The sequence below is a fragment of the Bos javanicus genome, chromosome 4 (genome assembly GCF_032452875.1).
Source record: "Bos javanicus breed banteng chromosome 4, ARS-OSU_banteng_1.0, whole genome shotgun sequence".
NCBI classification, from domain to species: Eukaryota; Metazoa; Chordata; class Mammalia; order Artiodactyla; family Bovidae; genus Bos; species Bos javanicus.
Window position 1 is genome coordinate 55,551,316 of NC_083871.1, and position 576,716 is coordinate 56,128,031.

General features: G+C 37.5%; 2 protein-coding genes and 3 long non-coding RNA genes across 17 annotated transcripts; 3 read left to right on the forward strand and 2 right to left on the reverse strand.

The window, feature by feature from the left end:
- Nucleotides 1–36,081: 36,081 nt before the first annotated feature.
- LOC133246101 (uncharacterized) lies at nucleotides 36,082–300,165 on the reverse strand. The gene is made up of 3 exons (XR_009735902.1): nucleotides 297,634–300,165; nucleotides 174,703–174,819; nucleotides 36,082–36,167 (listed from the first exon to the last, which is right to left on the reverse strand). It is a non-coding gene; the product is annotated as an uncharacterized LOC133246101 (long non-coding RNA).
- Nucleotides 300,166–302,807: 2,642 nt separating this feature from the next.
- LOC133246103 (uncharacterized) lies at nucleotides 302,808–417,306 on the reverse strand. 2 transcript variants are annotated; one of them, XR_009735907.1, is made up of 4 exons: nucleotides 417,224–417,306; nucleotides 305,020–305,156; nucleotides 303,599–304,359; nucleotides 302,808–303,118 (listed from the first exon to the last, which is right to left on the reverse strand). It is a non-coding gene; the product is annotated as an uncharacterized LOC133246103 (long non-coding RNA). The 2 variants fall into 2 exon arrangements; XR_009735908.1 differs by lacking the exon at nucleotides 303,599–304,359.
- Nucleotides 417,307–417,332: 26 nt separating this feature from the next.
- On the forward strand, nucleotides 417,333–432,764 carry SMIM30 (small integral membrane protein 30). Of its 5 annotated transcripts, none has more exons than XR_009735905.1 (4): nucleotides 417,333–417,422; nucleotides 417,780–417,864; nucleotides 418,326–419,350; nucleotides 432,598–432,764. XR_009735905.1 is itself a non-coding variant. In XM_061414076.1 (3 exons), exon 3 carries the CDS (start codon nucleotides 418,354–418,356, stop codon nucleotides 418,531–418,533), a length of 180 nt encoding a protein of 59 aa, XP_061270060.1. In that variant the 5' UTR covers nucleotides 417,333–417,422; nucleotides 417,780–417,864; nucleotides 418,326–418,353; the 3' UTR covers nucleotides 418,534–419,198. The 5 variants fall into 5 exon arrangements, 1 of the variants encoding a protein (XP_061270060.1); XR_009735903.1 differs by lacking the exon at nucleotides 432,598–432,764 and adding an exon at nucleotides 419,939–432,068; XR_009735904.1 differs by lacking the exon at nucleotides 432,598–432,764 and adding an exon at nucleotides 420,825–432,068.
- Nucleotides 432,765–445,384: 12,620 nt separating this feature from the next.
- Nucleotides 445,385–454,101, forward strand: GPR85 (G protein-coupled receptor 85). 7 transcript variants are annotated; one of them, XM_061414083.1, is made up of 4 exons: nucleotides 446,696–447,306; nucleotides 447,482–447,596; nucleotides 448,707–448,796; nucleotides 449,908–449,996. In XM_061414083.1, the coding sequence occupies exons 1-3, from the start codon at nucleotides 446,934–446,936 to the stop codon at nucleotides 448,747–448,749; spliced, it is 531 nt and encodes a 176-aa protein (XP_061270067.1). In that variant the 5' UTR covers nucleotides 446,696–446,933; the 3' UTR covers nucleotides 448,750–448,796; nucleotides 449,908–449,996. The 7 variants fall into 7 exon arrangements, with proteins under 7 accessions (XP_061270064.1, XP_061270069.1, XP_061270067.1 ...); XM_061414082.1 differs by having other exon boundaries at nucleotides 446,699–447,306; nucleotides 447,479–447,596; XM_061414080.1 differs by lacking the exon at nucleotides 446,696–447,306 and adding an exon at nucleotides 445,385–446,226 and having other exon boundaries at nucleotides 447,479–447,596; nucleotides 448,707–454,101.
- Nucleotides 454,102–522,411: 68,310 nt separating this feature from the next.
- Nucleotides 522,412–544,105, forward strand: LOC133246105 (uncharacterized). Of its 2 annotated transcripts, XR_009735909.1 has the most exons (4): nucleotides 522,412–522,528; nucleotides 523,371–523,460; nucleotides 524,799–524,928; nucleotides 543,601–544,105. It is a non-coding gene; the product is annotated as an uncharacterized LOC133246105 (long non-coding RNA). The 2 variants fall into 2 exon arrangements; XR_009735910.1 differs by lacking the exon at nucleotides 523,371–523,460 and having other exon boundaries at nucleotides 522,423–522,528; nucleotides 543,601–544,102.
- The last annotated feature ends 32,611 nt before the right edge of the window (nucleotides 544,106–576,716 follow it).

Here is a 576,716-nt window from a genome sequence, read left to right on the forward strand (position 1 = left end):
TGAAGCCTGCACTGTATGGCTACCTTAAAAATGTTCAACTTTGAGAAGGGAGAATTGCTCTTTGCACCTATTAACCTTTCACAAAAGTGGATAGAGCGGTAAATGGCAAAAATAGAGAAGTACAGTTGAACCAAATATTTAACTTGTAGACAAAAGAAACATTTTCTCAAAGAAATGAGTCCAGCAAAATCAATTGTGGGGTATCAGATCAGTCACTCAGTTGTGTCCGACTCTTTGCGAACCCACGAATCGCAGCACACCAGGCATCTCTGTCCGTCACCAACCCCCAGAGTTCACTGAGACTCACGTCCATCAAGTCAGTGATGCCATCCAGCCATGTCATCCTCTGTTGTCCCCTTCTCCTCTTGCTCCCAATCCCTCCCAGCATCAGAGTCTTTTCCAATGAGTCAACTCTTCACATGAGGTGGCCAAAGTACTGGAGTTTCAGCTTTAGCATCATTCCTTCCAAAGAAATCCCAGGGCTGATCTCTCTCAGAATGGACTGGTTGGATCTCCTTGCAGTCCAAGGGACTCTCAAGAGTCTTCTCCAACACCACAGTTCAAAAGCATCAGTTCTTTGGTGCTCAGCCTTCTTCACAGTCCAACTCTCACATCCATACATGACCACAGGAAAAACCATAGCCTTGACTAGATGAACCTTTGTTGGCAAAGTAATGTCTCTGCTTTTGAATATGCTATTTAGGTTGCTCATAACTTTCCTTCCAAGGAGGAAGAGTCTTTTAATTTCATGGATGCAGTCACCATCTGCAGTGATATAGATGGAGTTTTAGCATCATTGGAATTAAATACACATTTAAGGGCCCTTTATTCAGGGATTCATTTCCAAAGTTTCTGTACTACATATCTAGAATTTTCCCAGTAAGAATTATCATTTATTCAAGCTGAGTCTTTGAACTGAACCGAATCTAATACTCTAGGAAACAAAGTCACACTGAGTAAGATTCAACTGCTGAGCAATCAGGTGAAACAGAAATTTTGTGTATGAGACCATTGATTATTTACTGTCAGGCTAGAGAGAAAAGACTTTGCCCTAAGTGGAAGATTTGGTCACACCATATAGGCATGATGGTTCTATATAGTTATTACCTTAACAATAGACTCTGCCATAAATAAACAAAAAGACAATTTATCTGAGGCACTAAGATTTATCCCAGTAGAACATTGTGATTATGCAGTTTCTCTGTGACAGAATTACTTTCATGAACTCATAAATCTATTATACACCATTTCCTATAATATTGCTTTCCCATAATTTCCTTTATCAGGTAAGACCTCACCTAGACAATTAATATAAACTGTGATGAGAGCATCTGGGTTACTAAGAAGTTCTAATAAGTCTTTGAAGATTATAGGAAATAAGTAAAACATAAAACAGTCTTTTTAGTTCTGGACTTTCTATTTTAGCAACTGAATAACAATTATACCACAGGGTGATAGATTTTTGAAAAATATTCACAATGAGAACAAATTTTATTTTACTAAATTTTGTATTTAGTTTCACTTACCATAACACTAGAATTTAAATTACAACAATTTTACTCATTTGGCTTCATTTCCCATTTAAGAGATGATGCAGATTTGAAAATCATACATGCAGCATAGAATTCAAATGTCATGCGTATGTTTTTGTTTGTTTGCTTTCTTTCCAAAACCCTTGGCAATTAGTAAACAATGGGTGAAGTATGTAGTTTAAAGATAGAGCTCACCAAATTGCCTAATAAGCTATAAGAAGATGTAAGAGAAAGTGTGGAGTCCAGATAACTTTACATTTTGGGTCTGAAAAAACTGGATGTCCAATAATGAAAATTCAGGAAGGAGATTTAGAAGTAGAGTTAATAATTCAGTTTTAGATACCTCAAATTTAGATGACTATTAGATATCTAAGTAGAGACAGTAAGAAGGAATTTGGTGGTAACAGTCAAGAGAAGGGTTAATACTTAGGATACATGTTGGAAATCACAGCACATAGAAATAAAACTTAAAGCCTTATTCAATGGATAGGGTCTCTTAGAGAATGAATGGTTAGATAGAAGAGAATAGGTTTCAGGCCTGAGAGAGACCACTTTTAAAACTTAGAAACGGTAAAGGTGAGGAGGTTCCAGCAAGACACTGGGAGGAGTGGTCATTGTGTTCCAAAAAATTTCTGGAGAATATGGTGTGAAGAAATGTTTAAGGAATAAAGATGAAACTGGAAGTTTCAAATGCCACATTGACTTTGGCAACAAGGATATTACCAGTAACCTTGATAAGAATGGCTTCAGTGGAGTAATGGAAAATAGAGCCTGACTGCAATGGTTCCATACAGCCTAGAAAACAAGGAACTGGGGAGAGTGACTATGCACAACTCTATCTAGAAGTGCTAATACAAAGGGAAACAGAGAGGAGAAGCCTGTGGGAAGAAGATAAAGTTTCAGGATCTGTACTTATAACAGTTGCTTTAAAATGGATGATATGTCCATTGTGATGGAAATGAAGCACAGTGAGAAACACTGATGATTTAATGAGTGGGATGATAGTTGGAGTATAAAAGTTTTCAGTAGGTGATGTGGGATAGAATCCAGTACACAAATAGAGTGACTTTAGATTGGGGGTGGAAAAGGAAGGCTGGGTGCAGAGCACATTCTTTGTAATGTAAGAAAAGGAAGTATACACAGTGTAGTATACATACAGTTCACTTACAGGAAGATGTAGAGGTTCTTTTATGATTATTTTAATTATTTTGTTCATTTAATAAGATAGGTTATCATCTGAGAATAGAGATGCAGGAGGGATCAAAGATTAAAAGAGAGTAGACAAGCTCTGAAATGTATCCTCAGAGAACAGGGATGTAAATTGTTTATGAAAATGTCATGGAAGTATTGAACAGCACTGGGGGCTCACTTGAATTCTGTGATTTAGAACCCAAAGTGAGATAAGTCTTTTTGGTTGTTATTTTCTCCAGTTATACTGTTCTGATGTGTATCTCAAGTAGGCAGAGAGTTTGATTTAACAAGTTTTGGAGTTTTGTCAAAAGGAAAGGAGAAATTTAAAAAATAATTACAGAAAAAAGCAAAACAGTGATTATAAAAGTGAATCATGAAATCTTATTAGGTATAAGAAAAGAAATGAGGATGTAACATGGGTGACAGTGAAAACCTAAAGAGAATATACTGGAGTAATGAGTAGTCAAAATTGACGTGCTAGAAAAAACTAAGAGAAAGATATGGTTAGTTGCCTAAGTCAGGGATACTTCAAGTTGAGATTTTAGATGGGTTGTAGTTATTGCAAGAGGAACTAAAGAGCCTCTTGGTAAGGGTGAAAAAGGAAAGTGCAAGAGCCAGATTAAAACTAAATATCAAAAATCTAAGATCATAGCATCTGGCCCCATTACCTCATGGCAACTAGAAGGGAAAAGGTGGATGTAGTGACAGATTTCCTCTTCTTGGGCTCTAAAATCACTGCAGATGGTGACTGCAGCCATTAAATCAGAAGACGATTGCTTCTTGGCATGAAAGCTATGACAAATCCAGACAATGTGATGAAAAGCAGAGATATCACTATGCCGAGAAGGCTATATAGCCAAGGCTATGGTCTTCCCTGGAGAAGGAAATGTCAACCTACTCCAGTACTCTTGCCTGGAAAATCCCATGGACAGAGGAGCCTGGTAGGCTGCAGTCCATGGGGTCGCTAAGAGTCGGACGGGACTGAGCGATTTCACTTTCACTTTTCACTTTCATGCATTGAAGAAGGAAATGGCAACCCACTCCAGTGTTCTTGCCTGGAGAATCCCAGGGACAGGGGAGCCTGGTGGGCTGCAGTCCATGGGGTCACTAAGAGTCGGACATGACTGAAGCGACTTAGCAGCAGCAGCAGCATGGTCTTCCCAGTGGTCATGTACAGTTGTGATAGCTGAACCGTAAAGAAGGCTGAGCACCAGGTGCATGCAGAACACCATCTGAGAGCAGACAGGAGTACCTGACCAGTGGAAAAGAATATATAGAACCAGGCAAAACTCTGTAGGACAAAGGAACTAGGGGGGAAACAGGACAGTTAGTAGGGCAGGACCTGCCCTTAGTGGGTGGGGGAACTTAAGCAGGGGTCTGATCCCCACAGTGGGGCAATTGTCTGAGTCAGAGGAGAAACATTTAAGACTGAGAGTGAAACGGCTGATTTGTGGCAGCCTAAATGGAATGAGAATGAGACAGTCCTTGCTGCAGCCATACATACCCTGGACAGGAATGCTGGTCTCCTGTAAGGTGCAGTGGCTGGGAGCTGAAGTTTAGGGATTGTGGAGCAATCCCAGTGTGAGGGCTGCTGTTGTCTGTGGAGAGAAAGACTGAAGGGATGTGAAGAAAGTGATCGTGGTGGGAAATGCTGGTGGATAAAAGCTAGGCCACCATGGAAGCAAGACGATACTGCTGAGTCACATGCAGGGGATGGAGCCATCACCATAGCCTCTCTCTCTCCACACTCCAGCATCAGCAGCTGAACAATAGAGAGACTGGCCCATCAAACGCCTGATGTATTGAACTACAGAGTAGGATCACACCCACGGTGCTCGTTTCAGTGACTGATGCAAGGAACTACAGAGTAGGACCCTACCCAGGGTGCCCCTTCAAGTGCCTGATGCACTAATCTATAGAGTAGGACCCCAGCCAGGGAGGCCCCTCTATGTGCCTGACACGAGGAACAACAGAGAAGGACCCCAGGCAAGGGAGCCCTCCAAGTGCCTGAATGGGCGGAGCGATGGAGAAAGACTGGCCAAAAAGGCCTTCTGATCGCCAGCTACAAGAGGCATGAAAAAAGACTCTGATAGAGCCATAACTCCTGGGGCGGAAGCAGACCAAGTCCCTGCACACTTGGCACTGCCAGGGTACCCACAAGCCAAGCAGCTGTGCTACCTCTCACTGGGGCAGAGCTGCCACAGGCAAAAAAAAAAAAAAAGTCATGTCTGTGTGCACAGGGTTGCTTCAGTCCTGTCCAACTCTTTTTGACTCTGTAGACTGTGGCCTGCCAGGCTTCTCTGTCAGAAAGGGGGTTCTCCAGGCAAGAATACTGGATCCTATTGGACAATACTGGTTGCCGTACCCTTCTAGAGCACTATATCTCTTGCTGCCCTAGCCCAACTCCCTGAGTACCTCGTGCTGTCAGAACCCCTGTGACCCAAGCAGCTGTACCACCTCCACACCTGGCCCTCACAGCGGCAAACCCAATCCCTCCAGGGCAGCCTCAGGAGCTAAACCCCAATGGACAACCCACATGTAGAGGTGGAAATAAAACTATAATTGAAACCCAAGGGCAGTGTGACTAAGGAAGAAGACCCAAAATCTTCCCACCAGCTGTACAAGCTGCAGATTAAATTCACATGATCAACTAAGCAGACTGTGTTGATGGAATATAGGAAAGACCATTGAGAGCTCCCACAAAAGAAAAACACTAGCTCTGATAGCTGTGGACATTGGAGGCAAGAACACGCAGGAGTAGGACCAGATTAGAATCTGAGCTGCCCCCACAGCAGGTCCAGAGATCAGCACAGTGTTGGAGGGCATCCTAGGGAGGTGAGGTGTGACTCCCAGCGAGGGAAAGGACGCTGACAACAGCGACTCAAGAAAAATATTTATTATTTTTATTTTTTCACTTGTTCTGTGGATTCTTTTGTATATTTTTTTCTTTTCTCTTTCCTTTTCTTCCCCCTCTTTTGTAGTTGTCAATTTTATTGGCACTAAGAAATCCAATTAACCTTTTGAGCTTCCCCCCCGCCCCTCAGTCACATTTATTATTGTTGTTATAAACGTCTGCCTCTACATTTGGCTTTTGCAGTTCTGTGGAGTTTTCCTTTTTTTTTTTCTTTTCTCCTTTTTTAATTTTAATTTTTTTAACCTATTATTATTTTTTATACATTTATTCCTTTGTTGCCTTTCCTACTATTCTTTTTCCCTTGCAGCTAATCTTTAATATATATAAATCTTCATCTACCTCTATTTAACTTTGCATATATATTCATTCTTTCTTTTCTTTCTTTCCTTTCCTCTCAACACATTTGTTAGTTTTGTTTTCATTGCTTTATTCCCCACTTGGCACCTTTCTTTAGTGTTGTTTTCCAGTCTGTGCTGAAGTTAGTTTTGTTCTTAACTAGTAAATATAATTTTTGATTGCCTTTGTTCACCAGGTCAGTCTACTGTACTTTATTTTTGTTGGACTGTTTTCACTTTGCTCATGGGTATACACCCATGATTTTGTAACTGCAATTTGTCTGGGGTTCATCTTTGGTTTCTTGTTTTTGGATATTTGTTTTAATCTAACTTAATGGCATAACAAACCACTTGTGGAATCTCCATTCCTGACAAAAGATCAAGCCCTGAGCCTTTGGAATAGGAGCACTGACGCCAAGACCCTAGACTACCAGAGAACTAACCCTAGGGAGTATCAAATAGTGAGAACTCACATAAAGGAACCCACTTGAAGACCCTGCATCACCCAGTAGCACCCTCATCTAAACAATAAACAAAACAAAAATACAAACCCAATCATCAGCAGATAGGTTTACCATCTCACTCAGCTTTGCCCATCAGAGGAAAAACTAACAAACAAACAAAAACTCGGCACAAATCTCACCCCATAGGAAGCTCACACAAAACACTGAGGGCAGAAACCAAAAGGAAGAAAGAATTCAACCTTTTTCACGGTAAGAATTCAACTTTCCTTGAAGCTTGGGAAAAGAGACCTCAAACACAAGAACTTAAAAAAAAATAATAATGAAAAGGCAGACAAATACTGCACAAATAAAAGAACAAACTAGAAACACAGAAGTCCAAATAAATGAAGAGGAAATAGGCAAACTACCTGAAAAAGAATTCAGAATAATGATAGTAAACATGATCAAAAACCTTGAAAATGAAATGGAGAAAATGCAAGAATCAATTAACAAAGACCTAGAAGAATTAAATAATAAACACACAGAGACAAGCAACACAATTACTGAAATTAAAAATACTCTAAAGGTATCAATACCAGAATATTTGAAGCAGAAGAACCAATCAGTGAGCTGGAAGATAAAATGGTGGAAATAATTTCTGAAGAGCAGATTGAAGTATAAAGAATAAAAAGAGCTAAGGACATTGTCAGAGACCTCTGGGACAATATCAAATGCACCAACATTCAAATTATAGGGGTCCCAGAAGAAGAAAAGAAAAAGAAACTGTATGAGAAAATGTTTGGAAGATGGCGGAGGAATAGGACGGGGAGAACACTTTCTCCCCCACAAATTCATCAAAAGAGCATTTAAACATCAAGTAAATTCCACAAAACAACTTCTGAATGCCAGCAGAGGACATCAGGCACCCAGAAAAGCAACCCAACTCTTCGAAAGGAGGTAGGGAAAAAATATAAAAGACAAAAAAAAGGGACAAAAGAGGGAGGGGTGGAGTTCCATCCCGGGAAGGGAGTCTTAAAAAGAGAGAAGTTTCCAAACACCAGGAAACCTTCTCACTGCCGAATGTGTGCCGAGCTTTGGAAGCACAGAGGGCAACATAATAGAGAGAAACAATAAATAAACAATTAAAACTCGCAGATTGCGAGCCCTACGGTAACTCCCCCAGTGGAGAAGCAGCGCAGACGCCTGCACACGCCATTAGCAAGCGGGGGCTGGGCAGGGAGGCGCAGCGCGGGCTGCATCGCTTAGAGTAAGAATCTGGCCTGAATACCCTTAGCACTATCTGAGCGAAAAAATTTGGGCTAGCAAACCAGACTGTGGGACATCTACCACGTGAAAAGCCAGCCCCAACCTAAGACACCGCCAGGCCCGCGCACGGAACAAGGACTGAACAGAGATAGCCGGCTGCAGACCTTCCCCTTCCGGTGACAGGCAGCCAGAGCCAGAAGGGGTCAATCGCAGCCCCAGAGAGATATTATCTATAAAACTGTAAGCAGGCTTCTTTGCTAACTAAAACTTCTTGGGGGTCTGGACGGTCAACATCTGCCTGAGAAGGTGCACCGGTTTTACACTCAGATAACCGAGTGGCGGGGAGGCGATAAGTCGCAGCATTGGCGCTCGCCAAACACCTCATCACCTGAGCTGCTCGGACCTGGGAAGAGCACAAAACGCAGGCCCAACTGAGTCTGCGACTCTGAGGACTACCCGAGTGCCTGAACCTGAGCTGCTTGGATCTGGGAGGTGCATGCAGCCCAGGGCCAGCCTCGGATTGTTCCCGGCAGAACAACCTAGAGCCCGAGCAGTGTGGGCAGGGAGGCTACACGCGCCGTGAGCGGGGGCATACCCAGTGTGGCTGAGGCACTGCGGGCGCACGCCAGTGTTATTTGTTTGCAGCATCCCTCCCTCCCTCCCCACAGCGCGACTTTCAAGTGAGCCTAAAAAAAAAAAAAAGTGTCCCCCACCGTCCTCTTTGTGTCAGGGCGGTAACCAGACACTGAAGAGACCAGCAAACAGAAGTTATAACAGAGGGAAACGCCTTGGAAGCTACAGGCAATAGATTAAAACCCTTGGTTACTATGGGCTACATAGGAAGGGGCCTATAAATCTTGAGAAATATGTCGGACCAAGGAACTAGCCAAAAATTAACTGAACCCACAATACTCATAACAAAACCAGAGAAAGTCCTAGATATATTTTTACTATTTTTACAATCTTTCTTTCTTTTTTTTTTAATTAAAAAAAAATTTTTAAGTCCTCTATTGTTCCTTTAATTTTCACTTTTATAACCTATTACTTTGCAAAAAAAAAAAAAAAACCTATTTTTTTTCTTCTTCAGAAAACTTCATATATATATATTTTTTGACCTTGTGTTTTTTTTTTTTTTTTTTTTCTTCTTTTCTTTAACATTGTATTTTTGAAATTCCAAACTCTACTCTAGTTTTTCAATTTTAGCTTTTTGGTATATGTTATCAATTTTGTACCTATAGTTTTTTTTTTATAACTTCTGTGGCTTTTTTTTTTTTTTTCTGTTTCTTTCTCTTCTTCTTTTATATAACATTGTATATCTGAAATTCCAAACTGTACTCTAGATTTTTAATTTATGCTTTTTGGTATTTGATATCAACTTTGTACTTGTATTTTCTTTATAATTTTTACGACATTGTTTGTTTTTGTTTGTTTGTTTTATCTCTTTATGTTTCCTCTTCCTTTTTTTTTAACATTGTATTTTTGAAATTCCAAACTCTACTCTAGATTTTTAATTTTTGCTTTTTGGTATTAGTTATCAATTTTGTACCTGTATTTTCTTTATAATTTTTGCGACCTTGTTTGTTTTTCTGTGTTCGTTTTTTCTCTCTTTCTTTTCCTTCTTCTTTTCTTTAACATCGTATTTTTGAAATTCTAAACACTACTCTAGATTTTTAATTTTTGCTTTTATGTATTTGTTACCAATTTTGTACCTTTAAGAACCCAATCTTCAGGACCCATTTTTCACTAGGGAGCGAGATTACTGGCTTGACTGCTCTCTCTCCCTTTGGACTCTCCTTTTTCTCCACCAGGTCACCTATGTCTCCTCCCTAACCCCTCTCTACTCTACCCAATTCTGTGAGTTTCTGTGTGTTCCAGACGGTGGAGAACACTTAGGGAACTGACTACTGGCTGAATCTGTCTCCCTCCTTTTCATTCTCCCCTTTTATCCTTCTGGCCACCTCTGTCTCCTTCCTCCTTCTTCTCTTCTCTGTATAACTCCGTGAACATCTCTGAGTGGTCCAGTTGTGGAGTGCATATAAGGAAGTGACTACTGGCTACCCCACTCTCTCCACTATTGATTCCACCTCATCTCATTTGGGTCACCTCTAACTCCCTCCTCCCTCTTCTCTTCTCCATGTAACGCTGTGAACCTCTCTGAGTGACCCTCACAGTAGAGAAACTTTTCATCTTTCACGTAGATGTTTTATCAATGGTGCTGTATAGAAGGAGAAGTTTTGAAACTTCTGTAAAAATAAGACCGATAACCGGAAGCAGGGGGCTTAAGTCCAAACCCTGACTCCAGGGAACTCCTGACCTCAAGGAACATTAATTGACAGGAGCTCAACAAACGCCTCCATACCGACACTGAAACCAAGCACCACACAAGGGCCAACAAGTTCCAGGGCAAGACATACCAAGAAAATTCTCCAGCAACAAAGGAACACAGCCCTGAGCTTCAAAATACAAGCAGCCCAAAGTCACCCCAAAACCATAGACATCTCATAACTCATTACTGGTCATTTCATTGCACTCCAGAGAGAAGAAATACAGCTCCACCCACCAGAACACCGACACAAGCTTCCCTAACCAAGAAACCTTGACAAGCCACCTGTACAGACCCACACACAGCGAGGAAATGCCACAATAAAGAGAACTCCACAAACTGCAAGAATACAGAAAGGACATCCCAAACTCAGCAATTTAAACAAGATGAAGAGACAGAGGAATACCCAGCAGATAAAGGAACAGGATAAATGCCCACCAAACCAAACAAAAGAGGAAGAGATAGGGAATCTACCTGATAAAGAATTCCGAATAATGATAGTGAAATTGATCCAAAATCTTGAAATTAAAATGGAATCACAGATAAATATCCTGGAGACAAGGATTGAGAAGATGAAAGAAAGGTTTAACAAGGACCTAGAAGAAATAAAAAAGAGTCAATATATAATGAATAATGCAATAAATGAAATTAAAAACACTCTGGAGGCAACAAATAGTAGAATAACAGAGGCAGAAGATAGGATTAGTGAATTAGAAGATAGAATGGTAGAAATAAATGAATCAGAGAGGATAAAAGAAAAACGAATTAAAAGAAATGAGGACAATCTCAGAGACCTCCAGGACAATCTTAAACGCTACATTTGAATCATAGGGGTTCCAGAAGAAGAAGACAAAAAGACCATGAGAAAATACTTGAGGAGATAATAGTTGAAAACTTCCCTAAAATGGGGAAGGAAATAATCACCCAAGTCCAAGAAGCCCAGAGAGTCCCAAACAGGATAAACCCAAGGAGAAACATCCCAAGACACATATTAATCAAATTAACAAAGATCAAACACAAAGAACAAATATTAAAAGCAGCAAGGGAAAAACAACAAATAACACACAAGGGAATTCCCATAAGGATAACAGCTGATCTTTCAATAGAAACTCTTCAAGCCAGGAGGGAATGGCAAGACATACTTAAAATGATGAAAGAAAATAACCTACAGCCCAGATTATTGTACCCAGCAAGGATTTCATTCAAGTATGAAGGAGAAATCAAAAGCTTTTCAGACAAGCAAAAGCTGAGAGAATTCTGCACCACCAAACCAGCTCTCCAACAAATACTAAAGGATATTCTCTAGACAGGAAACACAAAAACGGTGTATAAATTCAAACCCAAAACAATAAAGTAAATGGCAATGGGATCATACTTATCAGTAATTACCTTAAACGTAAATGGGTTGAATGCCCCAACCAAAAGACAAAGACTGGCTGAATGGATACAAAAACAAAACCCCTACATATGATGTCTACAAGAGACCCACCTCAAAACAGGGGACACATACAGACTGAAAGTGAAGGGCTGGAAAAAGATTTTCCATGCAAATAGGGACCAAAAGAAAGCAGGAGTAGCAATACTCATATCAGACAAAATAGATTTTAAAACAAAGGCTGTGAAAAGAGACAAAGAAGGTCACTACATAATGATCAAAGGATCAATCCAAGAAGAAGATATAACAATTATAAATATATATGCACCCAACATGGGATCACCGCAGTATGTAAGACAAATGCTAACAAGTATGAAAGGAGAAATTAACAATAACACAATAATAGTGGGAGACTTTAATACCCCACTCACACCTATGGATAGATCAACTAAACAGAAAATTAACAAGGAAACACAAACTTTAAACGATACAATAGACCAGTTAGACCTAATTGATATCTATAGGACATTTCATCCCAAAACAATGAATTTCACCTTTTTCTCAAGCGCACATGGAACCTTCTCCAGGATAGATCACATCCTGGGCCATAAAGCTAGCCTTGGTAAATTCAAAAAACTAGAAATCATTCCAAGCATCTTTTCTGACCACAATGCAGTAAGATTAGATCTCAATTACAGGAGAAAAACTATTAAGAATTCCAACATATGGAGGCTGAACAACACGCTGCTGAATAACCAACAAATCATAGAAGAAATCAAAAAAGGAATCAAAATTTGCATAGAAACGAATGAAAATGAAAACACAACAACCCAAAACCTGTGGGACACTGTAAAAGCAGTCCTAAGAGGAAAGTTCATAGCAATACAGGCACACCTCAAGAAACAAGAAAAAAGTCAAATAAATAACCTAACTCTACACCTAAAGCAACTAGAAAAGGAAGAAATGAAGAACCCCAGGGTTAGTAGAAGGAAAGAAATCTTAAAATTAGGGCAGAAATAAATGCAAAAGAAACAAAAGAGACCATAGCAAAAATCAACAAAACCAAAAGCTGGTTCTTTGAAAGGATAAATAAAATTGACAAACCATTAGCCAGACTCATCAAGAAACAAAGGGAGAAAAATCAAATCAATAAAATTAGAAACGAAAATGGAGAGATCACAACAAACAACACAGAATTACAAAGGATCATAAGAGACTACTATCAACAATTATATGCCAGTAAAATGGACAACGAGGAAGAAATGGACAAATTCTTAGAAAAGTACAACTTTCCAAAACTCGACCAGGAAGAAATAGAAAATCTTAACAGACCCATCACAAGCATGGAAATTGAAACTGTAATCAAAAATCTTCCAGCAAACAAAAGCCCAGGTCCAGACGGCTTCACAGCTGAATTCTATCAAAAATTTAGAGAACAGCTAACACCTATCCTGCTCAAACTCTTCCAGAAAATTGCAGAGGAAGGTAAACTTCCAAACTCATTATATGAGGCCATCATCACCCTAATACCAAAACCTGACAAAGATCCCACAAAAAAAGAAAACTACAGGCCAATATCACTGATGAACATAGATGCAAAAATCCTTAACAAAATTCTAGCAATCAGAATCCAACAACACATTAAAAAGATCATACACCATGACCAAGTGGGCTTTATCCCAGGGATGCAAGGATTCTTCAATATCCGCAAATCAATCATTGTAATACACCACATTAACAAATTGAAAAATAAAAACCATATGATTATCTCAATAGATGCAGAGAAAGCCTTTGACAAAATTCAACACCCATTTATGATAAAAATTCTCCAGAAAGCAGGAATAGAAGGAACATACCTCAACATAATAAAAGCTAGATATGACAAACCCACAGCAAACATTATCCTCAATGGTGAAAAATTGAAAGCATTTCCTCTAAAGTCAGGAACAAGACAAGGGTGCCCACTTTCACCATTACTATTCAACATAGTTTTGGAAGTTTTGGCCACAGCAATCAGAGCAGAAAAAGAAATAAAAGGAATCCAAATTGGAAAAGAAGAAGTAAAACTCTCACTATTTGCAGATGACATGATCCTCTACATAGAAAACCCTAAAGACTCCACCAGAAAATTACTAGAACTAATCAATGAATATAGTAAAGTTGCAGGATATAAAATCAACACACAGAAATCCCTTGCATTCCTATACACTAATAATGAGAAAACAGAAAGAGAAATTCAGGAAACAATTCCATTCACCATTGCAACGGAAAGAATAAAATACTTAGGAATATATCTACCTAAAGAAACTAAAGACCTATATATAGAAAACTATAAAACACTGGTGAAAGAAATCAAAGAGGACACTAATAGATGGAGAAATATACCATGTTCATGGATTGGAAGAATCAATATAGTGAAAATGAGTATACTACCCAAAGCAATTTATAGATTCAATGCAATCCCTATCAAGCTACCAATGGTATTCTTCACAGAGCTAGAACAAATAATTTCACAATTTGTATGGAAATACAAAAAACCTCGAATAGCCAAAGCGATCTTGAGAAAGAAGAATGGAACTGGAGGAATCAAGCTACCTGACTTCAGGCTCTACTACAAAGCCACAGTTATCAAGACAGTATGGTACTGGCACAAAGACAGAAATATAGATCAATGGAACAAAATAGAAAGCCCAGAGAAAAATCCACGCACATATGGACACCTTATCTTTGACAAAGGAGGCAAGAACATACAATGGATTAAAGACAATCTCTTTAACAAGTGGTGCTGGGAAATCTGGTCAACCACTTGTAAAAGAATGAAACTAGAACACTTTCTAACACCATACACAAAAATAAACTCAAAATGGATTAAAGATCTCAACGTAAGACCAGAAACTGTAAAACTCCTAGAGGAGAACATAGGCAAAACACTCTCTGACATACATCACAGCAGGGTCCTCTATGACCCACCTCCCAGAATATTGGAAATAAAAGCAAAAATAAACAAATGGGACCTAATTAAACTTAAAAGCTTCTGCACATCAAAGGAAACTATTAGCAAGGTGAAAAGACAGGCTTCAGGATGGGAGAAAATAATAGCAAATGAAGCAACTGACAAACAACTAACCTCAAAAATATACAAGCAACTCCTACAGCTCAACTCCAGAAAAAAAATGACCCAATCAAAAAATGGGCCAAAGAACTAAATAGACATTTCTCCAAAGGAGACGTGCAGATGGCTAACAAACACATGAAAAGATGCTCAACATCACTCATTATCAGAGAAATGCAAATCAAAACCACTATGAGGTACCATTTCACACCAGTCAGAATGGCTGTGATCCAAAAGTCTACAAATAATAAATGCTGGAGAGGGTGTGGAGAAAAGGGAACCCTCTTACACTATTGGTGGGAATGCAAACTAGTACAGCCACTATGGAGAACAATGTGGAGATTCCTTAAAAAACTGGAAATAGAACTGCCTTATGATCCAGCAATCCCACTGCTGGGCATACACACTGAGGAAACCAGAAGGGAAAGAGACACGTGTACCCCAATGTTCATCGCAGCACTGTTTATAATAGCCAGGACATGGAAGCAACCTAGATGTCCATCAGCAGATGAATGGATAAAGAAAGCTGTGGTACATATACACAATGGAGTATTACTCAGCCATTAAAAAGAATACATTTGAATCAGTTCTAATGAGGTGGATGAAACTAGAGCCTATTATACAGAGTGAAGTAAGCCAGAAGGAAAAACACCAATACAGTATACTAACGCATATATATGGAATTTAGAAAGATGGTAACAATAACCCTGTGTACGAGACAGCAAAAGAGACGCTGATGTATAGAACAGTCTTATGGACTCTGTGGGAGAGGAAGAGGGTGGGAAGATTTGGGAGAATGGCATTGAAACATGTAAAATATCATGTATGAAACGAGATGCCAGTCCAGGTTCGATGCATGATACTGGATGCTTGGAGCTAGTGCACTGGGACGACCCAGAGGGATGGTATGGGGAGGGAGGAAGGAGGAGGGTTCAGGATGGGGAACACATATATACCTGTGGTGGATTCATTTTGATATTTGGCAAAACTAATACAATTATGTAAAGTTTAAAAATAAAATAAAATTAAAAAAAAAAAAAGAAAAGGTTTGGAGATTATAGTTGAAAATTTCCCCAACATGGAAAAGGAAATTGTCAATCAAGTCCAAGAGGCACAAAGAGTCCCATACAGGATAAACCCAAGGAGAAACATGTCAAGACACATATAATCAAACTAACAAAGACTAAACACAAAAAAGGAATATTAAAATCAGTAAGGGATAAGCAACAAGTAACATACAAGGGAAACCCCATATGCTTAACAGCTGAACTTTCAGCAGAAACTCTGCAGGCCAGAAGGGAATGGCAGGATATATTTAAAGTACTGAAAGGCAAAAATCTGCAACCAAGATTACTGTACCCAGCAAGGATCTCATTCAAAATTGATGGAAAAATAAAAAGCTTTTTGACAATCAAATAGCTATGAAGAGAAGAGAAGTGAAAAGCAAAGGAGAAAAGGAAAGATACAAGCATCTGAATGCAGAGTTCCAGGAATAGCAAGGAGAGATAAGAAAGCCTTCCTCAGTGATCAATGCAAAGAAATAGAGGAAAACAACAGAATGGGAGAGACTGGAGATCTCTTCAAGAAAATTAGAGATACCAAGGGAACATTTCATGAAAAGATGGGCTCAATAAAGGACAGAAATGGTATGGACCTAACAGAAGCAGAAGATACTAAGAAGAGGTGTCAAGAATACACAGAAGAACTGTACATAAAAGATCTTCACGACCAAGATAATCATGATGATGTGATCACTTACCTAGAGCCAGACATCCTGGAATGTGAAGTCAAGTGGACCTTAGATAGCATCACTACGAACAAAGCTGGTGGAGGTGATGGAATTCCAGTAGAACTATTTCAAATCCTGGAAGATGATGCTGTGAAAGTGCTGCACTCAATATACCAGCAAATCTGGAAAACTCAGCAGTGGCCATAGGACTGGAAAAGGTCAGTTTTCATTCCAATCCCAAAGAAAGGCAATCTCATAGAATGTTCAAACTACCACACAATTGCACTCATCTCACACGCTAGTAAAGTAATGCTCAAGATTCTCCAAGCTAGGCTTCAGCAATACATGAACCATGAACTTCCAGATGTTCAAGCTGGTTTTAGAAAAGGCAGAGGAACCAGAGATCAAATTGCCAACATCCACTAGATCATGGAAAAAGCAAGAGAGTTCCAGAAAACCATCTATTTCTGCTTTATTGACTATGCCAAAGACTTTGACTGTGTGGATCACAATAAACTGTGGAAAATTCTGAAAGAGATGGGAATACCAGACCACCTGACCTGCCTCTTGAGAAACCTATATGCAGGTGAGGAGGCAACAGTTAGAACTGGACATGAAACAACAGACTGGTTCCAAATAGGAAAAGGAATACATCAAGGCTGTATACTGTCACCCTGCTTATTTAACTTATATGCAGAGTACATCATGAGAAATGCTGGGCTGGAAGAAGCACAAGCTGGAATCAAGATTTCTGGGAGAAATATCAATAACCTCAGATATGCAGATAACACCACCCTTACGGCAGAAAGTGAAGAGGAACTAAAAAGCCTCTTGATGAAAGTCAAAGTGGAGAGTGAAAAAGTTGGCTTAAACCTAAACATTCAGAAAATTAAGATCATGGCATCTGGTCCCATCACTTCATGGCAAATAGATGGGGAAACAGTGGAAACAGTGTCAGACTTTATTTTTTGGGGGCTCCAAAATCACTGCAGATGGTGACTGCAGCCATGAAATTAAAAGACGCTTACTCCTTGGAATGAAAGTTATGGCCAACCTAGATAGCATATTGAAAAGCACAGACATTACTTTGCCAACAAAAGTTCGTCTAGTCAAGGCTATGGTTTTGCCAGTGCACATGTATGGATGTGAAAGTTGGACTGTGAAGAAAGCTGAGTGCCGAAGAATTGATGCTTTTGAACTGTGGTGTTGGAGAAGACTCTTGAGAGTCCCTTGGACTGCAAGGAGATCCAACCAGTCCATCCTAAAGGAGATCGGTCCTGGGTGTTCTTTGGAAGGACTGACGCTAAAGCCAAAACTCCAGTACTTTGGCCACCTCATGTGAAGAGTTGACTCATTGGAAAAGACTCTGATGCTGGGAGGGTTGGGGGCAGGAGGAGAAGGGGACGACAGAGGATGAGATGGTGGATGGCATCACCGACTCGATGGACAAGAGTTTGGGTGAACTCCGGCAGTTGGTGATGGACAGGGAGGCCTGGCGTTCTGCAATTCATGAGTTCACAAAGAGTCGGACACGACTGAGTGACTGAACAGAACTGAGACAAGCAATAGTTAAGCGAATTCAGTACCACCAACCCAGCTTTAAAACAAACATTAAAGGGACTTAATATAGTCAAGAAATACAACAGAAGAAAAAAGATCTACAAAATCAACCGGAAACAATTAAGAAAATGACAATAGGAACATATATAAAAATAATTACCTTAAATGTAAATGGATTAAATGCTCCAACCAAAAGATACAGACTGGCTGAAAGGATACAAAAACAAGACCCAGATATATGCTGTCTACAAGAAACCCACTTAAGATCTCAAGACATCTATGGGCTGAAAGTGAGAGGATGGAAAAATATATTCCATGCAAATGTGAAGCAAAAGAAAGCTGGACTAGCAATCCTCGTATCAGACAAAATAGACCTTAAAATAAAGATTACAAGAGATAAGGAAGGACACTTCCTAATAATTAAGGGATCAGTCCAAGAGGAAGACAGAACAATTATAAATATCTATGCACCCAACTTAGGAGCACCTCAATACATGAGACAAACACTAACAGACACGAAAGGAGAAATTGACAGTAACACAGTAATAGTAGGAGACTTTAACACCCCACTCACACCAATGGACAGATCATCAAAATAGAAGATTAATAAGGAAACACAAGTATTAAATAATACATTAGATGAGATGAATCTCAATATCTTCAGGACATTCCATCCAAATGCAGAATAATACACCTCCTTCTCAAGTGCACATGGAACATTCTCCAGGATAGACCACATCTTGGGTCACAAATCAAACCACAGTTAATTTAAGAAAACTTAAATGATATCAAACATCTTCTCTGACCTCAATGCTATGAGACTAAATATCAATTACAAGAAAAGAAAAAACTGTAAGAAATCAAACACATAGAGATTAAAAAACACGTTTCTAAATAACCAACAGGTTACTGAAGAAATCAAAAGGGAAATCAAAAAATTTCTAGAAACAAATGATAATGAAAACACGACAGCTCAAAACCTATGCGATGAAGCAAAAGCAATTCTAAGAGGGAAGTTTCATAGCAATACAATCCTACCTCAAGAAACAAGAAAAACATTGAATAGACAACCTAACTTTATACCTAAAACAACTGGAAAAAAGAACAAAAACCCCAAAAAATAAGTAGAAGGAAAGAAATCATAAAGATCCGAGCAGAAATAAATGAAAAAGAAATGAAATAAACAATTGTAATAAAACTAAAAGCTGGTTCTTTGAGAAGATAAACAAAATTGATAAACTTTTAGCCAGACTCATCAAGAAAAAAAGAGAGAAGAATCAAATCAACAAAATTATAAATGAAAAAAGAGAGGTTACAACAGACAATGCAGAAATACAAAGGATTATAAGAGACTATTATGAACAACTATATGGCAATAAAATAGATAACCTGGAAGAAATGGACAGAGTCTTAGAAAAGTTCAATCTTCCAAGACTGAACCAGGAAGAAATAAAAATTATGAACAACCCAATTACAAGCACTCAAATTGAAGCTGTGATCAAAAATCTCCCAAGAAACAAAAGCCCAGGACTAGACGGCTTCATAGGAGAATTCTATGAAACATTTAGAGAAGAGCTAGTGCTTATCCTTCTAAAACACTTTCAAAAAATTGCAGAGGAAGGAACAATTCCAAACTGATTCTACGAGGCTACCATCACCCTGATACCAAAACCAGACAAAGACAACACAGAAAAAGAAAACTACAGGCCAATATCACTGATGAACATAGATGCAAAAGTCCTCAACAAAATTTTAGCAAATAAAATTCAGCAACACATCAAAAAAACTCACACACTATGATCAAGTTGGGTTTATTCTACGGATGCAAGGATTCTTCAATATATGCAAAGCAATCAATGTGATACACCATATCAACAAATTGAAGGCTAAACACCATATGATAATCTCAGTAGATGCAGAAAAAGCCTTTGACAAAATTCAGCATCCATTTATGATAAGAACTCTTCAAATGATGGGCATAAAAGGAACCTACCTCAATATAGTAAAGGCCATATATGATAAACCTACAGCAAACATTATTCTCAATGGTGAAAAACTGAAAGCATTCTCCTTAAGATCAGGAACAAGACACGGGTGTCCACTTTCACCACTATTATTCAACATAGTTCTGGAAGTCCTAGTACAGCAATCAGAGAAGAAAAAGAAATAAAGGGAATCCAGACTGGAAAAGAAGAACTAAAGCTCTCACTGTTTGCAGATGACCTGATACTGTACATAGAAAACCCTAAAGATAGTATCAGAAGATTACTAGAGCTAATCAGTGAACTTAGCAAAGTTGCAGGAAATGAAATCAATACATAGGAATCACTTGCATTTCTATATACTAAGAATGAATAATCAGAAAGGGAAATTAAGGACTCAATCCCATTCACCATTGCAACAAAAAGAATTAAATATCTAGGAAAAAACCTATCTAAAAAGAACTGTACACAGAAATTATAAGACATTAATGAAAGAAATCAAAGATGACATAAACAGATGGAGACATATTCCATGTTCTTGGGTAGGAAAAATCAATACTGTGAAAATGACTATACTACCAAATGCAATCTACAGATTTAATGTAATCCCTATCAAATTACCAATGGCATTTTTCACAGAACTACAACAACAACAACAACGACAACAAAATCACAATTCATATAGAAAAACAAAAGACCCCTAATAGTTAAAGCAGTCTTAAGAAAGAAGAATGGAGCTGGAGGAATCAACCTTCCTGACTTCAGATTACACTGCAAAGCTACAGTCATCAAGAGACTATGGTACTGGCACAAAAACAGAAATATATACCAATGGAACAACATAGAAAGCCAAGAAATAAACCCATGCACCTATGGGTACCTTATTTTTGACCTTATTTTTGAAAGAATATACAGTAAAGCAAAGACAGCCTCTTCAATAAATGGTCCTAGGAAAACTGGACAGCTACATGTAAAAGGATGAAATTAGAATACTTCCTAACACTATACACAAAGATAAACTCAAAATGAATTAGAGACCTAAATGTAAGACCAGAAACTATAAAACTCTTATAGGAATACATAGGCAGAACAGTCTATGACATAAATCAAAGCAAGATCCTCTATGACCCACCTCCTAGAGTAATGGAAATAAAAACAAAAGTAAACAAGTGGGACCTAATTAAACTTAAAAGCCTTGCACAGCAAAGGAAACTATAATCAAGGTGAAAAGACAACCTAGACTTGGTTGACTAGGAGACTAGGAGAAATAATAGCAAATGAAACAACTGACAATGGATTAATTTTCAAAATATATAAACAGCTCATACAACTGAATACTAGAAAAACAAACAACCCAATGAAAAAGTGGGGGAAAGACCCAAAAAGACATTTCTCCAAAGAAGACATAACAGATGGCTAACAAACGCATGAAAAGACTCTCAACATCACTCATTATTAGAGAAATGCAAATCAAAACTACAATGAGATATCACCTCACACCATTCAGAATGGCCATCATCAAAAATTCTACAAATGATAAATGCTGAAGAGGGTGGGGAGATAAGGGAATGCTCTTGCTCTGTTGGTGGGAATGTAAATTTATACAGCCACTATGGAAGACGGTATGGAAATTCCTTAAGAAACTAGGAATAAAACCACCATATGACCCAGCAATCCCACTCCTAGGAAACCAAAGAAAAGAGGAAATCTGAGGAAACCAAAATTGAAAGAAACACAGGTATCCCATCGTTCATTGCAGCACTATTTACAATAGCTAGAACATGGAAGCAACCTAGATTTCCAACAACAGGTGAATGGATAAAGAAGTTGTGGTACATATACACAATGGAAGATACTCAGCCTTAAAAAGGAACACATTTGAGTCAGTTCTGATGAGGTGGATGAACCTAGAACCTATTATACAGCGTGAAGTGAGTCAGAAAGAAAGATAAATACCATATTCTAATGCATATATATGGAATCTAGAAAAATGGTAGTGAAGAATTTGTTTACAGGGCAACAACGGAGAAACAGAGATAGAGAACAGACATATGGACATGGAGAGAGGGAATTCGAGGGTGAGATGTATGGAAAGAGTAACATGGAAACTTATATTACCATATGTAAAATAGATATCCAATGGGAATTTGTTGTATGGCTCAGGAAACTCAAACAAGGGCTCTGAATCAAGCAAGGGGGTGAGATGGGGAAGGAGATGGGAAGGAGTTTCAAAAGGTAGGGGATATATGTATACCTGTGGCTGATTCATTTTGAGGTTTGATAGAAAACAGCAAAATTCTATAAAGTGATTGTCCTTCAATAAAAAATAAATAAATTTTTAAAAATTAAATGAAATTAAAATTAAAAGGCTGAGCACCAAAGAATTGATGCCTTTGAACTGTGGTCCTGGAGAAGGTTCCTGAGAGTCGCTTGAACAGCAAGATCAAATCAGTCACTCTTAAGGGAAAACAACCCTGAATACTCATTGGAAGGACTGATACTGAAGCTGAAGCTCCCATACTTTGGCCACCTGATGCAAACAGCAGACTTACTGGAAAATCCCCTGATGCTGGGAAAGATTGAGGGCAGAAGCAAGGGTGTCAAGAGGGTGAGGTGGCTGGATAGCATCATGGATGCAAAGGACATAAACTTGGGCAGACTTCGAGAGATGGTGATAGACAGGAAGGCCTGTCGTGCTGCAGTTCATGGTGTCCCAGAGTTGGGCATGACTGGGAGACTGAACAACAAAAACAAGTTATTGCATACCACAAGATCTGGAATTCATTAGATTATTTTGCTGTGGTAAGTGGAGGGATAAAATCATAGAAGTAAGCAGGTCAAGAAATTGATGTCAGAGTATTAAATTTATTATAAGGATAATGTACATGAAGTTGAAATTACTCAGGTTGAGAATGGGAATAATGGTGAAGAACAAGATCTTGAAACATTTGCTATTATCATTGGTAAGTAAGGATAAAGGACCATTAGGAATAAAGATGACTGGAACAAGGAGGTATAATAACATGAGAATCAAACCTGGGCTTTTTATAGAGGTTGAAAGAACAGGAGAAACAAAGACAGATGAATTTAACACATCACTAGTAGTTGGAGAAGGCAATGGCACCCCACTCCAGTACTCTTGCCTGGAAAATCCCATAGACGGAGGAGCCTGGTAGGCTGCAGTTCATGGGGTCGCTAAGAGTCGGACACGACTGAGCAACTTCACTTTCACTTTCATGTATTGGAGAAGGCAATGGCAATCCACTCCAGTGTTCTTGCCTGGAGAATCCCAGGGACGGGGAGCCTGGTGGGCTGCCATCTATGGGGTCACACAGAGTCGGAAACTACTGAAGTGACTTAGCAGCAGCAGTAATCTGTAGAATGCCACCACCTTAGATGGCTGCAGAGGAAGCTAGCTTCCAATCAGACCAAAAATGGCTGCATAGGAAGCTAGCTTCCAATCAGAGCAAAAATGAGGGTCTGTTTATGGACTATGCAGAGCCAGGTGGTAAAGAGATTCTGGGTAATGAAAGATGCCTGTAAGCCTTGGACTTCTTAAGTGTGTTGACTAAAGTAAATAGAAAGGGGAGACATCATGGAGTCATTCTCTTAGGGAAAAGTTTCTATTCTAGTTTCTCTTTTGCAACAGTTCTCAAGCAGCTTATAGTGGTAAATTGGGAGTATACCTGATGGTGATAAAATTGATCCTACCAAGAACATGGAGTACTCTATGTCCTACACCAGTTCTGTAGAAAGAGACTGTCAAGAGCAGGGGGACAGCCTCGCTAGAAGCATAACAAAATAAAAGGTTATAAAATGTAGCATTTATATCTCAAAACTCATCAGATCCTATAGGGTTTTGGAATGACCCTGAAATGCATTAGCAGTATATGGTGAATATCTGTTACTGAATTTTCCAAGATAATTCTGAGTTGTTAAATTGAGGGTTGGTCTTTTATGGAAAATAGCAGACTTTTGCAGAAAAAAAAATTGTTTGCAAGTAAAATCCATGCTTTTTCCTTACTATATTCTGAGGTATAACTAAATATTCAGTGGAGGTAGCAAGAAGGAAATAGGTGATTATGGAGGGCAGTGGAAAGGCAATGAAGAATTCATTATTACAGGAGAAAAAAAGTGATCTGTAGGTAAACAAATCAGTTTCTGCCAAAAATTCAAGACTAAAATAAAAGTAATTTCATTATTTCAAAACCTAACAATATGTGAGTTTAAATAAAATGCCACCAAGAATAACTTCTGACAGCCGTCTACACAGTCTACCTCTCTGAACTGAATGACAAACTACAAGTCTAAAAACTTGTCCAAAGTTCTGTACCAATCTGCAGAAAGATTGTCTAACATTGGACACATCATTACAGATGAGATGCAACTATCCATCAAGTGGATTTGTTGTTCCAAAAAAACATCTGAACCCATTATTTAAGAGGTAAGATTTCCATTTCCATTACTGTCTTTCTGCCTACAGGTCTGTGCTGCTCGGAATATAAGATGTATGTTAGAGGGAAATGCTCAGTTTAGAGAAATAGTTATCATTTTCTCTCTAACTCTCTAGGAACAGTATGGCAAATAATCAGTAAAACATAGACAGGATTTATAATGAAGTCTTACAAATTTTATTTCTATCATCCATATGAAGAAATCCTATAATTTATTTAATCCTTTAATATGATTCTTTAGTTAGGAAATAAATTTTCTAAATGTAATTATGAATTTATTCATTGATTCATTTATAATTATTTTATTAGCATCTACTCTATATCACACATTGTGCTAGGAACTGCAAATATAACAGTTAAAATAGACATAATTCATTCAGATAGATAGTCACAACAAACAGACACAATGAATAAATAAATAATTGGATATTATAATTAATATATAGGTAAATACCAGATTGTCTCAAAAATTACAATGTTTTAGGGACACAGCTAAGACTGAAGTCAAGAAAGTTAAATTTAAGCTTATATTCCCACAGGTTACTTATTATTTACTTTTATTTACTAAACATACACCTGATGGATGGAAGAATGGATATTATCTGTATGAAAATTATTAGAGGCAAAAAGAAGAGGATGTGCCAAGGTTCTGAGGCAAGATAAAGGAAAGAAAATGTCCTGCAACTAAGCTATCTAAAAGGGCTTCTCTTACACTAGCAATCCAAACTAATACTGTTGGCCTTTATGCTATCTTGTGATACTTTAGAACAATACATCCAGATCTGAGTGTCACAGTAAAGGGTAACACGTCATATATTGAGACATTGCCCTAAGATGGTCCATGGTAGTTCTCAAATTTTTATTTTGAGGAAGGGAAGCCAGATGGTACCAGGAGGTGCAGTATATAACAAAGTCGGTAAGTAGAAGAATGAGCAGTTAAAACAGAAAATCAAATTTAACCTATACTATAAACAACCAGGACAATAGAAGGTGCCATAAAAAGACCAGAGTCATGATTACCACAGACTTATCAAGGCCTCAGATGCCAAGCCATCTGGTCTATTCTGTCATTTGAGTACAACACATTATCTGTATCTTCCTAACTCATAGAGTTCTGACTGAAGATTTGACTGATAAAATTGCAGGCTGTTTCTGGACACCTATGGATGTTCCCTGAAAGAACAAAAGACTAGAAATAAAACTTAGCTCTATGCTAAGTCGCTCAGTTGTGTCCAACTCTGAGACCCAGTGGACTGTAGCCCTCCAGGCACCTCTGTCCATGGGGATTTTCCAGGCAAGAATACTGGAGTGGGTTGCCATGCCTTCTTCCAGGGATCTTCCCCACCCAGGGGTTGAACCCAGGTCTCCCGTAATGCAGGTAGATTCTTTACTGTCTAAGCCACCCAAGGAAGCCCAGAAATAAAACAGAAAGTTCCAAAATAAAAAAATCACACCCAAGTATGGATGCAGCAATAAGGAGCCAACACCCTTGGTTAAATGATGTGTTAAGACAATCTAAAACCAGTGAAAGAAAGTGACAGTGAAAGTTGCTCAGTCGTGTCCAACTCTTTGTGATGCCATGGACTATACAGGCCATCATTCTCCAAGCCAGAATGCTGGAGTGGGTAGCCTTTCCCTTCTCCAAAGGATCTTCCTGACCCAGAAATTGAATTGGGGTCTCCTGCATTGCAGGCAGATTCTTTACCAGCTGAAACAGCTCATATGCATAGAATGTCAGTAAAGAAAAATGTCTTGAACAAATGCCCTGAAAATGGCTCAAGGAAGGAGAAGGAAGAATGAAAAAAGAATTCAGAACAAAAGTTAGTAAAAATAGTATGGTTTAAAAGCAAAAAGACATTAAAATAAGTTTAATGTCTTGATTGCAGTGAGGATCTCATACATATATCAAATGTGTGTGTGATATCACATATCATTATATATATGTGTGTGTGTGTGTGTTAAAACATCAGATTATATACTTTAAATATATTCAAATTATTGTTTGTAATTATACCTCAATGAAACTGTTAAATACATTTGTCAAATATATATTTGTCTTCTTTTATCTGAGAGAGTTAGCTTGTGAAATATATGGTCTACATTCCTTATCCACTCTGCTAAATAAGCAAACCAATGCTTTAGAAATTCTTAGTTCTAATGAGATAATAATCTGTACCTTTTGGAGTAAGAACTCTCATGTTGGCTGTAGGATTGATATCCTGAAAAGTTATAGAATTACAGAAAAATATCCTTTCCTCAAACACAATCTTTACAAAGTTATGTAAAAGAAAAAATAGAAATGTAGTTGAAGAAGTTGCCTTAAAAAAACTATTTAAAGATAATATCATTTCAGCTGATAATTATAGAGCTTTAATTGGTCTGCAAGCTTCCAAAATTCTCTGTAGGTTAAATGCAATAGCAACAGATGGCAGAAAATTTGGAAATCACAGTAACAGGCATAGCATCTTAAAATATAGATATATACCTTGAAAAAATTTCAACAAAGCCTTACATGTAACATTCTTATCCAATGCACATATTTAAAGTAGGTTATTTTTCACTGATAAAGTAAATTTAATGTGGATTTCTCAAGAGAAACCTGTATCAATATTCTTTCTGAATCTAAAGGGAAAAAATCTATTTTAGCAGATTTGATATCTTTCATGATGATAAGCATTTGTTGATGTGTAAATTTTTTTCTTGGTTTATCATTTAATTAGAAACATTAAAAGAATTTACAATTCTTAAGCTAGACCTATATCACTCACTTACTGATCACTCACCCAATGAGTAAATTGCCTGACTTTTCTTTCTAGGAGACATTCAAGATAATCAGACTGAAGCTCATTGATTTGGTTGATTCATCCATTCATATATTCCTACAATACTGTTGAGTATTTTAATATATATCAAACACTAGAATAGACAGTGAGTATTTAAAGACAAGAAAGACACTTCTTGTGGCCCAGAAATCTGCTATCTATTCCTTTGCTTCATTCATCCCATTACTTCTTTGCCAAACTTTACTGAGCTCACCCCAGTCCACCACCCTAGAACAAGTGCAGCTGGCTCTGTTTACTTCATGAACTTGATATTGGGTAAACAGAGCCAGATGCACCTGTTCTAGGGTGGTGGACTGGGGTGAGCTCAGTAAAGTTTGGCAAAGAAGTAATGGGATGAATGAAGCAAATAAGGAGTGTTAGACGATACACAACATACAAAGTCAGGAATTTACCAAGCCCTTTTTTTCTCTTTACAACAAAATGTGACTGACCTTATATTACATTTTTCTATATTGCTTACAGATATGCCAGTGTGTTAGACTGAACTTCCAATAAAGCAGCTGAGTCATTTGATGGGAGCACTAGGCCAAAGCTTCATTGACAAAGCAATATAAGTGTCTGAGTGGTTAAATAGATATTCAATTAAAGTTCAATGCAAAGGATATACTAAAATTTCTTTATCTGCTATTCCCTTCAATAAATTCCCAAATTGGGCTCATAATATTTCCTTCAGTGAAGTCTGTCGGGCTTTGGACTCAGAGAGACCTGGATTTATCTGCCAATATTGACATCAAAATTTGCTTGAATTTGGGTTTTGTCTGTATCATCTTTGGCATTATCATATGCACTGCAACATGAATATAAGTACTATCCACTTCATGTGGTTGTTGGCTGTTGTAAGAATTAAATGAGTTTTAAGTTTGTAAGGTACACTGGAGGTTACTTTTTAAATTTATTTTAATTGGAGGCTAATTACTTTACAATATTGTAGTGGTTTTTGCCATACATTGACATGAATCAGCCATGGGTGTACATGTGTTCCCCATCCTGAACCCCCTACCCACCTCCCTCCCCACCCCATCCCTCAGGGTCATCCCAGTGCACCAGCCCTGAGTATCCTGTCTCATGCATCAAACCTGGGCTGGTGATCTATTCCACATAGGATAATATACATGTTTCAATGCTATTCTCTCAAATCATCCCACCCTCACCTTCTCCCACAAACCAAAGTCTGTTCTTTACATCTGTGTCTCTTTTGCTGTCTCATATATAGGGTCATTGCTACCATCTTTCTAAATTCCATATATATGCGTTAATACACTGTATTGGTGTTTTTCTTTCTGACTTACTTCACTCTGTATAATAGGCTGCAGTTTCTTTCACCTCATTAGAACTGATTCAAATGCATTCTTTTTAATATCTGAGTTTGATGGACAGGGAGGTGTGGCGTGCTGCAATTCATGGGGTTGCAAAGAGTCGGACACGACTGAGCAACTGAACTGAATTGAACTGAACTGAATATTCCATTGTGTATACATACCATAGCTTTCTTATCCATTCAATTGCCAATGGACATCTAAGTTGCTTCCATGTCCTAGCTATTGTAAACAGTGCTGTAATGAACATTGGGGTACACGTGTCTGTTTCAATTCTGGTTTCCTCTGTGTGTATGCCCAGCAGTGGGATTGCTGGGTCATATGACAGTTTCTATCTCCAGTTTTTTAAGGACTCTCCACACTGTTCTCCATAGTGGCTGGCCTAGTTTGCATTCCCACCAACAGTGTAAGAGGGTTCCTTTCTCTCTGCACCCTCTCCAGCATTTATTGTTTGTAGACTTTTTGATAGCAGCCATTCTGACCAGTGTGAGATGGCACTTCATTGTGGTTTTGGTTTTCATTTCTTTGATAATGAGTGATGTTGAACATCTTTTCATGTGTTTGTTAGCCATCTGTATGTCTTCTTTGAAGAAAGGTCTGTTTAGTTCTTTGGCCCATTTTTTGATTGGGTCATTTATTTTTCTGGAATTGAGCTGCATGAGCTGCTTGTGTATTTTTGAGACTAATTCTTGTCAGTTGTTTCGTTTGCTATTGTTTTCTCCCATTCTGAAGGCTGTCTTTTCACCTTGCTTACAGTATCATTTGTTGTGCAAAAGCTTTTTAAGTTTAATTAGGTCCCATTTATTTTTGCTTTTATTTCCATTACTCTGGGAGGTGGGTCATAGAGGATCCTCTATGATTTACATCAGAAAGTGTTTTGCCTATGCTTTCTTCTAGGAGTTTTATAGTTTCCGGTCTTTAATACATTTTGAGTTTATTTTTGTGTATGGTGTTAGAAAGTGTTCTAGTTTCATTCTTTTACAAGTGGTTGACCAGTTTTCTCAGCACCACTTGTTAAAGAGACTGTCTTTTCTCCATTGTATACTCTTGCCTCCTTTGTCAAAGATAAGGTGTCCATAGGTGCATGGGCTTATCTCTGGGCTTTCTATTTTGTTCCATTGACCTACATTTCTGTCTTGTGCCAGTACCATACTGTCTTGATGACTGTTGCTTTGTAGTATAGTCTGAAGTCAGGCAGGTGGATTCCTCCAGTTCCATTCTTCTTTCTCAAGATTGCTTTGGCTATTCGAGGTTTTTTGTATTTCCATACAAATTGTGAAATTATTTGTTCTAGTTCTCTGAAAAATACTGCTGGTAGCTTGAAAGGGATTGCACTGAATCTATAGATTGCTTTGGGTAGTATACTCATTTTCACTCTATTTATTCTTCTGATCCACAAACATGGTATATTTCTCCATCTATTTGTGTCATCTTTGATTTCTTTCATCAGTGTTTTATAGTTTTATATATATATATATATATATATATGCCTTTTGTTTCTTAGGTAGGTTTACTCCTAAGTATTTTATTCTTTTCATTGCAATGGTGAATGGAATTGTTTCCTTAATTTCTCTTTCTGTTTTCTCATTGTTAGTGTATAGGAATGCAAGGGATTTCTGTGTGTTAATTTTATACCCTGCAACTTTACTATATTCTTTCATTAGCTCTAGTAACTTTCTGATGGAGTGTTTAGGGTTTTCTATGTAGAGGATCATGTCATCTGCAAACAGTGAGAGTTTTACTTCTTTTCTAATCTGGATTCCTTTTATTTCTTTTTCTTGTCTGATTGCTGTGGCTAAAACTTCCAAAACTATGTTGAATAGTAGTGGTGAGAGTGGGCACCTTTGTCTTGTTCCTGACTTTAAGGGAAATGAGAGGTTACTTTAAGAGCTCAATGAATAGCTATAAGAATACACACTCTATAAAATGCACAGTTATACATTCCCAGCCAGAAAGCATTTGCTTTGACATGGTATTTAAAATCCAGATAAAATAGAATTAGGCTTGAGAATCTTTTCACTAAAGTGGAAAGTCCAGATATTCTGAACATGTGATACAACAGCCTAAGGACTTTTCTGTTTCACAAGAACATTCAGATTCTAATTTGAAATAACTGAAGCTCCATGATGTTTGTGCAAACCTAGAAAAACTGCATTTACTGGACTCTCTGTATATGCTGAATGAAGATCAATAGTGCAACTTGTTAAGAATGAATATATCATGTAGTTCTAACCATCATGGAGTGTCAAAATCAAGGTGGTGTCATAATCAGGTGTACCCATTTTTTATTCACTCTTCCACTCTGCTCAATGCCTTCTTCTATACTATGAGTGCCCAAGTGGTAAGTATATTTCATCAGAAGAAGTGATTTATGAAAGAAGTTTACTCAACTGGAGTAATTTTTCTATAATGTAGAGTGAGGTTGAAAATTCAACTGATACTACAATCTGGATATTAAAAAAAAAAAAAAACCCTTATAGATTATCTATATACTTCTACACAGGCCCTCACACACTATTTAGCAGGGAAAAATTAACTCAGCATCATTTACATTTGTCATAACTTAAGTAATAATTAAGCTAAGTAATTAGACTTCCTAGGATTAGCATATTTTCTTGGATGGTGATCTTCTTTCCTCAGTTCTTCCCCTAAGGTGGTATCTCAGAACATGAATAGAGGAATGTTTGCTTCATTAGATCTCTAAAGAGTGAATTATTGGGAATCTTTTTTCATGGCATCTTCTGATGTTTTGTGTGATGCTCAGACATGCTCTCTGAGCTCAAGATTTGTATGTCAAGGTGCTTACTTGACATTTTATATGTAATAAGCATCACAATCTGAAATGTCCAAAAGAGAACTCATGTTTTATTCCTTTGGGATGTTCCCCATTCATGTGAATGGTCCCATTATCACCTAGTTTCTCAAGACAAAACCCCAGGATTCATTTGCTTTCCTTTACCTCCCCCATCTAGTCTTTTCCATCCTACTGTTTTCCTCTTTTTCTTTGCATTGATTGCTGAGGAAGGCTTTGTTATCTTTTCTTTCTATTCTTTGGACCTCTGCATTCAGATGCTTATATCTTTCCTTTTCTCCTTTGCTTTTTGCTTCTCTTCTTTTCACCTGACCTGCCTCTGAGAAACCTATATGCAGGTCAGGAAGCAACAGTTAGAACTGGACATGGAACAACAGACTGGTTCCAAATAGGAAAAGGAGTACGTTAAGGCTGTATATTGTCACCCTGTTTATTTAACTTATATGCAGAGTACATCATGAGAAATGCTGGGCTAGAAGAAGCACAAGCTGGAATCAAGATTGCCGGGAGAAATATCAATAACCTCAGATATGCAGATGACACCACCCTTATGGCAGAAAGTGAAGAGGAACTCAAAAGCCTCTTGATGAAGTGAAAATGGAGAGTGAAAAAGTTGGCTTAAAGCTAAACATTCAGAAAACGAAGATCATGGCATCTGTTCCCATCACTTCATGGGAAATAGATGTGGAAACAGTGGAAACAGTGTCAGACTTTATTTTTGGGGCTCCAAAATCACTGCAGATGGTGACTGCAGCCATGAAGTTAAAAGACGCTTACTCCTTGGAAGAAAAGTTATGACCAACCTAGATAGCATATTCAAAAGCAGAGACATTACTTTGCCAACAGAGGTCCGTCTAGTCAAGGCTATGGTTTTTCCAGTGGTCATGTATGGATGGAAGAGTTGGACTGTGAAGAAAGCTGAGCACCGAAGAATTGATGCTTTTGAACTGTGGTGTTGGAGAAGACTCTTGAGAGTCCCTTGGACTGCAAAGAGATCCAACCAGTCCATTCTGAAAGAGATCAGCCCTGGGATTTCTTTGGAGGGAATGATGCTAAAGCTGAAACTCCAATACTTTGGCCACCTCATGCGAAGAGTTGACTCATTGGAAAAGACTCTGATGCTGGGAGGGATTGGGGGCAGGAGGAGAAGGGGACGACAGAGGATGAGATGGCTGGATGGCATCACTGACTCGATGGACATGGGTTTGGGTGTACTCCGGGAGTTGGCGATGGACAGGGAGGCCTGGCATGCTGCGATTCATGGGGTTGCAAAGAGTCGGACATAACCTATGACTGAACTGAACCGAACTGAACCTCCCCCATCTAATCATCAGAAGAGCCTACCAGCTCTGCTGAAAATGTAGCTAGGATCTATCCTTTTCTTTCCATCATCTTTACCATTATTCTGGCCCAACCCTCATTATGTCTTGACTAGACTCCTAAACTAACTTTTGTATCATTTCCACTTTTTTCTACTCTTGGAAGCAGACTGATATTGAAAATGTCAATGGCTATCATTCATATGGATTGAAATCTTTTTTAGTAACATCAAAACTGAAGTTAAACTGTTCTACAAGCCAGTATGATCCAGTTTCTGCTACATCTCCAATGTTATCACTCTCACTCTCAGCCACAATGATCTCTTTTCTGTTCCTTGAGAAAGACAAACTCTTATGTGCCTTTGAGCCTCTTCAATTCACCATTCTGTGTGCTTAGGCTGTTAGCAAGCCAAAATGTCACATTATCAAAGTGGCTTCTGATCATAGTGTCAAGAGTGGTAAGAACTCAGTTCTCTGCTTTCTATCACATTACCATTTTTAACTTGTACTATATATATCACAATTTGCAATTATATCATTAATTAATTAATGTGCTTATTTATTTTACTAGTTTTTTGTCTGTCTCCCCCTTTGTTATAAGCTCCATATGATGGGGACCTTATCTATTATAGTGCCGTCACTATTGTATCTTTCTCACTTAATATTTACTGAGCAGAATGGAAGAAGAATCATACTATATGTTGTAGTTTAAAATTTAGTCAGTTATGCTTAAATATTATTTTTAAATTACAAAATGCCTTCCATAGTTGGGATAATGTAGCTTTAGTCACTTAAAACATCTATTGCTACTACTACTATATTGTCTTTAAACATTCCATAATAAAAAACAACCATGCCAACAGATACTTCAAACAAAAGCATGGTGCTTTGACTGGGCAGACATGATAAGAATTACTGGAGTGTTGGTCATATCTCCAGCTCTCACTTAGGATTCTGCCAGGAGTATGTTAGGAGCTAGTGATGATGAATTCCTTGAAGCCCCAGTCATTCAGATAGTTGATATAAGCTACATTCACTTGGAAGAAATGTATTGCTTCTATACATAAATCAGTAACTTCTATGGAAAGTGCACTTTGTCTGTAACCATGCAGATTTAAATTTTATGCCCAAAGTGCTGATAAAACAGATAGTCCAGATATTCTTTGCATTTCCTTGGTGCTGGGCCATGAAGCATGATATTGCATGAGACCAGGTTCATCCAGAATTTTCACTTGTCCTGAGATCTGAAAAGACCTAATGAAATTTAATTTGATTTGCTGGGAGCCCTATTGGCTCAACCATATTGAATTCATCTAAAAGCTTATCTCTGAAAACCTAAAAGAGTTGCTTTGACATTAATTTTTTCATCTTGTTTTGTATCATTGTGAATATCATGAATATCTCCAGAAATTACTCAAAATTGCACCTGTAGTTGTTGAAGCTTTACATTAGACTCTTCAAACATGTGAACTTTCCTCAAATTTAAGCACAGAAAGAGAGTTCAAGAAAGTCTTCCTCACAGGAAGATTTCTTAGGAAATAAACTGAAGTTAAGCAATGGAGTGCTTGTCTTCTCTCTTATTAAAGATTCTCAGAATTAATTTTCAAAGACACTTCTCACCTTTACACCTTTTGCTGAACTTATTCAGGTCTGATTAATGTGTTAAATAACTCAAACCAGCTGATATTAGTGTGGAAACACATCCATTGGCCTTCGCTCCTACATTCATTGTGTGCTGTGTACTTTTGGTTAAGTTTTTTAACCTTTGTAAGCCTCTATTTTTCCCACTGTAAAAAAGGAATTCTAGCAATTGCTATGGTATATGATTTTCTAGAATTAACTGAAATAAAGCAAGTAAAAGCCTTAACTAGGGGCTTGGCACTGTGTGTCCAATATATGGTAACTACTATCATTAGCAATATCCATGGCTATCACCTTTAATTATTTAACTATTTGTGTCTAATATATATGTTTGGCTATAAATTTTTAATACATTTCTGCAGAAAGTTTGTTGTGTCTTCAATAGTTAAGTGACAAATTACTCCATTTTACTCAAATTTTTCCTATTTTTATTACTTATTTTGTGCTGCTGCTGCTGCTGCTAAGTCGCTTCAGTTGTGTCCGACTCTGTGCGATCCCATAGACGGCAGCCCACCAGGCTCCCCCGTCCCTGGGATTCTCCAGGCAAGAACACTGGAGTGGGTTGCCATTTCCTTCTCCAATGCAGGAAAGTGAAAAGTGAAAGGGAAGTCGCTCAGTCATGTCCGACTCTTAGCGACGTCATGGACTGCAGCCTACCAGGCTCCTCCATCCATGGGATTTTCCAGGCAAGAGTACTGGAGTGGGGTGCCATTGCTTATCTCTTAAATAGGTAAAATGTAAGGATATAGACATTATATGTTTTGACTGTTTTTTATGTTAAGCCTAATTTTTAAGATGACTCTCACCATGCTTCAACTGAGTACAGTTGTGTAACAGGGGCCATTCTTCCCTTTGGTTCAGGTTTCAGCCTTAAAAATACAAAATGCCTCTGCCTATAGTGAGAAGGAACTTAGGCCTTTTTTTTCCCCCCACCTAGGGGAGTATTAAAGAGTCTTCTTTCAACCCTATGTCCATCTCCTTACTAACTCCTAAGCAAAGGAGAGCCAGCAATGGAATTTGTTAGAGCCTATGACAGTCACTAGGCTTTCCAATTGAGAAGTGTTACTGCATCTTGTGTGGGTGCTTAGTCGCTCAGTCGTGTCAGACTCTTTGCAACCCCATGGACTGTAGCCCACCAGGCTCTTATGTCCATGGGGATTCTCTAAGCAAGAATACTAGATCGGGTTGCCATGCCCTCTTCCAGGGGATCTTCTCAACCCAGGGATCAATCGAACCAGGTCTCCCACATTGCAGGCAGATTCTTTACCATCTGTGCCACCAGGGAATCCCAACTAAGGACAAAAGCAACCATATGGAAGCCTTTCTTACCCTTTGTTTTGTTGTTTGCTAAGAAGATTTAGACCTTATTTTGTGCCGTTTATCTTACTTTTTAATCTCCCTGATGGGAAGCAGCCATAAACGTATTTCTGGTACAGAGAGGCAAGGTCACACACACACAGGCCCTCCCTGTTTCTGTCTCTTGCCTGTGGATGCGTGAAGTGGAAGTGAAGTCGCTCAGTCGTGTCCAACTCTTTGCGACCCCATGGACTGTAGCCTATCAGGCTCCTCCATCCATGGGATTTTCCAGGCAAGAGTGCTGGAGTAGATCACCATTTCCTTCTCCAGGGGATCTCCCCGACCCAGGAATCGAACCCTGGTCTCCCGCATTGCAGGCAGACGCATCACCGTCTGAGCCACCAGGGAAGCCCCATGGGTATCCCCAATTCCATAAGACTGATTCAGGAAGGGGATCTGGAGTCTGTTTCAAGATTCAAATGTTCTAAACGCAGTGGGTAGGGAGTGGGAAGCTTCTGTGTCTGACTTATCAGAGAAGCCTTGCTTTGAGAAAGTTGTAGCTTGCCTAGGAGTTAAGGCTTTAATTTGGCTATCACTTCTTATGTATAGCATGGCTTCAAAGGATACCCACAACAAGAGACAAGGTGAATGAAAGCTTTAAATTATCTGCAATCCATAACATTATGCTTTGTCTTCCAGAACAAGTCCAAGAATGTTTTCATACCTACAACAAAAAGAGTTATTAAAAAAAAAGACAGTCTATTTGCATTCACAGATTTTCATTGAATATTTTTATTTTTCACCATGTATTATTCTCCTTAAGTTCAACCTAGAAAGGTTTATCAGTACAAAAATTTATTTTAAAAAAGACTCCTAACAGTGAAATAAACACTAGTTCTAAATATAACCTTCATGCTCTGCACAAAAAGGCACCCATAATCCCCTCAAGAACCGAGCCATGAAATCTGACCACTGTTTAATGTCAGTGAGACTTGCAGGCTCTATTTATATAAATTGGCAGACACTTATATAGTTTCTACATTTCTAAATGCGATGGCATGCCTCACTTATGTGCTAAAACTTCACAATCTCAAGAGTAAAAAGAAAATCAATTTTACTTTCAAAATCAAATTTGAAGACCACAAGAAACTACAATAACAAAATAACAATAACCAAATAGTCTGACTTGTTCCCACAGCTGTTAGTGACATACTACTAAAAAAGCTAATTTTTAATATGAATTGCTGGAGAACAAATTACCACTTATATGAAATTCAACAGTAAAGTGCCTAAGAGCAAAGGCACAGGCTCTGGAGTGAAACAGAATTGGGTTTAAGTCCTTAGTTGGGTGAAGTCAAATGGGTTATACAATTATTATAGACCTAAATTTCTATAGACCTATAGGAAAGAGGTGAAAATTCTTTCCTTATAGGGTTATGAAAAGTATCAGTGAAAAAGTTGTCAAGCCCATAGAACAGTGCCTGACAGGAGAGCTAAAAAACAGTAGTGATCTGTTAGATTAAGTACCTGGTTAGAAGGTACTAATCAATAAATACACTCACAACAAAAAAATGAGACAATATAAGAAAATTTATTTCCATTTTAATATGTATTTCACAGCTGCCTACAATATATTTTAAAAATATTTTCATTTTTATAAAAGAAGACAGTAATAATTTAACTAGGTATTTATTAGAACATATAGGATAATAAAAGGAATTAACAATCTAATTTACTCCCCAAGTTCTGTGTCTTTTCTTCCTCTCCCTTTTTCTTCCTCTGATTTACCTTCTGCTGGATTAACCTTTCCAAAGAACAACTATCATCTTTCTAGTCTCTTGTTCAAAATTCTTCACAGATTCCCAATTGCCCACTGAATAAAGTCCAAACTTACCTTGCTTTTCAATACTCTCCACAAATTTGGTCCTAACTCATCCTTCAGACATTATCCCTTACCCTTTTCCTTTATAAATCTTATGCTTCAGCCAAACTGAACTAGATTTTAAACTCCTCAAAGTCAGAGGAGTATTTGTCTTCATTTATTTGTCTTTGCAACCTTATTGTCTACTACACTACAATGATCCGTGTCCTTCCCAGCCAATACCAATATGAGGAGTTTATAGGTTTGCTGATTTTGTCCTTGCCACTTTCAAAATTTGTATTGTCATCTGTCATCATTTTCAATGCTGTTTTAGTCTTCTGAAATGTTAATGATTCCCAAATAACTCTAATGCACACCATTTCAACAGCAACATCAAATAGCTAATAATAATAATAACACATTCCCAGAGAAAACATTCTGATATCACTCTGTTGATGCCTTCTTCATTTAAGACTTAACCCATGCCTTCCCTGAAAATACAGCTATCATAGACACTAAAATCTTTCGCTTAGCTTACTATGGCAGAATAGATGTTGAGATATTATTTTTTGAATAAAGGAATGAGTTAAAGGCCTCAATGAAGTACACAATATAGGCTTTCTATTTTTTTTCCACTCATCTGTAGTATATCACTATTACAAAGAAAAAATTTGTTCTAAAGGCCATAATATTTTCCACTTAGTATATTTTTAAAAAGTAATGGCTTCTTATAAGAAATGGTATGCCTATTATTGCCCTCTTTTTTTTTTTTCTTTAAAACATTGAGAGCTACAATTTTCTCTTATTTAAGTACTTACATTGTTAGTGTGTGTGTTAGTCACTCAGTTGTGTCCAACTCTTTGTGACCCCATGGACTGCAGGCCACCAGGCTCCTCTGTCCATGGAATTCTCCATGCAAAAATACTGGAGTGGGTTGTAAGTGGCAACTGATAAATATTACTTAGAATTGCATACATGTAGAGCACTTTGTTTGGAGAAGGCAATGGCACCCCACTCCAATACTCCTGCCTGGAAAATCCCATGGACGGAGGAGCCTGGAAGGCTGCAGTCCATGGGGTCACTGAGCGTCGGACACGACTGAGCAACTTTACTTTCACTTTTCACTTTCCTGCATTGGAGAAGGAAATGGCAACCCACTCCAGTGTTTTTGCCTGGAGAATCCCAGGGACGGGGAGCCCGGTGGGCTGCCGTCTATGGGGTCACACAGAGTCGGACACGACTGAAGTGACTTAGCAGCAGCAGCAGCAGCAGCAGCAGAGCACTTTGTTAGATACTATAACAAATGGTTAAAGCAATAGTTCTAAAAACGTATTCACACTTGCTACCTATGCTCCCTTAGTTCCTTTCTCTTCTTTACCCAATTGGACCTTGCTCCTAATCACCCTGTTAAAATCACTCTTGTCAAGGTCAATCACCTCCCACTCACAAAATCTAATCCTTGTATTTCTCTTCTTAGCTCAGCAGCATTGCCATAACATAAAAAGGGGTCTCTTGATTTCCCCTGTGCCCTCTACACACTTCTCCAGACATTTCCTCAATTCTTCTCCAGCTCAGTAACAAATCACTGCCCATTTATTCAAGCCCAAAACTTAGAACTAATCCTTTTTTTTTCTTCCTTCACTTCCTGCATTTAAGCCAACAGAACTAAGTTCTGTTAATGCTTCCTACAAAATGCATCCTATTTCCTCGCATCTCCACTGCAACCATATTAAAGATAGATTTACTTAAAACTATTGAACTACTACTACTACTACTGTGTTGTGTTCAGTCATGTCTGACTTTTTGCAAGCCCATGAACTGTAGCCCAGCAGGCTCCTCTGTCCATGGGATTTCCCAGGCAAAAATACTGGAGTGGGTTGCCATTTCCTTCTGCAGGGGATTTTTCTGACCCAGGGATGAAACCCTCATCTCTTGCATCTCCTGAATTGGCAGGTGGATTCTTTACCACTAGCACCACCTGAGAAGCCCACTACTACTACAATATCCCCCTAATTGGTCTCCTGCCTACATACGTATCTTGACCATCTATTATTCATTTAAAGGTAATCAGAACTTCTCACTTCCCTTCTTTTAAGTCTTCTACCAATTTTTTATTGGATGTAGAGTAGAACCCCAAATGTTTACCATGGCCTGTGTAGAAGGCCTTCATGAGGTTCCCTCCAATACCAGAAATCTCTCTTAGCTCTTCTCCTACTAACATGTTCCTTAAATAAACCAATCTCCTTCACAGTATAAATTTTTGTATCATTTCCATCTCTGTTTGGATATACCTTCCTCTGAGTGTGTACATTATTTAGGTTTCAGTTCAAACATCACCTTCTCAAAAAAGCTTCCCTTGTCATGCAATCTAGAGAGAATTCTTATTTCATTGGTTTCATAACATTTACTACAGCAATGAAATGAGTCATAATCTTGATCATTTATTTTCTTCCTTCTTTATGTGTTGTCTTCTTATTTGTCTAAATTAGATGTTATCTGAGATCCAGGAATTGTCCTCTTGTAAACTGGTCTAGACCAGTGGTTGACAAACTATTACTTCAAAGCCAACCCAACCCATCACCTTTTTTACAAACAAAGTTTAACTGAAACACAACAATACCCATTCATTTAAGAACTGTTTGTGGCTGCTTTCACACTATAAGGACAGAGTCAAGTAGTTACAACAGAGACTATAGGGCTCTCAAGTCAAAAATATTTACTATGTGACCATTTACAGAAAAAAATTTGCCATTCATATGCTAGACTTATGGGAAGCCAAGGTAATTGAATCTGTTTAGAAAAATAGCTATATAGTCAAGGAGGAAACACATTTTGAGCATAAATAGCAGTAGACTATCAAAGAAGCAGAGAAATCATCCAGAGACAGAATACATAGAATTTGATGACTTCCTGGGTATAAGGAATAAAGAAAGAAAATGAAATGACTCCAGGGTTTTAAGTCTTGGTACTTAGAGAATATTAGTACCATTGGTGAAAACTGGGGTATAAGGAGAAGGATGTGATTGGGAAAAGGACAACAAACATGATACTGGACATGCTAAGCTCAAAGTCCCAGTAATACATTGTTGCAGAAATGGCTAGTGGACAGTCAATGATCTAAAGCTCAGAAGAGTGACTGAAGATAGAAATTGTACCTGAGATCTAGACATGCCCCAGTAATAATAATATAAAAAATTGCATATGTAGATAAAGATTTAGGAAAAGAATTTTTTAAACAAAAAGGTATTCAAGGATAGAACTTTAAGAATACATGTATTTTAAGGACGAGAAAAGAAGAGCCAAGAGAAAAAATAGTCATCTAAGAAGAAAAATTATAATAGCTTCTAGAAGAAATAGTTTTTCAGTCTTAACTGCTGGAAAAAAATTCTTAAACGTAAAAGAAAAAGGAAAAAATGGAGAAAATTTTTTCATATTTATAACAAATTTGGTAGTGGTAAGCACCATGTTCCTTCTAGTTGCGGTTCTGTTATTCTTAATTTGCATCTTCCACTTTGTGAGCTGAAATTGCTGTTCCAGTTTCTGCCATCATGTCCCATTCCAGCTGGCAAAAAGGAGGAAGGGGGGTAGACATGATCCTTCCCTCTTTCTCTTTATGGACACTCCCCAGATGTTGCATACATCAATACTGCTCACATCTCACTAGCCAGAAAGCAGATATAAGATGCTGGAACTTATTATATCAATGACAATGTGCCCAAATAAAATATGTGGATTTACTCTCAACTTAAAAAGGAAAGACAATAGTGAGGATAGCTGGCAGCTCTGTCAAACACTGCCCCAACTAAAAAACAACAACAAAGCCATGGGATATGAGAAAAATAACAAAGAATACAAATGGCCATTAATAATAATCAAAGAAATGGAAATCATAACAATACACTAGACAATTCCACATCATTGACAATTAAACAATGCTAACACAGTATTTTCAGGTAAATAGGCCTCACCTCCTATCCCTAGACTTCAGTCTTATGCAGACCAAATCACTGTCACACATAGATTAGTACAATTGCCTCACAACATTCTCCTTATTTCTGTTATTGCCATTTCTAGTCAATCTTCCAAACTGCTCTCAAGAAAACCAAACCAAAACCATTTTGCTCTTTAAGAAAACCAAAATCTTAATAAGCTTATTTTTTCCCATTTTGAGAGAGTGCTAGTGCTCAGTGGTATCTGACTCTTTGGACTCCATGGAATGTAGCCTGCCAGGCTCCTCTGTCCATGGGATTTTCCAGGCAAGAATACTGGAGTCGGTTGCCATTTCTTTCTCCAGAGGATCTTCCAGACCCAGGAATCGAGCATGCATCTCTTGTGTCTTCTGCATTGGCAGGCAGATTTTTGAAGACTGCACCACCTGGGAAGCCCAGCTTTTTTCCAAAAGGGAAAAATAATCCAGGATTCTGACATGGTACAAGACCTGTGGATCTTGACCTTTATCCTACATACCAGCCATTAAGAACTGCTGACCATTCCCCTAATGCACCTGAATAATTCACACATCTTCTGATTCTGCTCACTTAGCCTGGAATGTTTTCCTGAGCCTCTCTGACAAATGCCTACTTATCTTTGAATTCAGCTCAAAAATAACTTCTATAGTTTCTGACCTCTCTTTTTACCACATATAGAATTGATTTCCTCAGATATGCCCCTTCTGCACCTTGTATATGTTTGTATTACTTTATCATGCATTTTTTTTTTTTTTTTGGTTTTGTCTACTTCACTTTTTAAGAAATTAACCTTTTTGAAACAGGATTGCACCATCTCTTTTTTAGATTGCCTTTAAGTATTTTAGTGCTTGCCACAAAATAACCCCTCGCTAAATGTTACTGGTAAGAACGAGGACTCATCTAATAACAATGTCTCCTTAGATCCTGGATTAGAATAAAAAGGATCAATCTTACCTGAGGGTTCATGGGAAATGTTATGACACATAAGATGGCCCCATGACTTGACACTTGAACACTGTCCTGGCCTAACCTTTTCATGGAAAAAGGAAAAACCAAAAACACAACACCTTTCCTTCTTTAGGTTTTTAGAGATCCATTATTATAGTGTCTTTCAGTCTATTCTCAAATTAAAACCCTTCCCTATTTTCATCTGAGGTAGCATATTCAAAAGAATTAAGAGAGGTTCCAGGTGTTTATATGCCAGGAATCTGGTCTTCTCTTTTGAGTTCAAAATAGACCATGCACAGACTCCTACATGATCCAGGCTATATATCAATTATAAAAAGAGCCTACATTAATTTTCCATTGATTACCTTTACTAATCTGTAGTCTTTAGGGGAGGTAACATGAGAAAGTTAAAATTGAATAAACAGTAATATTCTCAAACCTAAGGAGATATTTTTTAATAACAATTAAATTAAAATAGGAGAGCCATTGGGCAATAATCTGACTGGCCATATTTATTTCCTGAGGAGGTAATGTCAGATGTTTAGTAGAGAATCTGGGATGAGGAAGGTTTAGAAGCCCTCAGAATTATTCTGCAACTCTTAGTTTTCTCTAATTTTATTTGTGTATGCAACTTCCACATGATTGATATCAAGCCTTTGTTTCATTAGGCCTCTGGAACCCCATAACTTGTTAATGTTTCTCAATAGACTGAAGAATGATTAATGAATTTGTGTGGCAAGCCAGGGGGTAAGAAGGAAGGCATGTCAAGAACAAATGACTAAGATCTCCAGCAGTTTTTCCAACAAGCAAATTCAATTAAAGGAATTCTTTTATACTTTATTATCTCGTTGTTCATCTGTTCACTTCTTTAAAAGCAATATATTGCTTCTTCATGAAGTCATTAGTTTTTCCTAAATTAAAAAAATGTGTTTTTCTGTATATTTTGAGATCATAGTTTTCTTATGGGTGACCTGTAAGCATCACCTAAGATTATAAATGAACAAAAGATTATCCCTCAGAATAAAAGCATGATATGAACATTTGTTTTTATGTTTGTCAATATTTGTTCTGGCCTAAGGCATCACTTCATGGGAAATAGATGGGGAAACAGTGGAAACAGTGTCAGACTTTATTTTTGGGGGCTCCAAAATCACTGCAGATGGTGATTACAGCCACGAAATTAAAAGATGCTTACTCCTTGTAAGGAAAGTTATGACCAACCTAGATAGTATATTGAAAAGCTGAGAGATTACTTCGCCAACAAAGGTCCATCTAGTCAAGGCTATGGTTTTTCCAGTGGTCATGTATGGATGTGAGAATTGGACCGTGAAGAAAGCTGAGACCGAAGAATTGATGCTTTTGAACTGTGGAGTCGGAGAAGACTCTTGAGAGTCCCTTGGACTGCAAGGAGATCCAACCAGTCCATTCTGAAGGAGATCAGTCCTGGGTGTTCATTGGAAGGACTGATGTTGAAGCTGAAACTCCAATACTTTGGCCACCTCATGCAAAGAGTTGACTAATTGGAAAAGACTCTGATGCTGGGAGGGATTGGAGGCAGGAGGAGAAGGGGACAACAGAGGATGAGATGGCTGGATGGCATCACTGACTTGAAGGACATGAGTTTGAGTGAACTCTGGGAGTTGGTGATTGACAGGGCACCTGGGGTGCTGTGATTCATGGGGTCTCAAGGAGTCAGACATGACTGAGCGACTGAGCTGAACTGAACTGAACTGAAGGCATTTCAAGTGTCTAGTCAGAGACCATTTCTATTCTCTTGTTCTTTGTTTCTTCCTTTAAATATTACCCAACTACAGTTGAAAGAGAAGCATCTTTCTTCTCCAGTTGCAAAATTATATAAGGTAAGTCGGGAGCTCCTGGAGGGCAAGTTCTTTACTTTGTGGCAAGCACTGATTTAAGACTGAAAACAAAAGAGAGAAAGGTGTAATAGGGTGTAGAGGAGGAGAGAGAGAGGGTAGGAAAAAGAGGATAGGCACACAGATCCTGAAACATGCAAATCCATGGTTCCAGTCATTCCCAGTGGCTATTTCACTCTAGCCTTCTTTATAGTTTTATAACTTGAATGAATATTTCACTTGAACTCCCTTCCATATGAAACTGCTTTGAATTTGGTTTCCACTCCTTGCAGTTGAGATAGCACTAACAAGTGCTATTCAAATTTTAATTATAATAATAAAATTAAAAATTTTTGTTTTATTCTCAGGAATAATTCAATCGATAAATGCAAAAATATTAATTCAGAAATGAACAAGAATGCCCTTGATTTTGTGAATTCAGAATATGCCAGCTTACCTCTGTCTACTGCTGAAGAGAATGATTATAGAGGAAACAAATCAGGGGTTGGGGCTGGGAGGACTACCTTGCCTCCACAATGTTGAAAGCTGCTGAAAGTGTTAACATTTCTCATGTCCTTACTTAAAATGCAAAGCTTGCAAAATGTCTAACTCCTGTTATTCTGCTTTCTTATAGGATCTGGCACACAACTATACATACAGAAACTGTGGGGAGGATATTCATGCTTTTGTCTAATTAATGCACAGCTTTACTGGACTTCTGTCCAATCCCTGACAATGCCAACAATGATAAGGGACCATTACAGTCTAATGAGCTTGGAAAAATCGGAAGCCCAAGTCGCCTGTAGAATGTTAAAGCTAATCTACTTGTGTGGAGGAGAAAATGTCTTAAGACATTAATTCTATTCATTAAAAATGTCTTTGTGAATTAGTAAAGAAATGTTCTTATCACTTGATAGCTCTATTATGTAAGTGTATTTTTCATTTTTTTTAGGCTGCAAGCTGTGTTGACTAAACGCAGCAGGAAGGAACAAATAAATTAATTCTTCTTTTCATCAAAAAGCAAAACTGAGTGTGCCTAAATCAAGCTTTTTGTCTTAGTAAGAGGTTCCTGAAGGATGTGCTATGTTTGATATTAGCAACTTGATGTAAAACTTAAGTGTATACATTTTTGTGCAATGTAAACATAGGTTAGTTACTGATGTTCATGCTGGGTAGTATTAATTTATATTTCATTAATACTTAAGCCATTACTCATAACTGGAAAATTATATAGAGGATATGGAATAAATGGGCTTCCCAGGTGGCTCAGGAGTAAAGAATCTGCCTGCTAATTCAGGAGACACAAGAGATGTGGGTTCAATCCCTGGGTCAAGAAGATCCCTTGGAGAAGGGATGGAAATGAACTCCAGTATTCTGGACCAGTGGACCAAGGAGTCTGGCAGGATACAGTCCACAGGGCTGCAAAGAGTCAGACATGACTGAGCTACTGAGCACACAGTAATTCCCTAATTATTCTTCCTTATCCTTGACACTGTAACTTGTATTGTTGTATTCTCTATCTCTACCCCCGTAGAGAAAAGGCTTTAATGAAAGACTTCTTGTAAAATACTTTTCTATAGAATGGACTCATGCAATAAGTACGATAGCGTGCTACTATGAGGTACTCAGTAGTAAGTCTTCTCGAATAGATCAGTACCACTACTGCACAGTACCACTACTATGCTGAATACTGTTACAAAGAAACCCCTGTTTACTTCCAGAAAATGAATTACATTTAAGTTGAAGAAAAAGGCTTTCTTGAAAATGACTTCAAGTAAGACATTGTAAATTCACCATGACTTCTGCATCCTTCTGAGAGATTTTCCTCAGAAATTGACATGCAGCAAATCATCAGCGTCTATGTATAGCTCCCATTACTATACAAATTAGCAATTTTTTTCATCAGTAAAAACTCAATAAAACACATCTTGGATATTTGTTAAAAGTTTTTTTTTTTTTTTTTCTTTCTGAATCATTTCCCCTGAGCCAGTTTCTATTGATAGAATCTATCTACTCACATTAATGACAGGAAGAAATGATTAAGTTGTCACTAGTGATTGGATGATCCATGAAATAAAGGACACTAAGTGAGGCAGATGAAACCCAGGCTATCCTCCCCATGTCTGCTAGAATAGAATTAAGAAATAATCTCCGAAATATTACCACTTCTCATTTCTCAAATTTATGTGGATGAAAATGATAATAACCCATAATTCATATTTTGCAGGATATTTAAGAGACATTTTTTTACCCCTAATAACATCCCCTGGGGAACAGCCTACTATACTTTTAGGATGTGCCTGAGATAAGGATAAATCTATGTAATTGTAATTAGGGTAAGATCTTAGTAACTGGTAAATGTTACTATGTCTAACTGTAAAATGGGAATTGTTAGTGGATAAAAAGGAAAGAGCTATTTTGCACCCAATTCATTCATTTAACACATATTTAGTGAGGACCTTCCATAAATCAGAAGTTGTTCAAGTAATTGAGAAAATAAAAATGATTAAAATATAATCATTCTCCTCAAAGTAATCCCACTCTAGATAAAGATGAATTTGAAAATTGATGCTTAACATATACCACTATTAGGCTATGAAAGCGAAAAGAAGATCATAGGAAAAGGTTAGCAAATGTGAGCAAAGAGGGCTAAGAAAAGCTTTCAGGAGAATGTCATGCTTGATCTGAACCTTGAGCTATCTAGGAGACTAAGTGTAAAGGAGTCTCCTGAAACTACAGCAAAGTATGGCCGCTGATATGGACATAATTCCAGGAAAGATCAGAAACAGCAAACTCAAACACTGGTGGGATGTGGCCTGTAGAGTAGTTTACCTGGAGAGAAGGGTAAGAAACAAGGACTATTGTCTAAGGCAAAGCTAGAGAGAGGGTTGCTAGGGCCATAAAAGTCCTCAAATGTTTCCAGGAGAAATTTGAATTCTATTCTAAAGATCTGTAAGAGGACACTAAAAATGTTCAAACACAGCTAGATTTATATTTTGGAAAGATACTTAATACTCTGGCATTAAGAGTGGAGCAAGATTGCAGGCAGAAAACCAGTTAGCAAGAGAAAGAGAAGGAAGGAAAGATGCCCTTTCATCTCTGTTAGAAAACTGGAAAGATAGCTGTGCTTCTGCCTGGAAATGAAACACAAAGAATTTTCTTCCTTTGAAAGGTGAATAGTGAAGGAAAGGCCAAGTTCAATTTGGATGTTCTAGTTTCAAAGTCATGTACAACACAGAAATAGGGAACAGGAGCTCAGAAAAAATATCAATTAGAAATAGATTTGGAGAAGGAAATGGCAACCCACTCCAGTGTTCTTGCCTGGAGAATCCCAGGGACGGGGGAGCCTGGTGGGCTGCCGTCTGTGGGATCGCACAGAGTCGGACACGACTGAAGTGACTTAGCAGCAGCAGTAGCAGCAGAAATAGATTTTGGGCATCATGATGCTATGGGTATAAGTTTCCTTGGTCCTTATAACCTCCCCCTTAAGAGGACAATGCTGCACTGGATTCTCTGTTATAGGTTTGCCCACCTTTGGTGATCATATGGGTCTTTTGATATATTCATTAAGGAAATTTTTAAAAGAAATGATATTCCCAAGTCTTTTCCCACACTGAGTGGATCAGAATCTTCAAAGAAAGGCCTAGAGACCTGTTTGTCTTATTTTGTTTTAAAAAAAAAAATACTTTTAGACAATTCTTATCAGCATGGAATTGTGGAATCTGCTGGTCTAATAGCAACATTTGTTAAGCATTTATTATGTGTTAGGAACTCTAAGCTTTATGCTCATACAGTTTCTATATCTTACAACAACATAATAAAATAGATATCTTATCCCCAATTCCAACATGATGAAACTAACATTCATGGTCTTGTTCAAGGTCTCAAAACTAATGAGTGGAAATAGCATCTCCTACTGATTCCAGTTTCTGCACTCTTTACTTTAAAATATATCTTGCCCTACATTGTGTTGAAGGATGCCTAGCATGACACTTAAAATGTATTTTCTTAGTAAATTACCTATTATATTACAGAGAAAATTATAGAGAAAAATGAAAAAGTGTCAATAAAATTATCTTTGATGTTGAAGTTCCCAAATGTATCTTTTTTCCCATTGCTCTGCTAAGCAGCAACTTTACTCTCAAGTGCTGAGCTTCACACCTTTTATTTTCTCCACTACTTTCCTCTTTTCCTCCTCATCTATTTCCTCTTTGTTCTCTTGACAAAAGCTAGAAACAAATATCCACTGAATTCTGGTCTACTTTAAGCCAAGATGATTGAACAATTGGGATAATAAGAAGATCCTTTACCAAAATGGAGATGAAAAGAGAGAAACAGTACTGAATCTAATATAAATAGAATAGAAAACACAAAATATCTCATTAAGATATATTTCAATGTTAGACAAATTTTTGTCCCACTAGTCTTCTGTTCAGCAAGTGCAAACACATTTTCTTCACTACAGGTGTTCTAGTAACATTTAGACTCTTCTGAAAATTAATAATCCTAAGGCCTTCATTCAAAATCATGTGCCATTTAGGTTACTGTGGTCCTAACTATTGCAAAGATTAAGTCATGTTTTTAGCTTGCTCTTCTTCCTGAGGTTTATAATATAGCAAGCATTTCTGAGTATGACCATCTATCAACCAATACCTACTGAATGCCCACAGAATGTAGCATTATAAAGAGTGCCAGAGTGGTATGTTAAAAAAAACTACAGATAATATCTGACAGGTTTCAAAATAGACAAGATAGAACACATACAAGCAGCATTCTGGAAGCATAGAGAAGGTTCAAGAAGCCGGTAGAGATAAAGCTAAATAAGCATTTTTAGGTTCACAGATAGACAAAATGTCAGACAAGTGGCATCATAAACAGGCAACACCCAAGGCCAAGCAAGGAGTTCTATGCAACAAACTATAAAGCCCATTAGTGGAATATCTTGCATTGCAAGACAATAAGGAAGTACTGAAATAATAATGAAAATGGCAAAAGATCACAAAAGTCAACCTGAACATGTTCCCACCAGTTAAATCTGCAACAATCTGAACATCTGAATAATGACCATAACAAGTTATAGCCCATAACTAAAATAAGAATACATGAATACATATTGTTATCTGCCAATCAAAAAATCAATTAACCAATAAGAAAGAAATGTTCTTTCTTACAGAAGAACATTTAATAGCCATTAAATATAGAAGGAATGACAGAATTAGATAATCATCATTTGGCAACTACCAGCAAAATAACTGAGTCAAGGAAAACTCATCAATGGATGAGCTAAAACCAGAGGGTGAAAGTTTAATGAGGAATAAGATTTTTATATAGCCTCAAAGTGTCCCACCACAAGATACTTTTGTTTGTCATTTTCATTAATATATTTTTTAACTGAAGTATAGTTATCAGTATTGTATCAGATGTACAGAAATACAGTATTTCAGATGTACAATGTAATAATTCTGACCTTTTTATAGATTATATTCCATAACAAAGTTATTATAAAATATTGACAATATTCCCTGTGTTGTGTATTACATCCTTGTAACTTATTTATTTTATACCTAGTAGTTTATATCTTTTAATTAATTTCTTTCATCTATTTTGCCCTTTCCCCCACCCCTTTCCCTTCTGGCAAGCACTGGTTTGTTCTCTGTATTTTTTTTTTTTATGTTTCTGTTTTGTTATATTTGTTCACTTGTTTTATCTTTTCACTCCACATATAAGTGAAAACATATGGTATTTCTTTTCACTGTCTGACTTATTTCACTAAGCTTAATGCCTTACAGGTCCATGAATATTGTTTCAAATGGCAAAATTTCATTCTTTTTATGAATTTGCAAGTTCCATTGCGAGTATGTGTGTATATATACTCATACTCATATATATATATACACACATACTCATATATATATATATATATATAGAGAGAGAGAGAGAGAGAGAGCACATTTTTATCATTCATCTGGTGACGAACACTTATATTGCTTCTATATCTTGGCTATTATAAATAACGCTGCTGTGAACACTTGGATGCACATATATTTTTGAAAAGTGCTTTCATTTCTTTGGATAAATACACAGGAATGGATTGTTGTATCATATGTTAGTTCTGTCATTGTCCCACTCAAGATGGCTTCTTCCAACAACACAAGAGATGACTAGACACATGGACATCAAAGACAGTCAACACCAAAATCAGATTGATTATACTCTTTGCAGCTGAAGATGGAGAAGCTCTATAAAGTCAGCAAAAAAAAAAAAAAGAAAAGAAAAGACCAGAAGTTGACTGTGGCTCAGATCATTAATTCCTTATTGCAAAATTCAGAATTCAATTGAAGAAAGTAGGGAAAACCACTAGACCATTCAGATATGACCTAAATCAAATCCCTTACAATTACAGTGGAAGTGACCAATAGATTCAAGGGATTAGATCTGAGAGACAGAGTGCCTGAAGAACTATGGATGGGGGATCATAACACTGTATAGGAGGTGGTGACCCAAACAATCCCCAAGAAAAAGAAATGCAAAAAAGGCAAAATGCTTGTCTGAGGAGGGCTTACAAGTAACCGAGAAAAGAAGAGAAGTGGAAGGCAAAGGAGAAAAGGAAAGATATACCTGTCTGAATGGAGAGTTCCAAAGAACAGCAAGGAGAGATAAGAAAGCCTTCTTAAGTGATCAATGCAAAGAAATAGAGGAAAATAATAGAATGGAAGAGATCTCTTCAAGAAAATCAGCGATACCAAGGGAACATTTCATGCAAAGATGGGCTCGATAAAGGACAGAAATGGTATGGACGTAACAGAAGCAGAAGATATTAAGAAGAGGTGGTAGTTTGATAGGGATTGCATTGAATCTATAAATTGCTTTGGGTAGTATACTCATTTTCACTATATTGATTCTTCCAATCCATGAACATGGTATATTTCTCCATCTATTAGTGTCCTCTTTGATTTCTTTCACCAGTGTTTTATAGTTTTCTATATATAGGTCTTTGGTTTCTTTAGGTAGATATATTCCTAAGTATTTTATTTTTTCCGTTGCAATGGTGAATGGAATTGTTTCCTTAATTTCTCTTTCAGTTTTCTCATTATTAGTGTATAGGAATGCAAGGGATTTCTGTGTGTTGATTTTATATCCTGCAACTTTACTATAATCATTGATTAGTTCTAGTAATTTTCTGGTGGAGTCTTTAGGGTTTTCTATGTAAAGGATCATGTCATCTGCAAACAGTGAGAGTTTTACTTCTTCTTTTCCAATTTGGATTCCTGTTATTTCTTTTTCTGCTCTGATTGCTGTGGCCAAAACTTCCAAAACTATGTTGAATAGTAGTGGTGAAAGTGGGCACCCTTGTCTTGTTCCTGACTTTAGAGGAAATGCTTTCAATTTTTCACCATTGAGGATAATGTTTGCTGTGGGTTTGTCATATATAGCTTTTATTATGTTGAGGTATGTTCCTTCTATTCCTGCTTTCTGGAGAGTTCTTATCATAAATGGATGTTGAATTTTGTCAAAGGCTTTCTCTGCATCTATTGAGCACAGCAGGATCCTCTATGACCCACCTCCCAGAATATTGGAAATAAAAGCAAAAATAAACAAATGGGACCTAATTAAACTTAAAAGCTTCTGCACAACAAAGGAAACTATAAGCAAGGTGAAAAGGCAGCCTTCATAATGGGAGAAAATAATAGCAAATGAAGCAACTGACAAACAACTAATCTCAAAAATATACAAGCAACTACTACAGCTCAACTCCAGAAAAATAAATGACCCAATCAAAAAATGGGCCAAAGAACTAAATAGACATTTCTCCAAAGAAGACATACAGATGGCTAACAAACACATGAAAAGATGCTCAACATCACTCATTATCAGAGAAATGCAAATCAAAACCACTATGAGGTACCATTTCACGCCAGTCAGAATGGCTGCAATCCATAAGTCTACAAGCAATAAATGCTGGAGAGGGTGTGGAGAGAAGGGAATTCTCTTGCACTGTTGGTGGGAATGCAAACTAGTACAGCCACTATGGAGAACAGTGTGGAGATTCCTTAAAAAACTGGAAATAGAACTGCCTTATGATCCAGCAATCCCACTGCTGGGCATACACACTGAGGAAACCAGAAGGGAAAGAGATACGTGTACCCCAGTGTTCATCGCAGCACTGTTTATAATAGCCAGGACATGGAAGCAACCTAGATGCCCATCAGCAGATGAATGGATAAGAAAGCTGTGGTACATATACACAATGGAGTATTACTCAGCCATTAAAAAGAATACATTTGAATCAGTTCTAATGAGGTGGATGAAACTGGAACCTATTATACAGAGTGAAGTAAGCCAGAAAGAAAAACACCAATACAGTATACTAACGCATATATATGGAATTTAGAAAGATGGAAACAATAACCCTGTGTACGAGACAGCAAAAGAGACACTGATGTATAGATCAGTCTTATGGACTCTGTGGGAGAGGGAAAGGGTGGGGAGATTTGGGAAAATAGCATTGAAACATGTATAATATCAGGTATGAAACGAGTCACCAGTCCAGGTTCGATGCACGGTACTGGATGCTTGGGGCTGGTGCACTGGGACGACCCAGAGGGAGGGGAGGGGAGGGAGGAGGGTGGAGGGTTCAGGATGGGGAACGCGGGTATACCTGTGGTGGATTCATTTCGATATTTGGCAAAACTAATACAATTATGTAAAGTTTAAAAATAAAATAAAATTAAAAAAAAATAAAATAAAATAGTATCCTTGAGCAAAGTTGTAAGGTGGGTGAAAAAAAAAAAAAAACGAAGAGGTGGCAAGAATACACAGAAGAAATGTACAAAAAAGATCTTCACAACCATGATAATCACGATGGTGTGATCACTCACCTAGAGCCAGACATCCTGGAATGTGAAGTCAAGTGGGCCTAAGGAAGCATCACTATAAACAAAGCTAGTGGAAGTGATAGAACTCCAGTTGAACTATTTCAAATCCTGAAAGATGATGCTGTGAAAGTGCTACACTCAATATGCCAGCAAATTTGGAAAACTCAGCAGTGGCCACAAGGCTGGAAAAGGTCAGTTTTCATTCTAATCCCAAAGAAAGGCAATGCCAAAGAATGTTCAAACTACGGCAAAATTGCACTCATTTAACACTCTAGCAAAGCAATGCTCAAAATTCTCCAAGCTAGGCTTCAACAGCACGTGAACTGAAAACTTCCAGATGTTCAAGCTGGATTTAGAAAAGGCAAAGGAACCAGACATCAAATTGCCAACATCCACTGGATCATCGAAAAAGCAAAACAATTCCAGAAAAATATCCACTTCTGCTACATTGACTATGCCAAAACCTTTGTGTGGATCACAACAAACCGTGGAAAATTCTTAAAGAGATGGGAATACCAGACCACCTGACCTTCCTTCTGAGAAATCTGTATGTAGATCAAGAAGCAACAGTTAAAATTGGACATGGAACAGACTGAGTAAATCAAGGCTATATATCATCACCTTGCTTGTTTAACTTATATGCAGAATACATCATGCAAAATGCCAGGCTGGATGAAGCACAAGCTGGAATTAATACTGCAGGAAGAAATATAAATAACCTCAGATATGCAGATGACACCACCCTTTTGGCAAAAAGCAAAGAGGAACTAAAGAGCATCTTGATGAAGGTGAAAGAGGAGAGTAAAAAAGCTGGCTTAAAATTCAACATTCAAAAAACTAAGATCATGGCATCTGATTCTATCACTTCATGGTAAATAGATGGGGAAACAATGGAAAGAATGACAGAATTTATTTTCTTGGGCTCCAAAACCATTGCAGATGGTGACTGCATCCATGAAATTAAAAGATACTTGCTCCTTTGAGGAAAAGCCATGATAAACCTAGACAGCTTATTAAAAAGCAGAGACATTACTTTGCCAACAAAGGTCCATATACTCAAAGCTGTGGTTTTTCCAGTAGTCTTGTATGGATGTGAGAGTTGGACTATAAAGAAAGTTGAGTGCTGAAGAAGTGATGCTTTTGAACTGTGGTGTTTGAGAGACTCTTGAGAGTCCCTTGGACTGCAAGGAGATCCAACCAGTCCATCCTAAAGGACATTAGTCCTGGGTGTTCATTGGAAGGACTGATGTTGAAGCTGAAACTCCAATACTTTGGCCACCTCATGCGAAAAGCTGACTCATTTGAAAAGACCCTGATGCTGGGAAAGATTGAGGGCAGGAGGAGAACGGGGTGACAGAGGATGAGATGGTTGGATGGCATCATCGACTCAATGGACATGGGTTTAGGTGTACTCTGGGAGTTGGTGATGGACAGGGAGGCCTGGTGTGTGGCAGTTCATGGGGTCGTAAAGAGTCAGACACGACTGAGAGACTGAACTGAACTGAAAAAATCATTATTTGTAAAATCAACATCTGCTGGATGAGGGAAAAAGCAAGAGAGCTCCACAAAAACATCTATTTCTGCTTTATTGACTATGCCAAAGCCTTTGACTGTGTGGATCACAATCAACTGTGGAAAATTCTGAAAGAGATGGGAATACCAGACCACCTGACCTGCCTCTTGAGAAATTTGTATGCAAGTCAGGAAGCAACAGTTAGAACTGGACATGGAACAACAGACTGGTTCCAAATAGGAAAAGCAGTACGTCAAGGCTGTATATTGTCACCCTGTTTATTTAACTTATATGCAGAGTACATCATGAGAAACGCTGGACTGGAAGAAACACAAGCTGGAATCAAGATTGCCAGGAGAAATATCAATAACCTCAGATATGCAGATGACACCACCCTTATGGCAGAAAGTGAAGAGGAACTCAAAAGCCTCTTGATGAAAGTGAAAGTGAAAAAGTTGGCTTAAAGCTCAACATTCAGAAAACGAGGATCATGGCATTCGGTCCCATCACTTCATGGGAAATAGATGGAGAAACAGTGGAAACAGTGTCAGACTTTATTTTTCTGAGCTCCAAAATCACTGCAGATGGTGACTGAAGCCGTGAAATTAAAAGACGTTTACTCCTTGGAAGGAAAGTTATGACCAACCTAGATAGCATATTCAAAAGCAGAGACATTATTTTGCCAACAAAGGTCCGTCTAGTCAAGGCTATGGTTTTTCCAGTGGTCATGTATGGATGTGAGAGTTCGACTGTGAAGAAGGCTGAGTGCCGAAGAATTGATGCTTTTGAACTATGGTATTGGAGAAGATTCTTGAGAGTCCCTTGGACTGCAAGGAGATCCAACCAGTCCATTCTGAAAGAGATCAGCCCTGGGATTTCTTTGGAAGGAATGATGCTAAAGCTGAAACTCCAGTACTTTGGCCACCTCATGTGAAGAGTTGACTCATTGGAAAAGACTCTGATGCTGGGAGGGATTGGGGGCAAGAGGAGAAGGGGACGACAGAGGATGAGATGGCTGGATGGCATCACTGACTCAATGGACATGAGTCTGAGTGAACTCCGGGAGGTGGTGATGGACAGGGAGGCAATTCGTGGGGTCGCAAAGAGTCGGACATGACTGAGCGACTGATCTGATCTGATGTATGTAGTAGCAGGAAAAAATGTGAGTCTACAATTAATGTACATGTACATTACATGTATGGTTAGATCCCATAAACTGAAAGATACTGATACATTCTCCCCTATCTCTTGAAGGTTTTATATATTCTGCTTTTGAAAATTTTCTATTAATTTAAACACTGGATATATTAATATACAATCCTAAATTAACTAGCATTATGGTTTTATATAGATTTTTGTTCTCTCAATGGAAACTGGTTGTCTAATGCTAATAAAAGCCATGTGCTAGGGACTAAAACAATGCAGAATACTACTCAATCCTCTGTTGGCTTGTCTTGATTCAAGACTCAATTTTATTTGAGTTGTAATGCATATATTTAATTTATTCCTTCAAGAGTAATATTTCAACAAAAGTTTTATAAATATTGGACAGCAGAGAGTTCAAGTTTATAGCATTTAATAAGTATCCAGAGTATATTTTATGTTACCACTTAGTATATACTGATTTATATACATTAATGATCAAACATTTAGGGAGAAATTCAGGTTAACAGAACCAAAGACATAAAGCATATGTTCCTAAAAAGAAGCATACATTAGCTCTTCGAGCGAATGAGTTGAAACATAAGAGAAATCTCACTTTTGTGTAAATGATTCTATGGGTAACCATGGGAGACAAAATACCCTTAGAAAACAACTTTGCATTCATTCCAACTTATATAAAAATGGATAATCTAGTGTCCAAAGGAAACATCAACAGAATGCCCATGATACATTTAAATAAGAAACAAAAAAACATTTAAGCAAGTGCTACTAAACACCTACTGTAGACATCAACTTTTTTTTCAAAAATTCTTTTAAAGTTTATTTCTATAGAAATCATGTGACTTTTTGATGGCCCTCTCATATTACATAACATGTCTTTAAATAATGAGCAATCTGGCTTGCTGAATACAGTAGTTACAAAACCTGGCTTTGTCTTAGCATCACTTAGAAGATTTTCTAAATCATTCCAACACATCCACTAACTGAGAATCTCTGTGGGTGGGTCCCCAGAGACTGTATGCCTAAAATGCTTCCTAAGTAATTCTGATGCATCCGGATTTAGGGAACACGGCAAGCCTGCTCACGATAAACTAGATGAAAGCTGGATGCTCATTACCTAAAATGATAACTCTCTTCTTGCAATAGTTGATGATTAGTCATTCTATCTGACATTAATTAGATAGCACTGCTAACACCACTCCTAATTTGTGACAGTAATATAATGTTCCCAAAACACACAAAAGAGATTATTTTCTTGTTCTCTCTAGTTGGAGAGCCAGCAGGTGTTTATTCCAAACTCACTCAAAAAAAGTATGGAGTTATTAAATAACTAGTTGAAGAGGAGGGAAGCCAGAACACAGCCATGTTTTATTCACTGGAAATTATTACATGACTCATCAGGAGACTGTTTCTAAGTGCAGGTTATATCAAAAGCTTCTGGCCTGTACTAAATTCATTTGGTTATACCTTTAACTGTGTAATTAGAGTCAAAGACCATAAAATGATCCATAAAAGTTATATATAATCATGTGTTGTTCCTGATAAATTTGTACCAGTGATGACAAAAACAGTAACAGAGCCTAAATCATAATTTATCCCTGGCATAAAAGGTCGATCTCAATAAGTTCAGTTTAATAATTTATCAAGAAGTAAAGTCTTGCAACAGAGAAGGCGATGGCACCCCACTTCAATACCCTTGCCTGGAAAATCCCATGGACGGAGGAGCCTGGTGGGCTGCAGTCCATGGGGTCGCTAAGAGTCAGGCACGACTGAGAGACTTAACTTTCACTTTTCTCTTTCATGCATTGGAGAAGGAAATGGCAACCCACTCCAGTGTTCTTGCCTGGAGAATCCCAGGGATTGGGGAGCCTGGTGGGCTGCCATCTATGGGGTCGTACAGAGTTGGACATGACTGAAGCAACTTAGCAGCAGCAGCAAGGTCTTGCAAAGCTTAAAAAAACTAAAATTTGCAGATACTGAAAGTTGTCCATTGTTTTTGTTTATTATGATGGAACTGTCTATATTAAGAGGAAGCCCCAAAGAGAGTCAATAGTGGTTAATAAATTGATGTAGGACTTAAATATGCTTACAAAACAGAATGTTAATGTTTTTAGTCATAGGTCTGTGGAATTAATGGTGTAGCTGAGAGACTTGAGAGTTATAATGGAAAGGCAAAGTGGAGAGAGCAGAGGGACATTAATAATCTCATGAAACAGTTGGGGGATGAGTGATCAACAGATGCTCTCTAAAGTTCGATGGAGCAAGAAATAGAGTTTTCACTTAAGATTTTACTTTTCAGAGAAGTTTTAGGTTCAAAGCAGATTGAGAGGAAGGTGTAGGGATATCCCATAAACCCATTTTCCCCTTACAACTACAGTCTCCTCCATTATCAAGATCCTCGCAGCAGAGTGGTACATTTGTTATAACTGATGACCCTACATTGGCATTTCATTATCACCCAAAGTCCATAGTTTACATTAACATTCACTTTTGGTGTTGTATCCTATGGGTTTGGACAAATGCATAGTGACATGCATCTATCATTATGCTGTCATACAAAGCATTTTCAATGCCCTAAATATCCTCCATCCTCTGCATATTCATCCCTTTCCCCATTGTTCCAGAATCCATGGCAACTACTCATCACTTCACTGTCTCCATAGTTTTGCCTTTTCCAGAATGTTGGAGTCATACAGTATGTAGCCTTTTCAGCTTGCCTTCTTTCACTTAGAAATAATTTAAGATTCTTCCGTATCTTTTCACAGTTTGATAATTCATTCTTTTTAGTCCTGAATAATATTACATTGCCTGGATGTACTACAGTTTATTTATCCACTCACCTACTGAAAAGGATGCTCGGTTGCCTCTAGCTTTGGGCATTTATGATTAAAGATGCTATAATCATCTGTGTGCAGGTTTTTGAGTACATATAAGCTATCAACTCCTTTGGGTAGGCACTAAGGTGTGCAATTGCTGGAACATATGGTGAGAATATGTTTACTATTTTAAGAAACTGCCAAACAGTCTTCCAAAGGAGCTGTACCATTTTTCATTACCACCAGAAAGGAAGATTTCTTGTTCTACATCCTTATCAGCATTTGTTGTTACAGTGTTCCAGATTTGGCCATACTAGTAGATTTGTATTGGTATCTCACAGTTGTTTTGATATGAATTTTAGGAATTTTATAGAAGTATAAATTTATACTTATGCATTTTACATTTAGCTCTATGATTCATTTTGAGATAACTTTTGTGAAGGGTGTATGGTCTGTATACAGATTCATTTTCCTGCATGTAGATGTTAGATGTTCCAGCACCATTTGTTGAAAAGACTATCTTTGTTTCACTGATTTGCCTTTGTTCTTTTGTCAAACTAATTCTAAAATTTACTTGGAGAGGCAAAAAACCCAGAATAGATGATACAATATTAAAGGAGAACAAAGATGGAGGACTGTCACAACCTAACTTTAAGACTTACTATAAAGCTAAAGTAATCAAGAAAGTGTAGCACTGGCAAAAGAATAAACACAAAGATTAGTGGAATGTAACAGAGAACACAGAAATAGACCCCCATAAATACAGTCATGTATTTATGACGGTGCTGTTGAGTTTAACTGTGTCCTTACTAATTTTCTATCTACTGTATCTGTCCATTTCTGAGGTGGTGAAATATACAGCTATGATAATGGAGTCATCTATTTCTCCATGCAGTTCCATTAGTTTTTGCCTCACATAATCTGATGCTCTGTTCTGAGGTGCAAACATGTTCAGGGTTGTTATGTTTTTGGTGAACTGATCCCTGATGAACTGAATTCATCACTATGAAATGCTTTTCTTTATCCCTGATAACTTTCCTTGCATTGAAATTTATGGTCTGAAATTAATATACCTACTCTTACTTTATTTTGATTAGTGATAGCATGGTGTACATTTCTCCATCCATTTACTTTTAGTCTATATGCATTTTTATATTTAAAGTGGTTTTATTATAGACAATATGTGTGTGCATGCTTAGTCATGTCTGACTATTTATAACTCCATGGACTGTAAACTCACCAGGGTCCTCTGTCCATAGAATTTTCTAGGCAAGAATACTGAAGTGGGTTGCCATTTCCTACTCCAGGGGATCTTCCTGACACAGGGATTGAACCTGCCTCTCATGCATTGGCAAGCAGATTCTTTACCACTGAGTCACCTGGGAAGTCCACTTTAATAATCACTGTCTTCTAACGTGAATTTAAACCACATACGTTCAAAGTAATTACTGATATCATTTGATTAATATCTACCATATTTGTTATTGTTTTCTATTTGCTACCCTTGTTCATTGTTTCTATTTTTGTCTCCCCTGTTTTTCTATCTTTTGTGTTTTTACCCAAATATTCTATATAATTCCATTTTCTTTCATTTCTAGGAGTATCATTTATGCTTTTTTAAAAAAAAAAAACTGTTTTTAGTGGTTGCTTTAGAGTTTGCAATATACATTCGCAATTAACTGAAGGCCACTTTTGAATAAAACCATATTGCTTCATAAGTATGGGAGTATCTTATAATAAAATAATCCTAATTTATCCTTCCTGACCTTGTATCATTACTGTCATTTATTTTTTTACATATAAGTATTTTTATCCAATATTTACTGAAAGATCTGATTGAGCTCCAGAGGTGAAACTAACAAAAGTATAGTGACCTCCAATTTCACTGGGTCCTTTGGGAATTTTTAACAGTCACAGTTGTCCACACTCACCTTCCAGCAATTCATCAATTACAGTTAGAGTCTTCCTGTCTTGTCACTGGTTCCCCTGGTAGTTTCCAATTGTGACTCTCTGCTACAGGAAGCCATGACTCCTTGTGTTGACCTGTTTATCTCTCCAACCTGGGCGGGGGGGCAGTGGTTTGCCCAGTGTCCTCCCCTCTCTTCTGATTCCAAGAAGAATTTATGTTTTTTTCAAAGTATTCAGCTTTTTACTAATTGTCAGGATGGAGTGGAAACTTCCATGAACCTTACATGTGAAACCAGAAACTGAAAATACAGAAATACAGTTTTATATTACAAAAGTAGTTAACAAATAAAAAACTCTAATAACTATTAAAATGGATAAGATTTTATTGAAATGAATCTTCAAATTTCACAATGCTAAGTCAATTCAATTCAGTTCAATTCAGTTCACTCAGTCGTGTGCGACTCTTTGAGACTCCATGGACTGAAGTATCCAAGGCTTCCTTGTCCATCACCAACTCCTGGAGCTTACTTAAACTCATGTCCATTGAGTCAGTGATGCCATCCAACCATCTCATCCTCTGTTATCCCCTTTTCCTCCCGCCTTCAATCTTTCCATGATCAGGGTCTTTTCTAGTGTCAGTTCTTTGAATCAGGTGGCCAGAGTATTGGAGTTTCAGCTTCAACATCAGTCCTTCCAATGAATATTCAGGACTGATTTCTTTTAGGATGGACTGGTTGGAACTCCTTGAAGTCCAAAATACTCTCAAAAATCTTCTCCAACAACACAATTCAAAAGCATCAATTCTTCAGCGCTCAGCTTTCTTTATAGTCCAACTCTCAAATCCATACATGACTACTGGAGAAACCATAGCTTTGACTAGTTGCATCTTTGATGGCAAAGTAATATCTCTGCTTTTTACTATGCTGTCTAGGTTGATAATAGCTTTCCTTCCAAGGAGCAAGTGTGTTTTAATTTCATAGCTGCAGTCACCATCTGCAGAGATTTTGGAGCCCAAGAAAATAAAGTCTCTCACTGTTTCCATTGTTTCCCCATCTATTTGCCATGAAGTGATGGGATTGGATGCCAAGATCTTAGTTTTCTGAATGTTGAGCTTTAAGCCAACTTTTTTACTCTCCTCTTTCTTTTTTTTTTTTAACTTTTTTTCCTAATTTTATTTTATTTTTAAACTTTACATAATTGTATTAGTTTTGCCAAATATCAAAATGAATCCGCCAATTCATCAAGAAACTATTTAGTTCTTCTTTGCTTTCTGCCATAAGGATGGTGTCATCTGCATATCTGAAGTTGTAGATATTTCTCCCATCAATCTTGATTCCAGCTTGTGCTTCATCCAGCCCAGCATTTTGCATGATGTAGTCTGCATAAAAGTTAAATAAGCAGGGTGACAATATGCAGCCTTGATGTACTCCTTTCCCGATTTGGAAACTGTCTGTTGTTCCAATGTCTAGTTCTACCTGTTACCTCTTGACCTGCTTACAGATTTCTCAGGAGGCAGGTCAGGTGGTCTGGTATTCCCATCTCTTTCAGAATTTTCCACAGTTTGTTGTGATCCACACAGTCAAAGGCTTTGATATAGTCAATAAAGCAGAAGTAGATGTTTTTCTGGAACTCTCTTTCTTTTTTGATGATTCATAGGATACAGGCAATTTGATCTCTGGTTCCTCTGCCTTTTCTAAATCCAGCTTGAACATCTGGAAGTTCATAGTTCACATACTGTTAAAGCCTGGCTTGGAGAATTTTGAGCATTACTTTGCTAGTGTGTGAGATGAGTACAATTGTGTGATAGTTTAAGCATTCTTTGGCATTGTCTTTTTTGGGAATTGGAATGAAAACTGACCTTTTCCAGTCCTGTGGCCACTGCTGAGTTTTCCAAATTTTCTGGCATATTGAGTGCAGCACATTCACAACATCATCTTTTAGGATTTTAATAGCTCAACTTGAATTCCATCACCTCCACTACCTTGTTCATAGTGATGCTTCCTAAGGCCCACTTGACATCCCATTCCAGGATGTCTGGCTCTAGGTGAGTGATCACACCATCATGGTTATCTGGTACATCAAGATCTGTTTTGCATAGTTTTTCTGTGTATTCTTGCCACCTCTTCTTAATATTCTGCTTCTGTTAGGTTCATACCATTTCTGTCTTTTATTGTGCCCATCTTTGCATGAAATATTCCCTTGGCACCTCTAATTTTCTTGAAGAGATCTCTAGTCTTTCCCATTCTATTATTTTCCTCTATTTCTTTGCACTGATCACTGAGGAAGCCTTTCTTATCTCTCCTTGCTATTCTTTGGAACTCTGCAGTCAAATGGGTATATCTTTCCATTTTTCCTTTGCCTTTAGCTTGTCTTCTTTTAAGGCCTCCTCAGACAACCATTTTTCCTTTTGCATTTCTTTTTCTTGGGGATGGTCTTGATCTCTGCCTCCTGTACAATGTCACAAACCTCCATCCATAAGTTTTCAGGCACTGCACCAGATCTAATCCCTTGGAACTATTTGTCACTTGCACTGTATAATTGCAAGGGATTTGGTTTAGGTCATACCTGAATGGTCTAGTGGTTTTCCTTTCCTTGCTTTCTTCAATTTAAGTCTGAATTCGGCTATAAGGAGTTCATAATCTGAGCCGCAGTCAGAGCTCCTGGTCTTGTTTTTGCTAACTGTATACAGCTTTTCCATCTTTGGCTGTAAAGAATATAATCAGTCTGATTCCAGTATTGACCACCTGGTAATGTCTATGTGTAGAGTCGTCTCTTACGTTGTTGGAAGAAGGTGTTTGCTATGACCAGTGCGTTCTCTTGGGAAACTCTGTTAGCCTTTGCACTGCTTCATTTTGTACTCCAAGACCAAATTTGCCTGTTACTTCAGGTATCTCTTGACTTCCTACTTTTGCATTCCAGTCCCCTATAATGAAAAGGACATCTTTTGGGGGGTGTTAGTTCTAGAAGGTCTTGTAGGTCTTCATAGAACCACTCAACTTCAGCTTCTGCAGCATTACTGGTCGGGGAATAGACATGGATTAGTATGATATTGAATGGTTTGTCTTGGAAATGAACAGAGATTCTTCTGTTGTTTTTCAGATTGCATCCAAGTACTGTATTTTGGACTCTTTTGTTGACTATGATGGCTACTCCATTTCTTCTAAGGGATTCTTGCCCACAGTAGTAGATATAATGGTCATCTGAATTAAATTTGCCCATTCCAGTCCATTTTAGTTCACTGAATCCTAAAATTTAGATATTTACTCTTGCCACCTCCTGTTTGACCACTTCCAATTTACCTTGATTCATGGACCTAACATTCCACGTTACTATGCGATATTGTTCTTTACAGAATCAGACTTTACTTCCATCACCAGTCACATCCACAACTGTGTACTGTTTTTGCTTTGGTTCTGTCTCTTCATTCTTTCTGGAGTTATTTCTCCACTCTTCTCCAGTAGCATATTGGGCACCTACCTACCTGGGGAGTTCATCTTTCAGTGTCCTACCTTTTTGCCTTTTCATACTGTTCATGGGGTTCTCAAGGCAAGAATACTGAAGTGGTTTGCCATTCCCTTCTCCAGTGGGCCATGTTTTGTCAGAACTCTCCACCATGACCTGTCCATCTTGCGTGTCCCTATACAGCATGTCTCAAGGTTTTATTGACTTAGACAAGGCTGTGGTCCATGTGATCAATTTGGTCAATAGATAAACCAAATATCATACTAACATTAATAAATTATGTCTAATATTTAGTTGCTTTGTAATAACTTGCATAAAAGTTGAAAAGAGATATTTTTTATGATAGGAAGAACAAGGAATAGTATGAATTTGTGAACTGAATGGGATGGTAGACAGTTACTCTTAATAATCTCTTCTGCACTACTTGATCCTTTTAACCCTTATGCAAGCATTACTGTGAAAAAAATATTAGAAGAGGAATAAGAAAGATAATTGAACTCTATATATTTTAAAGATGACTCTGGTTTATATAGCTGACAAAATTAAACCTCACAGATATTAATTCAAAATCAGGTTTCAATGATCTTTCCTGTAAATTTCAGGAAACTGAGTCCTAAAATCTGGCACTCAAGCTGCAGTTTCAATCTTGGATTTTTTGTTCATTTTTGAGAATATAATGTTTATAATTCTTTCAGCTTGATAGGCTCCAATATGGCTTCTTAAAATTTTACTTTCCACATTTCTTCCTAAATTACTAGAATTTTCTTTTGATTACTGAAGCTCATTTTCAGAATAACAGAAAGGCAAAGCTACGATTTGTGATGATCCTCCCATACAAGCACAGTCATTTAGACAAGAGCAAAAATGAATGGTCTAGATGGAAAGCCATGTCCCTACTGAGGAAGAAATTATTTGATTTGATTTCTGAATGTCTTAAATAGTATTTTTGATGCCTCTCAAGTTTTAGGCTGTTGAATATTCTTTCCTTCAGTCCCTCAGTTTGCATTCCTGTGCATGCCCCCTTGATACTGCAGCACATTATTTTGGATGATGCTTTAGTACCTGTTGGAATTCCTTTAAATGAGGTTTTGTGAAAAGATGTTATAAAGCCATACTCAAAGGATTTTTAAAATCCAAGATATTTAATTACATTTTTCCAGGTGTGCTCAGTTTTTCTGTGAATAGACCAGACTGTTCCTATGAACTCTCTTAAAACTCAAAGGTAACTTACAGCATCAGAAACAAGTGATTCAGGCATATGCTTAATTGTACCCTACTAATCTTACTCTTTCATCTTTGAATGATTTTATACTTCAGTGACAATAGAAAAAGAGAGTTGGGGGAAATAATATTACCAGAACTTAGGGGGAAAAAAGAAGAAGAAAACCAGGAAGAACATTAAATGCATGCTAAGTGAAAGAAGCCAATCTGAAAAGGCTACATATGTTATGACTCCATCTATTGGCTTAAAGCTCAACAGTCAGAAATCTAAATCATGTCATTTGGTCCCATCACACTTCATAGGAAATAGATAGGGAAACAGTGGAAACAGTATAAGACTTTGTTGTGTTTTTTTTTGGCTCCAAAATCACTGCAGATGGTGATTGCAGCCATGAAGTGAAAAGATGCTTACTCCTTGGAAGGAAAGTTATGACCAACCTAGATAGCATATTCAAAAGCAGAGCCATTACTTTGCCAACAAAGGTCCGTCTAGTCAAGGCTATGGTTTTTCCTGTGGTCATGTATGGATGTGAGAATTGGACTGTGAAGAAAGCTGAGCACCGAAGAATTGATGCTTTTGAACTGTGGTGTTGGAGAAGACTCTTGAGAGTCCCTTGGACTGCAAGGAGATCCAACCAGTCCATCCTAAAGGAGACCAGTCCTGGGTGTTCATTGGAAGGACTGATGCCGAAGCTGAAACTCCAATACTTTGGCCACCTCATGCGAAGAGTTGACTCATTGGAAAAGGCCCTGATGCTGGGAGGGATTGGGGACAGGAGGAGAAGGGGACGACAGAGGATGAGATGGCTGGATGGCATCACCGACTCGATGGACATGAGTTTGGGTGAACTCTGGGAGTTGGTGATGGACAGGGAGGCCTGGCATGCTGCAATTCATGGGGTCGCAAAGAGTCGGACATGACTGAGCAACTGAACTGAACTGATATGACATTCTGGAAGAGGGAAAAATGGAGACAGTAAAAAAATCAGTGGTGTCCAGGGGCTGGTGGAGGAGAGGGAGGGATGAATAGGGAGAACATAGAGGATTTTTAGGGGAGTGAATCTATGTACATAGATACGATACTACACTAGGGGATAATGTCATTATGCTATGCTATGCTAAGTCACTTCAGTCGTATCCGACTCTGTGCGACCCCATAGACGGCAGCCCACCAGGCTCCCCCGTCCCTGGGATTCTCCAGGCAAGAACACTGGAGTGGGCTGCCATTTCCTTCTCCAATGCATGAAAGTGAAAAGTGAAAGTGAAGTCGCTCAGTCGTGTCCGACTCTTAGTGACCCCATGGATTGCAGCCTAACAGGCTCCTCTGTCCATGGGATTTTCCAAGCAAGAGTACTGGAGTGGGGTGCCATTCAGGCCAAATCCATGAAACATATAACACCAATAGTGAATCCTAAAGTAAACAACAGACTTTGGGTGACAGTAAGTTGACAGTGTAGGTCTAACAATTGTGATAAATGTACCACTGTAATGTGGGGTGTCCATAGTGGAGGAAGTTGTGTATGTGTGGGGAACACACAGAAACTGTACTTCCTGGTCAGTTTTGCTGATAAACTAAAATGCTTAAAAAACAAAGTTTATTGATTTTTTTTTTAAACCAAGTTGTGATACAAGTTACTGTTAACATTTTAAAATTAAGGGAAAGAGTTGCATGTAAAACATCACAGAAATATTTTTTCCTTATTTAAATTTCCAACCACTCTCTCCCTAAATGTTTGATCCAACTGTAATTGCCCACTAGTTGACCTATAGTAGGTAGTTTTGATACTCTTTCTTCTTACTGTAAATTCAATATTTATCTTTACACAACAACTATTAGTTATGATAATAAGTACAAGTAGGTAATTACAATTACATGTAAAAATTGAGTGTTTCTCAGCAATTCAGCGATTAGAAAAGGAGTAAATGGGATTCTGCTTAGGCATTAAGAGTGAGACCTCTGCTAATACACAGGCATGTTGGGGCTCAATATCTTTCTTAATTAGAATCACTGGGATAAAAACAAATACTTTATTACTAAGGTTACTGCTAAACTAAACCTTCCGTTTCTCTCTCTCTCTTTTTTTTAAAATATTTTTCTATACAAAATTCTTCCCTTGAATGAAAAAAGGATTGCTTTTTAGGAACCTGCTGTCATCTAATGCTTTACAAATAAGCTGAAGAGCCAGAAACTTGACTGGGGATGATCCTGCTGCCCTGTTCCAAATACATTAAAGTTAATGAAAGACGAGGCCAGAGCAAAAGTAGATAGACTAATTTTCTCCATGCATCCCTACTCTGTGAATTCTCAGACTACCAGACTGTCTGTGAAGACATGGTGATCAAGAAAGTATATTTTGGGTTGTCAGATTGCTAAAAGTGTAGTTGTGGTAATCAAGAGAATCTCAAGAAAAGGGAAAGCTGAAGGTCATGGTTTTACATAGGAAAAAAGTTCAGAGTAAGTGTGGACACAGTGGGAAAACAGTCACAGGGAGGAGAGTTTTTCTGCCTGCCATAAGGAGAAGCAGTATCATTGTGTCCTGCAGCCCCAGGCAGAAAGTGTGTAGCCTAAGGATCCTACTACCTTTTAAGTATAAAAGTATGTTACTGTTGGGACAATTTTACTAGTTTAACATGTTAACTACTTTAGCAAAACCCATAAAAAACATTTCTTAAAATCTTTATTTTCTCAAGACTAGTCAAATCTAAAAACCTATGTTTTGTATTTCACGTAAAACATTTTCTTCCTCAAATATTTCCTGTCTTGGTTCTTTGGAAATTACAGTGATGGGACTTCATGTGACGTTATTTTGCCTTTACTGAGGAATTAAATTCATGCATGAAGAGGCTATGAAATATTCCTGGAGGACAAGTCATCATTAATAGTGCATCTCTAAATCCCGTAGAAGTGGTGCCGGTCCAGGTTCGATTCATGCGACAGGGTGCTCAGGGCCGGTGCACTGGGATGACCCTGGGGGATGGGATGGGGAGGGAGTGAGGAGGGGGGTTCTGGATGGGGAACACATGTGCGCCCATGGCTGATTCATGTCGATGTATGGCAAAAAACCACTACAGTACTGGTAAAGTAATTAGCTTCCAATTAAAATAAATTAATTAATTTTTTAAAAAAGAGAGACTCACTGAAGATTTCTGGCTTGGAATTGTTGCTTTCTAATTGGAGACTGAGATGAAAGTAAGGATGCTGAGCCCACTAGTGTCACTCATCTTTAAGCGCTCCACTTGTCGATAGAATGTTTTATGGGAAAATAAGTAGGCGTGGGAGTGAACTTGGGTTACCATACTTGTGCATTTCACACCTATACAGCAAAAATGTCTTTGTCATCTCTTTGGGAAGAAACAAAATTGACAGGGACAGATGGAAGCTTCGCCTTCTTTCTCTGAAGAGGCGAATTAATACAATTAAAATGAGAGATGTGCTTACATGGACTGACTTGCTAAATAGGCTAACCTTGATATTTAAAACATATAAGTATTTTAAAAATATAGATAAATATTTATACAGGTTCAACATTAAAGGGAAAAATTAAATGAATCGATAAGTGGTAAGGGTGAGGGTCTTCACTAGGCTTCTAAATACTAGTAGACATCCATTTGAGAATATAGCTATAGCTTAATTTAATAAAGGCAAACAAAATTTATGAAAATAGTAATACAGAATAAAAATCCTTAACAACATGAGAGAATTCAATCACCTAATAGTAACTGAAATAAAGCATTATAAAAATGCCTGCTTTAATATAGAAAATATTGTCTATTGACCACAATAATAAAGCCCTACTTGTTAATAGAAAAAATAAAAACAAAATTTTAATAAATGAATTCTAGCTTCTTAAGGTGATAAAGGGCAACATATAACAATTCAAGTCTATTTCAGTGTCAGAAATCTGTGTATAAAGAAAAAACATGTAAAGCCACCTTCCTTTGCACAAATGGGAACATTAAAGATAAATGTCTTGGGTATTTATCTAAGATCTTCAAGTTTACAAACTACAGTGTTAGGTGTGGCAGAAAGTGAAGAGGAACTAAAAAGCCTCTTGATGAAAGCGAAAGAGAAGAGTGAAAAAGTTGGCTTAAAGCTCAACATTCAGAAAATGAAGATCATGGCATCTGGTCCCATCACTTGATGGAAAATAGATGGGGAAACAGTGGAAACAGTGTCAGACTTTATTTTTGGGGGCCCCAAAATCACTGCAGATGGTGATTGCAGCCACGAAATTAAAAGATGCTTACTCCTTGGAAGGAAAGTTATGACCAACCTAGATAGCATATTCAAAAGCAGAGACATTATTTTGCCAACAAAGGTCCGTCTAGTCAAGGCTATGGTTTTTCCAGTGGTGATGTATGGATGTGAGAGTGGGACTGTGAAGAAAGCTGAGTGCTGAAGAATTGATGCTTTTGAACTGTGGTGTTGGAGAAGACTCTTGAGAGTCCCTTGGACTGCAAGAAGATCCAACCAGTCCATTCTAAAGGAGATCAGCCCTGGGTGTTCTTTGGAGGGACTGATACTAAAGTTGAAACTCCAATACTTTGACCACCTCATGCAAAGAGTTGACTCATTGGAAAAGGCCCTGATGCTGGGAGGGATTGGTGGCAGGAGGAGAAGGGGATGACAGAGGATGAGATGGCTGGATGGCATTACCGACTTGATGCACATGAGTTTGGGTGAACTCCGGGAGTTGGTGATGGACAGGGAGGCCTGGCGTACTGCAATTCATGGGGTTGCAAAGAGTCAGACACAACTGAGCGACTGAACTGAACTGAACTGATAAAGTCTTAAAATATCAAAGTCAGAGGAACTGATCGGCTTTGATTGATATTTCTTCTTTTACATTGCCAAGCCAGAAAGATGCACCTGGGTTCTCAATCCCATTGACATCTAGATATTTTTAAAATAGTTACTTATAATGGAACCTCATTTATTAACTACCTCAGCAGAGAATAGATATTTTGTTTCATATAAATATATTCCACCATATCTGATGCTGCAGGGGAAAATATAATAGACCTGCAATTTAAAAATTAAACAAAACAAAATCTGAAGTGCAATTCTATAAAAGCACAGTTTCAAATCAGTTTAACTTTCTTCCATTAAGAAATATTAAATATTCTTCATGAATTTCTAAAAAAAATGGATATTTATGCAGGCGGATTATATCTTTAATGTGTACATAAAATAAAATAAATGACTTCACTGAAAGTGACGACCATAAGTAAGTTTTTAACATCTAAATATGTTGCAATAAGTTCTTTCTCCATCACCTGTTTAGTAAGCAATAAAACCATCTGATACATTTGGGTTTATATATTTTCCTATTTAGGAAGACCAAAGGAAACAGTGCCAGTAATTAAATGAACTTAGTACAGAAAAGTAATTTGTAGGTATATTAAGTAAAATATTGTTTACAAAAGTAGTATGATTATGAATAGAATTCATTTTAATAAGCTGCTGGTAGAATTTTCTTCCTCTTTTAGGTTATTAATTTATTATTTCACATCGGGAGTAAAGATGTTCCCATTTCCCCTCTTATTTTTCACAATTTCCCAAATGAAATGGTTATGAAACAGAATTCAGTATTACTATTTCTCCTGTAATAGTGTTCTTGGAGGAAGTTGACAGATCTTAAATTTGTGATGATGATGAAGGTTCCATCCATCCACAAATATACTAGTAAAGCCATTTTTGTGATACTGCTCTCTTTGTACTTTCCAGGTCACTGCAAACAGGACAGAAGGCTCTGAGCTATGTGCTCTGCTAAGTGGAACTATTCTGTTTACATGCACCAATGCCCCATATGTAGGAAACCACAGTGCAATCAGAGCAAGATACCAAAAGGATAGATTCATTTTATAGCCTGGCTTCAGAACAAAAAAGACAAGGCCTCTCAGTCTCAAATGTTTAATTTGATTGATCAAATATTAAGAGCTGTATTGCTCAATGGTCTTTATCATGTTTAGTGACCATGAAGGAAAGAATTCAGGTGATGCCTTCTCTTTATCTATTTAATAGAAGTATCCAGTATATGACAAAACTTAGATAGACTATTCAATAACAGCGAGTTTCTTGAAATGATTTTACAAAGATTATATTCTTGAAGAAAATGTTAAAATATGGTAAAAATATGCATCATTAGAATAACAGCTGTTTCAACTAGAAGCATCATCTGGTTGAACTTTGTTTTATGCAAATAAGGAAAATGCCACTCCAAAAGAGGAATGGATTTATCCAAGTGCCTGCAAGTAGTTGTATAAAACCATCTAATTCTGTGGCTGGCATTCTTTCTATCATACTTCATTGCCTCTCTTATACAAGTTAGTTGACAATGAAATGCAATATTTGCTTTCCCGGATCTTTCATTTCTATCCTGAAGCCACATTTTCATGTAAACTGATACTTGCTGAAAAAATGAACTAGTAAATAGGGTCAACTTAAATGTGCAGTTTTCCATATGGTGCATTTTGAGTAACTGAATGAGTTCACAGTCCAAAATTGATTCTCCAAGTCTATTGCTTTATATAAATATATGATCATTATATTTGCTGTTAAATATTAAGGTATTATTGGGAAAACTCTAGTTAACATGCAAACTTGTTTATACCCCATTACAGAACATACCTAGGGATTGGTACCTACATAGGACCCACTGCAGAGAGCAGTGAACACAGAAAAATTCTGATTGTGGAACATGGTGACCACAGAGCTTAAACACATGTTGGTAATTACAGTCAGGAACTGTGGTAGATGACTGAGAGGAAGGGGGTGATTCAGTCAACAGAATAACGCACTGGGTATTCAGTGTTAGTTGTCATAAAACAAGAATCCAGGAGTGCTGAATAAAACTTCCTACCTTACTACACAGAATCATCAGTGCTAGACACATATTTGCAAGCTTCTTTGAAAACATGTGTTTCAGTCCTCTGGGCCCTACTATATGGAGAGATAATTTTTAATCAAACATTTTTTATATTGGGGAAAGAGGCTGATGAGAGAAAGGATATATATATATATATATATATGTAACTGATGCACATTCTTGTATGGCAGAAACCAACACAACATTGTAAAGTAATTACCCTCAAATTAAAAAAAAAATAAATGAAAAGAACAGGAATTAAAAAACCTATTGATATTTAACTATCCCTAACTTGATCATTTTGCAAAAATCTAAAATACAAAGATCTGAGATCCATATATTTGACTTTAGTTTCTAATTCCTTATTACATATATGTCAACTATGTTTCAGTTAGTTCAGTGCAGTCGCTCAGTTGTGTCCCACTCTTTGCACCCCATGGACTGCAGCACAACAGGCTTCCCAACTCACAGGGTTTGCTCAAACTCATGTCCATTGAGTCAGTGATGCCATCCAACCAGCTATTACTCTGTTGGTCACTTTTCCTCCTGCCTTCAATCTTTTCCAACATCAGGGTCTTTTCCAATGAGTCAATTCATTGCATCAGGTGGCCGAAGTATTGGAGTTTCAGCTTTAATGTCAGTCCTTCCAATGAATATTCAGGACTGATTTCCTTTAGGATTGACCGGTTTGATCTTCTTTCAGTCAAAGGGACTCTCAAGAGTCTTCTCCAACACCACAGTTCAAAAGCATCAATTCTTTGGCACTCAGCTTTCTTTGTAGTCCCAACTCTCACACCCATGCATGACTACTGGAAAAAACATAGTTTTGACTAGACAGATCTTTGTCAGCCAAGTAATGTCTCTGCTTTTAAATATGCTGTCTAGGTTGGTCATAACTTTTCTTACAAGGAGCAAGCATCTTTTAATTTCATGGCTGCAGTCACCATCTGCAGTGATTTTGGAGGCCAAGAAAATAAAGTCTCTCACTGTTTCCATTGTTTCCCCATCTATCTGCCATGAAGTGATGGGATCAGATGCCATGACCTTAGTTTTTTGAATGTTGAGTTTTAAGCCAACTTTTTCACTCTCCTCTTTCACTTTCATCAAGAGGCTCTTTAGTTCTTCACTTTCTGCTATAAGGGTGGTGTCATCTGCATATCTGAGGTTATTGATATTTCTCCCGGCAATCTTGATTCCAGTTTGTGCTTCATCCAACCTGGCATTTCTCATGATGTAATCTGCTATAAGTCAAATAAACAGGGTGACAATATATAGTCTTGACGTACTCCTTTTCTGATTTGGAACCTGTCTGTTGTTTCATGTCTAGTTCTAACTGTTGCTTCTTGACCTGCATACAGATTTCTCAGGAGGCAAATCAGGTGGTGTGCCATTCCCATCTCTTGAAGAATTTTCCAGTTTGTTGTGATCCACACAAAAGCTTTGGTGTAGTCAAAAAGCGGAAGTAATGTTTTTCTGGAATTCTCTTGCTTTTTTGATGATCCACCGAATGTTGGCAATTTGATCTCTGGTTCCTCTGCCTTTTCTAAAACCAGCTTGAACATCAGGAAGTTCACGGTTCATGTACCGTTGAAGCCTGGCTTGGAGAATTTTGAGCATTACATTGCTAGGGTATGAGATGAGTACAACTGTGCAGTAGTTTGAGCATTCTTTGGCATTGCCTTTCTTTGGGATTGGAATGAAAACTGACCTTTTCCAGCCCATGGCCACTGCTGAGTTTTCCAAATTTGCTGGCATATTGAGTGCAGCACTTTCACAGCATCATCTTTTAGGATTTGAAATAGCTCAACTGGAGTTCCATCACCTCCACTAGCTTTGTTCATAGTGATGCTTCCTAAGGCCCATTTGACATCCCATTCCAGGACATCTGACTCTAGGAGAGTGATGATACCATCATGATTATCTGGATCATGAAGATCATTTTTGTATAGTTCTTCTGTGTATTCTTGCCACCTCTTCTAACTTCTGTTAGGTCCATACCATTTCTGTCCTTTATTGTGCCCATCTCTGCATAAAAATGTTCCCTTGGTATCTCTAGTTTTCTTGAAGAGATCTCTAGTCTTTCCCATTCTATTGCTTTCCTCTATTTCTTTGCACTGATCACTGAGGAAGGCTTTCTTATCTCTCCTTGCTATTCTTTGGAACTCTGCATTCAGATGGATGTATCTTTCCATTTCTCCTTCGCCTTTAGCTTGTCTTCTTTCCACAGCTATTTATAAGGCCTCCTCAGATAACCATTTTGTCTTCATGGATTTATTTATCTTGGGAATGATCTTGATCACTGCCTCCTACACAATGTCACAAACCTCTGTCCATAGTTCTTCAGGCACTCTACCAGATCTAGTCCCTAAAAATCTATTTCTCACTTCCACTGTATAATCATAAGGGATTTGATTTAGGTCATACCTGAATGGTCTAGAGTTTTTCCATACTTTATTCAACTTAAGCCTGTATTTGGCAATAAGGAGTTCATGATCTGAGCCACAGTCAGTGCTCCTTGTCTTATTTTTGCTAATTGTATAGATCTTCTCTATTTTTGGCTGCAAAGAATATAATCAATCTGATTTCGGTATTGACCATCTGGTGATGTCCATGTGTAGAGTCGTCTCTTATGTTGTTGGAAGAGGGTGTTTACTAGGGCCAGTGTGTTCTCTTGGCAAAACTCTGTTAGTCTTTGCACTGCTTCATTTTGTACTCCAAGACCAAATTTGCCTGTTACTTCAGGTATCTCTTGACTTCCTACTTTTGCATTCCAGTCCCCTATAATGAAAAGGACATCTTTTGGGGGGTGTTAGTTCTAGAAGGTCTTGTAGGTCTTCATAGAACCGCTCAACTTCAGTTTCTGCAGCATTACTGGTTGGGCATAGACTTGGATTACTGTGATATTGAATGGTTTGTCTTGGAAACGAACAGAGATCCTTCTGTTGTTTTTCAGATTGCACCCAAGTACTGTTTGTTGGACTCTTTTGTTGACTATAATGGTTACTCCATTCTTCTAAGGGATTCTTGCCCACAGTAGTAGATATAATGGTCATCTGAATTAAATTTGCCCATTCCAGTCCATTTTAGTTCACTGAATCCTAAAATTTAGATATTTACTCTTGCCACCTCCTGTTTGACCACTTCCAATTTACCTTGATTCATGGACCTAACATTCCACGTTACTATGCGATATTGTTCTTTACAGAATCAGACTTTACTTCCATCACCAGTCACATCCACAACTGGGTGCTGTTTCTGCTTTGGTTCCATCTCTTCATTCTTTCTGTAGTTATATCTCCACTCTTTTCCAGTAGCATATTGGGCACCTACCGACCTGGGGAATTCATCTTTCAGTGTCCTACCTTTTTGCCTTTTCATACTGTTCATGGGGTTCTCAAGGCAAGAATACTGAAGTGGTTTGCCATCCCCTTTTCCAGTGGAACACGTTTTGTCAGAATTCTCCACCATGACCTGTCTGTCTTGGGTGCCCCTACATGCATGGCTCATAGTTTCACTGAATCAGACTAGACTGTAATCTACTCCTATTTCAAGACCCCTTATCTGTAAGCCTCTCTCTCTCCCTGATGCCTGAATTCCATTAATACTTCACTAAGAGGCCAGAGACTATAACAAGACACCAGGACATGGATAAGGTAAAAGAAGGTCCTCCTCTTCTGATCCAAAGATATTAAGGGAAGAAAAGGGAATAATGAGGAAAGAGAGACAGGAAATAATATGTACATGTTCTTATGAAGAAGGACAGGGTTTTGCTTTCTTGGTCTGCTCTTCATTTGCTTGTGTTGAGGACAGCACCCAGAAGGTCTCTGATCTTAGAAGGAGCAGATGAAAGTAGCTGTTCTGTGAGCCAGCAGGCCTGGCATGGTGTTTACTAGACCATGGGTAGGTTATAAAATGTGGCAGAGTTTCAGTGGGTACAGGCAATGGTAGGAGCCAAGCAAGATGAGGAAAGGGTGCCAAGCTCCTACCATTCTAGAAGAGGCCAGACCAGATATGCATATTGATACCCAAGTTCAGTCCGAGTGTTGGCAGGCTGACCAGAGCACAGGCAGATGAGGAACAATAACATGGTGGAGAAAGACAAGGGGATTACATGGAGATGACCTGCCCCCCCTCCCCCCACAGCAAAGGCACCAGTCACTTCTCATTTCCTAGAAATGAATAAGGGGAAAGAAACAGAGGTTTGTGGAAGACGAAGCAAGTATACAAATGAAACAGAGTGAAAACTAAAGGGACCACTTAAATGACTGCCTTGGACCAAATTGTAAACTGAATTAGATTACATGTATTTTTTCTTTGTTTTTTGCTATCCAGATCATTTACATGAGTGGGGTATGAGTAATTTTGTAAATCTACCATGCATTCATCCACAGTCAAACTGACCATGAATTCATTGAACCAGATTATATTCCTATTACTTAGTGAAGGAAAATAGATATTGCATTAATTTATATCTTATAGCCCCTCAATACAACCCTGGAATAATTTTGTTCCTTATAGAAGATAAGGAACAGATGTAAAGCATATTCAATTAATTCTATTTAAACTGTTTTTATTTACATAAACTTTAAAATAGGCATTCGGGATTATATTCTAAATAAAAATGTTGTAGATCAGAGATTGGGCTTCCCTGGTGGCTCAGTGGTAAAGAATTTGCCTGCCAGTGCAAGAGACGGGTTCTATCACTGGGTCAGGAAGATCCCTTGAGAAGGAATAGCAACCTGCTCCAGTATTCTTGCTGGGAAAATTCCATGGATAGATAGGCCTGATGGGCTACAGTCCACGGGCTCTCAAAAATCGGACACGATTTAGTGACTAAGCAACAACAACAAAGATCAGAGATTCCTAAACTTTCTTAGTTCAAAGCACCTTCACAGTTTTAGTGACTTTTCTAACAAGTGATCAAAATCAAACAAAATGATAATTAAAAATAAACAGTTCCTTTTATTAAGTAATTAGGGCCAGCAAGTTAATAATACATTTTTATACCTGAACAAAACCACTGCTATTTGGAAAAATAATGCAAAAAATTTGAAAGACAAAAATTTTAATTTTACCTTTAAATAACTGCAGTTACTTACTGACGAGATGTGTGTGTCTGTTGAGTACTGCACAGTTTCTCAAGCTGTGCATTCAGACTAAATAAGGTCAATCACCCTCTTTTTCTGTTCCATATTGATTTTTAAATAGTAACTACTTTTTATCAGAGAAATTGCTGAAAACCCAACTTTGCGAAGATACTATTTTAAAAACTTTTTATTTTTATTTATTTTTGGTTGTGATGGGTCTTCATTGCTGTGAGGACTTTCTCTAATTATGGCAAGTTGGGGTTACTCTCTAGTTGCAGTGTGTGGGCTTCTCATTGCAGTGGCTTCTTTTGTTGGGGAGCATGGGCTCTGGGGTTCACGGGCTTCAGTGGTTGTGGCATGTGGGCTCAGTAGTTGTGGCTCCTGGGCTCCAGAGCACAGGTTCAATAGTTTTGGTGCATGGGTTTAATTGCTCCACGGCCTGTAGGATCTGCTTGATCAAGGATCAAACCCATGTCCCCTGCATTGGCAGGCAGATTCTTTACCACTGTGCCACCAGTGAAGACCCGGAGATATGACTTTAATTTTTAAAAGTTTAGTGTGATTTCATGAAGATATTGTGACATACCTCAACCTAGTATTTCATACAATGTCTGACACCTATTGGGCATCACTGTGTTTCCCTGAAAAAGCCAATATGCCTCCATGTTGCTGCTCCTGGGCACCTTGGAGTACAGAAGCTATGTTCCTTTAGCCCACTGATTTAAATTGGATAAGAAAAGCTAGATGAATATTACTTATAACATTTTTAGAACAATGTTTGGCACTCAGCAAGTACCTGGTAATCATTACCTATTATAGTCAGCTCTCTGTATCTGTGGGTTCCTCACCTGCAGATACAGAAGACTGACTGTACTATGCCATTTTATATAAAGAACTTGAGCATCCATGGATTTTTATGTCAGGGACCTAAGACCAATCTCCCTCTGCTCTCCATACCAAGGGACAGCTATTTAATTACTATTTCTAAGTAAGACTTTCTCTGATGAAAATAAGCCTATTTTAGTGACCAAGCACTTGAACTTTTGCTTCATCTCATTTACTGAAAGGTACCCCTTTCTACTCCTAGTCAATGACCTCATAGCACATTTTCACATATCTACTGTAGCAGTTACATAGAACTGAAATTTCTTCATGTCTGGATCTAATTGCAAGGAGTTCAAGGGTAAAGAACACTCTTACTCATTCAACATCCCAAAGCCTTGCACTTTGCGTGGCATAAAAACTGCTTAATAAACATGCATTGAATGAATGAATAACCAAATGCAGAACAGCAGTTCCCTGTGGTACTGAGCACTGAGTCATAAAGAACATGACATATTTAATTATCAAATACCACTTGATATTGTAGAGGATCTTTTCTTACAGAGTTTTGATCTTAGAATAGCAGGCCTAGCTTAAAGAGACTAGTCAATTGAAAGCAGATCATATCCACACAAATGATTTAAGCTTCCAGATTTAAATCATTTGAAATTTTTCCTAGACCACTAAAAAAATCAATACGGTTGACAGAATGATCTTTATGCAGTCATGTCAAACATTAGATCTTTTCAAATCTGAGTATTAAGAGTTTAATAAAATGTAAACCAAGTGTCAGAGAAAGTGAAGACTTGACTAAATTTATTTCTGAGGTAGAATATATACTTACTATACCATCTGCCTGAAAATACTTGTCCAACACAGATCAAGGAATTAAACCAAGGATTTTCATTTCATGCATGCTTCAAATTTTTAAGGTTTCCCCAGGCACTTGAAGTTTTTTTTTAATTAGAAAAAATTTTACTGACCTATAAAACTGTTAGTTCCAGGTGCTCAGTGATTCACCATTTTTATACATTATAAAATGATCACCACAGTAAGTCCCATTACCATTTCTTACCATACAGTGTTATTAAATTATTACTGACTGTATTTCCCAAGTTATATAATTCTTACCTGTGGCTCATTTACTTTGTAACAGAAAGTTTTCAGCTCTGAATTTCCCTGACCTATTTCTCTTGTCCTCTCAAACTGCCTCCCCTCTGGCAATACCTGTTTGTTCTCTGTATCCATGACTCTGTTTCTGTTTTGTTATGTTTGTTCCTATGCTTTGGTTTTTAGATTCCACATATAAGTGAAATCATATGATATGTATCTTTGTCTGACTTATTTCACTTAGCATAATGCCTTCTAGGACCATACATGTTGTCAAAAATGGCAATACTTCATTCTTTCTTATGACTAATATTTCATTGTATTTGTATTCCACATCTTCTTTATCCATTCATCTATGGTTACTTCCATATCTCGGCTATTATAAATAATGCTGCAATGAACGCAGGGGTTACATATATTTTTTCAAACACTGTTTTTATTTTCTTTGAATAAATACCCAGGATTTGAAGTGCTGTGCCATACGGTAGTTTCTTTTTTTAATTTTTTGAGGAACCTCCACACTGATTCCCATAGTGGCCGCACCAATTTACAGTCCCACCAACAGTGCAGGAGCATTCTCTTTCCAACACCCTCGCCAGCACTTATTATTGGTTGCATTTTGGATAACAGCCATTGTGACAGGTGTGAGGTGACATCTCATTGTGGTTTTGATTTGCATTTCCCTGATGATTAGAGATGCTGAGCATCTTTTCATGGGCCTATTGGCCATCTGTATGCTTTTTTCAGAAAAATGTCTATTCAGGTCCTCTGCCCAATTTTTACCAGAATTTTTTTTTTCTTTTTTTGATGCTGAGTTGTATGAGTTCCCAGGAACTTTTAAACAGAATATCTTTGATGTTCAAATAAGTTGAATTTGACATAATTAATAATATCTCTTAATTTATTATTTAATAATGAAAATGTTTGAGCAGTTGAGGAATATATAGCTAAACATTGTTCAATTTATTTGGCTGTTGAAGATCTGTAAGTAAATTATACCAAAACAAAGTTGTTTTTAATAAATTTTGGCAAGCAAATCTGTCACAAATTTGGAAGATTTTAAGATTATCTTTTAGCATAAATGTTGATATACCAAAACATTAAACTATGGCAATTTTAATTTTCAAGTGAACCTACTGTCACCAATCTTTTCACTAAAACAGTGACTTCATGAAGGGACACAGATGAGGGGCTTGTGGAAATGGGAACTGGAATTCTTATTTTCTAATTTTAGACTTGCACACCATTGTATTCAGAAAATGTATGTCAATGAAGGTTATGAAGAAGATCAAAGAATCTTCCTCACTAGAACGTAATGTCCCACAATAGAATGGAATTTCATATATATCCTCCTTTTTATATCCCTAATAATATCAATAAGGCTCATCATTTAAAGAATTCTTATTTTTCAAAGAAAGATTATTTTAATCACAAACCAAAGTATATGAATTGTTTTAGAGTTTCCTTTAACCCTCAACTAACAATGCCCAAAGAAAATTAAATAACATAATCATGTATTGTTTCTGGGTATATAGCATTTGCAAGTTTTATACTAGTAAATTGGTGTGGTTCTCTCCTTAAATTGCTAAGCATTGTTCATGTATCCTAGAAAATGAATAAAACAATGAACTCAAAACAATACCTAATGTAGAATTTAAAATATTACCATGAACTAGTATTCTACCAAGTGTGTGTTTATTCTGATTTAATATTAAGCTGTTATGAAAATAGCAGTTTTCTAAACATTTATAACTCTAGTTTCTTTAATCAAATGCCTCCTAATATTTTTTTTGTTTTCCATTTGTTTTTTAAAACAAAGTTATTAAAGGGCATGCTTTGCTTTAAAATTTTTTCAATGAATATACAGAATTATGATTCAAAATTTTAATCAGTAAACATATGGCTAAAATTAGTCATTTCAACAGGATAAATGCCTTTGTGCTCACTGGGAAAATGCACTATATTATTTATAAGTAATATGTTAATACTGGGCTTCCCAGGTGGTGCAGTGGTAAAGAATCTGCCTACCAGTACAGGAGACTCAAGAGACATGGGTTCCATCCCTCTTTCAGGAAGATCTCCTGGAGAAGGAAATGGCAACCCACTCTAGTATTCTTGCCTGAAAAATTCCATGGACAGAGAAGTCTGGAGGGCTACAGTCCATGGGGTCACAAAGAGTCAGACACGACTGTGCATGCATGCACAAGCGTTAACACTGTAAATTTAAGTATTCATTCATACTGTAGTGGATAATGTCATTAGTAACCCTAAATGTTCATCTGCTTTATTGCCTTGCATTAAAAAAGGCCTGCAAGCATGCATATTGTCACTTCAGTCCTGTCCAACTCTTCCACTCTATGGACTGCAACCTGCCAGGGTCCTTTGTCCGTGGGATTTTCCAGGCAAGAATACTGGAGTGAGTTGCCATGTCCTCCTCAAGGGTATCTGCCCGACCCAGAGGCTCGACCCTGACCCCCACTCATCTTTCCAAACCTGAGTATCCAGTGTCTCCTACATTGCAGACAGATTCTTTACTGCTGAGCCACTGGCAAAGCCCCAGTTATAGTCCATGGGGTCGCAAATGAGTCGGACATGACTTAGCTAAACAACAACATTAAAACTGAATCATTAGTTTATGAAGTGACTGGACAATAAAATACATAGTATAAAATAATCATACCTCAGAGCTTTTTCATTATATAGCTAACTACCAGGAATGAGCTGTAGGTGAAACTGGCCTAATTCAGTTCTGGAAAAACTGAAAATCACAGAGCCCTCTGACTTCTACTTACTGAAGAAAGTCCTTAAAACCTCACAATCACACAACCCTTATAAGTCATGTTAGAAAGAGGTAGAACTGATATTCCAACCTGAGAACACCCAAGAGCTGGTTGTCATTTCAGGCTATCTCCAGTTGCAGAGATCTGCTAACTACAGTTACTCATTTCCAGGACAGAATGAAAAAATTATTTTTATCTCTGACATGAGGAATGGGGTTGTACTTTACCCAAAAAACTGTGAGGTTGCTATCCTCCCAACATAGTGAGAGTAGAATGAGTAATTTTGATAGCTAGATTTCATGCCAAATCTTCCATCTAAATACTTTTAGAAGAATGGTACATCGTATACATGATAAAGTTTCTGTTCTGCAGCCTTAATTCCAATTTTACCTCAGAAGAAGTCAATGTCTTACGTTAGATATCCATCTATCTGGATTAATTTCTTTTTGCCTTATTATAAGATATTCACCATAATAAATTAAAAATGTTTCCTACAGGCTCATAAAAATCACCAGTGTGACAATGCAGCAAGTTTTTACTAAAGGGAAGAAAAATGAATGTCATGTTAGTCACTGTTCTTGCTTTTGTTGCTGAACAGAATCACTTACCTAAAGAGATTCTATAAACATTGAGGTCACTGCCATCTACTTTTTATTTTAAAAAAAATCCACTCTCTCAGTCAAAAATATTTTTTAAATATCTTAAAATACATGAATAATGAGCATAATCTAAAATTAGAGACAGCTTTGTGGAGCAGATGACATGATATAGTTCTTGGAAGATGGGTAGAACCGTGACAGGTGGAGATACAGTGGAAAGATATTTTGGGCTAAGAAACTGACATGAGAAAATGGAGTATATTCAGAAAATGAGGAGTATACTGTTATGGAAGGAATGTAAGGCATTTAGGGTGAAGGAAGAGGAAAAGTATATATATATATAAGATTTAAAAAGTATATTGAGACCTGACTGATTCTAAAGAGTTTTGAACCCCAGGATAAGGTGTTTGCGCTGTATTCAATTGATAACCAGTTGGCGAGTTTTCTGGAACAAAGATATATTTAAAAGAACAAAATATTTACACATATTTTAAATAACTTCCTATAAGGGTCCAAGGAAAGGATTATATTCTGAAGAGTGGACATACATCACATTAAACAACTTTTTAAAAAGGAGCACAGATAAATACCCAACATTTTTCAAAAATTTTGCAGTTTTTCACATAAACATTTTTGACATAAGAACATCTACAACAGCCTGGAACATACACTTACTATAGATAGTGCTTGCTCAGATATTTGAAGATGAAATATGTCATTACTATGAGTTATTTATTCATGGGGTCACAAAGAGTCAGACACGACTGAGCGACTGAACTGAACTGATGTGTTATTTAGTGTCAATCTGCGCTGAAAATAACTAGATTAATATCATCACTAATAAACTTTTTAATTAAGTTGTACATCCCTTTTTCTTCACTAAGTACACATCAAAATAACAATATGACATACTTTTAAGTTACTTACATTTGGTAGAGATTTAATTTAAATCTCAATAGCTGATTGCTTTTCTTAAAAAAAAAAGAAAAAGAAAAAACTTCTTAAGCAACTTTTAGAAAAGAACTATTGAAAGCTTCAAGTTTCTATACAAATGTCAGATACAGTAAAGTATTCTGAAAGACTTCATTTGAATATAATAGACTAGTTAGTTCAGTCGTTCAGTCGTGTCTGACTCATTGTGACCCCATGAATCGCAGCACGCCAGGCCTCCCTGTCCATCACCAACTCCCGGAGTTTACTCAAATTCATCGGCATCGAGTTGGTGATGCCATCCAGCCATCTCATCCTCTGTTGTCCCCTTCTCCTCCTGCCCCCAATCCCTCCCAGCATCAGAGTCTTTTCCAATGAGTCAACTCTTCACATGAGGTGGCCAAAGTTTTGGAGTTTCAGCTTCGGCATCAGTCCTTCCAGTGAACACCCAAGACTGATCTCCTTTAGGATGGACTGGTTGGATCTCCTTGCAGTCTAAGGGACTCTCAAGAGTCTTCTCCAACACCATAGTTCAAATACTTGTCATTAAAATAAGTGGTAAAACATTGTCTTTATATATACTTAGAATCTATCACATCTCATTTGTTTCTACTTTTTCTATATTCTTATTTTCTGTCATTTTCTAGTTATATATTCAATCTTTTTTCCATATTTCTTTCCGTTATTTTTTCTTGTCTAGTGCTCTTTTTCTGCTAAGTTTTTAAAAAGAAGGTATGGAGGGAGAAACACCACTTTTAAAGTATACAATCTTTTTTTAATGTAGTTTTTGTACTTGTAAATCACATTGGAAAATTCAGAAAAGCATAAGGAAGAAAAGAAAAGCCAACCATTCTCCCAATGCATAGCCATTAAGATACAACCAGTGACTATATTTGATGTATCTTATCATTTTTATAGTGTATAAATGTATGCAATGTCTTATAAAATCATAGTAATGTACTTTAATCTGCTTTTTTAAGCTTAAAATATATCATATATTTTACCAGTAATAATTTGAAAAACTAATTTTGATAGTGTAAGTAATTCTGCTATATATATTATAATTATCTCTTATTTCTAATAGAATGATCCAAATTCTTTCTGCAATCTTTATAAGAATCTCTTAAGCTATTCAGATAATATATCTATAAATTGTTCTAAACTTCATCAAATGCATAAACATTTTAAGAAGATATTGGCTAATGTATTAATTATAAAGAAAATATGTGTATTATAAGGAAAAAATGTTTGATGATACTATTCAAAGATAAAAGCTATTAACATTTGTCATATTTCCTTTAGACCTTTTTTTAATGTATCTTACACATATAGTTTATAAAAAACAGCTTTCTTGATTATATATTATATTAGAACAGTTTTCTTATAGCCATATATATTATTCAACTTATAACTGAGTGACTAGTAACTACTACCTAAACCATGTGATCAAGGTGAAAAAAGGAGAAAAATCTAGAATTCACAAAAATATTAAAAATCTAGAATTCACATTTAAAAATCTAGATTAAAAATTTTTTAATTCTAGATTAAAAATCTAGAATTCTATATTTCTAATGTATATTTCCATGTCTACATTTCTAATGTATATTTTCTTAACTTTTCCTTTTTTCTATTTAAACAGATTTATCAAAATATTAAACTGTTATACTATTACATTCAAGAACTTTTTCTTCTATCTCTATGTAATCTTATGCGTTAATTTTAAATAGCATCTATGTACTAAAGTCTATAGGAACTATATTTTCAGAATGCAGATTTTCCTTGTCTTTCATAAACTTATGAAAGAATATCTCTTGGACACATATACCATGTACTTTTATACATATAATCTTATAAACATATATAAAATAATGTATATGTGATTACACTGTTGGATTAGAGGGCAGGGCAGTTTTACTGTTTAACAAGATTGGTCTCCGGAATTTCTATGCAAGTGTTTATGCTTGAACATTCACAAAGTTCCTCATTTCCTACATCTTCACCAACATTTAGTATTAAATTCCTTCCTACCACATTCTAATTCAGCCTGTCTACTAGTCTGTGCAGAAGATAGAGTAATTTTAGGGAATGACATTGAATTATCCTAAATTCAATCAGGTGATGGTGACACAAATTTGCAGTTGCAATTCCAGATGTTTTATTGCTTGAACAAATCAATACATCCCCTAACACCTTGTTTGCAACTACTGATCTGACCAACGCTTTTCAATCTGTACTTGTTCTGATGGCTTGTATAGACCATCTGAAGGTTTTTCTCAGTTGGCAAGACCAGCAATATACCTTCAGTGTCTTACCTCAGAGGTGTGTAAACTAACCAGACTTACATAATAATTTAGTCCACAGGAAGGAACTTGATCATCTTTTCCGTCCTTTACTTTTTCCATCATACTAATCCTTAATACTGATAGTATGGGAAGTCCTAGTGACAGCAATCAGACAAGAAAAATCAATAAAAGGAATCCAGATTGGAAAGGAAAAGGTAAAACTGGCATATGATACTATACATAGTAATCCTAAAGATCCACCAAAAAACTATTAGAATTCACCAATGAATTCAGGAAAGTAGCAGGATTCAAAATTAATATGCATAAATCTGTTCAGTTCAGTCCCTCAGTCGTGTCCGACTCTTTGTGACCCCATGAATCACAGCACGCCAGGCCTCCCTGTCCATCACCAACTCCCGGAGTTGACTCAAACTTACATCCATCGGGTCGGTGATGCCATCCAGCCATCCCATCCTCTGTCGTCCCCTTCTCCTCCTGCCCCCAATCCCTCCCAGCATCAGAATCTTTTCCAATAAGTCAACTCTTCGCTTGAAGTGGCCAAAGTACTGGAGTTTCAGCTTTAGCATCATTCCTTCCAAAGAACACCCAGGGCTGATCTCCTTTAGAATGGACTAGTTGGATCTCCTTACAGTCCAAGGGACTCTCAAGAGTCTTCTCCAACACCACAGTTCAAAAGCATCAATTCTTCAGTGCTCAGCTTTCTTCACAGTCCAACTCTCACATCCATACATGACCACTGGAAAAACCATAGCCTTGACTAAACAGACCTTTGTTGGCAAAGTAATGTATCTGCTTTTCAATATGCTATCTAGGTTGGTCACAACTTTCCTTCCAAGGAGCAAGCATCTTCTAATTTCATGGCTGCAGTCACCATCTGCAGTGATTTGAAGTTGAACGGTTCTATGAAGTCCTACAAGACCTTTTAGAACTAACATCCAAAAAAGATGTCCTTTTCATTATAGAGGACTAGAATACAAAAGTAGGATGTCAAGAAACAGGAGTAACTGGAGTAACAGGCAAATTTGGCCTTGGAACATGGAATGAAGCAGGGCAAAGGATAATAGAGTTTTGCCAAGAGAACGCACTGGTCATAGCAAACACCTTCTTCCAAGAACACAAGAGAAGACTACACATGGACATCACCAAATGGTCAACACCAAAATCAGATTGATTACATTCTTTTCAGCCAAAGATGGAGAAGCTCTATACTGTCAGCAAAAACAACACTGGGAGCTGACTGTGGCTCAGATCATGAGCTCCTTATTGCCAAATTCAGACTGAAATTGAAGAAAGTAGGGAAAACCACTAGACCATTCAGGTATGACCTAAAGCAAATCCCTTATGATTATACAATGGAAGTGAGAAATAGATTGAAGGGACTAGATCTGATAGATAGAGTGCCTGATGAACTATGGACAGAGGTTCAGGACATTGTACAGGAGACAGGGATCAAGACCATCCCCATGGAAAGGAAATGCAAAAAAGCAAAATGGCTGTCTGGGGAGACCTTACAAATAGCTGTGAAAAGAAGAGAAGTGAAAAGCAAAGGAGAAAAGGAAAGATATAAGCATGTGAATGCGGAGTTCCAAAGAATAGCAAAAAGAGATAACAAAGCCCTCCTCAGCAATCAATGCAAAGAAATAGAGGAAAACAACAAAATGCGAAAGACTAGAGATCTCTTCAAGAAAATTAGAGACACCAAGGGAACATTTCATGAAAAGATGGGCTCGATAAAGGACAGAAATGGTATGGACCTAACAAAAGCAGAAATCTGTTACATTCCCACAAAATAACAACAAACTATCAGAAAGAGAAATTAAAAACAAATACAATTTATAATTTTATGAAGAAGAATAAATATCTAGGAATACATGTAACAAAGGAGGTAAAATACCTACACTTGGAAAACCATAAGACACTGATGAAAGAAAATAAAGACAACACAAGCAAATGGAAAGATTGTTCTCATGAATTTGAAGCATTAATATTGTTGAAATGACTAAAGCAATTACTCTTCAAGACAATCTACATATACAATGCAATCCCTATCAAAATACCAATGGCATTTTTTCACAGAGCTAGAAAAAATAATTCTAAATTTGAATGGAAACACAAAAGAGCCCAAATAGTCAAAACCATCTTGAAAAAAAAAAAAAAAAACAGCTGGAGATATCACACTCCCTGATTTCAAACTTTACTACAAAGCTACAGTAATCAAAACAGTCTGGTACTGATGTCAAAACAGAACAAGAGAACAGAACAGAGGGTCCAGAATTGAACCCATACTTACACAGTCAATTAATCTATGACAAAAGAGGCAAAAACATTAAACGGTGGGAAAGACAGCTTCTTCAAGAAATGGTGTTCAGAAAACTGTACAGCTACATGTGAAAGAATTTAACTGGACTGCTTTTTCACATCATACAAAAATAAAGTCAAAATAGATTCAATACCTAAATATAAAATCTGAAACCATAAAACTCCTAGAAGAAAACATAGGCAGTATGCTGTTTAACATCAGTCTTAGCATTGTCTTGGGGCTATGTCCTGTTAAGCAAAATAAATAAAAGTAAAAATAAAGAAATGGGACTATATCAAACTAAAAATATTTTGCATAGCAAAGGAAGCTGTTGAGAAAACAAAAAGGTCACCTATTGAATGGGAGAAAATATTTGCAAATTGTAATCTTATAAAATAATAATATATCAAAAGTACCTAGAGAACTCATAAAATTCAACATCAAGAAAGCCAAACAACTCAAAAATGGGCAGAGGATCTAAATGGAGCATTTCTGCCAAAGCGTGTATACGGATGGCCAACAAGCACATGAAAAGATGTTCAGCATCACTAATCATCAAGGAAGTGTAAATCAGAACCACCACATCACCTCAGATCTTTCAGAATAGTTACTATCAAAAAGACAACAAATAACAAGTATTAGAGAGAATGCAGAAAAAAGAGAATGCTCATTACTGTGGATTGAAAAAAGTCATACAGCTACTATGGAAAACAGTGCAAAGTTTCCTCAAAAACTGAAAAATAAAATTACCATCAGTTCAGTTCAGTTCAGTTCAGTGGCTCCGTCGTGTCCGACTCTTTGCAACCCCATGAATCTCAGCACGCCACGCCTCCCTGTCCATCATCATCTCCATATGACCCAGCAATTCCAACACTGGGTATTTATTTATCCAAAGAAAACAAAAATAGTAATTTGAAGACATATATGCACCCCCATGTTCACTGAAGCATTATTTACAATAGCCAAGATACGGAAGCAATCTAAATGTTCATCAACAGACAAATGGATAAAGAAGGTGGGGTATTACACAGCCATAAGATAATGAAATATTGCCATTTGCACAACATGGATCGATCTAAAGTGCACTATATTATGTGAAGTAAATCAGACAAAGAAAGATACATATCATATGATTTCACTTATATGTGGAATCTAAAAACTAAACCAAATGAACAAACATAATAAAACAGAATTGTGGACATAGAGAACAAACAGGGTTGCCAAAAGGGAAAGGTTTTAAGAGGATGAGAGAAATAGATCAGGGAAATTAAGATATACAAATGTTTAGTTATAAAATAAATCAGTTCTGGGTATGAAATGTACAGTGTGGGGAATATAGTCAATAATATTGTAATAACTGTATGCTGACAGAAGGTAACTAGACTTAATGTGGGGAAAAATAACAAACACAATATTAGAAGTATAAAAGCAAAAAAAGGGAAAGAGTAGATCACCTACAAACAAAAGTTAGAATAACATCAGATTTCTAGATGTTATTTCTATATGATGTCTCCACCACTAGAAACAAAAAAAAAACAGTGAAATAGTACATTTAAAATATTTAAGAACTTTATATTCTCAGGCATACAAGATTTTAGATACATTGCTACATATAAAGTCATAATGAGAATATTCCTGGAAGACACAATAAAATAAAAATGATACAAATCAAGATAGTTAGTTCTCCAAGAGAGAACTAGTATAACATGTATATACTAGATACTTCATAATAGTTGTTGAATAAGGGGTTTTCCAGGTGGTGTCCTGGTAGAAAATCTGCTTGCCAATGCAGGAGAGGCAAGAGAGGCAAGTTCGATCCCTGGATCTGGAAGATCCTCTGCAATAGGAAATGGCAACTCACTCCAGTATTCTTACCTGGAAAATTCCATGGACAAGAGGACCCTGGCAGGCTACAGTTTGTTGTTATTGTTCAGTCACCCAATCATGTCCGACTCTTGCGACCACATGGACTATAGCCCACCAGGCTCCTCTGTCCATGGGATTCTCCAGGCCTAAATACTGGAGTGGGTTGCCCTTTCCTTTTCTGGGGATCTTCCCAATTCAGGGATCAAACCTGGGTCTCCTACACTGCAGGCGGTCTCCTGCATTGCAAGTGGATTCTTTACCGACTGAGCCACCAGGGAATAGTTCATTGGGTCACAAAGAGTCAGACATGACTGAGCACACACATATACACAAACACACACAAGGTAGTAAAAGTTTTTATACATAAATTACTTTACAGTAATATGATCTATTAATCTCGGAGAAATTACAGCCCTATTTAAATATTGTAATAATATAATCTAGTATCCTGAAACATAGGGCAGGGAGGATGGAGGAGGGTTCAGGATGGGGAACATGTGTATACCTGTGGTGGATTCATGTTGATATATGGCAAAACCAATACAATATTGTAAAGTTAAAAAATAAAATAAAATAAATTTTTTTTTAAAAATCTGCTGCTTAATTTGTTTCAAATAATGACAGAAAAACTGATATTGGATTTACCTCTTATATGTACACATTCATATGACTATGAAAACATATAAGGCAGAAATTACCAGGCATTGCTCAACAAGCAGAACAGAACTTGAGAGAAGGGAAAGAACACAGTAGGATAAGCAACATAATTAGTTATGCTCTCTTCTTGGAAACACACTGACTACTATGGTTAAGAAATAACAGCCAACATACATGCTGAGCTGATAAGGCACATGTATGGGCTAAAGGATCTTAAAAAGGTGGAATTTTCAGAACAGCATATCAGAACGGATGGAGTCACCTAGATGTGAGTCCCAGGAGTCAAGGGGATTACTCTGGAGTGCTTGACAAACATCTAAGCTGTACACCTAGAGAAAGACTTCAATATAGAGGCTGCTTCAGAGTTAAGAGATGAAAAAACAAGCCACTTGAAGTTTTGAAATACTGCAACGTAGGGGAGTATTGTCTGAGTCAGAGTAAAGAGATTCTACTGAACCCTTTCCACATTCATCTGAGACCCCATAAATGATAAAATACAGGACTAAGGTACATGTACTAAAAGTAGATTAATGATAAAACAGTAATACATTTGCTTAAACAAAACGAAAGCTGAGTGACAGATTTAAGAAGATCTAGTAAATTTAACTGTCTGTCAAGACAAAATTTGACAAAATAAAAGCAACATCATCAAGAATCCCTACAATCTATCATCCATCAGATCAGATCAGATTAGTCACTCAGTCATGTCCGACTCTTTGCGACCCCATGAATTGCAGCATGCCAGGCCTCCCTGTCCATCACCAACTCCCAGAGTTCACTCAGACTCACGTCCATTGAGTCAGTGATGTCATCCAGCCATCTCATCCTCTGTCGTCCCCTTCTCCTCCTGCCCCCCAATCCCTCCCAGCATCAGAGTCTTTTCCAAAGAGTCAACTCTTCCCATGAGGTGGCCAAAGTACTGGAGTTTCAGCTTTAGCATCATTCCTTCCAAAGAAATCCCAGGGCTGATCTCTCTCAGAATGGACTGGTTGGATCTCCTTGCAGTCCAAGGGACTCTCAAGAGTCTTCTCCAACACCACAGTTCAAAAGCATCAATTCTTCGGCACTCAGCCTTCTTCACAGTCCAACTCTCACATCCATACATGATCACAGGAAAAACCATAGCCTTGACTAGACGAACCTTTGTTGGCAAAGTAATGTCTCTGCTTTTGAATAAGCTATCTAGGTTGGTCATAACTTTTCTTCCAAGGAGTAAGCGTCTTTTAATTTCATGGCTGCAGTCACCATCTGTAGTGATTTTGGAGCCCAGAAAAATAAAGTCTGACACTGTTTCCACTGTTTCCCCATCTATTTCCCAAGAAGTGGTGGGACCGGATGCCATGATCTTCATTTTCTGAATGTTGAGCTTTAAGCCAACTTTCTCACTCTCCACTTTCACTTTCATCAAGAGGCTTTTGAGTTCCTCTTCACTTTCTGCCATAAGGGTGGTGTCATCTGCATGTCTGAGGTTATTGATATTTCTCCTGGCAATCTTGATTCCAGCTTGTGTTTCTTCCAGTCCAGCGTTTCTCATGATGTACTCTGCATATAAGTTAAATAAACAGGGTGACAATATACAGCCTTGACGTACTCCTTTTCCTATTTGGAACCAGTCTGTTGTTCCATGTCCAGTTCTAACTGTTGCCTCCTGACCTGCATACAAATTTCTCAAGAGGCAGATCAGGTGGTCTGGTATTCCCATCTCTTTCAGAATTTTCCACAGTTGATTGTGATCCACACAGTCAAAGGCTTTGGCATAGTCAATAAAGCAGAAATAGATGTTTTTCTGGAACTCTCTTGCTTTTTCTATGATCCAGCGGATGTTGGCAATTTGATCTCTGGTTCCTCTGCCTTTTCTAAAACCAGCTTGAACATCAGGAAGTTCACGGTTCACATATTGCTGAAGCCTGGCTTGGAGAATTTTGAGCATTATTTTACTAGCGTGTGAGATGAGTGCAATTGTGTGGTAGTTTGAGCATTCTTAGGCATTGCCTTTCTTTGGGATTGGAATGAAAACTGACCTTTTCCAGTCCTGTGGCCACTGCTGAGTTTTCCAAATTTGCTGGCATATTGAGTGCAGCACTTTCACAGCATCATCTTTCAGGATTTGGAATAGCTCAACTGGAATTCCATCACCTCCATTAGCTTTGTTCATAGTGATGCTTTCTAAGGCCCACTTGACTTCACATTCCAGGATGTCTGGCTCTAGGTCAGTGATCACACCATCGTGATTATCTGGGTTGTGAGATCTTTTTTGTATAGTTCTTCTGTGTATTCTTGCCATCTCTTCTTAATATCTTCTGCTTCTGTTAGGTCCATACCATTTCTGTCCTTTAGCGAGCTCATCTTTGCATGAAATGTTCCTTTGGTATCTCTGATTTTCTTGAAGAGATCCCTAGTCTTTCCCGTTCTGTTGTTTTCCTCTATTTCTTTGCATTGATCGCTGAAGAAGGCTTTCTTATCTCTTCTTGCTATTCTTTGGAACTCTGCATTCAGATGTTTATCTCTTTGCTTTTCTCCTTTCCTTTTCACTTCTCTTCTTTTCACAGCTTTTGTAAGGCCTCCCCAGACAGCCATTTTGCTTTTTTGCATTTCTTTTCTACGGGAATGGTCTTGTTCCCTGTCTCCTGTACAATGTCACGAACCTCATTCCATCTATAAAGCCCAGCAAATAATCTAAAATCATTGTATCTGCAAAGAAGTAGAGAAATATGAAATATTACTAAATAAAAAGGAGTCCGTAGAAAGAAACTTTGAGATGATCTCAATATTGAAATTATCAAACAAGGATGTTAAAACTACTTTTATTGATATGCTTAAGTATATACAAGAATAGAGTAAATGAATGTGTGGAGTCTTTCAGAAGAGAAATTGTAAATATTCAACAATAGCCATATAATGTTCTAGTGTTGAAAAATATAATAAGTGAAATGAAAGATCCACTGAATTAGCTTAACAGAAGTTAGGATATAGAAGAAGAAAAGGTCAATAGAATTTAGGACAAATAAAAATATTCAAGCTGAAGAACAGAGAGAAAAGACAAAACAAGCCAAAAAAAAAAAAAAAAACAGAGCCACGTGAACAAAGAAGTGACATCAATTAGTCTAAGAAATGTGATTCAAGCTACAGATAAAGAATAAAACAAAATGAAAAAGCAAAAAGGAAGGCACTTAAAAATAGTAGCTGAAAATTTCTAAAATTTGGTAAAGATATCCAAGAAGCTCAGCAGACTCCAAATTTGATAAATACAAGTAAAGTAAAGTCATTCCCCAACACATCTTAGTCAGACTGCTGAAAGCAAAAGATAAAGGGAAAAAATGTAAAAAGCAACCAGAATTCAAGCCATATTAAATTAACTGACCTTACTGTGGTAATATAGGCATATATTGCAGCTTTCCAGGTGGCTTTAGTGGGCAAAGAACCTGCCAGCAATGCAGGAGATGCCAGATATGGGTTTGAGTCCAGGGTCAGGAAGATCCCCTAGAGGAGAGCACTCCAGTATTCTTAATACCATGGACACAGGAGTCTGGCAGGCTACAGTCCATAGGTCACAAAGAGTCAGACACAGTGACTGAGCACACACACACTTTAAACTTATAAATGTTATATGTTAATTGCTGGATGGAAGAAAGATATATATAAAAGAACAAAAATAAGGATACATGAGACCTCTCATCATGAACAATGGCAGCCAGAGATAATGGCAAAACTAACTCTGAAGTACTAAATGTACTACATCCACTGAAAGCATCCTTCAAAAATGAGATTGAAGTAGTGATATTTCAGATTTTAAAAAAGCTGAGAAAATTAACCACCAGATGACTGTACTAGAAGAAATGTTAAAAAAAACATTGTTCAGGCTGAAGGCAAATCATGTCATATAGAAACTTGAACATAAAGGGGAAAAAGAAAGAACATAAAATCAAATAATAATAAAATAGAACATATCAAAAATAGAAAGATATAGCTAGACCACTCAATAGCTAAGAATTTATAACTTAAATGCAAAATGAAAGAGAAGATTTGAACTCAATTATATAAGATTTTAAAGAACAAATTAAACCCCAAAATAAGAAGACATAATAAATATAAATGCACAAACCTATGAAACAGAAAATAAAGAGGAAACATTAATGAAGCCAAAGCTAGTTTTTTGAAAGGTTAATAAACTAACAAACCTATGGCAAGATCAAATTAAAAAAAAAAAAAGAAAAATCAAAAGAAGTATTGTGAGTATTACATTACAGACAATACAGATATTTTAAAAATAATTTAGAATATTATAAAAGACTTTCATAATAAATATGACAATTTAGGTTAAATGAATATATTTCTTATAAAACACAAATGACCAAATAAGACACTTGAAAAAATAGAAAAATAAAATTTTCATAAAATTTAAAAAAAAATTAAAAATAAGAAAATCTGATTACCTTTTTATATATTACAAAAACTGAATTTGAAATAATCTCAGCATGAAGATAGCTCTAGGCCAAGGTTATTTGTCAAATAAAATTCATCAAACATTTAAGGAAGAAATAACCCCAATACTACATAAATACTTTCAGAAAATAAAGGAGGGAATAATTACTAACCTGTGCTTTGAGTGAAACATAATACTGATACCATAATCTGATAAGGACATCATAAAAAAGAAAATTACACACCAATATCCCTCTAACCATAGGTACTGTCAAGAACTGTAAAAGCTACCAAGTTGGCCTGCCACAATTTATTGGATTCTAGAACAGAGGAGACTCTTCTATATTCAATACATTTGGGTCAGTTTCTTTTGTTGCCAAGTCCTTCACAGTTATGCTAATGGACTCATATGAAAGCATGCACAGACAGTGGATTATATTGCAGAAGAAAAATCCTAAGCTTAGGGAACCCAAGTCTTTTGCTATGGGCGTTAAAATATGCCAACCCTTTGTTCTGGGCTTCCCTGATGTGGCTCAGCGGTAAGAATCTGCCTGCCAGTGCAAAAGATGTATCCTTGATCCCTGGGTCTGGAAGATACCTTGGGGAAGGAAATAGCAACCCATTCCAATATTCTTGCCTGGGAAATCCCAAGGACAGAGAAGCTTGGTGGGCTACAGTCTATGATGTTGCAAAGTCAGACATGATTTAACAGCTGAACTCACACCCTTTGTTCCATGAAGAGACCCTATTTTTATTTTCCAAGGCTATATGCTTACAAATACCCTTGAAAACTGGAAACAATCCAATTAGCCAACAATAGGAGAATTGAGAAAAAAACAGAAGACTGAATAAAAGTAGAATGTTATATTAATAACAAAATATAAAACTCTCAGCAATGAAAAGAATAAACAATTGATCAACAACATAAATGATATTTCTAATAAAAGCAGTTCAGAAGAAAAGATTAACAATTATATGATCATCTAAAGTTCAAACAACAACATAACAACATCCTCTTGCAACAACACAACAGAAGATTCTACACATGGAGATCACCAGATGGTCAAAACTGAAATCAGATTGATTATATTCTTTGCAGCCAGAGATGGAGAAGCTCTATACAGTCAACAAAAACAAGACCGGGAGCTGACTGTAGCTCAGATCATAAAGTCCCTATTGCCAAATTCAGACTTAAATTGAAGAAAGTAGGGAAAACCACTAGACCATTCAGGTATGACCTAAATCAAATCCCTTATGATTATACAGTGGAAGTGAGAAGTAGATTTAAGGGACTAATCTGATAGATAGAGTGCCTGATGAACTATGGACAGAGGTTCAGGACATTGTACAGGAGACAGGGATCAAGACCATCCCCATGGAAAAGAAATGCAAAAAAGCAAAATGGCTGTCTGGGGAGACCTTACAAAAGCTGTGAAAAGAAGAGAAGCAAAAAGCAAAGGAGAAAAGGAAAGATATAAGCATCTGAATGCAGAGTTCCAAGGAATAGCAAGGAGAGATAAGAAAGTCTTCCTCAGCAATCAATGCAAGGAAATAGAGGAAAACAACAGAAGGGGAAAGACTAGAGATCTCTTCAAGAAAATCAGAGATACCAAGGGAACATTTCATGCAAAGATGGGCTTGATAAAGGACAGAAATGGTATGGACCTAACAGAAGCAGAAGATATTAAGAAGAGGTGGCAAGAATACACAAAAGAATTGTACATAAAAGATCTTCACAACCCAGGTAATCACGATGGTGTGACCACTCACCTAGAGCCAGACATCTTGGAATGGGATGTCAAGTAGGCCTTAGGAAGCATCACTACGAACAAAGCTAGTGGAGGTGATGGAATTCCAGTTGAGCTATTTCAAATCCTGAAAGATGATGCTGTGAAAGTGCTGCACTCAATATGCCAGCAAATTTGGAAAACTCAGCAATGGCCACAGAGCTGGAAAAGGTCAGTTTTCATTTCAATCCCAAAGAAAGGCAATGCCAAAATCATGCTCAAACTACCGCACAATTGCACTCATCTCATACGCTAGTAATGCTCAAAACTCTCCAAGCCAGGCTTCAGCAGTACGTGAACCATGAACTTCCAGATGTTGAAGCTGGTTTAAGAAAAGGCAGAGGAAACAGAGATCAAATTGGCAACATCCACTGGATCATCGAAAAAGCAAGAGGGTTCCAGAAAAACATCTATTTCTGCTTTATTGACTATGCCAAAGCCTTTGACTGTGTGGATCACAAGAAACTGTGGAAAATTCTGAAGGAGATGGGAATACCAGACCATTTGACCTGCCTCTTGAGAAACCTATATGCAGGTGAGGAAGCAACAGTTAGAACTGGATATGGAACAACAGACTGGTTCCAAATAGGAAAAGGAGTACGTCAAGGCTGCATATTGTCACCCTGCTATTTAACTTATATGCAGAGGATATCATGAGAAACACTGGGCTGGAAGACGCACAAGCTGGAATCAAGATTGCCGGGAGAAATATCAATAACCTCAGATATGCAGATGATACCACCTTTATCGCAGAAAGTGAAGAGAAAGTAAAAAGCCTCTTGATGAAAGTGAAAGAGGAGAGTGAAAAAGTTGGCTTAAAGCTCAACATTCAGAATATGAAGATCATGGCATCTGGTCCCATCACTTCATGGGAAATAGATGGGGATACAGTGGAAACAGTGTCAGACTTTATTTTTGGGGGGCTCCAAAATCACTGCAGATGGTGATTGCAGCCATGAAATTAAAAGACGCTTACTCCTTGGAAGGGAAGTTATGAGCAACACAGATAGCATGTTAAAAAGCAGAGACATTACTTTGCCAACAAAGCAAAGTCTAGTCTGTCTAGTCAAGGCTATGGTTTTTCCTGTGGTCATGTATGGATGTGAGAGTTGGACTGTGAAGAAAGCTGAGTGCCGAAGAATGGATTGCAGTCCAAGAAGTTCCTTGGACTGCAAGGAGATCCAACCAGTCCATCCTAAAGGAGACCAGTCCTGGGTGTTCATTGGAAGGACTGATGCTAAAGTTGAAACTCCAATACTTTGGCCACCGCATGGGAAGAATTGACTCATTGGAAAAGACTCTGATGCTGGGAGGGATTAGGGGCAGGAGGAGAAGGGGACAACAGAGGATGAGATGGCTGGATGCATCACCAACTCAATGGACATGAGTTTGGGTAAACTCCGGGAGTTGGTGATGGACAGGGAGGCCTGGCATGCTGCGATTCATGGGGTCGCAAAGAGTCGCATACGACTGAGTGACTGAACTGAACTGAAAGTTCAAAAACTAACCTAAATAACGTGTAGAGAAAAAAAATAAACAAAACAGCATGATATTTGCCTATGGTGGGAATTGTGGGTGTGGGGAAGTTTGGAGATGAAAATTGATTTAAAGGAGGTATAAAATAAATAACTTTCTGGGAATAAAACAAATTGGGGTATTTTTTAATAATCTTGATGATTATGTCAAACATGATTGATCATAAATATAAGGTCTGTGTATTTCATTGAATATAATGTGGTAAATTGGGGAGAAGAAAACATCAAATTATTCTTTCAGTTGACATTTAGATTCATTATATCAAATTTCAAAAAGAAAAGCATCTCATTGGGATTGCTTTGAGTTGCTCTATTTTCTTAAGGAGAATTACCACGTTTATAATAACTGCACAATTTGAGGGTTCTCCACTCTTACTGAAAAGTTTTCCTACCCATTTTGCATCTATTGTTGCTGATATAATGTTTTCTTTTCTAATGTGTCATTGTTTCTCTGATGGAGTGCAACATATTTACTGTATAATCAGACTCTAATATCAAGATTGCTATCAGTTTTTATTTGTTTTGTGTTCTAGGCAAATAATCATATCTAAAAATAATAATACATTTATTTTCTTTCTGAAAATGCATTTTATATTGATGATTGGTTATCTAATGGAAACTATCGGAAAATCCAGAGCAGTTATAAATTCTAACAGAGAGAGAGGACAGCTTTATTCAACACTGCATGATCTCTCTGGTTACTGCAGTATCCTTGCCACATTTCAGGTGCCCTGCTCTCAACTGTGGTTGATCAAATCAAAAGTTTTTTTTAAAAGTACTGTGTCTTTATTGTCTCTCTATTTATCTTTGCCTCTAAAACTCTCCTCAAATTAGGCAATTTATGTTCTCCAGGGTGTTCTCCATTTTCATCTTGGGAATACTGACTCATTTTTTCCTTGTAAGGCGGTGAGTCAACTTTCAACTAAGGACTCTAGTCTGGACTCATCCATTATTTTATATCAGAAATTCCTGGGAGTTTCTGACATCCTTATGGACCTTTCTCAGTTTTCAGACATGCTATATGTTTGCCCTTATTTTCATAGTTTGCTAGTAATTGAATTAGCAATCTAAGAAAGAGACAGTGAAAATTCTGTCATTAGTCACAGAACTCAGAAATCTTGATATATTTTATCTGGGGATGCTTCTTCTTCCTTATTTGAAAAGAAGAAAACATAATAAAGCAATCAGGTTCATCAGCCAGTGGATGCATTCATTTGGCCATATGTTTGTGGCTGACAAATAGATTCAGCTACAAATGAGGACCAAATAATGATCATGTATTACCAGGAGAACGTGAGTGCCTGCTAAGTCACTTCAGTTGAGTCTGACTCTTTGCGACCTCATGGACTATAGTCTGCCAAGGCTCCACTGTCCATGGGAATCTCCAGGCAAGAATACTGGCGTGAGTTGCCATGTCCTCCTCCAGGGCATCTTCGGGACCTAGGGATGGAACCCCAGTCTCAGGTCTCCTGCATTGTCAGGAGGGTTCTTTACCACTAGCGCCACCTGGGAAGCCCTGTGAGACAACACTATGGGGCAAATGGAATTGGGGAATTCAATGGAGAAACTCCTGCTAAAATATTCTTGGTGAAGGGGTTAACATGGACTCTGGAGATGGTTGATGGTGTGAGAATGCAGAATTTCCTGTCTACTAATAGTTGCTTCTCCCAGTGGAGAAGTACAGGTTGCCTATTCTGAGGTACAAGCAGAATACCCCTTTCAAAATTTTCCCATCAGGATTTTTGACAGAGGTCTAGGCTTTCAGCTCATAAATTTCAAATACCTTTAAGTATGGATTACTTTTTCTTCTGAAGTACAGTAGGCATTTATGGCACCCCTTTAGTCATTTAAAATCAAATAGCTTTATTTGATCCCTTAGGCTTTCTGTTTGTTTTCATTGCTTTTACTGAAGTACAACATACATTCAGGAAAGTGTACAAATCACAAATACAGCTCACTGAAATTTCACACACCCTTATATAACAAATCTCCAGATCAAGTAATTAATATTACCAGTATTACTCTAGAAATGCCCTAGTGCCTTCTCCTGGGTACTTTTCCAATTTGACTTCTAGCTGAAGAATTGATGCTTTTGAACTGTGGTGTTGGAGAAGACTCTTGAGAGTTCCTTGGACTGCAAGGAGATCCAGCCAGTCCATTTTGAAGGAGATCAGCCCTGGGATTTCTTTGGAAGGAATGATGCTAAAGCTGAAACTCCAGTACTTTGGCCACCTCATGGGAAGAGTTGACTCATTGGAAAAGACTCTGATGCTGGGAGGGATTAGGGGCAGGAGGAGAAGGGGACGACAGAGGATGAGATGGCTGGATGGCATCACTGACTCGATGGACGTGAGTTTGAGTGAACTCCGGGAGTTGGTGATGGACAGGGAGGCCTGGCGTGCTGCGATTCATGGGGTCGCAAAGAGTCGGACACAACTGAGCGACTGAACTGAACTGAACTGATTGTAGGTTAGTTTTGTTTTTAAATTTTATGTCAATTAAGTAGCTCTCCCTTATTTGTGGAGCATATGTTTTTCCAAGATCACCAGTGAATTCTGGAAACCTCAGATTATACCAAACCATATATGTATTGCTTCTTCCTATAAATATATACCACGATAAAGTTTAACTTAAATTAGGCACAGTAATAAATTAATAAGAAAATAGAATAATTATAACAATATATTGTGATAAAAGTCATATGAATGTGGTCTCTCAGAATATCTTGTACAAAATAATGCCTTTTCCATCTTAACTTAGGGTTTATCGTACACTACAGTCATTAACTTTTGCAGTCTGAGATGTGACAGCAAAACTAGCATGAATTTCTCTTTCCTTTTCCACAATTTCAGGAACAGAGGATTTATTCTAACTATAGATCTTGGCAACTTCAGCATACAATTTTTTTTTTTGGCCTTATTTAGGCCAAAAACTTCCAACTTTTCACTTAAAGGAAGCACTTTACAGTTTCTCTTTGGAATATGCAACAGTCAATCTGATAACCAAGATGGCTACTAAGTGATTAATAGCAGGATATGCTGAACAAAGGGATGATAGAAAATATAGGCTTTTAGATTTTACTAGTCTTGAAAAATAAAAATTTAAGAAATAATTTTTTAAATTCCAACCTGAAGTAACTGATATCCCAGTTTATACTGCACACTCGATAACATTTAGGACTTCCCAGGTGGCATTAGTGATAAAGAAGCCACCTGCCAATGCAGGAAACATAAGGGATACCAGTTCAATCCCTAGGTCTGGAAGATCTCCTAGAGATCCAAAAATATACCCCAGTATGTTTGCCAGAGAATCCTATGGACAGAGGAGCCTGGTGGGCTACAGTCCATGGGGATGCAAAAAATTGGACATGGCTGAGCACAGCACAACCTCAACCAGCTAAATCTTAATATCCATGTATTCTCTAGTCCAAACAATTATATATTCAACAGATATGCCAAACTATGATTATTATAGTACATGTACAAGACTGCTCATAGGAGCATTACATTTTAACTGAAAACTGGGAAATGACTCAATTGTCTATTAATAGTAGGAAGAATAAATATATAAATTATATATGCTGCTGCTGCTAAGTCGCTTCAGTCGTGTCTGACTCTGTGCGACCCCATAGACTGCAGCCCACCAGGCTCCCCCGTCCCTGGGATTCTCCAGGCAAGAACACTGGAGTGGGTTGCCATTTCCTTCTCCAATGCAGGAACATGAAAAGCAAAAGTGAAGTCGCTCAGTCGTGTCCGACTCCTAGCGACCCCATGGACTGCAGCCCACCAGGCTCCTCCATCCATGGGATTTTCCAGGCAAGAGTACTGGAGTGGGGTGCCATTGCCTTCTCCATAAATTATATATATACACATATAAATATAAATATATATATATATATATAATTCTATAAAATAATGAGAAGACACTAGTGCCACACAACTCTGGATTCAGAGGAATATATACTGTAGACTTGTATACTGGTTCCCCCTAATCTGTGGCTTTTCTTTCTTTGATTTCAGTAAGCTTTCAAGTGTGTGTGTGTATGACCATGTGCACACATGAACGCATGCTTAGTCACTCAGTCATGTCCGACTCTTTGCAACCCATGGACTGCACCCCACCAGGCTCCTCTGTGTATGGAATTTTCCAGGCCAGAATACTGGAGTGGGTTGCCATTTCCTCCAGGGAATCTTTCCAACTCAGGGATCAAATCTGCATCTCTTGCCTCTCCTGCATTGGCAGGTGGATTCTTTACCACTGTGCCACCTGGGAAGCCAGTAAGCTTTAATATATGCTGTTAAACAGGAATTGGTTTTACCATTTTTCTACTCCTACCAGCTGTTTATGAGATTTCTAGCTCTCTATATACTCACCAATACTTGAAGTTGTCAGTCATTTTCATTTTAGCCCTTCTAGTGGATATATAGTGATATTACACTGTGGTCTTAATTTCTGTTTCCTTAATGACTCATCAATGTATGCATCTTTTTATGTCTCTCTGGCTTCTTAGGTATCCTCTTTATAAAGTATTTATTCAGGTGTTTGCCCATTTTTTCAACTCATTTATGAATTGTTAGTTTATATATTTTTAACAGAAGTGTTTTGTTAAGGATAGGCATTCATTTATTTATTTTTATTTGGAGGATAATTTCTTTACAATGTTGTGTTTGTTTCTGCTGTACAACAAATTGAATCAACTATAAGTATTCATTACCCCTTCCCTCTTGAGCCTCCCTCCCACCCAAAGTTATGTATTGAAAATATATTTTCCATTCTGGGGCTGCCCTCTCCAAATGTTAATAGTGTCTTTTAATGTGCATATATTCATAATTTTAACATACCAAATGTAATTAATGGAGAAATGTTGAAGCTTTCCTCTGGAATTGAAATATGACAAAGATGCCTACTAATACCATTTCTATTCAACACTGAAATGAAGTTTGTAACAAGTGCCGTTAGGCAAAAAAGGAGGAGGAGGACTAGGAAAAAGAGAAAAGGGAGAGGAACGGAGATGCAGAGGAGGAGAGAGAAAAAAAAATTAAAAGAATTGTAAGGACTGGAAAGAAATTATTAAAGTTTTTATAATTCATAGACAAAAATAGTACTTTAGAAGGTTAGAAGGTCCAAAAGAACATGAAAACTATTAGACAATGGGGCGATTGACCAGATCACTGAACACAAGGTTAATATTTTAAAAGTCAATTGTTTTTTCTATATACAAGAAATGAGCAAATATAAAATGAAAATTTAAAACAATTCTATTTTTATAAAAGCAAAAAAAAATCAAATAGCTAGAAATAAATCTAACAAAGGGCTTCCTAGGTGGTGCAGTAGTAAAGAATCTGCCTGCAGGCACCCAAAACTGGTGCTACGTGACAACCTGGAGGGGTAGGGTGGGGAGGGTGGTGGGAGAGGGTTTCAGAATGGACAGGACACCTGCATACCTATGGCAAATTCATATGACAAAACCCCCCACAAGACTGTAAAGTAATTATCCTCCAATTAAAATTAATTAATTAATTAAAAAAAAAAGTCCACCTCCCAAGGCAGGAGACGCAAGAGATGTGGGTTTGATCCTCAGGTTGGGAAGATCCCCTGGAGGAAGAATCAGCAACTCACTTCAGTATTCTTGCCTGGGAAATCCCATGGATAGAAGAGCCTGGTAAGCTACAGTTTGTGGGGTTGTAAAGAGTCGGACATGACTGAGTGCATACACACACACACACACACACACACACACAAACACACACATATCTAACAAGAGATATGTAAGACTGCCAACTGATTGCATCATGGATTAAATTGCAAATACACTCAGTGGAAATTTATACATAAATTCTTTAAGTCTTATATTAGAATGCAAAGGGTCAAAAATAACCAAAGCAATGTAAAGAACAAACTTGGAAGTCTTTAAACGTCAACTTTTTAGTCCGCAGAATTATTTCACTATCATATTTATTCTATCAGTGTGCTCTACTTAGCTGAGACAAACTGATGCTTTGCCTAAAGCCCTCCAGTTGTTTGAACTCATTGGTCCTGTACTATGTTACTAAAGATCTCTGAAGAACTGTGTAGCAGAGTAGTTAATACCATAGTTACAGTAGGGGACCCAACCCTTCAGGAAACCAGATATACCTTGAACTTTGTCTTGGGCATAAATACCTTATTTCATTTTGTAAGTTTTCCTTTTGATTTTTTTTCTCTTATAATCGCTAAGCTTCTTGCCTTTACTTTAGCCTTTTATCTTAACTTTAATATTTTTAATCTCATTGCTATCTCTTTTTTCTTCATTTTGAAGCTTAGCTATTTTTCCCATGATTATTTTCAACCCAAAGTTGGGGAATGAGAAGTTTGTTTTGTTGTGAGCTATCCCTTCAGTTATTAATTCCAACAAACTCATTTGTGAACAGAGCCATGAGAAGCTGAATGGTAAACAGTTTGAGAAGTCATACTCATTGAGGTATAAAAATTAAGCAGTTTATTTTTGAATATTTGCATCCTACTGTCTAACACCCTTTTTGCTGGGTAATGAGAACTCTAATTATTCCCATATTTCTCTGCTGTTAATCAATTAATTTATTGATTATTATTAATAATATTAACAATATTATCAACAATATCATATGAACTGTTTGATGTTCCAGTCCTTTTCTTAATTCCCTTATTTATTTTATAAATGAGGAAGCTTGGGCTAAGAAACTTGCCCAAGATCATACAGCTAATGAGTAATGTAGTTTGAAACCCAGCAGTCTGGTTTTGAGCCAATAACCCTAAAAAAAACCTCATTAAGAGAAATATTACTCCTTCAAGATAATTCCCCAAAAAAACTCAGTACATCCATTCTTCATTGAGGGCTCTTATCTAACACATACTCAGTATCTTATAAAATCCCTGAATCTGAAGGCAAATTTGGGGTATATACAGTCAGTTCTTGATATCTGGAGTAGTTATGTTTTATAATGTCATCTCAAAACACAGAATTAGTGACTACTGAATCATTGCTCTTAGGGGAAATGAAGGGTTACTTTCCTTGGGAAAATACAGAGAAAGGATTTTGCACACCTGTGGTCACAATATTGGTTTTCAACTTATTAATACATAATCTTGTTTTATGTGTGTTTCTATTTAAAGACACCTCATTTAATAAAGACACCTCATTTAATACAAAGGTCCATCTAGTCAAGGCTATGGTTTTTCCAGTAGTCATGTATGGATGTAAGAGTTGGACTATAAAGAAAGCTGACTGCTGAATAATTGATGCTTTTGAACTGTGGTGTTGGAGAAAACTCTTGAGAGCCCCTTGGACTGCAAGAAGAACCAACCAGTCCGTCCTAAAGGAAATCAGTCCTGAATATTCGGTGGAAGGACTGATGCTGAAGCTGAAACTCCAATACTTTGGCCACTTGATGGGAAGAGCTGACTCATTTGAAAAGACCCTGATGCTGGGAAAGATTGAAGGTGGGAGGAGAAGGGGAAGACAAAGGATGAGGTGGTTGGATGGCATCACTGACTCAATGGTCATGAGTTTGAATAAACTCCAGGAGTTGGTGATGGACAGGGAGGTTTGGCATGGTATGGTCCATAGGGTTGCAAAGAGTTGGACACAGCTGAGCGACTGAACTGAACTGACTGAACATTTAATATTGGGCTTCTCTGGTGATTCAGATGCTAAGAATCTGCCTGCAGTGTGGGAGACCTGGGTTCAATCCCTGGATTGGGAAAATTCCCCTGGAGAAGGGCATGGCAACCCACTCCTGTATTCTTGCCTAGAGAATCCCATGGACAGAGGAGACTGGCAGGCTGCAGTCCATGGGGTCACAAAGAGTCAGACATTACTGAGCAACCTTCACTTTCTTTTTTTTTGTTTTACTTTCATTTAATATTTACTGTTAATTCATTAACATTGAACTAATGGCTAACCACACTCTAACTCATGCTTGAATGAAGCTAATAAAGAGTATCCAACACACATTTTTTCCATGAGGCACATCATGGCCTTCCTGTGCTTCGGGGTTATTTTAACCAGTGAAATAAAAAGAAAAAGCACAAAAATGTGAAAAACATGCCACTAAACGTGCTGTTAAAAATAACACTTGTTTACAGTGAGAGATGAAATACTGCCTGGTTCTACCACAACTGGAGTATTGACTTTAGGGTTACAAGTACATTTTAGCAAGGAACCAAGTCCATAAATTTGGAATTTATGAATAATTATGATCTGTATATTATTTTCTAGAAAGCAGGTGCTTTGTTATCACCAGATTCTCAAAAAGTTCTATGAGCTCTCACTCTCTAAGGTAAGAACCAAGATCCAAAATGAAGGAAAGTTCATCTGTGCTCCAGACCAACAAACTGAGAATGTTAAATCTGAACACTCTCATGTGTCCTCAGTATAACTGCTTCTGCTATATTTTGATGGGCATCAATAATTTATATTGAGGACTGAGGAGTCATTTAAATAAAAGTACTCTGAAACTCATTTAAGAAAAAAAAAAAAACTCCAAATAACCTAGTGATCAAATTACCTAGTATTCTAATGTTATAATTAAGCTTTGATCAACGGAATATCTACATTTATTGTAATAATCATGAAGAGAAAAGATGTTATTCACAATGTCATATAGACTTATCTTGAAAGCAAATATAGAAGAAAGTTTCCTCTGATGTAAAGACAGTGATGTGTTTTTTTCTCTGAAGTACTGGCTTGTTTTCATCTCAGGAGCACTATAAATTTTGCTATGATTTTGTTTCCCTGTTTAATGTTCACTGTTGAAAGTTTACCAAATTTATGGTCCAACATCAGCAAATGTACATATGTATACCACCCTCTTAATTTTGTCTTTCCAGACATCATTTTACTCATGTTCTAAATTTTCTCCCCTTCTTTCCATTTATGTTTTATTTTATTGCACCTTAAATCACATCTTAAGAATGAGTGTAGCTAAATAATAAATTCTGCATAAATTTCATTTATAATCTTTTTGAAACTCAAATGGGAGAATGAAAAGTACCAGTATAAATATGGATGCTGCCTTCTGACCAAATAAAAGGTCTAGAGTTATTTTCCTCCAGAAGTTCTTTTAATACTCTATTACATTTCCTCTCCAAGTGTGGTCCCTGGACCAGTAACATTAGTAGGAATCAAGAACTTGTTAGAAATGCAAATTCTTTGGCATCACTCTGCAGCTTCTGACTCAGAAACTCTGAAAGAAGGGCACAGAAATCTGGGTTTCAACAAGCCCACATATCCAAGGTGACTGGGATACATGCTCCATACTGCTCTATTAAAAAGCATCACATGGCTTTCACTCATGCTCTTTTTTGCCCTAAAGACAGGTTTATAATTTAATAGTACTCAATTTTGAATGCATTATAATCATCCAGAAAGATTTTTAAAATCATGACGCACAGACTGTACTCCAAAACAATTACATGAGAAGCTGGGATCCAGTTATCAGTATTTTTAACTCTCTCCAAATGTTCTGATAGGCAGTCAAAGTTGACAATCACTACTCTTAACTCCAAAGACTGGTTCACAGGTCGCATTATGAAATCAGTGAATATTCCTGGCAAGTTGGATACTTCAGGCAAAATATCCCTCCAAGAACTCCAAACCACTAAGTTGCTATAGTATCATTTTGAGAAATTAGTAAACTGAATTCATATCTTGTATATACTAAAATAGATGCAAGATAAGTCCAAGATTTATATGTTTAAAATGTTGTTATATTAAAGTCCTAGAAGTATATGTGGATGAAATTTTGCAAAATTGTGATATAAAAAAGACATTAGAATTACTGTGACATAAGCCCAGAAGCAAAAGCAGAGGGATGGATGTATTTCACTGCATAAAAATGAACACAGGATGACACCTTTAACTTTGAGCAGGTGGATTATTTCCTGTGCTACCTTTGCCTTCACTGCAGTGTTAATCTAAACATCAGAACTGAGCACAAGGTCTTCACTAACACAAAGAGGGAAGATAATCTCCTCATAGGCAAAGAGAATTCTGTCAGTTTCTCAGCATTTCTGTGGCCCAGTTTCATGGCAGAAAAATATGGGAGAACAATGCTGAGACAGTTTTTGTCTGTCTAAAAGGAAATTAAAATTCTCTCAAGGGTAGAAGAAGGTTTGGATCTAAGAGCAGAGAAGACTGGTATACTGCTTCCTGTGTACCTTCCAGTGTTCCTTCTTGGAACACTAAGGAAAAGGCCTCTTCACAGGGGTCTCCATTTGCATCCTCATAAAGGAATGAGAGCAACTGGAATGTCTGAATGAAGAACCCAAAGAAATCCCACCAACCTTCTGTAGCCTCCAAGAATAATAAGAGAGAAGATGAAATTACCCTGAAAAGTATACAACTATGATATAAATTTCAGGAGCCATCTTGAACATCTAAGGTCTCATAGTAGTAACAAGAGGAAACACCAGATGGCAGCATGGACTACTGTACAGTTAGGGACCTCAACCATTGTAGTGAGGCCCACATCAGTGGGTGTTATAGTCATCTCAGCAGCACCAAACAGGACAAAATGCAGCTGAAGGACAATCACACTCCCCCAATGCCACGACCCTCTAAAAGGCCTCCAGAACTTACATGACTCTTGGGAGATACAGAGGGTAAAGGAATGGAGGGAATCCTGAGTTGCCATAGTTTAAACGTGAAATGATTGGAGTTACACTGAAGTGAATTAAAATCAGCTGTTTTCAGGTGGAACAGGAGGTGGGGTTGAAAAAGTGCTGAAAACAGAAGTGAAATTGAGGTATTCAATAATGAAGGAAAATGCTACTAAATGCTACTATATTTTATTTTTTACACACATGACTATAGCTTAAGGAAATTATACGTTAAAAATTTCTGGCAAAAATTTATAAACAAAGTCAAAAGATAAATTATCAAGTGAGAGCAAAATATTTAAACAACATATTTGCCAAACAAAAGGCAAATTTCTTTCACACACACATACATATATCCATATATGTGTGTATATATATATGTATGTATGTATATATGTATGTATGTGTATATATGTATGTATGTATATATGTATATATGTATGTATCCATATATGTGTGTATATGTGTGTATATATGTATGTACATACATATATATATGTATGTATGCTAAGAACTCTTAGCACCAAGGAAAAGATTATTTTTTATTATACAAAGAGAAATCTACAATAGTAACTGTACAATTCCTTTGTCTGGAATGTGTCCTGTTATTAGAATTCTATAATGGACTAAAAAAATAAAATAAAATAAAAGCAGTCAAATATTCAACCTCATATCAAGAAAACTTTTACCTCATTGACACATTTATTACTAAAAAACTGGTTTACTGGAAGACCTGAATCTACAATAAATTGTTTAAAACCTAGATAGTAAATCATTCCTCATTATACTGTACTATCATCATCACAGAATCCACTATTGACTGTCTTTTCTCATTCTACATGTTATCAGGAACTCCTTGGTTTCAGGTTCTCCTCTCTAGTAAGGCTGACTACAAAGCCAAACCCTTTCTACATAGTTCTCCCTCTTTTTTTCCTTCCTGTGAATAAACAGTTTTGGCCAGTCCAATTTTAATCTTTAGGAATTACCTTTGAATTACTTTTGGGAAGCAGATAAAACTAATATGGAGAGAACATAGCTCCCAAAGTCACTACTGTGTATGCCAGGCTTTAGGGTATTATTTCTAAATGGCATCACAGAAGACTACAGATATTTTAAACTTAAGGTAATTGGTAAATATTTTAAAAACAATTAATTTTTTAGTAGTTTTCTTAAGTATAGTAAATGTATAAATTATAGAGAGGTAGAAGGAAGAAAAAGTGTCGTTTGTAGTTCTCCCATCTAATATCAGTGGTCAACATCTTACTGCATTTCCTTCAGTCCATAGCACATCCTTAAAAAAATGTTTCTTATTTTTGTACTTTACATTTTTATATCAGCAAGGTCTTTCCTGAGAACTTTAAACTTTCCTCAAGTATCTTTTATGATAATACAAAATGGATAATCTACTGGAATATTTTTCACTGTTATGACATGCTACCTCTACTTTTGACTTATTGAAAGTGTGGAAACTGGTTTTTTGTATACAGATTTGGGACTTTTTTTTTTTCTGAAACTAAAACTGTTCAGGAGAGTAACCCAACTTACTAGATTAGAACATGTACATTTTTAAAGCTCTTTATTTATTTTGCAAAACTCTCATCTCAAGTGTTCAACTCCGCTTCCACTGGAAATGCACAAAACCGCAGTTTACTATTTACTGGGCAAGTATTGGATGTTAGGCACTGTGGTGAGTAATGGGAACACATTAACGAAACTGATTTGCAGTTCCCTCAGTGTGTACTGCTTTTATTTGTTCTAGGCCTTTGCACATGCTGTTGTTGCTACCTGAAATGCTCCTCCTTCTCTGGATAACTGTTGATTGCTTCTGCTTAGATTTTGTTACTATTAGAAACTCATCGTACGTGTGTTCTTTATGGAATCCATCCTTTCCCTGTCATAGGCATTATCGCTTTGAGTTATAATTTCATGTTTACTTCTCTGTCTCTTCCATGGATTGGAAGCTCCTTGAGGACAGGGTTCCACAGTCACATTTGCATATACACTATCTAAAAATGTTTGGTACCTAAATCACTGCAGATGGTGACTGCAGCCATGAAATTAAAAGACGCTTACTCCTTGGAAGGAAACTTATGACCAACCTAGATAGCATATTCAAAAGCAGAGACATTACTTTGCCAACAAAGGTTCATCTAGTCAAGGCTATGGTTTTTCCTGTGGTGATCTATGGATGTGAGAGTTGGACTGTGAAGAAGGCTGAGCGCTGAAGAATTGATGCTTTTGAATTGTGGTGTTGGAGAAGACTCTTGAGAGTGCCTTGGACTGCAAGGAGATCCAACCAGTCCATTCTGAAGGAGATCAGCCCTGGGATTTCTTTGGAAGGAATGATGCTGAAGCTGAAATTCCAGGACTTTGGCCACCTCATGCGAAGAGTTGACTCACATTGGAAAAGACTCTGATGCTGGGATGGATTGGGGACAGGAGGAGAAGGGGACGACAGAGGATGAGATGGCTGGATGGCATCATTGACTCGATGGACGTGAGTCTGAGTGAACTCCGGGAGTTGGTGATGGACAGGGAGGCCTGGCGTGCTGAGATTCATGGGTTCGCAGAGTTGGACATGACTGAGCGACTGAACTGAACTGAACTGAACTGAACCACATAATAAATACATACATTTTTTAATGTTGAATGAATGAATTACTACTACTATCAGAATGTGTTCATTTTAACTATTAGGGTTGTCTGTGTGTGTGTGTGTGTGGTATATGATAGTTTCTGGTTCATTTTTCCTTCTACTTTATTTTTTTTAAGTATTAATTTTATTTATATGGGTAGCATCTATCAGTATATTCCTTTTTGATTTGACGTATTTTAATTTTAAATTCAACAGATGTTTCTATAAAAAATTTCAAATAGCACTGAAGGATCCAAAGTGAAATACAGACATTCTCTCACACTTTCCCATGGACCATTTTTAAGTTAATGCATATTTTTTCAAATATTTTCTGTGAATACATACAAAAAAGTCATATGCATTCCTTTCTTCTTTTAATTAAGATAGTACTATGAATATAGTGTTCTGAAATTTCCTTTTTGTTCCTTAATCTTGGTTATGTATATTTATGAATGGTGTATTACTGTCAAATTAACATATTTGTGTGCATTATTTAAAATAATATTATTATCATAGATTTCCCATAATTTTTCTTTCTGGTTGTCCATCAGACATTTAACAGGTGTATATTTTTCTCTCAATAATGTATATATTACTGAAAAAAAGTATTACCCTTTCCTTTTTTGTTGTTGTTTAGTTGCTACGCTCAGTTGCTCATTTGTGTCTAACTCTCTGAAACCCCAGGGACTACAGCCTGCCAGGCTCCTCTGTCCATGGAGTTTTCCAGGCAAGAATACTAAAGTGGGGCGCCATTTTCTTCTCCAGGGGATCTTACTGAGCCAGGGATTGAACCGCATCTCCTGCATTGGTACATGGATTCTTCACTGCTGAGCCACCTACATTAAATTATAGTCTTTTCATTGTTTTATTCTATTTTTATCTTATTTTAATTTTAGCATATAACCATAACTCTCCCTCATGAATTTAAGATAGTTCTACTTTTGCCTAACATCCCATCCACTCTCAGCATGTTCAGACTTTGCATCTGTAATTATCCCTTTTCTCTTTTTTATTATTAATTTTTCCTTCTCTACTGGATCATTCACATCAGTTCAGAAAACATGCTATAATAATTACTTTCTTGAAAATAAAATAAAAATCTCTCCACCACCCATGTGTTACACCTTTTTATTGTAAATCTACTCAAAACAGTTGTCTGTACTCATTTTCCAGTTTCATCTCCCATTCTCTCTTGAAACTGTACAATAAGATACTCATTCACACTGCATTAAATCTACTCTGGTCAAAGCCACCCATCACTTTTAGATTATTAAACATAATTCTCTATATTCATTTACTTGAGAATCAATCTCTCTTTTTAAAAAATATTTTCTTTACTTAAATTCTAAGTCTTTATAGTCCCCTGATTCTCTTTGTATCTTTCTTTTTGCTGCTGCTGCTGCTGCTAAGTCACTTCAGTCGTGTCCGACTCTGTGCGACCCCATAGACGGCAGCCCACCAGGCTCCCCTGTCCCTGGGATTCTCCAGGCAAGAACACTGGAGTGGGTTGCCATTTCCTTCTCCAATGCATGAAAGTGAAAAGTGAAAGTGAAGTTGCTCAATCATGTCCGACCCTTAGCGACCCCATGGACTGCAGCCTACCAGCCTCCTCTGTCCATGGAATTTTCCAGGCAAGAGTACTGGAGTGGGGCCCCATTGTCTTCTCTGACCTTCCTCTTTACTCCTTCTCAATCTTTTGCTAGATCCACTTTCTTATTCTGCAAAAACTGTGGATCACCTGGAGGCTCCATCTTTCAGATTCTTTTGTATTTACACTCACTTCCTCGATATCATTGTCTATTGTAAATGTATTCTATAAACAGGTGAGTCATTCCCTGTTCTCCAGAATTTATATGCAACAACCAGAATATCTTCCTTACATGTCTAGTAGCCATCACAAAGATAACCAAAAAAGAGCTATTGATACCTCCTTAGCCATCTTCAACTATCTTCTGATGTACTCTTTCACTCTTGCAAATAACACCACCATTTGCTCAAAACCAAGACCTTACTATTGCCCTTGAATACTTCTCTCTCAAAGTATACATCCATTCCACCAGTAAATCCATCTGGCCTTTCAACATTCATAATCTGACCATTTAGCATAATCTTCACCACTCTCAACATTATCTAAGGCACCAGCATTTGTCTTCAAGAGTTATGCCATAGCCTCCCAACTGATTTTCCTCTTTTTAAGCTACTACCACCTCCCCCCACCCCATTCCATGCCCTGCCATGGTTTATCATCCACACAAAAACTGCAGTAATTATTTTCAAATGAGCTGCTTATTCTCTTTATTCAATAGCTTTTTATCATACTTAGAATAACACCCAAATCCTGCAGTATGACATACAAAACTCTACATGATCTGACCCCTGACAAGTTATCATTTTCAACTCACTCTCTCTCTTTCTCTTTGTGACAGCCATGGTGGTCTTCTTGTTGCTCCTATATCATCACCTGCATATTCCTAATTCTAGCTCTAAGTGCTTGCTATTCTGTCTACCAAGAATGGTCTTCTCTCAGACATCTTGGTGGATTGCTCCTTTACTGAATTCAGATCTCTGTTCAAACGTCCTCTTCCCTTAGAAAGTGTCACTACTCCCTACCCCTGTATCTGATATGGAATCTCCACTAGTTTTTATTGTCTTCTCCCACTTTATTTTTCTTCTTTATACTTACAACTATGTGGTATTATACTTTAGATATATTTGCTTGTTTACTTTCTTTCTCCTCCACTGACCTTAAGAGACAAGTTTTTTCTACTTTGTTTAATCCTTTAGCCAAGTGCCAAGAATACAATCTATGACGTAGTAAGTACTCCATAAATATATGCTGAATGAAAGAAATATTAAATATTTAACTCATTAGTCTAATAGGTATTTATTTTAGTATATGGTATAACAACTTGAATACTGTTGTTCTAATATAGTGAACTAACTTTATAAAATCAGTTTACTGTATGCTTTTTCATTTTATAGTGATTTATTAAAAATCCTCTCTCACATACTAAATTATTTTGTAAGTTATTTTTGGGGGTTCTTTAATATATTAGATTGGTTACTCTGCCAGTAGGACTTTTAAAATTAGTTCTATGATACACTTTTATATTTTATAATAATAATCCCTCCCTCTTACTTTGATTTATAGAAAGTTCTCCATTATAATAACTTTGTATTCTTTCAAAATACATTTAGAATACTTTGTTACATGGTAAAATGTCACTGGAATTTTTATTGAAACTATATATATATAATTGATGGGTGAATGATTGATACTTTAAAATAATTATTCTTCCTATTATAAGCATCTCTTACTAAAAAGCACTTAGGTAGAGTGTTATAGTTTTCCTCATGTGAATATCACATATTTTCTAATATTAAGGTCATTCTTTTGTCATGTATCTGCTTACAGGGATTGAAAATGAGATTTCTGAATTATACATTTTCATTTATTCTTATTTCAATTGAACAATTCCACTTAAAATTGCATTAAAATAAAAAAGAAACGAGATTTATTTAACTTTGGAGGTGAAAGGCTTAAAAAACTGAATTCTGAAAACTGAAATTCTATTGAACCTGAAAACTGAATTCTGAAAACTCTATTATTGAAGGAAAATAAAGATGATATAAATAAATGGGGAAATATCCCATGTTCAGGCTTCCCAGGTAGCTCAGATGGTAAAGAATCTGCCTGCAATGCAAGAGACCAGGTTCAATCCTTGGGTTAGGACGCTCCCTTGGAGAAGGGCATAGGAACCCACTCCAGGATTCTTGCTTAGAGAATTCAATGGACAGAAGAGCCTGGCGAGCTGCAGTCCATGTGGGCTGCAGTCCATGGGGTCACAGAGTCAGACACAGCTGAGCGACTAACACTTTTTTTTTTAAAGTTTTTATTTTTTATTTATTTATTTTAATTGGAGGCTAATTACTTTACAATATTGTACTGGCTTTGCCAAACATTGACATGAATCAGCCATGGGTGTACATGTGTTCCCCATTCTGAACCCCCTCCCACATCCCTCCCCATCCCATCCCTCAGGGTCATGCCAGTGCACCAGCCCTGAGCCCCCTGTCTCATGCATCAAACCTGTACTGGCGATCTGTTTCACATATGATAATATACATGTTTTAATTCTCTCAAATCATCCCACCCTTGCCTTCTCCCACAGAGTCCAAAAGACTGTTCTATACATCTGTGTCTCTTTTGCTGTCTAGCATAGGGGTTATCATTACCATCTTTCTGAATTCTATATATATGCGTTAGTATACTGTATTGGTGTTTTTCTTTCTGGATTACTTCACTCTGTACACTTTCACAATCCTAAATTCACTGATTGGAAGAATTAGTACTTCTAATTCTTCCAATCTGCTAAATTTTCAATACTACCCAAAGCAATATACAGGTTTAATGTAATCCCTATCAAAACACACATGACATTTTTCACAGAACGAGAACAAATGATTCTAAAATTTATACCCCAAATAGCCAGAGCAATCTTGAGAAAATAAGAACAAAGCTAGAGGTGTCATGCTCCCTGACTTCATATTGTATTGCAAAGCTAGAGTCACCCAAACAGTATACACAAAAGCAGACATATAGATCAATGGAACAGAACAGTGAGCCCAAAAATAAACCTATGCATCCATGATCAATTAATATATGACAAAGGAGGCAGGAATATACAATGGAGAAAAGATAGTCTCTTCAATGAGTGGTGCTGGGAAAACTGAACAGCTACACATAAAAAAATGAGATTACATTTTCTCATATCTTATACAAAAATAAACTCAAAATGGATTAAAGATCTAAATACAAACCTGGAAACCACAAAATTCCTAAAAAAAAAATAGACAGAACACAATTTGACATAAATGGTAGCAATACTTCTTTTGATCTATCTCTTGAGGGAAAGGAAATAGAATCTAATTAAACCGAAGAGCTTTTACACAGAAAAGGAAACCACTGGCAAAATGAAAAGACAACCTACTGAATGGGAGAAAATATTTGCAAATATGAGTGATACGGAGTTAATATCAAAAATACATAAACCACTCAGGTAACTCAACATCAAAAACCCAAACAACCCAATTAAAAAATGGGCAGATCTGAATAGACATTTTTTCTAATATACAGATGGCATATAGACATTCAAAAAGATGCTCAACATTGATAATCATCAGAGAAATGCAAATCAAAATCACAATGAGATATCACCACACACCTGTCAGAATGGCTATCATCTAAAAGTCTACAGATAACAAATGCTGGTGATGATGTGGAGAAAAGGGAACCCTAGTACACTGTTGCTAGGAAAATAAATTGGTACAGCCACTAAGGGAAGCAATACGGAGGTTTCTTAAAAAGCTGAAAATAGATCTATCATATGATCTAGAAATTCCACTGCTGGTATATATCTGAAGAAATTGAAAATGCTAATTCAAAATGGTACACGTACCCCAATATTCATACCAGTATTATTTATAATAGCCAAGATATGGAAGCAACCAAAGTGTCCCTCAGCAAATGAATGGATAAAGAAGATGTGATATATATACAATGGAATACTATTCATTCATAAAAATAGTGAAATTTTGCATCTATGATAACATGGATGGACCTGGAGGGTATTATTCTTAATGAAATAAGTCAACAGGGAAAGAAATAGTGCATGTTATCACCTACTTGTGAAATCTTAAAAAATTAGAATAATGTATATAACAAATCAGAAATAGACTCACATGTATAAATAACAAACTAATGATTACCAGAGGGGATGGGGGAGGGGAAAGATAAGGGTAATGAATTAACAGTGCAAACTACTATGTATAAAATAAAAAAGGTGCAAGGATATATTGTACAGCACAGGGAATATAGTCAACACTTTATAATAACTTTAAATAGAGTGTGTGTATACTCAGTCATACACTCTAGTCATGTCCAACTCTTGGCAATCCCATGGACTATAGTCCACCAGGCTCTCCTGTCCATGAGATTTTCCAGGCAAGAATACTGGAGTGGGTTGCTATTTGCTCCTCCAGGGATCTTCCCAACCCAGGGATTGAACCCGTGTCTCCTTCATTGGCAAGTGGAATATTTACTACTGAGTCACCTGGGAAACTGCTTAAATAAAGCATAATCTATAAAAACATATAATCATTATGTTGCAAACCTGAAACTAATATAATGTAAATCAACTGTACTTCAATAAAGAAATGGTAAAATAAAAGTAAAAAAAAGATTTTTCAGTAGTGCTGTTTTCATATGCTCAGCAGAAGTCAATCAAAGAAAACACAGTTAATTCATTAAGTAATATATCTGTTTCTCACAGATAAGACTCATTCTAAAATCAAGTTTCTGATGACAAAATAATAATGATAATAACAACAATAAAAACCACCCCCATTCAGTAAATGTTTCAAAATGGAAGAATTCAATTTTGGAGTTTTATTTTAATTTTTTCTACCTTAAGATGCTATAAAGTTAAACAGAAGTGCTTTGGTCTTAATAGTCAAATTCTTATAATCAAAACTCATAGTTAAATTCTTAATTATTGCTTAGATTCCTCCTCCTTTCTTCTACCACGTAAAGCTGGTTACCTTCTCTTCTAACCATTCTGCAGCCTGATTCATGCTTCCTGATTCAAAACTAAAATCCACCCAAGAAAGGCCAGAGCTGGAGAATAAGTAAGTATGGTAGTCAGGATTTGTGGAAAAATAATATGTACTATTTGTTAGGATCAGCATCACACTGTTTCTCTTTTCATTAAAAAGATAACCTAGAGTTGACTGCTGCTACTAAGAATGTCCCTGCCTGTGATTGATGTTACATATTTACACAGAAAAATATTTCCTTACAGCTGTTTTCCAACATTTAAATAAATCACACCTCCCACCATATGGTAGAGAAAAGGGGCCAGCACAGCTCTCAGTCCGCAATGCTCAGCTTAACCTGGTGGCATTTATTAGGCCACATGGGTTTAGGCCACAGCATTTATTATAACCTGTGACAATAAGAAAACATGAGATGAAATACATTAAATAAGTTAAAAATACAATTTACATATCTGAATCACAGTTCAATTTCACTAAGTGAACAAACACTAAATTAGCTTATTCCCCTTTAAGAGAACAAAACAGTAACTGATTTCAGTGTACAAGGTAAATTAATCACTATATGCATTTCATTCATGAATTGCACATCTTAGACCTCACAGTGCCACTATACAATATTTTTTGACTTTAAAGTCTGTTCATTGGTTCCCATGAAACTGATAACTTGCACAAAATTGAAGACATGGGAAAGAAACCCCTGAAGTTTGAATAGTGTGGTGGGATGGATTTCTCTACAGACATGATCACATTGTGATGGGAATATCATGATGAACTCAGTTCCCAGGGGCCAGCACCAGCAATAAAAGTAAAAATGCCTTGGTAATCCTGCATTGGTTAAAATTATCTTAACAATAGCCCATTGTGGTATTATTTACAGTTCCCTTTGTTATTTAATAAAGAATATTCACCTTCCCCTAACCAAATAACTTACTGCACATTTTTAATTGTCTAAAGGGTTATGGTGTTGTGTGCACGTGCATATACATACGTATGTGTGTCTATATGTGCACAGGGAGGGGTAATTTTAAGATAAGACCTGTGAGATATCATCAGTCATTAATGTCTTTTTAAATACAGATAAGATAAATTGTGGTAGAAAGTGAAGAGGAACTAAAAAGCCTCTTGATGAAGGTGAAAGTGGAGAGTGAAAAAGTTGGCTTAAAGCTCAACATTCAGAAAATGAAGATCATGGCATCTGGTCCCATCACTTCATGGCAAATAGATGGGGAAACAGTGGAAACAGTGTCAGACTTTATGCTTTGGGCTTCCAAAATCACTGCAGATGGTGACTGCAGCCATGAAATTAAAAGATGCTTACTCCTTGGAAGAAAAGTTATGACCAACCTAGATAGCATATTCAAAAGCAGAGACATTACTTTGCCAACAAAGGTTCCTCTAGTTAAGGCTATGGTTTTTCCAGTGGTCATGTATGGATGAGAGAGTTGGACTGTGAAGAAAGCTGAGCGCTCAAGAACTGATGCTTTTGAACTGTGGTGTTGGAGAAGACTCTTTAGAGTCCCTTGGACTGCAAGGAGATCCAACCAGTCCATTCTAAAGGAGATCAGCCCTGGGTGTTCTTTGGAAGGACTGATGGTGAGGCTGAAACTCCAATACTTTGGCCACCTCATGTGAAGATTTGACTCAATGGAAAAGACTCTGATGCTGGGAGGGATTAGGGGCAGGAGGAGAAGGGGACGACAGAGGATGAGATGGCTGGATGGCATCACTAACTCGATGGATGTGAGTTTGAGTGAACTCCGGGAGATGGTGATGGACAGGGAGGCCTGGTGTGCTGCAATTCATGGGGTTGCAAAGAGTCGGACACAACTGAGCGACTGAACTGAACTGAACTGAAGATAAACTTAGACCTCAAGGTATTATAGATTCCTTAATCCAGTGTTCCATTCTATGCATGCTACCTCTCCAAGGTGATTTTCTTTATACTACCATAGTAAAGAAAGAAACCCCCAGAGCAAGGAGCTGTAACTAAGGCAGAAGCTGAGCTATTGCTCTGCACTGTCTTCCTCACATGAAGCTGTTATGTACTGTACTGTGTCTGCTTACAGCAAATTCTTAAATTGAAGACCTAATCTCCAATGCAACTGTATTTGGAAACAGGGCCTTTAGAAATATAATTAAGATTAAATGATGTTATATGGATAGGGTCCCTACGGGATTGGTCTCCTCATAAGTAAAAAAGAGACACCAGAGATTGCTCTTATTCTCTCTATACACAAGCACAAAGGAAAGGCCATGTGAGCACATACCAAAAAAGTAGCCATTCACAAGCCAGAAAGAAAGCCTTCACCAGAAACCAAATTTGCTAGCAGCATGATCATGGACTTTTAGCTTCCACAACTTTTAGAAAATAAATGTCTGTTGTTTAAGCAGCCCACTCTATTGTATTTCCTTACGGCAGTCTGAGCTGACTAACACAGAAGGTCATCTTTTAATCATTTGCTCTCCTCTTTGTGGCCTCCAAATTTCACCTGTAACTTCCTACCTTCATTCATTTCTTAACTTCAGCATTCTCCCAAGTTAGAGAAATTAGAGATTTAGATACTGTCAGTGTTTTTGTCTCTAATGCAGTTGTGGATTTTTTTCTAATTCTGCAACATGTGACATTATTTTCTGCTAACCATTCAAACACAGCTGAGTGTTGGATCCATGTCTTCTGGTTTTTCCTCTGGACATATTGCTCCTATTATTGTCAGAAGTGTCAGTGGGAGTAGACAAAGATTGGACCCTAAGTATTGTTTACTTTTCTCATTGGACTCCTAATTGGAAACACGTAATGTCACAGATGCATCAAACCCTCTCTGAACCAGTGTGGTGCCAGAATCTTTTAACATATATTAAGACTGTCTTTAAAACATATATTAAGATTGCCAAGTTTTAGGATGATAGGGATGACCTTGATGAAGGGCCCTCAGAATTTGAACTTGTGCCTGTGCCTTGAAGCTTAGGACATGCTTCATCTTCATCATATTCATCAAAAGCAGGGACATCACTTCAAAGAAAGTCCTGAGAGGTCACTTTTAATAATAGAAATAGTAGTAATAGTAGTAAAAAGTCTGTCTTGGTGGGTCATTTATGGGATGAGGGGGCTGTGTATTCTTCTTACATCAGTACATTTATTTCAGTTTCTTATTAATTCTTATAGTTTTCAGTTCATTCTTTTTTTCTTAGTATATAATTATACCATCTGCAAATGAGGATAATTTTACGTTTCCTTTCTAATAATTATACCTCTTATTTCAGTTTCATAACTTATGGCTTTGATTAGTGCTTTCGGAACAATTAGATAACAATGATAATAACAGGCATTTTTGTTTTCCACCTGATTTTAACTGGATTCTATTAAGAATGAAGTCCACCACTGATTTGAGATGAATATTGCTACAAAAACAATATATGTTGATGAAATTTTATATGTGAGTCCAGAAAGATATTTTAAAAATAAGATATGAGTGTAAAGTTTTTCCAGGTTTTTTTCTGATATTATTGAAATTACCAAATTGCTTTTTTTCTTTTCTATTCTGTTGTAGGAAGTAGTACACTAATTGTTTTCTTAATACTGAACTAATTTTGTATAACAATTATGATTTTGAATACAAAATGGATAAACCAGACCACCCTCTAAGGAATGTTTAATCACTAAACATGTTGAACATATTTGTGTCCTATAAAAGATTCATATTCAACTGTGATCCCAATCAGCAAGTTTTTCTTCCCACTAAAGGGAATAAATTATAACCCTTTCAATTGTGGCAGTAAATAGCAAACAGACTGCTGAAAGACTTCTTTACACATAAAGACTTCTTTATACGTAAAGAAGAAAAACAGGCATAGGACAGCACATGCAAATCAGAAAGGAGCCATTCTCCGCTTAATACTAAGTAAATAGAAGGAGGCATTTTGTAAAGTACATTAAAGGAAACATTGCAGTACAAATCAACTGGTAAAGACTTGTCAACTGAAAGCAAACTTTGAGCAATTACATTAGCAAATAATTAGAATAATTTGTAAACAGTAGTAAAGACCCTGCAACAAAGGAACCACATGGACCTATGTCCCTTTCTTTTGTGCCCATAGCATTCTGGGCTTATCTCTATTATTCAGTAGTATATCTAGTATTGGAAAAGATTCTACTGAACAATACGACTTATGATTGCAGTTATGAGAAACAACTCAATGGCATTAAATAAGAAGTAGCCTGACACTACACAGTGGGAGAAAATCTGTCTCCAGCTGAGATTCCTGCAACTAAATATTGATTCTTGTCCAGAGGAGATCTATTTAACTCTCCCCATATTATAAGCGCAACAGAGAAAGGCATGAACAGAAAGAACTCTTATCATGGCCAAAATGCAGCAGGCAGAGACATTAAGTGGAAAGTAACTTATCATACATCATAGTTATTGGAAGTTCCCATACAGAGCTGGCATCATATATAATATATTGAAAAGTCAATCTATCCCCTAAGAAATACGTGATAAAGATTTGGAAGCGAGTATCCTGTAGTGAAAAGATGGTGGGAGTTAACCATCAGGGAGCTGAATCTTGACTGAGATATTTCTGCAAGTCCATAAGCAACTACATAAAATCTGAGACTATTTTTCTTCACCTGTAAAATAGAGATAAAAATATCTACGTTGAGAAGATACTGGAACTAGTTGAAGTGTATATCTGTAGCTCAGAGCCATGGGAAGATCCCTTGGAGGAAGACATGGCAACATACTTGCCTCAGAAATTCCATGAACAGAGGAGCCAAGCGGGTTACAGTCCATGGGGTCACAAAAGAATCAGACACAACTTAGCAACTTCAAAAACAACAATATATGCTAAGGATTCAATAAGAAATGGTTTTTACTTTATTATTATTCATTCAATCTCCGAATGATGATAAACTGCCCATGAAAGAAGGAGACTGCATGACAATCATGCGCAGGGAAGATTAAGATGAGATTGAATGGTCTTAAGACCCATCTTAATGGGTATGCTTGAACGAAACAAAGAATACATTCCACACAATTTGCTGGGACTATACCCAAAAATTAAACCAAGACAAAGGAGCTTGGCCTGAAACTTTGCAGACTTTTTAGTTCATGAAGAATTAATCTCTGTTACCACTAAGAAGAAATAATACGACATTTGTGGCAGAAATTTCTCAAGACTCACTTTAATGACAGAGTAACTTGAAAGTCATGAAGAAGGTGCTCTGGAAGTAGATGTAACTTGGAGCAGTCACTGTTGGCAGAGGATGCTCAGCTTGGTGGAGCAGAGCTTGGCAGGAAGCTGATGCACTGCATGGGCACAGGTGCCCCATGTCACATTCAGAAAGATACACAGTGACAATCCTGTTCTGTGCAAGAACTGGGACCACTTATTGGACTACTGGGGCTTCCCTGGTGCCTCAGATGGTAAAGAATATGCCTGCAATGCAGGAGACCTGGGTTCAGTACCTGTGTTGGGAAGATCCCCTGGAGGAGGACATGGTTTTATTATTAATAAAGCTCCTTTGTCTTGGTTTAATTCATGGGTATAGTCCCAGCAAATTGTGTGAAATGTATCCTTCCTTGTCGTTCAAGTGGGCCCACCACTATTCAGTCTCATTTTCATCTTCCCTGCACATGATTGTCATGGTCTGTTTCCATGGGTATCTCATCATCATTCTGAGATTGAATGAATAATAATAAAGTATTATTAATAATAAAATATCATTATTAATACCCACTTCAGTATTCTTGCCTGGAGGACCCCCAAGGACAGAGGAGCCTAGCGTGCTACAGTTCATGGAGTCACAAAGAGTCGGACACGACTGAGCAACTAAGCACATTCAATAAGAAATGGTTTTTACTTTATTATTATTGAAGCAAACCTAGAGAAATATAACAGATACTTTGAAATACATTTAAATAGAAATGAGACCTAACACAAAGAAGTGATATTTTCATTCACTGTGGAACAAGAATGCGGAACACAGAAAAATATGAATAAAACTTGGGAAAAGAGGACCTCAGTATGCATGAGGATGGAGATGGAAGGCTCTCCCCTAAGCTCTATTAGCTCTTAGTCAAACTTAGCCCCTCAGGTAGGAAAATGGGACAATTACATCTGAGTACACAACGTACTCAAGACAATTTCCCCATCAGTCAGTCCCTCCCATCAGGAAGCTTCCATAAGCCTCTTATCCTTCTCAAACAGAAGGCAGACATACTGAAAACCACAATCACAGAAAACTAACCAATCTGATCACATAGCCCACAGCCTTATCTAATATGAAACTATGAGCCAGGCCATGTAGAGCCACCGAAGATGGACAGGTCATGGTGGAGAGTTCTGACAAAATGTGGTCCACTGGAGAAGGGAATGGCAAACCACTTCAGTATTCTTGCCTTGAGAACCCCATGAACAGTATGAAAAGGCAAAAAGATAGGACATTGAAAGATGAATTTCCCAGGCCGGTAGGTGCCCAGTATGCTACTGGAGACCAGTGGAGAAATAACTCCAGAAAGAATGAAGAGACAGAGCCAAAGCAAAAACAACACCCAGTTGTGGATGTGACTGGTGATAGAAGCAATGTCCAATACTATAAAGAGCAATATTGCATAGGAACCTGGAATGTTAGGTCCTTGAATCAAGGCAAATTGGAAGTGGTCAAACAGGAGATTGCAAGAGTAAATGTCAACATTTTAGGAGTCAGTGAGCTAAACAGGACTGGAATGGGTGAATTTAACTCAGCTGACCCTTATATCTATTACTGTGGGCAAGAATCCCTTCGAAGAAATGGAGTAGTCATCATAGTCAACAAGAGAGTCCGAAATGCAGTACTTAGATGCAATCTCAAAAATGACAGAATGACCTCTGTTCATTTCAAAGGCAAACCATTCAATATCACAGTAATCCAAGTCTATGCCCCAATCAATAATACTGCAGAAGCTGAAGTTGAGTGGTTCTATGAAGACCTACAAGACCTACTAGAACTAACACCCAAAAAGAAGTCCTTTTCATTACAGGGGACTGGAATGCAAAAGTAGGAAGTCAAGAAACACCTAGAGTAACAGGCAATTTTGGCCTTGAAGTACAAAATGAAGCAGGGCAAATGCTAATAGAATTTTGCCAAGAGAACGCACTGGCCATAGCAAACATCCTCCTCCAACAACACAAGAGAAGACTACACACGGACATCACCAGATGGTCAACACCGAAATCAGATTGATTATATTCTTTGTGGCTAAAGAGGGAGAAGGGCAATACTGTCAGCAAAATCAAGACCAGGAAATGATTGTGGCTTAGATCATGAACCCCTTATTGCCAAATTCAGTCTTAAATTGAATAAAGTAGGGAAAACCACTCGACTATTCAGGTATGACCCAAATCAAATTCCTTATGATTATACAGTGGAAGTGAGAAATACATTCAAGGGATTAAATCTGATAGAGTGCCTGAAGAATTATGGATGGAGGTTCGAGACATTGTACAGGAGACAGGGATCAAGACCACACCCAAGGGAAAAAAAATGCAAAAACTCAAAATGGCTGTCTGAGGAGGCCTTACCAATAGCTGTGAAAAGAGAAATGAAAGCAAAGAAGAAAAGGAAACATATACCCATTTGAATGAAGAGTTCCAATGAACAGCAAGGAGAGATAAGAAAGCCTGCCTCAGTGGTTAGTGCAAAGAAATAGAGGAAAACAATACAATGGGAAAGACTCGAGATCTCTTCAAGAAAATTAGAGATACCAAGGGAACATTTCATGCAAAGATGTGCACAATAAAGGACAGAAATGGTATGGACCTAACAGAAGCAGAAGATATTAAGAAGAGGTGGCAAGAATACACAGAAGAACTATACAGAAATGATCTTCACTTCCCAGATAAGCATGATGGTATGATCACTCTCTTAGAGCCAGACATCCTGGAATGGGAAGTCAAGTGGGCCTTAGAAAGCATCACTATGAACAAAGCTAGGGGAGGTGATGGAATTCGAGTTGAACTATTTCAAATCCTAAAAGATGATGCTGTGAATGTGCTGCACTCAATATGCCAGAAAATTTGGAAAATTCAGCAGTGGCCACGGGCTGGAAAAGGTCAGTTTTCATTCCAATCCCAAAGAAAGGCAATGCCAAAGAATGCTCAAGCTACCACACAATTGTGCTCATCTCACAAGCTAGCAAAGTAATGTTCAAAATTTTCCAAGCCAGGCTTCACCAGTACATGAACCGTGAACTTCCAGATGTTCAAGCTGGTTTTAGAAAAGGCAAGGAACCAGAGGTCAAATTGCCAACATCCGTTGGATCATCAAAAAAGCAAGACAGTTCCAGAAAAACATCTATTTCTGCTTTATTGACTATGCCAAAGCCTTTGACTGTGTTCAGTTCAGTTCAGTTCAGTTCAGTTGCTCAGTCGTGTCCAACTCTTTGTGACCCCATGAATCACAGCACGCCAGTCCTCCCTGTCCATCACCAACTCCTGGAGTTCACCCAAACTCATGTGCATCAAGTCGGTGATGCCATCCAGCCATCTCATTCTCTGTCATCCCCTTCTCCTCCTGCCCCCAATCCCTCCCAGCATTAGAGTCTTTTCCAATGAGTCAACTCTTTGCATGAGGTGGCCAAGGTGTTGGAGTTTCAGCCTCAGCATCAGTCCTTTTGACTGTGTGGATCACAACAAACTGTGGAAAATTCTGAAAGAGGTGGGAATATCAGTTCACCTGACTTGCCTCTTGAGATATATGCATGCAGGTCAGGAAGCAACAGTTAGAACTGGACACAGAAGAAAAGACTGGTTCCATATAGGGAAGAGTACATCCAGGCTGTATATTGTCACCCTGTTTATTTAACTTCTATGCAGAGTACATCATGAGAAACGCTGGGCTGGAGGAAACACAAGCTGGACTCAAGATTGCCGGGAGAAATATCAATAACCTCAGATATGCAGATGACACCACCCTTATGGCAGACATTGAAGAGGAACTAAAGATCCTCTTGATGAAAGTGAAAGAGGAGAATAAAAAAGTTGGCTTAAAGCTAAACATTCAGAAAACTAAGATCATGGCATCTGGCCCCATCACTTCATGGTAAATAGATGTGGAAACAGTGGAAACAATTACAGACTTTATTTTGGGGGCTCCAAAATTACTGCAGATGGTGATTGCAGCCATGAAATTAGAAGACATTTATTCCATCAAAGAAGAGTTATGACCAATCTAGACAGCATATTGAAAAGCAGAGACATTACTTTGCCAACAAAGATTCTTCTAGTCAAGGCTATGGTTTTTCCAGTAGTCATGTATGGAATGTGAGAGTTGTATTATGAAGAAAGCTGAGGGCCAAAGAATTGATGCTTTTGAACTGTGGTATTGGAGAAGACTCTTAAGAGTCTTTTGGACTGCAAGGAGATCCAACCAGTCTATCCTAAAGGAAAGCAGTCCTGAATATTCATTGGAAGGACTGATCCTGAAACTAAAACTCCAATACTTTGGCCACCTGATGTGAAGAACTGTCTCATTTGAAAAGACTCTGATGCTGGGAAAGATTGAAGGTGAGAGGAGAAGGGGACAACAGAGGATTAGATGGTTGGATGGCATCACTGACTCAATCACATGAGTTTGAGTAAACTCTGGGAGTTGGTGATGGATAGGGAGGCTTTGCATGCTGCAGTCCATGGGGTCACAAAGAGTCAGACACGAGTGAGCTACTGAACTGAACTTAACACGATGTAAGTTTTACAGGTATTTGCATTTATGTTCATGTTAAGGTATAATAATATATGCACTATGTCAATTTGAAGTTGGGATCCACAATTCTCAAGGAATCTTCTTTTGATCTCCATGAAACTCTATGTTAGATAACCATATACAGACATAGCCTCAAAAGATACCCCAGAAATTCTGGAGTCCAGCATGAGTAGAATGAGTAAGCAGTACCTCTTTAAGAATCATGTTTTAACACTCATTTTTGTCTTGCTGAATTATGCATCTTATCGTATGTCACCTGGTCTTTTTGATGTTTGTTTCAGTGCCTATGACTTATTTGACTGTGAGTTCCCTGAAAAGAAGGGATAGACCTCCCATTCCAGTATTCTTGGGCTTCCCTTGTGGCTCAGCTTGTAAAGAATCCACGTGCAATGCAGGAGACCTGGGTTTGATCCCTGCGTTGGGAAGATTTCCTGGAGAAGGGAAAGGCTACCCACGTTCGTATTCTGGCCTGGAGAATTCCATGGACTACAGTGCAGGGGTTCACAAATAGTCAGACACAACTGAGCAACTTTCATTTTCACTTTTCCCTGAAAATAGGTACAGTTTTGCTCACCCTGTGTTTCCTGATACCATGTACAACAAGCATAGCTGCCGTAGGGCCACTGTAGGACTTAGATGTTTTTTTAGAAGTGTCACTCCACATCATTTGAAACATGTTAAATTTTAAGAGCCACATTATGGCTCATTTAAAAGATTATTTTTAGTATAAAATCTTACAGATATGTATAATTTTATTTTTTAATTTGGCTATAAGCCAAACACCTATGAATGGTGCTAAATTCTTCAGTCTCATAATGCATACCCAGGAATTCTTCCAATGTGAAATAATCTAAATAACATAATTTTTTCAATAGTCATGAAATTTTAATGGGCAGGAACCTTAACTATTAATGAGGTTGTAACAATATTAATTTTGGTAGTTATTTAGACATTTACTATTTTTAATTCTGGATTGTTTTCTTTTTTATATTTTGCAATCAAAGATTTTTTTCAGTTCTTTTATACTGTTGATGACCTTTGAAGAGCCAGAAGACCTAAGCAGAAGACATAGTAGGAAGCCAATTAGTGTTTTGGGGTTAGATTGGTAATTTGAGAATATACACATACCACTGCATATTAGCAAAAGCCATAGCACAATTTATGGTACAATTTTATTTAGTGCTATCACCACTAAGCCATTTATACACAGCAGTTGCTGGCCGTGTTGGTCATAATGTTGGCAAATCGAGAAAGAAACATTTCCAGGCCAGAGGCGGAAGTTATCCCATAGATGTCAGCAGGGGGAAACCAATGTGAAAGAAGATGAATAGAAGTCCAACACCCTCAAATTCTGGAGAGAGAAATTGGGCCTCACATGTATTAGCAATATTAGAGCCAGACCTTGTGGCTGATACTCATTAAGCGAGAAACAGCTGGCAAGTGGACTCAAACATTTCTCTGATCACATCTTCTCTAAGGATGCCTGCCTTGACAAACCCTGCTCTCCAAACCGTGTGTGAATGACTGCAAAGAACAAATTCTCCTGAGCACAAGGGACCATCTTATTCCTCAGACGTACTGTGACAGAAAGCAAACACCTTTAAATAGTTGAGAGACATCCAAGGGAGCAGTTTGATCGATCCTACGTTGAGATGGCCCATGTTTACTTAGTCACCATCACCCTGGTGGCAATTCTGTTACTTTTTAAAGATCCTTTACTTGTCCACACTGGACCTATAGGTCTCAACTGGGTCAGTATCTGCCCAGGAAGCAATACTGCAAGACTGCACTGTCATCACTAGGCAGGCTGAAAACAGATTTGAGAGTTTTAAAGCATATCTGATTGAATAAGTTTCCTAAAGAAATTTGGTATTTTGACCTCAGACTGTTCTTTCAGTATTGTTCCAGGGTAAGGATCCTGGACACTAGACTTGGAACAGAGTCTTAGTAGGCAGTTAGTTACAACTGAAAATTTAATTTGCCTTAGTAATTTCCAAGTATACCTGAACTTTTATTGGGTATCTAACTCTGAATTATGGTTTTATTTAATAAGTTATTAAAATTTTTTCTTAAAATGTGTTGAGTATAGAATTACCAGTCATCTGTTGGTATGAAGTGCAGATCTGTACAAAATACATCTCTCAGCAATATGTCTCCAGAAATTTGATAATTGTATCCATGTTTGGACGCTCTCTTACTAAAGGTTTTTGTGAGACACACAAATGACAAGTATTGTATTATAACTGTCATACTTTATAAAAAATAACTATGTTCCTGGAGCAAAATTATCTAGCCCAAAGGTGCTAAGCCTTAGAGAGGAGGGCTAGAAACTAACATGCACTGAAGATATACTATGTGTTAACACGTAAGGTTTCTATCTCTCTCCTTCTCACTCTATAGAAACAGATATAGATTTAGACATAGGTATAGATAGATACATCTTTTATAAGCATTGCATCACAATTGTGTTTGTCCATAACTGACCATTTTCAAAGCAAAATCTGTTACCATGAATAACATAAGTCTGGATGATTTGGGAGCACTCTCTTACTTGCTTAATGATATTCAGTGACTCCCTGTCCCCCACTGGATAAAGTTTGAATAATTCTGCCTGCTTTTCAAGGTCCTCACTGGTCTTACTACCCAGTCTGTCTTATTTCTTCTTCTTTTCCACATAGTCCCTCTGAGCAATGTGGATCAGTATTTGCACTGTCCTATAAATATATTATACTCAATGTCACCCCAAGCTTTGTTATTTCCTCTTCTGTCCCCTAGGCAAATGTCACCAGTTCTCCAAGGATCCCTCCATAGTTCATCATTTAGCAGAGTTCAGTGAGCAGAAATGCTACAAAGACTATTGTTGTTGTCATCTTATAACATAATCTTACTTATAGTATTCACAAAGCATGGATTTAAAACAATGATATTATAAGGAAATCAGGGGACATTTATGGCAAAGGAAGCTCTGAGGCTTTTTCTCTTTAGAATAAAGCAAAATGCATAGCTGAAGCTAGACTGCAAATTCCAACACTATGCTCCTTAGAATATAAGGGGTCACATTTTTCATAAGACTTTAGGTCAACAATGTGGCTCCACTGAACTACTTGAATATAAGCTTAACAAACTCCACTCTTAAAGTTGTCAAGTTCTGAAAAACAATCCACAGTATTTGAGGGTTTCCCAGGTGATGCAGGGGTAAAGAATCTGCCTGTCAATGCAGGAGATTCAGGTGATGTGGGCTCAATCCCTAGGTCAAGAACATCCCCTGGAGGAGGAAATGGCAACTCACTCTAGTATTCTTGCCTGGAAAATTCCACGGGCAAAGGAACCTGGTGGGCTACATACAGTCCATGGAGTCGAAAAGAGTCAGATGCAACTGAGCACACATGCATGCAGTCACAATACTTGTATCTGTGATGCTTCCACATTCATAATAAATAAAACTTGAAGATAAATAAAATATCCATCTTGTTTTTCTTTTCATGAAGGGAAACTGTTCTCTAAAATGGCTTCATAATTCAGAATAAAACTCATAGATACTAAGCAGGATAGTTGATATTTTTCAACATAGGCATTACAAGTAATTGTAGCCATCAAAGTCATACAACTTTTTAGTTCGAATGACATTCATTGTTTAGTAGATGTTTCCCACACTATGGTTTAACGAAATCAAGTGGTAAGAATTATTTATGGCAAGTTTCTTATATTTAAGAATTTTTAAGCACAATTTTTAAAACTATCAGTTTTGGAAGATTGAAGATAGTGTAATGGCCCATTCTTAGATACATAGAAACATACATGCAGTTATGCAAGATGATCTGGTTAGAATCTGCTACTTTTCATCTAACGTTGTTGATTGGATAATAATTTCCTTCTATATAATCAAAAGTTGCTTTTTAGTTTAAAAAAAAAATCCAACAAGGTAACACAGGCTCTGTGCTAGGTACCAAGTGGTCAAAGTCAGACACAGTTCCTGTCCTAGATCTTTCAGGTTTGTGGAGAAGACAGAAATGATGCAGCAGGAAAGTAACAGCAAAAATAGACATGTTTATGCCCTCAAGGAATTAGGCTACTGTTAGGGAGGGACAGTATTATGTAAGTAAACAAATGAATACATTATCCCAGATCACAGTTTATCTTATGGAGAAACCACAGTGTATAGTGCTGAAGAACAAGGAGGGGGCTAATTCTGAGAAAGAGCTAAGAGATGCTTTGAGAGATACATAAGCTGAGGGCTACAGTGTGAGAAGAATTCAGCCATTTAAGCAGTGTTGTGTGTGTGTGAGTGAGTTGCTCATTTGTGCCCAACTCTTTGTGACCCCATGGACTGTAGCCCACCAGGCTCCTCTACCCATGGGGATTCTCCAGGCAAGAATACTGGAGTGGATTGCCATTTCCTTCTTCAGGTTAAGCAGTGTTAGAGAAAGACAAAACCATGTATAAAGGTCCTAAAACAAACAAACAAAAAGGTATATTTGTTCAAAGATCAGAGTGTATGCTAACTAGAACCAGAGTATGGAAAAGAAGAGAGATATGAAATAAATTTGTAAAAAAAATAGATTGCAGGGGGAGGTCCAAAGATGGCAAAGGAATAGAAGAGGGAGATCACTTTCTCCCCCACTAATTCATCAAAAGATCATTTGACTGCTGAGCAACTTAAACAACTTCTGAACACTGGCGGAGGACACCAGGAACCCAGAAAGGCAGCCCATTCTCTTTGAAAGGAGGTAGGACAAAATATAAAAGACAAAAAGAGAGACAAAAGAGTTAGAGACAGAGACCCGTCCCAAAGACAGAGTCGTGAAGGAAGAAAAGTTTCCAAACATCAGGAAACCCTCTCACCGGCAGGTCTGTGGGGAGTTTTGGAATCTCAGAGGGCAACATAACTGGGAGGAATAAAAAAAGAAAAAACCCACAGAATATGCGCCTAACCACAACTTCCAGTGGAGAAGTAGCCCAGATGCTTGCGTCTGCCACCATTGAGTGGGGGCTGAACAGGGAGCCATGGGTTACATGATTAGGGTGAGGACCAGGCCTGAATGCCCTAAGGACAATCTGAGGGAGCTAAGGTGAGATAGCAATCCAAACTGTAGGATAGCTGGGAGGAAAGAGAGAGAGAAAGAGAACTTTCCTGTGAAAAGCTCTGACCTAAGGCACAGCCTGACTCGCTCACAGAACAATGGATTGAGAGAATATCAGAGGAGAGCTAGCCAGCTGTGGACCTGCCCATTCCCCAGCCGGAGGCATAGAGGCAGGCGGGCGACAGCCAGAGCCAGAAGGCAAGAGGCAATCTTGGCCCCAGAGACAACATCCCTCACCAAACTGTAAGCAGGCTTCCAGTTCCTAACCAAGTCTTCCTGGGATCCTGGACAGGTGACATCTGCCAGGAGGGTTGCAGCCAGAGATCAACTCCCCAGAGGAGACACACAGCACACTTGAGTAGGCGCTCTCACTGCGCACCCAGGAAACTGAGCGGCTAGGACTGGGTAGGTAATAAGATGCACAGCCCACCTGGGACAGTGTGCTCGCCAAGCACCTGGTCACCTGAACTGCTTGGACCTGGGAATGGCACAAAACGTGCGCCCAACCGAGTCTGTGCCTTTGTGGAGTACCCGAGAACCTGAACCTGAGCAGCTTAGACCCAGGAAGTGCATGAAACCCAGGGCCTGCTTTGGACAGTTCCCCTGCAGAGCAACCTGGAGCCTGAGCTGTGTAGACAGGGAAAGGACACACGTCATGAGTGGGGGCAAACCCAGTGTGGTCCAGACATACTGTGAGCACTCCCCACACACACCAGTGATATTTGTTTGCAGTGTTCCCCCCTCCCCAGAACACAACTGAACAAGTGAGCCTAAATAAGTGACCACCTTCACCCACTTGTGTCACGGCAGAAATTAGACACTAAAGACATCCGCAAACAGAGGAAGCCAAAATAAACAAAGAAGAGGGAACCGCTCTGAAAGTGATGGGTGCAACAGATTAAAACCCTGTAGTTAGCATTGTCTAAGCATTGGAAGGGGCCTACAGACCTTAAGAAGAAGCATCAGATCAGATCAGTCGCTCAGTCATGTCCAACTCTTTGTGACCCCATGAATCGCAGCATGCCAGGCCTCCCTGTCCATCACCAACTCCCGGAGTTCACTCAAACTCATGTCCATCAAGTCAGTGATGCCATCCAGCCATCTCATCCTCTGTTGTCCCCTTCTCCTCCTGCCCCTAATCCCTCCCAGCATCAGAGTCTTTTCCAATGAGTCAATTCTTCACATGAGGTGGCCAAAGTACTGGAGTTTCAGCTTTAGCATCATTCCTTCCAAAGAAATCCCAGGGCTGATCTCCTTCAGAATGGACTGGTTGGATCTCCTTGCAGTCCAAGGGACTCTCAAGAGTATTCTCCAACACCACTCTCAAGAGTCTTCTCCAACACCACAGTTCAAAATCAATTCTTCAGCGCTCAGCCTTCTTCACAGTCCAACTCTCACATCCATACATGACCAGAGGAAAAACCATAGCCTTGACTAGACGAACCTTTGTTGGCAAAGTAATGCCTTTGCTTTTGAATATGCTATCTAGGTTGGTCATAACTTTCCTTCCAAGGAGTAAGCGTCTTTTAATTTCATGGCTGCAGTCACCATCTGTAGTGATTTTGGAGCCCAGAAAAATAAAGTCTGACACTGTTTCCACTGTTTCCCCATCTATTTCCCATGAAGTGGTGGGACCGGATGCCAGAAGAAACATAAGCTGGAACAAAGAACTATCTGAAACTGAACTGACCCCACACTGCCCTCAACATCTCCAGAGAAATTCCTAGATATATTTTTACTATTATCATTTTTTTATTTTTTTATTTTAAAGTTCTTTATTACTCCTTTAATTTTCATTTTTATAAACTACTATTCAGTTCAGTTCAGTTCAGTTGCTCAGTCGTGTCCGACTCTTTGTGACCTCACGAATCACAGCACACCAGGCCTCCCTGTCCATCACCAACTCCAGGAGTTCACCCAGAAAAACCCCATTTTAGAGCAAATTTCATACATATATATTTTATAATTTTTGTGATTTTGTTTTGTATTTTTAATATTGTATTTTTCAGAGTCTAACCTCTACTCTAGATTTTTAATCTTTGCTTTTCGGCATTTGTTATCAATTTTGTATCTTTAAGAATCTAATCTTCAGTACCCATTTTTACTCAGGAGTGTGATTACAGGCTTGATTGGTCTCGCCCCTTTAGACTCTCCCTTTTCTCCCCCAGGTCACCTCTATCTCCTCCCTCCCCCTTCTCTTCTCTACATAATTCTGTGAGTCTCTCTGGGTGTTCCAGGCTGTGGAGAACTCTAAGGGAACTGATTACTGGCTAGATTGCTCTCTCCTCTTTTGACTCCCCCTCTTCTCCTCCTGGTCACCTCTATCTCCCTCCTCCCTCTTCTCTTCTCCACATAACTCTATGAACCTTTCTGAATGTCCCTCACTGTGTAGAATCTTTTCACCATTAACCTAGAAGTTTTATCATCTGTGCTATATGGATGAAGAAGTCTCAAGGCTACTGTAAGAATAAGACTGAAAGCCAGAAGCAGGAGGCTTAAATCCAAAACTTTAGAACACCTGAAAACTCCTGACTCCAGGGAACATTAATCGACAAGAGCTCAACCAAAAGCCTTCATATCTACACTGAAACCAAGCTCCACCCAAGAGCCAACAAATTCCAGAGCGAGACATACCATGCTAATTCTTCAAGAACACAGGAACATAGCCCTGAGCATTAAAATACAGGCTGCCCAAAGTCACACCAAACTCATAGACACCTCAAAATTCACTACTGGACACTTTATTGTGCTCCAGAGAAAAGAGATCCAGCTCCACCCACCAGAACACTGATACAAGCTTCCCTAACCAGGAAACCTTGACAAGCCACTAGTCCAACCCCACCCACAGGGAGGAACCTCACAATAAAGAGGAACCACAAACTTCTAGTATACAGAAAGGCCACCCCAAAGAGAGCAATCTAAACAAAATGAAAAGGCAGAGAAATATTCAGCAAGTAAAGGAACATGATCAATGCTCACCAAACCAAACAAAAGAAGAGGAGATAGGGAGCCTACCTGAAAAAGAATTCAGAATAATGCTAGTAAAGATAATCCAAAATCGTGAAAACAAAATGGAGTTACAGATAAACAGACTAGAGACAAGGATTGAGAAGATACAAGAAATGTTTAACAAGGACCTAGAAGAAATTTTTTAAAAAGTCAATCAATAATGAATAATAATGCAATAACTGAGATCAAAAGCAATCTGGAGGGAACCAACAGTAGAATAACAGAGGCAGAAGATAGGATAAGTGAGGTGGAAGATAGAATGGTGGAAATAAAGCAGAGAGGAAAAAAAGAATGAAAATAAATGAGGACAGCCACAGAGACATCTGGGACAATGTTAAATGCCCCAATTTCAAATCATAGGACTCCCAGAAGGAGAAGACAAAAATAAAGAGCATGACAAAATACTTGAGGAGATAATAGTTGAAAACTTCCCCATAAGGATACCAGGTGATTTTTCAATAGAAACTCTGCAAGCCAGAAGGCAATGGCAGGACATACTTAAAGGATGAAAGAGAAAAACCTAAAACCCAGATTACTATATCCAGCAATATATCTGCATATATTATCTCGTTCAGATATGAAGGAGAAATCAAAAGCTTTACAGATAAGAAAAAGTTGAGAGGGGGAGGAGCCAAGATGGCGGAGGAGTAGGACGGGGAGAACACTTTCTCCCCCACAAATTCATCAAAAGAGCATTTAAACATCGAGTAAAATCCATAAAACAACTTCTGAATGCCGGCAGAGGACATCAGACACCCAGAAAAGCAACCCAACTCTTCGAAAGGAGAGAGACGAAATACAGCTCCACCCACCAGAACACCGACACAAGCTTCCCTAACCAGGAAACCTTGACAAGCCACCTGTACAAACCCACACACAGTGAGGAAATGCCACAATAAAGAGAACTCCACAAACTGCCAGAATACAGAAAGGACACCCAAAACTCAGAATTTAAACAAGATGAAGAGACAGAGGAATACTCAGCAGATAAAGGAACAGGATAAATGCCCACCAAACCAAACAAAAGAGGAAGAGATAGGGAATCTACCTGATAAAGAATTCCGAATAATGATAGTGAAATTGATCCAAAATCGTGAAACTAAAATGGAATCACAGATAAATAGCCAGGAGACAAGGATTGAGAAGATGCAAGAAAGGTTTAACAAGGACCTAGAAGAAATAAAAAAGAGTCAATATATAATGAATAATGCAATAAATGAAATTAAAAACACTCTGGAGGCAACAAATAGTAGAATAACAGAGGCAGAAGATAGTATTAGTGAATTAGAAGATAGAATGGTAGAAAAAAATGAATCAGAGAGGATAAAAGAAAAACGAATTAAAAGAAATGAGGACAATCTCAGAGACCTCCAGGACAATATTAAACACTACAACATTCGAATCATAGGGGTTCCAGAAGAAGAAGACAAAAAGAAAGACCATGAGAAAATACTTGAGGAGATAATAGTGGAAAACTTCCCTAAAATGGGGAAGGAAATAATCACCCAAGTCCAAGAAACCCAGAGAGTCCCAAACAGGACCTGTGGGACACGGTAAAAGCAGTCCTAAGGGGAAAGTTCATAGCAATACAGGCACACCTCAAGAAACAAGAAAAAAGTCAAATAAATAACCTAACTCTACACCTAAAGCAACTAGAAAAGGAAGAAATGAAGAACCCCAGGGTTAGTAGAAGGAAAGAAATCTTAAAAATTAGGGCAGAAATAAATGCAAAAGAAACAAAAGAGACCATAGCAAAAATCAACAAAATCAAAAGCTGGTTCTTTGAAAGGATAAATAAAATTGACAAACCATTAGCCAGACTCATCAAGAAACAAAGGGAGAAAAATCAAATCAACAAAATTAGAAAAGAAAATGGAGAGATCACAACAGACAACACAGAAATACAAAGGATCATAAGAGACTACTATCAACAATTATATGCCAATAAAATGGACAACGTGGAAGAAATGGACAAATTCTTAGAAAAGTACAACTTTCCAAAACTCGACCAGGAAGAAATAGAAAATCTTAACAGACCCATCACAAGCATGAAAATTGAAACTGTAATCAAAAATCTTCCAGCAAACAAAAACCCCGGTCCAGACGGCTTCACAGCTGAATTCTACCAAAAATTTAGAGAAGAGCTGACACCTATCCTGCTCAAACTCTTCCAAAAAATTGCAGAGGAAGGTAAACTTCCAAACTCATTCTATGAGGCCACCATCACCCTAATACCAAAACCTGACAAAGATCCCACAAAAAAAGAAAACTACAGGCCAATATCACTGATGAACATAGATGCAAAAATCCTTAACAAAATTCTAGCAATCAGAATCCAACAACACATTAAAAAGATCATACACCATGACCAAGTGGGCTTTATCCCAGGGATGCAAGGATTCTTCAATATCCGCAAATCAATCAATGTAATACACCACATTAACAAATTGAAAAATAAAAACCATATGATTATCTCAATAGATGCAGAGAAAGCCTTTGACAAAATTCAACATCCATTTATGATAAAATCTCTCCAGAAAGCAGGAATAGAAGGAACATACCTCAACATAATAAAAGCTAGATATGACAAACCCACAGCAAACATTATCCTCAATGGTGAAAAATTGAAAGCATTTCCTCTAAAGTCAGGAAAAAGACAAGGGTGCCCACTTTCACCATTACTATTCAACATAGTTTTGGAAGTTTTGGCCACAGCAATCAGAGCAGAAAAAGAAATAAAAGGAATCCAAATTGGAAAAGAAGAAGTAAAACTCTCACTATTTGCAGATGACATGATCTTCTACATAGAAAACCCTAAAGATTCCACCAGAAAATTACTAGAAATAATCAATGACTATAGTAAAGTTGCAGGATATAAAATCAACACACAGAAATCCCTTGCATTCCTATACACTAATAATGAGAAAACAGAAAGAGAAATTAAGGAAACAATTCCATTCACCATTGCAACAGAAAGAATAAAATACTTAGGAATATATCTACCTAAAGAAACTAAAGACCTATATATAGAAAACTATAAAACACTGGTGTAAGAAATCAAAGAGGACACTAATAGATGGAGAAATATACCATGTTCATGGATTGGAAGAATCAATATAGTGAAAATGAGTATACTACCCAAAGCAATTTATAGATTCAACGCAATCCCTATCAAGCTACCAACAGTATTCTTCACAGAGCTAGAACAAATAATTTCACAATTTGTATGGAAATACAAAAAACCTCGAATAGCCCAAAGCGATCTTGAGAAAGAAGAATGGAACTGGAGGAATCAACCTGCCTGACTTCAGGCTCTACTACAAAGCCACAGTTATCAAGACAGTATGGTACTGGCACAAAGACAGAAATATAGATCAATGGAATAAAATAGAAAGCCCAGAGATAAATCCATGCACATATGGACACCTTATCTTTGACAAAGGAGGCAAGAATATGCAATGGATTAAAGACAATCTCTTTAACAAGTGGTGCTGGGAAATCTGGTCAACCACTTGTAAAAGAATGAAACTAGACCACTTTCTAACACCATACACCAAAATAAACTCAAAATGGATTAAAGATCTAAACGTAAGACCAGAAACTATAAAACTCCTAGAGGAGAACATAGGCAAAACACTCTCTGACATATATCACAGCAGGATCCTCTATGACCCACCTCCCAGAACATTGGAAATAAAAGCAAAAATAAACAAATGGGACCTAATTAACCTTAAAAGCTTCTGCACATCAAAGGAAACTATTAGCAAGGTGAAAAGACAGTCTTCAGAATGGGAGAAAATAATAGCAAATGAAGCAACTGACAAACAACTAATCTCAAAAATATACAAGCAACTCCTACAGCTCAACTCCAGAAAAATAAACGACCCAATCAAAAAATTGGCCAAAGAACTAAATAGACATTTCTCCAAAGAAGACATACTGATGGCTAACAAACACATGAAAAGATGCTCAACATCACTCATTATCAGAGAAATGCAAATCAAAACCACTATGAGGTACCATTTCACACCAGTCAGAATGGCTGCGATCCAAAAGTCTACAAATAATAAATGCTGGAGAGGGTGTGGAGAAAAGGGAACCCTCTTACACTGTTGGTGGGAATGCAAACTAGTACAGCCACTATGGAGAACAGTGTGGAGATTCCTTAAAAAACTGGAAATAGAACTGCCTTATGATCCAGCAATCCCACTGCTGGGCATACACACTGAGGAAACCAGAAGGGAAAGAGACACATGTACCCCAATGTTCATCGCAGCACTGTTTATAATAGCCAGGACATGGAAGCAACCTGGATGTCCATCAGCAGATGAATGGACAAGAAAGCAGTGGTACATATACACAATGGAGTATTACTCAGCCATTAAAAAGAATACATTTGAATCAGTTCTAATGAGGTGGATGAAACTGGAGCCTATTATACAGAGTGAAGTAAACCAGAAGGAAAAACATAAATACAGTATACTAACACATATATATGGAATTTAGAAAATGGTAACAATAACCCAGTGTACGAGACAGCAAAAGAGACACTGATGTATAGAACAGTCTTATGGACTCTGTGGGAGAGGGAGAGGGTGGGAAGATTTGGGAGAATGACACTGAAACATGTAAAATATCATGTAAGAAACGAGTTGCCAGTCCAGGTTCGATGCACGATACTGGGTGCTTGGGGCTAGTGCACTGGGATGACCCAGAGGGATGGTATGGGGAGGAAGGAGGGAGGAGGGTTCAGGATGGGGAACACATGTATACCTGTGGCGGATTCATTTTGATATTTGGCAAAACTAATACAATTATGTAAAGTTTAAAAATAAAATAAAATTTAAAAAAAGAAAAAAGAAAAAAAAAAAAGAAAGAAAAAGCTGAGAGAATTCAGCACCACCAAACCAGTTCTTCAACAAATGCTAAAGGATCTTCTTTAGACAGGAAACACAGAAAAGGTTTATAAACTCAAACCCAAAACAACAAAGTAAATGGCAACGGGATCATACTTATCAATAATTACTTTAAATGTAAACGGGTTGAATGCCCCAACCAAAAGACAAAGACTGGCTGAATGGATACAAAAACAAGACCCCTATATATGTTGTTTACAAGAGACCCACCTCAAAACAAGGGACACAAACGTACTGAAAGTAAAGGGCTGGAAAAAGGTATTTCATGCAAATGGAGACCAAAACAAAGCAGGAGTAGCAATACTCATATCAGATGAAAGAGACTTTGAAATAAAGGCCGTGAAAAGAGACAAAGAAGGACACTATATAATGATCAAAGGATCAATCCAAGAAGAATATATAACAATTATAAATATATAAGCACCCAACATAGGAGCACCACAATATGTAAGGCAAATGCTAACAAGTATGAAAGGGGAAATTAACAGTAACACAATAATAGTGGGGGACTTTAATACCCCACTCACACAATGGATAGATTAACTAAAAAGAAAATTAGCAAGGAAACACAAACTTTAAATGATGCAATGGACCAGTTAGACTTAATTGATATCTATAGGACATTTCTCCCCAAAACAATGAATTTCACCTTTTTCTCAAGTGCACATGGAACATTCTCTAGGATAGATCACATCCTGGGCCATAAATGTACCCTTGGTAAATTCAAAATACTGAATTCATTTCAAGCATCTTATCACAATGCAGTAAGATTAGATGTCAACTACAGGAGAAAAAAAACCTATTAAAAATACAAACATATGGAGGCTAAAAAACACACTTCTGAATAACCAAAAAATCTCATAAAAAAACTGAAAAGAAATAAAAATATGCATATAAATGAATGAAAATTAAAACACGACAACCCAAAACCTATGGAATTCAGTAAAAGCAGTGCTAAGGGGAAGGTTCATAGCAGTACAAGCTTCCCTCAAGAAACAAGAGAAAAATCAAATAAATAACCTAACTTTACTCCTGCTGCTGCTGAGTCACTTCAGTCGTGTCCGACTCAGTGCGACCCCATAGACGGCAGCCCACCAGGATGCCCCGTCCCTGGGATTCTCCAGGCAAGAACACTGGAGTGGGTTGCCATTTCCTTCTCCAATGCATGAAAGTGAAAAGTGAAAGTGAAGTCGCTCAGTCGTGTCTGACTCTTAGCGACCCCATGGACTGCAGCCTCCAGGCTCCTCTGTCCATGGGATTTTCCAGGCAAGAGTATTGGAGTGGGGTGCCATTGCCTTCTCCAAACTTTACTCCTAAAGCAATACAAAAAGAAGAAATGAAGAACCCCAGGGTAAGTAGAAGGAAAGAAATCATAAAAATTAGGGGAGAAATAAATGAAAGAGAAAGAAAGGAGACTATAGCAAAAATCAACAAAACTAAAAGCTGGTTCTTTGATAAGATAAATAAAATAGACAAATCATTAGCCAGACTCATCAAGAAAAAAAGGGAGAAGAATCAAATCAACAGAAATAGAAATGAAAATGGAGAAATCGCAACAGACAACATAGAAATACAAAGGATCATGAGACTACTCTCACCAACTATATGCTAATAAAGTGGACAACTTGGAAGAAATGGATGAATTCTTAGAAAAATATAACCTTCCAAAACTGAACCAGGAGGAAATAGAAAATCTTAACAGATCCAACACAAGCATGGAAATCGAAACTTTAATCAAAAATCTTCCAACTAACAAAAGCCCAGGACCAAATGGCTTCACAGCTGAATTTTACCAAAAATTTAGAGAAGAACTAACACCTATCCTACTCAAACTCTTTTAGAAAATTGCAGAGGAAGGTAAACTGCCAAACTCATTATATGAAGCCACTATCACCCTAATCCCAAAACTAGACAAAGATGCCACAAAAAGAGAAAACTACAGGTCAATATCACTAATGAAAATAGATTCAAAAATCCTCAACAAAATTCTAGCAAACAGAATCCAGCAACATATTAAAAAGATCATACAAAAGACCAAATAGGCTTTATTCCAGGGATGCAAGGATTCTTCAATATTCACAAATCAATCAACGTGATATATTATATATATAACAAATTGAAGGAAAATACCATATGATTATCTCAACAGATGCAGAGAAAGCCTTTGACAAAATTCAACATCCATTTATTTAAAAAAAACCCTCCAGAAAGCAAGCATAGAAGGAACATACTTCGACATAATAAAAGCCATATATAATAAACCCACAGCAAACATTATACTCAATGGTGAAATATTGAAAGCATTTCCCCTAAAGCCAGGAACAAGACAAGGGTGCTCACTCTCACCACTACTATTAAACAGAGTTTTCAAAGTTTTAGTCACAGCAATCAGAGAAGAAAAATAAACAAAAGGAATCCAGATTGGAAAAGAGGAAGTAAAACTTTCTCTGTTTGCAGATGACATGATCCTCTATATAGAAAACCCTAAAGACTCCATCAGAAAATTACTAGAGCTAATCAATAAATATAGCAAAGTTGCAGGATATAAAATTAACACACAGAAATCCCTTGCATTCCTATACACTAACAATGAGAAAACAGAAAGAGAAATTAAAGAAAAAATTTCATTCACCATTGCAATGAAAAGAACAAAATGCTGCTGCTGCTGCTGCTGCTGCCGCTGCTGCGTCGCTTCAGTCGTGTCCAACTCTGTGCGACCCCATAGACGGCAGCCCACAAGGCTCCCCTGTCCCTGGGATTCTCCAGGCAAGAATACTGGAGTGGGTTGCCATTTCCTTCTCCAATGCATGAAGTGAAAAGTGAAAGTGAAGTCACTCAGTCCTGCCCGACTCTTAGCGACCCCATCGACTGGAGCATACCAGGCTCCTCCGTCCATGGGATTTTCCAGGTAAGAGTACTGGAGTGGGGTGCCATTGCCTTCTCCAAAGAACAAAATACTTAGGAATAAATCTACATAAAGAAACAGAAGACCTATATATAGAAAACTATAAAATACTGATGAAAGAAATCAAAGATGACACAAATAGATGGAGAAATATACCATGTTTGTGGATCGGAAGAATCAATATAGTGAAAATGAGTATACAACCCAAAGCAATCTATAGATTCAATGCAATCCCTATCAAGCTACCAACGGTATTTTTCAGAGAACTAGAACAAAGAATTTCATGATTTGTATGGAAATACAAAAAACCTCGAATAGCCAAAACAATCTTGAGAAATAAGAATGGAATTGGAGGAATCAACCTGCCTGACTTCAGACTATACTACAAAGCAACAGTCATCAAGACAGTATGGTACTGGCACAAAGACAGAAATGTAGGTCAATGGAACAAAATAGAAAGCCCAGAGATAAGCCCATGCACCTATGGACACCTTATCTTTAACAAAGGAGGCAAGAATATACAATGGAGAAAAGACTATCTCTTTACCAAGTGGTGCTGGGAAAACTGGTCAACCATTTGTAAAAGAATGAAACTAGAACACTTTCTAACACCATACACAAAAATAAACTCAAAATGGATTAAAGATCTAAATGTAAGACCAGAAACTATAAAACTCCTAGAGGAAAACATAGGCAAAGCATTCTCTGACATACATCACAGCAGGATCCTCTATGACCCACCTCCCAGGGTAATGGAAATAAAAGCAAAAATAAACAGGTGGGACCTAATTAAACTTAAAAGCTTTTGCACAACGAAGGATACTGTAATCAAGGTGAAAAGACAGCCTTCAGAATGGGAGAAAATAATAGCAAACAAAGCAACTGACAAAGAATTAATCTCAAAAATATTCAAGCAGCCCATGCATCTCATTCCGGAAAAACAAACGACCCAATCAAAAAATGGGACAAAGAACTAAAAAGACATTTCTCCAAAGAAGACATATAGATGGCTAACAAACACATGAAAAGATGCTCAACATCACTCATTATCAGAGAAATGCAAATCAAAACCGCTATGAGGTACCATTTCACGCCAGTCAGAATGGCTGCTATCCAAAAGTCTACAAATAATAAATGCTGGAGAGGGTGTGGAGAAAAGGGAACCCTCTTACACTGTTGGTGGGAATGCAAACTAGGACAGCCACTATGGAGAACAGTGTGGAGAGTCCTTAAAAAAACTGGAAATAGAACTGCCTTATGATCCAGCAATCCCACTGCTGGGCATACACACTGAGGAAACCAAAATTGAAAGAGACACATGTACCCCAGTGTTCATCACAGTACTGTTTATAATAGCCAGGACATGGAAGCAACCTAGATGCCCATCAGCAGATGAATGGACAAGAAAGCTGTGGTACATATACACAATGGAATAGACTCAGCTATTTAAAAGAATGCATTTGAATCAGTTCTAATAAGGTGGATGAAACTGGAACCTATTATACAGAGTGAAGTAAGTCAGAAAGAAAAACACCAATACAGTATATTAATGCATATAGATGGAATTTATAAAGATGGTAATGATGACCCTATATGCAAGACAGCAAAAGAGACACAGATGTAAAGTACAAACTTTTGGACTCTGTGGGAGAAGGCAAGGGTGGGATGATTTGAAAGAATAGCATTGAAACATGTATATTACCATATGTGAAATAGATCACCAGTCCAGGTTTGATGCATGAGACAGGGCGCTCAGGGCTGGAGCACTGGGATGACCCTGAGGGATGGGATGGGGGAGAGGTTGGAGCGGGGTTCGGATGGGGAACACATGTACACCCCTGGCTGATTCATGTGAATGTATGGCAAAAACCACTACAGTACTGTAAAATAATTAACCTCCAATTAAAATAATTTATTTAGAAAAAATATAGATTGTGGTCAGATCATCATAACCATATAAGATGTATCATGGAGTTTAAATTACATCCTAACTACAACAGGAGAACATACAGGGGTACTAAAATAATTTTAACTTTAAATCGTTCTTCTTGGCAACTAAATAGACTATGAAATAAGGAAGTCCAGTATCGTGCATCGAACCTGGACTGGCAACTCGTTTCATACATGATATTATACATGTTTCAATGCCATTCTCCCAAATCTTCCCACCCTCTCCCTCTGCAACAGAGTCCATAAGACGACCCAGAGGGATGGTATGGGGAGGGAGGAGGGTTCAGGATGGGGAACACATGTATACCTGTGGCAGATTCATTTTGATATTTGGCAAAACTAATACAATTTGTAAAGTTTAAAAATAAAATAAAATTTAAAAAAAAAGAAATAAGGAAGTCCAATTGGACACTATTACTGTCCTCCAAGGAAGAAGAGAGGGTATATTGTACCAGAGTGCTTGCAAGGAAGATAGAAACAGAGATCTGAGGTAGATTTTGAAGACAGACTTTAAAAATCTGTTGATGAATTGGCTTGGGTAATGCAAAGGATTAAGAAAAGTAAATTAAGGATGCTGCCCAGATTTATGGCTTAAGTAACTGAAGGGGTATTCTTCACATCTACTGAGTTGGGGAAGTATGAAAGCAGAATGAAATTTAAAGCAAGAAGGGGTATTTGAGAGTGAAATTCAGTCATAGTCACAGAGATTTTGAGATGCTTATGAAATAGTCTTTTCAAAATGTCAAGTGGGCAGTTAAATATGTACATGAGGATACATTTGAAATGAGCATAACTGAAGGGTTCTCAGTTCATAGATGATATATACAGTGATAGTAATGAGCAGTATTACCAAAAGAGAAAGTGCAAAGAAAGAAGAAAAGAGGATCTCACAAGTTCCAGGGCAAAAAGTAAAACTAAACAAGAGATTGAGTAGCCAATGAAATATGGGACAGTAGACATCATGCAAATAAAACAAGACAGTGTTTCAAGAAATGTGTTGCATTACTGAGAAGTCAGGTACTCTTTTGGTTTTTATTCATTTATTGATTAATACCTGGAAGTTTATTGTAAAAGGTAAATACTGTTACCAAATAATGTAACAGTAATAATAATTCAGATAGAGTTGGTAAACTACTTTCACATACTTTATCTGACTTGATTCCAACAACAAGTATATTTTATTACTGATTGTATTATACACTTAAAGACACCAGGGTTCTTGCAAGCAACTAATATTTAATAATACATTCAATATTTATTCAATAAGTTTTGTGGACTCCTGTTGTGAGAGGCAAGTTCTAGATTCTGTGGATATATCTATGAACAAAAGAAATCACTTCCCTGCACTCACAGGGATAATATCCTTTGCAATAATTAAAGTGTACCACACAGGGCTAATTATTCAGATGTGCAGAGTTTTGACTTCAGATATTCACTTTTTAAAATTCTAATACATTTTATTAATAGTTCAGAAGAGTTAAGCATACACACATTGTTGTACAAGAGGTTCACTTTTTTGAATGGTTATCACTGTGGTGAATACAAAAATAATACAAGATTTATGAATCTGAAGACATACTACATTTAGTAAACTAATATATATGGCCACTCTGTGTTGATTTATGACATATTGAGGGAGATCTATTTGCATTTTAAATCTTTCAAGAATCTTACGTATGCTCAGAGAGTTCTTAATAACAGCAATGCTTGCCAAGTTAAAAAGCATGAAAGGCTGTCTTGTTTCTGTCTAACCATTTGGGCACTGTCCTGATAATCTATCAATGTAGTCACTGGAACGTACAGGCTCCCTGATCTCCCATGGTGGTAGTGGTGGTTTAGCAGCTAAGTCGTGTCCAAGTCTTTTGTGACCCCATGGATTATAGTTCATCAGGCTCCACTCATTCTCTGTTTTCATGGATGTCAAATCCTTTGACAAAATTCAAGGTTACTAAGTTGGTGCTTTTCTCAGACAATACAGAAAAAAAGAAATCTCAATGTATTTAACAGCATAAACTTTCTCTTCATTCTCTTATCCTCTTTTCCTTTAAGAATTTATTCCTGTCTAAAATAATCTATGAATGACACAAAACATGTGGCATCTTATCTTTGAGTCAGATAGCATTAGCACTTGGTGGATTTATCAATATGTCTGGCACTTAATGAGATTTATGCGTGGGTCATTATGACAGGACAATGAGATTTATGTGTGGGTCATTATGACAGGACATATGTAACATTGATTTTTGTGGCTGGATTCATGCTAACTGAACTTGACTGTATAATCTTGTGTAAGAGCTTCTGACCCTCTGAAAAACTGCTTTGCATTTGTGCTTGTGTATTGGATAAAATCCATAGTTTAGATTTATTTGCCCTTCAAAATGACCATAATGGTTTCTGCGGCTTTTTTTCTTTTTTTCCCTTCTGGAATTTACGTTGGCTAAAGAACACTTTCTTTCTAAGAACTGAATTTCACTGTTGCCATAATGGAATCATTCATAAAGCAACTTCAGTTTTACAGAGAGATGTCTTGTTTAATGTCTTCCCTGGCATTTCATAGGGTTAAAGAAGACTTAAACAATAACCTTCATGTGCAGTACATACAGTCTGCAGTCACTGGTACATGAGAGCAGATAAATAACTATGCTATTTCCACTTTAAAATAAAATAAATAAAAGACTTAAATTCCACTGAAGCAAGTGTGAGCCAGACCAACGGTTCTCAGGATGGTGGTACTAAGAGTGGGATATTTTGAGTTGTCATAACAATGCTGGGCACCACTTGTTTTTCATGAGAGAGAGCCAAAAATGTGTGTTCTATAGTACATAATGTGGTATACTGACCAAACATTGTTCGACATTCCACATGACTTCCAAAAATATCCCACTGGTCACTTGCACAGTAAACAGAAAAAGTCTGTTTATAACCTGAGTCTTTGGATTCTAAGTAAATTTTACAATAAGCATAGTGTATTTTACATGGTTTTCCCTATAGGGATTTTTCCAGGAATGCCAGTACTAAAAAAATTGTGGAAAATTTTATTTTGCTTTATCTGAATTTTAGCCAAGAATTGTTTATAATTTCATAAAACCATATCTCTGACAGCAATGTTACTTGTGACGTTTGAGTCACCAATATAACCAATTCAATATACCTGCCTCAATCTGCATTTGAAACAGTCACATTTCTGGAATCCCATGTAGAGATGCAAGCATCCCACCACTTTGATTTTCTTGTGTGGTCATGACTATTTTCATATTAAAATATACCTTATTTCATTTATTTTTCTTTTATAATAAAACAGATCATTATATTGATTTTTAATATTATATACAGGATATGGTCATTGTCATTTAGTCATTCAGTCATATCTGACTCTTTGTGACCCCATGGACCATCAGGCTCCGCTGTCCATGGGATTCTCCAGGCAAGAATACTGAAGTGGGTTGTCATTCCCTTCTCCAGGTGATCTTCCAGATCCAGGGATTGAATCTGTGTCTCCTGTATTGGCAGGCAGATTCGTTACCACTAAGCCACAAGGGAAGCCCCTATACATAGAATATAGTATCTACAATTTAATCTTGAAATTAAAAAGGAGCATTACAAAACATTTGTTATAAAAGGGTTACTAGTTGAATGATACAGAGAACCTTTGACTTCTGAAACTTACATGATAAGGGGAACTGTATCATCTCCTCGCTAGAGGGTTTTAGAGGCTCTTATTTAGGACAAATTACAGCAGATTCCCCACCAACTATTTGAGAGCACTGACTAGGTATATTAAGAGATGTACACCAGGAATTTACACTTTAGTATCTCTCTATATATGATACAATGGTTTGTTTCATGATAGTCCTGAGCATGAGAAACCCTACCCTGATCTCTTAGATCAGATCATAGCCTGGAAGAAATCTCATTCTAATATAATGAGTTAACATATCAAAAGCAGAATACTGGCTTCAGTTTGTTCAGCCATGTGTTGGTCCTTGAATTGTATCTATCACCTAAGTGGTTTGAGGGCCCTGCTGCCTCAGACAGCTTAAACAAAGAAGCCTTTTCCCACAGATATATCAATATATCAAACTTCTTTTCTCATTCTGCTTGACACTCCCACTATGACTCAACCTGGTATTAAGAGTCCAGGAAAATTCAGTTGGCTGTGTGCCCTTAGTTCTCCTCTCCTTCACCTGTTCCCCTTCCTCCAAAGGCTTCCAGAACCATATACAAGTTTGCCCACTGATGTATGATGGTCATCTCTTATTGCTTTTGACATAGGTTCAGCTTTTCACTGTAGTCACTGAACTTTTAATTATATGAAATTCACATAATGAAAAGTAACTTTATAAGGTTATGATAAAATCCTGGCCAAAGGCAAGGAAGCATTTTTAAAAATCATCCTAATATATCTAGGTACTCTAGTGTGATGGTTTTTGTATACAGAATCTGAACCCCAAATTCTCAGGTTCCAATGATAGCTGTGCCATTTACCAGCTTTGTGACCTTGGTTTAGGTACTTAATCTCTGGTTTAGTTCTCCTGTACAATGGTGATTATAACAGTATATATCTATCACACAGGATTGCAAAGTGGATTAAACCAGTCAATTTACATAAAGTTCTTAAAACAACAGCACCTTGCACATAATAATTATTCAATAAATATTAATTATTATCTCACAAAGCTAGTGGAGGTGATGGAATTTCAGCTGAGCTACTTAGAATCCTAAAACATGATACTGTTAAAGTGCTGCACTCAATATGTCAGCAAATTTGTAAAACTCTTCATGGTCACAGGACTGGAAAAGGTCAGTTTTCATTACAGTCCCAAAGAAGGGCGATGCCTAAGAATGTTCACACTACAGTAAAATTGCATTCATTTCACATACTAGCAAGGTAATGCTCAAAATCCTTCCAGCTAGGCTTCAACAGTATGTGAACAAAGAACTTTCAGATGTACAAACTGGGTTTAGGAAAGGCAGAGGAACCAGAGATCAAAGGGCCAACATCTGCTGGATCATAGAAAAAGCAAAGGAATTCCACAAAAACATCTAATTCTGTTTCAATGACTACACAAAAGCCTTTGACTGTGTGGATCACAAGAAACTGGAAAATTCTTAAAGAAAGGAAATACCAGGCCAACTTACCTGTCTCCTGAAAAACCTGTACGCCAAGTCAAGAAGCAACAATTAGAACTGGACATGGAAAAACTGAATGGTTCAAAATCAGAAAAGGAGCACACCAAGACTATATATTGTCAACATGCTTATTTAACTTCTATGGAGAGCACTGATACATCATGTGACGTGCTGGGATGCATGAATCACAAGCTGGGATCAAGACTGCTGGGAGAAATATCAACAACCTCAGATATACAGATGATACCACTCTAGTGGCAGAAAGCAAAGAAAAACCAAAGAGCCTCTTGATGAGGGTGAAGGAGGAGAGCGAAAAAGCTGGCATGAAACTCAATATTCCAGAAGACTAAGATCGTGGCATCTGGTTCCATTACTGCATGGCAAAAAGAAGGTGAGGAGAAGGCAATGGCACCCCACTCCAGTACTCTTGCCTGGAAAATCCCATGGATGGAGGAGCCTGGAAGGCTGCAGTCCATGGGGTCGCTAGGAGTCGGATACGACTGAGCGACTTCACTTTCACTTTTCACTTTCATGCATTGGAGAAGGAAACGGCAACCCACTCCAGTGTTCTTGCCTGCAGAATCCCAGGGACGGGGAGCCTGGTGGGCTGCCGTCTGTGGGTCGCACAGAGTCGGACACAACTGAAGTGACTTAGCAGCAAAAAGAGGGGGAAGAAGTGGAAACAGTGACAGATTTTATTTTGGGGGGCTCCAAAATCACTGTGGATAGTGACTGCAGCCATGAAATAAAAAGGTGCTTGTTCCTTGGAAGAAAAGCTATGACAAACCCATCGAGCATATTAAAAAAGCAGAGACATCACTTTCCTGACAAAGGTCCATATCATCAAAGCTATGGTTTTTCCAGTAGTCATGTACAGATGTGAGTTAGCTTATAAAGAAGGTGGAGTGCTAAAGAACTGATGCATTTAAACTGTGGTGCAGAGAAGACTCTTAAGAGTCCCTTGGACTATGAGATCAAACAAGTCAATCCTAAAGGAAATCAACCCTGAATATTCATTGGAAGGACAGCTGCTGAAGCTGAAGCTCCAGTACTTTGACCACATGATGTGAACAGCCAACTCATTGGAAAAGAGTCACTCATGGTGGTAAAGACTGAAAGCAAAAGGAGAAGAGAGTGACAAAGAATGAAATGGTTAGATAGCATCGCGGACCCAAAGGACATGAAATTAAGCAAACTCCAGGAGATAGTGATACATGAGGGAGCCTGGCATGCTGCAGTCCATGCAGTCACAAAGAGTTGGACACGACTTAGTGACTGAACAAAAACAACAAATTATCCCTAGGATTGTGTTTCTGTATCTAGGAATATTCATTTATACTTTCAAAGACACTTACTTTCCCAGATTTTTCAAGTGAAAATGCTCCTATGTTCATCTTTCAATTGATCTGTACTTCAGCAAAAGCATGAGTCCCTTTTTTCTCAAAATCACAATTATGTAAAAATGTAATTTTCAATTACTTCATGTGTAATTTCCAATGACCTCATGTACTTTAAAGTGTATATTATGCCTTCCTTCTTGTAAAATGTGAACCAAGAGGTGCTTTGGGCATAGAAGGCAAAGGTAGTTTTTACTTAAAGGCTTAGTCATTTTGTTTAATTCTGATTCAAATATGGCCTAGATTTGTCTATAAATCCAGTGACACTACACATAATTCTGGGAACCTTACAGCACTATTTTTTTTTTTTTGAGTATTTGTTTCTTTCAACTAGAAGATAAGATTTCAACCTTCTATTCACATTGTTCTTCTGATATGTCTAATACCTCTTCATTATTGTTCAGAACACTAGTGATTACTACTGAACCCAAACATCAATTAATGCTTGATGATGATTATGATGTTATGTAGCCAAAACAGAAAAGTCCTTGATTATTCTCTGTCTCTGTGTCATATCTTCAGGGCATATATAAACAGAACACTAGATGATCCCTTCAGACTGACTTGCCTAATAATCAATAAAATTGATTTTCTACCCTGAATTTACTGTAACTTTTTGTCTCACCTAGGAAGCACAGCCTAAAGGTTATAAAGTTCTAGCCTTCTCTCCTCCATATAAATTAATAACACTAGCATTACTCCCTTCTATTTATTTATATTTAAAATACCTGATATTGTTGTTTTCAGTCACTAAGTCATGTCTGACTCTTTGTGACCCCATGGACTGCAGCATGCCAGGCTTCCCTGTCCATCACCTATTCCTGGAACTTGTTCAAACTCAGGGCCATTGAGTTGGTTATCCCATTGAACCACCTCAACGTCTGTTGTCCCCTTATCCTCTTGCCCTCAATCTTTCCCAGCATCAGGGTCTTTTCCAATGAGTCAGCTCTTCATATCAGGTGGCCAAAATATTTTGGCCAAAGTATATTTTCTTTTACCTAACATGAGAGCTAAGAAAATTCAGCCAGATTTAATCCTTACTCTCAACAGTTTACATTTCTTTATATTTACTTTTCTTTTCCCTTCTTTTTCTATTTTTACAGCAATCACTTTGTGGTTTTTATTCCTGGACATTGTTAATGGCTGAATTCTAATCACCTGTTTAGAACAATGGGGTTGATGACAGGTAAGGATGAGATCTGCTGCTGCTGCTGCTACGTGGCTTCAGTCGTGTCTGACTCTGTGCAACCCCATAGATGGCAGCCCATCGGGCTGCCCCGTCCCTGGGATTCTCCAGGCAAGAACACTGGAGTGGGTTGCCATTGCCTTCTCCAGTGCATGAAAGTGAAAAGGGAAAGTGAAGTTGCTCAGTCGTCTCCAACTCTTTGCGACCCCATGGACTGCAGCCCACCAGGCTTCTCCGTCCATGGGATTTTCCAGGCAAGAGTACTGGTGTGGGGTGCCATCACCTTCTCCAAAGGATGAGATCTACAGAGCCTGAAATCCTGTCCTCAGAAATTTTTCCTTTGTCTCCTGGGATCCATTTTAAGACAGTCTCATTTTATATAGTGTCACGTAATTGTTAAATAACACCAGGAATATACACTCAAATTTTCAAAGAACTAGAATAAATCTTCTATCCATATAGACATAATTAGAATGATACATTTTTATGTTTCCCCATTTCCCTTAGATATATTTGCCATATTTCCCAAAAGAAAAGGAAACAAATCCTATGAAATCTGTCAGGGGGTTCCCAAAGGACATTCATTACTTGCTTTAAAAGCACCAAACTTCAGAGAAGCCTGTAGCTGTCCATAACTCAAAGGATTCCTCATTCAAAGATTAATGTCTCTGCTGCTGCACATCATTGTGATTTTGCACTTATAATAGAGGATTCAGAGGTATTAAAGAGGTCTCAGTAAATTAGCATTCTTTTATGATCAATTTTAATTAATCATTTGAGTAAGGCAGTGAGCCACTACATACATCATATGGAGGAATTTATCACAGTGTCACTTGCTTATTAAAAATTATTATTTAAAAATGACCCTTATTATCATATTGGCTCCTTAAGGTGGAGGAGGGAAAGATATAATATGAGGTAGAATGGAGAAAAGAAAGGAACTGAGATAAATAGAAATAAAATAGATGATAAAGACAGGGATGCATTATAATATTTAAATGCTAACAGTTTGTCTTTCTTTGTCACTCTTCATGCTTAGCAGAGCAAATGAACAAAAAAGTGGATAAAAGCACAGTATGTTAAATTATTATGGGTACATCACATAAGCAGTTTGTCGGATGTTTCCATCTCTGCTGGAAGGCTGGCTTAAAACTGTGTGACCTATTCTTCAGATGTCAAAGATAAACTTCAGCAATTGTGTGATTCCTCCCACTCTGCTAGAGATAAATATGTTCATATTTTTCCCAGCTAATCCTCCTTGTTGGGTGATAACATAAGATGGCATTCATATGACATACAGAGATTCAAGATAGGTAGACAAGCATCTGGCCATCTGTAATACTGTCTGCTCACTAGGTCATCTCGTTATCAGGGTCCTTTCAGATTAAATAAATTTGCTGCAAGTTAATGCAAAAATAAATCCACAAATCTGAATCCTCTAAGGCAGTGGTACCAGTCCTTTCTTGCACAAAAAAACTACATGGGAACATTTTTTAAAATGCTGATATCCATGTACTTTTATTTTTTATTTTTTTAATAGATTTTGATTTATTTTTATTTATTTATTTATTTTACTTTACAATATTGTATTGGTTTTGCCATACATCAACATGAATCTGCCATGGGTATACACGTGTTCCCCATCCTGAACACCCCTCCCTCCTCCCTCCCCATACCATCCCTCTGGGTCGTCTCAGTGCACCAGCCCCAAGCATCCAGTATCAGGCATCGAACCTGGACTGGCGACTCATTTCATATATGATATTATACATGTTTCAATGCCATTCTCCCAAATCATCCCACCCTCGCCCTCTCCCACAGAGTCCAAAAGACTGTTCTATATATGTACTTTTAAATATAAATTTAATCAGTCTCTCGAGGTTTGGGGTCTGGACATCAGTATCCTTTTTGTAAAAGCTTTGCAAGTAATTCTAAAAGTGCAACTAGATTTAAGAAACACTGTTTAAAGCCTTTGAGAATAGTAAGTGTACTCAAATCTTGTCAAATTTCAACCAAATTTGAAAAAAATGACAGGGCATTTTAAGTGGATCAGAGATTGAAATAAAAATATATGTGTTTAAAAGTGAGACATTAAAACCAAAAGTAAAGGAACTGTAGGAGAAAACAACTGTGAACTTGATTTTCAGCAAATGATTGTTTGAACACTCACTAAGTACAACAGGTTCTATTTTGGTTAAATGATAAACGTAGGTAAATAAGGTAAATAAAAGATCTCACTAGATAGTGTTACTTTACCATGGATAGTGACCGACGTTTTTACAAACACTTCCTGAACAAAGGATGAAGTGAGCAAAGTGAGTGTTGTAGGAAATGTAGGCAAATGTTAGGGAAAACATTTTGGAAGCAAGAATCTTCAACACTTCAATGAAAAAAAATACTAAAAACTGTGACTCTCTTGCATAGATTGTTTAAAACTCAAGTAGACTCACATCTGTCTGATGGGGTCATCATGTGTTATAGTTTTAGCACCCTATGATCTTCATCTGGTTTCTCTTTCTGAGGTCCTCCAAATTTCTCCAAATCCACCAATTATTTACATTATTGAGAAAAGAGGAAATTCTACTTGTTAGTCAAAATCAGAATTCTAGGTTATATCTTTCTCTCTACACTTCATATCATTACCCTCAGTATAAATTAGTCCTGAACCAGAGATAGTGAGTTATTTTGGTTGTTGTTCTTCATATTTACTTGGAAGAATGTATAGAAATATAATGAAATAATAATTTTTAAATTACTTGAAAAACTTAACCTACAGTTTACTTCATCTACAAGTTAAAAGAGCTTCCATGATGTATGCTGGTGAAATTTTAATTGCAATTGAGTTTGTTTTGTGTCTCCTCTTTTTAAAGAATTCTAAGTAACTTGCAGATGAATTAGTCCTTATGATGTATCCATATTGAAAAGACTATAGGTAAAGAATCTTCCTGTGGTGCAGGAGACCAGGGTTCGATCCCTGGGTCAGGAAGATCTCCCGGAGAAGGGAATGGCAATCCACTCCAGTATTCTTGCCTGGAGAATTCCATGGGCAGAGAAGTCTGGAGGGCTACAGTTTGTGGGGTCACAAAGAGTTGGACACAACTGAGCCACTAACACACACACATAGATGTTCACTTGATCTTTCACTGGCTTTCTTCTCATTATCCACTCATGCAAAAAAAAAAAAAAAAAAAATGGAGCTACTAATATGTGCCAGAAACTGTGCTAGACGCTAAAAGTGTGTGCGTGTGGTCAGCCATGTCTAACTCTTTGCAGCCTCACAGACTGTAGCCTGTCAGGTTCCTCTGTCCATGGAATTCTCCAGGCAAGAATACTGAAGTGGGTTGCCATTTCCTGCTGCAGGGGATCTTCCCCATCCAGGGATTGAACTCATGTCTCCTGCAGCTCCTGCACTGCAGGCAGATTCTTTACCGCTAAGCCACTGGGGAAGTTCCTGATGCTAAAAAAAGTACCATAGAAAAAATATTCTAGTGAGAAGAGACAGACTATAAACACATAAATAAATAATGCAACTTGGAAATAAGCACAATAATTAAAATTAACTAGGGTACAACAATGGAGTCAAGAGTTGTGATTTTAACGGAGATGAACAAAGATGGCCTCTATAAAAATAAGGCTTTGGGGCATTGTCCTGAAGAAGTGAAGAGGCAAATCAAACACTTCTGTCAGATATTTCAGAGGAGTATCTACAGAAAACAGCAAATACAAAGACTTGAGGCAGAGGATTGCTCTGTGTATTGGAGAAAGAGTGAGGATGTGGGAAGGTTGGACAGGCAAGGGAGTGTACAGAAAAAGGACAGAATGATTCTCTACTCAAACATATTTACTTGTGATAAACTATTACTCTCTTTTTCTGTGATATTCATCTTGATCCCTGACTCTATAAATGGGCATTTGAAAAAAGCTTAAGAGTTCCTGATTTTAGTTTGACATATTAATAATATGAAAAAGAAGGATAATTCACACATTAACAAGAAACAAGGCACATTCAAGTAGGATTGCTAAGAGTACATATGTAAAGGAGTATTTATAGAGGAGTGGGTTTCCAGAAGCTAACAACAGTAAGAAACCACCACCTGCAGTGTAAGGGGAGTAATGATGTTACAAGTCTAAAAACGGGAGCTGTAGCCATGCAAGAGGGATTGCTCACCACAAGTTATAGGTTAGGCACCCTCTGCAGATTAGAGACCCAAAGGAAAGGAACCAGGGGAAGTTAAGGCCCAGTTTCTTTCTTCTCACACACTCTCTTCTCACACCCATCAGTGCCTTCTATTGACCCACTTCACCTGGAACTCTAAGGGCAAGGAGCCTTGGTAACTTTGCTACAGAGTTCTGCAGTCTCAGGCATAAAGTAGAAAGAGAATTAGGGATAGGTAAGAAAAGTACATCATGAGAAACGCTGGGCTGGAAGAAGCACAAGCTGGAATCAAGATTGCCAGGAGAAATATCAATAACCTCAGATATGCAGATGACACCACCCTTATGGTAGAAAGTGAAGAGGAACTAAAAAGCCTCTTGATGAAAGTGAAAGAGGAGAGTGAAAAAGTTGGCTTAAAACTCAACATTCAGAAAATGAAGATCATGGCATCTGGTCCCATCACTTCACAGGAAATAGATGGGGAAACAGTGGAAACAGTGTCAGACTTTATATTTTTGGGCTCCAAAATCATTGCAGATGGTGACTGAAGCCATGAAATTAAAAGATGCTTACTCCTTGGAAGGAAAGTTATGACCAACCTAGATAGCATATTCAAAAGCAGAGACATTACTTTGCCAACAAAGGCAAAGTCAAGTCAACAAAGCCTAGTCAAGGCTATGGTTTTTCCAGTGGTCATGTATGGATGTGAGAGTTGTACTGTGAAGAAAGCTGAGCACCAAAGAATTGATGCTTTTGAACTGTGGTGTTGGAGAAGACTCTTGAGAGTCCCTTGGACTGCAAGGAGATCCAACCAGTCCATTCTGAAGGAGATCAGCCCTGGGATTTCTTTGGAAGGAATGATGCTAAAGCTGAAACTCCAGTACTTTGGCCACCTCATGGGAAGAGTTGACTCATTGGAAAAGACCCTGATGCTGGGAGGGATTGGAGGCAGGAGGAGAAAGGGATGACAGAAGATGAGATGGCTGGATAGCATCACTGACTCCATGGACGTGAGTCTGAGTGAACTCCGGGAGGTGGTGATGGACAGGGAGGCCTGGCGTGCTGTGATTCATGGGATCTCAAAGAGTCGGACACGACTGAGCGACTGAACTGAACTGAACTGAAGAAAGGCAAATAGAGAGAAATCATCACATGCTATATGCACATTCATACTTTATCAAGCTTTTAGTTCAGAAGCAGTTACAGCAGTAATAGTTAACAAGAATCAAATATGTAAATATGCATGACTTGTAAGGAGGCAATAAGATATTCTACTCGTTAAAGCCTATGAAGCTTCAAAGGAATTTACACATTTTTAATTTACCACCCCAAAGAGGAGTTTGTATGCATATACAAACCATGTATTATTTTTAAGCATGTATGTATTATGTCTATTATATTGCCTTAAGTGAAATTGAAGTCACTCAGTCGTGTCTGACTCTTTGCGACCGCATGGACTGTAGCCTACCAGGATCCTTAGTCCATGGGATTTTCCAGACAAGAATACTGGAGTGGGTTGCCATTTCCTTCTCCAGGGGATCTTCCCGACCCGGGGATCGAACCTGGGTCTCCCACATTGTAGGCAGACACTTTACCATCTGAGCTACCAGGGAAGCCCCTAAGGATCAATGAAATTGCTATTCCATTCAACTGAGTCATCTCGGACATCACTTGTTATTCAAGACCTCAAGTGTGTTTTGGAGGACCCCTCCATAGGGGCATTAGTGGTTCAGTGGTAGAATTCTCGCCTCCCATGCAGGAGACCCAGTTTCGATTCCCAGTCAATGCATCATATGATGGTCCTGTTTGTTTGGGCTTCCCTTGTGACCCAACTGGTAAAAAATCCACCTGCAATGCAGGAGACCTGGGTTCAATCCCTGGGACATGGGTTCTATCAATGGGTTGGGAAGATCCACTGGAGAAGGGAAAGGCTACCCACTCCAGTATCCATTATTAGCTACCTATAAGGATGATTCCCTAGTACTTTGGAGGGCCAGATGCATACAATTGTGTCTCATTCTTGTTATCTAAAAAGAAACTATATATTCTGAATACCCTATGCCAGAGATCTCTGCAAATTTCCCACTAGGTATCAAAGTAGTTGTATTGCCACAGTGTTTGGAGCTATCACAATTTTACTCTCAAAACTCTTTTTTGGAGGCTATTAAAATCAGACGTGATGTCATACATTGACACATGTTCATACTTTTCATTAGAATGGGCTCTGGTTGACAAGGATTTGAACTAAACTTATTCTATCTTAAGTCATGATTATATTTCATTCATTATTACTCTTTTATTATATAAGTTTCAGGCATACAGCTTGTAGTTTAACATTTGTATACACTAGTGTGGTCACCACCACCAATCTAGTTACATCTATCACCATACAGTTGACTCTCCTTCACCAATTTTGCATACCCTCTCTCACCTCCTGCCCCTGTGGTAATCAATAATATTTTTTCTGCATCTATGAAATTGTTTCTGTGCTATTTTCTTTGTTGATTGACTTTGTTTTGTTGCTCTTTTTAGATTTCATTGTGGAATCTAAAAAGAGTAGGAGTAAAATCATAAAGCATTTGTCTTTCTTCATCTGAATTATTTCACTTAACATAATATCTCTACCCCTAGCAAGGTAGACTGATATCACAAAAACTGTTTCTGCCAGTGTCTTAGACCCCAAGGAGAATGTCATGTCACCTTGTTCCTGCCTCTCTGCCAGATGCTTCAACATTAGGAAGTGGGTCCTCTTCACTGAGGGTCCATGTGTTCTCAATCTGGTGTTTTTGAGCAAGCTTTTGAGTCAAGTGAGTTTGCATATAAGCCCCTTAAAAGCAAGTTTTACATTTGCTATATTTCTATAGTTTCTTATACATATCCCCCATTGGTTTTCAAACCTAGGTGCTTTCTGGACCCTTCTCTCCTATGCTGGATGTAAGGGTTGGGGTATCTGATGTGAAGGTCAAATCTCTCACTCACTGGGGATAATAACTGTACCTTTGTGATCCTTCCCATTGTGGATTACCATAGCTGGGATGTGTTATTTTTTTCCCTTGGCATGGCCATCTCACTGTTTTTCCTATTCATCTCAATATTCTCCTTTTACCCTTTAAAGAAGCTGTTCATCCTGTTTTCAGGTCCCCTTCAGAGAAAATTACTCCATATGTAGTTGTAGATTCACTGTGTATGTGGGAAGAGGAGAGTTCAACATCTTCCTATGCTACCATCTTGAACCCCTTTCTCTTGTGGTGTGACTTTAACCAGACAGTATAGAACTTAGCAGGAAATCATACAGAGGGTTTTCTGTTATAAGAATATTCTTCTAGTATTTTATGATCCTTTATGTGGATGCTAATTCAGATCAACAGCTATACTGCTTTCCATGAGTGTTTCCATTTGTGTGTTATTTAATGATTGTATAGGATAAAAAAACATGAATTGTTTTTTCAATAACTTTCCAGAGTTAAAGAACAGCTGAGATGAGATCCCTTGCCTCCTCCCTTAGGGCCAATGTTATTGACAAACTCCAGGAGAAAGGAATTATCAATACATTCATGATCGCAGTGCTTTAAGATATGGTCCTCGCCACTCCAGAGGGTGTACATTTAAAGGCAGAAGAAAACAATTAAGGAAGAAAATTAGAATTAAATGACAACTTAGTTATTATCAATCTGCTTCAAAGATCAAAAATGCTCAGAATACACAGAAAATCTGGATCAGAAAAAAAATTGCTGAGAGAAAAGACCCAATACTTCTCCTTCCCCTGAAAAGAAAATTTTGGAGCTGGAAGGAAACAAAGTTATCATGAATCCTCTCACTTCACTAGTGAGAACACCAAGGCTAGTAGAGATCAGGCACCTGCTATATACTCTAAAGCTAATTGGTAAGCTAGCCACATTCAGGTGGCCTTCCGAGGAGCAAAGCCTTAGACAAAGAGTCAGGATGAACGAAGTTTACTGAGGGAGTGATCTCGGAAGATATTTGAAACTGAATGAGGGATGCAGGAAAGGGAAAGAGCCCAGCAAGGATAAATCACAGGTAAGCCTAACCTTCTCCTGATCCATGATGGTGCTGGAGCAGTAAGCACTTTGCAGAACTGATCCCAACTCAGGCAAAGCAGCTGGAGTTTTGCATCCATTAGTCACTGGATGTGGGCTACCTAGAGGTAGGAAATAGGAATAACTTCCCAGGTGGGCCATCTCTTGGAGGCCTGCTGTGAGCCATGTGTATCCAACTCTGAAACTGACAGGTAGTGCACCAGTCCAGTAACAGAGTATTGAGCAGGGCATCAACAGCATCTTCTACAGAACCAAAATCCTAATTCAAGTATCCAGACTGCTACATACCTTCTGTTCAGCATACATATGATGTTGTTCATAGCTTATTTTTTTTCTAAGCAGTATACCTTAATTCAATCTCTTATGCTTTCTTTCCTCTCATTCTAATCAGATCAGATCAGATCAGTCGCTCAGTTGTGTCCGACTCTTTGCAACCCCATGAATCGCAGCACGCCAGGCCTCCCTGTCCATCACCAACTCTGGGAGTTCACTGAGACTCATGTCCATCCAGTCAATGATGCCATCCAGCCATCTCATCCTCTGTCATCCCTTTCTCCTCATGCCTCCAATCCCTCCCAGCATCAGAGTCTTTTCCAATGAGTCAATTCTTCGCATGAGGTGGCCAAAGTACTGGAGTTTCAGCTTTAGCTTCATTCCTTCCAAAGAAATCCCAGGGCTGATCTTCAGAATGGACTGGCTGGATCTCCTTGCAGTCCAAGGGACTCTCAAGAGTCTTCTCCAACACCACAATTCAAAAGCATCAATTCTTCAGTGCTCAGCCTTCTTCACAGTCCAACTCTCACATCCATACATGACCACAGGAAAAACCATAGCCTTGACTAGACGAACCTTTGTTGGCAAAGTAATGTCTCTGCTTTTGAATATGCTATCTAGGTTGGTCATAACTTTCCTTCCAAGGAGTAAGCGTCTTTTAATTTCATGGCTGCAGTCACCATCTGCAGTGATTTTGGAGGCCCAAAGCATAAAGTCTGACACTGTTTCCACTGTTTCCCCATCTATTTCCCATGAAGTAATGGGACATCAAGATAAGTCAAAAAATCACTAAATTTATTTCCTCCTGCCCTTTTCTTCCTTCAGCTGCTCCGAGTTGCAAGAACTGATGTGCTCAATGTCCCTGATACTGTTTTGGCATACTGCACTATGTTGTGTCCTTGAATTAGTATGGGTTTTTACATTGTGTTAATTTGTTGTTCAGCCACCCAGTTGTGTCTGGTTCCTTGCGACCCCATGGACTGCGGCATGCCAGGCTTCCCTGTCCTTTACCATCTCCCGGAGCTTGCTCAAACTTGTGTCTATTGAGTCAGTGATGCTATCCAACCATCTCATCCTCTGTTGTCCCCTTCTCCTGCCTTCAATCTTTCCCAGCATCAGGGCCTTTTCTAATGAGTCAGCTCTTTGCATCAGGTAGCCAAAGTATTGGAGCTTCAGCATCAGTCCTTCCAATGAGTATTCATGACTGATTTCCTTTAGGATTGACTGGTTTGATCTTGCAGTTTAAGGGATTCTCAAGAGTCTTCTCTCATACCACAGTTCTAAAGCATCAGTTCTTCAATTGATGAGGAATGGTCTCACATACACACATGACTACCAGAAAAACCTTAGCTTTGATTATACAGACCACTATCAGCAAAGTAATGTCTTTTATTTTTAATATCCTGTCTAGGTTGGTCATAGCTTTTCTTTGAAGGAGCAAGTGTTTTTTAATTTCATGGCTGCAGTCACTATCTTCAGTGATTTTGGAGACAAAGAAAATAAACTCTCACTGTTTCCATTGTTTCCCCCTCTATTTACCATGAAGAGATGGACCCAGATGTCATAATCTTTGTTTTTTTAGAGATGAAGTTTTAAGCCAGCTTTTTCACTTTCACTGTCATCAAGAGGTTCTTTAGTTCCTCTTCACTCTCTGCCATAAGGGTGGTGTCTCTGCATATCTGAGGTTATTAATATTTCTCCTAGCAATCCTGATTCCAGGTTGTGCTTCATCCAGCCAGGTATTTCAAATGACATACTCTGCATATAAGTTAAATAAGCAGGGTGACAATATACAGCCTTGATGTACTCCATTCCCTATTTAGAACCAGTCCATTGTTTCATGTCCAGTCATAACTGTTGCTTCTTGACCTGCATACAGGTTTCTCAGAAGGCAGGTAAGGTGGTCTGTTATTCCCATCTCTTTAAGAATTTTCATAATTTGTTGTGATACACACAGTAAAAGGCTTTACTGTAGTCAATGAAGCAGAAATAGATGTTTATCTGGAACTCTCTTGCTTTTTCTATGATCCAGTGGATGTTGGCAATTTGTTCTCTGGTTTCTCTGCCTTTTCTAAATCCAGCTTGAACATCTGGAAGTTCTCAGTTCATGTACTGTTGAAGCTTAGCTTGGAGAATTTTTACCATTACCTTGCTAGATTGTGAAATGAGTACATTTGTGCAGTAGTTTGAACATTCTTGCCAAATTCAGACTTAAATGGAAGAAAGTGGGGAAAACCACTTGACCTTTCAGGTATGATCTAAATCAAATCCCTTATGATTATACAGTGGAAGTGAGAAATAGACTTAAGGGACTAAATCTGATAGACTGCCTGATGAATTATGGATGGAGGTTTGTGACATTGTACAGGAGACAGGGAGTAAGACCATCCCCAGGAAAAACAAATGCCAAAAAGCAAAATGGCTGTCTGGCAAGGCCTTACAAAAAGCTATGAAAAGAAGACAAGCAAAAAAACAAAGGAGAAAAGGAAAGATATGCCTATTTGAATGCAGAGTTCCAAAGAATAACAAGGAGAGATAAGAAACCCTTCTTCAGTGATCACTGCAAAGAAATAGAGGAAAACAATAGAATGGGGAAGACTAGAGATCTCTTCTAGAATATTAGAGATACCAAGGGAACATTTCATGCAAAGATGGGCTCGATAAAGGACAGAAAAGGTATGGATCTAACAGAAGCAGAAGATATTAAGAATAGGTGGCAAGAATACACAGAAGAACTATACAAAAAAGATCTTCATGACCCAGATAATCACAATGGTGTGATCACTCACTTAGAGCCAGACAACCTGGAATGTGAAGTCAAGTGGGCCTTAGGAAGCATCACTACAAACAAAGCTAGTGGAGGTGAAAGGATTCTGCTGCTGATAAGTCACTTCAGTCGTGTCCGACTCTGTTGGACCCCATAGACGGCAACCCATGAGGCTACCCTGTCCCTGGGATTCTCCAGGCAAGAACACTGGAGTGGGTTGCCATCTCCTTCTCCAATGCATCAAAGTGAAAAGTGAAAGTGAAGTCTCTCAGTCATGTCTGACTCTTCGAGACCCCATGGACTGCAGCCTACCAGACTCCTCCATCCATGGAACTTCCCAGGCAAGAGTACTGGAGTGGGTTGCCATTGCCTTCTATGATAGGATTCTAGTTGAACTATTTCAAATCCTAAAAGATGATATTCTGAAAGTGCTGCACTCAATATGCCAGCAAATTTGGAAAACTCAGCAGTGGCCATAGGACTGGAAAAGGTCAGTTTTCATTCAAATCCCAAAAAAAGGCAATGCCAAAGAATGTTCCAACTACCACACAATTGTACTCATCTCACATGCTAGCAAAGTAATGCTATGCTCCAAGCCAGGCTTCAGCAATATGTGAACTGTAAACTTCCAGATGTTCAAGCTGGTTTTAGAAAAGGCAGAGGAACCAGAGAGCAAATTGCCAACATCCGGTGGATCATGGAAAAAGCAAGAGAGTTTCAGAAAACATCTATTTCTGCTTTAATGACTATGCCAAAGCCTTTGACTGTGTGGATCACCATAAACTGTGGAAAATTCTGAAAGAGATGGGAATACCAGATCACCTGACCTGCCTCTTGAGAAACCTGTATGCAGGTCAGGAAGCAGCAGCTAGAAGTGGACATGGAACAATGGACTGGTTCAGAATTGGGAAAACAGTACATCAAGGCTGTATACTGTCACCCTGCTTATTTAACTTATATGCAGAGTACATCATGAGAAATGCTGGGCTGCATGAAGCACAAGCTGGAATCGTTTGCTGGAAGAAATATCAATAACCTCAGATATGCAGATGACACCATACTTATGGCAGAAAGTGAAGAAGAAGTAAAGAGCCTCTTGATGAAAGTGAAAGTGGAGAGTGAAAAAGTTGGCTTTAAGCTCAACATTCAGAAAACAAAGATCATGGCATCTGGTCCCATCACTTCATGGCAAATAGATGGCGAAACAGTGGAAACAGTGGCTGACTTTAATTGGGGGGCTCCAAAATTACAGCAGATGGTGACTGCCGCCATGAAATTAAAAGACCCTTACTCCTTGGAAGAAAAGGTATGACCAACGTAGACAGCTTATTAAAAAGCAGAGACATTACTTTGCCTACAAAGGTCTGTCTATTCAAAGCTATGGTTTTTCCAGTAGTTATATATGGATGTGAGAGTTGGACTATAAAGAAGTTTGAGTTCTGAAGAATTGATGCTTTTGAACTGTGGTATTGGAGAAGACTCTTGAGAGTCCCTTGGACTGCAAGGAGATCTAACCCGTCCATCCTAAATGAGATCAGTCCTCGGTGTTCATTGGAAGGACTGATGTTGAAGCTGAAACTCCAATACTTTGGCCACCTGATGTGAAGAGCTGATTCCTTTGAAAAGACCCTGATGCTGGGAAAGAATGAGGGCAGGAGGAGAAGGGGATGACAGAGGATGAGATGGTTGGATGGCATCACCGACTCAATGGACATGAGTTTGGGTAAACTCTGGGAGTTAGTGATGGACAGGGAGGCCTGGTGTGCTGCAGTCCATGGGGTCACAAAGAGTTGGACACAACTGAGCAACTGAACTGAACTGAACTGAACCATTCTTTAGCACTGCCTTTCCTTGGGATTGGAATGTAAGCTGAGCTTTTGCAGTCCCGTGGCCACTGCTGACTTTTCCAAATTTGCTGGCATGTTGAGTGCAACACTTTCACAGCATCATCTTTTCAGATTTTAAATAGCTCAACTGGAATTCCATCACCTCCACTAGCTTTGTTCATAGTGACATTTCTTAAGGTCCACTTAATTTCACACTCCAAGATGTCTTGCTCTAGGTGAGTGATCACACCATTGTGGTTACCTGGGTTATTAAGATTTTTTTGTATAGTTCTTCTGTGTATTCTTGCCACCTCTTTTTAATATCTTCTGCTTCTTTTAGGTCCATACCATTTCTGTCCTTGATTGTGCCCACATTTGCATGAAATGTTCCCTTGGTATCTCTAATTTTCTTGAAGAGATCTCTAGTCTTTCCCATTCTATTGTTTTCCTCTATTTCTTTGCATTGTTCACTTGGGTAGCCTTTCTTATCTCTCATTGCTATTCTTTGGAACTCTGCATTCATATGGGTGTATCTTTCTTTTTCTCCTTTAGTGATCACCTAAAATTCACTTTCACAGCCTAGGTACCCACTTTATTACTTCTTCCTTAAAGCTATTGAACAAAGTATTTAGAGTGAATAAATCCACTCAAAAAGGAAATACTGAAAATGTAAGGGAAAAAATACATAAAAAGCTGGACCTCAGGAGAAGAGTCAAAGAATCACACATCTTAAATACTAGAAGTGTGTGAATTCATGCTGGCACACTTAAGTAGGTCATCTAATCAGTTGTTTGCTGTGCTGTTGGATATGAAGCATGATAAAGTAAGCAAGGAAGAAAATGTGTGTGCTCCATCTCTATAATACTAGAGAACAATTAGAAGAGATCCTGACCAACCACCTCCACAAAAGCAGTTTTAACCTCAGACCAATGAGGAGTGACATAGCAAACTACTGCTGATGTCTGACTAGCACAGGGCATTGAGCCAGATAAAAACTTTCCCTTTACTGAAGATTTTGATCCTTGGACAGATCTGCTAAACCAGCTGAAACCTTGAAAGGACTAAGCTAACCACCTCAAGAATAACGTACAACAGCAGAATGAGTTTACAAATAATTTAATTGTAGTATATACTATAGTAAAGATCAGACAGCAATATACACTAGTAAATTTTAAGAGACTGGTACATTGTGAAAACTTGTCTGTATTATGAAGGATGCATTTTGTCTCAGATACGGTACTGTAAATGATAACTTGTTCTTAAGGTCTAAATAATATTTTGAAATTAGTTTTTCTTTCTTTTCTCTACCTTAGTGAATCATTAAAACTGAAATTAAACCTACAAAGCAACAACTCTATCTATAAATTCATTCTAACACTGAATTCATTCATTCCCAGCTCCTAGAACATTATTCATGTCCTTCTATTCTTTGCAGCATACATAATTAAATTAATAAATTATAATTTAGGTTAGCCTATTATAAAGAGACTCAATTTAATGAAACAGTCTTTAGAAGAGACCTATTCCTAGTACCTTCTGTTGTCCTTTCGAGAGCATCAACCAGTATCTGAAGTGGGTTAGAGGAGAGCCTGTGACACTGGACTGAAAGCCCAGCCCAACTCACACCTATTAATTTGGATGAGTTCCTGAACCTCTCAAAGCACTAGCTTTCCTACCTCTGAAAGACAGTCATAACAATAGTTACTTCAACAGGCATTAGTCAAGATCTAATGAATTAATGTGAGCAATGCCCTCTGCCCCATACCTGACAGAGTAAGTGCTCAATAAATGATTGCTTATTATCATGTTTGAAGAAGAAGTCATACAATAGTTTTACTATATACTGCTCTATTACAGAAATGTAACTGTATAATTAAAGTTGAAAGGAAATGCTCCTATTAATGAAAATTTTACATTTCCAGAATATAAAGCTGATTCTACTTCCTTGCATAAGATCCTTCAGTGATTCCCCATAATCTGGCTGACCATATGCAAATGCTTTGTCATGCTATACAAATTCTCTCATCATCTCCCTTCTTGCCCCACTACTCCCTGGCTTTACCTACTCTCTCTCTGACTTGAATAAATGCAACTATCATATTCACAGTCCCTGAATATTCCATGCTATCTGTGTCTCTGCACCTCTTTCTATACTGTGGCCCTTATGTGGAAGGCCTTCTCTTTTCCTTCCTTTAATCTCCTGCCAAATGTGCTCCTCCTTCATTACCCAACTCATGAATCTTTCCTTCTGGATAGTCTTTGCTGATGCTTCCCACTTTCTAAGCAAGAGTAATAACGCTTTCCTTTCTATTAGATTCATTTGTCTTACCAGGCATTAAAGGCAGGTGTTCACCTGTTTGCCCCTATTAAGCCATGAGTTTACTGATGGCAGGCATGGACTTTGTTCTGTTGGTTATCTCTCCAGCATGGAGCATGATCTGTGACTTCTGTCACTAATATTTGCTTTAATAAATGAATTTGTGACCAAACATACGAACATTTTTTTTTTTTTAACCAATTCTTACCACCTCCATTGATCCACCCTGATCCCAATCCAAATCAATCACTAAGTTTCCTGGCACACATCTATCTTTCCATAGTCTTTGCCCAGCAAAGCCATCAGATTGCTACTCAGTACCCTCCAATGATTTCCCATCCCATTTAAAGTAAAGCCTGCTGCTGCTGCTAAGTCACTTTAGTCATGTCCAACTCTGTGCGACCCCATAGATGGCAGCCCACTAGGCTCCCCCGTCCCTGGGATTCTCCAGGCAAGAACACTGGAGTGGGTTGCCGTTTCCTTCTCCAATGCATGAAAGTGAAAAGAGAAAGTGAAGTCGCTCAGTCGTGTCCAACTCTTCGCAATCCCATGGACTGCAGCCTACCAGGCTCCTCTGTCCATGGGATTTTCCAGGCAAGAGTACTGGAGTGGGGTGCCATCACTTTCTCTGAAGTAAAGCCTAAGTAATTACAATTACCTCAAGGTATGAGTGACCAGGACGCTATTGCTTCATGAACCTCATTTACTCTCACTTCCATTCTCCACCACATCACTCCACTCATACTGGCCTCCTTTTCATTTCTTGAACATACTAAGCATACACTTGCCTCAGAGCCTTTGCACTTTACAGCTCTCTCTAACTGGAAATCTCTTTACTCACCTACCAACACAGCTCCTTCCCTCACTTTGTTTGACCCTAGGCCCCAATATCAGTTTATTTTAGAGCCCTCTCTGTCAATCCATATAAAATAACCCCAACAACAACAATCATGCCCCAATTCCCTCAACTTTCTTATCCCTCTTCTGCATTTTTCTTCCTAGCACTCATCTCTATCTTATTTGTATTTAATATACTTTTGCATGTGTTTATTGCTTGTCTTTCCCATTTGTATATAAGCAATTGATAAGTGTGCATTCAGTAAGTTAGTATTTTTAACGTTATGTTCAATATAGAATAATATTCTCTTCTTTCTGGCTAATTAATAGTTTTGGTTGAACTTCTGCCACCTCCATTTCTTTTCCTTTCTTTTCTTAACAAAAAAAACATGGAATGGGACAAAACTGAGAAATGTAAGTTAAAGAGCCACATTTAGAATGTTATTCTTTTTATAGTATGAAGGCAGAGGGCTTTGGGAAACTTTATATAGTAGGGAATGAGTCTTTGAGTCTATTTTTTATTCCTACATACATCACCTTCCCCATCATACTATTTTCCTTTCTCATCAGGTAGTCATTACTTTGTATTTTTTCTCCCCAGTTTGGAATTCTCAGTGATTTCACACCACTCCCCCATTCTGATCACTGGTCACTTTCTTCTATATTAGACACTCTCAAGAAAGAGCTTCTATCTTTCTTCCTACTTTAGAGACTTCTCAGGAAGCATCAGAAACTCATGCATGCTAAATCTTGAGAGGATTTGAATTTTGCCAGAGATTAAAGTCTTAAAATAGAACACTAAAGTTCTACCGTAGATTATGAAACACCAGCAAGAATGAGCAGGAGCCAAAAAATTTTATGTTAGTCTTGTTAACCCCTAAATTACACTTCTAGGAGGTCATCTCTGCAGTGCAACGTACTAGGTAAAACAGAAAACGAATTAGCCATCTCAAGAGTTGAACTCTAGCTTTTGCTAAATATCAAGCATATAGTGTACACCATGAAGGCATGTGTTATTTCTTCAATTAAAGACTTTATGTCTTAACTTTAAAGGAGAATTTCACAAGGTCTCTGGGTCTCTACAATTATGATTTTACTGAGTTTTCTTGTTTTACAGCTTCCTTGTTATTTTTCCTATACTTTCCATGTCTTCTCCTGGTCCAGAATTCCTAGCAAACTTCTAAGTATGTAGGCCATAATAAACTGACATTTTTTCCATAGGCAATGGGAACATTTTTATAGAACTTTTGAAAGTACTTACATATAACTACCAAATGGGCCCTCATATAGGGAAGTTGAGTGAGTCATCCAAGGTCACTGAACTGGCTAGTGACAAAAGATGGATGAATCATCTTTTGATTCACGTAGAATACCCATCTATGTGAGGGAGGGCTCTTGGTGCTGTATCATCCTCATATAGAGGATGACATTACTGGCCTATGATTGTCAGGACTCGCACTTTGAGTTGCAGTTCCAATAATATTGATGGATTTGCTTTGATCCACTCACAAATTCCTAGCTTTATTCATGACCCACAGTATATGCTTTTTTTTTTAAAATATTCAGTTAATTATGAAAGTCTAATAATTACAGAATATCCAGAAGTGGCCAAGTGTTTTGAAACCCTACAATAGGATTTTCTAACCAACTGATTTAAATTGAGACCTGGCATTCTGAGCAGCAATCAGCAGAGCACCAAGTAATGAGTTCCAGGAATACCTATCCAATTAGACATGCCTGGGCTTACAGTCCTAACAGGTGTTTAGTCTTTGTTTTTGTAATGCAGTTTGTTGTTTCTAAAATATTAAAATATTTTAATGTATTTTTTATCACACAAAGGTTTCTTGGTGAAGGGCATGGATTTTTTAAAGCAATTAATAAATTACGAAATTGTTTTATAAATATTTTATGATGACTGAGGTGATCAAGTCAAAATTGCACTTATGCATCATGTTTTTAAAACCAACATTTTACTTCATTATTTTTGACTCCTAATCCAGTAAGGACTCTAGGAAAATAGTTAACTGTAAAGGAAATACAGAGGGCTTCCCAGGTGGTTCGGTGGTAAAGAATCCACCTGCCAATGCAGGAAACTTGGGTTCGATCCCTGAGTAGGGAAGATCTCCTGGAGGAGGGATTGGCAACCTACTCCAGGATTCTTGCCTGGATAATCCCATGGACAGAGGAGCATGATGCACTACAGTCCATGGGTTCACAAAGAGTCAGACATGACTGGGCATGCACACACAAAAAGTAAGCAGAGGAACTGAGGCAGAAAAGCTAAATCAGTATTGAGACTCCAGATTGAATAACTGAACAAGCCTGTGACAAAGCAACTTTGTCCTTTCCTAATCCTCCCTTTACACTTGCCATTTGTTAGCATGGGTCACTGCTGTCACATTAACTACTATGTATTATGAATGCTATCAGCAGGTTGAACTAAATTCCTATGAAACCTTCATTTGGAGATTTGGGCCTTGTCTTAATTTCTCTGGGGTTGTGCTTAGATGTGTTGCCATGTAATTTGGGAAGGTAGGGATCAAAATGGTCCCAAATGTGTCTTTATTTCAGGCAGTGATCTGCAGATAGGATATGTTGTGTTTTCAATAAATACTTGATAACCAAAACATATTTACTTAATGTTATCTTTTTCTTGCATGCGTGCATGCTAAGTCACTTCAGTTTTGTCTGATTCTGTGACACCCTATGGATTGTAGCCCACCAGGCTCCTCTGCCCCTGGGATTCTCCAGGCAAGAATACTGGAGTGGGTTGCCATTTCCTCCTCCAATATTAATACTAATACTCCAAAAGAAAGAGATCCTTTCACTGCTACATAAACTCTACCCTGTCCCCTTATATTCAGAGATCAGGGGAAGATAAAAGCCTACAGATATAGTCTTTTCTTTTTCAAAAATTTTTATGCAATTTTAAAGGTTACTTTCCATTTATAGTTATTAGAAGAGACTGACTAAATTCTCCATGTTGTACAATACATTCTTGTAGCCTATCTTACATCCAATAGTTTGTTCCTTCTACTTCCACCCTCCTATATTGCCCACTCCACCCTGGGAACCACTAATTCTATTCTCTATATCTGTGAGTCTGCTTCTTTTTTGTTATAGTCACTCATTTGCTCTATTTTTTAGAATCCACATGTAAGTGATATTATCTAGTATTTGTCATTTTTTGTCTGGTTTATTAAACTTAGCATAAGACCCTCCAAGTACATCCATGTGGCTGCAAATGGAAAAATTTCATTATTCTTTTTATTATTGAAACATAGTTTATTTACAACATTAGTTTCAGTTATACAGTAAAGCGATCTAGTTATACATATATAAATATATATATTCTTTTTTACATTCTCTTTCATTATAGGTTATTATAAGAAATTCAGTATAGTTTCCTGTGTTATACTGTAGGTCCTTGTTGGTTGTCTATTTTATATATAATAGTGTATATATTTTAACCTCAAACTCCTAATTTATTCCTCTCCACCCTTCCCTTTGGTAACCATAAATTTGTTTTCTATGTCTGTGAATCTATTTCTGTTTTGTAAATAAGTTCATATTTATGCTTTTTTTAAAATTTAGATTCTACATATAAGCAATATCATCTTGTATTTGTCTTTCTCTGGCTTACTTCACTTAGTTTGATAATCTCTAGGTCTATCCATGTTGTTACAAATGGCATGATCTCATTCTTTTTTATGGCTGAGTGATAGTCCATTATATGTGGTGGAGGTATACCACATCTTCTTTGTCCATCTATTGATGGACACTTAAGTTCCTTCCATATCTTTGCAATTGTAAATAATGCTGCTATGAACTTTGGGATCCATGTATCTTTTCAAACCCATGCTTCAGTTTTTTTGTGTTTTTTTTTTTTAATGTATATATACTCAGAAGTGGAATTTCTGGATCACATAGTAGTTCTATTTTTATTTTTTGAAGAAACCCCATAGTGTTTTCCAAAGTGGTTGTAGCACTTTGGATATAGTCATTTCTTGACTATTGGCAGAAGATAATTTCAAATTAAACCAATTTGTTCTTTTCTTACTCCCATGGCATTTAGTGTAGATGTCACCCGTCATATCATACATTGGAACCTCTTTAGGAAATAAAGGGAAGGAGACTTAGCACTGGACACTGTGAAACACATTTTGCCAAGTGTCCTCCACAGAGCAAAAGCATTAGAATCACTGGTTATTAAAGACTAAACAACCAGAATGAAACAACTTGAACCAGATTTTCCAAGGCTGGAACCCAGTAACCTGCATTTTAAATAAGTTCCTGAATGAGTCACATGCTAGAGAACTACTGACTTGCTGGAGGGTAATTTATAACTCTCATTCTGCTCACTGCCTTTTAAGAGAGTTTAAAAAAGGAAAAGATTAAAGTACAGGAATTCACTGAAGCTATTTGCAGAAGCAGTGGGTAAACAGTGTCCAATGCAGCAAAGCCTAGAACAATCTAACTATAGTACAAATATAAATTAAGGTAACCCTTTCCATAAATACTCTTAAAGACATATGTCTCCTGGTATAAAAATATCTTTGTGAGAAATAAACAAAAATTGAGAATGGAAAAGTTGGCAAGGAAATTTTAAAAAGCAATTGATCATTGACCACATATAACAGACCACTTCCCCTTTTGTTAACTTTTGCTCAATGTAAATCAAAAGTCCACAGGAATATCACTTAAAAACTGTATATTTTAAAAGTTTGCTTCCTGACTTTCTAATCTAAATCCTAGATGTGAAAATAATTAGCTTTTAATTGGGAAAATTCATCAGGTTATATATTGAGTTAGATAACATGAATTCTTGGCCTGAGTTAAGATAAATAGAAATACAGTGTATAAACAAAAACAAACAAGGCAATGTGAGGGGGGAAGAGACAGGGGATAGAGAAATAAATGGCTAAATTTACTTGGAAATATGTATTAAATACTTCACATCTACCCATAAGAGATTTCAGAGTACTATCTTCCAAGGAATAAAGTCATCCTGAAATATTTTTCTGTAGTAGAATTATGCAAAGAAAAATAGTATATGTTTGCATTTGGGGTGGGTATGGCCAGAAAGCATTTAAGAAAGTGAAACACTTCACTCGCCCTAAGCACTGACTGTAATAAAATCTTGGCACTTATGGGTTTAACATTCATAGGTTTGACTACTGTAGACTGACCTGGGTCCCTTGCATGCAGTAATCTGTAATTTTGATGAGAAACAATTTGATTACATGTATTGAAAGGGCAGAATATCAGAGCGAGTCTTGCAGTCCATCAAGGCACCTGGGCAGCAGCTGAGCAATGAAAACATGACCATAATTATACATGTGGAATAATACTTATGCACCATCCCCCACTACCACATCAAAGTTAGTTTTTAAAATTGGTGATAGAAGTAAATAAAAAGTCAAAGAAACAGATAGATCTTTGCAGGAAAGAATTTTTAAAGAATAGCATATCATTGATAAGAAGAAATGTGTATGTGCTATAAACTCCTGGGCATAGCATAATTATTAAACATATAGACCTTGGAACCAGACTTCTTGAGTTTTAATCAAACTGATTTCTGGCAAATTCTCAGCAGTACCTGCTTATTTTTCTCATCTCTAAAGTGAAAATAATGATCTCTCAAAGTGTTATAATGAGGATTGAAGCTAGTTAATATTTATAAAGGGTTTACAGTAGTACTATATAAGTATTTGTTTAAATAAATTCAGATAGAATTAGCATGACTATTCCAGCTAGGACAGAGATAGCTCATTAAATGAGAGAGAAAGTCTTAGCAACATGTGAAAAGTCAACTTGCATAGCAGGCATGTGTAGCATAATGGAAATATGACTTTTAGGAAATCCAGGAGTATATAAACAATATATATATTTTTAATTTTGGGAGTTTTTATAAGGATCATCCTCTCTGAAGAGCAAACATCCACTATATTTTACATTGAACTGATAAAGACAATCAACTATTTCAATGGGGAAAAGCTTTATGTGCCAAAAAATATAAAACAACTTCACATAATACTCAACTGATAAAAAATAATGGCATGTATCTGTCTTGGGGATTCATACAAACTTTTATTCTATAGTAACATCATCTATGAAACAAGCATATTGTCTTGATCTTCCTCTTCTTCTTCTTTTTTTTTTTTTGCTTTTTCAAGTGTATTCCTTGGCACTTGACAAATAAATGAACCTAACCATAACTGTAATCATAACTTGACTATATATACTCCATTTCCTCAAGAAGCTGTATGAGCATAAAACATATATTCTCCCCTTCTATCCTGCAAGGCTGTCAGTGAGGCTGGCCTTTAAATAGGACTCTGGTGCACTCCAATTTATAAGCAAGCATTACTTATTGTTGGGAATGCTCTCTAAAAATGAAGAATGCAGGTTCTGTGCTATTGGGAAGAATAAAGCAGCTTTCAAAGAATGGTGACATCCACACAACAAACCTGCTGTCATTATACTGAAATAAATGTGAGAAATTCAATTAAACTCACAGTCTGAAAGGTAATTTAAAGGCCTCTTTCTTCAGCTTGGTGTGTATAAATGCTCAATTTTTATTCCTCACTTTGCTAGGATCAGTAATATCAAATACATAATAGAACCTGCAGCTAAATGCTACTTTTGTTCAGAGCAGACTATTTCTATGATTCTACACTCATAAACTACCCAGCCCCCAGTGTCAAACTGCAATTTCCCTCTTAAGCAATTCACCTTAAGATAATTATTTCCCTGCAGTTTTGTTTAAATTCCAATTTTAACAGGTCCATGTGGCTTGTTTAAAAAAAAAAATGCAACTTGAGATATAAATGATACACGGTAGTTGATCTCATTTATCTTCATCACCAAGGTATCTCATTCCTCTTTACAGGCAAGGAAAAAGTAAATGTCATATGAGATACTAGATTTCTCTCAGTAGTCATAGGGTGCACATTATTACTGCTCTTTCTCTTCTCAGGGACTGAAACACTTTTAGAAAAATATTCTGAGTGACATAAAATAGGGAAATGATTTAAACTGTGATCCCTGCTAAATTCCTGTTATCATCTCTATGCAGTTAAATTATTAGCAGCAGGGCCAAATGACTACCATCTCTTTAGGCTGTTGGCTGCCTAGTTGGTTCCACTACTGCCAATGATGTGCTGCTTGAAAGACCAAAAAAGCAGCTGAGGTCATCCTGCCTTTGAGGTCTAAGTAAAATTCAATGTTAATTTTAATGTCTTTCCTCTGCTCCTGATAATTTCTAGGACCTAAAATTTCCTGGCCACTTTTGGCTTTGAATTTTTTCAGTTTCCAGTGGATTCAAAGACTTCTATCTTGTAGTCATTCTCTTCCTTCTGCTCTGTGAAAGCCCAGATCTGGAATTTATCCCTTTCTCCAATTTTTCCCAACCCACTCACTCAAGGTTATCATGTTGCGTACTAAAGGTTTGGAGGACCAGGACTTTAAGTTTTACCAAATTTGAACATTTTAATACAGACTAGGCACTGACCAGCCTTCTCTCTTCTAGAAGGCTTTTTCTCCTTTCAGATCCCCTCCATTTATTATGTACATCAATTTAGCTCATCACTGCCTATTCAGTCCAAAACTAAATTAGTCCAAACACTAAATGTCTTCAGATCCTGAAAGTAAGGGTCCCATTCTTTCCATTCTTCAGTAGCACCTAAGAACTAGTTGATGGTTTGAGGGTTTAGAATTTTCATTCTCGCATACCAGTCTCTACGCATACTTTCCTAACCATTCCCTGCTCCTATATATATATATATATATATATAGGAGAAGGCAATGGCACCCCACTCCAGTACTCTTGCCTGGAAAATCCCATGGACAGAGGAGCCTGCTAGGCTGCAGTCCATGGGGTCGCTAAGAGTCGGACACGACTGAGCGACTTCACTTTCATGCATTGGAGAAGGAAATGGCAACCCACGCCAGTGTTCTTGCCTGGAGAATCCCAGGGACGGCGGAGCCTGGTGGGCTGCGGTCTCTGGGGTCGCACAGAGTCGGACACGACTGAAGCGATTTAGCAGCAGTAGCAGCAGTATATATATATGGAAATTCCCCGCTCCTATATATATATATATATATATATATATATATTATATATATATGCAAACTCTACCATTCACATGAGGGATATTAAGTCCATCTGGGACCATTAGGACCAACAAAGTGGTTTTACTCCTTTGACTTAACCTGTCATGTCTGTTGAAAATATTTGAGGTGGTCCAAAACTAATTGAGCACCTCAAACAAACAACTAAGTAAACAACTAACTTGGTCCTCCTTCCTTTCTCTCCCTCCCTCCTTTTCTTTCCTTCTTGCCAGAACAGCTAAAACCAAAGTTTTACCAGAAACTCATGCTCATTTGTGAGAATGAAGGAAATCTGGGTCAATAAATTTATACTCATAATCATGAAACTTGCAGGTCCCTTCCAGAATACTACTGTTAATATTTTTTTCTCTAAATGCATAAAGCCTAGATTCAGGTACTGTGTTATATATCTTTGTGAATTGAATTTAAATCTCTGACTCCAAAGAGGTAAAATAAAATTTGCATTGTTTATGAATGCAAATATTTAAAACTGCACATCAGTTAAATGTCTTATGCTCTTTGTGTGTCCAGGCCATGAAATATAAAACAGACCCAGAATAACACTGGCAAAAATAATATTTCTCTAGTCCTGCTCCTCTTTGCCTAATTAAGAAAAAAAAGTAGGCTTCTCAAATCCCTTCTAAGTAATTCTAGAAGCCACCTCTCACTCTGTTCTCAAGAGCAACCAGACAGGAATTCTCATCCCTTTTCCTCAGGCCCTACTTCATGGAGCAATGTCTGCTACTGAAGATTCTGAAGCCAAAGCCAAAGGTATCATGATTTGTGCCTGGGCTCCCTGCTGTTCTACTGTCCCTTGATTCCAAATGTAGATGAGCATGGCTTCCTGTTCAGACATCTATCGTGTGCTCAAACAGTAACACTTCTCTCATGTTGAAGTAAACATTTGTGACATAATCAAGTAAGGTTTATTGCCTTACACTTTATCTATCTTGCTGTGATTTTAGTAAAGTATCTCTTCTTTTTAAATTCTCAAATATAATTTCCTCTCTGTAAGACGTATAGTGTGTTAGGCTGGAATCCAAGCATAGATGCTACTCCCACCTCCAACTGGCTCACTGCTTATCTTTCTCTTTATTTAGGTAAGGTAAGGCCTATACCTTTCAGAGGTCCCTAGACATCCTTCCTCTCCGTGGAACTCTGAAAATATGCAGACCTTAAATTAGTAAAACAAAGACTCAAGCTGTGAGCCTACCTGCCATAGATTTGTCAATGGGTAAACACAGGATAGGGCAGAAATAAAAGCTGGAGATCAAGTCGTTCACTTGTTCTAAGACCCTAAATTTCCAGTTCTTGGAAAGAAGGATGATATTTTTAATGCTTCCCCTCTCTTCCTCCCTTCTCATTTTTGTCTTTCTTTCTGATTGTCTATGCCAAAGACTACTGGCTTTTAAATTTTTCCTACAAAAGGTAGAGATAGGTCCAAAAATAAACTTGATCAGGAGGAATGGGTACTAAATCAGGATTAACACTCTAAACCTGAGTAACAGAGGATCTTCAAAAACAACTTTAGTTTCAGTTCATGGTTAACAGCTGCACAGTTTAAAGAGAGCCTTCCAATAAGAAATCTGTGTGCTTAAAACCATCTGCTAGTGACTAATAACTAATGACTATTTTTGTAATTTTCTCATTAGTATCAGTATCTATTAAGAAAGTAGGTGATGGTAAGAGAATAAATAAAATAAAATATCTGTACAGAATATTTTTATCCCCTTAAAATTACTCCAGAAACATAAGATGGCATCTGACTTACACTATTGCTGGGAACATAGATAATAAGCTAGAGGGGCTCATTGCCCTCACTCTTTTGCCTCTCACAGTGGGACTACCTTCTGAGAACAGTGAGCATTTGGCATGCTGCCCTTCTCAAGAATAAAGTGCATCCTCAACTGTCAGTTGCTGACTGGTAGGCTTTAAAGCTAGGTGAGATCTTTGGACACATGAAAAGGTAATTTGCTGATGCACACTTTTCTCATAGTTTTTAAATTACCTTCTTTTATTCTTTTTCATTTTTCCCCAGTCATATGTTTCCTTTGATCTACTTTGAGGAAAGTTTATCTTCCTAATGTTGCTTAACTGTCAACAAGTCCCCCTCAAATGAGCCCAGAGATTAAGCCTTGATTATCTTTAGCATTGTAAGCTTAGAAAAAAGTGGTGGGAAAAGGAAGTAGCCTAAAATCAAAGCTTTCAAAATGCTTCACATTACTCTGGCATCACTGTGAAACTGTTTAAACAGTAGAAGTTATAAAGAAAGTTATCTCTGTGTCCCTGTAATATATCTATATTTCTTCTTTAATGTCAAACACACTAAAAATGTTTTTATTTTTTAAATGATTTATTTATTTTAATTGGAGGCTAATTACCTTAAAATATTGTAGTGGTTTTGCCATACATTTACATGAATGAGCCATTGGTGTACATATGTCCCCATACTGAAACCCCCTCCAACCTCCCTCCCCATCCCATCCCTCAGGGTTATACCAGTGCACCGGCCATGAGCGCCCTGTCTCATGCATCAAATCTGGACTGGCTATCTACTTCACATATGGTAATATACATGTTTCAATGCTATTCTCTCAAATAATCCCACCCTCACCTTCTCCCAGAGTCCAAAAGTCTGTTCTTTATCTCTGTGTCTCTTTTGCTGTCTCGCATATAGGGTCATCATTACCATCTTTCTAAATTCCATATATATGCATTATTATACTGTATTGGTGTTTTTCTTTCTGACTTACTTCACTCTGTATAATAGGCTCCAGTTTCATCCACCTCAGTAAAAATGATTCAAATGCATTCTTTTTAATAGCTGAGTAATATTCCATTGTGTATATGTACCACAGCTTTCTTGTCCATTCGTCTGCCAATGGGGATCTACATTGCTTCCATGTCCTAGCTATTGTAAACAGTACTGTGATGAACACTCGGGTACACGTGTCTCTTTCAATTCTGGTTTCCTCAGTGTGTATGCCCAGCAGTGGGATTGCTGGGTCATATGACAGTTCTATTTCCAGTGTTTTAAGCAATCTCCACACTGTTCTCCATAGTAGCTGGCCTAGTTTGCATTCCCACCAATAGTGTAAGAAGGTTGCCTTTACACCACACCCTCTCCAGCATTTATTGTTTTTAGACTTTTGGATAGCAGCCATTCTGACTGACATGAAATGGTACCTCATTGTGGTTTGATTTGCATTTCTCTGATAATGAGAGATGTTGAGCATCTTTTCATGTGTTTGTTACACATGTGTATGTCTTCTTTGGAGAAATGTCTATTTAGTTCTTTGGCCCATTTTTTGACTGTGTCATTTATTTTTCTGGAATTGAGCTGCATGGGCTGCTTGAATATTTTTGAGATTAATTCTTTGTCAGTTGCTTTTTTTGCTATTATTTTCTCCCATTCTGAAGGCTGTCTTTTCACCTTGCTTAGAGTATCCTTCATTGTGCAAAAGCTTTTAAGTTTAATTAGGTCCCACTTATTTATTTTGCTTTTATTTCCATTACTCTGGGAGGTGGGTCATAGAGGATCCTGCTGTGATGTATGTCAGAGAATGCTTTGCCTATGTTTTCCTCTAGGAGTTTTATAGTTTCTGGCCTTACATTTAGATCTTTAATCCATTTTGAGTTTATTTTTGTGTATGGTATTAGAAAGTGTTCTAGTTTCATTCTTTTACAAGTGGTTGACCAGTTTTCCCAGCACCACTTGGTAAAGAGATTGTCTTTTCTCCATTGTATATTCTTGCCTCCTTTGTCAAAGATAAGGTGTCCATAGGTGCATGGGCTTATCTCTGGGCTTTCTATTTTGTTCCATTGACCTACATTTCTGTCTTTGCGCCAGTAACATACTGTCTTGATGACCGTTGCTCTGTAGTACAGTCTGAAGTCAGGCAGGTTGATTCCTCCAATTCCATTCTTCTTTCTCAAGATTCTTTTGGCTATTCGAGGTTTTTTGTATTTCCACACAAATTGTGAAATTATTTGTTCTAGTTCTCTGAAAAATACCGTTGGTAGCTTGATAGGGATTGCATTGAATCTATAGATTGCTTTGGGTTGTATACTCATTTTCACTATATTGATTCTTCTGATCCACAAACATGGTATATTTCTCCATCTATTTGTGTCATCTTTGATTTCTTTCATCAGTGTTTTATAGTTTTCTATATAGTTTCCCACCACTTCATGGGAAATAGATGGGGAAACAGTGGAAACAGTGTCAGACTTTATTTTTCTGGGCTCCAAAATCACTACAGACGGTGACTGCAGCCATGAAATTAAAAGATGCTTACTCCTTGGAAGGAAAGTTATGACCAACCTAGATAGCATATTCAAAAGCAGAGACATTACTTTGCCAACAAAGGTTCGTCTAGTCAAGGCTATGGTTTTTCCTGTGGTCATGTATGGATGTGAGAATTGGACTGTGAAGAAGGCTGAGCGCCGAAGAATTGATGCTTTTGAACTGTGGTGTTGGAGAACACTCTTGAGAGTCTCTTGGACTGCAAGGAGATCCAACCAGTCCATTCTGAAGGAGATCAGCCCTGGGATTTCTTTGAAAGGAATGATGCTAAAGCTGAAACTCCAGTACTTTGGCCACCTCATGCGAAGAGTTGATTCATTGGAAAAGACCCTGATGCTGGGAGGGATTGGGGGCAGGAGGAGAAGGGGACGACAGAGGATGAGATGGCTGGATGGCATCACTGACTCAATGGACTTGAGTCTGAGTGAACTCCAGGAGTTGGTGATGGACAGGGAGGCCTGGCGTGCTGCGATTCATGGAGTCGCATGCAGTCGGACACGACTGAGCGACTGATCTCTGATCTGATATATAGGTCTTCTGTTTCTTTATGTAGATTTATTCCTAAGTATTTTGTTCTTTTCATTGCAATGGTAAATGGAATTTTTTCTTTAATTTCTCTTTCTGTTTTCTCATTGTTAGTGTATAGGAATGCAAGGGATTTCTCTGTGCTGATTAATAACTAAATGTTAGAATTACAGAAGTGTTTATACATTTTCCCTTCAGTTCTATTTTTATCTTGGCAGTCTGACTGGTATGCCTTTGCATGTTTACAATATTTTTGCTTTTTTCTTTGTAGTCTCAAGAAACTGTAATAAGAGCCTGTGTATATACACCAAAACAAGTGATAAATTAAAAGACTAATGTTATCAGTTTTTTGGACAGCATTTTACCTATGACAAAATGAACTGATTAAACAGCTGTGTTTAAAAACAGAAAAAATAGAGCCAAAGTTTAAAAGGTTAAGAATAATAAAGGACTCATTTTCTATTTCCTAATATGTTGGATCATGGAAAAAAGAAGAGAGTTCCAGAAAAACATCTATTCCTGTTTATTGACTATGCCAAAACCTTTGACTGTGTGGATCACAATAAACCATGGAAAATTCTGAAAGAGATGGGAATACCAGACCACCTGACCTTCCTCTTGAGCAACCTGTATGCAGGTCAGGAAGCAACAGTTAGAACTGGACATGGAACAATGGAATGGTTCAGAACTGGGAAAGGAGTACATCAAGGCTGTATACTGTCACTCTGCTTATTTAACTTCTATGCAGAGTACATCATGAGAAACGCTGGGCTGGAAGAAGCACAAGCTGAAATCAAGATTGCTGAGAGAAATATCAATAACCTCAGATGTTCACATGACACCACCCTTATGGCAGAAAGTGAAGAAGAACTAAAAGGCCTCTTGATGAAAGTGAAAGAGGAGAGTGAAAAAGTTGGCTTAGAGCTCAACATTCAGAGAACGATGATCATGGCATCTGGTCCCATCACTTCATGGGAAATAGATGGAGAAACAGTAGAAATAGTGTCAGAGTTTATTTTGGGGGCTCCAAAATCACTGCAGATGGTGACTGCAGCCATGAAAATAAAAGACGCTTACTCCTTGGAAGGAACGTTATGACCAACCTAAATAGCATATTGAAAAGCAGAGACATTACTTTGCCAACAAAGGTCCATCTAGTCAAAGCTATGGTTTTTCCAGTGGTCATGTATGGATGTGAGTGTTGGACTGTGAAGAAACCTGAGTGCCTAAGAATTGATGCTTTTGAACTGTGGTGTTGGAAAAGACTCTTGGGAGTCCCTTGGACTGCAGGGAGATCCAACCAGTCCATTCTAAAGGAGATCAGTCCTGCATGTTCTTTTGAAGGACTGATGCTAAAGCTGAAACTCCAATACTTTGGCCACCTCGTATGAAGAGTTGACTCATTAGAAAAACTCTGATGCTGGGAGGGATTCGGGGCAGGAGGAGAAGGGGACAACAAAGCATGAGATGGCTGGATGGCATCACTGACTCGATGGGCATGAGTTTGGGTGAACTCCAGGAGTTGGTGATGGACAGGGAGGCCTGGCGTGCTGTGATTCATGGGGTCGCAAAGAGTTGGACACGACTGAGTGAGTGAAGTGAACTGAATATTGTTGTAAATAAGTAGGCAATATTGAATGTGTCGAAATTATTATTTCTATGAAACAACTTCAAAATGCTAATCTAGGGATTATGCATATTCTACTGTTTGTATGTTCAAAATGCAAAGGATATATTCTCCACACTTTGTGCTTTTGTGAATGTCACTGAAACTAATCTCTTCCTATTCGCCTAACATGACTAACAGTTAAAGTTAGCTCAATACTACCTGGGCCTTCCCTGGTGGTTCAGTGGTAAATAATCTGCCTGCAGCCACAGGAGATGCAGGTTCAATCCCTGGGTCAGGAAGAATCACTGGAGGAGGGCATAACAAGGCACTCCAGTATTCTTGCCTGGAGAATCCCATGGACAGAGAAGCATTGGGACCCACAGTACATAGGGTTGCAAAGAGTCTGACATGATTGAAACAACTTAGCACACATGCATGCAATGACTACTTTCACCAGGCTTACCTGGTGGCTCAGTGGTAAAGAATCCGCCTGCCAATGCAGGAGACTGGGGTTAGATCTTTGGGTTGCGAAGAACCCCTGGAAGAGAAAATGGCAACCCACTCCAGGACACTTGCCTGGGATAATCCTGTGGACAAAGAAGCCTGGTGGGTTACAGTACCTGAGGTTGCAAAAGAGTCAGACATGACTTAGCAGCTAAACAATAACAACTATTGTATCTTACATGCAACACTTTCATAAAAGATACAGAGATTTTAAAGTAGATGTAATAGTAATTTCAGGCTTCCCTGGTAGCTCATCTGGTAGAGAATTCACCTGCAATGCAGGAAACCCAGGTTCAGTTCCTGGGTTGGGAATATCCACTGGAGAAGGTATAGGCTACCCACTCCAGTACTCTTGGGCTTCCCTGATGGCTCAGACAGTAAAGAATTCACCTGCAATGTAAGAGACCTGGGATTGATCCCTAGGTTGGTTGGATCCCCTGGAGAAGAAAATGGTTACCCACTCTAGTATTCTGGCGTGGAGAATTTCATGGACAGAGAAGCCTGGCAGGCTACAGTTCATGGTGTCCCAAAGAGTCAGACATGACTGAATGACTTTCACTTTCAATAGTAATTTCAAGTGGAGAAACCTGGCATATATCCACTTAACAAACTAATAAGTCACTTTGACAGCACACATCCCCAGTATGGTGTGACAAGAGCACATCACCTCTGTGGTATTCTCCAAACTCTACAATCTATCCATGAGAAAACATCAGGCAAACCAAAACTGAGGGTCAAAATACTTGACCAGTACTCTTCAAAGCTATCAAAACCATGAATGATAAGGGAAAGACCAAGAAATAACCACAGGTCAGAAGAGAATAAGGAGACACAATGCCTAAATGTAATGTGGTATTTTGGGTATCTCCCCAAAAAATGTTAGAACAACAATGGAAATTTGAATGAAGACTAGTCTAGTTAATAGTATTGTCAGTTCAGCTCAGTTGCTCAGTTGTGTCCAACTCTTTGCAACCCCATGGACTGCTGCATGACAGGCTTCCCTGTCTGTCACCAACTCCCAGAGCTTGCTCAAATTCATGTCCCTATGGACATGATGCGATCATCATTGGTGATGCCATCCAATCATCTCATCCTCTGTTGTCCGCTTCTCCTCCTGCCTTTAATCTTTCCCAGCATCAGGATCTTTTCCAATGAGACAGTTCTTCACATCAATGGCCAGAGCCTCAGCTTCAGCATCAGTCCTTCCAATGAATATTAAGGACTGATTTCTTTTAGGATTAATTGGTTGGATCTCCTTACAGTCTAAGGGATCTCAAGAGTCTTCTCCAACACCACAGTTCAAAAGCATCCATTCTTCAACATTCTTCTTTCTTTATGGTCCAACTTTCACATCCATACATGAGTACTGGAAAAACCATAGCTTTCATTAGACAGACCTTTGTTGGCAAAGTAATGCTCTTTAATATGCTGTCTAGGTTGGTCATAGCTTTTCTTCCAAGGAGCAAGTGTCTCTTAATTTCATGGCTGCAGTCACCATCTGCAGTAACTTTGGAGCCCAAGAAAATAAAGTCTGTCACTGTTTCCATTGTTTCCCCTACTATTTGCCATGAAGTGATGGGACCAGATGCCACGATCTTAGTTTTTTAAATGTTGAGTTTAAAACCAGCTTTTTCACTATCCTCTTTCACTTTCATCAAGAGGCTCTCTAGTTCCTTTTCACTCTCTGCCATAAGGGTAGTATAATCTGCATATCTGAGCTTATTGATATTTCTCCCAGCAATCTTGATTCCAGCTTGTTCTTCATCCAACCAGGCATTTTGCATGATGTACTCTGCACATAAGTTAAATAAGCAGGATGACAATATACAGCTTTGACGTATTCCTTTCCCAATTTCAAACCAGTCCTTTGTTCCATGTCCGGTTCTAACTGTTGCTTCTTGACTGCATACAGAGATCTCAGGAGGTAGGTAAGACCAGAGATCTCAGGTCTGTTATTCCCATCTATTTAAGAATTTTCAGTTTATTGTGATCAACACAGTCAAAGGCTTTGACATAGTCAATAAAGCAGAAGTAGATGTTTTTCTGGAACTCTCTTGCTTTTTCTATGATCCAACAGATGTTGGCAATTTGATCTCTGGTTCCTCTGCCTTTTCTAAATCTAGCTTGAACATCTGAAAGTTCTCGGTTCATGTACAGTTGAAGCCTGGCTTGGAGAATTTGGGGCATTACTTTGCTAGCATATGATGAGTAAAACTGTGCGGTAGTTTGAGCATTCTTTGGCATTGCCTTTCTTTGGGATTGGAATGAAAACTGACCTTTTCCAGTCCTGTGGCCACTGCTGAGTTTTCCAAATTTGCTGGCATATTGAGGATAGCACTTTCACAGCATCATCTTTTAGTATTTGAAATCGTTCAGCTGGAATTCCATCATCTCCACTAGCTTTGCTCATAGTGATGCTTCCTAAGGCCCACTTGACTTCGCATTCCAGGATGTCTGGCTCAAGGTGAGTGATCACATGATCATAGTTATCTGGGTCAAGTCTCTTTTGTATAGTTCTTCTGTGTATTCTAGGCTTCCTTGGTGGCTTATCTGGTAAAGAAACTGTGTACTATGTGGGAAACCTGGGTTCGATCCCTGGGTTGGGAAGATCCCTTAGAGAAGGAAACGCCTACCTACCCCAGTATTCTGGCCTGGAAAATTCCATGGACTATATAGTCCATGGGGTGGCAAAGATTTGGACAGGACTGAGCAATTTTCACTTTCTGTGTATTCTTACCACCTCTTCCTAACATCTTTTGCTTTTGTTAAGTCCATACCATTTCTGTCCTTTATTGTGCCTATCTTTCATGAAATGTTCCCTTGATATCTCTAATTTTCTTGAAGAGATCTGTAGTTTCCCATTCTTTTGTTTTCCTCTATTTCTTTGCACTGATCAATGAGGAAGGCTTTTTTATCTCTCCTTGCTATTCTTTGGAACTCTGCATTCAGATGGGTATATCTTCCCTTTTCTCCTTTGCTTTTAGCTTCTCTTCTTTTCTCAGCTATTTGTAAGGCCTCCTCAGACAACCATTTTGCCTTTTTTGCATTTCTTTTTCTTGGGGATGGTCTTGATCACTGCATCTTATACAATGTTACAAACCTTCATGCATAGTTCTTCAGGTACTCTATCAGATCTAATCCCTTGAATCTATTTGTTATTTCCACTGTATAATTGTAAGGGATTTGATTTAGGTCATACCTGAATGGTTTAGTGGTTTTCTGTACTTTCTTCAATTTGTCTGGATTTTCCAATAAGGAGTTCATGATCTGAGCCACAGTCTTGTTTTTGCTGACTGTACAGAGCTTCTCTGTCTTTGGCTACAAAGAATATAATCAATCTGATTTTGGTATAATGGTATTATACCAACATTCATTCCTTAGTTGATAAATGTAATATAGAGTATATAAGAAATTGACTTTAAAGGAAGCTAGTGAATGATATACAGAAACATTCCATTCTACATGTTCGACTCTTCTATAAGACTAAAATTATTTTGAAATGAAAAGGATTAAAAATAAACTATAACTTTGAGAGCTTATGTAAGTTTGTTAATTCAGGATATTTAAACAAAATATCTATAGTGATTAAAGAAGGTCAGTTTTGGCATCTATCTATCCGCAGCTAGATATGGAGACAAGATATATGCACATAAACATTCACAAATACACATACACACACACACATTATCCTCCTCATTAAGCATGAGATGGCAGGGATGAGAGGTGTGTTCTGCTTTAGTGTAGACATTAAGACGCACACATATAAACTAAAAACTTCTGATGAAATCTGAGAAGTCAGTTTAATATTCATATTTCTCTTCCTGAGCCCATTAGCTCACTTCTCCATAATGTACTAGTTCATCTATATTAGTGCCATCTATAAAGGTAGTAAACAAACTATAAACAAACTGACATCTCCAGTCAGTTTGTTCCCTCTGAAATTCTTACTCCTTATCCAATCTGGCTTTGCAAATACATAAAATAATCTGTGTTGCATCACATTATTTAAAGCAGCTTCCAATGACATTCACTGACTTTAAGCGTGGCTTAACTGTTCCAACATCTGATGCAAATGGTTCTTTAATTCTCTTCAGATCAGGCCACCATCTTTGAGTCTAACTGTTGCTTATTATCATCTGTTTAGCAGTCTGCTCTACTTTTCTTCCGTCTGTTCAGGCTTAAGCAAGCTTATTGTTGAGCAATCGCATTCCTTACTATTTCTAAAACAGGTTTTATTTTATGTAATTTGACACAGCTGAACTACTCCCCTGGCAGTAACCACCCCGCTAAATCCAAGCTCATCAAGCTCAATGGTAATAGCAGAGGAGGATATTTAGCCAAGAATCTTTAAAGTGTTGACACTTTATAAAGTGTCAGAACACAAAGAAGCAAATCCTCAGGATACATGTTTCTACCTGTTTACCTTCCGGGATTGAAAGACCAATTCAGAAAAACTGGAGGTATTATCTCATCTTCTATGATATTTATTCAGTGGAATTTAAAATGTTATTAGGAAGGAGATTTTAGCCATAAGTGCCATATACTAGCCATGCACAGGAACTATAAAATTGTAATGTTTTTCATAAAGCCACAGAAATCTCTTTATAGCTCAAAGATTAAGATTAATTTGTGTCCATTCTAGGGGGCAATGGCAGGAAGAGGATGGAAGTGACTGCTCACTTTTTACATCACACTTTACAGCTTTCAAAATGATCTGGTTGTATGTATGCATGCAAAGAATTTGGGAATAAAATATTTTAGGAATTCAGCAAATGACTGGCAGCTCTGAAAGAACACATTGATGTAAGGATATTCTATTATACTAATTACATTTAAAAGAAGAGTGGAACAATCTCATTCTCTTCTCTAAGGCTGGAAAAGAAACTCTGCATTTTTTTTTTATTTTAACAAGATGAGATAAGAAGTCTGAGACTAGAAAAATATAATGTTGTCATCTATGAAATACTACTCTTTCCCTCTGCCTATATCACATAAGAAAATAATGATGCTGCGAATGTCATTTGTTTCCATTTTGTCTTGCATTTTATGCTTAAATTCTCATATAAAATCACAAGATTTTATACTTCAAATTTCATTAGATTTTAGTGTAATCAGATCAGATCAGATCAGTCACTCAGTCGTGTCCAACTCTTTGCGACCCCATGAATCGCAGCACGCCAGGCCTCCCTGTCCATCACCAACTCCCAGAGTTCACCCAGACTCACATCCATCGAGTCAGTGATGCCATCCAGCCATCTCATCTTCTGTTGTCCCCTTCTCCTCCTGCCCCCAATTCCTCCCAGCATCAGGGTCTTTTCCAATGAGTCAACTCTTCGCATGAGGTAGCCAAAGTACTGGAGTTTCAGCTTTAGCATCATTCCTTTCAAAGAAATCCCAGAGCTGATGTCCTTCAGAATGGACTGGTTGGATCTCCTTGCAGTCCAGGGGACTCTCAAAAGTCTTCTCCAACACCACAGTGCAAAAGCATCAATTCTTCAGCGCTCAGCCTTCTTCACAGTCCAACTCTCCCATCCATACATGACCACAGGAAAAACCATAGCCTTGACTAGATGGACCTTTGTTGGCAAAGTAATGTCTCTGCTTTTGAATATGCTATTTAGGTTGGTCATAACTTTCCTTCCAAGGAGTAAGCGTCTTTTAATTTCATGGCTGCAGTCACCATCTGTAGTGATTTTGGAGCCCAGAAAAATAAAGTCTGACACTGTTTCCACTGTTTCCCCATCTATTTCCCATGAAGTGATGGGACCGGATGCCATGATCTTCGTTTTCTGAATGTTGAGTTTTAAGCCAACTTTTTCACTCTCCATTTTCACTTTCATCAAGAGGCTTTTGAGTTCCTCTTCACTTTCTGCCATAAGGGTGGTGTCATCTGCATATCTGAGGTTATTGATATTTCTCCCAGCAATCTTGATTCCAGCTTGTGTTTCTTCCAGTCCAGCGTTTCTCATGATGTACTCTGCATATAAGTTAAATAAACAGGGTGACAATATACAGCCTTGATGAACTCCTTTTCCTATTTGGAACCAGTCTGTTGTTCCAAGTCCAGTTCTAACTGTTGCTTCCTGACCTGCATACAGATTTCTCAAGAGGCAGATCAGGTGGTCTAGTATTCCCATCTCTTGAAGAATTTTCCACAGTTTATTGTGATCCACACAGTCAAAGGCTTTGGCATAGTCAATAAAGCTGAAATAGATGTTTTTCTGGAACTCTCTTGCTTTTTCCATGATCCAGCGGATGTTGGGAATTTGATCTCTGGTTTCTCTGCCTTTTCTAAAACCAGCTTGAACATCAGGAAGTTCACGGTTCACATATTGCTGAAGCCTGGCTTGGAGAATTTTGAGCATTACTTTACTAGCGTGTCAGATGAGTGCAATTGTGCGGTAGTTTGAGCATTCTTTGGCATTGCCTTTCTTTGGGATTGGAATGAAAACTGACCTTTTCCAGTCCTGTGGCCACTGCTGAGTTTTCCAAATTTGCTGGCATGTTGAGTGCAGCACTTTCACAGCGTCATCTTTCAGGATTTGGAATAGTTCAACTGGAATTCCATCACCTCCACCAGCTTTGTTCGTAGTGATGCTTTCTAAGGCCCACTTGACTTCACATTCCAGGATGTCTGGCTGTAGGTCAGTGATCACACCATCGTGATTATCTGGGTCGTGAAGATCTTTTTTGTACAGTTCTTCTGTGTATTCTTGCCATCTCTTCTTAATATCTTCTGATTCTGTTAGGTCCATACCATTTCTGTCCTTTATTGAGCTCATCTTTGCATGAAATGTTCCTTTGGTATCTCTGAGCTATTTGGTGTAATACAAATACAATAAAAAGAATCAATACTATATATTTCATCAAAATAAGCATGTGATTCTTGAATTGATTCAATAACTTTCTGGGAAAACGCAGAAAGACATAATTATTCCATGGGAGCAGACTTATATACTTAGAGTATATGCCCATATAACTGGAATACAGTGAAAAGAAACACTGCAGGGACATTCTTCCAGAAAAGAACGTCCTAATAGTGTGTGGTCTTATTACCTTGTTGGCCTATTTTACCTGGGGGAAGTAAACTAAAATGGGTCTCATGTATCCTATGCCTTATTCATTAATAGTGAGCACTTCATCTCTGTGCCAAAAGCAGAACCAACCAATCTGCCTAATATTCCTTACCATGTTGCCTTTAAAAGGGACTTATAGTCCTATAAGTAAATAATATGAGAAGTAAATGGTGATTTAGTAGCCAAGTAGTGTTCAACTCTTTGCTATCCCATGGACTATAGCCCACCAGGCTCCTCTGCCCATGGAATTCTCTATGCAATAATATTGGAATGGGTTGCCTTTTCCTTCTCCAGGGGATCTTCCTGACCCAGGGATTGAACCCATGTCTCCTGCACTGCGAGCAGATTCTCCACCACCAAGCCACCAGGGATTCCAAGAAATAAATAAGACATAAAGTTATTGGGGAACTGGTAATAAAATAGATTACTAACATTAAATAAAATAAATTTACTATGGATAATTATGTTATGCAGAGATCAAACTGGAATAAGGAAGGAAATATTTCTATTACACTTTTGGTCATTGTGGCATAAATGGCTGTGCATGTGTGTGTGCTCAGTCATATCCGACTCTTTGCAACCCCATGGACTGTAGTCCACCTGCCAGATTCCTCTGTCCATGGAAATTCCAGGTAAGAATATGGAGTGGGTTGTCATTTCCCACTCCAAGGTATCTTTCCGATTCAGGGATTGAATCCATATCTCCTCCCATTTCCTGCACTGGTAGGCAGATTCTTTACCACTGCACCACTCCAGAAGTTATAGATGGCTAATCTCCAACAAAATGCTGTATTTCCCTTGTATATGGAAGATTCAATGCTGTGAGCTATTAACTCACCCATAAACTACATTTCCCAGATTCCTCTTGCATCCAAGAACCACTGGTTTAGCTCTTACTCGTGGATGTGGGCAGATATGTTTGTCACCTTCATGGTATAGTTTTAAAAACACAAATGTTAATTATCCACTAACTCTTTGTCTTTTCACCTAAGATCCCCATGGGATGTAAAAACCACAAGATGGAAGGAGTGTGGATCCCAGAATTACCACATGGAGGAAACTCCAGCTCACCAGGAATATTTATGCATGTGTGCATGCTAAATCGCTTCAGTCATGTTCAATTATTTGAGACCTTATGGATTGTAGCCCACAAGGCTCCTCTGTCTATGGGATTCTCCAAGCAAGAATACTGGAGTGGGTTGCCATGCTCACCTCTAGGGGATCTTCCCAACCCAAGGGTCAAACTTGCATCTCCTATGACTCCTGTATTGGAGGCAGATTCTTTACCACTGAGCCACCAGAGAAGCCCAGGAATATTCATAGAGAGCCATTAAGTTTGTGAAACATAAACCACTAAGTTGTGAGAACTAAAACGTGAGTTTCATCACATCACATTAAAACTCTAAGGTTTAGCTGTTACAGCAACTAGCATTACCCTATTTTACATAGTCAGGTACAGATGAAGATACGTGAAAAGAAGTCAGCATCGTTGATAATTATGTCCTACAAAGGTGTCAGAGTAAGGGAGACACAACAAATAGAAAACAAACTCTCTTGGCAGAGATTGTTTGAGTTTTTATGCCTGATATTCTGACCAGAAGAAAAATACAAGTCCACAATTACTAGACCTGCAAAGAGCTTGAAATAATGTTCTTTCTGAGACAGGAAAAATAACCAAACATGAAGTTTTCAAAGGGAGTAAATTAATTAAATTAGAAATAATGGCTGCCCACTCATTAGGAAAGATTCTAAACAGAGGATTAGAAAAAATTATAGAAGGGATATGTAACCCACAGTGACTTGCCTGGGTATCCATTGCTATAGATTTCATTTCCTACACATATATAGTTCCAGAGTCATGGTAGGAGTGGGCAGAAGGGATGGTCAGAGAATCACTCATATTCTTCTTAAGGGCTGAATCTTAGTCACAGAGAAGTTCCCTCTCTGTTAAAATATCAGTTAATAATGACATGTACTTAATTTCTCTATATTTCTCCATATGCTCCCTCCCTCTGTACACTTTCAGTTTCTTTTACATGCACAGAAATTTGTGTAAGCCTGTATTCAGCACTAAAGAGGTATGGGTTGGCTATTTCTGTAGGATTATTCTCTCACTCAGCAGTGATGGCTTGAATATAGGGACTTTGTCTTACTCTTCTCTGTATCCCCAAGAGTCATTTATTCATAAAATATTCATGGAACATCTACTATGTGCCAGACCCTATGCTAGGTACAGAAGATAGGTGAACAAGACCACAAAGTCTCTAACCTTTTGTATATTACATTCAACAGGGGATTTAAAACATTTAATTATTTCAAGATAAAATAATTTCTATGATTAAAAAAAGAGCAGAAATAGGGAATAGTAGAAGAGAGGCTTCTTTAGGTAGGGTAATCAAAGTATGTCCTTCTGAGAGAAGAAATTAAAAGATGGATCTGAAGGAAGAGAAATAGCTATCTATGTAAAAAGCGTGTGTGCATTTTGTGGTGGGAAACAGCTAACAGAAGAAAGAGTATGTGCTGGGGCTCTGAATCAGGAAATGCTTGGGGTATTTGCATAATTTTAAAAGGCCAGTGAGTGTGAATGCAATAAATGAAGAGAGCATGGTCTAGAATGAGGTAAGGAGGTAGATAGTTTTAGAAACTATAGTAAGAAATTTGGATTTTATTTTAAGTACAATAGAAGACCATTGCAGTGTTATACCCTAGTGCCACCTGGGAAGCCCAATGTTGCCCTGGTGGCTCAGTCAGTAAAGAATCTGCCAGCAATGCAGAAGACCAGGTTTGATCCCTGGGTCAGGAAGATCCCCTGGAGAAGGAAATGGGAACCCACTCCAGTATTCTTGCCTGGAAAATCCCATGGACAGAAGATCCTGGCGGGCTACAGTCCATGGGGTCACAAGAGTCAGACACAACTTAGCGACTAAACCACCTGATATTACCTAATTTGAATTTTGAGAAGAGCACTTGTATGTGGGTAATGGATTGGTATGTCGGAAAGATTTAGCAGGTTATTTAACTGATCCCAAATGAGAGATGTTGAAGACTTAGACCAAGATGAAGGCAACAAAGATGGAGAGAAGAAGGCAGATCCAAGATGAATTTTAGCCATTTATTTCACAGAATGTACTGAGGACCTGAACATAAACACTGACAGTGTAAGGAATCCAGGATAATCTCAGGCTTGAGAAGCTACTTATAATGAGGAGATGGGGAAGATGTGTTATTGTAGTGGGAGGAACAGATGGATACAGGTTGGGGAGGGTGGAGTAGGAAGAAGTCAAGAGTTCCATTACCATGATTTGACAAGCGACTCAGATATCCAAGAGCAGATATCAAGTAAACAGTTATATGCTAGTCTAGAGTGGAGGAGATCTGAGTTAAGTCAGACACCTGGGACTACCAGCATTAGACATAATTGAACCTATGAGAATTATTCATAGGTAATTGAGGGGTAGAACATATGGAGAGAATTCAGTATCATTTAGAGTACTTCATACACATTTGTTGAATAAGAATGAGAATCCTGACCTCGTTGCCAGTGCCCATAAACAGATCCCTGATTTGCTGCACCCTGTACCTACCACTTTTCCTTTTTGTATGCCAATTGCCTACTTTGCTTTTCACATGGTGTCTGCTGTCTAACTTCCCAGATATCCCATCCATTCCTTCAACTCCCTCATATCTAAGGAGACCCTGCAGAACAAGTAGATTTACTTCCTGATGCCAGAATTCCTGTTTGTCATATTTTGATCTGATTTGTTGTGCCTTGCAAATGGTGTGATTTATATTCTGATAAGAGCAAAAACAAAAAATATGTGCCCAGATGGCTCCCAAACTAAGGGAGGGGTGAGATCTACTAGCAAAACCATACAAAGAAAAAAGATAAAAAGAATAGTCTAGAATAACCAGGGTACTAGTATGTGTTTGGATATTTAAAGGAAAATATGTAAATTTAAACCTGTAAATTTTTTTTCAGGTTCAAAACATAATTGAATATACCTCATAAAATTCTGTGCCTTCCATTAGAAGTAAATCACTTTGTATATTCTTAAGCAATTATGTAACTTTAACTTCTTTTAATTGAAGCTTTTAAGATCTTAAAGGCTGTGCTTCACTTCTCAATCAAACATAGTGTATGTTTAAGGAAAAAACGATGCATAAAAGTTGTCTGGTGTAAAAGTACATATTACTCTTTACTGGCATTTTATGTTAAAAACTTCACTTAAGTGGTCTAAATTTTTGAACATTAGCTTTACCTCATTACCATAGAATCATGATCTTTTGAAGGCAATTGAGAGTACAATTAACCTGAAGAAAAGGATGTCATCATTTTCTGATTGATTATCTCAGCTTTCAAAAGTCAGTCATCCAGAACCAGTGTTTCTAATAACATTTTCAGAAATGAGATTTGATCTATATTTTCTTGGCTTTCTGAATACAAAACAGACTTTGTGGGATGCATGCCTAATGAGTCATCCTTGTTTTTCATGAAAAACATGATTTTCCAGTACTGTAGCATTTTGCTCTTTACTGATGCATTTGCATAAAATGAATATATTACAACTTGGATGTTGTGATTTAGTTAATTATGACAGTCACACTGATGCCTTGATGATTTCACGAATCTGGAATGAACCCAAGTTCTTTAAGGGTCTTAGCTCTAATATTAAGAATTCTTATAGAGTGAATCTTTCTTAATTGTATTTGATTATGTTAACATTCTCTGAGTCCTGGAATGGACATGTTTACCATGGATATAAAAAGTATAAGGTCTCACTTTAGCAGCAAATCTGCCATGGAAGAATATGGAGCAGCACATAAAGGAATGACATGAAGTAATTAAATGTACTGTTGTATTATTGTTCCCACTCAATGTGCTTTAATACTTATTCATCGGTTTTCATTTAAGCAAATTTCAAATTAGTAGTCATTAATTCAGATTTTCAGTATTCTTGTACCATGGACATACATAAGCACACAAAGAAGTCTAGCTGCTGACCCAGTTGTTAATAACATTAATATGTACAGAACATCTCTATAAGACCCCACTTGCCTCTATGCCTACACTCATTCACTTATACATTAAATAAAATTTCTTGAGTACTTACTGTGTTCTAGGCACTGTCCAAGGAATTGAGGATATAACAAAGTCCCTCCTTTCATGTATTTTTAGTGGAATAGACAGAAAATAATTCAATAATTAACTACTTTTAAAATGCTATGAAGAAAATAACTGGAATGCTGTGATAAGGCATATTGGTGACCAACACTGAACATTCCCCTCTTCTTAACCAAGCTTTAGACCAGTTTCCTTCTGACTATAGTCAGCTGAATTCCCTTTCCTTAGAAGATTTACTTTAGAAAACTTGCAATTGCAATTCTTTCTCAGTCCCTTTGAGATGAAAATCTTCTCGCAGCCTCTGACCAGCTTTACAACCCAAGGATGTCTTCATCAAGGACCGGGGGTATCCCTTTGAACTGCAATGATCAAGAAAAATAGATACCCTATCTTCCAGGCTCTGTTGGAGGGTAGGAGCCTAACTTCACCAGTGAACACAGCTGGCCTGACAACCCTTCTCACCAAATTTCCTCCAAAAGCTATCCATTAGCTCACCTCCGAACTTAAACACTTCCCTGCTTTTTGTTTCAATGGAGTTCAATCTCTCTCCTTTATTGCAATAGTCTTGAACAAGTCTTCTTTGTCTGTTTAATTTTGCAGCACAATGTTTCTCTGAAAATAGGGAGAAGGAAATTCTGCCATCTACTTTAAGTAGAGTGAAGAAAAGGCATCCATGAAGGGAAGGCCTTTAAGCTCTGACCTAAATAATGAAAGCAGCAGCAATGGGTGGAATCAAGGAAGAGCAAGTACTTCAGAGCAGATGAAGCCAGAAGCATTAAAGCTCAGAGGCTCAAAAGAGCTTGCTATATTCTCAGAAGACCAGGGTGACAATGACACAGGAGTGAGAGACAGTGGTGTAAGACTGATGGCAAGCAGCGACCAGGTCACACTATATCTTATAGGTCAAGGTTGAAAGGTTAGATTTTATTGCAAGAGTATTGGGAAACCATTGAAAAGTTTTAAGAAAAGGAAAAATATGACCTAGTTTGGGTCAAAAAAAAAAGTCCAGCAGCTCCAAGGAAGATAAATTGGATGCAGTTAAGAGTGGTTCCCAGTCATGGAGTCAATCTTTCAATCTTCATTTTGGAAAATATAAGTACTTTCAAAGAGTTCAGATCTAAGAAATATAGGTCAGGCGACTTGGGAGTTTAGAGAACTGGGAATAAATGTAAGATTGATTTTTCCCTAAAGAAAATTTACTTGGCATTTGGTCTTCTAAGATAAAAGTAAAGAGAATTTAATTAAAATTAAATGTTTATTTAATATATTAAACCAAATGCAATGGTAAACTATTCCAGTTATACCAAAGAGCACTAAACATGTGTTAACTGATTTCTATGTTGATGGAGTTCTCTCAGAAGATGTGTGGACCTGACTGACTCACAATTGTGCTCTAAGAGAGTCACATATCCTTCTTTGTTTCTAGTTTCCCCCTACCCCTACCACTAATCCAGTTAATGAAAAATGAAGGAGCAGGCATTGTTAGCACAATAGGCCTACATAACTGTTTCATGAATTTGGGAACTATAGACAAACTAAATCCAACCTACGGTTTATTCTGCCTAATGCTGCTTTTCACATTCCCACTTAGAACAAAGTGCAAAGAGAACATTTTCTTTTATGACACTGACCTCTAAAGTTTAAGAGTTAATTTGACCATTCAAATTTCTCTAGCTGGGAAAATAAGATGTAATTTCATGTAGTAAGTGTATAATGAATGTGGAATGATGATTAAATGAATGAATGAGTAAAATAAATAATACCCTCAAGATATTATAAATAAGAACATCCATCTTCTATAATCAGAAAATTGTGAACCAACATCTAAATGAGTTTAGCCATTCACAAGAGTAGCCCATTTCAAAAGATGCCTTGATTTGTTAAATAAATTTTAATTATCTACTGCTGGTTCAGCAAGCTTTCTCCCTAAAGGGCTAGACAGGAGACATTTGGACTTTGCCAACCAAAGTCTACAAAGTTGCTACTAATCAACTCTGCCATAAATGATTGTATTTCAATTAAACTTTATTTATGGACATATAAATTTAAACTTCATGTAATATCCATGTGTTCTGAAATATTCTTCTTTTGCATTTCTTCAATCATTTAAAAGTATAAAAGCCATTTCTGGCCCACAGGCTTTACAAAGCAGTCATGTAACCAATTTTCTGACCTCCTGATCTTCCTAATGTCAGGTACTGGAGAGACCATGGCAAGGAAGATAGTTTTGTAAAGGTGGTGATGATGGGACTAAGAAAGAAAGTGAAAGTGAAGTCGCTCAGTCGTGTCCAACTCTTTGCAACCCCATGAGCTGTACCCTACCAGGTTCCTCCGTCCATGGGATTTTCCAGGCAAGAATACTGGAGTGGGTTGCCATTTCCTTCTCCAGGAGATCTTCCTGACCCAGGGGTTGAACCCAGGTCTCCCGCATTGTAGGCAGACGCTTTACTGTCTGAGCCACCAAGGAAGTTCTGATGGGACTAAGGTATCCACCAAATCCTATTTATTTGATCAAGGATTAACTTCAGTTAGACCAGTAAAATGTAATCCTGAAAATTTTGCGTTAGGTTCATTCAAGTCTAGCATGAAGTTGTGACAGTCTTGATAAGCAACAAGAAGTAAAGAATAATTTCTGAAGGAAAGTTACACAGCTCAAAATAGCCTGGAGTTAAAACTCCTCTCCGGGGCCTCCCCACCATTCTATGCAAAACAAAGAACTCTCTCACCCAAAGGGAAAAAAAAATGGACATTAAGATTGATTACAGCCAGCTCCCAGCCAGTCCAGCCTCTGGCTGATCTCCAGAATTCCTTGCCCCAGCCGTTTAAGAGATAACTACTCTGAACAATCTTAGAGAACAGGCCCCCTTAAGACAGTAGATTTCCACATATATGCCTATATATCCTATATATACTCTTTTCTTGGGTTAGTGCAGCAGCTCACTAATCTGACTGCTGCCCCTTTTCACATTATTAAAGGTGATCTGTTCCTGTAAAATGCCGGTCTCGTTCTTTTTCTGAACCTCCCCTTCTCTAACTCCCTTACTCTAGAGTTTTAACATATTTAAAAGCCTGGTAAGGGGGAAACACTTTTATAAAGGAATTCTCTCTTTAGGAAGAAATGATATAGAATGAAGCAAAAGCAAGTTTTCAGTCTGACTTATGACTGAAATATCCCTACATCTGTTAACCTCCTTTGATTCTAGCATCACTAAGAAACTTCTGATTTCCAACTCAGTTTCCCAGGTATTCTGATATTACAAAGGTAATATGCTCAGTAGAGGATATAATTATTTCTACCACTGGAAATGAACTTCCTCAGTATGAATTAATAAACTGGTAAGCTTGGATAGTTTCAATCAAGTCCCCAGAGTTTTCTATGTAAAAATAACTTCCTGAACATGGAATACTAAGAACCAGATCCTAACTCCTCATTGAGCCCACAAAGGTAGTGGTTTCCCTTGAGGCTCTGCCTACATAGCAGGGACATAGTTTTTAACTGCCAAGTTGTCAGTCAAGCATTATGTTTCTTTCCTGCAACATTTTCTTTTAAACACTTCTTATATTTATTTTTCATTTGTTCTGAGAATATTTCAATATGTATCTCTATAAGAGCTCTTTATAATCATAACCACAATACCATTGCATACATGAATGTGTTCAGTTGTGTCCAACTCTTTGTGACCCTGTGGACTGTAGCCTGCCAGGCTTCTCTGTCCATTAAATTTTCCTGACAAGAATACTAGAGCAGATTGCCATTTCCTACATTAAAGCTATGTCTCTTGTGTCTCCTGCATTGGCAGGTGGATTCTTTACCACCACACCACAATACCACTGCTGCTGCTGCTGCTAAGTCACGTCAGTCGTGTCCGACTCTGTGCGACCCCATAGACGGCAGCCCACCAGGCTCCTCCATCCCTGGGATTCTCCAGGCAAGAACACTGGAGTGGGTTGCCATTTCTTCCTCCAATGCATGAAAATGAAAAGTGAAAGTGAAGTCGCCCAGTCGTGTCCGACTCAGCGACCCCATGGACTGCAGCCCACCAGGTTCCTCCGTCCATGGGATTTTCCAGGCAAGAGTAACAGTACCACTACTATACTTAAATTCAGATTAATTCCATAATATCGATGAATATGCAGTGTTTGATTTTCAGTATCATAAATATTTTAAATTTATACTTTTCTATTTTATTTACATTAATATATACATTTTTTCATTATTCTATATATGCATGCATTTACAGAGAAACAAATGATTACTCTCTATGGTAGAAAATAAAGTTCTGTAAAATTTGACCTAAAGCTCTTTTTTCCAGCCTCAACAACAGCCTTTCTCTGTAGTAAACAGAATGCTGGACTGAGAATCAAGAGACCAGTTTTGGGGTTTTCTCTGCCACTTAATATATGAGATTAGGAAAACAAAGGATCCCTCTAGGACATATTTCTTCACCTCATGAAACAAGCAGGTGAGTAAGTAGATGCTCTCAAAGAGCAAAATTCTTGGGTTTTATGATTCTGTAAGAGTGCCCTGTCTGAACCCTTTATAAATATTTAAACATGTGATATCCTTCTCAAGTCTAGGATTTAGTCTAGTGAAGAGTGAAAAATGTGTCATCAATCTTTAAATGGAGGGAGTCACATTCATTTGGGGCTTCCCTTAGGGCTCAGCTGGTAAAGAATCTACCCGCAATGTGGGAGACCTGGGTTTGATCCCTGGGTTGGGAAGATCCCCTGGAGAAGGGAAATGCTATCCACTCCAGTATTCTGGCCTGGAGAATTCCATGGACTGCATGTCATGGGGTCACAAAGAGTCGGACACAATTGAGCCACTTTCACTTTCACTTTCTTTTCACATTCACTTGACTAGTCACATACTCTGTGTATCTTTTCTAATTTACTGAATAATGATCCCTCCTACTCCTTAGTTTAGACAGCACAGAAAGAGCTACTTTAACCAATATATCAATGTTAATGGTTAAAATAACTGGATCTTTTCCTTAAAACTAAAGAATCTTCTAGAAGAGAAAGCAAAAACAAAATCAGTGTTAACAAAATACATATTTAAGGCCTTCCTTTTCTTTAAACTTTAGTCATCAAAATAAATACCTGCTAATTGTAAAAAATAAGAATGAGATATATGATGCATCCCCACAACTAACTTCATACTTTCTACATGTGTTTCAATATAGGAACTTGAAATTAAAGTTTCTCTTTTGCAGTTTAATATCTTTTTCTACTATCTTCTTCTTAGAAGGTAAAGACATTTCTCTTTTAAATGCAAAGATTAATTATAGTCCAAAGGCTTTAAGAAATCAACCTTCTAGTGATAATTAAAGGTTACAGTTTAGAAGAAGACTCACAACATAGCCACTTAAAGGCTAATTATGAAGATGTAAGAAGTGATCTATAATCAAAGCTAACACTTACAAGCATAACTAATAAAACAATTATTTCTAAAAAATGTATTAAAGCATAAAATTTTTATCATGATTTAAAATTAGATATAAAGCCTTTAAGTATATTTGAATCATTAACTGAATTACACAATTATTTAAAAGAGATTTCAGTCAATCGCCTATGCCTATCTCTGTGCTTCATCCAGAAATAAGGAAAGGAGTATCCAATATTACTCTCTGTAAAAGCTGTATTTTTTTTTTCTTCTTTTTACATAGTCCTTAAATTTAGAAGATAAGTGCTATAAAAATGACTAAAAAAGTAATTTGGTGAGTTTGGTACAACATAAGTAAAACTAAAGAAACATTCTAACATTTGCTGGGGAGGAGCTAAATATGAGATACAAGAAAAAGAGGAGCCAATAATGATATCATAGTTTTTGGTGTGAACAACTCGAAGGATGGAACTGCCACTTACTAGACAGGGAAGAGTGCCAGTGTAGCACATTTCAGGTCGACACTTAGGAGTTTAATTTTGAAGAATATGAAATACTTTTTAGATATACACATGCGAAGTACCAAGTAGGTAGCTAGAAATAAAAACCTGGGAGTCAGGGAAAAGGTCAGGGTAGAAGGTATAATTGTGGGAATTGTGACCCAATAGGTGGTATTTGAATCCATAACAGATGTGATTGCCAAGTGTAAATAAGTGTAAATACAGAAAAGGACCAAGGAGCCAACATTAGGTATTCTTTGTTTAAAAGTCAGAGGCATTGACAGTGGAGACTGAGAAGGAATCACCTGTGTGAGAGGGGTACAGCCAACAGAGTGTGGCTGGAAGACAAATGAAGGCAATACTTGAGGGAGGAAGGCGTGCTCAGCCCTACTGACTGCTGATAAGTCAAGTAGAATAAAGACAGAATTTTGACTTTACCTTCAAAATATGACCACGTCTCACTACACCCAAGTGATCACTTTGATCCAAGTCGTCAGCATCTCAGCATTAGCTTCTGAACCAGTCTCTATGTTTCCACCCCTGCTCCCAACAATATATCATCAACACAGCAGCCAGAATATTCTTTAAAACAAAGTTTGGCCATGTTACTTCTCTACTCAAAACTCTCTAAAGACTTCCTATCTTATTCAAGGTAAAGTCAAAGCCTTACAATTACCTTCAAGGTTCTATGCCCCCTGGCCCTTCCATCTCTGGCTTACTCTACTAAAGCTAGATTGCCTCTTTGCTGTTCCTTGAACACACTATTTTATACTCATACCTCAAAACCTTTTTATTGGCATTTATGGTTCCTTCTACATGGAATGCTTTCCCCCGATATATCAACATGGCTTACTCCTTCACACTCTTTAAGTCTTTGCTTCAACTTAAGTCATGCTGCTGCTGCTGCTACGTCACTTCAGTTGTGTCCGACTCTGTGCAACCCCATAGACGGTAGCCCACCAGGCTCCGCTGTCCCTGGGATTCTCCAGGCGAGAACACTAGAGTGGGTTGCCATTTCCTTCTCCAGTGCATGAAAATGAAAAGTGAAAGTGAAGTCGCTCAGCCATGCCTGACTCTTCGCGACCCCATGGACTGCAGCCTACCAGGCTCCTCCGTCCATGGGATTTTCCAGGCAAGAGTACTGGAGTAGGGTGCCATTGCCTTCTCTGAAACTTAATCATGAGGTCTTTCCAAAATATTTAAAAATTTACCCCTACCATCCTACAGTCCTCTGTCCTTCATCTATGCTTTATTTTTATTTTTGGTATTATCATTTATTCATTTGTATTTATCTGACTTCCCTCACTATGATATGAGTTCCAGAAGGCACATATTTTTTTCTCTTGCTCAAGTCATAATTTTGTACCAGGAACATGCCTAAGACATAGTACATACTCTGTAAGAAAAAATAGCTGAATGGGCTTATCCAGAGCTTTGAGGGACACTCTGTATCATGAATCCATCCTATTTTAATTTCCCATAGTCCATATTTTCCTTTGATTTATATTTATTGGTCTTTTAATTAGCTGCAGGTGTCTAAAACATAAAAACATTCAAATATTTTCCTGGCTACCAATCCATATGCTCTGTTCCTAAGGGTACAGACCAAGCATACATTGGATAGGTCTTGGCTCCAAATCTCTACTTTGGCACTGTGCAGAAAACAGTTAACCACAGCTGACCTAAGACTGCTATCTTTAGAAAGGCCTGCTTGCAAATTTGACACTCAACTGGTATTATGGGAAGTTAGATTTTGGGAGATTTCTCACTGCCCTAACTGATAAGAATGGTGCGCTATGCCTAAATTGGCTGTGCAAACAATATGGTTTATGTAAAACACCTGCTTTCCTTCTGGAAGTTTGGAATGCCAAGAAAAAGCTAAGTGACCAATCTCTTAAGAAAAACCCTGGAAACTGAATGTCTAATGAGCTTCCTTGGTAGACAACACTTCACAACTCATCCCTGGGGCAATTAAGCTTGTCATGTATGATCCTTGAGGGGAAGAATTCTGGATTTTGCCTAGTTTTCTCTATACACCCCTCCATGAACCATTTCCATTTGGTAATTTTGCTTTGTATTCTCTCACTGTAAAACAAATAATAGCCATAGGTATGACTATATGCAGAGTTTTGTGAGTTCTCCCAGAAAGTCATCCAAAAGGTGTGTATACACCTGGGAGAGAATTCTTTGTGTACATCAGAGTACACTCTTAGGGGTTATATTAGAATTCTGCCTACCACAAAATCCTAATGCACAAGACTCATAAACTTGGGATTTTGTAACGTTTCTAATCCTTGGGAAGGGTGCTGGAGGCTCCTTATCTGGTCATTCACTGAATTCTTACTGCCTGCCTACTATGAGCTCAACCCTAGTGAGCTGAGCTAGACAATAAAAGAGCTTGTGGGTTTTATTTATTTTGCTTCTCTCCTTTAAGGTTTTGTCATACTGAACTAGCCTACTCCATGGATCCTTCTCCAGAGGCATCCTCTTATCAGGAAGCACTTCACAGCACCAGTCACGTGATAGAAATGGTGAAGAAATAAACTGTGTGGAAGAGAAGAATCCCTGGGAACCAAGAGCAGCCCAGGCTCCAGAGCCAGCTCCACTGTAACTTCTTTACAGTTTTCTAAAGTGAACAAGTGGGTGGCTCTTGACACAGATTAGGCCTTTTTATTTTTCTTAAGATGTAGAATGAGGAGGTATCTTTCAGGTTTCCTTGCTGGCTTTTAGAATCTGTTATTAATACTAGTCTTTGTATTTGAAATAATCATTTCACGGTCCGATGAAAAAAACCTACATATATAGACCATTTCCCACCAAAAGCACAATAGTAACTATAAAAAATATATGTACATGTAAAACACATGTATGTGTTTGTTAAAGGAAGTGGTATGCCATTTACCTTTTATGTATTCTCCTAAAGCCCCATTTCTTTCTTTAATTCAGAAAAACTATCCTGCCTTTGTGGGCTTCCCCAGTGCCTCGGCAGTAAAATATCCACCTGTAATGCAGGAGCTGCAGGAGACATAGGTTCAGTCCCTGGGTTGAGAAGATCCCCTGGACGAGGGCATGGTAATCCACTCGAGTATTCATGCCTGGAGAATCCCATGGACAGAGGAGCCTGGTGAGCTACAGTCCATAGGGTAGCAAAGAGTCGGACACGACTAAAGCAACTTAGCACAGACACATGTATACTGCCTTTGTACAAAATGCTGATTTGTCTATCACATGCATTCCTATTCAGGTCTAATCACTGCTCCTCAGGTAAAATAAAATTTAAGAGACAAGCACAAATAATCAAGGAGATAGGTGCACTGAAGTACACAAATGGACTAAAGTGATTAGCATTCTTGGGCCTAGATATACAAAGTTTTAACAAATATATTAAATACTATGACAAATTCATCTACCAAATTCCTAAGTTATCAGTGGTAATCACATGAATTGAAAACAAGTGTTAACTTTTTGAGAGAATATAGCCAACATTATTTTCTGTCTTTCCTTATACACTAGCTTTTAAAAGAATCTGTGTATTTCCTCTTTCTGTCACCAGCTTGAATATGTGCTTAGTAAATAAATAAATACATTTTTAATAAACAGATTTGGATAAGAACTAATAAGTTCTTATCAGTGTTAGGAAAAATACAAATCCCAAAGAAAGGCAATGCCAAAGAATGCTCAAACTACCGCACAATTGCACTCATCTCACATGCTAGTAAAGTAATGCTCAAAATTCTCCAAGCCAGGCTTCAGCAATATGTGAACTGTGAACTTTCAGATGTTCAAGCTGGTTTCAGAAAAGTCAGAGAAACCAGAGATCAAATTCCCAACATCCGCTGGATCATCGAAAAAGCAAGAGAGTTCCAGAAAAACATCTATTTCTGCTTTATTGACTATGCCAAAGCCTTTGACTGTGTGGATCACAATAAACTGTGGAAAATTCTGAAAGAGATGCGAATACCAGACCACCTGATCTGCCTCTTGATAAACCTATACACAGGTCAGGAAGCAACAGTTAGAACTGGACATGGAACAACAGACTGGTTCCAAATAGGAAAAGGAGTACGTTAAGGCTGTATATTGTCACCCTGTTTATTTAACTTATATGCAGAGTACATTATGAGAAACACTGGGCTAGAAGAAGCACAAGCTGGAATCAAGATTGCCAGGAGAAATATCAATAACCTCAGATATACAGATGACACCACCCTTATGGCAGAAAGTGAAGAGGAACTCAAAAGCCTCTTGATGAAAGTGAAAGCGGAGAGTGAAAAAGTTGGCTTAAAGCTCAACCTTCAGAAAACAAAGATCATGGCATCCTGTCCCATCACTTCATGGGAAATAGATGGGGAAACAGTGGAAACAGTGTCAGACTTTATTTTTCTGGGCTCCAAAATCACTGCAGATGGTGACTGCAGCCATGAAATTAAAAGCCACTTACTCCTTGGAAGGAAAGTTATGACCAACCTAGATAGCATATTCAAAAGCAGAGACATTACTTTGCCAAAAAAGGTTCGTCTAGTCAAGGCTATGGTTTTTCAGTAGTCATGTATGGATATGAGAGTTGGACTGTGAAGAAAGCTGAGCACCAAAGAATTGATGCTTTTGAACTGTGGTGTTGGAGAAGACTCTTGAGAGTCCCTTGGACTGCAAGGAGATCCAACCAGTCCATTCTGAAGGACATCAGCCCTGGAATTTCTTTGGAAGGAATGATGCTAAAGCTGAAACTCCAATACTTTGGCCACCTCATGCGAAGGGCTGACTCATTGGAAAAGACTCTGATGCTGGGAGGGATTGATGGCAGGAGGAGAAGGGGACGACAGAGGATGAGATGGCTGGATGGCATCACCGACTTGACAGACATGAGTTTGGGTGAACTCTGGGAGTTGGTGATTGACAGGGAGGCTCAGCGTGCTGTGATTCATGGAGTCGCAAAGAGCCAGACACAACTGAGGGACTGAACTGAACTGAACTGAACCTTGGCAGAAGGAAATAAAAGGAAGCTATGGTAAGGAAGCAGTAAGGAAGATATATACAAAGATTAAAGGGAACAAATAGTTTGCTTTGGGCAACATCATCAATAAGGGTAATCATGTATCCCCCTCAGCTTCAGAGAGGAGTTTTCTAGGTACAAAGTTTTGACAAAACTATGGAGTGATATTAGAGAAATACCCAAACGCTGATTTTCTTAAATCTAATTACTTCTGACTAGCATTTCAGAGTCGGAAATAACTGAGCGACTAAACTGAACTGAACTGAACTGAAGCATTTCAAAAAAGAGAAGTTTCATACTTCAAATAGATCATGACGTGTATTTCCTGTTTCTACCTGTGTCAGATGTATTTGTCCCCTTTACTATAAAGTAACACCAAAGGTAAATCAAGAGTTCAATTGGTTAGTCTCCTCAATACCATTAGCTTTAAATCTTCAATAAAACCAAAAATTCAGCACAGTTTGACCCACACAAAAACCTATTCTTTTTATCTAACTTCAAATCCGTCCTTCAAAAAATAGAGTAATTTACCAAAGGTTTAACATTTGCTTTGCTATACCGTATGTTTAAAACAATGACCTATCTTGACACATTTTGCCTTGAGTTTAATAGAAGTAAAAAAATTATTTTATGAGTTAATTTTTAATATCTACCCTATAGAAAACCCCTCATATGCCATGCTGCTGCTGCTGCTGTTAAGTCGCATCAGTCATGTCCGACTCTGTGCAACCCCAGAGACGGCATGCCGCCCACCAGGCTCCCCCGTCCCTGGGATTCTCCAGGCAAGAACACTGGAGTGCGTTGCCATTTCCTTCTCCAATGCATGAAAGTGAAAAGTGAAAGTGAATTCGCTCAGTCGTGTCCGACTCTTAGTGACCCCATGGACTGCAGCCTACCAGGCTCCTGTGTCCATGGGATTTCCCAGGCAAGAGTACTGGAGTGGGGTGCCATTGCCTTCTCCACCTCATATGCCATGGTGAGGCCTAAATAAAAAATTTTAAACTCTTTAAGGTAGCTTGATAGAATCTAGGTCATAGAGTATCTTTTTGTTCCACATCTCTTATAATTCAATGTCTACAGTACAAACTTTAAAAAGGACACTTATTCTAGAATAGGCCATGTTCTGCAGAGCAAAGCAAAAATCAAGTGTTAGCAATTTTTATGTGCAAGTACAGATATTCAAAACCAGTACTGTAGTTGACCCAATTATTTTAAATATTAAGAGAAGAGGCTTGATGCCACTAATCTATTTTCTTAGAGCCTTCATAAGAAAGAACGTGGATCTTAGGGGCAGGTATTTCTACCTCCACTGTAACATGGACTGAAAGTGAAAGTGAAAGTTTCTCAGTCTTGTCCAATTCTTTGTGACCCCATTAACTACACAGTCCAAGCAATTCTCCAGGCCAGAATACTGAAGTGGGTACCCTTTCCCTTCTCCAGGGGATCTTCCCAACCCAGGGATTGAACCCAGGTCTCCCACATTGCAGGCAGATTCTTTACCAGTTGAGCCACAAGGGAAGCCCAATACCAGAGTGGGTAGCCTCTCCCATCTTCAGCGGATCTTCCCGACCCAGGAATCGAACGGGGGTCTCCTGCATTGCAGGTGGATTCTTTACCAACTGACCTATCAGGGAAGCTCTGGACTAGTGACATGGACTAGTTTGCTCCAATTTTATCTGTAAAATGGGAATAATTAAAAGAGTGTTACTCCTGCTACTCAACTTTTCTCACACTATTTATTCTCCCTGAAAATATCCAGTAATTCCTGTATGTTTAAATTATTGTCTACATGTTGATATTGTCAATCCACAGCTACTGTCAACAAAATTTCCATGAGTTCCTGACACCTATGAAAAGTTAAAGTGTTAGTTGCTCAGTCATGTCTGACTCTTTGCAACTCCATGGACTGTAACCGGTCAGGCTCCTCTGTCCATGGAATCTTCAGGAAAAATACTGGAATGGGTAGCCATTTCCTTCTCCAGGGTATCTACCTGACCCAGGGATTGAACCTGGGTCTCCAGCATTGTAGATGGATTGTTTACCGTCTGAACCACCAGCCCAACTTCTATATCCACTTTCTATTGGTCCTAAACATTTTAATATCCTATAGTTTCCCAGATGACTCAATGGATAAATAATCTACCTACCAATCCAGGAGATGCAGAAGCTGTAGGTTTTATCCCTGGGTCAGGAAGATTCCCTGGAGTAGGAAATGGCAACCCACTCCAGTATCCTTGCCTAGAGAATCCCATGGACAGATAAGCCTGGTAGGCTACAGCCCATAAAGTTGCAAAGAGTCAGAAATGACTAAAGCGACTTAGCATACACAAGCAATCTTTACAAAGATGTAGAGAATTTTTCACTAGGCTCAATTTTTGTTCAGTGAAAATAATGAATTTTGCTTTCAGAGAGGCAGTATCTTTGGAGGAGTTAGACAACTCTGTGCTTTAATCATGGCCCATTACCCTCTAACTAGCTCTGCAGACAGACATTTTAAGTCTGACCTGGAAGAGAGTAGGCCTAAAGGTTCCTGGCAAAGGGATCTTGGTATTTATTTTTTCTGGTATTGATGGCTACAGAAGCAAGAGAAAGTCTGACTACTGACTCTGAAAGACCTTTAGAGGGCAAATTCAACAATCAGATAAAAGTGAATGAATCAGAGAACCAGCCAAAATGTTGGAAGATTCCTAGGAAGGGTCATAGAAAAACTTCTGAACTTCGTCTATGTCAACATAGCCATAGAGCACATTGTACAAGGTGATTATTAAGGGTGAAGGGTGCAGAGGATGAAGAGAAAAGCTGTTGCCAAAAGTTCATGACCCACTAGAAGTAAACATACAATGGTTTAGCTTAGGTTGCTGGCTTAAATAAACAACATAGGTTATAGGGTCACAATGAAGAGAAACAAACGGGGCAAGGGAAAGACATAAGTTTTTTTTTGAGTTTAAAAAAGTCTCTCTATGAGTCCTCCAATGGCACCACTCCAGTACTCTTGCCTGGAAAATCCCATGGACGGAGGAGCCTGGGAGGCTGCGGTCTATGAGGTCGCTGGGAGTCGGACAAAACTGAGCGACTTCACTTTCACTTTTCACTTTCATGCATTGGAGAAGGAAATGGCAACCCACTCCAGTGTTCTTGCCTGGAGAATCCCAGGGACGGGGAGCCTGGTGGGCTGCCACCTATGGGGTCGCACAGAGTCGGACACAACTGAAGCGACTTAGCAGGAGCAGCAGCAGCATGAGTCCTCCAAAACATGCAAGTAATTACTATGGGACAGTAACACTTTGAGAACAGGAGTAATAAATACTGAAAGAGTTGAGAGAAGTAAAACAAGTATACTAGATCTCAGCAGAGAAACCATGTAAAAAGCTTTTCACTAATATGTAGCATCTTAAAAAAGCTAAACTCATAGAAATACAGAGGGACTGGAAGGTAGGGGAATTGGACAGATGTTATTAAAGGATATAAATCTGCAACCAGAGATGAGTAATTCCTGGAAATCTAATGCACAGCAGAGTGATTATAGTTAACAATACTGCATTACATGCTTCAAAGTTACTGAGGGACTAGATGTTAAATGATCTTACCACAAAAAAGAAATGATAATTCCATGATATAACAAAGATGTTTGCTAACACTATGGTGGTAATAATATTGCAATACATATATGTTTAAAATCAACACACTGTATACCTTAACACACACTGTTTTATATATGTGTGTGTATGTGTGTGAACCATATCTCACTTAAAAAACAAAGTTTCTTCAATGCAGCAGAGAGAATTGGCAGTTTTCAGTGTAAGAGATGATGTTTGGCAAAACCCAACACAATTCTATAAAGCAATTATCTTTCAATTAAAAATAAATAAATTTAAAATTTTTTTAAAAAACATCTAATTTGTCATAAAAGCAGTGACAGGAGAGTGACTGGGGGGCAATCAATCAAACCATGGTAGGGAGCAAATGAGAAGCAAGCAATAAAGGTAATGGGTGTAGAAGGCTGGCAGGAGAGAAAAGGAAGGAGTTGCCTTGGTAGCTTAAGGCATAAACAAAATTATAAATATATTTCTGAAGATTACCAAAAAGTATTGAGCAGCTTTTGAAGCTGAAAAATAAAAAAGGAAAGGGAGAAACAAGAGAAATTTAAGGTGCAAGAATATGATGAGATGATCTCAGAGCAATACAGAGATTGGAGGCAAGAATCCAGTGAGGTCAAAAGAATAGAAATAGCTGAGTTCCTGCTCTCAAAGACAAGATACAAAAATATACTTAAGTTTGTAGGATCAGCGTCTCTTTTCTTTAGGATGATTCAACAATAATGAAAACTACCTACAGATGTTTAACTGACTTAACTCTTTCATTTGAATTTCTATTAACTTAATGCTGAGGTGCCTCTTGAGAAATTTGTATGCAGGTCAGGAAGCAACAGTTAGAACTGGACAGGGAACAACAGACTGGTTCCAAATAGGAAAGGAGTTCATCAAGGCTGTATATTGTCACCCTGCTTATTTAACTTATATGCAGAGTACTTCATAAGAAACGCTGGGCTGGAAGAAGCACAAGCTGGAATCAAGATTGCTGGGAGAAATATCAATAACCTCAGATATGCAGATGACACCACCCTTATGGCAGAAAGTGAAGAGGAACTAAAAAGGCTCTTGATGAAGGTGAAAGAGCAGAGTGAAAAAGTTGGCTTAAAACTCAACATTCAGAAAACGAAGATCATGGCATCTGGTCCCATCACTTAATGGGAAATAGATGGGGAAACAGTGGAAACAGTGTCAGACTTTACTTTTTTGGGCTCCAAAATCACTGCAGATGGTGACTGCAGCCATGAAATTAAAAGCCACTTACTCCTTGGAAGGAAAGTTATGACCAACCTAGATAGCATATTCAAAAGCAGAGACATTACTTTGCCAACAAAGGTCCGTCTAGTCAAGGCTATGGTTTTTCCTGTAGTCATGTATGGATGTGAGAGTTGGACTGTGAAGAAAGCTAAGCGCCGAAAAATTGATGCTTTTGAACTGTGGTGTTGGAGAAGACTCTTGAGAGTCTCTTGGACTGCAAGGAGATCCAACCAGTCCATTCTGAAGGAGATCAGTCCTGGGATTTCTTTGGAAGGAATGATGCTAAAGCTGAAACTCCAGTACTTTGGCCACCTCATGCGAACAGTTGACTCATTGGAAAAGACTCTGATGCTGGGAGGGGTTGAGGGCAGGAGGAAAAGGGGACGACAGAGGATGAGATGGCTGGATGGCATCACTACTCGATGGATGTGAGTCTGAGTGAACTCCGGGAGTTGGTGATGGACAGGGTGGCCTGGCGTGCTGCGATTCTTGGGGTCGCAAAGAGTTGGACACAACTAAGCGACTGAACTGAACTGAACTGAAATGTTATTCAAGATATACTATATTTCATTTAATTTTAAACAGCAAAAATATTAATAGATTTGAATTTTATAATGCTTATCATAAGGTTAATCTTATAAGATAGATAACCTTCATGGAACCTTTGTAGTCATTTTTATCTCAATAGTTCAAGGCTTATTATAAGATTTTACCAACTATCCCTTATATATAGCTGAATTTTTCTGTTAATGTAAAAAAAATTAAGAGAAAACCACAGCTTCACTTCCATGAAGACTGGAAAATCAATTTTCTCATTATTTATTGCCATTAAAAACTTTCATTCTATTTTTTAAATTAATATTTTCCCAATAAAAATATAGATTATGAGCAACACTTTATTACACAGTATAAATCCAGGAACACAATGTAAGGCTGAACTTTACTCACTGCTATGTGAATTTATTTAGCCCTGGATAATTAACAGATGGATTTTCTATAATCAGTATTTATTATACTATAATGCTTGCTAAAATGAATAAGTATTTTATATGTTATTCCAAATAGATATATAACCAAAAGGTAAAAATTCACTCAATTGATAGTCTAATTAAAATTCCATATTAACACTTGTTTTCTTATATTTATAAGAAATAAGCATTTCAAAATCTAAATAGCTTAAGATATACATGTTCTCCATACAAGTTTTTGCACATGTGTTTCATAGATAAAGTACTATATAAATTATAGAAAATGTTTTTAGAGCTTCTATTGCCAGTACTCATTTTTTAACTCATTTATTGCTCACAATAACTATCTAAAGGGGAATTTGTTATTATCTCTGAAACTGAGTGCCCCAACAAGTTTATGATTAACTACTCTGTCTAAAAATTTACTCTCATTCTTGTCTGCACCTGTTCCCCCTGAAGACTGAGAAATATCAAAGAGGGGACTGTAACTAAGCAGGACCCTATGGGGCCTTCCTAGGACATGCCTCCTGCATCATGTCCTTTGCCTGCGTCCTGTGAATAGAAAAACTAGCCTTCTGGGTCATCCCCAAGTGCCAAAGAAAAAATTTAATAAGGTAAGTGAGAAAATGCAGAAAGAAAGGAAAACAAACAAGACAAAATAATAATAGTAGAGCCATTAAACAAAGTTAAGGACCTTTAGTTCCTCTTCAAGGGTTATAGATAATTTTCTAAGCCATATCTTGGAACTATTTTGCAGATACTGAAATTGCTACCAGGTGGAAGAAGTTAAGTGTATGTTGACCACAAGCACATAGACTCCAGATTGTTAGGAACAAGATTGATGATGCTGACTCTCAATCACATCACTACCAATCAGTCAGAAGAATGTCCATAAGCTGACCACATACCCCGCAGCCCTCTCCCTCATCCTGTCTTAAAAACCTTTCCCTCAAAGCTACTGGGGAATTTGGGTGTTTTGAACATTATCCATCCATATTCCTTGCTTGGCCTTACGATGAACTGCACTTTCCTTAATCATAACATGGTGTCAGAGATTGGCCTTAGGGTACACAGGCAAGCATATCCAAGTTTGGTTTGGTAACATCTCCCATTTTACAGATGAAAACATCAGAAAAAGAGGTTAATTTTCCCAAAGTCAAATACCAAATGAATGACAGAAGAGTTCAAACACAATCTGTTTGACTGCCAAGTCTAGTACTATGTCCACTGTGCTATTCTGTCTTCATTGTCTTTGACTATGGGTTAAATTTCTGGCTCAGGTTAATCCCAAGTGATCCCCCCCAAAAAAAAAAATTAAAATAATAAATCTGTTTTACCTAATTTCAAACAGGTTGTTGAAATGAGTCAAATTTTGCATCATCTGAAACCTTAGGCAAGGCCTTATCTAGGCCACAAATGGACAATAACTTGGAAAAAAAAAAAAAACTTCTCATTTCAATAAGCAGATATTTGGATTTGAATTCATGTTCCTATGAAGATTGCATTAAAACCTTCAAGACCTAAGGACTATCATTTAAAATGTAAATATACTGAAGAAGTAATTTACCTTACCCATCCTTGGAAGTATTTGAACAGATAATCTAATACTTGATTCATTGTGTATCTATACCATATTAATCCCTTTCCGGAAAAAAGCTTGTGAAACTCTCAAATACCAACTTTCAATGGTAGATGTTTTCATGTACCCAAATAAGGTCCCAGCTCATTTCTGCCTTGGTAACAATGAACCCCAAAGCAATGTTTTGTGAGCATAAAATTGAGTCTCTGTGGTATCTCCTCTACCAGCCACAAGACAGCTGAACTCTCTGTACAAGTTGATCATCCTGTACACTGAAGTTGGAGAAATATGAGCAACCAAGGTTTCTAATAGTTCCTAGTCAGCAAATCTAACTTGATCTTTATTAGTCTTGCACACATATTCTACTATTTAATTTCTCAAGAGTTCTGAAAAAAGCCATTTTCATTTTATCTTTAGTCTACTTAAGGAACATTGAAAGAGCTGTCATGTGTCACAAGCTCTGAACCATTTGAATTTCCCAGACATTTTCCTTATATCTACTAGTTATAATCTAACATTGACAGCAGTATCATACCTTAAACTAATATTTAAAATAGTAGACAAAATACAGACAAAAATGTTATTTCAATCCATAAACTGCTGATAATGATTCATTCTGTGGGGGAAAACAAATTTCATATCAATGGGAAAACAGGCTCATTTTTCTTTGTACTGATGAGTGGGGAAAAAAGAAAAAGTGAGATTTTGAGCCAAGCCACTGTTGAATAAAGCATTTCACCAAACTTTTGGGTATAAAATAGAAGCCCAAGACTGAGCTTGGAGATGGGACTAAAGGGTTCTGAAATGATCTTTAAGCTAGAAACTAAAGTTCAGTTCAGTTCAGTCACTCAGTCATGTCTGACTCTGTGACCGTATGACTCAGCACGCCAGGCCTTCCTGTCCATCACCAACTCCCAGAGTTTACTGAAACTCATGTCCATTTAGTCAGTGAAGCCATCCAACTATCTCATCCTCTGTCATCCCCTTCTCCTCCTGACCTCAATCTTTCCTAGCATCATGGTCTTTTCAAATGAGTCAGTTCTTTGCATCAGGTGATCAAGGTATTGGAGTTTCAGCTTCAGCATCAGTCCTTCCAATGAATATTGAGGACTGATATCCTTTAGGATGGACTAGTTGGATCTTCTTGCAGTCCAAGGGACTCTCAAGAGTCTTCTCCAACACCACAGTGCAAAAGCATCAATTCTTCAGTGCTCAACTTTCTTTATAGTCCAACTCTCATATCCATACATGACTACTGGAAAATCCATAGCCTTGACTAGATGGACCTTTGTTGGCAAAGTAATGTCTGCTTTTTAATATGCTATCTAGATTGGCCATAACTTTCCTTCCAAGGAGTAAGCATCTTTTAATTTCATGGCTGCAATCATCATCTGCAGTGATTTTGGAGCCCCCCAAAATAAAGTCAGCCACTGTTTCCACTATTTCCCCATCTATTTCCCATGAAGTGATGGGACCAGATGTCACGATCTTAGGTTTCTGAATGTTGAGCTTTAAGCCAACTTTTTTACTCTCCACTTTCACTTTCATCAAGAAGCTCTTTAGTTCTTCTTCACTTTCTGCCATAAGGGTGGTGTCATCTGCATATCTGAGGTTATTGATATCTCTCCCGGCAATCTTGATTTCAGCTTGTTCTTCATCCAGCCCAATGTTTCTCATGATGTACTCTGCATATAAGTTAAATAAGCAGGGTGACAATATACAGCCTTGACGTACTCCTTTCCCTATTTGGGACCAGTCTGTTGTTCCATTTCTAGTTCTAACTGTTGTTTCCTGACCTGCATACATATTTCTCAAGAGGCAGGTCAGCAGGTCTGGTATTCCTATCTCTTTAAGAGTGCCTGAAGAACTGTGGATGGAAGTTCATGACATTGTACAGGAGCCTGGGATCAAGACCATCCCCAAGGAAAAGAAATGGAAAAAGGCAAAATGGTTGTCTGAGGAGGCCTTACAAATAGTTGTGAATAGAAGACAAGTGAAAGGCAAAGGAGAATAGGAAAGATATACCTATTTGAATGCAGAGTTCCAAAGAATAGCAAGGAGAGATAAGAAAGCCTTTGTCTGTGATCAATGCAAAGAAATAGAGGAAAACAATAGAATGGGAAAGACTAGAGGTCTCTTCCAGAAAATTAGAAATACCAAGGGAACATTTCATGCAAAGATGGGCACAATAAAAGACAGAAATGGTATGGACCAAACAGAAGCAGAAGATATTAAGAAGCGGTAGCAACAATACACAGAAGAGCTATACAAAAAAGATCTTCACAACCCAGATAATCACAATGGTGTGATCACCAACCTGGAGCCTGATATCCTGGAATAAGAAGTCAACTTGCCCTTAGGAAGCATCACGACAAACAAAGCTAGTGGAGGTGATGGAATTCCAGTTGAGGTACTTCAAATCCTAAAAGATGATGCTGTGAAAGTGCTGCACTCAATATGCCAGCAAATCTGGAAAACTCAGCAGTGGTCACAAGACTGAAAAAGGTCAGTTTTCATTCCAATCCCAAAGAAAGGCAATGCCAAAGAATGTTCAAACTACTGCACAATTGCACTCACATGCTAGTAAAGTCATCCTCAAAATTCTCCAAGCCAGACTTCATTAGTACGTGAACCATGAACTTCCAGATGTTCCAGCTGGATTTAGAAAAGGCGGAGGAACCAGAGACCAAATTGCCAACATCCGTTGGGTCATCAAAAAGGGAAGACAGTTCCAGAAAAATATCTACTTCTGCTTTACTCACTATGATAAACCCTTGACTGTGTTGACCACAACAAACTATGGAAAATTCTTAAAGTGACTAAAGTTAGCAAAAAATAACTAAAACACTTTTTTAAGTACAGGCACATCTAATAGTCAATTACAAGTTCTTCATCCTACAGTTTAAAATCCTTTCGATAGGTACAAAAAATCAAGGCTCACTCTCTATACTTGAAAACTTGACCTAATGAGACTATGGACATGAGTGTGTGTGTATGTGTGTCTGTGTGTGTGTGTGTGTGTGTGTGAGCTTTAAGGGAAGGAATAGAGATCTTTCTGAGCATATTATGGGGTAGAAAAAGGAAAGCAAAGTGATCCAAAACCTAGGAAAAAGCATTTGTAACCAAAGACATCTAGGAGAAAGGTATACAGCCCCCTTGGGATTCAGGCACATTTCATTTGGATTTTAAGGACAAGAGCCTCTTGACAGTCAACTGAGTGACTCTATAAAGCCCACTATCTATAGCATTATTGTGTCATCTACTACAAATCTGAATTATACAAACAACTGCATACCTAATATCAGGATGACAAGCAGATATAATTCATTTATATTCACCAGTTCTGATTGATTTTGTTTTAGAAGAATATCTAATATTATTTGAAAATGAAAAATAAAAGTCATACGAAATTTAATTTTAAGTCCATCATCCACCTAGCCTAATATTCTTTCATTAATACAGAGTTAGAAATTAGAAACAAAATATTTGTCCTAAATTACATACTTTAGAGATTTAATTATTTTTAGTCAAATTAAACATGTTCATTTTCATTCTTCAGCTCAATATACTTGTATTTGTGAAAAATAAAATCTAGAGTGACTGAAGCACTAATAATCCTTTCCCTTAATTTTATATTCTTTCCTCCTTTTATTTTCAGAAATGTTTATTAATTGTATCTCATGTGTCAGGAATATTATATGCAGTGGCAAGTAGATTCAGGGTAAGGTGTCTCTAGAGATCATCAAGGGAAGGCTAACTCTCTCTGCCTCCAACTACATGAAACTTACACACAATACACATCAGTCTCATGGTTTTTTCACTACGCTTATATTGTCCTAAGTTTCTACAAAAATCTCTCTCAAAAGAGTAGTTCAAGTTTCTAAAATTCTTTTCTCCCTCCTCTGATCAAAAATTATAGTGAATATATGACTGGTACATTTATATTTAGTCTTTTAGAATGATGACAGGGATATGATCAAATGCTCAAAATCTGGGTTCCAAAAATCACTGGCTTATTTTAGTTCATTATTTTCCAATATTACTTCAAAACTGAACAGTGACAAGAATCACTTTATATGTTTATATGAAAGAGCCATTTAAAACTTTTGACCATACTCCTTCAAACAAAGGAAAAAAAGTAAAACTCATCATATTCTTCCAGATGCTGTTATAAGAGATGCCAAAATGAGTTGCTGTAATGGCAGAGATACTCAGTTTTTTAAAAATATCAACTACAAGATATAGTTGAATCATCTTCAAAACATTATTTGAGATATTTTGGAGAACTGAATTGTGTTCTTATTCATATAATTACCTGAAGCAAATGTTTCCTTAGTGGTCAGTGAAGTGAACACAGTCCTTCTACGTGAAGGCGATGGTTCATATTCATATGTCTTCAAGTCAGACAAAAAGCAATCTTTCACAAAATCCCAAATTCATACAATTTACATTTCACCTGGAAATTAGATATCCTGTAAAAATACCCTTTGCTACTAGTTCTTGTTAAAAGAAGTGACAAGTAACTCTCTTTCTGATGTTCCACACCTGGAATAAGCCATGATTATATCTCTTCTTCCCTAGTTTTGAGTCAAGACTGATTTAAGTAAAATTGTCTCAGTCTAAATTGATTACTACAGTGGTCTCACAAAAAGGACCAAAAAGAATTTTCCTTCTTAGATTTAGTGTTTTTAATATAAGCACATATGTTTATGTTACCATTGTGGTAAACAAAATATGACATCCAAAGATGTCCGCATCCTAAACCCAGAAACTATGAATTTGTTACTTTACATGGCAAAAGCAATTTTGCAAATGTAATTAAAGACCTGGATGTAGGGAGATTATCCTGAATTACCCTGAAGGTTCTAATAAGAGGGAAACATAAGAATAAGTCAGAGAAAGATGTGAAAAAAATAGCAGCAGAGGTTGGAGTCAATACACAGTAAGGAATGCAGGCAGCCTCTATAAGTTGTAAAAGGCAAGGACAGATTTTCTCTTAAAGCTTCCAGAGAAACACAGTCCTGTCAATTCTTTTTAGACTTCTGACCTCCAGAAATGTAAGAGAATAAATGTGTGTTCCTTTAAGCCACTAAATTTATACTAATTTGTTACAGCAGCCATGGGAAATTTATACAACCATATCAGCATTTTACAATCTGAATATCTTTTTATTTTTATTCAGATCACATTCCACAGAGTCCACCAACATTTTATAATAGAATGAACTCTGACATCATATTTCTAGGAAAATATTATAGTGTTTAAAATTTGTGGCAAAATAACTACAGATATCATGATTACTTTTACCTAGCTTAACTTAATAAATACTCATACCATCTGTATCAGTCATATAATTAAAAACTCAACCTGTATGTACCATTTTCCTCCATTTTAAAGATGAAATAATAGCAAAGATGTTGTCCAGCTTTCACTAGGGATATACTCCAATAAACCATTTCTCCATTTCTAATAGTAATGAAAGGTTTTCCTTTAAAATAGGGGGTAAATTTTCTTGATTCACTGGAGGGAAAAAAAAAAGGCATTTGTATATGACCACTTTTTTTTTAGAATGACCATAATAGCCTCTCATAAGCAGAGTAAATGCATAAATATGTCTCAACAAAAGTAACTGACATTGGTAGTCCTTCAAAGAAGCTTGCATTCTTTGCAGTGACATTAAAATATTGTATACTCTCTTAAAGCTAAGATAACAATGTTTTAAATATATGTTAAAACCCTTTGAACATGCATAACATAAAAGGGATCACAGTTACAAGAGCATAAAGTATTCAGTGCTTAAGTGCTCTGAAATTAGTCAATGAAAAAGAGAAGAGATTTAAAATCTTGAATGACTGGGGGTATTTTTTAGGGAAGAATTGGGAAATGTTAGAATATTGAAGAGAACAAAGATGAGATAATTTATTGCCAATGGTAAGAAGGAAAAAATGATACTCTATGAAGAGAAGCAAATGCATTTCTCAAAATGAGTAACAATTCTGAATTCAATGGTGAATTGGTATTCATGACCAGAACTAATTACAAGGACTAAATAGAAAATCAGTAATATTTTGAAGGGCTACTGAGTTTTTCTTGTTGCTTTTTCCTCTAACTATTTTAAAATAAAGTGTACTGAACTTTTGTACAGGTTTTTATTTTGTAGTAGATTTATTGTTGCCCCACAGAGGAATGTCCTTATGTTTTTGGAAGATACTCTTTGATATTTAAGGTTCTTTCTGGGATCAAATTCTTAGGTACCAGTTATGCAAAGAGCACCTCAATTCAACTACTTTATCTTGGTCAAAAAATACAATTTGGACCTCAACACAGTAAAGGCCATATAGTAGCCTTTTGCAGATAAGCCCACAGCAAACGTTATTCTTAATGGAGAAAAATGAAAGCATTCCTCCTAAAATCAGGAACAAGACAAGGGTGTCCACTTTCACCACTATTATTCAACATAGTTTTGGAAGTCCTAACTACATCAAGCAGAGAAGAAAAAGAAATAAAAGGAATCCAGATCAGAGAAGAAAAAGTAAAGCTCTCACTATTTGCAGATGACATGATACTATACATAGAAAACCATAAAGATAATATCAGAAAATTACTAGAGCTAATCACTGAATTTAGCAAAGTTGCAGGATACAAAATCAATACAATTCCATCCCTATATACTAACAAAGAAAAATCAGAAAGAGAAACTAAGGAATCAATCCCATTCACCATTGCAAAAAAAGAATAAAATATTTAGGAATAAACCTACCTAAGGAGACAAAAGAACTGCATACAGAAAACTATAAGACACTGATGAAACATATCAAAAGAACATAAACAGATGGAGAGATATCTATGTTCCTGGGTAGGAAGAATCAGTATTGTGAAAAAGACTATCACCAAATGCAATCTACAGATTCAAAGCTATCCCTATCAAATTACCAATGGCATTTTTCAAGGAACTAGAACAAAAAATTTAACAACTCATATGGAAATACAAAAGACCCCCAAATAGCCAACGCAGTCTTCAGAAAGAAGAATGGAGCTGGAGGAATCAATCTTCCTGACTTCAGATTATACTACAAAGCAAAAATCATTAAGACAGTATGGTACTGGCACAAAAACAGAAATATAGACCAACACAACAGATAGAAAGCCCAGAAATGAACCCACACACCTATGGGTAGCTTATATGTGGACAAAGGAGGCAAGAATATACAATGGGGCAAAGACAGCCTCTTAAGTAAGTGGTCTTCGGAAAACTGGACAGCAGCATGTAAAAGAATGAAAACAGAATATTTTCTAGTACTATAAACAAAGATAAATGAAAATTGGATTAAAGACCTAAATGTAAGACCAGAAACTATAAAAATCTTAGAGGAAAACATGAGCTGAACATTCGATGACATAAATCAAAGCAGGATCCTCTATGACCCACCTCCTAGAGTAATGGAAATAAAAACAAAGTAAACAAGTGGGGCCTGATTAAACTTAAAAACTTTTGCACAGCAAGATCAGATCAGATCATATCAGTCACTCAGTCATGTCCGGCTCTTTGTGACCCCATGAATTGCAGCACACCAGGCCTCCCTGTCCATCACCAACTCCCAGAGTTCACTCAGACTCACGTCCATCGAATCAGTGATGCCATCCAGCCATCTCATCCTCTGTTGTCCCCTTCTCCTCTTGCCCCCAATCCCTCCCAGCATCAGAGTCTTTTCCAATGAGTCAACTCTTCACATGAGGTGGCCAAAGTACTGGAGTTTCAGCTTTAGCATCATTCTGTCCAAAGAAATCCCAGGGCTGATCTCCTTCAGAATGGACTGGTTGGATCTCCTTGCAGTCCAAGGGACTCTCAAGAGTCTTCTCCAACACCACAGTGCAAAAGCATCAATTCTTCAGCACTTAGCCTTCTTCACAGTCCAACTCTCACATCCATACATGACTACTGGAAAAACCATAGCCTTGACTAGATGGACCTTTGTTGGCAAAGTAATGTCTCTGCTTTTGAATATGCTGTCTAGATTGGTCATAACTTTCCTTCCAAGGAGTAAGCATCTCTTAATTTCATGGCTGCAGTCACCATCTGCAGTGATTTTGGAGCCCAGAAAAATAAAGTCTGACACTGTTTCCACTGTTTCCCCATCTATTTCCCATGAAGTGATGGGACTGGATGCCATGATCTTCGTTTTCTGAATCTTGAGGTTTAAGCCAACTTTTTCACTCTCCACTTTCACTTTCATCAAGAGGCTTTTGAGTTCCTCTTCACTTTCTGCCATAAGGGTGGTGTCATCTGCATAGATGAGGTTATTGATATTTCTCCCGGCAATCTTGATTCCAGCTTGTGTTTCTTCCAGTCCTGCGTTTCTCATGATGTACTCTGCATATAAGTTAAATAAACAGGGTGACAATATACAGCCTTGACAAACTCCTTTTCCTATTTGGAACCAGTCTGTTGTTCCATGTCCAGTTCTAACTGTTGCTTTCTGACCTGCATATAGGTTTCTCAAGAGGCAGATCAGGTGGTCTGGTATTCGCATCTCTTTCAGAATTTTCCACAGTTTATTGTGATCCACACAGTCAAAGGCTTTGGCATAGTCAATAAAGCAGAAATAGATGATTTTCTGGAACTCTCTTGCTTTTTCCATGATCCAGCAGATGTTGGCAATTTGATCTCTGGTTCCTCTGCCTTTTCTAAAACCAGCTTGAACATCAGGAAGTTCACGGTTCACATATTGCTGAAGTCTGGCTTGGAGAATTTTCAGCATTACTTTACTAGCGTGTCAGCAGAGTACAATTGTGTGGTAGTTTGAGCATTCTTTGGCATTGCCTTTCTTTGGGATTGGAATGAAAACTGACGTTCTCCAGTCCTGTGGCCATTGCTGAGTTTTCCAAATTTGCTGGCATGTTGAGTGCAGCACTTTCAAAGCATCATCTTTCAGGATTTGAAATAGCTCAACTGGAATTCCATCACCTCCACTAGCTTTGTTTGTAGTGATGCTTTCCAAGGCCCACTTGACTTCACATTCCAGGATGTCTGGCTGTAGGTCACTGATTACACCATGGTGATTATCTGGGTTGTGAAGATCTTTTTTGTACAGTTCTTCTGTGTATTCTTGCCACCTCTTCTTAATATCTTCTGCTTCTGTTAGGTCCAAACCATTTCTGTCCTTTATCGAGCCCATCTTTGCATGAAATGTTCCTTTGGTATCTTTGATTTTCTGGAAGAGATCTCTAGTCTTTCCCACTCTGTTGTTTTCCTCTATTTCTTTGCATTGATTGCTGAAGAAGACTTTCTTATCTCTTCTTGCTATTCTTTGGAACACTGCATTCAGATGTTTATATCTTTCCTTTTCTCCTTTGCTTTTCACTTCTCTTCTTTTCACAGCTATTTGTAAGGCCTCCCCAGACAGCCATTTTGCTTTTTTGCATTTCTTTTCCATGGGGATTGTCTTGATCCCTGTCTCCTGTACAATGTCATGAACCTCATTCCATAGTTCATCAGGCACTCTATCTATCTGATCTAGGCCCTTAAATCTATTTCTCACTTCCACTGTATAATCATACGGGATTTGATTTAGGTCATACCTGAATGGTCTAGTGGTTTTCCCTACTTTCTTCAATTTAAGTCTGAATTTGGCAATAAGGAGTTCATGATCTGAGCCACAGTCAGCTCCTGGTCTTGTTTTTGCTGACTGTATAGAGCTTCTCCATCTTTGGCTGCAAAGAATATAATCAATCTGGTTTCGGTGTTGACCATCTGGTGATGTCCATGTATAGAGTCTTCTCTTGTGTTGTTGGAAGAGGGTGTTTGCTATGACCAGTGCATTTTCTTGGCAAAACTCTATTAGTCTTTGCCCTGCTTCATTCCGTATTCCAAGGCCAAATTTGCCTATTACTTCAGGTGTTTCTTGACTTCCTACTTTTGCATTCCAGTCCCCTATAATGAAAAGAACATCTTTTTTGGATGTTAGTTCTAAAAGGTTTTGTAGGTCTTCATAGAACCGTTCAACTTCAGCTTCTTCAGCATTACTGGTTGGGGCATAGACTTGGATTTTTGTGATATTGAATGGTTTGCCTTGGAAACGAACAGAGATCATTCTGTCATTTTTGAGATTGCATCCAAGTACTGCATTTTGGACTCTTTTGTTGACCATGACGGCTACTCCATTTCTTCTGAGGGATTCCTGCCCGCAGTAGTAGATATAATGGTCATCTGAGTTAAATTCACCCATTCCAAAGGAACCTATAAACAAGGTGAAGAGACAACACTCATAAAGGGAGAAAATAATAGCAAATGAAACAACTGACAAAGGATTAATTTCCAAAGTATACAAGAAGCTCATACAACTCAATGCCAGAAAAGCAAACAACCCAATCAAAGAGCGGGACAAAGATCTAAACATTTCTCCAAAGAAGACAGACAGATGGCTAGCAAACACATGAGAAGATGCTCAACATTGCTCAGTATTAGAGAAATGAAAATCAAAACAACAATGAGATATCACCTAACACCACAGAATGACCATCAACAAAAAGTCTACAAACAATAAATGCTGGAGTGAGTATGGAGAAAAAGGAACCCTCTTGCACTGTTGGTGGGAATGCAAATTGATATAGCTACTATGGAAGACGGTGCGGAGATTCCTTAAAAAACTAGGAATAAAACCACCATATGATCAGCAATCCCACTCCTAGGCATATACCTAGAGGAAACCAAAACTGAAAAGACACATATACCCCAGTGTTTATTGCAGCACTATTTACAATAGCTTTAACATGGAAGCAACCTAGATGTCCATCGACAGATGAGTGGATAAATAAGTAGTGGTACATACACACAATGGAATATTACTCCGCCATAAAAAGGAATGCATTTGAGTAAGTTCTAATGAGGTGGATGAACCTAGAGCTATTATACAGACAGAAGTAAGTCAAAAAGAAAAAGATAAATATCATATACTAAAGCATATATATGTAATCTAGAAAGATGGTACTGATGAATCTATTTGCAAGGCAGCAATGGAGAAACATAGAGAACAGACTTATGAACACGGGGAGAGGGGAGGAGAGGGTGAGATGTATGGATAGAGTAAGATGGAAACTAACATTACCATATGTAAAATAGATAGCCAGTGGGAATTTGCTGTATGTCTCAGAGAACTCAAACGGGGGCTCTGTATCAACCTAGAGGGGTGGGATGGGGAGGGAAATGGGAAGGAGGTTCAAAAGAGAGGGGACATATGTACTCCTATGGCTGATTCATGTTGAGGTTTGACAGAAAACAACAAAATTCTGTAAAGCAATTATCCTTCAATCAAATAATAAATAAATTAAAAATATATATTATTTGGGAGTGGAAGTTTAATATAGGATTAGCTATGTGTACTCTGTTTTATTTATCCTAGAAAATGACCCCTGCTTTTGTTCCTAATCCTTACCATAGAGATCTAAATGTCTTGATGAGGACATTTAGAACAAATGTGGAAGTCACATGGAAACCAATTTTCAGAGAAAGGGGGAAAAATCCAAAATCTAAATCAGTATGTCACCATTAGAACAACTGTTCGCAACTATCACAAAAGTATAAATCAGTTATTGAGAATTCTCTCAATTTACCTTGGATGAGCATATGCAGGTGAAATGAAGAGAGTTAACCAAGCTGTTAAAGATAATTCTTTACAAAGCACTTTCACATTATTTTAACTGATTCTCAAAACCACCTTCTTAAATTTATATTACTAAACCTAAATAAACTGATGCCCAAAGAACCTAATCCAAAGTCACATATACAATAATTATAAGTATCCAGAGGGAAACTCATACCTGGACTTTAGAACTAGATTTCAAATTTCAGTTATTATTCATTTACTAGTAGGTTGTTTTGATCTTGTGGGATATAGCTAATGCTGCCAATTCAAATGCCAAGAATAACCACACAATAACCAATAACCACACAAGGTTGTTAACTCTTAGAGAAATATTGTGAGAAATTAAAGAAAAAAGGTGAAAATGCTTTGAAAATAGCACTCCCTAATATAATAGCCCAACTGTTAGATGGACTCAAGCTTAAGACCAGAAAATTAGATTGAACAATAAAGACAGGTTGCCTTTTCAGAGGTGACCTGAGATGAATGCTTCATTCTAATATCACAAATAGTTCTGCTGTGTAGCCATAAGCCCCATCGATGACATTGATAATGACATTGAAAAGTGATAAACAACAAAAAAGTTTATTTTATGGAACGACATACTTTCCAGAGTTGGCTTTATGCTCTGTTATTAATATTTCATCCAAAGATGGATGGATCAGTTGTGGAAAATTTTGTTGTGGGCCAGTGACAAATCTTCCAGGTGATGTTTAGGGGTCAGGGACCTTCACAGAAGGAATAGAAACTGTGACCGGGGTTAAGGAGAAGACTAGATTTTTTAGAAATACAGTTCCTTAATCCATTTGTCTCCATTCATTGTCAGAAACAATAAAAATGAATGTCACAACCAGTTTGACTCAACCAGTTTTAAAATAAACACTAGATTCTAAAAATACAGAAAGACTGACAATTAGTATTTAAAGGGGAAGGAGAGAAATTAAAAGGATCATTTGATAAGAAAGCATTGCAATAATTATAACAATGCATATTATTATCTTTTTTATTTCTAATCACTGTTCATTCTGACTGGTTCATTTAACTGGTTATTTTTAATCACAACACTTTTTCAAATTTAATTTAATAAAATGTAGTGATATCAATTAAAAGCAGTGAATCAGGGAGAAACTAATGATTATAGATAATGCAATTGTCCTGGTTAGGTGATCTAGGAGAATGTGCTAAATTGGTATGAATAGGAATGCATGAAGACTTTAAAAAGACAGTGAACATGAGTACAATACTATCATTTTTTCTTTCAGGTATACAAATTAAGTACCCAAAGTACATTATCTTCTGGTCAGAACATGCAAAATTCACCAGTAAGGACACTGAATAACAGTCATAAAGTACTTAAGTCATAGGTAGCTCTTGGTCCTGAGATTTCATTTCTAAAAGTATTTTAAAATGTCAATTGTGTATGGTCACTATTAGCATAAGGACATACTTACCATTAGCATGAGAGTATAAAATATTACTAATTAAAAAGGGGATCTATTTAAGCTTACATTTTTCTTGTTAAAAAAAGAATTCAGACACTGACCATAGTCATCATGAAGATTCTCTATCCTTCTACTTCAATAACTCGCCTCAAATCTCAGTGTGACTGCATGCTAAATTGCTTCAGTGATGTCTGACTCTGCGACCCTATAGACTATAGCCCACCAGGCTCCTCTGTTCATGGGATTCTCCAGGCAAGAATACTGGAGTGGGTTGCCATGCCCTCCTCCAGGGGATCTTCCTGACCCAGGGATTGAACCCAGGTCTCCTGCATTGCGGCCAGTTTCTCTACCATCTGAGCCACCAGGGAAGCCCAAAATCTCAATATAATTGTTTAATAAATGGGGAAATCCCTGCTCCCTGGAATTCACCCCCTGTTTTGCCAGAACTAGGAGTAAGGCTAGCTGAGAGTCCTCCCACTTAGATAATGCATATATGTTGGCTCCAATAGAGCCCCCTCAGTTTAGGTCATTAATAATATTGTGTCTTCTATATACACAGCTGAAGTTCTGATTATATATCAGTGGAAAATGCTCTCTAAACTTATTTTTTATAGTAGAGGCAATACATTTATATTAACCTCAACTGTACTTTCTCCCCCAAGCAAGACAGCTGACCAGGGTTGGAAATGTAATTTGTGGTTCACATCAAGCCAACAAATATGTCTTGACTCAAGTGCCAACTGACATGTCTCAGTATTGAAGCCCAGGTAAAAAAATATTCCATAACTGATAATCATTGTCTGCCAGGATCTCAGAAGGGAAAAGTAATAGTAAATGCACAACACAACTTATTTATCATTCTTACTGACCCCCCAAATCAACTAACTAATCATACTGATTTTATTTTTATATTGTTTTAGTCAGCTGAACCTATCAGTCAGTTCATGAAATAACATTGATAACTATCCAGCAAAGATAAGACAGGTCACTAAAACACTGAGAAACTAATCATGGAATTTTTGAGATGTTGATTTAACATTAAAAAAAAAACTAGAGATATACAGCCTTAATTTTCTCTTAGAAATATTAGGGAAGAATGACAGTTAATTTTAATCCAATAGAAAGAACAATCATGTTGATGTATGGCAAAACCAATACAATATTGTAAAGTAATTAGCCTCCAATTAAAACAAATAAATTTATATTAAAAAAAGTTTAGTTCTAAAGGTTACTACTTCATCAACAATACTAGCATTACTAAATTTTTATTCCCATTTGTTTGTGTGTATGTTTTCTTTTTCAAAGTTTCAGATCATCACAAGGCACACAAAGCACAAAGTAGCTTAATCTAATTCTAAATAAAGATTTAGAATTCTTAGGAATAAGAAACTATCAGTAAGCATTAATATGCCTTATAAAATTATACAATCTGAATTGGAGGAATATAATAGCCACCTGAGGGTAGTTTTTCAAATATAGAATTATTTTCATACCAAAATACAGTTAATAAAAATACATTTTCATGCTTATTTTATTTAAATTTGGAAAGAGGAATAAAAATGGTGTTTTATTTAAAAATAAATGAGAATATTGGGATTTAAAGCCTTCTCTTTCTCCCTCTGTTGCAATCTATATATGGAGTTGCTCTGTTTTATTTTCCAGTCATCCATTTCATTTTTTCAGCCTCCATACCTCCATAAAGTTGCTCAAGGGAAACAAGATCTTTATACATCCAAACAAATCTCACTCTCAGATTTTACCCCTAAGGCTATCATACTTAAAATCTGCAATCTGAAGACCAAAAGAATTTGCCAGTACCACAGTTCATTTACAAGAATGATTACATCAAAAGTATAACCTAAAAATTTCTATCTTGCCTCTGATGACAAGAAAGCAATAAAAGCATATTCAATAACAAAAACCAGAAGAAAATACACAACTAATGCTAGTTACATTATGGTTCCTGTTTTCTTTATATTCTATTTTTTAACATGACTATATTACATTTAAAATGAAAATTTTATGTCTCTAACAATATTTTTTGAAACATTGAAAATGCTGTTTCTAAAAATTAGTCTTAAAAATATGTCATTGGATATAGTTTTATTCTTTTTAAACCATTCTTTCAAAAAGATAAGCTAGTTCTAGCCTACCACTCCTAAACTGAAGTATGTAAAATACCTTAAGGATTTCAAGAAGAGCATGTCAAAATCCACCTGGTAAGCCAGAAATATTCATTAGAAGTAGCAAGGTTCGTTCCTTCTTAAAGGCCACATTATTAATAACTTTTCACTAAATGTATCTTATAATTTTATAACAAGAAAGTTATATATTGAGGTTGAATATGACAATTTTTTTTCTTTTTGTCAATCCTATGATGAATAATATAAATATTCCTAGAATTTATTCAGGTATAGGTTCTCTCAGATCTCAGATGGTATCACACATGTCCCAGGCAAGATGGCAAACTTTTCAGATGAAAAATTTTTGAAATTAGTTGCTGGAAATTGATTGGAGAAGGAAATGGCAACCCACTCCAATGTTCTTGCCTGGAGAATCCCAGGGACGGGGGAGCCTGGTGGGCTGCCGTCTATGGGGTCACACAGAGTCGGACATGACTGAAGTGACTCAGCAGCAGCAGCAGTTGGAAATTGACAACTTCCCAAATGATAATCAGCTTAGAAACTGTACACCTGAAACTCATCACCAGTTTTCTCAATGTACTGAAAAATTTACTGTAAAACTTTTATAAGTAGACATTTCCTAGGTACTGGAGACATAAAGAACTATGAGACACAGACTTTTTCTATTACTGTCCATTTGGTAGTTGCATCAGTTAGGCTATTTTCATTTGCAAGAATCAGAAAATTCAAGTAGTTTAAAAATTAAGATTTTTATTATCAATATCAATGAACAGATTTCAATTTTGATCAAGAATCTAGGCTGGCTTAACTCTTATGCTATATTTTCTTGTAGTGGTCAAATGGCTATAGTATTCCAGGTTTATATCTACATGTCACAAAAAGGAGCTCTTCTACGCATTTAACCATCAAAGTCCTACTTGGATATGATTTGACCAAACCAAATAATCACCATGGCTATGAATATATCCTGTGCTGATCTGCTTAAGCGTTAGTTACTGCCAATCCCTGAACCAATTTTTAAGATTATATCAACCTGCAAATATCAATCATTGTCAATCACTGAGGCTTGACTTGAAGCTAGTATCACCTGTACCTCATAGATACCAACCAAAGGCAGAGACTCAAAGGGGAGGAAACAAGTTTTATGAGAGTGATCAATACACTCTCAATGTATTGTAACAATGAAAAGTAACAATAGAGGTCAATAGAATGATGTCACAAAAATACTATGAACAATTCTGGAGGCCAAAGTCTTACATATGTTTTGGATTTTATGACTCTGTTGGCTTATCAAGCATTGAATTTAATTCACAACTGCTGAAATAAATAATTATTTTGTAGTTTAGAAAAACAAAAGTACATATGAGAGACGTATTGTTCTGGAAAGGAATCAGAAAAAGACCTTGAAAGGATTAGTGTGACGATACCTTGGCTTGCATGATTGAGGAATAAAGCACTCTAGTGGAAGAAATAGTTCAAGCAAAGAGAAGTGTGAAACACAGAACTTTGAAGAATAGTCTAACCTTAGATGATAAGAATCAATGCCTTAATCACATGATATCTCTTCAAAGTAACTATGAACACAGACTCCTATTCTCGCAAGATGATGCATTAATGATTAACTGAGGCTTGTAGTTTTTGCTGCAATTACACTTTCCTACCAAGATTGAATTAAATTTTAAAATTACACAGAAACTACACACACAACATATTTTTATTTTTACAATATTTTCAAAGAATATTTGACAACATATTCACATAGGCCATCCCATGTATATTGTTTTAGCCAAACAACATTGCAGCCACCTGGTGCTTAGAGCTGAATCATTGGAAAAGGCCCTGATGCTGAGAAAAAATGAGGGCAAGAGAAGGGAGTGTTGGAGGATGAGACAGTTGGATAGCAACACTGACTCAATGGACATGAATTTGAACAAACTCCAGGAGACCGTGAAGGACAGGGAAGCCTGGCATACTGCAGTCCATGGGGTCACAAAGAATCAGATACAAATTAGCTACTGAACAACAACATAGCAGAGATACTGAATGTTATTTTATTTAAAATCTTCCACTCAAGGAAACCTGGAACTCTCTAGGTCAATGACTTCCATATAGATACGACCACCTTATAGTTTATTTTTGTTGTTTTTCTAAAACAAGTTGGCTACTAAAATTGCAAAACAAGTTGGCTACTAAAATTACTCAGCATAATAAATTGTAAACTACATTCTAGATAATATTGTCTCAGAAACTGTTATCAAGTTGAGTCTATCTGAGTTTCTTTTTTTAATTTATTCATGACCATGGAAGTCTCCAGGCAAAAATACTGAATTGGGTTGCCATTTCCTTCTCCATATACATCACATGGAAATGACAAAACTGAAGCTACTTTTCTCTCATTTTACCATTTAATATTGTTTCTTCCTACCAAATCACTGCTCAAAAAGTGACCACCTGGAAAATAATTCAGTTAATTAATTCCCCAAATATGCTCTTCTGAGAAATTAGGATATATGTATAAGTTTCAATTAACAGCAGTCGAATTATAAACAATCCTCAACAAAAGGATCTCCATTTGGTAAAGCTTATTGAGGGGAAAATTAGAACTACAAGGAAACAAATTTTCATAACTGGTCAAGAAAGGTACATCACTTTCAAAGTAATGTCCAAGATAATTTGTCCAGTCCTCCATTCATTTACAAAACAAATTGCTTTTGAAAGTTCACTATGTGCCAGGCATGATGCAAGATATGAGGTGAACAACAAAACTAAAACTGATTATTGTTTCTGCTCCAACACAGGTGACACTAGTTGGAGAAACAAATAGGCGATAACAATACGCAGTTACATGAAACAGCAGGAACACACAGTACAGGTAACTAAATTGGGATTATAGAATTAAAGAAGGTTATCCTAGAAATTTTTTTAAATGTCAAAGCTGAGAAATAAACAATGATTACAGTTAGCCAATCAAAGAAAAGGGATAAATATCAGAAATAAGGACCAGAATATGCAAAGTCCTAGAAGCTAGAGAGTGTGGTATAATCAGGAAATTTCTAGAACCTAAAAGAACTTACAAAAGGGGATCAGCCAGGCTTTTATTATATTCAGTAGGTTATGTCCTACTGTATTAAAAAGGAAAAAAAAATTTTAAAGAAGAACTAGGCAACCATACCAGGAGTGTAGAGGGAAGTAGATATCATTCAATTCTTTCATATTCTACTGGCTATAACAGCTAGGGCTTTTTACTGCTAAAATTATTCTTCATTGGTTCAAGAATGAAATTAATTTCTTATAATTATTTAGGGAGAGGCTAAAGCTTTCTGTGCTGTGCTTAGTCGTTCAGTCATGTCTGACACTTTGTGACACCATGGACTGCAGCCCATCAGGTTCCTGTATCCATGGGGATTCTCCAGGCAAGAATACTGGAGTGGGTTGTGATACCCTCCTCGAGGGGATCTTCCCAACCTAGGTATCAAACCCAGATATCCTGCACTGCAGATGGATTCTTTACCATCTGAGCCACCAGGGAAGCCCAAGAATACTGGAGTGGGTAACCCATCCCTTCTCCATGGGATTTTCCTGACCCAGGAATTGAACCAGGGTCTCCTTCATTGCAGGCAGATGGTTTACCAGCTGAGCTACAAGCGAAGCCCAACTAAAGTGTGGACAAGTACTAAAAGAAGACAATAGAGCCAAATCTGCAATTACCCACTGACCAAAGAATCAAGTCCTATGGACATTTGTTCAATCTTGATACAGATATTTGAAGGTACAGACTAAATATGAACAAGTCTAAAGATAATGGACTAATTCGTTTCTTTAAAATTCTGGACCCCTTAGAGAATCACTGATCCAGCCTACCACCAAACAACTAGATTAGTCTAAGGCTTGTCCCAAACCTTTTTATCTATCAAAATAGAATGACCCCTCTTTTCTTCTCTAATATTATATTTTGAACCCCCAAATTATATATAATCTGCCAAGTTACTTTAAAAGATTAAATATAAGTTCTTAAACAATTGATCTCTATATTAAAATCATTTTTAAATAAAATTCCATTGTAAGGGAATAAACAAATGTATATCATTATCTTCATTTAACAAAAAAACAATGATAGACTGAGACACAATTTAGTCTTTACTTAGAGTTCCAGATCTCATTTTAAAGATCTCACAATACTTCAAATTTAGTTTTGATATATAAACATATAGTCATTAAAACTAAATTACTAAATAAGTTGTCTTCATAGATTTATATCACCTCATGGAAGTAGACAAGTTACACTTAGTGTTGTGCTTAGCTTCTGAGAGCTGACTGATAAAATTTCAGAACTTTTGGAAACATGTCAACAGCAGCCATGGATTAAGTATTTATACCATATAAATTCACAAATTTTACAAATCAAAATTGCCCCTCCCCCAAGAACCAGATAGTAAACATTTACCAAAACATGACTGGTTACATGCATTGGGAAGCATAATAGAAAGCCAATCACAATCCGTATTATACAACTGTTTATAAATCACATATGCTAATGAAATGCAGCTTAAAAAAAAAAGCATTCTCGGTACCTTCCCAAGGTCACTTTATAAGATTGAATTAAATTATATTCTTATTGTCTAAGGCTCCCCTCACCCCAACTGCTATCCAATATGCAATGCAAATGACAATATTAAAAAGCTTTATTTCCAGATTTGCCTTTTCAGAAATTATCTAATGTGATTACTCCAGAATTTTGCGGTTTCAACGTATGTTTATCTATAATTTTTATTTAGGCCACTCAACTATCTGTCAAGTATATCAACCTGGGAAAGAACATTGACCTTTTCTGCTAAAATTAAGAGGGAAAAAAAAAAAATATATATATATATAAATCTTCTAAAGCTATAAAATTCAAACTTGGCAGGTTTTTAGATCTTAGTGAATAAGGAAAATCAAGCCAACTCTTGGTAAAGCAGTTAGTAATTCTTAAGCAACAGTCTTGAAATGACATGTAAAAGTTTTTCTCTAAGTTTTAAGGTCAGGTGAGAAGATAAGGCTACTGCCATTGAGTTATACATTATTTAATATGCTGTAACCCAAAGCATAGAAAGCCAGCTATGCAGCTCACTTGGGCTCAGGTCAGATAGAAATGCAACAAATGGATGATTAAAAAAACTTAAAATTTCACTGTTTTACTTGCATTCATTCTTCATAAACTCAGAGCACAGTATTGAAATAAAGTAAGCAAGATTCAATCCAACAGAAGTGCACCAATTCTGAGAATTATCAACTTTAGAAATTCTCTGGAAAATGGATTACCCCTAGAGTACATAAAAAAAATTAAGTGTCTTGCTGATCATGATTTCAAAAGTTCTTTTCCTACATGAAGGACTTTAAAGAACAACTTTTAAAAGCATAATATATTTAAATAGCCACCCTACAATGCAGTCCTGATACTGTATGGCAAGGTCACCTTAACAAACACTAGCATTGAAGGATAAATCCCTTTGAGACATGTTGGCATGCACTACCTCATTCCGCTGGTACATCTGGTCAACAAGGAAATGTCCAGGTCTTTATAAAAACCACATACACGTAGGAGTAACCCAGTCTACCAGAGAAGGCAATGGCAACCCACTCCAGTACTCTTGCCTGGAAAATCCCATGAATGGAGAAGGCTGGTAGGCTGCAGTCCATGAGGTCGCGAAGAGTTGGACACAACTGAGAGACTCCACTTTCACTTTTCATTTTCATACATTGGAGAAGGAAATGGCAACCCACTCCAGTGTTCTTGCCTGGAGAATCCCAGGGATGGCGGAGCCTGGTGGGTTGCTGTCTATGGGGTCGCACAGAGTCAAACACGACTGAAGTGACTTAGCAGCAGCAGCAGCAACCCAGTCTACTAATAAACCCGTTAAAGGTATCCTTTATTACTGTCACAGTGCTTTTGACCTCTAACATTTCTTTTTACACTTTTCTTAGGATTTCATTTTCTGCTCAAATCACCCATCTCTTCTTGTATGCTGTCTACTTTATCCACTAAAGTCCTTAGCATATTAGTCAGTTGTTGTTGTTCAGCCACTAAGTTGTGTCCGACTCTTTGCAACTCCATGAATTGCAGCATGCCAGGCTTCCCTGTCCTTCACCAACTCCCATAGCTTGCTCAAACTCATGTCCACTGAAGCAGTGATGCCATTCAACCATCTCATTCTCTGCCTCCACCTTATCCTCTTACCCTCAATCTTTCTTAGAATCAGGGTCTTTCCCAATGAGTCAACTCTTCACATCAGGTGGCCAAAGTATCATAGCTTCAGCTTCAGCATCACTCCTTCCAATGACTATTCAGAGTTGATTTTCCTTAATATTGATTGGTTTGATCTCCTTGCTGTCCAAGAGACTCTCAAGAGTCTTCTCCAGCACCACAGTTCAAAAGCATCAATTCTTTGGTTCTCATCCTTCTTCACAGTCCAAGTCTCACTTCCACACATAACTACTGGAAAAATTATAGCTTTGACTATATGGACCTTTGTCTGCAAAATAACGTCTTTGCTTTTAAATATACTCTCTAGGTTTGTCATAGATTTTCTTCCAAGGAGCTAGATTTTCTTTAAATTTCATGGCTTCAGTCACTGTCTGCTGTGATTTTGTGCATGCATGCATGTGTGCTAAGTTGCTTCAGTCATGTCTGACTCTGTGTGATGCTATAGACTGTAGCCTGCCAGTCTCCTCTGTCCATGAGATTTACCAGGCAATACTGGAGTGGGTTGCCAGGCCCTACTCCAGGTGATCTTCCCAACCCAGGGATTGAACCCACATCTTTTATATCCCCTGCCTTAGCAGGTGAGTTCTTTACCACTAGAACCATCCGGGAAGCCCCAGTGATTTTGAAGCCCAGCAAAATAAAATCTGTCACTATTTCCACTTTTCCCCATCTATTTGCCATGAAGTGATGGGACCAGATGCCATTAGTTTTTTGAATGTTGAGTCTTAAACCAGCTTTTTATCTCTTCTCTTTAACCTTCATCAATAGGCTCTTTAGTTCCTGCGGCTCGACGGAACTAGGCTAGGCAGGACACTTATTGTATCCTCTGGATTATTAATGGGAATGTTACCAGTGTTACAGGGAATGCTACAAGAGTGTTTCAGATCCATTAAACCTCCTCCATTCTCCTCCTAGACAAGGGAAGATGCTCTTTCTGTATCTCTAAGATCCTAGGGTTCTCAGAGGAAAGGCCACGTGAAGACACAGCTAGGAGTCTACCATTGACAAGCTGAGAAGAGACCTCTCACAAAACCAATCCCACTGGCACCTTGATCGTGACTCTGGCCTCCAGAACTAGATCAAGTTCTGAACCTTTGAAGTGGGAACACTGACTCCAAGACCCTAGACTACTGGAGAACTAACCCTCAGTTCGGTTCAGTTCAGTTCAGTCGCTCAGTCATGTCCGACTCTTTGCAACCCCATGAATCACAGCATGCCAGGCCTCCCTGTCCATCACCAACTCCCGGAGTTTACTCAGACTCATGTCAATCAAGTTAGTGATACCATCCAGCCATGTCATCCTCTGTCGTCCCCTTCTCCTCCTGCCCACAATCCCTCCCAGCATCAGGATCTTTTCCAATGAGTCAACTCTTCGCATGAGGTGGCCAAAGTATTGGGAGTTTCAGCTTCATCATCAGTCCTTCCAATGAACACCCAGGACTGATCTCCTTTAGGATGGACTGGTTGGAGAACTAACCCTAGGGAGTATCAAATAGTGAGAACTCACACAAAGGAAACCAGTTGAATATAAGACCTGGCATCACCCAACCACCAGTAGCACCCTGTGCAGGACACTTCATCTAAACAACAAACAATACAAAAATATAAATCTAATCATCAGCAGACAGGATTACCATCTCAATCAGCCTTGCCCATCAGAGGAAAAACAAACATACAAAAACTCTGCACAAATCTCACCCTATAGGATGCTTACACAAACCACTGGGCTAATCCTAGCAGGGCAGAAACCAAAAGGAAGAAAGAATTCAACCCTAAAGCCTGGGAAAAGGAGACCTCCAAAAAATAAGTTTAAAAAAAATAATGAAAAGGCAGAGAAATTCTGCACAAATGAAGGAACAAACTAGAAACACAGAAGTCCAAATAAATGAAGAGGAAATAGGCACACTACCTGAAAAAGAATTCAGAATAAAGATAATAAAGATGATCAAAAACTCTGAAAACAAAATGGAGAAAATTCAAGATGAATTAATAAAGACCTAGAAGAATTAAAGAATAAACATACAGAAAAAAACAACACAATTACTGAAATCAAAAATACTCTAGAAGGAATCAATAGCAGAATATCTTAAGCAGAAGAACGAATCAGTGAGTTGGAAGATAAAATGGTGGAAATAACTTCTGAAGAGCAGAACAAAGTAAAAACAATGAAAAGAACTCAGGATAGTCTCAGAGGCTTCTGGGACAATATCAAATGCACCAACATTCGAATTATAGGGTTCCCAGAAGAAGAAGAGAAAAAGAAAGGGTGTGAGAAAAGTTTGAAGAGGTTATAGTTGAAAATTCCCCAACATGGAAAAGGAAATAGTCAATCAAGTCCAAGAGGCACAGAGTCCCATACAGGTTAAACCCAAGGAGAAACATGCCAAGACATACAAACCAAACTAACAAAGACTAAACACAATGAAAGAATATTAAAAATCAAAAAAGGAAAAGCAAAAAGTAACATACACGGGAAACACCATATGCTTAACAGCTGACCTTTCAGTAGAAACTACAGGCCAGAGGGAATGGCAGATATATTTAAAATACTGAAAGTGAAAAATCTACAAACAAGATTACTGTACCTAGCAAGGATCTCATTCAAAATTGATGGAGAAATAAAAAACTTTTCAGACAAGCAAAAGTTAAGAGAATTCAGTATCACCAAACCAGCTTTACAACAAATGTTAAAGGGACTGATATGGTCAAGAAATACAACAGAAGAAAAAAGATCTATAAAATCAACCCCAAACAATTAAGAAAATGGCAATAGGAACATATATAAAAATAATTACCTTAAATGTAAGTGGATTAAATGCTCCAAGCAAAAGACACAGACTGACTGAATGGATACAAAAACAAGACCCATATATATGCTGTCTACAAGAAACCCACTTCAGACCTCAAGACATCTATGGGCTGAAAGTGAGAGGATGGAAAAATATATTCCATGCAAATGGGAAGCAAAAGAAAGCTGGACTAGCAATCCTCGTATCAGACAAAATAGACCTTAAAATAAAGAAGGTTACAAGAGATAAGGAAGGACATTACATAATGATCAAGGGATCAGTCCAAGAGGAAGACATAACAATTGTAAATATCTAAGCACCCAACATAGGAGCCCCTCAATACATGAGACAAACACTAACAGACACAAAAGGAGAAATAGACAGTAACACAATAATAGTAGGAGACTTTAACACCCCACTCACACCAATGGACAGATCATCAAAATAGAAGATTAACAAGGAAACACAAGTCTTAAATGATACATTAGATGAGATGAATCTCAATATCTTCAGGACATTCCATCCAAATGCAGAATAATACACCTCATTCTCAAGTGTACATGGAACATTCTCCAGGATAGATCACATCTTGGGTCACAAATCAAACCACAGTTAATTTAAGAAAACTGAAATCATATCAAGCATCTTCTCCGACTTCAATGCTATGAGACTAGATATAAATTACAAGAAAACAAAAAACTGTAAGAAACACAAACACATAGAGATTTAAAAACATGTTTCTAAATAACCAACAGGTTACTGAAGAAATCAAAAGGGAAATCAAAAAATTTATAGAAACAAATGATAATGAAAACATGACAACTCAAAACCTATGGGATGCAGCAAAAGCAGTTCTAAGAGGGAAGTTTTATAGCAATACAATCCTACCTCAAGAAACAAGGAAAACATCGAATAGACAACCTAACGTTACACCTAAAACAACTGGAAAAAAGAAGAACAAAAAAAACCCCAAAAATTAGTAGAAGGAAAGAAATCATAAAGATCTGAGCAGAAATAAATGAAAAAGAAATGAAAGTAACAATAATAAAGACTAATAAAACTAAAAGCTGGTTCTTTAAAAAGATAAAGAAAATTGACAAATCTTTAGCTAGATTCATCAAGACAAAAAGAGAGAAGAATCAAATCAACAAAACTAGAAATGAAAAAGGAGAGGTTACAACAGACAATGAAGAAATACAAAGGATTATAAGAGACTATTATGAACAATTATATGGCAATAAAATGATAACCTGGAAGAAATGGACAGATTCTTAGAAAAGCTCAATCTTCTAAGACTGAATCAGGAAGAAATAGAAATTATAACCAACCCAATTACAAGCACTGAAATTGAAGCTGTGATCAAAAATCTCTCAGAAAACAAAAGCCCAGGACTAGACAGCTTCACAGGAAAATTCTATCAGAGAGGAGCTAATGCCTATCCTTCCAAAACACTTTCAAAAAAAATTGCAGAGGAAGGAACACTTTCAAACTCATTCTATGAGACCACCATTACCCTGATACCAAAACCAGACAAAGACAACACAAAAAAAGAAAACTACAAGCAATACCACTGATGAACATAGATGCAAAAACCATCAACAAAATTTTAGCAAACAGAATTCAGCAACGCATCAAGAAGCATGATCACACCATGATCAAGTTGGATTTATTCCAGGAATGCAAGAATTCTTCAATATATGCAAATCAATCAATGTGATATAACATATTAACAAATTGAAACATAAAAACCATATGATAATCTCAATAGATGCAGAAAAAGCCTTTGACAAAATTCAGCACCCATTTATGATAAAAACTCTTCAAATAATGGGCATAGAAAAAACCTACCTCAACATATTAAAGGCCATAGATGATAACCCTACAGCATACATTATTCTCAATGGTGAAAAAAAGCATTCCCCATAAGATCAGGAACAAAACAAGGGTGTCCACTTTTACCACTATTATTCAACGTAGTTTTGGACAATGTAGTTAGCTACAGCAATCAGAGAAGAAAAAGAAAGAAAAGGAATCCAGATCAGAAAAGAAGAATTAAAGGTCTCACTGTTTGTAGATGACATGATACTGTACGTAGGAAACCCTAATGATAGTATCAGAAAAAGACTAGAGCTAATCAGTGAATTTAGAAAAGTTGCAGGATACAAAATCAATACACAGAAATCACTTGCATCTCTATATACTAACAATGAAAAATCACAAAGAGAAATTAAGGAATCAATCGCATTCACCATTGCAACAAAAAGAATTAAATATCTAGGAATAAACTTACCTAAGAAGATAAAAGAACTGTACACATAAAATTATAAGACACTAATGAAACAAGTCAAAGATGACATAAACAAATAGAGAGATATTCCATGTTCCTGGGTAGGAAGAATCAATATTGTGAAAACGACTATACTACCAAACACAATCCCCAGATTCAATGTGATCCCTATCAAATTACCAATGGCATTTTTCAAAGAATTGGAACAAAAAATTTCACAATTCATATGGAAACACAAAAGACCCCAAATAGCCAAAGCAGTTTTGAGAAAGAAGGGAGCTGGAATAATCAACGTTCCTGACTTCAGATCACACTACAAAGCTACAGTCATCAAGAGACTATGGTATTGGCACAAAAACAGAAATATAGACCAATGAAACAATATAGAAAACCAAGAAATACGGGAGACAGCAAAAGAGACACAGATGTATAGAACAGTCTTTTCGACTCTGTGGGAGAGGGAGGGGGAATGATTTGGGAGAATGGCATTGAAACATGTATAATATCATATAAGAAACAAATCGCCAGTCCAGGTTTGATGCAGGATGCAGGAAGCTTGGGGCTGGTGCACTGGGATGACCCAGAGGGATGGTACGGGGAGGGAGGTGGGAGGGGGGTTCAGGATGGGGAACACGTGTATACCTGTTGTGGATTTATGTTGATGTATGGCAAAACCAATACAATATTGTAAAGTAATTAGCCTCTAATTAAAATAAATAAATTTAATTAAAAAAAAAAGAAAACCAAGAAATAAACCCATGCACCTAGAGTTATCTTATTTTTGACAAAGGAGGCAAGAATATTACAATGGGGCAAAGACAGCCTCTTCAATAAATGACACTGGGAAAACTGGACAGTTACCCATAAAAGAATGAAATTAGAACATTTCCTAATACCTTACACAAAGATAAGCTCAAAATGGATTAAAGACATACCTGTAAGACCAGAAACTACAAAACTCTTAGAGGAAACGGTAGGCAGAATACTGGATGATATAAATCAAAGCAGGATAGAGTAATGGAAATAAAAACAAAAGTAAACAAATGAGACCTGATTAAATGTAAAAGCTTTTGCAGAGTAAAGGAAACACTAATCAAGGTGAAAAGACAATGCTCAGAATGGGAGAAAATAATAGCAAATGAAACAATTGACAAAGGATTAATTTCCAAAATATACAAGAAGCTCATACAACTCAATGCCAGAAAAGCAAACAACCCAATTAAAAAGTGGGAAAAAGATCTAAACATTTCTCCAAAGAAGACAGACAGATGGCTAGCAAACACATGAAAAGATGCTCAACATTGCTCAGTATTAGAGAAATGTAAATTAAAACTACATGAGATATCATCTCACACCAGTCAAAATGGCCATCATCAAAAAGTCTACAAACAAAAAATGCTGGAGAGGGGCTGGAGAAAAGGAAACACTCTTGCACTGTTGGTGGGAATGTAAATTGATACAGCCACTATGGAAGATGATATGACGATTCCTTAAAAAACTAGAAATAAAACCACCATATGAGCCAGCAATCCCACTCCTAGGCATATACCCTGAGAATACCAAAATTGACAAAGACAAAAATATCAGTTTGTTCACTGCAGCACTGTTTACAATTGCTAGAACATGGAAGCAATCTAGATGTTCATCAACAGATGAATGGATAAATAAGTAGTGGTACATACACACAATGGAATATTACTCAGCCAAAAAAAGGAATGCATTTGAATCAGTTCTTATGAGGTGGATGAACCTAGAACCTATTATACAGAGTGAAGTGAGTCAGAAAAAGAAAGATAAATATCGTATTCTAATGCATATATATGGAATCTAGAAAAAGAGTACTGAATTTATTTATAGGGCAGCAATGGAGAAACAGACATAGAGAACAGACTTATGGACATGGGGGGAAGGGAGGAGAGGGGGAGATGTATGGAAAAAGTAACATGGAAACTTACATTACCATATGTAAAATAGATAGCCAATGGGAATTTGCTGCATGGTTCAGGAAACTCAAACAGGGGCTCTGTATCAACCTAGCATGATGGGGTAGGGAGGGAGATGGGAGGGAGATTCAAAAGGGAGCAGATATATATATGATTCATGTTGAGGTTTGACAGAAAACAACAAAATTCTGTAAAGTAATTATCCTTCAATGAAAAAATAAATTATTAAAAGAAAAAGAGGCTCTTTAGTTCTTCTGTGATTTCTGCTGTTAAAGCGGTATCACCTGTGTATTCAAGATTGTTGATATTTCTCCTGGAAATCTTGATTCCAGCTTGCAATTCACCCAGCCTGGCATTTTGCATGATATACTATGAACAGAAGTTAAACAAGCAAGGTGACAATATATGGCCTTGACATACTCCTTTCCCAATGCGGAACCAGTCCTTTGTTCCATGTCCAGTTCTAACTGTTGCTCTTTGTCCTGCATATAGGTGTCCCAGAGGACAGGTAAGGTGGTCTGGTATTCCCATCTCTTTAAGAATTTACCAGTTTGTTGTAATCCACACACAGTCAAAGGTTTTAGCATAGTCAATGATGCAGGAGTAGATGTTTTTTTGGAATTCCCTTACTTTTTCTATTATCCAGAGGATGTTGGCAATTTCATCTCTGGTTCCTCTTCCTTTCTAATTCCAATTTGTACATCTGGAATTTCTCAGTTCATGTACTGCTGAAGCCTAGCTTGAAGGATTTTGAGCATAATCTTGCTTTATTTTATATTCCCAATCTGATAATTCCAACATCCCTGCCATGTCTGGTTTTGATGCTTGCTGTTTCAAATTATGTTGCTTTGCCTTTGAGTATGCCTTGCAGTTTTTTGTTTTTTTTTTTCTTGCAGCTGGACATGATGTACTGGGTAAAAGGAACTGTGATAAACAGGCCTTTAGAAATGTGGTAGTAAGCAGTGGCAGGAGGGCAATCATTCAATAGTCCCATAATGAGGTCTCAGTCTTTTAGAGGTACAAGTCTTTAGAGCTTGTACCCCTAGACTGTGAACTTCACAAATGCGTCTCAATTCCCCCTCCATCTACCCCTAAGGTGGGACCAGGATTGCTGAAGTGGGCTAAAATTAGATATTTCTCTTCTCTCATATGGAATCTAGGGCTGCCTGGAATTGAATCAAATCCCTCCTGCAAAGTTAGGCTCTGATAAAAACCCCAGCAAAGTAGGCTCCAGGTATTTAGTCTCTCCTGAGGGCAGGCCTTCTTAAGAACAGAGTGCTATCATGTGTTTCATAACGGTTCCTTTCTGTCTTTCCCTCCTGGAAGAATAAGGAGAATTTTCTCCATTTATGGAAAACCTGATCAAGCTCCTGGAGATAATTCTCCTTATAGAAAAGAGGCCTCCTATGACCGGGTCCTCTAGAGTCTTTAAATCTTGGCGTTGTCCACACGGAGTACCCAGCAATTACAATTCAGGCTTTCCTACCCCGACACTGGTTCCCACATAGTTTCCACTCATAAGTCTATGCTCCAGGAAGCTGTAACCCTTTGTATCTGCCTATATGTCTCTTGGGTCTTGGGCACAGGATTTACTCTTTGTCATTCCCTGTCTTACAGATCCAAGAAGAGTTGCTGATTTTTGTCTCCTTGATTTTTTACTTTTTGTTAGGATGAAGTGGTGACTTCAAGCTTCTTATAAGCAGAATAGGAAACCAGTGGAGCAAACTAATTTAGAAGTCTTTTAGAGACAAAGGGAAAACCTATAACTTGACATAGATTTACTCTTCAGGTATGAATTGCCTTTTAGGGGAAAAAATCCACCTGGCCTTTGCCAACATAGAATCAGATGGAATTGGAAAGGGAAGGAGAAAGGATAGCATCAGAAATGAAATAATAATAACATATATAATATTATATACCTATATTATTTTATTTAATCCTTACAATAATCTGATGAAATAGGTGTTTTATCTCCATTTAATAGATGAGGAAACTGAGGCTTAATAGTTTGAGCAAGATCACAGAGATAATAAGCACAGCAGCAAAAATGGGGCTCTTTACCACTCTGTAATACTGTGGCCAAAGTTTTCAAAAGAGTGGCTAAAGTTTTCAAAAGAGTGAATAAGGAACTAAATAAAAAGAATTACTATGGTAAGATTTTTTAGTAAATTTCTCAGCTTGTTATTTTCCTTATCCTGTCTGTTTCTCTGTAATAATTAGCAGCAAAGGACATTAGAAACCGGTTACAATAAGACATATTTGTTTTGAAGTTTAGATACTACTCAAGAACCATGTTTATAGAAAGTTCTCCCAAGGTGAAAAGTAAATGATGGTCAAAATTAACAGGGTAAAAAAAATAGGCTCATTCCTTAGGAAATATAAAAAGTAGTCAGAAGAATATGGGACATTCATGTGGTCCAGGATATGTAACCTGAGCCCAGGAGTTGAAAGTCCTATGAAAGTTCCCCAACATAAACAGCCCTCTACACTGTTTCAGCATCTCAATCTACAGTTGGACTATCAATTTATTTCTTAGGTCTGTGCATTTATCCAATCCTCCAAGTCATTCATTATCTGTGTTATAGTCCTGACTAATGTGTTTGTGAGCAGGCATTCTTGCAACATACTGTTCCTTTCAGCCTTGAAGCCCTTCTTTATAAAATTACCCCTCTCCCAAGTCTGTTATGGATTCACAACTGAGATGCAAACATGGACAAACAGGGATTGACTCAGAAAGACAGCCACTGAACAAAGAACCCTAATGTTCATAGTCTTGCGGTTAAGATAACTCTAATTAGGCATACCTTCCACTTCCTCCTCCCCTTGCCATTACAACATATTGGAAGAAAGGTAGAAAGGAGGGAATGAGGGATAAAAGAATAAGAGAAATTATTAAAAGTTACCAAATACCTTCCATATTTCAGATGCTGTGTTTTGACATGTCTATGGGCTTTAAGTTCATTTAATAGTCACAAAGGACCTCAGACTTCCCTTTTGTAGTTTATTTTCCTTTGTCTTCAGAATTGACTAGAGTTACTTCAACCACATATCCCTTGCATAAAAAGTATATTTGGGTTAGCTTCTGATCAAGATAATATAACAAGTTTATGCTTTGATATTCCCCTCTGCTTTAATTACACAATGATGGGCAAAGTAGAAAAGCAGTAAAATAAGAGACATAATTGAAATCAGGTAAAATATAAGCAGCTCTGTGGTCAAGACATACAACAGAAACACTGTGTGAGACAGGATCTGAAAGCTGGAGAGTTTTAGAATTCAAAAACAAGCAGTTTGCCCAAAGTTCTATTCCTATAACTGGTACAGATCAACACTCATGAAGACAGAGACTAAACCCTCCACTATCCACTGGCAACAAATAGGGGAATTTCAGTGTTCCCAAAGAGTACTGAAAACATATATCTGATGCCTTGCCACATGAACAGGTGCAAAAGGGGGAAAAAGCTGCTTTGGCCATATCTAAGACTGTGTAACAAGTGTCATCAGTCTGCACAATAGATAAAGTTACAGTCACAATGTCTAAAACACTCAGGGCCCTGGGAGATACAGTTGAATTCTGTTGGCAATAATCCACTGTAAGCCTCTAGCTTCTGTTAGCTTGTTTAAGCGGCCATATTAAGATAAACATTTCTTAATGTTGCTTTGCCTTTAAGTTCTTAATTAAGAGAGATGTTAATTAAATAATGGTTTCCCTTTGTTTTCATGGGATTCCATATCATTTCTTTTGGACTATCATCAAGGGATAGGAAGAAAGTTTAGAAAATGATTTAAGTACAGAATGCCAGCATTTTTGTGATAATTCCCTGAGCTCAAATAACCACAGGCAACTAAAGAGAAGCAGATGACACATGCACATCCAGTGTATTGCATTACAGAAGAGGAACTCTAAGTTTAGGGAACCCAAATTGTTATAATATGTAGTAAACACGCCTGCTCTTCACTCTATAGGAAGACATATTATACTGGAAAGTAAGAAAACCTGTCCTTTGCACCAAAGGGAAATGGTGTCTCTAATATCCAATAATGAACATGATAAGCATCCGTTTATGTCCTAAATAAACAGCAGTCAGTGCCTCATGAAGGATGTTCAGAAACATAAAGGACCCATGGATAATTGTTTTCCAACAAATATGTAAAAAGATTATCAATATCATTAGTGAACTGTATGATATAAACCCATTGTTGTTTGTTGTTTAGAGGCTAAGTTGTGTCTTGACTCTTTTGCAACCCAATAGACAGTCGCCTTCCAGGCTTCTCTGTCCATAGGATTTCCCAAGCAAGAATACTGGAATGGGTTGCCACTTCCTTCTTTGGGTGTCTTCCCAACCCAAGGATCAAACCTGCATCTCCTGATTGACAGATCAGGTGGATTCTTTACCACTGAACCATCTGGGAAGCCCAGTTACATTGGGTTAAAAAATTAAAGTCTCAAAACAGGACGTGTTGACTGAAGTATGTTGTTGGTGCTTAGTTACTAAGACATATCTGACTCTTTTGTGACCCCATGGACTGTAACCCACCAGGCTCCTCTGTCCATGGGATTTCCCAGGTAAGAATACTGGAACGGGTTGCCATGCCCTCTTCCAGGGGATCTTCCCAACTCAGGAATCGAACCCATATGTCTTACATCTCCTGCCTTAACAGGCAGGTTCTTTACCACTAGCACCACCTGGGAAGCCTGTGTTAATCTCTATATCTAACCATTTAACTAACATTTTTAAGCTTCAGTCTATATGTAAATCTAGGAAAATAGTAAATGTTACATTCAACATCTCACTGCTCCCCAATCCACTCAGTTTAGTTTATGAGACTGTGATCATCCTCTTTACTCTGCCTTTAATATCATTCCATTCTCCATGGCTTATCTGTTATTTTCCTTTGAAGCCTGTATCAAGACCTATTTCCATAATGAGATTTTCCTAAATCTTACCAATACACTTTGCTCTAAAAAGCTTTGTCTGAATAAAAACATATTACTATAAATGACCAATAGTAATTTCAGTGTTTTATATTTTATGGCACTCTATAGTTTAAAATCATTTACACATTATGTCACTCATATGACATTCAGATGAAGATGAGCAGTAACTAATTTTATATCTGCTGACTCTAATATTTTGCATCTCCTCACACACTCAGCACTAAGATCTTTCAAAAAGTTCACATTTAAAGGTATACCTCAATATTGTTTTTTGTAAGTATTTTCCTGGTAGAAGGCTTTTTGTAAGAATGAAAACCAAAAGATGTTTTATTTGCAAGCATAAACTCATCAGTGATAATAAAAATGAAACATCTGTTAAGTCTTGCCTGTGCAGCATGTTCAGAGGCCCTGTTCTGTCCAGATACAACATAATCTGGTTGCCTAATAATGGGTAGATATGTAACAGTCCATAGAAAAACTCTGAGAGGGTAGAATATGGTCAGTTACAACTTTATCTATACTACACAATTCTTCTGACATACAGAAATGAGCATTCTAACAGAAAGACCCTATGCAAGATGATAGGAGGATCCCATGTAGAAGGATCCCAATTAGAAGGATTCTATACACAAGCCTCTCACTTGCCAAGGGAGACCCATTCTGGCTCAAATCTAAATTTCTCTATACAAGTTTCCCCACAAGTCGGATTCACACGCTTAAAAGCCATGATCTTGAGGAGTCCTAATGGCCAAGGATTAGAGACTACGCAGGACAGGGGAAGATGAGAAGAGCAAAACTGCTCTCTTCCTTTTTCACTACAGAAATCCTGTTACATATAAGCTCTATTTTTAAGGCCTAAATGTTAAGACTGCTTAATTTAATCAGTTCCATGTAGGGGAAGACATATATTAGAAATTTCAGCAAATGAAGAGAACTACAAATTTCTATTATCAAAAAAGACCTATTCAATAGCCACTTATTAATAATATTAATTCTTTATTCTGCTTTATGTTACTGTTTGTCTATCAGTGTGCATGATTCCTTATATTTCTGGTCTTTGCGATCCCATGGACTATACAGGAATTCTTCAGGCCAGAATACTGGAGTGGGTAGCTTTTCTCCAGGGGATCTTCCCAACCCAGGGATCGAACCCAGGTCTCCCACATTGCAGGTGGTTTCTTTATCTGCTGAGCCACAAGGGAAGCCCAAGAATACTGGAGTGGGTAGCCTATCCCTTTTCCAGAGGATCTTCCCAACCCAGGAATCAAACCAGGGTCTCCTGCATTGCAGGCGGATTCTTTACCAACTGAACTCCCTGGGAAGCCCCATATTTCTGCTTACTTTGCAAATTACTTATGATAAATCATGTACTTTATATTTCTTCAAAACACTAATATAGCTATTTTAAAATTAGTTTAAAATACATGAATTTTTAAAAATCTTTATTTTCTCCATACAATTTTGGCTGTAGGAAGGCTTGATAATATTTAATGTCAAAAACCTGTTTCTAATTGTTAACTTTTATAAATAAGAGGGTGAATGGGGAAAAGAGAAAATAAGTGGATACCAGGTTGAATCCGGAGAAGGCAATGGCACCCCACTCCAGTACTTTTGCCTGGAAGATCCCATGGATGGAGAAGCCTGGTAGGCTGCAGTCCATGAGGTCGCTAGAGTCAGACACAATGAGCGACTTCACTTTCACTTTTCACTTTCATGCATTTGGAGAAAGAAATGGCAACCCACTCCAGTGTTCTTGCCTGGAGAATCCCAGGGACGGGGAAGCCTGGTGGGCTGCCGTCTATGGGGTTGCACAGAGTCGGACACGACTGAAGCGACTTAGCAGCAGGAGCAGCAGCAGGTTGAATCCAAGTTCCAGTGAAAAAGATAAGGCAGCAAAAGACAAAAAAGAACAGATGGGAGGAATCAAATTTAAAAAATCAAAAAAAAAAAAAAAGAGCTGTTAGCCAACCAAAACTGACTATAAAAATGAATGCAGCCAGGTTAGATATAAATACAAATGGAACTAAGATATACTCTGTAGGTAAATTCTTCATCTTATAACAGGAAAAAATGGATACAGTTATGTGCAACATACCATATGTAATTGGATTTCCCCAATAAATTAATAAAGTTTTATAAACTATAGATCTCTGTTAAAAATAACAGAGATTATAATGGAGATAAGGAAATTATATGTGTAAAAGGGACACATTACTAACAGGATTACTTAGAATGCAAACAGCAAGCAAAATTGGACTTCTGTGACATTCATGGATCAAACTCTAGGTAAAGAGAAGAAAATAAATTGGACTTTTGGCATTCACGAAAATTCTGAACTGATATTTCTTAGCCTTGGATAGCTGAACAGAATCATCCAGAAATTTTTTAAAATCTAAAACTTACTTGAGAATTATACAAAGTTGAATTAGATAAATATGCAATTTTACAGACCCTTCCATGGATTTTTAGTTTGTGACTTATGATTCTGCTTTCTCTGTAATGCTGGTTATGATGATATTTACAACTGTTTACTATGGAAAAAGCAAATAGAAGTGGTAAATGATTAGAGTTCCAAGTTCTTAAAGAAGTTGTATTCACTTCCACCCTCACCTCATTTTGAGCCTCTAGTTTAGGCATAAGAATGATGAAAAACTATTAAATGAGCATGATGAAGAAAGTCACTTCTAAAAATTAAGGGATTTGAATTCTAATGTATGTCAACACCTATTTATTGGGGTACAATAAAGTCCAAAAGCTCAGAGAAGAATACTTCAATGAATGGGAACTCAAGACACCATAGAATAGACTCATATCCTTCTCAAGAAAGTTAACATTATCTACATTCAATGAAAACAACCATGAGCATCTCTTATGCTCAGATTTTGAAAGGCTCAGCTTTTGAAAGGCTGTAAAGGTAAGACTGACTTTTCATTATTTATTAAGTCATTATTAATAATTATTATTAATTATAATATTAATATTAATTAATATATTAATTATAATTAATATAATAATTAATTATAATTATAATAATTATTATTAATAATAATGACTATTCATTATTTATTCTTCATTTATTAAGACTGACTTTTCATCAAAGGAGGCCAATGATTTCAGTAGTACAAAACTATCCATGATGTTGAAGTTCCAGTCTCTACACTTGATTGCACTAAGGATGATGAATTGGAGAACAAGGAATGAAGAGACTGAATGTTTGGAAGTTAATAACAAATATGACTACTTGCGATAATTTATGTAGGAACATGGTCAAAGTTTAAATGAAAAGACGGGTTGAAACATATGGTAAAATAAATTCCTTCAATACAGGGCAATAATTTTGCTGCAGAATCTTGGGGGTTAGCAATTGTGTTTCTGACCAGAGGTATAATATGATAAAAGTAATATATAGTACAAATTGTGGGGATTCTTTTCAATTCACAGAATCCATAAGAACATAACCTGTTTCCATTAGGACTTTTGTATACATCAATCTTTGTCCCCAACGAATCAGAAATAACCAAAAGGAATCATAAATGGTAAAATTTATATATAATACTTTTCAAGTTTCCATATAGCAGAATTAGTATAAACTGAGCCATCCCTGAAATTTGTCTACAAATGTTAAGTTTCCAAATAATCCATTTAATGATATTATCAACTATGAGTTCCCAGATTACATATGACCAAAGATACTGTGCTTAAAACTATAGAAATTATTAACATTGCTTTTATGAGATTATTACAAAATATTCAAGGGTGTATTGACTAACACAAAGATTAATAAGGATAAAGACAAATAAACAGATATAAATTCAGATGCTTATATAGAATTATTCCTATAAAAGAAAGAAGTCAACTATCCATTAATTTGTTTTTTATCTTTGCTTATCTAAATTTGGACAAAAATCAAGAGACTTTTTGGTAAGGTTAAGAAATAATGATCATGAATATCTCTTTCTCTGAAAAAAAATTATATTTGTCATCTAACGACATTTTCCCCTTAGCTTTGGAAGATTTTATAACTAGTCTTTGGGAGAAAACTCTCAATTTTAAGAAAATTTCCTTTTTTCATTTAAAATTAAACAGTAAGTCAACCAATCCAAGCACTATAGGAATGATGTGAGGCCCTTAGAGTTTGCATATAATGATATGTATGTGTGGTAAGAAATTCATCTTTGCTAAATCTCAAGTTTTGTTTCAGAAGATAACAGTCTGATTTGGGCATTGTTCCCAGAAGTTCCTTTGGGGGAAATGACACATTTAAAAACTGCAGAGTTCCTGTTGTATTTGGTTAAAATAATGATTTTAGAATAGAGGTTTTCTGTGTCTGTTTAAAGAATTGTTCTGTGTGTCTGAGTTCACATTTGAGAGAGATTAAATTATGTGAACTCCAGGCTGTATATAGTTATAGCTAATAATAAACACAAAGTGTGTGAGTTGTAATATCAACTAAATGTATTCACATATCCTTATTTGAGTTTAGGACAGTACTTTCCTCACCAAAAATAATTAAAACCAGATAGCTAGGTAGCACAGCTGGATTTAGGACAAATATGTCACTAAAAAATATCTACTTCTACCCTGAAGCAGAAAGTAGTGTCTCCTTAAAAATAAAATTATCTTATGGCAGCAGAATGTACAATTATACTGTAGTCTCTGTTGCAGTATCCAATTTTACAAGTGAATTAAGGGAAATAGAAGAGAAAAAAAACCAAAAACACCCAGAAGAAAAACAAGGACTGAGTCCAGTAAGGCTGAAAGATGTAATTGTCCTTCTACATGACACCAGCATTTTTCACAGCAAAGACAGTATTGAAATATCTGTCATGATAAACACTATTAGTTTAAGTTCAGCACTTGACCCAATATTGTTTTAAGTTGCATACAGAGTCAAGCACTTTGTAGTTAAAGTGGAAGTAGAATGTTAGGAACACCCTTAAAAGACTTTAATTTTCAGATATAAAGTCACTTAGAATGTATTATGAAACTTCAAACTCTTTACAGGTTCTAAATAAAACAAAAATGGCAAGGTATTAGACAGACTCATTTCTATACCCACTTAATCAAAAATCTGGTTAAAATTCTATTCTCCATTGCCAAGAGAAAAATGTTGAGGATAAAATGAGTGTATAAGTCATGTTTTAATAAGCCACTAGCTTCTAGAAGACAGTTTTTTTGTTTATTTTTAAAGGCAGCTCAGAAAAAGAGATTGAACTTAATGGTGCTAACATTGTTAGGAAGGCTGGTCCAACATTACTGGTGTTGTTCTCACTGTAAAATAAATGTATTATTATATTTAAAAAAGAAAAATAAAAAGTTCAGCTTTTCTGTTTGAAATAATGGCCAAAATAATTACATTCTATATATTTTTCTCTATTGTACACAAGTAAAATCACTGCAGATAGTGACTGCAGCCATGAAATTAAAAGATGCTTACTCCTCGGAAGGAAAGTTATGGCCAACCTAGATAGCATATTAAAAAGCACAGACATTACTTTGCCAACAAAGGTCCATCTAGTCCAGGCTATGGTTTTTCCAGGGGTGATGTACGTATGTGAGAGTTGGACTGTGAAGAAGGCTGAGCGCCGAAGAATTGATGCTTTTGAATTGTAGTGTTGGAGAAGACTCTTGAGAGTCCCTTGGACTGTAAGATCCAACCAGTCCATTCTAAAGGAGATCAGTCCTGAGTGTTCATTGGAAGGACTGATGCTAAAGCTGAAACTCCAATGCTTTGGCCACCTCATGCGAAGAGTTGACTCATTGGAAAAGACTCTGATGCTGGGAGGGATTGGGGGCAGGAGGAGAAGGGGACGACAGAGGATGAGATGGCTGGATGGCATCACTGACTCGATGGATGTGTCTGGGTGAACTCCGGGAGTTGGTGATGGACAGGGAGGCCTGGCGTGCTGTGATTCATGGGGTTGCAAAGAGTCGGACACGACTGAGCGACTGATCTGATCTGATCTGAATAACTAGTATATCTGCAAAAAGTCAATAAATAGTTTAGAAGCCTTGTCAGTACAGGCTAAAAATATTCTGTCCTTTCATCTTCCCACTAAGCCCTAATTGTGACAGAAAATCTACTTAATAGTGAAATTCAAAATGGAAATATTGATGACTACATTAGCCTCTAATTAGAATACATCCTAGGTAGAGAAATAAAACCTAGTATAAGTGAAATACATTATGAACATTATCATGGTTAAACAAACTTGTATGTGCCTTATCCTGAAAGAAATAAAAAATGAGAAAAATATAGTCACTGCTCTCAAGATGTTTAAAACATATCTTGATCTAAAGATATGAGAAGTACAAATAATTTAAAAAATAACAATGTTAATTTCATTATAGAATATTTTCAACTATAATGTCCATTTTAGACATGACAATAGCAAGATTTCTGTGTTCCTATGAATATTCAGATACATTTCCAAACATTCCTAGGAGTGGAATAAAATAGCTGTCATCATTTTTTCATTTTGACATCATTTTCATATTGGAAAAACCAAGGAGAATTTTCATTCAACTTTATTCTGTTCTATTCACCACCTCTCTTCTCAAATAAGACATTAATTTTAATGGGAGCATTTCACTAAACAGCAGTTCACTTATTATATTATTGCTTCTACTCTTTTTTTACGCTTCTACTCTTTTATTAGCACTTTAGTTTATAAACATAAGCTTTGATTTTGAAACATTTCTTGAACTACTTATGTTCAACCATGCTAAGACATTTTGGTCTTCAAACAAGATATTTGTGACCAGTCAAACAGTAATACTAATAAAAACTAACAATGTGCCAACTAGATAAATCTTTTAATAATGAATACCATATGAATACTACGTTATCCATATATCCACATTGTGAAACCTGGGTCATTGAAAGCTTTTTAATGAAACTTCTTAAAATTGATAAAGATTAGTTTAATTTTCCCCCTCCTTTTCATCATCAGTGACCTTGTAATTGTATGCAAATTTTTGACTTTATTCAGAACAAAATAAGTCCAAATTTTCCAACTTTACTTTTGATTTTTGCCAGTAAATTATTTTTCTTTAGGGAGACTGTGTGCATAGTTTTTGCTAAATAATCATAAATTAAAACACTGAGCAATTAACATATGGCGGAGACTGTAGTTTATCTTATTGAACTCTTACAAACAGCCTATGAATTTGTAGCATTTCTCTCCCTAATCTAAATGTGAATAAACTAGACTTAACAAGATTAGGTAACTTGCCTAAAGTTCAAGCTAACAAATAGCACATGGAGGACTGGAACCCATTCCTTCTGAGACCTGAGTCATCACTCTTAGTCACTTAAACATGACAGTTCCCCTCAAAAATAAACATCCTTTTAATCTGATAAACTAATAAAGTTTCAACAACTGGACAATATACCATACAGGAGCAGACCTTGGTAAGATAAGAGGTGTTGCTTAGGTAAGAGGTGTTGCTTACTTCATGTATGCAATTGCTGGAAAAATCTAACCAACTCAGATATATTGGTAAAAGATCACTTGGAATATTATTTAAAATTTTCTAATTGAGAACAGAACCTACATTATAAAATCCATGTTTTATATAACTTTAATAGATACACATATATAGTCACATGTATAATAAAATTTTTAAAACCTACATATAATAATATAAAAAACAATAGACTGTGGTTCTGTTCTGAATCATGAATCCCCATCACTTGCCAGAGGAGCTTGTGAAATGTCTTTCCTACTCCCTAAGGGAATCACTTTATGATAGCTTTTTCTATGTTATGCCCAGACCCACCTGAGTATATCACACCAGTTCATGGCTTGTCATTACCTCTGCAAGTTCACTCAGATCAGGTTATATCTGATATATCAGGCCTGTTATACCTGATGTATATTGTGTTATATCAGGCCTCATTTGCTAACCAGTGTAGCATCTTTTTACAGCTTTGTAATTGCTCAAAATTAAATCTTTAAAATTCAGACTTCAAGTATTTCTATTCCTATACAAAGATTCATATAATGCATCAACTTCCAGAGGTGCAGCTATTTTCCAACTCAAATCTTAAGAGTTACATATTTAAAATATAGTTTTTTTTTTCTTTGTACAACTGCAAAGAAAAAGATTTTATAAATCTTTCTGGATTTGGAAAGTAAGAGAACAAATTCCAGATTGAATGTTACATGAGGGTTGTTCCTTAGTGCTTTCAGCTCAAGTGCCATGACAACCTGGTTGCTGTAATCAATTGTAAGGTTTCTCATTAACAGTATTAAAAATATGTTGTTTATGGGGCTTCCCAGGTGGCACTAGTGGTAAAGAACCAGCCTGCCAATGCAGGAGACATAAGAGAAGCAGGTTCAATCCTGGGTCGAGAAGATACCCCAGAGGAAGGCATGGCAACCCACTCCAGTATTTTAGCTTGGAGAATCCCATGGACAGAGAAGCTTGGTGGGCTAGAATCCATAGTGTCACAGAGTCAGACATAACTGAGACAACTTAACACACATGCATGCATATGTTGTTTACAGTAATGAAAGCTCTCAGTCTCCTTTTCTGACTGTTCTGATAAAGCCCTTTCCTTTAACCAGTTTGTAATTTCTAAAAGGTATATATTTGCTTGAGTTTTGTACGTCTTTCCCACAAGACTATAAGTTGCCCTGGCTATCCTTTCTGAGTGAACCCCGGGAATGGGTGATGGACAGGGAGGCCTGGTGTGCTGTAATTCATGGGGTCGCAAAGAGTCAGACATGACTGAGAGACTGAACTGAACTCAACTGAACTGAAGCAGGTTAGAATACAATAGCATATCTTTAAAGCACTGAAAGAAGAAAATCTATTGATTCTGAATTCCATTCCCAACATATTCTTTAAAACTGATAGCAAAATAGTCTTTTTTTGGATATAATAAAGATTAATTCATTAGCAATACACACCCACAGCAAGAAATGTTAAAGGAAATTCTTCAAGCAAAAGAAATGTGATACCAGAAGCAAACCTTGATGTACACAAAGAAATGAGGAGTGCCAGAAATGATCAAATAAAGGTAATCATTAAAGACTTTTTCTTATTTTTTTATCACTTTAAAGATAAATTGACAGTCTAAAGCAAAAATAGTAACAAGACTGTGGGTTATAACATATGCAGAAGTAAAATGCATGACAATCACAGAACAAAAAATAAAAGAGCAAATATAATGGTAGTGGTACAAGCTGCTTAAACTTTACATGAAATGATATAGTAATATTTGGAGGTTGTGATATGTCACACATGTATACTGTAAACCCTAGAGCATTCACTATATATGTTTTCAAGTGTATCAACTAATAATCCAATAGTAGAAACAAAATAGAATCATAAAAATATTCAATTTTTAAAAAGCAAAGAACAGAGGAGAAAATAGAAAACTAGAAGGTGAGTATAAATTTTTTAAAAACAACATAAGTAACAATAACTACACTACATGAAAATGATGTGAAAACCATAATTAAAAGGCAGAAATTGTTAGATTGGACAATGCAATAAGGAAGAAATAAAGAAATTATGAAACACTTTAAATATAAAATAACAAAGGGGTAAAAAGTAAAAGGATGGAAAAGATATTTCATGCAAGCACTATGTAAAACAAAACTGAAGTGAATATACTGTCAGATAAAAATAGACTTCAAAACAAGGAATAGCACCATAACTTAGTTAGAAGGAAATTAATTCATCAAGAACTGATGAATTATATAGACTCATTACCATTGTATAGATCATAACAATCTTAAATGTTTATGCACCTAAAAACAAAACTTAACAATGCATCAAAGAATAACTGACTGAACTGTGGAAAAATAGGCAAATCCATTTTTATAGCTGGCAACTTCAACATTCTTCTCTTAGTAAAAAGCAGAAAAAGTAAGAAGAAATTCACAAAGATATAGTAGACCTGAAGAGCACCATCAACCAAGTTAACCTAGTTGATATTTATAGGGCACTCAAGAATGCACATTATTTTCAAATACAATGGAATGTTCACCAAGACAGACGATATTTTGGGCTAGGAAACAAACCTTAACAAATTGAAAAGAATTAAAATCATACAAAGTATGTTTTCAGACCACAATGGAATGAAACTTAAAATTAAAAAGAAACAGAAATGTGAAAAAATTCAGAAATTAAATAACACATCGTAAATAATTCGTATATCACAGGTAATCATGAGAGAAATGATAAAAATATTCTGAATATAATGAAAATAGAAGCCTGATACAACAAAATTTGTGAGCTGCCATAAAAGCAGTAAGTTTATAGTAGTATATTCTTACATTAGAAAAACAGGAAATAGACCAAATAATTAATATAAGTTTTCATCTTGAGAAAGAAGGGCAAAACAAATTCAAAATAAGTACAAAGAAGGAAATAAAGATAAAGGCAGAAATAATGCAATACCAAGAAGAAAAATTTAGTGAACCATATTGTGTCATAAAAGTAATTTTTCAATGCCACAGGACTTAAATCAAGCTCGTGCATTACTATTAAGAGCAAAAAGATTAAATGACAGTGCTTATTAATTATAATTTCCACATATAATAGAATATGCCATTTCTACATTTATGTGCAGTATTATCTACTGACATTTTTTCCAAGCAATTATTTTAAAGAAAGAGTATATATATCCAGGTAATTTATCTTTTATCAGCTTCTTTATACCTTTTCTAAAATTGTGGTAGGAATTAGTGTTGGGAAAGGTAGTTTCATGCATGCAGTCTTTTGACATCCCACCACCCCTCCGTAACCCCCAACCACAGTCACATAAAAATGGGCCTTGGGCCTCAGACACTTCCTTGCTGCTAAGTCACTTCAGTCATGTCCGACTCTGTGCGACCCCATAGACAGCAGCCCACTAGGCTCCCCCGTCCCTGGGATCCTCAAGGCAAGACCACTGGAGTGGGTTGCCATTTCCTTCTCCAATGCATGAAAGTGAAGTCGCTCAGTCGTGTCCGACTCTTAGCGACCCCATGGACTGCAGCCTACCAGGCTCCTCCGTCCATGGGATTTTCCAGGCAAAAGTACTGGAGTGGGGTGCCATTGCCTTCTCCGCAAACACTTCCTTACCAAGAGATAAAAAGCCCGCACAGTCTATGCTGGGCTTATCACCTTGTGTGAGAATATCTTTCCATATTACAAGCCTCACTTCATGGCAAATAGATGTGGAAATAGTGGAAATAATGGCTGACTATTTTTCTGGGCTCCAAAATCACTGCAGATGGTGATTACAGCCATTAAATTAAAAGACACTTACTCCTTGGAAGGAAAGTTATGACCAACCTAGACAACATATTACTGTCAGAGACATCACTTTGTCAACAAAGTTCTGTCTAGTCAAGGCTATGGTTTTTCCAGTGGTCATGTATGGACGTGAGAGTTGGACTATAAAGAAACCTGAGCGCTGAAGAATTGATGCTTTTGAACTGTGGTATTGGAAAAGACTCTTGAGAGTCCCTTAGACTGCAAGGAGATCCAACCAGTCCATCCTAAAGGAGATCAGTCCTGGGTGTTCATTGGAAGGACTGATTTTGAAGCTAAAACTCCAATACTTTGGCCACCTGATACAAAGAGCTGACTCATTTGAAAAGACCCTGATGCTGGGAAAGACTGAGGGCAGGAGGAGAAGGGGACGATAGAGGATGAGATGGTTGGGTGGCATCACTGACTCAATGGACATGGGTTTGGGTGGACTTCAGGAGGCTTGGCGTGCTACAGTTCATGGGGTCGCAAAGAGTCAGACCTGACTGAGCAACTGAACTGAACTGAACACATGCATGTGTGCTAAGTCACTTCAGCTGTATCCGATTCTTTGAGACACTGTGGACTATAGCTTGCCAGGCTCCTCTATCCATGGGATTCTCCAGGCAAAAAATACTGGAATGGGTTGCCACGCCCTTCTCCAGGGGATAGAACCCTCTTCTCTTATAGCTCCTGCACTGACATGCAGATTCTTTACCACTAGTGCCACCTGGGTACCCCCATAAGCCCAATACCTGCTCTTTTTTTCTCTGTAAGCACTTGGCAAACCCACTGCTATATATGTCCTCTGTGGAGAGTGCTCATGGTCCTTCCTCATAAGGTATGAGAGAGGGACACATAGGCCAATTGCCTTTCATTTGGTGCTGGGAAATACCAAGTGACCATGGAGGAATGATACTCACTATGAAGCAACTTCTCCAAAATAAGGTTATATGTCACTTCCCAAATAACACATTCAATAAAGGAGAAGTACATCTAAATCTTTGGGGAGGTAATCTGATATTTATTAAAATATATTTATTAGTAATCTAGAATATGCTATACATTTAGCAATGTCCATCCACAAACCTCATTCCAGTATATATATCCTAATTTATGGTCCTCTTCAAATAACTATCTCCATCTACCTTTATCTTCAGCTACTTTCATTATTGAATGCTCTGTGTGCTCAGTCATGTCTAACTCTTTGTGACCCTTTGGACTGTAGCCGGCCCAGCTTCTCTGTCTATGGGATTTTTAAAAATACTGGAGTGAGTTGCCATGCCCTCCTCCAGGGGATCTTCCAGACCTAGGGATCAAACCTGAGTCTCCTGTGCCTCTTGCACTGCATGTGGATTCTTTACCTCTAAGTCATCAAGAAGCCCTTCAGTCTTGAAGCATGGCTTAAACTAAGACTGGAGTTTCTGTTCACCCAAAATTCAACTTTATAGTTTTCAGATTCTGATAAGAATTTAGTCTTTCAAATTCTTATGCCTAATTAAATGCTCACATTAGTGTATTTATAATTCCCTGTTTATTAATATAGAATTAAACTCTACTTTGAATTTCCAAACTCTATTGTTCATATCAGCCTTAACAATGTCTATATCATTCTTCCTTGTATCATAGTCATTTTTCAAAATGATTTTTACTTCGTGGAAAATTCTCCCCATCTACATTCAGTACTACAATCTGAATCGGCTTAATAAACTATTTTCCATCTACCTTTTAATGTAGGTGTGCCCATATGAGAAAAATCTCATAAAAGGGAGGAAAACAGAAGTGAACAATTTCTATATCATGATTTTAAAAACAGTGATATGTTAGTCCTTCCACCCCTTCTTCCAGCATTCTATTACCAGAATGTGGTACTGTTTGTGAAATACCTTATTCCTAGAGATGATAAGGCAACTAGATAGACAACTGGGTCCTTGATATCATGGATCTACCATATCAACCATAAATCACTTAGATTATAATCTGAAGAATAAGTACTACTTTTCATTGAAGCCACTGCTATTTTGCTTTGTTAAAGCACTTAAATAAATTTCCATTAAAATAAACATATCCTACAAATTCCTTGGAGGCAGGAATCATATCTTCTTTTTAAATCTTTTTTATTCATTATCTTTCTTAGCAGAATGATTTATCCATAATGAGTATTCAATAAATATTTGTTGCATTGAACATACTTCCCCAAATGTTCACTAGATAACATCTTTTATATATAAGCAGACCAGTCACCAAAGGAATAAAACTGGATCACACGGTAGAGAAATAAAGATAAGCCTTCTTCTGTAAGCCTTGCACAAATTGAAAGCTTGTTATAAGAAAGTGGGGAGGGGCAGGGGGAAGGGAAAGGAAAGGAGGGAAAGAGAAGAGGAGGGCTTGGGAGGAGAGGAAAGAAAAGGAAGGGAAGGGAAGAAAAATCACTGCTCTTTCTCATGACCAAGTTTTAGGTGATTTGTTAAGCAGCACTATATAACCAGAACAATCGTAATTATACTCATCATCTTTATATTCTTATTAAAGTAACTTTTGGAAATTCCATGCCAGACTGGTAATTGGGACTCCAAGCTTCCACTGCAGGCCTGCAGGGGGCATGGATTCAATTTCTGGTCAGGGAACTAAGAACCCTTAAGACATGTATGGCAAAAAAAAAAAAAAAAGACAATCCTTGCAAATGGTACCTGTCATGTAGTAAGCGCTCACTAAATGCTAGCTATTTTTTTTAAAGTAACTTTTAAACACAAATGAGTAAGATGATTATTTGAAGTCTGTACTCTGCAGTTCAAAAATCATAAATTTGTACCAAATAGTTACTAAGTATGTGGAGAGAAGGGTTGAATAAATGAAGCTCAGGGGATTGCTATTTGGTATACTATTGTGATGGATATAGGACACTGTGTATTTGTCAAAACCCATAAAACTTTGCAATATCTTAATATATGCTAATTAAAGATAATCAAACATTTAGGAGTTCTGAGGATCTTAGGATGAAGTACAGAATGTGACAAAAGATCTAACTGTACTACAAATGTATGAAGCACCCCCACTGAAAAAGATGGGGCAAAAGGTGCTAATAAGAGTTTGTCCACTCCTGTATCTCCTGTACTCAGAATAATGCCCAACACCCAAGGGACATCATTCGTATGTATTAAATTAATTAAATAATATAAAGATATACTTGGAAGGAAGGTGTGCTTCAGTCCATTTGATTGGTATGTCTAATTCTTAACTCTATCTTAACCAAGACAGCTTAAAACAATAAGTAATATGCCAAAAATATGTTTAGAATTATTACAGACCTATGTTTCAACAATTCTTGTAGATGTAGTTTGTTTTCATTTAAAAAGCATTCATTTTTAAATACAGTCAAATCTTATTAATTCAGATTACACTAATTTAAGATTTATGACAATTAAACCTGGAATACAACAATAACAAATACCACTGTTAATCAAATTAATAATGTAGACAAAGTTAAAGGAGATGATATTGGGTTTCTAAATAACATGATAATCATTTTTATAGATTTTTAACAAATGTTTACATAAATGGATACTCTTAATTACAAGTCATTCTCATTAATTCTTTAAATAAAGACCCATAGGTGTTCTCCTTGGAATGGTTTGAAAACAATGTGTTTAAATAACTGTGCATTCTATAGAAAAACCCAGCTGTATGTCTTCAAGAGAAGTCTAATAATTCAGGCTCTTTATGAATACAAGGTAGTCCTTCCTTCCATTAACCCAAAATCTTGAGTCTTAAAACATTTAGTTTTAGCTTCTCTGTTATGTATTTTTTGCAATTTGCTTGTGTTGTAAAATAAAACTCCTTACACTACTTTCATAAATTAAGACCTTAACACTACTCAAGGTGATGTAAGTAAGAGTCTAGAACTGATGAAGAAAACTTATACCCAGAATAACAATACTTTTTTTCATGTGCTTTAATTGCCATTTATGTCGTGTCTCCATGGAACAAAACTTGGAAACAGCTACTGCTGTAAATAAGTTCTTTAAATTATTTTCCATTATATTAAAATTATTTAGGTTACCTGAATATTAGTTCAGTCTATTCTGTTGGATGAATCTTACAAACTCTGAAGATCAAAGAAAAAATAATGGCATGCTTTCTTAATATCTACACTATTTTTAAACAGTTTTCATGTTCTATAAATCAAAATTGTTCTAGAAAATAAACTACTTAATATGGAACCATGACCCACTACCATAAAGGGTAATGGGTTTACTCTGTATGCAGTCATCCTCTCTGTTTTCATAAATGGATTTTATTGCTATACTCTACCATGTTTGATTACAAACAAATCTTCCCCTTAATTAACAATATAGAATCTGGAATGCAAATGATGAAATAGTCATTTATGGCCAGCATCCATTCAGATGGTACCATCTTTAGACTGGTATATGCCAATGGTTGTTAATTATTTTTAATATCATGCCTACATGGAAAGTATTCTTTCCAGGTTCTTGACAAGAGGTACAATTTTTAATTGTCTTACCAGAAAATCCTAATTAAAAGCCTGCATTAGAGAAACAATATTTATAAATAGCTCTCCTAAATCTAGAGCTCTCAGGATTTGGGGACACAGATCCTTTGAGAATGTAGTAAGACATTTGGACCATCTCCTTAGAGAAAACCTCACATGTAGATCCATTAAACTTTACATGTAGATCTATGAAAGTTCAAATGAAATTTCAGAAATTTTGAAGGTCCTTTGAAGTTCATATAGTTCCCAGGCTAAGAACTTCTGGACGTATACACTAAAATTGACCCTTAGAGCAGTACTCAAAGAGTTGTATACTTAGATGTCATTATTCTTACCACTTGTAGAATTTCTTTTATTGTTTAATATCATGCTATTCTTTACTTTCAACTTGTGCTCATTTCTACCACCATTTCTAGCTCAAGTCCCTGTTGTATCTTATTTCTAGGCTCTTATGATAAACCTTTTCTTCATTCTATTTTTTCTTCCTTCAAATCTATTACAAACAGCAATCAAAGTGATATTTTATAAGATTACATCACCACTCAATGTAAAATCCTTTAAATGTTTTCCATCGCATTCATAACAAAATGAATTCCTTACAAAGTTGACAAGGCCCTGAATGTCCTGATTCCCAATTTTTCTACAGGTTCACCTTTTAGTAGCTTTCCCTTTCCCAGGACACTCCAATTACACTGGTCTTATTTCAGTTCTTCAGTGGTATCATATTTTCTCCTATCTTTATGTATACTGTTCTTTCTGCCTAAGATGTTCTTTTTGACCCCTTAAGCTGATGAGTTTCTTCTTGTTGGCTTAAATATCACTTTTTGAGAAAGGGCTTTCTAACAAATCTCTCCAGTATTAAATAACTCCTTCAAAACATTCTGTAATTGTCATTTATGTGTAGGAATATTTATTTATGCTTTTCTCCCTAACTAGACAGTAAGCTCTATGAGAGTGAGCATAATTCATATGAAATGGATACACACCACAGTGTCTCACACAAATGACCTCTCAATAAATTAAGTATATAAAATAGTAATAAAATTATACAATTTAAGAACAAAAAATATGCAATTCTTTATAAGATACATTATAGGGATAGGATGTTATCTACTGCAACACAAAGTTTCCTATATATGAAGAGTCTTGGAAAAGACATCTGATCAATATGTTTGATTTGCCATGTTCTAAATATATAAAAATGTTAAATAAATTGTAGTCAAAATGTTTTTAATTATGGTATAATTTGAATAAATGAAAGAAAAAAGGAAGGAAGAGAAAATTCCATGTTCCAGAAACAAAATGTATTTAAAGCAATAATTTGGAGTAAAAGCCAAATGGTTCATTAAGATCATAGAATACTGATCTTAATGCCAGGGACTGAAAATTTAATTCTTGTACATGCATGTAGCAGACATCTCTGGGCAATAAAAAGTAGAGAGTTGTACTTTAAACCCATATATAAAGCCAAGATCTATAAAGGCAACCCTACCAATGAACAGAAACTAGAGAAATTCTGTCTCCTATTTTCTATCTGTTTACTATCTATTCCCAGCATGGATGAAAATACAGTTTTTAAAAAAAATTGAAATTCTAAGCTAAAAAGGTCAAAACATTGATGGTTGTCTGCTGCTGAAAACCAAAGAAAAGGAGTAAACATTTATTAAAATTTTTAACATAAAGTTGAATTAAACACCTTGGTGTTTACTTCTGAAGTCCAGGATATAACCAGTCCTCTACAAAAATTAACCACCACTAAAAATGAGCTCAGAGTCACAAAGTATATGAGTAGTACCCAGAAGAAGAGAGAGATAACAATACAGATGAAAAATTCTAAATTCAAAAAATGAATGAAACAAATATATATATAATATAATTATATAATATTATATATAATATAAACAAATAATATAATCTGAAAGGTTAATTTTAATTACTACATATAAATTTCAAAGAGGTGAAAGAACAAAAACTATACTTGTAAAGCAAGTACAGTTATATGAAAATAGCAGACTGATTTGAAAACAGAGCCAAATAGAGATTGCAAAAATTGCCCATAATATATAATTATTTAAATTAAAAAAAAATCCTACTAGATGAATTCAACGGGTAAGTTAATGACTAGAATAGACAGCTAAAGTGGAAATAAGGTAGTTGAAGTTATAGCTGAGAAAATTATATGGAATGCCATGCAATAATTTAAAGAGATAGAAAATAGGGATAATAGGATAAAATTCATGGAGAAGGCAATAGCCACCCACTCCAGTACTCTTGCCTGGAAAATCCCATGGACAGAGGAGCCTGGTAGGCTGCAGTCCATGGGGTCACTAAGAGTCAGACATGATTGAGAGACTTCACTTTCACTTTTCCCTTTCATGCATTGGAGAAGGAAATGGCAACCCACTCCAGTGTTCTTGCCTGGAGAATCCCAGGGTCGGGGGAGCCTGGTGGGCTGCCGTCTATGGGGTTGCACAGAGTTGGACATGACTGAAGTGACTTAGCAGCAGCAGCAGCAGCAGCAAGATAAAATTCAAGAAGGATGAAATACGAGGAGACAATTGATTCAAATAAGGATTATGAGAAAGCAATGATACTAGGCTAAAGTTTTCCAGAATTAAATTTAAAAAATTTTAAAACATTCTCAGATTGAAGAAAACCACCACATACTTAGCAGGACTGATGAAAGCAAAAATGCAAAGAGTATTTGAAGGAACTTTAAGAATATAAAGTATACGAAGACTACCAATTACAAGGGGTTATTGTTAAAATAGCGTATCTGCAGGAAAACAATAGATTCCTTCCAACAGAACTATATAACAGACAGAAGATATTTTATTAATACCAAAAGAAATTAGAAGACAGTAGAAATAGGTCTTGAAAATACAGAAGAAAAATAACTGTCAAACCTAGAATTATAAATCCAGTTAAAAAAGAAATTCATAAAACAGTCAAAATAAAAACTATTTTTGACAAACATGGACTGAGAAACTTTACACATCACAAAACATAACACTGAAAGACACACTAAAGGAAGAAAATTAATTCTAGATGGAAAGAACTGAATATAAAAATCAGTGATAAGTAAATACATTACAAGGTAGAACAGTAAATCTAAATATAAAAACAGTATAAAAACTATTAATTGGGGAGAGGTTAAAAACAAGGTGGAAAACTGGTCAACCACCTGTTAAAGAATGAAACTAGAACACTTTCTAACACCATACACAAAAATAAACTCAAAATGGATTAAAGATCTAAATGTAAGACCAGAAACTATAAAACTCCTAGAGGAAAACATGGGCAAAATACTCTCTGACATACATCACAGCAGGATCCTCTATGACCCACCTCCCAGACTAATGGAAATAAAAGCAAAAATAAACAAATGGGACCAAATTAAAAGCTTTAGCACAATGAAGGAAACTATAAACAAGGTGAAAAGACAGCCTTCAAAATGGAAGAAAATAATAGCAAACAAACCAACTTATAAAGAATTAATCTCAAAAATATTCAAGCAGCCCATGCATCTCAATTTCTGAAAAATAAATGACCCAATCAAAAAATGGGCCAAAGTACCAAACAGACATTTTTCCAAAGAAGACATACAGATGGCTAACAAACTCATGAAAAGATGCTCAACATCACTCATTCACTCTTATCAGAGAAATGCAAATCAAAACCACAATGAGGTACCATCTCACACTGGTCAGAATGGCTGCTATCAAATGTCTACAAACAATAAATGCTGGAGAGGCTGCGGAGAAAAAGGAACCCTCTTACACTGTTGCTGGGAATGCAAACTAGGACAGCCACTATGGAGAACAGTGTGGAGAGTCCTAAAAAAACTGGAAATAGAACTGCCTTATGATCCAGCAATCCCACTGCTGGGCGTACACACTGAGGAAACCAGAATTGAAAGAGACACGTGTACCACAATGTTCATCACAGCACTGTTTACAATAGCTAGGACATGGAAGCAACCTAGATGTCCACCAGCAAATGAATGGACGAGAAAGCTGTGGTACATATACACAATGGAATACTACTTAGCTATTAAAAAGAATGCATTTGAATCAGTTCTAATGAGGTGGATGAAACTGGAGCCTATGATACAGAGTGAAGTAAGTCAAAAAGAAAAACACCAATACAGTATATTAACGCATATATATGGAATTTAGAAAGATGGTAACAATGACCCTATATGCAAGACAGCAAAAGAGACACAGATATAAAGGACAGACTTTTGAACTCTGTGGGAGAAGGCGAGGGTGGGATGATTTGAGAGAATAGCATTGAAACATGTATATTACCATATGTGAAATAGATCGCCAGTCCAGGTTTGACGCATGAGACAGGGCGCTCAGGGCCGGTGCACTGGGATGACCCTGAGGGATGGGGCAGGCAGGGGGATGTGGAAAGGGGGTTTAGAATGAGGGACACATGTACACCCATGGCTGATTCATGTCCATGTATGGCAAAAACCACTACAATATTGTAAAGTAATTAGCCTCCAATTAAAACAAATTAATTAATTTTTTTTAAAAAGGTGGTATGACAATAGCACAAAAGGTAAGAGTAGTATAATGCAAAGAAACATGAAACATTATTGAGAAAAAATAAAGGCTTAAATAAATTGAGGATTATGTCATGTTCATAAATTGTTAAACTCAATTTTGTAAATATTTTAAGCCATCCCAAAATGCTGTATAAATTTAATGAGATTCCATTCAAAATACTAGCCTGACTTTTTTTAAATCATCATAACAATTCAAAATTTGATGGAAAAGCAAATGGGTAAAAATAACCAGACAATCTTAAATAATACATAGAACAAACTTGGACTAACTTAGTTATCAAACTTGCTTTAAACCTATAGTAATTAAAGTACTGTCGTATTGGTTCAAGGATATGCAAAAAGGCCAGCAGAACAGAAGAAACAGTCCTGAAACAGGCCTACATTTATACAGGCTCTTGATTTATGTAAAATATAGCACTCCAGTACAGTGAAGAATAGGATCGTCTTTTCAGAAAATGGTACTAGATTAATTATATATCCAAACCAGAAAAGTAAAATGACCCATGTTATACACCACTTATAAAAAAAAAATCACTTCCAGGTGGACCATAGATCTAAATGTGAAAGTTAATGCAGTCTCTAGAAAATAAAAACTTTAGTGTAGGGAAAGATTTTGTAAACAAGACAAAATGATAAACTGGACTACATTAAATTAAGAACTTCTGTTATGAAAAGTCACCATAAAGAGAATGAAAAGTCAAGGAGAATATATTTGCAATATATTCAAATTTTATCTGAAAATGGACTTGTATCCAGATCATATATATTAACAGAACTTCAACAAATCAATAACTTTTTTTAAAGACCCCACAGTTTAAAAGAGTCAAAGCACTTTAAAAGGGACTTTCCTGGTAGCTCAGATCGTAAAGAATCTTCCTGTGGTACAGGAGGCCCAGGTTCAATCTCTGGATCAGGAAGATTCCCCAGGAGAAGGGAATGGCTACCCATTCCAGTATTCTTGCCTGAAGAATTCCATGGACAGAGGAGCCTGGCGAGCTACAGTCCATGGGGTTGCAAAGAGTTGGACACAACTGAGTGACTAACACTTTCAGACTAAAAAGGGTAAACAAATGGCCAATTTGAAAAGGTGTTCAATATTGCTACTGCTGCTGCTGCTGCTAAGACTCTTCAGTCGTGTCCAACTCTGTGTGACCCCATAGACGGCCTCCCACCCCGTCCCTGGGATTCTCCAGGCAAGAACACTGGAATGGGTTGCCATTTCCTTCTCCAATGCATGAAAGTGAAAAGTGAAAGTGAAGTCGTTCAGTCGTGTCCAACTCTTAGCGACCCCATGAACTGCAGCCTACCAGGCTCCTCCGTCCATGGGATTTTCCAGGCAAGAGTACTAGAGTGGGGTTCCATGGCCTTCTCCAACAACTACCAACACACCATGCTAAAATGAAAAAGACTGGCAACACCAAATATTGGAAAGGATGTGAAATAACTGATACTATTGAACACTTTTTATGTAAGAGTATAAACTGAAATAATCACTTTTGGTAGACTGCTTGGCAATGTCTAGCAAACGGAACATGTGCTTCCTTATGTTATAGTAATTCTACTCCAACAGAAATGCACACATATATGTGACCAAAAACATATATAAAATTTTTATAGCATTTTCACAGTATCATTGGTATCATGCTGACATAGCTATTAGTATCAGCTAAAAACTGGAAACATCACAAATACTTCCTCAATATTAAAGTAGATAAATAAAAATACATATCCATACATTGCAAAACTTTACAACAATGAAAATAAACAGTCTACTGCCACACACAAAAATATTGATAAGCCATACAAATAATATTGAGTAAAAGATGCCAAATACAAAAAATATTTTATTTACTCTATTTTTACAAAATTCAAAACCATAACTTAGTCAAAATTAATCAATGGAAAAAAAAAACTAGTTACATTTTAGAGAGGTAGTGACTGGGAGAGTATACAAGGGTCTCTGGAGTGCTATAAATATTATTTATATTCATAAATACTCTATTTATGATCTGAATAGTGAATACACAGCTGTGTTCACCCTGTAAAATCTTTATAAAATTTCACTGAGCAAGTACCTTAAGACAAGTTTATTTTTCTCTATGTATATTTCAATTAAAAGTTGAAGAAAAATTATAGCACCAAAAATGCTAAATAAAAATACATGGAAGATAGTAACAGAAGACTTACAGTTACACTGATACAATGTGCTTGTGTTAGTCCAAACCAGGACAGAAAGACTAAAGCGTTAAGTATGCATAATAAAATTTAAGGGTAATAGTGACAACAAAAGAATACAAATGGAATGTAAAACTTCCAAGGTAAGACTATAAAAATAGGAAAAGAAGGAAAATTCTATGTGTACAATAAAAGAAAGAAGATAATAGTACAACAACTATAAGTGAAAAAGCAACAAGAGCTTGGGCAAGATCAGTTCAGTTCAGTCACTCAGTCGTGTACGACTCTTTCCAACCCGAAGAATTGCAGCACACCAGGCCTCCCTGTCCATCACCAACTCCCAGAGTTTACTCCGGGCAAGATAAAGCCCAGGCAAGATAGAGGCCCTCAAAGCTACAATCTCAATGAAATGATGAACTTAGAAAAATATCTACCTACAGGTAAAAGTAGCAGGAAAACTTTTCAGTCTCCTCCGGGGCTTTGGATTCTGGGATGCTAATGCAGCAGGCAAGGAAGTCACCTTTGATAATTTTGGCAATAGCTTCACCTTTGTGTGTGCGCTCAGTCACTTCAGTCATGTCGGACACTTTGCAACACTATGGACTACACCCCTCCAGGCTCCTCTTGTCCATGGGATTCTCAGAGCAAGAATACTGAAGTGGATTACCATGCCTTCTTCCATGGTATCTTCCAGACCCAAGAAATGAACCCACATCTTCTGTATTGCAGGAAGATTTTTTACCCACTGAGCCACCTGGAAAGCCCCAGTTTTACCTTTAGTTAGTGGTAATTAATTTAAAGGATCAGATATTGGGGTCTTCCAGATAACCCAGCTGAAACAAATTCAAATCCTTTCTATAGGTATGATCTCAAGCTAGGTCACTGAAATGGGCCTAACTGAACATGCACTCCCCACTCCAGTACTCTTGCCTGGAAAATCCCATGCATGGAGGAGGCTGGTAGGCTGCAGTCCATGGGGTTGCTAAGAGCCGGGCATGACTGAGCGACTTCAATTTCACTTTTCAGTTTCATTCATTGGAGAAGGAAATGGAAAGCCACTCCAGTGCTCTTGCCTGGAGAATCCCAGGGATGGGGGAGCCTGATGGGCTGCCGTCTACGGGGTCGCACAGAGTCGGACACGACTGAAGCGACTTAGCAGCAGCAGCAGCAGAACATGCACTTACATTTCAAAATGGCCAAAGCATGAAAAAATAAGGCATCATGAGGAAGAGACAGCAAAGAAAACACATATGAAATTTCCAAAAATTCAGATATTGGAATTATAAGAAACAAAATTTTTAAGTGTACTTAAAAATGATTAAAATAAGTTAAAAATGAATTTGAAAACATGAGTAAGAGACAAGAGACTTTTTCTGGTCTGGCAGGTCTTTTTAAAAAATAGATGGAATTTCTAGAAAAACCATAATTGTCAATATCAAACACTCAATGGACAATTTAAACAGAATAATAAAAACAACTGAAAAGAGAATTAGCAAATGAGATAATGAGACAGTTCAGTTCAGTTCAATCGCTCAGTCGTGTCTAACTCTTTGAAACCCCATGAATTGCAGCACGCCAGGCCTCCCTGTCCATCACCAACTCCCGGAGTTCACCCAGACACATCCATCGAGTCAGTGATGACATCCAGCCATCTCATCCTCTGTCGTCCCCTTCTCCTCCTGCCCCCAATCCCTCCCAGCATCAGAGTCTTTTCCAATGAGTCAACTCTTCGCATGAGGTAGCCGAAGTACTGGAGTTTCAGCTTTAGCATCATTCCTTCCAAAGAAATCCCAGGGCTGATCTCCTTCAGAATGGACTGGTTGGATCTCCTTGCAGTCCAAGGGACTCTCAAGAGTCTTCTCCAACACCACAGTTCAAAGCATCAATTCTTCGGCGCTCAGCCTTCTTCACAGTCCAACTCTCACATCCATACATGACCACAGGAAAAACCATAGCCTTGACTAGACGAACCTTTGTTGGCAAAGTAATGTCTCTGCTTTTGAATATGCTATCTAGGTTGGTCATAACTTTCCTTCCCAGGAGTAAGCGTCTTTTAATTTCATGGCTGCAGTCACCATCTGCAGTGATTTTGGAGCCCAAAAAATAAAGTCTGACACTGTTTCCCCATCTATTTCCCATGAAGTGATGGGACCAGATGCCACGATCTTCGTTTTCTGAATGTTGAGCTTTAAGCCAACTTTTTCACTCTCCCCTTTCACTTTCATCAAGAGGCTTTTGAGTTCCTCTTCACTTTCTGCCATAAGGGTGGTGTCATCTGCATATCTGAGGTTACTGATATTTCTCCCAGAAATCTTGTTTCCAGCTTGTGTTTCTTCCAGTCCAGCGTTTCTCATGATATACTCTGCATAGAAGTTAAATAAGCAGGGTGACAATATACAGCCTTGATGTACTCCTTTTCCTATTTGGAACCAGTCTGTTGTTCCATGTCCAGTTCTAACTGTTGCTTCCTGACCTGCATACCAATTTCTCAAGAGGCAGATCAGGTGGTCTGGTATTCCCATCTCTTTCAGAATTTTCCACAGTTGATTGTGATCCACACAGTCAAAGGCTTTGACATAGTCAATAAAGCAGAAATAGATGTTTTTCTGGAACTCTCTTGCTTTTTCCATGATCCAGTGGATATTGGCAATTTGATCTCAGAGGAAAAAGGTTCCTCTGCCTTTTCTAAAGCCAACTTGAACAGGAAATTAAAAAGGTGGAAGAAATAGGCATTTAAATAAAACTGAAGAATATAAAAAGAAGGCCAATATATGGGGGGTGGGGTGGGCGCGGTTTGCCAATATATGTGTAATCATAGTTTCAGAGTAGAAGAAAAAATTGGAAATCATCATTCTATTGGGATTTTATTCTGCTTAAATAAATATAATTATTTTGAGAAGAGCTAGAATCCAGGGAAAGTGTTAGTCACTCAGTCATTTCCAACTCTTTGTGACCCCATAGACTATAGCCTGCCAGGCTCCTCTGTCCCTGGAATTCTCCAAGCAAGAATACTGGAATGGGTAGTCATTTCACTTTCCAGGGGATCTTCCTGGCTCAGGGATTGAATCCAGGTCTCCTTCATTGCAGACAGATTCTTTACCATCTAAGACACCAGGGAAGCCTAGAACCTAGAGAATGCCCACCAAAATATCTGTACAAGACTTCTACCATTCCACTGAAAGCTGATAGAAGACACAAGACTTCCAGACCACAGAAAAGGACTTGACTGCAGCAAAATAATACAAGGATTATCAGTCTAATTGCAAAGATTCAATTCTACAGAGCAGCAAGGAGAGAGAGAGTAAACCCACACATATATGAGGATGTACTACAGGAGAGGGCTTCCCTGATAGCTCAGTTGGTAAAGAATCCACCTGCAATGCAGGAGACCCCAGTTCGATTCTTGGGTGGGAAGATCCACTAGAGAAGGGACAGACTACCCACTCCAGTATTCTTGGGCTTCCCTTGTGGCTCAGCTGGTAAAGAATCTGCCTGCAATGCAAGAGACCTCAGTTTGATCCCTGGGTTGGGAAGAGCCCCTGGAGAAGAGAAAGGCTACTCACTCAAGTATTCTGGCCTGGAGAATTCCATGAACTGTATAATCCATGGGGTCTCAAAGAGTCAGACATGGCTGAGCAACCTGCACTTTCACTTCACTTTCACTATAGGAGAGGAAGCCTGAACTTGAGAATCCATTGCTTTTATGACAAGAAGTAAGCACAACTTATTTGTCCAGAGGCCTACCTCATGTAGAGAAAGAACCTCACTTTTCAAGACTGTCTTCAGCATACATTAATATATATATGTGGAATCTAGAAATATGGTATTGATGAACCTATCTGCAGGGCAGGAATAGAGATGCAGACATAGAGAATAGACATTGGACATGAGATGCAGAAGGGAGGATGGAATGAATTGGGAGATTGGGATTGACATATATACACCACCATGTGTAAAATAGATAACTAGTGGGAACTTGCTGTACAGCTAAGGGAGCTTGGTTCGGTGCTCTGTGGTCACTAGATGAGCAGGTAGGGGTTGAGAGTGAGTGAGAGGTCCAAGAGGGAGGAGATATATGTATACTGATGCAATTAAAAAAAAAATTCTGAGAAGCGCTCAATCAAGAACTTTCATTTTGGCCTAGCAAGACTTAGCAAGACATGGAGATGCACAAGAGGTTCAAAGCAGACAGATCCTCAACATCTCATCCCAACATAAAAATAATTTACTAGAAAAAAAGAAAAGACATTATTCCTCCAATGTAGCAGTCATAATGAATTTAGGAATTCCTGATTTCATTTTTATTACCTCTGCAAATTCCTAAGCTTTTTGTCAGATCATCAACTCATTTTAAAGTATTTCATGTCTGTTCAATCACATTTAAAATTTACATTTAACACTAATTTTAAATTTTCAGAAAAATTACTTACAAGCTAGCTTTAGGAATAAGGCAACAAACAAACAAGATAATTTCAAATTGAGCCAAGTGATGGCAGGAACTAAACAGAACAACATGAGAATATGATTGGGACTAGAATAAGCACTTAGATAGGGAAGTCTGGAAATAACTTTCTGAGAAGGAAACTTTCATGAAATGTCCTAAAGGACAAAAAAAGGATCAGCCATTATAAAAAATAAAAACAAAATTCAAAAACAATAATTGAGGAAAGAGTTTTTTTGCAAGGCTACAACAACAAAACTCAAAAGCTGGAAAGACTTTACATGTCTGAGAAACAGAAACAAGGAAGAAATTACATTAACAAGGCTAATCCATAACTTTGGAGTATAGCGAGCAAAAGAAAGTCACAATACGGTAAGGAGAGGTAGACAGGGCCAGATGGCATGGAGTGTTGGAACTCATGGCAACATTTGATTCCATTCTAAGCATAATGAAAAGAGTTTTGAGCAGGGACATTAGATGATGACCTATATTTTAAATGATCCTTGTACTGAGAACAAATTAAAGACAAGAGTAAAAGCAAAGAGACCAGTTACAAGGCTACTAAAGCAGTTCAGGCAAAAGACAATGGTTGCTTTTATGAGAATAGCAGCAGTGAAAAGAAGAAAAGTGAAGACATGTCATATATTTTTAAGATAAGATTAATGTGATTTTCTGAAAGAGAAAGATCTAAATCAAAGATGAAACAGTTTGGGGGATAGATGGTAATTGAACTGGGAAAACAATGAAAGGAGCAGGTTTGGGTGTGAGAGATGATTAGCAGCTCAGTTTTTAGACATGTTAAGTTTGAGATGCAGAGGAGAAGTCCAAATGGAAATATCAAAGATGTTGCTGAATAAATGATCCTGAAGCTCTAAAGAAATACCTGGATTATAAAGATACTTCAGAACTCTTGGCACAAAGACAATATTTAAAGTAATGGTGATTAATGTGATCACCCAGAAAGGACATGGTACACAGACGAACCAATATGCCTGCCTGCCAGCATCTGAAGGTCAAGTACTGAGGAGCACCAGTAAAGAACATGGTGAGTCACTACAAGATGCAAAAGGAAAACCACAAGTGGTGATGTCCTTAAAACTAAGAAAAGAATGAAGAGAATCCTTTTGTATCTGATGGTACTGAGAAGTTTCTATTGAATTCCAACAAACTGGATATCACTGAGACCCTGAACATAATCAGGAGTGGAGTGGTGAGGCCAGAAGCTGTAGTGAAATTATTTAAAAAGTAGCCAGCCACAGGAAAAGAGTAACACCTCTGATATCTATTGGCAGTGAATCTTCACGTTTAGACAATGCTCCATATCTCTTTCAAAATTTCTGGTACCACCACCATGATATTAAAACTGGGAATCTATGGAAAGCTTCTTAATTTCGAAGTGATTCTTTCTGTAAGAAGTCTAATTCTTCCTTTGGCGGTGCTTGTGTGCTAAGTTACTTCAGTCACGTCCAACTATTTGCAACCCTGTGGACTGTAGCCTGCCAGGCTCCTGTCCATAGAATTCTCCAAGCAAGAAAACTGAAACTTATAACTGCAAATTAAAAGAGATGTCAATGGAGTCCACTTAAATTTGATTTCATTTTTACAAGACAGTGTATTCTAAATTATTAATAGAAATGTTATTTCTTACTGTAAGAAAAAAAGATGGAGTAAATTATTCTGAAATCTAGCCAATCTGAAATTCATAATCACTTCATTTGTATGCAATTAAAGCAAATATTTTGGTAGGTTTAAAAAAGTCATTATTACTTTTAGGAAAGAAAGAAATAAACTAATGCTGAGATTAATTAAGAACAGAAAAGAAATGAATCATCCAATAAATCTCTAGGGTTAATTATGTGAATATATTCCAAAGTTATCAAGATCATGCAAACCAAACACCAAAAAAAAAAATCAGTCTAGCAAAATTAGAATATCATACACTTCTTTACCAGGATTTACTAATAATTTAGAAGTTTGACAGTGTTTCTTAGTCTTGCTGATGGGGCAATAATGGGGTGACTGGAGGCAGTGGCTTTCTTCCCTGTGTCTCCTGTAATCAGCAGATTCCTCATTCTGCCACTTCATCTTGTGTAAATCTGAACTCCTTACTTAATCTTTTGAGTCTCGTTTTTCTCATTTAAAATAAAGATTTATTTATTTATACAACAGACATTTGTTGAACCCCTACAATTTACCAAAATTAGTATCTAAATCATAATATCCATATCATAGTCTGAGAATAAAAATTCCTGACTCAGAGTTAGTACTCAGGCATCATATCAATTCTCATTTTTTCCTATATCAGGGTCTTTACACAAGCTGTTTACTCTGCCTTGAATACTCTTCATCTCCTTATGCCCCAATTTTACCTAACTTATATGAATCCTTCTGATATCAGTCTTCCCTGCTCCTCTCATACTACATGAGGTCCCCAAGTTATAAAATGTTCTACTACCCTGTGCTTTTTCATCATACCATTTATCACAATTATAATTATTTGAGGAATTATTTACTTATTGTTTGCCTCCTCATTATTTTATTTACTTTGGTTAGGACATTATCTTGAGTAAGTGAATGAGCTGGAATTTCATTAGAGAAAAGGATGAAGGGGACTAATTCAAAGATGATTTCAAGCTTTCTAGATTGAACAATGTTGTCATTAATAAAAGAAAATAAGAGATAAAGGGGAAAAGATCATGAGCTTTTGTTTTAAACCTGCTGGAACAAAAGGGCCTGAAGAGAACATGGTCAGGGGCAGGGGGCAGATACTCAGGAGACAGCTGAAAATATGGTAACAGATGAGAACTGAAGGTTTTATGTGGTAGATTAGTGTGGGAGATTGTGAAGGAAGGCTAAAAGCAGTATGTTGAAGAAAACAATGAAGCACATGTCAAGGGTTGTATAATGGTTAATTTGATGGGTCAACTTGGCTAGGTCATGATACTCAGCTACTTAGCCAAACAACAGTCTAGATATTTCTGTGAAAGTGTCTTTTCTTTTTAGATGAGAGTAACATTTAAATCAGAGTGTCTCCTATTATGTGGGTGGGCCTCATTCAATCAGGCCTTAATAGGAACAAAACCCCTCGTACTCCCCAAAATAAGGAATTCTGCCAGCAGACTGCTTTCACACTCAAACTGCAACAATTCCATTCTCCAGCATGCCAGCTAACCCAAAGATTTGGGATTTGCCAGTCTCCACAACTGTATAAGCCTATTCCTTGTTTTAAAAAAAAAAAAAAAAACTCTTTCTCTTTCTAGATAGAAGGATGGATGGATGGATGGATGGATGGACAGACAGGCAGACAGATATATATAGAGAGATATATAAACATTCTAATTGGTTCTGCTTCTCTGGAGAGCACTAATTAATACAGGTGATTTTGAAAAGAGTAAAAGGGATAACTGATTTAACATGGTTCCAAATCACAAAAGAGGCAGAAAGTAAAATTCAAACAAATGACAATCAATCCAGAATCTATGGTTGTGGATTTTGAATTACTGATGATCTATGCCTGTGGCAACATTAGTATATAGGGGTTTCTGTGACAGATCTTTCATGAAAATAGAAAATAAAGTAAAAGAAAGGGTAAATTTAGGTGTTAGTTTGACTGATGAAATATTTACTCATAACTCTGTAAGCCTTAGGCAAAAACAAGCAAGAATCTATATGACCAAAATAGTGAGGACTTTGTAACAGAATTTGTAACGTGAAGTAAACTGGACAGTGAAGCCAGTGACGGAGGCAACTTCAGTTCCATTCAGCCACAAGCACATGGGAACTGCTGAGTCTGAAGTCCTTTTACTGCCTGGTGTCCTAGATTTCAAAACAAAGAACGAGTGGCACAAATGTGGCAGAACACTGTAAGACTCGAATGGATGTTAATAACCATCTACTCCAAATACTTTGTGCTCCTATAAAGTAAGTTAGTTTTCCCAAGATACTAAGTGACTATAGCCAAAGTCATCAGTTCAGTTCAGTTCAGTCACTCAGTCGTGTCCGACTCTTTGCAACCCCATGAATCGCAGCACGCCAGGCCTCCCTGTCCATCACCCACTCCCGGGGTTCACTCAGACTCACATCCATTGAGTCAGTGATGCCATCCAGCCATCTCATCCTCTGTCGTCCCCTTCTCCTCCTGCCCCCAATCCCTACCAGCATCAGAGACTTTTCCAATGAGTCAACTCTTCGCATGAGGTGGCCAAAGTACTGGAGTTTCAGCTTCAGCATCATTCCTTCCAAAGAACACCCAGGGCTGATCTCCTTCAGAATGGACTGGTTGGATCTCCTTGCAGTCCAAGGGACTCTCAAGGGTCTTATCCAACACCACAGTTCCTAAGCATCAATTTTTTGGTGCTCAGCTTTCTTCACAGTCCAACTCTCACATCCATACATGACATACAGGTACAATTTTTAGAAATAAAAAAAATAAGATAGTAGCAGATCTTTTACAAAACAGTCTTAAATTGCCAAAGATGAATTTAGGTAAATCCCATACAACTGGAAGAATTCAATGAACATATACTATTGGATGTAGAGCCCCAACACTCACTATCATCCAGTAATATTCTAGATTTTTGTTGCCTTAATAATATGTAGATATATGACAAATAAAAGAATGAATATAATTTTCTAATTCACAAAAGATTGCAGTGCTCTTATTTTACTTACACCATGCTCAGGTGAAACGTAATGATTCTCTAAGGTCATTAAGTTCGGAAGACTTGAACTGGAACCCAGGTTTTCTGACCCTTATCCGCACCCTTTTTGACACATTCCTATTTAGACCTAAAGTCATATAATTAATCTGTATGACAGGATAAGACCTCAGGCTTGAGCAATGTGGACAAGTGGTTTAATTTCCTGGCTGATTTGATAAAACAGGACAGTTAAAAAAAAAAAAAAATAAAGCCTCTAACCAGTTTTATTATTTGGGTTTTGGAGTCTTCAACATCACCAAACTATTAAGTAAAAGGAGCCAAGTTTTTGTGTTCCTGATTTATGAGAAACTAAGACACAATTTTTTCTCAAAAGAAGTGCAATGAGTAAATGCAGAAGTAAATCTGTGTAAATGAAGCATATGTTTTTATAGCATTCAAAATCTTATTTCAGGTTATCAGAGAATATGAATCCATTCTTAAATTTTTTATTAAAAAAAAAGTTCTTCCCTTGTTTCCTAATGAAGCAATAAATCCTTCAGGAAAGGCATATCCACAGAATGTGACACTTTGCCTTCAGATTCACATGGCATTGTGATAAATCCATCCGTATGTGCAGTGATGACAGATGTGATAAAGAGATCATCATGGTTTTCACTGCCTGTATTTTATTGTTTGTTACAGCCATCTTCTATTTCTGGAAAACATTCCCAGCTGCCTGCAGCAGAGCTAGGAGTCAGAGTTTGAAAATATGTTGTTTTTCTCACAGTTTAAAACCTATCTTGCCTACCACTAATTATGCAGTACAGATAGGCAGAAATAATACTAGAAAACATGTCTTGAACACTGGTTTCATTATAATAACCTTATTTCTGATCTTTCTTATTTCAGGGTTTTTGAAGACTCATTAAAAATGTCTTCTCTGCAGTGTTTTATAACCTTTTGACATTTTCTTCTTATACCAGTCATGTCAGTTTTTTTTTTTTTCCTTAAGCCTATAAATAGGAAGGTTGAGAAGGAAGAAATGGACACATTAACCCCTGTACATTTGGAACCTGACAATCAGATTTGAGGTAGGGAGATTATATCATTACTTTGGTTTTTGTTTTCTTTTAATGGTATATTGTAAGATGACTAAAGCATGCCATGTAAATTCTGTTATCATCTTAATCATCAGTGAAATACACATGCATTTCATATATAATATATTTACAACTGATACAAAAGTAACAGGGAACTGTGTTCTTTTGAATGATTTTTTTTCTGAGGACAACACTAGCTGCTTTTAAAATAATGAAGCATTTTCATAGTTGTTAGTATGATCTATAATTATATTTTTCCAGGGAAAAGAAGACAAACTATAAGTGACACAAAATCCTAGACCTTTTGATCACTTTTATGAGTCTAGCTTAACCCTGAAAGTGAAAGTTGCTCAGTTGCATCTGACTCTCTGTGACCCCATGGACTATACAATCCATGAAATTCTCCAGGCCAGAATACTGGAGTGGGTGGCCTTTTCCTTCTCCAGGGGATCTTTCCAATCCAGGGATTCAACCCAGGTTTCCCACATTGCAGGTGGATTCTTTACCAGTTGAGCCACCAGGGAAGCCCACTTTAACCCTAGTTTATTATTATTGTTGCTTTATATTTCTATGTTTCAGTTATATTTCCCTCTATAAAATAATAAAATGTACTATAATAATTTGCTTTCTGTATTACTTGAATTTAGTTATAAATTTACTGTATTCTCATTTATATAAGAGATAATTTTTAATAAATAACCTATAAGGTTAATGTTAATCAATAGTTAAAACCTCCAGTCATCATCCTTTACCACAACTATTAGGCTGATTAAAATTTTCTTTCTTTTAATAACCCTTCCCCACCATTTCTTACAGGTTATATCTGATCAGACAAATGCATGCAAGAGAAATAATGAAGCAAAATACTTCACACACAGAGTTAATCAGCCCTAATTAAAAAGTTACTATCATACAGAAATATACTAATTGAAAATTCATATTTATTATTAGAATAACCTCTTTCTGAGTATCACATTCTCCTCAAAGATCATCATTTTTATTCATATAAGAACAGTACATTTTTGTATAACTTATAAATAGTCCTTCAGAAATGTATTATCATGTTAAAGAAGATATTTCTTATAAATAGAGACAGTTTGACATTTACAATTGACTGAATCACACATCAAAAAAGCGGAGCTAGGGTAGGGAGGTTTACTGAGTCTATAAACCATTTAAATGGATGCCTTGACTGAAGAAATAGGCATAACCTATGTTATCAAAGCTACATCAAACATCACTGTTGGAATGAAAGAAAAAAAGGCATTTCAATTAGAAATAGTGGTCTGCAGTCATTTAAATGTCTCTAATATCAAAACTAACTAATAAATTAACTGTATGAAATACTCATCTAAAATTAAGATTAAAAAAAATTAAAACAAAGTATCAGACTGGGTAGCTTAAACAACAGAAATTTATTTTTCACAGCTATGAAAGCTGAAAGTCCAAGATCAAGGTGCTGGCAGCTTTGGTTTATTGTGAGGGGCTCTCTCCTTTTCTAGCACGATGCCTTCTTGCTATGTCCTCAAATAATCTTTTCTCTATACACATCCATCCCTGGTGTCTCTTTGTTTGTACTAATTTTTTATAAGGACATTAGTCAGATTCAATTAGGGCTCACACTTATGGCCTCGTTTTAATTTAATTACTTCTTTAAAGATATTCTTTCCAAACAAAGTCATATTCTGAGATGCTGGAAATTAGGACTTTAATATATGAATTTTGAGGGAACACAATTCAGCCCATAAATAGAGATATACACAATAATAAATGTTGTACTGCTTTTCCAAAATATTACTTGAACAAATTTTGCATATAATGAACTACTTTTTCAAAGACTCCGTTTGTAAAAGCATTCTGTAATTTTTTAAGTATAACTCTGTATGAACCCTTGCCTGGAAAATCCCAGGGATGGGGGAGCTTGGTGGGCTGCCGTCTTTGGGGTCACACAGAGTTGGACACGACTGAAGCAACTTAGCAGCAGCAGCAGCAGCAGCTGTATGTACCCTAGAGTCAAACTGCAACATTACGTAAGCACACTTGTCATCAAGTTTTTGATTTTAGTGAAAGCTGTCTCTTCTTCCTGTTCAGTTTGCCTGTTTTGCTAATTTCCATTAGAGAAGTATTCCCAAATCCTGAAATCTTCTCTAATAGTCAAACATTATGACTTCTCCTTTATTTTCTTAAAGATTCAACAGCAATCTATGCTGAGCATTCCTTTAATATATTTCAGAATGCCTTTATCTCTAACCTGTAATAATGAAGTCTTTCCAATGATATGCAGACAATATTCCTTGCCACTGTGCTTCCCATATGTGATATTTTAGTGACAATTTTTCAGATTATAATTATTTGGTCACCTTACTCATCTGGCCTTTCCAGTTTGAGCTGTTTTTTCTACTGAGTCTCATAAAATTCATAGGTTATATATTAAAATTACATTATCTAAATGAAGTGAGGATCACAGGTACAATATTAAGTTACTATATCAAAATAAGACAATTTTCACTGATAGGAAAAGTCAGATTAAATTATGCATAGCTGAAAATGCCTATACCTTTGAACTGAATTGGACTCAAAACAGCCAAAAACTGGCCTTTGTATGTCATTTACTGTGGGTTGCTCATGTATGATATAATGCTTAATAGTACTTACATCTACTTAAAAGATACTATTTTTTATTCTTCTGAAACTGAGCAGGACCCTGCGGAGCCCTAAATACAAAAGCTCCTTTAGTTCCCCCTTTCTTTTTTGTAGAAAAAGGCTTTAGTCTCTGAGGTCTTCCCAGAGATCCAACAAGCAGTTAACTAAATAGAAAAATGAGGGAATGTAGAAACAAAAGAAAAGTAGCCAAACAAGAAAAGTACTGATATTTTAAACAAAAATTCAGGGAAAAAAAAAAAAAACAACGAAGTCCTGGACAACTGCTCATAACAATCTGACTCATATCTGTGAGATATGCAGACACAATGACTCTCTGCAACCCAGGTGTATAATAGGGACTATGTACCAACCACAAGTACATAAACCCCAGACTGGTTGGTGCCAGAATACTAACAATTAAGATTCCCAAAACATCACCTTGTTACCTCACTACCAACTAATCAGAAAGTAAACGTGAAGTCGCTCAGTTGTGTCCGACTCTTTGCAACCCCATGGACTGTAGCCTACCAGGCTCCTCCGTCCATGCGATTTTCCAGGCAAGAGTGCTGGAGTGGATTGCCGTTTCCTTCTCCAGGGGATGTTCCCAAACCAGGAATAGAACCCAGGTCTCCCACATTGCAGGCAGATGCTTTACCGTCTGAGCCACCAGGGACAAAACTAATCAGAGGAAAGTCATAATTCTGTAATAATCCTCACCTCAAATGTTGCCTTTAAAAACTCTTTCTTGGGGAGTTCCCTGGTGGTTCAGTGGTTAGGACTCAGCACTTTCAGTATCATATGTGTGTCAGCTGTTCAGTTGTGTCTGACTTTTTGCAACCCCATGGACTGTAACCCACCAGGCTCCTCTGACCATGGGGATACTCCAGGCAAGAATACTGGGGTGGGTTGCCATTTCCTTCTCCAGGGTATCTTCCCTACCCAAGGATTGAAACCGGGTCTCCTGCATTACAGACAGATTCTTTACCTCTGAGCCATAGCCCAGGTTCAATTCCTGATTGAGGAACAAAGATACTGCATGCTGCACAGCACAGCAAAAATAAATAAATAAATAAATAAAAACCTTCCCTGAAAGCCATTGAGAAGTTCAGGTTTTCTGAACACAGCTGCCTGTTTTCCTTGCTTGGCACTCTGTAATAAACACTGTACTTTACCACAGCCTGGTGTCAGTGGATTGGCTTTACTATATGGCAGGTAAGAGTACCCAAGTTCACATCAATAATAATTCTTTGCATGAAACTTAAAAAATCACATCTGTTTAACTTCAAACCATATGACAGTGAAGTGCCTAAGTTATAGGAAAAGGTAGGAAAAAAATTAACTTCTGATATAGTTTGCTTTCTAATAGATTAAGGAGAGACCTATAGTTCAGGGCCACTGACTGACATTGTGTTGTGTTACAAGAGGGTGCTAAATTGTCCCATGTGTTTTTCTTTCAGCTTTTGCCAGTTGGAAAAAAAATTACTCCCTCCTCAAGTGTTGAATGACAAAGCCTCCTAACATCATAAAACAAAATATCTTTTACAAGTAAAATAATTCCTCTGAATGATTATTGTGCATGTGTGTGAAGTCACTCAATCGTGTTTGACTCTTGCAATCCCATGGACTGTGGTCTGCCAGGCTCTTCTGTTCATGGGATTATCCAGGCAAGAATATTGGAGTAGGTTACCATGTCCTCCTCCAGGAGATTTTCCCAATCCAGGAATCAAACCCATATCTCCTGAGTCTTCTGCATTGGCAGGTAGATTCTTTACCACCGAGCCACCTGAGAAGCCCCTGAATGATTACAGAAGTTTACAAATCAAAAGGGACTTCAGAAATACTGGTTGGAGAATACAGAGCCAACAAATTCTTCACACGGTAAATTTTAAACATTTCAAGTTTTAGTTTCCTTCTCTCAAGATAGTGTCACATGGTGCTCTACCAGTTCAACAGGGACACTGGGTAAGAAATTTTCAGTAAGGGGTACAGTAGAGCAGGTAATATTGGTTTCTGAAGAAATACTATAAAAAGATTCACAAGTTATAAAAATTTTGCATACAAAAGAACCCTTAGAGAATAATAAGTAGGTTATAAAAGATAGCAATAAAATGAACATTCATAAAGTCACCATCTAACTTAAGAAATGGAATATTATAAACACAATAGAAAGTGCTCCTTGATCTCATTTTCCAGCCTCCTTATCCCAAATTGTGTCTCAATTGATCCATCCTCATTGTTAGATATCTATCTTCCTTAATAAGACCTACTGCTAACTGCTAAGTCATCAGTCGTGGCTGACTCTGTGCGACCCCATAGACGGAAGCCCACCAGGCTCCCCCGTCCCTGGGATTCTCCAGGCAAGAACACTGGAGTGGGTTGCCATTTCCTTCTCCAAAGCATGAAAGTGAAAAGTGAAAGTGAAGTCGCTCAGTCCTGTCTGACTCTTCCTGACCCCATGGACTGCAGCCCACCAGGCTCCTCCATCCATGGGATTTTCCAGGCAAGAGCACTGGAGTGGGGTGCCATTGCCTTCTCCTAATAAGACCTAGTGCTGTGTCTAATAAGCACTGCATTTCGAAGTAGTAGCAAATGAAAACATATTGAGATATTTACATAAGTTGTAATGTGATATGAAAACATCTCTGGTTTAAAATGGTGACAAACTCATAATTACTGCTAATACCACTGTGATCGATTATTTTCATTCATAATTAAATATTTAATTTCAGTTAGAATAAAAAAATATTTTTCCATTTAAAGATAAATTCTGTCTCCAGATGTCAGGTTAAGAAAATGTGCTCTAAATAGAGCAGAACTAGCAAAATCCCAGTTGATAAAAGAATCTAGCCCAGAGATTTGTCTTCTTTGTATATCAGAATTTACTAGATGCTGAAACGGAATACATGTTTAATATCTCTATGCAGGTTCTTCATACTCTACTAATAGACCTATCACTCTCTATTACATACAATGCCTTTTCTTAAGAAGCCCCCCAACATATTTGAGTGTGAGATTACTACTCTGGAAGAATGACGGGGAAACCTGGGGTAATACTGTCTGGTAATAGCGGGGGGCACAACTTAACAAAAGTGACTAAATATATACATGTTGATCTTAAGAGTAGAAGGCTGAGCGGCAGTTCAGAAAATTATTGATTGCACATACAACTGATATTCTCTATGTTAATTCTTTCTTAGAAATAAATTTAAAATGAAAAAGTTTAAGTGTTTTAACTTAAAATGCAAAATAAAACAAGATATTGAAAAATGTAAGTCTATTATCTTAACACTACAAATTTTGTCTATCAACTTTGCCCATATTTATTTAAATGATGGCAGTCATTATATATATAATTTTCATATTTTACTTTTATTTCCTGTATATTTCTCATTTGTACTTATCACAAACAGTTATAAATGGAAAATCAAAAAGAAAGGGAATTTCTATACATTTAGGAAAATAAAACCAATGACTGACCTCAGTTACATTTCTTGAAAGAAACCAAGCAAAGAATTAAAACCCTTCTCTCTTTATGCTCAAAGCTGAATCATCAACCATCAAAAATATTCTCTGCCATCTAGTCCATCAGTTTTCCACCATAGAGGCATTTCTTTCAAAATAAGGTTTAAGTCTAACAATGGTAATAGAAGCAAAATAATTTTTATGTGATGGAAATAAAAACATGCTTGAAATGATATTGAAGAATGTACACAACCTCACCTAGGTTGGAGGAAGGCAAATATTTATTCAGCATCTATTCTATATTAAACTATCACAAATTGATGACCTCACTTCTAAAAATTAGGAAATGCAATTTTTCTACCATATTGATCCTAAGTAGCAGAGTTGAGATTATATTTATATATTGTGTTGTAGTCCATCATCTGACTCGAAAATCAGTTAAGATTAGAATGCTTCACCTTAATTACCACGTAGGCAACAAGGAAAGAAAAACAAGATAAGAGTCTCTGTACTAAGTTCATTATACAACAGATAAAGAATACATAACAACAAATCCTTTCAATGTATGCTCAAGTTGCTATGGAAACACAGAAGCTCCATATGGTTCTCCAGAGTCCTTTTTCTCTACATTATGCTGTCATTCACCAAAGAATATGCCTGCTAATGCATGCACTACAGACCACAGAGTATAAAAATAATTATGTGTCAGTCATAAGGTTCCTCCAAAAGGTGCTATTCTTCTTAAGATGATACCACTAGTGATGCAAAATCGAAGATATGTATATTTTCATTTATCTCAGGGTCATGAGTAAACTTAATCAACATTCTTATAAAGCTTGGAAAATTAAAGAAAAATTAGAATTGTAACTTACATATTTGGTAAAAATTTTCTGTATGGGAGGTATCACCTAATAGTCTGTTTTCAACCATAGCAGATATAATTTCTGAAACTACACATGATTCTATAATTACATGTCCTTTTTACAACTTTAAACAGAGATTGTCTCCAAGGTATATGCTGCATACAGAATCCCAAGCAATTTATATTCTAAGTAGTTATGTCTGATATTTATAAATGCACGTATTTCCCTCTTTAAGTTAGAGATGCTTCCACATTAGCTTTTTCCCATTACAAAGTTTTCAGATGGTTGGTCCTTTTCTTATTCCAGTATACCATATGATATTTTGATTAATTTTTCTTGGTATGTGAAATTAATAAAAAGAGAAATGTATTGGCATTGGTTACAGCTTGTCTTTATATGGGCATGGTGTCAGTTTCTTTGTTCCAGCATATTGCTAAATTACATTGAATGCCTGAGAAAGCATTAATAATAGTCTAGAAATAAATTTTCAACACCTACAAGAGGGATTGCCTAGCAAATGCATTTTTAATTAACTAAATCTATGTTTTAATTCATACTTCCTTCAGTTCAGTTCAGTTCAGTCGCTCAGTCATGTCCGACTCTTTGCGACCCCATGAATCGCAGCACGCCAGGCCTCCCTGTCCATCACCAACTCCCGGGGTTCACTCAGACTCACGTCCATCGAGTCAGTGATGCCATCCAGCCATCTCATCCTCTGTCGCCCCCTTCTCCTCCTGTCCCCAATCCCTCCCAGCATTAGAGTCTTTTCCAATGAGTCAGCTCTTCGCATGAGGTGGCCAAAGTATTGGAGTTTCAGCTTTAGCATCATTCCTTCCAAAGAAATCCCAGGGCTGATCTCCTTCAGAATGGACTAGTTGGATCTCCTTGCAGTCCAAGGGACTCAAGAGTCTTCTCCAACACCACAGTTCAAAAGCATCAATTCTTCGGCGCTTAGTTTTTACCTAATGTTCTTTTTCTGTTCCAGGACACCACACTACATTTAGTTGTCATTCCTCCTTAGGTTCCTCTTGGCTGTGACATCTTCTCAGACATTTTTTGTTTTTAATAACCTTGTCAGTTTTGAGGAGTACTGGTCAGGTAATTTTTTAGAATTTCCCGCAATTGAGATTTTTCTAATGTTTTTCTTATGTTAGAAAGAAACATAAGTCTTAGGTTATAGATTGTAGACAGGAAGATTACAGACTGAAAGCGCCATTCTCAGTACATCATATCAAGAGCATATACTATTCAATATGACTTATCATGATTTTTAACTTTGACCACCTGGCTGAGATAGTGTTTATTATATGGAGTAGCTGCATACTTAGTTGGAATTCTTCTACACAGACTTCTCTATTTTCAACTTTTTAAAAGATTTATTCATTAACATAGTACAGACTTAGGGATGGAGATGCAATTTTTATATCATAATTCTCATAGAAAAGAGGAATTTGAGTTTTCAAAAGTAAAAATTATCCTTAAAAAAATAAACATAATTAGAGGAAACCAGAATTGAAAGAGACACATGTACCCCAATGTTCACTGCAACACTGTTTATAATAGCCAGGACACAGAAGCAACCTAGATGTCCATCGGCAGACAAATGGATAAGAAAGCTGTGGTACATATACACAATGGAATATTACTCAGCCATTAAAAAGAATACATTTGAATCAGTTCTAATGAGGTGGATGAAACTGGAGCCTATTATACAGAGTGAAGTAAGTCAGAAAGAAAAACACCAATACAGTATACTAACACATATATATGGAATTTAGAAAGATGGTAATGATGACTCTATATGCAAGACAGCAAAAGAGACACAGATGTATAAAACGGTCTTTTGGACTCTGTGGGAGAAGGCGAGAGTGGGATGATTTGAGAGAATAGCATTGAAACATGTATATTATCATATGTGAAACAGATCACCAGTCTAGGTTCGATGCATGAGACGGTGCTCAGTGCTGGTGCACTGGGATGACCCTGAGGGATGCGATGGGGAGGGACGTAGGAGGGGGGTTCAGGATGGGGAACACATGTACACCCATGGAGGATTCATGTCAATGCAAGGCAAAAACCAAAAAAAGAAAAAAAGAAACATAAAATGACACCACTAAGGAATCCACGTTTTAAAATGCTGAGAGAAAAGTCTGAGGAAAAACTAATCTCAATTAACTCAGAAAAAATTATTTTTGCAACTTTTTAACATACATAAGATATAATAAGAAAGCCAAGAGATGCAAGATACATCTCCAAAATGGAGATTTAAAAATTCTCTGACAAATCCAATCAGGAAGAAAAACACATGATTCAAGGTTCAGAATGCAGGTTTGAGCCTGCTTTTGCTTATTTATTGATAAAGTTCATTTAGTAATTGTAACTGTTAAGGCAATTATTTTAAAAGAGTGCAATTATCCAAAATTCTCTTTGTCTGTGTGTGTGTATGTCTTAGTCACTCAGTCATGTTCAACTCTTTGCAAAACCATGGACTATAGCCCACCAGGCTCCTTTGTCCATGGGATTTTCTAGGAAAGAATACTGGATTGGGTTGCCATTTTCTTCTCCAACGAATCTTCCCAACCTGGGTCTCCTGCACTGCAGCCAGATCTTTACCATCTGAGCCAAACTATAACTCAGATGGTAAAAAGTCTGCTTGCAGTGTGGGAGAGCCAGGTTCAATTGCTGGTTTAGGAAGATCCCCTGGCAAAGGAAATGGCAACCCACTCCAGTATTCTTGCCTGGAAAATCCCATGGACAGAGGAGCCTGTCAAGACTACAGTCCATGGGGTCACAAAGAGTCGGAGATGATTAACTTCACTTTGTTTTTCTTCCTATTAATTCTATTTAATCACATTCAATACAACAAAATTTCAATGATTCAAAAAATAATAATATACCAAACAGAACACATACATGAAAAAATCATAGAAAACTTCAAAGCATTGTGTTTTACTTATTTCAAATATAGCCTATATAAATTAAGTACAAATGCATATTACAATGTAAAGTGAGAGAAATTAATGCAAAATCACATTAATTAATGTCACTTGTTTCGAAGTACATAGTCATGTGTCCTAAAGGGAAATGTCTTAAAAGTCAAAAAATCAATTGCTTCACTCAGAATTAGAAATTACATTAAAGGAATAATTATATTGTTGACCTTTTTTAAGCTACTAATGGTAGTTTGGCTCTCCTTTATAGTTAAAATGCCAAAAATTTGAAAAGAAAGATATAATTTATATTTTTATACTACATAAAATTGTTATGTGAAAACCAAATTAATCTCTAGATGGGAAATCTCTTTGCTTTAATGAAGAGACACATGAACAGCTAAAGTGTGTCCCAAACTTATATTCATACTTCACTATACCACACATGAAGAGCTTGAGGTTGTTTACTTCTATCTTAACTAATTTAAATCAACTATTCATAGACTGGGGCTTCCCTGGTGGCTCAGATGGTAAAGAATCTGCCTGCAATGCAGGAGACCCAGGTTTGATCCCTGGGTCAGGAAGATCCCCTGGAAAAGGCAATGGCAACCTACTCCAGTATTCTTTCCTGGAGAATTCCATGGACAGAGGAGCCTGGTGGGCTATAGTCCATGGGGTCACAAAGGGTCAGACATGACTAAGTGACTAACACATTCATAGACTACTCTATAATCAGAATTACTTGAGGAAAAATATGACGGAGTAACCCTCAAAAGCAATTCTGAGGCTTTGTGAACTCTGCTGCTGCTAAGTCACTTCAGTCGTGTCCAACTCTGTGCAACTCCATAGACGGCAGCCCACCAGGCTCCCCCATCCCTGGGATTCTCCAGGCAAGAACACTGGAATGGGTTGCCATTTACTTTTCCAATGCATGAAAGTGAAAAGTAAAAATGAAGTCACTCAGTCGTCGCCGACTCTTAGCGACCCCATGGACTGCAGCCTACCAGGCTCCTCCATCCATGGAATTTTCCAGGCAAGAGTATTGGAGTGGGATGCCATTGCCTTCTCCGTGAACTCTAGATGCTAAATATTCCTACTACACTTTTTGACATTAAAGTATTTGTTCATCAAGGCCATAGTGCGAAATGGACAGCTTCTCCAGATCTTCAAAGCCACCATCAGCCTTAGTCCATGATAATGATTAGGATTTTATATACAAACATCAGAAGACACATAAGAGTCCCTTGACTGCAAGGAGATCAAAGCAGTCCATCCTAAAGGAAATCAACTCTGAATATTCATTGGAAGGACTGTTGTTGAAGCTGAACTTCCAATACTTTGGCCACCTGATGCAAAGAAGTTACTCATTGGAAAAGACACTGATGCTGGGGAAAATTGAAGGGAAAAGGAGAAGAGGGCAGCAGAGGATGAGATGGTTAGATAGCATCACTGACTCGATGGACATGATTTTGAGCAAATTCCAAGAGACAGTGAAGGACATGGGAGTCTGGTGTGCCACAGTCCATAGGGTTGCAAAGAGTCAGATATAACTTAGTGACTTAACAACAACAACCTAAAAGCTGAATTTTTACCTCACTCAAGATCTTAAACAACACCACCCATTGGCTCTTTTCTCACAAGGTCTAAACAACAATCTGGCCTAAACATCATTAGTTTTGTCCATTCTGTTGGACATCATCTTAGCTGTGACTCTCCAAAAGTGTGACTGTGCAAAACTTATCACTCAAATGGCAAGGGTAGAAAAGAGGAAATCTGTAAGAATCTTCCCTCCTTCCTAAAATACCCTAAGTCTCACACTGGATGTTTCTTTCTTCTTGGTTCTCACTTTTGTCCCACTTGATCTACAAGATAGAATTTTCTGAAATGGGAAGAACCTGTATATCCTCATTCACACTACCAAAATCATAAGTGGATAAAAATAAATAAATAAATAGCTAAATCTGATATTGTCACAGTTCATTAATCATTTCTTGAAAATTTCCAATAAAACCAAATCCCCCAATAAAATTACTAATTTCTGAGTTATTGACAAATTAATTTTGTCTTTGAATAATATCAGAACAATATCAGAGAAAGAGGATTGCAAATCTTGATCTATAGAATATGTGGCCTAGAAGATCAGCAACACTCCTGACTCAATGCTTACACAGGTTATGTAGATACGGAAATTGGGTTAAGACCAGCTCCTGACAATTCTCAGACAAAACCCAGTTATTTATTATTGTTGCTATAATTGTAGTGGTGGTAATATTTAAGAAATTATATCTAACATTCACCCCAACTACAAAAAAATAAACCAAAATGTCTAGCCTTCACCTGTGTAACTCTCTCCTGTATCCTCCAAAATAAAATTATTGCAAATAAAATTAAATAAATAAAATTAAATCAAATACCTGACAGAATAGAATTATTAAATGTTTGTATGATGTTTGTATGACATCTACCAAAAATGATTTTTTGGTTCAAGATTTATCTATGGTACTCCTCTCCACAATATAGTTAGAATTAAAGCTGCCATTACTTTATGAGGATAAATGAAATGACTTGTACACAGAATATTGCTAGTTACTTTTCCTTAAGCTAATAAAAATTTTATATTCAACAAGAAAAAACAACCAATAATTTAAAGCTAAGATTCTTTCAGCATAGCTTCAAATTCTAAATAATTTTGGATTGGACACTTTCTTATGGCTATGTGCATGCACTACTGGTCTACTAAGAATTAAAGCATTTATAATAACTTATGTAATTATGATGAATATATATATTCTGCATTTTGAAGAGACAATATAAAATTCCATGATGTGGTGATGAGAGAATTAATTATCTTTACAACTCATCCAAAAATGGCATCATAACTATAGATTAAAAAAAAAAAGTCTTGACCATTTCCCTATTTTAATCCATTAGAAATTAATATCTGATTTCCCCAAATACTATTGTCAATGACCTTAATTGTAGTATTAAAAGGGCTTCTCAACCGGCGCTAGTGGTAAAGAACCTTCCTGCCAATGCAGAGACACAAGAAACATGGGTTTTCCCTGAGTCGGGAAGATCCCCTGGAGGGCATGACAACCCACTCCAGTATTCTTGCCTGGAGAATCCCATGAACAGAGGAATCTGGTGGGGTACAGTTCAGTTTAGTCCCTCAGTCATGTCCGACTCTTTGCAACCCCGTGAACTGCAGTAGCCAGGCCTCCCTGTCCATCACCAACTCCCAGAGTCCACCCAAACCCATGTCCATTGTGTCGGTGATGCCATCCAACCATCTCATCCTTTGTCGTCCCCTTCTCCTCCTTCCCTCAATCTTTCCCAGCATCAGAGTCTTTTCCAATGAGTCAGCTCTCCACATCAGGTGGCCAAAGTATTGGAGTTGCAGATTCAACATCAGTCCCTCCAATGAACACCCAGGACTGATCTCCTTTAGGATGGACTGGTTGGATCTCCTTGCAGTCCAAGGGACTCTCAAGAGTCTTCTCCAACACCACAGTTCAAAAGCATCAATTCTTCAGCACTCAGCTTTCTTTATAGTCCAACTCTCACATCCATACATGACTACTGAAAAACCATAGCCTTGACTAGATAGACCTTTGTTGGCAAAGGAACGTCTCTGCTTTTGAATATTCTGTCTAGGTTGGTCATAACTTTCCTTCCAAGAGCAAGTGTCTTTTAATTTCATGGATGCAATCACCATCTGCAGTGATTTTGTAGCCCCCAAAAATAAAGTCAGCTGCTGTTTCCACTGTTTCCCCATCTATTTGCCATGAAGGGATGGGACCGGATGCCAAGATCTTAGTTTTCTGAATGTTGAGCTTTAAGCCAATTTTTTCACTCTCCTCTTTCACTTTCATCAAGAGGCTCTTTGGTTCTTCACTTTCTGCTATAAGGGTAGTGTCACCTACATATCTGAATTTATTGATATTTCTCCCAGCAATCTTGATTCCAGCTTGTGCTTCTCCCAGCCCAGCGTTTCTCATGATGTACTCTGCACAGAAGTTAAATAAGTAGGATGACAATATACAGCCTTGATGTACTCCTTTTCCTATTTGGAACCAGTCTGTTGTTCCATGTCCAGTTCTAACTGTTGCTTCCTGACCTGCATATAGGTGTCTCAAGAGGCAGGTCAGGTGGTCTGGTATTCCCATCTCTTTCAGAATTTTCCACAGTTTATTGTGATCCACACAGTCAAAGGCTTTGGCATAGTCAATAAAGCAGAAATAGATATTTTTCTGAAACTCTCTTGCTTTTTCGATGATCCAGCGGATGTTGGCAATTTGATCTCTAGTTCCTCTGCCTGTTCTAAATCCAGCTTGAACATCTGATAGTTCATGGTTCACAACTGTTTAAGCCTGGCTTGGAGAATTTTGAGCATTACTTTACTAGCATGTGAGATTACTGCACCAGTGTGGTAGTTTGAGCATTCTTTGGCATTACCTTTCTTTGGGATTGGAATGAAAACTGACCTTTTCCAGTCCTGTGGGGTACAGTCCAGAGGGTCACAAAAAGTCAGACATGACTAATGTGACTTAACACACATGCATGTAGCATTATAAAAATGCTGGCTCATCTAAGCATTATCAACACTTATATAGAGGAGGTCTGCACTGTGTTCACCACTGTATGCAATAAACAGAGTCAAAAGGAAAGGAAAAGCCATTAAACCTTACTTTATTATTAACTATGATTAGTAATTATTTTTAATCATTATGCATCCAAGCAATCATGTCTGTTTTCTTGTTTGGTAAATTAAATCTTAAATTTATGACACATCTTTACCCATTCAAATACATTCTAGAGTGAAAATTATTTCAATTATTTTTAGGTTCTTAAATGTTGCCTTTTTCTTTAAAGAACACAGAAGCTTCTTTGAGTATTAATTAAGTTAAAATATTATCCTCCCACATATTTACCAATAAAGTCCTCTGTAAGCTTCTCTCTCTTAACTAAAGCTGCATCTATACTAACAAAATGACAAGTGAGTTGGCCAGTTGGGCTGATTGGTGTGTGTGCTTTGTAACCCAACAAAAAGTTTATAATCAATGTCTATTTTAAGTAAAAATAGGAAGTCTATGCCTACATATTAGAAAGAAGAAAAGAATAGAAGTAATATGATTACAACCCAAATAATACAGATAAAATTTTGAGGAAAATCCAGAGTTGTTAAGTAGAAATCTTTTTTTTTTTTCTTCAAAAGATATACCTAAAATGAAGTTGGTATAGCCCACTCCAGTACTCTTGCCTGGAAAATCCCATGGATGGAGGAGCCTGGTGGGCTACAGTCATGGGGTCGCTAAGAGCCAGACACGACTGAGCGACTTCACTTTCACTTTTCACTTTCATGCATTGGAGAAGGAAATGGCAACCCACTCCAGTGTTCTTGACTGGAGAATCCCAGGGACGGGGGAGCCTGGTGGGCTGCCGTCTATGGGAGTCGAACAGAGTTGGACATGACTAAAGCAACTTAGCAGCAGCAGCTTTAAGAAAGCCCTATAAACAAGGAAGATATGGAAGCAATGATTCCTATAAGGATCTGTTTTGAATATGCTTTTAAATATAATGTATATAATGAGTCAAGAGATGTTAAGATGACACAACAATCAAGGCAATAAGATTACAAATTGCCTTTTCAATACCTGTAATTTGAAACACAAAATACGAAAAAAATCTACTTCAGCCATTTTTATAGCACTTGTTATTGATAATAGCAAATTAACCTTATCCAAGCTTAACTTGAGATCAAACCAAATGGCTTTAGAGGTAAAATATGCTTTAATGTTCTATTAGTTTTAAGTCAAATAGAAGGTATATGTCAGAAATAAGAAAAAATTCTAAATGTTTAGGAACTAAAAGAACATTTTCAAATTTTGCACTGAATTAAAACTTAGATATAACATATTCAAAGGAGTTTAAATTTTTTATTTAAATTCATCAACCAGATTGAGCCCAGCCTTACTTCCTGTGTACTTTTTCTTTCTTCCCTGTGGATGTGTTGGTAAGAAGAATGCCATATCCATTCTGATTAGCCAGCAGATAAGCAATGTGGAAATTGATTTAAAGTCTCTACCACTAGAAATGTCAAAACAGATGTTACTTTCTCATAGGATGACAGCACCAGGCCTGAGATGTCAAACACAATTAAAATTTTTATTTTGAAATGTACTCCACAGTTTATACATGCTGAAAGTATGCCTTACCTTTCCAACTTGTAGAGTGCTATGCTTTGCAAAATGGGAAAAACTTTTAGTTTAGACTCCATTTGGGAGTAAAATAATTTCATCAATCAGTACCCAGAGGTTTCCTTTAGTTTTTGGCATGAAAAGACTGGCATTGCATTAAAATGTGCTGACAACTGAAAGAACAATTCTAGCAGGACCAATTTCTCTCACCCTCCTATCTACAACTCTCAAAGTTTTTTTCCCAGTGGGTTACCCAAAATAGAGAATAAATTACTGTCTTTCTTTTTATGATACCATTCATTTCACTTTCTGAAAGGGGAGAGGGTCAGAAGTTGCATGCTACTTAGTCATATTTATTAATAAATTTACTTACTAAGTTTCTCCCAAAGTCTTTTCCATGGCCATATGAGTAATAAAATGCCTGGAGAGGTAGTCTCTGCCTTTTTAGGACATGCATTCAAAACACTGAAGGCATAGAACTCACCATATACTTCAGAGAACATCACTATAGGTTTGTGACTCATAAAGGGAAAAAAAAGGAATTCCAAAAGTATGGATATTCTGAAGAAGGTCTTCTGCCTCTACACCCCCAAAGCATAATTTGAGGAGCTGTGACCTACCCATGACCACAGTTGAGCACTCTACATCCAGCCTTGAAGTATATAACCTGTGTTGTCTCTTTTGCTAGAGAATTAGTTTCCTGAGGGCAAGAAATATGTCATATTCATGTGTTTATCAGCTACAGAGTTTTATGATACCTTGTATATAGGTTGCTCTAATTTTTAAAAATCAATTTTGTTGGAAGGTTGAAAAGCCAGACATAGAACAACTGCCTTCTGAAGACCTAAGCAACACAGTAGAGTGGCTCAGAGCAGCAGCCTGGGCAGTCAGCTGCTTGATTTTATACCTCAGCCTTACTATCTGAGTGTTTAATCATGTGCCAGGAATGATCTTATATATATTATCTCACTAAATCCTCACAAGAACCATAATAACATATGAAGAAACACAGGCACAGTAATGAGATATAAATCACCCAGAGTCACACAGCTAGTCAATACTTTTTCTATTTCACCTAAGAGTTATTTTGGAAAATTTTTTTAAGTTTATATTTATTCTTCTCAAGGTTTGAAGTGTTAATTTTTTAATTGTTATTTAGTTTCTTAATTGCTTAAAAATAAATTTCCTTATTTATTTCTTTTTTTGTCATGAACTTCTAATTGTTACTGCATTGTGATCAGAAAGTATAGCTGCACTCTTCCCAATCCAAAGCATCTATTAAGGTTTCTTTGTGGATTAATGTATGGTTATTTTTGTAAATGTTTTATAGCATTTAAACTATTTGGCTTCCTTTAGAAAGGCATTAAGTATGATATTCTACTAATGAATATATTTATAAAAACTGTTCAAATTCATTTTGTCTATTTTCCAATATTCCTGTTCTGTCTGGCCCAAATAACCAATGTAATACGTAGCTCTCTACAAATGAGAACACAATTGTTATCACTATTTAAATAAAAGCTATATAATAAGATAAGGGCAAAAAGATTAATGATGCACTAATAAGAGAATTTAAAAAAAGAAAACAAAACTACACATTTGCTAATTCCTCATCTATTATAAGAAGAAATCAATATGTATCATTTTACTCCTCAAGCTGTAAGATGAGAATATTTGTATTAATGGGGATGATTACTAGTAGACATAAAAATATGCTTCAGTATATACTTTCAAGTTACTGGTATGTGACAAAGGAGTTGGGAGCGGGTACAAAGGAGACAGATATTACATATCAACAGAAAGGAAACAGAACACAGCAAGAAAGCCAAAAATAAGATACCTAAATAAACATGAATATAAGAGACTTAAGTTCAAATATCTATCATAGCAATAAAGGTAAGTGAGATAAAAACCACTTTTTAAAAGAAATTGACTCATACATTGAGAAGAGACAAAAGAAACAATAAGTCCCAAAAATATGCTGTACACAAGATGATATCTAAGACACTATAATTCATAGCATGAATATAAAAGAGTGGGCAAAGGAAAACCAGAAGTATAAAAACAAAAAGTGTTTGTTTTGTTTGACAAACCAATGTTTGCCAAAAGTGAACACAATATATAGAACATTAAACAAAAACAGAGTTGCTCTTTTTTGATGAAGGATTTTTTGTTTAGGTAAGTTTCTTAGCGAGAATATATAGATGATATATTTTAAGGTTCCTTGAATATTTAAATTTATTTTTAGGTTAATTCCATACATGAATGAAAACATGGCTAATATGAAATACTAGGGGTACATTAATTTACCCTTATCAACTCTTTATGTATTGCTCAGTTGACTACTGGTATCTAAAGTCCCCAGGAGAATACTGAAGCTAGCTTGATTTTTTATATAACACTTTTGAATGAAGTGTTTCTTCTGATTGGATATTTAATATTAACAGCATAATATATACCTGGCATACATTGCTGCCTTTAATTCTTGTAGCAACTCTGTGATATTTGAGATTCACTGAAACACATTCAAAGTTATCAGCTGATCTTAGTGATGATGAAGAAGGCAGACACTATGATACTTTGAATAAACTGCCCCCAAACTGTTCCACTTATACAGTACTTTCTGAGACAAATTCCAAGGAATTTGCTAAAACCCTGTTGCTGATATAAAGATCTTCCTGACACTGCATTTTATCAGAGCCCATAATACTAATATCAAGCATATATCAATATATCATGATAAGACTTAGGACATACTATCTCAAAAACAAGTTTTCACCTACAAGTTAATTCTTCCACAGATTTTTTTCACACTTTAAAATACTTTTATATACTTAAACACACAGAAAATTTTAGTATAAGATAATCAATACTCACATAATCACAACCCAGAATTAATAATACGCTAATAACTGTTTACTATCTTTGCTTTATATTTCTCTTTGCTGCTACTGCTAAGTCGATTCAGTTGTATCCAACTGTTTGTGACCCCATAGACGGCAGCCCACCAGGCTCCACTGTCCCTGGGATTCTCCAGGCAAGAACACTGGAGTGTGTTGCCACTGCCTTCTCCAATGCATGAAAGTGAAATCGCTCAGTCGTGTCGGGCTCTTAGCAACCCCATGGACTGCAGCCCACCAGGCTCCTTCGTCCATGGGATTTTCCAGGCAAGAGTACTGGAGTGGGGTGCCATTGCCTTCTCCGATATTTCTCTTTAACTATTGTTAAAAAAAAAAAAAACTACTCATTCCAGACTTTGAGTCTTTCTTCGAGTCATTCTGCTTCCTTTCATCTCAGAGAAAACTATCCAACTCATCTAGGTTTCTATACTTTCTTATATTCATTACCATATTAAATTTGCATTGCAGAAGATTGATTTATATATATATATATATATAATAGTCATGCTGTACTTTGTAAAGACAACACTTTATTTTTTTTTAATCTATCAGATTTGAAATATTTTAACACACTTAAAAAGCAAGTTCAGGCTTTCTCTGCATCTATGGAGACCTAGATGTCCATCAGCAGATGAATGGATAAGAAAGCTATGGTACGTATACACAATGGAGTATTACTCAGCCATTAAAAAGAATTCATTTGAATCAGTTCTAATGAGATGGATGAAACTGGAGCCTATTATACAGAGTGAAGTAAGCCAGAAAGAAAAACACCAATACAGTATACTAACACATATATATGGAATTTAGAAAGATGGTAACAATAACCCTGTATACGAGACAGCAAAAGAGACACTGATGTATAGAACAGTCTTATGGACTCTGTGGGAGAGGGAGAGGGTGGGAAGATTTGGGAGAATGGCTCTGAAACATGTATACTATCATGTATGAAACGAGTCGCCAGTCCAGGTTCAATGCACGATACTGGATGCTTGGGGCTGGTGCACTGGGACGACCCAGAGGGATGGTATGGGGAGGGAGGAGGGAGGAGGGTTCAGGATGGGGAACACATGTATACCTGTGGCGGATTCATTTTGATATTTGGAAAAACTAATACAATATTGTAAAGTTTAAAAATAAAATAAAATTTTAAAAAAATAAAAGAGAAAAAGAGAGAGAAAAAAAAAAGCAAGTTCATTAATCTCTGAGTACCTGAGAAAAACATGGGTTCTCTATTTGCTGTAGTCAAGAGCCATATGTATTAGGTCTTTTATATCTATTAGATCAAGCTTGTTAATTGAATTCTTCAGACTTTCTGTACCTTGAAAATTTTTTTGTCTCCTTGATTTACTAGTTACTAAAAAGGCATGCGCAAATCTCCTGCCATAACTATGGATTAGTCAAATTCTTTTTATAATTCTGTCAATTTTTTCTTTAAATATACACTTTTAAACAATTTTTTCCCTTGTGAAGAAAACTTTTAAGACTTACTCTCTTAGCAACTTTCAAATATACAATACAGTATTGTTAACTATCATCACCATGCTGTATATTACATCCCCAGGTCTTATTTATTTTAAACTGGAAGTTTGTACCTTTTGAACACCTTCACCTTTTCAATATTTAATACTAAAATATTTAAATATGCTTCAAATATTTTGAAGCCATGATATATAAAGTTTAATTTTATTCTTTATTGATAGAAGAGTCTTTTTACTTTGTATGTGACACCCCTTTTTGTCCCTGTTAATAATTCACATGTTAAAACTTTTTTATTAATCAAAATATTTATTTGGCTGTTACTTCCTGGTATGTTTTTTTTCCCCAAAATGTATCTTACATATCTGGGTCACTATATAATATTTTGTGCCTAGTACAAATGGAATATATCTACAAAAGGTCTGAAAAATTTGAGTCTCCCTTTTACATATGTGAATTTAATCTATTTTTATAATGATTTATGGTATGTCTTATCCTATCTCCACCATCTTCTTTTGTGTTTTATTTTAATAATGATTTTTATTTGCTTCATTCTTTTTCTGCACTTGTACTGAATTACATGTTTCTTCTTTATTGTTCCCCTTCATTTTTATTGATTAGAAATAGATTTAGTAATATATTTGTTTTTATTTGTCCGTCTCAGACTGAGCGACTGAACTGGACTGAACTGAAACAATTCTTTCAGTCTGTTTCATAAATCTGAAATTTCATTTTATCAAACCTGTTTTCAAACATTTTTTTCTCTCCAACTCTCTATTAATTTATAACTCATATATAGGTCTTCTCACTCCATATTCCCATGTCTTTTCATTTCTTCTTCCTATTTTCCAACACTTAATTTTTCTGTGTTGTATTCTAAATATCTTCCTCTCTTCAACTATAGCTAGTCTTTTCTTTGTCATATATATTATTATTTTAATTTCAAAAATCACGCATGTTTAATTTCTGAAATTTATATTTTGGTATTTTAAATTTTCCCTATACTTTTTCCATAATGTTCTGATTTTGTCTAATAATTGATTTTTTTTATTATTTTTAACACATGGAAAATAACCCTTTGGTTATTTCATACAAATTTTTCTTGGCATTTAAACCAAGCCATTTTGTACATATGTTATCATTTTGCACATATGCTATCATTTCTTCCTATTATATATTATTATGTTTTGTGATGTCATTCCCTGAGTGCTATTTCCTGGGATATCTATGGGGAAAAATAGTCTCCTACATTTATCTGAAAAAGACTTCATATTTAGAATGTGTAAAAAACTGTATACATCAAAATAAGACAAAAAAAGACACCAAATTTTTAAGAATTAACTATACAAAACATGATATATAAGTGGCCAATAAACAAGAAAGCATCATTACTCACAGTTGCTGCAGCTAGAGGTCTATGAGGCACATCTAATGGCTGCCACAGTTCACCACTTATGTCACTTCCACAGGCAATTCTTCCTGAGGAGAAATACAAAAAAAGAAAGTTAATGGTATGAACCACATCCCTGTAAAACCAATAATCTCAGGGCCATATTGCCATGCATGCTCTTCTTTATATGGTATTCATTCTAAATTACCTCACCTGTAGCTATCACTTCTGTTGGCCTAAGTGATGGGGTGATGCAAACTTTCAAAAAAGGTCATTAATGGAAAGAAATGACAATCCAACAGAATGGGAGGCAATATTCTCAATACATGAAACTGACAAGGCTTATATTAAGAATATATAAAGAAATTCTACAAACTAATAAGAAAAAGACAGATAACTCAATAATAAAGTAACATACTTCAATCAAATACTTTTTTTTAAAAAAGGCATACACCCCAAAGGCCAATCAGTCAGTTCAGCTCAGTCACTCATTCATGTCCAATTCTTCACAACCCCATGGACTGCAGCATGCCAGGCTTCCCTGTCCATCACCAACTCCCAGAGCTTACTCAAACTCATGTCCATTGAGTCAGTGATACTATCCAGTCATCTCATTCTCTGTTGTCCCCTTCTCCTCCTGCCTTCAATCTTTCCCAGCATCACGGTCTTTTCCAATGAGTCAGTTGTTTTCATCAGGTGGCCAAAAATTTGGAGCTTCAGCTTTAGCATCAGTCCTCCCAATGAATATTCAGGACTTATTTCCTTTAGGATGGACTGGTTGAATCTCCGTGCAGTCCAAGGGACTCTCAGGAGTCCTCTCCAACACCGCAGTTCAAAAGCACCAATTCTTCGGCGCTCAGATTTCTTCATGGTTCAACTTTCACATCCATAAACGACTACTGGAAAAACCATAGCTTTGACTAGATGGACTTTTGTTGGCAAAGTAATGTCTCTGCTTTTTAATATGCTGTCTAGGTTGGTTATTGCTTTTCTTCCAAGGAGCAAGCATCCTTTAATTTCATAACTGCAATCACCATCTGCAGTGACTTTGGAGCCCCCAAAAACAAAGTCTCTCACAGTTTCCATTATTTCCCCGTCTATTTGCAATGAAGTGATGGGACCGGATGCCATGAACTTAGTTTCTGAATGTTGAGTTTTAAGCCAACTTTTTCACTCTCCTCTTTCACCTTCATCAAGAGGCTCTTTAGTTCTTCTTCACTTTCTGCCATAAAGGTGGTGTCATCTGAATATCCGAGGTTATTGATATATCTCCCGGCAAACTTGATTCCAGCTTGTGATTTATCCAGCCTGGTATTCTGCATGATGTACTCTGCACATAAGTTAAATAAGCAGGGTGACAATAAACAGCCTTGACCTACTCTTTTCCCAATTTGGAACCAGTCTGTTGTTCCAGGTACAATAAACATGTATTTGTTGTTCCAAAGGCCAATAAATATATGAAAAAGTAATCAACTCTTTAGTCATTAGAAGAATTAAAATTAAGTGTACTATGAGATACCACTCCCCACATACCAATAAGACTAAAATGAAAATAACAGACATTGCCAAGGATTAATGGCACTGCGGAGCAACTGGAACACTCCTACACTGCTGATGGAAGTATAAATTGGTACAGCCACTATGGGAAACTTTCTAGCAGTATCTATTAATACTGATCTTTTAAGTCTACTTTCAGGTATATATTCAACAGAAATTATACATATTTTTCCTAAAACATATCATAGTGTAACTATCTATAATAGCCCCAAACTGAAAAAAAATATCCATCATAATACAATGGATAAATAAATAAAGTCATATTTTTATATGTGCTATTTCAGTTATTCACTGTTGTTTAGCAAACTACCCTAGAACTTAGTGGCTTCAACCACGATTTATTATTTTTGAAAATTTTGTAGGTTGGCCAGGAGGTTCTTCTACTAGTCTCATCTAGATTCACTCATGTGTTTACAGTCATCTGATGTCTCACCTGAATCTGTAGGTCCCAGATGGCCTCTGGAACATGGTTCTGGTTGTCAGTGGGTAACCTCTACTCTCCCATCATGGATAGACTTTCATCTACAGTAGGCTACTTTAGGCTTCTTCACAGCATGGTAATAAAAGGACCTAAGAAGGCAAGAGAGAAATCTGCAAGTGTTCTTAGGGCTAAGCCCTAGAACTTACATAACATAATTTCCACCACAAACTATGCCAAAGCATTTATAAGACAAGCTCAGATTTAAGACACTGAAGGAATAGTCTCCTTTTTGTAAAGGAGAAGCAGCAATAACACATTGCAGAGGGGCATGAACACAGAGAGGCCTGATTTATTGGGAGCCATCGTTACAGCAATCTACCACAACCAATATACAGCAATGAAAATGAATCAATTACTGCTGTAAGCAACAACAGGGATGAACTTCACAATGTTGAGCAAATGATGCAAGTCACAAATATATATAACTTGTTACATTTATATAAAATGCAAAAATCTGCAAAACAAATACATGAAAGAGTCCAACAAATATATCTGTGGTGCTATTGATGTTTTATTCCTTGACCTATGTAGTCATCACATGTGAATTTTTACTTGTGATCATTTATTGTTTTGTTCTTTTGATTTCTGTAATTTTCTATACATTTGTTATACTTCAGGAGAAATTTTATAGACCAAAATAATAACAAAAAAAAGCATTTTTAAAATAATGGACACAAATATTCTTTAATACCATTCAGGTAGTCCTAAAATATGAAATGATGGATTATTCATTTTACTGCAGCAAGACTGAGAAAGAGTCAAAGGCTGTGGGAGTCAGTCTTGGGGAAATTTGTCTCTATTCTCTTTCTACCTTATTTTGCTTAAGCCTCTACATTAAGGATCAGTTTCCTGGTCATCACTTCTTTTTGACATGGTGATTATTTTCCTCTGCTCACACTCCTCCATTTACTACTGCTGATCCTGGCTAAGGTAATTATTTCTAGGAGATTATTTCTTATGTCTTCTTGTTTATCTACCTTAGATAGTGTTCTAGTCCCAGAACTTCAGTCCTGCTTATCAAAGAATATTTTTCATATTTTTCCTGGCAAGTCAGGTCATTTAACTCTGCTAAGCCCCAGATAATCATGATGGTGTGATCACTCACCTAAGCAACAACAGTCAGACATCCTGTAGTGTGAAGTCATCTGGGCCTTAGGAAGCATCAGTACAAACAAAGCTAGTGGAGGTGATGGAATTCCAGCTGAGCTATTTCAAATCCTAAAAGAAGATGCTGTGGAAGTGCTGCACTCAATATGCCAACAAATTTGGAAAACTCAGCAGTGGCCACAAGACTGGAAAAACATCAGTTTTCATTCCAATCCCAAGGAAAGGTAATGCCAAAGAATATTTAAACTACCGCACAACTGTACTCATCTCACACACTAGAAAAGTAATGCTCAAAATTTGCCAAGCCAGGCTTCAACAGTATGTGAACCGAGAACTTCAGATGTTCAAGTTGAATTTAGAAAAGGCAGAGGAAAAAGAGATCAAATTGCCAACCTCCATTGGATCATAGAAAAAGCAAAAGAATTCCAGAAGAACATCTCCTTCTGTTTCATTGACTACGCTAAAGCCTTTAAATGTGTGGATCACAACAAACTGTGGAAAATTCTTCAGGAGATGGGAATATCAGACTAACCTTACCTGCCTCCTGAAAAATCTGTTTGCAGGTCAAGAAGCAACAGTTAGAATCGGACATGGAACAATTGACTGGTTTAAAATTGGGAAAAGGAGTACGACAAGACTGTATATGGTCACCCTGATTATTTAACTTATATGCAGAGTATATCATGTGAAATGCTGGGCTGGATGAAGCACAAGCTGTAATCAAGATTGCTGGGAGAAATATCAATAACCTCAGATATGCAGATGATACCACACTTATGGCAGAAAGTGAAGAGGAACTTAAGAGCCTCTTGATGAGGGTGAAAGAGGAGAATGAAAAAGCTGGCTTGAAGCTCAACATTCAAAAAAGAAGATCATGGCATCTGGTCCCACCACTTTATGGTGAATAGATGAGGAAACAACAGAAACAGTGACAGACTATTTTCTTGGGCTCCAAAATTACTGCAGATGGTTACTGCAGCCATGAAATTAAAAGACACTTGCTCCTTGGAAGACAAGCTATGACCAACCTAGACAGCATACTAAAAAGCAAAGACATTACTTTGCCAACAAAGGTCCATCTAGTCAAAGCTATGGTTTTTCCAGTAGTCACGCATGGATGTGAGAGTTGGACTATAAAGAAAGCTCAGCGCTGAAGAATTGATGCTTTTGAACTGTGGTGTTGGAGAACACTCTTGAGAGTCCCTTGGACTGCAAGGAGATCAAATCAGTCAATCCTAAAGGAAATCAGCCTTGAATATCATTGGAAGGACTAATGCTAAAGCTGAAGCTCCAATATTTTAGCCACCTGATGCAAAGAACTAACTCATTGGAAAAGCCTCTAATGTTGGGAAAGATTGAAGGCAGGAGAAGGGGATGACAGAGGATGAGACGGTTGGATGGTATCACCGACTCGATGGACATGAGTTTGAGCAATCTCTGGGAATTTTTGATGGACAGGGAAGCCTGGCGTACTGCAGTCCATGGGGTCGCAAAGAGTCAGACATGACTGAGCAACTGAAATGATTGACACTTCATGATTTCAATGAGATTTAAATGTGATTTAAATGAAATTTTCCAGAGGTTCCCCCATTTAGTTTGCTACCATATTGAGTCACTTTTCTCAGAAATGCAGCTTCTTGCAGCTTTTTCCTAAATGGGTTCAAATCATTTTGTATATAAGCAATACTGTGCAGAAGTTAACATTGTAGACTTTGGAATCTAAGTGTCTGGCCTTGACCTTAGACAGATTACTCTCCTGTTATCGGCCTTAACTTCCATGTTTATAAAATAGAGATACCTCCTGTTAATTGCCTCTGTGCCAAAATCTACTGGGCTTAAGTAGTTCTTTTAAAGAGGAGATGATATCCCCCAAACACATCTACGTGCCAAAACCTACAAAGAAGGTTTCAAGTATATGTCAGTTGTATTCCCTGAAACTTACTTAATTATACATAAACCATTATTTCAGTATCAGCCTGATTATCTCTTCTTAAACATGAGTTCATGAGAACTGGCCTGGAAGCTAGCTATCAGTCAACACAGGAATTGTTTTTTATGCTAAATCTTTTATTTTCATTGAATTGAAGTTTAGAGTTTACAAATAATTAGTTGATTTTAAACTTAAAATATTATTAGGTAGGTAGGATAGATATTATTATCACTATTAGACCAGAAACCTGAAACTTAGAAAGCTGAATTTACTCAAGCCAGTAAATTGCAGAGCTGAAACTCAAATCCAAGTTGTCTGAGTTCAGATCCAGTGTATTATGGTCAACTGTCTCCACAAAGATGGAGACATGCTACATGTTAAATGCGATCCTCTAATGTATCCAGACTGTAATCACAGAATGTCATCCCATCCTTAAGTGACAGTAGATTTCCTTCATAGGAACCTCATCAAAATCATGATTCCTCTTCCCAGAAAAACCCATATTAGTTGTCAGCCACATGTGCAGACACACACATGCACACACACATGCACACACACGTCACATCATTTTGCAAGTAGTTAAAAGAGTTTTAAGGATGCTCTGAACCACAAAGCCAAGTCTAGAGAAATGTCTCCCTTACTCGAATAGCCAAAGCAATCTTGAGAAAGAAGAATGGAACTGGAGGAATCAACCTACCTGACTTCAGGCTCTACTACAAAGCCACAGTTATCAAGACAGTATGGTACTGGCACAAAGACAGAAATATAGATCAATGGAACAAAATAGAAAACCCAGAGATAAATCCACGCACATATGGACACCTTATCTTTGACAAAGGAGGCAAGAATATACAATGGATTAAAGACAATCTCTTTAACAAGTGGTGCTGGGAAATCTGGTCAACCACTTGTAAAAGAATGAAACTAGAACACTTTCTAACACCATACACAAAAATAAACCCAAAATGGATTAAAGATCTCAACGTAAGACCAGAAACTATAAAACTCCTAGAGGAGAACATACACAAAACACTCTCTGACATACAGCACAGCAGGATCCTCTATGACCCACCTCCCAGAATATTGGAAATAAAAGCAAAAATAAACAAATGGGACCTAATTAAACTTAAAAGCTTCTGCACATCAAAGGAAACTATTAGCAAGGTGAAAAGGCAGCCTTTAGAATGGGAGAAAATAATAGCAAATGAAGCAACTGACAAACAACTAATCTCAAAAATATACAAGCAACTCCTGCAGCTCAACTCCAGAAAAATAAATGACCCAATCAAAAAATGGGCCAAAGAACTAAATAGACATTTCTCCAAAGAAGACATACAGATGGCTAACAAACACATGAAAAGATGCTCAACATCACTCATTATCAGAGAAATGCAAATCAAAACCACTATGAGGTACCATTTCACACCAGTCAGAATTGCTGCGATCCAAAAGTCTACAAATAATAAATGCTGGAGAGGGTGTGGAGAAAAGGGAACCCTCTTACACTGTTGGTGGGAATGCAAACTAGTACAGCCACTATGGAGAACAGTGTGGAGATTCCTTAAAAAACTGGAAATAGAACTGCCTTATGATCCAGCAATCCCACTGCTGGGCATACACACTGAGGAAACCAGAAGGGAAAGAGACACGTGTACCCCAATGTTCATCACAGCACTGTTTATAATAGCCAGGACATGGAAGCAACCTAGATGTCCATCAGCAGATGAATGGATAAGAAAGCTGTGGTACATATACACAATGGAGTATTACTCAGCCATTAAAAAGAAAACATTTGAATCAGTTCTAATGAGGTGGATGAAACTGGAGCCTATTATACAGAGTGAAGTAAGCCAGAAGGAAAAACACCAATACAGTATAATAACGCATATATATGGAATTTAGAAAGATGGTAACAATAACCCTGTGTACGAGACAGCAAAAGAGACACTGATGTATAGAACAGTCTTATGGACTCTGGGGGAGAGGGAGAAGGTGGTAAGATTTGGGAGAATGGCATTGAAACATGTAAAATATCATGTATGAAACAAGATGCCAGTCCAGGTTCGATGCGCGATACTGGATGCTTGGGGCTAGTGCACTGGGACGACCCAGAGGGATGGTATGGGGAGGGAGGAGGGAGGAGGGTTCAGGATGGGGAACACATGTATACCTGTGGCGGATTCATTTTGATATTTGGCAAAACTAATACAATTATGTAAAGTTTAAAAATAAAATTAAATTAAAAAAAAAAAAAAGAAATGTCTCCCTTATAGATGCTGATCCTGTCCTCCAAGGCTGGTTTTATAGGAGCTTTACTATGTACATTTTGGTTATAGTGCTATATATGTTTTATTTTCAAATTCTTTATCCAAGGCACATATCTTTATTTAAAAATATTTAAATATGCATATAAGTGATTTGGTCTACATGGTAAAAAAGAAATTTAATTGAAATACTCAAGAGTTCACTTCTATTTTCCTAGAAGCTATCTTAACACATTATGGTTTCTTATCATGTTACAGAATTGAATTGAATTGTTAAATAATAGTTATATATTTGAATTTAATTATATATATATGCAATATAATGTGCAATCAAATTGCCAACATCTGTTGGATCATCAAAAAAGCAAGAGAGTTCCAGAAAAAATATCTCTTTCTGCTTTAGTGACTACACCAAAGATTCTGACGGTGTGTTTCACAAAAAAATGTGGAAAATTCCTAGAGATGGGAATACAGACCACCTGATCTGCGTCCTGAGAAATCTGTATGCAGGTCAAGAAGCAATAGTTAGAACTGTACATGGAACAACAGACTGGTTCTAAATCAGGAAAGGAGTATGTCAAGGCTGCATATTGTCACCTTGCTTATTTAACTTATATGCAGAGTACATCATGCAAAATGCCAGGCTGGATGAAGCACAAGCTGGAATCAAGTTTGCCAAGAGAAATATCAATAACCTCAGATATGCAGATGACACCAGTCTTATGGCAAAAAGCAAAGAAGAACTAAAGAGCCTCTTGATGAAAGTGAAAGAGGAGAGTGAAAAAGTTGGCTTAAAACTCAACATTCAGAAAACTAAGATCATGGTGGCAGGTCCAATCACTTCATGGCAAATAGACAGGGAAATAATGGAAACAGTGAGAGACTATTTTTGGGGGCGCCAAGATCACTGCAGATGGTGACTACAGCCTTGAAATTAAAAGATGCTTGCTCCTTGGAAGGAAAGCTATGATCAACATAGATGGCATATTAAAAAGCAGAGACATTACTTTACCAACAAAAGTCCATCTATTCAAAGCTATGGTTTTTCCAGTAATCATGTATGGATGTGAGAGTTGGACTATAAAGAAAGCTGACTGCTGAAGAATTGATGCTTTTGAGCTGTGGAGTTGGAGAAGACTCCTGAGAGTCCCTTGGACTGCAAGGAGATCCAACCAGTCCTTCCTAAAGGAAATCCATGCTGAATATTCATTGGAAGGTCTGATGCTAAAGCTGAAACTCCATTACTTTGGCCACCTGATGAGAAGAACTGACTCATTGGAAAAGACCCTGATGCTGGGAAAGATTGAAGGCAGGAGGAGAAGGGGAAAACAGAGGATGAGATGGTTGGATGGCATCACTGACTCAATGGACATGAGTTTGAGTAAGCTCTGAGAGTTGGTGATGGACAGGGAAGCTGTCTGGCATGCTGCAGTCCATGGGGTTGTGAAGAGTTGAACACAACTGAGCAACTGAACTGAACTGAATGTGCAATGTGTTAGTCACTCAGTCATGTCTGACTCTGCGACTTCATGGACTGTAACCTACCAGGCACCCCGTCCAGTGAATTTTCCAGGCAAAAATACTGCAGTGGGGAGCAGGGCATCTTTCTAACCCAGGGTTTGAAACCAGGTCTCCAGCATTGCAGGCAGATTCCTTACCGTCTGAGTCACCAGGGAAGCTGCATACACATATTTAATTACTTCTTCAAATCACTTAGATCAGATTTGAACAAACACTTCTTGAGCAAACTCTTAACAAAATATTTTAATATCTTAAAAGTATGTGTTCATGACCCTTTCGGTCAATTGAGTGATTGACTAGTTTCTGATCAATATCAAGTATGCGTGTGAACATTAACGAGAATGGTAAGAGAGGCAAGGGCTCAAACTCTCAACCATGGCTGCACTTCTGAACCACCTGGGGGACCTTTTAAAACACTTTATTCTGTGGCTCCAGTTTCAGGAATTTTGATATAATGTATAGAGTATGACCTGAACAATGGGATTTTTTTTAATCTAGTTAAGTTTGTACAAAAGTTAACAATCACTGCCCTAATGTATTTGTTTTCCTCCAGAATGGGACAATGCTCAGAAAGCACAAGAGATAATATACTTATTATATTATTATGATCTATCAAGCTAGGATAAATTGAGATTATTTTGAGGAGACGAGCTGAATTTAACTGAAGTATAGCTGATCAAAATGATAAATTCAGCCTTTCTAAATCAGTTTTCATTTTTTCTTATTATAAGTCATATATAATATATAAGCTCTGACTCTAGAAACATGCAGCTACATGCTGATGACATAGTCAATGTAATTAGCCTTTCTACCATGCCTGAAGAATCATAAGCCATGATTTTGCTTAATCAGAATCATGGAATGTAGTATCTGGAAGCCTCACCTGAGCTGTGATGCACTCGCTTATTCTTAACATATCACAAGATGTCATGTATACCAAGTTACATTTGTGAATCATAGTTTAATAAACCCTATCAAAGGTTTCATTAAGAAAACTTCAAGGATGAATTTCTGTCATCAGAGGAACTTTCAGGTTTTTTGCACCAGATCTAGAGGCTTAGGGAGCTGGAATACTGCTGCTGCTGCTAAGTCACTTCAGTCGTGTCCGACTCTGTGCGACCCCATAGACGGCAGCCCACCAGGCTCCATTGTCCCTGGGATTCTCCAGGCAAGAACACTGGAGCAGGTTGCCATTTCCTTCTCCAATGCATGAAAGTGAAAAGTGAAAGTGAAGTCACTCAGTCATGTCCGACTCTTAGCAACCCCATGGACTGCAGCACACCAGGCTCCTCCATCCATGGGATTTTCCAGGCAAGAGTACTGGAATGGGGTGCCATAGTGAAGGGGAAAAAAGAGAAGAAATTTAGAGGAGCCCAGGGAATATGGGGCCAGCCTAATAATTATAAAGTCATATTTTAATGGTATTTTTCCTGGAAATCTCTTCCTCCTACACCCTCATTTCAGGAAATGCAACATAAACAACTGAAGATGGGCAGTCACCTGAGGAGCAAGAAGAGGAGAGTTGGGAGGATGGTTTCAGGGCTGACTCCTATTAAATTACCTTGTGCCTCTCTCCACTCCTGCATTTAGCCAATGCAGTATAACAAGCAGAACTCTACCTGAAAAAACTGGGAGCAAAGACCTATCTCTGGAGAAGCTTTAGCTTTTAAAAGTAAACGATTAGATAAAAATGGAGTCAATGGGAAAAAATGCAAGTACATTATCATTTATTGTAGGCCTCCATTCTTTTTCCCTTCCTTCTCCAGACTCTCCCATAATGCTAGTTTAATGATGCAATGTTTTTCTTAAAATTTGGTGTTTTATTCAATGATGGGCAACAGATATCCCCCTTCCCCTAAATTAAAGTATACTCCCAAGCTTAGAAAAGTGATAAAAATAATTGAGAAAATACCAAAGACTATAAAATTATCAATGTAGTAATTATGATAATGTGTCTGCATCCTGCCTGAAATGTTAATAACTATGTCTTAATAGGAAGAACTAACATTTATGAGTACTTAAGGGACGAAGCATATTTTAATAGTCAAGTTTATGGAAACAGGAAGTATCAATAGAACGGTGATTACTAATGGCTGAAAAGACAAAGAAATGGAAAGTTGCTATTTAATGGATATAGAACTTCAGATTTGAAAAAGTTCTGGAGGAACTTTTCTGATGTTCTGATGGAGTTACATCACAACAATGTGATGTACTTAGGGACGGCCCAGAGGGAGGGTATGGGGAGGGAGGAGGGAGGTGGGTTCAGGATGGGGAGCATGGGAATACCTGTGGTGGATTCATTTTGATGTTGGGCAAAACTAATACAATATTGTAAAGTTTAAAAATAAAATAAAATTTAAAAAAAAGAAAATATTTAAAGTGATAAATTTCACATTATGTATTATTTACCACAATAAAAAGTAAATGTAATTTCAAAAAATATATAAAAGTGATTAGTAACTGGCAGAGTCAAGAGTTAGGTTGTGATTCAAAATCTCACATTCTTTTCCTCTGAATTCCCCTGTAAGAACTATTCCCTAAATAATAGGTAATTAAACATTATCATGATCACAAGCCCATTGCAATCATGCATCAGCATTCCTTTGGGGGATGACAATCAGGAATAAGCATCAACCCTGGAAGGATAAAGCCTGAAGAACCAGTTTCTATCTGGCCATATTTGAACCCAGTTTCCAAGGGAAAACATCACAAGAATCTTTCTTTTAACACTGAAAACAAGTGTCCCATATGGCATGATCACAAAGACTGGTTCACTGACTTGACCATTTTATTCCCTTTTATAATGATTACTTATTGTCATAGAGACATAGCCACTGCAAAGTAATGCTTGGTAGAACACAGCCATCTCCAGGTAATGAGGCCTGAGGACATGCCTCACTCATGTGGTGAGAAAAAAGTAATTCTAACAGTGCTACACTCTAACCAATACTTTTATCTGTCAGTATTGTTACAAGGAAAGTGGAAACCAAATAAAGGATAATTGTCCATTCTCAACAGGATGTGACAACTTTCATCTGTGATCATTTTTTTGCAGGCAATAGCAAGACTTCCCAAACAAACTAAATGAGGAATGATTATGATGGAGAGATGATGTTAAGGCCTATGTCTGAGTTTCTCCCAGAAGCTGTATTAATTGCTGTAATATAAACCTGTGGCACAATGTATTCTCCACTGATATCACCCACTGATCTCCAGGCCTGTCTGCGAGATTTCCACTAAAAGCCAAACAGTGACCTGAATAACTCATTGAGTTGTACAAGATTAGTCCAAATTTAAATAAAGCTTGTATCTGGTGAAGTTAAAATTTAAACTGTTAATAGACTCACTACATATTGAAATTAAAAGACGCTTACTCCTTGGAAGGAAAGTTATGACCAACCTACATAGCATATTGAAAAGCAGAGACATTACTTTGCCAACAAAGGTTCGTCTAGTCAAGGCTATGGTTCTTCCTGTGGTCATGTATGGATGTGAGAATTGGACTGTGAAGACGGCTGAGTGCCCAAGAATTGATGCTTTTGAACTGTGGTGTTGGAAAAGACTCTTGAGAGTCCCTTGGACTGCAAGGAGATCCAACCAGTCCATTCTGAAGGAGATCAGCCCTGGGATTTCTTTGGAAGGAATGATGCTAAAGCTGAAACTCCAGTACTTTGGCCACCTCATGCAAAGAGTTGACTCATTGGAAAAGACTCTGATGCTGGAAGGGACTGGGGGCAGGAGGAGAAGGGGACGACAGAGGATGAGATGGCTGGATGACATCACTGACTTGATGGACATGAGTCTGGGTGAACTCCGGGAGTTGGTGATGGACAGGGAGGCCTGGAGTGCTGCGATTCATGGGGTCACAAAGAGTCGGACATGACTGAGCGACTGATCTGATCTGACATATTGAACTCTGTAAGAACTATAAATACTTTTAATAAAAGAGAATTTGCTAGAGATAAATATTAATCTAGGAATAAATTTCTAACCCATAGCATCTAAGGGTAAGGTGCATCTCAAATTTATCCCCCAAATTTGTAGATTAATAAAAGTTGTATTTTGGAGACCTGGGGAGAAGGGAGCTGGTGTACCCACACCACTCATGCTTAAAATATTTTGTTGTATGATTAGAAAGCAAGGTGACTTTTTCTAGCAGGAGTGGCAAGTATATTTCAGATAAGATTACTTTTTGCAGGGAAGCTAAGTATTCAGCCAGCCTTGATGGAGTCCATTTTAGGAGACAGAGGAAAGGATCTGCAGGTTCTAATTACCAAGCCAAACTTCTTTATATACCTCACAGGGTTATCAAAAGATTGTTAAACAAATTAATGGTATTTTATCGACTTTATATACATTCTATTTCCACATCATTTTTGGATTTGAAGGTTCACTGAGAGTCCAACATGGATCACTCTGACTTCTGCATGTCACCAGCAGAGTTTCAGTGACCTCAAAGATTATTCTATGTTAAAAGCATCATTGACTATGCCAAGGATATGGGGTAATTGATCATGACTGAACAATATGAGTGCTATTCACTGCTCACATTTTCTTCCTAATTTAGAACTTAATCATTTGAAAACAATTATATCACTTGGGGGGAAAAATGACTCCTTTAAAAAAAATGTATTCTATCAAAAACTGAGTCCAAGCAATGCACAATTTCTCAACAGATCTTTCTCAATAGATACTAGGACCATACTTGTCAATGGTGCTGAATTGTATGGACATATCACATCACTGGAAAAAATGTGATTCATCTTCAAGTTGTGTCAGTATGTGTTGTATTTAACAGGATGAATAGTCCTAGTATACATATACTAGGGCAGAAACGGAAAGTGCCATTAAACAGAGCTCACAAGTCTTATTTTTACAGGTCTCCCTGAGGACAGAGAACATTCCTATTTAAGGTTATTCATGCTATTTCTACCACAGCCCCAGTAAGTCAAAACACTGAAGGAGTCCTGGAGTCAGAAGTGCACCATAATAAGGAGAGGCTTACCATTAGGGAATATACCAGACTCCCCCACAGAAGGTGTGCTTGTATACAGGCTACAAATTACTTCTCACCAGTTCTTTGAAGATTGGGAAATACTGGGATCAGAGTACAGAGGCTTATATCACCCTGGGCTCAGCCCTTTCTTTTTAGAAGACCTTTGTTTTCACCAAGCAGCAAATATGAGTTTTCATGATAGAGCTCCTGATGCGTGGCTTCTGAAAGGTGCCCTGCTGTGGTATCTTGGCTGGTTGAAAGCTTGGTGTTCTGTAGGGTCACTAGAGGACCCTGAGCTAACTGAGAGTGTAAATCAACTGAATTGTCTGACCCTTGGCATGTTCCAGAACATCCACAGAGGCCTCAGCCCTTGCAGGAACTGGTACAGCATGATTCTCTTAGACACTCAGGTATTTTGGTATCAGATAAGCATAAATATCATATATTTGAACCAGCAGAACAGTTAGACCTGATGTGATGCAGTTAAGAATCTGCCTTGCAATGCAGGGGATGTGGGTTTGATCCCTGGTCAGGAAACTAAGATATCAGACGCCTCAGAGTAACTGAGCCCGAGTGCTCTAACTACTGAGGCCCTGTGCCACAACTAGAGAATCCATGCACCACAGTGAAAAATCCAGCATGATGCAACAAAGATGCGGGTGCCACAACTAAGACCCGAAGCAGTCAAATAAATAATTAAATATTTAAAATAATAACAACAAAATAATAGTAATAATAGTGTTAGTGCCACTATCCTAATATGATATTATTTTCCACATGATGGTAATTTACATAATTTATATATTAATAATTCACACATTTCAGTATTGTTATATTTCACTCAATATTACTCATTTTCAGTACTTTTCAGTAGTATTCATAATTATAATAATAGCTTCATGATATGCTATTTTCCTTCAAGCTTCTCTTTTTGAAAATGTTGTCTCTTTTCTGATATGGTTTTGAAATATGGATCATGTACTCTCTTTTTATGTTTTAGAGTGAAATGAAAGTTTTTATCACTGAGATTAATATGATAAATCTTATCATTGAGATTAATATGACAAATTTATAGAATGTTAGTCATTCTATAAATATTAATTCATAACTATATAATCAAGCACACATTTTTAAAAATATCCTTTATTTGAATTTTTTTAATTAGAGCCTTTTTCCTTTTCTGAAACTCATTCTCCTACTTCAAATTTACTACTTTGTACAAAGGTTTAGTATTTCCATATTAAGTTTTTTTATCTTTTATGTTCTGCTTTTGTTTTCACAGGTAAGTGAATTAGAAATAATATACTTCCTTCATATCATGGTCATTTCAGCAACATTATCTCATCATACACACAGATGCACCTTTTATAAAAAAGGATGGTTCTTCAATTTTGTAATCATACGTCCATTTTCAATCAACCTCCTTAATCAAAAGTTTTCTTTCTCCTTCTTCATTTGACTCATCTACCTACTTCAATTTAATTTTTTCTGTAGTTCCAGATAAATTTCCTTTAGTAATATCAACAAAAAAGATATTTATATCATAAGTATTCTGAATGGTTGTAAGTCAGAGAATATGTTTTCGTAGACTTTACCTATGAATAATAGCACAGCTGAAGAGCTACGTTAGAATACACTTTCTTCCCTTAAAGGTTTTAAAGTTATTATTCCATTTTAGCTTTAATTGATGCAGAGAAGAAATCCCAACTTTTTTTACTCAGGCTCCTATGATGGTCATTTGGGTTTTTTCTCAATAAAAGCGTGATGATTGTATATTTAAAGTTTAGTGATTAAAGAATATACATTGCTGTAGGGATGTTTACATAACTATTTTCTTAAGGGCCCATATTAGACAATTTCATAAACTTATCCCAGCTGCCAGGAAGAAATTGATTGATGAGCACAGATTATTTACCAAAAGTGGCAGGGATTACAATAGAAACTGAGAACTATCTTCACCATATTATATATACAAGGCTGTAGTTCTTTGGGTCTATGAATATATTTTCACAAATGCTTTGCATAGTTTGATAGCTTCTTTTATTCTCAAATTTCTATTCATTTCTTCCATTTTTGTAAGACTGAGGAAATACCTTCAGAGAAGTGGAAGCCTAAGCTTCCTTTTTTGTCATGAGTAATAAAGATAGACCTAGAAAGTAAAAGCAAGGGTGAGCCACTGGGTTACAAGGAAGAAATGGTCCAGCTGTTAAAAGGCCTCATTGATTAAACCATCCATAAATGAATAGACCAGTGCTTCAAGGTCAATGCTTTGTGTCCCAGACACATTGTCACAGGCAGAAATGATTTTTTTGATGTCAACTTAGCTTCTGCTGATTTTTCTCCTCTACTTAGAAAAGAAGCAAGAATAGAGAGGCTGCTTTAAAGGCTGCTACAGTCACTAAATTCCCCTAAAATAGCCTTTAAAACCCACACATACATACTTTCTTTTCCTCACAAAGAAAGTCTGAGCCAAGCACAGACAGATTTCTGAATAAGAGAAGAATACTACTTTTCAGTTGTATAAGAGAACATGCACTGCCTTCTTCTGCCATGAAACTGATTAAGGAGCACAGAGACCTCATAAGGTAACTGAGAAATTCCTCCACACTTCAGATGAAAAGTCTTCAGTGTCACTTCAATGATTCTCTAAAAGTCTTGTAAATTCCCTAAGAACTATGTTAAAACCTAAATATTAAAGGAATACACTTTCTGAATGTTCTCAGACTAAGATTTCAAGCAGCAATTATAAAATTTCAAGCAGATTTTCAATTCATCTAATCTCCCTTAGCCAGCACAAGTCTTACAACAATAATATAGATATATCAAGCCAAAATATTTATTAACCTAAATCATTTCAGTTCAGATCAGTTCAGTCGCTCAGTTGTATCTGACTCTTTGCAACCCCATGAATTGCAGCACGCCAGGCCTCCCTGTCCATCACCAACTCCCAGAGTTCACTTAGACTCACGTCCATCAAGTCGGTGATGCCATCCAGCCATCTCATCCTCTGGCGTCCCCTCTCCTCCTGCCCCCAATCCCTCCCAGCATCAGTCTTTTCCAATGAGTCAACTCTTTGCATGAGGTGGCCAAAGTACTGGAGTTTCAGCTTTAGCATCATTCCTTCCAAAGAAATCCCAGGGCTGATCTCCTTCAGAATGGACTGGTTGGATCTCCTTGCAGTCCAAGGGACTCACAAGAATCTTCTCCAACACCACAGTTCAAAAGTATCAATTCTTCAGTGCTCAGCTTTCTTCAGAGTCCAATTCTCACATCCATACATGACCACAGGAAAAACCATAGCCTTGACTAGACGGACCTTTGTTGGCAGTTATGTCTCTGCTTTTGAATATGCTGTCTAGGTTGGTCATAACTTTCCTTCCCAGAAGTAAGCGTCTTTTAATTTCATGGCTGCAATCACCATCTGCAGTGATTTTGGAGCCCAAAAAAATAAAGTTTGACACTGTTTCCACTGTTTCCCCATCTATTTCCCATGAAGTGATGGGACCGGATGCCATGATCTTAGTTTTCTGAATGTTGAGCTTTAAGCCAACTTTTTCACTCTCCCCTTTCACTTTCATCAAGAGGCTTTTGAGTTCCTCTTCACTTTCTGCCATAAGAGTGGTGTCATCTGCATATCTGAGGTTATTGATATTTCTCCCGGAAATCTTGATTCCAGCTTGTGCTTCTTCCAGTCTAGTTTCTCATGATGTACTCTGCATAGAAGTTAAATAAGCAGGGTGACAATATACAGCCTTGACGTACTGCTTTTCCTATTTGGAACCAGTCTGTTGTTTCATGTCCAGTTCTAACTGTTGCTTCCTGACCTGCATATAGGTTTCTCAAGAGGCAGGTCAGGTGCTCTGGTATTTCCATCTCTTTCAGAATTTTCCACAGTTTAATGTGATCCACACAGTCAAAGGCTTTGGCATAGTCAATAAAGCAGAAATAGATATTTTTCTGGAACTCTCTTGCTTTTTCCATGATCCAGCAGATGTTGGCCATTTTATCTCTGGTTCCTCTGCCTTTTCTAAAACTAGCTTGAATATCTGGAATTTCACGGTTCATGTATTGCTGAAACTTTATATATGTATATTTCCCATATCCTCTGCTCTTTCATGACTCAGTAGCAACTGAAGCTCTCACCAGAGCAGAAACAGAGATTTAAACATCTTTCTAATCTTGGCTGAATTCAATTTGTGGGGAAAACACTGTGATTGGAAAATATGAGTAAGACGAAGCAGAGGTAACTAGACCCAGAGAAACTCAAGAGAGAAAGGAAGTCTAATAGAAGAAAGAGACCTTCAGCTACAAGATTCAAAGTGTGAGAGGAAGAAGTTCAGTACTTGGATGAACTTGAGGGTGAACTGCTTCCTAATCTTTGCCTGGGAACCCCTCAATGTCTTGGAGATCTGGATACTTTTAAGTGCTAGACAATGATGATATGAATGCCTTTATTAAGATGGCAGGCAGTTTGACGTGAAAAACTTTTCCCGGTCAAAGTAGGTGGAAATCAATACCATTTGGCAGTCTTCCTCCATACTCTCAAATATGTATTCTTCAGAGCTGAATTTTTATTGCATATAGTAGTAGTAGTAGTAGTAGTAGTAATAGTAGTAGTAGTAGTAGTAAAGTCGCTAAGTCGTGTCTGACTCTTGCGACCCTGTAGACTGTAGCCTGCCAGGCTCTTCTGTCCATGGGACTCTCCAGGCAAGAATACTGGAATGGGTTGGCATTTCCTTCTCCAGAGGATCTCCCCAACCCAGGAATCAAACCCGGGTCTCCTGCATTGCAGGCAGATTCTTTACCGACTGAGCTATGAGAGAAGCCCTTTATTGTATATATTGTATATAGATTTTATTAATTTTTTTAATATAATAAGCACTTCTTCTCACTGTTAAATTTTTTTACTAAATAGCATTCTTAATGGTCATATACCATTCCATCCCATCATTTACTATAACTATCCCTGTACTTGATTATTAATGAACATAAAAGGCTGCGATGAATATTTTAATACATAAATACTGAAACACTTCTCCAAGGTAGGACTTTGGAAATGTAATTGCTGGATGAGAATGTTTATTTTTATGACTTTTACTGCAGATTGCCAAAACGTTTTCTAGACAAGTCTTAAGGAATTATTTTCCCACCACGATTTATGTGAATGACCTTCTCATCCACCAGCATAAGCAATAAGTACCACTTTCTTTTAATATTATTTATTTGATAAGTTAAAATGGCATTTTTAGTCTTAATTTACATTTCTTTATTCATGAGATTAAACATTTTTCTTGTGTTATCTGTACCCATATCCTTTCTCACATGACTTGTTTCTGTACTAAAAAAAAATCTTATATGTATTCATTTGAAAGTATCATGTATTAGGGGATAGAAATCCTTCACCTATTTTTTTTACAAATATTATCCCTTTTATTGTTCAAACTTTCATCTTATGACAGTTTGACACTAAAGAGTTTTTTAATCCCTTGATGTTTTCTCCTTTTGATTCCTCCCAATTTATACAGAGATCAAATAAGTAAATACCTCAACAATCTTACCCATATGGAGATCAAATAAATAAACACCTAAATCAAGTAATAAATTTTGCTTTGTTTTTTTATTTTATAACTTAATTTCCCAAAATTTTGATGTATTACCATTAATATTACTGTATAATAAACCATACCAGGGAAACTTATCTCTGTTACAAGTAGGGTAGTGGGTCAGCAGGGAGAAACATGACCAAGATCCTCTTTTCAAAGGACTGGCTATCCAGCTATAGGGTATGCTATCAGCTCCTTCAGGGTCTGCCTCAGATACGGAGAGTTGCTTCATCCGAGGTCACATTATTTACAGAACAGCTCACATTTGATGACTGAGCAAGGCAGGAATATGAAGGAACAGCCATCTCAGATTGACCAGGACCAAATCTGATGGGCAAAATTCACTGTAGACCTTCACACAGGGTTAGTAAAGACTTTTATTGAAGTTAAGATTCTCTGCCAATCCTGCTGTTGCCCCTCCTTATACAGATGCTGAAGTCTACTAACTATTTATATCAACAATTCCATCTCAGTGCTTGCTTCCAGAGAAACTAACATGCAGTAGGCAGCTCAACTGACTGTTGGAAGATCCCTTTTCAAGATGGTTTACTTTTATAACTGGTAAATTAGGGTGGCTGGCCTGATGTGGGTTTCTTTTTGGGCTTTTGGGCTTCTCCCAGCATAATGTCTTATTTTTATAAAGGTACAATTTGAAAATGTGTATTATTTTTTTATGAAGTGCAAAGCTGGGTTGATATTTCTTATTTGTGTATCAAGTATACTATCCAAGACCTCTCTATATTTTTTGGCTGGCTTGTATAAAACAAGGAATTTCTACTCTTTAGCTTCAGAGTTTATTTGATATGTACATTCCCCACTAATGAAACCTATCTGATGACAAAGTGAGCCCTTTTACAGACTATTATAAACTATGATAAAACTCTGTGCTTGTTTTAATTTTTACCAGTTCCATAATTTATTTAAAATTATTAACTAAATAATAGTTTTAATGAGTTAATGGCAGAGAAAAAATATTTTATTTCATTTCATATTGTATTTAATATTCAACATAAATTTTCCACAAGAGGTATATTAATTTTTTAAATTGTTACACATCTTTGAAATCCCATAGCATGTATAACTGAAGTTAATGAATATTTAGCATCATAGCTGCATACAGGTTGATAGTATGGGAATATATTACTGTTCTTAACACTACCAGAGGTATTACAAAGACAGGGAAAAGTCACTCTTCTTCACAAAGCAATGTTTCCTCTCTGTAGTGATTGTCACTTTTTATGGTTAAAAATGCAATGGATACATCATCTGCACTATAACCAATGCACTTGGGAATCTGAGAACTTGGCTTGTGGATGAATGCTGCCATTATTTATAAAGAGACTTAATGGGCACAGTATTTTCAAGAATCTTTCACGGAAGACTCTCAAAATTAAAATATCAATTGGGTTTTTACTTCTTTAGCTTACAACATATCTTCCAAGCTACCTCATGGAATTATGCCATTTTATGAGATAGACGTCAAGCCTAAATGTTGCCTACTATACTCCTTTTTAACAAAGCCTAGGGAAAATGCTCTATTTTTGAAAAGCACCATGTTGTTGACTCATGGAGACTCTTGTAATTCATTATGACTTTTAGATGTTTTTCTGAGATATTTGGATATAGCTCATTACTCACTTTAAAGTGGTTTTTGTCCTTTGAGTGTACTAGTAAACGTCCTTATATTTGTTTCTTGCTCATCAAGATCTCCTGAATACTGTTCCTAGTCTCCAGGGGCCTGGTGCTTCTGCCCACCACCACCCCTACACTCCACCCTACCTTATCACCAAGATGTTCTTTCATGTAAAACTTAATGAAGGTGCTGACTGTGAGAGAGTCAGCCTAACAATACCTTTGAAGTACCTGCTGGGTACATAGCACAGTATTCAAGTTAAAGGAAAATACAAAGGAAACAAATGATACAGCTCAGTTCTTTTAAAGGTTGTACTTGACATGAAAAGAATGACAGAAACTGAAGCATATTTTTCCAGGGCAACTGTTTCCATTGTGTCCAAGTACAGATTTCAAGTGAAAATTGAGCATATGTTAATGATAAAAAACTAACGAGATCATATGTGACCTATCAGGGGAGGTCCTAATGCATGTTACTGATGGGGTTATTAAAACTGGAGAACTAATCCCTGAAAAAAAAAAAAAAACTATTTATCAAATCACCTTCCATTTTGACTCTGAACAACAAGTTTCAATCCTTTTTATCTAAAGCCCAAGTAACTGTGCACCTATAAAATTGTTCTTCAGGATTTTCACATGCTATAGATATATGTTTTACATATATATATATATATATATATATATATATATATATATATATATATGTTAAGCAAAATCACATAACAATTGAGAGAATGTTCATATAATATCCTATACAAAGAAAAATTATATAATATTGAGACATTCTATAATACATAACTGCAATTTAAACATTCAGAATGTAAAAAAAAAAAAAAATCTTGTAACAGTGCTTGACCTGCTGAGTATCCTTAAGATGTCTCCTGCAGCTCAAAACTCATGGCTGCAGCTGCGGGAAGATCAGAGCCCCCTCCAAATTCTGTTATAGATTTAATCTCTAATCTAGTTAACTCCTAGGCTATCTAGTTTGGAATTTGGAACTGTTCTCACCTCTAAGACAGGAACCAGCCAGTAGCACCTCAATCTGTGGATGAAGAGTCTGTGGCCAGGTAAGTTCAGAAATGCTAGGTACAATATTTCTTTAAAAAAAAAAAAAAACAGCATTCAAAGCTCCAAAGAGCATCTCAGATTTTTTGAAAGTGTGTTTAATTCTGTTTAACTCAGTATTTTCAAGCCTATTTGGCCAAAGAACTCATTTAATATAGTATCTCTGACACCTTACAGAAATAAGAGTTCGGAAGAATATTTATAGAAAAACACTAATTTATCAAACCTCCATTTAATAAAAACTTAGTATCTTCCTCATGAAGTTAGTGTTTTTTTCATCTATGCTTTGGAGGCAATTAAGATGAGTTAAAATTACCTGTGCCCTCAAGATACTTTCAAAGTAGAAGAAATGAGAGATTAGAAACTGCATTCCCAAGCAGGAAGAGTTTAGTGCCACAGAGGTCCAAAAGAGCATGCAATTGGATTACCAAAAAAGGAAATAAATACCCCAACAAGATGAGAGAAGTCTTCAAAGATAATGTGGAATTAATTAAAAGCCTGTCTTAAAAAAACAGGTAAGATTTCGCTATGTATGAGAAGGCAACAGTACATAGAGAGAGTACCAAGGTGAAAAACCAAGAGTTCTGGGCAAGTGTTGAGAACAGATATACTGAAGTATGCATAAGAAGGGCAAGAAGTATAAAACTAAGCCTAATTAAGGCCCAAATGTTCCAGCACTTAACTTTCATATTTAATGAGCACCTACTATATAGCAGTGACCACCAGAAAGACTGATACAACTGGAAATGAGTCTGACCACGTAAGCACAGTAGGTCAATAATGAAATCAAGACTTTCAACACATTTTGGTTAAGATCTTATGACAAGTAAAATACAAAAATTTTTAAGGAAGCTCCAAACCATCTTTCCATAGTGGCTATATCAATTTACCTACCAACAGTGCAAGAATTTGCTGTATGGCTCAGAAAACTCAAACAGGGGCTCTGTATCAACCTAGAGGGGTGGAATGGGGAGGGAGATGAAGGGAGTTTCAAAAGAGAGGGAATATATGTATACCTATGGCTGATTCATGTTAGGTTTAACAGAAAACAGCAAAATTCTGCAAAGCAATTATGCTTCAATAAAAAATAAATTAACAAAAGTAAATTAAAAAAACAAAAGAATATTAGAAGGGGAAAAAAATTTTTAAGAGCATGTGCTTCTGCTGCTACCAAGTTGCTTCAGTCGTGTCTGACTCTGTGCGACCCCAGAGACGGCAGCCCACCAGGCTCCGCCGTCTCTGGGATTCTCCAGGCAACAACACTGGAGTGGGTTGCCATTTCCTTCTCCAGTGCATGGAAGTGAAAAGTGAAAGTGAAGTCACTCAGTCGTGTCCAACTCTTCGTGACCCCATGGACTGCAGCCTACCAGGCTCCTCTGTCCATGGGATTTTCCAGGCAAGAGTACTGGAGTGGGGTGCCATTGCCTTCTCTGAAGAGCATGTAACACTTATAACAAACATAGTCAAAGACTGCTTCTTAGAGGAATTTATAACTGTCAGCCATGGGGAGTCATCTAAGTTATCTGTTTTAATAATTGGATCAGACCTTTCTTTTCCAAAGAACTCATGGGCAATATGAAAGATCAAGTGGAAGAAGAACACACAAGAGACAAGAGACCTAGTTAGGAGTAAGCTATTCCATTACCTAGTAAAGTTCATAAGCTCCAAACTGAAGGCAGAGTTGGAAATTGAGGAGAGCAGATGGATATAAAAAAAGTTCAGCATGTTCTAATGACCAATCAAACACTGAGTTAAAGAAGAAGGAGAAAGAAAACTATTTCGCAATTTCCCTTCTGAGATCATCAAAGAGTTTTATTTCTACAATACTCTGAAACAAAATATCAGTAAGCAAAAAAACAGATCATATCAGTGGCTCAGTCCTGTCTGACTCTTTGTAACCCCATGAATCACAGCACGCCAGGCCTCCCTGTCCATCACCAACTCCCGGAGTTCACCCAGACTCACATCCATCGAGTCAGTGATGCCATCCAGCCATCTCATCCTCTGGCGTCCCCTTCTCCTCTTGCCCCCAATCCCTCCCAGCATCAGAGTCTTTTCCAATGAGTCAACTCTTCCCATGAGGTGGCCAAAGAACTGGAGTTTCAGCTTTAGCATCATTCCTTCCAAAGAAATCCCGGGGCTGATCTCCTTCAGAATGGACTGGTTGGATCTCCTTGTAGTCCAAGGGACTCACAAGAGTCTTTTCCAACACCACAGTTCAAAAGCATCAATTCTTCAGCACTCAGCCTTCTGCACAGTCCAACTCTCACATCCATACATGACCACAGGAAAAACCATAGCCTTGACTAGATGGACCTTTGTTGGCAAAGTAATGTCTCTGCTTTTGAATATGCTATCTAGGTTGGTCATAACTTTCCTTCCAAGGAGTAAGCGTCTTTTAATTTCATGGCTGCAGTCACCATCTGCAGTGATTTTGGAGCCCAGAAAAATAAAGTCTGACACTGCTTCCACTGTTTCCCCATCTATTTCCCATGAAGTGATAGGACCAGATGCCATGGATCTTCGTTTTCTGAATGTTGAGCTTTAAGCCAACTTTTTCACTCTCCACTTTCACTTTCATCAAGAGGCTTTTTAGTTCCTCTTCGCTTTCTGCCTTAAGGGTGGTGTCATCTGCATATCTGAGGTTATTGATATTTCTCCCAGAAATCTTGATTCCAGCTTGTGTTTCTTCCAGTCCAGCGTTTCTCATGATGTACTCTGCATAGAAGTTAAATAAGCAGGGTGACAATATACAGCCTTGATGTACTCCTTTTCCTATTTGGAACCAGTCTGTTGTTCCATGTCCAGTTCTAACTGTTGCTTCCTGACCTGCATACAGGTTTCTCAAGAGGCAGATCAGGTGGTCTGGTATTCCCATCTCTTGAAGGACTTTCAACAGTTTATTGTGATCCACACAGTCAAAGGCTTTGGCATAGTCAATAAAGCAGAAATAGATGTTTTTTCTGGAACTCTCTTGCTTTTTCCTTCAAAAGGTCCCGTGCAGGTGTGCCTTTCTCAGTGCCTCCAACCCTGCAGTAGTCCACCGCTGAGCCATGCCTCTGCTGGAAACTCCAGGACACAGGTGAGTCTATACCTTAGGAAAAAACATTTTGCTCAGCCAAGGAGGAAGTAGGCAACCTTCTATTTGTGGGACCTAGAATGGACTAGGCCAAGGTTGAATTCTTAGCTAACCTTGATTCTTAGAGATAAACACTCTTTCATTTTTAACTTCTATTACATTTAAGCAAAACTGCTGGAGACTTCAGAAGCACTCAGCAGGCCTGAAGATTGTTGATGGATTTTAAGGTTTTGTTGAGTACTTTAAACTGCAATTAATTATAAGTAAATGTTCAAAAATTGTTGTACAACACTATTTTTAAAATTGATTTGTATAAACAGATATCTAAGTTGCATTATGTTTTCTATGGTGTGTACATTCTTAAAATTTCACTACAGTTTTCAAGGTTTCACCTATGACATTAATGTCAACTTACCTATAATGTTTACACTTGAAAAATTGTAAATAGATCATCTAATTTTATTGTGGTTATCCTCACCTTATTCATGAACAAGACTTCTTAAGTGTTGCAAGGTTATTTTATTAACTAGTAAGAGAATCAGGATTAGAACAAGAGAAAAATATCAGTCTTTTTCCTAAGCCACACTTATTTTCTTTCCACATCATTTATAATATGGGAAAAATTGGGAAATAAATGTCCTTAAGCACTTATCACACCATTTTGTAAATCTCTCTTTCTAATCCATTGTCCCACTACCCTGTGGGGTCTTTGAAGATGGCAGTTTTTGTTCCTGGGTCTAGTATCATACTTGACACCTACTCATTACTAAACTAACAAGTTAAAAATTGAAAATACCATAAGAGTAAAAATTGTTCCAAAATTATAAAATATCAAAGCTCTTGGTCTTTCTAGCACCATGTCATAAACTATAAAACATTATTTATGTATTTTCAAACTTGAAACTAATTATAAAACTCCTGAATTGGCATGAAATCAAGTTATTTCTCTTATATTTTCATTGCTTACATTATGTATATGTACACATAAAAATAGGAAAAAGTATTTACTGGAGAATATATTTAAACAGAAAAGAGCTATAAATCTTTGAAGTATCTTAAGAAATTTTCATTTTTCACACTTTTCCTCTCATTTTTTTTCATGAATACAGTATCTCAAGATTAGATAGAATGGCATAGATAATCCAAAGATAGTCTCTCTACTCTCTCAATGTGCACTGACAACGATGTCAAGGAATATGGAAGAAATAGAATCTTCCTGTTGATAAATCAACCCAGTTTAAAGTAATTTTTAAAGAGATTACTAGATAGAGGAATCAGTGCTCTCCAGGTCAAATCTGTTTAACCAGAATTGAATTAGATCAGAACAGAATTTGAAATGCCATTAACAGATTTCTAGTACTTAGACTGTATTGGCATAATATTTATCTTTTTAAGGAGGAAGCAAATAGGACCTGGTAAAATTTATTTAAACAATTATTGAGAAAACTGTCCTTTGGGGTATCCTTGTAACTGAAAGTGGTAATGCTGATTGCAATGCCTCCACATGCCAGGCAGGGCTGCCTTTATGGGGCTAGCTCCCGATGGGGAGCTCAGAAGGGTGTTCCAGTTCAGAGCTCCCTGCAGAAAAGGCTGAGACCACTTGTCACCACTGCACTGAAATCGTGGTCACTCTTTCTTGCTTCCCTCCCTTCACAAAAGGTGTTATTTCCAGGGCCCATTCCCCAAAACTTCCTGATCTCTGAGTTTGTTATAGGAACCAGTCCTACAATACCTACTAAGCCACATACTCCTCCCACTGGTAATACAGTTCTCTCAGCACTCTAGAAAGAAATGGTTTGCCTTGCTGGAAGCCCAATAAGACTCTGAAAAAACACTGCATTTTCCAGCAAGCTTGAGGCAGACAGTAAAGGTTACCTAAACATTTTGGCAAAAACCAACAAAAATATTTCATTAGTATCGACACTGTTGTCAGCATGTCAGGAATTTGCTTTTTAACATTTTGAAATTAAGCAACTATGGAAAAGTTTTGAAAGCGTCTTTGAAGAGACTAATAAATGCAGAGCAACAGCATACTCAGGAGATTATATGTAAACTTGCTGATGATATTGTTCATCAAGCTTAGGTACTACAGGAAGACAACTGCCCAAATACTTTAGAGATTCTTCCTATTAGTGAAAATATTCTTTAATTTTCTGTGACTTATAAATTTGTTCTTACTATGTGGCAAATATTCCATAACATTAAGTAAAATGCTACATATCTGAGGCTTTATTTTCATAAGAGATCCATTACATACACATACAAAAGGAAATAATTTGGCTATTTCTTTCCAACAAATTTAGGACCCTATCAACTCAGCACCAAACAATTAATTGTAGCATCAGTCTTTCTCCAGATAGACTCCAAGAGGTAGGACTCACTGGGAATGTTCTGGAAGGAAAAGAGACAATGGGCTGTTCATGGTGCCTGTATCTTTATGCAAGAAAATAGACCAAAAAAAAAAAAAAGTGCTTTGGATCCATCTCCTGCCTTGTCATAGGTCCCATTTCTAGTTCTTCTTCCCTTGTTCTCAACATCCTGACTCCACCACAGTGGAATTTACCTATACTTATCATGTGCTGACTGACTGTAGAACTTAAGCTCTTACCCTCCCACACAGTCTTAGATCATCATCTAACATTGATGATTACTTTTCAGAGGGATGGCTCCTTGACAAAGATACTCCTGAGTTCCAAAACTGGAAAGAGGCTGGGAGATTTACACCTCAAAGGAACAAAGGAATAATTTATAAGTGCAAGCTTTCTAGAGTAAGAGTTCTAAGAAAAGGGAGGTCAGGAGCCAATAGGAAGAAATTTTTATATGTAATTTTTAAAATGTTTATTTACACAAATCTTTAGAGTAACCTAAATGTTCAGCATTTTATTATGTTCTAATATATACCTTAACTACAGAAAACTACAGTATATTTACATAAAAACCTTGTTATAAAAATTAAGAATGAGTAGTTACTAAAGCATCATAGGAACATTATATCCAACTTCCATTGTAGAAGAGCATTCAAAACTACTGAGCATTTTACAAGTGAATTAAATATAGATGTTTTATATTTATTCTTTCATAACAATAAATTACTTTATCATTTCTTAATATTACAAATTTTTCATAAAACTGACTGAAATATGTCTTTTCTCATGATTTTATATTTATTTTGCATATTTTGTTTTTCCAGCATGCATTTAAGATTTTGAGACATAAAAGTATAGTTGAATTGAGATTCTTTCACTTTTATATGTCTTTAAATATAAGAATTATAAATTATTAGAATAAAGATAATGAGAAGAAAAACAATGTCTGTATCCAAGAATTCCTCTTCCTTCTCTCAGTCTATATTGCTCCAATGTCCTCCCCAAGGCTCATAAACTTCTGTTCAGCACTGACACCAGTGACTAGCTATTAGCAAATAAAACACTGAGATGTTATTTAATTAAATACCCTTAGCATTCAAGAAGTGTTATCCTGCTCTCTCAGTCTTTACTGTCCACTTCAGTGTTCTTATCCTACTCATTCAAAATTGAATATTTTATGTTAGGTTTTAGTTAATCTGATTCTTTCCTATTCTTGCCTAGATGTGAAAATTGCCATTTGTTACAAGTTAAAGTCCATTGTAAAGGAGATCAGTCCTGGGTGTTCTTTGGAAGGAATGATGCTAAAGCTGAAACTCCAATACTTTGGCCACCTCATGCGAAGGGTTGACTCATTGGAAAAGACTCTGATGCTGGGAGGGATTGGGGGCAGGAGGAGAAGGGGACAACAGAGGATGAGATGGCTGGATGGCATCACCAACTCAATGGACATGAGTTTGAGTGAACTCTGGGAGTTGGTGATGGACAGGGAGGCCTGGTGTGCTGCGATTCATGGGGTCGCAAAGAGTCAGATACGACTGAGCGACTGAACTGAACTGAACTGAAGGCGAAAGTGGTTACATTTCTTATAAACAGAACTGGCACTTCTGTTAAGTGTTGCTTCCAGCAAGGTCCTTGCTTTTCATTTCCAGTGTATATTCTTTAGTCCAAAGCACTGCTAACCCCCAAGATGCGCATGGGGCAGCAGGAGTGAAAAGCAACATACACAAATTCCACTCAAACATAAAGAGAATAATAATAGGCTCCTGTGACTGGAGAGAGGATGAGAAAAAGAGTAGGGTCGCATAAGATACAAGCAGCAAAGAAGAGGACAGAGGACGACACAGATAGCTGTGAAGCTGAGGTTGCATTCATTCTGATGTGCTAATTCACTGGAAGATTGCCAGTGAAACCTAGGAAATTTATCTGAATCACTTTAAACCTCTCAGAGGAAATGTGCTATAAAAATTCAAGACATGTTGCCATTATTAAAGCTATTATTGCTAACATTTTTCATTATGAACACAAAGTCAGAAAAGGAAAAAGTGCTGATAAGGAAATAAGACAGATAATGGAGAGGAAGGCTGGCAATTATTATTCAGATAAGTAATGAATTTGGTAATATCTAATCTATATAGTGACAATGGATCTGTTATAATCTTTCTTAGATTGTGAGAAATAATAAGTTTTTATCTAAATGTAGGTATTTAAAATAAATAACTACCTCAAAGTCTTAAATATTAAGTTTAGCTCTCATAAGATCTGTGTGACAACATTCTATTCATTAGTTTGGGCTGCCGTAACAAAATACCATAGACTGGGTGCTTTAAACAACAGAAATTTATTTCCCACAGTTCTGAAGACTGGAAATCCAAGATCAAGATGCCTGCAAGACAGGTTTAATTCTGAAGTCCCTTCTCTTGACTTCCAGGGGGCTACAATCTCCCTGTGTGCTCTCATGACCTCCTTTAAGGACAGAGAAAACACATTCTCTAGTGTCCCTTCTTATAAGGACACTTATTTCAACATGAGAACTCACTTTCATGACCTAACAATCCTAATTACCTCTCAAAGTCCTCATCTTTACCATCACACTGGCCTTGGGGTTTCAACACAAGAATTTGAGAAGGACACAAACATTCAGATCATAAAAATTATTATATGCTCAGTCTCTATTTAAAGAGAGATTTAAAGGGGTGCTTTAATCTGAGTGTATAAGTAAGTATAATATTTAAAAATAAAAAAAAAAGAATCCTATGTATTTATCTACCATATCCCAATAGAGTCATAGTGTTTAGTAGATGTTCTTCTTACTATTCAAACAAATCTGTTGATATACAAAAGTTAAGAACTCAAATGTTTTATTAAAGGACTTCATTTTGAACATCTACTTGAGTATAAATGAAAATAAAAAATTTTATAAATACAACCATACATGATGACAATATGAAGAAAGAAAAAGACAAGGGAAGAAAAATAGTCACATTGGAGTAATTAGTCAACAGGTTTAAGGTTTATCCAGGTAAAAATCCCTGCCCAAGTATAATTTACTTATCTACCATCAGGCCCAAGTACAATCAGATGGCAAACAAAAGCAGTCTAAACAAGAAAGGAAAAAATCAATGGTAGCTAAGGACTCTGTTTTTGGTTAATGATCTGGAGAGTTCAAGTCACCAACTTGCCTCTTCACTTTTCTTTGCCTAGCAAAACATTTTCTGGTTACCAAATGAATAAAAGCTACATTATCACTCACGCATAGTAAATTTCTATGTATAGGTCACTTTATATCTAAGCAGAATGTGCTTGCTCATCAAGGCACACTTTGAAGAGCCTTGTCATAATAGTAAGAGAGGCAGTGAATCAATTGAAAAGATAATATAGAGTCATATAGAGCTAGATATGAATTTTACCTCAACCATTACTAACCATTTACTATATTTGAGTCCTTGAGCAAATGTGTAATCTTTCTTATTCTGGCAGAATATTTGCATATTCTGGCCAATCCAATAGATTAAAGACTTAATATAAGACGTGAGCTTGTGAAAGTCCTAGAAGAAAAACACAGAGGAAAAGTTCCTTGATATTATTCTTTATAATTCTTGGATATGACACCAAAGCCTAGGCAAAAGAAGTACAAATAAACAAGTAATACTACATCAAACTTAAAACCTTCTGCACAGTAAACAATCAACAAAATGAAAAGGTAACCTACAGAATGGGAGAAAATACTGGCAAGTCATATATCTGATAACTATCCAAAATATATGAAGAACTCATACAAGTCAATAGCAATAGAAAGCCCAGATTTTTTATTTTTTAATATAATTTATTTATTTTAATTGGAGGCTAATTACTTTACAATATTGTATTGGTTTTGCCATACATCAACATGAATCCACCACGAGTGCACGTATTCCCCATCCTGAACCCTCCTCCCTCCTCCCTCCCTATACCATCCCTCCGGGTCATCCCAGTGCACCAGCCCCAAGCATCCTGTATCATGCATCGAACCTGAACTGGCGATTCATTTCATATATGATATTATACATGTTTCAATGCCATTCTCCCAAATCTTCCCACCCTCTCCCTCTCCCACAGAGTCCAAAAGATTGTTCTCTACATCTGTGTCTCTTTTGCTGTCTCACATACAGGGTTATCGTTATCATCTTTCTAAATTCCATATATATGCGTTAGTATACTGTAATGGTGTTTTTCCTTCTGGCTTACTTCACTCTGTATAATAGGCTCCAGTTTCATCCACCTCATTAGAACTGAGTCAAATGTATTCTTTTTAATGTCTGAGTAATATTCCATTGTGTATATGTACCACAGCTTTCTTATCCATTCATCTGCTGATGGACATCTAGGTTGCTTCCATGTCCTGGCTATTATAAACAGTGCTGCGATGAACATTGGGGTACACGTGTCTCTTTCAATTCTAGTTTCCTCAGTGTGTATGCCCAGCAGTGGGACTGCTGGATCATAAGGCAGTTCTACTTCCAGTTTTTTAAGGAATCTCCACACTGTTCTCCATAGTGGCTGTACTAGTTTGCATTCCCGCCAACAGTGTAAGAGGGTTCCCTTTTCTCCACACCCTCTCCAGCATTTATTGCTTGTAGACTTTTGGATCGCAGCCATTCTGACTGGCGTGCAATGGTACCTCACTGTGTTTTGATTTGCATTTCTCTGATAATGAGTGATGTTGAGCATTTTTTCATGTGTTTGTTAGCCATCTATATGTCTTCTTTGGAGAAATGTCTGTTTAGTTCTTTGGCCCATTTTTTTGATTGGATCGTTTTTCTGGAATTGAGCTGCAAGAGTTGGAAAGCCCAGATTTTTTAAATGGGCAAACAACCTGAAAAGATTTTTCCAGAGAAAACATACAAATAGTCAACAGATATATGAAAAGGTGCTCAATATCACAAATCATCAGAAAAACTGAAGTCAAAACCATAATGAGGTATGACCTCCTATCTGTAAGAATAGTTATTATAAAAAAGACAAATGACACATATGCTGGTATAGAGAAAAGGGAACATTTGAGCACTGTTGGTAGAAATGTAAATTGGTACAAGCCAGTAAGAAAAACAATATGGTGGGTCCTCAAAAAATGGAATAATAACTACTATACAATCTAGCAATCCCACTTCTGGGTACACTTCAAAAGGATATAAAATGACTACTTAGAAGAGGTATCTACACTTCCATATTCATTACAGTATTATTCACAGTAAGCAAGATGTGGAAACAACCTAGAAATCCATTGACAGATGAATGGATAAAGAAAATGCACTACACACACATACACATGTGTGCATGCACAGAAATATTATTCAGCCCTAAAAAAGGAGAAAATCTTGTCATTTGCAATAACATGGATGACCTTGAGGGCATTATACTAAGTGAAATAAGTCAAAGAAGGACAAATACCATATGATCTCACTTACATGTAGAATCTAAAACAAAAACAGAAAAAGGAAGAGCTCATAGATACAGAGAATACATAAGCAGAGGGTAGGAGGTGGGTAAAATGGGTGAAGGGGGTTCAAAAGGTACAAACTTAAAGCTATAAAATAAGTCATGAGACATTATACACAATATAGTAACTATTGTTAACAACACATATTTGAAAGCTGCTAAGAGAGTAAATCTTAAAACTTCTCGTGACAAGAAAAAAATTACAAATATGTATGCTGATGGATGTAAACTAGACTTATTGTGATCATTTCAAGTTCATATACATTTAATTACTATGTTATACACCTGAAAACTAATGTAATATTATATGTTAATTATACAGTGGAAAGTGTTAGTTGCTCGGTCGTGTCCAACTCTTTGTGACCCCATGGACTGCAGCCCGTCAGGCTCTTCTGTCCATGGGGCTTGGATTTTCCAGACAAGAATACTGGAGTGGGCTGCCATTTCCTTCTCCAGGGGATCTTCCTGAACCAGGGATTGAACCCTGGTCTCCTTATTGTGGTGATCATTTCACAGTTCATACGAATATTTAATCACTATGTTGTACATTTGAAAATTAATATAGTATTATATGTCAATTCAGAGAAGGCAATGGCACCCCACTCCAGTACTCTTACCTGGAAAATCCCATGGACAGCAGAGTCTGGTAGGCTGCAGTCCATGGGGTCGCTGAGGGTCGGACACGACTGAGTGACTTCACTTTCACTTTTCACTTTCATACATTGGAGAAGGAAATGGCAACCCACTCCAGTGTTCTTGCCTGGAGAATCCCAGGGACAGGGGAGCCTGGTGGGCTTCTGTCTATGGGGTCGCACAAAGTCGGACATGACTGAAGTGACTTAGCAGCAGCAGCAGCATATACCAGTTAGATCTCAATTTAAAAAGAGGAAATCCTTTCATATGTGGCTACATGGATAAAAATGGAGAATGTTATGCTAACCAAAACAAGCCAGACACAGAAAGACAAATGATGCATGATCTCACTTACATATAGAATCTTTTTAAAAAAGTTTCAACTCACAGTGACAGACAGTAGAATAGAGGCTACCAGAGGCTGGGGATTGGGACAGGGACAAGTAGATAGGGGGAAAGTGGAGCTAATGGTGGAAGGGTGCAAACTTTGAGTTACAAGATGAATAAATTCTGGAAACTAATGTACAGCATAGTGACCATAGTTAATGTATTTTGTACTTAAAATATGTGTATATATACACATACACAAAGTTTAACTACGTGAGGTGATGCATATGTTTATCAACTTGAGTGCAGTATCATTTCACAATGTATACATATATCGAAACACCACATTTTATCAGTTTTTGTCAATCATACCTCAATAAAGCTGGAAAAATAAACTAACTACATTTAAAATTAATCCATTAAATTCCTATTTGTTTAATGATAATTCAAAAAGACACACATACCTTAATGTTCACTGCAACACTATTTACAATAGCCAGGACCTGGAAGCAACCTAGATGTCCATCAACCAATGAATAGATAAAGAAGTTGTGGTACATATACACAATGGAATATTACTCGGGCATAAAAGGAACACATCTGAGTCAGTTGAAGTGAAGTGGATAAACCTAGAGCCTGTTATACAGGGTGAAGTAAGTCAGAAAGAGAAAAATATCATATATTAACACATACATATGGAATCTAGAAAAATGGTACTGATGAATCTACTGCAGGGCAGAAATAAAGACTCAGACGTAGAGGAAGGACTTGTGGACACAGCAGGGGAAGAAGAGGGTGGGACAAATTAAGATAGTAGCACTGACATATATATACTCTCATTTGTAAAATATATAACTAGTGGGAACCTGCTATATAGCACAAGGAGCTCTGTCTAGTGCTCTGTGATGACCTAAAGGGGTGGGATGGGGGGTGGTGGGGAGAGGGAGGGAAGCTCAAGAGGGAGGGGATATATGTATACATAAGACTGATTCACGTGGTTGTATAGCAGAAACTAACACAGCATTTTAAAACAATTATCTTCCAATTAAAACTTTTTAAAATGTATTTAAGTTCTAAACACAAAACATTTTTCATAACATTCTCCTTTTCCATATCCCCCAACACTCTCTGTTGTTAATACCTTCTCATTTTAGACACTATGTCCTCTGGACACCTGTCCACGTGCCCATGTCTGGATTCAGTCGCCTTTCTCTCTACTTGTACTTTATATTTCCCTTTATCAACTAACTATGTATTTGTGCATATTTCCATTCCATGAGACTGTAAATTCTATGCCTTATTCACCATACTAGGCATTTAACAATTATTTGTTGAATTACTAAACAAAAAATATTTCATATTTCAGAATGTCTCTTTGAAACCCTCAAAATACAGACTTTCTACTGTGCACTTAGTTTGCAACCTTCTTTCCCCTTTATTCTTTTATGTAACTAAGCTAGATAATTTATTGCTTATTATTTCATTGAATTGTTTTACTTTTCTTGATATGTTCTGTCAAAATACACTGTCCTTTTTAAAACTAGAATTTGAATATTAGGAAGCCAGGTAAAATTGTGATAATATTGATGAATAACTTGATGACATTCAGGTAGATGGAACAATCATCTGGATTGTGAGTAGCATTTCACCTCCTATTGTCTGTGCCTAAAATAGTCTACCTGAATCAGGCTTATAAGACAGAAAATCAATACCATAGAGTTATTTTGATGGTCAGTTCTAAATTAGATCAGCCATTTGGAAAAAGGATTGTTTGGCAATTCCTTTGACAGAATTAATACTTTAATAAAGTAACTGAATGTTCTAGAAATAAGGGACATGAAAGTTAATCCTCATCTAACAGACTCAGAATGACTAAGTCACATAATAGAGTAGTGGCAAAGTCAGACTTATGATCTTAGATTCAATTTTCTTTCTACATCAATATCAAATCAATAGTTAACATTAGTTGTTATACTGATTCAGTCTTTCTCATCAATCATTATTGACAAATCCACTACTTCCTTCATGTTTCTGTTATAATAGGTTTATACCAATACAAATCCTCTGTGGAAGGAAAAATATCCTACTTTGTCCCCTAGTCTCTAGCTGTGTAGGCTCATAATAAATTCTTTGATAATAAGAAAATGAAAGAACTCCATCAATCAATCCACCCATCCCCCACCAAACCAGGCACAGACAAGCCTTCTTATCACAGAGGAAAGGTGAAAACAACTTATTCAGAAACCTGTTCTTCCTAAAAACAAATGAATCTTCCAGATAATCCTACTTCACTCTGCTCTTCAGCACTCAACTCTCACAACTCTAGTGTGAACCCTTGTCCCCTCCACCACCACCACTCGCCTAATGAGGGAGTTATTTTCATTTTTATCCAGAACAAAATAACCTGAGAAGTTTTCTGGATCATTATTCCCCGGGTGAAAATTCAGCTTAAAAAACAAAACAAAACAAAATTCATAGTTAGATAGATATTGTAGATAAATTTCAAGTTAGAGCTATTTATACAATTTGTTTTATGTATATAGTTAAAAGTTCACATGTTATCTGAGCAATATTATGATAGAATGTTATATTAAATCCTGTTAAGCTGTTGGTCCTTTTGGATTTTAACAAATTCACCATTCTTCCCAGGTTTATGTTATCTGCAAATTTGATGGGCATGTCACAAATGTCTGCATCAAAGTAACTGATGAAAATGTTGAATAGAAAAAGAAAAATTAGTTTATGTTCCAAAAACTTGCAAGGATAGGTGCAGGTCACTAAAGGTAGTAGGTAGAATTTATCTATGTCACTGATCAAAGAAGATAGTGATTTTTCAAAAAATGAAAAAACTTCTGATTTTCTATAAATAATACATTTATTAAATGAAGGTTAACTAAAAATTCTCAATCTACATGCTGTACTACAATTTTACACTATTAAATGCATTCAATATTATTTTTATTCACTGCTGCTAAGTCACTGTATAGCCCACCAGGCTCCCCTGTCCCTGGGATTCTCCAGGCAAGATCACTGGAGTGGGTTGCCATTTCCTTCTCCAATGCATGAAAGTGAAAAGTGAAAGTGAAGTCGCTCAGTCATGTCCAACTCTTCACGACCCCATGGACTGCAGCCTACCAGGCTCCTCCGTCCATGGGATTTTCCAGGCAAGAGTACAGGAGTGGGGTGCAATCGCCTTCTCCACAGCTTCAATAAAATATATACCTGATACTTCCTTCAAAAACAGTCCATAGAAATTTTGAAAACTGCCTGCAGGCCTGCAGTTGAGGATTTCCAGACCTGCAGAGTCTGAGTTCTCAAAATATCAGACTTCTCAGGGCAATATCCCCACTAAACCAGAGATTATCAGGAACAGGGCCCAGTACACACTCATTTCAGAATGTTTTATATGCTGTTCCTTTTCCTGTGAACGAATATGTATTATATTCTTACTGTGTACTAAGTACTGTTATCACTTAGAATATATGTAAATTCTAAAAACATATGCCCTGTCTTCAAAGTTATCTCAATGTAGTTAGAAAGACAGAAAGGCATGTATATAAACAAATGAAATAAAGTATTATACATATAAGTATCCACATGGTATCAGAAATATACAAAGGGAAAAAGTATCAATTCTGCCAGAAAATATCAGAAAAGGATGTATAGAGTCAGAAACACTTTAATCAAGTTCTAAATAATAATAGCAATAATAACACCAGCAAGGTAGGTGAAATGTATTATGCCTATCTCACTTAATCTCTTTAACACCTTATATGATAAGTACAATTATTATCCCAATTTTACAAATTAGAAACTGAGGAACAGTACAGTTAATTAACATTAACCTATAGCTAGTAAACAATGGAGCTGAGACCTGAACCCAGGGTTTTCTAACTCCAGAGCTCACATTCTTAAGTATCACAGAGTCAGTGATATTTCCAATGACACACAAGTTGTAGGGGAAGGAAGCTTAGGGAAAGAGACCTAAAGACAGAGAAAGAAATTAAACACAATAATTTCTCTGGATACATGGTAGTACCGCTAACAGAAAACAGTATGAAAACAGAAACAATTTTTGTAGTGAAGAAAAGAAAGATGATGTGCCAGGTTTTGACCATATCAAATTTTAGTGTCTGTGAGACATCCAAGGGCAGCGTCTAGGATGCAGAGAATAAACAGGTTAGAGTTTAGGAGACACACTGAGCTCTGGCATGGGGTTTACTCTCTAAGTCCTAGATGTGTCTCACCCACACATACATGTGAAAGAAAAAAGCAGCTAAAACCACATTTTCAAGAAGAATATATAGCATGACAAGAGGGATAACAATTGGGATCTCAGAAATACCATTATTTAGACAAAACTAGAATAATAGTTATGAGTTATCACTATCTATATACTTTTTCTTTATAATATTATCATTGGTGCAAATTCACAATTATTGACAACTTATTTGAGAAATGTCTTATACTCAATGAGACAAGCAACCTGGGCTTAGGGGTTAGCTTTTGCTAACCACTGTATTTCAAGCACTTAGCATGATGTCAGCACATGATAGGTACTCAATAATGAATGAATAAGTGAGAAAAGGAAACATAAAACTCATCACAAATGGGGAGAGACATGATAGAGTGCTATCAAGGGATTCCAAGGTTTCAAGAATAAAGCACACAGAATAGATGTAAATATTTGAAAACCATTACAAATATATATAAAAATCCTTTGATAATCCAGAAAATTTCCTTTAAATAGAAATGTAAAAGATATAAAATAAACATAATGAATAATACATAAAGAACATATTGTATCCAAACCTCTAGTTTTTTATCAGCTAGATATGTCGCAGGGAGAACAGGAGCGGGTTTCAGATGCAATTTCAAAAAATTTAATAAAATTCTTTATCTCGGGACTTCAAAGATCCTATTTGATTCTTGACTTTGATAACTAGGTAAATATAGCTTCAAAGAACTCCCCACTCCCCAATAAATTCCTAAAAGCAGAAACTGTACAGTTCACGTTTTCAATCGCAATCCACGAAGGCTTGAATCCTTTTTTGAAAATGTTTAATGGAGACAAATTAAATCATGGTGACTGAAAATACTCTAACACTCTCCAGAATAACCACTGATTCAAAGCAAAACTATAATGAGAGACTATTTGAAAAAAAAACAAAAATGGGGCCATCATATCAAAACCTGTGATTGGTTTCAAGGTTGGATTTCAGATATAAATTCAAAGCTTTCAATGCTTTTTCAGCATTATTTATAATATTAAAAATTGAAACAGAATAATAACAAAAAGGCAGAGGGCAATAACAATAATAACAGAGGGCAGAGAAGAGGGTGACAGAGGATGAGATGACTGAATAGCATCACCAATTTAATGAACATGAACTTGGGCAAATCCCAAGAGATGATGAGGGACAGGGAGGCCTGGTGTGCTGCAGTCCATGGGATTGCAAAGGGTCAGACATGACTTGGCGACTGAATAACAACAACAATTCAAACATTAAAACATACTTTTAAATCTTTTTCAATGGCATAGAAAAAGTTCACACTATAATATGTGTAAAATGTAGTATCCAAAACTAAGTATATTATCATATGTGGTTAAATGAGAGATGATAGGCAATAATAACTTCTCTGATAATTCAGAGAGAAATAGAAAGTAAAGGAATAGAGATATAATGGCATAAATATATGTGAGAAAAGCAAATTTTATGACCAAACATACTTTCTATATGCAAAATCATTTTAAAAAATAGTTCAGATATGACTGATGTATGTTTCAAACATGAAACCCTCAATATAATCTTCTAAATAAGCATATAAAAATTTTAGTACTCAAACTGTTATTATTTTTTCAATATGCTAAAATTAATCTATTATGACTGTGACCAACCTCAAGAAAATCATACAGCTAGTCTCTATGGGAGTTATAACAAAGACAATTGATTTGATTTCCATGGGTACAGATGTCACTGCACACTCTAAAGATAAGTTTTAAGAACAAGAACTGAAAATGGATAGGCCATATTAGGTCAAAACTATTAACTAATCTAGTAAGTATTTCTAAAAAAGAAAAAAGACCTATGAGATGAAAGTAAAAGTTAGTAAAAAAGAGAAATTGGACTTTTCTAATGAAATAGAATTCTGCAGTTCATATCACTTACGGCAATTCACCTATTTCACTTCAACCTGTTAGAAAGTCTTTGATAGCCAACAAATTTGACATGGAAATAAGTGCTGTTTCACAAAGAATCCAGAATTCACAATAATTCTAGCTTTTAAAATTTATACCAAAAAAATCATACATGAAACAGGTGATTACAGAGTATTCTGAAAGGTCATAATCTGAAATCCTTTTAAGAGTATAATGTAGATTTTAGTAATTATAGTAGATAAATATTACTTCTGGACTATTTACATGAAACATCACAAAAAACCAGCCTGTAAAGAAAAGCCTCAAAACATGCATTTTTTTTAATTCACTGGCATTATCTCTCCATTTCCAATAATTAAAGGAAATATCCTTAAAACAGCTAAAAAGGAAAAGACCATCACACCTTCAGAGTAAGCAGATAAAATTCAATAATACTGGTTTCCTCTACCTTCTGAAATAGTTGACAGAAAGATAGCCACATAAAGAATGCATGTCTAACGGTGAGTATAAGTTGCTCAGCAAAGGAAAATGCAGCAGATGCAATCAAACTTCCTAATCAGCTTGCTAACAAACTTGCTAACAAGATGGGAGATTATCCTGGACTATCTGAATGGGATTATCTGTAGTCACAGAGGTCCTTATAAGTGAAATAGGGAGGCATGACAATCAGTTAGAGAGAGATCTGAAGATGCTACACTGCTGGCTTTAAAAATAGGCTGGCAACCAGAGCAGAAAAAGAAATAAAAGGAATCCAAATTGGAAAAGAAGAAGTAAAACTCTCACTGTTTGCAGATGACATGATCCTGTACATAGAAAACCCTAAAGACTTCACCAGAAAATTACTAGAACTAATCAATGACTATAGTAAAGTTGCAGGATATAAAATCAACACACAGAAATCCCTTGCATTCCTATACACTAATAATGAGAAAACTGAAAGAGAAATTAAGGAAACAATTCCATTCACCATTGCAACGGAAAGAATAAAATACTTAGGAATATATCTACCTAAAGAAACTAAAGACCTATATATAGAAAACTATAAAACACTGGTGAAAAAAAATCAAAGAGGACACTAATAGATGGAGAAATATACCATGTTCATGGATTGAAAGAATCAATATAGTGAAAATGACTATACTACCCAAAGCAATTTATAGATTCAATGCAATCCCTATCAAGCTACCAACGGTATTCTTCACAGAGCTAGAACAAATAATTTCACCATTTGTATGGAAATACAAAAAACCTCAAATAGCCAAAGCAATCTTGAGAAAGAAGAATGGAACTGGAGGAATCAACCTACCTGACTTCAGGCTCTATTACAAAGCCACAGTTATCAAGACAATATGGTACTGGCACAAAGACAGAAATATTGATCAATGGAACAAAACAGAAAACCCAGAGATAAATCCACGCACATATGGACACCTTATCTTTGACAAAGGAGGCAAGAATATACAATGGATTAAAGACAATCTCTTTAACAAGTGGTGCTGGGAAAACTGGTCAACCACTTGTAAAAGAATGAAACTAGAACACTTTCTAACACCATACACAAAAATAAACCCAAAATGGATTAAAGATCTCAACGTAAGACCAGAAACTATAAAACTCCTAGAGGAGAACATAGGCAAAACACTCTCCGACATACATCACAGCAGGATCCTCTATGACCCACCTCCCAGAATATTGGAAATAAAAGCAAAAATAAACAAATGGGACCTAATTAAACTTAAAAGCTTCTGCACATCAAAGGAAACTATTAGCAAGGTGAAAAGGCAGCCTTCAGAATGGGAGAAAATAATAGCAAATGAAGCAACTGACAAACAACTAATCTCAAAAATATACAAGCAACTCCTACAGCTCAACTCCAGAAAAATAAATGACCCAATCAAAAAATGGGCCAAAGAACTAAAAAGACATTTCTCCAAAGAAGACATACAGATGGCTAACAAACACATGAAAAGATGCTCAACCTCACTCATTATCAGAGAAATGCAAATCAAAACCACTATGAGGTACCATTTCACACCAGTCAGAATGGCTGCAATCCATAAGTCTACAAGCAATAAATGCTGGAGAGGGTGTGGAGAAAAGGGAACCTTCTTACACTGTTGGTGGGAATGCAAACTAGTACAGCCACTATGGAGAACAGTGTGGAGATTCCTTAAAAAACTGGAAATAGAACTGCCTTATGATCCAGCAACCCCACTGCTGGGCATACACACTGAGGAAACCAGAAGGCAAAGAGACACGTGTACCCCAATGTTCATCGCAGCACTGTTTATAATAGCCAGGACATGGAAGCAACCTAGATGCCCATCAGCAGATGAATGGATAAGGAAGCTGTGGTACATATACACAATGGAGTACTACTCAGCCATTAAAAAGAATACATTTGAATCAGTTCTAATGAGATGGATGAAAGTGGAACCTATTATACAGAGTGAAGTAAGCCAGAAAGAAAAACACCAATACAGTATACTAACGCATATATATGGAACTTAGAAAGATGGTAACAATAACCCTGTGTACGAGACAGCAAAAGAGACACTGATGTATAGATCAGTCTTATGGACTCTGTGGGAGAGGGAGAGGGTGGGGAGATTTGGGAGAATAGCATTGAAACATGTATAATATCATGTAAGAAATGAGTTGCCAGTCCAGGTTCGATGCACGATACTGGATGCTTGCGGCTGGTGCACTGGGAGGACCCAGAGGGAGGGTATGGGGAGGGAGGAGGGAGGAGGGTTCAGGATGGGGAACACAGGTATACCTGTGGCGGATTCATTTTGATATTTGGCAAAACTAATACAATATTGTAAAGTTTAAAAATAAAATTTAAAAAATGAAATAAAAGCACTGAGATGTCAAAAAAATAAATTAATTAAAAAAAAAAAATGGGCTGGCAACCATGAGCCAAGGAATGCAGGCAGCACATAAGGCAAGGAAGCAGATTCACTCTGAAAACCTTCAGGAGGAGTTCAGCCACACCAATTTGATTTTAATCCAGTGAGACCTATGTCAGACTTCTGAACTTCACAGAACTGTGAGATAATAAATTTGTGTTGTTTAAGCCACTGTTCATAGTAATTTGTTACAACAACAATAGGAAGCAAAGCACTTCTCACATTAAAGGAGGATACTAATAAAAATCCTAGGGAAAATAACTCCAGAAGTTTGTCTTCTCTTCAAATAGAAACCATGAGAAAAGAAGGGTGTTTCTTGACATTATGACTATTTAGGAAAATTAAATAAATTTATAATTTTATGTGAGAACAGCAAGTAATATACAAACATATTTTAAAAAGGAAAATTACACTTTAATTATAGTTCATGTATATAGCAAATGTTTATTTAAATAAGATTAAACTTCACAGGAGATCAAACCAGTTTGTCCTAAAGAAAATAAACCCTGAATATTCATTGGAAGGACTGATGCTGAAGCTGAAGCTCCAATACTTTGGTCACCTCATGTAAAGAGCCAACTCATTGGAAACGATACTGATGCTGGGAAAGATTGAGGGCAGGAGGAGAAGGGGATGACAGAGGATGAGATGGTTGGATGGCATCACCGACTCAATGGACATGGGTTTGGGTGGACTCCGGGAGATAGTGGATAGGGAACCCTACCATGCTGCAGTCCATGGGGTCACAAAGTGTTGGACACGACTTAGCAACTGATCAAAAAAAAAACAAAAAAATTTCACATAAAGTTACACTTACACAGAACAAATAAATTTTGAGTAAAATTTTCAGGTACTTTAAATCTAATTGTTACTCTGAATGTTTTAAAGTTTTAATCATTCTATACGAAAATGTTCCATTTTTACTTTCCCTCTACATTTTCATATCTTCTCCAATGGCTTCTCTTGTGTCTTTCCTCCTGTATTAGCCCTCTGAGACTCTATACCTACATTTTCTGAGACTTTATTTACACAAAATAACTTCTCTTATATTTTTGGTCTTCCCTTTCCTCTTCATACTTCCTGCTCACATTTCCTTGATCCTTCAACTTTATGCCTCCCCTTTGGCATCAAATATGGTTCTAAGTTTCCACCAACCAACCAATCAACAAATAAACAAAGTTTGGCTGATTTAAAGAGAAACAATTTACTAAAAACATATTATCAGAGATAATATCAAGTATTGTTGAAAGTGTAGAGCAACTCTCCTTGTAGAGTTGATAGAAATGCTAATTGGTAAAATTATTTTGGCAAATTGTTTATAAATGTATTTGTGGGCAATGAAGGAGAAAAAAAATCTAAAAGCATGCTGAAAACCTATTCCTCCGATGACACCTCTATAACTGGCCCTGCATAGAGACAACAGAACCCACAATGCCACCACTAAAAGCTAAGATTTCTGAACACTGTTCACAGAAAAAGGGTCACTGCTGCCTCTGTGGCCTGATGTAGCTACCTCTTCTAATGCCAACTCACCAGTGGTCCTGGATCCTTCCCCTTAATATAGAGATTATACCAAACACAGGAAAAGGTTTCAGAAGCCAAGCAACCAAAAATCAATCAAATATCCCATATTTCTCCTTGCTGTTGTTCAGTTGTTGTGTCTGGCTCTTTGAGACCCCATGAACTGCAACATGCCAGGCTTCCCTGTCCTTCACTATCTAGCAGAGTTTGCTCAAATCCTTGTCCACTGATACACTGATGTCATCCAACTATTTCATGCTCTGTTGCCCCCTTCTCCTCCTGCCCTCAATCTTTCCCAGCATCAGGGTCTTTTCCAATGAGCTGGCTCTTCTTATTAGATAGCCAAAGTATTAACTTTGATCAAAGCTAAGCCTCAGCATCACTCTTTCCAATGAATATTCAAGGTTGATTTCCTTTAGGACTGACTGGTTTGACCTCCTTGCTGTCCAAAGACTCCCCGAGTCTTCTCCAGCACCACAATTCAAAGGCAGCAGTTCTTCAGTGTTCAGCCTTATTTATGGTTCAACTCTCACATCCATACATGACTACTGGAAAAACTCATAGCTGTGACCATATGGACCTTTGTTGGCAAAGTGATATCTCTGCTTTTTAATATACTGTCATAGCTTTTGCTCATCATAGCTTTTTAATATGTTCATCATAGCTTTTGTTCCAAGGAGCAAGCATCTTTTCATTTCATGACTGAAGTCATCGTTTGCAGTGATTTTGGAGCCCAAGAAAATAAAGTCTGTCACTGTTTCCATTGTTTCCCCATCTATTTGCCATGAAGTGATGGGACTAGGTGCCATGATCATAGCTTTTTTAATGTTGAGTTTTAAGCCAGCTTTTTCACTCTCCTCTTTCACCTTCATCAAGAGGCTTTGTCCAGACTTGCGGACACAGCAGGGGAAGGAGAGGGTGGAACAAATTGAAAAAGCAGCACTGAAACATATACATTCAGTTCAGTTCAGTTCAGTCGCTCAGTCGTGTCCAACTCTTTGAGACCCCATGAACTGCAGCACACCAGGCCTCCCTGTCCATCACCAACTCCCGGAGTTCACTCAAACCCACGTCCATTGAGTCAGTGATGCCATCCAGCCATCTCATCCTCTGTCGTCCCCTTCTCCCCCTGCCCCCAATCCCTCCCAGCATCAGAGTCTTTTCCAATGAGTCAACTCTTCCCATGAGGTGGCCAAAGTACTGGAGTTTCAGCTTTAGCATCAGTCCTTCCAAAGAACACCCAGGACTGATCTCCTTTAGAATGAACTGGTTGGATCTCCTTGCAGTCCAAGGGACTCTCAAGAGTCTTCTCCAACACCACAGTTCAAAAGCATCAATTCTTTGGCGCTAAGCTTTCTTCACAGCACAGCTCTCACATCCATACATAACTACTGGAAAAACCACAGCCTTGACTAGCCAGACCTTTGTTGGCAAAGTTATGTCTATACTTTTTAATATGCTATCTAGATTGGTCATAACTTTCCTTCCAAGGAGTAAGCGTCTTTTAATTTCATGGCTTCAGTCACCATCTGCAGTGCTTTTGGAGCCCCAAAAAATAAAGTCTGACACTGTTTCCACTCTTTCCCCATCTATTTCCCATGAAGTGATGGGACTGGATGCCATGATCTTAGCTTTCTGAATGTTGAGCTTTAAGCCAACTTTTTCACTCTCCACTTTCACTTTCATCAAGAAGCTTTTTAGTTCCTCTTCACTTTCTGCCATAAGGGTGGCATACATTACCATATATAAAATAGATGGCCAGCGGAAATTAGCTGTATGACAGACGGAGCTCAACCTGGTGTTCTGTGATGACCCAGAGAGGCCGAATGGAGTAAGAGATGGGAGAAGGTTCAAGAGGGAGGGGACATATGTATACCTATGACTGATTCATGGCAGAAATCAACATAACATTGTAAAGCAATTATCATCTAATTAAAAATACACAATTGAAAAAAAAGAAAGAAAGACCAAATCACATGAAGCCTTCTACTCTGAGATGGGAAGTCAATGAGGGGTTATGAATAGAGAAGCAACACAATAAGACTTGAGTTTTTAAAGAATAGGTCTGACTACTATGTGAAAACAAGCAGAAGCTGAAGGAGAGAGAAGAGTTAGAGGACAGCTGCAAATCAAGAGAGGCTTGGATCACAGAATGATATAATCAAGAAGAAAGTTGGATAAAATACAAAATAAGTAATGAAGATCCATGACAAATTTAAGGATGGGTAATGCTTAGAGGGAAGGGAAAATATCAGAAAACTAGAATGGCTTTAGATTTCTTTACAACACTATATGCCAGAAGAAAAATAGAGGAATGTGTTCAAAATTCTAGAGGAGCTTTCTTCAAACTAAACCCAATCCAAAAGCAGAATAAAAGATATCTTTAATATGGTAGAACCACCACACAGTCTCTCTTAGGGACAACAGGAGAATGTGCTTCAGCAAAATAAAGAACAAACCAAGAAAGCAGAAGACAGGGAATTTAGGAAATGATGGCTCAAACCAAGAGAGTAAGAAAGAACACCTAGAGCTTGACAGCAGTGCATCACAGCAGTCCCAGAAAGCAACAAGTCCAAATCAAGCATAAGGAAGGAGCTCTCCAAGGTCACACTCACAGAAATTAACAGATGACAAATTTATATGATAAATTATATAATGGAGTATATGGAAAAACAAGGATATATATGTAAAAAAGTAAGCAAATAAAAATTCAGTCAGTTCTGTTGCTCAGTTGTGTCTGACTCTTTCTGACCCTATGGACCACAGCATGCCAGGTTTCCCTGTCCATCACCAACTCCCAAAGCTTGTTCATACTCATGTCCATCGAGTCAATGATGCCATCCAACCATCTCATCCTCTGTCGTCTCCTTCTTCTCATGCCTTCAATCTTTCCCAGCATCAGGGTCTTTTCCAATGAGTCAGTTCTTCTCATCAGGTGGCCAAAGTATTAGAATTTCAGCTTTAGCATCAGTCCTTCCAATGAATATTTAGGACTAATTTCCTTTAGGGCTGACTGATTAAATAAAAATTAAAAATAGGCAAATAAAATATTTGCCTACTTTTTACACTTCGATACACTTTTATAGTATATAGAGGTATACTATAGTGTATTTCTTCACTTAAACTGTATTGATATTGTCATAATGATATATACATAGATTATTTATTTAACTAAGAACAGTAATAAAACTACATTAAGAGGATGGGGAAAGGAAGGTAGAAGTACAAGGGAGTCAAACACACAAATCACAAAAAGTAGCCAATATATAAAAACCAAAACTAATCAGTAAATATACAACAGTAAAAACGTCATATAGAAATACATGGAAATCACAGAAGAAAGCTAAAACTGTTGACCATAGGGATTGAAACTGGATGGGCAATAAAGAAAGATACTATTTTTCATCATAATCACTTTTGGTATTATTTGATTTTTTAAAAGCCATTGTTGTTCAGTTGCTAACGCATGTCTCACTCTTTGCAGTGACTGCACCATGCCAGGCTTTCTTGTCCTTCCCTATCTCCTGGAGTTTGCTCAAAGTCATGTCCATTGAGTTGGTGATGCCATCCAACCATCTTATCCACTGTCACCTCCTTCTCCTCCCTCCGTCAATCTTTCCCAGCATCAGGGTCTTTTCCAATGAATCAGCTCTTCGCATCAGGTGGCCAAACTACTGGAGCTCCTGCTTTAGCATCAGTCCTTCCAATGAACATTCAGGACTGATTTCCTTTAGGATTGACTGGTTTGATCACCTTGCAGTCCAAGGAATTCTCAAAAGTCTTCTCCAGCATTACAGTTCAAAAGCATCAAATCTTCAACACTCAGCTTTACAGTCCAACTCTAACATCCATACATAATTACTGGAAAAACCATAACTTTGACTATATGGACTGTTGTCAACAGAGTGATGTCTTTGCCTTTTAATATGCTGTCCACCTTTGTTACAGTTTGTTTTCCAAGGAGCAGTCTTCCTTAATTTCATGGCTACAGTCATGTCCACAGTGATTTTGGAGCCCAAGAAAATAAAATCTGTCACTGTAACCACTTTTGCCTATTTGCCATGAAGTGATGGGACAGGATGCCATGATCTTACTTTTTTGAACGTTGAGTTTCAAGAAAGCTTTTTCATTCTCCTCTTCCACCTTCATCAAGAGTCTCTTTAGTTCCCTTTCACTTTCTGCCACTAGAGTGGTATCACCTGTGTATCTGAGGTTGATTGATATTTCTCACAGCAATCTTGATTCCAGCTTGTGATTCATCCAGTCCAGCATTTTCCATGATATATTCTGCAAATCAGTTAAATAAGCAGAGTGACAATATACAGCCTTGATATACTCCTTTCCCAATTTGAAACCAGTCCATTGCTTCATGTGCATTTCTATTTGTTGCTTCTTGATTTCCATATAGGATTCTCAGGAAACAGGTAAGATGGTCTGGTAGTCCCGTTTTTTTAAGAATTTTCCAGTTTGTTGTGATTCACGCCATTAAATGCTTTAGTGTAGTCAATGAAGCAGAAGTAGATGTTTTTCTGGAATACCCTTGTTTTCTCTATGATCCAACAGATACTGGCAATTTGATCTCTGGTTCCTCTGCCTTTTCAAAATCCAGCTTATACATCTGGGAGTTCTTGGTTAATGTACTGCTAAAGCCTAGCCTGAAGAATTTTGAGTATTATTTTGCTAGCATGAGAAATGAGCACAACTGTGCAGCAGTTTAAATATTCTTTGCCATTGCCCCTTTTGGGTTGAAATTGGAAAACTGACCTTTTCCAGTCTTGTGGCCACTGCTGAGTTTTCCAAATTTGCTGACGTATTAAGGGCAGCAATTTAACAGCATCATCTTTTAGGATTTTTAAATAGCTCAGCTGGAATTCTATCACCTCCACTAGCTTTGCTCTTAGTAATGCTTCCTAAGATCCACTCCACTTCACACTCCAGGATTTCCAGTTCTAGGTGAGGGATCACACCATCGTGGTTATCCAGGTCATTAAAACCTTTTTGTATAATTCTTCTGTGTATTCTCGTCACCTCTTCTGCTTCTGTCAAGTCCATACCATTTCTGTCCTTGATTGTGTCCATCTTTGCATGAAATGTTTCCTTGGTATCTCTAATTTTCTTGAAGAGATCCCTAGTTTTCCCCATTCTATTGTTTTCCTCTATTTCTTTACATTGTTCACTTAGGAATGCTTTCTTATCTCTTCTTGCTACTCTCTGGAACTCTGCATTCAACTGAATATGTCTTACCCTTTCTCCTTTACCTTTCCCTTCTCTTCCTTTCTCAGCTATTTGTAAGGACTCCTCAAATAATCATTTTGCCTTGTTACATTTCTTTTTCTTTGCGATGGTACAATATTACAAACCTCCTGTATATTTACAAACCTCCATCTACAGTTTTTTCAGGCACTGTCCACCAGATCTAATCCCTTTAATGCATTTATCACCTCCACTGTATAATCATAAAGATTTGATTTAGGTACACCAAATGGCCTAGTGGTTTTCTCATCTTTCTTAAACTAAAGCCTGAATTTGTCAATAAGGAGCTCATGATAGAGCCAGAGTCAGCTCTAAGTCTTACTTTTGCTGTCTGTGTAGAGCTTCTCCATCTTTGGCTACAAAGAATATAATCATATTTGGCAAAACTAATACAATTATGTAAAGTTTAAAAATAAAATAAAATTTAAAAAAAAAAGAATATAATCAATCTGATTTTGGTATTGACCACCTGGTGATGTCCATGTATAGTCGTCTCTTGTGTTGTCAGAAAAGTGTGTTTGCTATGACCAGTGTTCTGACAAAACTCTGTTAGCTTTTTCCCTGCTTCATTTTGTACTCCAAGGCCAAACTTGTGTGTTGCTTCAGGTATCTCTTGACTTTCTACTTTCTCATCCCAATCCTCTATGATGAAAAGGACATCTTCTCTTTGGTGTTGGTTCTAGAAGGTCTTATAGGTCTTCATAGAATCATTCAATTTCAGTTTCTTTGGCATTAGTGGTTGAGGCATAGACTTGGATTACTGTAATGTTGAATGGTTTGCCTTGGAAACAAACTGAGATCATCGGGTCATTTTTGAGATTGCACTCAAGTGCTGCATTTTGGACTTTTTAATTGACTATGAGGGCTAGTCCCCTTCTTCAAGGAGATTCTTACCCACAGTAGTAGATATAAATGCTCATCTGAATTAAATTCCCCCATTCCCATCCATTTTAGTTCACTGATTCTTAAAATGTCGATGTTCACTCTTGCCATCTCCTGCTTGAACATGTCCAATATACCTTGACTCATGGACCTAACATTCCAGGTTCCTATGCAATATTGTTCTTACAGCATCAGACTTTACTTTCACCACCAGACACATGCACAACTGAGCATCATTTCCACTTTGGCCCAGCCTCTTCATTCTTTCTGGAGCTATTTCTTCACAATTTCCCAGTAGCATATGGCACACCTATGGACCTGAGGAGGTCATCTTCCAGTGTCATATCTTTTTGCCTTTTCATACTATTCATGGAGTTCTCAAGGCAAGAATACTGAGTGGTTTGCCATTCTTTTCTCCAGTGGGCCACATTTTTTCAGAACTCTCCACCATGAGAGTTCTGTCCAATCGTGCGTAGCCCTACATGTCATAGCTCATAGCTTCATTGAGTTATGGAGGGCCTTTCACCATGACAAGGCTGTGATCCATGTGACAATTTTGGTTAGCTTTCTGTGATTGTGGTTTTTGGTCTGAAGACTGTGAAATTACAGTTTTAAAGTCGTGTGCATGCATTAATTTTAAAAAAGCTTTTATAAATTTCATGTTATGAAGTTAAACCTCTCATATTTATTAAACTAGAGTCCTATTTAGCATAAGAAATACAGTTCTAATAATAAAGTGTTTACATGTATGCACACATACAAATTCACACACACACACACATACACTTCTAGGTGTGCTACTTATATGTGTTAATAAGGATACTAGCATAATTGGGGCTTCCCAGGGGCGCTAGTGGTAAAGGATCCACCTGCACTGGTTCAGTCTCTGGGCTGGGAAAATCTTCTGGAGGAAGAAATGGCACCGCACTCCAATATTCTTGCCAGGAGAATCCCATAGACAGAAGAGTCTGGCGAGCTACAGTCCGTGGAGTCACAAATAGTTGAACATAAATGAGCATCTGAGCACATCACATAATTGTTGCATCTTAGGAGACAGGAGCACCATTTCCACCATATACACAGTATAAACCAAATGAATGGATTTGATTCAGATTGTCCCCAGGTAACCACCCCTTCATAAGAAAATAGTAGGTTTCCTACACTAAAAACCTGTAAGTTATTTTTCATCTCCATATGAATCTCTATTACCTTAGTATGAAATACTGAAAATGGGAGATTATTATAGGAAGGCTACATGGCTTTCTCCTATCCAGTAGTGATTAGAGTTTTCAGAATAACTTTCAAAAAAAAAGATATAACACTAGGTCAGCAAACTCAGTCATCTATCGAATGCAAATACAACTAAAAGCTTTGTATTCGCCATTTATTCTGTGAGGGCAAACATTCCGCAAGCCTCTGAAACAGATTTTAATGTCATCAAAAGCAAACTTGGAAAATTAATTCCTTCCATATAGATCTGTGGATTTTCACATTATAGTTTTCTAAATGTTAGAATAGCATGCCTGAAAGTTATAGGAAACCTAAAAACAACAATAAACTGACTTAATAAGAAAATGTATTGGTTCACATACTGAAAGAACAAAGAGTAACAAGGGTCACAGAAAATACAAATGAATCCATTCTGTTATCTTACAGTGTTTTCATGTCCACCCATCTCCCTGTCTCAGCTTCATCCTCAGGGTGGTAGCAAGACTGGCATCAGTTACAAGGCTCACATCTCCAAAAGGAGAGACAAGAGGATTTCCATAACCATACCAGAAGCACTCAAACTTACTACTTACTTGGTGAATGGATACTAGACATACCATCAGAAAGGAGAATAGTCCATTTGGTGTTATAAATCTTCTACAATGTCCCTCATTCTTATTATGGCTAAAAAAGGTCTCTCCTCAACTTTATTATTAACCAAAGATTCAAAATTATATAATAGCCAACTTCAGAGGGCCTAGGCTTCTTGACTTATAAAATGAGGGCACATTTTAATGCTAACAACATTCTGTCAAGCTCTAACAAAACAAAATTAAGTGAAATAAAATTTAATGCCCCTTTGTTAATTATACCTAATGCATAATGTAAAATTCTAATATAAAGAGATATAATCTTTTAAGGAAGCCAGGTGTCATCACACTTGCCCTTTACCATTGTCTATGCCCTTTTTGCCTTGAGAATCCCAGGGACGGGGGAGCCTTATGGGCTGCCATCTCTGGGGTTGCACAGAGTCGGACACGACCGAAGTGACTTAGCAGCAGCAGCATGCCCTTTTTAGAGCTTTTAAAATTTTATGTCCACTAACATGACTCTTTCAAGATTCTTCTGTACGGACCAAGGAATTATGTTTTGGATTTTTCATAATATAAAGGAAAAATAATGGACTTTGAGGTCAGAAAGAAAATGTTTTAATCCTGTCCTTTTTGTTTAACAAGGTGCTAATAAATTAATCTTTATGAACCTCAATTTCTTCATATGTAAAAGTGAGGGTAATGCTTTCAAGAATTTTTGTGAGGAAAAAAAACTTCATGATACAGGTAAGTACCTAGCATTTACAGGTACTCAGCAGACATGCCAAAAATATATCATGTTAGAATAGATTACTGGCACAACCTGTGAAATGAGGTTATGACATGGAACTTTTTGTAAAGGCCACGAAGAGTAAAAAGCCAAAGTTATACATCTCACCTCTGTCTGTCTTCATCTACATATTTCATTTAGTCAATAATCATTTGCTGAGTGGCTAGCATTTCACGGAAGACTAGGTGCTCGGAATTCAAAGATATCTATTTACTGACCTCAGAGGTAGAAAATATAGTTGTAGGAATAAATGCATGAGAATGAAATTATTTTAAAATGCAGTAAGAAACTCTTAGAGACTTCGTTACACTGACCAGATACACTGATCTTTTATGATCAACTTTCTAATTCAAAAATGACTAAATTTATGTGCAGGTTATAAAGACTTGGCTCCTGAAGCTCAGAATCACTTAGGAGGACCACATAAAGGATGAGCAGTTGGGAATCTGGTTCCTCACACCTCACCTCATCCCAATGTAAGCAAAGCAATTCTGATTTTATCATTTTTCTACAATGAGGTTCATTATAATAACGTATTGACAGGTTCAACATAATATACTGTTGTCCAGGGAAAATAAATAAAGCTTAAAAGTCAATGATAAGCATAATTATTTCAGTAAAGCAAACTACTCAGGTTAAAATATCATAAAATTAATGCACATATAATCTTTAAATTTTACCACAGGTATTATGGGAAGATCATTCTGCACAAATGACATTTGATCTAAAATCTGAGAAATGAAAAGAAATACTTATTCAAAGAATTCAGGGAATAGCATTCCAGGCCACAGGAATAATCATGCAGAGGCTCTGAGTCAGTAAACAGTTTCAAGGAAGAAAAAAGACAGCAAGTGTGGCTGAATGATTATAGATGAAGGGGAAAGTGGAACAAGATGACACAGAATCAATTGGTGGGTTTTAGATAGGCACAGCTCTGCAGGTCACAGTACAGTTTGTATTTTATTCTACAAGCAATGAGAAGTCACCAATGGAAATAAGCAGAGGAGACTTCATGAAAAATTACTGTGGCTTCTATGTGATAATGGACTATAAGGGAGCAAGGGGAGGAAAAAAGAAACCAGTCTAGAGATAGCAAGTAAAGGGGAAAGCATGGTATCTGGGATTATGGTGTTAGCAATGGAGTTAGAGAGACATGGATATATTTTGAAGACAGAATCTTCATGAATTTGCTGTATTTGATGTACTGAATATGATAGATAAGAAAGGAGAAGAATCAAAGACATAATCCCCCAATTTTGTGAGCAACGGATAGTAACACTGACTGAGACAGTGAACACTAGAGAGGAAAAAAACAAGAAATCTGTTTTACACATTGTAAGTTTGAGATGCCTGTTTGACAACCCAGTAGATAAGTAGGTAGCCATATAGTTTAATAATAATAAAACAACAATAATAGCTAAGAATTATTGAGTACTTTTATTACTTAAGAAGCACATTCTGAGTGTTTTGCATCTATGATTTACATTATAATTCATGCCTTAAAACAACATATGAAGTAAATATAATACCATCCTTATTTTATAAAGGCACAGCAAGATTAAGTGAGTGGGTCATACAATTGTATGGAGCTGGAAACAAACCCAGATAGTCAGGCCTCAGGGTCTATCGTCTAACTTCTACCTTTCATTGTTCACAAGACTCTGGGGCCCAGGAAAGCAGTCTCACTTATAAACAAATACAAAATTTATGAGTTTATTAATAAACTTTATGATTTATTTATGAGTTTATAAATTTATTATCAACTTTTACATTCAAGATGTATTAACTGAGCACTTGCTATGTGCCAAGTTCTGCTCTAATGAATACAACGGTAAGAGTCTGGCCCTCAGGAAATTCACAATACATCAGAAGGTTATAAGCATTATGAAGAAGGCTAAAAATGTGTAAGGACAGTAGAAGTGTCTAGAGTTGGAATATTATTTTACACAGCAAAGCCAATATTCCCTCTCTGAGAGGGTGTCATCTGAGCAAAACGATAAAGGTGTAAGCTGTACGTGTATCTGATAGATGAAAGTATCACAGTAACTACAAAGGCCCTGGGGCAGAAGAAGTACACTTACCATGTTCTACCTTCTAGTACTAGGATCTAAAGAGAGGGCCTTTGAACTTGACCTATCCTGGCAGCATTCCTCCTTAAAGGCGAAATATGTACATGGATATGAGAGCAGGAAGTTGTAGGAATGGGGTAGGGGGTATAGGGATGGGGGAAATAGCCAAGAGCAGAACCCTGGGTTCCCCCTTAGAGGTCCATATGCCCCAGTTTGCTTAACTAGTTTTCTGCCTTGTTCTATTACGACTGTCTTTGTTATGGTAACAACAACCCTGTATACGAGACCACAGAAGAGACACTGATGTATAGAACAGTCTTTTGGACTCTATGGGAGAGGGAGAGGGTGGGATGATTTGGGAGAATGGCATTGAAATATGTATAATATCATATATGAAACGAGTCGCCAGTCCAGGTTCGATGCACGATACTGGATGCTTGGGGCTGGTGCACTGGGACGACCTAGAGGGATGGTACGGGGAGGGAGGAGGGAGGAGGGTTCAGGATGGGGAACACATGTATACCTGTGGCAGATTCATTTTGATATATGGCAAAACCAAAACAATATTGTAAAGTTAAAAAATAAAATAAAATAAAAAAATATTATTAGAACCAGAAACATGCCATACTCTTTCCATTCTTTTCCCTTCCTACCTGCCCCAGGTTCAGTTGAGTTCCAGTTCAGTTCAGTTGCTCAGTCGTGTCCGACTCTCAGCGACCCCATGGATGCAGCACGCCAGGCCTCCCTGTCCATCACCAACTGCCAAGTTTATTCTAACTCATGTCCATTGAGTCAGTGATGCCATCCAACCATCTCATCCTCTGTTGTCCCCTTCTCCTCCTGCCTTTAACCTCTCCCAGCATCAGGGTCTTTTCAAATGAGTCAGTTCTTATCAGGTGGCCAAAGTACTGGAGTTTCAGCTTCAGCATCAGTCCTTCCAATGAATATTCAGGGCAGATTTCCTTTAGTCTGGACTGGTTGGATCTCCTTGCAGTCTAAGGGACTCTCAAAAGTCTTCTCCAACACCACAGTTCAAAAGCATCAATTCTTCAGTGCTCAGCTGGAACAACAGACTGGTTCCAGATTGGGAAAGGAGTATGTCAAGGCTGTATATTGTCACTCTGCTTATTTAACTTATATGCACAATACATCATGAGAAACGCTGGGCTGGATGAAGCACAAGCTGGAATCAAGATTGCCAGGAGAAATAGCAGTAACCTCAGATATGCAGATGATACCACCCTGATGGCAGAAAGTGAAGAAGAACTAAAGAGCCTCTTGATGAAAGTGAAAGAAGAGAGTGAAAATGTTGGCTTAAAACTCAACATTCAGAAAACTAAGATCATGGCATCTGGTCCCATCACTTCATGGCAAATAGATGGGGAAACAGTGGAAACAGTGACAGATTTTATTCGGGGCGGAGGGGGGGAGGGCTCCAAAATAACTGCAGATGGTGAATGCAGCCATGAAATTAAAAGACACTTGCTCCTTGGAAGAAAAGTTATGACCAACTTAGACAGCTTATTAAAAAGCAGAGACATTACTTTGCCAACCAAGTTCTGTCTAGTCAAAGCTATGGTTTTTCCAGTAGTCATGTATGGATGTGAGAGTTGGACTATAAAGAAAGCTGAGTCGAAGAATTGATGCCCCAGGTTAAACTCTCCCATATGAAGCAGCTCTGAAACCATGTCTTGTTCACTTCAATATCTGCTGACAAACTACTTGCACATGAACTGCCTGCCTGTCTGGACATCTAAGACTACTGATGTTGAACTCTCATTGTACATCCTCACTGATCACTGGTTAGACCCTCCAGTAAGGACTCTGCCTATTCACTAACAGAGATTCTGGATACCATTTTTATCTCCTAAACTGGAATTTCTCCTAGTTTATGTATGCTTATGTATTCCAAACACCTGCTCCATTCCAGTGGTTCAATCTAATTTCCGGTTTCTGTTTTTCCTATATAGCACTATCCTATTGCAGCAGATGGGCAATAACTGTCCCTACCTATATCTATTCTTAGAATTAATTTAACAAAATTATTTACCACTATTGAAAAGAGTAAAGCAAGTATGACTTCAAACTATGTGTTCTTGGAGAACAATATTATGTCTTAATTGCCTTTATTCCCCAGGACCTAGCCCACCTCTGGCATAGAGTAGATGCTCAGTAAATGCTTTTGGACAAACAGAATAAATGAATGGCACTTTCAGGCATTTTTGAAGTAAGCTAAATGCTTTCGGGATGGTAGCACAGTCTTGCCTAACTGACTTTATTTTTCAAGTGGTTAACATTAGGCCAAGAATTTTTTGAAATTTTCATCAGTCAAGCTGACTTAGTACTGCCCTTTCTAAAAGAAAGGTACGAGTGATCAACCTATAATTTAGAGGTTCAAGGATTGTCACTAACATCTTTTGAGGGTATGTCAGGTGTCATGAGGTGGAAGGAACTAAATGTGGACCATGAGATAACAAAATTACCTTCTTTCTAAGGAAAATAAAGGTTTTTTCGAGTGTGGTAATGCCTTTGTGACCTTTTCCAAGTGCTTGAATGATCATTTCTCTTGCCAAAGGTTTCCTCAAGAGGGGGGGAAAAAGGTCCATAAAAGGGTCTGTTCACTTGACAATAAATTGCCTTTCATTCGATATGCATGTTTGCATTTAAAAAGGTAGTGGTTTAAATGGCAATTATAAGGATTGATATGAGTTCCTAGCAGGCAGAAAGGTAGTCAGATTTGTTTAAATAATTTACAAATTTATATCACAAGTCATGGGGGAAAAATAATTTTACTTGTAACTGGCAAAAATATGGCAAAAATGAATGTTCCTAGGAATTATTGCAAGCTTAAAGCATCACATTGGCTGTATGATTATGACGTGCATGCATGCTAAGTCATTTAATTTGTGTCTGGACTCTTTGTGACCCTATGGACTGTAGCCTGCCAGGCTCCTCTGTCCATGAGATTCTCCAGACAAGAATACTAGAGTGGGTTGCCATGCCCTCCTCCAGGGTATCTTCCCAACCCAGGAAGAAACCTGCATCTCCTGAGGCTCCTACATTGCAGGCAGGTTCTTAACTGCTGAGTCATCAGGGAAGCATATGATTATGAAATCAGCTACTGATGTTTAAATGTCATTTTAAAATGAATTACTATGTTTTTTAACAAAAGACCTCTGTTTTGCCTGGTTTCCTTTTTACTCCTCTTATTCATCAAATCACTACCAAGAACCAGCTATGTAACAGGCACTCAGGTGAGCACTATAATAGGACAATGCCTCTAACCTCAACAATTCTCATTCCAGTTAAGTAAAAGAAATTATGAGACACTCTAATTGTTATCTCATATTTTATTAAATTAACAAAAATGATCAGCTATTTTGGAGACAGGGATCCAATCACTTGCTTATTCAAGAATTTTTGGTACAACACATGGATTATCTCTAAATGTTGTTATTTCTCCTCCTTTTTAGTCCTGCTGCTTAGTATTTCATTTTTTGCTACTCAATAATATGCTCATGAGCAAATAGGTTTAGAAAATTAAAGAGGTTAACTAAATCATTCATCTGATAGATTACAAAGAAATATTTTCATGTTTAATAAATATATATGTGTAAAATGTTTTTGAATATCAATAAGACTAAAAATAACTCAAAAGAAATTTAAATAAGAGATAAACCAATAATTCATGGAAGAAAAGATGTTTAGCCTTATTATAGTAAAGAAATGTAACTTTAAACAGTAGGATGTCATGTTTCACCTGTTACACTGATAACAATTTTCAAGATTGATAATGTCTATTTGAAGAGGCTATCAAGAACCCAGAGAACACCACAAGGTCTGGTTGCTCTCCTCCACCACCAGGAGGACATCCAAGCTCTCTCTTAAAGTGGGATGTCTTTATGAGGGGAGGTGGGGGAAGGGCTCGAAAAATTGAGGATTTCCTAAAATAAACCAAAAAGAGACTTTTTACTTTAAATCTGAAAAAAAAAAAGATTGATGTCTAGGTGGTAAAAATACAGCAAAATCAAAGCCTCTTGTGTATTACTGTAATTCTACTTCTGGGCTTCCCTGGTGGCTCAGACAGTAAAGAATCTACCTGCAATGCAGGAAACCTGGGTTCAATCCCTGGGTTGGGAATATCCCCTGGAGAAGGGAACCATTACCCACTCCAGTATTCTGGCCTGGAGAAGTTAATGGACAGAGGAGCCTAATAGGCTAGAGTCCATGAAGTCTCAAAGAGTCAGACACAACTAAGTGATTTTCATGATGCATGCTTATGTATTACTGTAGGAACAAACGATTTAGATAATGTTTTAGGAAGAGAATTTGGCAATATTTAACAAAAATATAAATGCATATATCTTTCACTAAGTAATTCTACTTTTAGAAATCCATCCGACTTACACCAGCTCTCAGAACAAGAGGCTGTTCATTTAGGCTTTGTTTCTAACAGCAAAACTGAAATGATCTAAATTGTGATTTTTTTAAATGGGATTGGCTAAATAAAACATTTCACATACCATATAATACTATATAGTGATTTAAAGGAATGAGATTGAGCCTGTGTGTTGACACAGAATGATATTCCTTCAGTTCAGTTCAGTCGCTCAGTCATGTCCAACTCTTTGAGACCCCATGAATCGCCAGGCCTCCCTGTCCATCACCAACTCCCGGAGTTCACTCAGACTCACGTCCATTGAGTCAGTGATGCCATCCAGCCATCTCATCCTCTGTCCTCCCCCTCTCCTCCTGCCCCCAATCCCTCCCAGCATCAGAGTCTTTTCCAAATCGTCAACTCTTCGCATGAGGTGGCCGAAGTACTGGAGTTTCAGCTTTAGCATCATTCCTTCCAAAGAACACCCAGGGCTATCTCCTTCAGAATGGGACTGGTTGGATCTCCTTGCAGTCCAAGGGACTCTCAAGAGTCTTCTCCAACACCACAGTTCAAAAGCATCAATTCTTCAGCATTCAGCTTTCTTCACAGTCCAACTCTCACATCCATACATGACCAATGGAAAAATCATAGCCTTGACAAGAAGGACTTGTGTTGGCAAAGTAATGTTTCTGCTTTTGAATATGCTATCTAGGTTGATCATAACTTTTCTTCCAAAGAGTAAGCGTCTTTTAATTTCATGGCTGCAGTCACCATCTGCAGTGATTTTGGAGCCCAAAATAAAGTCTGACACTGTTTCCACTGTTTCCCCATCTATTTCCCATGAAGTGATGGGACCAGATGCCATGATCTTTGTTTTCTGAATGTTGAGCTTTAAGCCAACTTTTTCACTCTCCACTTTCACTTTTATCAAGAGGCTTTTGAGTTCCTCTTCACTTTCTGCCATAAGAGTGGTGTCATCTGCATATCTGAGGTTATTGATATTTCTCCCGGCAATCTTGATTCCAGCTTGTGCTTCTTCCAGCCCAGCATTTTTCATGATGTACTCTTCATATAAGTTAAATAAACAGGGTGACAATATACAGCCTTGACAAACTCCTTTTCCTATTTGGAACCAGTCTGTTGTTCCATGTCCCATTCTAACTGTCGCTTCTTAACCTGCATACAGGTTTCTCAAGAGGCAGGTCAGGTGGTCTGGTATTCCCATCTCTTTCATAATTTTCCACAGTTTATTGTGATCCACATAGTCAAAGGCTTTGGCATAGTCAATAAAGCAGAAATAAATGTTTTGCTGGAACTCTCTTGCTTTTTCCATGATCCAGCGGATGTTGGCAATTTGATCTCTGGTTCCTCTGCCTTTTCTAAAACCAGCTTGAACATCTGGAAGTTCACGGTTCACGTATTGCTGAAGTCTGGCTTGGAGAATTTTGAGCATTACTTTACTAGCGTGCGAGATGAGTGCAATTGTGCGGTAGTTTGAGCATTCTTTGGCATTGCCTTTCTTTGGGATTGGAATGAAACCTTTTCCAGTCCTGTGGCCACTGCTGAGTTTCCAAATTTGCTGGCATATTGAGTGCAGCACTTTCACAGCCTCATCCTTCAGGATTTGAAATAGCTCAACTGGAATGCCATCACCTCCACTAGCTTTGATTGTAGTGATGCTTTCTAAGGCCCACTTGACTTCACATTCCAGGATGTGTGGCTCTGGGTGAGTGATCTCACCATCGTGATTATCTTGGTTGAGAAGATCTTTTTTGTGATATTCCTTATATAGCATTAAATAAATGGAAAACAATTTGCAAATGATGTTCTGTATGTTTTCATTTTTAAAAAGAAAAAAAGAAACAAGTTTATGTATGCATGAGCTTGCTTTTGTTTAGAATAAGTCTTGTTGTTTGGTCACTAAGTTGTGTCCAATCCTTCTGCAACCCCATGCACTGTAGCCCACCAGGCTCTTCTGTCCATGGGATTTCCCAGGCAAGAATACTGGAATGGTTACCATTTCCTTCTCCAGGGGATGTTCCTGACCCCGCAATCAAACCCCCTGTCTCCTGCATTGGCGGATTCTTTAGCACTAAGTTACCTGGGAAATCCAACTATAAAGTAAGCACAATTATTAAATATATAACAGATGAGAAAATTGATTCTTTAGTACCTTGTCCAAAACACACAACTAGAACTTACTGAGTCAGGGTTTGAATCCAATCTTTTTGATTCCTAGAGTTTTCTTCTTTAATATTGTTTCTCATTAAAAACACTGAGAGAAATGTAGGTCAAGAAATGGACACCAATCACAACTTGGTTAAGACTAAAAAAAGATATATACAATGAAATAAAGAAAAAGAATTTTTAATTAGGTTAAGGCAAAAATTTTTAGGGTTCAAAAGACAGCTACATATCTGATTAGATCTGTACAACAGAGAATTGTTTGGAGTGAAAGTCTATACCTCAATTTTATAGGAAAGCTTAAAATAATAAAGGAAAAAAAACCTGAGATTTAAAGCCAATTTTACTATTTTTTGTGCATACAGTAAGTCCCCTACATATGAATGAGTTCCATTACAAGAGCACATTCATAAGTCCAATTTGTTCAGAAGTCCAACAATGTTAGCCCAACTAACACGATCACCTATATAGTAGCGCACTAACTTATGTGATTGGACATGTGAATGCACACTCGTATCTTTGAAAGTTCACAACTTCACAGTTTGTATGTAGTGGACAAATTGTATTTGTTCCTATACGGAAATGGGTTCTACTCATGCAATTTTAAGTTCATGAGTTGAGGAATTCCCTGGTTGTCCAATGGTTAGAACTCTGTGCTTTCACTGATGAGGGTACTGGTCAGTCCCTTGTAGAAGAACTGCTGTTGTTCAGTTGCTAAGTTTTGTCCAACTCCTTGCAACCCCATGGACTGCAACATGCCTGGCTCCTCTGTCCTCCACTATCTTCCGGAGTTTGTAGCCTGGCAGGCTAGAGTCCCCAGTGTCACAAAAGAGTCAGATAGGACCTAGCGACTAAAACAACAACAAAACAACTTTATAGTTGTCATGTAAATTCCCTTAAAGAATGCAGGCAAAAGACATCTCACACAGTAAATGTCTACTAAAGTACTATTTTAACCACTCCCCTCCTAGATAATGTAATTGTGCATTAGCTCACATAGGATATCATAATGGTTAGTTTTATCTTAAAAAATATAAAACATATTATACTAAGTGAGAGCTTTTTTTTTTTTTTAAAGCAATCTAATTGCCCGAATTCTTTAAAATATCTTAAAAATATCTGGAAATAATTTCTTCTAAAATTTTAAATGTTGGCAGGAGTTACACAGATGAATGGCAGTCTCTGAAGAAGCCTTAGTACATTCCTTTCCATTCCAACTGATTTACTATGAGTCAAGCTTCTGATATCACCAGTCCTCCCTAGCAGGCCCTCACTCATGTTCTCAGTGGATCTTGATTACAGAGAACAAATAAGACAGGCAAATGTAGGCAAAATTAAATGACAGAGTTAACTTCCATTTCCCAAGCCTGGAAATAGTCCACTGCCTTTTTCACATTCTCCTCCATGAGCAACTTTGTGCTCAAGCTTGGGGCTGGTGCACTGAGATAACCCAGAGGGATGGTATAGGGAGGGAGGTGGGAGGGGGGTTCAGGATGGGGAACACATGTACACCCATGGTGGATGCATGTTGATGTATGGCAAAACCAATACAATATTGTAAAGTAAAAAAATAATAATTTTTTAAAAATTTTAAAAAAGAAAAAAAAAAAAGAATGGGAGAGAAATTGGTGTTTTCTTCCAGCAGTTGGCCCAGATGCACTCCCCAAGAACTGCTGTATCATCCTTCTTGAGGTATGGGGTGAAATGTTATACAATCTAAGAAGGAGGGGCCACAGCCAAAAGTTGCATTACCCAATTCTATGTTACCAAAGACTAAAAAGTGGGACACAAAAGACCCTCCCAACTTTATCCTTATGAGGCATACTTGAAGTATTTGTACACAAAAGCATTACTGAATTTGTACAATCTTACCCTTTGTAAGATTATAGCAAGATTGCTTTTGTGAAGTATTTTTTAGACAGCTAGATATTTTTTCCTAAAATAGCTACTTATAAGATTTTAAGATAGGCAAATTCTAAGAAAATTCTTCCTTTCTAGCATCTTAAAAAACACCACGTCTCTTTTTTCAAATTCCATAAACTGAGCCATATTGTTAAATTAGATGACATCAGCCTTAATAATGTTCATATTCATCAGTCATAAGATTATTGTTCTACATTTTACTTTCTTCCTGACAGCAACATGAAAGATCAGTAAAAAATATCTTTTTTCCATAAAAGTTTAGCAGCTTTCAGAATTTTCTTGCATATTCTATAAAAATTATTATAATAGTTTTAACAGTGGCTAACATTTATCATGAGATTGAATTTCAAACTTCATCAAACTGCTTTATATAAATAAATGTATACAATCTTCAATAACAACCCTACCAAGTAGGCACTATTATTATTCCCATTTTACAGAGGAAGGAATTAAGGCACAAAGAGGTTTAGTAATTTCCCAAGTTACACAGCTGGTAGCTGGGGAAACCTGAATTCAAACCCAAGGAGTCTTACTCCAGAGTCTGCTGAAATTCTAGGCCATGCTGCCCAGCTGTTCACAGACAAGATGCACTTGTGATGAGACTAGGGTCTGAAAAGGTGAACACTACAGTGCTGGCTTTTGCTATATCACAAGCTATGCTATCCGCTACCCCCAAGAAGCCTAACTCCCAAAAAGTACAGTGAAGGAAATAAAAACCCATTTCAAATATGCATATTTTTAAAAATCTTACATTTTTCTGAATAGTATATGGCTTTGCCATTTTGATTCATATTTCCACCTTCTAAAAATATAAAAGTCAGACATGCATTCATTTTAAAAATTTACTCTGAATTTTATAAAAGTTCAGGATGTGACACTTTATCCAGTGTATTTTGAAACCATAAAATAGCATTAGTGTGTAAGATCAATTATTATGATTCACACTAAAACTTTAACAAGGCCTCGGAGAAGGCCATGGCAACCCACTCCAGTACTCTTGCCTGGAAAATCCCATGGATGGAGGAGCCTGGTGGGCTGCAGTCCATGGGGTCGCTGAGGGTTAGACACGACTGAGTGACTTCACTTTCACTTTTCACTTTCATGTATTGGAGAAGGAAATGGCAACCCACTCCAGTGTTCTTGCCTGGAGAATCCCAGGGACGGGGAGCCTGGTGGGCTGCCGTCTATGGGGTCGCACAGAGTCAGACACGACTGAAGTGACTTAGCAGTAGCAGTAGTAACAGGCTCAGAATACATCCTTCTCAACATGCCAGGGAACCTCCAAATCCTTGGAAACCTCTGAAACAGAGGTTGTGGACTCACAGTCCTAGAGGGCCCAGGCAGGTAACTTTAATACATAAATCCTATGGAATACAATATAATCTGCAGGAGGAGAACCTAGAGTTAACTAGAGAAGGCACAACCTATATAAAAACACTCAAATTCAACTTTAAAATATTGTGTCAAGTACATAAAATATGGCTAATAATACATTATGCTCTAAATGGAATCACACAATATGTTTCTTGAGCTGACCAACCTGGCCAGCACATAGGTTATGACACACTCTTTGCTATTATCACTTGTTTATTAGGTCTCAGTCTCCCAGTACAAGCTCCCTGAAGGGACAGAGTCTAGCTCTTTCACCCTTATATTCATTGTCATTCAAAAAAATATTTTTGAGCTCCTACTAAATATTCTAGAAACTGGTGTATATAACAGTGAACAAAACAAGTGAATTCTCTGTACTCATGCCTTTTTGATCTTAAGAGGAAATACAAAATAAATGAGTAAATAAATAAGAAAAATTAGACTATGTTACATGGCAATAAATAAGGAATATAAAGTATTCCTTTAGGACAGAGGGCTGTGGGGTGGGAGTGAGGGTTGATATTTTATAAATGATAACAGAGATCTCTCCAAGAAGGTGACATTTGAGTGAAGACATAAAAGAAATGGAGAGTGATCCACATAGATACCCAAGGAAGAGCTTCCCTTTTGTCATGTGCTTAACGTCAAAAGGAACATTAAGCACCTATGTCTTTGAGTAGGCAGTGCTTTGCCTGACTGAAGAACAGCAAAGAACCCAGTGTGGCTAAACAGGAGGAAGCAAGGGCAGGGATAGGATACTGCGCAGAAAGTAAGAGAAGAGGGTGCTATTCATGCAGGGTCTGGCACACTGTCGTGATGACTTTGGCTTCTACTCTGAATGAGATGGGAAGCCACTGAAGGAGGAATATGATCTGGCTTATGTTTTAATAATATCACTGTGGCTACAAAGTTAAGAATAGATGGAAGGAGAGTAAAACCTGACAAAGGTGACCAGTTAGGAGGGAACTTCCATAATGAAATGCAATAAATGACAGTGGAGTGGACCAGACTGGTAGCAGATAGGATGATAAAAGGCTATCGGATTCTGTATATATTTTGAAGGTGGAGCCAACAAGACTTGCTGATAGATTGGATGTAGGGTATGAGAAAAAGAGAGGAGTCAAAATTTTGGCCTAAGTACTAAACAGAAGAAGTTATGCATTTACTAAGATGGAAAAGACTACAGGAGAAATTGGTCTGGGGTGAGGGAACGGGAAGAATCAGGAGTTCAGTGCTAGACAAAACCTGTGATGTCTACTAGGCATCCAAGTGGGAACATCACAAAAACAACTGGATGTTTATGACTGAACTTTAGGGAAGACATGCAGACTGAAGACATAAACCTAGGATTGTCCAGGGCATAGGTAATATTTAGAAAGACAGATGGGATGAAATTACCAAGGACGTTATTATAGAAGGAGAAGAAGTCCAGAGACTCAGAGCTTGCCAAGGTTTAGATATCTGGGAGATGAAGAGAAATGAGCAGATGAAACAGGGTCATAATGAGGATAGTACCATGGAGATGCACCACTCAAATTCCTCCTTCAAGAAAGGACTTGCTTCCCAGTTTAAGGAAAGTCCAGTTGTCAGCTATTTTATGGTCAGCCTCAGCAGTACAGAATACCTTGGTCAAAAGCAAGCTTTTCTCTGATGAGCCTACTTAGGAAAATAATATTTTCTACATGGAGGCCTATTCTGGCAATTTTGAGTTAAGTGGTACTATGGTTAGTAACACTGAGGGAACTTTCAGATGAAGACCTTAAATGAAACCCCATAATCCAATTCAACTTTCTTCCTCTTTTGAATTGTATTATTTTTAAGTGGCACTTTAATTCCAGTAAGTTATATGTTTTCATCTAAATTAGTAACTATAAGTACTTCCCTACATTTTGGGGAAGTTCTAGCACTTCCTTGGTTATGCAATTATAGCAAAATAGGCAAAAATACAGATAAAAACAACTTGAAATGGCTTATTTTACCCAACGGCAATTATTTGCTAATTTGTCTATATTTACAACAGACAATGAGCTTCTTACAGTTAGGAACCACGTGTCTTTGTATTTGTGATATCTAAGCATGGACTAGTTCCAGTAAGTGCTCAATACAACTTTGATTAATTAATTAATTAATTAATGTGCCCTCACAGAGCTATTGAGAAGTAAAATGAAAATCACATAAAATTTACCTTCTCTTCCTTCTTTTATGGTAGAAATGCAAAGAATGAAATAACAGAAAAATAAGAGGAGAGAAGCAGGAGGCATCAAAATTGTACACAACTAATTAATGACTGATTATATAATTATTTCTTTCACAATTTCTCAATTACACAAAAGCCTAAAAAGTGGTATGGTCAAACAATTTGTGCAACAGCATACAGATTTCTTTATCACCAGTGTAGGCACCATCCACCAGTGTCCAACCACAGTTGAACTGTTTCGGTCACTTTTGAGAAATTGCATTATGCATCTTTAATCTCAAACATTTATATATTAATTGAGGTTATGTATTTATAATGATCTTTTCTACTCATCATATTCCCAATCATTTAAAATGTTACCATGGAAACAATGTCATCAACTAAGGGCAAACCTCAGTGACATCCACAATCAATGAAATATGAAATCAATTAATATGATGGCTGTGCAATTTATAACAGTTACTTAGAAAGGGTTAGGTGATCTAGTGTAAAATAAACATCAAAGAAGTTGGGGGGGAGGGCATGTAGTCACCATCAGAGTTTTTCACTTCTACAATCTCAGGTAAGTTCATTATCAGCCACCCTCTTAAAATGTATGCTTCTTTTGGAAAACTTTGCCAAATAAAACATCTCAGAAATGGTCCATAGATTTTAGTCATCCTCAGAAAAGATGGGAAATGAAACAAGGCAATTCATAGCCTATGCACTGCCCTTTCAAAGGATCTTTGCCTCCTCTGGCTGTGCCTTACACTGAAGTACTGATTTCTCTATCAGTGATTTCTTTATAGATGACTGACTCAGCTCAAGAAAAGCCAAAAGGTAAGCAAACAATCAGGTGGTGATATTTTAGGGCAACAGGAAAATCTCTTTATAAATATTACCCCTCACCCCATCGCCTCTTGTCCATGAAATTCCACCATTTATTTCCACTTTTTGAGTATTGTCTTCTCTAGAAGACATCTTTTAAACTGCAGAAATTTAAGACAAGAATATATCTCAAAGATCCTCATGAGGATCTATCTATAAGAGATGAATCAGCCTGCAGTACAGGAGATGTGGGTTCAATCCCTGGGTCAGGAAGATTCCCCTGGAGAAGGAAATGGCAACGCACTCCATTAGTCTTACCTGGAAAATCCCACAGACAGAGGAGCCTGGCAGGTTACAGCCCATGGGGTTGCAAGAGTCAGACACAACTTTGTGAATAAATCACCATAAGAGATGAGGAAAATTGAGCCCCTAAGTGATGAAATGGCTTCCCTGGAATAATATCAAGTAAAGAACAGAGCTAAATCAAATCCCTATCTCCTAACTCATAGGAATAGCACTGGGAGCCTATAAAAGGGGTGTAGGGAGAGAAGGAAAAATGGGTACAGGTAGTATGAGATGTGATCTCAGGGAACATAACTGAAGAAGCATGGAGAGTAAAACAGGAAAGGAAGAAAGCCAATACAACAATGCTTAGTGAATTGTTTGATATAGGATACTACACAGCAGTGAAAAAGAACCAGCCACTAACACCTACAGTAACATAGGTGAACCCCACCAGCATAATACTGAGTGTCAGAAGTGAGACCCAAAATAGGATATAAAGTATGAATCTATTTATATAAAATTTTAAAACAGAGGGGGCACAAGCTAGTATTCCAAGATACTCTAAATATTCTTTATATTGAACTTTGTGGTAGCTACATGCATGTACACATATGTAAAAATCCATAAATCTATACATATAAGATGTGTGGAGTTTCATATAAATTTTGCCTCAGTTTTTTAAAAATCTTTTAAAAAAACTTTATTGAGTTGACCAACACTATAGGCAATAAATGTTTAATTCTGCCAGGATCTTCGAGGTGTTATTTGCAGACTATCTTAAACTCCAGTTTTCTTCCCTGGAGAATTCCACGGACAGCGAAGCCTTGTGGGCTGTAGTCCATGGGGGTCACAAACAGTCGGACACGACTGAGTGACTAACACACTTTATCTTATTTGTGGAAGGGTACAATATGGGTACACCCTTAATGAAGGGTGACCTTGGTAAAAACAATGAAAAAAATGACAACACAATAAAGTTATGCTCCAAATAATATATATCCTACTTGGTCCTGTGATGTTCTAAACCCATTGATCTCCATAAGAAAAGCATTATGTGTGTGTGGAAAGTAGAAGAATGGAAGGGGTTGTACCGCATTCTCCAGTTTTCCGTTTTCACTGCGAGACATGGTAGATTGGAACAAGATCAGTATTAGTGGAGATAACCTGACCAATGAGAAGATGTCTTTAATGATAGAGAGCTGAAAGACAATTAGGGGTTAAATTGAAGATTTTCGAGTAATCAAATACCCTTCAGTGCAAGCACTGAAACTCATTAACAACTTATGAAAGTTCCCTTTGAGGCAAGTAACTCTGAGCATTTTGGAACCTTCTTTAGAGAAGGGAAGGTCTGAGAAATGCCTTCTTTAGCAATAAAATTAAGTACACTTATATAAACTAGTCTCTCTAATGGACTCCAGTTACGTCATTGACCTGACTCTCTAGGAGGATTCAGCTGCAAGGATAACACCTTAAATTTGCTCTACCAAATCTTACCACAGGCAGAGAAAGTAACAGAGTCTGTATCCATCATAAAAGCAATGTTATAGATACTATCAATCCCTGACTAGAACCATCCTCCACTCTTTCCTTCCTCCTTTCTGTCAGGTAGCCCTTCCACAAACAGCAGATATGACTCAGTACCAGTATGACTATATATGGCTTAAACCAAACAGAACATTGTCTCTTCCCAGTCTTTATTACTGATTCAGTGTCATATAACCATGGCACACAAGCATTTCCTCTTTTTCCTTGGAATTCTCCCCTGGGTGATTTGTAAAGCCAGGAACTATAGTCGCCATCTTATTTACAGCCGGGAAGATCCCCTGGAGAAGGAAATGGCAACCCACTCCAGTATTCTTGCCTGGAGAATCCCATGGATAGAGGAGTTTGGTGGGCTATAGTCCACGGGTCGCAAAGAGTTGGACACGACTAAGCGACTTCATTTTCACTTTCACTAAAGAACCATACACATGGAGGAAAGTAGAAAAAAAAAACTGCTTGAGGCAACTCAAGCTCACAACATCTTTTGACTTATAAATATGGGACCAACACTTTCTATGTTGTTTAAGACAATTTGAGCTGGATTTGCTGATTCAGTAATTTTTATTTGTTGTGTCTCTATTTTTCATAACTTTGAATCTTCACCAAATAAAATTCAGAGAAGGCAATGGCAACCCACTCCATACACTTGCCTGTAAAATCTCATGGATGGAGGAGCCTAGTGGGCTGCAGTCCATGGGGTCTCAAAGAGTCGGACACGACTGAGCGACTTCCCTTTCACTTTTCACTTACCTGCATTGGAGAAGGAAATGACAACCCACTCCAGTGTTCTTGCCTGGAGAATCCCAGGGAAGGCGGAGCCTGGTGGGCTGCCGTCTATGGGGTCGCACAGAGTCAGACACAGCTGAAGCAATTTAGCAGCAGCAGCAGCAAGCCAAATACCAACTGCCCCACTGAAACACAAGCAGGAAACCCTGGCATTTCCATTTTCTACTGAGGTTCACCATAATTTTCCATTTTTGTAGCTATATGGGATATTTCCAAGTTATCTAGAATAAAATATACATTCTTTTCAGATAAATTGACTTGTTTATCTGTTCCTATATTTTTAGAATATTGTTACATAGTCTAGCTTCAGTGAACCTCTGAACCTACCCAAATTCATCTCAAAACATCTCTGAGGGTCTAAGCTATATCAGTATTCTGGCCTAGAACATCATCTGAGATAAGAAATTAGAAGACTAAAAGATGATGCATTATTCTTATTTTTCATTTGTTTTTAAACAATCTAGCAATTAAGTATATACAAGCATGATTCTGAGTGATGACTGAGTTTAAAGTAAGAGAGAACTTTTTGCCCTTCTTCCTCTTACAAAACTATTCATTTAGGAATGCTGTTAACTTAAGTGGAACAAAGACAATAAAACCTCTTATTATCAAATTGTTTTTAGGAAGTTTGCATTCAGAACTATCCAGCTTTTTTTGTATAAATGTGTATTTCTATTTTTATATTAAAATTTGTATATGAAGCCATATTCACTTTCAGTTCAGTTCAGTCACTCAGTCATGTCTGACTCTTTGCAACCCGATGAACCACAGCACGCCAGGCTGCCATGTCCAATACCAACTCCTGGAGTCCACCCAAATCCATGTCCATTGAGTCGGTGATGCCATCTAATCATCTCATCCTCTGTCATCTCCTTCTCCTCCTGCCTTCAATCTTTCCCCAAATCAGGGTCTTTTCCAATGAGTCAGCTCTTCACATCAGGTGGCCAAAATATTGGAGTTTCAGCTTCAACATCAGTCCTTCCAATGAACACTCAGGACTGATCTCCTTTAGGATGGACTGGTTGGATCTCCTCACAGTCCAAGGGACTCTCAAGAGTCTTCTCCAACACCACAGTTCAAAAGCATCAATTCTTCGGTGCTCAGCCTTCTTCACAGTCCAACTCTCACATCCATACATGACCACAGGAAAAACCATAGCCTTGCCTAGACGGACCTTTGTTGGCAAAGCAATGTCTCTGCTTTTAAATATGCTGTCTAGGTTGGTCATAACTTTCCTTCCAAGGAGTAAGCGTCTTTTAATTTCATGGCTGCAATCACTACCTGCAGTGATTTTGGAGCCCCAGAAAATAAAGTCTGACATTGTTTCCACTGTTTCCCCATCTATTTCCCATGAAGTGATGGGACCAGATGCCATGATCTTAGTTTTCTGAATGTTGAGTTTTAAGCCAACTTTTTCACTCTCCTCTTTCACTTTCATCAAGAGGCTTTTGAGTTCCTCTTCACTTTCTGCCATAAGAGTGGTGTCATCTGCATATCTGAGGTTATTGATATTTCTCCCAGAAATCTTGATTCCAGCTTGTGTTTCTTCCAGTCCAGCGTTTCTCATGATGTACTCTGCATAGAAGTTAAATAAGCAGGATGACAATATACAGCCTTGACGTACTCCTTTTCACATTTGGAACTAGTCTGTTGTTCCATGTCCAGTTCTAACTGTTGCTTCCTGACCTGCATACAGGTTTCTCAAGAGGCAGGTCAGGTGATCTGGTATTCCCATCTCTTTCAGAATTTTCCAGTTTGTTGTGATCCACACAGTCAAAGGCTTTGGCATAGTCAATAAAGCAGAAATAGATGTTTTTTCTGGAACTCTCTTGCTTTTTCGATGATCCAGCAGATGTTGGCAATTTGATCTCTGGTTCCTCTGACTTTTCTAAAACCAGCTTGAACATCATATATTGCTGAAGCCTGGCTTGGGGAATTTTGAGCATTACTTTACTAGCATGTGAGTTGAGTGCAATTGTGCGGTAGTTTGAGCATTCTTTGGCATTGCCTTTCTTTGGGACTGGAATGAAAACTGACCTTTTCCAGTTCTGTGGCCACTTCTGAGTTTTCCAAATTTGCTGGCATATTGACTGCAGCACTTTCACAACATCAGCTTTCAGGATTTGAAATAGCTCGACTGGAAATCCATCACCTCCACTAGCTTTGTTCATAATAATAACTTCCTAAGGCCCACTTGACTTCACATTCCAGGATGTCTGGCTCCAGGTGAGTGATCACATCATCATGATTATCTGGGTTGTGAAGATCTTTTTTGTATAGTTCTTCTGTGTATTCTTGACATCTCTTCTTAATATCTTCTGCTGCTGTTAGGTCCATACCATTTCTGTCCTTTATTGAGTCCATCTTTGCATGAAATGCTCCCTGGGTATCTCTAATTTTCTTGAAGAGATCTCTAGTCTTTCCTGTTCTATTGTTTTCCTCTATTTCTTTGCATTGATCACTGAGGAAGGCTTTCTTATCTCTCCTTGCTATTCATTATGTATTGAAATTGTTTTTAACTGGACACTAGTTAAAAAGATACTGTTGAAAATATTTTATAAAACCACTAGCTTTCACAAATTTTTATCATGAATCAAGTTCTAGTCTTTTCTAGCATCTTTTTCTGTCCTTAAATTCCTAACTGTGCCTTGATGTTTTGGTAGAATAGCAAGTCTTCTTGATATCTTTAGGAACCTGTAAGTCTCTCAGTTTTATCTCTCCATATTATGCTTTCATCTTTTTAGTCTATGATAATTTAGAAAGGGGATATTCTAAAGTAGGTTTTTAGCAATAAAACTTCCCTTCATCAATGGCCCACTTGTCCTTTACTTTTTTAAAATTACTCTGCACAAGGTAAAGAATCCACCTGCAATGTGGGAGACCTGGGTTCGATCTCTGGGTTGGTAACATCCCCTGGAGGAGGTCATGGCAACCCATTCCAGTATTCTTGCTTGGAGAATCTCCATGGAAAAAGGAGCCTGCCAAGCTACAGTCTATAGGCACAAAGAGCTGACCACAACTGAGCAACTAAGCACAGCACAAACACAGCAAACCACACAAGACATCTACTCTGTATATTTTTAAAAAGTGGTTCTATAATATTATAAATGAGTCATTACTGCTGCTATGTGAATAAAAATTAAAATCCTAAATAAGTGAACAAGTAATCATTTCTTTTGCTTTCAACTAAATGTGTAAAATTGATAAGTATGATTGATAACCTAGATTGACTTTAAAAGATAGTTTCACTTCAGGGCTCATCTTAGGATTTCCCTTCTTGCTTCTCAAAGAAAACACAAGCTACAATTACAGTTCTAATATACTACGTTATGTTGCCTTAACAAGCAATCCTAACATTTCAGTGGCTCAAAAAAAAAAAAATCAAGATGTATTCTTTACTCATGCTATTCATCTGTAGATCACCTGAGTCTGCTCTGTGTTGTCTTCACTCAGAATGCTCGTTAATTGACCAGCAACTGTTTGGAATCACATTGGCAAAGGGAAAAGGACAGTGTGACAAATCACCCACTGGCTCTAGTAGTTTCAACCTAGAAGATTTTGCTCACATTTGAAGGACCAAAATAAGTGGCCCTGACAAAATACTTTATCATCAAGCTATTGTTGGTATATCTCTACTGTTTGGAAGTTATCCTAGAACTGCCTCTCATCCCAGCGCCTGCTCCTCCCCCACATATTTTGCTTCCTATTTGTCTGCCCATTTTGGGCTCATGACTACATCATCAGTTGTACCACTCTGCAGCCCACTTCCTAGTCCTTTTTTTAACTTTCTGATTCCTGGAGGTTATCCAGTGTTCTCTCTTGGTTTCATAAGTGACCCAGGTAGTGTTCAACAATTCACAATGAATCTATTTAGTCCTGAAATCACTGCTGATATCATCTTCCCATAACCTCCCCACCACAGTACCTTGGACAACAGCCATTAATCCCCTGTACCACTCCCATCCCAGCTCTTCTGTAGAGCAGCAGAGTGAAAGAAGTTGCTTTGTTATGACTGGGTTTAGTTTGATTCTTTTTGTTTCCATTTCTGACACTTCTTTATTGAAGTGGTTTCAGACATTCTTCCCACTTTCCAGTCAAGACAACAGTTCCTGGCTCATACCTTACCCTCACTATCTCAGTTAGGATCACAAAATACCTTCCAGCAGTGCCCTACTTCTTCTACCAAAAATTCAGCCACTTCCGCCCTGAGTCCTGTTGCAAACATTAACATAATTCTCGTGTTTCCTTTTCAACTTTGCTTACATCAGTGTGATTTTCCATTTCTTTAAATATTTTCTAAACTCTCTTGCATTTAAACCCAGGTTGTAATGTTGTAAGTAGTTAAAGCAAAACAAAACAAACAAAATAGCTTCAGGGTGTTGTTTTTTTAAAGCCTAAAAAAAAAAAAAAATCAAAACCATTGTTCCCAGAGTAGCACACTGAGGATGATCGGCATCTTGAAACATATATACAGTGTCATTCTATCTCAGAGACAGGCATCCGTGATAGCTCCTCTTAGCAGCTGCCTTTCCTGCTGTCTTGCTTCTGTGCAACCTTGGAGAAGGTCCCTACCCCTACCCTCAGAGGCAACCATTTCAGGTTGCCATCTCACAGTGACTGAGGTGTTCATTTGTCACTCATTCACCCCATGCATCCACGAGTATGATTACGATGCAGTTTTATCTTTGAACAAACAATGTAGATCTGCCAGTTTCTGAATTTGCCCTGAAAGTGGAGATCACTTTCAGAAAAACCTTTTGCTCTCTCTACAAAGCTTCTTTACTCAGACTTGTGCAAATAGCTACGGCTCATTGTTGCTCTTAGTAAAAGGAAGGAAAGGGGAAAAAATTTTAAAAAGTAACACATATATTGAGCAGAACACATATACTGACATCAAAAGCCTCCCTGTATGTTAAATGTTTGCACGTGCATTTTAATTTTTGCAGAAACTGAGTCTAATTTGAATACCAAATCCACATTTCTTCACATTATATCCCACTGCCATGACCCATATAGAGCCCCATATATTTTTAATAAATTGGCTGGGGAGTGGGGAATATATGGGATAAGTGACCATTGTGCTAAAAAGAATTGCTTATAACACATCTATGGCTGTTCTAGTCTCTCATTAACCTCGACTCATCAAGTCTCTTATTCATTTACCTTTCACCTACACAGTGTGATATGAGATACAAAAAAACATGTCCTTCCACCTTTTGAAGACAAAGCCTTAAACTTCAGCTTCACTCCCCTCCATTCATTTTGGATAAAGGATGTGTAATCATCAAGAACTCCTATTTAAAAATGCTACATAGATTCTGAACTATATTTGCTGATACCCAATATGAACACCTAATATACAAATAAACAGAATATCTGCTTGATTTAATAGCTAACAGAGTGAACCTCAGTAATAGGGCATTGGATAGCTTAGATTTGGTGAGGAAAATGAGGACAAGAACATGGAGGAAGTGAAAAATCTAAAGTCCAAAGCACTGAAGTAAGAACAGCTTGGGGAAGGCAGTCAAGTGGAAACAGAAGCCATTTTATAAGTCAGGGAAGAGTTGAAACCCTCAAGGCAGAAGAAGGTGGTAGAAAGAGAAAAACAGAAAAGTATCATATTGTCACCTTGCTTATTTCACTTATACGCAGAGTATATCATATGAAATGTCAGACTGGATGAAGCACAAGCTGGAATCAAGATTGCCAGAAGAAATATCAATAACCTCAGATATGCAGATGACACAACACCCTTATGGCAGAAAGCAAAGAGGAACTAAAGAGCCTCTTGATGAAAGTGAAAGAGGAGAGTGAAAAAGCTGGCTTAAAGCTCAACATTCAAAAAACTAAAGTCATGGCATCCAGTCCCATCACTTTGTGGCAAATAGATGGGGAAACAATGGAAATGGTGACAGACTTTATTTTCTTGGGCTCCAAAATCACTGCAGATGGTGACTGCAGTCATGAAATTAAAAGATGCTTGTCCCTTGGAAGAAAAGCTATGACAAACCTAGACAGCATATTAAAAAGTAGAGACATTACTTTACCAACAAAGGTCTGCACAGTCAAAGCTATGGTTTTTCCAATAGCCATGTAAAGATGTGGGAGTTGGACCACAAAAAATGCTGAGTGCTGAAGAATTGATGCTTTTGAACTGTGGTGTTGGAGAAGACTCTTGAGAGTCTCTTAGACTACAAGGAGATCGAATCAGTCAATCCTAAAGGAAAGCAGTCCTGAATATTCACCGGAAGGAAGGACTGATACTAAAGGGGAAGCTCCAATACTTTGGCCACCTGATGAGAAGAACTGACTCATTTGAAAGACGATGATGCTGGGAAAGATCGAAGGCAGGAGGAGAAGGAGACGATAGAGGATTAGATGATTGGATGGCATCACCGACTAGATGGACATGAGTTTGAGCAAGTTTGGGGAGTTGCAATGGACAGGGAAGCCTGGTGTGTTGTCCATGGGGTCACAAAGAGTCAGACATGACTGAGAGATTGAACTGACTGAAACCCAATATTGGCTTAAGAACAACCCCACCCAAACTATTTAGAGGAAAGAACTGGAACAAATAATGAGAAACTAGTAAAAGAGAAGATAAATTGGCACAACAGACTCCGGAGCTTATTTCTATTATAGAATATACATCACATATCACTCTTTGATGAAACTATTTGTTTGTACCTTCTCTGGGTCATAGGTTTTTAGAAGACAGGGAAATCTGCATGGAACCAGAGCCTGGTGCACTGCCTGGCACATTATAGAGACTCAATTCACACCTGAAGGACAAATGAATGAAATCAATTTCCTTTATTTTCTATGACTCACACATAAAATCATCACTATGAAGAATCAGATATACTTCATATATGGTGACACTTCAGCTGTATACTCAGGATTCTTAGAGGTGCTAGGGCCTTTTGAAAAGTATAAACTATTTCATTTGCATAAAAGTAAATATCTTTTCTCAGAAATGTGGTAAGGTCTAACATCTAACATATACTGTTTTGGTAATAATTTTTATTATTTGTAGTAGGTATTTTACTTATTTTAGGTGTCTTTGTTTATGGTTAAACATGCTTCTTTACATATTCTATTTTATATAAATCATTTAAATTAAACTATCTCGATTTCTATTACAATTCAATATATGTCAGACAGACAGAATTAGATAAAATATAGTTAATTATTCCAAAACAGTCCCTGTAGACATACTATGTATTTTAAACTTAATTTCCTCCTTATGTACCTGGAGAAAAATGTATGAGTTTTTTTGCCCATGTATCTCTCTTTCCTCATTATTGAAGTATTCATACTGAATTATTTTAAATAGACAGCAGTTAGTATTCAATCAAATAATAAGGGGAACGTGTTCCTTCCCAGTAGTTTAATAATAATTCTTGCATCACCAACCCTGAATATTCATGTTATGGAAATGTGTCCTACTTCTATAGATTTCATCACTGTCAGCTGGTACCACAGCAGAACACAGGGACAGTTAGTCAGTCTTAATACATTCAGGATTTCAGCAATTACCAAAATGTCTTCCCTGACTTACCATCAATAATTCAACTTTTGAGGAATATTATACTGAGATACAGGAGGCTGACCAATAAATACTCTGCTATTATTTGGGAAACAGGGACCTAACTGCATAAAATTGTGATATCACTTGACTCAAGTCTTACTTCAGTGGTATCTGCATGACATAAAGATGAATGATCAATTCTGTGAAGGAAATGAATCAATCAAGCCAGGTTTTTTTGTCTTCAGGTAATCGACTTACAGCATATTTATTTTTTCCTTCATTTTGCTGTTAGAACATAGTTTGCCACTGGTCTGATATTCATCATCCTCATTCCTCAAAATTTATTAATCAGGCTTTAACCTTAATTCTGACCTTAGGCTAGTCAATATGCCTAGTATTCAGTTTCTTCATCTGTAAAATGAGAAAGTTAGATTGGGTTGGGGTGAACAAATTTGCTCTATAAAGAGACAGATAAAAAGTGTTTTATGCTTTGAGGGACATGTAGGCTCTATAGCAAATAATCAACTCTACAGTTTTAACACAAAAGCAGCCATATGTAATAAGTAAATGTATAAGCATTTCTGTGTTCCAATAAAATGTTATTTACAAAAATAAGCAAGTAGAAGGACAGATTTAGCTCTGTCCAATAGCTTGCCAACCACTGTCAGATCTCTTTCAAATCGATGATTCTATGTGTTAGATACATATAAGGCTCCTGAGTAGCACAAGGGGGAATGAACTCATCTAGTCCCTCAGTGACCCAGAATTAAAGGAGCACAGAAATTCCCCGTTGCCAAAAAATTCCTCTGATACAAATCAAGTAGACCAAAGTAAGCCCAGCTGATTAAAAGATTAACAAAGGTCCCACTACTGTCGTCAGTATACATTCTACTGGTAGCCCAGGATACGTACAGATACTAAAAAATTTAGGTCAAAATAAGTTGTTTATAGATGAGGGGAGAATATCCACATGAGTTTACAAGAAAAAGGATTTCACTCCAGGTATTTTTTGCTTTTGACGGCACTGAAAGAACTCATCGCCATTAAAACAAATATTAGGTCACATTGCAGCTTCAAATTCACAAAGAACCATTTTGAATCTCTATATAGTTATCTATTTCACTGAGTAGCTCAAATGGTGAAAGCCTCAAAAGTCAAAGCCATGTGTTAATTTCTTGTGAATGGCTGTCTACAAAGGTCTCCAATTTCATACTGTTCCATCACTATGAATTAAGAACACACAAATACAAACACAGAGGGACCATAGCTTGAGAATGCTCATCTGTGGAGAACAAGTAGATAACTTGTGTGCTGAACATTCTGTAACATTCAAAATAATTTTTTTTTAATTTGAGGATATTACTGCTTCCCAAGAAACAGGTACACAGTGACAAAAAAAAATCCTAGGATAATAAAAATAATAACAGAGTCCATTTGGTTGAGAAACAGATAGTTTCTCAACCTCAGCACTATTGACATTTGGGGAGCTCCTGTGCATTGTAGAATTCACAGCATCCCTGGCCTATATCCACTAGATGGAGTAACAGCAGTTCCCTTTTCTCCTCCTTCAGTCATGACAAACAAAAGGTCTCCAGGTTTTGACAGATGTTCTGGGTAGTGGGAAGAAGGGGCAAAATCACAATTTGTTGAGAACCCATGGATTATAGAAACTTGATATCAAATTAGCCATAAATCATCATCACTTCAGGAGTCAAGTGTTATTCCAGACTCAACTTGATATTCACAATATTTTATTACAATGACCTCTAAGTTCTCTTCTGACTAATTATTCCCTGCTCCCAATACATCAGACAATCACCCAGACGACAATGAGAGCAAAAGTGCAAGCAACAATATTTAGAGAAAGAGTACCACAGATGTGGGTTCAATTTATGGGTCAGGAAGATCCCCTGAAAGAGGAAATAGCAATCAACTCCAGTATTCTTGCCTGGGAAACTCCATGGACAGAGGAGCCTAGAGGGCTACAGTCCACAGGGTCGCAAAGAGGTGGATAGGACTGAGCAACTGAACACACACACACATACACACACACACACACACCACTGTGTTAGTCCCTTGTCCTAATCCTAAACAGTATCTAACCCTTGTCCAGTGGCAATGTTACCATTTCTAAATTTTACACACAGGGAAGTAAGACCCAACTGTCTATGTATCCTACTTAACTCCTAAATTATCATTCATAAATGCCTGATTCAGTTACTGGTAAAAAATAGTTACAAAGCCTTAAGTCATAGCTCAATGACACAGAACTGAGTCGGTCTGTATGAATTTGAGCTCCTAAGTCCCTGATGTCAAACTCTGTTCTAGGACCTAGGCCTCCTATCTGCTCAGGATATGCTGTTATATCATATTACTATGAAATGAGGCTTTCCAACATTTAGTCATGCAGAAATTTCTACTGCTCTCTGGTATTACAGGTAGAGAAGGCAGAACCAGAAAGAAGTCAGTAAGGTGATATGATCCATGAATGGTTCTCCTCCGCCTGGAAAAGTAAAACGGTAGAGATAATAACAAGTGGAAACAAAACATGAGATATTCATTTTTATATCTTTTACAAAGTTATTTTAGCCCCAATTTGAGATAATTAAGTCATGTTTTGTTTCTTTAATTTCTTTTATTAATATTATACATTTTTCAGCATACAAGTATTTAATTTCCATTATTTACTTTATTCCTATATACATTATTCTTTTTTAACTTTTAATATATATTAAGTCATGTTTAAATATAAATATATCAATGTATATTAATGTACCCTTGCTTTAATGGTCATATACCCCAGAAAGTTTATTCAAGCATAAAAGTAACCAAGAAAAATTTAATCACTAAAGTGATTTTCATTTCACCTCTGAGGTGAGATTAAGGAGAAAGTCTGTCATCCTTTTATTAGCTTGTACTGCACATGATAAGCACCAGTGGAAAAAATATCTGAAATATACACATCCTATACTGTGCAGCCTTAACCATATGACATATAGAATCTCCAAAGGCTGGCAGTGAGAAGCTGCCTACTGTGCAAATCCTAATGACACAGAGAACTGTCCAACTGCTCAGGGTGAGGTTACTTCCACAGATACACCTAGAGTTGAGCCTAGCAGCAGAGAGAGATCACAGTAATATTACAATTGAAGGAAGGTCCATCTGGTTGGAAGTAAATACCCAGCCACTAGCTCAAAGATTGGTGAAAGAACAAGAAGTGTAAGACTGACAAAATTCTAGAATGGCTATTATGCCTCAGTAAAACATCCTGGGTTCCAGATCAACAATTTAGTCCCAAATGGAAATAGAAGTGTAAATCAGAAATAAAGTCAGAAATCCAGAAAGTTAGTTTCCATAATCCATCCATTAGAAAGGATGAAGTTCTAGCCAAGTCTTGCTCATTCATTCGTTCATCTAATCCTTTGTTCAGCAAATTCACACTAAACACATACCAAACACTGCTAAACACTATTCCTGTCCCTACAGATTCAACAGGGGAAAATAAGCTTGTCCCTGCTCTTGTAAAGAGCTTTGCTAGTATCGTTTTGGTGTTTGAGTACTGGTGAATATTTAGGTTAAAAAACATCATCAAGACAGGGCTGTTGGACACTACTAGTGCTAGCAAGATTGAACTGCCTGTGTCCATGAAAAATTTTGATCCAGTCCACAGGCAGCCAGATCAGTAGCAAGAAAAGAAATGTAGTCCTGCCATCTTATAAACATATATTAAATAATAAATAGAGGCCGTGATGATGATGATAATGAGTAGTATATAACTGTTTCATGATTCAACCAAGAGACTGAAATTATACCAGCCATTTAAACAGAAATTAGTATAAAGTATTGTTATATTCACTACTTTGTTGTATTTTTTAGATTCCACATATAACTGATATCATATAGTATTTGTCTTTCAACAAGGTAGTGAATATAACAAAAAGAAGCAGACTCACAAATACAGAAAACAAACTAGTGGTTACCAATGGAAAGAGGGAAGGGAGAGGAGCAATAAAGGGTTAGGGAAATGAAGAAATATGGAGTATTATATATGAAATAAGCTACCAAGATATAGCATACAACATGGGGTATATGGACAATATTTTATAAGAACTATAAATAGAATATAACCTTTAAAAATTGTGGATCATTATATTATATACCTGTATCTTACATAATATTGAACAGCAACTATACAGCAACAAAAAAAATGTTAATTCAATAAAAGTTGTTAATTAGCTAGTGAAAAAAAGAATTCTGAGGTATCACAGAAATAGTAACTGTAAGATGCAACTGCCACTCCTGAGTTTGAAGGAATAAGGAAATAAGTGGGAATTATTAACAGAAGCCTGAAGGACAGACCCCACGGTGCTAAAACTCACACTTCTTAGAAGGGCGGACACCCAGATAATGCTAGGTCCCTAAGTTCAGAAGTAGGAGGCATTCTAGACCTAGGAGGGAAATGCCCCAGATATCTGAAGATAGGGGACTGGCCAACTGTTTCTGGGGTTTCTAAGGGTTGGCTCTAGGGATTTTGAGACAAAACTGAAAACTGGACTCAACTGCTGCTATTGGAACAAACCACAGAGGGAAAGAAGCGTTTCTGGGGTGATGCTCACAGGGAAAATAAACAACAGTAAACAGGACGGAGAAGGCAATGGGCCCCCACTCCAGTACTCTTGCCTGGAAAATCCCATGGATGGAGGAGCCTGGAAGGCTGCAGTCCATGGGGTCGCTGAGGGTCGGACACGACTGAGCGACTTCACTTTCACTTTTCCCTTTCATGCATTGGAGAAGGAAACGGCAACCCACTCCAGTGTTCTTGCCTGGAGAATCCCAGCGATGGCGGAGCCTGATGGGCTGCCATCTATGGGGTCACACAGAGTCGGACACGACTGAAGTGACTTAGCAGCAGTAGCAGCAAACAGATAGGAAGAAAAAGACAAAACAAGAGTAGAGAGGAAGAAGCACGTTCCATGTACTTCCTCCTGCTTGCAGTCTCCCTCTAGTACCTGCCACTGACAAATCAAACCAATTGACAAAGCAGAAATGTTATTTGCAGACACCCATCCTCAGTATCAAAAAGCAAAATACAGAAGAGTGGTTTTAAAGCTGAGATGATAGTTTAATAACCATCCCAGCAATCTAGAGCAAATTCTTTACCTTTTTGAGACACTGGCTTTTCAAATAAGGACATAATGCCTACCACAAGAAGTTTTGAGAATTAAGACAAAAAATATACACAAAGTACTTTACATACTGCCTTATAAATAAAATGTTGTGGGGTTTTTTGCAACAATTAATGGTTTCCACTCCTAATTCATCCTTTCAAGTACATCTGCCACTTGTGTCTTCCTTAAACAATTACTTTGTAGACCCCCACGTGTGGCCTAATCTATTACCAGAATGTATCTCAACAAGAAAATTCTATTTATAAGACCTCAATAAACAGGGAGCTCTCCTAAGTTGGGGACCGTATTTTGGCTCTTGTATTTTCACTTCCATTCCTCCCTATCATTCTGATAACCTGCCAAAAACATCACCCCCACACATCCTTGCCCCTGCCATCATCAGTCCAATAGGGTGGCTTTCCATTAAGACACATTCAAGTTCCATCCTCCCACCTCATGTACAGCTCTAGCAATATTTCGAACTTGACCCAACATCTTTCACCCTAAAGAACTGTCTTCAATATCTTATGGCCTTGGAGGATCACATGCCTATAAAGCAGACATAAAGACTCACTATCTTTTTCCTGATGTTCTCTATCTAGCAGCCATTTTCCTCAGTGACATTGCAGATATCAGAGATCTAAGACCTAGGAAGGAGAATTACTGAAAATTGAGCAGTATTAGATGTTTTATGGCACATTTTTGAGGCAAGAGCCACCATGGCCATGAATGACCCATAAAAAACAACTACAGAAATCAAAATATAGTTCTCCAGGATCTCACCTAAAACTGTGGCTTCCTAATAGTTCATTCCCTCCCTGACCATGGTTCATGTTTCTATCTTTATTGACTGTAAGATCTTGGGAAATTTTCTTAAACCTCTAAGCCTCATTTAATTCCTTGTGAAATGGGATCCCTAACATCATCTCATAATTGTGTTGCAGGAATTAGATAAAGCCACACAAGTTCAAGGAGAATAAAGAAATGGGGAGTTGTTTATTCAGTATAGAGTTTTAGTTTTACAAGATGAAAGACCTCTGGGAAATATGTTGCACAGCAATGTGAATACATTTAACACTGCTGAACTATACATTTAAATGGTTACAAAGGCAAATTTTATGTTCTGTGTTTTTAACACAATTTTTAAAAAATGTTTGCTGAATGAATGAAAGAAAAGTTCCTATCATGTGCACAAGTGTGCTCACATACAACACAGGTTCATAACAATACCTGGCACATCATAAGCATTCAAATATCTATGGGCTTCTTTTCCCTCCTTTGAATCTCCCAGCAATCTCTTGACTTCAGCCTCACCTGCATGAATTCCTAATTTTCCTTCCTCTGAACACTGTGTAGACCTAATCATATTCTGTCCAGTGCTACTCCCTCACAGTTCAGTTTGGGCATGCTTTATCTTGCCAAATAGACTGCCAACTCCTGCAGAGAAGGCCTCATATCTTATACTTTTTTTATGTTCCACTTCACATCGAGTGCAATCTTTCCATTAACTGTTGGCTGAGATTCTACTTCAAATGACATGGACCTTCCCAGAGTCAAAATATTCCAGTTGCCACTGACTACTCTTAGTCCTCCATTCTTCACTACAGATCAACATGTATTGACTTGTTATTTATATAGAGATCTCTATTAGGAAGAGGGAATAAGAACAATGGATGGGAAAGATAGGAATAAAACTAAATAATATATATGATTGTCCTCAAAAGGCTTACAATCTATTTGCACAGACAAAGCAAACATAAAGAGGTTGGTAAAACTGCAAGGAAAAAATGCTAAGTGTCCACAGAGTGTTAAGCACAGCCATGGATACCTCTGGGAAATTAAATAAGAGATGATCTTTAGAAAAACGCAAGCACTAATGTATATGTTCTTTAGAATTAGATGATTCTGCAGGGGAAAAATGCATCAGCTTACTAACTCTGAGATAAAATTATTATATATTTTCAAGGTAATATTAATAATAACAACGTTATTTCAGGCAATGCAGTAGACTCTACATACTGTCACTAATTCTAAAAAAAAAAAAAAAGAAAAAAAAAGGAGGGGGTGGTATAATCCTTGTATAGATAGAAACAGTTAAAGAAACTAAGTACTTCTCTACAGATGTAGAGATAGTAAGTATTAGATTTGAACACATCTGACTCCAAAGCATGAATTCTTCCCATGATACAACTCATTCTTTCATCAAACATTTATTGAGCAAGTGTTGTGCTGAAGATAGAAAACTAAATAAAACATGATTTCTTCCTTCAAGTAGTTCTGGTCTGATGAGGAGGCAGTTATATAAAGAAACCACTTCAATAAAATGTGATGAGTCCAAAAATAGAGAATTGCTGAGTAAGTTATGGAGCACACAGGAAAGAAACCTAACCCATCCTGGGAAATCCTGGAAGATTTCCTGGAGGAATAGAATTCTTTATTAAGTCTTAAAAAATTAAAATTAAAAAAAAGCAATAATAGCTTACATTTGTGTATTTACTGTCAAGGTGTGAGTTGCTCAGTCATGTCCAACTCTGTGATCCCATGGACTGTAGCCCTCCAGGCTCCTCTGTCCATGGGATTTCCCAGGCAAGAGTACTGGAGTGGGTTGCCATTCCCTTCTCCAGGGGATCTTCCCGACCCAAGCACCGAACCAAGGTCTCCAACATTGCAGGCAGATTCTTTACCATAGGCATATACTATTATTAGCCCTGATTTACAGTTGAGAAAAATTGAAGTGAGCAACTTACATCATTTATAAATATGTGGCAGAACCAGGGTATGAACCTATTTTCTCTTAACCTCTACAGTATACTGCATATGAGTAGGAGTTTACTAGAAAAGTGGACTGAAGAGGAGCATTTTTTTGCAAAGGAAAACTGAGAGCAAGGTTCAGGCCGATAAACTGCACAGTATGGGTACAGTATAACTGAAGCAGAAAATAACGAGAGATGAAATTAGAGAATTATGGGCCAGACCACAAAAGGTCTTGTGTAACATCCTAGGCTCTTAGAATTTATCCTATAAATTATGGAGGAATATTTTCAGATTCATACATTAATAAACAATTATGCCAGCTATTTGAAGGATGAATGTCAGTTAAGACTGGAGGGAAGAGAGTCCATTAGGAGACAGTCATTATTATTATTACTATAAAAAACAAATAACATAAATTTACTAACAATTTTAAGTATACAGTACAGTAAGGAAATCTTTTTAATATGCAACAGAGAGAGGATAAAAACCTGAAATTGGGTAGAGAGAACAAGATGGAAAACTAGGAAATAAGACATGTCTGAATGGAATAATAGGCAGAACTTGGTGATGAACTGAATGTACCTAGCTTCCTGAGCATCACTTTCCTTTTTTAAATAATTTATTCAGGATAAGAGAAAGCATAAATGTATGCATTTATCCTTTCTGAACTGGTCTCACATAGCACTAGGCATGACAGTATTAAAAATGATTAAGACATACTTTCCATCCTAGAAGAACCTGCAGTCTGGAGCAGGGGTTAAGAACAAGATAAGCATAATACAGGGTTTTGGGTATGAAAGAAACAGGTACAATATGCCCCAGGGATTCAAGGCAGGACTAATCAGCCCCAACCCAGAGAGATCAAAGAAGGGTTGACAGACAAGATGCCTCAAACGAATCTGAAGAAACAAGCAGGCACATTCAGTGGATCATGTATTACTTACAGTGAGTGTTTCTCCAGTGTAGTGTGGCTGGAACACAGCAGAACAAATAGTTTCCATGAATTATGCACAGGAGGTGATGGGAGGCAAGATGAATAGTGGACCCCTGAAGGTATCAGAAGTAGAACAGCAATCTGCTAGCTGCTAGTTCCTCAAAGTACAAGAGGGAAAGTGAGGTCACAAAAAGATGAAGGTGGAGGACAAGATAGTGATCTGCAATAAAATTACAAGAAGTGTTTTGGTTTTGTAGAGCCGTTTTATAGTGCCATCTGGGGCCGCGTGAGGGAGCTTCTCTGGTGGCTCAGATGGTAAAATCGTCTGCTTGCAATGCTGGAGACCCGGATTCAACCCCTGGGTCAGAAAGATGCCCTGGAGAAGGAAACGGCAACCCACTCCAGTACTCTTGCCAGGAAAATCCCATGGAGCGAGGAACTTCATAGGCTACAGTCCATGGGGTCGCAGAGTCAGACAAGACAGAGCGACTCTGCTTTCACTTTTTTCACTTTTTCAGGGGCCCTGTCATCACACTCCATCTAGCCCCACCTTGAGGCACAGTCAGAGCTCAGTATGCTTGGAGAAGTGTATAAGTCTGTTAGTTCTACCCGAAAACCTTGCATTTCCCATAACTGTAGGATGTTATCTTGAGAGTCACAGTTAAGGGTATGTGCATCAGGCAGTTTCTACTGCTCTTCTAAAGGACTTTAAAAGCCTCACTGCCTCAGTTACAAATATTGATCTTTGTGAAGAGAAGTGCCTTTTTTGACAAATGTGTTTATATAAGCATTATTTTTCTAAATGCAAGGCCCAATGTAAAAAAAGCAATATTATTTATGAATATAAACTCTCAGATTTGAATAAGAACATATTTGTTTAACCTGTTTAATATACAATACCTATACAAACAATTTCTAAATCTCAAGCATCTTTCTGGAAATGGCTCTTTATTCCCTTCTAAAGTCAAGTTTCTACTGCTGCCCCTAAGAATTAAATAAGAAAAAAGGAAATTCAGTTACTGAAATTGATCACAGACTTTCTAGCTCATTAAACATATTCTCTTCAACACAGCAGCATAAGCTATAAATCTAGTTCTTTGATTCTGAATAATCTCAATATTCTTTATAGGGAGGCTTAAAGGTATTTTTCTTTAAGAAAAATAAAATAATTTATCAAGTGGAAAAATGTCTAATAAAGTCATTTTAATTAGATACACACATTAATCATAAAATTGTACAAAATAGTTATAGTGACATTTCTCCATTTATTATAATGAAATCTAGTGAAAATGGTTAGAATATAAACAGATCAGAGAGACTATGAAAGTCAGTGTTATCTGAAGTAATTTTATCATTATTTAGTAAATGATATGTCTCCCAGGATAAACTATCCATGTCTCCCCGGATAAAACAACAGATTCTCATTATATAAGGGTGACTTACTTGGAATTGGGAACCAAAACTATTTCTCATGACCAGCCATCCCAAGTCCAACCCCCACATCCAGGAGTATCAAAATCTCTGATCACACTCCAAAATGAAGATAGATGGTGATAGAATTTTCACATATTCAGTACGTGCAAAAATATAAACTAGAGTTATGACATCAGAAGACAGGAGGCTAAGACCTAGTGATTCCTGCTTTTTCACACAAAATAGCATGTGTATTCATCCCACTGTACATCTACAGTTGCCCAGAGGGAGAATAAAGTGCCTGAAGTTTCAACTGATAAAGATGACTCACCCTGAAACTTACTGAGTAGTTTATGAGGGTTTACAATGCATGTGAATTGTTGCTTACGTCTTGTATGCTGGGCAATGGTCAGGATGAAATGAGGCCAAAGAGTCAAATAAAATGGAAAATAAAAATCTAAGGCGGTCATATATAAAAATGACAATGTGTGTATCATAAATCTTTACACATTTTAGCATATGGTGCATATATATTCAAGTAATATAAATGTTGACCAGCTTCAACACTGGACAAAATAATAATTAACAAAAAAGAAATCCAAAGGAAAATAACAGATCTCATAAATGTCTCAAGGGTGAAAATACTGCTGTCTCCACAACATAGGAAAGAAACAAATTCTGGTAATAAATTCTACCAGATATTTTAGTGATAGTGTTATTTCTATTGCTTTTAAAAACATATTTTTAATTGTCCTACATATTTCCTTGAGCATACAAAAAAAAAAAAATAAAATCAGAGTCCTAGGGAATAGCCAAGATGACAGAGAAGGAAGGCCTGAGTGCACCTTCTCCCACAGGCACACCAAAATTACAACTATTTACAGAACAACTATCTATGAGAACCAGCTGATGACTACCAGAGAAGATTTTCCACAACTAAAGATAAAAACAAACCACAACCAGGTGGGTAGGAGGGGCAGAGATATGATGTAATCAAGACCCACAGTCCCAGGTAGGCAACCCACAAATGGGAAGATAACCACAATTGTGAAAGTTCTCCCTAAGAAGCAAGACCCAAGCTCCATATCAGGCTCCTCAGCTTGGGGATCCTGCTCCAGAATGAAGAACTCCCAAAACATCAAGCTTTGAAGGTTAGCAGAGCTTACACAGGACAGCCATAGAGGGCTGTTGGAAATGAGAGCTTTCAGGCACTCAAAAATCTCACATGCTTCAAGTTCTAGCACAGAGACTATAATTTGAAAGGAACCTAGGTTAGACCACTTGCTAGTCTTGGAAAACCTCCTAAAGGGGTGGAAGCAACTGGGACTCCTCCTGAGGACACAGACACTGGTAGCAGCCAATTTGGGGAGCTTGATCTACCAGAAGGACACGGCTATGGCATGTAGCATTTTGGAGTCCTCCTCCTAGCTTATTAGTGCTAAGGGCTTATCTGCCCACCAGTGGGCCAGTACCAACCTCAGGACCCACCAGACAATGGAGACAGTCATGCTGAGACCTAAGTGTCCATTGACAGATGAATGGATAAAGAAGATGTGGTATGCAACTGAGTATTTTTCAGCTATAAAAAATAATGAAACCACTTGCAACAATACAGATGTACCTAGAGGGTATTATGCTAAGTGAAATAACTCAGACAGAGAAAGACAAATACTATATGATTTCAGAGTCTAAAACAAACAAAACAGAAACAGACATAGAACAAATTAGTCATTGCCACAGGGGAGAGAAATGATGGGATGAGTGAAATAGGTGAGGGAGATTAAGAAAGGTACAAACTTCCAGTTATCAAGTAAGTCACAGGGATGTAATGTACAGTATGGGGAATATAGTCAATAATACTGTAACAACTTTGTATGGTGACAGATGGTAACTATATTTATCATGGTGATCATTTTATAATACAAAAAAAATATTGAATCACTATGTTGTAGACTTAAACTAATATAAATATTTTAAGTCAATTATACCTTCTCCGAAGAAAAACAAATTAAGAGACTCCACTTACCACAGAATAGCTCCAAAGCAAGCAATGCTATTTCTACTACTAAAAGTATTCGAAATGTGTACCAACATTCTAATACAAGAGAACTGTTCCCTACAAGGCTCTCTCAACAAAGTGAGGTGTTTTCACAAGCAGGATTCAAAGGAAATAGAAGTCATGATGGCTTTTGCAGTTTCTCAAAGTGTGATAAACAAAGGAACTCCCCATATCTGTGTCATGAGGCTAATTCCTACCAGTAGCAATGAAAATACTAATATATTACCTGCACTCATTTGATGTTATTTAAGTACCTCCGACTGATGTCTAATAAGATGAGGCTTTAAAAAAAATTCTAGTTAGGTCTCCTTTCCTCCTTCCTTCCTTCCTCTCACTCTATCCATTTCTCCATCATTTCATCTTGTCTTTTCTTTTGTCCAACAGTGGAAAAAATGGGTGCCAGTAGGTCTACATGTACCACAATCCCTATCACAGGCTACATTTGAAGACCAATGGATCATCGCCCAAAGTAAATCTGTCAATTTTTCACATCACCTACCTCCAGAGAAAAAATTCTATTTCATATTTATCTAGGTGTCTACATCAAAAGCGTAGGAAAACTTTATTTTCTTGGACTCCAAAATCACTGTACAGTGACTGCAGCCATAAAATTAAAAGACACTTGCTACTTAAAAGAAAAGCTATGATAAACCTAGATAGTATATTAAAAAACAGAGATATCACGTTGCCAACAAAGGTCAGTATAATCAAACTATGGTTTTTCCAGTAGTCACATATAGATGTGAGATGGGCCATTAAGAAGGTTGAGCATGGAAGAATTGATGCTTTTGAATTGTGGTGTCAGAGAAGACTCTTGAGAGTCTCTTGGACTGCAAGGAGATCAAACCAGTCTATGCTGAGGGAAATCAGTTCTGAATAATCACTGGAAGGACTGATGCTGAAGCTGAAGCTCCAAATCTTTGGCCACCTGATGTGAAGAGTTGACTCACTGGAAAAGACCCTGATGTTGAGAAAGACTGAAGGCAGGAGAAGAAGGGGACGACAGAGAACAAGATGGTTGGATGACATCACCAACTCAATGGACATGAATTTGAGCAAGCTCTGGGAGATGAAGGTCAGGGAAGCCTGGCGTGCTGCAGTCCATGGGGTCACAAAGAGTATGGCAGGACTGTGCAACTGAACAACAACAATACATCAGTAAGTCTATGTTGAAAAACACTTAAAAATTCAAATCATTTTGTTGCACAACTGGTTTGACTGTAGCATGTGTATATAAAGATCTAAATTAACTAACAATGAACTAAGCTGCTTAGCTCTACATCCCAACTTAAGTGCTTGGAAATACATAAACTAGGCAATTTTAATTTTATACTATTAAGGTCTGACAGGGACCCTGGTATCATTAAAGCCAAGTCCTATAAATATAAAAATATATGAGTTTATATTTTCCAGAAAACCCAGGTTTGAGTTTGTCAAGAGATCTCTCTAGTTTTATTAACATAAAAATCAATCTTTATTGTTTCAGGGTTATCTCAGTGACAGATAACTGTCTGAAAATTGATCATCTGCTTCCTTTTCACAGTCATTAAAAACTGCCTGGTTAACAGAAGGTAGAGAATTACATGGCTCTAACATGCTTAATGTTATCTGAATCTAAACAAATATGATAAGTGAAATCAAATTCAATCAAAAGAAACATTACCACTTTCTCAATGATTAAAGTAAAACCAGTGATCTAACAAAAAAAAATTAGAGCCCATTCAAAAGTGACTCAAAACTTAGGAGTTCCTAATGTTAAGGCTTAATTCTGTTCTGTCAGCTGGCATCAATATAAACTCTGTCCAATTTAGAGAATGGACAGAGCCTAATCTAAGACTCAAGTCAATAATTATGAAAGGCACTAGTATACAGTAATTTTGCTGACTTCATAGATATTGGTGTCAGTCTTGATCTTCTGTTATAGATGTCAACCTATTAATTGAGGCAGAGAAAAGATCTAAACTTTAATTCATCACTGACTGACTCCAGTTCCCATTTAATTGCAAAAAAATTCAGGAACCAAATTATTAGTATTATAGGTTACCTTATTTCTACCCTTTCTCCTGAACAATTCTGAATGTTTGGCGAAAATTATTGGATAATTTTGTTACTCAATTATAAGAGAAGAAATACTCTAGATGAAATTCTAATTGAAAGCATAAGAAGAAAAGGAGAATAAAAATGATTTGTCCACAATAGATCTCTATGTTCCCAAAGATGGGACAAATGTACTTTTGTTGGATTTATAAAGATTCAGGCCTTTTCTGATAAAAATACAAAAGAATTATTAGAACAGCATCTACTTTTTATGTTTTCAATCTCTTAAAATCTCCTTTGGAAAGGAATGAAAGGTTGCCATGGAATCAACTGATTCTTTTATTCTATTCACTTTTCAATCCAAAGAATATGAAAAGATCCTAAGTTTTGACTTCTTTGTTTTTCAGTTTGTTCATTTTTTTTTAGTTTTGTTGTTGTTTTAGTACCACTATTTTGAAGAATAGAAATAAAATCAGTTGGTCTGCTTAACTGTAGTCTCATTTGTCTTAGTTAATACAAACTAAGTTTCTCTTCTAAACCATATGGACACACAGAAAATTAAATAGATAAGAGTACAACAGCAAATGCTGATGTGCCATTCTTTTTAAAAGATGTAACTATTATGTATAGATATAAGTTGTCACACAGAAAAGAAAGCTTGCCTACAGAAAATGCATCTTCTGTTTCCTTAAGTAGAAATTTCTGACAAGGACAAATAAAATAATTTGACAATGGTTTCCAATAACTGAATGACAAAAATCTGTTCCTGTTGGGGATAGGAAGATGCACATGTGGACAAAGATTCATTCTTTTATGTTTTAGGGGGAAAATTAAATGATATGCCTTTTTCTTTTACTCCTAGTGAATTAAACCTAGACTAGTATCTCCAGATTTTTCTACAGTTATCCCTCAGCATTCACAGGGAATTGGTTCAAGGACCCACCATAGACACAAATATCTGAGTATGCTTAACTCTCATAGTGGACCCTCTGTATCCAAGGGTGCTGAACCAGCAGATTCAGAACCAGCATATGTGGAAAGTCAACTGTATATTTGTTGAAAGAAATCTGCTTATAAGTGGACTTGAACAATTCAAACCCGTGTTGTTCAAGAGTCAACGGAACTATGTACTTCTACGAATAAAAATGTTTTAAATCTTCACATATATAACATATAAATTATATCATTTACTGTGCTAGTAGGTACATTTCAAAACATACAATAACAGAAATATTATTAAAAATAAATAAAATGGAATTAAAATTTTATGTAATACCAGTTTATTAATTAGTGATCCAAAAATCTTTCCTCACACTAAAATATTATTAATAACTTCAAAATAAAGATCAATGCAATCAAATATACACCATCTCCTTCAAACTTAGCTTAACATTTACTGATGCTATGATTCAAAAGTCTGGCTCTTAATTCAATTCTGGTTGACATAATCTAGAAAGAAAATGCTACACAAAGATAAAAAGATCCAAATAGATGAGGCACATTATTGGCTGTGCTTATTAAATCATGAAATTCATTTTGTAATCATTTGAGTGGTTAGTATTATATTTAACCCATGATGTTTTTTTGCAAGAATCTTTGAAAGTTATGTGAACCAAAACTAGATAGCACAATATGCTTGTCTACTAAACAAGAAAGACAGGCACCACAAAAAAACTATTATATGTTGAAAGTGAACTAATAAATATGGGCAGGATGTTTGACTCCCACTCTTTCTAGAATAGCTGGGAGACTCATTAGAACCCATGACTATTTGACAAGTGGGCGGTGTAAGGCACTAGTGTTAAACCATGTGATAAATGTTATAACATTTGTATTTCTTACTTTCCAGAGGAAGTTAATTATAAAAAGAATTTGAACATTTTTTTCCCAAACTCTCTGGCAATCCAGGGAGAAAATATATGACCTAAGAAAACTGATACTAAGGAATTGCTTCGAGGAGACATCAAAATTTTAACCTAGGTTTTCTTTCAGGCTTTGCTTCAAGCACCTAGATAGTATAACAAGCAGGGTCAGCATGTTTCCAGATCAGCACATTACACATATTTTGGTACTCACATGCTCAAAAGTCAAATACACAGTTGACCCTTAAATGACATGGGGGTAAGGGCACCAACTCCCATGCAGTCAAAACTTTCTGACTCTCCAATATCTTAACTACAACAGCCTATTGTTGAATAGAAGCCCTACCAACAACATGAACAGTTAATTAACACATATTTTGTATATGTTTTATACACTGTATTCTTAAAATAAAAAGAGAAAAGAAAATAGTAAGAAAACCAAAAGGAAAATAGATTTACAATACTGTATTTATAGATGTCATAAGTCTACATCATCTGTCTATAAAATGAATTGTCTGTCAGTACCAGATTGAGGGCAGGAGGAGAAGAGGGCGACAGAGGATGAGATGGTTCAGTGGCATCACTGACTCAATCGACATGAGTTTGAGCAAACTCCAGGAGACGGTGAAGGACAGGGAAGCCTGGTGTGCTGCAGTGATAGGTCACAGAGTTGGACACAACATAGTGACTGAACAACAATCTACATTAATACTGTATTATATGATACAAGATACTGTAGCTGTTTACAGAATACTAACACTACAAATCAAAAACAAAAAGATAATATGAAAAAGAAATTCCTATTTACAGGTATAGTGATTCAAGCATTCATAATGAAGAAGCAGCAATACGATTACTTTATAGTAGCCAGAGTAGCTAGTCTATATGGTAATGAATGAATTGTTATAAAATTTTCATGGCATACAGTATTACAGTCATATTCATAATATATTACCGGAAACATTATAACTTTAAAAAAACACAAAAATATCTCACAGAGTTCTTACTGCAAAACAAGTTCACCACAATAGCAACAGGAGGTAGCTATGAAATTATTACATTAGGAATAGTGTACTACATACCATGTGGCATGTGGGATCTTAGTTCCCCACCCAGGGATCAAACTCATGCCCCTGCAGTAGAAGCACAGATTCTTAATCACTGGATTATCAAGGAAGTCCCTTTTGTTGCTTGGGCTTCCCCTGTGGCTCAGCTGGTAAAGAATTCACTTGCAATGTGGGAGGCCTGGGTTTGACCCCTGAGTTGGGAAGATCCCGAGAAGGGTAAGGCTACCCACTCCAGTATTCTGACCTGGAAAACTGCATGGACTGTTTAGTCCATGGCATCGCAAGAGTCAGACACAGCTGAGCGACTTTCACTCCACTTTGTTGTTGCTCAGTTGTTAGACAAATCTGACTCTTTGTAGCCTCACGGACTGCAGCATGCCAGGCTTCCCTGTCCTTCACTATCTCCTGGAATTTGCTCACATTTACGTTCATTGAGTTCGTGATGCTCTCTAACCATCTCATTCTCTGTCGCCCCCTTCTCTTCCTGCCCTCAATCTTTCCCAGCATCAGGATCTTTTCCAAAGAGTTGGCTCTTCACATCTGGCGGCCAAAGTGTTGAAGCTTCAGCATCAGTCCTTCCAATGAATATTCAGGATTGATTTCCTTTAGGATTGACTGGTTTGATCTCCTTTCAGTCCAAGGGACTCTCAAGAGTCTTCTCTACCACCACAATTGGAAAGCATCAGTTCTTCGGCTATCAGCCTTCTTTATGATCCAACTCTCACATCTGTACATGACTACTGGAAAAATCATAGCTTTGGCTGTAGGGGCCTTTGTCAGCATAGTGATGTGTCTGCTTTTTAATATGCTGTCAAGTTTGTTATGAATTTCTTTCCAAGGAGCAAGCATCTTTTAATTTCGTGGCTGCAATCACCATCCACAGTGATTTTGCAGCCCAAGAAAAGAAAATCTGTCACTGCTCCCACTTTTTCCCCTTCTATTTGCCATGAAGTGGTGGGACTGGATGCCATAATCCTAGTTTTCTGAATGTTGAGTTTCAAGACAACTTTTTCACTCTTTCACCCTCATCAAGAGGCTTTCTAGTTCCTCTTTGCTTTCACCATTAGAGTGGTATCATCCTCATATCCACATCCAGTTGTTGATATTTCTCCCAGCAATCTTGATTCCAGCTTGTGATTCATCCAGCCCTGTATTTCACAGGATGTACTCTGCACAGAACTTAAATAAGCAGGGTGCCAATATACAGCCTTGTTGTACTCCTTTCCCAGTTTTGAACTAGTCAGTTGTTCCATATATGGTACTAATTGTTGCTTCCTAACTCATATATAGGTTTGGAGAGACAGGTAAGGCGGTCTGGTACTCCCGTATCTTTATAAGAATTTTCCACAGTTAGTTGTGATCCACAGAGTCAAAGGCTTTTGAATAGTCAATGAAACAGAAGTAGATGTTTTTCTGGAATTCCTTTGCTTTCTCCATGATCCAACAAATGTTGGTAATTTCACCTCTGGCTTCTTTGCCTTTTCTAAACCCTGTTTTGTACATCTGGAAGTTCTCAGTTCATGTACTGCTAAAGCCTAGAAAACTGCATCTTTACATTTGTTTACATTTCTCTCCACTGCAAATGGTGCCATATATGGTCTGTAAGTGTATGTGTAATTTTTTATAAATTTTAAATCTTTATAATAGATATGTGTATATTTTATGGTATTAAATGATAAAAGAGACTTGTATCTACATGTATTCTATGCATTCATTACATTTTTCTCTTAATTTTTTCTATATTTCTGGGCCATACAGTTCCTCTGAGTTTCATCAGATTGTTGAAAATCTCCACAAAATTTTCCAATATATTTATCGAGACGAATTCAAGTGGACCCCCACAGTTCAAACCCATATTGCTCAAGGGTTAACTGTACTTTGATATCCAGTGTTTAAGGGATTTACTCACTCAGAAACTAAATCAAAACAGTTAATTTCCCAGGAAAGCACAATTTGAAATTTAGAATAAAAAGAAATATGAAAACTTACTTTGGTCCAAGATTTAATCATCCAGCAAAATACAAATGTACAGTAAAATGACTTGTTAGTCACAAATCTGTTGAGAACATCTGACTAATGGCAGGAAGCATTTTGTAGGTATTCCACAGTAAATCTATTTTTAAGACATATCACATTCAAAAAAGCTTGATTAAGCTTTTATCCTAATCTTCAGATTATAAACTTTTGCTGGTCTACATAAAATATACAGAATCTTGCATTCATCTGTTCACTTTAGCATTACGTATGAAATAGTATCAGTCGAACAAAGCTAGTGGAGGTGATGGAATTCCAGTTGAGCTATTTCAAATCCTGAAAGATGATGCTGTGAAAGTGCTGCCCTCAATATGCTAGCAAATTTGGAAAACTCAGCAGTGGCCACAGGACTGGAAAAGGTCGGTTTTCATTCAAATCCCAAAGAAAGGCAATGCCAAAGAATGCTCAAACTACCGCACAATTGCACTCATCTCACAGGCTAGTAAAGTAATGCTCAAAATTCTCCAAGCCATTTCTCTGATAATGAGTGATGTTGAGCATCTTTTCATGTGTTTGTTAGCCATCTGTATGTCTTTTTTGGAGAAATGTCTATTTAGTTCTTTGGCCCATTTTTTGATTGGGTCGTTTATTTTTCTGGAGTTGAGCTGTAGGAGTTGCTTGTATATTTTTGAGATTAGTTGTTTGTCGGTTGCTTCATTTGCTATTATTTTCTCCCATTCTGAAGGCTGTCTTTTCACCTTGCTAATAGTTTCCTTTGATGTGCAGAAGCTTTTAAGTTTAATTAGGTCCCATTTGTTTATTTTTGCTTTTATTTCCAATATTCTGGGAGGTGGGTCATAGAGGATCCTGCTGTGATGTATGTCGGAGAGTGTTTTGCCTATGTTCTCCTCTAGGAGTTTTATAGTTTCTGGTCGGTCTTACGTTTAGATCTTTAATCCATTTTGAGTTTATTTTTGTGTATGGTGTTAGAAAGTGGTCCAGTTTCATTCTTTTACAAGTGGTTGACCAGATTTCCCAGCACCACTTGTTAAAAACATTGTCTTTAATCCATTGTATATTCTTGCCTCCTTTGTCGAAGATAAGGTGTCCATATGTGCGTGGATTTATCTCTGGGCTATTTTATTCCATTGATCAATATTTCTGTCTTTGTGCCAGTACCATACTGTCTTGATAACTGTGGCTTTGTAGTAGAGCCTGAAGTCAGGTAGGTTGATTCCTCCAGTTCCATTCTTCTTTCTCAAGATCGCTTTGGCTATTCGAGGTTTTTTGTATTTCCATACAAATTGTGAAATTATTTGTTCTAGCTCTGTGAAGAATACTGTTGGTAGCTTGATAGGGATTGCATTGAATCTATACATTGCTTTGGGTAGTATACTCATTTTCACTATATTGATTCTTTCAATCCATGAACATGGTATATTTCTCCATCTATTAGTGTCCTCTTTGATTTCTTTCACCAGTGTTTTATAGTTTTCTATATATAGGTCTTTAGTTTCTTTAGGTAGATATATTCCTAAGTATTTTATTCTTTCTGTTGCAATGGTGAATGGAATTGTTTCCTTAATTTCTCTTTCTGTTTTCTCATTATTAGTGTATAGGAATGCAAGGGATTTCTGTGTGTTGATTTTATATCCTGCAACTTTACTGTAGTCATTGATTATTTCTAGTAATTTTCTGGTGGACTCTTTAGGGTTTTCTATGTAGAGGATCATGTCATCTACAAATAGTGAGAGTTTTACTTCTTCTTTTCCAATTTGGATTCCTTTTATTTCTTTTTCTGCTCTGATTGCTGTGGCCAAAACTTCCAAAACTATGTTGAATAGTAATGGTGAAAGTGGGCACCCTTGTCTTGTTCCTGACTTTAGAGGAAATGCTTTCAATTTTTCACCATTGAGGATAATGTTTGCAGTGGGTTTGTCATATATAGCTTTTATTATGTTGAGGTATGTTCCTTCTATTCCTGCATCACTCATTATCAGAGAAATGCAAATCAAAACCACTATGAGGTACCATTTCACACCAGTCAGAATGGCTGCTATCCAAAAGTCTACAAATAATAAATGCTGGAGAGGGTGCGGAGAAAAGGGAACCCTCTTACACTGTTGGTGGGAATGCAAACTAGTACAGCCACTATGGAGAACAGTGTGGAGATTCCTTAAAAAACTGGAAATAGAACTGCCTTATGATCCAGCAACCCCACTGCTGGGCATACACACTGAGGAAACCAGAAGGGAAAGAGACACGTGTACCCCAATGTTCATCGCAGCACTGTTTATAATAGCCAAGACATGGAAGCAACCTAGATGTCCATCAGCAGATGAATGGATAAAGAAAGCTGTGGTACATATACACAATGGAGTATTACTCAGCCATTCAAAAGAATACATTTGAATCAGTTCTAATGAGGTGGATGAAACTGGAGCCTATTATACAGAGTGAAGTAAGCCAGAAGGAAAAACATAAATACAGTATTCTAATGCATATATATGGAATTTAGAAAGATGGTAACAATAACCCAGTGTACGAGACAGCAAAAGAGACACTGACGTATAGAACAGTCTTATGGACTCTGTGGGAGAGGGAGAGGGTGGGAAGATTTGGGAGAATGGCAATGAAACATGTAAAATATCATGTAGGAAACGAGTTGCCAGTCCAGGTTCGATGCATGATGCTGGATGCTTGGGGCTGGTGCACTGGGACGGCCCAGAGGGATGGTATGGGGAGGGAGGAGGGAGGAGGGTTCGGGATGGGGAACACATGTATACCTGTGGCGGATTCATTTTGATATTTGGCAAAACTAATACAATTATGTAAAGTTTAAAAATAAAATAAAATTGGAAGAAAAAAAAAAAAATTCTCCAAGCCAGGCTTCAGCAATATGTGAACCATGAACTTCCAGATGTTCAAGCTGGTTTTAGAAAAGGCAGAGGAACCAGAGATCAAATTGCCAACATCTGCTGGATCATCAAAAAAGCAAAAGAGTTCCAGAAAAACATCTATTTCAGCTTTATTGACTATGCCAAAGCCTTTGACTGTGTGGATCACAATCAACTGTGGAAAATTCTGAAAGAGATGGGAATACCAGACCACCTGACCTGCCTCTTGAGAAACCTGTATGCAGGTCAGGAAGCAACAGTTAGAACTGGACATGGAACAACAGATTGGTTCCAAATAGGAAAAGGAGTACGTCAAGGCTGTATATTGTCACCCTGCTTATTTAACTTCTATGCAGAGTACATCATGAGAAACGCTAGACTGGAAGAAACACAAGCTGGAATCAAGATTTCTGGGAGAAATATCAATAACCTCAGATATGCAGATGACACCACCCTTATGGCAGAAAGTGAAGAGGAACTCAAAAGCCTCTTGATGAAAGTGAAAGAGGAGAGTGAAAAAGTTGGCTTAAAGCTCAACATTCAGAAAACTAAGATCATGGCATCCAGTCCCATCACTTCATGGGAAATAGATGGGGAAACAGTGGAAACAGTGTCAGACTTTATTTTGGGGGGCTCCAAAATCACTGCAGATGGTGACTGCAGCCATGAAATTAAAAGACGCTTACTCCTTGGAAGGAAAGTTATGACCAACCTAGATAGCATATTCAAAAGCAGAGACATTACTTTGCCAACAAAGGTCCATCTAGTCAAGGCTATGGTTTTTCCTGTGGTCATGTATGGATGTGAGAATTGGACTGTGAAGAAGGCTGAGTGCCCAAGAATTGATGCTTTTGAACTGTGGTGTTGGAGAAGACTCTTGAGAGTCCCTTGGACTGCAAGGAGATCCAACCAGTCCATTCTGAAGGAGATCAGCCCTGGGATTTCTTTGGAAGGAATGATGCTAAAGCTGAAACTCCAGTACTTTGGCCACCTTATACAAAGAGTTGACTCATTAGAAAAGACTCTGATGCTGGGAGGGATTGGGGGCAAGAGGAGAAGGGGACGCCAGAGGATGAGATGGCTGGATGGCATCACTGACTCGATGGACGTGAGTCTGGGTGAACTCCGGGAGTTGGTGATGGACAGGGAGGCCTGGCATGCTGCAATTCATGGGGTCGCAAAGAGTCGGACACGACTGAGCGACTGAACTGACTGAACTAACACTTACTGGTGATAAAATATAAGTAATAAATAATATATCATATTCTTATGTATTTACAAATATTGAGAAATCATTAACAAAGTTTTCTCTTCAGAAATAGAAGTCCAGTTTGCTCCCAACTTTAAATAAAGAAATACTAAAAATAAAGCCTTTGAAAAGATAAATAGCAGGGTCTCGGAGATTTCTTAAACAAACTCTTGTATTGAGCACTAGACAACTAGCATAAGACTTGGGGGTGGTAGGAGGAGATAAGAGAACAAGAGAATGTCAGGTTCATATGGAACCTTCAAGGACATTGAAGCTGATCATCCTTTTGAAGCATGGATTCTTTCTGTAACACCATGCAAAGTGTTCATTAAGCCAACCTACTGACTGATCAAGCGTTCACTGCTCACCAACGCAGCCACTTCTCTCTTAAAACATGAGAAAGCTTTCCATACATGAAAAGCTAATGAGCTAATACATGCCTCTCTCTCTCTGTCACCCACAGGCATCCAGAACAACGCCAACTCCTTCCCTCTAGGACCTCTCCTAAGGGATAGCTATCAAAAATACTAGTTAGTCTCAATGAATCTTTTTATTTACATTCCATTATTTTTCAACTACATTTTTCAATTAAAAATTGTAGTCTTATCATATCACACTATTAGTTAATATCCAGTTTATTAATGTTTCTCTGAAAGTGTGAAAATGCTCAGTTTCTCAGTCGTGTCCAACTCTTTGTGACACCTGGACTGTAGCCCACCAGGTTCCTCTGTCCATGGAATTTTCCAGGTAAGAATAATGGAGTGGATTGCCATTTTCTACTCCAGGGGAATCTTTCCAACCCAGGGATTGAATCTGCTGCATCAGCTGCATTGGCAGTCAGATTATTTACCATTGAGCCACCTGTGGGACCTATAAAAGAATACTATATTGCTAGACATGCCCCAAATTGGAAAGAGCAAAGTAATACTTACCCTCTCCATTCTAGATACTACACATCTATTCTTGAAGCCCAAGATTATACTCACTGTTTCCATGGCTATGTCACATATATTGATTCAAACTGAGCTTTATGCTGACTAAAACTTTAGCCTTATTTTGTCAACTAAAAATTGTCACTCATCATCTGCCTCTACAAGGATGAAGTCACTAGCCACTGCAGTTGCTGACCTCCAACATGCCCCGAAAGGAGTTTAGGGTGGAAATCAGGTATGAGGCATTCTGTGATCTGGGAAAACTGGCAGAACAGGCCTTCAGATAAAAGATTTTATGAGCCCAATTTCTTGCATCTTCTCATATCCAGAAAAGCACTAAAATCATTAAAAGAGACACCTGATCTTCATAAATAGCAGCCACCTTCTTCCAAATGTATGATTGGTTACTTCTATCCCTCTTCACCAGAATCACATATATATTGATGTCCCCTCCTCCACTTCTATGGAGCAGTTCTGAAAGGCCACATCCCAGGCTATAGTCATAATTTTGCTCCAACTAACTCTTAACTCACAATTCTCACATAGTGCATTTTTTTAAGTCGACAAATTATTCATTTACTCAACAAATATTTATGTAATGCTCAGAGGTAAAGAATCTGCCTGCAATGCAGGAGACCTGGGTTTGATTGCTGGGTGGGGAAGATCCCCTGGAGAAGGAGATGGCAACCCACTCCAGTGTTCTTGCCTGGAAAATCCCATGGACAGAGTTGCCTGGCAGACTTCAGTCCATGGGGTCACAAAAGAGTCAGACTCCACTTAGCAACTAAATAATAAAAAAACTGCTACCAAAAGTATATTACAATACTAGGAACAGTATGAAAAATCAGTGAGCTATAACTGAAAGAGGTTAAGACCTGGGCCCAAGCCCCACTTTATCCAGCTATACCTGGGAGAGAACACTTGTTCAGTTCACTTCAGTTGCTCAGTCGTGTCCGACTCTTTGTGACCCCATGAATTGCAGCACGCCAGGCCTCCCTGTCTATCACCAACTCCCGGAGTTCACCCAAACCCATGTCCATCGAGTCAGTGATGCCATCCAGCCATCTCATCCTCTGTCGTCCCCTTCTCCTCCTGCCCCCAATCCCTCCAAGCATCAGAGTCTTTTCTAATGAGTCAACTCTTTGTATAAGGTGGCCAAAGTACTGGAGTTTCAGCTTTAGCATCAGTCCTTTAGCATTAGTCCTTTAGCATCAGTCCAATGAACACCCAGGACTGATCACCTTTAGAATTGACTGGTTGGATCTCCTTGCAGTCCAAGGGACTCTCAAGACTCTTCTCCAACACCATAGTCCAAAAGCATCAATTCTTCAGCACTCAGCTTTCTTCACAGTCTTTGTTAGAGCTACTCAATTTTCATAACAGGATAACTATCTTGCTACATCCTGGTCAGAGTTCCAAAACATATGACTAGGCCTTCAGCCAGAAATTTAGAATACCAGCACTCCAGGTTATCCAGTTCCCTTCCAAATACCTACTGAGAGAAGAAACATTTAAAGAAGATAGGTCCAAGGCTTTAAAAAGTCAATCCTTGGTTAATGTTGAATTACCAGAAAGCTACATGTTAGGAACCAACCACATACCGTTCTGATCATCTTCAGTGAGTTGCATTTAATACTTTGTCCTAACCTTTAACAGATTATTGTAAGAAGTACTATGTGAAAGTCACAACTGCATTATGTTTTAAAGCTGCTAATACTATCCATTTTGCTAATGAGTTCCTTTTACTGATAGAAAAGGTTTTGTTTCTCTGAGGAATGAGATGTTTCTACAGTTCTAACAATGAAAATCATCAGCATGTTTTATACATTTTTTTAAAATAAGTTTTAGAGAGATAAAAGTAAGTTTATAAGAAATAATGAGAAAAAAATGCCATTTAATACATGAACAAATATCAAGAAATATTTGTATTTCCTGCTTCATCAGCAACCGGAAAAGGGTACATGAGAGCAGGATGGATAATTCAAATTGGGTCTTATTAAATTTATTATTAATTAAGTGAAAGATCATTATTCAGTTTCCTCTATATTTCCTCTTTCCAAATAATCAGGCCCAATAACTTACTTTCCCCAATGACAAAGGTTCTAAGATCTCATGAACCTAAGAACTATCTAGAGAATTTCTTTAAGAAATTTACATTTTTAAATAAACTCCCCACATCATTTGGGAAGCAAGTGAGCCACATAATACATTTTGAGAACCCTCTTCCAGGACTAACTTTCGGATCACTTGAATCAACTCTTGTCCCTCATCTCTGGGCTCTCTGTTGTCTCTCTTGGTCCCTCTAAAAACCTGGTGACCAATGGTATAATGAGTATTCTTATGAAGGGTCCTACTAAAGCAGAGAATATAAAAGGATTACGTCCCTACTCCTATGCACCACAACCACATTCGCTTTAATACATCCTAGTGTTGATAGGCATGTTCACAAAGGCAATGCTTCACTTTGACTGTCTGATAGAGGTCACTTATTTTGACTCTCTTGAGAAATGGGAGCTAAAAATGAATTAAAGTAGGTCCAAATCACAATCAAATGAAACTGTGAAGAGCATTGTATCGGACCTTTTTCTCAATTAAACCAGTTGCAATCTTTTTTTAAAATATAATCTATTCTACTTTTAAAATTAAGAATTTTGCTTTGAACAGAAAATCTGGCAACCTCCTTGAGTAAAATTATTCTTCCTGAAAGTAAGACCTTTTTGTTATAATTTTTTAATTATTTATGATGATTTTAAATTCAAACCACTTTCAGAATATCTACAGGCAAGTAACCTGTTGTCATAAAGGACTCAGGGAATAGATTTATAAACAATCAAAACATTACAGGCAAGAGTAAAGAAACTTTATTGTTGCTCTCCAGCTCACCATTTCATGGATGAACAAATCATTCCATGACAGAAACTGATGTTATACCATAAAGTTCTCTACCTGGACCATCTATATGATTTATCAAAAGAAACATTTGAAAAACTAAACATGACCAATCGCTTACAGTATGCCAACTGAAAATTCACAGTAAATGTCTACATAAAAGGTTCAGGTACTCATTTAAGTTACCAAGATCAATCTAAAAGTTACTGCTTTCAAGCTATTTCTTACTTATAAAAACTCTAACCCTACACACATTCTATCATGACTAAATTAACTTTAGATAAAAAACATTTTCAAAGAACAAGTTGAGATATCCAAAGCACAAACTCAGAGTCTGAAAAATGAGTGATTTTACTCAGAAAATGACCAGATAGAAATTCTTTAAGTCTTTAGATTTGAGAGAAATCAAGCTAAGACCAGTTGGGGCATGATTCACTCTCCTATGCTACTTGCATTTTCTACCTGGTATGTTTTTAATTTTATAAATTTCATGCTGTCTCCATGGTTACCAGTGCTTAATCATAACAAGCACCTGGTCTATACACAGGAATTAATATTTCCCTATGAACTGCACATACTAACTTGCTCAAAACCTCTCTACACTTTCTCAATGACTAAGTTTTTCACTTCTAAGCAAAGATTTTCAAAAGGTTCTTTTTATTTTCTTTTTTTCCTTTTTAAATTTTGCACATTATATGGAATTCAGTAATTTCATGATAGTTAAGATTTGCCAACACATCACAATCTGTTATTTTACATATGATGTCTGTACCCATCAGTAGGTACTCTTCTGAGATTAAGTCAGACATACCTTAATTTTTAAAAACTATATTTTGTATATACTTATAAAAGTCAAAATCAATTAACAAATTAGGTGAATACCGGTATTCATTCATTCACCAGACAAGAGCCTAGAGGGAAGTATATAAACACCAACAACTCCTCAGTGACTCACCACAGTTATGTTTCCTAAGCAACACTGGAACACTTTATTTCTAAGAAAATTAAAATGCAGTTTGATGTTGTGGACATTTTCCACATGAAAGCATGTGGGCAATGATTAAGAGGCAGACTTTGTCAAACTTCCTAGGTTCATATCCTAACTCACTCATGTGACCTTAGACAAATTATTTAACCATGCCTCAGTTTCCGCATCTGTATCAGGGGATAATAATAGTATCTGCCTCACAGGATTATTTTAGGGACTAAAGGGATCTACATTGATTAATGTGTAGAATAGCTCCTGACACACATTAGTTACTATATAAGCATTTATTAAATATAAATCAATCAAAGTCTTACCCCATGTATCATGAAAACATGCTTTCTAAGAAAATCTTTTTTTTCCATGAGAAATATTTTTTTTACCCTCCCATAAGGCAAGATAGTCCTGACTTTAAATTTTCTTATGCAATACTTAAATGTTATCTGATCAGCTAATCCCATATCTATGAGAGTTCTAGACACTGACCATATGGAGCATTTTATATATCACTTCATTTAATCAACAATGGAAATCCTACAAAAGACTGGTGATTTCCCTATTACAAATGAGAAAACTCAGGTTTAATGAAGTTAGATTAATTTGCACAAATTCACTGAGTTGGTAAGTGGCAGAGATGGGTCAGCAGATGACATCTCCAAAGTCAATGTTTTTAATCAGTCCATTACCATCAACAAAATACTACATTAAAAGATAATTTCACAGGACTTGCCTGGTGGTACAGTGGCTAAGATTTCACACTCTCAATGCTGGGGGCCCCAGTTCAATCTCTGGTCAGGGACTTAGATCCCACATGTCACAGCTAAGAGCATGGTGCAACAAAGACCAAAGATCCTGTATGCTGCAACTAAGATCCAGCACAGCCAAACAAAATTTTTTTTAAAAGAGAGAATGTCACAACTCTTCAAAACTATAAATTTGTTCCATCCAGGTATTCTTAGCCTGCTCCTGGAACCCCAGCAATGTAAAATTTGAATTTGTCAGTGCCTGCGGGCGTGGTTCCTCTGCTTCCTGAACACCACAGACTTGTGTATGTGATTGATTCTCACAGATTACTAAGGTTCTTTGGTGGAAATCAAGCCTACATTGGCAGCAGGCTCTAGATGGTGCCTGGAACCATATGAAAAATGATCTTTTGCAGCTTGCCCATACATGTCTGTAAAATTCTGGCACTGGAGCGTTCAGACGCAGCAGGAGTTTTTTCTGAAGCCACTGAACAGCTTTGAAAAGTGCAGTTTATCTCATCCTGTTAGCCTAATGATTAGTCAGTTCTAATGCAGCAGTCTCAGTGATGAATGTCCTATTACTGATGGGAAATACTGACTAACTCTGGGATGGCCTTTTTTAATTCTGAAGCTCCAATAAAATGTCTCCACTCACTTGGCTGGGCTCAATCACTAATGAGGAAGTCTGGGTTTTATGAACTTCCTGATACACACCAGTCACTGCAATATCTTGATGTCAGCCTATCCTGCCTTCCCTGATGGATCCCAGAAGCCCCTTCCTTCAGGGACTGCCAATGACCCACTTCGAACAGTTAAAATAAGCAGAAGCAACTTCTTCAATCATCACTGAAACCACTTCTCAGTAACAACTGACGTGACATTTTGCCCTCTACCACTCAGATGTGCGTCTAAAGTAATGTTCTTGGTCTCTGAGTATCATTACCTAGCAGTGACCTCCTCTGTTTCAGTGAAGGATGGTATAAGCTTAGGTTCTCCTAAACTGAAAGACTAAATTCTGGATCTGATAACACTAGATATTTAATGCCAAAAGAGGAACTATATAGAAGCCTGCAGGAGCATTCAGACAACTTGGGCAGGAGGTGGGGGTATGGAATATGGCACTGCTTCAGAAGAGCTGTGGTTCATGTTGCTACCAGAGATGTTCACAAGCAGAACCTGTAGCTAGCAGATGCTTGGCACAGAAGAAGCTGCTCATCTCTGTAGCACTGCTAAGGAAATGCTCATCTGTTTTAGAAGAGGGAACTACATATGTACAACATAGCACTCATTGTCCTTGTCAGTGATCTAGACAAAACATCTAAATCTGAGTTACAGTTAGGAAATAATAGTTCGTTAAGATAGTTTACAGGCACATCAGAAATTTTAAAAAAACAACTTCAGGTCAAAGGAATAGAGGGGATCATTATACTCACTGTATCTCAGAAATTAATCCCTGCCTCTACATCACTTGGGGACTTCCCTGGTGGCTCAGAGGGTAAAAGCGTCTGCTTGCATTGAAGGAGACCTGGGTTCGATCCCTGGGTCAGGAAGATCCCTTGAAGAAGGAAATGGCAACCCCACTCTAGTATTCTTGCCTGGAAAATCCCATGGACGGAGAAGCCTGGTAGGCTTCAATCCATGGGGTCGCAGAGAGTCAGACATGACTGAGCGACTTCACTTTCACTACATCACTTAATACTAGCAAATCCTGAGTTGACATTTCCAATTACAGTATACATTATAAACTAATAAAAACCACATGTATGACCTTTGACTTAACAAGTCAAACTTTAAAGAGAAACAAACATGATTTTTAAAGCTATTTGGCAAAATAGAGTTCCCTCATCCATGAAGATAAGCAAATTAGTTGTAAGTAGGCGTTGTAAGAATAATGCTTATCCTATTCAAACAGTGGACCTTACAGAAGCAAAGGAGGTAAGATAAAAATCTTGGTACCATGTTCAACACTGTGTTGAGTGCCATCTCTCAGGAGTAAGACAGAAATATTTCCTTCTGTCCTGCAAGCTCTGCAATTAATTATATCATTAACAATCCATCAAGAGTAATATGTTTCTGGGCTTCCCTGGTGTCTCAGGGGTAAAGAATCTGCCTGCCCATGCAGGTGGATACAAGGTTCCATCCCCAGTCCAGGAAGAACCCACAGGCCATGGAGCAACTATGCCCATGCACAATAACTAGTGAACCCACACTCTAGAGCCTGTGTTCCACAAAGAAGTGTAGCCTCCGCTCCCCAGAACCAGAGAAAACCCTTTCACAACAACAAAGACCTAGCACAGTCAAAAATAAATAAATACATAAAAATTTTTTAGAGGGAGGGGATATATGTATACCTATGACTGATTCATGTTGAGGTTTGACAGAAAACAACAAAATTCTGTAAAACAATTATCCTTTGATTAAAAAATAAATTTTAAAAAAAGAAAGAATAATACATTTCTCTGAGCCCACAGTCTCAATTATTATATTCCCTTTTAGCAAAGCTTCTAACGCTGCCATTTTCTTTGCTGAAATTTATAGAAAAAGCAATGCAGAGTTATAGATTAGCTGCTGTAATTAGAAATAGAATTCAAAAGTGTTTGTTGGGTTTTCTTCAGGTAGCCATAGAGTTCATTCCAGCTGAATGATTTCTTGGAGCTATTCACCCATATCTAGACCCTATTACCTATATTTTCAAAACCCTTTTGATCCAGTATGATGAATCAATGATGTGACAATCACTGAATAGAGAATATATTTTAAAGATAAATGTAACCACCAGTGGCTATGAAATAAATATTAAAATCCCATCAAAGGAACAAACAGACAGCCTTTGCCTAATAGGGGAATGTTTTCCAGTCAGCTCTGAAGCCAAAGCCTGAGTGTATGCGTGTTAAGTTGCTTCATTCATATCTGACTCTTTGCAACCCTGGGGGACTACAGCCCCCCAGGCTCCTCTGTTCACGGGATTCTCTAAGGAAGAATACTGGAGTGGGTTGCCATACCTAAAATGCCTCTGTATCAGGGGAGTTCCACAGACATTTTTTATTTACCATGTTTGTCTGCAGAAGAGCATATTCACATGGAGAGAAGGCACATCTTGAAGACCCCAAATTTCATGGATTTTATTAACAGCTGCTGTTGCTGCATGCTAAGTCGCTTCAGTTGTGTCTGACTCTGTGCAACCCCATAGACGGCAGCCCACCAGGCTTCTCTGTCCCTGGGATTCTCCAGGCAAGAACACTGAAGTGGGTTGCCATTTCCTTCTCCAATGCATGCATGAATGCTAAGTCGCTTCAGTCGTGTCCAACTCTGTGTGACCCCATGGACAGCAGCCCACCAGGCTCCTCTGTCCACGGAAGTCTCCAGGCAAGAATATTAGCAGCATAAAGTAACAATAGTTAATATTTAATGAGGGCCCACTATATACCAGCCACTAATTCCAGAAATTAACTCATTTAATCCTCATAATATACATATGAAGTAGGTACTACTGTATCCCATTGTATAGAAGGACAAGCTGAGTTTTACAAATGCTTACATACATTTAACAAGCAGCAGAGCCAGAATTCTAACCAAGTGGCCTAATCCCAGAGACCCTAACTCTCAACCAGCAACTAGGGGAACAGAAATACAAATAAGAGAGAATTGGTACGTACTGAGCTCTGGCATCTTTTTGGTCACATTAGAAACATTTCACTTAATTCTCACAAAGCATATTTTATAAAAGTAAAGTAAGTTTCAGAGAGATTAAGTAACTACTCAAATCCATGACATCAGCCAGAGGAAAAGCTAATATTCCATATACTACATCACAGCACCTCTCCACAGCTTAAAGACTAAGTGACAGAAACAGAAGCAGAAATCTCACCTCAATTTGCTTATCGTGCTTTTATAAGACAGTGATCAAGGAAACCTATCTGGAAAAGATGCTGGTAGGACCCAAAGGAAATCAATAGATAACAACAAAATCAGCATAACCAAGGGAGAAAGGATCTAAAACCTTAGAGCACTGCAGTGTTGGGGGGTGTGGTGTATGTGTGTGTGTGTGTAAACTGTTTCATTCTGTTTTCAACTACTCCTTTTATTTTCTTGATGAAAACTTGAGTAGTTCTCAACTAGGAACAGTATCTCATCAAAGACTGTCTGGCAATAGTGAGGAGAATTGATTCTCTTCATGATTGGGCAATTTTATTTTCATTGAGCAGGCACAGGCTAGAGATGCTAAACATCCTGCAATATAATGTCAGCACAACAAAGCACTAAATCACCAAAAATGCCAATACTGCTCATCTAGCAATAAAAAGTACTTAAAAGAAACCATTCAGGTATCACTAAGGAAAAAAAAAAATACAGCATCCAGGTGGACTTACCAATTGTGCACCAAATGGACAGAGGAATAAATAGGGACCATTATAGACAGGTTCCTAACAAAGTATGCTTCTGTTTTAGAAATGCTTTAGAAAAAGCATTTTACCATCCTGTGTCTTATATACATGTAGACATAAAGTTTTGCTATTAATATGATAGAGAAAATATGTAATACCTAAATTTTGAGTGAACACTCAAAATAATCTCTAAACACCTTCACAGTTTAGCCCAAAAGTAGACTTCTTACTTATAAGGTAGTTTCTACTATGAATAGTATAAAAGTGGCTAAACATTAATGAACAAAATTTGATTCAATAAAAATTTGAATCAATAAAACCACAAAATTGGCAGGTTTAAGAAACAGCAAAAAGATGAGTGTGATTCGATCGGAATAAGCATGAAAGAATGAGTGACTGGTAGGCTGATGTTAGAAAGGCAGGCAGAGGCCAAAATGTGTAGGGCATATTGTGGAGTCTTAATAAGGAGTGTGGACTTACGCTTGTTGTGATGGAACTGGAGAACTTTAAGCAAGGAATAAATGATCTGATTTATTTCTAAACCTCTAGTTAGGGGAGTACGAAAAGAAAACTGAGAACTAGGATACCATTCTACTTGGAAATTAGGGTTGTGATAAGGTAGACAAAAGCATATATAGCAACACCTTTGTTAAATTGCCTGATTAGGGGAGATGCTGGTTAAAAAAGTTAACCAATTTTATTTTGAAACTACACGGGTCCAAAACATCCCTGCACAAACTTCTGCCACTCTTTTTCAGATAGGCCAAGTGATCTCTTAACATAATTTAAAGAAAAAGCATTTTACCACCTACAGACTCTTCAAAGTTAAAATTAGTCCATTATTTTCAATGCTGACACACCTAGAAACAAGTCTGCAATAATACTAAATTTGTTGTGGTCTCTGCTAACTTCAGCTAACTGAATAAACATATATGGAAAAATTAAATCCCCAAATTGTTCACACTAGAATACTAGAGAATATTTTAAAATAGCTCCTATTTCAAATATAACTGATTAGAAAAGTACAAAACTAGGGGCTCAAGGAAAATAAATCAAAGACAGAATTTGTTAAAATAGTCAAGTTTTTTAAAAAATAATCTAGTTTAGAGAAGCAATGCTGACTTTATTGCGTAATTATCCACAGACTTCCAATTCGCAAGACACCTTGCTTTGGTTTATTTGACACTGCTTTGTCTCTCATGGAATCCAGATGGCACATTTATTTATTCAAATAATTGTTATCAACCAACATTTCTGAGCACCTGCTGTGTGTGTGTTAGAAGCTAGCAATATAAAGCATTGCTGTCAGTCCACAGATTAGTAAAGTGTAAGAAAAACAGATGACCAATAGTAAAAAAAAAAAAAAAAATTACATGCCAATTACAGGCACCGAACTGAAATATACCTTCTGTGTCTGAGAGACTGAATCAGAGGGACTAAGCCACATCATTAATAACTGATAATTTCCTGGGTGCCAAATAAATTTTCTAGTCAGTAAATGAGGGGAGAAGGCAATGGCAACCCACTCCAGTACTCTTGCCTGGCAAATCCCATGGACGGAGGCGCCTGGTAGGCTGCAGTCCATAGGGTCGCTAGGAGTCGGACACGACTGAGCGACTTCACTTTCACTTTTCACTTTCATGCATTGGAGAAGGAAATGCAACCGACTCCAGTGTTCTTGCCTGGAGAATCCCAGGGACGGGGGAGCCTGGTGGGCTGCCGTCTATGGGGTAACAGAGAGTCAGACACGACTGAAGTGACTTAGCAGCAGTCAGTAAATGAGAGTTCAGAAGACTGGATGACTAGAAAGGTTCCGTAAGGATTTCATAGATTAGATTGCAAGAAAGCCTTTCAGGAAGGGTTCTTATGCAAATAATTTATCCTTATGACTTAAAAGTAATAATTTACAACTTTCCATATTTGGGGATATTTAGGGTGGGTATCACAAACACATGAGTAAGAAGTCTCTAAAGTGTACCATACACTGCACTCCGGAATGAGGAAACTCAGAACTCTAGAACCTGAATCCGAGATCTAAAGAATGTTAACTTGTTTTTCCTTAAACTTCCTGTTTTTCCCTACAAACGTATTAAACACTTTCCAAAACGTCTTATTAATCATATTTTCCCCCACTGCTTAAAAAGAATTAACAAATGTCATAAGACATTTAAAAGATGGTGTCAAAGGATTCCCTCCTTCAAAAATGTTAGAAGCTGCTAGTTTAAATGTATCTGAGAGATTTTCCGCTTTGTTCCAATGATCTCTTCAGACTGAGGTGCATGCATTTCAGTCAAAGGACAAAAATTCTTGTGTGTCTTGAAACCTTTAACAGCATTAAAAAATAAAAGAAAAACACTTGCTGTCATTTTTTGACCTTTTTTTTCAGTGAGCTTCCGTACAAATACACAACACCACTTTACCAGTAACAGGCTTGGCCACGTGAAGAAACCCTGGAGCTCGCCCCTTCGCGTCACCGGTACAGCCGGACCGTCATCCCACAGCCAGTTACATGGAAGCGCGCCGGAGAACCCTGGGAGTTGTGGGCACCGGGGATTGTGGGAAATGTAGTTTGGAGACATCGCCCTGCTCACCATTTCTGTAATGGCTGCTTCCTTGAAGGTAATGTACGAGCTTGTCTCCGAAGGCTCCTTAGCTTGCCCAGTGTATTTGTCAAACGGGGCAAATTTGCACCTTGCCGGGCCAAAGCAGGGATAGTTTTTAAAGTCTTACTTTCAAGTCCTGGGACGAACTTGGTTTTCGGTTGACTTTTTCTTTTTTTTTTTTTTTAGCTTTTTTTTTATAGGCGAACTAACGAACTTTTAAATCTAGTTCCCATTTGAACAAACTGTTTGTCTTTAGTTTTTACCCATTCTTCTCCCTTCCATACAACCTCCCCGCTCTGCGCTGACTCTAGATGCCTCTTTAATAATAATTAATAATGTGTAATTTTTAAATCCTGCTACGCCCCTCTGATAGTAGGCGCTGTCACGTGGAATCTCTTAGCCTCTGCATCCGGAGCTGCTGGAAGGGAGTCAGATAGAATTCAGTACCGCTTTCTTTGGTAAGTCTTACTATTTCCCCACGACTTCACAGCTATATGTGGTTTGACTTTGCTAGATTTGTCTGCATTTCCTGGATGGGAGAGGTCCTAAGAAAATATAATTTTCACTCTCTAGGACAATTTCCAAGTTACTGTCTTGTGCATCATCATCTATCTTTCTTATGTTCTACTGTTCAATTTCTGTTTTGTTGATACCCATAGTGTTGGCCTTATACAGTGTGGAAAAATCGCTGGAGTCAGGAAATTATCATGAGAAAGGGAGATGAGCCTCAAATGACTATCTTTAATTACCATTTACTTCCCAAAGGTTCTTTCACCATAAAATGAGATGAGTCTGAATATAATTTATAGGCCCTAATTGAAAAGGTTGCATGAACTGTTACTTATCATGTATTCATATTGTCATGTGAAAAGGTTGGAATTTTTAATGATTCCTTTTTTTTCCATGTTTTAATTTATAGAGATCATCCTTCAAGAACCAGCCACATCATGATCTCAGTTTCAACACAGTTGTTCCTAGTCCTCTTTTCATTGCTTTTGGTGCTGCCTGTTGTTGAAGCAGTAGAAGCCGGAGATGCAATTGCTCTCTTGTTAGGTGTGATTCTCAGTATTACAGGCATTTGTGCTTGTTTGGGGGTGTATGCACGAAAAAGAAATGGACAGATATGACTTTGAAGGGCCTCCTGAATCAAACATTCCTCTGAAAACCTTTGTGCTATTGAGTTTCAGAACTGAGCTTTGGTGTCTGAAAGTTCCCAAGAAACAGTTAATGGAGAAGTTTCAATTTATTGGGTATTTTCCTATAAAAAGGAACAAATTGATATACTGTGTTAAAGGTAAAACAACATGTTTTTGTCACAACAGATAATGCACTGGAAAATGCCATCTGTAATTTGCATTTGCTGAAATTTGCATAAGTAATATTTCATAGTTTCAGAATTCTCAGTAGGAAGAAAGAAACTCTTGCCCAGAATCCTAGGAAATTGCCACTGTTCAGTTATAATCACTGCCTCCTGCATCATTGAGGAATTTTTCTCCATATTTTTATTGGATTTTTGTTTTGTTATCTCCAAGTTAGTACTGTACCTAGACATTAAATACAGTTGGTCAGAAATTAAAACTTATCTCTGTGTGGGAAAAAGTTCAGAAAATGTATTCAATGTATCTAACATTGAAATGGAGAGAAGATTTAATGTAAAAAAAATACTTTATATTGACATTGAAATGGAGAAGAGATTTATTGTTTAACAAAAACAAAAAATGTTTATATTAATTAAGTAACATCTCCATGGTGAGAAATACTATGTTAAGTATAAACCTATTATGTAAGTTAATTTGTGGTGTCCATTTCTGTTTATTTCAGACTGTTTTTATCTCTGTGAAGTTTTTATGAACTAAGTGGAGACGAGTAGATGCCTTATCTTAACTGATGACTCCAGCTTTTAGAGATATAATCAGTGAAAAATGAGAAATGGGCAGCATCAAGGTAGGGAAGAGGCCCCTGCTAGAGAATCCACAGATGCAGAAGGCAAATGTTATTATGGCATGTACTGATTTACACACAAGCCACATGAGGCACACTCTTCCTTGCTACTTAAAGTGTCCTCGGCAGCAGCAGTATCACCTTAGGACTTGTTAAAACTGCAGTCTTAGGCCCCCTCCACCCCACCCCCAACCAATTGAATCAGAATCTGCTTTTGTTTCAAGAACCCAGCATAACTTTATACACATTCAAGTTTAAGAAGATTGCTTTAACTTGTTTGAATGCAAGGATCAAACAAGTTGATAAAAACCGTTAGATTCCCAGGTTCCTCTCCTGGTTGCATTGTAGGTTGCGGTATGGAATTCTTTGTTTAACAAGGGACCACAGTGATTCCTTTGACTGTAGATACAGCCAACATAGAATTGTATGAGTAAATCAAACTGCTCTGGGGTCTTAATGAAAGGTGGTCACATTTTTTTCCTAAACTAATGCATTATCCAATCTCTAGCTCTCCAGGTAACATTGGGAGCCTTAATTTTGATCAGAAAACAGGCAATAACAATCTAAAATCCTTTGTATGCATTTCTCCAGGTATGAGCTGACCTGGCTTGCATGAAGGATTTGGTGGGGGATACAAAGAATGAGGGACAGCCACACACTGAAGACAGAAACCACATGGATCTGTTTTTGTCATAGCTGTTTTGTTTTTCCCACCAAAGAAAACAGTCTTTTATCTGATAAATTGGCTGTTATACATTGAGTAATAGAAATTTTTTTTAATTTTTATTGGAGTTCAGTTGATTTACAACAGAACTTGTTTGCATGTCTTTTTTTTTTTTAAGATGGAAAAAGAAATGCAGCTTGTGGGACAGTTTGTCCTATCTCTTACATACCAGCCTACTGGTATACCTATACCAGCCTACTGGTACTGAGGTAAAGAGGCTGTTGCTGTATCCTTGTATGTCTGAACTTTTCCATTGTCATTGGAAGAAATCCTACCTAAAGTACAGGAAAGCCTGTTTTTATCTTTACTAGAGGCTCAAGTGGCATAAGACAGTTCATAAAACAGCTTTAAAGGTAGAGGAAACCTAATGCTTGCTTGTGTGCATGCTCAGTCATATCTGAGTCTGCGACCCCATGGACTATAGCCCGCCAGGCTGGGTTTCCCTGGTGGCTCAGCGGTAAAGAATCCATCTGCTAGTGCAGGAGACTCAGGTTTGATCCCTGGGTCAGAAAGATCCCCTGGAGAAAGAAATGACAACCCACCCTAGTATTCTTGCCTGGGAAATCCCATGAACAGAGGAGCCTCAGGGGCTATAGTCCCTGGGGTGGCAAAGAATCAGACATGACTTAGCATTGGACAGAGACCATCAGTCATGCCCTACTCTGACCCCATGCACTGTTGCCCTCCAGGCTCCTCTGTCCATGGGATTCTCCAGACAAGAATACTGGAGTAGGTTGTCATTTTCTCTTCCAGGAGGATCTTCCCAACCCAGGAATCGAATCCATGTCTCCTGCGTTGGCAAGTGTATTCTTTACCACTGAGCCACCTGGAAAGTCTTAAAATACATTTTAAATCACAGTGCATTGGTTATTTAGTCACCAACAGATAGTATTTTTTTAATGTTCAAAATAAGGTTATAGGCAAACATTCTTTAATGAGCCTGTGTTTCTACAAGTGCCTAAAAGGAATTAGAAACTGCCATTTTTCTATTTTCTCCTTAATAATAGAGAATTGTGAGGCGACTTTCAGTAATTCTGATGTATATGATGAGAAATACCTTCTCTAGTTCTTTCTATCTAGGTTGGAGTATATGATTTTTCTTGAAAAGAGCAGAAACTCTTATAGTCTCTAAAGGTTTTGTGAGCCACCAGCTGTCTTAAGAATCTGATGAAAGCCATGGTCGTTTCCCTAGAAAAATGCATATACATGCTGGCATCTTTTGATTAATTTCAGGGAGTTCACAGAGCTGAAGCTCATCTAGAAATCCCAAATTACAAAATTTGCTGTTTCCTTTTTTTTTTTTTTCTAGTTTCCTTATAATTCTGAGATTCTTTCACTTGCTCTGAGGGTAATACCTGCTGTGGAGCAATTACAGGAAGAATGGGATTAGCAGATGTCCCCTGGGTGCCCAGCATAATTTGTAGACATCTAGTAAATGCTCTGTACATATTAGCTTGGTTGAGTCAAGTTAAAAAGACTAATAGCTAAAATCAGCAAGAAATGCTGGTTGCCGACCCATTCATCCAATGCCAAAAATCAGTGCCTCTCCTGTATCATTTCTCTCTGGTGCTTTCAAATTGTTTTTTTCTCCTTTCGTAGTTTTTAAAAGGTGATGTATATGTCTTGGCATAAATATCTTTGGGTTTATCCTGTTTGAGATTCACTCAACTTGAACCTACAGATTTGTGTCTTTTACCCAAATTTGGGTGATTTTTAGCCATTATTTTTTCAAATGCTCTGTCAACCATATCTACTTCTTTCCTTCTGGGATTCTGCCTTATAACTGCCAGACAGAGGTAAAAGTCCTAGGGGAACCTCTTTACTGTTCCTTGCTTGCCATCCACTGACCCTGCAGATAGGGTACCTTGTGCTTACTAGGAGGGAGAAGAAGTTCAGGCTCCCTGCATAGTCTCCAGTGGCCCATGGCCATGTCTAAGCACGTGACATTTCTGGGTCACCAGCTTTTCCAGTCCTACTCAGAGATCTATGAGACAAAAAGAAAATCTAGAGAATTCATACCATATTTTCTGTTCCTGAGGTCGCTAGTTAGTCTGCCTTCTTCCAAATTTTATATACATTTTATAAATAATATCTGAGATTTTTAGCTATATTTAGCAGTAGAAATGGAGAAGGCAATGGCACCCCACTCCAGTACTCTTGCCTGGAAACTCCTATGGATGGAGGAGCCTGGTAGGCTGCAGTCCATGGGGTCACTAAGAGTTGGACACGACTGAGTGACTTCCCTTTCACTTTTCACTTTCATGCATTGGAGAAGGAAATGGCAACCCACTCCAGTGTTCTTGCCTGGAGAATCCCAGGGACGGGGAGCCTGGTGGGCTGCCGTCTATGGGGTCGCATAGAGTCGGACACGAATGAAGCGACTTAGCAGCAGCAGCAGCAGTAGAAATAGGAAAAAAGAGGCCTAGTGCATCTTCCTGGAAGTCCAAGTCTCCTCGGTGCATATTTAAAGAGTGAGGGATAAAAGCACCAGGTAAACCATCGATTCAAGGAATTTTTACTCAGAGACCTTGGTCCTGTGATCGCTCACATTTACCCTCCCCTTTTCACCCATCAAATAATATATTATTACTTTTACCCGATAAGCTCAGTCAAGAATGCAGGAGTACAGATGAAGTTTACAAAATGATCTGTATCCATGCTTTGTCTCAGCATTGCCAGTGCAAATGGCAACTTTTTAAAAAAACTGGACCAAATATACCAACTGTGAAGGAACCAACTAGGCCTAGGAAATCTCGGTAGCTACATGTCACATGCACCTTCACCCTCTTAGTCTTTCTAAGCTCTGCAGAAGTTTGTCAAATGCCATGTCCAACTTTGAGTGTAAGAAAAGTGTAGCTATATTAGCCTGTGGCACATAATGAAGGGAGAATTCTCTGAATAGGAGCAAATCTCCAAACCAATCTCTCCCCAGAAACACATATCAGCCTCTTTGGTGGTATCACAATAGGGATTAAGAGCCCAAGCTCTGGAATCCAGTCGATCTCAATAGATAGCCAGATTCCATCACTTAAAATGTGATCTTGGACAAGTCAATTTCTTTTAAATTTCTGCCTCCCTATCTGGTTAAATGAGGAAAAATATTACTTCCCTCATAGATAGGTGAGGAATACATGAAATAAGGACTATTAAAGACCTGGCATGCTGGATGTTGTTATAATTGATATTTGGGGACAGTTTCTAGACACAAGGTGAGGGTGGGAAACTACTAGCCTCAATTTTGTGCTTATATATAAAGAGGGTATCTTTAGGAAGTTATAGAAACAACCCTTATTAAACAGTTCATTTATATTTTAATTTTGACATTTTCTTTGAGTCCGTTTTCTTTATTATAGTTTCTCTCATCATTATAAGCTTACAAATTGCTAAAACTCAAAGATATCTATAAAGAAAAGAAAATTTGGCTTCTCTAAAGTTTCCTCGGGCCATCTTATCTGTACCTGAGTCTCTTGAGAAAAAGAAAAAGGAAAAAAAGAAAATTGAATCCACTTTAGTAATTCCTAACATGCTCAACCATGGGTCTTTTCTAAGTGATATAATGAAAGCTTAGCAACTGCCCAGATCATTTAAGGAGATGCAAGAAATTTGCCTCTGTCTTTCAGGAAAATAGAAAATCTAGTCCATATTCCATCAAGAAAAATATTCTTAACATATCTCATTGGAAGTCATAAATATATAAGCACCATAAAATGTGTTTAATGTTTGTTTCCTACATGGGGAGTGTGGAGGAAGCTCTTATTTTAACTTATGAACCCCAAAGAGAATTTTTATTCCTAGGTGAGAATACGCCCAAATCAATAAATATGTGTACAGAATAGCACATTTAAGATTTTATTTTTCCTAATTTTTAGTAACATCATTTTTCTGAATTGCTTCTGTGATTAACTAGTATACATTTAACATCTAAAAACAAAAGGCAGACCAGAAAAATATGACTGCTATAAAATGCTAAAATGTGATTTGTAGTATGAAAGCCACAATACCCCTTTCACAAATATTTGCACTGAATCTACTGTATATGGGTGAGTAAAATTTTGGAAATATTGGCACCTGATAATGTGAAATAAAATTATGAAATTTTATATACAAGAGAATTTATTTTTAAAGGGCTAATCATGAAGTACTTTGCTAAACATGGGAATTATAAATACCATATTTCTCAATGTTAATCAAGATAATTATGCTCTGGATAAATGTATGTAGATCACTTAACAAAATAATTTAGAAGCAAACATGATGGCCAAGACCAGAAACTATAACATTCCATTTCAGATGATTTGTCAGAACAGCTCTTTCATTTTGCCACAGAAATTACCAGGGCATTGTGATAACCTACATAAAACAATTTTATGGGTCCTATGATGACATGTGCCCACTTTCACTTGTTTAGTCAACATTTTTTTAAGACATCATCAGTACAATGTAGAAAGAAATTAATCAACTACCAGGCAATTGACCTTGAGCCAATAACTTAATCACAATTTTTTCATCTATAAAATTAGCCATCAGTAATCTCTAAAAGGCTTCCTAATGATAGAAATGTGTTGTTCCATATAAAGAGTTTTCCTAATTTCAAAAACAACAAGGTCTAATGAGTTAAAAATACTGTAATTACCCATTTTCATATGGCAGCATGAGGAGGAGTTCCTATTCAAATTCCTCAGTGAAAACTAGTCTAGTCATTTGGTACATTTTTGGATTTCAATTTAGTGAAGCGGGGGCAGTTCATTTTCTGAACTGAACGAGTATGATTAGGGATTGTCTCAAGAAGGAAGAATAAAAACAAACGGTAGCCCTGCCACTCCCACTCACAGCAAACAGCACACACACTAACTGAAGTCAACTAGGCAGGATCCAGGAACAAGCAACCTTGAAATTTCATGTTCTCAGTCCCTATGGCACTGCTGGGGAGACTCAGCTATTAGACACATCTTCCCAGTGGCCAAGACACATCCAAGAGGGTGTGTGGCCCCTTCCTCTCCCTCACACCCCACATCCAGTCCATCTCTTAAGTCTTACGGAGCCCACCTCCAAACTCTGCCTAGAATCACCCACTTCTCTCCATCCTCAAGGCTCCTACCCAAGTTCAGACCACCATCATGATATGGATGAGATCCACAGCAACCTCTTGTCTTCTGACCTCCCATTTTAACCCTCTGCAATCTTTTCTAAACACAACAACCATGGTAAACTTCTTAAAACACAGATCTGATCCTGTTACATACCAACTCAAAGCTCATTAGCAGATTTCTTAGTTTTATGAAATCCTTAATGAATCTTGGCTTCCCTTGTAGCTCAGTCAGTAAAGAATCTGCCTGCAGTGCAGGAGTCCCGGGTTCGATCCCTGGGTTGGGAAGATCCCCTGGAGAAGGAAATGGCAACCCACTCCAGTATCCTTGCTTGGAAAATCTCATGGACACAGGAGCCTGATGGGCTGCAGTCCATGGGGTCACAAAGAGTCGGGCACGACTGAGCGACCAGCACTTAACACTTACTTAAACCTCAGCACTATTAATGTACCCTATTTTCTCCCCTATTTTCCCAGTCTCCTCTAGGACCATGACCCTCAGTCTATTTTACATTCTAGCTTTCAGCCACATTAAAGCTTTTCCCTTCCCAGAAAGCACCATGTATGTTCCTCTCCTCTCTCTCTTTCTACCCACCTTTACCACTATTCTCTTTGTCTGCATATTCCTTACTCTGCCTGGCCTAGTTTTCCCGGTTCATCTGCTTTATTCCTAATGTCTTAGACTTAAGCAGCACTTCTTTAGGATGTCTTCCCTAATCCATCCTCTCCAAACTATGCAGCCCACTGTATGCTCACACAGCATTCTTTACATATCCATCAGGCACTCTGTATTTGAATCTCTACTTATCTCAACCAAACTCAACCCCATCAGGACAGGGACTATATCATTAATTTACTGTTGTATTCCTATTTTCAAGTACAATGCCTGTCAAATATTAATTGCTCACTTAATCAATGTATTTATGATACTGAGCTAATATATTAAAGGGATGCCCCAGCCAAGAATACACAGTGGACCATGGCATCCTCTCACTTGCGTGTGCCCTTACTGTCCTCAGTACAGTGCTACCAGCCTTTCAGATTTTGCCCAGGACGGCTCTGGGAGTCATTGCAAGGTCTTAACATTTTCTTGAACATCTAAATTATAATTACAGAACATTATTTTAATAAGTTTTAATATGTAGTGTAGTTAGTTGACCTGAATGACTGGAAACGTTATAAAATCTTGCATGTGTGTACATGTTTAATGACATGTCTAATTTAGTTTAGAAAGAATCCACTATTTTGAAACACAAGGTGATCTCCTCTGTTTCCTTCTCAATTTCTTTATTCATACTGCTGGAATTACCATAGTCAAATGCCTTGCCATGCCTCCATGCTTACATTTCATTTGCTTTATAAGTGTCCTCTTCTCCATGAAGTCTTTCCCAAAAGGAGTTAATATCTGTCTTCCAGAGTCCATAGTTCAGTGCTCATACCTGTACTACTGCACTTCTTGTAGTCTTGTTTTATGATTATTTAGATACTTATTGTCCCTTTTGTACCTACCACCAGCCCCACCAACCCCTCCCATTCACATCCATCCCTGCCCTTGTCACCTTTATCTTAAATTTCTTGAAATCAAGATTGTGTCTTTTATCATTGTAAATACTAACATATCTTGTCTATGCTATTAGAAGTTTCAGTAAGTACTTATTATTTGTGCATTGAATTTATTTCCTAAGTAATCCTGAAGAAGAAATTAAATGGTAGCACTGAATAAACAAGCCTATATGCTAATAAAGGTATGATATTGAAACTAATGTTACTGCTTTTTAATAATATTGCAGGTTGGGAGTTTTTACACACAAATGTGTGAACTCTATCTGAAAGCAGTTCATGTTTACTCTAAATGTCATCCATTGAAAAACATCCACTGTGAAGTAATCACAAGACAGTTGTAAACACATTAGTTCTTAGGTTAGGCTACCATAGGTGATATCAAAGCCTACATTTCATTTTCATTTGGATGAGAAGCCTTTATCGACAAAAATTTAAAAAGAGAAAAAATACCTGAAGCCCAAAATCTTTCTATGTTTCCAAAGATAACTCTCAAATAAAGTCCCAAATAGGGTTCTACTTTTCACCCTTAGTCATGGCAAGTGGATCAGGTAACTCCTCTATTTTTCACCTTGCTGTTGTGTTGGAACTTTGACTTGAGCCCTGTGACTTTCCACTTCTAAAGAGTAAATCAATTCAGTGCTCAGGTATCACTAAAGGTACAAAGAAGCAATGAAAGTCATTTTAAAAAATATCAACAATATCATTGGCAGCTGAGCACTGTGAATAAGGTCGTGAGTGCTCAGTTGCTCAGTTGTGTCTGACTTTTTGCAACCCCATGGGCTATAGCCTGCCAGGCTCCTCTGTCCATAGGATTATCCAGGCAAGACTACTACAGTAGGTTGCCATTCCAGAAATAGAAACAACAACTACTTGGGGAGCTAACTTTTTAATTGTCTGAGAGCTCTGTACTCTCATATTTTATAGATGAAGACACTAATGCTTGGAGAGAGAAGTTACTTGGAGAAGTAAAGTTCCACAGTTTGATATAATGAATGACAAGTGACTTCAAAGTAACAAATAATTTTTTCCTATAACTTCTAAGCCAAATTAACTGGTTGTTACACTTTGTCATGTTTTACTTTTTTAACTAAAAAAAATTACAAAACAGCATGAAATAATGATATGGTATAGTAACAAAATGATCCATACCAGCTGTCCTTGGTAAAACCATTCTCACTTTTCCATGCCACTTTTCACAAGTTTAACAAAACTGTGATAGAGCATACCTACCATTTTGTTTTCCAGCATTTGTTTAACATTTAAGTGCTTAATGGATATTTTAACAACCAAATAATATTCCATCCCATACATTTGCTATCATTTATTCAAAAACAAATGTTTAAATAATGCTGGGCATGTCAGTGCTATCCAACATCTTGCCATTTTTTGATAACACTATACTGCAATAAGAAAAAAGGCAGTTCTTATCAGTTGCCAAATAGATATTCATATCCTTTGAACCAGCCTGGAATTAACCTCCCTGGTGGCTCAGTTGGTAAAGAATCCACCTGCAATGTGGGAGACCTGGGTTTGATTCCTGGGTTGGGAAGATCCCCTGGAGAAGGGAATGGCTACCCACTCCAGTATTCTAGCCTGGAGAATTCCATGGACAGAGGTGCTTGGACAAAGGAGCTGGCAGGCTATAGTCCATGCAGTCACAAAGAGTCAGACACGACTGAGTGACTTTCACACACACACATAGTTGATTTACAATAGTATATTAGTTTCAGGTATATAATACAGTGATTCAGCATTTTTATATATTATACTCCATTTAAAGTTATATTAGCTGTATATCCTTGTAGCTTATTTATTTCATATATAGTAGTTTGTACCTCTTAAAATCCCCTACCACTATCTTGTCCCTCTGCCCTTCCCTCTCTCCACTGGTAACCATTAGTTTGCGCTTTGTATCTGTCTTTTTCTGTTTTCTTATATTCATTCGTTTTAGTTTTTAGATTTTATGTTTAAGTGATAACATACAATATCTGTTTTTCTCTGACTTATTTCACTAAGCAAAATACCCTTCAGATCTATCCATGTTTTTGCAAATGGCAAATTTTCTTTTTTTTTTTTTTTTTTTTTTGTCTTTTCAAATTTTTTTAATCCAAATGAGAAAACCAAGCACAAGAGTTTATCAACAAGGACCAAAACTGGATTAATTTCTAATAAATATACAATTAACATAAGGGACAATTTTGGTCCCCAAGCAGCTAGCTGAACTGTCCAAGAACTATGACACTAAAATGAAAGTAACTTCTTGCAGAGATGACCTGTGACGGGTTGCGGATGGTGAGAGAGCGGAATTTACAAACTTAATCATTTAATTAAAGCACACATCAACTCTTTCAGTATTAATTGCTCCAGTTTTATAATCCAGAAACAGAATCAGGTAAGTGCTCACGCAAATATGTGATGGAGTCAGGATTCCAAACCAGGCTTGATTCCACAGCAATTCTCTTTTCCCTATACCAATATTTCCCAAAGGGTGACCACGCAGCTAATTCACCAACTGAAACTTTTAAAGTTATATTTTAATATTAGATTTTTACTTTATGACTATAGAAACTGTATTAACACACATCTGGCTTTTATGAAAGACAAAAAAAATAATCAAATTTGGTGAAAAATACTAAATAAATAACACTGTAGTTGTTACATAGATTCGGCAAAAATTGTAAAAGGGATTAATGAATAAGTTGACATGACACTATACTAAGACACTTTCCCAGGTAGGAAAAGTACTTGCTTTTATTTCCCTCTCCCAAAATTTAACTGTTTTTAAACAAGAAATGAATTCATGAACGTCATTACAATTAACGGTTGATCAGCATATCTGAAAAATACTAACTCTAACACTGTTACCACTGCAAATAATGCCTTTTGGAATTTTTAACATTATTTTTTTATGACTGAGCAGTATTCCATTGTGTTGTTCAGTGACTAAGTTGTGTGCAGTTCTTTGCTACTCCATAGACTGCAACACACCAGGCTTCCCTGTCCTTTACTATCTCCTGGAGTTTGCTCAAATTCATGTCCATTGAGTTGGTGATGCTATCTAACCATCTCATCCTCTGCTGCCTCCTTCTCCTCCTGCCCTCAATCTTTCCCAGCATCAGGGTCTTTTCCAATGAGTCGGCGACTCACATCAGGCAGCCAAAGTGTTGGAGCTTCAACTTTAGCATCCATCCTTCCAATGAACATTCAGGGTTGATTTCCTTTAGTACTGACTGGTTTGATCTCCTTGCTGTACAAAGGATTCTCAAGAGTCTTCTTCAGCATCACAGTTCCAAAGTATCAATTCTTCAGTGTTCAGCCTTCTTTATGGTCCAACTCTCACATCTGTACATGACTCCTGGAAAAACTATATGTGTATGTATGAGTAAATATATACACTGTATCTTCTCTATCCATTCATCTGTTGATGGACATTTCAGTTGCTTCTGTATCTTGGCAATTATAAATGATGCAGCTATTAACATTGGGGTACAGGTATCTTCAAATTAATGTCTTCATTTTCTTCAGATATATACCCAGGAGTGGAATTGCTGGACCATATGGGAATTCTATTTTTAATTGTTTGAGGAATGTCCATACTGTTGTCCATAGTGGGTACACCAGTTTACATTCCCACCAACAGTGTACAAAGGTTCCCTTTCCTGCACATCAGCACCACCATTTGTTATTTGTGGTCTTTTTGATGATAATCATGCTAAGAGGTGTGAAGTAGAAGTTGATTTTTAAATATTAATTTTTAGATAATTCAATAGAAATGTGTACACAAATATATTTATAATAAATCTGTTATCTTGAGTCTCTAAAGAAGCCATATTTTCAAAAATGGAGGATTGGAGAATTCCCTGTGGTCCAGTGGTTAGAACTCTGTGCTTCCAATGCAGGGGGCACAGATTCAATCCCTGGTTGGGGAACAAAGATCCTGCATGGTGCACAGTGTGGCCAAAAACAAAGGAGGATGGTTGAAATTACTGTATATAGTTACTGTATAGTTCCAGAAGTGCTCAAGGTCTAGTTTTATAAAAGATTGTTTGAGACTTCCCTGGTGGCTCAGATGGTAAAGCATCTGTCTACAATGCGGGAAACCTGGGTTCAATCCCTGGGTTGGGAAGATTCCCTGGAGAAGGAAACAGCAACCCACTCTAGTACTCTTGCCTAGAAAGTCCCATGGACGGAGGAGCTTGATGCAGGCTACTGTCCATGGGGTCGCAAAGAGTCAGGCACGACCGAGCGACTTCACTTCACTTCACTTCACTTGAGATCTAAATGTAGAAGGAAAGGTTTCTACCCAGGAAGAGAAGATAGCAAATCTCTTATTAGAGAAGAGGCCCAGAGTCATTGTGTACTTTTATAATAAGCAATCTATAATTGGGAGCACATGAAGTGAAAAGAAAAATAATTATATGTTCTTGAATATTCATTTTCAAGATGATTTTTTTGTTTTCATAATTGAAATTAAGCATTATTTGTCCAGTGATCCCTACATTTATTAATTGTTAGTGGTCAATAGTAATGATAGCTAACAAGAAAGCATATTAATTTGATCACTATCTGTGTGTGCTCAGTCGTGTCCAACTCTTTGTGACCACATAGACTGTAGCCTGCCAGTCTTCTCTGTCCATGGAATTTTCCAGGCAAGAATACTGGAATGGGTTGCCATTTTCTTCTCCAGAGGATCTTCCCAGCCCAGGGATCAAATCCTCATCTCACGTATTGGTAGGCAGATTCTTTACCACTGTGCCACTTAGGAAGCCCAATTTGATCATTATTAAAATAATAAACAGCAAACCATACAGTGAAGTGTTTCTTTCCTCAGTGTCATTGCTATGTGATAGAAATTTATGGCTAAGAAAGGCCATGTGATATAATGAAAAGAGCACTAAGTGAGGAGTCAAGGAGATAAGGATCCCAGTTCTGGCTGTAATGCAAACAGACTAGAGGTCACTGGGCAGGTCACTTACAAGTTAAGGTGGGTCTCATTTTGTTAATGTGTAAAAGGAAAATATAATCATCCTGAAACCATCTCACCTGTCCTTGGTCCATGGAAAAATTGTCTTCCATGAAACCAGTCCCTGGTGCCAAAAAGGTTGGGGGAACCACTGGCTTAAATGACAAAATAAAGGATTTCATAGTAAATAAGAAATATGATCTATTGTATTTGGTAGCCTGGAAAAAATTCAAGTAGAATCAAAATAAAATTCAAATTAGTAGCATTACCATAAAAATATAGAATCAAAATAAGGAAGGAGCACTTCATGATTTTATATTATGTTCGCAGTTGCTAATCTGTATATGTGTTTTATCTTTCTAAATAAATTGGCATAAAATAGTTTCTATAGTGGTTTTTTATGTGAATGAAAGCACTCTAAGTTCCCCTCCTATCCTTGGGCCTGATAAAGGTTGCCTACATCTCATTGTACTCAAATGACAGAATTCAAAAATAAAAGAAGGCAGGAAGGAAAAAAAAGAGAAAAGAAGAAAGGCAGCTATTCTATTTAAGAGAATGCATTGTCTTTTTAAAAATCTTTTACTATAATGAGTAATTGTATGGATAAAATAAATTTTCACTTATGTTTTTATTTGCTATGAAAGCGAAAAAAAAAAAAAAGATACTTGATCCAATTACAAGGCTGTTACAGTGGCTTTAGGGAGAGGCTGGTGGTTTTGTCAAGGGAGCCTCAAGGAGGAACTGATAACCGTTAGACTGTTTTCCTCATACGTCTCTGCTACTCATTTTCTATCTTCTTAATTTTTTTCTTGCTCTTCTGATGCCTTAATGTTCATTTATTCTTGAAGTCTCAGACTTTGGCCTTCTTGTCTGTCTTTCTTAGAAAATTCCTTTCTCCATTTTACTCCCCTCAGAGGATGGCCCCGGGGCTTGCATTTTGGGCAGGCAACTCCAGATGGCTGACCCTGACTCCACACTCCAGTTCAAGACAGAGTAGCATTTATAAATGATGTTATGTGAATGGCTGGCTGTTACTTCATGCTCCTTTGCTAAAATTAAACTTATCTGCCTGTCAAAACTGGATGCTTTGTCTGATCTCTGTCTCTCCCTATGTGTGTCTGTGTATGTGTCTGTACCCATCAATCTACTACCAGCCAAGTTTAAACTTGTTCTACTCTCATATCCAGGCAATAATTCTGACCTATCTTGGTTCTTTCTCATTACAATTCTTTCTGTTGACTGCTCTATCACTCTAGAACTCACACCTGGACCATTTTTCACAAAATCAAATATGAGGGGGTTGTATGGACTAAAGCAGTGTTTTTCACTGTGCTAATTAGACATCTAGGCCCACAGAGCTGACTCGGCAGCTGCCCAATCAAACAGTAAAAGACCAACAGAATATGAGTCCAGCCCCAATCCCACTTTACTCTGAGCTCCACCATTATCTGTTTTATGTGCAAATTCCAAGTATGATCTTATCTGAAAAAACCTGTGCTATTACCTTAAGGAAGAAAAGTTCCAAAACCACTGTTTTGTGACTTTTTAAGGCCCTTCTTACCTCTAAAATTCAAGTCCTGTGAAATACAGTAATACAATTATTAAGACAGAATTTTTAAAATTCCTAGTTAAACTTCTACTTATTAATGTACATCTTTAGATCAATTCTGGCTCTTGTAATTTAAAAGGTTTGAATAAATTTAAGGTAAAAATACAGAAGTTATTCTGGATTTACTAACAGTCAACAGGGGGAGAGTGTAATAATCCTCCAAGAGTCCATAGCATCCATGAAGAAGTAGGGAAATATCTCTAAGACAGCACATACCCTGAAGTGCATAGGATTTTAGCCTTGTTCCCAAATGGAAGCACATTGTGATAATATGCTTTCCATAGCCCATCTGTATTGAAACAATGACTGAATCTATGAAAAGAGAGTTTCCAGCCTCCTATATTCCATGGCAATTTGAACTTTTGGGGACTTTTTCTTTCTGCTTCATGCAACTTTGCAATAGCAAATAAATAACAAGTGTCCCTCTGGAGAGTGAAACCAGCTTGTATGGCCTTCAAGGTGTGGAAGATGGAATGTAGTACAGTGAGTTCTTGGTATTTAGGTCCGAAGATTAGATGCTGAGAGAAGTCAGGCAGGAGGGGAACCTCGAAGCCATACCTCACAGTAGGGCCACAGAGGCTTTATGGGGCTTCAAGTCTTGGCAACTGATTTTTCTCTTCAAGTCTGGTTACCAACATAATGTTTATGTACTTGATTAACTCTCAGTATGGGAGTTAACTCTCACTTCTCCAAGCTTTTTATTCTATTAATATATGTACTGTATATGTAAAAATGGGGCTTCCCAGGTGGCTCAGTGTTAAAGAATCCACCTGCCAATGTAGGAAACTCAGGTTTGATCCCTGGTCGAGGAAGATTCCCTGGAGAAAGAAATGGCAACCCACTCCAATTTTCTTGCCTGGAAAAACCCCTTGGACAGAGGAGCCTTGTGGGCTAGAGCTCATGGAGACACAGAGTCGGACACAGAGACTGATCAACAACAACAATATGTAAAGACTTTAGGCTTGATGACTCAGAGCTGGTTTCACACTGGAAATGTGGCAGGTCTGAACTAAGATGCCCTAAAAATGCTGCCCTAAAAGTGCTGCCCTAAAAGATGCCCTAAAATACATATTGGACTTTGGAGACTTCAGTTCAGTCACTCAGTCGTGTCCGACTCTTTGCAACCCCATGAATTGCAGCACACTAGGCCTCCCTGTCCATCACCAACTCCCAGAGTTCACCTAAACCCACGTCCATCGAGTCGGTGATGCCATCCAGCCATCTCATCCTCTGTTGTCCCCTTCTCCTCCTGCCCCCAATCCCTCCCAGCATCAGAGACTTTTCCAATGAGTCAACTCTTTGCATGAGGTGGCCAAAGTACTGGAGTTTCAGCTTTAGTATCATTCCTTCCAAAGAACACCCAGGACTGATTTCCTTTAGAATGGACTGGTTGGATGTCCTTGCAGTCCAAGGGACCCTCAAGAGTCTTCTCCAACACCACAGTTCAAAAGCATCAATTCTTCAGCACTCAGCTTTCTTCACAGTCCATCTCTCACATCCATACAAGACTACTGGAAAAACCATAGCCTTGACTAGAAAAAAAATACATGAAATATCTCTTTAATACTTTTGGATTATTATATATTGACTTAATATTCTGGATATATTGGTTTAAACAATATGTATTGCTAAAATTAGTTTTTCTTGCTCCATTTTACATTTTAATTTTGGCTACTAGGAAATTTAAAATTTTGTATATGGCTCACATTAAATCTCTCTCGACTGGTTTAGATGCTAGAGTCAGACTTAGTATAAGAAAAACTTCAATCAAGTTTCTGGTTTTTACCACTTTTTAATCTCACCTTTTCCATTGACCTAGGTTCTTATATAATTCTGTGCTTCAAGTTTCCTCACCAGTAAAGTGAATCATGCAATCTACTTTATTAGGTTTTGTGGAAATCAAGTAAGTGAATAATGCAAAGAATTACACCTGCCACATTATAAGCACCATGTAACTATTCATTAGTCCTATCTCCAAACTTTTTTATATTAAAAGGAGAATAATACTTCATAGGATGAGGTTGGAATTCAATAGAATAATGTATCATAGATTAATTTATAAATTATAAAAACTAGGTAAATATTGGTGACTGTTCATCTCCAAAAGCTAATAAATCTGTGCAATCCTGGTGGTCATTTCAAAGTTTCAGTCTTCCAGGATAAACATGAGTTCAGCTCTTATAGTCCTTCACCCCAGGGTATCAGAATATTGGCCTACTGTACATATTTTTTGTATTCTATTGAAGGCTATGTTCAGAATGAGTTTAATAAACAGTCAAAAAAACTCAGGATTCTCAAAGTTGTGTATTTACACATATACTGGACATTGAAGTTGTTCTCTTGCTAATTTTAATACTGCCTAGTTTTTAAGTTGACTTTGGGCTTTCTAGAACATGTTATACTTTAAAATTATTTGAACATATTATATGCAAAAGTGTTTGGCCACAATATATAGTATGACTCCTGAGGGGAAGGACGAGACTATTCTTTAATTGATTTTCGAAACTACCACTTGGAGATTTAGTAGGAGAAATAGATATAAAAGAAAAAGCATTTAATTCTTAGTTATGATGATGCTTTTAATGGAACTATTTACTCCACTAATAATTACTAATGCCTATTATATGGCAACCGACTGCAGTATTCTTGCCTGGGAAATTCCATGGACAGAGGTGCCTGGTGGGCTACATCCATGGGGTCGCAAAGTCGGACACTACAGAGCACAGCACACACACAGTCCTGAATTATATTTTACCTAAAAGGAACCCTTTGGCTAAAACCTGTATTTCTATTACTTGAAAATTAATGCAATTATTTTAGGCTTCCCTGGTGACTCAAACAGTAAAGAATCTGCCTGCAATGCAGGAGACATGCAGGGTTTGCTCCTTGGGTTGAAAAGATCCCCTGAAGAAGAGAATGGCTACCCACTCCAGTATTCTTGCCTAGGAAACCCCATGGACAGTGGAGTCTGGTGGGCTACAGTCTATGGGGTCACAAAGAGTCAGACACAGCTGAGCAACTAACACACACTATATGCCAGGTACTATTCTAGCCACCAGGGACACAAAGATAATCAACAGAATTCTGCCTTCATGGAGCTATGCAGTATTAAAAATATTGAGAGAGAAATTTAAATATCAAGCATATTGTATATGCCCAAGATAAAGGGTGACGGCATCAATACTGTGGTTTTTTTTACTTTTTAGTAAAACATCCTTCTGAACATAGTCTGTAAGTGGAATTAAACCTTTAGCCCTTCTCTTCACCAAATGTCAATGTATGTATGGTCTTCTTGAAACCCCAGCAGAAATCTCACCAATTCAATGCCAGATGGCACAAAAAACAAACCATTTATAGAAAGGATTACAAGTAGGCTATATACAAAAGTGCTGTCTCTGCATGAGTCCTAGTTTTTCAACTAAGTGCCAAGGATTTATGTGCTTAATTCCCATTAGAATTTATGAGAATTAACAGTGCATGGATGGAGAGAAAGAATCTTTAACTGGAAGGTGAAATCTTGAAGAGCCCCAAGATAAAAGTGCACATTTTACATATGTTGTTGATAAGGGCCTTTTAAAGTTAAATTTTAGAACTGTTTATGTTGTAAGTGGGGGAGCAGATTAAGCATGTGCTGACTTGACTTAACAGAGGCTGAATGCATGATGCAGTGGAAAACATTTCCTGGGCTGGATATTTACAGACAAACTTTGTTGTTGTTTTTTTTCTGGACTCAAGAACTTACAAGCTTTGTTTGGGTGTAGAAGGACCAATGAATGTGAAAATGTTTTATATGCTATGCTATGCTAAGTCACTTCAGTCGTGTCCGACTCTGTGCGACCCCATAGACGGCAGCCCACCAGGCTCCCCCGTCCCTGGGATTCTCCAGGCAAGAACACTGGAGTGGGTTGCCATTTCCTTCTCCAATGCATGAAAGTGAAAAGTGAAAGGGAAGTCGCTCAGTCGTGTCCGACTCTTAGAGACCCCATGGACTGCAGCCTAACAGGCTCCTCCGTCCATGGGATTTTCCAAGCAAGAGTACTGGAGTGGGGTGCCATTGCCTTCTCCGGTTTTATATAATGCTAATCAATAAATACAGCTAGACCTGCATACAGTGTGTGTGCTGTGTGCTAAGTCCCTTCAGTAATGTCTGACTCATTGCTACACTATGGACTGTAGCCGGTCAGGCTCCTCTGTCCATGGGATTCTCCAGGCAAGAAACTGGAGTGGGTTACCATACCCTCCTCAGGGGGATCTTCCTTACCCAGGGATCAAACTTGCATCTCTTATGTCTCCTGCATTGGCAGGCTGGTTCTTTACCACTAGTGCCATCTGGGAACCCCCTTGCACACAGTATATATACCTGAACCAGTGAATAACTAATGAATAGAAAATTTTAGATTTTAAATGATGGGTTTGTTGTTTTTAATTAACCAACAAGATTTGTTATAAAAAGAAATGCAAGGGATCCATAGTTCCATTGGAAGAAACCTGATAGTAAAGACCTGGAAGCTTTAAAATACTTCTCATTGTTAAAGGATTTAATACAAGTAGAATAAAATGACAGCAGCCCTGGAGCTATGTGCCACAATCCCATAGTGACCAGAGGAGACACTACACCAACTAAAACTGTCAGAAATTTCTACATTCAGAATTCTCGAATTCCTTAAAAAACTGGAAATAGAGCTGCCATATGACCCAGCAATCCCACTGCTGGGCATACACACTGAGGAAACCAGAATTGAAAGAGACACCCAGAATTGAAAGTGTACCCCAATGTTCATCGCAACACTGTTTACAATAGCCAGGACATGGAAGCAACCTAGATGTCCATCGGCAGATGAATGGATAAGAAAGCTGTGGTGCATGTACAAAATGGAATATTACTCGACCATTAAAAAGAATGCATTTGAATCAGTTCTAATGAGGTGGATGAAACTGGAGCCTATTATACAGAGTGAAGTAAATCAGAAAGAAAAACACCAATACAGTATACTAACGTGTATGTATGGAATTTAGAAAGATGGTAATGATGACCCTATATGCAAGACAGCAAAAGAGACACTGATGTAAAGAACAGTCTTTGGACTCTATGGGAGAAGGTAAGGGTGGGATGATTTGAGAGAATAGCATTGAAACATGTATATTATCATATGTGAAATAGATTGCCAGTCCAGGTTTGATGCATGAGACAGGGTGCTCAGGGCTGGTGCACTGGGATGACCCCGAGGGATGGGTGGGGAGGAATGTAGGAGGGGGGTTCAGGATGGGGAACACGTATACAACCATGGCTGATTCATATCAATGTATGGCAAAAACCACTACAATATTGTAATTAGCCTCCAATTAAAATAAATAAATTAAAAAAAAAAGAATTCTCAAGAAGGACAAATTTTTTACCTGGACCTAACATTGATCTGTATCTCTTACTGAAATTCCTTGGTCAAACAACCAGCAAGTACAATCATTGCTCTACTCTACAGTTTTAATTGGGATTCAGTTCAGTTCAGTCGCTCAGTCATGTCTGACTCTTTGCAACCCCACGAATTGCAGCATGCCAGGCCTTCCTGTCCATCACCAGCTCCTGGAGTTCACTCAAACTCACATCCATCGAGTCGGTGATGCCATCCAGCCATCTCATCCTCTGTCGTCCCCTTCTCCTCCTGCCCCCAATCCCTCCCAGCATCAGAGTCTTTTCCAATGAGTCAACTCTTCACATGAGGTGGCCAAAGTACTGGAGTTTCAGCTTTAGCATCATTCCTTCCAAAGAACACCCAGGACTGATCTCCTTTAGAATAGTGACGTGAAATCCATAGTCAAAAAATATTTCAAATATTAGAACTCTTGGCATGGAACCATTTCCATCTCCACATTGTAAGCCTGTTTACCAGCCCACTTCTATACATCACAGTGACATTCAAGAAGATTGTGAGTAACAGCTAGTCATAATGATTACAGAGTTTTTAGGTTTAAGACATTTGGTATTTTGAATCTCTATAAACAAGACTCACAGTTTCATAATTTATGCAAGAAATATTATTCCTCATACCCCATGGAAATGATTAATGACCCATTAACAATAGCTGTCCCCGAAAAAACTGCTAAGAATCACATACCAACTGCTAATACAGGATGCCATGATTCTAGATCAGATAAAGGAGAAAGGTAATCTCAACCACATTATATACAGTGAAATTGTATACACCGACTCCCAGGTCATTACCACCTACTGAAAGTGAGCTACCATCCTGTTTCAAGTTGCTGGAAGCAATATTCTATCCACTCCTTGTTCCAGATGTTGCAAACCCTATCATCAGTTCTGGCCTTAGTTCAAGCTAAGAGGACTTACAGGGTGATTTAGCTTTTTATTGTATTCAATTAGTAAGATGAATCAGCACTACTGTATAGAAAAAACTCTCATATTCAATTCTAATTTATGCCTGGTAAAGGAGGGAAATGAATATCTTCTAAAAAAAAAAAAAAAGACAAAGTGCAAGAAAAGATAACCCTGATTTTTAACTAAGAGTAGTATTATCCATGTGAAGTCTTTTCTAAGTATCTAAATGGCCAGTTTCTGTTTTGACTCTTTTCCTGTCTATTCTACACATAATTATGAAAACCCATTTGCAAAACTAAGTAAAGAGTACTCACGATTAAAATTTTCTTTTTATATTATCAAGTTTTCACTTCTGAATTGATAAACCAGATTTAAATTTGTTCTCATGATACACCACCATTATGGCTGTTAAAAAATTAGTGATTGTAAGTCTGAAGTCAGATAACAGCTAAGATATTTTGTCATATATTTGAGTACCAGATTAAGAGTACCAGATAAAGCATAAATTTTTGCTCTTGGCTTATACTGCATGAGAGACATTGTTATTAAAAACCAGTTTGAAATTACTAAGAAGTAAGACAAATAAGAATCATGTAAATGCTAATGTAATACAGCTAAGAAGCAAACAAAATTTCCCCAAACCCAGAGTAAATCCTTGGCCAAGAAAACTTTCTGCCCATAATACAAATAATTATCCCAGCCTTATTAAATTAAGGAAACATAGAGTTCAGCTGCGCCTGTGTCACTGGGTTTTGTTTTTGTTTTCTTTTTCTCTTCTTTTCTTTTATGTCCTCCCCACAGTGCCTAGCAGAGCACCCTTCTCGTTATTGTTCTTCAGTTGCTAAGTCATGTCTGACGCTCTGCAACTCCATGGACTGCAGCACACCAGGCTTCCCTGTCCTTCACTATCTCCGAGTCTACTCAAACAGATGTCCAATGAGATTGTGATGCCATCCAACTATCTCAATCCTCTGTAGCCCCCTTCTCTTCCACCCTTAACCTTTCCCAGCAGTCAGGGTCTTTTCCAGTGAATCAGCTCTTCTCATCAGGTGACCAAAGTGTTTGAGATTCAGCTTCAGCATCAATCCTTCCAATATTCAGGGTTGATTTCCTTTAGGATTGACTGGTTTGATCTTGCCATCCAAGTGACTCTCAAGAGTCTTCTCCAGCACCACAATTCAACATCCACAATTCATAATCACCCATTCAACCAAAAGTATGGAATGCCCTCTATGTGCCAGATGTGGTCACCAGAGAAAAACAGGGCAAAACAAGATAATGTCTGAACTCTCATATACTGATGGAGACTGACATTTACAGAAGGAATGAAGCAGTGTTGTGCCAGGACTTATTCTTATGTCCTTTTTAATGTAAAATTAGGTAGATATCACACACTTTTACCAAATGTTAACCAAGTTAAAGTAGTAAACATGTTTATGAAGTATGGGAATTTTGGTTTTGTCTTTGTTTTATAAAATTATTACTCTGTATAGAGAAAATTACAAGGTGTAAAAAATTAGGAGAAATGAAAGTGAAAGGGCTAGCCAGAAAATCATAATGCAGGACTGGAGGGTTAATATCAGAAGCTCTTAAATTAGAGTCTAAGGTAACATTATTTTCAGCCATGCTTTAATGATGCCCATTTATCAAAAAGCTAAACACCACAAAAGCTTAAATAACGATAATCTGCTCATACCTATCATATAACTGGTGCTTATAATAATGGCCTTAATGCACTGTATCATTGAGGTAACCTCTGAGTAATCAAAGAAAAGAATGCCTTAGACTTCTTGAGTTTTTTAAATTATATTGCATTTTTATTCTGTGAAAATTTATAATCCATGTAAGATATGTATGACTCTTCATTAACCTGAATATTAAATTACACTTCCCAATTCTTAATTATTTTATGAGCACTCACTTTGCTTTCCTACCTTCCTCCAACACACACACACACACACACACACACACACACCACACTTATTCTCATGCTATACCCACATAGGTCACTTTTCTCTTTTACATGGTTGAAACTAACTCCATTAAAAAAAAAAAAAAAAGACAAAGAGACAATTTAAAATATTTTAATAGACCATGGACCTTTGATCAAATCTCTAAAGTTTTACCAGACATGGTAGGGAAACTTGCATTTTCTTTCATTCACAGGATTACATTTAAATAATGTGTAGTAGAAGAAGAGTTTTAAAGACTTCCAGAAGAAAAAGGCATGCTATGCTTATTTAAATAACATTCTGTTCACAAAACATCAAGAGAATTCATTAAAACCTTTATCACTAACAGTACTGTCATTAATAGCAAAATAATTTCTGAGTCTGATCCTATAAACCACTAAACCTGTGCCCCTCACTTGTTAATCCCTTTCAATCTGACTTGCTTTTCTGAAACTGCTCTCTCCAAGGTTGCTAATGATTTCCTTACCACCAGATCCAATAATATCTTCTAGCCCCTCATCCTTTTAAAACCTCCTAGATATAATTTATACTGATGACCACTCCCTCCTTGAAATTCTTTTCTCCCTCGGGGTCTGTGGCACTGGTGCTTCTTCCTTTCATTTTCTTCTAGCTCTGGTTCTTCCATGTTCCTTCTTGTTTCCTAAACGTAGGCATTCTTTTTGCTTTTTAGTTTGTTCACAAAGAGAAGAATGGGCATGTTTGTTTACTTATTTAACCTCAACTTTATCTATCAATGGGCTTCCCTGGGGGCTCAGACAGTAAAGAATCTGCCTGCAATGCAGAGACCCAGGTTTGATCCCTGGTTTGGGAAGATGCCCTGGAGAAGGAAATGGCTACCCACTCCAGTATTCTTACCTGGAGAATTCCATGGACAGAGGAACCTGGCACACAGGGTCACAAAGAGCTGGACACAACTGATCAACACTTTATCTCTCAAGAGTCTCACTCGGCAATGTTATTCAACAGTTAACCTACTTCCACCATCACCTACCTGTAAGTGCTTCCTGAATCTGCAGTCTTCATTTCCAATTGCATATATGACATCAGCATTTAAATGTTCCACCAGCATTTCACATTCAATCTGTCTAAAATTAACTCATTATCTTCCTTACCAAACCAGGCCCCTCTTTTTTAACTTCAGCTCCCCCACGTTAGGGCTTCCCTGATGTTTCAGTGGGTAAAGAAACCACCTGAAAGTCAGGAGACCTGGGTTCGATCCCTGAGTTGGAAAGATCCCCTGGAGAAGGGAATGGCAACCCACTCCAGTATTCTTGCCTGGAGAATCCCATGGACAGAGGAGCCTGCGGGGGGCTACAGTAGTCCATGGGTTGCTGAGTCAGCAGGACTGAGCCACTAACACTTTCACTTTCCCCCTAGTTAATGGCATCTCCTGAAGCTGAAACTCCAGTACTTTGGCCACCTCATGCGAAGAGTTGATTCATTGGAAAAGACTCTCATGCTGGGAGGGATTGGGGGCAGGAGGAGAAGGGGACAACAGAGGATGAGATGGCTGGATGGCATCACCGACTCGATGGACGTGAGTTTGAGTGAACTCCGGGAGTTGGTGATGACAGGGAGGCCTGGTGTGCTGCGATTCATGGGGTCTCAAAGAGTCGAACACGACTGAGTAACTGAACTGAACTGAACTGAACTGAACCTCTCAGTTACCCAAGCTCCAAACCTTAGAGTCAATTCTTATTCCTCAATTTCCTTTGCTTACCTACCTAATGATTTGATTTTAAAAAAGAAAAATACAGCTTCTACCTCCTCTTACCCCGGATCTATCCCTTTGTCTCTGTTCATTCTACCTCCTCTACTTCTAACCAGTTCAGGCTTCCCCTACATTGATGCAACTGCTGTACATCAATCCTATCTCTTAATGTTTCATTTCTTGCAAGATCTAGCATAGTGATTTCTACAGAGTAACCTCAACAAATGTTTGTTAAATGAATTAAATAAAGGAAAAAGTTTTCAGAGAGTATGAAACTATGAACAATAAAGATCAGAAAAGGTAAACTGCTAAGTTTTAAAGCCTGGATATTAAATTGGGAAGAAAGGTCTTAGAGATGATAACTTTAAATTTTTAAATATATTAACACTTTGTAGCCTGTTTTGTGACAGAGTAAAGAGAAAAATCTGACAAATGAATTTCTTTTATCATTTTGAAAAGAAACATGACATAGTCTTAATCCTTTAAAATTCCTTTAAATTATAAAGAAATTTCACTGAGGTATTCACAATTATGATTATTCGAAATTCCAGAGGTATGATTTTTAAAATCTAGTGGCAATCTTTTTGGTATAGTATATTCTTTCATAATTTTGTTCCTCAAGCAGAATTCCCAAAGCCCTAACTTTCAGTAACTTAGATGTCAGTATGAAAAAGGTCATTTTTTTTGCCACAGATTAGGAGGTGAAAACCATTTTTAAAATAGAAATGCATACTCTCCCTTTCTGTTGGTCACTTGTTCTAGGTTAGTGACTTTTTTAAAATAATCTATTAAAAAATCCTTCTGTACAAAAATCCATAGTGAGAGTCATTCTTATCAAGATAACTTCCAGAAATTTTATGGAAGCTTCTTTTTCATATATAGCTTTAGATTTTAGTAACAGTTGGGGCTGTTATATACACATTTTTAAATGTTTAGTGACAGCTTTAGAATGGAGAGAGAGTGCTTTAAATGAATGACTGCAAAATCTTTAGAAATTTATCCTAGCCTATTATTCTCTGCATTTGGGAAGGATTGTTTACTTCCTGACACACATTTTCACATAATGCATAGAATGAAAATTCTGCATTTGTCTATCATGAGATTGTGCATTTGGCAAAAATCTGAAATGTCTGATTAATTTTTAAAAGAAGATAATTGCTACTTGAAATAAAATTATATATATTTATTATAAGAACCAAATTAAACAGATTGCATCAGTCTTCCTAATCCACTGATCAATATAGTAAATGTAATATGCCAGAGCTTGAAAATTTCTACATTTCTTCAAACTTTTAGAGTCCTTCAAGTGCAATGTACATAGTATTTTGCTGTTTGCTTTGTCTCTTTACTCTTAACCTGACAACCAATTTTTCTAAGTTTGGTGATATAAGGAATCAAAAAGAAATTAGCTATGAACAAATAATGTTTTGATCTGAACAACTGAAGTGATAATTTTATATCTGAGAATTTGTAGATGATATAAAGCTTTTGACTATTACTGTATTAAACATACTTTAAAAAAAACCCTGTTGGTGGAAGATTCAGACTTCAATGTTTTCTCCAGTGGGGTTAATGAACTAAATGGAAAATATCTCATTAATTTCTTAAACCCCCCTTGTGAGGCAAGAAAATGACATTCTCGTCTAACAGCTGGAAAAACCGAACTAGTAGATGGAACTGCACTCAACTGCAAAGGAAAATAGTAGCTTTAATATACCCTGAGTTGTGGATATGAAAGAATACTGCATACATGCAGTATTCCCTCCCTTATTTTTAAGGAATCAATACCTGCTTCTTACAATTTAAGGAAAGTTAAACTCTTGGAACTTGGCCGTATACCTTTTTGCAAAGTAAATTATTGTTTCAAAGCCAGGCTGTGCAGTTACCCTTTAAATTTACTTTTAAAAAGTTTTTCCCTAATCCATACAACCTAAGATTGTACATATCATTTTCAGCAAACTTATTTGTCACTTATCCTATAGCTTTTTTAAAACTGTAAAAATTCAGGAAATAATAACTCTTTTGCAATGTACATTGGGACAGTAATTGGGAAGTAACAACAAATTGAATTGATTTGTAGTTCTGCAGAAATGAATTTGACATTTCACTTACAAGTTGCAAACCAATGTATAGTTTTAAACACTTCTGAATTTCCTTGTTTTGCGAAAAAGTAGAATGTTTCACTAGAATGGAAATGCCCTCAAGTTATTTCCAGTACTGCTGTAGAATTGATTTTTCTAGTTTAAGGGAATGCCAAAGTTAGGACATATATATATATATATATATATACACACACACACATATATACACACACACACACACATATATATACATACATATATATTAATCATTATCTATTTTTCTTAACTGGGTTTAGGACATGGCAAAACAAATCAGGAAACTATAACTTTGTTTCAATATTACCAACATATGGCTTTGTGTAATGACTGTGACATCATGACAGTGAAGTATTCAATTTTAAGCTTTAAACCAGAGAAAGCTTTACCTTGGTATGTCCAATAGAAATACAATATGCAAATTAACCCATATTATCTGTATGCTGATTGGCTTGAGTTCCCCCGAATGTCACAATCTCACCACCCAGCAATGAGGTATTTTACTGCTGTCTGGAGATCAAATTATTGCTGTACAGAAGATCTTTATTTTTTCTGTTTCATTAACAGATTATTATAAAGCAATAAGCATGCAGGAGGAGAAGCAGACCTTTTACCTTGGGAATTAATGAAAGCATTTCTGATCATTTTTTTGGAGGTGGGGAATTGTTTAAAATCTTATACCACCCCCACAAATTCTTCTGAAATGGTAAAATAAGGAAATGCATGATTCCAGAGACACGCTTAACTACCAGGTGTCAGGCTATGTGCTGTCTTGTGATATCGGACCTTTTGAACGGGTGTAAGTTTTATGAATCGTTATATTCCTAGTATTTTTCTTCCGTAAAACAAAGGGGAGAAGGAAACTCACACACAACTGCTTTAACATTACCAATCTATTGGTCAGTCGTACTTGCAAGAAAATAAAAGAAAGGCTGTTGCTTGGTGGGGTGGAATGCGAGGAATGGTCATTTAAAACTTGTGTATGCCTGATTCTACAGTCATTTTCGTCAAGGTAGAATGGACATAAATCATTTTGCAGTTTTCCTCTGAACTTAGCTTCTCCCTACTTACCGCGCATCTGCGTGCACTGGAGAACAGATGACTAACAAAGAAAGGGCTACCCTAACCTGGTTTCCCTTCTTCCCCATTGACAAGAATTTTCCTGACTGAGCTTTTTTTCTTTCAAAAAAATTTCTTTTCTTTCTTCTTTCTCTCCTCCTTCACCCCTTCCCTCCCTACCCCACCACCAGCCCCACCCCCACCCCCCCACCCCCCCAGCTAACCTGCAAATGCAGTCAGCTGGAGAGATCATTAAAGAAGAAAGCTAAAAGAAGCTGCCAATGCTTTGGACCACCCTAAAAGAGCATGGGAAAAAAATGTTTGGGGAGAGCAGGGTTTCAGGAAGCTGAGGGCTGGTCAGGCACCCCCCAGCACCGGGATGCGCTGCCCTAAGGGAAGAGGGTGGGACTGAGGTTCTGAACTAGCCTTTCCAAATCCCCACGTCCAATGCAGGGAGGGAAAAGTTCAGAAGCAGCTACAGGGGACAAAAGCCCATTTTTACCAGTTCAACAGGACAGGACATTCAATAAACCCAGCCCGCTCTGGAAACGGGTCGGGGCTCCAGTTGGCTCCACAGAGGCAGAAGTAGCCCCTGCCGCCGCCCTCGCCACGGCAGCCGCCGCCGCCGCGGCCCCTGCGTTACTGGGGGAGACGGTGCCGCTGCGACAGGGGAGGACGCGGCTGGAGCTCAAGGAGGCTCCATCGCGCAGGCGCCGCCGAGCCCTGCCTGGATGCTCAGTCAAGGCACTAAGGCAAAAAAAAAATCAGCAATTTATAGAAAGAAGAAGCTATAGTCTGTCGGGATATCCAACACCAACAGGTAGGAGGATATACTCTCGGTTAAGTTTGGGGGGAGGGGGCGCACAGTGCTGATGAAACTGCAGGTTCACAGGGAAAGAGCCCTCCTTGAGTTTTTTTGTGTGTGGGTTTTGTGTGTGTGTGTTTTACAATAAACTGCATAATGGAAGTACATTCAGACAATGCATCTTCAGTAGGGCTTATTGAGAGCTCCATTTCTGGAAAGCGTTGCAAGACTGAGGAATATCGGACTGCGAATCACCGGGAACAGTTCCCTTGCAGCACAGAAGCAATCTCTCTCCCCATCTTCGCGTATGTAATGCATGTCTCTCTCCCCCTCCCCCTCCTCCACCCCCCCATTATAAATCCAGGGGTGGCGGATTTCAGGTTTCATAATGTTGCATGATGCGATCGGTATTTACCCAGGGATGTACCGGTGAGGAAATTAAAATCATCCAACGCAGTTTTGCCTGGGCTTCTATCAGCATATTCCAGGCAAGTGAGAAGTGGCAAAGGAAACATGCTTCGTGGGAATAACAGAGGAAACCGATTTCCCTGGTGGGGTTCCCAAACACCTAGGAGACAATGTGCATTTTGTTTTAAAATGAAGCTACTTGCGATTTGCAACGAAGATTGTCAGTATAAATGGTAAAAGCTTAATTCCCCGAGAAATACAGGTTCATGTTAAATTCATTTGAAACCAGGCAGCCAAGGTTTACAAATGAAAGTGCATTATTCCTCTGGGTGTTTCCCTGACGAGTATTTACATTAACCATTTCTAATAATCATGTGGGTTTAAAAGAGAAAAGATTTGCCAGAAATGGGGGATGGGAAGGGAAGGGAAAGACAAAAGATTAAATCAAATCAAATCCTGGGACAAGTTCCTATGAATTTAGAAGTCTAATGTTGAAATTATGCTTTAAGATGAATCAACAAATATTCTTCTTATAACATGCAGCATGAAAAGTGGCTCTAGAGTTAAAAGATGTATTCTGCAAGGGTTCACTGGATCCATATCAGCAGAGAAGCTGCCGGGAAAACACTGACAGATACTAACAGACCTCAAATAAATGTGGGCAGTCTCCTGTCTCCTGGTAGCGATCTTGTAGATTCCATTGCAACACCAGTGATTAATTCCTAGACTGGCATATTTTATGCTTGGGGAACATTATATTCCTTCTCTCCTAAAGGTGCCCAATCAAATGTATTTTCTTTTAAATAGGGACATTTTAAAATTCATCTAGCTCAGAAAACTAAACAAGTCAATTCTCTGAAATCTCAAGCACAAATACTAAAGCAAATAATATTATTCAAAATTAAAACTTTATTTGCTTCCCCATAAATGAACAGCTCTATATTAGCACTGCCTGACATCATTGCTGGTTAACTTAAAAACTGATAGCTTTTTTTGTTTGTTTTCAGATATTCTGATGGCAAATCAAGTGAAAGAAAAGAGGAAGCATGACTGCAGATCAGATCCGTTCTCTTTGTGGATTACATTTTCAGTAAAATGTATGGATCTATCTTTTCCTTGTTCTTATATCTAGATCATGAGACTTGACTGAGGCTGTATCTTTATCCTCCATCCATCTATGGCGAACTATAGCCATGCAGCTGACAACATTTTGCAAAATCTCTCTCCTCTAACAGCCTTTCTGAAACTGACTTCCTTGGGTTTCATAATAGGAGTCAGCGTGGTGGGCAACCTTCTGATCTCCATTTTGCTCGTGAAAGATAAGACCTTGCATAGAGCACCTTACTACTTCCTGTTGGATCTTTGCTGTTCAGATATCCTCAGATCTGCAATTTGTTTCCCATTTGTATTCAACTCTGTCAAAAATGGCTCTACTTGGACTTATGGGACTCTGACTTGCAAAGTGATTGCCTTTCTGGGGGTTTTGTCCTGTTTTCACACTGCTTTCATGCTCTTCTGTATCAGTGTCACCAGATACTTAGCTATCGCCCATCATCGCTTCTATACAAAGAGGCTGACCTTTTGGACGTGTCTGGCTGTGATCTGCATGGTGTGGACTCTGTCTGTGGCCATGGCATTTCCCCCAGTTTTAGATGTGGGCACTTACTCATTCATTAGGGAAGAAGATCAATGTACCTTCCAACACCGCTCCTTCAGGGCTAATGATTCCTTAGGATTTATGCTGCTCCTTGCCCTCATCCTCCTAGCTACACAGCTTGTCTACCTCAAGCTGATATTTTTTGTCCACGACCGAAGGAAAATGAAGCCAGTCCAGTTTGTAGCAGCAGTCAGCCAGAACTGGACTTTTCATGGTCCTGGAGCCAGTGGCCAGGCAGCTGCCAATTGGCTAGCAGGATTTGGAAGGGGTCCCACACCACCCACCTTGCTGGGCATCAGGCAAAATGCAAACACCACGAGCAGAAGAAGGCTATTGGTCTTAGATGAATTCAAAATGGAGAAAAGAATCAGCAGAATGTTCTATATAATGACTTTTCTCTTCTTAACCTTGTGGGGCCCCTACCTGGTGGCCTGTTATTGGAGAGTTTTTGCAAGAGGGCCTGTAGTACCAGGGGGATTTCTAACAGCTGCTGTCTGGATGAGTTTTGCCCAAGCAGGAATCAATCCTTTTGTCTGCATTTTCTCCAACAGGGAGCTGAGGCGCTGTTTCAGCACAACCCTTCTTTACTGCAGAAAATCCAGGTTACCAAGGGAACCTTACTGTGTTATATGAAGGAGCATCTGTAAATCTTTAGCCTTGTGAAACACTAACCTTCTCTGCTAAGCAATTGTGGCCTGTAGCCATTTCTTGAGAAGAAAATCAAGAATGGGATCAGCAGTTATAAGGATTTGGGCAACATTCTGCAGTCTTTGCAATAGTTCACCTATAATCCTATTTTAAATCTCAGAGTGATCCTGCTGACTGCCAGCGAAGGTTTGTAATTAAGAAAGGACTGAACCACTGCCCTGAGTTTCTTTATGTGGTTGAAAACTAGATAATGAAAGTAGCAGGTGCTAAGTATCAGTGCTAAATGCTGTGTATATGACTACTTATGAAAAAACATCAAAAAAAAAACCAATTAGCATTGGACATCTTAATAAATTAAGTTGACATGAGGTAAATGTGTTGATAAAAAACTAATTTTAGAAGTTTGAAGACTTTAAAACATTTCATACTATTATTGTTTTGCAAGGACTAAAATATTTGGGGACTTAAAGTACTGTAATTCACTAAAGACATGCCATGAATTAATTGGATTATAACTTTTAAAAAATCACCTTGTAAGTTTTGGGGAGCATTCCAAAGCAGTATATTGGTTCCAATTATAGTTTACTTTTTTGTATTAATACATTACTATTTCTAAATACCGCTTTCCTTATCTACTAGTGAAATTGCTAGCATCGAACTATGTGGTTTTTGTTGATTTGGTATAAAGTTTTTTCTAATTCATCTATATTTTATGAATACTAGATATTGGTCTGGGAGGCAACATTAATGGTACCAACCAGTCACAATTGAACAGTTCTAATAATGCAGAATAAACACATGTTGCCTTAAAGGGTTATCTAGTATCTTTCATCTTATTTAGTATTGGAGCAAATTGGAGTCAGGGGAAACTGAATCAGTAACTGGTCATGGTCATGCATCTGGAAGTGCATGGACGATCATTTAACACTCTTTTTCCTTTTTCCTCACATGATTTCAAAATTAAGGTGCACATCACTGGAATAATGAAATTTTCTTCTGAGGTGTGCTACCCATTCTAGTGTGTTCTAAGAAGCAGGCAGTTGATGTGTGTTTATATTTTAAGTCGGCTGTTAAGGGGAGACCACAGCCTTAGTATGACATCTTGCACAATTTGTGAAGCGTTTATTCTACCGAAGGCACAGTCTTGTTTATACTTTCTGCACATTCAGTGTATTGGTCGTTTAAATTATTTCAGTTTTAACTTGTGAAAGCTTATAATATAATTTCTGGTATTTTAGAAATACATTAGAGTCTGTGAGTCTCATTCTTTAAGATTCAGATGTGTGAATTTCAATATAAAGTTGCATTTGCCAAAATTTACTTGTGTAGCCTGTTACTTTTCTTGAAATAAATTTTACATTTTTGGCACTTAATTTTTCTTACCAGGGAGGCAAGCACAAAATAGCAAGACTAGCTCTATTATAGTTTTGTTTTGTTTTTTATTTTTGTAGCTACTTTATATTGTGGAACTGGAAATGCATGAATGAAAGGGAGTATAAAGCTGACAAATAATAATGTCTGCAAAAGCATTATTTGGTAGCTTATCATACTTATTTATTCTTACAATCCAGAATATTTAAAGATGTAAACCTGCTTAGCTGGTTGGTTCAGAATTTTAATATAGACATCACATTTTAATTTGGGCCATGGTGGAAATCTTGGATTCTAAATACATAACTTGTAAAAAAAATGGTTTATAATTACATTATGACAAAAACAGAAAAGTTGTTATTGCTTTTGTTTGTTTGGGGTTTTTATTTTATTTTTTTTATTGGTACCTGAAAAATAAGATTAGGAATCTAGTGAAACAGAATTATTTATTGCTACAGTGTTTCTGTAAAGAACATCAATATAAATATAAGTAAGGAAAAAGAAATAATTGAAATACTCAATGATATATGCAGTTTAGCTCATATAAGGGCCACTCAAGCCATGATTTAATAAGCACTTTGTTTGAACTCATTTTTACTTTATACTGGACCTGAGACAAAATTTAATATACAACAGTGAATTGAATCTAGCAATAAAGACCCCTTTTTAGTACTAAATTATTATCTAAAATACAATAAAGGAAATGTTATTGAAAGATATTCTGATAACATTATGTTTCCAATTCAAAAAGTTTACAGTGGAGATATAACTACCACAAGTGTATTTATAAAGAACTTTGCTGAGAGGTTCAAATATCACCAGCAATCAGGAGAAAATTCAGCAATGATTTTGAGGCCAGAGAGACCCGGTTTTCTGAACACTGGCCTCTGTTATATGAGAAAAAAATCTGAGGCATGGATTAAGAATAGGGAACTGAGGAGTCAACAGCAACAAGCAAGTGGGGTTGCCTGATTCTACCTAGCTATCTGGAATAACACATTCCAACAGCTTAGGTAAGTGATCAGCCCCAGTGATCAGTGAATAATACTGAACTGTAGTGACTCTCATTTAAGCTTACTCTTGACTAGCTTGGTATTTCAAGTCAAGGGGCAAGCAGTGGGTGAGATACATCCCCAGTTAATCATACTATTTATAAGTCAATGAGTAATGGTAGCAATCATATAAAATAAAAGTCTGCTTCAGTGTCTTAATGACCAAATCACATTATCTATTTTGGTACTCATTCTAATATTCAATATTTTGAAACAGTTGTAACTAATTCAATTTGGAAATGTTACTAATCTGCAACCCATAAAAATACATTCCCACTGGAGTTCAACTTCCTTGTGAGAAAAACCTATTATCAATAATAATGTGTCCCTCTAGGACTAATTATATCTGAGTTGAACAGGCTTTAAATTGTTTTCCTTAATAGTGGTAATGTGTTTGCATGGATGTGTCTACACTATCTCATCTGGTTCCTTTTGTACACAGTGGGTTTAATTGTGAGATACCTGGCTGGAGCTAGGCTTTCAGTTTATAACTGTGAAATCCTATGTAGATATTAACTGAGGCAGAAGGAGGTGAGTAACTTGTTCAGTTTCTCATATTGGCTCCATTTAAATAATACAAAATTAATCACAGTAATATGTCATAGCAACAAGTTACAAGTGTTACAATAGTAAATGTTTCTAAGATAGACTCGGTAATAATAACTGTAAATGGACTGTTTTCCATTTTTCCTTCAGTGCCTTATCACTTGTCTTTTCCCAGTATTCCCTGGGGTCTTTTATACATCAACTCCCTCAACTCAGAGGGAAGCCTCCCTATTCTGCTCACTGTTTCATGTATATGAATCACTGTGCTGTGTTTTGGAACCCTGAGATTGCAGTTATTAGTGCTATATACAAAGTAACAGCAAACCCTGAGTGTTAAAAGTTCTCCCATGTCCTGACTCTCCACTTCCACTTAAGAGATATTTCAATTCCTTCAAGAGAGAGGGAGGTGGTATTCTTCCATACTTGCACCTTCCTGCAACTTAGCATGAGAATGCCTGGGTAAAGTGCAATCAGAAGAAAGCACTAAAATGCCAACTCCCATGGTGCTCAAGCAAAAATAGGAATAACCCGTGAAACAGGTTACATGTCTTTCATTATGAAGGCATGCTACTCCTTCAATGTTTTTCTTATTCCTTACTGTAGATACAACAAAACTCCCTACCTCACCCTCATCAGCTGAAAAGTTTATTTGGCCTCCAAAATTTACTTCTATTGCAAATACAATGAAATGTACAATTAGAGATATATCCTTTTCAGCTAAGTCATACAATAGTGAGTTGTGTTGCAATGGGAATTACTGTAGGAGAGCTGCAAACAGAACCAAAACCCTTCCTTTCTGCGTATTCACATTAAATATATTTACTTTGTTCTATTCTTTATTCCACATATAGCATAAACTATATTGTTACTAAAGCAGAACAAAAACTCTAGCTTATATTAACTATATGAAAAAGAAAATTTAAAAGATGACAAATGGCAGTGTTTCAAATACTGGCTAAACACAAGGTGAATGGTTCCCAGAATTATGGGTTATTTAAGATTCTAAAATCATGTGAGTTTATTTTTCTATGCAAAAATGAATCACTTTCATGTTTGTTAATATTCTCTTTTAAATGCTTTTAATGGAAATTGCAGGGTCTACTAAAACAATTGTCTGTTGCTGACTTTTTTTGCTGTTGTTCTTGATTCTAAGCATGCTAGTGTTCTATGACTTTCCTAATTTTCTCACAAGCTTTTTTTAATACTAAAGTGATGGAATTGCTCAATTTTGAGGCACAAGTTCAAAATTAGTCTATACAGTGGTTCAAACTAAGGTAGCATTTGGAAATGGCTGGATTATTTTTTATCATCAGTCGAAGCAGTCATAAAAGCTAAAGGGCTATTGAGAACTGAAGTGATGAAGAAAAGATTGTTTGGCTAACTCATTTTGCCATTTACTGCACTGTAACAAGCTCTAAAAAATATATTTAAACCAAGAGGCTTTAAATTTATAAAAGGACTATATAAACAAGATCTTGTTTTTAAAAATAGAGAAACAAATTTTTCTATCATCCCCTTTTGCTAAGGGGATGATGTCCATTACTGCTCAAAAAGCTATTAAAGCCAGTTTTCCTCCCACCAAATTAGGCAGTTAATACAGGGGCTGGAGCGCTTAAGGCCCCAGAGGAAAGTAAAGAGTGTGTTTCCCTCTGAGTGACTGTGGAAAAAAAAGGCCTTAAAGGAGTCACAGGTAGTTTGGGGCTTGAAATTATTCACACCCGGCATTCTTTCTGGTACCTCATCATCCTCAGAAAGACACAGGGTCTTGGCTTAGAGGCAGAAAACAGTTCTTTTTTTAATCTGTGTGTTTGGAAACTTATAGATTCTTGATACAAGTATTAAAATTGACATTGTAATGCATGTCCTGAATTACTGGGTTTTGAATAGACAATAAAATATCATTTAACTTATATGGATGTTCAAGATCATGTTAATAATGATCATTGGGAAGTAAATCATTTACTATATCATGGGGGAAAGTTATTATATTATTTTAAAAACTTTAAAGCTGAACTGATAATTGAGTTTCAACTAGCTAAAGGTAATTGGTTGTTTCTTTTCATAGCTTTAAGAAAGGAAAAATTGAACTAGATGAAAGAGAAGTTTATTTTTTCTCCTCTATCCAAAATGATGTTGAATTGAGAGATTTCATTTTCTTCAGGAGAAAAAAGGAAATTTTTGATCATTTTTAGTAAGCATTTTTACTTAGATATAATTCAATTCAGCAATCATTTATTGTGTGCCTATTGCATTTATGATCTTGGGCAACTTATTTAATCTTTCTATGTCTCCTCAAGGGAAAAGGGATAACAGAACATACATCCTGGGGTTATGGAAAGGATTCAACGAGGGCATCCTTATGAAGCCCTTAGAAGGAAGTCTGGCATCTTAAATAAATTTTAATTTTTACTGATTCATAGTTCACCATCTACCAGCAGAGAACAAATTATGAGACAATGTGATAAGTGCTGTAAGAGAGATATGTGAGATAAGTGTAAGAGAAACACAGACAAGCAATTAACTCTGTGAAGATGGGAGAAGGAAGGTGAGATAGAAGAGGTAGCAGCTGAACTCAGTCTTGAAGGATAATTTTAAATTTATCTACTTGACAAAGTTAGGAAAGCCATTTCAGAGACAGGAAATAATAAAATGAGCAAACTGTAGATCAACATAAGGATCCACTATTAATCAGAAAAGTTTAATGTGGTGTGGCTGAGCCTTTGGTGCCTGGAAGAGGAGGACCACAATAGCAAGGAGATTAAAAAGCATAAGATTTGGAAGTTCAAGTCCTTATTCTATATCCCTTACTATCTTTATGATCTTAAAAACAGTTTATTAAACTCTTTGAGTCTCAATTTGCTCACCTGTAAATGGAATAAGTAGCAGCAATCACAATATTTTTGAAGATTGTGCTTTGAAGATCAAAAATGAGATGATAATAATAATTAAGTACTTTGTGCTGAAGACAGTTTTAAACACTTTTCATATATGAATTCACTTGATTATCACAATAAGCAGATGCCGTTATAATCTGTACTTTACAAATGAAGAAACTGAAGCACAGAGAGCTTAAGTAACTTGCATAAAGTAGTAATAGGAAAAAAATGGATGTAAAGTACTGAGAACAGCATGCAGCCAGGATTGACCATTCAGTAAATACTGGCTATTATTATTGTTGTTGCTTCTGTTATTGCTATTGCTATTGTTCATTTTAACAAAATAACTGTAAAAGGTTAAAGATTAATGGGAGCTGAAGTAACTGAGCAGAAACAGAGTTCCAGCCCTCAGACGTCACCTCCACTTTGCTATTCACCTTCTTATTCCACTAAGGGAAGCAAAGAAGAGTAGACAGTAACTAAGCCCTCTCTACTCTCACATAGGATCGTATTACCAAAGAAACAACAGAATCCATCTAATCTGTCATGACTGTTTAGAATAACACTGCTCATATGGCAACCCACTCCAGTGTTCTTGCCTGGAGAATCCCAGGGACAGAGGAGCCTGGTGGGCTGCCGTCTCTGGGGTCGCACAGAGTCGGACACAACTGAAGTGACTTAGCAGCAGCAGCTCATATTATATCACTCAAATTTTGAAAGTAGGCTACACAACTCTTACCATATGCAGAGTTTTACCTACATCTAGCTCATATTCTTCAGTCTTAAATCAGTTATGTCACATTTTATATAAAGTTGAGATTTTAAAAGGATGGTTATTCTGGCTGGGTAAAATCTTTTTGTGAAGTCCATTATCTAGTCTCCCTTTAAAGGCCAACTTTCAGGATCACCATTCCCATGTCTCAACTATTTACACTTACTTTCCTGAAATCTCTCCAAAGCCTTCTGTAACTAGCATTCATAACTATACATAGTAAAGGAATGATTAATGGAGAATATAATGGCAGAATTAAGAGTCCTGCCCACTTGGCATTCGTGCATCCACATGGTCCTCACACTGTTATAAACTATTGACTCATAGTTCTGTATTTACATACCTGGCCATCCTTCACTGAATTTTCTAAAGCTCTTGTTTTGTTCATTTGAGCCCCCCAACATCCATCCCAATTCAACTTCATTCTTTATATTTGATCTCTTACTTAGGTGATTTCATCTTCTAAAGTGACAGCCACTGCCATACCGCCACTCCTGTTTGTTCATGTGTGTGGTCTCAGTAAACACAGTTTCTATTTAATTATCCTGTACCATGTAGAAAAGGGTGCCGGCCTGGGTGTCAAGAACTGAGTTGCTGAGTAGCTGTAGACCATGGTCTATTCACTTGACCTCTTAGTTCCCTCAATTGTATAGCAAAGTCATTGATCTCTAAAATTCTTCCAGCTTGAACAAATCTATGGTTTATCCATTTGGGTTACCTGTGTCCCCAGGAGATTAACGGCATGGTTATTTCAAATATAGCTTCCCACCACTGACACTGGTCCACTGACAGTCATTCCTTACATACAGTATTTCAACTAACTAGATTCCTATCTAAGCAGTTATAGGCCCAAACTGATCCCAGCTTGTCGATATCAATGCTGGAGAATATCTATAGCATATTAAAATTCTCTTTTACCAGGCTTCTGCTTTATTCATGTGCTAACTTCATAACAGCACTTTTAATTTTAATCAGACAGGCTTGATGTCCTGCTTCCATTTCAAATGACCAAATTATGGATATTTGTGCCCTGTTATTCCTTTTTAAGTTCTATTCTCAACTATAAATAATTCATAAATTTCTTTTAGAGGGCACTGCATTTTGTTTCAAGTTCCTGTTTCAAATATATGAAACAAAATTTAGGAAGATAACTTAGTTTTCCTCCACAGTTTGTGATTACAGAATGATCTATCATTGAACAGTTACTTAATAAGCACCTATTGTGAACAACTAGTTGTACTGTGTGCTTTAAAAATCTTATAATTGAATCTAATATGGCTGAGGTTGTAGTCTTAAAGACTTGTGAAATGAACACAAATCTGGTGTGTTTTTTTTTTTTTGTAGTTGTTTTTGCTATGTTTTACATGCATGAAAACACTGGCTTTTAATTTCAACCCACTACAGAAGTGTTTTGCTATTATTTTAATCACATCCTAGGCTTAAGTTTAAATGGCTATAATCAACAATGCATTTTAAATTTACAATTTCTGATTTTTAGCAACAAAATTACTTAGTTATACATCCAGTTTTATATCTTTTGAGTCTATAGGGTTGTTGACTTGTAAGAGAATAAACTAGAAAGAGATATTATTCTTACCTTTGTAGAAAATTTTTAGCTACTAATAAAGAATTTGGTAGTAGCATGAGAAAATATTCATGAGTGCTAGAATTCATAACTCAGAGAAACAAATGTTCCTATTTTTACATGCTCCTGAAACACACAACTTGCACTGGGATTCTGTACAATTATTGCATCAGTGCTTTTAGATATGATGCCACTCTGTTCCCTGATGCAGAAAGAACCTGTGTTCTTCTCTGTGGTGCTATTATTTGTTATGCCTGGAAGGTCTTGAGCATTTTCTGCAGTGCCAGAGCTCCAGTGCTCTGTATTTCCATCCTGGGCATAAAAAACTATCATTTTTAGGAGAAAAATAGCAAGAGAGAAAGACATTTCTTATTATATTGAGCTTTGCTGAGGAATATTTGTTCTCTGTTATTTTTTTAAGACCAGCTTAAATTGTATATATGTAATAAAATAAATCCTCATAAATATTCAACCAAGAACTACTCTATTTTCAGTCAACTAAATCTGTATTTATATTGATAGTTAAATACAGTTTCACTGTTAGTAGCAGAAGCCAAGAGGTAGCAGGACACGTGTACCTAATCACCAGAAAGAAGCCACATCAAAAATGAGAGAGAATGGTAAAGTTGTTCTAGTGACATGTACCAGTGACACTGGGGGAAAACTTCATCTGTAGGAGTGAGAAAACTTGAAAGTAATAGGAAAGAAGGATAGCACTAATATTTTAAGCAGTTTAGAATTTGACTTTATTTTAAAGAACTTTCAATATCTCTCTAAATAGTGTTCATAAGATCAAGTTCCAAACCCATTATAAGACATTTTAAGATGTAGCACTGTGCTCATTTATCCATATTGTTCTCTCATTATTTTCTTGTTTTCCATATCATATAAACACACACATACCACATGCACACACACACATGCACACACATGTCCCCCAACATACAGACACACACTTCTCTTTCTTCCCCAGGCTATGCAATCCAGTCCATAGCCCCACTCCAGTCCCATCCTTGATCAGTTTAACCCAAGTTAAGTTCTCCACATGCCTAGGTTATATGTGATCTGTGTGTGATTTTATATGATAGGATGCTGTTCTTTAATTGCTTCAGATTTCTCTAGCAAGATTCTAAGCCCATGGGTCTTGCCATCTGCCTATTTACCACCCCCACTAAGTACCCTAGGAGGCCCCTCTGTCCATGGCAAGAATACTGGAGTGGGTTGCCATTACCTTCTCCAGGGGATTTTCCCAACCCAGGAATGGAACCCGGGTCTCCTGCATTGTAGGCAGATTCTTTACGGACTGAGCTATGAGGGAAGCCCTACTATTAAGGGATAAATGGATGCTTAAAAAGTGAAGTGAAAGTCACTCATTCATGTCTGACTCTTTGCTACCCCATGGACTATACAGTCCATGGAATTCTCCAGGCCCGAATACTGGAGTGGGTAGCTGTTTCCTTTTCCAGGGGATCTTCTCAACCCAGGGATTGAACCCAGATCTCCCATGTTGCAGGTGGATTCTTTACCAGCTGAGCCACAAGGGAAGCCCCAAAAGTAGAAATGTTATTTGCATACAAGGACAGAAGAGCAAAAATAGTAATTTTAGAAATGTTTAAATTAAAAATATATTTTTGCCTTGTCCCAGTTGAGATATTAACCTAAATATTATTCCTAAAACAGGGAGAGAGAAAGAGAATCTGTAATCTAGATAATCCTGCCCTCTCCTTTATTAATAAATATGCTACTAATGCTACTTTTTAATGGCAAAGGAACTTTAAAGTTTTCTTTAGTGGTGACAAATTTTGAACTATCATGTTTTCTCATTTGACTTCCTTGTGATGAGTTTCAAACAAATGTCCTACATAATCAGAAAGACTATGTGAGTTTTATTTATAATAGCTCTGTAAGTTTAACATTAATATACTAAGCAATATTGAAGCTATATGTTTAAATTTTTAAAGACATTTTTATATTGGAACATTCTTCACATTGGACAATAGTTTAGAGGTAGGCACATTGTATTAATCAAGGATATCTCAATCCATTCTTCAGTAAGGACTTAGACTTCAATACATCACATCATGACTTCAAAAATAGCATCATTTAGAAATCGATTTGGAGAAGGAAATGGCAACCCACTCCAGTACTCTTGCCTGGAAAAAACCATGGACAGAGGAGCCTGGTAGCTATGGTCCATGGGGTTTCAAAGAGTTGGACACAACTGAACGACTTCACTTTCTTTCTTTCTAGAAATCAGTTAGGCTATAGTGTAATAAAGTATACAGATGCATTTTTATATCACTAAGAACAATTTCAAGACTAAGAGGGCTTATCAAGTATAAATAAATATTGTTTTAATATCAGCATCAGTTCAGTTCAGTTCCTTAGTCATGTCTAACTCTTTGTGACCCCATGGACTGCAGCACACCAGGCTTCCCTGTCCATTACCAACTCCCGGAGTTTACTCAAACTCATGTCCATTGAGTCGGTGATGCCATCCAACCATCTCATCCTCTGTCGTCCCCTTCTCCTCCTGCCTTCAATCTTTCCCAGGATCAGAGTCTTTTCCAAGGAGTCAGTTCTTAGCATCAGATGACCAAAGTATTGGAGTTTCAGTTTCAGCATCAGTACTTCCAATGAATATTCAGGTCTGATTTCCTTTAGGATGGACTGGTTGGATCTCCTTGCAGTCCAAGGGACTCTCAAGAGTCTTCTCCAACACCACAGTTCAAAAGCATTAATTCTTTGGTGCTCAGCTTTCTTTATAGTCCAACACTCACATCCATACCTGACTACTGAAAAAACCATAGCTTTGACTAGATGGACCTTTGTTGGCAAAGTAATGTCTTTGCTTTTTAATATGCTGTCTAGCTTGGTCATAACTTTTCTTCCAAGGAGCAAGCATCTTTTAATTTCATTTAATTTTAAATATCAGCATATTTCCCCAGTAATTAAAATAAATTATAAAATATATTCTAGAGTAACCCAGTTTTTACCAGATGTTTCAAATCCATGTTTGAAAAACCCCCTTAACATGCCATTAAGAATATAACCCTATAATTTTATATTCCATTTTTTATTGGCTTAGGATATTAACCTTCTAATAGCAACTGAATTTTTAATGTATATTCAAGTACACTTTAGAATAATTTGTTTCATTTCAGATATAAACTGTTAAAAACAACATAAATGATGTTGGGTTTTGTATATGTGGGTACTCATTATTTTATTAAATTATTTTTATCATGATCATAGTTATTTTAAGTCAAAATAAATAGGAACAATTTGGGTGTCAGTTGGTCGTAAGAGTAAGTGAGTCTTGAAACTTCATTAATTTGTTAGAGAAATGAGCACTCTGGATATTAATCGGTGATAAATAAAACTGGATGGTTGGATTTCTTGATTTTACAACTATTTAAAAGAAAAGGGGAAGTGGGCATATTCCTGTAAACCCATTCCTATAGCTAATACTTTTTTAAAAAACAAAAAACTAAAACTTTCAGTTCAAAGGCTCTCCTGAGAGTTAAATAATTGTAAGGATGAGGGACAAATAATTATAAGGCTTTATTTTATTAACCCAGAAAAACTATAAGTAATAATTTTCTCTATTCATCTAACTAAACTGGGCTTGTGGTTTATTTCTGAAGGAGAGATCATAAAAAAGATTGTTTAACGATTGTAAATTAAATGTTCAAGAGAATTCAGTTATTCATTCAACAAACATTTATGCACCACCTATTATGTTCCCCTTTATACATGGAACAAATTAGCAAAGCAAATGTTTCATCCCATCCAAAAGGATTGAATTCTGGGTAACAAGTTCAGGAAAAGATCAATTATATCATAAAACTGCACTTCACAGGTGTCAGACATTGCTGAAGGAATGAGATTATTAGCTTCTAAGCTTATAGTAGTTGCCAGTAGGTGGGTATATGGTTTTGTGCAGTGATTCAGTAAATCAGTGGCCAGCTCCCCAGGCCTCCTGATAAAGTCATGTTTCACCAACACAACAACAGTATTCATCAACCAGGGCTGTATGATTTGGTATTTTCTATACTTAGTAGGAAGGAAATGAATTATTATTGATTTGATTAACGTTTGCTTTTAAATTGCAAGGGAAAGTGTCAAACATGAAGGACAGCACAGATTTCTTTTTTTACTTAGAAATATCTACCTGAAACTACCTTTTTCATAAATTCAGGCAGTGCCGGACAAGCTTAGCAGAACAGGCTAGAATGAATTCACAGAAAATAGTATTATGATAAAAAGTATGTACCTGGGAGAACTGAGAGCCACACACTGGTAACTTCAGTCCTATTTGGTAGTCAAGTAAGTTTTACTTTTTGAAACTTGAAAAAGCCAGCACTAAAGTAAGTGTAACATGAGGGAGAAACTGGATTCTTTGGAAAGAGAAATTTACATCCCCTATTACTTCTCTTGGAGAAGGCAATGGCACCCCACTCCAGTACTCACCTGGAAAATCCCATGGATGGAGGAGCCTGGGAGGCTGCAGTCCATGGGGTTGCGAAGAGTCAGACACGACTGAGCGACTTCTCTTTCACTTTTCACTTTCATGCATTGGAGAAGGAAATGGCAACCCACTCCAGTGTCCTTGCCTGGAGAATCCCAGGGACAGCAGAGCCTGGTGGGCTGCCATCTATGGGGTCGCACAGAGTCAGACATGACTGAAGCGACTTAGCAGCAGCCACAGCAGCATTACTTCTCTGGGCTTCCCAGGTGGTACAGTGATAATGAGTCCACCTGCCAATACAGGAGACACAGGTTCAACCTCTGGCTCAGGAAGATCCCCTGGAGTAGGAAATAACAACCCACTTGAGTATTCTTGCCTGGAAAATTCCATGGCAGAAGAGCCTGGTGGGCTACAGTCCATGGGGTCACAAAGAGTCAGACATGACTGAGTGACTGAACACATATTCACAATATTTCTCTAGGGCCAGCTCTACCTCTCCCACTCCACAATTCACCTGCCATCCTTCATAAAATGGCTAAAGGCTAATACCAGCCTAACTCCATCATGTCAATGTCAAACACATCAGCAATAGTAGGAAATGCTTTTTGGGGTCAAGAGATTCAAATAATTGTTTTGAGTGATCACAACTGATACAGAAATTTCTCTATTGAATTTGCTTTTTTAAAAATGTATGCTTCTGTTTTGTACAAATTAGTATTGCTTTCACTTTGAATTTCTACACTATTTCAAAACTTTTAGTAAGCATTATTTTTGAGAAATTCAGATATAATTACAGTGCATTCACTTTAAAAGAATGCAAATGAAAAATACAATTTCCTATTTCTCTTCCCTCATCATCAATGCACAGACTTGAAATTGCTAGATGTTTCCTCTTTCTAAGGGATATACCATAAAATTAAGATTTTCAGGGTTATTGTGATATAAGGGATTTAAACAAATTCACGTGTCAATGGACACTGAAGGGCAAATCAAAGGCCACAAAACCAAGGCTGCCCACTCCACATCGCCCTCAGGATCCCAATGACTCAATTTCATGAACCAACCAAAGTAACAGAGAAAACACAAAACAAAGGTTGTGATTCCTGCTGATGAAATAAATGGCATCGTTGGATGAATAATACAAACAGCTGTTTTAGGTCTGTAAAAATAAAAAAAGCATTTCTAAGGCATAAATGTCACAACAAGGATGAGTTAATGGAAAATGGAGTCTGAAAGGCTCTGAGGAGGATGGACCTAATTGTGTCTAAGTTTATAAGGCTGATGAATATTCCTAGGCAATAATATCACAACAGATTGAATTCTTATTATATATAGCATATTACATTGTTTCAATGAAATAAAAGGACTTATAAATCTTTGGATAGAATGAAATTTCAGGGGAGCAGTAAGTATTTCGTTGGCTATCTTAAAAGCCTTCTCAAAAGAAATTTACATCTTTTAGTTTCTATGTTATCAACAGCAAGTCACTGGTTTGTTTATTAGCATAGAACAAAAAAATTCAATGGAAAAATGTTTAGTTAGCTTATTCATACATATTACGTAGACAGAAATATCTTTGCATTATTTATATTTTTTATTTTTAGTAAAAATTGATTATACTGGTATATTTTAGAAATAACAAGAATTTATGTCTTTCTAACTATTTTAATATGACAAAAAGTGTAGCTCTAACTAAGAGTCAGAAGACCTGAATTCAATTCTATTTCAGTGCTGCTAATAAACTACTGAGTGAACCAGCTAATGTCATCAATCTTTCTTGATTTTTGTCTCATCATTTTTAAAAGAACCTCTGAGACAAACTCTTTCCACTCTGACACTTAGATTCTTCCACTGTTTAAACTATGCATTTTTATTCTAAGACTCTCATGGGACAAAATTTTAATTCATATACACTGCATTATATCTCTCAAACAGATTAAAGAATAATGGATTCATATAATAACAAAATATCCTACTTCCATAAGCACCCAAAAGAAATTAAGGAAATTCTAAATGTGTGGAAAATATCTGCTCTACACACATAAATAAACTTAAAACAATTCTATACCCTGAAAGTTATATTAGCTATAAAACAATTGAGAAAATATCTTTGATATTAGAAAAAAATATATCATATATCATTTTGACACTTTAAAGGAGACAGCTGTGAGAATGACTGAAATAACACATTAGATGGAGGGGACATGAGACACATCCAGATTCAAACCCTATGGGTACTTGGGAAGTAGAAACTAGGTATTATTTTATTTACAATTCCAGGAACCAAATAGAGTTAGAAACCAGCAGTGCACCATGAAAACTCAAGAGAACTTCCGTGGGTACATGCTCAGTCACTTCAGTCGTGTCCAACTCTGAGACTGAGACCCTATGGACTGTGGCCTGACAAGCTCCTCTGTCCATGGGATTCTCCAGGCAAGAATACTGAAGTGGGTTGCCATGCCCTCTTCTAGGGGATCTTCCCAACCCAGGGATCAAACCCATGTCTCCTGCATCTCCTGCACTGCAGACAGGTTCTTTACCGCTGAGCCAAGGGGGAAGCCCCAGGAAAATTTAGGCAGCTTAAAAATAATTGCAGCTGTACAAGGTACTTGTGAATCTGAACTTGCTTTTTACTTCTTTTACTTGTCTTTCAGCTGACCCCTCAAAGTATCAGCTAGACACTCTCCTATCATACTCAGCACAGTCCTGGCACTTATCACAACCATTCAGAATCCCCCAATAAATGCTAGGATTCTCTAGTCTCTTTCATTCACAATTTAATCCCTAAAACCCAGCAAAGAACCCAGCACAATATTTATTTGTTGAATGAATAAATAAATGGATGCATGAATGACTGCAGATTTCCTCTATGTCTCAACCTCTAACAATCTCGTTGCTCACCTGAATCACTGCAGCTTTCTAACTAGATGGACTATTTTCAATGGCTCAGCTACCCTTCCTGACCATTCTCTGTACACTAACCAAAATGAGTTTTCTAAAACCAAACTTGATAATGTCTCTGTCCTATATAAAACCCCTCAGTGGTTCCCTAATGCTCTTCAGTTCAGTTCAGTTCAGTCGCTCAGTCGTGTCCGACTCTTTGCGACCCCATGAATCGCAGTACACCAGGCCTCCTTGTCCATCACCAACTCCCGGAGTTCACCCAGACTCACGTCCATCGAGTCAGTGATGCCATCCAGCCATCTCATCCTCTGTCGTCCCCTTCTCCTCCTGCCCCCAATCCCTCCCAGCATCAGAGTCTTTTCCAATGAGTCAACTCTTTGCATGAGGTGGCCAAAGTACTGGAGTTTCAGCTTTAGCATAATTCCTTCCAAAGAAATCCCAGGGCTGATCTCCTTCAGAATGGACTTGTTGTATCTCCTTGCAGTCCAAGCAACTCTCAAGAGTGTTCTCCAACACCACAGTTCAAAAGCATCAATTCCTCAGCGCTCAGCTTTCTTCACAGTCCAACTCTCACATCCATACATGACCACTGGAAAAACCATAGCCTTGACTAGATGGACCTTTGTTGGCAAAGTAATGTCTCTGCTTTTGAATATGCTGTCTAGGTTGGTCATAACTTTCCTTCCAAGGAGTAAGCGTCTTTTAATTTCATGGCTGCAGTCACCATCTGCAGTGATTTTGGAGCCCCCCAAAATAAAGTCTGACACTGTTTCCACTGTTTCCCCATCTATTTCCCATGAAGTGATGGGACCGGATGCCATGATCTTCGTTTTCTGAATGTTGAGCTTTAAGCCATCTTTTTCACTCTCCTCTTTCACTTTCCTCAAGAGGATGTTTAGTTTCTCTTCACTTTCTGCCATAAGGGTGGTGTCATCTGCATATCTGAGGTTATTGATATTTCTCCCGGCAATCTTGATTCCAGCTTGTGCTTCTTCCTGCCCAGCGTTTCTCATGATGTACTCTGCATATAAGTTAAATAAGCAGGGTGACAACATACAGCCTTGACGTACTCCTTTTCCTATTTGGAATCAGTCTATTGTTCCATGTCCAGTTCTAACTGTTGCTTCCTGACCTGCATACAGATTTCTCAAGGGGCAGGTCAGGTGGTCTGGTATTCCCATCTCTTTCAGAATTTTCCACAGTTTATTGTGATCCACACAGTCAAAGGCTTTGGCATAGTCAATAAAACAGAAATAGATGTTTTTCTGGAACTCTCTTGCTTTTTCTATGATCCAGCGGATGTTGGCAATTTGATCTCTGGTTCCTCTGCCTCTTCTAAAACCAGCTTGAACATCTGGAAGTTCACAGTTCACATATTGCTGAAGCCTGGCTTGGAGAATTTTGAGCATTATTTTACTAGAGTGTGAGATGAGTGCAATTGTGTGGTAGTTTGAGCATTCTTTGGCATTGCCTTTCTTTGGGACTGGAATGAAAACTGACCTTTTCCAGTCCTGTGGCCACTGCTGAGTTTTCCAAATTTGCTGGCATATTGAGTGCAGCACTTTCACAGCATCATCTTTCAGGATTTGAAATAGCTCAACTGGAATTCTATCACCTCTGCTAGCTTTGTTCATAGTGATACTTTCTAAGGCCGACTTGACTTCACATTCCAGGATGTCTGGCTCTAGGTGAGTGATCACACCATAGTGATTATCTTGGTCTTGAAGATCTTTTTTGTACAGTTCTTTTGTGTATTCTTGATACCCGTTCTTAATATCTTCTGCTTCTGTTAGGTCCATACCATTTCTGTCCTTTATCAAGCCCATCTTTGCATGAAATGTTCCCTTGGTATCTGTAATTTTCTTGAAGAGATCTCTAGTTTTTCCCATTCTGTTGTTTTCCTCTATTTCTTTGCATGGATAGTCTAAACTCTTTGATGTGTTTTACAAAGCCACTTTTAATCTGGACCATGTATACCTTGATCACCTAATCTATTCTCAATCCCTGTTTACACACCATTCTCCAGCTGTACTGAATGTTTCCTGTTACCATGAATACGTCATTCCCTCTCTCTACTCAGAACTTTTATACTTGCTTTAGCCTGGACCACTGGCTTCCAACCACCAATTTCTCTTGGTTAAGAAATTTCTCCTTGAGTTTGTTTTCTAGAAAACGAACTCATGGTTGCCAGGGGCAAGGGATAGTTAAGGACTTTGGGAAAGTCATGTACACACTGTAATATTTAAAACAGATAACCATCAAGGACCTATTATATAGCACATGGAACTCCACTCAATGTTACGTGCCAATCTGGACGGGAAGGGGGGTTGGGGGAGAATGGACACATGTATAAGTATGACTGAGTCACTTCAATATTCACCTGAATCTATCACACTGTTAATCAGCTATACCCCAATACAACATGTTTTCGGTGTTAAAAATTAAAATAAAGAAATATTAAATCCAAGAAAAAAGACATTTCTCCTTCTAGGAAGCTATCCCTGATCGCTCAAATCTGGATTAGGTGCATATCCTAAGTGGTTTCCCTGCCATGGAAATCCTCAGCACATCGTATTTTAATTATCTATTTCACCATCTGGACTGTAAGATCTGTGGATACAAGTATTGCACCCATCTAATTCACCACTGACTTCCACAATAGCTACTACACTGCCTGGCATCTGGCATCCTTAGAATGTATTGGACCTAATTCTTTTCCATAAGCCCAGAATAGTTTATTAATAGTTTATCATTGTTATATTAGATAGCATGAAAACCTGGACCTGAAAGAAGAAAATAAGGGAGACATAAATCAAGGGGAGGAAAGGTTAAGTATTTAGTTTAAAGGTAAAGTATTCTGGATTAAGAGTCAATTAGGCACAAGTTGTAATGGACAAGCTCAGGACAGAGCTGGGGGTGGATGGGTGGGGCCAGTCAACAGCCACAGGATATGGCTCCAGTACCCACAGCAGTACAGGGAAGACTGAAAGTTGCTGGGGACTTAAAATTAAGCTTTTCCAGTCTAGATGGAAGACCTATCTGTCAGCTATGGAAGGAAGTTCAACACAGAGGTTAAATAAAGGAGAGCAATAGCCAATAATAGATACTTGTTAAATGAATAAATAAATGGATGGTTAGATGAATGCAGATTTCCTCTGATTTTCTGGGTAATGTGCTTAGGTTCTAAGAGGCTAGCAAGAGAGTAACCCAGTCTTCTGATAGAAAAGCTAACCATGACAGTGAAGAGGTCAGAGGGAGGCAGTGTAATACATAATGAACTTGACTTCTCGCATTCACTTTACAGATATACCTTAGAGTGTCAAGTAGCTTAGAGCTATTATCTCACTAAATCTTCTGCAAGGTAGGCATTATTATTCATTTTATTTTGCAAATGAGAAAATTGAGACTCTGAGGAAAAAATAACTTACTAGTGATGAGTGCAACAATATTTAAATATATGCCTTTTGCCTCCCAAGCCCAAACTCTTAACTTTCCATGCTCTTCTGCCTTATATCATAATAAACATCATCAGTTCAGTTCAGTTCAGTCACTCAGTCATGTCTGACTCTTTGTGACCCCATGGACTGCAGCATGCCAGGCCTCCTTGTCCATCACCAACTCCTGGAGTTTACTCAAACTCATGTCCATTGAGTCGGTGATGCCATCCAACCATCTCATCCTCTGTCATCCCCTTCTCTTCCCACCTTCAATCTTCCCCAGCATCAGGGTCTTTCCCAATGAGTCAGTTCTTCGCAGGTTCAATCCCTGGGTCAGGAAGATCCCCTGGAGAAAGGAATGGCTACCCTCTCCAGTATTCTTGCCTGGAGAACTCCATGGACAATGGAGCCTGGCAAGCTACAGTCCAATGGGTTGCAAAGAGTTGGACACAGCTGAATGACTAACACAACTCAGACAATGAAGAATCTGCCTGCAATGCAGGAAACCTGGGTTTGATCCCTGGGTTGGGAAGATCCCTTGGAGCAGGAAATGGCAACCCACTCCAGTATTCTTGCCTGGAGAATTCCATGGACAGAGGAGCCTAGCAGTCTGCAGTCCACAGGGTCACAAAGAGTCAGATAGGACTGAGTGACTAACACTTACACTTTCACAACTCTCATAGTTTGAAACTGAGACTTAGAAAGGAAAAGTATTTTGTCTAATGTCAAATGGGTAACAAGAGTTGGAGCTGGATTTAAACCTAGGTCTACCTGTCTCAAAAGCTTAAATGTTCACCCTTTGCATTGTTATCTCCATGCTTAAAAATTAATCTTTACCAGAAGAGTCCTGGGTTAGGGCCACACAACGAACAAGGGTGTGTTGGGATAGAGTTTCAGCACCAAGGTGGAAAAGAAGAGATCGAATCCTTCCTACTGCCAGCCCTGGCCATGACTGATCTTAGTAGCAGCCAGTCTGGTTAGGACTGGGTCGGGGGGTGAATTGGAAAGAGAGGTTCAGGAAGAGATTAAGGAAGGGGTGCCAAGCAATCTGGACAGTTTGCCCAGAGGACCAGTGGTTCCAGGGATGCAGAGGTGAGAGCTAAGTGGACTAGATACCCAGTCAAGAATGAATGGCAGCTGATAGAAATAATAAATGGAAAAGCAAAAATGTGGAATAAGCAATATAAAACCATCTTAACCATTTAAAGTTTGGTTAGCAAAACTTCTAACTATATTTTACATATTTCTGTGCACTTATATCCTATAACTTGGTCATTCTGCAATGTTATGATGAGATAGAATTTTCACCGCTAAAACCATTTAAAATAGACTATTTCTTTTGGTTTGTTTGGACATAGTCACATACCATACATCCCAGATGAAGCAACTGGGGAATGATCTTTTGATTAATTCCAAGAAAATATCCCCAATATGAAATGGTCTAGAAGAGATCAGCAATGTGATAATTGTGAAAGAGTTTCTCTCTCTCCCTCTCAGCTTGCCTTAATTGTTTTCTCCAATGTTTGCAGTGCGACTGGATTACATTAAAAATAATAATGACTATTAATTAGAAGATTTAAATTAGGCTGCAAATATTTTTCCTTTCTAATATGCTAATTGCCAAGGAAGAAGTTCTATGTGGAAACTTGAGAGAATCCACCAAATAAGGAAGAGCTGTCTCAAGGCAAATGTTCCAACAGACAGCTCATTCCTTTGTTTGATTGTTTGTTTCATTAAGTTCATCCTATAGGAAGGAAAAACCCAACAGATGATATTTTTACTCTTCTCCTTGTTAAGAGTTTAGCAATATCGTGTGATGGTAAGAGTAACAGATTCAAAGTTAGATACCTGGAATTCAATTGTGGGTATACCACTAACTAGCTATGTAACTTAGGGCAAATCTCCTTTCTGTAGGCCTCTTTTGTCACATCTGTAAAAATATCCTGCTGCTGCTGCTAAGTTGCTCACTTGTGTCCAACTCTGTGCGACCCCGTGGACTGCAGCCTAGCAGGCTCCGCCATCCATGGGATTTTCCAGGCAAGAGTACTGGAGTGGGGTGCCACTGCCTTCTCCGGTAAAAATATCCTAATCCTTTTCAATTATGAGATACAGTGATACTAAACTGATTGATTCTAACAGCTCTAATGTGTTAAGTGTTTGAGTATTAAGATCCTGCTTGTGAGCGTACCTACCCCACAGTAGTAGTTGTGGTACTAATTCATTTCCTAGGAATTCCCAACTGGTGACCGTTCACTCCCTTCCTTCAATATCTAATCTTTAGCTGTTTCAAAACAAGAAATAATGCTAGAATGAAAATAGAAGCCAAATTTCCCCCCATGGAACCCTGAGAATAGTTCTGTAGCACCTGCTTCTCTATTTTGTTCATTATAAAAAATAAAATAAAATCTCCATGTCCATCTGGTATTATTAAAAGGTTGCCAACCTGGCACCAATCATGGATATGAAATTCACTGATTCTTATCTAAAACAAATTTTATACTTTCTGTTCATAGGCTTAGCATGAATGGAATCAGCAGATTTTGCAGTTAACTAATTAGTGACATTTATTTCCAATAAACAAACCACAAACTCCATATAACTAATTTTATCCTGTGCTCTTCAAAACAGGATACAGAAATAGCAATTTAAATTTGGGGGAAAAAATAAAACAATCCTACCAATGCTTATTTTATTTTAAAAATATATCCTGCCATCCATTTATTTTTAAATGACTACTGATATGAAATCTAATAAATGACAGATTTGAAAATAGATAAATAAACCTTCAAAAAATTGGGTGCACATGAATATATACATATATATATACACACACACTATCAAATCTATAAAATAATAGCCAAATAACTATTTTAATAAAATTATAACTGTGGCTATAGATACACTCTCATGAATCTTCATAATTGAAGTAATAAGGAAACAGGAAAACTACATATTCCTTCCAATAAATATAGCACCACGAGTATGTATAATCAGTAGAACAGAATATTGAGCAGCATTCCCTGTGCTATACAGTAGGTCCTTGTTGGTAATCCATTTTAAATAAAACAGTATACACATGTCAATCCCAAACTCTCTAACTTCCATGTTGATGTCCAATCCTGAGTAAAACCAACACTGTGATGAGAGAAGCTACATTATTCTTTGCCCAGAGCTTCACAGCAGACATTGTTCCTGTGTATAGCACTAAAGATAGTTTTTCTCAGCAGCAATATCCTGGTGAAATAAAACACTGAAAGTACATGGAATATGGGCAAGTTATACATGAACTTCATGGAAGAGACAGTACATAGTCCCCTCCTCACTTTGCCGTGTTTCATCAAACTCAGAAGCTCATCTCTATCTTCCCAGGGAAAGTACCTTCCAAAAATAAGCTGGATTTGGAGGGCAAAGTGGTAGAGGAGGTATGGGGTAAACTTGACTCACAGCTACAAATTGTTAACATTCTAAAAAGAGAACCTAGGGCCAATGGAATGTGTAGTAATTAAATGAAATTATCACATATCTCCTTAAATAGAAACAGAATGTTTTTTTATGCATTTATTATATGCATTCTGTGCCAGGCTCTGTGTTATGTGCTTTATATATGCTATTTCATTTAAAACTCCAAAAAACCCTGAAAAGTCAATGTTATTATCTCCTTTTAAAAGATAAGGAAATTGAGGCTTAGAGAAGTTAAATGATTTGCTCAGTTACTGGGGATATATAGTAGAACTGGAATTTAAATTTAGGCTTAGCTAATTCAAAAGCACATGCTCTATTTACCAGTTTGTGTTGTTTCGTCGCTCAGTCGTGTCCAACTCTTTGCAACCCCATGGACTATAGCCTGCCAGGCCACTCTGTCCATGGGATCTCCCAGGCAAGAATACTAGAGTGGGTTGCCATTTCCTTCTCCAGGGGATATTTCTGACCCAGGGATCGAACCCATGTCTCCTACAAGTCTCCTGCAATACAGGAAGATTCTTTACTGCTGAGACTCTGGGGAAGTCCAACCAACAACAAAATGTCCTATCAAATCAATATATGGCTCAGAACTTTCAGAAAACAAAACGGTAAGTGTTACTCATTTGTAGGTCCTCTAGTACCATCTCTCAACTCAATTAGGCAGCAAGAATAAAACAGTGATAGCAGAAGGATCAGAAGACAGAAGAGGAGTTAAGATTAAATTTAGAAAGGCCATACTAGTAATTCCTAGGCATACCTCAGAAAAGACAGGTTTAATTAATGAACCAAAAGATACAGTAGACATTCTGTATTAAAGGAAGAAAGAAAGAAAAGAAAAATAAATTTGGCATGAATCTCTTTTTGTGTTCCCAAATGACAGCATTTTATGCATTGTTGCTTTCTTGAGGTTACAGAACTAAGAAGTCCAGAATTAATCTGCCTGGTTTTGTATTTGCATTTCTCAGCATTATGTTAGTGTGTGTTGTGGCAGAGAAGACAGAGGCAAAGAACACCCACACTGAAAATCCTGTGGGAAATAATAGTATTCAGAGTAAATCTACAAAGTGTAGCATAGACATACACACAAAAAGGGTGCTTTTGGCTGCTTTGTACAGCTTTACTCACCTACATACAGAGAAAAAATTATCCTCACAACTTCATTTTGAATTAGGAAATAATACCTTAGAGTAAGAAAAACTAAAGCACACTGGTTATAAAAAAATTAAACCTCATGTATTAAACTCTGAGTTTTTTATTTTTTGGTTGTTTTTTTGTGTGTTTGTTTGGTTTGGTTTGGTTCCTTTTGATTTGGCTTTGGAAGATTATTGTATCATCTCAGAAAATGATGTTTCTATACTAAGATTTCCACGTTTAAAAATTTTCAGGTATCTGGATGAATAAACATGTAACTATTTAGCTATAATTAATAGCTAAATTATTGATTTAGCTATAATAATTAAACAGTTAAATTATTTCTTCAACAATACTTGTTTTTATCTATCATGTGCAAGCAACACAAGAGATAGAGTAATAAAACTGCATGTCTGACCTAAAGAAGCTTAGAATCTATTAAAATTAAAAAAGGGGAATGCCTATGTTATAATGGTAAAATAATTACCTATAACTGGTGGACTAAATGCCATAAGAGGGGAAAGGATCAGTACCAGCTGGGTGATGAGGAATGGCTTGATGGAGAGGCTACATTTGAGTTGGCTTTTGAAAGGTGAAAATTATTTGATATGAACAAAATGAGGAGTGAAAAATAGCAGCATTCGGAAGTATGAAATATTAGCAGAGGCATAAAGTTGGGAAATTTTAAAGCCTATTTGGGGGATGCCATATATTCTACTTGAACTATATCCAAGATATAAACAGGAAATATTCCCAGGAAAGTAAACCTGGGCTTGCATTTGGAGGCTTCCATTGGCTGACTACATAGACAATCACAGAGAATCCAAAGAGTAGAATTATTTGTAGAAGGAATGCAATTAATTCCATTTTTAGATGCTGAGGTCACCAAGTCATATGGACTAAACCTCATCATAGTTGAAGGCAAGATGATTTACCAGGACCAGAGGAGAATTTGACAGAAGGGGAGAATAGGACACAAGAATTGCTATGAAAACATCATAATGGCTATGCAATAGCAAAGGCCAGCTGAGATTACATAGCATAAATGAATATTGGACCCAATGGCATTATTTTGTCATTTTATCCAACAAGGTTGGAACAGAGAAATGGGTGATGTGAATAACTTATCATTGACAATGGATATGTCAGAAAGCCAAGACTGCAAACAATTTTAAGATGCCACAGGAAATAATGAAGGAATACAAGAGGGCCATCTTCGTTATGGAGGCAAGTGAATCAATGGGTCAACGGCCTGGCAGAAGGGTGACAAGTCTACAATGAGGAGATCACAAAAGTGAGGGAAAGAAAAGAAAATAAAATTTTAAAAAAAGTCACATTTTAGTATTTTAATTGTATGAAGGATTAACATATTTTCTTATTCTGATATGTAAAATTTCTCATGATTCAAATTGAATATAAAAATATAAAACTATTTAAAATTTAAAAAAAAAAAGAGCAGGCATGAGAGAGGAGGTAAAAACGGTTGTAGACAGAGGAAGAATCAGCGACAAGATTTGGTTCAGTTCAGTTCAGTCGTGTCTGACTCTTTGCAACCCCATGAACTGCAGCATGCCAAGCCTCCCTGTCCATCACCAACTCCCAGAGTCCACCCAAACCCACGTCTATTGAGTCGGTGAGGCCATCCAACCATCTCATCCTCTGTTGTCCCCTTCTCCTCCTGCCCTCAATCTTTCCCAGCATCAGGGTCTTTTCAAATGAGTCAGCTCTTCGCATCAGATGGCCAAAGTATCCGAGTTTCAGCTTCAACATCAGTCCTTATGATAGATTTCAAATCATATGCTAATAGGCAGGATTAAAATGCAGGTCTTTATTTAAAGTGAAAAAAGCAGAAGAAATACTTACAGAGAAATCATACAGAGAAGATGGACAGGTTTCCTCAAGGCACAATAGAAGAAACTAGTAGAGAATGAGGAGGGGAGGCAGTAAGGTAGATCAGGTATGGAAAGAGATGAAATGGAAAAATATATATATTCCATAAGAGCCAGATGAGGGAGAATCATCTCTGATTATCACAGAGATGAAAGAAGCTGTAAGATCCAAGAAGAGAGTTTCAACAAAGGTAAAAATTTTTTACTTGGGTTTGAATACTTGACCAACTTTACTTGGGTTCTAGTAGACCAACTGAAATGTGGGTGTATTTGCTTTCTAGGGCTGCTGTAACAGAGTACCACAAACCGGGCGACTTAAACATCAGAAACTTACTCTCATGGTTCTGGAGGATAGAAGGTTGAGATCGAGGTATGAGCAGAGTTGGTCCTTTCTGAGGGCTGTCAGGGAGAATCTGCTTCATGCTTCTTGCATAGCCTCTTTTGGCTTGTTGGCAATCTTTGGCATTCCTTGGCCTGCAGAAACATTACCCTGATATCTCTGACTTCTTCTTCTTATGGCATTCTCCCTGTTTATGTAAGCCCATGTCCAAATTTCTCCATTTTGTAAAGACACCAAGTCACATTTGGTTAGGGGCCTGCCCTACTCCAGCTTGATCTCTTCTTAGTTACAGTGACAATCACCCTATTTCCAAATAAGGTCACATTCTGAGGTACTGGGGGCTTTTTAAAGCTTCAAAATATGAATTTTGGGGCAGTACAATTCAACCCATGATAATGGAGTTGGCAAAATATTTGTGAACTTGGAGCTGTGAGATCCAGTCTCCCTGGGGGCTATGATAGGCCTGAATGTCTTCTCAGAGTTTCCAGTGATGGAGAGGAAACAGGTAAAGGTAAATTTCTCCATGCTGAACCTCATGCAGATAAAGCCTTTGGATAATTGACTGCAGTGTTTGCTTTTTGTCTAGATGTTTAGACCTTTATATATTCATAAACACAGTTCAGTTCAGTTTAGTTGTTCAGTCGTGTCTGACTCTTTGCGACCCCATGGACTGCCACATGCCAGGCTTCCCTGTGCATCACCAGCTCCCCGAGCTTACTCAAACTCATGTTCATAGAGTCAGTGATGCCATCCAACCATCATATCCTCTGTCATCCCCTTCTCCTCCCACCTTCAATCTTTCCCAGCATCAGGATCTGTTCCAATGAGTCAGTTCTTCACATCAGGTGGCCAAAATATTGGAGCTTCAGCATCAGTCCTTCCAGTGAACACCCAGGACTGATCTCCCTTAGGATGGACTGGTTGGATCTCCTTGCAGTCCAAGGGACTCTCAAGAGTCTTCTCCAACACCACAGTTCAAGAACATCAATTCTTTGGTGCTCAGCTTTCTTTATAGTTCAACTCTCACATCCATACATGACTACTGGAAAAACCATAGCTTTGACTAGATAGACCTTTGTTGGCAGAGTAATGTCTGTGCTTTTCAATATGCTGTCTAGGTTGGTCATAGCTTTTCTTCCAAGGAGCAAACACAACCTGTGTGCATTTAAATGCCTGCCAAAATGACTGTACACAAGTCATTCAAGTGCAGAGTTTGGAAGTGGGAATAATGTAAAGGATGGAAAATTTGTAATATGATAATCCACAAGACAAGAATTACCATATGATCCTGATTTCCCATGGTGCTCTCTCTGTAAAGCTGAAAGAAGAGTTCATTCAGCCTCAGGCCACACAACAATCAATATAAGGTCAATGAACCACAATTAAAACATGTCAAGATCTAAAAGTTATTGAAGACAAATCGTTCTTCATGGAAGATGTTTCTCAGAGATAGAATAAATGATAGTTCAGGGAGACCAGAAATCAGTTCTGGAAAGGTCTTAGCCTACTAATCCTTCAGGAAAAGCTGACAACATTCAAAATTCCAAGATTGTCAGCAATCTAGAAAAATACTCACCTTTTATATCTTTGTCTTTCCAAGGAATTCCTCAAAAGTAAGATCTAAGAATTTAATGATAAGAAAACTTGCCCTTTAGTGTTAAAAAACAATGATAAAAAAGGCTGGAATAAAAATTTTATATAAAATGTCATGACTTATGAAACTATGGAATATCCCTACAGTGCGGGAGACCCAGGTTCAATCCTTGGGTTGGCAAGATCCCCTGGAGAAAAGAATAGCTACCCACTCCAGTATCCTTGCCTGGAGAATCCCATGGACTGAGGAGCCTAGAAGGCTACAGTTCATGGGTTTGCAGAGTCGGATGCAACACACAGAAGATGATGTGAAAGATTTTTTTCTTTGATTTTTTATTTCCATTTTATAAATTATTCCTCATTTTGTGGTCTATGTTATAACTTTAAAGCTGCTTATTACATTTGCAACTTAACTTTTAGGCCTAAATACTCTACACTTACACTTCTCACCTAGATAATATCTACCTATTCATTTTTAGGTCTAAGCTAACTACCCACTACCACCCTTGCCCTATTTTAAGTAAGGCTTCTTGAGCTTTTCCTTTAAAATATTTTTAAGTCAAGAGTTTTGACTTGTATATATACATACTTGTTAAAATTATTTAATTCCTGCCTCTCTATACACTGGATTCTAAACTTCACAAGACCAGGGATGATATCCTTCACCTTCTTGCTTCCACTGTATCCCTACATATAGGTATTCCACAAATATTTGTTGAATAAATGAATAAAAAAAAACTGTAAGGTAGAAAAACTAAACAGTAAACAATATGTAGTCTAAGGTGTTTAGTTCTATTAACAGAGGGAGTATAATAGCATACCTATTTTATAATATTTATATAGATCTACTTTTTCCTACATCTCTCTTCATTTTCTGGCCTTCAGTTGCCCTAGAGAATGGAGGAGTCCACACCAGGGCTACTCAGGAAAAACTTTGGCACCATCACCACTCCCTCACTAGGAACCAAGGATCTCACTCAGGCAGACAAGTGCAGATTTTTCACACAACTCTAAAATGCTGCAATCCCCCATTGGAGGAACAAAAAGGAAGAGTGAACCTCTTTTTCCAGATCTTAGTAGCAAAGTGTTTAAAAACAGATAGAATACCTACTAATTATGGAGGGAAAACAAGATTTGTTCTACTACATAGAGATATAAAATAGAAAATTAATCTCTTACCAGATTCATATAATTCTCATCTGGATAGGATTTTTGACTAATGAAATGCCTTTTTCTGTAATTGAAATGAATCATTCATTTCCTATGGAAACATCCTACACTTCAAATTGCATACACAGTGAATTTCAAAAATTCATTTCCCCTAAAAAGAGTGATTTAATATTTACTGCCCCCACACACACACAGTTTTTTTTTTTCTATACAGTACAGTTCAGAAACTTATGAAAACATTTTTATATATCATGGTTCTGCCTTAATCATTCCATATGCATTTGTATGGAAATACAAAAAACCCCGAATAGCCAAAGCAATCTTGAGAAAGAAGAATGGACCTGGAGGAATCAACCTGCCTGACTTCAGGCTCTACTACAAAGCCACAGTCATCAAGACAGTATGGTACTGGCACAAAGACAGAAATATAGATCAGTGGAACAAAATAGAAGCCCAGAGATAAACCCACGCACCTATGGAACCTCATCTTTGACAAAGGAGGCAAGAATATACAATGGAGAAAAGACAATCTCTTTAACAAGTGGTGCTGGGAAAACTGGTCAACCACTTGTAAAAGAATGAAACTGGAACACTTCTAACACCATACACAAAAATAAACTCAAAATGGATTAAAGATCTAAACATAAGACCAGCAACTATAAAACTCTTAGAGGAGAACATAGGCAAAACACTCTCCGACATACATCACAGCAGGATCCTCTATGACCCACCTCCCAGAATATTGGAAATAAAAGTAAAAATAAACAAATGGGATCTAATTAAAATTAAAAGCTTCTACACAACAAAAGAAACTATAAGCAAGGTGAAAAAACAGCCTTCAGAATGGGAGAAAATAATAGCAAATGAAGCAACTGACAAACAACTAATCTCAAAAATATACAAGCAACTCCTGCAGCTCAATTCCAGAAAAATAAATGACCCAATCAAAAAATGGGCCAAAGAACTAAATAGACATTTCTCCAAAGAAGACATACAGATGGCTAACAAACACATGAAAAGATGCTCAACATCACTCATTATCAGAGAAATGCAAATCAAAACCACAATGAAGTACCATTTCACGCCAGTCAGAATGGTGCGATCCAAAAGTCTACAAGCAATAAATGCTGGAGAGGGTGTGGAGAAAAGGGAACCCTCTTATACTGTTGGTGGGAATGCAAACTAGTACAGCCACTATGGAGAACAGTGTGGAGATTCCTTAAAAACTGGAAATAGAACTGGAAATAGAACAGCCAATGATGATCCCTGCTGGGCACATGAGCTCAGAATTGAGATGAATGGATAAGACATATACACAATGGAGTATTACTCAGCCATTAAAAAGAATGAATTTCTAATCTGGAGCCTATTATACAGAGTGAAGTAAGCCACATAAATACAGTATACTAACGCATATATATGGAATTTAGAAAGATGCTAACAATAACACGAGACAGCAAAAGAGACACTGATGTATAGAACAGTCTTATGGACTCTAGATGTCAATGAAACATCATGCAGTTGCCAGTCCAGATGCATGCTGTGTATACCTGTATTCATTTTGATACAAAACTAATACAATGGAGGGAAATAGAACTGCCTTATGACCCAGCAATCCCACTGCTGGGCATACACACTGAGGAAATCAGAATTGAAAGAGACACATGTACCCCAATGTTCATCGCAGCACTGTTTATAATAGCCAGGACACGGAAGCAACCTAGATGTCCATCAGCAGATGAATGGATAAGAAAGCTGTGGTACATACACACAATGGAGTATTACTCAGCCATTAAAAAGAATACATTTGAATTCGTTCTAATGAGATGGATGAAACTGGAGCCTATTATACAGAGTGAAGTAAGCCAGAAAGAAAAACACCAATACAGTATACTAACACATATATATGGAATTTAGAAAGATGGTAATGACAACCCTGAATGCAAGACAGCAAAAGAGACACAGATGTATAGAACAGTCTTTTGGACTCTGTGGGAGAGGGAGGAGGGGATGATTTGGGAGAATGGCATTAAAACATGTATAATATCATATAAGAAATGAATTGCCAGTCCAGGTTCGATGCAGGATACAGGAAGCTTGGGGCTGGTGCACTGGGATGACCCAGAGGGATGGTATGGGGAGGGAGGTGGGATGGGGGTTCAGGATGGGGAACACGTGTAGACCCATAGTGCATGCATGTTGATGTATGGCAAAACTGATACAATATTGTAAAGTAAAATAATAATAATAATAAATAAATAAATAACATTTTAAAAGCTAAAAAAAAAAAAGAGAAAAGCAAATGTTTAAGGAAAATACATGGTCTAGAGTGAGCAGCTCATGAGCTGTGCAGGTAGATAGGACCTTGGTAATACAAGTACACTAGTCTATAGTGATGGAAGGGTGGGATGGGAGAGGAAGTACTGATTTAGTATGTAAAATGAAACATTATTAACCAAAGGCCTATCATAATATTTGCATTCATATAATAAACAAGTTAGTTGTAATTATAAATGTCATATTTTATCTAGCACTTAGTCTCTATGAGATTTTAAAGTATCATTTATAATGTATATTCCATTTACTTGTCAAAAAGTTTTAGAACATATAATAAAAATATATCATAAGTATACAGGTCATATGAAAATAAGAAATATCATAAATCATTAAAATGAAAGATATTTGCATAATAATAGTTGAAAAATAAGATAATTATTACAAATTGACTCCAAGCATACTTGTAGACAAAACAAAAATGAAAATTTAGTTGGTTTTTTTAATTCTTGATTAAAAATCTCATGATGGGGACCTCCCTGGTGGCTTAGTAGTAAAGGATCTGCCTGACAACACAGGAGACATGAGTTTGATTCCTGGTACAGGAAGATCCCACATGCCTCGGAGCAACTAAGCCACAACTATTGAGCCTATGCTCTAGAGTCCGGAAGCTGCAACTACTGAGCCTATGTGCCACAACTACTGAAGCCCGTGTGCCCTAGAGCCTGTACTCCACAAGAGAAGCCAACGCAAACGAGAAGCCGGCACGCTGCAACAAAGAGTAGCCCCTGCTCACTGCAACTAGAGAAAAGCCCACACAGCAAAGAAGACACAGCACAGCCAAAAATAAAGGAATAAATAAATAAAATTTTTATAAATTTAAATAAATTTTTTTGAATCTCCTGTCAATTTCACTACAGGAAAAAAGTCTTTCTCATCCTAAGTTCAAGGAGAAATCTTCTACATGCTTTTTGTATAAAAAGGGTGTTGAATATTAACACAATGGAATCTTCCAAAGTGCTTCTGGAAAACATTAAAATGTTTTCCATTGTAATTATCCTTCAATTAAAAAAATAAAGTGGCCAAAAAAAGTTTTCACTAATTTTTATTTTACCCCTTATATAAAGTGGATGTTGATTCACAATTCACTGGGGACATTTCTAATGGTAGCTAAACTAATAGAGTCCAAATACTTCTGAGTGATCTAAGGGATAGAACTGAAAGACCATAGAAAACTGTCATTCAAAGACTACTTTAAACCAAAGAAAACTCAATTCCAAGTATACCTTACTCAGAAGTCAGACATGGAAAACAGATCAAAGTACAGCCACTCTACTTGAAGAAAGAACAGAGGAGGCCTGAGACCCTATCTTTCAGTAACCGCTCTTTACTTTACTTCCCTACCTCATCTCTAGTCAGCTCCAAAACCATTGCCCTAGAAAAAAATGGTTGGCTAACTGGTCCTTCTATTAACTACTGTTTGACAGGTTCTGAGTAGTCGTCAGTTCAATCTTAGGCTCCAAGATGAGAGTCAAGAGTATAGACCTACTGTGTTGCTCCCCTCCTCAAAAAAAACAACCTCACATGCAAGATACACATATACAATAGGGGAGCAGGTGTCCCATTGCAAACATTTACAAATAGGAAGTGTTTGTAGGGAGTTCCTCCCCCATCCCTTCCTGAAACGAAATAAATCAGAATCAAAGCAGATTCCATGACAGTTCTCATGTGTTTGTGAAGGAGTTAAAAAAAATCTGCTAAAAAGTAAAATATGCATTTTCCCCTAAATTTATAAGACATTTCTTATTATTGCTGAAAATTCAGAAAAGTCAGAGATCTCAAAGAAAATAGTGTTCCATAAGCTTATTTTTCTAGAGGAAACCAATGATAACATTTTATTATATTTCTGTTCTATATTTTTGTATGCATTGATATGTACTTTGAAAACAGATTATGCTGAATATGCTTCTTAGAAATCTGTTATTTTTACATACATAAGTACTTTTGTACTCTGTCAAATGTTTTTCCATAGTTTCATTTTTCATGGCCTTGTGATAACTGCACGATCAAAACAATTTTGCGACTATCCAACAGCTGGCCATGTAAATTGTCTACCCAGTTTCTATACTATCAATTGTGCTGCAGTGATATCCTTAGAAATACATCTTTTCCTATCTTCAAGACTACTTTTTTAGAAATACAATCACTGAGTCAAACAATAAACTGCATTTAAGTCTTTTGATGCCCATAACCAGTTTACCCTCAAACAAAACAAAGCTGTACTTGTCCTCTGAAGCTAGGACAGCTGTTCAGAATTGTATTGACTTTAGCTAACTAGGGATTTATGCAACTACAGTGATCAACCTAAAGAAGGAATGTGACTTTGGCTGAGTATTCTTGCCTGGAGAATCCCATGGAGGGAGGAGCCTGGTAGGCTACAGTCCATGGGTCGCAAAGAGTCAGACCTGACTGAGCAACTTCACTTTCACTTTCTTTCACTTTTATTCTGCTAAGGCAATCTCCAAATCCCTGCAGATGACAGCCCCAGCAGCTGAATCAATTATGCTTCAGTGAAGAAGGACCTGCACCTTGCGTAATGTCCCCTACACTGATACCGCCAGTACTTTATGAGAGAGCCGGGTTTCCCTCACTTTGATGTCACTTTCATCTTTGTTGTTTGAAAGGTGAATAACAATGTCTTGTTTGGTGGCTCAGATGATAAAGAATCTGCCTGCAATACAGGAGACCCGGGTTCTATCCCTGCGTCAAAAAGATCCTCTGGAGAAGGTAATGGCTACCCACTCCGGTATTCTTGCTTGGAGAATTCCATGGACAGAAGAGCCTGGCAGGCTACATACAGTCCATGGGGTCACAAAGAGTCAGACACAACTGAGCAACTATGCACACATACATGTATATATAGATAAATATATAATGCTATAAATATATAATATAGTAGATAAATATATAATGTTTAATTTATCTAGAAATTCTTGGTGATATATATATATACACACATACATACACACACACACATATACATATATGTGGTAGCAAATTATCTTTTCCCAAATAGTCATCTGTCCCAGCATCATTTATCCAGTTGTCTATCTTTTTCTTCATAGCAGCATCGCTGACTCAGTGCACATGAATTTGAGCAACAGGAGATAGTGGTGGACAGAGGAGCCTGGCCTCCTGCAGTCCATGGGGTCACAAAGAGTCAGACATGACCTAGCGACTGAACAATGAACAACAACAACAAATTCTTATTATACTAATATCCAAAGGATTTTTAATCACTGGAAAATGATTCCTGAAAAAACGCTCTCCAAAGTGTCAACTACATACAATGGTGCTCTATATAAACATTTTAGGCAAAGTTTCCTACCACTTCTCAAAAAAGAACAATTTGATATAAAGAAATTAAATATTAATAGGAATATAATTTTATATTTTGAATAATGATTTTTAATTAGGTCCAACAACTGCTTTACCTATAGAACGCTAATATTATTTAGAATCCTTATACACCACTTAGGCACATTTTGTTTAAATAGCTGAGATGATTCTTTCTCTATTACTCCAACCCATGAGATTAAATCCTATTAAAAGTAATTCACATTAGCATCATTAGAAAGATGATCCTTACAGTTACAGGCCTACATACAGTTCATTTCTTCCAGTTTTTTTTAAACAATGCAATTTAGCTGTGTGTTTATTTTCACTGAAAAAGAAAGAAACAGGAAGATAAAGGGGCTAATCTTTAGAAAATACTCTCTATCACTCTCTATGCCTTTCATCAAGCATTCAGAAGTGTGGTTTTCATTTCAGCCCATCTGTACACAATAAATTAGATAATAAAACAGAAGCAAGACATCATTTAATCAAACAATTTAGCTACTGAAACTCTATCCCATGAAGACACTCCCTCTCTGTCTTTTCTCAGAATAACGATACTCAGTCTCACACACTGGAATGCTTCAGCTGTGGGGGAAGAACTCTGACCTCAGGCCTTGTGCCACCTGGAGGAGTCAGAGGTGTCACCAGTCTCTCACATGTCTCATAGTTGCTCAGTGAAATGAAAATTGTTCTGGACCACTCTATTAAAATAGTAACCCTACAGTTAGTTCTATATTAGTGCTCTTTGCCCAAATAAAACTTAACTCCCAATGTAATAAATTCTTAAAATGAAATTTAAAAGATGCTTCAGATATGCCTGCCTAATACTTTTACTTCTGTGAAAATGTGCGGGATAATCATGTCCATATTTCCATGTATATTATACCAGCTCCTGTCTACATATATCGTGCTAAGAATACATAACTAAAATTATATGGCAATATCTCCACAAACGATACTGTGGTTATTCAGTGGGGGAGCGCAGGAATAAAGAAGAGAAAACTTAATCGATTACTTTCAAATAAACTGAAATGTCTTTATTTGCATCATACATAGAAGTGTAGTGCTGGTAAAGACACAAGATGAAACATCTGCAATGAACTCAGGCATTTTCTCTCTCCATTTCCCGCCCTCAGAGGACCCCAGAATTTACTCCCACAACACACAAAAAAATCTATCCTTCCTCTGTGCTCTCCATGATGCCTCAGCAAGAGACTTGCTCCAGTAATTATTCTCTCTTCCTCCTGACCCTTCTCTCTCCAGGAGTTTCCTGCTTTTGGCCTATAATACTCATGCCCTCACTTCTAGTTGATCACATATTCTTTCTTTCCTTCAAGCTTCTGTATTCTGACTCATTTTCTCACCTATTTTTTCTTCAATTTGCTAAAATGTGTCTTCTCTCTTTAGCATGCCACTGAGACTGTTCTCGCTAAAGATCTAATTACGGAGTCCAATATATTATTTTCAGCCCTTGTATTATCTGTTGTCTTTGTTACATTTAACACTGGTAACTACATGTTTCCTAACATCTTCTCCAACCTCTCTATAATGATTCCCATCCCTAGTTCTTTGGCTTCACTCACTGCTCAGCAGCCTTGGATGATTCCGTTTCTTCACCTGATCTTCATTCTGTAGTGTCACTGAGGTTCTTATACCAGGTTCTTGCATTTCTTCCTACATACATTCCTGGGAGGTGCCATCTAGACTGTGATTTCAAGCAGCTGTACACTCAAGGATCCCAAATCTCTATATCCAATCCAAATCTATTTCCTAAACCTTAGACAACTATGAAGTAGCTCCACAATAGAGTGATTAGCTGCCTTTTTGAGTCTACATAAAGATGATACAAACTCTTCAGTTTTAACTCCATAAGGTTATGCAAAATATAGACATGTCATCATGTCATTAAATTCATAATGCTAATGTGTATCTCACTATTCCTGAAAAAAAAAAAAAAGTTTCCCCTACTCCAAAGACGAGAGTTTCTTTTTACTCTGCCAAAGATCATATAATTACTTTGACTTAAAAGAAACAGAACATAAGAATAAATGGTGATGTGAGATAATACATAAAATTTAATAATTCAAGACAATTTTCTTCCAAATGTATTAGGTAGGAACTCTCGTTTGCATATTTTCCCAATTGCTATTTTCAACTTTCTTAAATTGATAGGGTCACCTACATTACACTTGTTAATAATACATCTTTAATGTATGTGAGTATAAATGTTTGAATTAGTTAAGATGTCACCAAAAGACCAGATTCTGTCTTGTAGATAATAGGGCTTGAGATGACTTCATTATCTAAAAATAACCAAACACAGTAGAGTTTGCTGTAATAAAAACTGATACACAATTCTCCATAAATATATTGTGCAGGAGTCTTAGATGTTGATCACACCTTCTTTGTATAAATGAAGGCTGAGTGAGTAATTTCTAGGCAGCATCATGTAGATCAAACAGAAAATGGTGCTAGCAGGAATATGTTGAAAGCCTTCAGGTTAAAGAAATGCAAATTTTGAAAGTGGACATTATCATCAGTGAATCCATTTAAACATGCTTGTTTTGACTATATAATTATTATGATTTGTCTACTAGAGGCTTACTATAATATCTGCTCTCACATTTCAGTAGATCTTGATGGCCCTTCCTTCAAAATATTAATATATACAGAATCCAATTACTTCTCACCCTTTCCTCCACTACCACCTTAGAACAAACCATAATAATCTTTCTCTGATCAAGGCTATTGAGCTTACTACATAATCTCCCTACTGGCACCTTTACTGCCCCTACAGGGCATTCACCACATAGCACCTGGAGTATCTTTAGAAAACACAAATAAAATTATATCATTCTTCTGCTCAAAACGCTCACTGAGAATAGAATCCAAGGCCCTTGTAACAGTCTACAAGGCTCTACACAATCTGTACAACTCTTTTTCTTATACCCTGCCATGCCAGTCTCATCTCCTACCATTCTTTCCCTAAATCCATCTTTCAGTCTAATGATCTTTTTTTTTAAATTTAATTTTATTTTTAAACGTTACAAATTGTATTGGTTTTGCCAAATATCAAAATGAATCCGCCACAGGTATACATGTGTTCCCCATCCTGAACCCTCCTCCCTCCTCCCTCCCCATACCATCCCTCTGGGTCATCCCAGTGCACTAGCCCCAAGCATCCAGTATCGTGCATCGAACCTGGACTGACAGCTCGTTTCATACATGATATTATACAAGTTTCAATGCCATTCTCCCAAATCTTCCTACCCTCTCCCTCTGCAACAGAGTCCATAAGACTGTTCTATACATCAGTGTCTCTTTTGCTGTCTCATACACAGGGTTATTGTTACCATCTTTCTAAATTCCATATATATGCATTAGTATACTGTATTGGTGTTTTTCTTTCTGGCTTACTTCACTCTGTATAATAGGTTCCAGTTTCATCCACCTCACTAGAACTGATTCAAATGTATTCTTTTTAATGGCTGAGTAATACTCCATTGTGTATATGTACCACAGCTTTCTTATCCATTCATCTGCTGATGGACATCTAGGTTGCTTCCATGTCCTGGCTATTATAAACAGTGCTGCGATGAACATTGGGGTACACGTGTCTGTCATTCTCATAATAGACTAAGGATATGCTCTCCTAAGGGCCTCAGCTCTGCGTAGAATGCTCTTTCCCCAGACACAGCTTAATCTTCTCTATACTTCCTATGTCTTTCTGAAAACTAAGGTTCAAATCCCAGCACCGCCCACCAGCATTGCTGTGACTCTACCACAGTTACCTATCCTTTTTCCTATCCCAGTCTCTTTTTTTGTAGATATGAAATAATAACACATATCTATGCCTTTGCTCTTATGGTTCTCTTTTCTCAGTAACCACTACACCCAGATTTCTGCTTAGGTCTACCACCTTTCCTTTAGGACTCTGCTTATATTTTTTCTTTATCAGAAATCTTTGGTCATCAGATATAAAACAGCATACACATCACCCCCTTTATCTTCTATCTCCCTTTACTCTGTTTTATTTCTCTTCTGAGCCCTTTTTAACCACCTCCAGTATTGTCTCTTTACTCATTTGCTTATGGCCTGTCTCCCCTCACTAAAACAAAAAGACCCTTTTTGACAAGTTCATCTGTTTTGTACACTGCTGTAACCCAGCATCTAGAATTATGCCTGGAAAATACTCAGAGCTTAACAAATACATATTTGTTTAATAAGTTAAAGAATGAATGAGGGACATCCCTGGTGGCCAGGTGGTTGAGAATCTGCCTTGCAGTGCAGGGGACACTAGTTCAGTTGCTGGTCAGGGAACTAAGATCACACAAACTGCAGGGCACCTAAGCCCATGCACTGTAAGTAGGACCTGACACAACTAAATAATCTTTTTTTTAAAAAATGAATAAATGAACATGAATTTCAGTCAGGGTGAATTAATTGTGAAATTAATCAGAGAAATTATTTCTGAAATACTACATAACTTTCATTATGAACTAAGTTTCTCCTGTATTACACAGTATATATCTAAAGAATGGTAGCCTTTACTTCAGCATGATTCACACTGTGTATGCTCACAAGATAAACTAGTTGTTGTTCAGTCACTCAGTTGTGTCCAATTCTTGTGGACCCTATGGACTGCAGCACGCCAGGCTTCCCTGTCCATCACCATCTCCTGGAGTTCGCTCAAATTCATGTTCATTGAGTTGGTGATGCCATCCAACCATCTCATCCTCTGTTATTCCCTTCTCCTCCTGCCCTCAATCCTTCCCAGCATCAGGGTTTTTTCTAATGAGTCAGCTCTTCTCATCAGGTGATCAAACTACTGGAGCTTCAGCTTCAGCATCAGTCCTTCCAATGAATATTCAGGATTGGTTTCCTTCAGGATTGACTGGTTTGATCTCCTTGCAGTCCAAGGGACCCTAAAGAGTCTTCTCCACACCACAGTTCAAAAGCATCAGTTCTTCAGTGCTCAGCCTTCTTTATGGTCCAAGTCTCACATCCATACATGACTACTGGAAAAGCCATTGCTTTAACTATATGCATCTTTGTCAGCAAATTAATGTCTCTTCTTTTAAATATGCTATCTAGGTTTGTCACAGCTTTTCTTCCAAGGAGTAAGTGTCTTTTAATTTCATAGCAGCAGTCAGTATCTGCAGTGATTTTGGAGCCCAAGAAAATAAAGTCTGTCACAGTTTCCATTGTTTTTCCATTTATTTGCCATGAAGTGATGGGACTGGATGCCATGATCTTCACTTTTTGAATGTTAAGTTTTAAGCCAGCTTTTTCACTCTCCTCTTTCACCTTCATCAAGAGGCTCTTTAGCTCCTCTTCAATTTCTACTATAAGGGTGGTGTCATCTGCATATCTGAGGTTATCAATATTTCTCCTTGCAATCTAGATAAACTAGGAACCTACCAAAATAAATACCAATCTAGACAATGCTAGCCCTCAGAGTAATTACAGAGTGGTTCAGAAACATACATTTTCATCAGCTATAATACTGAAATTATTTAACAACCTTTTGAAACCTCTAATCCATCTGTGTGTTTGCATAGTTTGGGGCATTAAATCCAAACTGAAGGATATCTGATATTATTATAAAAGCCAAGCAGGTGTGCAGGGATTCGCATTTATTGGCTCTCAAGAACGAAAATGATCATAGTTCCCATGCTAAGACCAGTTTAATTTCTTGTCAGCAGGTCTACTCATTGTTTTGCATGAAGAAGTACCAAGAGATTACATATCTTTAAGTAACAGGCTCATTTGAATGAACTCTTTTCCATATTTAAAATGACCCTACAACACATGTCTGCATCAAAGAGCCAAAGGAATTTAATCATCTCCAAAACTACATGCAAATTTTTAAGTTGAGGATTCTATTTTATATTGGAAATATATCCTTCTTTAAGACCATTTTTTCTCCGGAAGCCATTCCTTGGCTAAAACAACACGAATTCCTAGCTGCTTTCTCAAACAGCAAATACATAAAGTTCAAATTAAATAGTGTAAAAAAGACCATCTTCATTATTAAAATGGAAAACCTCAAAAATAAATTTTCTGGTAAAATGATAAAAAAAAAAATTATATTAACTAAATCTATTAACTACTGCACTTTAAATTTCTGTCACGTTATTTTTTCTATTCACCGTAACTATGGGTATACTTCATTTTATTGCATTTAACAGAGAGTGTATTGTTTTTACAAATTAAAGCTTTGTTTGTGGTAACCTTGCCTGAAGCAATCTATTGGCACCATTTTTCCAACAGCATTTGCTCATTTAATGTCTCTGTCACATTTGGGTAGCTCTCAGGATATTTAAAATATTTTCATGATTAATATATTTGTTTTGGAGATCTGTGATCAGCGATTTTTGATGTTACTAATATAATTGTTTGGGGGCACCACAAATCACACCCATATAAGACAGTGAACTTATTTGAAAAAATGTTCTGTGTGTTCTGCCTGCCACTGACAGACTGATCCCATCTCTTTTCTTCCCCTCAGGCCTCCCTGTTCCCTGAGACACTACAATATTGAAATTAGGCCCCCTAATAACCCTACAATGGCTTCTAAGTAGTCAAGTGAAAGAGTCAAACAATGTGACAGACTTCACTTTGTTTTATTTAAAAAATCACCATAGCCACACCAACCTTCAGCTGCCAGCGCCCTGATCAGTCAGGAGTTATTAATACTGAGGAAAGACTCTTCACCAGCAAAAAAATTACTATTCACTGAAGGCTCAAATGATGGTTGGCAATTTTTAGCAATAAAATATTTTTTAATTAAGGGATGTACATTTTTCAGATATAATACTATTTCACATGTAATAGACTACAGTAGTGTAAACATAACTTTTACATGCACCAGGAAACCAAAAAATTCGTGTGAGTTTCTTTATTGTGATATTCAGTTTATTGCAGTGGCCTGGAACCACAGTATCCCCAAGATATGCCTATATTCAAAGTTTTTGTAATATATCACAAGATTTAGTAGCTTAGAATTGGGTATTTTTATAATAGGCTTAGTCTGTAAAGAAAACATAGAAATGAAAAATGATTTTCACATTTACATAAAATAGAGAAGATGACTACTACTTGAAACTCTATACTATATTATTATATACAGTATGCTTCCAAACCACTTTGTGTGTATGTAAAGCTGGCTTTTACAATATGAAGCCATTGTCAAACAAATCACTTTCATGCTGAAGATGATGTAGAGAAAATAAATCAAGTCCAAATCAGATAAAACTCTATTTCATTATTTCCCTCCAGGAATATCAGAATTCATTTAACTATCCATTTGTCCTAATGAAATATTCTGTTGTACTCATAATACAGATGAGCTGAGCAGCATCCTCAATTTGATCTACTCTCAAAAACCAGAACTGATACTTTCACAATGTGGTGCTGGAGAAGACGTTTGAGAATCCCTTGGACACCAAGGAGATCAAACCAGTCAGTCCTAAAAGAAATCAACCCTGAATATTTATTGGAAGGATTGTTGCTAAAGCTGGAGCTCCAATACTTTGGCCACCCGATTCGAAGAGCTGAACTCATTGGATAAGACCCTGATGCTGGCAAAGACTGAAGACAAAAGAAGGGAGCGGCAGAGAAAGGGATAGTTAGATAGCACTACCAACTCAATGGACATGAATCTGAGCACATTCTGGGAGATAGTGAAGGACAGGGGAGCCTGCATATTCCAGTCCAATGGGGTTACAAGGAGTTGGACACAACTCAGCAACTGAACAACAACAACACAACCAGAACAAACTACCAGAATGGTGCAGCAGAAAGTACCGTAGGTCTGGTTACAGCCCTGGCTCCTCAGCCACCTATATGGCTTCATTCTATTTCCCCATGTGGGACATGTAAGAAATAAACCGCAGGACTTTTAAGGTCTCTTCTAGCTATAAGTTTCTATATTTTCTTCCTTAAAACAAATATATCTAAAAGGATAAAGAGTGAGATAGTTTGTTTCTTTGAACATTGCAGCAGTCGCATTTCTCTAAAGGTACAGAAGAGACCTATTGAGATGGAGAGATTGGTAGATGGAGATCTGACACTGTTGTCCACTTCCTGCTTTCAGAATTTTTATCAAAGTTTTTTCTTTATAAAATCTGATGATGTCATAGCTCTTCTTCTCTGCTTGTCAATGGCCAATTTGGACATCTTTACACTTAGCACCAGAGACAACAATCATTTAGTCCACTGAACTACTGCTGCCCCTTTCCCTGCCTTGCCTTTCCTTCTTTTCATATATCTCAGCAGACAACATCCTAAAACATTCTACACATCTGTACCTAAAGTTCCTCTACCTTTAATGTCTTTATTCCTTTGCCCCTTGGCAAACGCCCACCTATAGGGATGGTCCTTAAAAAAAGATATTTCTTTTTTTAACTTTTTGTTTTGTATTGGGATATGTATAATTATGCCCAACGTCAGGGGCAATGACCAAGAGCACCAGGCTGCAATGGTGCAGGAGGGGACGAGAGGAACTACCCCACGTTGGAGGTCAGGGGCGGCAGCTGCATGGGCACAGGAGGGTAGAGAGGAGCTATTCCACATTCAAGGTCAGGAGGGGTGACCTCATCCAAGGTAAGGAGCAGTGGCTGCGCTTTGCTGGAGCAACTGTGAACAGATACCCCACGTCCAGCAAAAACAAGACCGGGATCTGACTGTGGCTCAGATCATGAACTCCTATTGCCAAACTCAGACAAATTTAAGAAAGTGGGGAAAACCACTAGACCATTCAGGTATGACCTAAATCAAATCCCTTATGATTATACAGTGGAAGTGAGAAGTAGATTTAAGGAACTAGATCTGATAGACAGAGTGCCTGATGAACTATGGATGGAGCTTCGTGACACTGTACAGGAGACAGGGATCAAGACCATCCCCATGGAAAAGAAATGCAAAAAAGCAAAATGACTGTCTGAGGAGGCCTTACAAATAGCTGTGAAAAGAAGAGAAGCAAAAATCAAATGAGAAAAGGAAAGATATGAGTATCTGAATGCAGAGTTCCAAAGAAAAGCAAGGAGAGATAAGAAAGCCTTCCTCAGCGATCAATGCAAAGAAATAGAGGAAAACAACAGAATGGGAAAGATTAGAGATCTCTTCAAGAAAATTAGAGATACCAAGGGAATATTTCATGCAAAGATGGGCTCGATAAAGGACAGAAATGGTATGGACCTAACAGAAATAGAAGATATTAAGAAGAGATGGCAAGAATACACAGAAGAACTGTACAAAAAAGATCTTCACGATCCAGATAATCACGATGGTGTGATCACTCACCTGGAGCCAGACATCCTGGAATGTGAAGTCAAGTGGGCCTTAGAAAGCATCACTACGAACAAAGCTAGTGGAGGTGATGAATTCCAGTGGAGCTATTTCAAATCCTGGAAGATGATGCTATGAAAGTGCTGCACTCAATATGCCAGCAAATTTGGAAAACTCAGCAGTGGCCACAGGACTGGAAAAGGTCCGTTTTCATTCCAATCCCAAAGAAAGGCAATGCCAAAGAATGTTCAAACTACCGCACAATTGCGGTCATCTCACACTCTAGTAAAATAATGCTCAAAATTCTCCAAGCCAGGCTTCAGCAAATACATGAACCCTGAACCGTGAAGCATATTAAAAAGCAGAGACATTACTTTGCCAACAAAGGTCCATCTAGGCAAGGCTATGGTTTTTCCCATGGTCATGTATGGATGTGAGAGTTGGACTATAAAGAAAGCTGTGCACCAAAGGATTGATGCTTTTGAACTGTGGTGTTGGAGAAGACTCTTGAGAGTTCCTTGGACTGCAAGGAGATCCAACCAGTCCATCCTAAAGGAGACCAGTCCTGGGTATTCATTGGAGGGACTGATGTTGAAGCTGAAACTCCAATACTTTGGCCACCTCGTGTGAAGAGTAGACTCATTGGAAAAGACTCTGATGCTGGGAGGGATTGGGGGCAGAAGGAGAAGGGGATGACGGAGGATGAGATGGCTTGATGGCATCACCGACTTGATGCACATGAGATTGGGTGAACTCGGGGAGTTGGTGATGGACAGGGAGGCCTGGTGTGCTGCGATTCATGGGGTTGCAAAGAGTCGGACACGACTGAGCGACTGAATTAAACTGATGTCTAATTAACAATGTTGTGATAGTTTCAGGTGAACAATGAAGGGACCCAGTCATACATACACATGTATCCATAAAAGCCTTTATTATATTCTATTGTAACTTCTCTGTTAAAATCTGTCTTACTAAACCATTTCTTTTTGTGGGGAAGAGACTGTGTCTTACTTATCTTTGTGTTGCCAGTGCCTAGTACCATACCTGGTACACAGTGAGTATTCTATAAGTATTTGCTTTATATGGAACTATAGATAGATTGAGGCAATGAAAAATAACTATGAACTATCTCAGTTGCTGCCTATATTAACACAGTTATCTAAAAATTACAAAAATACCCCAAGGATATAACAAGTATTCTCATAAGAAGTATAGGGGTGAAAAGGTTTATTATCAGTCAAAGAAAAATTAGCACATTCTTCACCTTGTATTTTTTTAAAAAGCAAAGAATAGTTATCAATAGAAATTTATTCATAAACACATTGGTTTGTTACCAGTGGATGAAACAAATTAACAGAGCTTGCTTGGTAATGAGAAATTTGGAAATTTGAAAGGTCAATTTTACCACCAAAAAAATCTGCTCCTGGACATCCTCTGTCACTTGTAAGCTCCTTTCAGCCTCACCATTTGCTTGTTTAATGAAGTTAAAATATAACAGAAAAGGATCTCTCTGCAAAGTCAGTAAAGTAAAGTAAAGTCTGGCTGGTCATTAAGAAAAAAAAAACTATTAATCTGGTGTACTGCAATTTATTTATATAAACTGTTAATTATTGCAATAGTAGGAGCCAGCTTCAAACTATTTTGGGAAGAGTCTCTTATAAGCAAAAAAGTTATTGTCCTGAAATGGCTCTACAAAATTAAAATAGACTTTTAGAGAGCCGAGAAGTAAATCAGTGCATCTACAGTCAACTAATCTTCTTCGAGGGTGCCAAAACCGGGAAAGGACTGTCTCTCCAATCAGTGGTGTTCAGCAGACTCAATATCCCAAAGCAGAAGAATGAAATTGGAGTTTTATCTCACAATATAACAAAAAATAAACGCAAAATTTACTAAAGACCTAAACCTAAGACCTAAACTTGTAAAACTACTAGAAGAAAACATAGGGAAAAAATCTTCTGATGTTAGTTTCGGCAATGATATTTTGGATATGACACCAAAAGTACAGGCAACAAAAACAAATGAACAAATGGGACTGGACAGAAGTAGACAAAAGGGATTGCATCTAACTAAAAAGCTTCTGCAGCTCCCAGCCTTAACATCATCTTCTTGGAAACCTCTGAATCATAAGAGACAAGTGGAGGAAGAAGCAAATGCACAGGCTGAAGCACAAAAAAAGAAAAATGAAGCAGAGGTCCAAGTAAACTGCTAGCTGGTTTACAGGAGCAACAATATGGAAAGCTGGAGACCAAAGACACTAGTAGAAAATGTTGGACTGGATGCTACTGTCTAGAACTGTCTCACTGAATCTAGGCCATCCATTGTCATGTAATAACTCAATCATAACAATCTTCTAGGTAGGAATTATGATTTCAGTTTTTCACTTGAGGAGACTGAAACAGAGATTACATTATTTTTCATATCACTTGACTAGTTAGGGTCAGAGCTACATTAACAAATCCAGAACCCACACTTGTAATCACATCACCCCATTCTTCAACACTGGACTACATTAACTTCTATACAAGAGCAATTTATTTAAAAAAATATAACTTTTATTGGTGATTTTTCCTGAAAATAAAAATGAATCCTGTTCATTCGAGAACATTTTTGTAATCAAAAAAATATAATAAAATTATATTTTAAAAGAAAATAACCCAAAGAGGTTGAAATACTACAAATTGTACCAGTGTGGTAATAGAATTAATTGTGGAATTTTAGGACCCACAGAAAGAGAGCAGTAGACCTCATTATCAATTTGTAAATCATGCTCCATTCTATAGATGATACTCTTCTTGATAATAAAGCAGCCACTACCTCAGTATTATGTGATATTTTATGGATAAGTGTAGCTGTAACACCAAAAAGTAGGGTACCAGTGGTCAGAAACATCTCTCTATAGTTATTATTCTTTGCTATGATTCACAAGAGTATAAAAGCTTAACATGCAAGGCATTTTTGTGCCAGCAAAGCATGTAATAACTTTTTCTGATAGGTTCCTCAATTGCTTAATTTCATTAAGAAAACATAGAAGAATATTAGAGTAGACTCATGATGATTTTTTTTATTTTATATAATTGGATAACATGACTATAAAGGTTGCTAATGCTAAGACTCTGGTTCCATCCTGGGTCAGGAAGTTCCCCTGGAGATAGCTTCCCCTGAAGGGATAGGCTACCCACTCCAATATTCTTGGGCTTCCCTGGTGGCTCAGATGGTAAAGAATTTGCCTACAACGCAGGAGACCTGGGTTTGATCCCTGGGTTGGGAAGATCCCCTGGACGAGGGCATGGCAATCCACTCCATTTTTCTTGCCTGGAGAATTCTCATGGACAGAGGAGCTTGGCAGGCTACAGTCCATTGGGTTACGAAGAGTCAGACATGACTAAGCAACTAAGCACAAAGTTAAGACTAGGAAAGGATATTAGAATTGATCTAATTATATCTTTATCTTTTCTTACTTGGATATATTATATATCAAAATCACATAGAAATTTCTAAACTTTTCCTATGAGTTCTTAATATGGTGATCTTATATGAAATATGGATCTACCCTGGAATGCTAAAAGGCCTCCATGAAGCACTAGAAAATTAAAAGAGCAAAACTTTAATTTTTTAGACTACTTCATATTCACTATGTAATTTACATAATAATATCAACTATGTGTTACAGTGACCACAACAACTTAGGTAACTATCTTGTGAAAATAATTATAGCAGATATATGTGTATATTTTAAAATACTGATATAGATATATATTCATCCATCTAACAATATAATGTTGAAGGCAATAACATCCAGCCTATTAACATTTAGCAAGTGGTTGGTACAAAATAAATATTACAAACTATGTTTTTCCAAAAATGACACTTTCATTATTCTTTATTACAAAGGTTAAATGAAATAACAGAAATTGGCATATGTAATATTTTCAATGATCTAAAATAGATTAGAATTGATTGAATGCATCTAAATGACATGAGATAAAGCATCTCTGTTTCTAAACTAAATTAGGATGAAATCTACATCTAAATCTATTTAATGCATCTTAGGCTATAAATGAAACAGTAGACATGCAGTGATAAATTATGTCAGTATTTTCTAGGCCTTAGCTTTTTAAAAAACAAAGTTCAAGTAGATCCTTTGATCAGAGTCAGACTGAAAATCAAGTGTGATGGATTTCAGCTGTTAGTCATGATTAGTGCTTTTATGATATTTAACAGAGGAAAATTTTCACATACCAAAAAAAAATTCCATAGGATTATTGGTATTTTTTGATTAATCTGAAATCAATGAAGTGAGCTTCATCAATTATGTCATTCTGCCAAAATAATTAATTGCAAAATGTGTCTCATCTTCAGAGAGCCTGCCACTTAACTTTATCATTCTTATGACATGCATGGTGGGGAATTTAATCACAGATGTATTCAAAAACAGTTATATAGAAATAAGTATTTTTATAAATTTCTACCTTCATCTTTGTATATGCTATAAACTGATGCCAAAATATCACAGATTGTATGTTATTTCTGAGTCTTTCCTGCTTATGTTCTCTGGAGTTCATGTAAAAGAAGTTCTTAATCTTTTAGGAATCACGGACCTATTTAGAATCTGATGAAAGCTATGATATTTTCCTTTTAAAAAATGTACATATTCACAGATGGCATCCAATTTCAGATAATCTATGGGTACAGCTTAAGAACTTGTGTTCTGTAACAAATACTTGATTTTTCCAGAGGGGTGTATGAAATGTGTTGGACTTCTTAAAGAAAAAATGGATCAGTGAGCTTAATGAAGATAAGGAATCTTAGATTTTGTGGGGGGGGGATGTGATTACATCATTATGTATACCATGGGAAGTGGAGTTTATCCACCTATTGAGAAACATATCTCACTTCCACAGATGAATGCTTTTACATTGACAATGTGGCCTCCACTGGCTTATTCTTCTCTTTGGTGAAATGGCTTTTCCAAGTCTCTCATCACTGTCAATTCAAGTGGTTTAGTGTTGTCAGCACATTTCAAATGCTTTTTCTCCCCCATCCATCCATTTATTAAACAGATATTTAGGGGCTCTGTAACAATCTAGCGGAGGGATGGGGAGGGAGATAGGAGTGAGGGGGCATATGTATACCTATGGTTGATTCTTGTTGATATTTGACAGAAAACAACAAAAGTCTGTAAAGCAATTATCCTTCATTCAAAAAAGTAAATTAATTTAAAAAACATATTTATTGAATACCTGTTACATGCTAGAATCTTCCTAGAATACTAGGCTTTGAGGATACAGGCCCAAACAAAAAAATACAAGGTTCCCACTCTCATGCAGCTTGCTTTCTAATGGAAAGGAAGAGAACAATGGCCTGCATGCTCAATCATGTCCAACTCTTTGCGATCCCATGGACTGTAGCCCACCAAGCTCTTCTGTCCGTGGAATTTTTCAAGCAAGAATACCAGGCTGGGTTGCCATTTCCTCCTCCAGGGGATCTTCCCGATCCAGGGATTGAACCCTGGTCTCCCACATTGCAGACAGATTATTTACCATCTGAGCCACCAGGGAAGCCCCAGAGGAAAAAATCAAACAAAGAACAAAGATAATTTCAAATAATGATAGGTTCATGATGATGATAAATGAAGGTCATAGGATAGATAAGCCACAGAAGTGAAAGGAAAGACTCTAGAATGTGATATTGATCTGAAATCTCAAAGGATGAGGAAGAGTCAACTGTGGACAGATTTAGGCAGAGAGTATGCAGTAGAGGGACCATCAAGAAAAGGGCCCTGAGATGAGAGCATGCTTGGCTTATTCAAGAAACATTTATGAACAGTATGACTAGAGTATTCTAAAGGTAAGATAAAGTCAGGTGGGTAGTGGGGTACAGACCCTGTAGGACCTTGCATATTATTAAAAAGATTTTAGATTTTATTCTAAATGTGATGAGAAGCCATTAAAGGATTTCAAGCAGAGAAGTGACTAGCATAACTAGATTTGTATTTTTTCAAAGATGATTTTGCCTAATATGACCCTAGACTCTATTGTAGCCACACTAGAGAATGCAGCAAATTCCATTCAGGGAAGATAAATGAAAATTTCTACTACTGCTGCTGCTACTGCTGCTAAGTCACTTCAGTCGTGTCCAACTCTGTGCGACCCCATAGACGGCCTCCTACCAGGCTCCTCTGTCCCTGGGATTCTCCAGGCAAGAACACTGGAGTGGGTTGCCATTTCCTTCTCCAATGCATGAAAGTGAAAAGTAAAAGTGAAGTCACTCAGTTGTGTCCGACTCTTAGTGACCCCATGGACTGCAGCCTACCAGGCTCCTCCATCCATGGGATTTTCCAGGCAAGAGTACTGGAGTGGGTTGCCATTGCCTTCTCCATTTCTATTACTAAAACCAAGTAAAGCAAGTTACAGTCTGTAAGTAAGTTATCTTATGACTAACAACATATGTTTTTTTAGATTTGCTATTAACTGTTAATTTATAATAATGTGAGATATAAAAAACCTCAGGTTCTATCTATACCTTATTGAAAGCTCTAACTTTCCATTTGTCTAATAAGTAATTATTGAACAACTTCCTTACTCAGTTATTGTTCTAGCCTAGTGCTTTTCAAACTATCTGTGGAGAAGGCCCAGTGTTTCCATGTTGACCAATATTTTTATAAAATGCAATAAAAATAAAGACAAGCTTAATTTATTATCAAGTGCAATAAACATATAAAATTACATAAAATTTCAATAGATGTACTCAGAAGAAACATAACCAAAGCAGAGAAAAAGAATTACAAAGAACTGCAAAACTAAGTGATTTCTAACACACTTGTACTTTTTTGTCATTCCACAATAGTAACTGAAGACTATGTGAGGAAATAGCGATTTCCCATATTAAATGCCTATTCATACACTTCAAAGAAACACCAAGATATCAATACCTAATGTTTTAGTGCAATAAATGAGCTTGCTTCTTGCTTGTCATATTATCTAATCGAGATAGGACTGACAACAATGTATTTCTAAACAGCTGCTTCTTGTTTTTAATAACACTCAAAAGTAGAGAAACCAGTCTTGCAGAAGACTATCAATAGGAATGCAAAAGATTTTTAAAGCAATTCTGGCAAGCTCAAGATACTCTTAACTTCTACACAAAATGAGGCAAGTGTTATATTTTCAAAATTAATCCTCAATCCCTCATCATAGATATACCAAATGACTCTCTAAAAGTATAACTAAAGCCTAAACTGTCTATTCCCATTCAATGACTACAGTCGTAGCTTATGAGTCCACTGATCATGAACTAGAATGTTGCAGCAATGTCGAAAAATTACTGTAGAAGTTTCCAAATCCTTACTTCAACTTTTGCCTGTTTCTGCTCACAGTTCTTAGACCCATACCCACTTATGAACTTCAGTTTGGAGAGCACTATTCTAAATTACCCGTTTTATAAACAACAACAGAAAAACCTTTATGTTTTCAAAATCATTAAACTCACTGTAGAGGGATGCTTTCTACTCACCAGTGTTGCTGCTGCTGCTAAGTTACTTCAGTTGTGTCCGACTCTGTGCAACCCCATAGACGGCAGCCCACCAGGCTCCCCCGTCCCTGGGATTATCCAGGCAAGAACATGGAGTGGGTTGCCATTTCCTTCTCCAATGCATGAAAGTGAAAAGTAAAAGCGAAGTCGCTCAGTCGTGTCCGACTCTTAGCGACCCCATGGACTGCAGCCTTCCAGGCTCCTCCGTCCATGGGACTTTCCAGGCAAGAGTACTGGAGTGGGGTGCCATTGTCTTCTCCGCATCAGTGTTACAGATCGAAAATAATAAAAATAGCAGCAATAAAGTCAGTGTTAGAGGGATTTCTCTCCAGATAAAAAAAGATTTGGGGTAATTCATGTCTCTGACAGATTAGATCAGATCAGTCGCTCAGTTGTGTCCGACTCTTTACAACCCCATGAATCGCAGCACACCAGGCCTCCCTGTCCATCACCAACTCCTGGAGTTCACTCAGACTCACGTCCATCGAGTCAGTGATGCCATCCAGCCATCTCATCCTCTGTCGTCCCCTTCTCCTCCTGCCCCCAATCCCTCCCAGCATCAGAGTCTTTTCCAATCAGTCAACTCTTCACATGAGGTGGCCAAAGTACTGGAGTTTCAGCTTTAGCATCATTCCTTCCAAAGAAATCCCAGGGCTGATCTCCTTCAGAATGGACTGGCTGGATCTCCTTGCAGTCCAAGGGACTCTCAAGAGTCTTCTCCAACACCACAGTTCAAAAGCATCAATTCTTCGGCGCTCAGCCTTCTTCACAGTCCAACTCTCACATCCATACATGACCACAGGAAAAACCAAGTCTCTGACAACCTGGCTCTATTTCTGATGTCTGGGATTTGTTGTAACAAAGAGTTTCCTGCAATGATCATCTATTTAGAAGTACTCAGATAATTTTCTTGCTTCACTCCTCTCAAAAACAAGCAAGTAAAAAAAAGAAAAACACAAAACATACATATATATTAATTTAGCATATAACAAAATATATTAGGACTTTTAAAAACTTCATTTAAAACCTTGTAATTTCAATTTTTATTAGGTCAACTGAGTATTTATAAAAATGGAACTAAAATTGCTGGTTGGCTACAGTTGGCTCATACTAATTTGAGAGAACCAATTACATGCATTATCTTCCCACTCAGCATTTCAATGACAACAGGTTGGTAGTTGAAATCAGCCATGGTGAAATTATTTACACCATGGAGATTAGCAAACACCACTAGTTAAGCTTTTTTTTTTTTTTCCTAGAGAGCTGGTTATTAAACATTTACTAGTAATAACTGGTTGTAATTAATATTAACTTCAAATTTCTTTAGAGTAAGAAAAATCACTGCAGATGGTGACTGCAGCCATGAAATTAAAAGATGCTTGCTCCTTGGAAGAAAAGCTATGACCAACCTAGACAGCATATTAAAAAGCAAAGACATTACTTTGCCAACAAAGGCCTATCTAGTCAAAGCTATAGGTTTTGCAGTAGTCATGTATGAATGTGAGAGTTGGATTATAAGAAAGTTGAGCACTGAAGAATTGATTCTTTTGAACTGTGGTGTTGGAGAAGACTCTTGAGAGTCCCTTGGACTGCAAAGAGATCCTACCAGTCCATCCTAAAAAAAAGCAGTCCTGAATATTCATTGGAAGCACTGATGCTGAAGCTGAAACTCCAATTATTTGGCCACCTGATATGAAGAACTGACTCATTTGAAAAGACCCTGATGCTGGGAAAGATTGAGGGCAAAAGGAGAAGTGGGCAACAGAGGATGAGATGGTTAGACAGCATCACCAACTCAGTGGACATGAATCTGAGCAAACTCCAGGAGATAGTGAAAGACAGGGGAGGCTGGCATGCTGCAGTAAGTGGGGTTACAAAGAGTCAGACAAAACTTAGCAACTGAACAACAAAAGAAAAAAAAAGTCTTCCTGGATTACATAAAAAATCTGTCATTCAGGATAAATTTATACATACAAATGCCAAATCACAAATAAAATTAGAAATAGGTATACAAGAAGAAGAAGAGTATATGTGTGTTTATGCCTGTAAAATTGTTTTCAAATAATTATCTTTATGTTGGCCATAATATACTGCTGCTACTGCTAAGTCACTTCAATCGTGTCCGACTCTGTGCGACCCCACAGAGGGCAGCCCACCAGGCTCCCCTATCCCTGGGATTCTCCAGCCAAGAACACTGGAGTGGGTTGCCATTTCCCTCTCCAATGCATGAAAGTAAAAAGTGAAAGGGAAGTCGCTCAGTCGTGTCCGACTCTTAGTGACCCCATGGACTGCAGCCTACCAGGCCCCTCCGTCCATGGGATTTTCCAGGCAAGAGTACTGGAGTGGGGTGCCATTGCCTTCTCCATAATATACTAGAAAAATTCAGTAATTTATTCTAGATAGAGAAAAATTGAGAGCTAATGAAAAGCTTTTTGAAGCAAGAGGAGAAGAGAATTCACATATCACTATACAGGTGAAGCAGAGAAGACAATGGTACCCCACTCTAGTACTCTTGCCTGGAAAATCCCATGGACGGAGGAGCCTGGTAGGCTGCAGTCCATGGGGTCGCTAAGAGTCAGACACGACTGAGCGACTTCACTTTCACTTTTCACTTTCATGCATTGGAGAAGGAAATGGCAACCCACTCCAGTGTTCTTGCCTGGAGAATCCCAGGGACGGGGGAGCCTGGTGGGAGTCGGACATGACTGAAGCGACTTAGCAGCTGTAGCAGCAGCAGCATACAGGTGAAGGCTGTATTACTGAAAATATTAATAACAACATTCTTATTTCCAATAATAGTATTAAAGATAGAACTCATGTTTATTTCTATAAACAAATAGCAGGCTACACTAAAACAACTTAAATCCATTACTGGAAAATGATATAAATTTTAAAACAGAATCATTTTTTAAAAGAAGTCAGAAAATGATAGATATAAGGATCTAAAAAATGGTGAAAGAGTGGATAAATGTTCAGTTCAGTTCAGTCGCTCAGTTGTGTCCGACTCTTTGCAACCCCGTGAATCGCAGCATGCCAGGCCTCCCTGTCATCACCAACTCCCAGAGTTCACTAAAATTCATCTGCATCGAGTCGGTGATGCCATCCAGCCATCTCATCCTCTGTCGTCCCCTTCTCCTCCTGCCCCCAATTCCTCCCAGCATCAGAGTCTTTTCCAATGAGTCAACTCTTTGCATGAGGTGGCCAAAGTATTGGAGTTGCAGCTTCAGCATCAATCCCTCCAATGAACACCCAGCACTGATCTCCTTTATTATTATTATTTTTTTTTTTATTTTTAAACTTTACATAATTGTATTAGTTTTGCCAAATATCAAAATGAATCCGCCACAGGTATACACGTGTTCCCCATCCTGAACCCTCCTCCCTCCTCCCTCCCCACACCATCCCTCTGGGTCGTCCCAGTGCACTAGCCCCAAGCATCCAGTATCGTGCATCGAACCTGGACTGGAAACTCGTTTCTTACATGATATTCTACATGTTTCAGTGTCGCTCTCCCAAATCTTCCCGCCCTCTCCCTCTCCCACAGAGTCCATAAGACTGTTCTATACATCAGTGTCTCTTTTGCGGTCTCATACACCAGGTTATTGTTACCATCTTTCTAAATTCCATATATATGTGTTAGTATACTGTATTTATGTTTTTCCTTCTGGCTTACTTCACTCTGTATAATAGGCTCCAGTTTCATCCACCTCATTAGAATTGATTCAAATGTATTCTTTTTAATGGCTGAGTAATACTCCATTGTGTATATGTACCATAGCTTTCTTATCCATTCATCTGCAGAATGGGAGAAAATAATAGCAAATGAAGCAACTGACAAACAACTAATCTCAAAAATATACAAGCAACTCCTACAGCTCAACTCCAGAAAAATAAATGACCCAATCAAAAAATGGGCCAAAGAACTAAATAGACATTTCTCCAAAGAAGACATACAGATGGCTAACAAACACATGAAAAGATGCTCAACATCACTCATTATCAGAGAAATGCAAATCAAAACCACTATGAGGTACCATTTCACACCAGTCAGAATGGCTGTGATCCAAAAGTCTACAAATAATAAATGCTGGAGAGGGTGTGGAGAAAAGGGAACCCTCTTATACTGTTGGTGGGAATGCAAACTAGTACAGCCACTATGGAGAACAGTGTGGAGATTCCTTAAAAAACTGGAAATAGAACTGCCTTATGATCCAGCAATCCCACTGCTGGGCATACACACTGAGGAAACCAGAAGGGAAAGAGACACGTGTACCCCAATGTTCATCGCAGCACTGTTTATAATAGGCAGGACATGGAAGCAACCTAGATGTCCATCAGCAGATGAATGGATAAGAAAGCAGTGGTACATATACACAATGGAGTATTACTCAGCCATTAAAAAGAATACATCTGATCTCCTTTAGGAAAGACTGGTTGGATCTCCTTGTAGTCCAAGGGACTCTCAAGAGTCTTCTCCAACACCACAGTTCAAAAGCATCAATTCTTCAGTGCTCAGCTGTCTTCACAGTCCAACTCTCACATCCATACATGACCACTGGTAAAACCATAGCCTTGACTAGACGGACCTTTGTTGGCAAAGTAATGTCTCTGCTTTTTAATATGCTATCTAGGTTGGTCATCGGCAGAAGGCGATGGCTCCCCACTCTAGTACTCTTGCCTGGAAAATCCCATGGACGGAGGAGCCTGGTAGGCTGCAGTCCATGGGGTCGCGAAGAGTCGGACATGACTGAGCGACTTCCCTTTCACTTTTCACTTTCATGCATTGGAGAAGGAAATGGCAACCCACTCCAGTGTTCTTGCCTGGAGAATCCCAGGGATGGCAGAACCTGGTGGGCTGCCATCTATGGGGTCGCACAGAGTCAGACACGACTGAAGCAACTTAGCAGCAGCAGCAGCAGCTTGGTCATAACTTTCCTTCCAAGGAGTAAGCCTCTTTTAATTTCATGGCTGCAGTCACCATCTGCAGTGATTTTGGAGCCCCCAAAAATAAAGTCTGACACTGTTTCCCCATCTATTTCCCATGAAGTGATGGGACCAGATGCCATGATCTTCGTTTTCTGAATGTTGAGCTTTAAGCCAACTTTTTCACTCTCCTCTTTCACTTTCATCAAAAGGCTTTTTAGTTCCTCTTCACTTTCTGCCATAAGGGTCGTGTCATCTGCATATCTGAGGTAATTGATATTTCTCCCGGCAATCTTGATTCCAGCTTGTGCTTCTTCCAGCCCAGCGTTTCTCATGATGTACTCTGCATAGAAGTTAAATAAGCAGGGTGACAATATACAGCCTTGACGAACTCCTTTTCCTATTTGGAACCAGTCTATTGTTCCATGTCCAGTTCTAACTGTTGCTTCCTGACCTGCATACAGGTTTCTCAAGAGGCAGGGCAGGTGGTCTGGTATTCCCATCTCTTTCAGAATTTTCCACAGTTTATTGTGATCCACATAATCAAAGGCTTTGGCATAGTCAATAAAGCAGGACAGGTTAGGTCACTCTAAACTGTGATCCTAGATAGAACATTTAGTCTGACTGAAAAATGAAAGCCTAGAGCCACAGGAGAAAGCCAGCAAATTCGATGATTCACCACTACAATGAATAACCTACTGGTAACATACTAATTTATCATTCATGATTCCTGGGGGCAGTGGGACAGTAGCCCAGCTTTTGATACAAGGGGTTTCATAAATCATTAACCTCTATCTTATTTGTAGTCATCTCTTCTCCTAATCAAGCAAAAGCACAGTGAAAACCAAGCTGGAAAGAACAATTTCGAACTTTAGAATAAACTGTTTTTCAAATATCATGAAAGATGTTTACAACAAAAATGTTTGGTTGGAGGACCCAAGATGGCGGAGGAGCAGGACGGGGAGAAAACTTTCTCCCCTACAAATTCATCAAGAGCATTTAAACATCGAGTACATTCCACAAAACAACTTCTGAATGCCGGCAGAGGACATCAGGCACCCAGAAAAGCAATCCAACTCTTCAAAAGGAGGTAGGAAAAAATATAAAAGACAAAAAAAGAGACAAAAGAGGGAGGGACGGAGTTCTGTCCCGGGAAGGGAGTCTTAAAAAGAGAGAAGTTTCCCAAACACCAGGAAACCTTCTCACTGCCGAATCTGTGCCAAGCTTTGGAAGCACAGAGGGCAACATAACAGGGAGAAAAAATAAACAAACAATTAAAACTCGCAGATTGTGAGCTCTATGGTAACTCCCCCAGCAGAGAAGCAGCGCAGAGGCCTGCACACGCCATTAGCAAGCGGGGCTGGGCAGGGAGGCGCGGCGCAGGCTGCATCGCTGAGAGTAAGAATCTTGCCTGAATACCCTGAGCGCTATCTGAGGGAAATAATTTGGGCTAGCAAACCAGACTGCGGGATATCTACCTCGCGAAAAGCTAGCCCTAACCTAAGACACCGCCAGGCCCACGCACGGAACAAAGGACTGAACAGAGATAGCTGGCTGCAGACCTTCCCCCTCCGGTGACAGGCAGCCAGAGCTGGAAGAGGGCAATCGCAGCCCCAGAGAGACATTATCTATAAAACTGTAAGCAGGCTTCTTTGCTAACTAAAACTTCTTGGGGGTCTGGACGGTCAACATCTGCCTGAGAAGGTGCGCCGGTTTTACACCCAGATAACAGAGTGGTGGGGAGGCGATAAGTCGCAGCATTGGCGCTCGCCAAACACCTCATCACCTGAGCTGCTCGGACCTGGGAAGAGCACAAAACGCAGGCCCAACTGAGTCTGCGCCTCTGAGGACTACCGGAGTGCCTGAACCTGAGCGGCTTGGACCTGGAAGGTGCATGCAGCCCAGGGCCAGCCTCGGATTGTTCCCGGCGGAACAACCTAGAGCCCGAGCAGTGTGGGCAGGGAGGCTACACGCGCCGTGAGCGGGGGCAGACCCAGTGTGGTTGAGGCACTGCGAGCGCACGCCAGTGTTATTTGTTTGCAGCATCCCTCACTCCCTCCCTCCCCACAGCGCGACTGAACAAGTGAGCCTAAAAAAAAAAAAAAAAGTGTCCTCCACCATCCCCTTTGTGTCAGGACAGAAACCAGACACTGAAGAGACCAGCAAACAGAAGAAGCTATAACAGAGGGAAACGCCTTGGAAGCTACAGGCAATAGATTAAAACCCCGTGGTTACTACGGACTACATAGGAAGGGGCCTACAGATCTTGAGAAATATATGTCGGACCAAGGAACTAGCCAAAAATGAACTGAACCCACAATACTCACAACAAAACCAGAGAAAGTCCTAGATATATTTTTTACTATTTTTACGATCATTCTTCTTTCCTTTTTTTTTTTAATTAAAAAAAAAAATTTTAAGTCCTCTATTGTTCCTTCAATTTTCACTTTTATAACCTATTACTTTGCAAAACAAAAACAAAAACCCCTATTTTTTTCTTCTTCAGCAAACTTCATATATATATATTTTATAATTTTTTGACCTTGTTTTGTTTTTTTTGTTTGTTTGTTGTTGTTTTTTCTTCTTTTCTTTAACATTGTATTTTTGAAATTCCAAACTCTACTCCAGATTTTTAATTTTAGCTTTTTGGTATATGTTATCAATTTTGTACCTATAGTTTTTTTATAATTTCTGTGACTTTTTTTTTTTCCCTCTGTTTCTTTCTCTTCTTCTTTTATATAACATTGTATACCTGAAATTCCAAACTCTACTCTAGATTTTTAATTTATGCTTTTTGGTATTTGATATCAATTTTGTACCTGTATTTTCTTTATAATTTTTGCGACATTGTTTGTTTTTTGTTTGTTTGTTTTCTCTTCATTTTTCTTCTTCCTTTTTTTTAACATTGTATTTTTGAAATTCCAAACTCTACTCTAGATTTTTAATTTTTGCTTTTTGGTATTAGTTATCAATTTTGTACCTGTATTTTCTTTATAATTTTTGCAACCTTGTTTTTCTTTGTTCGTTTTTTCTCTCTTTCTTTTCCTTCTTTTAACATCATATTTTTGAAATTCCAAACTCTACTCTAAATTTTTAATTTTTGCTTTTATGTATTTGTTACCAATTTTGTACCTTTAAGAACCCAATCTTCAGGACCCATTTTTCACTAGGGAGTGAGATTACTGGCTTGACTGCTCTCTCTCCCTTTGGACTCTCCTTTTTCCCCACCAGGTCACCTGTGTCTCCTCCCTAACCCCTCTCTACTCTACCCAACTCTGTGAATTTCTGTATGTTCCAGACGGTGGAGAACACTTAGGGAACTGATTACTGGCTGGATCCCCCCTTTTCATTCCCCCCTTTTATCGTTCTGGCCACCTCTGTCTCCTTCCTCCTCCTTCTCTTCTCTGTATAACTCCATGAACATCTCTGAGTGGTCCAGTTGTGGAGTGCACATAAGGAAGTGACTACTGGCTAGCCCACTCTCTCCACTATTGATTCCACCTCATCTCATTTGGGTCACCTCTAACTCCCACCTCCCTCTTCTCTTCTCCATGTAACGCTGTGAACCTCTCTGAGTGACCCTTACAATAGAGAAACTTTTCATCTTTAATGTAGATGTTTTATCAATGGTGCTGTATAGAAGGAGAAGTTTTGAAACTACTGTAAAAATAAGACCGATAACTGGAAGCAGGAGGCTTAAGTCCAAACCCTAACTCCAGGGAACTCCTGACTCCAAGGAACATTAATTGACAGGAGCTTATCAAACGCCTCCATACCGACACGGAAACCAAGCACCACACAAGGGCCAAAAAGTTCCAGGGCAAGACACACCAAGCAAATTCTCCAGCAACAAAGGAACACAGCTCTGAGCTTCAAGATACAGGCTGCCCAAAGTCACCCCAAAACCATAGACATCTCATAACTCATTACTGGACATTTCATTACACTCCAGAGAGAAGAAATACAGCTCCACCCACCAGAACACCAACACAAGCTTCCCTAACCAGGAAACCTTGACAAGCCACCTGTACAAACCCACACACAGTGAGGAAACGCCACAATACAGAGAACTCCACAAACTGCCAGAATACAGAAAGGACACCCCAAACTCAGCAATTTAAACAAGATGAAGAGACAGAGGAATACCCAGCAGATAAAGGAACAGGATAAATGCCCACCAAACCAAAGAGGAAGAGATAGGGAATCTACCTGATAAAGAATTTCGAATAATGATAGTGAAATTGATCCAAAATCTTGAAATTAAAATGGAATCACAGATAAATAGCCTGGAGATAAGGATTGAAAAGATACAAGAAAGGTTTAACAAGGACCTAGAAGAAATAAAAAAGAGTCAATATATAATGAATAATGCAATAAATGAAATTAAAAACACTCTGGAGGCAACAAATAGTAGAATAACAGAGGCAGAAGATCAGATTAGTGAATTAGAAGATAGAATGGCAGAAATAAATGAATCAGAGAGGATAAAAGAAAAACGAATTAAAAGAAATGAGGACAATCTCAGAGACTTCCAAGACAATATTAAACGCTACAACATTTGAATCATAGGGGTCCCAGAAGAAGACGACAAAAAGAAAGACCATGAGAAAATATTTGAGGAGATAATAGTTGAAAACTTCCCTATAATGGGGAAGGAAATAATCACCCAAGTCCAAGAAACCCAGAGAGTCCCAAACAGGATAAACCCAAGGCGAAACACCCCAAGACACATATTAATCAAATTATCAAAGATCAAACACAAAGAACAAATATTAAAAGCAGCAAGGGAAAAACAACAAATAACACACAAGGGAATTCCCATAAGGATAACAGCTGATCTTTCAATAGAAACTCTTCAAGCCAGGAGGGAATGGCAAGACATACTTAAAATGATGAAAGAAAATAACCTACAGCCCAGATTATTGTACCCAGCAAGGATCTCATTCAAGTATGAAGGAGAAATCAAAAGCTTTTCAGACAAGCAAAAGCTGAGAGAATTCTGCACCACCAAACCAGTTCTCCAACAAATACTAAAGGATATTCTCTAGACAGGAAACACAAAAATGGGGTATAAATTCGAACCCAAAACAATAAAGTAAATGGCAAAGGGATCATACTTATCAGTAATTACCTTAAACGTAAATGGGTTGAATGCCCCAACCAAAAGACAAAGACTGGCTGAATGGATACAAAAACAAGACCCCTACATATGTTGTCTACAAGAGACCCACCTCAAAACAGGGGACACATACAGACTGAAAGTGAAGGGCTGGAAAAAGATTTTCCATGCAAATAGGGACCAAAAGAAAGCAGGAGTAGCAATACTCATATCAGATAAAATAGACTTTAAAACAAAGGCTGTGAAAAGAGACAAAGATGGTCACTACATAATGATCAAAGGATCAATCGAAGAAGAAGATATAACAATTATAAATATATATGCACCCAACACGGGAGCACCGCAGTATGTAAGACAAATGCTAACAAGTATGAAAGGAGAAATTAACAATAACACAATAATAGTGGGAGACTTTAATACCCCACTCACACCTATGGATAGATCAACTAAACAGAAAATTAACAAGGAAACACAAACTTTAAATGATACAATAGACCAGTTAGACCTAATTGATATCTATAGGACATTTCATCCCAAAACAATGAATTTCACCTTTTTCTCAAGTGCACATGGAACCTTCTCCAGGATAGATCACATCCTGGGCCATAAATCTAGCCTTGGTAAATTCAAAAAAATAGAAATCATTCCGAGCATCTTTTCTGACCACAATGGAGTAAGATTAGACCTCAATTACAGGAGAAAAACTATTAAAAATTCCAACATATGGAGGCTGAACAACACGCTGCTGAATAACCAACAAATCACAGAAGAAATCAAAAAAGAAATCAAAATTTGCATAGAAACGAATGAAAATGAAAAAACAACCCAAAACCTGTGGGACACAGTAAAAGCAGTCCTAAGGGGAAAGTTCATAGCATACAGGCACACCTCAAGAAACAAGAAAAAAGTCAAATAAATAACCTAACTCTACACCTAAAGCAACTAGAAAAGGAAGAAATGAAGAACCCCAGGGTTAGTAGAAGAAATCTTAAAAATTAGAGCAGAAATAAATGCAAAAGAAACAAAAGAGACCATAGCAAAAATCAACAAAACCAAAAGCTGGTTCTTTGAAAGCATATATAAAATTGACAAACCATTAGCCAGACTCATCAAGAAACAAAGGGAGAAAAATCAAATCAATAAAATTAGAAATGAAAATGGAGAGATCACAACAGACAACACAGAAATACAAAGGATCATAAGAGACTACTATCAACAATTATATGCCAATAAAATGGACAACGTGGAAGAAATGGACAAATTCTTAGAAAAGTACAACTTTCCAACACTCGACAAGGAAGAAATAGAAAATCTTAACTGACCCATCACAAGCATGGAGATTGAAACTGTAATCAAAAATCTTCCAGCAAACAAAAGCCCAGGTCCAGACGGCTTCACAGCTGAATTCTACCAAAAATTTAGAGAAGAGCTAACACCTATCCTGCTCAAACTCTTCCAGAAAATTGCAGAGGAAGGTAAACTTCCAAACTCATTCTATGAGGTCACCATCACCCTAATACCAAAACCTGACAAAGATCCCACAAAAAAAGAAAACTACAGGCCAATATCACTGATGAACATAGATGCAAAAATCCTTAACAAAATTCTAGCAATCAGAATCCAACAACACATTAAAAAGATCATACACCATGACCAAGTGGGCTTTATCCCAGGGATGCAAGGATTCTTCAATATCCGCAAATCAATCAATGTAATACACCACATTAACAAATTGAAAAATAAAAACCATATGATTATCTCAATAGATGCAGAGAAAGCCTTTGACAAAATTCAACACCCATTTATGATAAAAACTCTCCAGAAAGCAGGAATAGAAGGAACATACCTCAACATAATAAAAGCTATATATGACAAACCCACAGCAAACATTATCCTCAATGGTGAAAAATTGAAAGCATTTCCTCTAAAGTCAGGAACAAGACAAGGGTGCCCACTTTCACCATTACTATTCAACATAGTTTTGGAAGTTTTGGCCACAGCAATCAGAGCAGAAAAAGAAATAAAAGGAATCCAAATTGGAAAAGAAGAAGTAAAACTCTCACTGTTTGCAGATGATATGATCCTCTACATAGAAAACCCTAAAGACTCCACCAGAAAATTACTAGAACTAATCAATGACTATAGTAAAGTTGCAGGATATAAAATCAACACACAGAAATCCCTTGCATTCCTATACACTAATAATGAGAAAACAGAAAGAGAAATTAAGGAAACAATTCCATTCACCATTGCAACGGAAAGAATAAAATACTTCGGAATATATCTACCTAAAGAAACTAAAGACCTATACATAGAAAACTATAAAACACTGGTGAAAGAAATCAAAGAAGACACTAATAGATGGAGAAATATACCATGTTCATGGATTGGAAGAATCAATATAGTGAAAATGAGTATACTAACCAAAGCAATTTATAGATTCAATGCAATCCCTATCAAGCTACCAACAGTATTCTTCACAGAGCTAGAACAAATAATTTCACAATTTGTATGGAAATACAAAAAACCTCGAATAGCCAAAGCGATCTTGAGAAAGAAGAATGGAACTGGAGGAATCAACCTACCTGACTTCAGGCTCTACTACAAAGCCACAGTTATCAAGACAGTATGGTACTGGCACAAAGACAGAAATATAGATCAATGGAACAAAATAGAAAGCCCAGAGATAAATCCACGCACATATGGACACCTTATCTTTGACAAAGGAGGCAAGAATATACAATGGATTAAAGACAATCTCTTTAACAAGTGGTGCTGGGAAATCTGGTCAACCACTTGTAAAAGAATGAAACTAGAACACTTTCTAACACCATACACAAAAACAAACTCAAAATGGATTAAAGATCTAAATGTAAGACCAGAAACTATAAAACTCCTAGAGGAGAACATAGGCAAAACACTCTCCGACATACATCACAGCAGGATCCTCTATGACCCACCTCCCAGAATATTGGAAATAAAAGCAAAAATAAACAAATGGGACCTAATTAACCTTAAAAGTTTCTGCACATCAAAGGAAACTATTAGCAAGGTGAAAAGACAGCCTTCAGAATGGGAGAAAATAATAGCAAATGAAGCAACTGACAAACAACTAATCTCAAAAATATACAAGCAACTCCTACAGCTCAACTCCAGAAAAATAAATGACCCAATCAAAAAATGGGCCAAAGAACTAAATAGACATTTCTCCAAAGAAGACATACAGATGGCTAACAAACACATGAAAAGATGCTCAACATCACTCATTATCAGAGAAATGCAAATCAAAACCACTATGAGGTACCATTTCACACCAGTCAGAATGGCTGTGATCCAAAAGTCTACAAATAATAAATGCTGGAGAGGGTGTGGAGAAAAGGGAACCCTCTTATACTGTTGGTGGGAATGCAAACTAGTACAGCCACTATGGAGAACAGTGTGGAGATTCCTTAAAAAACTGGAAATAGAACTGCCTTATGATCCAGCAATCCCACTGCTGGGCATACACACTGAGGAAACCAGAAAGGAAAGAGACACATGTACCCCAATGTTCATCGCAGCACTGTTTATAATAGCCAGGACATGGAAGCAACCTAGATGTCCATCAGCAGATGAATGGATAAGAAAGCTGTGGTACATATACACAATGGAGTATTACTCAGCCATTCAAAAGAATACATTTGAATCAGTTCTAATGAGGTGGATGAAACTGGAGCCTATTATACAGAGTGAAGTAAGCCAGAAAGAAAAACACCAATACAGTATACTAACGCATATATATGGAATTTAGAAAGATGGTAACAATAACCCTGTGTATGAGACAGCAAAAGAGACACTGATGTATAGAACAGTCTTATGAACTCTGTGGGAGAGGGAGAGGGTGGGAAGATTTGGGAGAATGGCATTGAAACATGTAAAATATCATGTATGAAACGAGTTGCCAGTCCAGGTTCGATGCACGATACTGGATGCTTGGGGCTAGTGCACTGGGACGACCCAGAGGGATGGTATGGGGAGGGAGGAAGGAGGAGGGTTCAGGATGGGAACACGTGTATACCTGTGGTGGATTCATTTTGATATTTGGCAAAACTAATACAATTATGTAAAGTTTAAAAATAAAATAAAATTAAAAAAAAAAAGTTTAACACATTAGCCTCATCTGCACCTTCCAACATTATATATTCAAAAGAAATCATCTTAAGGATTGATGTATTTTCCCTTGAAGAGTTCTTTTTTATGTAATTTGAACCTGAGTTATTTTTCACAGCACAGCAGAAACAGGATATTATGGATAGATAAGTACTACTTAAAATAATGAAATGGAGAATTAAGAAGATATTCTTATCACAGTATATCCACCCTTTCCACTTTGTAAGGATTTGCTTACATTGAAAAATATTTTTTAAATGACTAGGAATCAAAAGTCCACTTCCTTTTAAGTTGTATGACAGGTGATCTCTCTAGTCTCAGTTTCTTGCTTTCTTTTCTCGTTCAGGGAAGAAAAATCTCCATCAGAGTGCTGCTCATAAGCCACTGAATGTGTGTGCACAGATGTTCGTGTGTGCTCAGTTGTGTCTGACTCTTTGTGACCCCATAGACTGTGCCCGCCAGGCTCCTCTGTCCATGGGATTTTCCAGGCAAGAATACTGAAGTGGGTTGCTGTTTCCTTCTCCAGGGGATCTTTCTTACAAGTGATGCAATCCACGTGTCTTGTGTCTCCTGCACTGGTGGCAGATACTTTACCACTGAGCCACTTGGGAAGACCATAAGCTACTCAGTAGTCTTAAATGAGCTGTGTCAGTTGATTCCCTGACACCTGTAGCCTTTTAATCACTCCCAGTGATTGCTGAGTGCCCATGGTTTTATCAACTATCTGTATCTTCCTTGAACATTTATTACACTCAGACAAAATAAGGTTTATGTCAATATTAACATCAACAATATTCATTTAGCACCTAGAAAAAAATTTTAATTAAAATATGAAAAATGTTCCAAATTTCAATCATTGTAAACACTGAAGAAAAACAAGATGTCCTCTCCATTTTTGGATCTCCCTGCTTTTGATTCATAAATTTTTTAAGTTGAAAATTACAATGACAAGTATGATATATTCCTGGGATTTTCAAAAGGCTGCATAATTGTCATCAATTGATATTAACGTCCTCACTTGAAATGGTTTTCTTATCACAGGATTAGGACACACCTGCCACTAAGTAATAGCAGTAAATAAGATCAAATCTTAATAAAAAAACCCTGTGTTTAAGTTGCAAGAGGCATGTTCTCAAGAGTAATTATATATTCATAAGTCATAAACTTAGCTTCATCTATTTCTTTGTATTTTGGGAGCTAATAAAAGAAATCTCACCACATTTAATTTTTAAATGGCTGTATTTTTCCTTCATTGTCACATACAATCCCCACATGAAGAATGAACTATTACTATTTCCATTTTATGGATGAAGCAATGGGGATAGGATATAAATGACTTTAAGTTGAAGCCAGTGCTCATTTACCATCCCCCAAATCCTAGGACTCTCAAGAATTATGCTACACCTACTCTGTGTCTGCTCTATAAATTGAACAACAAAGCTTGGCTGACAGTACATCTGTTTACAATTTGGTTTACTGAAAGTTTTAAGGCCACTGTTGAGACCTGCTGCCCAGAAAAAAAAAAAAATATTACTGCTCATTGACAATACACCTGGTCATCCAAGAATGTTGGTGGAGATGTACAAAATTAATGTTGTTTTCTTCCCCGCTATCACAACATTCATCTGTAGCCCATGGATCAAGGAGTGATTTTGACTCTCAAGTCTTATGATTTAAGAAATACAGGTTATAAGGTTATAACTGGCATAGATATTAATTCCTCTGATGAATCTGGGCAAAATTTATAGAAAACCTTCTGGAAAGGATTCACCATTCTAGACGTTACTAAGAACATTCATGATTCATGGGAAGAGGTCAAAATATCAACATTAACAGGAGTTTGGAAGAAGTTGATTCCAACTCTCATGAATGACTTTGAGAGGTTCAAGACTTCAGAGGAGTAGTTAAATTGTTTCAAATTCCACCACTGAAGATGTGGTGGAAATAGCAAGAGAACTAGAAGTGGATCTGGATGTGAGTGAATTGCTACAATCTTGCTATAAAACTTTAATGGATGAGAAGGTGCTCCCTATGAAAGACCAAATAATGTTATTTCTTGAGATGAAATCCTCTCCTGGTGAAGACTGTTGAAATGACAATAAATGATTTAGAATATTACATAAAATTAGTTGAAACGCAATGGCAGGGCTTGAGAGGATTGGCTCCAGTTTTGAAAGAAGTTCTACTGTGGGTAAAAAGGTAGCAAACTTCTTCTCATGCTACAGAGAAATCATTCATGAAAGAGAGTCAGCTGATGCAGCAAACTTCATTGCCTTAAGCGTTGCCACAGCCACCCCATTGTTCAACCACCATACCCTGATTAAGTCAGGAGCTATCAATATGAAGACAAGATCTTCTACCAGCAAAAATCATGACTTTCTAAAGGCTCAGATAATGGTTAGCATTTTTTAGCAATAAAGTATTTTTTAATTAGAGTCTTCCTGGTAGCTCAGTGGTAAAGAATCCATCTGCCAATGCAAGAGACATGGCTTCAATCCCTGGGTCAGAAAGATTCCCTAGAAAAGGAAATGGCAGTCCACTCCATTATTCTTGCCTGGGAAATCCCATGGACAGAGGAGCCTGGCAGTCCATAGGGCTGCAAAAGAGTCAGACATGACTTAGCAACTACACAATGTTTTTAATTGAGGTACGTACATCAGTGTCTTAGACAGCATCCTATTGCCCACTTAATAGTCCACAGTATAGCGTAAACACTTTTATATGCACTGGGAAACCAAAAAATTTGTGACTTGTTTTACTGCAATATTTGCTTTATTTGCTTTGGGTTAAAACCAAGCCCACAGTATCTCCAAGGTATGCCTGTAATCTAATAGACTGCACTGTACTTGACCATATATGAAAGAGCCAATATAAGACACAGCTAGTCATATTGACAATTCAGTACTTATTAGGTAAAGAAAACTAAAAACTAGATCTCTTTTGTCACATTAAAGTTACTTGCTTGCAGCTAGACTTTAAAAAATAATTTGAAACACTTTTTACTTAATGGAAATGTATTTTCTATTATAAAGTAATTCATGTATTCTGTGAAAAATTCAGACAATATGATATAAAAGTCATCTTGTAATATTAATCTTGTTTCTAGTTTTCTAGGTAAATCTTACTTTGCCCTTGTAAAGTATGTGTTTTTAGAGCATCTTCTAAGTTCCTAAGTAATCATAGAATCTCAAAATTATAAATGGAAAAATGAATAAATTGTGATCTTTAGACAAAGCAATGCTTGTAGAGACAGAGGAAAAATAAATTCCACTGCCACTGAACTGAAAGTATGTATTGTTTACTCTTGCTTCTCTAATCCATCTGTTTATTATTTCTAAACTTAATTACTTTAATCTATGACTATTTGGTGTTACTAGAAGTTGCAATTCTTTGCCATAATCACTCATTTAATTTTTATTTTTAAATTTAATTTACCCATAAGAAAATAGCTATTACAACAAAACAGAAAGCTCATATTGCAATTTGTATAAATTGCTGGACTTATAATACTTTGAAGAGATCAGATTTTAGATCTCTATCATTGATTCACACTTTAAGTGCATATTAGAATTATCTAAGGGAGAAGGCAATGGCAACCCACTCTAGTAATCTTGCCTGGGAAATCCCATGGACGGAGGAGCCTGGTGGGCTACAGTCCATGGGGTCTCGAAGAGTCAGAGATGACTGAACGACTTCACTTTCACTTTTCATTTTCATGCATTGGAGAAGGAAATGGCAACGCACTCCAGTACTCTTGCCTGGAGTATCCCAGGGACAGAGGAGCCTGGTGGGTAGCTGTCTATGGGGTTGCACAGAGTCGGACATGACTGATGTGACTTAGCAGCAACATTAGAATTATCTACAGAGCTTGTCAAAACACAGATTGCTAGGCCCCCGTGTCTAGTCTTTCTGAATTCACAAATCTGGGACTGAAATAAGAGAATTTGTATTTTGAACAAGTTCCCAGGCAATAGTATTGGGGCTGGCAAAGACCATATTTTGAGAACTAGTGATCTATATAAGGCATTAAACATCATTTCAGAGCTCATCTTTCTAAGATTTATTATCACTTGGTCTTGATTTTAATGGACAATTCAGTACTGTGTATATAGTAGCTTTCAGTAAATGCTGTTAACTGATCAATTCTAAAATTAAATATAAAATAAATTGAGTTATAAATCTATCAGTTATTAAATAGCCCATTCCCCCTCCATAATTTGCCAGTTGAGAAAATCTTGGCCAAGTTTTCAGAGAGCATAGATACGTCAAATACTCTTTGGATGCAGAATCTTTCTACCTTTTAAGTTTCTTTTCAATGCACTTTTATTTTATTTACTGAAAATAACAATCACAGTCATCCTGGCACAGGGAATATAAAGGTAAAATAAAATACAATGAAATATTAGTAAAATTGTTGATTAGATTGTTGATTCCAAAACTTTTTTTAGAACAGTATTTTGGTAATTGTAGAGAATGATTTTTGGAACAAAATAAATCACAGCTTCATTTTTTAGTTTTAGTGTAACATTAAGCTTGTGTTGCTAAAATCTGCACTGTGTCTATTTGTTTTGATATCTATCTCTTACCCTGCATGATTAATTTAAGCAAGACATTTCTTTTGTTTCCAACCCTACAGTGAGATGTTTAAGTCCTTTCTCATAGTTACACAAGCTCTACCAAATTCTGAATTCTTGTTGAAATATCATCGGAATTGGGAGAAAATATTTAATGATTTTTCCTTTTCCTTTGTCAATATGTTATGGCATTCACATGACTCCCTCTGGTGGCAAATGCAATATGGAATGTTAATCTTTTTCAAGAAATGTACATGTATACATTTCTCTTCCTATAAAGTCAATAATTTCTTCCCTCTTTCTGTAGTGTTCTCTATCTTAATGCTACCCACAATCTAATGTGACCATTGCTGCTGCTACTGCTAAGTCGCTTCAGTCGTGTCCGACTCTGTGCTACCCCAGAGACGACAGCCCACCAGGCTCCCCCGTCCCTGGGATTCTCCAGGCAAGAACACTGGAGTGGGTTGCCATTGCCTTCTCCAAATGTGACCATTGGAAACCATCAAAAATTATTAGTTCAATCAATACAAAGACTGCACCTCTTTGTTACACAATCACCCTGGAAAATAGTGTCAAATTATTTTTGTAGCTTTTTAATAATCACACCAGAATAGTAAAATACTAAAGCAACTGATTAGAAAATAACTCCCCAAACTCAACCTCAATTCTTCTAGACATAGTCCATTAACAGTCATGTATAAACTTAGTCTAAGAAACTTAAGTATTTGCATTCAGGAAATACCTCAGAGCTCCATACAAATATGATGTAGAATCATGCAGAGATGAATCTGAATTCTCTCTCTGACACTGATGGAAGAGTAACCTACATCAGGTTATGCAACTGCTAAAAGATGTGATTTTCATATCCATAAAATGGAATAATACCTACTTCATGAAATTTATAAGACAATGCATTTAAAGACCTGTCCCTGTGTCTAACATTTAATAAGATACTAGCTATTATTATAGTTATTCCTTTTAATTAACAAACCAAACACCTCTCAAATGTATTATTTACAGGAATTATTATCAACTGCCCCTTTGCCTGCACTCTGTCTCACATAGGATCATTTCAATTATACCATTTTATGATGCCTACATTTATGTACTCTCACTGTCCTCTTGTTCATCAGTCAGGGCCCCAGTAGCAAAAAAGATGTTACAGAAAGCTACATAATTTGAGAAGAGCTTAATAATGAGAATATTTACAAAGAAATGATTGGATCTAAAGGAAACCATAAGGGTGATGCAGTACCTTGGAAGTTACCTCCCCTAGGCCATAACAGGCAAGAGTAGGGAGCAGTTACCCAACCTGGAGAGGAGAGCTATATGGATAGGGTTGCCGGACACTCGGTACAGGCTTTGCTGGATGCCAGCCTGTAATGACCAAACTGCAAGGGATCCGTGGGAACTGATATCTCACCCTCACTCTTCTTTCCTCTGATCACTTACAGGTATCTCCCATTGGCCACATTTACCTGGAAGCCAAAGGGCAAAGCTGATTAGCCTGTAAGGGGCAGCTTCCCAAAGCCCAGTGTAGCAGCAAGAAAGGTAGAGGGGGGAAATGGCGATGCAACAAAAGAATTCAAGCACTTCCTGCAAACCCAAAGTTTTCATTTTACTACAGTGGCCATTATCTCCTGCCTGGATTATTTCAATGTCCTGCTAACTGGTCTCTGCCTCCAGTCTTGCCTCCTTCTTATCTATTGTTCACACAAGACAGGGTGATCTTTCTAAAAGTATAAACCTGCTTATGTCATTTCCCTAATAAAGTTATCCAGTGGCTCTCCCATTGTTCCTGGGATAAATTCCAAACCACTTAACATGTGTTTTATGAGGGCTTTGACTATCCAGCCTTGAAGATTTCTCCAGTCTCATTACTCACTGTTTTCCTGGTTACTTTCCACATAAACTGAAGGGAATTTAAGTCCTCTAATAAGTCAAGCTCACTTTCTGATCTATCTGCATGATTGTCCTTTTGCCTGAATGCTTTTTGCCACCATCTCTGCAGGTTTAGCTCAAGACTACCTCCCAAATGTCTCCTCCTCTAGGGAGTTTTCTCCATTCTCCCAGAATTAGGTCATATGTCTTCCTGGAACAGCTCCATCTGCTCCAGACATGGCACTAATACATTATTTTAATTGCCTCTTTACTTATCTATTCCCCCCTAGAGAATCTAGGCTACTTAAGCACAAAAGATTATATTGTTCATCATTGTCACCCTGCCTCCAACCCAGGCTTGGCATCATGTGGGCACCTGGGGAACATTTACTGAATGATTAAATAAACTAAGAGGAAAAAAGTCCAATCTCTTAATCAAAACTTTCAGACTCTCTGAAACCTACCTGACATTACCTAGCCACCCTCACCTTATATTTATCCTATCTCCAATATCTATTTCCCCCATTCCCACTCCCATCATGAACTCATCTGTCCAACAATCTTTCTTCTCTAGGGAGGAAATTAAAGATCCCTTTTCCTTCCCTACTCCATCTCCTAAATAATGGATTAGAATGTAGGCCTCCCATTCTATCTCCAAGGAGAAGGAATGTGATCCTTGATTACAACACAGTACAAGAAGGTAGAGTATTAAAAAGACTGAAAGACTACTCAAATATAAAGATGGTTCCCTGGGGCTTTTCTTCTTCCTTTCAAGAGACTGAAAGGTAAGGCGGGTGTCCAACCTGCCCCTCTGTTTTCTTGCAGTGAAGAAGACAAGCCTGCAAGTCCTTCCCTTCCCCCACATCACACATAGGCACTGAGGCAAATCCTCTGTCTCTTACACACTCTTCACACTCTTCTGTGTCTTGCTATCATATGGGCTCACAAAACACACTGGAGTTGTAGGTAATCTTAGAGTCCAACCTTCCAGGGCATACCACTGAGGTTTAATGCTAAGTCCTCAGATTATAATCGAGCTAACCAGGTTAGCTTACCTGGTTTCCATTGTATGAATTGCTTTCTTGGGATCTCAAGCATCAGGTACTTCATTTGAGGTAAGACTATTTTTCTGTGAACTAGAAAAATACCATCTTCTCAGTTTTTGAAGTTGTTGCTGTTTCAATTTTTTTTTCTTTTTTTCTTTAAGTACATGGTAAAAAATTCAAAACTGTATAGTGAGGTAAGTGTCTTTTCTTCCCACGTTCTGTCACCTGGGAATTAGAAGTGTCTGCTAATTATATTTTACCACTATCATATCAATCTCAGAATTGATTGAGTATTCTGGTGGCAGACAACAGGTGGGAAAACAGGCAGGTGGCCTCAGACAAATGATCACAAGCCCAGGTTTGACTTGGGGGAGAACTTTAATCTTTTTAACCCTGGAAACGTTATGAGGCTGACAGCACAGAGATAACCAGGATGCAAGGAGAGTTTGGTCAATGCCAAAGCAAAAGGCAGATCCAATTATTAGAATATGGGTATGAGGCCAAAGTTAGATTAGTCACACAGATGACGAATGATGATGGATCCCACCACGACCAGCCAACTACTCCTCACATCTCCCCAGGTCAGGAAGATGAAGTAACTTTCAGAGGCTAGAAAATCATGGCAGAAGGAAGGCAAGCACAGCAGTATGGAAACAACCATTGTTACACTGGTATACGATTTGTCTTGTCTATCACTTAAACCATGAACACCTTGAAGCTAAGTACCAAGGTTTTCCCTATATTTGTTCTCTGTAATAAACAACATTTTACCTAATTTCTGTGTACCCACTACTCGAATTATAATTTTGTCTATCAAAAAGTTTACTGTCTGAAGTAGAATGTGCTAGTCACTCAGTTCACTCAGTTGTGTCCGACTCTTTGTGACCCCATGAATCGCAGCATGCCAGGCCTCCCTGTCCATCACCAACTCCCCGAGTTCACTCAGATTCACGTCCATCGAGTCGGTGCTGCCATCCAGCCATCTCATCCTCTGTCGTCCCCTTCTCCTCCTGCCCCCAATCCCTCCCAGCATCAGAGTCTTTTCCAATGAGTCAACTCTTCCCATGAGGTGGCCAAAGTACTGGAGTTTCAGCTTTAGCATCATTCCTTCCAAAGAAATCCCAGGGCTGATCTCCTTCAGAATGGACTGGTTGGATCTCCTTGCAGTCCAAGGGACTCTCAAGAGTCTTCTCCAACACCACAGTTCAAAAGCATCAATTTTTCGGCACTCAGCCTTCTTCACAACCCAACTCTCAACATCCATACATGACCACAGGAAAAACCATAGCCTTGACTAGACGGACCTTTGTTACTCAGTCATGTATAACCTTTTTCGATTCCATGGACTTCTCCAGGCAAGAACACTGGAGTGGGGTGCCACTCCCTTTTCCAAGGGATCTTCCCCACCCATGGATCAAACTCAGATCTCCTGCATTTCAGGCAGATTCTTTTACCATCTGAGCCACTTCCCCCCAAAATTACAAGTGTTTCTGAAAATTAGAATGAAGCTATTTTTCTGGTATACACACCCTTTGCCTGCAAGTAGCTAGAAGCAACCAGATGCAGTTCAGTTCAGTCGCTCAGTCATGTCTGATTCTTTGTGACCCCATGAATCGCAGCATGCCAGGCCTCCCTGTCCATCACCAACTCCTGGAGTTCACTCAGACTCACGTCCATCGAGTCAGTGATGCCATCCAGCCATTTCATCCTCTGTTGTCCCCTTCTCCTCTTGCCCCCAATCCCTCCCAGCATCAGTCTTTTCCAATGAGTCAAGTCTTCGCATGAGGTGGCCAATGTACAGGAGTTTCAGCTTCAGCATCATTCCCTCCAAAGAAATCCCAGGGTTGATCTCCCTTTGACACAAATGTCATAATCAAACTAAACTCCCCCATTTTGACCTTGAATCAAAATGTCAGCAATATGACTGTTTAGAGTAAAAGATAATCATTTCTGAGAGGTCCAGTATGATTAAGATCTGATTGTTCTTCACAATTTTGCATTCTTTTCAGGGGTTTTTATACACCAGAACAATTTAATATCATCCAGAGTGACATCAACCTCAATGGAACCCATTAGGCTACTTATGAAAAACCTTCCATGAAGCCTGAAATACCTGCCAAGTGTGCTGCTCAGGAAAATGTGAGTTTTAATGTCTAAATTATTAGGAGTTGAGGGCTTCCCTAGTGGCTCAGATGGTAAAGAATCCACCTGCAAGTCAGGGACCTGGATTCAACCCCTAGGTCAGGAAGATCCACTGGAGAAGGGAATGGCAACCCACTCTAGTATTCTTGCCCAGAGAATTCCATGAACAGAAGAGCCTGGTGGGCTACAGTCCTTGGAGTGGCAAAGAATCAGACATAGTTAAATGACTAACACTTTCACTTTCACTTTCCTGCTGCTGCTGCTAAGTCGCTTCAGTTGTGTCCGACTCTGTGCGACCCCATAGACGGCAGCCCACCAGGCTCCCCTATCCCTGGGATTCTCCAGGCAAGAACACTGGAGTGGGTTGCCATTTCCTTCTCCAATGCATGAAAGTGAAAAGTGAAAGCAAAGTCGCTCAGTCGTGTCCGACTCTTAGCGACCCCATGGACTGCAGCCTACCAGGCTCCTCCATCCATGGGATTTTCTAGGCAAGAGTACTGGAGTGGTTTGCCATTGCCTTCTCACTCAACTAGGAGAGAAATAAAATAACTAACACTTTTTATTATCACTTTCACTTTATAATGCTCAAAGAAACAGCCCTTCCACTGTAACCCATTACTCTCTTCTCTGCCGATTTCAGTCTAGCTTCAAAGAGGCCAGGCTTGCCTCAAAAACATTAAAACCTTCCCTTTTCCCTCTCCTTGTGTATTCTTGCCTCAGATAGCTACACGGCTGACTCCCTCCAGCTCACTTCCTCAGTGTTCTCTGTGTGGAGCCACCTTCTCTGACCACAGAGAAATCTATGATTTTATGGTACCTATGCTTCCTCAGGGATCAATGCAAAGAAAGAGAAAAACAATAGAATGGGAAAGACTAGAGATCTCTTCAAGAAAATTAGATAGCAAGGGAACATTTCATGCAAAGATAGGCTCAATAAAGGACAGAAATGTTAGGGACCTAACACAAGCAGAAGATACTAAGAAGTGGCAAGAATACACAGAAGAACTATACAAAAAGGATCTTCACGACCCAGATAATCATGATGGTATTATCACTCACCTAGAGCCAGACATCCTGGAATGTGAAGTCAAGTGGGCCTTAGCATCACTACGAACAAAGCTAGTGGAGGTGATGGAATTCCAGTTGAGCTATTTCAAATTCTGAAAGATGATGCTGTGAAAGTGTTGCACTCAATATGCCAGCAAATTTGGAAAACTCAGCAGTGGCCACAGGACTGGAAAAGGTCAGTTTTCATTCCAATCCCAAAGAAAAGCAATGCCAAAGAATGCTTAAACTACCACACAATTGCACTCATCTCACACGCTAATAAAGTAATGCTCAAAATTCTCCAAGCCAGGCTTCAGCAATATGTGAACTGTGAACTTCCAGATGTTCAAGCTAGTTTTAGAAAAGGCAGAGGAACCAGAGATCAAGTTGTCAACATCCACTGGATCATGGAAAAAGCAAGAGAGTTCCAGAAAAACATCTATTTCTGCTTTATTAACTATGCCAAAGCCTTTGACTGTGTGGATCACAATAAACTGTGGAAAATTCTGAAAGAGATGGGAATACCAGACCACCTGACCTGCCTTTCGATAAACCTATAGGCAGGTCAGGAAGCAACAGTTAGAACTGGACATAGAACAACAGACTGGTTCCAAATAGGAAAAGGAGTACGTCAAGGCTGTATATTGTCACCCTGCTTATTTAACTTATATGCAGAGTACATCATGAGAAACGCTTAGTTTTCAACATTCAGAAAACTAAGATCATGGCATCTGGTCCCATCACTTCATGGCAAATAGATGGGGAAACAGTGGACACAGTGTCAGACTTTATTTTGGGGGGCTCCAAAATCACTGCAGATCGTGATTGCAGCCATGAAATTAAAAGACGCTTACTCCTGGGAAGGAAAGTTATAACCAACCTAGACAGCATATTAAAAAGCAGAGACATTACTTTGCCAACAAAGCAGTCTAGTCAAGGCTATGGTTTTTTCAGTGGTCATGTATGGATGTGAGAGTTGGACTGTGAAGAAAGCTGTGCACCAAAGAATTGACGCTTTTGAACTGTGGTGTTGGAGAAGACTCTTTTTTTTTTTTTTTTTATTCTTCCAATTTTATTTTATTTTAAACTTTACATAATTGTATTAGTTTTGCCAAATATCAAAATGAATCCGCCACAGGTATACATGTGTTCCCCATCCCGAACCCTCCTCCCTCCTCCCTCCCCATACCATCCCTCTGGGTCGTCCCAGTGCACCAGTCCCAAGCATGAGTCCCTTGGAATGCAAGGAGATCCAACCAGTCCATCCTAAAGGAGATCAGTCCTGGGTGTTCATTGGAGAGACTGATGTTGAAGCTGAAACTCCAAATACTTTGGCCACCTGATGTGTAGAGCTGACTCATTTGAAAAGACCCTGATGCTGGGAAAGATTGAGGGCAGGAGAAGTAGATGACAGAGGATGAGAGGGTTGGATGGCATCACTGACTCGATGGACATGGGTTTGGGTGGACTCTGGGAGTTGGTGATAGACAGGGAGGCCTGGCGTGCTTCGTTTCATGGGGTCATAAAGAATCAGACATGACTGAACGACTGAACTGAACTGATGCCACTTTGTATCTATTCATTATTTACTTCTTTTGTCTAACTGAAATTTCTGTCAAGACAAGGACTTTGTTTTATCCCCCACTGTCTGTAACAGATAGCCATTCAGGACCGGCTATATGTCAAAAACAATTTTAAAGGACATGGTTATGAAAGGAGTTTATATTATAGAAGAGTGAGAGGTAGACAATAAAAGTACACAAGTAAAACAGCATAATAGTTCAGACAATACCCAATGATTTGAAGGCAATAAAACAAGGGAATGTGATAAAGAGTGACTAAGGGTTTTTTTCAGTCAGTTCAGTTGCTCAGTCGTGTCTGACTCTTTGTGACCCCATGGTCTGCAGCACGCCAGGCTTCCCTGTGCATCACCAACTCCTGGAGACTGCTCATACTCATGTCCACTGAGTCGATGATGCCATCCAACCATCTTATCCTCTGTCATCCCCTTCTCCTCCTGCCTTCAATCTTTCCCAGCATCAGGGTCTTTTCCAATGAGTCAGTTCCTCACATCAGGTGGCCAAAGTATTGGAACTTCAGCTTCAGCATTGGTCCTTCCAATGAATAATCAGGATTGATTTCCTTTAGGGTTGACCTGTTTGATCTCCTTGCAGTCCAAGGGACTCTCAAGAGTCTTCTCCAACACCACAGTTCAAAAGCATCAATTCTTCGGAGCTCAGCTTTCTTTGTAGTCTAACTCTCACATCCATACATGACTACTGGAAAAACCATAGCTTTGACCAGATGGACCTTTGTTGGCAAAGTAATGTCTCTGCTTTTTAATATGCTGTCTAGGTTGGTCATAGCTTTTCTTCCAAGGAGCAAGTGTCTTTTAATTTCATGGCTGCAGTCATCTCATATGCAGTGATTTTGGAGCCCAGGAAATAAAGTCTGTCACTGTTTCCATTGTTTCCCCATCTATTTGCCATAATGTGATGGAACCAGATTCCATTATCTTAGTTTTCTGAATGTTGAGTTTTAAGCCATCTTTTTCACTCTCCTCTTTCACTTTCATTGAAAGGCTGTTTAGTTCTTCACTTTCTGCCTAAGGGTTGGAGGGTTAATTGAAGTGTCTGGTGGGGAAGATCTAAGGATGTAACATGATTTGAGATGAAAATTATTGACATATGAAAGAGATAGCCATGAGTGGTCCTGGTGAGCACTCCAGAAAGAGAAAGTGCAAAGAACTCAGATCAGGAATATCTTTGACAAAAAGAAGCATAAATTTCACTGTGTCTAGAGCTTCATGAATGACAAGATGAAATGGGAATGGCAGGCAGAGGGCAGTTCATACAGAGCATTATAGATCATGTTGAAGCATTAGATTATCTTGCCACATATACGTAGAATAGATGATAGGTGAGCAAGAACAGAATCAGCAGGGAGGTGTATCCTGGCATTGTTACAGGAGATAACAATGACTTGGACCATGTGTAGGTAGGGAGAAGTGGAAAAATGAAGATAGTAGAGCTGGAGATAGCAGAGGTAACAAAGTGCTGATGGACAGAATATATGCAGTGAAGGAAAAAGGAATCAGGGATGACTCCTACACTTTGGTCCAAACTTATTTGGTGGATGGATGGTATTTCCACTCACTAAGGCAAATATTCAGTGCTTGTCACATAATAAGTGCTTAATAGTTATTGAACATATCAATCAATACTGAGGTTCTAGGTGAAATTTTGTTTGAACCAAAAACAGTTCTGATGAAAACAGAGGTTGGAAACTACTGCAATTAGAGAGATTAGAGTTGTACACACTAGCTTTAATATCATTTGGCTGAATTGGAGGCAATGGCTCTTCTATTACAATTTCCTTTAACGATGCCTCAGACAGAGTAACAATGGGTACATGCATTCAGAGCTGGCTTCTGGTATAATGAGGGTAATGGGTAGTCCTTAACAGGTTTGAAGATTATACCCTATGAAGCAAGGGCAGTTTGGTTGTGAAGAAGTTCTCAATTGTGAGAAAAATGGCTTAGTCAAATACGGTACAGATTGATGTTGATTAACAAGGAATTATAAAAACTAAAAAATCAAAGAGTGAACAGAAGTTTTAATTTCATCTAGGGAAGATGACTGTGTCCCCCAAATTATTTAAATCCTTTTTAATAAAGTAATTTGAGACCTTCTAGGCATGCCAGTTTTGTAGGAAATTAATCCCTAGAAATTAGATGGGGAATGAGAGACTTTGCAAGGTATAGCAAAGTCCTTTACTGAGGGTCCTGTAAATCATACCATAGAAGCAGTTACCTTCTTTTTATTTTTTAAATTTCTCATGTATTTTATTGAGATCTTTATTTCTCCATGTAGCTTTTGTTTGTGTGTGTTTTTTTTAATCCTTTTTCAAATTCTTTCCCCATTTAGGTTATTGCAGAATATTGAGCAGAGTTCCCTGTGCTTTAACTATACTCAAGGCCACCCATGGGTCTGATTGATTGAAAAAAGTTATTGTGTTTGGAGAGATTATCCACCTTGCAGAAATGCTGGCAGAGAAGTTAGAGCAGAACCAAAAGCAAATACTTTATCTCCTGATCAGCACTGGAACTTCAGGTTGCTCAGACCTGGGTAATCTAGAACCCTGCTGGCTGACACTGACCAGGCAGCTAATAGGAACAGCGGCAGCCGCACAGCTGCCCAGGATAGAAACCTTCTGGGGCATCTGCAGTTGAAGATTATAGATGTCCACTGGTGTGTCCTCTCAGGAAAGTTAGAACTCAATTTCAGCAGGATTATGAGGTTTAATTGATTAGTGCTGCTAAAGTGTGTACTATCTTGTTGTAGAGTTTGTAGTCTTAGCTTTGTAGTTTTAGGATTGAGTTATTTTTCTCCCAAGGGAGACATGTGCAATTTTCTCAAGTGATAGCTTTAACCTAATACTTTTAGTGGTTAAAATCTTGATAGTTGAAAGTTAACGGGTTTCTAACAAGCTATTCCCAACATGTGCATAATTTGTTTTGTTTTCTTTTTCATGGTAGTTCCACCTTAAGGTTGAATTGGATAAAACAAAAGAAATACAAATTTCTTCTTCAGAATTTGCTTTCTGAGACAATATCAAGTGCCAGACTTATTGTTTAAAAACAATGGCCTTTTCATTGAAAAACACTATCATTTTCTGGCTATAAGAATTAACTATACTGAATTAAAATTCTACCACCTTGTATCTATGTAAACTCAGGCAAGTTACTTAATTTCTATTTAAGTCTTAATTTCCTAATCTATAATACAGAAATAACAATAATTGTGACTATTAAATGAGATAATGCAGAAATGAGTTAACACTTATTTGTCAGATATTTTCTGTCAGTTTATTTTTATTATTAAATGTTTTGAGAATTGGTTTTATCCTCCTACTAAACAATTAAATGTGGATATTTAATTTGAAGGACCAAACTTGAGCTCCAAAACATGAGTGAAGACAAGTATTTTAAATGATGTTTCAATTTAGTTGCTGTTATAACTTTGTGTCAAATCTGTCTAGTTTATCTGGCAGAACACCAGCTAAAATAAAGTGATTACTATCCTGACAATTCTAATTATCTTTTAAAGATCCTAATGTTGGTGTTGTTTAGTGGCTAAGTCATGTCCAGCTATTTTGTGACGCCATGGACTGTAACCTCCTACAAGGCTCTGTTCATGGAATTTCCTAGGCAAGAATACTATAAAGTGAAAGTGAAAGTGAAGTCGCTCAGTCGTGTCCGACTCTGCGACCCCATGGACCGTAGCCTACCAGGCTCTGCCATCCATGGGATTTTCCAGGCAAGAACACTGGAGTGGGCTGCCATTTCCTTCTCCATCGGATCTTCCCACCCCAGGGATTGAACCCGGGTCTCTTGCATTGCAGACAGATGCTTTACTGTCTGAGCCACCAGGGAAGGGTTGCCAATACCTTCTCCAGGAAATCTTTCTGGATCTCCAGGAATCGAACCAGTGTTTCCTACATTGGCAGGCAGATTCTTTACTGCTGAGCCACCAGGGAACCCAAAGGTCTTAATGCACATACACATTTTCACAGAAATCTTTGAAAGCTTCAGCTTGTTAGTTAAGGAATGGCCTGTTTGACAAAAATCGGTTTTTGTCCATATCTACAGAGCGAAAGGGCACATGCTACTGTTCTGTTTTATTTGTTGAAATAACCTGGGTCAATTCCTAATTTTACTTTCTATGATAGTCTTAAAGAAGAACAGTATACTTATATTCAATTCAGTATCCTTCTCTATCCTGCCATGTGTAAGGCACTGAAAAAAAATAATTAGGTCACTAAAAAGTAAGAGAAGCAGCTGCATCTACTGTATAGCTTGTCTATACCAGAAACTGGTAGATCCTGAGAAAAAGGCTGTTTCAATAATTAAGAGAGCTTTCTCAGTCTCTAATATAAACTATAAAGTAGTTTAGTGAATGAGTGAATATGTATTGAGAACACACCACTCCCCAAAAATCTAAATCTACATTTAAATCTAATAATAAAATATATTTAAAGCTATAAAATGTAGCTCTTACTTTTTTTCTTGACCCTTGAAATTGTCTTAGGCTCTACATTCAGCCACACCTAACCAGGATTGAGCCATACTCTGCCACAAACAATAGGAAATTCAGAACAATATGCTCCCTAGCAACAGTAAATTCAAAAGTTTTTACGGTAGAAAAGTAAACTTTAGTTGAGTTTGTCCTTTGGACCACTGAGCAAATTTAGAATAACAGAACCTATTTTTCTTTTGTACAAATACTTAGGAAAAAAACACAACAAACAGCTTTACAACTATAGAAATGTATGTATTAAACTTTATGTAGTATAATGCCAATATTGTAAAACAATTATCCTTCAATTAAAAGTAAAGAAAAAATTTTTTAAACTTTATGGATTATAATGAAAATAAAATTTTGAATAGCATAAATAGTAACAGTCATGGTTAATGACTTTTTTAATCAATCATGTCTCTCTTTTCACAAAACACCTTGTTCATTATGCTAAATTAGTATATATAAACAAGCAGAGTTTTATCTGTAAAAAATAGGTGGTATATTTAGTTTTATAGATTTATATACATATATAATGTGGCTGGATGGCATCACTGACTCGATGGACGTGAGTCTGAGTGAACTCCGGGAGTTGGTGATGGACTGGGAGGCCTGGCGTGCTGCGATTCATGGGGTCACAAAGAGTCGGACACGACTGAGTGACTGATCTGATCTGATCTGATAATATATATATATATATCAGAATCTAATCAAAATATGCTGCTTTTATTAAAAAGCAGCAAGCTTATAAATTAGCCTGCCACAAACTAACATACAAGCTACTTTCAAGTTAACAAGTTAGCCTGCCAGGTTTATGGGTATTGGTAGAAAACATTAAACCCTGGATCAGAGATAAAGGACAAGTTATTACTCAAAGCAATGGCAATAACTAGACTGTTAGCATTTGCACTGATACCCAGACCCACCATTCCCATAGCATTTAATAAAAACAGAGGTACCCTGACCTTAGGGAACACAAATCTTGTGTTTGTGAGAGTTCCTGCCCATTGCTCCAGAGAAAGATACTATCTCTATCTTCCTACTATAAACAATCCTACCCTTTCCTTTGGAGGAGACAATATCTCCATTTTCCTAACAAACATCCTTGAAAATATAGTTGAGAACAAAAAGTAGTCACTGCCTTGCTTTATAAGAGGTGCAGAAATGCAAGACTCATGAATAATTGTCTCTCAACAAATCTAAGCAGTGATTTCTGGGGAAAGAGGTTGAAAGAAGAGAGAGAATCCTCTCCTGGTGACTTTTCTGGGGCTGAGGTTAGAGGAGCCCTCTTCATCCTGGGTAATCTGATGAGAGAGTTTAGTTTGGGGTGCACTTCTACTGCCACATGTGGCCTGACAAGAAGAAAATTCTAACTCCTATTCTTCCTTTTTGCCCTCTCTCAATCTCTCTGTTTCCCAGAACATATTTTAGTTGCGGTCTTGGCATCCTGAAGTCTGACTTGGAAATCAATTACCTTAGAAATAATTTACAGCGTCAAATTCCCTGACTATTCCTTTCACTGCCTCCAATCTCAACCTCCCCAAAGGCCCTATTAACCCGTAATGTATCTGATTTATAGAACATTCAGTTTCAACTGCATTTTAAATTAAATAAGCATGGCTGGCTAGCTGGAGACCATAAGCACCACTTATGCCATCTCTAGTATGGGAAAATGTGTCTTTATTAATGAATGCACTTAAATGATTTTATCAGCCATGCCTCTTATTATATTGTATCTCTGTATTTAAAAATCAAGTTTTTAGCATGTTATTAAATTCACTTTTGCTAATGTCTGAAAGATGGCACTATTTTCTGTGGCAGCAAAAAGTTATCCCAAGCCAAAAGCCTGGAGAAAAAGTAGACTTACTAACAGGAGATTAAAGTTAAGTGTAAGAGCCAACATGCTGTCAAATTATTGTATTCTCTCCCTAGAGAAGTATGATGGCCAAAAAGTAGGCGGTAAAAGCAATAAATATTTTAATGATAATTCACAAAATCCTTGAAAAAGTGAATAGCTTATAATATGTCAAAGATAAAAAATAAACAAGGAATTATAACTCTCTCACCGGACAAGGATTGTACCTCTGAGAGCCTCTCTGAGTATTTCCAATTTACATTCAAATTCTCATATTTTGAAGGGCTCTTGCTATGCAATAGAACATTACCACTTGTCATCAAAATAATCTCTGTGATATTTGACTTTCAGGTTTACTTTGCTTGACTTCACCCCCATTGAACAGAGCAATAGGATCTTTTATCTGCATTCCCATTTATAACTTGTCAAACATTATCATTTTGTATCAATTCTTACATATTTTTTTTAATTTATGTTCCTTTATTTCTGGTTGAAAATAATCCAATTAGTTCTATTTTTCCTGTATGAAGACATTAGACTGAAAGCAGACTAGCAATGGCAAATGTGATCTTCCCAAGCTGTAGTGAGAGGGGTATTCACTATTTCTGTGCTCTAAAAGACTGATGACATCTTTTAAAATCAAAATAAGGATTTTGGGGGTAAATTTTTTACCTTTAACCATTCTTTATTTTTGCTCTTTTCATAGGATCTTACTTCATGTTGATCTGGGGGGAAAAGTTTTTTGGGTCACTTGTAATTAAGGTGTTCTACCTCTTGATTTACACTATGTTTAATTTTTATCTTACTTTTCACATTTCTAGGGCATATTCTTTAAATTTTACAAAATATTATTTTAAGATGTCACATTGCTAAACTATTCTAGGAGGCAATTTTGGATAAAACAGGAAAGGTCATATTAATTACACCTCAAAATTAAAAATACAAATGAATAGTATCTCCTTCTATATAGCTACCTTAGGAATTTTTGCTTTTATTCCATCAATCTTGACATTGTTTAAAACAATTTGGGGGAATCCTCTTGTAGATTTGCCTTTAGAATCTACTGCTTTATTTTAAATGAACTTAGTGGTAGTAAAACTTCATCCTCACATGTGGACTTAAATTTTTGGATAGAGATAATTGTTATCCTAGTCTAGTATATGGGTTGATGATCAGACTGGGAAAAAACCTGGGATAAAAAGCATCTGACTATAAGGAATGAGGGTAGTGTTCTTGTCTGATTAAGCTGGCTTTGAAGACAACTTCATGAAAAACTTTTAGAAAGCTCTCGAGTTTTGCCAAGAGCAATTGGCTGTCATATGGTCAGCTCCTGTGTAGACCCTTGGTTCAGCCAGTGGTAGCAATGTATCAACAGGTCTTAAGCTCACTCAGTTCAGTTCAGTCGCTCAGTCGTGTCCGACTCTTTTCGACCTCATGAATTGCAGCACGCCAGGCCTCCCTGTCCATCACCAACTCCTGGAGTTCACTCAGACTCACGTCCATCGAGTCGGTGATGCCATCAAGACACCTCATCCTCTGTCGTCCCCTTCTCCTCCTGCCCCCAATCCCTCCCAGCATCAGAGTCTTTTCCAATGAGTCAACTCTTCGCATGAGGTGGCCAAAGTATTGGAGCTTCAGCTTTAGCATCATTCCTTCCAAAGAACACCCAGGACTGATCTCCTTCAGGATGGACTGATTGGATCTCCTTGTAGTCCAAGGGACTCTCAAGAGTTTTCTCTAACACCACAGTTCAAAAGCATCAATTCTTCGTCACTCAGCTTTCTTCACAGTTCAACTCTCACATCCATACATAACTAGTAGAAAAACCATAGCCTTGACTAGACAGACCTTTTTTTGGCTCACTCGGTTGACCATTTTACTCTAAAGGAAATGGGAAGTCACTGGAGGGTTATGAGGAGATAAGTGCTGATATAAACAGGCATGTTTCTAAAAGATCACTCTGGATGATGCATTGAGAAGACACTGAAATGTTAAGGGTAGAAGGTGAGACAGATGTTAGAAGTCTAATTAGGAAGTTATTGCAGTAATCCAGACAAAGGATGATGGTGGCTTGAACAAAGATAGAAAATGGAAGTGATGAGAGGTAGTTGAATTTTGAATACATTTTGAAGATACAGTCAATAGGATTTCCCAATATTGGTCTGGATTGGGTCTCAGCCAGGGGCCATTTTCCACTGAAGAGGCATTTGGCAATGTCTAGAGACATCTCTTTGGATGAAAGTGGAAGAGGACAGTGAAAAAGCTGGCTTAAAACTCAACATTCAAAAAACTAAGCTCATGGCATCTGGTGTCATAGTTTCATGGCAAATATATGGGGAAACAATGGAAACAGTGAGAGACTTTATTTTCTTGGGGTCCAAAATCACTGCATATGAGATGACTGCAGCCATGAAATTAAAAGACCCTTGCTCCTTGGAAGAAAAGCTATGACCAACCTAGACAGCATATTAAAAAGCAGAGACATAATTTGCTGACAAAGGTGTCCATCTAGTCAAAACTATGGCTTTTCCAGTAGTCATGTATGGATGTGAGAGTTGGACCATAAAGAAGGCTGGATGTCGAAGAACTGATGCTTTTGAACTGTGGTGTTGGAGAAGACTCTTGAGAGTCCCTTGGACTGCAAGGAGATCAAACCAGTCAATCCTAAAGGATGTCAACCCTGAATATTCATTGGAAGGACTGATGCTGAAGCTGAAGCTCCAATACTTTGGCCACCTGATTCAAAGAGGTAATTCATTAGAAAAGACCCTGATGCTGGGAAAGATTGAAGGTGGGAGGAGAAGAGGGTGAGATGGTTGGATGGCATCACCCACTCAATGGACATGACTTTGAGCAAGCTCTGGGAGGCAGTGAAGGACAGGGAAGCCTGGTGTGCTCCAGTCCATGGCTCGCCAAGAGTCAGATGCGACCGAGCAACTGAACAACAGCACAGACATCTCTGATTGTCATGACTAAAAGCATGCTGTAGGCATTTAGTGAACAGAAGTTAGGACTGATGCTAAACATTCTGCACTGCACAGGACAATTAACACAACAAAGAATTATCTAGTCCAAAATGTCAATTATGCCCTCACATGCACTTTGAGAATCATCCTGTGTTTCCCTACTATCTGCTTTAGGAGAGCCCTCTGTAAGAATGTTGGCACTAAGCTAAAACTATTGTTCAAATGCCCATGGAAGAGGACAGACTCTAGCAAAATCCATTCTGCCAGTGGACCCAGCCTAAATGAGAAAGAAATCTCTACAATGAGCTCATTTTAGGAATAATGAGTAAGCCTGTTTTGAGGTGGCTTTTATTCACCACATCCAGATAAGAGGGTAACCATAGTCAGGACTTCTGCTTAGACCCCCAGCATCCAGCCTCTACAAGAACCATTGAAGTCTACATTTATGAGAGTTCTTTCTTAGTTTCCTGGCAGAGAAAGAGGAACAAACAGGGACAAAGGCTTACTTCATGAGCCCAAGTGGAGTGTGCCCTGACCAAATGCCTCAAGCTCATTATTTTAGAGGAGGGAACTGTTGACCAGAGCAAGGTGGCCACTGGACAGATTTGCCATTTTAAGAATTACTCTAGATGGATGTCCTCACTTTCTGAAGACATATCACCTTCATGATAGATGTCCAAAAATTACAACTTGGAATTTGGAGCACTACTCTATGAATGTAGTTATCCTCTTACTTTTAGAAATCTTTGGTTTGAGAAGAGAATCATCAAATCTGTAAATCCCAATTCTAGAAGGTAGAGCTAATAGGTTGCAACCAATATTAAAGTAATGTGGGTGCTTCTATTATCAGTAACACATTCGGACAGACAAAGCCATAAGATTCCTGCCCTGAGCAGATAACAAAATTACACAGGCCATTCTTTTTATCCATGTAGGTATTCTTCCAGCTCTCAGACTTACAAGGTTTCATAGGCAAGCAAAACTATTATGACAGAAGAATATTTGCTAAGGAACTCCCACACATAAAATTAATTCATACTCAAAAATCTTTTTCTGCTTCACACTAGCTTTTATCCTATGCACCATTTTCATATCTTTGTCATTTTCTTATAAAAATTATGATATAATTATCAGTGAAATTGAAAATCTTACAAAAGGTGCAGGATTTCTTGAAGTCCATAAAAGTGAAATTAGAAAACAGATAAGTCATTGAGAAATAAAGATCTGATGACAAAGTAAATCCTTCAAAAGAAGCTTTGAAGAAGCCCTTGAATATTTTGTAAAAATAACTCCCTTTATGAGCACGCTGCAAAAGTCAAGTGAGAAGTGAAGAATGTCCTACTGTGCTCTTCTATAACTTGGTTAGAAAAATTAAATCCTCAAAAAGCCTTTGATTTATTTTTTGTGCATCCTAAGAATTAGCATAATAATATGCAAACTCTAACCTAGATGTTGTTAATTAGGAGTCTACTTTTATATAGACTAAAAGCTTTATTCTTCAATATAAAAATTCACAGGAATTTTCCTCTAAATTCCTTATTTCCCTGTCATTCCTACCACTCACATTATAAACTCAATTAAACTTAAAGCTACAGTTGGCTTCTGTCTTCTCATTACAATCTGAAATGTATCCTCTGCCTCAAGACTAGTACAACTTCCTTTTCTGTTCAGTGGTTATATACTCCTAGATTAGTCATTGCCATTAGTTGTACACAACTACAAAGAACTATAGGAATACCTCAAAGTACCTCAAGAAACTCCAGAACCCATTGTAATGTCCTATTAGGTTAAGATCATTTCCTGTTTGAGAAACTTGCGATCTAAACAAATGGACTATCCTCACAGAATGCCAGAATGCCCTCTATCCAGAAAAACTTGCCAAAGTGGCAGAACAGCTTAAAGTTGAACACTCTAAACAGATATGTCCAAGCTTTAGATGATTCTAGCTTGGTCTATAATTGGTCAACTCTCCAATTATACAGTCAAACAAAATTCCAGCTGTGTTCCAGGAGAGATTCTTCCTTTTTGAACTTTAGAGATTGACCTGGTTCCAGAATGACTTTATTACTGTTCCTTGACCCTCATAGCAATTCAGGCCCAGCTCCTGCTAAAGTCCATTTACAGACTGGGAACCTCAGGTTTAGAAGGATTAAGAAACTGTTGCAAGATCACAGACCTAATGTATTAGTGGAGCTGAAATGTGAACCACAACAATTTGATTCCAGACCCTTCCCATGTCACCATTCTGTAATATTGACGACACTGGCAAGAGCATCAGGCAAAAATAGGAACTAGTTCACTAGCATGCCACGAGAGAGAGATTTAATAAAGATGACACTCTAGTGGTGAAACTTGAATCACACTAACAGCAACTGCCTGCTACGCCTACACGGAAGATGAACTCAGCTATGAAGAAATTAACAAGTTTAAATCCCTGGAAATTCCTTCCAAAACAAAGGCTGTTACAAATCTTACATTAAAAAAAAAAAAAATGCGGTCTGGTGTTTAAAGCTAGACTAAAATTAAAACAGCAAAATGAACAAACCAGCAAAAGTAATGATCCTATGTACTTATCCTAAGTCTTAAGTATCAAGCTTTGGGAGCATCAGGAAAACTTCATGCCTCTCTATCCATCTTAAATATGCAGCAAAATAGGCAATGATGCATTCCTACTTCCTCTCAATAGCACTGTGAGTGCAGATTAATGTTTTAAATGTCAATATTCTTTGAGAACATCAGAAAAAGGATGTCACATAATACATAACCCATATTTAGCTCACTTTTAGCCACTTCTGCTATTTATATACTTGTTTGTACCACATTCAACTCTTTCTTGTCTGATAACCTCAAGTCATTGCTTGTACTTTGTACCATGTGTATGTACAGTTACATAAAGAAGTGGATCCACCATTACTAACTTATCATTATATTATTTTCATCATTAAACAACCAAGAAGATTCCAATCCATGGAAAATTGGGTCGTTTTCTTAAAGTAAAACACAACCACTTTTGTATTATATCAAAGTACATACCAATTATTTTATTCTGTTATTTTGTTTTTAATGTAACAGGACAACCATTAAGGGTTTTTTTCTTCTTTATTATTTCTATAACATTCGTGAGGCTTCTTTGGGTTATGAGCTTTTAGTAGGGGTAGTGGAGAAGGCAATGGCACCCCACTCCAGTACTCTTGCCTGGAAAATCCCATGGATGGAGGAGCCTGGTAGGCTGCTGTCCATGGGGTCACTAGGAGTCAGACACAACTGAGCGACTTCACTTTCACTTTTCACTTTCATGCATTGGAGAAGGAACTGGCAACCCACTCCATGTTCTTGCTTGGAGAATCCCAGGGACGGGGGTGCCTAGTGGGCTGCCATCTCTGGGGTCTCGCAGAGTCAGACACGACTGAAGCGACTTAGCAGCAGCAGTAGGGGTAGGGGGTTGTACATTTCACTGATTTGAAGCTTTTTTTCCTAAATATTTTTACTTATATCTCATGTACCTTAGTAGGTATCTCTTTTTGTTGATAATATACTAAATATGTTTCAAGATCTCCAAAACTGTTTCACTGGGTACCTTTTCTTCATATCTTTTCTTAAAGAAATACACATGAATACAGAAAAATAGAGATGTATAGATATAAATATAGCTATGTCAGAAGCATAATTATTTTAAGTTCACTTTTACAGCCAATGTTAATTGCACAGCCTCAGTTGACTGTGTAAAGCCTCAATATCTTTAAAAATTATTGATTTATTCGTCTGCACTGGGTCTTAGCTGCGGGACACAGGATCTTCACTGCAGCATGAAAACTCTTAGCTGTGGCTGTGGGATCAGTTCCTTGACCAGGGGTTGAACCTGGATCCCCCTGCATTAGGAGCACAGAGTCTTAACCACTGGACCACCAGAGAAGTCCTAAACCTCAATATTTTTATTACATACAATCAAACAAGGCTTTTACAAGTAAAAATTTCTAAATTTAGAATTTCCTTTTGTGGACACAAAAGTTCCATTATAATCGTGGTTTGCAAAGGGTGGTCCCAGGACCAGCAGCATCAACATCCTCTAAGAACATTTTAGAAATGCAAATGTTTGTTCCCCAACCACTGCCCATATCTACTGAATCAGAAAGTAAAGGGTAGTATCCGGCAACCTCTGAATAAGACTTCCATGTGATTCTGATGTTTGATAGCACATCACAGAGAGTATTTATAAGGTCCTTGAAATTAAGAATGGTGTCTTTTTCATCTATATCATTCCCATGTGTGTCTAATACTATACCCTGGCACATAATAGATATTTAGTAAATATTTCCTATGTGAATAAATTTAATGTGTGATCATTTCTGTGATTTGTTTGACACTGTCTTCTCCTGACTTCTCTCTTCTTCACACTTATCATCCATAAAATTGGGGTGATAGAATAAAGAAATGTTAAGTGTGAACCGAACATGACTCTCACCAGGCTGTCACTGTTCCCCCCACATGATATTCTCACAGTGTCCAGTGTTTTAAATTCTCCATGATCTGTATTTTTTCAGAATGCTTAGAAGTATCTTGCATACCAAGCAGGAAGAAAACAAAGAAACTGCAGGATTTTGTACTGTGCAGAGCACTACATTACACTTATATTATCACATCTTATTTCTTTGCACAGTGCAAGAGAGAAAGTCTGTCATCAAATAAACATTTAGCAGTTTCTGCAACATTGTACCCAAAATATATAGCCATAAAGAATAACAATGATATGTGAAACTGTAGATATAATTCCCTGCTCCAGAAGTAGTATTTGCCTGACCTGGAAAGTATACAAGGAACATAGTTAATGGGTTTTTTTCTTCAAAGAAAAAAAATACCTTCATGAAGCTATCAAAAACACTGTATTTCTATTTTTCATGAAATATTTACAGATAATGACAGGTTTAGGGAAATTATGTAATCAGCAATTCCTAAATTGCTACCATTATAATTACTGTTTATTTGACAATCCTCAGAGAAAGACAGAAGACATGTCTCCAGTTTTGTAATGATCTGAGATAGTCTCCTGCTGCTCTTCCACACACCTGGGCCAATACCAATGTAAATCAGATAATGCTAATTTGAGCATACTGATGAGGGTCAAGCGTTACTGTTCCTGTAGCTAATTAAAAAAAAAATTTCCTCCCCTTGGCACTATTACTATCAACAGATTCTCATCCTTGCAAACACAAACATAACACTAAAGAATAGAAACCTCCATCATGCTTCTAATGTCTCATCTCTCTTATTTTAAGATCCTCTTGATTGCCATTTCTAATAGCTTTGTCTGATGTATTGTGAGAATCCTTCGATAGTATATAAACCCTTGTACTTGGGTTCTAAAAACCTGAGTTCAATCATTTAGCTGCTATTAATGGGAATTACTGCTCCTTTGAACTACAATCTCCACATCGATAAAGAAAAGATGATAGTTTGATGATAGGGACCTTTAAAAGTCATTCCTAGAGCTGCTATCAAAACAAAACCAAACTTCAAAATAATCAGAATATAAATGTTGGCAAGGCTGGAGAAAAATTGAAGCCCCTCTTCTCTCTTGGTTAGAATGTAAAACAGTGCAGCTACTATGCAAAAACACTATGATAGTTCCTCAAAAAAATATAAATGTAATTAAAAAATAATCTAACAATTCCACTTTTAGGTATATACCTAAAAGAACTAAGAGCAGCATCTCAAGGGGTCGCAAAGAGTCGGACACGACTGAGCGACTGATCTGATCTGATCTGATTCACAATAGTCAAGAGATGGAAACAACCCAAGTGTCCATTGACAGATGAATGGATAAACAAAATGTGATATACACATATAATGGAATATTATTCAGACTTAAAAACAAAGAAAATTCTGACACAAATAAATAAATCTTGGGGACATTATGCTAAGTGAAATAAGCCAGGCATACACTCAAAAAACCCAAACAAAACAAAACACTGTATGTTATATGAAGTATCAAAAGCAATCAAACTCAGAAACAAAATGCATATTATTTCATACTTGCTACAAAATGAATGAAACTGGAAAACACTGTGCTAAGCAAAAGAAGCCAGTAACAAGAGTTCACATCCTGGTATAAAATGTTCAGAAAAAGTAAATCTATAAAGACACAAGACATTAGTGGTTGGCAACAACTGGGATGGGGGAGTCAGATGGTATGATCGAAGCATCATCGTTAAAGGTCATATTTTTTTTAGGTGATGAAAATTTTCTAAAATTAATAGTGGTAATGGCTGCACAATTCTATACTAAAAACCATTTAATTGTACACTTTAAAAAAGAAGTAGAATGGTTGTTGTCAGTTGGTAGGGGGAAGAGGAAATGGAAAGTAGTTGTTTGATGGGTATAGAGTTTCAGTTTTGAAGATCAAAAAGTTTTAGAGATTGGTTGCACAACAATGTGAACATATTTATTACTGAACTGCACCCTTAAAGTAGTTAAGGAATTAGAACAACAATAAGATATCATTACACAGCTATTTGGAAAAGGGAATGGCAATCCACTCCGATATTCTTGCCTGGAGAATCCAATGGACAGAGGAGCCTAGCGGGCTACAGTCCATGGGGTTGAAATGAGTCAGACATGACTGAGCAACACACACACAACCCACCCACCCACACACCTGTTAGAATGACCAAAATCTAACACTCATCTGCTCTTCTTTTGCTTCTCACAATCCCTTCCTTTCCCCCAGAATGAAGGTCTCATGAATGGAAAAACCAGCATAAGGAAGGAAACTTTCTCAAGGCTCCAAAGGCAAGCAGGGTGACAGTCAAGCTATTCTCTGAAGAGTTCAATAGACAACCAGTTGGAAGAAACGTCCCCCCCCACCGCCCCCTTTCAGCCCTCTTGGCCATAAACAGAAAACTAAGGGAGTAAGTTGGACTAGTTCTCTTTCTTTCACATGTGGACTAAACTGTAAAGGAGGTCCAACTTCTCCTCAGTTGACCCTACACCTCTACCTGCCACCACCACAGCCAAAACCACCTTCTCTATGCTGGCCCCCCTTATCAGAGAGTGCCTCTCCCCTGACCAGCCCTCTCCTCACTGCTCCTAAGATTCGAGAAACAAACATTCCAGATTCTAAACGTTTTCCCCCTCCATTTCTCATCCCTCTTCTTCAGAAATCAAAGATTTTTCTTTCTAAAGCTCTCACACTGATAACAAACTAGCTAACATGCCATACTGGTTGACGCTAGGTTTTATCTCCAGAATAACTCCCATTTTAGTTACTCCCAGTATTCAGTGCCCAAACATAAAGTGAAAAATTATAAACCAAAGGTGAGAATTCCAGGCACTATGTTACATCTGCCAAATTAAGGGACCAAGCAGTCTTTATAGTGCCTTTCCGGAGAAGGCAATGGCAACCCACTCCAGTACTCTTGCCTGGAAAATCCCATGGACAGAGGGGCCTGGTGGGCTGCAGTCCATGGGGTCGCTAGGAGTCAGACACGACTGAGCGACTTCACTTTCACTTTTCACTTTCCTGCATTGGAGAAGGAAATGGCAACCCACTCCAGTGTTCTTGCCTGGAGAATCCCAGGGACGGGGGAGCCTGGTGGGCTTCCGTCTATGGGGTCGCACATAGTTGGACACGACTGAAGCGACTTAGCAGCAGCAGCAGCATACTGCCTTTCAAATCACATCAAGTAATTAGCAGCCTGCTTTGCTATGCATGAGCTGATTTTACTCTCTTAATTTTGCTCATGCAGTTGTTTGCTCATCACCAGAAAAACCAACTGGGGTTCCTGAAAAAAAAATAAGATGGTATTTAGTGATAAGATAAAGTCTAACCTCTTCTTAGTCCAGTTTCACCTGCCTGTAGCTGGCATGTGCAGAAGCGTTGTGCATGTTGCCTCAGAGGTAAATTTCCACAGCTGACTTCTGTGTAGACGCCTCATTCAAGATGGCAGCCGCATATTCTGCGTACAGCGGCCACTCAGAGCACCTCAGTCTGAAGTGTGGCGTGAGCAGCAGAGCCACACTTGAGCCACGAGAACTCGCCCCTTCTCCGCATAACCCAGGAGAATCCTATAAGGCAGCCTCGCCCACAGGCTATTGGGAAGAGCTGTGCTCTATTATGCAAGCTTGTATCTCCCTATTCTTTCATTGAAGAATAAAGCTTTCTCATATGTATACACAGGGGCTTCCCAGGTGGCTCGGTGGTAAGGAATCTACCCCAATGCAGGAGACTCAAGAGACGTGGTTCAATCCTTCCGTTAAGAAGATACCCTGGAAGAGGAAATGGCAACCTCTTCCAGTATTCCTGCCTGGAAAATCCCATAAACAGAGAAGCCTAGCAGGCTATAGTCCACGAGGTCACAAAGAGTTGGACACAATTAAACACACACACACACACACACACATATACATATAGCTGATCCACTTTTTTGTACAGCAGAAACTAACACAACATTGTAAAGTAATTATGTTCCAATAAAAAATAAATTAGTGTGTAAAAACAGGAAAAAAGAATAAAGTTTTCTTTTGCCACCAAACAGAACTCTGTCTCATTCTCTTAGCTCAAATAACACCAAGCAGGAGGACCCTTGTTGGGGAGTGACTCGAGAGGGTTGGTAACCTTTTCAATTATTACTTATTAAGCTCTGCTGAGTACAGGATACTGTACTTTGAGCATTTCCTCAGCAACCCTACACAGAGCCTTTCTCCACTGCTCACCAAAATGCCAAAAAAGACACAGAAAGAAGAAAGCAACTACCACACTGGTAATCAAGACAGTAGATGGCCTAACTCTGGTATGTGGGAAAGAGTAATGCTAATTTCAAAACAAGGAGAACTTGATAGAGGCATCTTCTCAGAGAAAAGCACATAACATTTACCACCTTCATTATGTGAAAAGGATGTTCTTAGAGAAAGGTGGGGGGAAAGCAATGAATAGTGCATTGCTTTTACGGCTTGGATCCTAACATAGAACTTAGCTGTTATTCAGCTGCTAAGTAGTGTCTGACTCATTGTAACCCAATGAACTGAAGCACACCAGGCTTCCCTGTCCTTCACTGCTTTCCGGAGTTTGCTCAAATTTATGTCCGTTGAGTCAGTGATGCCATCCAACCATCTCATCCTTGGTGGCCCCCTTCTCCTCTTGCCTTTAGTCTTTCCCAGCATCAGGGTCTTTTCCAATGAGTCGGCTTGTAGCATCAGGTGGCCAAGGTACTGGAGCTTCAGCTTCAGCATCAGTCCTTCCAATGAATATTCAGGGTTGATTTCCTATAGGACTGACTGCTTTGATCTCTTTGCTGTCAGGTGACCTGGGTTTGATCCCTAGGTCAGGAAGATTCCCTGGAGAAGGGAATGGCTACCCACTCCAGTATTTTTGCCTGGAGAATTCCAAGTACAGAAGAGCCTGGTGGTTTTAAACATAGAATACAGTAAATTTTTTGCACAAGTAATTACGATTCATGATAAAAAGTGTTTTCCTGTTCAATGTTACCGTTATCTCCAAATAGGCTTGCTTCTTCTGCAGAGTTCATTTAACTCTGGGTTTAAAATATACAATTGAATGGGCTTTACTTTCTCAATTTTTATATTATACTGCTTACCTAATCCTGTATAATAAAATGATAATAAATTCAACATACTGAAGCCAAATTTGCATAGATAATTGCCTCATTTATGCATTCCTTTTTTTGATAACAGCATTTCATGGCTGACTCACATCCAGTTTAAAGTATGCTAACACTCCCAGGGATCAGTTTCTTTCCAATATTGCCATTAAATATTCTTCTTCTATAACTGATTTTCACTGATTTTGCCAGTCCTAGGCTTTAAAAATAGTATCTGAAGTGCAGAACAGTTGCACAGTCAATACAATTCAAATAAATTCAGTTTTTTTAAAAAGAGAGAACACATCAAAAATGTAAGTAAAAAACAAATTTGCTCTGTTCTCAAGCAAATTTTATGTTTAAAAAATTATCCTGATGCATTTGAAACAAATTAACAACCCCCAAAGAGGAGAGTTAACTGGCATAAAAATTACTTGAATTATTCCACCTGTAGAAAAGAAAATGCAAGAAAAACAATCACAGATTTAAGGCTTAAAGGATTATTTTTAAATGTATATCAAATAGCAAACTTGTCCAAAATGTATGTTCATTTATAGATGAAGAAACAGAAGTGTAAAACAATCATTGATCAATATAGGTAGAAGAATAGAAGTTTCTGAATTTAAGAGTCTTTTTAGTTTGTTTTGTACTCCAGCCAGTATTCCACTTCTCCATTTAAAATGCATTGCCAAATAATCAGAATGGAAAGAAAAGGAACATGAAGAAAGACCCCAAGCTAAAAATCACATAAAAACAAAACAGGAACATATAAATAAGTAGTTTAGGCATAGTCATGTTTGCAAGTAAAAATTTTGTGGAAGATAATGAACTATCATATGCGTATAAAAGAACTAAATGTTCAATACTGATTCTCTAAAATAATGTTACAAAAAATGCTCATTTTGACAGCCCTGTGTCCTTTATTAAATACTATCTGCCATAGCCCAGATGTAAATCTGACCTAACTTTTGATACAAGATAGCCTTTGAGAATGCTAGAAAAGCTAAATGTCAGGATTATGCAGAGCCAAAATTAGCTGAGCATGGATAAAAGTATGGAGAGTTATACCCCAAATTACTAACAGTAGTTGCCCCTTCACGATGGAAATAGAGTTGAGGAAAGAGAATCATCACTTTTAAATTCATGTATTTTCCATTTAAATTTTTTGTTTAAATTGATTATAATAGTCACATATTACTTTCATAATTTAAAACATACATTACTGAAATTTCTGACCAGGTGTCAAATAATGTTGCTTCTCAGTTGAAGCAGTTTTGACTTAGAGAAATAGCACTTACTGATGATCCACAAATTTCATTCCCTGAATCCTATCTCAACCTTTTCTCCCTCTAGCTGGACATACCAGTGCCCCCATAGAAAAGTCCCAGAACTGTTGCCAGGTGAGCTATCATAACATGTAAAAAAGGAGGAGTATAGGTAGGAGAAATTCTTTTAGACAATCCTTACATTCAGAAGAGTGAGTAAGAGAAACAGTTGTGAAAACAGTGAATTGATCCTGAATCCAGATTCCTAAACAGAACTTCTTGCTTAAATATTGTCCTGCATGCCCAAAATACTTCCTCGTTTGTTTGGGTTTTTTACACTTCAGTTATTACACCATAGAATTAAACTATAGAATCCTTCCCAAAAGATCTTCCTCTGGCTTATATCTTTCCTTAAAACACAATTCTTGAAAGGGTAAATGTCTCTCCACTCTCCACACATTAGTACATGTTAGCTTAAACACATGTGCCCATGACATCCAGATGAAACCAGACTTCCTGATGAGACAAAAAGCATGTGAGAGAAGGTAATTGACAACAGGAGATCTGGATGTTGAACTGAAGAGGACTTGGTATGACTGAAAGCATATATGCCTGGGAATTATAAAAAGGACCTCAGAAAGTTATTTTTAAAAATAGATATGTCATAAATGAAGGAAGTGGATACCAAAAAAGCTGTGGACTGCTGAAAAAAGCACCCAGTGGAAAAAAAATGCTCTTTCTGTTTCCTTCCTGTTCTTCCTTTCTTTCCTCTCCTTCCTTCTCTTTTATTTCAAATACTAAAGTGAGTATTGTACCATATATGAGTTAGATACAATGGCCTAAATAAACTTCAGTTGAAGGTCCCTTTTCCATCTCTAGATCTCAAATACTCACCATCACCTCCCACAGCCTAAACACACAATCGTTTGCCCACTTCCAGGAAAGGGTTTGAGAAATAGCCCATTGAAGCCTGCCAGACAGAAACAGATTTTGTCAACGATGTATCTGTGGACTGGATGTTTATGTCTCCCTCCCAAAATTCTTATGTTGAAGCCTAATCCCCAGTGTAATGGTATTTGGTGATAGGGCTTTTGGGAAGTGATTAGGTCATGAGGATGGCGCCCTCATGAAAGGAATAAGTACCCTTATAAAAATGAGACCACATACAGCTTCCTAGCTCCCTCCCCCAGTGTGAGGTTACAGAGAGAAGCTGCCATCAATGAACCAGGAAAAAAAGCTTCACCAGACACCAAATATGCCAGTGCTTTGGTCTTGGACTTCCTGCCCTCCAGAACTTTTAAGAAATAAATTTCTGTTGTTAGAAGTCATCCAGCTGCTGCTGCTGCTAAGTCTCTTCAGTTGTGTCCGACTCTGTGCGACCCCATAGGTGGCAGCCCACCAGGCTCTCCCGTCCCTGGGATTCTCCAGGCAAGAACACTGGAGTGGGTTGCCATTTCCATCTCCAATGCATGAAAGTGAAAAGTGAAAGTGAAGTCGCCCAGTCGTGACTTTTCATGACCCCATGGACTGCAGCCTACCAGGTCCCAATTGATGATATTTTTTCATGGTAGCCTGACTGCAGTAAGATAGGCATGAAATTTACATTGAGAGGATGAAATTACACCCCAGAGGGACACATCTGAAAAATAATAGATGGCTGATCATTTTGCCACAGTGGAAGTGAAAACCAAGGAGAAGAGCCAAAAAGCTAAGGCTAGTTGGGGGGGACTATAAAGGGATGGGATGAAGGGACCAGAAGAGAGAAGAAACCTTGAGCGGGAAACAAGAATATTGAAAATGCTATTATGCAATCTGAGTCCTCTTCCTCAATTCCCTACTACATCCTTAGGAAACTGTCCACTTCTCACTATTGGAATTAGCTCTATTTTTTTTCAGGTAAAAAGTTGAGGGAGGTAAGCATAAGGTAAAACAAAGGCTTTCTCTTGGAGGCCTGTAATATTCCACTTAAAGATAGAGGAGTGTTAATATTTATGTTTGTGACAAGATAAAAAGAATTGTTTTTATAGGGTGATGACAATCTAAGTAACTTTTTCTTTTCTAGTATTATTGTTACACTGTTTTACAATACAAAAATATTTTGTAAATAGGGAAGAACTTTGAATTCGAGTTCACATATATATTGTCCAAGGCATGGGAAGTTTCCAGCAAGGTCTTCTCTCCAGCCTGGCTGAGTCACAACGCCTCCGCCAAAGTTTCATATTACATTTGCCTGCAGATTTTAGAGCTCTTCAGAACAGAGACATGAAACAAGACTCTGAGATGAGCCTTCTGTGCATCCCAGAGAGAAAGTAAGTCATCCAGAAGCAGAGATGGCTGTGCCTTGTGAAACTGAGGTCATGAAATTCAATCAGGACAGTCAGGGATAGAGAACTCACTATACATACCATCAAAAATGGTTGATAAAGTGAGCTGAATGAAAGAGTGACATTCACTAGTTTTCTTGGTTTCCCTGAGTTGTTTCTCAATTGAGGATGCCTGATAGTTTTAAAGAGGATTGGGAAGAAAAGTGGGATGGCATACAAACTAGAACTCTCAATTCAAATCCAGGTATCCCAGGAGTAGCTAGGAAATATTTACCTATAATATATAGGCCATGGAGCTGATATAAATAGTTTTTAAAAATAAATTTCAAAAATCTTTGAATAATTTTTGACCACCAGTTTATATTAACTTCCCTCAAACTTATGCTTTCCCAGCTATTTCATCTTTCTTCCTCTCAGTAGGAGTGCACTAGAAGAACACCAGCATTCTGTTAAAGCAAAAGTAGTATTAAAAGCAGTATCATAGACAATGACGTTTATGAAGACAAAATCCAGAGGACTTGGGGGAAAATGGGGCTTAGGCAGCTTCGGGGAACACATTGGTTTCCCTTGTAGCCTTTGTGATTCCAATTTCAATTTTTGTAATTCATTTAGCATATTAAGGTAATGGAAGGGTTATAACTAGAGTTTCATAATGCATGCATGCTAAGTCACCTCAGTCTTGCCTGATTCCTTGCAATTCTATGAACCTTAACCCCCCAGGCTCCTCTGTCCATGGGATTCTCCAGGCAAGAATACTGGAGTGGGTTCCCATGCTCTCCTTCAGGGGTTCTTCCTGATCCAAGTATCGAACCCACATCTTGTATGTCTCCTGCATTGGTAGGTGAGTTCTTTACCACTAGTGCCACCAAGGATCCCCTAAAAGGAACATTAAAATGTGTGAATATCATGGAATTGTAGAATAATAGAGCCAGATGGTCTAGATTCAAAATCTCAGCTCTTCCCCTCACTAACTGCATGGCCGTGGACAAGTTGCTAAACCTCTCTGTGCCTCAGTTTCTTCATTTATAAAGTTGGGATAGTAAGTTCAGGTAAGTTCAATTCAGTTCATTTCAATCGCTCAGTCATGTCCGACTCTTTGTGACCCCATGGACTGCAGCATGCCACGCTTCCTGGTCCATCAACAACTCCTAGAGCTTGCTCAAACTCATGTCCATCAAGTGGGTAACGCAATCCAATCATCTCATCCTCTGTCATCCCCTTCTCCTGCCCAACATCAGGGTCTTTTCCAATGAGTCAGCTCTTCACGTCAGGTGGCCAAGTATTGGAGTTTCAGCTTCAGCATCAGTACTTCCGGTGAATATTCAGGATTGATTTCCCTTAGGATTGCCTGGTTTGATCTCCTCACAGTCCAAGGGACTGTCAAGAGTCTTCTCCAACACCACAGTTCAAAAGCACCAATTCTTTGGTGTTCAGCTTTTTTTATAGTCCAACTCTCACATCCTTACATGACTACTGGAAAAACCATGGCTTTGACTAGATGGACCTTTGTTGGCAAAGTAATGTCTCTGCTTTTTAAAATGCTGTCTAGGTTAGTCATAGCTTTTCTTCCAAGGAGCAAGCATCTTTTAATTTCATGGCTTCAGTCACCATCTGCAGTGATTTTGGAGCCCAGAAAAATAAAGTCTGACACTGTTTCCACTGTTTCCCCATCTATTTGCCATGAAGTGATGGGACCAGATGCCATGATCTTCATTTTCTGAATGTTGAGCTTTAAGCCAGCTTTTTCACTCTCCACTTTCACTTTCATCAAGAGGCTTTTTAGTTCCTCTTCACTTTCTGCTGTAAGGGTGGCATATCTGCATATCTGAGGTTATTGATATTTCTCCCGGCAATCTTGATTCCAGCTTGTGTTTCTTCCAGTCCAGGGTTTCTCATGATGTACTCTGCATATAAGTTAAATAAGCAGGGTGACAATATACAACCTTGACGTACTTCTTTCCCGATTTGGAAACAGCCAGTCTGCTGTTCCGTGGACAGTTCTTAACTGTTGTTCTTGACCTGTATACGGATTTCTCAGGAGGCAGGTAAGGTGGTTTGGTATTCCCATCTCTTGAAGAATTTTCTACAGTTTATTGTGAGCTAGTTTGTTGGGATAGTAAGTACCTACTTTCTGAGTTTGAATAAATTGAATAAATTCATATCAAGTGCTTAATACATAGTCTATCATGTAGTAAGACCTCAATAAACATGACCATTAATATTAGAAGCATCAGATTGACTTTTGTGGCACTTTAGAAACTCATAGTGTGATTTACTTGGAGTTGTCACTGGAAGGTAGGAAATAAGACTGCAGAAAAGGGCTATTTTTACTTTCACAATCATTTTGAGGGTTGTTCAGCTTGTAAATGGAGAAATATAAACGTTTCTTGATAATATAATGATCCTATAAAAATAACCATGCACAAAATTTATAATTTACTTATGAGTCACTGAGATTAAATTATCAGTGTGAAAATTGAAGGAAAAAAGAAATAGAAATTTTATTTGCTGTTAATGAAGTGAATTGTAGTGTTGGAAATGACTTTCCACTTGCTTGCATAACAATAGCAAGGGCATAAATATTAAACGATTTCTAGTCTTGTATTGGAGAAGGCAATGGCAACCCACTCCAGTGTTCTTGCCTGGAGAATCCCATGGACGGAGGAGTCTGGTGGGCTCCAGTCCATGGGGTCGCTAAGAGTCAGACATGACTGAGCCACTCTACTTTCACTTTTCACTTTCATGCATTGGAGAAGGAACTGGCAACCGACTCCACTGTTCTTGCCTGTAGAATCCCAGGGATGGGGAAGCCTGGTGGGCTGCCATCTATGGGGTCACACAGAGTTGGACACGACTGAAGCAACTTAGCAGGAGCAATAGTCTTGTATAATTTTAGGTTCCACCATAGTTAAAGGAAACAAAAAGGAAACATATTAAAAACTTTGCAATAAGCAAAGAATAATTTTTAACACTAGAATTGTTCATTTTACCTGACAGTTTAATATCCTACATAAAAGTGAGATAGAACCTAACACATGCCGGTAAGACTGGTTGGGTGAGAAAAGCTGATATTGAACAATTACATAAAATGACTCTTGGCAAACAAAGAAAAACCAAAGAATGACTGCAAATGTTCCATTGCCGGTAATTTGATGCTCCTGAAATAGGTGAATAAAATAAGAGAGGAAATTGGGAGGCTCTTAAGGAAATGCTGAAGCAGAGTTGTAAGTTAGAAATACGAGGTTGCTTGGGGCTGGTGCACTGGGACGGCCCAGAGGGAGGGTATGGGGAGGGAAGATGGAGGAAGGTTCGGATGGGGAACACAGGTATACCTGTGGCGGATTCATTTCGATATTTGGCAAAATTAATACAATATTGTAAAGTTTAAAAATAAAATAAAATTAAAAAGAAAAAAGAAAAATCAGAAAATTTCAAAATAACATGGATTCCCAAGTATTGCTTAATAAGTACTCTGGATGGAATAATACTATAATCGCCTCTGCAACTTCAAGGTTTCTTGCTGTTCCCAAAGACAAACACATGGGACTTCTGGTTTAAGGGGATAACAAAACCAAAACGCATGGGAAAATCACCCATTTGAAAGGCATTATTGCAATTGCAATATGTGTTAACTTTTAAAAAAACACAAAATGATGAAAATAACTGGATGTAATCAAGTTCAAATAGTCTAAACTGTGCTCCCAAACTTTGAATTGATTCATATTAAATGATGATTTTAGTAGTTGAAGTAGGAATTATAAGTGTAGTACTACAATAGAACAGATTTTAATTAAAATATCTTAATAAGAAATATAAAAGTTAAAAATAAGCAAAATAACAAAAATGTCTAAAACCAGAGTAGTCTTCTCTTTAGTTTGATCTCATACTGATGTCTTAAGTGTACCATCTTTATGCTTCTGATCTATTAATATTTCTGTTTTGTTTCATTTTTGCCTCTTTGACTTAAATTTTAAATGTAATACTTTGATTTAAAAATTTTCCACTTTCACATTTTTACAACTCTTTTAATTTGTGCTTGAAGTTAAGGAACCTTCAAAAACGTTTTCATACCTTGAATGAGTAGCATTCCTCTTATTTACAAAGGGTCTTTACTCTGAGATAATTGATACCAGAATTATATTTATAAGAATCCAAAACCCAGAGTACCAAATGAATAAACATGCATTTTCTACACTTTATCATAGATCTTAGGGAAAACAAATAAAAGTTTTCTCTAGGAAGATAATTAAAATAAATTGAATAATTAATAATTATATGGGTTATTTTATCCTATGATTCATGACTTTTTTATGAGCCAAAACTTTTACTTTGGAAGGTTTTATGATTAACTTCATCTGACCTAAATCAAATTTATCATTCTAAATTAAGATATCAATATAAGAAAATTTAGTAATCAATCTTTAGTTTATTGCAGTTATCAAATCATTTATCAATGAATAATTTAGATCAGTTCAAAAGAATCATACCTTTCATCCATTCATTTCCCAAATATGTATGGTAAGAAATAGCAGTAATTGTACAATATGCTACCAGTAATTTTACTTTATTTTCACAAAAATCAACTTTATATCAAATTGTTTTTCATTTTTATTCTTTTCCTCGCCTGTTAAAAAATAGAATAATATACACTTTCAGTTACCTGCATTCATGGCCAGATTTTTTAATAAGTCAGTTAAGTAGTGGATCCATATATTACTTGATATCACTATCAACTTCTTCTTATTAGGCACATATCTCATCAAGGTGGGTATGTCAGATGATTGTCAAAACAATTAAGTGTCTTGAGGGCAGATTTAATGTTTCCTTATAAAATAAAATACCACACAGAGAGAAGTCATTCAAACAACAAAACAATACAAATTTGAAGCTAGAGTGTTTTAAATTCTAGGAAGAAATAGCATGAAATGAAAAATGTATAAATAGAACGTCTTTTATGTGAAAATACTGCAGGCTAAGACAGCTATCATATTGAGACTTGATATTTTACAAGTTAGGGCCCTTCTGTAGGTATGCAGCCAATAATCTCCATATTTAAATATATTAACAGTTTATATCCATGAAACCAAAGTAGTAGAAGATTAATGTGTATCAGGTGCAGGTAGACAACTCAATAGGTACAATTCTTAAGACAATTAGAATTGGTACTATCCTGAGGCTATGGAAGGAAAAGGCGGTTGCCAGGGACATAAAACCAACTGACTGGACATGTATGGCACTCAGATGCTTTATGATAACACTGAGTGCATGAGGGCACACACAGAGGAGCATACACAGAGGGTGCACTGATGTATGTGCAAGAGCTCATTGGATGTTGCCATGGAGGCAGCCAGTAATGGTGTACAGGGAACAAACAGAAGGACATAAAAAGAGATGACTGTGCTGCATGTACTGAGAAAGAAACCTGTGAAATCCTCTCTGCTCATTGGCCATCACTATGGAGACAGCCTTTCAAAGCCCATAGGAAATGGAAATTTGATTCTGGTTTAAACACGCACACACACTTCATAGTGGTGAGTATCATCATGAAATATATTTAAGGTCAATTTCATAAGCTGTTTTCAGGAACAATCACTAATGTACAGCAAGGAAAATCCCCCTAGACAGAAAACATCGACATTATTCAATAATGATGGAGAGAATCTTTTCTTCCTGCCCCGGTATTCATTCTTAAAAGTTACTCATTTCACTCAATTTTATCTCTAGCTTACACATCAAATACCAATACCACTGAATCCCATTAACACATCATTCTTTCAAGTAATGAATACAACTCTGTGCTGCACAGAAAGTACTTAAGAGACCTTGAAACCTTGATGTTTGGCCAGTAGATATATTTCAAGTTTTATAAGCTCTGTATGCATTTGGTAAATGTTTTTCAGTGATGCATTACCAACAAGGCTCCCTGGTACTTGGTATCCTGTTATGTAAAAAAAAAAAAAAAAATCGGTTGAGCTTTAACCAGCTGCTCAAGAGGCATAAAGGAAATCGTTGTTTCCTAAATTATCCTCTTCTGCTTTTCTTTTGAATGATAGTAGTTTGCCCTTACTCAATTACCAGTATAGACATCATCTCTTGAATTCTTTCCCGTTTTTCATTTGCTTAATCTCGTTATGTTAAGCTGCCTAAGCTTAAGTTTATCCTGGTCCCACAAAATACATAAGACACATACAACTTAGTATAAGAAATATACATATTGCAGGGGAAAATACAAAAATGATGCCTTTTGAAAATATGGAAATTAATCACCACTGTGCTCTGCTGTGCTCAGTCATCAGTCATGCCCAGCTCTTTATGACCCCATGGACTGTAGCCCACCAGGCTCCTCTGTCCATGGGGATTCTCCAGGCAAGAATACTGGAGTGGGTTGCCATACCCTCCTCCAGGGGGTCTTCCCAACTCAGGAATCGAACTGGGGTCTCCTGCATTGCAGGCGGATTCTTTACCACTGAGCTACCATGGAAGCCCTAATCAGCACTACTTATTGACTAAAAAAAGTACTCAGAAATTAAAAAGTGGAATATCTTATGTGAAATAATTAAAGGATTTTTCCTTCCCTTTGTGACATAACACTGTTAAGTAATAAATTGAGGAAAGTGCATGGGTTTGAATTTTCTTGACATTTCTTATTAGGTAGAATTGCCCAGGGGCTGAATTCTTTAGACGTCTGAAACAGGGTTAGGATACGTACATTTGAAGTGACTTGGAGGTAGGACACACGGGTGTGGTTTATTACTCTTTACAAGGACTATTCTAACCATGGAATGGAACTTGAGAGAGAGGCGAAAGAGAGTCACAGGTAGCAAAACTCCCTAACTTACCCCTGGCAATTTTAAAATAGAAATTCTACAACCAAGGGAGGCACATGTTTCTATTGCAAAAGTAAGAATATTAATAGAGGTATAAATTCCTGTGGAATGTTCCCCTCTAGCTAGGTGGAAGGGTTATGTCTTCTGCCTGAGAAAGAGAGCACTAGAGAGAGAAGGCAAAAATAAGGGTAAACTTGTCCACCAACTCTATGCAACCAAACATTTAAAACAAACACTTCTGTCATCCAAAGCCATAGCCAAACGAGATAGTTGATGACAATGTAGCTGAGTCCTCACTGTAAGTCAGGATGCCCCCCAAATTACAAACTTTCTTGACTAGGGATCAGCCTGTATTTGGAAATGATAAAGCTCTATTCATGTACTTGGGGTTAGAAGCAACCGTGATCCCAGGGTACCTTAGCATTTGTCGAATACATCTGCTACAAGCTGCCTACACAACAGTGGAACAGATTAGGAAGCACCAGAACTATTAAGAGGATTAAGACTGAGAAGTGTGCCTACATGGGCTCTGAAATATTCCGCAGTACCTAACTTTATTTATTTGATGCCTAAAACCTTTGACTCAACCTTTAAACATGTCTGGTATGGTATTTTTAATCAGAGGAGGATATCTGGTTCAGTGTAAATATTAAGTATTATTGTTTATATAGGTCCTTTTATACTAGGATTTGACCCAAACTTTTAGCAAGTTGAAGAATGGATTGTGAAGCATATTATCACATTCTTTTGATTCTACACACTATCCTCAGAAATTTCATTTGCAGAGTAATCTTTATTTTCAAGGACTTATTATATAAATAACAATAATAACAACTTATTTCATGCTGTCATAAAGCTGTAAAAAAAACTTTTAGAGAATTGTTTAACTTTCCTGTTGGGGGTCTAACACTCTTATTTTAGGTTATTTTGCACAAAGATCATTGATATTTTCTAAGTTAATTGACTTTCCATACTCTAACTTTAGTTTCCACTATAGACATTTTCAGTTGAAAAAACAAAGAAAAACCCTCTAGCGATTATTTCTAAGTTACATGCTTGAAATTTTTGTAATTAAACAGCCAATAAATGGGAGCACCTAGGCTATGGCCTGGAGAAGGCAATGGCACCCCACTGCAGTACTTTTGCCTGGAAGATCCCATGGACAGAGGAGCCTGGTGGGCTGCAGTCCGTGGGGTCGCTAGGGTCGGACACGACTGAGCAACTTCACTTTCACTTTTTACTTTCATGCATTGGAGAAGGAAATGGCAACCCACTCCAGTGTCCTTGCCTGGAGAATCCCAGGGACAGGCGAGCCTAGTGGGCTGCCACCTATGGGGTTGCACAGAGTCGGACATGACTGAAGCGACTTAGCAGCAGCAGCAGCAGCAGGCTATGGCCTCCAGATCCCAAAACTCTGACTTTCCATTACTGTATAATGAAAATAAAACACTTATTTATAACAATTATGTTACTTCTATAAAACATTTACTCACATTATGATGTTACCTTTCATGTGTAAACATAGCAAAGTGTCAATATTCCTACAAATATGTTCGTCAAATCAGTAAGAAAAGTCACAGAAATCACAATAACAGATAAGAAAGGGCACGAATGAATCAACACTTCACATAACATGATGACTGTAAAAACTGTTCAACCTCACTAAAATTTAAATATGCAAAATGAAATAATATTGTAGCATATTATAGTTAAATTGTCCAAAATAAATAATGGTGTATCTTCAGTTCAGTTCAGTCACTCAGTTGTGTCCGACTCTTTGCAACCTCACGAACCGCAGCACACCAGGCCTCCCTGTCCATCAGCAACTCCTGCTACTGCTGCTGCTGCTAAGTCACTTCAGTTGTGTCCCACTCTGTGTGACCCCATAGACAGCAGCCCACCAGACTCCCCCGTCCCTGGGATGCTCTAGGCAAGAACACTGGAGTGGGTTGCCATTTCCTTCTCCAATGCATGAAAGTGAAAAGTGAAAGTGAAGTCGCTCAGTCGTGTCCGACCCTCAGCGACCCCATGGACTGCAGCCTTCCAGGCTCCTCCGTCCATGGGATTTTCCAGGCAAGAGTACTGGAGTGGGGTGCCATTGCCTTCTCCGCAGCAACTCCTGGAGTTCACCCAAACTCATGTCTATTGACTTGGTGATACCATCCAACCATCTCATCCTCCATCGTCCCCTTCTCCTCCTGCCCTTGATCTTTCCCAGCATCAGGGTCTTTCAAATGAGTCAGCTCTTCGAATCAGGTAGCCAAAGTGTTGGAGTTTCAGCTTCAACACCAGTCCCTCCAATGAACACCCAGGACTGATCTCCTTTAGGATGGACTGGTTGGATCTCCTTGCAGTCCAGGAACTCTCAAGAGTCTTCTCCAACACAACAGTTCAAAAGCATCAATTCTTTGGCACTCAGCTTTCTTTATAGTCCAACTCTCACATCCATACATGACTACTGGAAAAATTATAGCCTTGACTAGACAGACCTTTTTTGACAAAGTAATGTCTCTGCTTTTTAATATGCTGTCTAGGTTGGTCATTGGAGAAGGCAGTGGCATCCCACTCCAGTACTCTTGCCTGGAAAATCCCATGGACAGAGGAGCCTGGTGGGCTGCAGTCCATGGGGCGGTGAAGAGTCGGACACGACTGAGCGACTTCACTTTTCACTTTCATGCATTGGAGAAGGAAATGGCAACCCACTCCAGTGTTCTTGCCTGGAGAATCCCAGGGATGGGCAGTCCTGGTGGGCTGCCACCTCTGGGGTTGCACAGAGTCGGACACGATTGAAGTGACTTAGCAGCAGGAGCAGCAGGTTGGTCATAACTTTCCTTCCAAGGAGTAAGCCACTTTTAATTTCATGGATGCAATCACCATTTGCAGTGATTTTGGAGCCCAGAAAAATAAAGTCAGCCACTGTTTCCCCTGTTTCCCCATTTATTTGCCATGAAGTGATGGGACCAGATGCCATGATCTTAGTTTTCTGAATGTTGAGCTTTGAGCCATCTTTTTCACTCTTCTCTTTCACTTTCCTCAAGAGGATGTTTAGTTCTTCTTCACTTTCTGCCATAAAGGTGGTGTCATCTGCCTATCTGAGGTTATTGATATTTCTCCGGGCAATCTTGATTCCAGCTTGTGCTTCTTCCAGCCCAGCTTTTCTCATGATTTGGAACCAGTCTGCTGTTCCATGTCCAGTTCTAACTGTTGCTTCCTGACCTGCATATAGGTTTCTCAAGAGGCAGGTAAGGTGGTCTGGTATTCCCATCTCTTTCAGAATTTTCCATAGTTTATTGTGATCCACACGGTCAAAGGCTTTGGCATAGTCAATAAAGCAGAAATAGATGTTTTTCTGGAACTCTGTTGCTTTTTTGATGATCCAGTAGATGTTGGCAATTTGATCTCTGGTTCCTCTGCCTTTTCTAAAACCAGCTTGAACATCTGGAAGTTCACAGTTCACATATTGCTGAATCCTGGCTTGGAGAATTTTGAGCATTACTTTCCTAGCATGTGAGATGAGTGCAATTGTGTGGTAGTTTGAGCATTCTTTGGCATTGCCTTTCTTTGGGATTGGAATGAAAACTGACCTTTTCCAGTCTTGTGGCCACGCTGAGTTTTCCAAATTTCCAAATACTGTATCTTACAGCGTATAAATTTATAACCTATGATAAAATGTTTTTAAAGGTTAGATTATTTAGATCAAAGTCTGAAGAAGTACAAATACTTGGGTAAAATGTGAGAGTATCTTTATTAAATGTAGCAATTATGAACCTTAATCCAATTTTATTCCCTACAGATTTTTAAACAATTTTTCTTTTTTAATTTATTTCTTAATTGCAGGAACGTGACACTGTTGTGTTGGTCTCTGCTATACGATAACACAAATCAGCCATAATTATACATATATCACCTTTTTTTTTTTTTTTTTGGAGAGGGCAATGGCACCCCACTCCAGTACTCTTGCCTGGAAAATCCCATGGACGGAGGAGCCTGGTAGGCTGCAGTCCATGGGGTCGATAAGAGTCGGACACGACTGAGCGACTTCACTTTCACTTTTTCACTTTCATGCATTGGAGAAGGAAATGGCAACCCACTCCAGTGTTCTTTCCTGGAGAATCCCAGGGGCAGGAGAGCCTGGTGGGCTGACGTCTCTGGGGTCACACAGAGTCGGACACGACTGAAGTGACTTAGCAGCAGCAGCACCTTTTTTTTGAGCCTCTCTCCCCTGCTCCACCCCTACAGATTTAATCAGAGTATTCATATTCTCAAATTTTAAAAGTCCAAATTTCCCCAATTGTTGGAGTTGAAATTTTACTGCACCTTTTCTCATTTTAATAGTTATCTATGATCTCAGCTTACCTTTGACTTAGTGAATTCCCCAGAGGCTTAACTCTCTTTGCTTCAGAGTTCTAACTTTTCCTTCCTTTCATGATTTGACAGAAAGAGCCCAAGGTTGAATATGTCCTATATTTCCCATTATAACTTTCATGTGACAGCATTTTTCAAATCAGCAGAAAAATTTCCTTTTCTGACCATGTTTCTTTTTCATGCCCATTCTTTTCCCTTTTTGAAGCCAGGGCTTCAATACAAATTTGAAGTGGAAAGTTAGTGCAAATACAAATACAAATTTGCACAATACTTTGGCTCATATTGCATTTTCTGTCAGTAATAGGTATAGCAGGCTTTAGATTACTAATAAATTCCCTTGTTTTTGTTGTCATTTAAAAGGGCATGCCCTTCTCATTTCAAAACAGACTATAACATACATTTAAACATATATAACATGGTTTCTTTCTCTATAGCAATTAAATAAACTGTCCTCACAGTTACTCAAAAGCACAGATTCAACCTGGAGTGGGTAGTCTTTCCCTTCTGCAAGGGATCTTCCAACCCAGGGATCGAACCCAGGTCTCCTGCATTGCAGGTGGATTCTTTACCAGCTGAACTACAATGGAAACCCAAATCAGTGCTGCTGCTGCTGCTGCTAAGTCACTTCAGTCGTGTCCGACTCTGTGTGACCCCATAGATGGCAGCCCAACAGGCTCCCCCATCCCTGGGATTCTCCAGGCAAGAACACTGGAGTGGGTTGCCATTTCCTTCTCCAATGCTTGAAAGTGAAAAGTGAAAGTGAAGTCGCTCAGTCGTGTCTGACTCCTAGCGACCCCATGGACGGCAGCCCACCAGGCTTCTCCATCCATGGGATTTTCCAGGCAAGAGTACTGGAGTGGGGTGCCATTGCCTTCTCTGTGCTACTAGAACACAAATTACAAATTCAGAAATTTCATCATATTTCTTAATGATATGGCTATATTAACTTTTGATATTGATAAAATAATATTGCTTACTTGGAAACAGATAAAATATTTTTGAACCCACACTAGCTTACCAGATACTTTTAGGGATTGAAAATAAGCTCTGTATTTTCAGTAGCTAAATTATTTTTTAAAATCCTTATTTGCGTGCATGCATACTAAGTCACTTCAGTTGTGTCCAACTCTGTGTGACCCTATGGACTGTAGTCCACCAGGCTCCTCTGTCCATGAGATTCTCCAGGCAAGAATACTGGAGTGAGTTGTCATTTCCTTCTCCAGGGGATCTTTCCAACCCAGGGATAGAACTGCATGTCTTAAATTTCCCACATTGACAGGCAAATTCTTTACCACTAGCACTACCTGGGAAGCCCCCAAATTCCTATTTATATAGCATTTAATAGTAAAGTTAAAGATTCAGGTTACTAGGTGGGTATTCTACAATTCTGATTCTATCCATTGAGAGATAGGCTCAGAGTCCACAGTTAAGGGCCCAGCCCTACAAGACTGCCCCTCCCCTCATCTGAGATACTGGTCAGTCCCAAGTTCAAGTTTTTACCTGTGCTTTTGACAAATTGGCTACAAACAGGAGGTTCTAACAACCTCCTCCAACTCAAGAATGCCAATCACAAGCCCTGGTTACTGTCTGTATGTCTGACCAAGGGCTACAGACCAGAGGCTCCAACAAGCCTCTCCCTGAGTTTGAATAATTCACAACAGTGGCTCAAAGTACTCAGAAAACCTATTTACTCACTAGATCATTGGTTTATTAAAAAGGATACAATTCAGGAACAACCTGATGAAAGTGATGCCACGTGGTAAGGTATGGGAAAAGGACTCAGAATTTCCATGCTCTCTGGAAGTGCCACTTTCCCTGAATCTCCTCATTTACCAACACAGAAGCTCTCCAAACCCCATCCTTTTGAGTTTTAGGAAGGCTTCATTACTGGGAAATGGTGAAGGACAGAGAAGCCTGACATACTGTAGTCCAGAGTCAGACATGACTGAGTGACTAAAAGCAACATTACATAGACATGATTGATTAAATCATTGGCCATTTAACTCCAGCTCCTCTCTCCTCCCCGCAGATCAGGAGGTGGAACTGAAAGTTTCATCCCTCTAATCACCTGGTTGGTTCGCTTAGCAACCCGCCCCCACCTTAGGTTACCCAGCTAAGTTGATTCATCCGTGTCTGACTCTTTGTGACCCCACGGACTGTAACCCACCAGGCTCCCCTGTCCATGAGATTCTCCAGGCAAGAATACTGGAGTGGGTTGCCATTTTCTCCTCCAAGGGGATCTTCCCAACCCAGGGATCGAACCCGAGTCTCTTGCATCTTCTGCATTTGCAGGCAGGTTTCTTTACCACTAGTGCCATTGGGAAGCTAGGTTACCCAACAGCTTTCCAAAAATCACATCAGGACATAACAAAAGACACCTTTACTGCTTCCATCACTTAGGAAATTCCAAGGGTTTTAGGAGCTCTAATCCTTTAATGCAAATGAAAACTATACGTATATTTCTTATTATTAATCACAATATCACATAGCTTACAAGTTTCAGCCAAAATAAATATTCAGTGCCGTTGAAGAAGAAAAAGATACCTGCACATTTACATATTACAGGCATTCAAGACTTCATAGACTCTTGTTTCTCAATTCTAGTCCTAAAATAAGATTAAGCTGAGTATCTTCATCCTTAGGACAGCCTGATCTGATAATGGATGGGATGATAATCACCTCATTGAACTGTTCTCTAATTTACGGAATCATATTCTTCATTTATCCCTGGTTCATGGAGAATATCTTGTAAACTTTTATTTACAACTATCAATATTTGTAGGCCAAAATAAAAGTGTGAATACTTAGGACACAAATTCATAATTAGCTGAACCAGTTTTTTCCCCAAGAATTTTTACCTTACCTTTGAAGTGGTGAGAGCACATTCATGAAGGGCCAATACTACATATGTACAACTTTATTGCCTCTTATTTCAGAGGAAGATGAATTTTGCTTCCCTTCTAGGTTTTACCAGTCTGCCTCTTTCTAATCAAAATAACTTATTTTTTCATTAAATGTTTATGTGACATTATTTTATATCAGCTACTTTGCCAAATCCTGAAAATATAAAGGTAAACAGGATATGAGGCTTGCTTTTAAGGCTCTTAGAGTCTAGAAGGAGATATAACGTGAGATGAACTACAATAAAAGATAACAGGTTTTTGGAAAGAAATATGGACAAAGACCTAGGAGATCACAGATAGTGCTATAAAAAACTTAATACACAGAAAGCTCAGTTAAATAGTCAGGAAATTCCCTGGCAGTCAAGTAGTTAGGACTCCACATTTCCAATGCACAGGGCCCAGGTTCAATACATAGACAGGGAAGTAAGATCCAGAAATCCTCCAGATGTATTGTACAACATGGAGAATACAGCCAAAAATCTATAATAACTGTAAATGAAGTGTAACCTTTAAAAACTGTATTAAAAAAAAAAAAAAAACCCATGTTCCTATGTTCTGGTGAGAAGTGGTCTTACAAAGGTCCATTGCCTGACTTTCAGGGACTGGGACTCACTTTTTGGTCCCCACTTCTACCCAGGCTTCCTGGGTGACACTCCTTACATAACAGACCCCACCTTGATTTCAGTCACTACAGGCTGAAAATTGCTGCTCCCCATTATAGATCTGGGCTTTCCCTGTGGCTCAGAAGTAAAGAATCCGCCTGCAATGCAAGAGACACATGAGATGTGGGTTTGATTCCTGGATTGGGAAGATCCCCTGGAGGAGGACATGGCAACCCACTCCAGTATTCTTGCTGGGAAAATCCCATGGACAAAGGAGCCTGGAGGGCTACAGTCCATAGGGTTGTAAAGAGTCTGACATGACTGAGCAAATGCACATTATAGATCTATTTGGTGGGAGATGGAAGGAGCTGTCTCTTCTCTCAGTTCAGTTGTAACCTGGGTGCTTGCATTTTGTGGTCATTTTTTCCCTTCACCCATGGTAAAAGCAAAGAAATTTTGTCTTCAAAAGGTCCAATTAAAAACCTAGAGTAAGGCTAATGGATCAGTTAGGTTATGTTCTCAGACTTAAGTCTTGAAATAATATGTCAGAAAGTCTGAATAATTGGTTAACTTATTACTTCTTCCTCAAACTGTTCACAAAATTTCAGTGTTTCATAGTTACAAATGCCAAGCTTTTCAAGACAAAGAGTTCAACCACAGTAAAATGCTGTAAACTGTCACAATTCTCTTTCTCTTTTGTCCAATATGGAGGTGGCAGTTTGGTTGCTAAGTCATGTCCGACTCTTTCGACCCTGTGGACTGTAGCCTGCCAGGCTCCTCTGTCCACGGGATTCTCCAGGCAAGAATACTGGAGTGGGTTGCCATTTCCTTTTCAAGGGGATCTTCCTAACCCATGAATCGAACCCTACAATCTTCTGCATTGTGGGCAGATTCTTTACCAACTGACCTACAAGGGAAGCCCTATAGCCATTACGTAAATAAAATATACATATCTAGTTTGTCCATTCTGCTTAAGGTGGAGAAAAAACTTTTACAGACTACCTTATCCTTTTAGCACTAATTTTGTGGAGATTCAAAATGTGGTACATATGTCCATATATCTACTGACCATTTCCATGTCAGGGCATGCGTATATATTTAAGAGTAACTGAAAACTGTTAGAAATAACATGAAAATTCGTAAGCCCAAGGGTTACACAGTAAATATTAAAAAATAATGTTAGCTTTGCAATATTTCAGAAACAACCAGATAGAAACTGTACTGGAAGAAATTATCCCATTTACAAGAACAGTAACAAGCTTAAATATTTAACTATAAACTTGCAGGAAATTTATAGAATCTATATGCCTAAATCTAAAACTACACAGGAGAGTATATGGAAGAGTTTAAATAAATTGTTATACACACTATTCACTTGTATAAAAAGGAGATGATATTGTCATTTCCTCTCTAAATTACTCTGTAGGTTAAATGCTGTCACAAAACACCAAATGGATTTTTTTTAAGCTGGACAAAATTATACTAAAGATCATTTGGGAAAATAAACACACAAAGATGATGAAGAAAATTCTAAAAGGGAAGAGTGAATGGAGCTAGCCCTATTAGCTCTTAAGATGTCATGTAGCTTCCATAATTAAACAGATTGGAACATGAGAAGAAATAGATCAATGAAACCAAAAAGAGTCAAGTGGTGCACAGCATGCATAGAGATTTTCCATTATGTTAAAGTTGTCTTTCAAATCAATGTGGAGTAACTTCTGAATGGTAAAAACCAGAATCATAACCATAAACAAAATCAAAGACTATGTAAGAAAAAATATTTGTAACATATTTACAAAGAACTCATAAATTAATAAGGAAAAATGATCATTTTGTGAGAGATAAGAGGAATGATTTCATTTTTCCTCTAGAAAAAAGCAGTAAAATGGTACCTATCATTATTTTACACAAAAAAAGACTGTGGCTATAAATAAAGATGCTTGGAGAGAGATAGGGAAGGGAGTCTCTCCCCTGGTCCCCTGGAGAAGAAAACGGCAACCCACTCCAGTATTCTTGCCTGGAGAATCCTACTGATAGAGGAGCCTGGAGGACTACAGTCCATGGAGTCACAAAGAGTCAGACATGACTGAGTCACGAGCACACTCTTCTAAGGTATGTATTTTTCCAATCATATTCAAGTATTTATTCATTTAACCTGTCAACATATTACCTGGGTAATGGAATTTTAGGTCAGTCTTTATTTTCTTTATTTATAAATAAACACTTTTTTTATTAGTCACCTCTTCCCTCCATTTATTGAGGTGCTCATGTTGTCAGAGAAACACTGATTACAAAAGGACAGCCATACAGCTGGAGAGACTTATCAGGAAAGGGAGTTTGTTCCATTTATTTTTATTTCTTCTCAACTGGGCTTGAAGGAGACAGGACAGAAGGATTACAAATTAAAAATTAGAAGGTTCAATGGGGTGCAAGAGAAACTGTGGGAAAGAAAGAGAAAGGTGAGTGCTGACAAATGGCACCCCCTTCAAAGATAAACCCATATTATTGTTTCTGGAGGAGGGCATGGCAACCCACACCAGTAATCTTGCCTGGAGAATCCCCATGAACAGAGGAGCATGTAGGGCTAGAGTCAATGGGGTCGCAGAGTCGGGCACGACTGAGCGACTAAGCACACATATTACTGCTATTTTTAACATTTTAAGGAAGCTGCTCTATATTGTCTGTAATTTACCCTAAAATAATCCGATGTGGATGGAGAGATATATGAATCTCAGTTTAATTTTACCCTAGAAGTAAATAGAGGTGTTAGTCACTCAGTCGTGTCCAATTCTTTGTGACCCCATAGACTCTAGCTCACCAGGCTCCTCTGTCCATGGGATTCTCCAGGCAAGAATACTGGAGTGGGTTGCCATTTTCTACTCTAGGGGATCATCCTGACCCAGGAATCAAACCTGGGTCTTCTGCATTGTAGGCAGATTGTTTACTATCTGAGCCATCAAACAGGTAATTATCATTGAAGTGTCTTAATAAGGAACATACACATAATGGGTGGTCAGCTGGATTTTAATGGCTCTAATCAAAACAATCCAGAAGCATCTACACTAGCCTTTCAAATATCTTTATCTCCAATCAGCACATGAGGCTTTGTTAGAAGTAGTTTTTCACTGTGAAATGAATGGTGTTCATGGTATATGCATTGGCTACAAATATACAGATTTTCATACCTTCAGGTGAACAACCTAATATCTAAGCAACCCAATATCCTATGCCTTTTAGAAGAAAGCCCTGATTTATGGTTTATGAGTACATTGTTTGGTTGCCTAATGGCAGATTTTCTCACCTGACTCTAAGTAAATTTTAGCTATATTTGGCATTACAATATAGCCATATTCATCTATATTGAAGTTTATGTGCAAGATTCCGTCAGAGTGCCTAAAATGATGCAGTTTATAAAGCATCATAACTTTTTCCAACAAACATTGCTATGTAATGTTTGTATTTGTGACAAATTTGGACTTGCCTTCACTGTGACATTTCACTACACAGTGAAGCTATGAGGGAAAAGACCTATAGTCTCACCTTACTTATCTATACCAAAACTTAATTATTATTATGGCCAAATTTCCTTAGGTCAGTTCAGTTCAGTTCAGTCCCTCAGTCGTGTCCAACTCTTTGTGACCCCACGAATCCCATCACACCAGGCTTCCCTGTCCATCACCAACTCCCGGAGTTCACTCAGACTCACATCCATCGAGTCAGTGATGCCATCCAGTCGTCTCATCCTCTGTCGTCCCCTTCTCCTCCTGCCCCCAATCCCTCCCAGCATCAGAGTCTTTTCCAATGAGTCAACTCTTCCCATGAGGTGGCCAAAGTACTGGAGTTTCAGCTTTAGCATCATTCCTTCTAAAGAAATCCCAGGGCTGATCTCCTTCAGAATGGACTGGTTGGATCTCCTCGCAGTTCAAGGGACTCTCAAGAGCCTTCTCCAACACCACAGTTCAAAAGCATCAATTCTTTGGTGCTCAGCTTTCTTCGCAGTCCAACTCTCACATCCATACATGACCACAGGAAAAACCATAACCTTGACTAGACGAACCTTTGTTGGCAAAGTAATGTCTCTACTTTTCAATATGCTATCTAGGTTGGTCATAACTTTTCTTCCAAGGAGTAAGTGTCTTTTAGTTTCATGGCTGCAGTCACCATCTGCAGTGATTTTGGAGCCCAAAACAATAAAGTCTGACACTGTTTCCACTGTTTCCCCATCTATTTCCTATGAAGTGATGGGACCAGATGCCATGATCTTCGTTTTCTGAATGTTGAGCTTTAAGCCAACTTTTTCACTCTCCACTTTTACTTTCATCAAGAGGCTTTTGAGTTCCTCTTCACTTTCTGCCATAAGGGTGGTGTCATCTGCATATCTGAGGTTATTGATATTTCTCCAGGCAATCTTGATTCCAGCTTGTGCTTCTTCCAGCCCAGCATTTCTCATGATGTACTCTGCATATAAGTTAAATAAGCAGGGTGACCGGGGGAGCCTGGTGGGCTGCTGTCTATGGGGTCACACAGAGTCGGACACGACTGAAGTGACTTAGCAGCAGCAGCAGCAGCAGCATTGCCAAGCAACCTGAACTATCTGAAATAATAGCTGAACATTTGGGCAGTTTATTTTCTTGCTAACTTTATAGGTATGTGTCACTTCTTAATCCCCATACAACCATCTATTAATAAATTATCTTATCCATTGTACATTTATTAATTAACTCTTGGAATTTCTTTTAGGTCTGTTAAAAAATTATTTTTTTTAATCTAATGTAGTCTGTAGACTAGTTCACAAAAATTTGAATACCTTGCCTTTGCAAATCTAAATCTTCTGTGTACTTGATAGTACTTAATCACTCCAGCATTATTAATTCAAAATTATAACCAGACTTGCTTCTGCCTCATATCATCCTTCTCTAGGTCTCTTCACAAAATAAATTTAATGTTTTCATCTAGAAATAATTGATTCCATACCTTGCCATGAAAACAGAGGTCTAACAACCATTAGAAATAAAATCTGCAAAAGACTGCAGAGATATCTAGTTCAATACCCTTATTTAGAGGTAAACTGTGTTCCCAGAGAGGTTTAGCAAGTTTCTCAGTTATTCAGCAAGTTAGTATCAAAGTTGAATTATTCAGAACCCAAATTTCCTTACTCCCTTAGGCCATCTCCCCAAGGATAACACAGCCGTTCCTTTTTCAATTGTTTGAATCACTAAGAGCCAACATTTCAGGAACGGAAATATGGTGAAATTGAAATAAAATCTATATCAAAATTTCAAGCTTTATTGTTTACATCTAGAAATATACCCTAAGGAATAGCAACATTAATTTTCTGACATTTTTAACAACAGCAACAAAAATACTATCTCTTTTATACTCTGTTCTGTTTTTTAAAAAATAACTTTATTTATTTACTTTTGGCTGTGCCGGGTCTTCACTGCTGCATGGACTTCCTCTAGTTGCAGCAAGCAGAGGCTCCTCTCTAGTTGTGGTGCACAGGCTTCTCACTGCTGATTCTCCAGTCGCAGAGCACAGGCTCTATGCCACGCTGGCTTCCAGTAGTTGGCACGTTGGCTCATTAGTAGCGGCTCCCCACTTCTAGAGAACAGCCTCAATGGCTCTGGTGCAGTTGCGCTAAGGCATGTGGGATTATAGGAGGTGGAGAGAGCCATAGTCTTATTTTCTTTGCTTTCTTTGGAGTTATCACATAAAGTTAGGAACCCGAAAGATCTTGCTCTGATTGAGCCACTCCCGAAGCATCCTTTTCATGTTCTGTTCATCGTATAATAATTTTGCTTCTAACCCTAAAACTGTCTATTTCTTTCCCTGTCCTTTTTTTCAGCTTTACATTAATTGAAAAAGGATGAACAAATAGGTTAATAAACAAATGAGACTGCAATATAGGTTCTTCCATTCTGAAGGTTATTTTTCAGTTATATTCATGCCTTCTGATAACCGGCAAAGAACCTGAATGGTATCCATATGACTGACTCCATAGCATCAGAAATGATGGTGATAATATAGGTTATGGACGCGTGCTAAATCACTTCAGTCCGTCCAACTCTGCGACCCTATGGACTGTGGCTCACTAGGCTCCTCTGTTCCCAGGGTTATTCAGGCAAGAATACTGGAGCGGATTGCCATACCCTTCTCCAGGGGATCCTCCCCACCCAGAGATCGAACCCACATTTGTCTCCTGCATTGGCAGGCGGGTTCTTTACCGCTAGCGCCACCTAGGAAGCCCAATATAGGGTATGCTGTCCAGAAGAATCCCATGGACAGAGGAGCCTGGCGGGCTACAGTCCATGAGACCACAAGAGTTTGACACGACTTAGCGACTAAACCACCACCCAGAAAAAACAAGGGTTTTACATCTACCAAATTATGTACAAAATCTAACATCTTCTAGAGCCTTTCAAGGTGCAAAATAACTTAATGTGTTAACATATACAATAACTTAGAAATGTCTATATATTGTTAAGTATTGCTGATTAATTTTTTAATGTATTGCTGATTAACTTTTTAAAATTTATTGCTTTTTAATTTTTTAAATTAAAATTTTAATTTTTTTTAAATTTAGCTGATTAATTTTTAAAAATTTTTTAAATTGTAAAATTAAAAAAAATACTAAATTTTAAAAAGTTAAAAAATTAAAACAACAAATTTTCTTGTTTTATTGTATCATGCTTTCTGTTTAGCTTTTCAGTACCCCTCTCTAAAAAAAACTCTGCTATTTTTGCTATGTAATCTGCACTGTCAATGCAATCCCATCTCCCATTCTCATAGTGTAGTCTTTATCATCTTCAAGTACCAGAAATAAACATTTAACATTTGCAAACAGAAAACTCTGTGTTTCTACATGCATGAGACATGATACACTTGGAGAAATGACTATCAACTGAATTCATATGTGGGGAAATGAAAGATGTCAATTTTAAAATAATTTCTTTCACTTCTTTAAGAACTTTCTGTGAACAGCTTCTGTGAACTTTCCTCATCTGTATAACAGGGATGCTAAACTATATACCCTAAGATCTAATTAGGAAATTAAAATAGCCACTTCAATGTCTATACCATGATATATCATGTTAATATAATCAGATAATAATATGGTCCAACAATTTGTTACGCAGCAAATGCATCTCTCCTTATATGCTGCTTTACTAAATTCAGGTTTTTAATAAACATTCATTTGCAAAAGCTCCATAAAGATGTAATTATGAGATTTTCCCATTATGGTGGCAGGTCTACAGAGGAATGAAGTGATATTCTCTAATTATAAGATTATAACACATGTGAGATGAGAGACATTATGGTAAGCCTAACAACCTAATGGTTGCTGTAAAGTATTCAGAATTTTAAAGATGAAATAAGGTGGACATTCTATGAAGTTGCAACTAATACACATAATTTCTCATTTCCCTTAGATTTTTGAACTATTTCCTTTGTGTAGTTAGAACTGGAAAAAAAAAACTGACAATAAATCAGCATTATCCCAAATACTAGAACACTCAGGGGTTCCCAGGTGGCTCAGCAGTAAAGAATCCACCTGTCAACATGGAAACTGCAGGGATGTGGGTTTGATCCCTGGGTCAAGAAGATCCCCTCAAGGAGGAAATGGCAACTCCCTCCAGTATTTTTGCCTGGACAATCCCATGGACAGAGGAACTGGCAGGCTATAGTCAGTGGGATTGCAAAGAGTCAGACACAACTGAGCAACTGAGCCCAGAGCAGACGCAAACAGTAAGCAAAACATCATATATTACTATTATAAAATTATATAAAATCAATTATAATATTGGGTTATAGATTCTTATGATAAAATATTTATTTTGCTAAACGATACTAGCAATATAGGAAAGTGAACTAAACAGGAAAAACTAAAAATCCCCCTCCCTTTGTCAAGAGTACACACAGGAATGATGGTTAAAAGATTCTTTATTCTGTAATGTTTGGATTTCAGTGATACCTACCTCTGAGGATAATCTTGAGTGGCACACAGACACTATATGAATCTAAAGTAGGTTTGAGGCCACATTTTGAAATACAGTGAGATATCGCATTTCACTGTCAGTTCGTGTTTCTAGAGAATTTCAGAATCATTCAAGAGTTCTAAAGAATCAGATCCTATCTTCTTATTTGTGAATATGAATTATTTAAGAATAAAAAGAACAGGGAGAGGACAAGAAAACTTAAGAAAAATGATAGTATTACCTGGTCAGAGAAATCTAAATAGCTTTTAGCTAGAAACCCTAGTAGTTAACATCATGAGTTTAATAATGAATAGTCAAGAAGTTTTCAGTCTTGATGTATCAGGCCTCCTGGGCTACCATAACAAAGTACCACACTGGTGCCTTAAACAATTCATTTTCTCACAGAAGTCCAGGAGGAAGGCACTGGCAACTTTTGATTTCTGGTTAGACCTCTTTGTTTGACTTGCTGAAACTCACCTTCTCCACGTATCCTCACATGGCCTTTCCTCTGGGCATGTGTCTACAGGGAGAGTGAACAAGCTGTGGTGTCTCTTCCTGTAAAGACACAGTCCTGCTGGACTAGAGTCTCACCCTTGTGACCTCACTTACTCATAACTACTCTTTAAAGGCCGTATCTCTAAGTACAATCACACGGAGGGTTAGGCTTTTTTTTCTTTTGGGCCACACCGTGTGGTTTGTGGGATCTTATGTCCCTGAACCTGTGCCCTCTGCAGTGGGAGCTCAGAGTCTTAACCACTGGACCACCAGGAAAGGCCCCAAGGGTTAAGCTTTTAACCTAAGAATTTTGTAGGAACATGATTTAGTTTTTAATATCTGGTATCCATTGGAAATCCCTCAAAATATTGATCTCTCTACTTAAGGTCAAGCTAGCAATAATTGGCATGAGACACCTATTAATTGTGACAATCACAGGAAGTTTATTCTCAGCTGGAAGAAACCTCTCAGTATTCTCATATTGTGACTTTTATCCTTTACCCCCAGAAGAATAATACAGAGGCATTACAACACAATCTAGAGGAAATACACTTTGATACATTTTTCCTATTGCTTAGTAGTATTCCGTTGTATAAACAGATCATAATTAGTTTATTAAACTCTTGTTGGCCATTTGAATTGTTTCTGCTATTAATATATGTGTTTGTAAGCATTTGTATGGATATGTTTCCATTCACTTGGTTAATTATATTTCCATTCTCTTGATTAATTACTTAGAAATAGAAATACTAAGTCACAGGATGTGTATATTTTACTTTATAAGAAGCTGCCAAAACTTTTTTCAAAGTGGCTCTATCATTTAACACTCCCACCAGTAATATTCCAAAAGGATGGTCTATATTCTTGTTGATATTTGGTTGTCATCTTTTAAATTTTAGCAATTTGGGGATATGAATGTTATTTCATTGTGTTTTTAATTTGCATTTTCCTGATGACTAATGAAATTGATCACTTTTCATATGCTTCTGGTACTTTTTAGTTATAGAATTTCCATTTGGTTCTTTTACATCATTTCACTTCTCTGCTGAGATTTGCTTATCCATTCACTCATTTTGATCATCTGTTTCCTAAACCACGAGCATCTTCATAATTATTTCTTTAAAGTACTTGAAAGCTAATTTTAATGTCCAGATCAACTTGGGATCTCTTTCTATTGATTCTTTTTTCATTTGACTAGGGATTATACCCTTTGTTTCTTGGTGTGTCTATTCCTTTTTGATTGCACACTGGATATTGTGGGTGATACATTGTAAAGACTCTAGATTTCACTGTATTTCTCTGAGAACTGTTAATTTTTGTGTAACTAGACAGTTAAGTAACTGGCTTATATGCATGAATTTGTAGAGGCTTGATTTGAAAGAAGCCAGACACAAAGGTACATTTACAGTATGATTCCTTTTATAAGAAGCTGAAGGACAGGAAAAATATTCCTAAAATGACACATCAAAGGAATGTGAGTACATTCAGACATCAGTTGTATATGGGAAGTGAAGACTGACTGGAAGGGGCACAATATAATTTCTTAGAATGATGAAAACATTCTGTACTTTATTTGAATTGATGTTTACATGGCTGCATCCATCTACTGTAACTCACCAAAGTGTATGTATATTTTTCTCAATAAAAATGGGTGTCAGAAAGTATCTGGAGACTACATGTTCACTTGCAAAATTTAAAGTCCTCAACACCAATAGAGAACATGGACCTGTTGCATCTAATTATCGTCTATGAATAATTATCACTGAATATAGTTTTCCATGCAATAAATAGAAATAGTAAATATAGAAAGCAATGAGGGGAAAAAAAGGAACAAGAAATTTTCCAGTCTTACAAAACGATGCTTACTTAGGAAAAGGAAACTCCAGATATTTTCTGTTCCTTGTTCAGATTCTTTTTGCCTTCATGATTCAAATTTACATTCTAAGTGGGAGAGATTCAAATCATTCCACTCCTCTAGAGTGGATTCTGTGTCTAGCTAAGGAGAATAATTCATTAAAATATGGTGCTTTATCTTGCATATTTGTTTTATCCTGAAATACTTTAAGTTAAAAAGCAAGTAGTAAAAAAAAAAAAGCAAATATTGACACATTGAAAGTAATGTGTCAATTTTTTCTGATAGAAAAAAATGCCACTAGAGGTATATGGTCAGTGGGGAGGAAAAAGCGATAAGGAGTATTCATCCTAAAGCAATGGTTCTTAACTCCTGCTGTACATTAGAATACTAATTTAAAATACTAAATACCAAGGCTTAAGACTCACTAATTGAAGCAGAATCCTTGAGTTATTATTCTCATTGAAATAAAAACTTCATGAGGGAAAAGTTGTTTTTTGTTTTTTTCTTTCTTTTTTTTTTTTATTCTTATATCCCCAGATCTTAGAACAGTGCCTGGCATTATTATGCTCTCAATATTTGATGTACGGATGAAGGATACACTAGTTATTATAAACCAAGGACAATCGGTATTTTTCTTAATGGCAGGATTCTTCTAGATGATATAGAGCACAGAAATGTAAAGCAGTTATTTTATTAAAAATTATCTGGTGATTTGCACTCATTTTAGCTAAAAATTACTAAGCATTTACTGAGCATTTCCTATGTGTCAGGAATTATGCTCAGAGTACAGTATACAAATGTGAATAAGGCACGGTCCTGCATTTGAGAAATTCCCAGCCTTTTGGGATTAGTGGTAAAGAGAAAGTCTAGCACAATAATGTTCATCCATTTATTCATTAATTCAATATACTGGTTAAGCACTTACTATGTGCCATGAATATATGTGCCAGGATATGCTGTGGCAAACAAGCAAATATGATAATTCTCTTCCCATTTACTGGAAGAGAAAGATAATAAACAGGGGGAAATATATACTTGGTGATAAATATCATGAAGAAAATGATAATGATGCTGCGATAGGGAATTTGGTCAGGTAAAAGGCACTGTTTTATACTTGATGGTCAGGAAATACTTTTCTAGGGAGAAGCTTTAATGATGAGAAGAAGCCAAAAATTCAAAATGCATAGAGAATTTCTAGCAGAGGAAATATGTTCAAAATACTTGAGGTTGGAAAGAGTTTGACATGTTCGAGGGCCTGAAAGAATCCAATGGCTAGAGCATAAATGGAAAGTAGAACAAGTTAAAAGTGAAATAATAGATGTTGTTATTAAATTCACAGCCTGGTAGGTCATGGTAGAAAGTTTGAATTTTATTCTAAGGGCAATATGAATCTATAAAATGGTTTTAAACAATAAATGGCATGATATGTTATATGTTTAAAAGATGAAAAGAATTTCTTTTTCCAAATGTAAAATAGATTGGAAGGTGGACAAAAATAGAGGCTTCTTGAAGATTAGTTAGGAAGTTTTTACATAAGTCCAGGTGAGAAATTATAAGGGCAGTGAATTAGAGAGGTTTCAGGGCAGATGGATAAAAGTGAGCTGCTATGAATATATCTGAAGAGAGGTTTGACAG

What these genes read in the sequence shown, in the direction of transcription:
- SMIM30 (XM_061414076.1), top strand. Translation starts at nt 418,354, where the DNA reads ATGATCTCAGTTTCAACACAGTTGTTCCTAGTCCTCTTTTCATTGCTT.
- GPR85 (XM_061414080.1), top strand. Translation starts at nt 448,877, where the DNA reads ATGGCGAACTATAGCCATGCAGCTGACAACATTTTGCAAAATCTCTCT.